At 40.3% G+C, this 576,716-nt stretch overlaps 3 protein-coding genes, 1 long non-coding RNA gene and 1 pseudogene across 5 annotated transcripts; 4 read left to right on the forward strand and 1 right to left on the reverse strand.

Moving 5' to 3' along the window:
* Positions 1-8,828: 8,828 nt before the first annotated feature.
* Positions 8,829-9,913, forward strand: Or6y1 (olfactory receptor family 6 subfamily Y member 1). The gene has a single exon (XM_006993721.2). The coding sequence runs from the start codon at positions 8,829-8,831 to the stop codon at positions 9,810-9,812; it is 984 nt and encodes a 327-aa protein (XP_006993783.1). The 3' UTR covers positions 9,813-9,913.
* A 3,761-nt stretch (positions 9,914-13,674) lies between these two features.
* LOC102907089 (cytochrome c oxidase subunit 7B, mitochondrial pseudogene) lies at positions 13,675-14,140 on the forward strand (annotated as a pseudogene).
* A 40,620-nt stretch (positions 14,141-54,760) lies between these two features.
* Fmn2 (formin 2) lies at positions 54,761-370,456 on the forward strand. Its single transcript, XM_006993715.4, has 18 exons — positions 54,761-56,453; positions 91,553-91,719; positions 126,644-126,791; positions 140,929-140,984; positions 156,689-158,253; positions 160,395-160,539; positions 195,589-195,676; positions 218,836-218,897; positions 248,195-248,286; positions 248,441-248,570; positions 249,602-249,748; positions 253,613-253,672; positions 254,182-254,302; positions 270,406-270,498; positions 293,749-293,800; positions 339,625-339,774; positions 367,432-367,513; positions 369,014-370,456. Exons 1-18 carry the CDS (start codon positions 54,890-54,892, stop codon positions 369,038-369,040), a joined length of 4,749 nt encoding a protein of 1,582 aa, XP_006993777.3. The 5' UTR covers positions 54,761-54,889; the 3' UTR covers positions 369,041-370,456.
* A 12,012-nt stretch (positions 370,457-382,468) lies between these two features.
* Positions 382,469-481,616, reverse strand: Grem2 (gremlin 2, DAN family BMP antagonist). Of its 2 annotated transcripts, XM_076548011.1 has the most exons (3): positions 480,921-481,479; positions 464,977-465,105; positions 382,469-386,399 (listed from the first exon to the last, which is right to left on the reverse strand). In XM_076548011.1, the coding sequence occupies exons 2-3, from the start codon at positions 465,084-465,086 to the stop codon at positions 385,892-385,894; spliced, it is 618 nt and encodes a 205-aa protein (XP_076404126.1). In that variant the 5' UTR covers positions 465,087-465,105; positions 480,921-481,479; the 3' UTR covers positions 382,469-385,891. The 2 variants fall into 2 exon arrangements, with proteins under 2 accessions (XP_076404126.1, XP_006993778.1); XM_006993716.4 differs by lacking the exon at positions 464,977-465,105 and having other exon boundaries at positions 480,921-481,616.
* Positions 468,201-477,862, forward strand: LOC143267835 (uncharacterized). Its single transcript, XR_013043413.1, has 3 exons — positions 468,201-468,392; positions 469,596-469,648; positions 477,587-477,862. It is a non-coding gene; the product is annotated as an uncharacterized LOC143267835 (long non-coding RNA).
* Positions 481,617-576,716: the final 95,100 nt, after the last annotated feature.

The raw sequence follows: 576,716 nt of genomic DNA on the forward strand, positions 1-576,716 counted from the left end.
ACCATTCAGTTCTACATATCAGCCACGGGTTTCCCTGTTCTCCCCCCTCCCTCCCCCTCCCCTTATCCCCAGCCCACCACCCATTCCCTAAAAACAATTTTTAAAAATGTAAGTATCTATCATCAGAAATTAAATTAGCTTTTTTGGACATCGTATATTTACCAGACATGATATAAATACAGATAAGAACACGCATTTGTCTTGCAAGGACTGTTCTAAGCATCTTATATACACAATGACCCTGAGGTAAACGCTATTATAAATAAGCCATTTTAACAGTAAAACAAGATGACACAGAATACCTTGCCCAAAGCTTCCAAGTAGTGTTTAAATCAGGCTCCTATCTCTATAGCACATTCTAGGAGAAACAGCTCAATGCTAACTTGAGGCTTGATGTGAGTATTGCATTTCATGGACAAGCATGTAACATCTGGAGAAGCTTAGGAATCTGTTTACATCCCTGAGCTGCACATGGAACAATGAAACCTGTTAGGCTTTTGCTTGTTTGTTTTCACATGAAAGCCGTGTCCTCTTTTGCATTTCACCATTTTCTGTTATCTCTATCACTTTTTTGTCATACTGGAAAGTTGAATCAAATCTATAAAATATCAACATTCTTTTCCACTTATGGGTGTTTTAATGGTAGAGAAGAGTCTGGCTCGGAATTGTTTGGCAAATGATTAAAAGCAGTAAAACCATTTCAGTGGAAACCTGAACAAAAGGGCTAGGCATAAAACAGAGTCAATTTTTCACATGTAGAAGACATTCAACAAGTATTTGTTGATTAATTGATCCAGGCTCCTATAGATCAGTAAGACAGAGGACCACCAAAGAACCAATAAAGGTGTTGAAGACCACTAAGAGATGCAGGACATAGTATCCTCATTTTGGGTGGGCAAGGTTTCCTTTTGAAAACTGTTATGCCATTAGTAAATAAAGGTAAGTAACTACTAGATACTACTAGAAATATAAGCGGGCACTTTGTAATCTGGGACTTACACTAATCTTTTAAATGAATTTTTATTCTTTTAAAATAGAGTTTAACTTTATATTTGAGGAAGTTACCCCTCTTGACTACACCTCATCTTTCTCAGCTCCAGAGAAGTGCACAGGTGGAGACCATTGTGAGTGCCAAGATCCTCCTTACATTCTGATGTAGTCCTGTGTCTATGACTCTCCAGCTAGCCTCTCTTGAAAGTATAAGTGTGAGCCCATAAAACACTATATGCATCTGAACATACTTCCAAACCCATACCATCTGGCTCCTGTAACCATCTTAAAATGAAAAGGCAGGAAATACAAACGCATTCTCAAAAACTCTTTTTGTAAATACAGATTTCATCTGAGTGTTATACATGTATTATTTATATACAAATACTGATGCATAAAAGACACAGCCATGTATGGAGCTACCAGTTGTAAGCACAGCGTCTGAGTGTTGGATGTTTGGAACTCCTGCACCTAAATCTCCAAATGAGGGTGACTACATGCCACACTTTCCTAAATGGCTTCAGTTAAAGTCATCCATCCTTGGAAGACCTCATTATTTATAAAACTGTTTCCAGAAAGAGAAACACACACACACACACACACACACACACACACACACACACACACACACACACACACACACACACTTATACTTTTATTCCCACAATCTTTTCCCTCAGAGTCTGATTGGAAAGACAAGGCCATGTATTTCCACTCTAAGGTCCCTCTTGTAGCCTGAGGTCTCACTTAGCTTTTTCTCTACTATCCCCTCAGGATGTCCTTGAGCTCTGAAAGGGCCAAATTCATTTCTTAAGGCTGTGTCTCTTGAGAGGTCCCCTGTGGGTGAGAGGGAGTTGGTTTCTGCTCCTCCAGTAGCCTGGAGACAGAAATGTGCACAAATAGCCCCATTCAGTGCCCTCTTCTAGCTCATAAGAAACAAACCTTGCTCAGCAATTATCTAGGCTGAGAGACAGTGTCTTCCTTCCTGTCTACATGATTTTGTCTGTTTTCTAGGCACAGTCTGGAGATCTCTAACAAGGACAGGAAAATAGTTACATCCTAAGAAAATGGTGAGTTGAAAAAAAGCAATGCTCATTTGTTTTCAAAAGGAGAATTCGGTCAGATTTTAGTTATTTTCTTGAAGAGAAGCAGGGAATAATTGGAGATTTCTCTTCTTAAATTGAAAATTGATCAGAATTTTTTTCCATATATTTTAAAGGGTGGTTTGTCTTTGTTGGGCCTTTGATGAGCAGTGACACAACATGGTAAGGAGGAAACTTCACACACAAACAGGGTCAGAGTAATTAAACTGAGATTCCTTCAGCAGTGGTGTCAAGCCTTATGAAAAATGTGAGGGACTAAGAGCTGTTAGATGACATTGAGTGCTCTGTTATTTCAAGGTTCTCCTGTAAGAAACCACTCTAGCTGAAACAGGCACAAGGCTTTGCAAACTACCCTGTCACCTGCTCTACTAAAGATCCATTTGTTGTATCTTGTAAACCCACTGACTTGCAAAGTAAAACTCCAAGTCTGTAGGTGTGCAAAATGCCCTCCTTCAGAGGGAGAGAGAGAACAAAGGGGGGAGGTGAACATGTGACAACATGTGACAGCACCAGAATGAACACATGTATGAGGAGTACCAGGGATGTGAGTATATATGCGTGCTTTTATGTTGAATAAGGGCATCAGCTAGCAAACAAGATGCCAGATACAGAACTTCTCGTGGTTCACAACTTCTTAGAAGATTATTGTTACTGTTTATAGTACTGAGGAGATAGAAGGAAAGCCTGTCTTTCCACTGTGTTGATTATTCAAAAATGCATCATGTGGTCACATTTATATTCAACTAGAAATCCTAGGATATGCTACAGATTAATGGAGCTCAAAATGAGATCAATAGAATCTAACCACTTTCCCCTAGAGGGAAAAATAATTATTTCAAATATAGGCTGTGGTGTTGAAAAGTTACAAAGGGTGTAGAGATCAGGGATGTTGAATATGCATATTTCCCCATATAGTTTTGAAGTCTAACTCAGTAGACCCCAAGCTATGCAGAGATGACTTTATGACTGCTAATTATTCAGCCCTGAAACACACGCTGGAACTGTTCTATTATAACACTGAATCACAGTGGTTGCTAAGTATCCCATGAAAAGGGAGATGGACTGGAATTGTATCCCCTAAAACTGATTTGGGGGAACAGGGATTTTTTTTTCCTGTTTAAAAATGTCTGGCCCTTTAATATCTACGATGGATAGGTCTACCTCTGACTAACTTACACGTTATTCTTACTTTTCTACAGGAAGCAGAGAAATACTAGATTGAACACAGGAGATTATTGTGTCACATCTCTCACTAGTAGTCTTCACTTTGGAGATCCTCTGATTCACAGTTTCATGAGTCCATCCTCACAGAGCTCATGCAGCGATTTTTAATATAAATGTTAGCTCAAGGATTTTGCCCAAGCAAGAGTCCTTCTCTGCCCTTGTTTCCTCACAAACAACAAAACAGATCTCTTTCCAAGCCCATCATGGCCCTGGCTGCCTCATTAATTACCTGTGTGGAAGGGCCATTTGCCACCCTACCGGGAAATCAGAGACAGAGCCTCTCCTCTTCACTAGTGGGAGGCTTGAAGGCAGGTGTTATTCCCTTCCCTGTTTTCAGGATAAAATCAAGCCTTAAATCCCACAAGTGCTTTTAGGAACATTCTAGTCTTGCTCCCATGAAATGTCCTGGGGGTCATGCAATGACCACAAGCATTAAGGATCTAAAAATCTGACTATATATGGAGACGAGGGGTGTTCATAGTGTTCATATGCTGACAGGGGTCATGGGGCATTTAAGTGTTGAAAAGACCTGATTCGGATTTCAGAAATAAAATTAAAAGAAAAAAGAAAAAGAACTGATGCTTTGATGAAGAAAAAAAGCAGTATCCCCGAGAAACCCCAGGAACTGAATATGGACCCAGAAACGTAGTATCTCTCTTTTCCAAAGAGAAAGGCTATAACCTCCACCAGAGACTAGCTCTATTTTAAGTGGTGCTACCATTTTAGGTATCAAATCTTCTGTCCATGATAGGATGGGTGGTAACACTGATTTTGCATTGAGATTCATAAATTTAGAAGAGAGTTAAATCTTCTGACCTATGTGGTTCCCTGCAGTCCCCAAACCCTGTATTGCTAAAATTTATCCTTCCCTTTTTACTTCTTTACACACACACAGACACATTTGTAATTATGCAATAGACTTACAACTGTAAAAGTTTGCGAAACACATTTTTAAGAAAAAAAATCATGCTTAATAGATTCACATTAATTTTTATAATTCTGTTAAAATAAAGCTAAAAATTAAGGTGATTTGTCCATCAAGCTCTCAATGTGTGATACAATTAATTTCATTAAATTAAGTATGTAAGATAACCAGGATTAAAGATTACTAGGGACTGGCATATAACCATTAATAAGTAGCCATTCTGCCAACATATAGCCATTTAACTTTAAGAACAACACAGCAATATCCAAAAACATCTCATCTGGTAAAAAGAAAGAATTTTAAACTAAAATACCATTAATTTAATAATATTATTATTCTGGAATCTTCCCTATATCTGGACTCTCATTTCAGCACTTTATTTGCTTCTTAAATTTTTATCTCATATGCAGCTATACTAAAACTAGAAGTATAACTGTAGATTCAGTACCAAAAAATAGAAAGACAAAAAGATGGTCATGAACGCCAAAGATAAGAGCACTCAGGAGGCTGAGGCAGGAAGTTTGAGGCTATCCCGAGTCTCTCTCTGTCTCTCTGTCTCTCTCTCCCCCTTATCTCTATCTCCATCTGTTTCTCTCTCCCTCCCTTCCTCCCTTCCTCCTCTCTCTTTCTCTGTGTCTCTCCCTCTCTCCATATATGTTGGGTGTGCCCCACTCATACAGTATCATGTATATATGAAAAGCAATTACAATAAAAAATGGAATTTGATTATTTAACTTCAGTTCTGTCTCTGAAACAAGCAAGCAACTAGCAGTATGGCCATGAGATAAATATTTAATATTCCCTAGATCAAGTGGTCAGCATGGTATTTATTCCTCCCAAGTCCCTGATTATGGGGTTCACTGGGAATGACACCAGAGTGTTTTCAGATATGCAGAGTGAAGCAGCCCCCAGCAATAGTGAAGCTGCCATGCACGGGACTCAGATGCTGGAGAAGGGCAGTTGTCGAGAAGGAAAGCCACACACTCTCTGTCTCTGATGTCTGCCAGAAGGGCTGTCTAACGAGTCTTAGAAACTGCTAGGATGTGACTCAAACAGCCCGGCCCCAGAGATTAGGAGCCTAGGCTCCTTAGTATACCCACACCTTGGTGTGTTCGGTAAAACACTTTCTGGGTTTATATATTCGTTTTCTTGCTTATGAAAGTACAACATTTAGATATATATCATCTAATATTATAGAGGTTCTTTTGTGTGTGTGGGGGGGGGAGTTTGAGACAGGGTTTCTCTGTGTAGTTTTGGAGCCTGTCCTGGATCTCACTCTGTAGACCAGGCTGGCCTTGAACTCACAGAGATCTGCCTGGCACTGATTCCCAAGTTCTGGGATTGAAGGTGTGCACCACCACCGCCTAGCCCCTAATATTATAGCTTAATGTCCATAGCTTATATCTATATTTACTATGATAGGTTAGAGTTCCCGATGTGACCATATTGTACTTCTAATTATTTGTTTTCCTCAATTACTAAAAATCTCAAAGCTAAGTTTCATGATTAGAGTATGAAATGGCTCGGACAGATGCTCTGGATATACAGTCTGATACTGTTTTCTGTTTCATTTTCCCACTTGCTTTATGTTAATTTATCTCTGATTCTGAACACTTGTTTGGACTTTTGTATTTCTGTTGGGTGTTGAGGAGGAAGGGATGATTAAGATATTTTCATGGTTCCAATGAAAATATTCCATTTGTATTTACTAACTGACTCTTCAATCAAATGAAATGCTTTTGTTTCCATCGTCTTCTATTTTCTTACAACTTTTAAGTAACATATCTACAGAATGACTGTGTTCATTGTGAAGCTACTGAGAAATGTTGGAGGCTTTCCTAGAGCCATTCTTACAACTGTGTTCTCTGCTAAGGCCTTTAGAGTCCATAATAGATGTCAGAAGAATGTAAAGACATCAGGGTATAATTCCTTGCCTGTAGTTTTCTGAAATTTAAAAATGTTTGCAGGAGCTGACCCAAGCTCATAGATCTGGAACAATAAGCATACTAGCACAGCCCAAGAAAACAGCAACAAAACCCTTGCTGGTAGAGAAGGGATGATTTGGATGGAAATGTGGGAGGAAAAAGACTGATAGAAATTAACCTGGTTGGGCAGTGGTGGCACACCCCTTTAATCCCAGCAGGCAGAGGCAAGCAGATCTCTTGAGGCCAGCCTGGTCTACAAAGAGAGTTCTAGGACAGCCAGGGCTACACAGAGAAACCCTGTCAAGAAAGAAAGAAAGAAAGAAAGAAAGAAAGAAAGAAAGAAAGAAAGAAAGAAAGGAAGGAAGGAAGGAAGGAAGGAAGGAAGGAAGGAAGGAAGGAAGGAAGGAAGAAAGGAAGAAAGGAAGAAAGAAAGAAAGAACAGAGGGAGGGAGGGAGGGAGGGAGGGAGGAAGGAAGGAAGGAAGGAAGGAAGGAAGGGAGACAGAGAGAGAAAGAAAGAGAGAGAGAGAAAGGAAGGAAGGAAGGGAGGAAGGGAGGGAGAGGAAGGAAGGAAGGAAGGAGGGAAGGAAGAAAAGAAAGAAAGAAAGAAAGAAAGAAAGAAAGAAAGAAAGAAAGAAAGAAAGAAAGAAAGAAAGAAAGAAAGAAAGAAAGAAAGAAAGAAAGAAAGAAAGAAAGAGGCAGAGCAAGAAAGAACAGGAAAACACTAATGTAAATGATTTACAAATGACTTTGAGTTGGTTTGACTTGAATTCAGAGGTTAAAAGGAAGGAAGATGAAGCAAAATCTAAGGCATATAATTAAACCTCACTTGTTTACAATCCCCACAGTTCTAGGAGTGAATAGTAGGCTGTGGTCATCAAGGTCCAGTTCCATGTTTGTGTAAGTGCATGGGGATGCATTGCATAAGAAATCTTCTGGGCCAATGAGATAGCTCAGTGAATATAGACACTTGCCCTAAAATCTGATGACCTGAGATAAAACATGGAACTAACTTGTGCAAGTTTTCCTGACTTCAACATGCGCGCACGCGCGCACGCGCACACACACACACACACACACACACACACACACACACACAAATAAATAGATAGATATATAAATAAATATATAAATAATGAATAAATAAATAAATGTAAAAAAAAAGAAAAATTGTATTCCAGCAGAAAACAATGGTTAAATTTGCTCTGCTCTGTGACAGTTTTTTCCTTTTGTTATGAAAATTTGTGTTTTCCTCACTAAACATGTATCATTTAAATATAAACTTCTGTTTTTGTCATCCTAAATCTGCAACATAATGAAGAAAGGGGAATAGTGAGGATAGGATAGACAGCTCTCCCTCTCCCTCTCTGTCCCTCATCTCTCTCTGCCCATTTCCTTAAGAAATAGCTTTCTCTGAGTCTTCTATATCTCAAAAACAAAGCTGTTGAGAAATAAGGAACAGGAACAGCTACGGACAACAAAAGGAACAAAATGATAGATCATAAGAGGGCTGGAAACAAGGAATTGCTTTCAATCCCAGAGATCCCGGAGCAAATCTCAGCCCATCCTAGAGAGAGCCCATGCTTAACTTGATTACCAGATAAGAAGTGTCACTTACAGGAATGCTTTTTTATAATATTATTCCCAAAGGATGGTGAGTTCTTTACTCTAACAGTCGGGAAAATGTCCAATTTCTGCCTCTTTTTCCATTAACAATAACTGACATTTTCACCTATTTGTTTTTCAGAGTTTTGTTATTGGTAGGCTGATTTATCCTTTGGAAGGAAATTATAAAGTAGAGAATGTGTGTTGATTTGGAGCTAAAAATAGTAGCTTGGAAAGATAACAGCAAATGCCTATGGGAACTTAAACTCTAAATCCCATTTGATGGTTACAAAACATGAAGGTCTTCCTATAATTCTTAACTGAGAAATAAAATAACTCATATTTTGAAAGTTTATATAGTATGTTCAGTTACCTAGACAAACACAAGGATGGGATTTAACTATACTTTTGCCAAATTGCCCATCAAGATGGCTGCAAAGTGAATTGGATTGAAGGAAATGTCCTTCAAATTATTCATTCATCTTTATCCTTTGAGAAGATGGTGAATGTTCATATTACACTTCTATTTGCAATTAAACTGTGAGTATACTCAATTATTGCTTTATTAAGGTTTTGTGATATTTTTTGATTAAACAAATACAATTGTCTCTACAGATAAGTGGGGACATGAAACTAGTCTGTCATCATACAAATTATACCTAAAGAATAAGTAATTGAGTCTTCTGCCTTCTTTTTCATGCTATAGACAGGAAAGCTTTGCCCATAGTAAAAGGGTGGCCTAAAGGGATTTCCTTATGCCCAACAGTGATGTATTGAAAAAGCACAGTGCTTGGACATGGTAGATCTGATTTCACTGCTGTGTGATCTTGGACAAGTTATACCATTTGAACTAATTTTTTAAAACTTAGAATACAAATTCCTTAAAGTTAATTGCTGTTCAATAGTTTTAGTTCATAATTCAAGAGGAAATAGAGACATGAAGGCAGGAAAGCTCTCGTTTTGATGAATCACTAGAAGCAGGTTATCAGTACAAGTGATCTCAGGGTGGTGCTTGGGACACAGAAGGAACTGACTTTAACTATGCCCACAGCCAGCCATGCCCACAGCCATCAAGGTTCTGGAAGTAGACAATCGTACTGCGACAACACATTTTATTCTGCTTGGCTTTCTAACACGACCTGCCTTCCAGTTTCTGCTCTTCTCTGTCTTCCTGGTGACCTATTTGCTGACGCTGGTGGAGAACCTTCTCATCATCCTGGCCATCCGCAGTGATGGGCAACTGCACAAGCCCATGTACTTCTTTCTAAGTCACCTCTCTTTCCTGGAGATGTGGTATGTCACTGTCATCAGTCCCAAGATGCTGGTAAACTTCCTCAGCAAGGATAAGAGCATCTCCTTCAATGGCTGCATGACACAACTGTACTTCTTTGTAACCTTTGTCTGCACTGAGTACATACTCCTTGCTGTCATGGCCTTTGATCGCTATGTAGCCATTTGCAATCCACTACGCTACCCTGTCATTATGACCAACCAGCTTTGTGGAATACTGGCTGGGGGGTGCTGGTTCTGTGGGCTCATGACAGCCATGATTAAGATGGTTTTCATAGCTCGGTTGCGCTACTGTGGCACACCACACATCAATCACTACTTCTGCGATATCTCTCCACTCCTCAATGTCTCCTGTGAGGACTCCTCCCAGGCTGAACTGGTAGACTTCTTCTTGGCCCTCATGGTCATTGCTGTGCCCCTTTGTGTGGTAGTGACATCTTATGTCACCATCCTCATCGCCATTCTCAAGATCCCATCAGCTCAGGGGCGCCAAAAGGCTTTCTCCACCTGTGCCTCTCACCTGACAGTTGTAACGCTTTTTTACTCCACGACCCTTTTTACGTATGCCCGTCCTAAGCTCATGTATGCCTACAATTCCAACAAAGTGGTGTCTGTCCTCTACACTGTCATCGTTCCCCTTCTCAATCCCATCATCTACTGTTTGAGGAACCGTGATGTAAAAATGGCCCTAAAAAAGACGATACTTTGCAATAGCAGTGGACCTGGGGGAGATGGGGATCTCAGTAGTTAAAAACAAAAAACAAAAACAGAATTACACTAGAGAGATGGCTCAGCAGTTAAGATCACTGGATGCTCTTCCAGAGAACCTGAGTTCAATTCCCAGCACCCATATGGCAGCCCATAATCATCTGTTACTGCACTTCCAGGGGGTGTAATGCCCTCTTCTGACCTCTACTGGTAACAGGCATGCACATGGTGCACAGACATACACAAACCAGCCATACACATAAAATAAAAATAAAATTTAAAACAAATTAAGGCTTACAGAATTCTTTCTGGAATAAATAGGTAGATGACCACCATATAGTTCCTCAGTGTATTCATCAACTACATGCTACTGTTAAGACTTTCTGAAATTATAGATAAAATTCAATGTAACAAAGCAGAATATATTTGCTATGTATGTGTGTGAGGGTGGTATGACCATGCGTGTTTGTGTGTGGGTGGTGTATGCACAAGGGCATTCATTTGTGGAGACCAGAAGTCAACATCAAATAGCTTCCACTACCATTTATCCAACTGATTTTTTGTTTTTGAGACACTGTCTGTCACTGAACTTGGAGGTCCAGGATTGGCCAGACTTACTGGTCAGAATCTCTGGATCCTCCTATCTCCACCCCCCAACCCAGAGCTGGGATTATAGACACCTGCCACCACACCTGGCTTTTTACAGAGGTGCTGGGGATCTGAACCCCAGTCCTTGTGCTTGTACGGCGAGCACTTTACCCACTGAGCCATCTCCCCAGGCCTCTCAAGTAAATTTTAAAGATGGAGTCTTTAGTGGAAAAACAAACGAAGAATGTAAATATATTAAATAAAAATCATAAAGAGAGATAGCAGTTATGGATTGAATTGTGCCCTACAAAAGAAGATATGCTGAAGTTCTAATCTTTGATACCTCAGAATGTGACTTTCCTTGGAAATTGGATTTGTTTAATGAGCAAATGCAAATTCAAATTTACATTATGATACCTAAGAGTCAGCAAATAATAAATGCATATACATAACTTGAAAAGATGAAACTTCCTAAGAATTTTAGTAGGTTTTTTTCCTGAAAATATTTTATAAATAGTCATTTGTCCAACATGCATGTTTTTACTAGTAAAAACTACATCTATTAATAAGTGATCATGCTAGACTTCTATGTAGATTAATAGACTCATTGCAGTTCTGAAAACAACAGGATAAAAACATACGCAAGTTGTAGGATTCTTCCTGGGCCCTCTTACTCTACAAAGTGCTTTCCCACCAAACTATTTCTGTATTGAAAAGAGGTAAACCCCCAAAGAGGCTGGATCTCAAAACACTGATGATGAGTGAGTATGAAATTCATAGAAATCCTTTTAGAAAATGTTGAGATTTTCTGTTAAAGTAACTTTTGTTTCTCCTTCATAAATATTTGAAACAAATAAATTGAAAGAAAGAGAAATACCCAGAAGTATTTTACCAGGAACAAAGTACTTATCAATAAAATATCACTAAATACATACTATAGAATACCATTGTTCTCAACAAGCTCTCTATACTGAAATGGGAGATTGTTCAAAGCAAACTGTTACTCTTCTCAAACAAGAGACAATGTCCTTGGCACAATGTCTGCAGGCTCTACCTGTCTTTACCTTGTACAACTATGAACCTGTAAGCAGCACTACTAAGTGGCATATATATAATATGTGTGTGTGTGTGTGTGTGTGTGTATATGTGTGTGTGTGTGACATGTGGTGTGTGTGTATGTGTGTGGTGTGCTGTGTGTGTGAGATGTGTGTGTGGTATGTGTGTGTGTGTGTGTATATAGTGTGTGTGGTATGTATGTGTGTAGTGTATTGTGGTATGTGTGTAAATGGTGTGTGTGATGTGGTGTGTGTATGTGTGTGTGTGGTGAGTATGTGGTGTGTGTGGTGAGTGTGTATATGGTGTGTGGTGTGGTGTGTGTGTGTGTGTGTGTGGTGTGTGTATATGGTATGTGTGTTTTGTGTGGGGTTTGTGTGCATATGGTGTGTGTGTGTCATGATGTGTGTGTGTACATGGTGTGGTGTGTGTGGGTATGTGTGATATATATATATATATATATATATATATATATATATATATATATATATATATGGTATGTGTGGTGTGGTGTGTGTGTGTGTGTGTGTGGTGTGTGTATGTGGGTGTGGGTGTGGTGTGTATGTGTGTGGGATGTGTGTGTGTATGAGGTGTGCATGGGGGATGCATGTGGATGCCTGAGGTTGACAACAGCAAGTGTCTCCATCAGTTACTTTCCACCTTATGTTCTGAGTCAGGATTTCTCACAGTCCAGCACCCTTCCACATGCTGAGACACCAAGTAGGCTGCTACACCCTCCTGGCTTTCTGTGAGTTTTGGGGTCTGAAACACAGTTCTCTCTCTTGCACAGCAAACACATTATTTCTTGAACCATCTTCCCAGCATTGGAAGCCTTATTTTAATACATCTATTATAAATGTCACTATTTTCTGCAGAAAAATCCATGTACTTGTATTAAGAACATTACCTTACAGGGCAAGAGAGAGAGAGAGAGAGATGGCTCAGTAGTTAAGAGCACTGGTTGTACTTCCAGAAGACCCACGTTTGGTTCCCAGCATCCACAGGGTGGCTCACAACTGTCTATAACTCCACACCCAGGGGATTTGATGCCCTTTTCTGGCCTCTGTGGACACAAGGCACACACATGGTGGGCAAACATATATGCAGGCTAAATACCCCCACACATAACAAAATTTGAATTGATTCTTAGAAAGGACATTACTTTAAGACAAAAATGCCACCTACACTCCCAAAATAATATGCATGCATATATAGTTTAGAAATCCCAATACTTAATTAGTTTCTAAAGTATGTATGCATACAAATGTGTTTCACACATTTAAAAATCTGCTGTGAATATCTCAGAACTCATTTTCCTTTGTGCCTGTTCTACTCCCTTTTGTGCGCAAAGGTGATTTTCTAGGACCCCGTCTTGTAATATTCTGGCATCTAATTCTCAACGGAGTTGGTTTTCAGTGTTATTTCATTCCTATGGAACCTAGAGATACATTTCATTAAGTTTTTGGACCAATACCATTGGGGACAAAAGTCTAAAAGCTTAATTAAGAACAGAGCCTTCAAAGGGGCTCTTAGAAAAAAGAAGTCTATTAATACGCAAGGTCTTTTCTCCTTCATGAATTTCTCAATTTGTAATTGAATGAATGGCAGCTAAATTTATCAAAGAACAAAACAGTTCTTCCACACATAGTACTGTGAAACAAAATAATTCTTTTTTTCTTTTAGTTCAGACATCATCTCCCCCACAAAATGGGCTCCTTCTCAGAGCTGAGGCTACCTTAAAATATTGTATAAATATTTAATTATGTTCATTAATAGTTTCATAGCTAATCAACCTAGCTTTGAAGTAACATTTTGTTTTCAACCTAAAAAGTCATCATGGAACATGGCGTTTTGGTCAGCACTGGACCACATAATCAGCAGTGGCTCACTGTGATTATATTGCTATGTGATGTAGATATTGTTAGGTATGTGTGAGAGCACTCTTATGGCTGGATATGATGGTGCACGCTTTTAAAACCAGTACTCAGAAGGCAGACGCAGGCAGATCTCTGTGAGTTCCAGGCCAGTCAGGGCTACAGAGTGAGTCTCTGATTTTTAAAGTAATTATGATAGAGAAAAAATGGTGTGGAGTTGGGTGGTGGAGGAGGTGTGCAGAATGTGGGAGGAGTTGGGGGCAAGGAAACCATGATCAGAATATATTGTTTAGAAAAATTATTTTCAATAAAAAGTAATAATTATAACCCAAATTATTACATTTTTGTTTCCTATTGTTTTGAGTCGGTTTAAAACATTCATCATTGGTTTTCAGGGCTCTTTGCAAGGGTAGCTGGGGCGAATTTGCACTCAGGCAGTGCTGTGGTCACCGCATTTCCATCTTCTTCTCTGCGATGTTGCCCTTTGTGAAAAACGCTGTAAGCCGTCTCCAAGTTCGAAGCATTCAGCAAGTGGTGGCAAGGCAGAGAGCCACCAGAAACGGACACCTGATTTCCATGACAAATATGGAAATGCTATATTAGCAGGTGGATTCCTCTTCTGTGTTTCTACATGAACATATACAGCAACACAAATTGGCATAGAATGGAACCTGTCTCCTGTTGGCAGAGTCACCCCAAAGGAATGGAGAGATCAGTAGTCATGCCAGCTGCTACAATAATCAAGTGATTGTGTCGAAATCAACTTAGAAGTGATTCCAAGTCAAAGAATCGTGTATTCACTAAAACATAGCATATTGAAGAAAAAATAAAGTACTTCTGAAACCTTCAAAAAAAACCATTCATCATATCAGACAACATTTCAATTAGAAAAATAATACTAAATCTTTTTGTCCTGCAGTGCTAGTTTTCAAACCCAGAGCCTGGTAATGGGTAGGCAGTGAGTCTATCACTGACCTGTGTATACCTCTAACTCCTGTGAACAAAGTTTCACTGGATTATAGCCATGCCAATTAATTGATTATCAATTAAAGACTTCAGACTACAGCAGAGACCTTATGGTATGCACAAAATATTTACCACCTCTCTCTTTTCAAGAAAAGTTTTCTGAAATGTTGATGGAATGTGAATGTCCATAGTTAATCCATTAGTAAGATCCAAATAGATTTGAGGACCCAATATTTTAGCTCTCATGCACTGGGAATAAAAAGCATAATATAATAGTTAGTCTTTTTTGGTGGTAAGCAAATGGAGTGCCACTGTGCCGGGAAGCTTTGCAGCCCAGTCATGCTGCAGGCCTTAGCAGAGAGTTCATCTAAGGAAAAACGAAGCACTGTAGCTATCCTGTAATTGGGAGGTAGTCAGTACACTGCAACTTCACCCCTTTGGAAAGTAATTTCATACTATATTTTACGTATGCACACATTTACTTCCTGAGTATTAAACTATCTTGACTTACTATAATAATGATAGAATAAATATGTTTTGTACTTTTTATTTTTGAAATTACAATATAATTACATTTCTCACTTCCCTTCCCTCAATATACCTGTACCTACTCTCCTTCAAATTCATGGCCTCTTTTTCCACTAATTGTTGATACACATATCTCTATATGTGTGTATACATGTATGTTCCTGAATATAACCTGCTAAGTCCTTACAATGTTACTTGTATGTATGTTTTCAGAGCTGACCATTTGGAACTGGATAACCAATCGGTGTTTTCTTCCCTTTCACACTTGTAGCTTTCCTCAGTCACCTATAGTTCTTTGTGCAGGACTGAGGCCTCATGGACTTTTCTCCATCCACTTTACATGCCCATTGGTGCCATCCTTGTTCAGTTGGGTTTGGGCAATCACATGGTTGAGAATAAATACCTATAAAGTTGTGTGTGTGTGTGTGTGTGTGTGTGTGTGTGTGTGTGTGTGTGCAATGTTTAATATCCATTTACAACTCGGATGGATTTATGATCACCTAGGAAACACACTCTGGGCATGGCTGTGTGGATATTCTCTGTGATGTCTAACCGATAGGGGGAGGCCAACTGTAAATGGTGGTGGCATTATCCCATGCACTTGGATCCTTCACTAAATGTAAAGGAGAAAGAAGTGGAACACCAGCATTCATCTCTCTATGCTTCTTGACTACAGACACAGTATGACCAGTCCCCTAATCTTTCTATGACCACGCCTTCCCCACCAAGATGAACTATACAGAGTGTGCCAGAATCAACTCTTCCTTCCTTAACTCTATTTATTCAGATATTTTGTTACAGCAATAAGGAAACCAATAGGATATGCAACATATTTCTATAAATGCCCTTAACATAGATATTACATATATTTAATATACATATATACAATCTCTTGTTTTATAGTATATATAAGATACAGTAAAATGTTCTTAACATATGGTTTATATGTTGTGTTTTAGGTTGTTTTCCTGTCCCAGAAGAAGCATAGATGTTAGATTAAAAAATAATTATATATTTGCAATTTTGTTACATGCTACCACTCAGTGCTAGTGAAGTCATGGTCATTGGAGGAGAACCTACAACCACTAATTTACTAAACCAGCATAATTCCTAACAGCAATCTATAAACCTTTGCCCTTATATCCAGAGGACAGTGTAATCTTCATCCTTATCAAGGAAACTTCTCTTTGCAACAGACAGAGACCACTGCAGAAAACCACAACCAATCAAAATGCAGAGTAGTGGAATCCAGTCTCAATTGTCATAGCTACAAAACACTCCCATACCTAAGGCTCAGGTAACACTGGGGAAGAGAGGAAGAAAGATTGTAATGGCTCTTCTTTCTTGCTCTACACTGTCCTCTCTTTATTCCTCTAACCTATATGCTTTCCCCTTGTTCCCACTCTGTTCCGTTTTTCTTCTTCATCCACAATTTCCTCTTCCTGTCTCTTAGTTTTTAACAGCCCTAGTTCCAAAATATAAATACTGTAAACCACAAAGGTATGGAAAACATACTTTGAGAAACAAGGCAGTATCTTTAGGAACTGATACTAAGAAAAAGTAGATGTCTGTGTGTTGAAGAATGAATCTAGATCCATCTATCTCACCTTTCAGAAAAATGTCAATGTAAAATGAACCACAAACCTTAATATAAGTCGGAAACCAATAAGAGGACAAAAACACTTCAAGATAGAAGTTTATGTGAGGATTTTTGCAAACAGTCTCCGATAACACATAAAATAACTCTTAAATAGGGTTGTATCAATTTATAAAGCATCTACACCATAAAGGAAATAATTAAGTGAAGAACAGACTACAGAGACCAGGGAAATCCTTATCAACAATACATTGGGCAGGAGATTAATATCTAGAATCTATAGAAAAGTCCAAATATTAAATATCTAAAGAACTGTAAGGACATGGACATCAGCATAGAGTACTTGCCCATCCCCATGTATTGCTGCATTATGGACAAATGCCTAGATTTGAAACCAGCCTAGAAGGGTCCATTAGCAGATAAATGGATAAAGAAAATGAAGTAAATATTACGTGATGGGTGTTCTTCATGCTCAACCTGACTAGGTTGGGAATCACCTCTAGGCATGCCCTCTGTGAAAGGACTTCCCAAGAGGCTTAACCAAATAAGGAGACAAACCTTGGAAGTGTCCAGTACCATCTTGTGAACAAAAAGGGATAAATGGAGGAGAGAACTGAACACCAGCATCCATCTCTCTCTGCTTCCTGACTATGAATACAGTGTGACTAAGACAACTCCATGCTGCCACTGCCAAGCCTTATCTGCTATAATGTACTGTGCCTGCAGACCATGAGCAAAATACATTCTTCCTTCTTTAAGCTGCTTTTGTAACTGAGTAACTCGTTTATATACTGTAGATGTAACCGTCTTGTTAAATAAGAAACACAGAGCCAAATACAGAGTTAAAAGCCAAGAGGTCAGAGCAATAACTAAAAGCTAAGAACCTTACCCATCACTGCCGCTGCTGTCCTACCTCTCTGCAAGAGACCTACTTCCTGTGTGTTTGTCTTCTTATAGACTTTCTGTTCTGCCTTCTCATTGGTTGTAAACCCAACCACATGACCTCCTTGTCACTGCCCATCTATACAGACCTCCAGATCTTCTATGGTTGGTATTAGATTAAAGGCATGTGTCTCCATGCTGGTGGTATCCTTGAACACACAGAGAGCTGCCTGTCATGTGATCAAGATTAAGGGTGTGTGCTACCACTACCAGACTTCTGCTATGGCTTGCTATTAGTTCTGACCCCCAGGCAACTTTATTTATTAACATACAAATAAAATCACATTTCAGTACAAATAAAATATCACCATAATATACCATAGAATTTTACTGTTACAAAGACTGAAATAGTGATATTTTCAGGAAAATGAATGGAACTGAAAAATAAATGTTTACCAGAATACACCAGACCCCAGAGGATTAAAAATATTTTCTCTCACATTCAGAATCTAAATTTAAATGTATATAGATGCATATGATCATAAATATGTGTATGTGTATTATGTGTGCACATATATAGGACACGGAAGCAGAAAGGGGACTATGATAGCAGGAGAGCTCTTAAGGGAGAGGACAAAAAAGAGTGATGGAATATATGTGACATGTGTGCAGAAAAGGAGACTCTGGGAAGGAAGCAGCTGATCAGCAAGAAGGAGTGTTATGGGGCCAGCAGACAGAAGTGGGCAGGGCAAGCAAAAACAAATTATAGGGCATATGGAGATGGCTCTGTGATTAACAGCACTTGTTGCTCTTGCAGAGGACCTGTGTTTGGTTCCCAGCACCCACATGGCTTAGAACTGTCTCTCACTCCAGGCCCAGGGATCTGACACCCTTTTCTGGCCTCTATGGGCTTCAGGCACACACATGGTACACATAAAATAAAAAATAAATGTTTAGAATAAAAGAATGCTGAAAAAAGAACAAATTATAATAATATGTACATAAGAAAATGACAATGAAATCTAATTCTTAGTATGATAACTAAAATAAAGCAACAAATAATAAAGAAAAAAATCCTGTGGAAATCTAGTTCTTCTACAAAAAAAAAAAAAAAAAAAAAAAGTACCTCTGTTGGTGATGTGGAAACCTAGTACAATGATAACTTTCTGGAATTATGAAAGTGACTTTAGAGAACATTCCTAATAAGGAGGGTATGGAGCCTGAACTGACCATCTTCTATAACCAGGCAAGGCTTCCAGGAGTGGGATAGGACATCAAACCAGCCACAAAACCTTCGACCTACAATCTGTGCCGCTTGTAAGACATGCTGGGGTAATGGTGGTACAAAACTTGTGGGAGTGGCCAACCAATGACTGACTGGTCTAACACTAGGCCCTTTTTGTGATGAGTCTCTGTCTCACCAGACAGCTCCCAAGTAATGACACAGAGAGACTTCTTACTAATTATGAAATCTCAGCCTTAGCTTAGGCTTGTCCCACTTAGGTCTTATAACTTAGATTAACCCATTTAGTTTAATCTACTTTCTGTCTCATGGCTTGTTACCTCATCTCTCCATGCTGCTCATGGTGCTTCCTCCACATCTGGCTGGCAACTCCACCTTCTTCTTCCCCGAGTTCTCTCTCTGCCCTAAAATACTGCTTATGCCCCTTGCCTAGCTACTGGCCATTCAGTTTTTTTTTGTTTGTTTGTTTTTTTGGTTTTTTTTTTTTCTTTTTTTTTTTTTTGGTTTTTGAGACAGGGTTTCTCTGTGTAGCTTTGCGCCTTTCCTGGAGCTCACTTGGTAGCCCAGGCTGGCCTCGAACTCACAGAGATCCGCCTGGCTCTGCCTCCCGAGTGCTGGGATTAAAGGCGTGCGCCACCAACGCCCGGCTATTCAGTTTTTTATTACACCTACAACAACAATACATTTTCACACAGCGTACAAATATCCCACAACATTTCCCCCTTTTGTCTAAATAAAAACAAAAACTTTTAACTCTAACACCATAAAATTATATACAATAAGGACAATCAAATAAGAATTACATTCACAGTGTCCAGTCCATTTGTATTTGGTAAATTTGGAGAAATTACTCTCTATCTTATCTTGATGAGTCCAAAGTTTTGTACCTAATTTACATTCTATCCTAACTTGTATTACCAACACAAAACTATCTTTTTAGAATTCAAAACATTTTCTTAGATAAACAATTTAACCTTTTATGTCTCTAAACATTATACACTTTTAAATTTCTTTTGTGAGTTTCTTTTATGAATTTGGTAACAAGGAAAACTGTAACTATAGCTATCTCATTTTCAACTCCACTAGAGACCCAAGAAGGATATATCTGAGTAAACAGGAAGTGTAGAGCAAACAAGTTCCAAAGCTATAGATATGACAAAGACATCTGGCTGCCTGGATAGTCGCCCAAGATTCCTCAACAACATTGGGGCATCCATCTTCAGCCTACAGGTCTAGAATATCTTAATACTTTTCTATGAAGCAAGAATTTTGAAAGACTGCCCTATCTTGTATTGGCAAAATTCAGTAGTCACTTTCTTTTGTGTCCTGCTTGTCCAGTTTGGATAGCATACTGTCAGCAGTTGAGGCAAGGGCAGTTTCCTTGGCTCAAAACCATTTGGATAGTTTTGTTACATAGAAATCAAACTCCATATGGAGTTTCTTTGATAACTCTCATCCTTTTTTGAAGTAAATTGTTGCTGCCAGCAGCAGATGTGTCTCACTGTCATGAAAAGCCTTATGTTATTGAAGCATTTTAAATGTCACATTCTGTAAGTCTTTGAAGATTTTAGAGACCATCTACCTATTTAAAATATATCTGACCTTGAAAACATATTTAACATGAATAAAAGTGTGATTATTATAGATGACTAACTACTAACCTGTATTTCTTAATTATCCTAAATAGATTTCAAGGGCAAGAGCTTTACATTTTTAAATGAGTTGCATAGGTACAATATCATAAACAAGAATAAAAACATATATAGTATAACAAAAATAACCTTAAATTTGTATCAATATACAAAAATCCATACCAATGTAAAATATTTTAAACTAGTGGTTGTTCAAAAGTAGACTCAACAATCCACCATCCCATCATTTCTATTTTATATCCCCCCTTTCCCTTCAGAAAGAGATTCCTGAACCTAATCTCCTCTATTCAGCTTTTTTCCTGACCATGACCAATAACAGCTTATAACCAAAGCCCCTAAATGATGACAAAAATCCATAACCCACCAATAAACAAAAACTACCACTTCACCTCTTGGGAATGTGGGCATCGTGTTCTCTAGATTGTTTTCTGTTGTCTGGAGGCAATGACATCTTTAGGGAACCCTGAGGCAATTGGGATAATAATTAAGTCCTGGGAGAGCTAGCTGTTGTCCAGTCTTGGTGTGATGGTAAAGTACAAGGCTTATCTGAAATTCTGGCTGGATAGTCTATGAGGCTGGACCATCTCAAGTAGCAGCCTTGAAGTTGTTCTGGATGCACAACTTTGAGAAAATTATAACAGAGGCATCTAAGAGGCTGGATCATCTGGGCTACTTGTCTTCATTGGTGTTTAGTCCCATTTTTTCTTTCTGAAAACACACAAACTTTTAAAGGTAACATATGTATCTGCATTAACACTAATACAGAATGTATAGTGTGCACAAGTCAGTTAAAGATGAGTTTTTGTTCTATGTTTGAGCAGGTAGAAGTCATCTGTTAACTCTATAAGTCCATTTAGACTGTATAAACAAACCCCTATCCATGCCATATGAAAGGATGGTATATAATAACAAGTCATGAGGACTCTGTAGCCAACAAGATTTATCATGTCTCATGCAGTCTCACAGCTGTTCCCATGCAAAGGTATCAGCATATACATCACCAGTTCTGTAGTTTTCCTTGGCTTTTTTCCTCATGTCTGCAGCCAAGATCCTCAGAAGGGCTATCCAGTTAAACCTGATCTTTATGAATTTTGAAGAGAACCATAGCTTTTTGTTCCCTGTGGAAATAAAGGCATAACTTCTCCCTCACTTGCAACATATTTTCTGACTTCCAACTTGAAGTTAAGACATTCTTAGAATATATAAGTTGGTTTAATTTAGCACTTTCTATAATACAATAATCTGTCAGCAGCTATTGTTTTTTGAACATTAGCATTTAAAAAATTCAAAGTCAACAAAGCACCATGAAGGATCCAGACACCCTGTGTATTTCCCATCTTTATGTGGATTTTTTTTATATTACTTTACTCTCTCTTTAAAGAGATAATAATAATAATACTTATTATTTTTAAACTGCCTATTCTTTTCTATGACTATCTATACCCATTTTCTTTTCTTTCTTTAGCATCTAAGCACACTTTAAACCAAACTGTACCTTTTTATAGGTTTTCTGTGTCTGGGCCTGGCTTTGCTAAGCATCTGCAGTGTTCTCTGACCACATTCTCTGACAAATTTTAAACTGCTATGTCAGCCACCCCACCAGCACAGCTCAGTTAAGCACACGGTGCCGGCAAATGGCACTGGCAGCTGGCTCCGTTCTTCAGGCAGTCTCTGCATTCTGAACCTAACTGAGAGACCTCAGTCATTAGGAAGTCGCATTTGACTCCATGTTCCAATTTTTTTTTTTCTTTTTTTTTTAGCTTTCTTAGGCCTTATGTGGATATGCATGGTCAGATGTTGGGATGTTGGGTGCCATGTATAATGAGTCTTTTTCTGTCCCACAAGCCAGATCCCAAATAATGACACAGGGAGACTTCTTATTAATTATGAAATCCCAGCTTAGGCTTCTCCCACTAGCTCTTATAACTTAAATTAACCCATTAGTTTTAATCTATATTCTGTCTCATGGCTCATTACCTCATCTCTCCATACTGCTCATGCCTCCTCTGCCTTCTTCTTCCTAGAGTTCTCTCTCTGCCCTGAAGTCCCACCTATACCTTCTGCCTAGCTCTTGGCTGCTCAGCTTTTTATTACACCAGTAACAGCAATACATTTTTACACTGTATTCAAATATCCCACACCTGCCATGAAAGGGAGCTCACTCCTGACACTGCCTGGATGGCCAAGAACCAGAGGCTGGACAGCCCAGAGACCCAGGATAGAAACAAACAAGACTGGCAAAAAAAAAAAAAAAACAATGATTCCTAATGTCCTAATGATGTTCTGCTATACTCATAGAGCAATGTCATCATAGCACAATTGTCATCAGAGAGTTGTCATCCAGCAACTGGTGGGAGAAGATTCAGAGACCCACAGTCAAACAATAGGCAGAGCTCAGGAGCCCCACAGAAGAGGAGGAGAAAGGATTGCAGGAGCTGGAGGGGTCAACGATATCACGAGAACATGGCCCACAGAATCAACTAAGCAGGGCTCATAGGAGTTCACAGAGACTGAAGAGGTAATCACGGAGCCTATATGGGTCTGCACTAGGTCCTCTGTGTATGTTATGGTTGTGTAGCTTGGTGCTCTTGTAGGACTCCTATCAGTGGGAGCAGCGGGTGTCTCTGACTCTTTTGTTTGCTCTTGGGACCCTTTTCCTCCTACCAGATTGCCTCGTCCACCCTCACTATAAGGGTTTGTGCCTAGTTTTGTTGCATAGTGTTATGCCATGCTCAGTTGATATGCCTGGGAGGCCTGCTCTTTCCTAAAAGGAAACAGAGAGAAGCGGATGTGGTGAGAAGGGAAGGTTGGGAGGAGTGAAAGGAGGGGAAACTGAGGCCAGGATCTAATATATGAGAGAAGAAAACAATGCCCCCCTCTTTCCCACTTCCCTGTAAACTGCTGTGACCAAAATCACCTCTAGTGAGTTTGAAGAACTTTAATGTCAGAAAACAAGAGAGTGCCTGCTGTGACACTGTGTGTGTGTGTGTGTGTGTGTGTGTGTGTGTGTGTGTGTGTGTGTGAAGTGCCACAGTACCCATATGTGTTGGAAGACCAAGGACAACCTTGGGTGTCGATCCTCACCTCCCATGTTGTTTGAGGCAATGTTTCTTGTTCTTCACCTGTGCTTATGATATGACCACCCATAAATGAGGGACGTCCGGGGAGCCTGCCATCTCTACCTCACAACTAGGTGTAGGAGTTCTGGAATTACATACATGTGTTACCATGCCAGGCTTCATGTGTGTTCCGGGGAATCTGAATCTGGGGAGTCCTCGTGTGAGCAAGGCAAGCACTTTATCACTGAGTTGGAACCTTTTCCTTCCTGAATCTCTTGTCTATAACTCTTCCATTTGGCAATCGTGGGTACTCATTTTTCATGATGTTTTCTTGTCCTCCCCTTTTCTCAATTGTTCCAAATCAAACTGCTGATGATGATCCTTTGGAGTTCTTACTGGACATTCATGGCAACCCTTACATGTGCATAATTTCTGAAAACTCACAGGATTAACGATCTTTCTGACCCGGTTTTCAAAAAATAAATAAATAAACACACACATGCTCGCCGCACACTAAGTATGATAAGGTAAGTGAGTGCCACCTAGTGTTCAGTTTCTGCAACTACTAAGCTTATGAATTTTAAATAGCCGTTAACAGAGTTTCTTCAAAAATCCATTACTGGTGGCGAAAGCACATCAAAGCAATGTGTGCGAGTTAGGATTTAGCATAAGACAGCCATTCACTGGACCAAGCATATCAGCATCACTGACTGCAGAACACTCGGAAAGCTCACCATGTGCCCCTAGGCTTCTCAGGAAAAAAACCAGTGTAATATTTGGACTATTTATGCGAATCCCTTGCTTCCCTAATTTTTCCCATAACACTCCAAGAAACTATAAACATGTCTCCCATTGTGGTCCTTCTCCCAACACTGTCAGTTCTTCTCTCTCCCCAATCCTCTTTCTCTCTCTGCAGACTGATTTCCATTCTGACCCCTGCATTTGATCAGAACCCTAATTTTCTTGAGTATGACAATGACTCCTCATGGGAGAGATCAAAGGCAGGTGATGAAGGTGTGTAGTGCATGGGGTTCGGCCCAGCTGACCAGGTAAGATGGACCTTGGAGATGGGTAGGGGATCTGCGTCCAGATGGATCGTGCCAAAAATCTGTCTCATTTTACCTTAGAAATTACATGCAATTTGTGATGATTGGTTGTAATATCAACTTGCCACAAATTAGAATCAGCTAAGTGGCACCTACCTGAAGAACTGCCGTGACTACCTTAAGTGATGTGGGAAGACCAACCCCTAATATGGATGACACCTTCTTGTGGCAGCCCAGATTGAAAGGGGTATGGCTGAAAGAAGATCACTGGCCTTTGCTTGCTTGGCCTTCCCTCTGAACTCATTTACACTGTTGCTCATGTTGATTATTCCTTAGCTGATATCAGAGCCAGCATTATCAGGCTTCCATTTCCTACCAATGACCAGCACCTCACCAGGAACCTTCCTGGTTTGGGGCACTGGGTTGGGACTGCCAAAGCACCTGCTGTGAGGACTGAGCAACTATGGGTTTGTCACCCTCTCCAGTGTGAGAAAGCCACCATGAGAATACTCCAAATGCTGGGGCTCCCAGTCTTAACATGAAACCACTATGGGGTCCTCAGCCTCCCGGTGGTGAAACAACTGTAGTTGCTATTTTACGGTGCTCCAGCGAGCAGTGTTTCTCCATCCTCTCTGCTTCAGTGTCTGCCTTTGCTTCCCCTCCATGATGAACTATAACCTGTGAGCCAAATGAAGCCCAAGTTGCTTTGGGTCATAGTGTTCATCACACCAAAAGAAAGCAGACTAGAGCACAACTCGGTCAACATCCGGTCGACTCTAGGACATCTATGAAACTTGCCCCTAGAACTCGTTGTTATGAATGGAAAAGGACCTTATGACCCATGAATGAACAAACAGCTCCCCAGTTCTCCCTCCACAGCTGTCCCTGGGCCTGGCCATTCTGCTTTCCACTTCTGCTGAGGGAAAGTCAACTACCTATGTTCTTCTGTGGCCTGACCCGCACTTTCACACAGCCTCATACCCAGAACATGTGTCTAGGAGGTTTGTAGTACCTCAGACTGTCCACCCCAGTGGCAGGGACAGGGACATAGTAGGACACACCTGCAGTGCCAGAAGCATTGGCAGTTTGGGGGAGGGGGAAGCTAGACATTGAACAACAACCAAAAACACCCCAGAGAAAGCCCTGGATTCTATTTCTAGCAGGCTGGCAACGGCCACCACCGTCTATACTTCGCAAAAACAAACACAAAAACAAAAACAAACAAGAAGGAGGTGAAAGGAGGAAGAGGAGGACAGAAGCCACTAAAGCATCCCTGGGCGTGGTGGACCGGCAATGGGGTTACATCTCAGGGGTAGAGGGGTTTTCTCTCTTCCTCCCGTTCGGCTCTCTTCAGCTTTCTTTTAGGGAAGGGAACCGTACACATTTGCTGAGACTTTCTCTGCCTTTAGCCTTAGCTGCTGCGCTCTGCATGTGCACTCGCCCAAGACATGTTGCTGAACCCACCCCACAAGGAACCAGGCTCTCTGCACCCCCACCCCACCCCCCACGCATCCCGCCTCTCTTTGCAGCCTTCTAAGTGACTCTTTCTTTGCTCCTGAAACTCCAGTGCCTGTCTGCCACCACCCGCCCCAGAGGCAGGCTGCTTTCCAACCATTCCCAGGTTATTCCCCAGGGGTTCTAGCAGTCCGTTGATGGGTGTCACCTGCTGTCTCCTGAAACCTACAACACCCTTCGCTTGTTGATGCAAAAGGTCTCTGGGTTTTGGGGAGCTCTGCGGTGTTTTCATACCCCACTTTGCTCAAGTTGCCTGTCCTTTCTGTAACTTGGTTTTTGAGACAGGGTACCACTTGGAACTGGGAGGGAGAAAAGGCTTGAGATGTTTGGCTGGCTCCAGAGGTCTGTGCTTGAGGACTTCAGTCTCCTTTGTTCTGGGAGTTACTAAAAGCTCAGTGTGCAGGCTGTGGCGGAAAGTGAGCCAGCCATTCCAATGAGGTTTTAGTCCTGAGCATGGATAGGGATACAAATTCTTTATACAGTAACATGAACAGCAATGGCTAGTCATCTATAAGAGGGCAGAGACAGACGGGCTCTATCACTGATCCCATCTCAGTAACAGTAAAAAAACAGCTTATCCAATAAAAGGGTGGATTAAGAAGCCTTTGGAGAAGCTTTGCTCTGTAGTGTCACAGAAGTGAACCACAAAAGTGCTATACCCATTTACAGCAATGCAGTGTGATGCCTTGTTACGGATGCCATGAATTCTGTGCTGGAACTAGTGTCCTTCCAAGCCAGGAAGCCTCTCTCAGTAATTAAACCAACAGCCACACAAGACAGAGTGCTGAAAAGGACACTACCCATTGTGTCCCGGTACCCCGATGGCACAGTAGGGGCACTATATAGGGACAAGCAGCTGTTCCTATATGCCTGCAGAGAGGAAAAGGAGATCTCTACCAGTCGGCCAAGTTGAGAACAATAACTCGTGTCACCTGGTCTGTGAGCACTGGCCGTTATATTGAGAAGCCTGACGTTATAGATATCCCAGTGAGAACGTAGAACTGTTGGGTGCTGGGTCAGCTACTGTGGGGACAACAGAGGTGAAAGGAAATACATAACATGATTCAACAAGGATCAGAGCCCCCAGCGCTTGTGGAGGCCCATTGAGTCCCGGAAATCAGAAAGTTGTCTCCTTAGGAATTTCTTTTTCTGTCTGGCTGCTGCCTCTGGGAGTCCTGCTCTTTTCTGAAGAGGAAACGGAGGGGGGGATGGGTCTAGGAAGAGAGGAGGGGGACAGCTGGGAGGAATGGAGGGAGGGGAAACGGGTTGGGATGTGTTGTATGAGAGAAGAATCTATTTTCAGTTTTTAAAAAAGTTCACAAAAATAGAGGGAGAGAGAGGAGAGAGAAAGAGAGAAGAAAAGGAGAGAAAAGAAAAAAGAAAAAAAGAAAGCAGATAAAGACATTTGCATGCAACTACCACTAGAGGGTGCTCACTGTGTTCATATAAAGCCTGGCTAGGTGGCAGAGACCACAGGCTGAAAAATAGCTAAAGCCACTGATACTCCGATGAAACAGTTTGACTTTCTAACTGCTGTCCAAACATGTGATGATAATTTCCAATCAAATTATTGAGGAGTCAGTGCCACATTGTGGGGAGAACCCAAATTGGCCTGTCCTATATGAGTCTGGCAAGGAGACTACATAAGGCCTCTATCTGTCAGTAAAAGGTACAAGTGTTCCTTCATCTCTGTGGGCACTTCTAAAGGACCCTTGAAAGCATTTTCATGTAATTCAGCAATGGGTGAAGCCAACATCAAGGGTCTTACCTAACTCGATGTTATATATGGGTCCTATCCCCCATCCAACCCCCAAATTGACAGTGACAAGGACATTCATTTCACATACATGCTCAGAACTGGGATGAGACAAGCTACATACAATGGGCTAGGTTGACTGATAAAAATCTGGGCTGCTAAAGAGTTTAAATGGAGAAGTTGCCCTGAATGGCTAGAAAAAGACACTCCCAGACACCACAGGTTACTGAATAAAAGAATCCAGAAGGAAGGGTGAGTTTTGTCGCTATAAGTCCTTGGCCTCCTTGGCCAACAACTTATATGGCCAAAGCTTATGGCCAAAGCCCGATATACCATGCAGTCTGTCTACCTGCTGTTGGTTACATTCCAGAATAAATGGTAGATCCCTAATGCTCAAGACATCACGTGTGCTCTGATCTCAGAATATGAGAAATAAAGCAGAGACTGAGCTTGGCTCTTCCTCCCTGCCAAGAGGCCCCGTGGGAAGCTACTGGGGACTAACTGTCATCAGTACTTCCCTCTTTACCTACGGCCTTCATGTGTTACGCTAATCATGACAAGCAAATATACCTACTTGGGAAATATGGGCCCGCCTGTTATGGATGCAACCAAACACTTAAGGCTACAGGAGAAAACTCAAGTTTGATACTATAACCTATGACTGATCATATTCTCCACTTGGAAACTACTGCTATTGTCTGTTAGAGAGACATGATGTGTCTGTGAAACCTCTCTCTAAACTTAGGCCTGCAGATCGCTGACTATCATCTGCAGCTGAAGGGTGGATTACATGTGGGTAGTAGTTACTGAAGAGACTATTAACCAGTTAAACTCCTGTGTGTGTGTGTGTGTGTGTGTGTGTGTGTGTGTGTGTGTGTGTGTGTGTTTGAATGAACTGTCCCTCTCAGGTTAAGTATGCATGATCTGACTATATTATACTTTTCCCTAGGCCCAAGATTAAAGTGATTTCTGGGGGTCACCTGATGTGTAATAGGGTCCCCCACTAGTTAATATGTGCATTAGTTTATCTACTTTTGGGCTCAGACCAAAAAGGAGGCCCTGGCTGTTTTAAGGGAACCTAAAAATAAATCTAGCCTATGCACATCGTGTTCTGTTGTATATTAACCAGCATACATATTACCCTATGTCTTGAGAAACCAAACCACAACCTCATTTCATAGGCATAGCTGGCACTCCAGAGCTGCTTCAGTACTAGATAGATGTGAGACATTAAATGGACAATGAAACAGAATGCATTGCTTAGCATGGATATGTCTCACCTGCAGGTACTGGGTGTCTGTGTTGGGCCCACTGATGGTCATATTTACCACATAAGGGGATAGACAGATATACAGTAAGACATTTCTTTCTACAAGATTATATTTATAATCTTCCAATAACTTGCCTTCTGTCCCAGTTTGGTAGGATAATCCCTAAGTATCTCTTCATTTCAGGGTACCACTTAAGATGCTTTTCTGCAAGTGAGGATTTGGATGAGTTTTAATCATAAGAACATTAGACAACATCCGCAGTAGTATATTCCTATATTATTTGTTTGCTTGCTTGCTTGAGATTCTGTACCCTAGACTGTTCTTGAACTTATTATAGAGACTAGGATAGCCTTGAACTTATGGCAGTCCACCTGCTTCAGCCTCTCTACACACTAGTATATTCTTGATTAAATGGGAAACTTTTCAAATGAGAAATGTAGGACTACAAAACAGAACAGTCTAGGAAATAGAGGCACTCATGCTGGGACATATGCATTCCCTAGGAAAGCATGCTATCTTTGCAGACTCAATAATGGTGCACATGTTACTAGTACACTCAGATGGGCAAAGCAACACATGAGACAGAACATTTGGATGCCAAGGATGCCTTTGCCTTGGGTCACTCCCTCACTATTGGGGTTGCCCTTTTAATCAGAGTTCCTATTGTTCTAACGTAAGTATCTGTTGCTGTGGCAAAGTGGTCCAGTTCCCAGAAGAGTGGAAGTAAATATAGAAGACATCCCCTACAAGGTTCAGGGAACTCTGTAAAGTAGGAGGCAGACTGTAAAAGCAGGAGGGAGGGAGGCAGAGGGGTGCACTGTATTGTAGCTAGTTATTCTGGGCTTCATATAGCCCACAGTCGTGGCAGCAAAGTCATCAGGACATTATAGTAGGTAGTTATGTCTAAGGTGATGATAATAATGAGGTTGTTGACATTCCCTCTTAGAGAGAAGCAGGGAAAATATGAGACTCATAAGACTCCACTTCTGAGATTTGAATCCCCACTCCATCCTGCCAACTGCAAATAGTGCTGAACTCTATGAGGTTTTTAAAAAGCCTGGGTGTGGGACTTTACAGTCATACAGCTACCTGTGAGTTCCCATGATCCTATGAGTAAACCAATATTAGCATTCGTTTGCCATGTGTAATTTGATGGAATCTTTCATTGGCCTGCTGACTTCATCTCTATTTGGCATGAGTAGACAGACGTCTCTTTCGTTTTCCTAGAGATGTCATTCAGCATCAAGAATGATTATTCTGCTTGGTTTTCCTTCGGTTGAGATTTCTGTAACTTATGTTGCTATTATTATTCCTGGAGAGGTTTCAAAAAAATATTTCTTTGTCTCAGTGTGTTGAACACATGCTTCTTTCTGTCTTGTGCTATAAATCATTTAATTTAGTCAGTTGTCCCATTCCTTCTGGTGTTTGAATTGTTGAGTTTATAATGCAGAACACTATCATTCTTGTTTTGTCCCCAAATGTCAAGGTTTCATAAACATTTTACACATTGAAAAATATGCTGTCCTGTACATTAAGGAAGATTCCAAATTTACTAGTAAATGTCAATGGCATATTTGAACCATCTGATCATTCACCCACTCAGACCTGTTTCTTATAAACATCCATCCTTATTTATTTCCATGTGAGTATATATCACATTTTCCTGAGAACTACTGACATTGACCATTTTTCCTGTGCCATCTTATGAAAAAATAGTTTTCAGTCATTTTATCATATGTATTCATGCATGTATTTCTTACTGTTTTAATTTTTATGAAACATTTTTCACATATTAACTCATTTTCATTTATAAAATGGGAAGTGTTTTCTCCCAGGGTGGGTTTTACTTTTTAACATTTCTATTATTCTTTTCAATTATGAAGACTGCTCTAAATTATTTCATTTATCATTGATACTTTCTTTTTTTAATGTTGATGTGACATAAATTCCAAGTCTGAGAACCTTGAACTAAAACCTAGGTTTTTACCATTTACCAGATGTTTGACAAAATATTGTTATAAAAGAGTGAAAATTATTTTTGAAATGTGGTACCTATACTCACGAAAAGGATTTGTCTTGCGTTTGCAACAATGTTTGAAACTATAGGTCATTGTGTTAAGTGAAATAAGCTGGCACTGAGTAACAAATAAAGCATGACCTTACATAGATGGAATCTAAAACCCTTTCATCTCACTGAAGTTGAGGGTGGAATAGCGGTTACTACAGGCTAGGACCCTTAAAAGGAACAGGTATGAGGAAACGTTGAATGGTGGACACCATGACGCAGAGAGAGCCTACTGTTCTAGCGGTTTCCATACTCCCAGCAGAATGGCCCATTAAATTCTGTTTGCGACATTCGAGGGCTCCTGTAGGCCACAAGTCCACACATTTTCCAGACGACTCCCACAAATAAGTTCTGAAGACCTGTGGATCAGGTGGTCAGGTTTATGGCAGCCCAAAACCCACTTCTTGGTAACAAATTTCTGAGTTAATTCTGTTTCTTAATGCTGTGACCAAATACTTGACAAGAAGCAATATAAGGGAAGTTTGGGGGGGGGGGTTGTTTTTGTTTGTTTGGTTTTGGTTTTGGTTTTGGTTTTTTAGCTCAAATCTGATGGTAGAGTCCATCATGGCAGGAAAGGCATTGTGAACCATGAGGATGCCTGCTCAACATCTGGATGAATAAGAGGGCAGAGAATTCTGGCACTCGGCTCAGTTTTTGTTTCCCTCTTTATACAACCCAGTACTCCAGTCATAAGATGGTGTCCTGGTTAGTTTTGTTGTCAGCTTGATACAACCTAGAGTCACCTGGGAGAAGGAAACCTCACCTGAAACATTGCCTCCTTCCAGCTGACCCCGTAGCAATGTCGGCAGGAGATTGTCTTGACTGATGTTTGATATGTAAGGGCCACACTCTCTGTGAGTGGGACCACATCTGGGCAGGTGGACCTGGGCTACATGTGAAAGATAGTTGACCAAGCCAGAAAACTAGCCAGTAAGCAGCATTCTTCCATGGTTTCTGCTTCAGTCCGCACATGCGTAAGCTCTAACCTTGCCTTCCTCAGTGGTAGATTATGATCTGGAAGTATAAGCTGTAACAAACCCTGTCCTCCCCTAAGATGCTTTTGGTCATGGTGTTTAACCCAGCAATAATAAAGCAAACTAGAGTAGGTGCCAGCACCCATGTTCAAGACTTGCCCTCTCAATTAATTTTCTCTAGAAACATTCTCCTGAACATATCCAAACTTGTGTCTCACTAGTACCATAAGTATTTCTTAATCCAATCAAGTCCATAAACAAAATTAAACATGTCACGAAGTTCCTGGGGAAGGAGCAAAAACAGAGGTCCAGAGGCAAAGTGAAACTACTCCAGTGATGGATGGATGAGTGCTTTTCTTACAATTCCCACTGCCCCATCACCATAACATTTCTATAGAGGTTAGGACCCAAAGGCCATTTTATTCAGAAACTGTTTCCTACTGATGGGAGTTGCTGTAGAAATCTTGAAATGGAAGGCCTTAACAGGATCAGAAAATATAATTTCTTATGCTTTTTCCAGAGACTGAAAGAGGCACTTACATACTGGTATGAATACAGTAAATTAAGTGTACCCAAACAGGAGAAGTAAAAGGAAAATAACAGTACTAAACATACGAACTTAAATTCAATAGAGACTGGCCTTAGCCAGTTACTGAAAGGATCCATTCCTCGGGCATATCAACAGCAGCTGTGTGCTTAAGTAGGTCCTCCACTGCTTCAGTTAGATCTTTTGAATGATTGGTAATAGAAACTCAACACTTCTTAACATGAGCACAAGCTGTCCTGTGGACAGCAGTCAAAACATGGGAGGCCATCTGGTTTGGGAGAACCACTTCACAAGTTTGTGTTGTCTGATCACAGAAGAGGGTGAAGTTCTGTCAGGTTTTATTCAAAGGGGCTGCTGTGTGTTTCCTAGAGCATCTACCTATAATCTCAACCCAGAGATAACAGCTCCTGAAGTCATGACAGCTGTGGAGTAGAACTACCAACAAGCTCTCTTCAAGCCATGTCTGACTTTTTACAGAGTCCTGGTCATGGAGACCACTGACAAATGAGAAGTAATTCATCCTGGAAGGAATGGGGACCCTAGGTACATTTACTGAGTCAATTCAATGGCAAACTGGGCCACTCACAGCTACCATAAGCCCACAGCAATCCCCCTTGGTACTCAATATGCCTCTACCAACTGGGCTTATTTCACAAGCTAAGCCTCATGGATACACTTAGAACACTATTCATACAACACATTTCTTGGAGGTGGGGTCCAATCCATCATTCAGAAAGTTCCATGAGTATCATTTAGTTTTTGTTTTTTTTTTCAATGCAGAAGGCTGCATTTTTCTAGTTGAACTTTTTTGAAAATTAGCTATCCAAATCTATCACAAACCCCGCAGTCCACACTGGGGTTTTCAAACCAAGATTGAAAAGAAGCTGTTTTGCTTCAGCTACTGTTAGAAACATTCCAGGGTCCTCTTTGTAAGAGGAAAGGATCAGGCATTCTCTAACATGTTAAGGGGAAAGTTATTTTTCCAGATTTCAGGACTATTTAAATAACTCTTACTTATAACATCTTGTATAGATGGGTTGTCTAATTGGATATTCCTGAAATGGTCATGGGTATCAGAGGAAGAACTTTTCATATACCCAAAAGCCAGGTAATGAGCCTCAAAACTTTTAAGAGCTCAATCTGAAAACAGCTTAGACTAATTAATTTTGAGACAAGGAAAACATATAGAAAGCAGAGCCAGACCACAATAAAATTCTTGATTATCTAAAAGGTATTGCCTATGTTTCTGTTTTTCTTTTTTCTTTTTTTCTTTTCTTGGATGACAGAGTCTCACATAGGACAATTTAGACTTGAACTCCCCATGTAGCACAGGATTATCTTAAGCTCCTGGTCCTCCTGCCTCTCCCTCCAAAGTATTAGAATTGCAGACATGAGCCACCACGACCAGCTCAGGTTTCCTTTTTCCTTTTTATCAAGAGGTTAGTTGAGTCTTTCGTGGAGGTTTCCATCTAAGGTAGATGGTTCAAGAGGGTAACTTCTTGATAATGCCTAGCGAGTCCACAGCTGGCAGTTACAACTTTCAAGGAGATGTGAATGGTTAGAGTACATCATACGGTCTTATCTGCCTTTCTATTGATTTGGCTCCCAGATGCTGATTTCTCCATGTCTGTCTGTCTGTGTGTCGTCTGTCTGTTTGAGACAGTGTCTCACTATGTAGCCATGGGTAGCCTGGAACTCCCTACATAGGCCAAGATGGCCTCTAACTCTCAGAGCTCTGCCTGCATCTGCCTCCCAAGTACTAGGTAGAATTAAACACCAGAGCCACTGCTCCTGGCTTTTCCGTGTCTTATAATTCATTCTCCTTGTTGACAGATATGTAGAGTACCCTCAGGGTATGGTCTTATCACAGAGGAAGCAAACTTAAGCATTGAGTTTAGAACTTTATTGAATTATTATATATGACTAATTTTGTTTTTATATTCAAAGTATGGGAGCAGTCTCCCCTTTATAGATATCTGAAATCCTTTCTGATAATTTCATAAGGACTTAATTGTAGCCTACATCTTTGAGTTTCCCACATATGTGAAAGAGAATGCTCATTACTTTTCTCATATTAGACTAGTCTGCTAACATATTCTGGCAAAGTGTCATGGTTCATCATTTGTATCTTCCTGTTGGTTAAAATCCAGGCAGCATGGAATTTCCAGTGGATGTATAGGGTCTCATTCATCTGCTGCATTACATTGAGGACAGAGGCTGGGCAATTGTCACTTTGAATGGCATCAGGTATATCAGTTAGCAAAGCTAAATGTCCTTTAGCAAAGCTGAAAATTCTCTTATTCCAGGGGATATGCTTCAACCCAATTTAAAACAATGTCAATAAAACCAGTAGATATTAGATCCTCCCACTTGCCAGTCAGCCAGCTACTCGCTTTGATGTCACAGGCAGTGCATGGTAACCACCTCTTTTTGCGTGAGTATACCCTCTGGGAACTTTCATATCTCCTGATAAATGCTTGCATCTTTATGATTAAGGGCTGGGAATCTTCTCTGTGTGTCCCCTTGGCATGGCAATTAAATGGCATACCTTGCATCAGCTTAAATGTTAGTATTTTTGTCTTGTAAAAGTTAAATGTCAATCATTCAAACTTCTAAGCAAACATACCTACCAGAAAGAGGTTTTAATTAATGATATATTTTTATAGTCACTGTTTCATAGTCAATGTGGAATTTACCATGATTCATTAAGCTGGATTTTAACATTTTTATTACATTTATTATTGTGTGTGTGTGTGTGTGTGTGTGTGTGTGTGTGTGTGTGTGTGTGTGAGAGAGAGAGAGAGAGAGAGAGAGAGAGAGAGAGAGAGAGAGAGAGAGAGAGAGAGAGAGAAGAAAATTGTGGAAGTCAGTTCTCTCCTTCTACTATGTAGGTCCCCAGAAGGCTCCATAGCGGGAACCCCAACTTTGTCCCATGAGCCATCTTGCCAGCCTGAAGTCATTTTCATCTGGGAAGAGCTCTCAGTCTTCATGGTCAAATAGCTGGCCCATCAGCCCCAGCTATTGCTAAAAGATGGCATCCAGGATGTCACACATTCATTGTACACAATAAAAGCCCAGTTCCCGTGGGCATCTGAAAGTATCTAGGTTTAAAGCTGGAGTTCTTTGAAAGGTCAAATTAAGTGCTTGAACAAGATGGACTGATTTGCCTGGCTCCCTGGTATTAAGTCAGTACCTTCAATTTGGTTCGAAGAGATTTCAAGCTTGATGTGTCATGTACACAGCAATAGGCTGTTCAAGTGGTAGTTTTTATTTTTAGCTTGCTTTAGCACATCACAAAACAGCTGGTACTGACTGGACACAAGGAGGCCATCCCTTGACTACTTGATATAATTGATTTCAGAAACAAGTTACAAGGTGAGAAACTTCACTCAGCAACTGAATAAGAACTCCTAGCATAGATCTTTGTCACTCATGTATATACAGTTTAAATGTTTTCAATGTAAGGCAACCCCAAAGCAAATGTCAATCAGGGGTACATGCTTGTAATTCCAGGTGAGACAAAAAGATGACCATAAGATCAAGGCCATGTATACAGCCATCATGAGCTACATACTGAGTTCCAGTCAAGCCCAAGCTGCAAAGTAGTGAGACCTTATCTCAAGTATATAATAATAATAATAATAATAATAGTAATAATAATAAATAATACAATAAAATAAATTAAAACAGTTCAATGTTCTGTTGGGCAAATTGAATCCTCAAAATCTCTGTAAAAGTGGAAAGTAATCACCATGAGTGAGATGGAGAAGAAAGAGTAATGAGGGGTGAATGTCATCAAAATATATTACCTAAGAAAATGTCATGATGGAACCCACTATTATGTGTAACCAATATACACTAATAGGTTTTTTTGTTTATTTGTTTTAGAAAGAAAGCTGTCTTGTGTAAAGTCTCATGAAGAGGTACTCTTATTTTCCTCGTTAACTAGCTATACCCTGCAGTAGTCTGCCATTCCCAGAAAGATCATAACAGTTTGAAGAGCCCAGAGACCACAGTGTTGGCAATAACCGTTTTTCTAGTCACTCGTTGAGTTTTATTGACTTTGCTGTAATCTCAAACAACTTATTCTTCGCAAATTTGTGTTTGCAGAAGAAGACACATCCAGTAGAGTGACTAAGAGTCTGAATGGTGTTTTCTAGTAAAAACTCATAAATTGGGCTACTGATCAGCCATTTACATATTGTAGAAGGGTCCCCTGACTTAATTGCAGCCTTCTCAAATCTTTACCCAATATGTCTCCTAAGATCATATGTAAGCATATGAATCTGTATAATACTTCCAAACTGTGTTAAGATGGATTTGGAGTCTGTTCATTTGAAGGCAAAAAATAACCATGACTCACTTTCTAGGGAAATGCAAAAGAAAGCATTTTCAGAATGAGGACAGTGAACCATTTACACTCTGCTGTTGATGTGTTCAGAACATTATAAGGATAAGGCACTCCAAAGACTGGGTAAAATTAGCTTCAAAAGTATTAGAATCATGGGCTAGGTTTAATTGAGTACTTCACACTCAATTTTTATGTTAAGTAGGGGTTTATGTTAAGTAGGGGTTGATTTATCTTCTAAAAGAACTTTAATACCAAGACAGTTGTTTAGCCTGAACTGTTTAGGGACCCCTGGCAGTGGGATCAGGACCCATCCCTGGTACATGAGCAGGCTTTTTGGAGCCCACTACCAATGTGGGACACCTTGTGCAGCCTTGGTGCAGGGGGAAGGGCTTGGACCTGCCTCAACTGATTATACCATGCTCTGCTGACTCCTGATGGGAGGTCTTGTCTTGTAGGAGGTAGGAATGGGGGGGTAGGTTGGGGGAGAATGCTGGGGGACAGGAGGAGGAAAGAGAGGGGGATCTGTGATTGGTATGTAAAATGAATAGAAAATTTCTTAATAATAAAAAAAGAAAAGAAAAAAAGAACTTTAATAGTTGCAGACTCTCAGCTCCTCTCAGAGTTCCATCAGGCTAAATTGCTGGTTCGACAATTTGGTGTATTTCAGAAGCAAGCTTACTGTGTTGTGATAGTTGGTCTTGGATGTCAGCTTGACTGGATTCAGAGATATCTCGTACTGGGCTGAAAAGATGGCTCACAATTAAAGTGCTCGCCACCCACGCAAGAGGACCATCTTTCAGAATCATAAAACCCATATGAATTTCCAGTCTCAGAAGAAGGTGACCTGGGAATGAATCCCCAGGGCAAGCTGACTAGTGAGACTGGACATATTGGTGAGCTCAGAGATTGATTGAGAGACCTGGCCTCACAGAATCAAGTGGAAGAGCATCCAAGGAAAACTCCTGGCAACCTTGTCCACGTACAGGAGCCCTCACACCCATGCTAACATGCTTCCACACATGCACATCTTATATACACACACATAAAAGAGGGAGAGAGACAACCATGGTTGATGAAACACAGCTGTAGGTTCATAACATTTCCAAAGAGGACTGTTCTGTGGGCCTGGGAGGGAAAGATCTGCCTTCAGTGTGGGCAGTTCCCTTTCAATGGGTGACCCAGATAAATGAGGAATCCAGGGGGAAAGCAGCCTGAATGTATCTACCTTTTCTTCTAAGTGAAGGCATCTGCTCATGCTCCTCTGATCTTCTACTGATATGAGAGTTCAATTTCTTTACATTTCCAACAAGGAGTCAATAACTGCATTCTCCAGGGGACGTCCAGGTTTTCAGCACTGGACTGCACAAGTGTCCAGCTTCTTAGTATTGATAGACTAACCAGCTGGATGAAAATCCCTTTAAGAAAAAAAACATACATATTCTATCAGTTCTGTTGTGCTACAGAATCCCACCTAATCCATATTGTTACAGAGATAAGGAGCCCTGAAATTATGTCACTTTTACTTGCATTTGCTACCTCTCTGGAAGGGATATGTGAGCATTAAGTTTGTATAATAAATCTACACCTAAAAGTGAAACTGAACATTTTGGTGTGCATTCTTTGGAAAGAAGTGCTTGAACAAGAAAGTGCTTAGGCTGCACTCCAAGACTGGAAAAAAACATGTTCAAGGATTTCCTAATGCTCTTAGAGATAAGCACAATTCATTTAGCCTTTTTGGGCTTGTGTTGACCAAGAGCTTATTGGCTTGTATCCTATTATCAGTTGTTCCCGGGTCATCTATGAAGAAATAATGGTTGGAGCACCTTTAGTCCCTAGTAAAGTCATCCTTTACTCCTGCCATGTGATGTCCTGGCTACTTATCAAGCCTGTGCTTTTTTGTGCATGTGGGGCAATTACTTTTCTAATGACCATTCTATTATAATATGCATAATGATTTTTCCCTGAGGGCCTCATCAATTTCCCAGTAGTTCCGGGTCTAGGTGTTGACCATGAATAAAGATGATAGCTTGCTCAGCTCAACCTCCCCATCATCCAGGTCACTAGAAATTTTACAGACTGTGGTGATCGGCTGAGAAAGATTCCTGCCCATAGGTCCCTTGAGTGAAAAAAAAAAAAAAGAATTACAATAAATCCAGTCATTCATGTAGAACAAGAACACAAATATGAGATGTGCTGTTTTTTCTCCAGCACTACTTCTGCCCCCTACTAGTTCATTGAATGGTCTCTTCAAAAGTGAGAGGAGGCAAGTATTTTAAGCTTCAGCAGCAGTTTGAGGAGTGGCTCGAATTGCCCCTGGACTGTGCAATGGCCATGACACCAACAAGAAGTACAGCTGCAAATCTGGCTCAGGTTCTCTCTCCAATCTCTCAAAATCTCTTAATAGAAGGATGGGAAGGCACTGGTCACATTGTGGTGCATCTTTGCCAGAAACTCAAGGGCTCTCATCTTGCTGGTTTGGATATGTGCCCATGGACCCCACAAGTATTAATAATGTGAAGGATCAATATCCTATCACTTAGGCTCTCCTGTCATATTCCATCTCAGTGGCAAGTGCCCTGTTCATCTAGGGTGAGTATCCTATGTTGAATCCCTTGATGGACCTTAAATGGAGAGACTGCTTCAGTGTCACCAACACATCAAAGAAATACTCTCTCTTGATGATCTAACATCTCCTTTGATATCAAAATGGGATGGAGGACCTACTGGGAAAAGAGGAAATGTAGGGTTCAAAGTCGTTGGCAATAGTCTTTACTCAGTTTCAATATCCCTGTTGTCACTCAGCAGGAATTTTAGCATTGATGTCTGGGACCTTTGTCATGTCAATTTAGCCCCTTCCTTAGAACAACCTTTATTATGTACAACTCATAAAACACTGAGCATATGATACCCCACATACATTTCTGAATTTTGACAAAATAATTCTGGGTGTAAAACAATATAGAATTGAATAACCTACCCAGAGGCTACCTCTCCTTTTCATCTAGTGCATATTTAGACTCCACAGTAATAATGTACCACCTTTTCCTTAGTTGTAGGCTCATAGCCATAATTAGGCTAGTCACCTAGAATTCCCCCTAAGGACTTCCTGATAGCACAGTTAATTTACACGGCTATACAACTTGCAATAGTGACCTCCTGAACACCCCAGCTTCTTGATGTAGACCTCAGCTCTTTTTGCATTTGGCCCATAGAATTTGATGATTCTCTGCCTGAAAACAGATTACCTAATCCCAACATTTCCTGAAATAACTGAAGCACAAAAGAATTAAGAAGGGCTGGAGATTTAGATAGCTCAGTGATTAAGAGGACTTACTACTCTTGCAGAGGACCCAGTTTTGGTGCCCAACATCCACACGGCAGCTCATCTATAACTCCAGCTATAGGGGATCTGATGCCTTCTTCTGACTTCCACAGGCTCCTGCATGCACATGGTGTGCGTTCATGCACACACCCATACACATAAAATTAAATAAATAAAAAATTAAAGAAGAAATTGACCTTAGTTCTAATAAGAATTCAAGTTTCCTCATCAAAACCGTATCACCTAAGTTCACACTGACCCCAAAGAGCCAAAGAGCCAAAGAACCAAAGAACCAGAAACAAACAACAACAACAACGAACAACAGCAACAAAAAACCCAGCATTAAGTGGGAGCATCCCAGAGTTCATAGACAAGGGACAAAAGCAAGGTTTGACATGACTGGTGGAGAAGGTACTTACCAGGTGGCCACACTCTAAATCAGTGGTCCTCAACCTTCCTAATGCTGTGAACCTTTAATACAGTTCCTCATGTTGTGTTGACCTCAACCATAAACTTATTTCATTGCTACTTCATAACTGTAATTTTGCTACTGTTATGAATCATAATATAAATATCTAATATGCAAGCTATTTGATATGCAACCCCAAGACCCATGGGATGAGAACCACTGCTCTAAAGACTGGTAATTAAAATACTGGCTTCTCCCTCTCACTAAATAGAGCAGAAATCAGCTAGTATTGGCCAACATGCAAAGGTAAGAAAATGTCCCTGGAACAAAGGTGATAAACATGGGACCATTCACTAATTTCTCTCATTTGGGGGACATATTATTGTGAGTGGCTCAACTTCCCCTAGCTTAGCTTATCAAAGTTGCTTCCCCACGCCAAGAGTTTTAGGGCAAAAGTCAGTACTGGGAGGCCTAAAAGACTAGAGTCATCCACTTAATAAGTACATAGATTAAAGAGACAAGTATTGTGGAAGGCACAGAATGGAGATTGAGTTAACATGCCCAATGGGAAGATGTACAGTTAAAGGGGCATGGTGATCTCATATCCATTTGTAGTGTCCTCACATAAGCTTCAGAGCACTGACAGAAGTGTATTGTATTTATTTATTTGATGCTCATGTATATCACTGCTGGAATCCATGGCACAAGTATGGAGGTCAGAGAACAAATTGTAGGATTTGGTTCTTTCCTTCTACCATGTGGAAGATTGGACTTGTCAAGCTGGGTGGCAAGTGCCCTTCCCCATGGAGCCACCTCACCAGCCCTTGACAGAAATTTCAATGGAGAAAGAATTGAGGCAAGAGATATGGATAATTAAACATTCCTGGTCAAGGTATGGACTGGTTGATGATTATTTCAGCTCTTGTTCTGTGGGGTGGTCCAAGCAAGTTATTACTGCTATCACCATTCTAATGAAGTAGTGCGGTTTCCAAAAAAATTGCTTCTATATAGTACTCAACCTCAACATCACAAACATCATTGGGCAAAGATCTGTCCAAGAAGACCCACCGTTGCTTACCTCTTTCAGTCCCTCATCATTAAAGTCCCTATTGATCAGTTTTTCACTCCCAGAATCCAAACTCACTACGACAAAAAAAATTACAAGATAAATGTTTAAGATGGAAACACAGAACTAGAGAAGGATAAGGCAGAGTTCAGATGGTGGCCATTGCTGTCCTTCAACAGGAAGATACCAACTGACTATAATGTGAACTTTTTCTTTTGGGGCTGTAGCATGCATACTACTTCTGTTGTGCCCAGATCGTGACCTCCAGAGAGACCACCAAAGACAGCATGCTGGAATGCAAAAGCAAGGTTTAATTCTGGATATCCAAAAGCAATACAAGCCTAGGCAGGCACTTCGTCCAATATATCCAACGCAGTGGAGGCTCACACTTCCATTAGAGAGACACCCTGAGAGTCTAGATAAGAGTCTGAGAGTCTGTGCGTCTTTAGGGTCCTTGTTTTGTGTCTGTATGTTGCACCATTAGCTGTTCCCATTCATGTGTAGCAGTTGTTTCTTCCCAAACAATTGTTAGCTGAAATCTCGCTTTTTTCTTCTGGGTATTGTCTTGTGTTAGTTTTCTGCCTGCGTTGTGTTCTTACCCCTTGCAAGGAAACGTCACGAAACACGACAGAATCCACTTATAGAGTTTATTAGAAAACAAAGGACAGAAAGTGCAGGCCTGTGGGAGAGACACGTGCGTGGAGAAGAGAGTGGGGAATATCGCAACGGACTTTTAAAACCGGCTGGGGGCGTGGCCAGGTCACGTCACTACTCTACGCGTGTGCGTAGATCACATGGTCATGTTGCGCGCTTACATCACCATGCAATGCCACGGGACTCTGATCACGCGAGACCCCTTGGCCCGGAACTTGCTGGGCGGAGATATCCGGGCCCATCAGGTATCCTAGCTACGAAAGACGCTTTTTGATGCGGAAATGGCTAGGCGGAAGTGTCCGCCCAGTAAATGTAACCGCAACCGCGTTGTGAACCCTTCATCTTGCACATCTAATTAATTATCTGGAGCAATGATGTGATTTAAACACTATACCATTCATCTCATATGAACAAATGTATTAGTGAGAGTGATATTGTTTGCCTGATGGTCATCTATAACAATGATGGAATCAAGTGTGTGTCTTGTGTGCTAAGCACAGACCCTGCCACTGAGCTACAGCACCAGGCTCACACTGTAGTTATGACATCTGAATGTGTGTTCATGGGCAAAAAGATTATAGCTCTAACTGCTTCATTCCAAGTGCACAGTTCATATTCTGACATATTTCTCAGCTCATCCACCAGCTCACTTCTCCCTCCTGCTCTTACCACAGATTATCTGCTCCAGCAAATTCTCCCTTGTTTTAATACATTCCTATTTTCATCTTTTTTCTATGGATCTCCCATATAAGTTGGATTCAGTTGGCATCTGCATACATTTCTGACCCTGCATCCTCCTACGTGTGGCTCACTCTCTACTCTATCCAAGCCTTTATTCTGACTACAGCCTTTGTCTCCCTCACCCACTCCCAAACTACAGCCCTTGTTTATTGTTGACCTTTATGCTCAGGACTGCTTCCCACTAACATTCATAAACTTCCTTACTTTGCTGCCTCACAGTCCTATTCCCAGAAGGGGTTTCTAGTCCATAAGGGGGTTGGCTTTGTGTCTACATGTTACACCAGCAGCTAGTCAGCTCTTGTATAGATATTTACTTTTCTTCCTTGAAAGATTTTATTTAGAGCCTCAATTTTTTTCAATAATTTCTTTCTATTTATTATCAAATTATTTGCAGCAACAAATGTTGAATTAACATGTACATTTACATTTTTATTACATTTCTCTCTCTCTCTCTCTCTCTCTCTCTCTGTGTGTGTGTGTGTGTGTGTGTGTGTGTGTGTGTTTGTGTATCAGTAAACAAAATGCATGAATTAATTTTCTCCTCACAATGTGGGATCTGAGTTTCAACTCAGGTCTTCAGCCTTGGTAGCAGGCACCTTTATCTGCTGAACCCTGTGGCAGCCTCCTACAGGTCACAAGAGTATGAAATAGAGATTCAGCTGTATATGGTAAAGCTATACCTAAAAAGATCAAGGAATCCTTCTGTATTGGCTTTTAATGTGTCAGCTGCTTCTTACTATCAATTTCTTGTGCGCTCATATACTCCTAGGCCATAATGGCAAACAGAATAAGCTTCTCAGACCCTCTGCTGATCTGAACTACATAACACCCCTACAGAGACAACATCTGTCTCCTAGGCTAGGAGACAGGTGAATGTGTAGATGCATAGCTTTGTTTCTTGTGCAAATGAAGCTCAGACTTTCCTTCCTCTCTCAGGTCTAATGGCATTGCAGAGCAATTGACTAAGAACAAAAGGGATTTTTACATATCAGGTGATGGAGAATTGAGACAGAATTCCCAGCTCCAGGCAGAGTCATGTGGCCAGAGAAGAAAGAACAAGGCAGAGTTTCGGTAGATGGTAGGGGCTGCATCAGGTGAGAAGAGTAGGAAAGGAAGGAACGAGAGCAGATGGAGGAAGTGAGGACAAAGATGAGATCTAAAGCAAAAGAGCTTAGTTAGGGCTATGAGAGGACTGGAGGAGAAGGGACAGAGAGGAGTTGAGTGTGAGAACAGAATTGAAGCCATGTAGAGAGAGGACTCAGGAAGAGAAGGGACAGAGAGGAGCTAAATATAAGAACAGAAGTAAAGCTGTGTAGATAGAATTTAATCTCAGAGGATGAAAGAGCACGGTGCGTATAGATTCTTTTCCCTCCGATTCCCCCAAGCCGGCTGTGGCATCTTCCCCAGGACTTTGGGAGAAATCTTCTCAGGGCAGGCCCCCGGGAAATTTTTGATACCAGCCCTGATATATATTTATTTTTATGTAAATGAATCAAATGTGTGAGCAGCTGTGACACTAAGTGGATGGTGATCTGCCCCCAATGAAGCAGAATAAACTACATGTTTGCTGGAGCATACATATACCCACAGCCTTAAACAATCATTTTTCCGCATAGGAGTGTCAGGTTGACATCCTTAACAACTGTCATTATTCCAGACCTGAGAGCAGCTGATTCCTAGAAGTCACTTTATAGGGACCTAAAACATGAATGTAATGTTGTGTATGCTTAAATAACTTTGAAATCAAACACCGCTCTGTATTGTTCAAGTGGGGGAAATTCCCAAACTAGCTTTCTGAGGAAGTTTTTGTCATCTACTTCCAAATATTGAAATTAAAATTTTTCTATATTAATTGTGGTTAGATAGGAACTAAATGAAAAATAATGGTAATCAATAGAAACACAAGGCTGATCAATAGAAAACACAAGCTTTGGGCTTGAGAGAAATGAAGGTCGTGGGGCAATCTGCCAAGCTTCATTTTGAAGTGATCACTCCCAATTCTGAAAGAGAGCACTGCTAAATAAACCATTCTCGGCCTTGCCCCGGGGGTGGAAATGCCCTTGTCTGAAGCTATAAATATGTTGAAGAGGAAATATGGTGCTGCAAAGCTTCATTTGGTCGCTTGCCTTCATTTCCTGAAGTACTTTTGAACCCTCTCTCTAAACTGGCCATTTAGTTTTCAAAGTGAACTGCATTTTCTTTCTCTTCACATTTTCTCATTGACACATTTTTATGTGGAATTGTTAGAGGCATCAGAAAGTTATCTTTCTTGTGACTTTAACATACTACAAGGAAAATGAATGTTTGACAGGTATTTGCTGCCTACATAAATGATGTTTCAATAACTGAGTAAGAATCCTAGAGATAGAGTAGTAAACACATACTATAATATTTTTAGGGAGCTGAGATACAGTAGGACAGAAATAAAGGGCTGGCAATGTATGGAGTTCAGATGTAGGATACATGTTTAGCATGCATGAGGTCCTGTGTTCAATTGCTAAGGCCTTTGTGTGTGCACACACACACACCTCTACACAGGTACATGATATATACCCACGTTACATACATACACACACCACATATATACACACACACATACCATATACATACACACACCTATCATATATGCATACACTATACACACACACACACCACCACCACCATATGCATACATATATCACACACACGCATGTGTAAAACAGGCAAGCAAAGAGGCATGCATCATAAAGTAAGCATGATATTGAAATCGCTGAAGTTAAGGCAGTTATGATAGCATATGCCTTTCATTCTTCTACTTGGTATATAGAATTGGGAGGATCTACTTGGTATCAAGTAGAAGAATGAAAGGCATCTTTGTTCAATGTTATCCTCAGCTACATAGTGAAGTTGAGGTCAGCCTGAGCTATATGAGACTCTATGTCAAAAATAAGCACACACACACACACACACACACACACACACACACACACACACACACATTGTATATATAATATTTAAAGCCAAGGTTAAGGGTTCTAAAAGCACATTTGGAGAAGCCAGGGCTGGTGTAAAGAACCTAGGATAAGCTCTTGAATGAAATGACTCCTAGCTTCAGCCAGAAAAGGTATAAGACTTAGCATTGTAGCTAGGGTGGTGACAGGCAGAAGAGGTGTCCCAACAGCCTTAAGACACCTTCAGAGACAAGGAAAAGCAAGAAGTACATTAGAAGCACAGAGCCTTCCGTACATTTGGGTTTATGATGGTAGACAGGGAGAAGACACTGTGCTGTCCTGAAATGCGGCTCTAAGGATGAGCAGAGACTGGCAGACACAGAAGTTGAGTTTTGTCCATGGTAGTGATGTGGAGGTTAGAGACACAGCTGCCACTAGCAGCCTGAGTTGTCCCGCACAGACCTCTGCTCAGGTGAAGGCAGGGTTCTTGACTTGGCCACCAAAAGTATTTCAGGCCGAGTTGTACAGAGCAAGTGCTGGAAGCTCGTTAGGAAGAGGTGTCAGCGTAGATTAAAGCATGAAAGTTAACAGAAAGGGAGAGATTCTGGAGCTGTGAGGGGGTATGAGACACGAGAGTGTGGTCTTGAGTGTCTCAGCCGCAGCCTTAGAGACAATATTGTTGGCTCTCAAATTACCTCTCATAGGAATTCCCAAAACCACTTTTATTTGTTTTTCACTTTTTCCTCTTTATTTTTGATAAATGTGATTTTAGAGTGATTTCTAAGGTGCCTGGGTCAGGATTATAATTTGAAAAGGTGAAACTATGAGTTACAAAGGAAGTCAGAGCATGTCTTTTAATGCAAATGTTTTTTTCATTTGTTTTTGTGGAAGTCCTAAAAAAATGCTAAAGGTCATATACACTTCGACCTTAAGCATGATTCCTTGTTGAACTAGCACTCTAGTATCTCTGTGTAAAAGGAGTATTCTCTCTGTGCAGGCCACCTTCACAGCACATGTCACCTGTGCTGGAGTTCTTGACTCAGTGACTGGGAGGCTTAACCAGAGAGTGAGGTGCCCATTGTCTTTCCCACACCCCTTAAACTGTCCTTCTGTTCTTCCTCGGTGTGCTTGTTCTGACTTTTTGTTTCTTGGCTTGTTTTCCTGGGGATCAAACCCGTTGCCTTGCCCATGCTGAACGCAGGTTCTAAGTGAGCGATGTGTACAACCCCTGGACTTGCAACTGAGTGATGGAGGGCTCTGTACACCAGCGGCATGGCCGCAGCTGGAGTTTATTTTAGATGATCTACAGGAGAGGAGGAAGCCATGTTAGAGAAATATTAGAGAGGCGAGCGAAGTAGCTGTGCTGGTTGGGATTTGTCAGGCAGACTGAGTGGGCAGGATTTGGCAGAGGATTCTGGATGAAGGATGTGAGAAGGAGGGGGGTCATGGAGACACACATTTCCAGCATAGTCCACTGAATGTAGGCTTGTCCCATGGTAGTGGTTCTTAACTTCTAGACCATCACCAGCACCAGCACAGGGGGTCTGGTGAAAACTGGGATCCTTCAAGCTCCACTCCCAAGCGTGATCTGCTCACAACCTGCTGAAACTCCGGCCTTGGTGGGAGAGGAGATATTCCAAAGGGAGACATGAGTACTTCTTTCGGCACCAGACTCTTGAAGTAATGAACGCCAGAGAATTCAAATTTCTCCAGCAAGTTCATGCTGCAGGTGGGTAGAGCTAATGGCCTGTCACCAGCCAGAGGAGGAACTCATGTTACAGGACAGAGTTCACACAGTTCTGAAAGCTTTTCTCACAGTTAAATTAACACGCACACACACCCTGCCTTTTACTTCACCTTTCCCCTAAAATGGTAACACTGCCACAGGAAAAAGAGAGAAATGACAAGTCTTGGCTAATTTTGCCCAATGTAAATATGTTTGATGTTAACAGTTTGTATTTCCTAATTAATTGTAAAATCCAGGCGAACTATGTGTCTGGCATGGATCTGAGGGCCCTGTCACAGTTCCAGATCAGTAAGGAACTTTGAGGATGAAAACCAGTGTGGTGATATATTATGTACCCTAATAAACTTGCCTGAGGATCAGAGGACAGAGCCAGCCACTAGATTAGACATAGAGGTCTGGCAGTAGTGGCATACACCCTGAATCCTATCACTTGGGGGATGGGGGGACAGAGATGGATCTCTGTGAGTTCGAGGCCACACTGGTAACAGAGCCAGGCAGCGGTGGCACACACCTTTAATCCCAGTACTGGGAAGCACACATGCCTTTAATCCCAGGAAGTGATATGGCTGGGCAGAGAAAGGTCTATAAGGCATGAGGAAACAAGAACTAAAGCACTTCAGCTGAGACTCTTTCAGGTGAGGATTCAGAGGCTTTCAGTCTGAGGATTCGTGGGCACAGGATCGGCTAAGGAGTTGGCAAGGTGAGGTTGGCTGTGGCTTTCTCTGCTTCTCTGATCTTTCAGCTTTCACCCCAATATCTGGCTCCAGGTTTTTTTATTAAAAGACCATCTAAGATTCGAACAACAAACCAGTAATGTGATTTCATTCCTTTGTATTGTTTGTTTTGTAAAATTTTATTTAGTCTTTGAGAATTTCATACATTTATATAACATGTTTTGATCATACATATCCCCCACTTCCCCTCCTCTGACCCTTCCCACAACTCTCCAAGTATGTTCCCTCCGGACTCCATCAGTAGCTCCTCCTCCTCCTGTTCTTTTAAAACATCCCATCCAGTCTAACTAGTGCTGCCCACATGTGCTCCGGTGTAGAGCACTGGGTCACAGATCAACTCCTAAGGTCTGTGGGCCTGGAGAGAACTGACTTTCACTCTCCTCAACCATGAACTGTCAATGGCTCCATAGTTAGGAGTGAGGTCTTGTGAGCCCCTCCCTCAAGTGATTCCTTGTTTATTATGCTCTCTATGTGATTTTTTATGTACACAAGCTTGAAAAGTCAATGTTCTAGCACATGAGTCTTCAAATAACTTCGGTTAATACCATAAATTATATTTGAAACATATATATTGAAGGAGACAAGAGACAACAATGAGGAAAATATGATAAAAAATATGAAAAAAATATATGAAATACATTTATGTATAAATATATAGTTCATACGTAAATATGAATATATTTAATATTAAATATTTAAATATATTTATATGTAAACATATTTCATATATGTTCTGGGGGTCAAATAGAGGATCTTACCCCTGAGAGACAAGTGCTCAGCCACTGAGCCCAGAGTTCTTAAACGGTTCAAATGCTAACAAGGACTCCAAGAACAGGAGGGAACCCAGCAGAATGCAAGGGGAGTCTGAAGAAAGGGAAGAACTTGGGCTCCCCCAAAAGATAGCAAACAGCAAACAAACAAAAGACACCCAAACTCAAGAGCTCTGCTAATGCATAGGATGTACCCGATGCAAATAGCGCTGCTGGTGTTTTATTTTCACAGGATACAGCAAACTCTGAAGAGCCGCTTGTGCCTCGTCCTTCAACGGAGGCTGCTGTGTTCCTTTCAGACAACGTCGTGCTCACAATCATGTGTTTTCCACCCCTGCTCCTGAATCATGGCCATCACAGGAGCTTCATCTCTATTCTAAGCAGACCCCCAAAGAAAGGGTACAAACCCTTCGGCCCTGTGCCCACCAAAAGAATGGAGGTAGGGCCCCAAAATTCTGCCAGGCATAGGAAGGTGTTCATACTGATAGCCCCTCAACCACACCATAGAAACCCCAGAAAGGCTTCTTTAAAAACAAAACAAAAACCAAGAGGTCTTCCAGGTGGGACGTTTAACCCATTTTAGTCAAGCACAGCCTTAAATCTAAATTCCACAGATCTCTGCCTCCTTGTATTTGGAGGTAGCTGATCTGTGGATTCCACCAACTAAAGAAATTACAGAGTTAATCCCCTTTCTCACACATGGTGGAAAATGAAGTTCTGTGTTTTAAACTTGTAGATGAAAGCCTGCTTTATCTTTGAACTGCAGTCCCAGCCCCCAAATGTTCTTTCCTACCCAGAGGAGGTCTCTCTATGTTACCCAGGCATGGTTGGCACTCCTAGTGGAACCGAGTGACATTGCCTTAGCCAGCTCAGTATGACAGGTGTGCACCACCTCAAGCCACTTACTCTTTGTTCTCTAGAGTTTTAGTCCTGGGACTATAGCTCCAAGGCAGAATACTTGGCTAAACTTGCATGCAGTCCTAGGTTCAATCCTCAATAGTACACACACACACACACACACACACACACACACACACACACACACACCATTGGTGTGGAGGGCAGAGAAAACTTTTGTAGCTGGGTTCTTGCTTCTCACCTTGTCAAGGCAGAGTTTTGTTTCTGGTGTTATGCTCAGTACTCCAGAATGAGAGATGTAAGGACTTTAAGACCTGGTCGCCATACCTGCCCAGTGCTTTCGCATTCTCTCCCCTGCCTTCCTGGAGAGCTACCTGGGAAATGCTTTGCTCTGTTCAGATTTAACCTCAATTTATTAATTCCACTTGATTGGCTTATTACATCAGCAGTGGAGGATACTCAATAACCAGGGATCCAAAACTTATCAAGGAGTAGGAGAAAGTGACCAGAAATGAAGGGGGATAGACAGCCTTTAAAAGCTAGAAAAGATAAGAAAAGGGTTCCTAGCAGGTGTCTCCAAGGGTAAAGGTGCTGCTTATGTAAACCTGATGGCCTGAGTTTAATTCTAAGAACTCACAGAAAGAGCCAGATGTGATGATCTACACCTGTAACCCTGACACTTTTACAGAAGGTAGGAGGCAGAGACATGAGAAACACCTGGAAGCTCACTGGACAGCTAGCTTGGTGTCAGTCGATTCTTATTGTCCAAGTTATCCCCAACTACTCTTCACCGGTAATCATAAGCGTAGTAGATTCAGCAAAACTGGCCAAATGTTAGCACCAAAAGAGCTTTCAGTTCAGTGAGACTGTCTCAAGAAAATAAAAAATAAAATAAAGGGCAGAGGGATCCAGAAAAGACTAATGACAGAAACAGTGGACCTCCACATTCACTACCATGGGTACATGCACCCTAATGCTTACATGCACACACTAACACTACACACACACACACACACACACACACACACACACTATCACCACATGCCAGAAGGCAAAGGAACAATATGTAGGAAGGGAAAGAACCAGCAAGATAGGGAGATGAGGGACTGAGGAAAGTAATAGAGAGCAAATATGAACAAGGGACATTGATACATATGTAGGAAAATGTCATAATTCAATCCATTATTTTATGATAACTAAAATTTAAAGATCATAAAATGTTAAGCTGGAGACATGTGAAGTACAGATATCTTGGCTTCCCATCTCTGTTACTCTCAGCACTAGTATGTTCTCATCGTCCACCTATAACCATCTGCAGTAACAACCTTCAAAACAGATTGGGGGGGTTGCTTTGTTTGTTTGTTTTTCACTTGATGCCATTTAACAAGTTGAGATGGCCTTATCAGTCCCCCAAAGGCTAAACAGTGAGGTGTTTTTATAAGAAATCTGGGACCAAAATCTGTAGCTTCAAGTACAGTCTCAGCTGCTGTTGTAAGTGAACAAATTCCTTAGCCTCTGGGAACTAAGCTAATTGCACCTACTACTTTTCGGTAGTGCGATCTTGCCTACATTGATACCCACACTTGTGCGTTTCCAATGTGCCTTTTCATGTCATAGTGGTTTTTTTTTTTTCCTCATTAGTATGTGCTAATTATATTAAGTAAGAGCGTTCAATATGATATTTCTACATATGTATATAAAGTGCTTTTGGAGCAGGATAGAAAGACAAGGCAAGTCAAGGAGATGGGAGACAGGGAAGAAACTCTTCACCCTAGGGATTCATTTGTGTTTCCCAATCAGAGAGAATCAAAACACCTGATACAATTAAGACTGGAGCCGGGTGTGGTGTGACACACCTATAATCTCAGCACTTGGGAGGTAAAGTTAGTAGGGTCAGGAATTCAAGGCCAGCCTTAGCAATGGAGTGAGCCCAAGGCCAGCCTGGGCTACATGACCCCCTGTTCCAAAAAACCAAAGAAAAAAAAAAAAAGGAAAAAATATTGTTTATAGACACACACATACACACACACACACACACACACATTGCTTATGGAGATAACATTCTCTTTTCAAAGAGATATTTCCAACAAGGGACACACACATACACACACACACACACACACATTGCTTATGGAGATAACATTCTCTTTTCAAAGAGATATTTCCAACAAGGATGTTGAAAATGTAAAAACAAAACAATGCTTGCTTGGGGGCCATATTGTTGTGATGTTTGTGTTCAATACTATCATGACTGCTCCCTTACCCTTAAACCTAAACAATAAACCTCAGGAAACTATCTTATAACTTCATTTAAAAAAACAGAATTCTTAGCCAGGCAGTGGTGGCACATACCTTTAAGCCTTTAATTCCAGCACTCAGAAGGCAGAGGCAGGCAGATCTCTGAGTTGGAGGCCAGCCTGGTCTATAAAGTGAGTTCCAGGACAGCCAGAAACGCTGTCTTGAAAAACAAAAACCAAAACCAGAATTCTTTAAAAAAAAAAAAAAAAAAACCTCTACATTTATTTATTGTGTGATTGTGCTACATTTTAATATGAGAGAAATATGTAATTTTTCATATTTAAGGGGTATATAATATTTATTGCTAAGACACTTATAGAATATTCTCTTTCTAAAGCTCAACCCCCCACACCCTGTCTCCCCGCCCATCCCCCTCTGTATCGAAGCTTAACTCTAAAGCATCGACTATCTCATAATAATAAATTTAATACTTAACCAATTAGCTAGCTGCTTTACTCTGACTTGTCCCGAAATTTTTTTTTCTGTGTCTGCCTTGAAGGGCTAGCTTTACCTCACTGGAAGTCCCTGAGTGGGGAAACTCCTGGGGCTGCAGGAGGCATCGCTGGCGATCTCCCAGCTGCTATTGCTGCTGACAATGTGACCGCATTCATCCCCATTACTCTTCATTGTCCTCTCTACCTCCCCCTCTCATTCCCCTTCGACTGTCCCCAATGTTTCTCCTTCTGCTTTTGTGACCCTATAATAGAACTCTGCCAACTCTGACCTGCACCACAACTGCTCCCTATTCTCCCACATTCAAAGAATGTGAAAAAAAAAAAATCAGTATTCTCACTGCCTCTTTTCTTTCGGCTCTGTCCACCCCCCGCTTTGTCTTCCAAACTTCTTGGATACATCACAGAAGAAAGTAACAAGGGGACGAATAGGTCTGCATCAAAGACGCCCCGATAAAGAGCAAAAATCAAGATTCAAAGTACTGCCGCATTCAAAGAAGCAGAGAGTTCTAGTGGCCACAGGCAAATTGTGGTCTGTGTTGAGGGGTGGGGGTGTCTAGAAAAGAGGAGAGAGTAGCCTTGTGAAAGAGGTGAAAGAAAGGCTTTTCAGGCTCTCGGGATCCCTTGGAGACAGGGATATTACCCTGGCACAGTTATTAAAGCGGAGTTTTTCAAAGTGTTTACTCAAAAAGGCCACTGAAGTTCAACAATCCACCTGCCCCAGTGAGTGGCTGTTTCAAAGATCATGGTTTGAGAAAGGCTACGAATCGCTGTCTGGATTTCCAACAAAGAATAACATTTGTCATGAATGCTGCTTTTTCCTTTTAAAAAGTTTATGTGCTTTTATAGCTTGCAGCTATTTAAAATACTGATAATGCTTTAAAACATTTAACACAAATTATAGTTCAATGTCATTAAAATCAAGACAACAATTCACAAATAAGAAAAAGTGTTTGTGTTAGTCTAGGTCTGAAACTTAGGAAGCCCTGGCCCTGAACAAAGTGTGCCTGGATGGATTTGCTTGAGAAAGTGGATGTCCTTTATAACATAATGTCTAATTTCCTGTGTTTGTACCAAGGGTATTTCTTTTCTTTTTCCTTTTTAATATGAGACTGCATTGTGACATGTTTAATATTGATGAGTTTGACCTCCTGGGAGTTATAATATATGCACCCCTTTTAAATACAAATGTTGTCTAATTTATATGGCAAACACATAGAATTTTGGAGATTAGCATTTTAATCAGCTTTAATCTCAGTATTTTCACTTTCCCCTTCTTCTCTTTTCTCTGTCCAGAAAGGTCCCACAAACCCACTTTGGAAATGACAGCTAATGTCCTGTTCTTGGAGATGTGCGTGCAACAGGCACAGAGCCTGGGGAAGGAATCTTTCCTAAGTAGCACACTCACAAACAGAGTGTGCAAAGCGATGATCAACTATTTAAGAAATAGAACAGTCCATCCATTCAACAAGTATTTGAACTGGAGCCATGCAGAAATAGGCAGACGTGTGTGTGTGTGTGTGTGTGTGTGTTCCTCATACTATGGCACTTCTGACCTGGAATTGGGCTTCAGATTTTCTGTTGCGTTATTTTTTTCTCATTGCTGGTCTGAGAGCTTTGAAGTTTTGTGTAAATGTTCCAACATACCAGTTCTTGAAAAGAGGGCAACATGTTTTATTTTCAAAGTGGGGGTGAAGATTCCAGAGATAACCTAACAGGAATATCCTAAGTTTGATGCTAGTCTGAGCCACATAGAGACAGCTCCCCCAACTCCCACCCCTTAATTATCAGGTCCTAGAGATAGAAACGTTTTCCCTGCTTGGTTGCGGGAGGAGCCAAAGGGGGCACTGAGGGGGCGGGGGCGGTGGGCGGGGAGCCAGGCCAAGGCTGAGTCCTGTGCAGCCATTGGTGGGGAGTGCGAGCCGAACTGAGCATGTTCGCGCCCGCCAGCCAGGGCCGCAACCACAGCCGCAGGGACGGCAGCCGGGAGAGCCACCGCGCATTATGCAAAGCGGCAGCAGATGTGAGCGGGGCCAGCTGGGCGCTCCTCGGCCTCCCCTCCCAACGGCCGGCCCAGCTGCCTGAATTGTCCCGGACACTCCCCTGGCCCTCGCCAGGGCCGAGATGGCCTGAGGACCCCCAGGCGCGGCGGCGCAGCAGAGGGGTTGAAACATGGGGAACCAGGATGGGAAGCTGAAGAGGAGCGCAGGTGATGCCTCCCACGAAGGCGGCGGCGGCGGAGCGGAGGATGCCGCGGGGCCCAGGGATGCGGAAACCACAAAGAAGGCGAGCGGGAGCAAAAAGGCGCTCGGTAAGCACGGCAAGGGGGGAGGGGGCAGCGGAGAGACCAGCAAGAAGAAGAGCAAGTCAGATTCTAGAGCCTCGGTGTTTTCCAACCTGCGGATCAGAAAGAACCTGACCAAGGCGAAAGGTGCCGGCGACTCGCGGGAGGATGTCCTGGACTCTCAGGCCCTGCCGATCGGGGAGCTGGACAGCGCTCACTCCATAGTCACCAAGACCCCAGACCTCAGTCTCTCTGCTGAGGAGACGGGCCTATCGGATACCGAGTGTGCCGACCCTTTCGAGGTGATCCATCCAGGTGGTCCTAGGCCTGCCGAGGCTGGGCTAGGGATCAAGGCGACTGCGGAGGATTTGGAAACTGCGGCAGGAGCTCAGGATGGACAAAGGACCAGTTCTGGTTCGGACACGGACATCTATAGCTTCCACTCCGCTACGGAGCAGGAGGATTTGCTCTCAGACATACAGCAGGCAATTCGTCTGCAGCAACAGCAGCAGCAGCAGCAGCAGCAAAAGCTGCTGCTCCAGGACTCCGAGGAGCCTGCAGCGCCCCCCACTGCCATCTCCCCTCAGCCTGGGGCCTTTCTGGGCCTGGACCAGTTCTTACTGGGATCGAGAAGCGAGGCTGGAAAGGACACCGAACAGGCACTACCGGCGAGACCCGACTTGCCTGAGACCACCAAATCCCCAGTGCCTGAGCAACCTCCGTCCTCCGGAGGCCACTTGGCCTCTGAGACACCCGGCTACGTGAGCGCCCACTCTGCAGTCACAGACTCGCTCTCATCTCCAGCCTTCACATTTCCTGAGGCTGGACCAGGGGAGGGCGCAGCGGGAGCCCCAGTGCCTGAAGCTGAGGACACAGATGAGGAGTGCGAGGAGGATGCTTTTGAGGATGCCCCCCGAGGCTCTCCAGAGGAGGAATGGGTCCCAGAGGTGGGAGAAACTCCACAGCGGCTGGAGGAAGAGCCGGAGGAGGGGATGCGAGGGCCCAGTGTCTCTGCAGTCGCTTCTTTGCCTGGCAGCCCTGCGCCCAGCCCACGATGCTTCAAACCTTACCCACTCATCACCCCCTGCTACATCAAGACCACCACTCGGCAGCTCAGCTCGCCCAATCACTCCCCGTCTCAGTCCCCCAACCAGAGTCCTAGGATCAAGAAGCGACCGGAGCCTTCCGTCAGCCGGAGCCCCAGAACTGCCTTGGCCTCTACTGCGGCCCCGGCCAAGAAGCACCGCTTGGAAGGCGGCCTCTCGGGCGGCCTCAGCCGCTCAGCCGACTGGACCGAGGAGCTAGGCGTCCGTACGCCTGGGGCAGGAGGCTCTGTGCACCTGCTGGGGCGCGGGGCTACTGCGGATGACAGTGGTGGCGGGTCGCCTGTGCTGGCCGCTAAGGCTCCTGGGGCTCCAGCGACCGCTGATGGCTTTCAGAACGTGTTCACAGGTGAGCACGCCTGCCACGTATCTCCGGGTGGCAGGTCGCCTGCCAATCAGGGCCTTCCTCTGCCACCCCGCCCCCTCCACGTTCTGAAAGGCCCGACCTGCTATTTGGAGATAACCTTTTGCCACCAGGCATGTCTCCTCGGTGGGGGGAAAAAAAGCCTTGGGTGTACTTAGTTCTCTATTCTGTTTCAGAGTAGTGAAAAGAAAAAATGTAGTTGTCTGGCCTACGTCTTCTGAAGAGAGGACTCATAAGCTCACATACTCTCCCGCCCCCAGATTTCCTCTAGGCATATTAACCCCTTTTGTGCCTTGCTACCTCTGCTGTCCTTCACGCCATTCTTTCCCCTTGCACATTTTCACAGTTGTGAAGAATAGACCCGGGCATAGACCTTCTCAAGGATTTGTATTGCAGGCACACGGCATTTATCTAGTACATTCTAAAGGCTATGTCTGACCACCTCTAATATATAGTTTCTACCATGTTGTGACCTGAGTGCCATATAGGTACTTGGTGAAGTTCAGCGATTAGCATGTTTGCTAATGCAAGCAAGTTTGCTATATGCTCTTAGAAAAATGAATAAATAATAGACCATTAGTAATCTGTTATTTATTTATGATTCTAAGGATTGGCACTAGGGCCTTTTGCTTGCTAGGCAAGTGCTGTACTACTGAGCTATGTCCTCAGACTTCCGTGATACTTTTTGTTTTGATAAAGGGTTTCACTAAGTTACCCAGGCAGGTCTTGAACCTATCTTGCTCAGCCTGCTGAGTAGCTAGGATATGTTGCTGTCAGTCTGTTTTGTGAGTCAGTGAGAGCAGGCTGGAATGTGGCAATGTTGAAGATGGGAAGCCGAAAGCACAGGAATCCCATGGATCCTGTCTTCCCTAGCCTTGTGATTGGTGGACTCTCTGTGGTAGATCACAGCCAGAATCAGCTCCCTGGGCTACAGTTCAAGGAGTAGAATCTGTTTCTGCTTATAGGTGCAAAGCTTCACTTGACAAGTTCCCTGCTAATGTCTGTTGACTTCCTGTTTACTCAACGTATTGATTATTGAAAGAAATAATGTTCAGATATTAAGAAAAAATACTGGCATTTTGTGCCAGTGCTGGTGGGTTTCAGATAAATACATGGAGAGTTAAAAATTTTAAATGCAATTTAAAGGTTTTTTTTTCCCCCTGTTATTGTAATGCATAGGCTATCAGTTGGAAATAACTGTAACTCGGTATTTGAGAGGCAGGGATAGGAGGATGCACAGTTAGTTGAGTTCTTGGTTGGCCAGCTGCTACAGTAGCTACTTTTCCTAAGTACATTCATTTATTTTATTACTTTTATGTGCGTGTTTACTTTGCCTCATGCATGTCTATGCACCATGTCTGTGCAGGGCCTGCAGAGGCAAGATAGGGCCTCAGATACCCTGGGACCGGGTTACAGATGGCTGTGAGCCACCATGTTGTTGCGGGGAATCTAGCCCAGACCTCTGGAAGAGCAGCCTGTGTTCTTAACCTTTGAGCCAATCCTCCCAACCCTCAAGTTCATTTTTCGTTCACCATTATGATAGCCTTTATTTTGATTTTGTAGAATCTTAAAAGTAGCTTTAGTTCACTTTATAGACTCTATATCCATTTTCTTTCCTCCATTTTCCTTACTGTGAAGATTTGCTGATGGGGGAAGTTTGTAGTCATGGATCTATTCCACACAATGTAAAATACAATTAAAACATTCAAAAACTAAAGGTCATATGTTTATGGATGATGACTGAAAGACTCTTGGAAAATGGTTTTGTTGTTTGGATTTGGGTTTTTGAGAGAGGGTCTCATGTAGCTCAGGCTGGTTTCAAAGTTCCTGTGTACTTGAGGGTGACCTTGAATGCCTGATCCTCTTCTGTTCCTCACTGCTGGAAGTACAGGATTATACTATCAAGTCTGACTGTTACTTATTTGTGTGTGTGTGTGTGTGTGTGTGTGTGTGTGTGTGTGAACTTATTTTAGTTCATGCTGAGACTGGAACCTACATGTTGATTGAATGTTGAAATGTCTTTTAATAAAAATCCGGTACCGGATATTGGGGTAAATGCTGAAAGTCCAGAGTGACAAGGAACAAGCCACTTCCACGTCTCACCTCACCAATTCCATGAATCCTCTGACTGAAATACTCTCAGTCCTCACCCAAAAGGCTCCAGCCGAAAAAGCCTCTAGCTGAAAGGGATGCTTCTGCTGAAAAGCCTTTAGTTTCTGTCTCCTCATGCCTTATATACCTTTCTCTGCCCAGCCATCACTCCCTGGGATTAAAGGTGTGTGTGCTTCCCAGTACTGGGATTAAAGGTGTGTGCCACCACTGCCTGGCTCTGTTTACTCTCCTAGACTGAGTCAATCTCATATAGTCCAGGATGGCTTTGAACTCACAGAGATCCAGACGGATCTCTGCCTCCTGAGTGCTAGGATTAAAGGTGTGTGCCAACACTGCCTGGCCACTATGTTTAATCTAGTGGCTTGTTCTGTTCTCTGATCTTCAGGCAAATTTTATTAGGGTATACAATATATCACTACACCTAGAGCCTTCCACTTATTAGACAAACCCTTTAACAGTGAGCTGCAGCCTTATGCACTTACTACTGAATCATGGCACTGGCTTCCCAAATTTTACTAAGTGGAAGGGAGATACTAAGAGGAGAACGTGGGGTTCAGCACTGAGGAAAAGCAGTTGCCTAGCATGTGCAGTGGCCCAGGCTTTAGTAACAGCATTTAAAAAATTACAGTGTGCAAGAACCTACCGTCTATCCACCTATCATCCACCCATCCACCCATCCATCTACCCATCCATCCATCCATCCATCTATCCATCCATCCATCCATCCATCCATCCATCCATCCATCCATCCATCCATCCATCCATTTATCCATCCACCCACCCACCCCCTCATCCATCCATCCATCCACCCACTTATCCATCTATCTTTATCTATCTATCTATCTATCTATCTATCTATCTATCTATCTATCTACTTATCTTATATCTATCATATATCCAGAAATCGCACTAGTGAAATTCCCCAGGGTTTATCAAGTATAAAGCAGAAATTGAGGTAATAAAACTTATTAAAGGAGAATTGAACAGATTCCTGACAGATCATAAGACTTTAAATATATTGAAGTTTCATTTCCCATTTACAAAAAGTGTTCTTAAGTCTTGGACATCACTTAATTTTGCTAGTGATTTCAAATTTAAAATGTGGAACACTTGAAGGTGCTGTTTGGTGCTGTCTGAGTTTTGTTGGCCTCTTCGGCAGATGTTTATTATTGAGCATAATAAAAGTAGAGCCAGTCACTCTTGTGTGGCAGTCATCTATCTGCCTTGTATTATCTGGTTGGAAATGGCTGTCACTGGCCAGCAGGTAGATTTTTGTGTAGCAGCTTCTTCAATATATTTCTTTCATTCACTCTGTGTTGCTCAGAAAAAGAAAACACTGAGCAGATTTAACTTAACCTGTGATGGGTGGGGAAATGGAGATTAAATAACTCTCTCAAGGTCATACATACTGTGTGTGTGATTCCTTCCAAGGCAAATCTGGAAGAGGACACTGTCCACCGAGATAACTTGTCTTATTACCACAGTTTGTGTGTTTGGCACTAGATGATAACTTACAGAGCAGGAATCTTTGAATAGTCATTACTAGACCTAATGCCTTCACTGACGAGGTTTTTCTAGCTTCTGTTAGTAACGGTTGAATATCTGACCTTCCTTGGGATAAATGAGGGGGGAGTTGTAAGTGAGAGAAAACCTGGTTTTTCTTGAGCCCTCTGTCATGGAGACGGCTGTGGTGTCAGGGTTTCCAGATTGAACCTTTCCTTGTCATCTGCTACTTTCTACAGCTTTACAAGCCTCTGCAGATTTATGGCACCTTGGAAATTACCCAGGGCTGAGGGAGCACTCAGGGAACACTCCTTAAGGAGGGCTGTCCGTAAGGAACTAGATTTTTGGTCTTAGTGTGGAGTTATTTAGAGCAACTAATGTCTAGCTGCCTTTTGAGTCAGGAGAGCCTTGTATCTCTTTGCTTACTTCAATTTTCCTTATCATAGCTCTGGGGAGAGGAGCTGGCATTTTTTTTATTGCATTGCAAACATAGGGAAAAATCAAGTGAAAAAAGATTCCCATGCCCAGGTTTGTGTCTCTGGTAGACATGAAAATGCTTAGCAATGAGATGGTCTCATTTTAGTTATGAAGAAACTGATGGTATCGTAGGGCATTCCATTTCCAAATTTCATAATTAATTCATTTGAAACATGTCTTTTTTCGGTATTTAATTGGAAGAATTTGAGAGGTTCCTTTTTGAAAAGTGGTCTTGGTGTCAAACTCAGGGCCTCTTGTATGCTGAGCAATTGCTTTATAACTGAATTAGTTTCCTAGCCTAGTAATAGGGTGCAGTTAATTAAAGTTTGGACATCTAATATATTGAATTTGTGATGCTAAATCACTTTTGATAGAAATCTTTCCAGTCAATTATGTGCTTAATCTGTCTCCTTTTTAAACACATGGAATGGAAGTTCCATCTGTTTTAGAAAGGCTTGCTGTCATTTTCAGGGACATCATTGTCCTGTGAAAGCACTGGCGTTGCCCTCAGAAGGAGTTTACAATTGTGGGCCAGAGACCATGGTCATCTGTAACTTGAGTTTTGTTTTTGTTTTTACAAGACAGGGTTTCTCTGTAGCTTTGGAGCCTGTCCTGGAATTTGCTTTGTACACCAGGCTGGCCTCGAACTCACAGAGATCCGCTGTCTTTGCCTCCTGAGTGCTGGGATTGAAGGCGTGCACCACCGCCACCCAGCAGTGGCTTGAGATTTTCTATCTATGTAGTTTCTTAACTTCTTTTTGGATATCACTTCTTTTTTCTTAGTGTTATCTTTATTTGCTTCCCCAGTCACCCAAATTCCTTATAATTTGATTCTTTTCTAATTAATTTGGTTGTAGCTTGTAAGAGCCTACAATGATGATGTTATCAATATTTACTGTGCTTCCTCTGGATGTCAGTCAGGCTCTGGGATAGTGCATTGCATTAGTACTCGTAATCTTTACCATAGTTTGAAGTACAGCTATGCCTAGTCACTTTTTCTATGAGCAACCAAGGCTCAGACAAGTCAAATATCCTGACTAAGAGCATTGAGCTAGTAATCCCCATCTAGGGTATGCCTTTAAAAAACCAGGCGTTTGTGTATAGAGAACAAAGCCAAGCAGCCCCCCTTGAGCTTCTGATGGGCTAATTAACAAAGGGATTGAAATCTGTGGCTCCCATTTTGGCTTTTCTAAGGGTTAATTATTTGTTTTAGAAGATACAAGGGGCCACTCTATTAGTGTGTATTTTCTCACAGGGCTCGTAAAATATTTCTTTTTTGAGACAGTATCTCATGTACTTAGCCTTGAACCCACTAGTAAGGGAGGCTAGCCTTATACTCCTGGTCCTCCTGTTTCCCAAGTGTTACAAATACAGACATGTGCCGCCACACCTGACTCTACCCTTGGCTTCAATATACAGTTTTTTAAATCATCATATTGAAAAATTTACAGCCCAAACCGTTTAATAGCAGTAGCTGCTGACAGAGTACAGATGTCCAGTTAATATCTGAAATAAATGAAGAAGATGGTTTTGAAAATTACATTATTGGGCTGGGCATGGTAGCGCACTCCTTTAATCTCAGCACTTGGGAAGCAAGGAGGGCAGATCTCTGAGTCCAATGCCAGCCTGCCAATGCAGAAACAAAAATCAAAACACCTCCCACCCCAAGTGAAGAAAGACAATGATGCCATTCATCTAAGCAAGGAAACAGGAGGGCTGGATGTTGTTATGGAGTTCCAAACATTAGAAAGAATTTGACAAGAGAACCTGTGACTGAGAACATTGTTCTTAAGTCATTTTTAGTTTTGTCTGAAAGATTCTTTTAGAACTGTGGCTTGGATCAAAGTTAAGTGTCCCAGTGGCTTCAGTGATGTGTTGACTGACTGCCTTATGACCAGAAGATTGGCTTGGCTTTCAGTGCATTTATGCACTTGGCTCTTAGCTGTGCACAATGGTAATAGAATAGGTGCCTTGAGTGTGCTTCCTTCGGATTCTAGTCAAAAGTTGCTGAAACTGTGCTAGATGATGGTTTTAATAAACACTGTTACTGTGTTTATTTGCTTCCTAGCTTTGCTACTTAGCTAAATGACTCTCATGTGATTGTTCCTCATATATATGAATGTGGGGAGGACCAGTTTCCCACTAAGAATGCTAAGATTCAATGACATAATGCAATACAGCTCCAACCACTGTGCCCGGCAAAGAGCAGCAGGTGTTTAATTGGTGTTGATTGATTTCCTCAACTGACTTGTTTTTTGAACAAGTTTTATTGTTCAAAGTGGACAGAGCCAAATGTGTGAAAAGAGAACCAAACAGCTCTGAAATTACTATAAAAAACTTGGCAGGATGTAATTGAGATACTTAATGAAAATATTTCTTAAAAATAGTTTATTTGTGTTTTCTATTTCTTCCTTTTTTTTCCCCTATGATTATAAGCATTTTTTGTCACTTTAGGTTTCTGGGAGCCTAGTTAAGGATGATGAGGGTTTGGTTATGAGAATGGGGGGCAGTGCTGTTTACTAAAGGAGGTGTGGGAGCCCAGCATGGTTACTTCGACCTGTAATCAGGAAGCTGAAGCAGGCAGATTGTCACAAGTTCAAAGTCAGTCTGGGCCATATGTTCAGTTCCAGGATAACGTGGGCGACGTTTGGGATAGTCTATGAAAAACACCCAAGCAACAAGAGCAAGGGGAAAGGAGGGGCAGACAGCTGATACCCTGTTCAGTGTTTCTCTTGGGTACAATATCTGCCATCAACTCCTGAATTTTCAGCCATGATTCCTTCGTAAGATAGTGACTGAGACACAATGATCTATTTGCCGTTCCATGAACATGAGTTTCCCTTTCCAGACCCCGGGCCTCTGTCCCGCAGCCTCACCCTCCTAGAAGCACAGTTTGCCTCCCCTGGGAAGCACCTGAAAAGGGCCGAGTGAAAGCCATGTCCTCTGTGTCCTGTCAGCTAGCCCAGGCTGGCTCCATATCACTGTCAGCACATGCTCTCTCCATCACATGCTTTTGGTATTTGGGATTTCTTTTGGTCTTCTTTCTTGCCTTGCCTGCCAGATCCCATCCATCCATCACCTACTTTTCCATTCTGTCTGCCCATTCATGTCTATTGTGCATCTTGCAGGGTGCCAATCTCATAAACACTGAGTATGTGAGTTCTTGGTAAATACTTGTCCATAGTGTTTTTCTAGGGAATGATACAAGGATGTTGGGGATTCAGGTTTCCTGCTGTCAACTATAACCTGTTGGAATCTAAGCCTGAGAAGTATCAGCCTTTTTGGTCAATTGAAATTAGTTAAATTCACTGAAGTGAAGAGAGCACAGTGATTGGCAGAACTGTTGAGAGTACACACACACCGTCTGTGCTTGATCACACAGGTTTAGTTTGAAAGGGAACCACAGTCCAGAAAAGTAGGTGTCCATATATGTGCATGCTCATGTATGTGCACACACACACTGATATTTTAATGGACAAATATTTACTCTATGTCACAGAATCAGAAGTGAGAACAACTTCCTGAGTCAGTTCTCCCTCTTCCCCATGTGCCTCTCTTGGATCAAACTCAGGGCTTCGGCCTTGGCAGCAAGCATTTTCACCTACTGAGGTGTCTGCTAGGTCTCTACATATGCTTTTAACAGACATAGAGTTTTGGATGGGGTCCTGAGAGTCAAAGCTAGGGCCTCACGTATGCTGAGCAGGCACTGAACCTTCTCTACCTGAGTTTTACCACTGAGCTACAGCTTCCTCCTTAAATATATCCTCAATGAACAGTGGCTCTCAACCTTCCTAATGCTGTGACCTTTTAATACAGTTCCTCATGTTGTGATGACCCCCAGCCATAAAATTATTCTGTTGCTACTTCATATGTCTAGTTTTGCTACTGTTATGAATCATAATGTGAATATATGATGTACAGAATATCTGATATGCATCCTTTGTGAGAGGGTGGTTCGACCCCCAAAAGGGTCATGACCCACAGGTTGAGAATCACTGCTTAATGAAGCATGACTGAAAAAGTTCTGGGGCTAGAAGAATAGTTCAGGTGGTAAGGTAGCTGATATGGAAGCACCAGAGGCTGAATTTTATAGAGAGAACCCACATAAAACAGCCAGGTATGACGACATATTTGAAATTCTAGTCCTGAAAAGGCATGGTCATGAAAATCCTTAGGTCAGGCAATCCAGTCTAATTGGGGGGAGGGGGCGGGCATTACATCAGGAAAGTCCCTAGTTCAAAAACATAAGGTAGTGAGTGCTTGTGAAATGACACCAGTTCTGACCTCTGGCCTCCACATATGTGCACACACACATACATTCACACTCACATCCATATGTACACCATCCCATAAGGGAAAAGGTAAAATTTTATTTCCCTCCATTCTTACTTTTGCATGAGAAGTATTGATGGAATTCAGCATAAGGATCATTAAAGAGAAATAAAGTTTTGTCTGTGACTTAATAGTTGATGGAATTTTGCCAAATGTAAGAACTTTACACACTTTTATTTAATTTTTATTTATGTGTGTGTATGTGAATGTGTAGGCAGATACCCTTGGAGGTCAGAAGGGTGTCTCCTTGGAGGATGTTGGAGCACCTGAGCTGGAGTTATAGGCAGTTGTGAGCTGACCCCTGTAGGTTCTGGGAAATGAACTTTGGTCCTCTACAAGAGCAGCAAGCATTCTTCACTTCAGTCCTTACAAGGCTTTAAAAAAATATTAAAATATAAACAATGGAAAATATAATTTCTAATCAATTAGAATAATTCAAAGCAGTTATACCATTAAAAATTGTAAGATCAAATAACATTTATTGGATGCCACAAGAGGATACCAACCGTGATAGACATTTATTAATTACCTCTTTGACACCTGTTCTACTGTGGAGAGAGAGAAAATTGATGACTTCATCCTCAGCAAAGATGAGCTTAAAAGTGTCGCCTGAGCAGGAGACTGTCTGTTATTCCTCAGTGGTCCCATCAGGTTCCATCATACTATGAAATCTGTGGAAACCTTGTTATTAGTCATGTTAGAGCAGAGATATAGACCTTGTATGTATACATACTTACACATGGGTATGTATATATGTATGTGTATATGTATATATATTATATATGTGTATATGTAGAGAGAGTAGTGATGTAGACCTCGTATATTCAGGAAGAACGAGATTCACAGCTTGAGAAAATGTAGCCTTTATTGCATTGTAATGTTATGCTGAAAATGTTCATGCTATCCAGTTCGGTTTGTCTTTAAACATCAGGGAGAAGGGTTCCTTGTGTCATTTAAGTCATTTCTTCAGGTACCTAGGAAGGAGATGAATATCCACTACAGGACGATGGCAAAAGTCTTTTCATCTCTTTCCCTTTGCCTTTTTACTTCTTCCCTGTTTCTCTTCCCTCCCTCCCTCCCTCCTTCCCTCCCTCCCTTCTTCCTGCTGAGTATCTCATCTTTTCCTAATATTCTGGTTTCTCAGTTAACAAAAAGCAAAGACAGTGCTAAGGATGTAGCTGAATGCAGAGTGCTTGTCTAGCATGTATGAGGTCTTGGGTTTGACTGCTGGCCCACCCTAGTCCCCCAGGACACAGGGAAAGAAAAAAGTAGTGGAGCCCGTCTTGATGGGAGGCAGCTTACTTCATTCTGTTAACTCTGATTCTATAGAATGGGCCCAGCAGATGTCTTTGAAGTCAGGCATTGTGTAGACACAATTTTATTTTTTCAATGGTAGAGCTGAAGAGTATCCTTTTGCCAGAGGACCCATTTATATGGGATAATAATACTTTGGGAGCATCTGTAGGGGTGGTGAGAGTGTTGATGTTTTGATTTAGAGAATGTTGACTGATTTTTGTTTTTATGTTTATATGTATGTGTGTGTCTGTATATGGGTGCTCAAAGAGACCAGAAAGAGGCATCAGATGCCCTGGAGCTGGAGTTACAGTCAGTATGAGCTGCCCTAAATGGGTGCTAGGAACTAAAGAACAGCAAGCATTTTTAACTCCTGAGCTATCTCTCCAGAACCTTAAGATTTATGCTGAGGGAGATTTGAAATGGCCAAGTTGCCATTATTCAGCATGAATGTAGGACTCTGTGTTTTTTCATATTGAGTTTAATAATTGTATGTGGTAGGTGATCTTACTTTGTGAAACCATGAAAGAGAAAGCCATGTTGTGTAACTTAAACCCATGTGTCTTTCTAATGTGGGCTCATGCTCACAGAGCAAACCCACTTAGATCCATTGCCAATACTGTCACTCATATCCTACTGAGTGGATTACAGTCTTTGCCTTTTCCTTGTTCTCTGAACTGCCCAATAAGAGGAGTGCCATTAAGTCTTTACTTTAGTATACTTGGCATATTGGTTTCTGTTATTTCATTTTCTCTTACTGTGAAAAGTGCTTATTCAACAATTTCATGGGTCTGTGGTATTCTATTTATAAGTCAGTATTGACATTAAAGTCCTTCCTCCCAGACAGGATCTCACTATGTAGTCTTGGCTGGCCTGGAACTCATTAAGTATACTAAGCTGGTATCCACCTGCCTCTGTCTGAGCACTGGTATCAAGGCATGCATCATCATGCCTGGAATCTGACATTAATGTTCTGTAGAGGTAAAAACACATAGAAGACAAACACTCCTAAGTTTAAAAAAAAAAAAAAACTTTATTAGTTTTACAATAATGTGATGTAGTTTAAGCCCATTATAAAACAATGGGATGCCATGTAAGTACAGCTGAAGAGTGGAGGGTTTTGTAAGTAGTAAGTCACTTCATTGCTAAGATACAAGTTTTCTCTCTAAAAGAATAACAAATGGAACTACAATAAAGATACTGTTTTGTAACTGATCCATGCACTGAGGAAGTCTTCTTTTACCCATAGACTAATACATGCTCGGTTGGAGATGATAGTGATGTGAGCTCTCTGTGGGAGGTATTGTATTTTACAGCTACCAAGATGTTCTGAAAGCCAATTACACCTTCCTGTCTGTACAGTGCTGCTTTGGATAAATGGCTGTGAGGGCGGTAGATGGTTGTGAAAGCATCCTGGCTGTTTATTTTTAGATATTGAAATGGATATATTGCTAACCTATTTTTAGAAAAAAAATCCAGACGTTTGCTGATTGTGGTAGGACCCAGTATCTCGTGGGGAGGCATAGATGATACAGTAAGAACTGTTATAATCTAGGGAGAGACATATATGGCTGGACTGACAATGTGGCAGACGTGAAGAAGTCTTCCTAGGAGCTTTTAGTTTCTGGCTTGGATTATTTCTCTAATATGCTTCATTTGAGTGTGATCATTTCCACCATCCTTTGCCTCATGATAACAAAGGGTAGATGTGTGGCTTTATGTTAAGCTTCAAGAAACACTACTATGATTTGCCCCAATTTCCTTTTGTAAATATCCTCTGTGGTGCCTTACCAACCTCAGCGGGGAGTAGACTCCCAGATCTGAGTCATCAGTGGCTGTGTCTCCCCTGGGTACCAGACACCTCTGACTTACCTATTACAGGTCTCAGGGAGTTACAAAGCTAAAACCACATTTGTTTCTCTCCATCTCCAAGCACTGTCTTCTGGGTCTCCTCACCAAGGTACTGCTGTCTGGTCTGACCTCATTCCTTCATTCCTTGATCCTTTCATACTCTACAACCAGTTAATCCTTCCATTAAAAATATATCTTTAAAACTTCTCCTACTCTTCCTCACTTTGTCTCCACATTTCTAAATCCTAATCACCACCACCAACTTCTGCATTCTCCTATTCAAGGTCTGGCTCTTTCCACAAGTCATGAAGAGCAGGAGTACTGAAAATACACATTTGGGTCCTGGAAGTATAGCTCAATATTAGAACATGTGTTTAGTACCCACAAATCTCTGGTTAAACAGTAAAATAGAACACATTTCTACATTTGCTAGTCTCGAGCTAAAAGCATTTCACTGATGTCATTTTATCCTAGGAATAAAGTCTAGAATCACAAATGTATGTGTGTGTATATGCATATATATTTTATCCCTGTAATATGTTCTGTAATATTATTAAAAAGAAAAATCTTAGACAGATTAAATTTAACAGGCCTTGGGCAGGAAAAGAGAAGGATTCACAGAGTAGCACTCCAGATAAAAAGCAATTTACAACATGTTGGTAGGGGATACAGAAATGACATACGGAAATAGCCTGATGGGTTATTTTTCTGCAGATGCCTTATTTGGTCATTCTGGACAATATGCAGCCTATAATCGTCTGGATGCTCAGCTGCTCGGTTTCAGTTTGTTTGCCTTTTAGGTTAGGTTATATTTCTCACATATGGAAGCTGCTTTAGGATTACTTTAATTTAAAGATATGCAAATTATCGTGTATTGTGCATGTGATATGTAATAAGCTTCTTATACAGTTTAATATATGTTAATGCTCTTTAGGTTGGTCCCCTTGTTGCTTGGTGTTATCCATCTCCCTGTCCCAAATACTCCAGACATTTAAAGATGGCTCATGTTCTTTTTGTTCATTCTAGGTGGAATTGACACCATTTCAGGGGAAGATTCTTGTTGATCATATTTGTTATGTTATGATACACTGCCATTATTTTGTCAGACAAAAGCTTCATTTAAAAAATGGGCTTAGTTCACTTAATTTTTCTAACATAAAAACCATGTGGTAGCCACAGCTGGAGCCCAAGTCCTCTGCATGGAGACTGTGGTGTGAATTTACAAGATAGTAAATTCCCCAGTGAACATGGTCTGTTTCCAGAGGTTGGGGGATCAGAAGGATGTAGGTCTTAAAGAAGGCATCAAATCCAAAGTGGCCTTGGTGGCATTGCCCAGGATGGCAGTGTAGTCCCTGGTAGTCATCAATACCGGCCATCATCATCAGATTCTTGGGCTTAGGACCAGAGATGTCTCGAGGGGCAGGGATGAAGTTTATCAGGACAGGGCCACAGCATCTTGTCCCCTTGCCTGAGACCGTGTGGCGCTTGCCAATCTTGTTCCCCTAGTAGCTTCTACCCACAAGGATAATGGAAAACTTGTCTAAGATGATGGCCCTTTGGATGTAGTGGCTGCTCCTTTGGAGCACTTTACACCCAGGGAAACTTGACAATCACAGTTCCAATACAAAGCCTTCAATCTGGTCCACTGGCCAGCGTGAGTTGGCTTCTACACGGGTATGATGTTTCAACCCTCATTTTAAAGGGGTACTACAGGAAAAAGGTCAGTCATCTCAGATTCCTTGGTGGGCAGACAGAACAAGTAGGTCTCCTCCAGGGACTTGAACTTCATGTCTTTGGCCAGAAAGCTCAACTTGGTTATGGGTCCTTCATGCTCTCCTGATATACCGATGTCATCTACTCGTTGGTATTTTCCCGAGGAAGAAGCCAAACTCTTCATTTTAGGTATTTTTTTTTTTATTCTTTACATTTACCCTCCATTCTGACACCCTATGGCCATAAAGAACTTTTTTTAAAAAATCTGTTTAAGGTCCTTGAAATATATGCATTTCTTTGTGGACTATATAGTGTTTTCACGTGTTTGGTTTATACCTCATTGTAGACCTCATTCTTCTGAAGGTCAGCTGCATTTGGAGAAAACTCTGCAGAATTTTCCTAGTAAATTTTTATCTCTTTTCTTGCTCCTTATTGCTGCTTCACAGTGTCCCAAAGGGTGAGAGCTCTGCTGGGTTGGACAGCACCAGGGGGCACTATTCTCCTTTTTCCTGTGGCCTTAATGTTCCTCTGGAGTTGTGTGAGGTGACAGTTCTGGTGTGTTCCTTGGATGTTCTCAAGCATTTGTACAGTGAGGATCTTGACTCCTCAATTCCTTGGGAGCTACAGAAACACTGGTGAATATGCAAATTGGAACTGGGGGTGATGTAAGAATTACCTGTCATGTAAAACAAGGAGGGAGACCTCTTGTCCATGTAGTAAAGGCATATGTAATTTACCCAGGTATCATCTGATTAGTTTTTGGAATGAGTCCACTAGACTATATTACTTATTTCTTGTTCACCTAGTAGATTTTCCCACCAGGATAGTGGAAAACAAAGCATAGCACATTGTTATTATCTGAGCTTCTGCTTTAGATGAGTAATTATGCAGTATTTTTAGTTAAGATGTTTAATTTTAAACTTTAATGTAAAAACTTTGCAAATAAATAACACTACATGTCAAAATTACTCAAACTTAATATATGTAATATCTGTACTTTATTATACTTTCTCACCAACAGTGTGTAAGTGTTCCCTCATAGTGTTAGATGCTTTTCTGTTGCTGTGATAAAACACGTGACCAAAGCCAACCCGAGGAGGAAAGGGTTTATCTTGGTTTATGGTTCCAGAGTGATCGACTCCATCATGGCAGCAGTCAGGTGGTGGCAGAAGCTGGAAGCTGGCTGATCACATTTCCATTTACTCAAGAGCTGAGGGAGAGAGAAAACAGGAAGTTGGGTGACTGGAAACCCTCACAGCTTACTATCAGAGACACTTCACTCACTTGGGAAAGGTTCTAAACCCCTCCAAGCAGTGCCAGCAGCTTGAGGTGACATGTTCAAATACATGAGCCTACAGGGACATTTCTCACTCTCTACCACAATCCCCAACATGTATCCTCACCACTGTTCACTGGCTTTTGTTTTCTTTATGGTAGCCATGCTGTCTGTGGGGAGACTGAATCTTAATGTAGTTTTGATTTGTGTTTCTCTGAATGTTTTTGAAAAATGTGTTGGTTAGCTATTTGTATTTACTATCTTTAAGATTTATGTATGTATGCATGCATGTATGTATGTATGTATGTACATGTATATGTAGGTAGGTATGTATTTATTTATATGTATAAGTGTTTTGCTTGTATGCCTGGTTCTTTGTTAGCTATTTGCATTTACTGTCTTTCTTAAAGATAGATTTATTTATTTGTTCATTTGTTTGTTTATTTATTTATATGTATGAGCATTTTGCTTGCATGCCTGGTTCCCATATAGATAGACTTTATCTATCTATCTATCTATCTATCTATCTATCTATCTATCTATCTATCTATCTATCATCTATTTGTTTATCTATCTATCTATTTATATGTATGAGCATTTTACTTACATGCATGGTTCCCAAAAATTTCAGGATAGGGTGTTCAGTTCCCTAGAACTGGAGTTGGGAACATGGGTGCTGGAAACTGAACCTGGGTTCTCTGCAAGAGCAAGTGCTCTAAGCTGCCAAGCCTTCTCTCAAGCCCCTGTATTTTCTTTCTCAAAACATGTCTACTCAGTTCATTTGCTGATTTTAGGTTGGGGAATTAGTTCTTTTAATGTTTGTTTTTGAGTTCTTCATTTCTTTTGGGTATCAATCTCTTATCAGATGAATAGCTGACAATTTTTCTCATCATCATGCCCCAGTATTCTTCTGACTCTGCCTCTCCAGTGCTGGGATTAGAAGTGTGTGCCTGCCGGGCGGTGGTGGCGCTCGCCTTTAATTCCAGCACTCGGGAGGCAGAGCCAGGCAGATCTCTGTGAGTTCAAGGCCAGCCTGGGCTACCAAGTGAGTTCCAGGAAAGGCGCAAAGCTACACAGAGAAACCCTGTCTCGAAAAACAAAACAACAACAACAACAACAAAAACAAAAAACAAAAAACAAAAACAAAAAGAAAAAAAGCTGGGGTGGTGGTGGTGGCACAAACCTTTAATCCCAGTACTTGGGAGGCAGAGGCAGGCGGATCTCTGTGAGTTCGAGGCCAGCCTGGTCTCCAAAGCAGTTCCAGGAAAGGCACAAAGCTACACAGAGAAACCCTGTCTCGAAAAACCAAAAAAAAAAAAAAAAGAAGTGTGTGCCATTGAGCTCTGCTTTTTACCTGGGTTATGAGGTTGCCATCTTAGGTCTTCATGCTCGCATGGCAGGTACTTTTTGGACTGAACCATTTTCTGTCCCCACCTTAAGGTCTGACAACTTGAATCTATTTGCATTGGTGGTTTTACAGGACAAAATGGGGATCTGGCTCCATTCACTTACATGGGATATCCAGCTTTGCCATTACCATTTGTTAAAGAGGCTGTCTTTTTTCCAGCCAAACTTTTAAACACTTTGTTGAGAATCAGGTGGCTGTGGCTATGTGTGAGCTCCAGACTTAGATGGCAAGGGAGTCTGCGGCTTGTTTGGTGACCTGGTCAAACTACTGTGGCCTTGTGAATATTTTCTAACAAGATCATAGAACCTTTTTATTCAGTCCCCCAAGTGCTTCTAAACCAAGTCACATCCAATTGACAAATCCTATTTAGAAAATTCAGTGTACATTTTTATCCTTCTTTTAAATTTCTGTTTGACATATGCTTTGTGCTATTTTTTTTTCTCATAAGAAAATCTCTCTTCCTCCAGGCTTGCAAAACTTCTCGTCTACTAATTTTATCAACCTGCCCTTTAACACCTTTGCTCTAGAGTCCCCCTGAGCATGTCAGGTGGGATCTGTAGACTCACTGTTTCTTTTCTCCATGTGGAAAGCCAGGTTTTCCAGAATCACTTGCTAAATAGTCTGTTACCTGATCTTTGACACTGCCTTTATATCATTGTATATCTTTGTAATCCGTATATCTGTGTCTGGGGTTTCTCTTCTTTGCTTTTATGGTGTTTTCTGTTTTTAGCCAGTACCATATGGCTTGTATAAATGTGACTTTGCAAAATGTCTAATTACTAATCCCAGAGAAGTATCCGCTTTTTCAGTGTTGACCATCTGTCCATATGAAGCTTCTATGTATTCTCCCATGTAAATTTGAACAGGTGATTTAAGTTCTAATTTTTAAAATTATGTTTACTGTGTGTGTGTGTGTGTGTGTGTGTGTATCTATAAGTGTGTGATCCAGGGTCAGCTTAGTAAACATAGTCATTTTTACTATATTAATTCTGCTAGTCCACAAGCACAGGAAGTCTTCCCATCTTCTATTATGTTCTTCAAGATTCTGTAGTTTTTGTTTTGTTTTTCGAGACAGGGTTTCTCTGTGTAGTTTTGGTGCCTGTTCTGGATCTCTCTCTGTAGACCAGGCTGGCCTCGAACTCACAGAGATCCACCTGGCTCTGCTTCCCGAGTGCTGGGATTAAAGGCGTGCGCCACCACCATCTGGCTAACATTCTGCAGTTCTTATTGTCATGTTTATTCTTAGATTTTTTTTTTCCCGAAGCTAATATGAATTTTTTTCTTCCTGATTCCTCCTTATTTGGAAAGTTTGTTATATAGAAAATTCTGCATTGAATTTGTAGTTTGTTTCATTGCTGAAGTATTTAGCAGACCCGAATATTTTTGTTATAGTCTTTACAGTATAGATTCATACCTTTTGTATTTGTATCACGATATTTCTTTTTCTTTCCTTATTGCTCTGGCTAGCACATCAAGTACTACATTAGCAAAGTGGTGAAAGCCTGGGCACACTTACTGGTTCCTTATCTTAGAGAACTAGCTTTCCTCCCCCCCCCCCCCCCCCATTTAGTTCAATACTGGCTGTAGGTGCAGAGTATATTCCTTCCAATTTTCATTTCTTCAGAGCTTTCTTTTCAGGATGGATGACTTATCAGAAGTCCTTTCTGTACTTATTGAGATGATCACATAATTTCTGTCCCTCAGGTCATTTAAGTGTTTTATTACTTTTACTTATTACACTGAATTGTCCTTGTATTCCTGGAATGAAGTCAAGCTGGTGGTAGTATAAGATATTTGAAATGTATTGTTGAATTTGGTTTGTAATAGTTTATTAAGTTTTAGCCATGTTCATATGTTCATTAAGAAAATTGTTTTAGCCGGGCGGTGGTGGCACGCACTCCTTTAATCCCAGCACTCAGGAGGCAGAGGCAGGTGGATCTTTGTAAGTTCAAGGCCAGCCTAGTCTACGGAGCGAAATCCAGGAAAGGCGCAATGCTGCACAGAGAAACCTTGTCTCGAAAAAAACAAAAAAAAAAAAAAGAAGTTCTAGAGGGTTGGGAATTTAGCTCAGTGGTAGAGTGCTTGCCTACCAAGCGCAAGGCCCTGGGTTCGGTCCTCAGCTCTGAAAAAAAAAAAAAAGAAAATTTATAGTTTTCTTTTTTTTTTTTTTTTTTTTATTGACTGATTGATGGTTACACATAGTAGCAAAGTTTATTGAGGCAATCCTGGTTTCCTGAGATGATATTGATAGAATCCTTCCTCTTCTACTTCATGGACTATATTTGAGTCAAGTGATTTTAATTTTTATTTAAATTCTGGTAGAATCTACCCCACCTAAGGCTTTGCCTTTGTCTGTGAGATTATTTGCTAATTTTGTTTTTTTCTCTTCGTTAATTTGGTTAAAGGTCTGTGGATCATGTCTTTTTAAAGACCCAACTCTTGGATTCATTGATTCTTCATATTATTTTAGTTACATCAATTTATGTGATAATCTTTATTTTTCTTTTTGTCAACTAGTATCTGGTTTCTCTTTTTCTTGTTTTTCTAAGGTCTTGAGGTACATGTATTTCCTTTGAATAACCATGATTTTGTGTAATGTAGCGCTTGTAGTGGTAGACTTCCTCCTTAGAGTTGCTGTGTTGTATTCCCAAGGTTCTTGTGCTTTTGTGGTCATTTGATTCTAAGAATTTTGTAGTTTCCACCCTAAGTTTTTTTAATGGCCCACCAGTCACTGAAGAGTCTATTATCCAGGGCCTGTGAGCTAGCTCAGTGGGTAAAGGCACTTACTGCCAAGCCTGATGACCTGAGTTGGGTCCCTGAGATCGACATGATAGAAGCAGAGAATGGCCTCCCACCAGCTGTCTTCTGACCTCCAGACATACTCCTTGGCATGTGTGCCTCCAAATACATACACAAAGTAAATACAAATAAAATACTAAAAAGAGGAGTGGATTAAAAAAAGGTCAGATGTGGTGGATCAGTCATACTTGTAATTATATTATTTGGGAAGCTGAGGCAGAAGGATTGCCCTGAGTTTAAGGCTATTTGGGGCTGACTAGTGAGTTCCTGGTCATAAAGTAAGACCCTGTCTGAAATGAAGTACACTGTTCTATCTCCATGTATTTGTAAAACTTCTTTTCATAAAAAAAGCTATTTTATATTTTTGTTCATGCATATGTGTATGTTGATGTGAATATATACAGGCATGCAAGTGCCCAGAGATTCCAGACAAAGTGTAGGCAGAAGTTTCTGACCACCAGCCAGCGCCTAAATAACTACATAGAGACTTATTATTAATTATAAATGTTCGGCTGATAGGTTAGGCTTGTTACTAACTTAAACTCACCCACATTTATTAATTACTTGCTTCCACGTGGCTTGGCTTGTTAATCTCATTTTCTACACATCTTGCTTCCTTTGCATCTGGCTGGCGACCTCTCATTTCCATCTTCTTCCCAGCATTCTCTCTGCCCTGAAAATCCTACCTAGCTATTTGCTGTTTAGCTTTTTATTAAACCAATCAGAGCAATACATCAGTACAAAAATACTGTTGCATAATACAAAGATGTCAGATACCCCAGAGCTGGAGTTACAGGCAGTTGTGAGTCATCCAGTGTGGTATTTGAATCAAGTCACCTAGAAGATCAGGAAATGCTCTTAACCACTGAGCTGTCCTCTGGGCCCTATTTATGGATCAGATAGTGGTCTGATGAGCTCTTCTTTCCTTTCAATTTAATTTTAGAATAGACTCTAGTAGTTGTTAATCCATTGCTTCTCCCATCTGCCATCTTACCCTGGAGGCTTCTCATTCACCTGATACCCCATCCCTTTTTGAGCATAGGCTATCTCCTCTGACTGTCTGAAGAGGGGATTCTTCTATTGCAGTGGTTCTTAAACTTCCGATAGCTGTGACCCTTTAACACAGTCCTTCATGTTGCAGTGACCCCTAACCATAAAATTATTTTCATTGCTACTTTATCACTATAACTTTGCTACGATTATGAGTTATAATGTAAATGTCAGATATGCAGGATATCTGATATGAGACACTCCTCCCCAAAGGAGTCGAGACCCCAGAGGTTGAGAACTGATGTCATGTGTTCTGTCAAAACAACAACAACCAAAATAAAACAGATAAGTTAAGGCTAACCTGGCATGATGATGTCCGCCAACAGTCCCAACACTCAGAAGGCTGAGGAAAGAGGGCCATGAGTTCAAGTGTTGCTTAGGGTGTAAACTAGTTTAACAAGGGAAGAAAGGGTAAGAGGCCATAGTTAACTGCATCACCTAGGCCAGTGGAAGGCCAATAAAGAAAAAAATCCTTCCCAGCACTTGGGAGGCAGAGCCAGGCAGATCTCTGTGAGTTCAAGGCCAGCCTGGTCTACAAAGTGAGTTCCAGGAAAGGCACAAAGCTACACTGAGAAACCCTGTCTCAAAAAACCAAAAAAGAAGAAAAGAAGAAGAAGAAGAAGGAGGAGGAGGAGGAGGAGGAGGAGGAGGAGGAGGAAATCCTATTGTCACTGTGGGGGAGGCCACAAATGAGCAAAGATCCAGAGCCTTTCTGCTCAGTGTGCTCCAGAGCCCATGCCCTGCATCTTGTCTACAAGTTTGTGGCTCTTGTGTGAGCTCAGTGTTTTCTTACTGGTTAACACACAGGCAACATGATTTCCTCTTGACTGTCCTCTGAAGGTTTCATCGTCTTTAACATACCGTAGTTCCTAAGGATTTGACTGTATCTGGTTTTCAACTTTTTCTCCTCCTCACTTCTTCTAAAGGTGTTCAATAATGTAACCAATTTTAAGCAGACTGCGTTAAAATCTGGGCTTGGGTCATTTGAACTAGGTTGTGAGCCCCTGCGGGATGCAGACCACATGGTCCGCTTCTTTTCTATCTTACTGCAGAACTTCTGCCAAAAGCTTTCCTCCGCGCTGGTGGCTGACTCGGAAGCAGAAGGTCCCTGGAATAAGAATGAGTTGATATCCAGCTTTGGCACTGCCACTGTCCAGTCTTATGATGCTGGCAGATTCCAGAACCTTCTCATTGCTTAGCTTGTTCTTTGAAATTGTGATGATAATCCCTGCTCTGCCAGGATTTGGCATGTGGCTCAGTGGCTAAGTACCGTGTTTAGTGTGCCCTGTGTTTAGCTTGCCTAAAGCCCAGGGTTTACCCCTCAATGCCAAAAATTAAACAACAACAACAAAAACAAAATCCTTGGTCTGCCTCTTTCACAAGATACTGACAGTTGTTGAATGACTTACCCCACAGAGTTCTGTCTACAAGAAGGATTTTCTGAGGTTGTGGTACCTGGTTATACTAACAGGTACTCGGGAGGTTGAGATCTGGAGATTACTTGAACACATGCATTCAAGGCCAGTCTGAGAAATATAGTGATATCTTTTCTCAAGTGTGTGTGTGTGTGTGTGTGTGTGTGTGTGTGTGTGTGTGTGTGTGTGTGTGTGTTTCTATACATTTTATATTGCCATTGGTCACAGGTCCAGTAGAGCTCCAGTGCTGAGATGATTCTGATTCTTCCTTACACAGGAGGATTTCTCCCTTCAGTGAGATGATAAACAGTTCTTTCTACTTTTACCCTAGCAGCTGTTCCCATGTTTATCTAGCTCTTTGAGTTTTGTTTATTGAGGCAAGAAGAACATTTGCAGCTAGTGCTTGAATGCGAAGCTAATTCTATATGCATAAAGCTGTGTTGGTTGCAGTGTGAAGCTGTATGTGGAGACGGAGGGAGGGAAGATGTGTGTGTGGGGGTGTCAGATTCACTGGGGAGCATTAATGCATAGTGAGTCCCCAGGCTGTCATCCAATGAATTGTTTTGAACTTGAGTTTAATAAATAAATATAGTAAAATAATTAACCTAGGTTTTTTTAATAATAATAAAATATAACCCGAAATTATGGATTCTAACTAGCAGGTCTCGTGGGCTTTTGATTGTTTGTTTGTTTTATTTAGTTTTGATTTCTTTTTTAAGGCAGTGTCTTTCTATGTAGTGCAGTGCAGGCTTGCTTGGAACCTACTATGATTCCAGGCCAACTTTGAAATCACAATCCTCCTGCTTCAGCCTCCTTGCTACTGGGAAGACAAACACATGTCACCATGTTTCCCATAAGCAAGGTCTTAAATATTGCCTTTTAAATTATAGTTTCCTGGATGTAAAAGTAAGATAAAAATAGGTGATCTGTGCTTCCTTTTATACAATTTTACAATAAATTTATAATTTCCTTCCTTTAAATTGAGCCAAATACTTATTGACCAGATTTGCAAGTACTGAGTATATAATTTGTATCTTTACAAAAAAAATTTCTTTTTTTTTGTGTGTGAGTGTTTTGCCTGCATGTATGTATGTGTACCATATGTATGTCAATGCTCTGTGAGGCCATAGTAGTATGTTAGGTAACCTGGAATTGGTGTCACAGCTGGTTGTGAGCTGCCATGGGATGCTGGGAACTGAACCTAGGTCTTTGCAAGAGCAGCGCATGCTGTTAATCACTGAGCCATTTCTCCATCCCTAGCCTTTAAAAAAAAAGTGTGTGTGTGTGTGTGTGTGTGTGTGTGTGTGTGCGCGCGCGCGCGCGCACACGCGCGCGCGCATGTGTACATGTCTGTGAGTGTGCTGTGTGTACATGGGTACCTGGGAAGCTGGGAAGAGGACCTTGGGGTCTTTGGGGCTGGGATTAGAGATGTTTGTGCACTATCCACTGTAACTGGTGAACTCTCTTAACTCTCTTAACCACTGGGTCCCACCATATATTTTAAGAACAATAATAATGAGAAGAATACAAAATAACATTTACTTGGAATTGTTTCAAAATCATTACCAAGCCGGGAGGTGGTGGTGCACGCCTTTAATCCCAGCACTCGGGAGGCAGAGCCAGGTGGATCTCTGTGAGTTCGAGGCCAGCCTGGGCTACCAAGTGAGTCCCAGGAAAGGCGCAAAGCTACGCAGAGAAACCCTGTCTCGAAAAACCAAACAAAACAAAACAAAACAAAACAAAAAACCAGTAGGGTTGAATTTAGATGGTGTCAGGTCAGTCTGTTCTCCACTTGTATTATGTACCCAAGGTTGGCCGTAGACTTACAATCTTCCTGCTTCAGCCTCCCAAGTACTGGGATTATAGATATGCGCCATCATGCCCTGCTCTCCAAGGCATTCCATCCAGTGGGTGAGTGTGTTGTGATGGAATCCTCAGTCCTCAGCTCTTGGAAGAGACACAGACGCTCATGCCTCTGCCCACTTCCCTTGGCTGGTCAGATTGTTTTCTCTAGACAGAAAAGAAAGCTCAGTCTATTCCAGTGAAGACTAGCTGGGAAAGACAAAGGCTCTCCCTTTTCCATCACAAAGACTTGACTCTTTAGTAAGCTGGATTCTCTTTTTCAAAATTAGGTGTCCACATTGTTTAATTTTATCATTTTAAAGATATTTGAGATGCATATTTTATATCATCAAACAATATTTTTTTTGTTTTTTGTTTTGTTTTTTCAAGACAGAGTTTCCCTGTGTAGCTTTGTGCCTTTCCTGGAACTCACTTGGTAGCCCAGGCTGGCCTCAAACTCACAAAGATCTGCCTGGTTCTGCCTCTTGAGTGCTGGGATTAAAGGCGTGTGCCACCACAGCCTGGCTCAAACAATATTTTTATGTGGTGCTTGGAATTCAACCTGAATCTTGACAAATATTAAACAGAACTTTGCCATTGAGTGACTTTCCTTGCCCTTCTGTGAAATCTCTTCTGAGACACTCTCACCATGTAACCCAGGCTGACTTGGACCTTGCTGTGTAGATCAGGCTGGCTTCAAACTTTAGATCATCCTGCTTTAACTTCTTGAGTGTTGGCATGAAATCTTTTAAATAGCAGATTTAAGACATTTCACTATGCAAATTTGCCTCCCCCGTGATATAGAAGTTTAATGAAATCCTAGGAATCTATTTCTCAGATTCATTCATCATCTCTATTACCAGTGTTATAGTAATTTCATCCTCCCTTCCCTAACTCTATTACTGCCTTTTAATAACTACTATAAAATAAACCCCAGGATTATTGTTTTAGCATCAGATACTTCTTAATACATCTCAAAAAAGAATTTCATTCTACACTTTATCCTTCTGTGTTCAATAATCTTGAAATCAAACAACCGTGGACTGAAGATATTAAAAACAAACACTGTGAGTGTAATGAGCACATGTAGTGCTGTGGGACATAGAAATATGAAGTAGAAATTCAGCTGAATATGGCAAAAGCAATACCTGGAAGAAGCCAAGGGCCTTTCCAGAGAATAAAGCCAAGATTTAAGGAGTATTGGTGATATTTGGCTTTTAAATATTAGTCATTTCCTGTTATGAATTTCTCGTGTGCTATTGTAGCTTTTCCATTCCTAGAATGGTGTGTTTGATCATTCATTGGGTACAATTTCCCCTATACAATTAGAGTATTTGGATAACATTCCCCAACTGCTAACAGCAGTCACACAGCCAGACCCCTAACTTCAGACCTTTCTGTAATCATCATCATTAGCAATATCTGCCCCGGCCATCAGGGCTTGAACCGGTTCTTGACCACCCTAAGGACGGAATGATAGGGACAGGAGACACAAAAGGAAATACACCAAGACAAGATTCTGATCAAGGTGCAACTTTATTTTTCTCCAGGAGGGTTTATATAGTTCCTGCAGGGTCGGGGGGGGGGGGGGGGAGCAAGAAGCTGTTATCTGCATAGGGTGTGGCAAGCTAACTGGATGTTTGTATAGGATGTTTACAGGGTGAAAAGGTCAAGGGCTCTGACTCAATGTCCTGTTGCTAGGCAACCTGACTGTAAGATGATCTAGTTCCCAGTCTTATGGGGCGGGCCAGGGGGTGTAGGGGGGTGGGGGGTGTCTGTATTTTTCCACTAACTAGAGATTCTGTCCTTGTCCCTGACAAATATCCAGCCAGGACCTTCTCTAGACAAAAGTATCTTATCTGAGATACTTCCCCGACTTTCTAAGAACAGACCACAGATAGATAGCATCCAGACTATGTGTTAGAGAAGGCCAGGGGGATGTGCTAATTAAGCTTAACCGTTTTTCTTCCAAGTGCTATCTCTAACAATTAACTCAGAACTAAAGTGCTTTTACACACCAGGTACGTCAAGCTGTGAGTCAGGTTGCCAAGCTACCTAGTGCACTCCTTTGCCCTTCCAGAAAATGGCAGAGCCAAGACAGATATGGCTCCAGAGGAAAGAAAGGCAGTTTTATTTCCACTCGTGACTTAGTGACTTATAGACTTCTAACATTTGACCTAACCGCTTCTAAGACCATAGTTTGAGCACATATATTCCCTTTCTTAGATCTCTTCACTGAATTTAGCCCTCAGTCGATTCATTCCCCATTAGCCACTTCCCTTTCAGGTGGCTATGATAGCTGACAATTACTGCTCTTTGTGTAGATCTTATCATCCCTCCTTTTGACCCTGTAAGAATTCAAGCCTGGTGACCTTGTCTTGGCCAGAGCATTGCTATTGCATGGGTATATAACTGTAAACCTCAGCGACTGAGGAAAGACTAGATTGGGGAATGAGAAGAATGAGATGGAAGATGAGGAAGAGCTAGATGGGGAAGAACAAGATGAGAAAGAAGTAGATTAAGATAGAACTAGATGGGAGAATTAAGATAGAATTGAGAGGGCAGCAGATAAATGTAGAGAGAAATCAGGCAAGAAAGGACTAAGTATGAGAGGAGAAAAGAAGCTGTGTGAAGAGAGAACTGACTCAGAAGAACAAAGTGTGTGGACTAAAGAGTTCCTGTACGTAAATCCATTTGATATCTTTACAATTAGATTCTTCAGCTGGTTGTTCAATTCTTCCATGGACTCTGGGAAAAGGCTCTCGAGGGGCTGGCCCCCATAGTCTTTGTTAATCTAGCCTCTCCTCATTCCCTAGATAATATGTTATCACACCTCCTTACACAATATTCATATTGTATTGGATATTATAATTTAATATAGAGATAACGTTGAGTATTTAAGGGATGTGTATATGTAAACACAGTACATTGAGCATCCTTGGACTTTGATGTGTATGGTCCATGGCAGGGCCCTGACATTAGTCCTCCATGGATATTGAAGGACAGCTACAGGCTATAATGGAATTGTTTGGATGTAAATAAACTTGACTGTGTAGAGTAACTAATCCCTTTTCAGAGCTTGTTACCTAAAATGGACAGTAAGGTGTATTCTAACATATGATTTGATGCATGATCAGTTATTTTCTGTTTCTCTGGGGTTAGGGTCAGGATATATTCATGACTGGTTGAATTAGTGATTCAAAATATCCAACATTAGTAGGTTGCCATGTTTATCTTTCTCATTTCTATTTCAGCTATGAAATTTCTGGGTGTGGAAGTGGAAGCTTTTCCTATATTTTCAAATTTCTCAATTGACTTTTTTTTTTCTCCAGTGGGTTTTCTGTGTCTTTGATATCCACAAAGTGAGCACTATCAGGGACAAGAGAATGATGTTTTTCTAATTCTGTCACTTCTTTTAAATCTCTAGGTTGATGTTTTTTCTCCTGAATTATTTTTTATATTCATTAGGTACATTTTAACATCCCAGAGTACAATTTAATACAGAGAAAGAATGAATAAATGCTTCATTTTTTTTTATTAATTCTCTGATATCTGTGGATTGGGATCCTAGCATTGTCTACCAAAGAGAGTTTTATTTTTTCAATCATTTTAATATATTCAGTTTGATTTAAATATACTGAATTCAATTATTTTTATTTCTTCAATAGAATGATACTTAATGATTATATACTGCCTCTCATGTAAATAAGGACATCTTTAAAAGACTAAAAATTGCCACGCATGGTGGAATCTGCCTGTAACTCCAGTACTTAAAAGAGGTTGAAGCAAGATGATAGCCACAAGTTTGATAGCAGAATTTAATCTACATACTGAGTTCCAGGCTAGTGAAGCCTTCACAGTGAGAAACTATCTCAGGAAAATGAAGTTGGTCCAGTGAGATGGCCCAGTAGGTAAAGATGTCTGCCACTAAGCCAGACTGTTTGATCTCTAGCCCCCAGGTGGTGGGAGGTAAGAACTCACTGTCCACACACACTGTAGTAATGTGTACACACACACACACACACACACACACACACACTTGAATAGAATAAAATGAAACCCATTAAAAAACAAAACCCAAACCCAGTATGTTTTGTTGTTGAACACTTTAGATTTCCCTGTTTCTAAGGTGTCTCTAATCCGTTCACTATTGTGTTGGGGTTATGCTAAATGTTTCCCATACATTTTCTCATCTTATCTTACTATTCCTTAGATTAGACTCTTGAGGTTGCTGAATTGACCCCTAACATGTTCCCTGTCCATAGTGTGGATGACACTTAGGTTTCAGAAATAGTAGAGGAAGGAACTCAGTAAGGCATTGGTGACATGGTAGTTTTGAGTTCTCTCTTCTTCCCAAATCTTCCCTCCTACAATATACCCTTTGTAGCTATCTTCACTTTCTGTCTCGTTATATTGTCACTTATACATATGTGGTTAGTGTGGCTCTCACCAAGGCTGCACAATTTCATAAAAAGGAGTCCATGTACATTCATGGGCTTATAAGAGAGACCATGAAAGATTCAAGTCCTGAGCACTTGTCAGGACATGTAAGTATGTTGGTAGGGAATCCAAAAAAGGGAATTTGAGGGAAAGTGGCCAGCAAACTAGAGAAAATAGAAGGGACTCTCATGAAGATGAGAGGCAAGTGTCTTAAGGGGCAAGTGGAAGAAACAAGGTCACTGGCTGTGTTGTAGTTTGAATGTGAAATGTAGGCTACATGTTCATGTGCTGAAGCTAGCTAATCATGCAGTTTTAATGATGGAAGCCTTGGTGGGGTCTAGCTGGAGATGGCTTCTTGAAGGTGTCTTGTCCCTGGATCTTTCCTCTCTGCTTCCTGCCCACTATCACGTGAGTTGCCTCACTGTATGGTACCTCTTCTATGATCTTCTGATGCATCCTAGCTCTGGAATCACCCATGAACTGTAATAGGGAACTAAAACTAATAGTCTTTCATTTAAGTTGTTTTCCAGAGGTGTTTGACATAGTAACAGAAAGTCTGACTCATATAGGTACTACATTGCTCACCAGTTTCTAGGTTTGTTTATTATTTTTAATTTTTAAGCATAGATGGAAGTCATTAGAACATGCTGAGCCAGGAGTAAAGGGATAAAGGCAATGACTGTCTACAATTCCAGCTAGTAGTCTTTTTTTATGTAAAGGAAGTTCTCCACCTCCAAAGAATGCAACAGTAACTGGGAATAAAGAGTGTTGTAGGTTCAAGGGATATTTATTATTTATTGGTTTGATCAAACCCAAATTCTTCTGCATACTAGGTTAGCTGTCTCCCAGTGAACTGCATCCCCAGGATGGACTTTCTGGAAAGTGAGCATTGAAAGATATAGCATTTGTTGAATGGTGGGGCTGAAGAGGGAAGGTCAAGAGGTTAACGGGCAGCCACAGCAGTCAGAGCAGGAAGTGGCCCAGTGGTATGAGCTTTCAAAATAGCTTATGCTTTTAAATTATTCGAAAATGTTTGTGGGAACAAAGGATAACATTTCCCACCCACTTTCTTGTCCCTTAAATGTGGCAGAATTGAAATAAGATGGCTTCTTGTGAGAGGACTTCAGGACAGGGAAGTCCTCTAGGGACAGCCAAACTACCACTGTTAGCACAGGTGGAGAAACTCTCTGGGCATGGCTCTCCACCTACGACCTGATGATATGTGGTTAGAGACATTTCTCTGAGTGTTATAACTGGGAATGGGGTGCTCGTGCTGCTGGCATCTAGTGATGGTGACCTGGGCTGCTGCTCCAGGATGGGCAGCTCCCTCATCCACACCACTGAGTTATTGCAGACTGGGTTTAAATAGCGCTCAAACTGAGGTTCCCAGCAAAAAGGTACACCATGTTAAAGATTAGACGAGGTTGACTGACTGTATTGCCCTTAATAAGCATTTATTGCTGCTTCAGTGCTTAATCTAATATCCCTGTGATAATCACTGGCCCAAGGGCTAAGGAGGTCATCTGAGGCCAAGAACAGATTTCCCTGCTTGGCTGTCACCTGCCTACCTGATTGTCTCACTAATGTAGATCTTTGTTGTTGTTGTTAGTTTGCTTTAGTTTTGTTTTTCCTTTTCTGGAGATAGGGTCTGACTGTGTGGTGTGGCCCAGAACTTGCTATGTAGACCAGGCTGGGCTGGAACTCATGGTGATTCACCTGCTTCTTTCTAATGAATACTAGGATTAAAGGTGTGTGCCACAACCTCTAGTAATACCAATATGTTTTTTAAGTGCCTTGATTTATGACTTTCTTTGATTTGTTACTGCAGAAACTTCATGAAACTATTACCATGATGGAGCATGGTATTTGAGGCAGCCAGAATCTGTGTTCCTGGAACAGTCGTTCATAACAGGTTGCAGAGTAAGCTATGTCTTGGTCCCTGTGAGATAAGAGCTGTGAATACGTATCATAGCTTAGAAACTGTGGATAAAGAATTTAGGGCTACTTTCCCATCACAGAACTGGGGTTCAAAGGGCTTTAGTGCCTTCTCTTGCACCCTCTTTGATAATTTGTGACCTTTGGGCACATACTCATTTACTCTGCTGTGTGCACTCACACACCCAGTCCTGTGCCCTGGCTTTCTGTTGTCATTGTTGTTACATGGCGTCTGAGTTGTACAGAAGTACCATAGTCGTGCGAGAACTGCTTTCAACCAGTTTGTCTGTGTAACCATTATGCGCACAATGGCTAGGCCTTGATAATTAACCACTTGAGATTTGAGATGCAGTTTCCTGGGTATTAATTCTAGTTAGGTGCAGATAAACTTCATTTCTGTAGTGGAGAAACCTTTCATTTCACTTAAAAATATATTGGGAGATCAAAGAATGTCCTAATGACCTAGGGGAATGGAGAAAATAGGTGCTTTTTTTTTTTTTTTTTGCTCGCTTTGTTGTATTGCATTTTGAAGACACATTTTGAGATGAGTTATATTTTATAGACAGAAATGGAAAGAGGCATAAGACTTTCATGTCATATTTTTGATAGAATTGTATGTTTATGTTTGAAATTCAGGATGAGGCTCTATGTAGTTCAGTGGTAAGGGGACTTCTCTAGCTTATGGAAGGCCTTGGGTTGACTTACAGAACACACAGCAACCAACAAAAATTTACTTCTCATAGCCAATGTATAGATTGGAGCTTGGTTTTGTAAAACTCTGAGCTAACAGTGGATGCTGTATTTTCAAAGGTGTTTTAAAAGCATCCCACCAGGTAGGAATATATGGCCTATGTGGCCCCCAAAGCCACAGATGTTGACTGTTTGGTCCTTCATAGAAAGAATCCGATGGTGCAGTCATGTTAGGTTTCAGCTCTCCCTCAGGATTCCTCTTGGCTCCCTGGTTTTCTGATGGTTATTGAGAGAAGTCAGATGAGACACATGAGGCACAGTAGAAGACTTTATAACAGAAGGAGGTACAGCACTCTCAGCAGATGGCCAAAGAGACCACTGTGCTAATCTGCATTTTATTTAAGGTCGTCTACATATTATTGCCTCCTTCTTTCCCCCATCTCTCTTCTTTCTCTTAAGGCAGGGTCTCGTGTGGATAAGGTCGGCCTTGAGCTTGCTTTGAGTCAAGGATAGTCCTGAATGTCTGATTCCTCTACCTCTCAACTGTTGGGATTATAGACATGTGCCACCATGCCTCATTTTGGTGTGTGCTAGTTCTAAAGCCCCTAACACAGGCTGCTTTTACTAAGGGGTGTTTTCCTGTCCAGGTGATCGATAGGACAATTTGGATTGATTCCTAAGGAGAGGACAGTACCAGAAAGCCCCGGGTTAGAAAGTGATGTTATAAGGTAGTTATCAACTGATGATATACCGTTTATAATGTGTCGCACCCAAAGCCAGAGATATAAATGAGACTCCACTCTGACCAGTAATCAGGATCCTGGATTTTTATTTTTTGGTTTTATAAGCTGGCAATTGGCAGAGAAAAGTCTGTCTTAGGTGATCTCAAACCTCTTAATATCTAACTAGCTACTCTAATGGGATTGACATCATTTATGGAACTAAGATCTGGCTGTTGACTCACAATGAGCCAGTGAAGTTGAGAGGCAAAGTGTTGAGAGGCAACAGTGGTGACTTCATTCAAAAAGCAGGTTTGAAAAGGAGAAAGGGATTTTTCCATGTGCCGAAATTCATAGGGGAGGGGGCAGTATCCAGTAGCCAGATGGACTGGGGGCAGGGGGAAGTCTTTCTCAGTGGGACCCTGTGCATCTTGGGAGAGAGGCAATGCTCTGGAGCCAAAGGGATTCAGAGTATTTCTTGGTGGGCCCCTGTGCATCTTGGGAAGGAGTGGTATCCAGGAGCTGGAGGGATTGGGAGATCTTTCTTAGTGGGACCCTATGAATCTTGGGAGGGGGTGGTGTTCAGGAGCTAGAAGGTTTGAGGGGAGCCTCTTTCTAGGTAGGCTTCTGTGTGTCTTTGTCAGAAGGCTACAAAGGGCCTCTACCTCTGCTCAGCTCTCACTTTGCACTTCCTTTTCAGAAATATTAATCTCCTTCAAATCAATGTGTATGCTTTGTGCTAGTCGATGACGTAATATATGCTGTTTAACCACAGAACTTTAGAAAGGAATGGGTATGAGTACTGCAGAGGTCACCAGGTGATATGGGGTCTAAAGAAAGACCATGTAGCAGTTAACATCTGTATTATTAATTTGAGACCTCTCTTTCAAATTTAGAATGCCAAGCAATAGAGAGGTGGTATCTTAAAGGATTATGGTAGGGCAGATAGGCAAAAGAAGGTATGTGTATGTGTGTGTGTGTGTGTGTGTGTGTGTGTGTGTGTGTGTGTGTGTGTGTGTTCCTTTTTATATTCTTTCTATAATAGGAATAAATATACATTAATGAATAACATAATAATCTTCTAGACCTTCTCCAAGTATGTATCTTCCCCCTCTTCAAGTTAGCAGGTTTACAGGCTGTGTGCTGCTCTCATGTATGACATCAGTGAAGGAATAGGCATGAAAAAGAAGAGATTTCACAATCATTTAAGTGAAATGGTCAGTTACATGAAAGAGTTTATAGAAGGATCTACAGTGGTGAGGAAGGGACTCACTGAAGGTTTCTCTAGGATGTTTGATTTTGATTTAAAGTTGGTTGAAAGATGAATTCTTGAGAGGGACAGACAATAGGGTTCAAGAACTGAGGACAGTTGTGGCTTGGAAGGGATCTGGAAGATTTTTCTCTTTCTTCTGCTATAGTTTTCAGATGTAGACAAATGTTACATGAGTTTCTGACTTTCTAAGGGTTGGTGTATGAGTAGTTCTTATTAGATTTTGACCTGACACTGGATCCTTCCTATTCCCCAGAATTGTGGCACCTATAACAAGATTAAGTACCCATTGCACAGCTAGGGAGACTTGTACTTTCGGCCACAATTAGAAATGAGAGATAAAGTTGCAAATTAGATTTTCAACCCTTGGATGGAAGAGATTTTATTTAAGTCATGAAAGAAGTGAGGGGGAGGCATAGGTGAATAGAGAGAGAGGTATTCATGTCTTTTATGGGTCTTGTTAGAGGTTTCCCAGGAATTTGAGCGACAATTCTTTTCTCTCCTTCTATAATATTTCCAGTTGATGGCATGGCAGTTGTCAACTGTCTTGGCACTAGAGAGTACGTCATTTAGCACACACATGGGAGTCTGATGAAGTGTGAGGTGCTCTGGCACTTAAGCTACTGTCTTCAGGCCAACAAGTTTCTAGTCCACCTGAAGAGGAATTTCTGGTTGACCTGCAACCTGTTCTGAATAATACATAAGAGTAGATTGAGACAGAAATTCAGCCAGCTCCCCAGAACAGTACTCTAGGTTTAGTTAAAAAAGAGTAAGGACTGGACCCTTGACTCTCATGCCTGTCTATCTTTAGAATCAAATAGGGACCAGTGGAATAGTGGTGCCCACCGTGCCCATCACTTTGTTTTTTCCAAAATGATTGTAAGGCACAGGGAAGGTTGAGGCATGGACCAGGAGGACCTAGTCTTCTAGGGTCTGTTGCTAGTATCTTACTGTGTTATAGGCATTGGTCAGTGTTCAGAGGGCACACATGGAGATTTTCAGGAATTTGTGTTCTGGAAGAAAGAGCAGAGCCAGGGAAACGTGGAAAGCAATAGAAATAGATGTGGTTTATTAAGGAATTGAAGGGGAAGGCCCTGAGGAAAACAAGAGTGAGCAAGAAAGCTAGAGAGATTATGGCTTCCAAGACCCTGAACCAAGAAAGTATCCATCCTTTATAGATCATTTACCCAGAACTCACCCTCTTTAGCATTTAGAAATGGTAGAACTTTTTTTTTGTTTCTGCTGTTTGGTTCTAGGTAACCTATGGTCATTGGGGGTTCCAGTCTTTCTCTGCCTCAGCTGTCAGTCTTGTAATAATTACAGTGTTTTAGTGTTCTTTGAGAATTCCATGCATGCACACATATATTTTGATTACCTCATGTGAGTGTGGAGCATGGTAAATCTACCAGGGACTATATCCCTAAAGAACACTGAGCCTGTCCCCCTTAGGAGGCACCAGTGGACAGCAGCTCCTAAGCTATGGGTCGGGGCTTGTGTGCCTCTCCCCTGACTGCTGGAGCATCGACTGGCTTGATGTTGACAGGTAACCATAGCTGCTATGAGTTCTTAAGTACAGCCGTTTCTCACTGTCATGGCTGGATGATACTGATTCACTCCAGTCCTGTAGACCTCAGACTCTTAGAGTCTTTCTGCTGCTCTTCTTTATGTTCCCTGAGCCTTGAAGGGAGGGGCTGTAATACAAATGTCTAGTTTATTTCTGAGTGGCCCACAGACTTTATTCTGTATGTCTTGCCATTTGCCTGTCTTGATCCCTCTAGAACCTTCCTTTCTGCTGCACTGGCTCTCCTTCATGGTACTTCTCTTCTCTGGAGAAATAACAAAATATTTAAATTGAAACTTTCTGTAGTTTCTTGCTTTAAAAATTCTTTCGAGTTTTGGGGTTGGAGATTTAGCTCAGTGGTAGAGCAATTTGCCTAGCAAGTTCAAGGCCCTGGGTTCGGTCCTCAGCTCTGAAAAATTAAAAAAAAAAAATTCTTTAGACTTTTAATTTAATTTTTTTTTTTTTTTTTTTTTGAGGCAGGGTTTCTAACAGTCTTGGCTATCCTGGAATTTGCTATATAGACCAAGCTGGTCTTGAACTCACAGAGATCCACCTGTCTCTGCCTTCTGAGTGCTGGGATTAAAGGTGTGTGCCACGACCGCCCGGCCTTTAAATTTAATTTTATTATTTTATTGGTGTGTATGGGTGTTTTGCCTGCATGTGTGTTTGTGTATCACGTGTATGCAGTGCCTGTGGAGGCCAGAAAAGGATTCCCTGGAACTGGAGCCATGGATGATTGTGAGCCACCATGTGGATTCTGGGAACAGAACCAGGGTCCTCTGTAAAAGCAGCAAGTCCTCTTAACCGCTGAGCCATCTTGCCAGACCCCACACGTAGCTGTTTCTATGGAACAACGGAAAACATTTCTGTCGTTTTCCTCTTCAGGATGACTTTTATTTTCTGGCCAACTTTCTTGCCTTTTTTTTTCCTGGGCTGATACCGTTGCTTACGCCTCACTCTCTGTGTCTCCCTGTAGTACTGGGTGAGAGACCGTGAATGTCAGTCTCTTAACATCTCTAGGCCCAAATGGTGGCAGTTTGACTTACTGTTTCTTCAAAGAATCCTCTGGAGGGTAAACAAAAAGAAAGGGGAATTGCTTAATTAAATCCCAAAGGGCTGGAGGTTCTTTTCAGGTGGAGAAGGTATAGTCTCAGTAACAGAGAGGGGATCCTCTTTTGAGGCAGGAGGCATTGGGGAACCTGGGAGAGCACACCCCTGCTGCCCTTTCCTGTGTGGGGTCTGGCCTCATCCTGCAGTTTTGTTCATTGGGATCCTTTCTTGTCACACCAGTAGCCTTGGAGACTGTTGCTCACGGGTGATGTTTGCCATTCTCTCTCTGGAGAGTTCTGAGCCAGGTGACCTGCCAGCCCCCCTCTAATGACTGTGTCTCCTGCGCAGGGCGCACTCTGTTGGAAAAACTCTTCAGCCAGCAGGAGAACGGGCCTCCAGAAGAAGCAGAAAAATTTTGCTCGCGGATCATTGCCATGGGCCTTCTGCTTCCTTTCAGTGACTGCTTCAGGGAGCCATGTCATCAGAACGCTGGGTCAAGTTCAGCACCATTCGATGTAAGTAGGAGAATCCACTTTGGTCTGTGGGGTGGACTACGGTTGGCGTAGCAGCTGTGATGTGTGTCTGCCCCAGTTGCCCTATGATTTAAAAACAACATGTGATGCAAGGCTTCCTCCCCTGGGCCACTCAAGGGCCCCGCTTGTCTATTTCCTATACTTTTCTTTAGACTACGACATTAGATAGAGTTTACAAACCTCCTTTTTAGAAACAACAACAACAACAATAACAAAAATCCAAATAGTCTCTTAATAGTTTTCTAGCCTGATCTAATCAGGGCTGATTTTAAGATCACTGAGAAATTTTCTTTTTGGTGGAGATTGAACATGCATGGGCAAGTGTTTCTTACTCAGCTACACCTCACACATCAGTATTTCTGTGCTGGTCACAGACATTCCATCAGAAGCTGCACCAAAGGGTAAAATACGAGTCCCAGTGGATCACAGGTTTCCATGGGCACTAGAATGCTACGCGAGTGTTTTCCCGACTCATTTGTGCACTAAACATTGACAAGAAGAAGCGGCAGCCTCTGCCCTTACCCAGGCCCCCACTCAGCAGAACTTAATAGTGTGGAATGCAAAAGGCATGTTCATAACCCATCATGAATACCAGCACTTCTGGACTAGCATTTTCAAGCCAGAGTATTAACTTAATCAGGTATGTGGTCCATGTGCGGTGTGATTCTGAAAGCATGCACTTAAAGCTGAGACAGGCAGGAATTCTCATACATGTGTGAGAAAGCTGGGGCATCTGGTTGGATCTGAGTGTTTGCAGACACTGGATTCTGATCACATGGGTAACTGCATTCCTTTCAGTATTGCCAAATATGCCTCAAAAGACAGCGAACGCGAACAGAGGCTGAGGGCAAGAGCTGCTTATAGAACCAGGTATGGTGGCTCAGGGCTGTAATCCCAGCACCTGGGCGGCTGATGCAGGAGGATCAAGAGTTTGAGGCTAGCCTGAGCTACACAGTGAGGCTTTGTCCTCAGAACCACCGAGTATGAAAAGGTGATTTTAAATAATGAAGTGTCCATGCTTGTTCCTTTCCTCTTTTTCCTGTTTACCAATCCTAACCTGTGGTCTTTCCCCAGGCCCCTTTTAGTATGAGCAGAAGAAATCTCATAAAATAATCTGAGATTTCATTTCTGGTTTGTGACAAAAATTTCTAGATGATGCCGTGATGTGTAGACCTTCTTTAAGATTTATTTATTTTATTTTTTTTAAATGACACGGCAGCTAATCACTGCTAGATAGATCTTTTTCTCCTGTGGAAAGAATTAGATAATTTACAAAGTTTCCTCTCTTCTCTGTGGGCGCTGAGTGATTCTGGAGACAGAACCTGAGGACTGGAGTGTGGTGTGTTGTAGAGCTACATTCTGGTGGATACCAGTATGGTAATTTGGAGAAATGGTAAACACAATAAAGTAGAGGGAGACACTAGCTATGGTCCTATTGCATGCTATCATCTTTTTATAACAGCCATTGCCGTCTCCGTCGGAACAGCCATGACTGCTTGCACCCTCAAGATCTAGCCCCTTAATGCTCCCTCGTGGAAGAAGTGGGTAGGGGTGGGGTCATGTACTCCTACCTGAGATTCCAGCCACTCCTCTCAGCTGTGTGTAACTCCACCCAGGCTTCACATGGTCTTGTGGTCTGGGGGGGTTGGTGCTAGAATATATGATGTATGCTAAGTTAACTTAAAGAATGGTGGAAAGGGGACTCCATCTCTGCAGTTATAGGGAGATTGTCATTCACACTGGAGTAAGACTTTTCAGTGATGTAGCTGTGTGGGGAGTCATCCATTCTGCTGTAACACCCCTCCCCCTTGATCTGTACGTATGCATGATAAGGCCGCTGGTTTGCCATGTTGGACATCCATGGAATTTCTATTTTGGTATGTCATTGTTGCCCTAGAGGGGATTAATAGACATATGAGTGTGGATTTTGTTCATATTGTCCCAGGAGAAGTTCACATATAACAGTCTAGCACTTGCTTTTTTTTTTTTTTAATGAAAACTATTATTAAATTAACTTTATTTTCCTAATTAAAGCTCAGAACTTAAAAGTCTTTCCACCCAGTAAGTGTGAAATTGGAATAAACTGAAAAGAACAGGATAACGCTATTCCCCCATTTAAAAGTTTTTATTGTCTATTTATATTGTGATGCTGGGGGATAAACTCAGGTCCCCAAGCATGCTAGCAAAGGGTTCGACCAATGAGCCACATCCTTTGCCCTTTTCTTTCTCTGCTGAAGTTAAGCTGGTTGCTTCTCACGCATCACCTTACTCCAGTCACCCTGGTGTTGGAGAGATTAGAAATGCTTCTTTAGCCAAGCTGTCTTGGAAGGCAGCTAAGTGTCACATGAAAGTCAAAACCAGGCACACAAAATAGGGATTTTATTCCTCAGCTTGAAGGGATGTTTTCCTCTTGGCAGTATTCCTTGGCTGTGTACTACCTCTCTAGTCCCGGCACCAAATGAACACAAAACAAAGAGGAAATTAAAGGTACTCTCCTGGGAAATGTTGTTCCATATTCTAAAATAGCAGATCAGAAACAGCACCAGGGCTGAACGAACACAGAGTCAAGGATTTTTTTTTCCCCCTCAAACTGCAAAGGAGGCAATCATCCTGGACATTATGAAGACTGAGGTATCAGTGGGGGATGGGAAAGAACATGCTCATCTCTGGGGAGAGACGTTTCTGATAATTAGTCTCTCTGCTGATTTCCAGAAGAGGGTTGTTGTGAGCATTTCCAACAAACAGTTCTCACAGCGACAGTTCTTTACAAGATGGAACCCAGTAGGATTGGGCTTGTACCGGGCTCTCTTCCTGTCCCCTGGTCTTATAACAACATCCTACCCATCTCTGTTTAGACATGTCATTTTAAAAAATTCTATAATTTTTGATATGGGGACTCTTACTGATACAGTTTAGGAATTGACCTACTTCAGCTAAAGATTTCTCATGCTAGTTGCTTGTCGTCCTGTATCTTTTTAGGACTTACCCTTTTGATTCCTCGGGCTGTAGAACATATGCAAGGACATCACATTTTCCCTCACATTACTTGATAAAGGTTTTGTGAACTTTGTAAGACACATGTAGCTTTGAATGTCCGTGTTTACTCATTTACAAATGCTAAGGAAATTTATCCTATGTGCCAGGTGTCAATAAAATTCACTAGAAAATAATTCAAGTAAAAAGGAGAGCTTTATGGAAATAACAACCAAAGAGGAAACGTGTGCGTGCGTGCATGCATGCGTGTGTGTGTGTGTGTGTGTGTGTGTGTGTGTGTGTGTGTGTGTGGTGTCTACTGGTATAGGTCAATGGTCTATGTGGTGTTTTGAATGAGAGTTGTCCCCATAGGTTCATATACTGAATACTTGGTCTCCAGATGATGAAGCTGCTTGGGAAAGATCAGGAGGTATGGGTCACTGGGGGTGGGCTTTGGAGGTTTAAAAGCCAATGCCGTTAGTTCTCTCTCTCTCTCTCTGTCTCATAGTTGTTTTCTCAACTTGTAAGCTTGTAGCTGCTGCTCTGGAACCATGCTTGCTGGCCTGCTGCCACACTCCCTGCCATGATAATCATGGACTCACTCTCTAAAACTATAAGCAAGCCCTTAAGGAAATGCTTTCTTTTATAAATTGCCTTGGACATGGTGTCTTCATGGCTATAGAAAAGCAACTAAGACATTCTGTAATTCCAGCATTTCAGAGGCTGAGCTAGAGGGTTCATGAGTTCAAGGCCAGTGTGGGCTATATAGTTATATAGTAAGATCATGTCTTCAGAATAAATAAATAAAATTATGAAGGAAAGAAAGCAGAGTGTGCAAGTCAGGAAGAGGTGGCCTTAGGTACAAAAGGACCATGCACTCAGAAAGGACAAAGACAAGGGTGGCAAAGACAAAGATACCACCCAGGCCTACTTATGTAAGTGATGTGTACAAGTGATCTTGGTCCTGACTGGTTAGTTTTATGTACATGAAAGACTTCAGCTATGTCCATACTTGGTTGGGTCACATTTACAAATGTCTACAGGTCATAGTTCATTGATAAGATCCTGGAGACAAAATGATGTTTTACATCATTTCTTTGAATGGATTTTCTCTGTTTATTTCTATTTTGTTGTACTGGGGATAGACCTTAGGGATATATGATATACATGTGAAGGAAGTCTTTGGTCACTGAGCCACATCCTCAACTCGTTTCTTGTGTTTCTGAGGGGTGATTTATGTATTGGTTGATTTGGCTATCACTCTTCACTTTTATCTGGAGGATCTTCTTAGTGAGCAGCCTACAGTTGAGAGCAGAATCCTCAGCAACATTGTGAGGAGCAAGAAAACCACTCCATGGACAACACAAGACTAAACAAAATGGAGAAGTACAACTACATTGATAGCCAGTAAACTACCAATGGCCATGGGGCAGAAAATGGCAAACAAGTGTACAGGAGAAGCCTCCGCTGGCCATACTTAGCTTGCAGCCTGTGGGTGAACCATGTTCTATCACCCTTCCATCTCCAGAGATTACCAACACAGCACTGAGATCTGCATAGGAGGACCAGTTTCCATGATTTCAAATCCCACTCAACATTAAAGTTTCTGCTGTGGAAGTCAGAAATCCTGCTGGAGCTTCCGAGTTCTGCCCACTAGCCCTGAAGATCATGGAAGGCTGTTGGCTTCAGTATCCAACACTACCTCATTCTGAGTTCAGTGAGGCCCCACAGTGATGAGTTCGGCTCCTAGCTACCAACAGCATGACTAATGAGCTCCTACCTTTCACTGTTGGCGTGCTCACCTTCTACTCCCTGAACATTTTGGCATCCCTCTCGTAGGGAATCCTCTTCATCTGTCCCTCACTCTGGAGTTGTGACAGACTGACCCCACTTCTCTGAATTGGGTTCTCTCCTTGTTGGGAGGTTCCTAGTGTAGCTCAGACCTAAGCCACAAGTTCTCAAAGTGTTGCCCGGCCACAGCCCCGTGAGACATGGAGGATGACAACATGAACTTTTCACACAAGAGAGGCCACAGATCCAAGAAACCCTCAAACCGGATTTAAGGCTTTCTAGAATTTTGGTCTCAGCCTTTGGGGAGGACTGCCAGCCCTTTCAATGGGCCACCTAAACTTTCTTTGGCTTCTGTCTCCTCCCCTGACAGGGAGCCATAGCTGGGGTTACTTGCTGGAGTAGCTGGAGCCATGTCTTGCCCGTTCCTTTGGCTGCACCCATCTTCTGTTTCTCTACATTATTTAGTTGTCCCATCAGCTCCTGTGTGATGACACTCTACTAATCTTTTTGTCTTTGGATTGGAGTCTAATCTTCCTTAAGACCCTGCTGATTCACTATGTCACTTAGTGGCCGCTTCGTATCTTCAGTCTCCACATACAAGTAAAGGTTTACTCATCTGAAAGGATTTTATTTTATTTTTAATTGTGTGTGTATATGTGTCTTTGTGTGGGTATGTGTACTTGAGTGCAGGTGCTTATGACTCCCAGAAGAGGATGGCAGATCTCCTGGAGCTGGCGTTATAGGTGGTTGTGAGCTGCCCAGCGTGGGTTCTGGGAACTGAACTTTGGTCCTCTGCACCCCTCTTAACTACGAAGCTGTATCTTGAGGCCCAGTTCTGCCCTTTCTCTCAGGACACTATTCAGAATTCCCTGCCACGCCTGTAGTCACCATGTTTGAAAATTATACACATTATCGTCAATTGTTCACCCAGAAGTGTCTAAATGCAAATCAAAATTTGTGTAGAGCTATTCCCCTGAGCTGTTGACTATGTTTACTTTACAGGCCTCTCTGGAGTGCTTAAGAGCAGACTCTAGACTTAGATTTTGATCCCATTTCTTTCATGGAGGAAGAGATTATGTTTATCTAGGATCACATTGAAATTTTTCAGTGATAATATCTTCGTTGAGAATTGTCTTAAAAACTAAATGAGCTTAAATTAGAAAGCATTTAACACAGTAATTGGCTCATGCTATTTTACATTATTGTCTTTTAAATTCTTAGAGAATCTTGCTGAGCCATTCCAAAAGTATGCCTTGCTTTGTGCAGAACAGGGTTGTAAGGAAGATTACTGAGGACATGAAGAACTAGAGAAGCTATCCAGTGAATCATCTTGATTGATCAAGCATTTCTTTTGTCCAGTAATCATGAAAACCCTTGGAGAGATGTAATGCACAATGGAATGTGGACTTGAGCCTTGAATGATGTCAGACTCAGCTTTGTGTTGGGTCTCTGTTTTCCACTGCTACCCTTTCTTATGGAAGTGGAAAGACTAGGACAAGCTACAGGTGTAGATGTAACCAATCGTATTATTAAAATAAGAAACACAGAGCCAAGGTAAAAGAGAAAAGCCGAGAGGTCAGAGCTCAGAGATAAAATCTTACCTCCTGCAGTGCTCCTAGCTTCCCCGAGAGAGGGAGGTACTTCCTGTGTCCCTGTTTAAATAATCTTTCTGTTCTGCCTTCTCATTGGTTGTAAACCCAACCACATGACTGCCTCATCACTGCCTGTAAGTACCGCCCTCCAGGTCTTAAAGGCGTATGTCTCCAATACTGGCTGTATCCCTGAACACACAGAAATCTACCTAGCTCTTCTAACCACCACGCTCTCACTATGGCTCTAATAGCTCTGACCCCAGGGCAACTTTATTTATTAACATAAAATTAAAATAACATTTCAGTACAAATAAAATATCACCACATTTCCCCTTTTCTATTTTAATAAAAAGAAAAAAGGCAAAAGGTTATAACTAACAAAAGAAAAACTATATACAAAAGTACAATAACTATATACAATATATACAAGTAACAAATACCTAAACGATGTCTAGTCCATTTGTATTTGACAAATCAGAGAAAATAATTCCCTTATCTATCCTATTTTAGTAAGTCCAAAATGTATCTAATTCACTTTCTATCCTAATTAATCTTCAACTATAACTAACTAATCTTCAACTCCCTCAGAGACCCAAGAAGGAAATAATATTAGCTAACAAAAATAAAAACAGGAAGTGCACAAAAGCAACTTCCAAAAATTTTGTGAGTTGACAGAAACAGCCAGCTGCCTGGACAGTCACCTGAGGTTTCTCCACAGTGTTGGGGCATCATCTTCAGCCTATAGGCTTAGCGTATCTGACAGACTCATTTGTGAAGTAGGTTGTACACAAGGTCAACAGTTCAACCTCACACTGGGTGAGAGCAGTCCATGTACCAGAAACACCTGAATTCCACTAGTGTCATGTCATGATTCAGGATTTTAAATTCTGGAAATTGTTGATGGTTTTTGAATTCAGCTGTCCATTCTTCTTGGCTGTGTATATGGCTTCATCTAAGCATGCCCTTCTCCACATCCCTCTATTAAATGCCAGTCTACTATTGAGAGGCGTGAGCTTTCAGTTGCTGTTCCATTGCACAACAGAAGCCATCGGCCCACTGCCTGTTCAGCTGCCTTCAAAGAAAAGGGCACTGTACCTTTTCCAGATTGTGAAGGCCACTTCAGGGATGGTGCCATATTGTCCTGGCCTCAGAAGATGCCGTCTGATAAAGCCATAACCACACTTGTTTTGGCAGGAATTGGTAGTCCTTTGTTTCGTGTTCTGTCTGTCCATTTTTTCTGTTGATTTGAGGATACTTTGTTGTCCAGTGGCTAACTTTTGCCACAATGAAAGTTGACTCCATATGCAGTTTCTTCAATGCCCATATTTTCTCTGAAGTAGATTAGTACTGCCAGGAGCCGACATGTCTCAAAAAAAGAAAAATTTCTAAGTTATTAAAACATTTTAAATGCCATATTCTGTAGATCTCTGAAGGGTTTGAAGATGACCTGTCTAAAATACATCTGCTCAATTTTTAAAACATATCTAATATGACTACAATTTCTATTGTAATGTCTAACTACTAACTTTCATTTCTTTATATCCTAATAGTTGGTAATAATGTAAAGTATTTAAAACTAGTAATTGTCTTTTTCTTTTCTTTTCTTTCTTTCTTTCTTTCTTTTTTTTTTTAAACAAGAACCTTAAATCTAATCTCCTTTGCTTAGCCTTTTTCCTAACCCTTGACAACTTGTAACCTACCCCCCTAAATAATGAAAATTATCCCAGACCCAAAACCCATTAAAAAGAACCAAACCCCCCCCCCCACACCACCTCTTTGGGAATGTGGGCGTCATTCTTAAAATTGCTTCCTGCTGGGTATGGGCGAAGTTATCTTTATCCTGAAAGAAAAATTTAAGTTAATTGTCAAATTCTAGGAAAGGTAACTATATCCTTCATTATTATCCAGTCTGTGTATAATGCCAAAGTTCAGGGTTTATCTCAAGTCCTTATTCAAGTAGTCTCTGAGACTGGATCATCTCAGCTAGTCATCTCAAAATTGCTCTGAGCACCTTGTAGTTCAAAGCTGATCTGTAGATGATGTTTGTCAGTTCAGTGATATTATTATTGTCCATGTGGAATTGCTGTTGTTGTTGTGGGGCCCCATTTTCTTCCTGGAGACTTCAGTTGATGTTAGGCCTGGCCATGATTTCCTGTAGAAAACTGATAAGAGACTCGAACACAAAGACATATATATGCAGCTAACTGAAGCCTTTTTTCTAGAATTAGTTAGTACTCTATATGACCATTCATATCTTAACAAAGTTTAAAATGTATATATATATATATTAATCTTGTAAATTTTGATATAAAATTTATACTTTAAGAAAAGTTTAAAGAATCAGAATAGAATCAAAGAGTTGAGATTAGTAATAGAATAGTCCCTTAATTAATTTGGCTTTTGTCCTGTCCCATAGCAGAAAATGGCTCTTTCTGGCATGATACAGGGAGTTTGCATTTTCCTTTTAACAACATGCTTGAGTTTAAAGAAGGAGAGAGCCATTCTCCAACTCCAAAGTCAGCTTTAAATTTTAATTGAACTGGGACTATTAGAAAACCAATAGTGTTAAATCTTTAGAGAAAAGCAGAAACAAACATTTAAGAAGACATAAAATTTTTTTAGATAATATATACCCATATGCCATATACTCCCATATACTCTGTTTCCTGGGATAGATGATTTGTCCCTTTTCTTCAGTTGTCTCATTTGTCTTGTGTCCTTCAGATTCCTTAACCTTCATTCTCCTAAAAGACAAAAACAAAAACCTTCCCCCAAGACTAATTTTGGGGATGTTCCTTTTTGGCAAGTTATTATCTGATTAAATGAAAAGACATGTGTTACAGGTACAAGTTAGTTTAAATTGGATGTTCATGCTGGTTGATGAACTATCACCTCCTCTAATTAAGAGGTTTCTCTTGTTCAAATCGAACCTTTATCAATTTTGATGGTACCCACAGCTTATCTTCTCCTATAGAAACAAAAGCAAAACCTCGTCCCCAACGTAATACATACCCTGGCTTCCATTCTGAGGTCAGCACATCCTTAAAGTATATAGGCTGATTTAATTCTGTAGTTTTTTCTATTACCCAATGTCTCTCTGCAGCTGTTGTTCCTTTCTCATTGGCATTCAGAAAATTCAAAGTTAATAGAGCATTATGCAGTCTATTTCTGGGGGTTTTTGTTACTCCTTTCTGTTTATTTAGCATATCCTTTAGAGTTCTGTTTGATCTTTCTATAACTGCTTGACCTGTAGGATTATGTGGTATACCTGTAATATGCTTTATATTGTAATAAGCAAAAAACTGTTTCATTTTAACAGAGACATATGATGGAGCATTGTCAGTTTTGATTTGTGCAGGTATACCCATGATGGCCATAACTTCTAGCAAATGAGTGATTACAGAATCAGCTTTTTCAGAACTCAAAGCAGTTGCCCATTGAAATCCTGAATAAGTATCAATGGTGTGGTGTACATATTTCAATTTTCCAAATTCTGCAAAGTGAAACACGTCCATCTGCCAGATTTCATTCCTCTGAGTACCCTTTGGGTTACATCCTGCTGGCAATGGCGTTTGATTATAGAAAGAACAAGTAGGACATTTCTTTACTATTTCTTTGGCTTGTTGCCAGGTTATGGAAAAATCCTTTTTTAAACCTTTACTATTGACGTGATGTTTTTTATGAAAGTCTGAGGCCTCCAGCACATTTCCTATCAATAATTTATCAATCTCATCATTGCCTTGTGCTAGAGGGCCTGGCAGACCAGTATGAGATCGGATGTGAGTTATATATAAAGGATGACTCCTTTTCCTGATTGTATCTTGTAATTGAATAAATAGTGAAGTTAATTCTGAAGCATCAGGGATAAATTCTGCAGTCTCAATATGTAATACCACTCTTTCAGCATACTGAGAGTCAGTTACTATGTTGAGAGGTTCTGAAAAATCCATTAATACCAACAGAATAGCATACAATTCTGATTTTTGCACTGAATTATAAGGACTTTGTACCACTTTACTTAAATTTTCTGATTTGTAACCTGCCTTTCCTTGTTTATTGGCATCTGTATAAAATGTACGAACTCCAGATATGGGTTTTTGCCGTACAATTCGAGGCAAGATCCAATCAGCTCTCTTTATAAAATCAATTCTGTTGCTTTTGGGATATTTGCTGTTAATTTCTCCCAAAAAATTACTGCAAGCTCTTTGCCAAGGTTCACTTTCTGTCCATAATTTTTCAATGTCCTCCTTAGTTAAAGGTACGACAATTTCTGCTGGGTCTATTCCTGCTAATTGACGAAGTCTCAATTTTCCTTTCCAAATCAAGTCAGAGATTTTTTCCCCATAAGTTTTTAATTTTTTATTTGGTTTATTTGGTAAAAATATCCATTCCACTATAATATCTTCCCTCTGCATTAATATTCCAGTAGGGGAATGCCTAGAAGGTAAAATAACCAAAATGCAATCCAGCTTTGGATCAATACGATCCACGTGCCCTTCATGTACTTTCTTTTCTACCAAGGCCAATTCTTTCTCAGCTTCAGGTGATAATTCTCTTGGACTATTTAAGTCCTTGTCACCTTCTAAGGTTTTGAACAAATTAGTCAGTTCATCATTTTTTACCCCAACAATAGTTCGTAGATGAGAAATATCTCCAAATAATCTTTGAAAGTCATTAAGAGTCTGTAGTCTATCTCTCCTAATTTGCACCTTTTGGGGTCTAATTTTTTGTAGCTCTATTTTATATCCTAAATAATTAATAGAATCTCCTCTTTGTATTTTTTCAGGAGCAATTTGTAATCCCCAGCAAGGCAAAATTTTCTTTACTTCTTCAAACATTCTTTCTAAAGTATCTGCATTTGAGTCAGCTAGTAAAATATCATCCATATAATGATAAATTATAGATTTAGGAAATTTTTTACGTATCACTTCCAATGGCTGTTGTACAAAATATTGGCACAGAGTTGGGCTATTTAACATTCCCTGTGGGAGGACCCTCCATTGAAATCTTTTAACCGGTTGAGAATTATTATAAGTAGGCACTGTGAAAGCAAATCTTTCTTTGTCCTTTTCTTGTAAGGGTATTGAAAAGAAACAGTCTTTTAAATCAATAACTATGAGAGGCCATCCTTTTGGTAACAGAGTAGGCAAAGGAATTCCAGATTGTAGAGAGCCCATCGGCTGAATTACTTTGTTAATTGCTCTAAGGTCTGTTACCATTCTCCATTTACCAGATTTCTTTTTAATAACAAATACAGGAGAATTCCAAGGGCTGGTTGACTGTTCAATATGCTGAGCATTTAACTGTTCTTCTACCAGCTCTTCTAAAGCCTGGAGTTTCTCTGTTGTTAAAGGCCATTGCTGAACCCATACAGGCTTGTCTGTTAACCATTTTAAAGGTAGAGCTGTTGGTATTTTTGGAAGATTATCAGTTGTTGTGCCCTGTTCCTGTATAATATGGATGGCTGGTGACCACTCAAAATAATGCCTTCTAATATTTCTCTCAGAAACATGTGCTAGTTTATGATTTGTTTCTGAGATTGGAGGGATTTTAATCTGAGTATTCCATTGTTGCAACAAGTCTCGACCCCACAGTTTCATAGCTATGTTAGCGACATATGGTTTTAATTTTCCTCTCTGTCCTTCTGGACCTATACATTCCAGCCATCTTGCACTCTGTTTCACTCCAGATAATGTCCCAATTCCTAACAGTTGAACGTTTACCTCCTGAAGAGGCCAAGCTGGATGCCAAAATTCTGGTGCAATTATGGTAATGTCCGCACCTGTGTCTACCAGACCAGACAACAAAACACCATTTATTTTTATCGTTAATTTTGGTCTCTGTTCATTAATAGAAGTTTGCCAAAAAATTTTCTTTATGTTTTCTCCTGAATTTTCTATTCTCTCTTTTTCATCATCCTGACCAGCCTGATTTATTCCAATAGTCATTTGGTTATTTAATCGCTCAGAGCAGGGATTTCCTCTACAGCTGCAGGAAAGGTTTGAACTGGTTTTGCTATGGGGGCCTGCATGAGGCCCCTCCGGGAGTTTCCCGAAAACTGAGGCAAAGGATTACCCTGTCTGTCCTTTGTTGATCTACATTCGTTGGTCCAGTGTTTTCCCTTACCACACCTTCTGCATACTCCAGAAGGAAGGGGCATTCTGTTGCCATTGTTCCTTGAAGAAACATTGCTTCTAGGAATGACCTGTTTACAGTCCCTTTTAAAATGTCCTTGCTTTCCACACCCAAAACATCTAACACTCCTCAAACCTTTTGAAATTACTTCTCCTACCCACGTATCATGCTCATCAACCTCAACATTAATTGTTTCTCTAATCCAATCTTCCAAAGGTGCAGATCTTGCCCTTAACGGCCTGATTATTCTTTTGCATGCTGCATTCGCATTCTCAAATGCCAAAGCTTCAATTATTGCCTTACTAGCTTCTGATCCTGAGACCATTCTGTTTACTGCTGAAGCCAGTCTTTCTAAAAAATCTGTGAAAGATTCTTTTGGGCCTTGCATAACCTTTGTGAATGACTCAGGTTTTTTTCCTGGTTCATCAACTCTGTCCCATGCATTCAAGGCTGCCATTCGACATAAAATTACGGTTTGAACATCATATAAACATTGTGTTTGTATTGAAGCATATTGGCCTTCTCCAATAAGCTGATCCTGACAAACTTGTATTCCTTTATCCCTCCATTGTGTTTCTACGTTTCTAGCTTCCTCCTTAAACCACGTTAGAAATTGAATTCTCTGGCTGGGTTCCAGAACAGCTTGTGCAAGGTCCCGCCAGTCCTGTGGTATAATCCTATTATATGTTGACCAAGAGTTTAACATTTGCTTTACATATGGGGAATGCATGCCATAAGATACTATTGCCTCCTTAAACCTTTTAAAATCCATCAGTTCAATTGGAGCCCAGATATTTTGTGTAGCCATTTGATCAGGCATCTGCTGTACGGTTACAGGATAAATTAAGGATGACTGTGTGAAAACAGGCTTTCTTTCTGTAACCTTATGATCCAAACTTGAACCAACTTCACTGTTAAAATTAACAGGTTTTTCTAAAGCTGTTATCCTGGCACTTAAATCGACTATCTTTTTAAATAGTAAAATGAGAATAAGCATGGTGATTAACTGCATAATTCCCATAATACTAATCTTTTCATATAGTTGTTCCATTGTCAGACTGCCTAAAATTTCAAACAAAACCCAATTTTCTTCCAATGTACACAGGAAACCCATTTTTTTAAATGTGGAAAAAATTTGTCTTTTAAATAGTTTCCTTTATGACTTACCAAATCTGCGTAGAACAGTAGAAATCCGAGCGAATTTCAAAACAGCCACCTAGAGTCCTAGGTGTAAATCCAGAGAGAGAGAGAGAGAGAGAGAGAGAGAGAGAGAGAGAGAGAGAGAAAGCAAGAGAGAAAGCGAAAGCGAAAGCGAAAGTGAAAGTGAAAGTGAAAGCGAAGGGGTAGCCGGCTAAAGCTTAAAGCCAGCCACTTGTTCCCTCTGAGCCGAGTCAAGGCTTGGCTTTACAGCCAGGGGCCCTGTTTAGCAGGGCAGGCCTGAGCTGTTTGTAGCACTGGCTTTAAGCAAGCAGCTCACAGTCCGGCCTGAGCCCAAGCAGACCTGGGCTGGGGCTAGGGAGCTGGTTGCTCCGGCTAGGGAGCCGGCCCCAAGCAGTTTTTAATGGATTCTTGTCACGTTGGGCGCCAGATGTAGATGTAACCAATCGTATTATTAAAATAAGAAACACAGAGCCAAGGTAAAAGAGAAAAGCCGAGAGGTCAGAGCTCAGAGATAAAATCTTACCTCCTGCAGTGCTCCTAGCTTCCCCGAGAGAGGGAGGTACTTCCTGTGTCCCTGTTTAAATAATCTTTCTGTTCTGCCTTCTCATTGGTTGTAAACCCAACCACATGACTGCCTCATCACTGCCTGTAAGTACCGCCCTCCAGGTCTTAAAGGCGTATGTCTCCAATACTGGCTGTATCCCTGAACACACAGAAATCTACCTAGCTCTTCTAACCACCACGCTCTCACTATGGCTCTAATAGCTCTGACCCCAGGGCAACTTTATTTATTAACATAAAATTAAAATAACATTTCAGTACAAATAAAATATCACCACATACAGGAAGTAATTACAAGTTGTAAAGGAGAAGACACCATCCTCACCTGATGTTTTTGTGTTCATGACCATTCCATAGTCACTCCATTTCCCTGTTCTCTTCTGCAGAAGTATTACACTCGAATATGACTGTTCTTTAGCTCTCTGTGTATGTGTGTCGGAATGTTGGGGATAGAGGATGTAGCATGTAGGGATGAAAGGTTCCTTTTAAAAATAATGCTTCACCAAAGGATAAAGACAGTTATTTTATCTGGTGCTGCTAACACCAGGAAAGGAGTCCCAAATGGCTGAAGATCGATTGGCTACACAACCTTGCTCCTTTCTTTCACTGATCTCTACTTCGTGGGGCGTTAGATATTCTTAGATGCATAACTCTAATGTGGGAAAAGGGGAAGGATTGCCAGTGGGAAGGAGTAGTCAGTAACAATCCACAAGAAGAAATTTGCCTACTGTTTTCCTCAAGAAGCATTTTTCCACCCAACTTCACTTTAAGTTATAACATACATTTATTTCTTAGGGAATATATGTTAGTATATATCAAGATATCTCAACTTGGCTTCATTCTTTGAAGCGCATATAATTTGGCTGGGGAAAAAAATTGCCCTGTATTAGTAACTTTTTAAGACCACAAGATACATTGCAAGATATCAAATTATATCCTTCATGCTTGTATCAGTAATCAGATCAGAATAAAGCAAAAAACCTTTATTATGTGTTTCATTACAAAAATGCAAACACGGAGAGAGACAGAGACAGAAAGAGAGACAGAGACAGACAGATGGGGAGAGAGCAGCCTTTTAGCCTAGACTAGCCAGATAGCCCACTGTCTTAGCTGTGCTTTCGATTGCTGCAACGAAACGCCATGACCAAAAAGCAAGTTGGGGAGGAAAGGGTTTATTTGGCTTACACTTCAGCATTGTTGTTCTTCACTGAAGGAAGTCAGGACAGGAACTCAAACAGGGCAGGATCCCAGAGACAGGAGATGATGATCCCAGGGCAGGATCCCACATGCAGAGGCCATGATGGAGGGATGCTGCTTACTGGTTTGCTTCCCATGGCTTGCTCAGCCCACCTTCTTTTTTTTTTTTTTTTTTTTTGATTTTTCGAGACAGTTTCTCTGTGTAGCTTTGCGCCTTTCCTGGGACTTACTTGGTAGCCCAGGCTGGCCTCAAACTCACAGAGATCCGCTTGCCTCTGCCTCCCGAGTGCTGGGATTAAAGGCGTGAGCCACCACCGCCCGGCTTCAGCCCACCTTCTTATAGAACCCAGGACCAGAAGCTTAGGGGTGGCACCACCCACCATGGGCATGGCCCTCCCCCATTTGACTCACTAATCAAGAAAATGTCAGGGCTGGAGAGATAGCTTAGAGGTTAAGAGCACTGACTACTCTTCTAGAGGTCCTGAGTTCAATTCCCAGCACCTACAAGGTGGCTCACAACCATATGTAATGAGATCTGGAAAATATAAGATAAATAAATAAATCTTAAAAAAATTTTTTTAAAAAAAGAAAATGTCTTACAGCTGGATCTCATGGAGGCATTTCCTCAGCTGAGACTCTTTCCTCTCTGATGACTCTAGCTTAAGTCAAGTTGACACACAAAACCACCCAGTACACCCAGGTTGGCTTTGAGCTTATGACAGATCTTCCTGCTGCCGCCTCCTCTAAATGTTGGAATTATAGGTTTGAGCTGCCACACCTACTTTTTATTGTATGTTGTCATTTTTCTGATTTCTCTGAGTTTGGGAAATAGTGTTTCTTTTCACCCCTATAATTAGTTCTGCTACCACTCAGTAAAATCCTGTAGCCACTAATATGTACATTTTATTTCTGAGGTTATTATGTATAAGAATGTTTTAAGCTAGGTGTGGTGGTTCATGCCTGAAACCTCAGGAAGCTGAGACAGAAGGATTGCTGTGTGTTCCGGGCCAGCCTGAGTTATAGTGTGAGTTCAGTTCAGCTTGGGTTACAGTGGGAGACCCTGCCTTAATGAAAAGAATATTTTGATCTGGCACATGATTTAATACATTTCTAATATATGCAGTTTTATTAATCTTCTGTAGGAGGGAAAAATAGATGAAAAATTTTAACCTCCATTATTATCCATCTAGAAGTATTACTGCAAGATAGAGACTGTAACTTAGCAGTAGAACATAGGTGTGAAGTCTCATGCATCCAAAGAACATGTGGCCTGATGACTTAGGTGACCATATGAAGTAGCATGTGATGATATGAAACAGCATGGCTTCACACTCACTCCTTCTATATAGCCTCGGTCCCCATATCATATCAGAAGGAGGCAGATGCAGACCAGCCTTATAGTATATCCTCTTTCAATTTCAGGTTCCTGGTTGTTGTGGTTTGAATGTCAAAATGTCCCCTACAGGCTCATGTATATGAACACTTAGTGGGATCAACCCCAGAATAGCGACAACAAAAAGTATTGTGAATACAGTCATGGCAATGACACTTATGCCTCTTAGTGACCATGTTCTGTGCTCAGTGAAGATGCTGCCTCCAGCACTGGTATGGATGGAGAAATGTTCCCCAGCTCTGAGTTCACTGCAGTTTACACAGTGAAGTGTTTGTTTGTTTGTTTTTTGAGACAGGGTTTCTCTGTGTAGTTTTGGTGCCTGTCCTGGATCTTGATCTATAGACCAGGCTGGCCTTGAACTCACAGAGATCCACCTGGCTCTGCCTCCAGAGTGCTGGGATTAAAAGGCATGTGCCACCACCGCCTGGCACACAATGAAGTTTTAAAAGCACATTTTTTTTTTCATGAAAACTGGAGGGAAGTATATGCAGAGAGAAAGATGTAGAAAGGAATGGGCAGAGCTGACAAAGAAAGTAACATAGGAAAGAAAGACATCACATTGTCTCTCATGTGACATAATATATATATATATTACATTATATTATATTACATTAATATGTTAGACACAGAAGCAGAAGGGGACTCAGGAGGAAGGGTAACAGGAGTGGCGAGGAAATGTCTACTGAGGAAAAGTGATAAAGGTTGGATTTGTAGTTCAGTGATGCCTGGCTGTGTCATAATGAAGCTCATTATTCTGTATGCTAACTAAACATTTTTTTTAAAGCAGAAATCCTTAGAAAGACACATTTGGGATACACTTCTTAAGGCAGTGACAAGCTTTCTTTGTGTTTGCTCATTTGAGAGGCCCATGCTGCTTCAGATACACATTTTGGCTTCCGGAACTTGTACTTTGAATCACCCATTTGGCACCCAGTGTGTGGTGGTTCCCAATTCATCGTGGTTGTGGGTGATGGATGTTTATTAAAATGAGTGATTCAGCCCAACTCTTTCGTCACGATTTTCTTCTCCTTCCCTTTGGCTGGATATGCCCAAGTATCCATCAATTCCATGTAAAGGAAGTGTCTTTCTCATGCTTTTCTCTCCATTAGCAGTATGTGCCACCACTGGGCTTCCGATAAAGGACAGAATTGGGACACAGTGACCAAGGGAAAGTGCTTTATTCTGAGAACACCTTGTGAGGACCTTATGGGCTCTCCTTCCTAATCTTTACTGGACTTTGGAAACCAAGAAGATTTACTGTATTTTTTCGTTGTCTAGATGAGGGGATTGTTGTGTGATATTTTGTTTGTGTTCTGACAAATGAAGCTTGCCTGGAGATCAGAGGGTGGAGCTAGCTACTAGTTAACCGTAGAGGCCAGGCAGTCGTGGCACACACCTTTAATCCTAGCACTTGCCGGGGAGGAAGCAGGAAGATCAGGAGTTCAAGGCCACCCTGGGCTACATGAGATTGAACCAGTGTAAATGAGATAAACAGAGCCCGGGCGGTGGTGGTGCACGCCTTTGATCCCAGCATGGGGAGGTAGAGACAGAAATATAAGGTGGTGGAGACAGGATCTCGGGCCCATTCAGGCTGAAGATTTGTAGAGACAGGATCTCCCCATTTCGGTCTGAGATTTCATAGAGGTAAGAACTCTCTAGTGGCTGACTGCTCTGCTTCTCTGATCTTTCAGCTTCCACCCTACTATCTGACTCCAGGTTTTTATTGTTAAGACTAATTAGGTTCGTGCTACAGGGGTTGGCGAAGGTTTTATGTAGAGTCAGAAAGACAGTATTTTAGAACTTAGGAACAGGCTTCCAGACTTTGTCACGCCACTCAGTCCTGCTTGGGTGTGGATCACACAGACAATACACAGTCTATACATGTGGCGTATTGCCTATGACAGCTTCCATTCACAGGTGGGGGTGGAGGCGGCCAGCTGCACAGACTTGGCTTGCAAGATGTAGTTGGTTTGCTCCTGGTGCATTAAGAAGGTAAATTTCGTCAATGAATTTGACTTTTCTCTAACGAGGCAGTCACAAAATATTTATTGTAAAGTAACTTAGGGCAGTTTACAAGCAGAGAAACTGCTGCGAGCCTTGCTTTTCTTTTAGAGGGGAGTGTTCACGGTGTACTTAGGAACCGAAGGAGCCCAAGGGGATAAGGGAGGTGAGGGGCAGAGGGGACCCAATAGAAAATGTAAGGTTAAAGACCGAGGAGATTAACACTAAAGATTGATAGCATTTCATTTAGTTCTGAAGAGCCAAAAAGCATGAGATATAAGTGCAGGTGTAATTTTATAAGATGAAGATGAACTTGAATGGGATGGGGAAGCAGAAAGAGAACACAGATGCAGCCATCCTTTTGATATTCATGGCTGGAAGCTGAGGGAGGGCTCCCTTACTCCATTCTTTTTTAGGTGTCTGAGCAGGCTTATAAGAGGGTAGGATTTCTATGGCACACCTTTCCTTTGAACATTATAAACTCTGCAATGAGAACTAAAAGAATGTAGGAAGACGCTTTTGGAGAGCCAGACCGTGGCAGAGATTGTCTCTGGCCTGGCCTTGTTTGTGTCTGGCAAAGAGGAATCATTCAGTTGCTTTCGAGATGACCTGCCATGGGCTGGGCGTTTTAGCCACTTATCGCTGTAAAAAAAACATCGAATGAGAAGCGACTTGGTGGCGCACGCCTTTAATCCCAGCACTCAGGAGGCAGAGCCAGGTGGATCTCTGTGAGTTCGAGGCCAGCCTGGTCTCCAAAGCGAGTTCCAGGAAAGGCGCAAAGCTACACAGAGAAACCCTGTCTCGAAAAAAAAAAAACTAAAAAAAAAAACAACAGCATCGACTTGCAGGAAGAAGGGCTTCTGCCTGGCTCTGCTGCCATCATGTCAATGTCCAGCCTGGTGGCGGTAGGGTGGGGGCGTGGCTCACGGCAGCAGCATTGCCAGGCTGATCACTCACAACCTGGTGGATCAGGAAGCAGAGAGGGTATGTCTACCTCCTCATGTTTTTCCCTTCTTCCTCAGAGTATGTGTTATTATTTGCTAACGCTGACTCATTTGTCAGGCTGCACCGGGCCAAGGCACTGTCCACCATTTCTTGTCTGGCGCTTTCTTGTTCTGAGTCCATGGCTTCACGCATGCTCATCTTGAGCTGTGCTGAACTGCGCCGCTCGCCCTTGGTGCTTACCACGGTCTTCGATCTTTAAAAGCATATTAAGGCCACCACGCCAGGCTTTCCTGTAAATGCCTTGTAAGTATTCACCTAATCTTCATAATGCGCTCGATGAAGGGGCTGTATCCTTTACAGAAGGAACGGAAGTCATGGTCCTGGCCGCTCCTACTTGAAGTCCACTCTCAGCACAAGTCTCCCAAAGGTATTTTCGCAATTCTGGCCATCTCTTGCTTTGATGTGCCACGCATAGATCCCTGCAGTGTTGAAACAAAGCTGGTTCTTCCTCTGGCTCATATCTTGGCGTCTAGAACTTGTACTTTGAATCACCTGTTTGGCACAGTGTGTGGCGGTTCCTAATTCATCGTGATTGTGGGTGACGGACGTTTATTAAAACGAGTGATTCAGCCCCACTCTTCCGTCATGATTTTCTTCTCCTTTCCTTTTGCTGGATGTGCCCGAGTAGCCTTCCAAATGGCTGCTGGTGTCGGCTGTTTTCTTGAGAGTTGTGACTTCTCTGTTTGGTGCAGTTTGTGTTTCTTGTTGGTGCTGGGGCTTGAACTCAGGGACTTCCTCATGCTTAGTATCTCCAACCACTATGCATCTTTCTGATGTTTATGGGGTCCTGTATGCAGAACAGGTGATATGTAACAGCTTCCCAGCTGAATGCTTTGGGGACATTTCTTCTCTGTGTTGCATACTGACTCGAGTGTGCTCCTTCAGAGACATAGATGGATTTATGTTTGCATCTTTCCACAAAGTCAGGATTTGCTGAATTACAATAAATTCCCAAACCATGTGTGTTTCCTTAGTTGCTATTTACCATGTAATTCCTATTTTCCTGATTGAGTGGCTCTTGGCCATCATAGGTGTTTTCTCATTCTAATCTTAATTATTAACGTTAACTCTCAGATCACACACTATGCTTCACACAGTAACAAGTCTTTATAGAATTGCTACAAACAGGCTAATGATGATGAGGCATTTGGAAATGCCTCCGTGGAGGTAGTCAGAGCCTTTAAGATGAGGTGAGAGTCATTGTTGGCATAAGATATTAAGGAACTCACCTTGAGAGCTGCTGGAGCCAGTTGAAAGCTGAGCCAGTTGAAAGAAGATTGGCAGAAGGTTAAGTCCAGTTGAAGTTCATGGATTCTGTCTGCTCCCGAGGGATCGTCATCTGAGTGGGTCCATGGATCAATAGAGACCATGTGGAGCCAAAGTCCAGGAGAAAATCAGGAGTCCTTTGCCTGTGAACCCTTTGACACAATGTGATGGAGTAACTTAAAACAGGGTGCAGCCTGATTTATGCACAAAAGTTTTTAACCTGTGGTATTGCCAAATTCTAGCAGACCTCTCAGGGTACTGTAAGGAGTTTTCAGTTTTAACTATTTAAAGACATTTGTCCACACAGTAAATGGCTAATTTTCAATTGTGTGGTGGGGTCATAAAATACCAAAATTGAACTGAAGGTTAGAATATTTTAACCCAATTCTCTTAAGCTGTCAAATAAGGACACTTAAATTTTGAAATGTGGAGTGACTTCATGTTTTGGAGATGGCTTTCTGAGAGCCAGAATTGTCTGTCCCATAATTCCTTCCATCAGAGGAGGGAAGTCCAGTCCTTTCATTTGAAACCAATTTTAGCATTCCTCTGTTATCCTTGATTCAGAGCCCCTGTGCATTCATCAAAGGATGCTGGGTAATGGGTACTTCTTTCACAAACTAATTATGTGGCATGTGACTCAGATGAGCGAGTGTTAAGGAAGGGGATAGATACTTTCAAGAAAATATTAGCACTCCAAAGATGAGAGACAACCCAAGAAAAGTGGAGGTTGGGATTAGATTAGTACCCTGAGAAATCTTCATGCAGAGCACTTGGCTATGATGAAATGATAATTCAATGACATCACAACGCTTCTGATAGAAATCCTTACAAGTTGTGTTGAAATCCCCAGGCACCTGGGGATTCAGGTGATCAAAGCCAAACGCTAAATAAAGCCATGAGCTTTAAGGTAATTCTGATGTCAGTTTTCATGCTGTCCAAAAGGACAGTTTTGATTCGGGGCTGAAGGGGTGGGTAGACATTGGGTTCAGGTGATGGAGTGGACTTTGCTGATACAGAGAACTTTGGGTGTAGGTCAGAGAGACAGAAACAGCTTGAATTGGAGCCTTGGCTAGGAGTACTATGGTCCACTGTAGCCACTGTTTTCTGATGCTTCTCATGAAGTCTTTGGTTGTCCTTGGCATTCTGCTGACTCATCCAAGGTTGTGAGCAGAGGGAATTCTTTATTTTAAAAGCTGCCAATTCACAACCAGATTTTCACAGAGTTGGGGTTATAATGGACTGCACAGTTCTGAATCCAAAAACTACTTAGTGTTTTATCAAATCTATGTAGTGTTTTGATAATATTTACTGACGATTACCAGACAGAGAAACATGGCCTCAGGATGTTATGGCACAAAGCATTTCTTTTTAGTATTATATTTTAAATACGTATGTTATTGTAATATGTATGAAGTGATTTCAGATTCACAGTAGCAGAAACCATGTTACGTGTTGAAACAGAAGTCCAGAGTTGCAAACTTTATAACTACCACAGGTGCACCTTATCTTGCTATTGAAAGAGGTGCTTCTAGACTGGAGATAGCTCAGTGGTAGAGCACTTGTTGAGTACATTTGTGACCTTGGGTACAATCCTTAGCACTGTCAAAGGGGGACAAAGGGAGCTTCGGAGACCCAGGCACTGTGGGGGTTTGAGGGGGTCAGTCTCCCTCCTAAGGGTGAATTGTGAAGCTGAAATATAGTGGTCTTCATGTATTGCCTTTCAGATTTGCTTCCATTTTGCCTAGTGGTGGGGTCTAACCGAGGGCTCTGCGTATGCTGACAAGCTCTCTATTAGTGACCTATTTCCCTAGGCCAACGTAATTTCTAAAAAAAGCATATCATGGGGAGAAGAATGTTTTATTTGTTATTTGGTAATTAAAACAGTCACTCTTAATTTAAATGTTTTTTGGCAAATTTATGTGTGTACTTCTGAATTGCTGGCTACCCATTTGATTTCTCTACGGTGCTAATTTCATTGACAGCTCCTCGAGGGTGTGCCCTGGAAGGTATTATTTCATAGAGTGCAGTTGAGCTGTGAAGTCCTAGTGATGGGTGGTACTTACTGGGTGGGGTGGAAGGCGAGCAGATGGTTTGAATGGTGAATGCAGATGAGTGTGGGCCTGCTCATCGCAGGGGGCAAAAAACGCGTGAAAAAGTGTGGAAGACACACCTTTTCATTTCTTGTTTCTTTATGTCATGAACCTTAGCTCTTACAGAGGACAAGTATTTTTACTGCACTTTGGTTAGTTGATTGCAATTTAATTTTAACCTCACTTCACCCTTTGGTGTGAAAACTGAAACTCAGGAAGGATGAATGAATGACTTGCCCAGAGTCCCACAGTTTTGGAAGTGGCAGACATCTACAGCCTAAGAAGCTGTCACCCTCCACATTTCATCCTCTACAACCACACTGTTGGCTTCTTCTGTTCCCTTCCTGCTGGTCCTCTTTTGTCTGTTACCTTTGTCTTGGGCCCGGGCCTACACAACAGTCTCTAATTAGTTCCCAGGTTACTATTCTTGTCCTTTCCAATTCCTTCTTCTCTATAAAAGAATATTCCCCCCCTCTGTCCCTCTCTGTCTCTTCTCTTCCTCTTCTCTTCCCCCTCTCTTCCCCCTCTCTCTGTCTCTCCCTGTCTCTCCATCTTTGTCTCTGTCTCTCTCTCTGTCTCTCTGTCTCTCTGTCTCTCTCTGTCTCTCCATCTTTGTCTCTCTCTCTCTGTCTCTCTGTCTCTCTCGGTGGTATTATGAAGCAATCTGTGCTGGTTTGTCACGTGCTGTACCGCTGACTTGCTTCTGTAGCTCCAAACAATGAAGTTTTAAACCAGCACTGTTGGGTCTGGTTTCCTGTGCTGGGGATGCTTTAGCTGTAGGATGAGCAAAGCTTTCTCTGTGGCCCTCAGTGGCTCCCTTAGCTGCCCCTTTGCTGGGCCTGCACTTGCCTCCTCCTCCTCCTCCTCCTCCTCCTCCTCCTCCTCCTCCTCCTCCTCCTCCTCCTCCTCCTCTCTGTGCTTCTCAGCTTTCTCAGATGCTGATTGTTAGGCTCCACTTTAGGAAAACAACAACAGCAGCAGCAACAGCAACAACACATGAAGCAGTTCTGAGAGCATGGGTATTTCATCACTGGGTTTGGGAAAACTGTGCCCCAGAAACGGGGTATTCTTGTAGGTACCAAGTTGTTATTTAGACGTGGAAGCTGCTCTTGGCCTTTTTCCTTTGAACTCAAAGGAGGTCCTCCCTTTGAATTCTCAAGGGTCATGTTCAGATGATGAGAAGCTGTGCTAGGATTTACTCTAATGATGGAACATTTTCCCTGAATTGCTCATTAATTTTGGTTTAACTTCTTGTGTATAATTGAGAAACTTCTCAGCAGAGTGAGTGGGAGTGAAAGAGAGGAAGAAGAAAGAGAGGAGAAAAGGGGGGAGAGAGAGGAGGAGAGGGAGGAGCAGGAGGAGAGAATGAACTCTAGGGGGGTCAAATCTCAGTGGAATTAATACCACCTTTTATTAATTTTAAGAACTTTCTAATTAACTCTTTCACTTTCCTCTTCTCTTTACTCCCTGTTGTTTTTCATTTGAGACAGGGTCTCATGTAGCCCAGGCTGGCCTGTAGCTTGCTATGTATCCAAGGATGACCTTGAAGTCGGGATCCTCCTACCTGTTCCTCCTGAGTCCTGGGAGGACAGGTGTGGGCCACCAGGCCCGCTTTATGCGTTGCTGGGGTTCAGACTCAGGGCTCTGTGCACACTAGGCAAACTCTCTTTCCTGAGCTACACTCCATGACTCCTTCAGTTTTCTAATTTGAAAGACAACAAATAAAAACAACTTGAAGTTTATAAAATGCAGGTGTTCAAACCTGGGAATGTAACTGAATAAAAATGCAACTGTTTCAAAAAAGAAACGACCAAACATATACTGTGCTCCTAGGCTTAACCATGAACTCTTTCTCATTTTTGCTTTCTTTATATCTATCTGTGTTGGCATGTCACTTTGAAAAGTACTTTTGAAATACAAAGTATTGCAAAGAATAAAAGTTGGGGATATTAAAAATGCTAATAAAACAATCATTTGCCTATCAAACATTAAAAAAAACCTAGAATAATGTTAAAGGCCTTTATAATAACCTTGTCTATAGGATATATATTCCAGACTAAGAATTTTATATAATGCACATATATATATATATAAAATTATACATTTTACATATCTTTAAAATCATATACATGCTAAGTGTGAATTGATTTGAATCGATTTAATTGTACCTATGAATATTCATAAAATGAGACAGAGACTATTAATGTTACATTATTGAATTTCCTTATTCTGTTCATGTTATTCTATTTCATTATTTTATTGCAGTGCTCATTCCGATATCTCTGATTTGCACTGAAGAGAGTATTATACTGAAAGATGTGTTCTTGGCTGATCTCTTAAGCCCTCCAATGTGGCAACTGAGGTGCTAAACAGAGTCAAAAATAGAGCTGGGCTTCGTTTTGGAGATTTCCTCTTTCCTGTATAGGGAGTTAGTTATCTTCGCCTCGGCGCTGCCCTCTGCTGGTCATTGCAAGTTCTGCAAGGGGAATTCTCTAATTTACAAAGTTGTTGGAAGACAATTAAAAATTTCTTCACCGTGAAATTCACTAGAAAATTATAGTTTTTACCTTTTTAAATAAAATAGTTAAACCATTTTGTAAAATTGGAGAGAAATGAAAATTTCCAAATTTCCAAGAGAATAACATTTGCTGTTTACCACGTACAGAAAAAAACAAAAAACAAGGATATTGTTAAGGTTACAGCAATGCTAGGAAAAACAATTTGAATGAGTATAGATGCTGCTGTTGAAAAAGTAGTCTTTGCCCTTTCCTGAGGCGTCGCTCCACCAGTGTCTCTTGGTATGTTAAACTACCATGCCCTCCTTTCAAACGAGACACGTTTTTAATGAAGTTGAATTTGCTACAGAATCGACCCAGAGTGCACTACTTTTCCCCTTTCAGGAACTATAGGGCTGTACAGCAGGTGACATCATGACACAAAACAAAGGTCTCTGATGCTCACAGACAGAGGAGGCTACAAGGGGAACGCTGAGGCACATCCATTCAGCATCGTCAGCAATAGTACGCATGGGCACTGGGCTAGTCTCTGATACACCTCGGCCCACCCCATATCCTCAGCTGTCCCTAAGACACAATCTGCATGCGTGAGGGTAGTTTTCCAAAGGAAAGGTCAAGCAGAATGCATAAGGGAGGCACATCTTGTTTACAGCCTTATTGGGTCAGGTTTTTAACTAGGATTACACTGACATTTCATTACCATTTCAAACCGAAGCCAGGCAGTGGTGGCGCACACCTGTAATCCCAGCACTCGGGAGGCAGAGGCAGGTGGATCTCTGAGTTGGAGGCCAGCCTGGTCTACAGAGCTAGTCCAGGCCAGGCTCCAAAGCTACAGAGAAACCCTGTCTCGAACCCCTCCCCCCCCAAAAAAAAATTATTTTTCAAACCGAAGTACGGCAAGAGTGTGAAGTTCCATTATATGATTTCTGTTTGTTTGTTGTTTTCTTGAGACTTGCTAGGCAACTCAGGGTAGCCTAAAACTCAGTCCCTTGGTCCCCTGCCTCAACTTCCCAAATGCTGTAGTGCAGACATTATTCATCACACTAGCTCTAGTATTGGTGCTGTTTTAAAACTCCTTTGCTAATTCTGTTACGTCCCTGGAAAAAGTCCAGCTAACCCACCTTAAATGACTCTTTTAGTGACTGTAATAACCATTTCTGGGACTCTGACACTGTGAGTTTTACGTATGTCATAAGGGCCTTACAGCAGCACCCTTGGAGGTATTGCTGCTGATTTTGTTTTTGAGGGGAGGAGACTGCTCATAACGACTAGCAGAGAAATGATTGGATCTCAGGCTGTTAAACTCTGCAATGCCTGTCTTGAGTACTCTTTTAAAGTCTCTTAGGATAATGGTTACAGGCTGCGCATACCAATGTGTTAGAGTTTTAGAAGTCTGTCCAAAGGCCAAGGGACAAGTTCTAAGAGGAGCCTGTCTTTGTCTGTTTCTTTAGAAAGTAGTATAAGGTTAAAAAATAAAACAAGAAACAAAGAAACAAATGAAAACTATGCTCTAACTATCCACCCCATGGTAGGATACACATGGATGCTACAACTTGGTACCCTGTTTTCAATTGTTGATTTAGAAAAAACTTGTTCCGTGTTTTGATTTTATTCTGTTACATTCTATTTGAGCTCTAAAAATGCTTGCATGAGGTGGGGTGTCTTGTTTGTAACCTATGGTGACAACTGTAGTCATACAGTACCAGGTTTCTCCCAACCTTTGAGTCATCCCTGATCTAAGCATCCTCCCTGGAGTCTGGTCTATAAGTAGCAGAGTTCTCACAGATCTTAATCTTAGTTTCAGCTTGCTTCCTGTGCTATAAATAGTCACTGACAAGCTTTAATGTTAAGTTTTAATTTTAGTTTTGTTTTTTTTTCCCCCTCTGTCAAGAGAACCAGCAGTTAGCTTTAATGTCTGCACTACTTCTCTTTCCTACATACTTCAGCTCACACCTTTGAGAAATGTCAGCTCTGGGGTGTGAAGGGCAGGAGTCTTAAAAAATTGCGGATGTGGTTGCCTATAGTGTTTTCTTTTGCTTAAGAAAATTGTTTGTTACAGGCATTGAGATATCCCTTATTTTTGCAAGAACCTTGAGGATAGAAGAAAGACTGTTTCTGTTAACTGGAGCTTTTTGGGTTTAAGTCCAGACTGTGGTACCACTAGTTAAGTAGATTGAGTCAGTTGCCACATTTCCTGAATAGGAGTTTAACATGACCACATTGGGAAAAGAGAAACTAACTGGGTAGTGACCCCTCACCCCAATCCATCTTTATCCTTGGGGTGCTAACAGGAGGCTTAGGTTTAAATAGAAGGCATTACATAGGCATAAATAACCACCCTAGTCAAAGTGTGGTCCTACCCCGTCATTGGCCCTCATTGGCTTAGCCTGTCTCTCCTGTAAGGTGGTCGGTCTAACAAGCCAGAATTCTGTGAAACCTCTTGCTGGGAGACATCCCCACCCCCATAGCACCTGGATATCATGTTTTCCCTTCTTTCAGCATGGGGCTCTTGGGAAAAGACTAGTTCCTTGGTATTCATTGTTTCTGCAGCCTGGTAACTGGAGGGAGGCTCCATCTCCATGTGCACATTTCCTGGCTTTTATTTTGTCCTTTCTACAAATTGTGACATCCGTGTGAGCAAGATGGAGACAGATTGAGAAGTTCTCTCTCCAGCTTAGGCTGAAACAGTTCATAAGTTCATTTTTCCTGTTTCTCTGTGTGCGCCACACTCCTTTAGTACTGGCAAGAATTTAGAACCTGAGCCAGATCTTACTATCAAGGCTCTGGTAGTATGACACAGTGTCTACAGTAGGAGCTATGGTCCCCTCATGTTGCTCAGGCTGGCTCAGGACTCTGGGTGCCAATGGGATCTGTTAAGGATCTATTATTTTAACCAAAAAGCTTCTTGGCTTGAGATTCATGCACTTTCTATTAATCATGACAAAGCTAACAAGTAAAAGATAAAGAGGCTACAGTGCATATGCATTTCTTCAGGGCTACCCACTTAAGAATGATGCATAGTCCAGGTCTTGGGAGAGCTTCTATTCCAGTGGGCGGTGGTGAGACACAGTTCCCACAGTGGAATAACAGAGCAGATGCTATGACGTCCTCTGTGACATGACTAGGAAGGGGAAGAAATGTGAGCATTTGCACCTGTGCATGCAGGTCACGTGGGAGCCTGTAAGAGGATGGTGCTTTTCCCAGTCCCTGTGACATAAAGTATCAGACAAAGGCAACCCAAGGCAGACTTAGTTTGGGACCAGGGTTTGGGGAAACAGCTCACCATGGCGGGAAAGTCGTGGTGGCAGGAGTGTGAAGCAGCTGGTCACACTGTTGTCAGCTGGGAGGCAGGGAGTGGTGGATACTGGTGCTGGGGTTGCTTTTACCTTTCTCATTCCGCTTCCTCCCCTCTCCCACAGAATGATGCTGTGCACATCCTGGGGTTGTCTCCTCTTCTTCATTAACTTAATCTAGACACTCCTTTCCAGATTTTTCTCAGAGGTGTGTTTCCATGGCATCTCTCTATGTTGACGCTGACTATTTATTCACCATCACAGCAAGGGAGAAAGGCAAGTTGTTTGGGGGAGAAAAGGAAACTTTTGAGGTTAGAAAAAGTTTATGTCTCCATGTATTTGTCAGCGTCTCTCTGTGTGTATGCCATGTATGGTGCCTGTAGAGACAAGGGCATTGGAACATCTGGAGCTGGAGTTACAGGTGGTTTTGAGCCAGTCAGCATGGGTTCTGGGAACCTAACCCATGTCTTCTTGATGAGCAGCAAACACTCTTAAAAGCTGAGCCATCTCTCTAGCCCTGAGGTTGTTTATATAAGGGCGTAGTAGGGCTCTGGAAGATCTTGGTACATTCAGGAAATGATGAACCACTCCCAGTGGCAGGAGCAGAGTGACTATAGAGGATGAGGGGACATGGATGGGTAGCTGGCCACAATAGAGAGGGTCTTCATATGCACACCAGCTATCACAGTTCCAGCATGGAATCTTTGGAGAACTCAAAGACTTCTGGGAGCAGATACAAGCTTTGCTTTTTATGAAAACTACTTCCCATCTGGTATAAAGAATGCTCCAGGATGGGGATGACTGTGGAGAAATTTTTTCATTTAGTCTGAGAGCCCAAAGCTCCTGGGATGAATGGGAAGTGAATTTTAGTGCCATATCTAACATGCAAAGCATTGTTCTTCTTGGTGATTTGCTGAGAGTATGAGGTATTGACCTATCAAAGGTCATGATTTCTAGTTTGGAAGAGTGGATGGGCAATTGTTTATATGTAAGAATTCTTCATAATTCATATTCTTAATATTTTTGACTAATAGTTTGTAATTAATTAGTCGATTTAAAAATCCTCAAAGATGGACCTAGAAAGACAGATGGCTTAGTGGTTAAGAGTGTTTGATGCTCACTGTAACAGACAACCTGAGTTTGGTTAGCAGCACAGAAGTCACAGTCAGCTGTAACTCTGGTCCTAAGGAGTCTGACTCCTTCCTCTGAACTCTGCAGGCACTACACTTACATGCACAGACATAAATACAGATATATATAAACATACAGATAAAAGTGAATAAAATCTTTTTAAAAGGTCAACCACATAATAAATCTCAAAGTTGACTGCCTGGCTACTAGCATATCAACCCCAATTAGATACCTTAACTTTAAACTAATGGCTAAAATTGAGCTTCCAAAAAAATGTGGGTGTCGCTGATAAGAGATGTGTAGAATGAAATATTGAGGCATGTCAAAACCTGTCTTCAAACACTTCTAAACTGGGAAACATTTATTTTAGGATACTTTAGAAAAAAAATGATGACCTGTTCAAAGCTGTGAGCACCTGCAAAGCAGTTTGTCCTGTGTTGCCCATGTTGCATTTCCAGAGGATGAGGGAGGGAGGTGATGCTGCGTCAGGAAGATTTTTCTGTAGTGATGTCGGAGACAGTAATGCTGCTGTTCGTCTCTGAAACAGACAGCAGCTTTGCTTCCTGGGAGGGGTTTTAGTTAACTGGGACAAAGCTGCAAGGCTAGGGAGAGGTTGGCAGGGGATGCAAAGGGGGTAAAGTAGGGTTGTCTCTCAGGATTCGTCTCCGGAAAAGATAGAACAATTTTTTGAGCAGCAATTTGGAATTTATTCCTCTGCTGATTAGTGGGAATCCTAGAGGTGGTGAGATATGTTAGAGTAATATACACATTAACTGCCTAAGTAACACCCAGGAAAAACCATGAGAAAAATAAGGTGCATGCACACAATAAGATTTGTTTTTCCTTTTGCAGTGCTGGGTGTGGAGCCCAGGGCTTGTGCCTGCTAGGAAAGCATTCTGTTAATGAACCACCAATCCAGACCTTTGAAATTCATTTAGTCTTGGGGTAGGAGAGATGGCTCAGTCCTTAAGAGTGCTTATTGTTTTATCATACGGCCTGAATTTGGTTCCTGGTACCCACTTCAGATGGCTCACAGATGCCTGTAATTTCAGTTCCAGGGATCCAATACCTCCTTCTAGCTGCTGTAGGAACCTGAGCACGAAGGTGTGCATACACATGCACAGACAGACACACACACACACACACACACACACACACACACACACTAATAGTAATACAGGAAATATTAAAAATACATTCAGTTTTGATTCTACGTGTAGAAACCTGGAAAATGAGATTTCGGAAGCAATAGACACGTTTATAATCTACAGTACTCTGTCCCAGTTCATATGGCAGAAAAGAGTTGTTTACATTTGGTTTCCTCCTGAGAACTAAAATTGTATGTGGAGTCAGAAATCTGTTGGAAAGACTTCGTGTTCTTAGTAACTGTTATTAGGTTAATGACTTATTTGAAATGTCATTAAGAAACCAGCTTTTGCTTTGGTTATATGCTGTATCATGGTGATTTAGTTTCACTTTTCAAAATACTGTAGTAGAAAACTCTCAAACTTCAAATCAGGATTGTTTGAAGGTAAGATAAGAATAATTAGTAAATGAATATATTTACTACTGTGTTTGCATTATTTATTGACCCCATATATCAAGGGACCTTGATGTGCAGAACTTATTTCTATTTTGCATAGGGCTCAGTCAGTAAGGTGCTTGCTGCACGAACATGAAGGCCTGAATTTGGATAACAAGCAGCTGTGTAAAAAGCTACGTGTGGCTGTGTGTGCTTGTAACCCTAGAGCTACAGCGGTTTCCCAGAGCTATCTAGCCCAATTAGTGAGCTCCAGACTCAGAGAGTCTGCCTCAACAAAGAAGATGGAGAGTGATATATATAGGAAGGCACGTGGCATTGACCTCTGATCTCCACATGCACGTATATACATGTGGGCATGCACTGCACACACACAGATGCACACAAACATTATTGTCATTGTCATCGTCATCATCTTCCTTCTCTGCCCAAGTCTGATCCACCTACCTGAAGCTCTTTACCTCTCAGTCTCAGCTACGTGGGTACATTTCTTACCCAGAGTGCTCAACTTACATCCAGTGCCTGAATGAGCAACCCTTACTGTCTTCTAAATCTCTAATGTTGCTGTGGCATTTGTCACCTACAACCTCAGGTGACTGGTCACCATTTTGTCCATTCTGTTTGGTCCATATACTTCATTTCTCTACAAGCTGTATTTCTATGTGCAGACTCTTCTTATTTCTGGAATATATGTCACGTTCTTTTCAATGATGTCCTCCTAATCTGGTTTTGCTGATCCTGAGCTTGAGCTAGAAAATATTGTCTCTTTTTTGGCTTTTTTTGGGTAGGAATTATGGAGATTGGTTCATTTCAGCAGTGAAATCATGAGGTCCTGGGCTTTCTCTGATGGAAAACATTTATTTTCAGTGTCCATTATTGGTTAGTTAAGGTTATCTACCCCTTCATGGTTCAGTCTTGGCAGGCATTTGCATTTCTTCTAGGCTAGAAAATTTCTTGGCCTATTGTTGTCCATAGCATCCAATGATTCTTTATAATGTCCATACTGCCGGCTATGTTTCCTGTTCCATTTCTCAGTTTGCTTGTTCTCTCTGTCTCTGTCTCTGTCTCTGTCTTTCTCTCTCTCTTAGTTTGGCTTTTTTTTTTTTGTCAACTTTGTTTTTGAAGAACCATTTTCATCTACCTGATCCAGACACACACACGCACAAGTGTGTATTAATTTTTGTATTTATTTTTGTGTGTATGTTTATGTATATATGTGGGCATGCATGTTGTGCCATGACACATGTGTGGCGATCAGAGACAACTTGCTACTGGTCACTCTTCCCTTTTCCAATTTGGGGATCAACTAAGATCTTTATGCTTGGCAGTAGGGGGTTTACCCACTGAGCCAGCTCGCCAGTCTGTATTTATATCACCTACTCATGGTTATCCAACTTTCCTGATGCTATCTATTGAAAACATTGCCCTTGAGGTTCATGTTTAATTATTTTGTATACAGACATATATATATTATATATGTCATATACATTCATATATATAATACTCATATATATTCTTGGCCTTTAGTACTCTTTTCTTGCTAATTCTAGATTTAGTTTGCTTTGCCTTAGTTGTTACAGTTTAATGAGATGCATTGATAGGTTGTTTATTTGAGGTCTTTCTGCATTTTAGATGTAGGCATTCATTGCTATAAACAGCTCTGATTTACAGCTTTTACTCTAATCCATAGGTTTTGCTTTATTGTGTTTTCATTTTTTAAAGTATTTAAAAATTATTCTTTTTTTTTTTTTTTTTTTGTTTTTTGTTTTTCGAGACAGGGTTTCTCTGTGTAGCTTTGCGCCTTTCCTGGAACTCGCTTTGGAGACCAGGCTGGCCTCGAACTCACAGAGATCCGCCTGTCTCTGCCTCCCGAGTGCTGGGATTAAAGGCGTGAGCCACCACCGCCCGGCAAAATTATTCTTATTAATTATGTGTGTGTGTGTGTGTGTGTGTGTGTTGGTCACTATATGAGTGTGGTGGTCAGAGGGCAACTTTTTGGAGTCTGCTTTCTCCTTCCACCATGTAACTCTAGCTGGTTTTGAACTAACTATACAGACTAGGCTGGCCTTGAATTTGATAGTAGAGATCCTCTTGCCTTTGCCTCCCAAGTGCTGGGGTTAAATGTGTGCAGCGCCATGCCTGGCACAGGCATCTTTTGACACTGGACTACTGTATGGATTCTTAACCTATTACATAGATTTTAGAAATGCATCATCTACCTGAGTAAACTCACTCTGGAGATTATGATATATACATTTCCCCTGTATCTACGTTCATTTCTACTGTGCTGTCTTCTTTGCTTTAGTCAATGCCAATCAGAACATGGTGGGGAGGTGATTGCATCCCAGCAAAGAAAAAGCACAAAGACATCTAGTGTATGCACATACAGACCATGTGCGTCCTAAAGGGATTGGCATGGTTCTGAAGTCCTGAGGATCAGTTCTGAGGTATTTATAGGCTTCCAAGGGAGCCACCCGGTTTGTCCCCTGGGATGAGTAAGGTACACACAGGAACTTTCTCTTTATTTTGACCACAGCTGGCAGAGCATTCCTTTGCCATAAGATTCCTGTATAATCTTACTCTTGCCTGGCTCGTTGACTTTTCCTTTCATTTCCAGCGTCCAATCGGAGACCCAAGATAAGCAGTTATTACTGTCCCTGTGGTGTCCAAGTACAGACTATCCTCTGACTTTCCCACCAGAGGTTAAACCATTTTTAATGGAACATCTTCTCAGTGTGATGATGCATGCTGGTAGTTCCAAATGATGGGGAAACTGAGAGGAACAATCACTTGCACCCAGGAGTTCAATACCAGCCTGGTAGATAGTGAGAGAGGCCCTGCCTGAGAAATCAAAACCAAAGTAAGCCAAACTCAAACCAGCAAAGATAAAGAGACATCATATTCAGATGGGTTAATGATCTGTTTTCAGGAAGTTGTGTAACTCTGCATCGGGAGTGTTTTATGACAGGCCCATGTAATATCTCTTCTTCCAAAGAGAGAGATTTAGGTTTTACTATAATAATAATAATTAATAATAATAATAATAATAATAATAATAATAATAATAATAAAATTGGGGCAGTTTGAGAGAATTGGTGTCTTAATGGCTCTATATTGAACAATGTAAGATGCTATTTGAATGTTTTAGATGTGTCTGCATATCTGTGTGGTTTTTTTTTTTACATTTTATATTGCATTAGCCATTTATTTTTTTATGATTGAATTGATAACATTTCCATTTAATTACCTTTTGAAATATAGCAAGATCAGCTTTACACCTGGGCTGCAGTTAGTCAACCCACGCATTCCATGGATTACAACGAGGGGCGGTTTCCCAGGAGAGAACCATCCATGTGGCCACCATCCAGGCTTCCTGATGAAGAGCACAGTCCCAAGGACGTTGACACAGGTAGGACATGGGACAGCCAGCTTCACAAGATTATGTGATGTAATGTGAAGTTGCAACACTTGCTGGGTAGTGAGTCTTTAGTCACTTGCAGGTGGTATTATTATTATTATTATTATTATTTATTATTATTATTATTTTAACGTATCTCCTGCAGGAAACCCATTAAAATCAATGGGAAGCCTGAGACACTGAAAATTCTCATGGCTGTCTCCAAAGCTGCCAGTCTAGCATGTTGAGGAGTAGCAGATATACTGGTATTCTCCAGAAATTTCTGCATTTACTGGAAATTGAGAACCATTGTCTACAGACATCCACCCATTACCAGGCTGAAACTCTACATCCCATTTGGACTAACAGACTCTCAGGGGACACTTTCTCCATTATCTCTCAATTTCCTTGCTTAAAGTTTTCTTTGTACATCTCAATGTACTTTTCTTTACCTATAGAGGTAACTTGGAAAGGAAAATAGAGATGTGAATTTGCTTTAATCTCACTTTAAAATAATTATAGAGTATTCCAATGTAATCTATTTTTTTTTTCTGAAAAAATTATTTTCTTTCTTTTCCTTTTGTTGTCTTAAACTATTTTTGTGTATTGGTCTGGGAAGATACTATGAGACTGGCCTCAGTATTCTTTGGAGGAATTCACCAGAATGGTGATTTCTTAATAGAATGTAGGTTCTCTTGGTAGACTAAGAGAGTACCGTCTTCTGATATAGAAATGAAGATTAAGTAGTACAGCATTGTTTCTATTCACAGATGCCCATCCCCCACACCAGATTTCCATCAGTGATAAAGTGGGTTTCAGGGCTTAGAACTTGACCATGCGCACTGTCTCGGTGAAAGAGAGATGGCCGAAGAAGCTTGATATGAAAGGGCAACATATTAGTATGACTCTTGGGCTCTGCACTGCATCCGCTTTGTGTCGTTAGGCAAATTTCCAAACTGCTGCACGCATTTTCGCATCTCTGAAATGTTAATGAGAATAGCATCCTCCGGGTACCATGAGTTAGAGGAGTGCATGGGTTCATGCAAAGCATCAGTGTGCAGAAGAGAGTGCCTGGGCCAATGGAAGTGTTTGCCTTTATTGTTATATTATCATTAAAGTGATTTCATGTTGTTATCTTCTTCATGACTTCCCGTTAAAATCAGCCGTGACTCTGTTAATGGTTTGCGAGGCTTCTGTCCACATTTTTGCACAGAGTTCCTACCCTCTTGTTTTTAATCTCAGTTTCTTGGCAAATGTATTTCATTATTTATTCTTTCAAGGAATGCACCAAATGGGAGTCTACACTGTACTCCACATTTCCCTTTTTTAAATGCCTTGTGTTTTGGAGAAACTGCTTAATATCCACTAGTTGGCATATAATCCAAAAGAATAAAAAATAAACACACGAGTGAGAGAAAAATTCTTTCATGTAAATAAGATTCTGTTTACTATAATACTCATAGACAGTGGTCGATCAAGGGTCCAGGTAGATTTCCACACATCAAAATCTTCAGAAAAAAGAGAGTTTTGAAACAAAAGTGCCTGAAAATCTAATATGTGAATATAGATATTGTTGGTTTTAAAAAAGAAACGATCAAGTAAAAATTTTTATTCCATTATATGTATGCTTGTCTTTAGGCTAATATACTATTGGCTGAAATTCACTGGTACAAATACAATGGTTTAAACAATTTCATTGAGAGCCCTCAAAACAATGGTTTCTCTCCTGTCCTACATTTGCATCATTGGTTGGTATAATATTTTAATGCCCCTACTATATATTTTTCATCATTTCTGGCCAAATTGATAACATTCTGTAATATTTGGGGATACTTTAAAAGAATTATAAATCTTTTGGTTACTGGAGGAGTACTTGGCTGAGAATGAATTAAAAATGATCACCTGAATTTTAGTTTGATGAAGATGGCAATGGAGTCAGAAGAGGGAGATGATGAGTTGGCTTTTTTCTTTATAGATTAATGTAGCTTGCAAAGTGCCTGAGCAAGTAATTTTTAATACAATAACCTTTCTCTTTTTAAAATGTGCATTCATGAAGAAGATGATCGAGGTAAGTAGAAAGTCATTTAAACCACTACCTTGTTACTCTCTAATTGATCTGTTCTCTACCCCAATGAGCACAGAGCATTCCTTGGTCTAAAGCATATTAATGTTACATTCATTTGGAAAAGCGCAAGGAACATTCTCATTTCCAAGGAATCATACCACCTCCTCTCTTGTCAGTCAAGTGTAAGAATGAGACGCCAGTATCACAGAAAACCCTATAGATGAATGTTTTATATCAACTGTGAGTTTTAATAGTATGATTATCATTAGTTGTAAACTATTTACATACTGAGTTACATACTATTGTGTGGTGACATCATACTTGAAATTGATAAATGCAACATGTGGCCACTTCAAAGCTTGTTTACTTTTTGAAGAAGACAATCATTCAGGTCCAACTATTTTTTTTTAATTTTTTCAAAACATTTTTGATGTTTTTTTCTTCTGTCTGTTAAAAAATGATTGTTGATTCACACATCCAGGTAATTCAGATTTGTGCTTCTGCCTCTTCTGATTTTCTCGTGTTTTAATTTTTCCATAGTTACTTTTATGAACAAGATTCTTCCAACTTTCATTTATTCACTGAAATACTAACACTTCTTTACATGAAGTTTTAGTGCTGGAGTCAAGCCGAAGCCTGATACCTCTCCTCACCAGTGAAAGGCCAGATTCCTTTTATTTTTTTTTTCTTTCTTTCTTCTTGTGCTTTTGGTACTGTCTCTGAGGATAGGACCATGGTGTATAAAGTGACAATGTGAAATGTACAGAAGGCATCATGACTGGAAAATTCTGGAAAAAGAAGTGAGGGCATGGTATGATCAACTACTCTCAGTAGATGGAAGCACTGTAAGAAACAAAACCTTCTCACATCTTGTCTTCCCTTACTCATGTCCCACTTCATTTTCCTTTTGCATTGCTTTTATTTTTCCTCCATAGCTTATTAGAATATTTTTCTTTTTGCTAGTTTCCTATTATATTGTCATTGGTGCTATAGTGGCTAGCTATTATCTTTTAAAATGCATTTAAAGATCCTATTTGGTTTGGTGTTGTAGCTGTTAAAGAAGTTTGCTTTTTCATATCTTAATGGCACTGGGAAAGTAAACCCTGAAGAGGAAGCTGTTGACAAGAAGTTTGATAAATAAAGTTGGAAGAGCTATCTATACCAACACAGAAACGCAAGAAGCATAAAAAATAATCAAGGCAACATAGTTCCAGAAGATTATAACTCCTCAGTTACTGAGTATAAAAATACAAAATGCTTGAAATTTCAAACACATAATTCAAAGGTCTCTTTATAAAATAATCAGCAAACTTAAAAAGGATAAAAATGAACAAACTTAAAAGGGAGAAAAATAAGCATATGAATCCAGTGAGAAATCAATCTAGGGCCTAGATAAGGATGCTTGTAATGTAGAAGAGAAGGTTAAGGATGTGACTTAGACATTCAGTAAGGACATTGAGGTTAAAACGACAACAACAAAAAAAAAAACAAATAAAAAACAAATATAGGAAATGAAAATTTCAATAAATAAAGATCATAGTGGAATGCATCACAAAAGACTAGAATCTAAAAGGCAAGGCAAAGTCAAGGAAATGTAACTTTCCAACATCCACAAAGAATAAAGAGGAATAGGGACCACAGTGACTTTCAGGAACTCTAGGAAATGTTGAAGAAACAAAACTTAAAAAGTCATGAAGGAGCAGCAGAAGATGAGATTAAAAGCAGCACAGACATGAAAAATACACTCAGTGACATTGTAGGGGAAACTCCCCAAATCTAGGGAAAAGAAATGGACATCCAAGCACAAGAAAGAATTTAGAACTCCAAATAGACATGACTGAATAAGAACCTCACTACAACTTATTACTAGGTAAATACCATGATCAGAGAACAAAGAAATACCATTAGAATCTGTGTGACAAAACATCCAAATCATGAAGACGTATCCACTAGAGCAAATAAAAGTCAGGACTGAATTCAATACTATAGTTCAAGCCCTGAAAGTAAATAATTGCCAACCAATATTATTATATCCTGCAAAGTTATGTTTTAAAATCAATGGAAAAATAGAAACCTTGTAAGATGTAAAAATTAATACAATTTATGACCACTGATCCAGCAATGGAGAAAGTACATAAAGGGATCTTGTACAGAGAGGATGAAGAGAGAGGGTCTCAATTGTAAGAGCATAGGAAATAATAAATTGTAAAAGGCAAGCAGATGAACAAGTGAGAAATATGAAAGAGTCATATTTATCCAACTCAGTTAGACATCAAACCTCTAATGTGAGGAAGTAAGAGAGAAAAGAACAAACACATTGAAATAAAACAGTAAAACCGCCAACCTAACTAGGAGAATCAGCAAACCTTCTCAATAATAAATGAAAATGGTCTTCGTTCTCCAATTAAAAGACACAGAAAGCTAATTGGACTGAAAAACAGAATCCAACTATTTTTGTTGTTGTTGTTGTTGACAGAAATAAACTACACTTGCAAAAACACAAGAAACTGGAAGTTAACAGGATGGGAATTCATCTCCAAAATATGTGTAAGCTGAAAAGAAACATGGGTAGCTGTGCTCATGGCAGAGGAAGCAGACTTGAAGCCAGAATAAGTCACAGGAGAAGAAAGGTAACTACGTATTAGTAAAGGGAACAACTATAAACTGTTAGTGTTGGCACACTGGATTTCATAAAAGAATCACCAAAGGGTCAAATAAGGTCAGATACAATAACAGTGTTTTACTTGAACACCCCAGTGACATCAATAGAGTGACTTAGACAAACTACCAACAAAGAGATAAATTACATCATGAACCAGATGGACTGAATAGGCATCTAAAGAATTTGTCTGGCAGCTGAAGAGTACAAATTATTCTCAGAATCTCATGAAATTTTACCTACAGTCTACCATACTTTAGTATATAAATAAATCTTAACAAATAAAAATGATTGAAATAATTTATTGCATGCCATCAGCCTATTATATAAAACTGGAAGTCAGCTGCAAGAGAAATTTTGAACACTGGTCATGAAGATGGAGAAATATACTACTGAACAATTAGAGGATCTTTGAAGAAGTCAAGAAATTTTAAAAGTTCCTAGATTTAAAAAAGAAATAAAATAACAAGAACAAAATAAAAAGAACCCAGCTTACCATAAGAAGTAACAAGGCAGTTCCAAAAGGGAACATTTAAACATCACACGGATAATACAAATAAATAAGTTAATGATAAACCTTGAGATCTTAGAAAATAAAGAACAAATTAAATCCCAAATGAACACTTAGAAATAATGTTCAGATTAAAAGTCGCTGAAATGAAGATTAAAAAACAATACAAGGAATCAATGAAACGAAGTTGATTGTTAAAAAAAAGAGTTCAAACTTTTAGCCAAATGAACCCAATAAAAGAGAGAAAGATACAAATCAATAAAGTTAAAAATAGAAAAGGGGGGCGGTGCTACAGATACCGATAACATTCAGAAGATCCTAGGGCATACTTTGAAAAAGCATACTTAAGAAACTAAGAAAAAACTACAATAAATGAAAAACCCTATTCACATATAGTCTACTAAAATTAAATCAAGGTAATGTAAAAAATTTAAACAGAACTATAATGAACAATGAGATAAAGTTATAATAACTGGGCTCTTAACCAATAAGTAATTAAATAAATAAGGAAAAGAAGTTTCCTGGATAGGATAAGTTCCCTGCTGAATTCTTCTAGACTATTAAAAAAATAACAAGAGCTTCTTAAGTTATCCATAATAATAAAAAATGAATGCTACTAAATTCATTGTGTAAGACCACTATTATAATCCAAGCAAGTTAAGGATGCATAAAACCAGAAAATACTAGACCAATGTGTCTAATAGACACAGGCACCAAAATTTCTCAAAATGTGGCTAATTGAATTCAATAGCACATTAAAAACATACACAAATTAAGTTGGTTTCATTCCCAGAAAACAGGGATGGTTCAACTTATGCAAATCAAATTATGTAAAGAGACTCAAGGATAGAAATTACATGAGCAGCTCAATAGATGGAAAAATCACCTTCCTTTTATGATAACAATACCAAAGTAAGTAGAAGTAGAAGGGTCATATCATGCATTTGACTATATTTGAATCGACCTGTAGCCAATATTTTAAGAAATATTGAAAAATCTAAAAGCATTTCCAGGAACTACATATGCTGTCTCCACTTTTATTAAGTATAGTGTATGAAATATTAGCCATATTAGTAAAGAAAAGGAAATAAAAGATACAAAGGATACAAACAGGAATGGGAGAAGTAAAATTATACCTATTAGCAGAAAATGTAATTGTTTACATAAAATACCCTCAAGAGTCCAACAAGAGAACATGTAGACTGATCAATATTTTCATCAAAATAGGCAGATACAAAATCAACATAGAAAATTAATTTTTAACAGACTAATGGAGGAAATATTCAAGAAAACAATCCCATTTGAAATAGCTTCAAAGAAAAGTCAAGGTAAAGAATTTCTATAATACAAACTTCAGAATATTAAGTTAAACATGAAGATACTACAAGAAAGGCTAATATTGTGAGAATGATTATATAACCAAAATAAGTCTACAGATTGTATGCAAAGCCCAGTAACATTCTTCATAGGAAAAAGTGTCCTGAAATCCAAATGGAAGTACAAAAGCTGCAGAACACCCAAAGCCATCCTAAGCCAAAAGCACAATTCTTAAGAATAATTTCACAGATTATAACCATAGTTACAAAACAATGACATTAAGTTACTTGCACACAAACATTGTAAAGTAAAAATAAGAGCAAGAGGACACTAGAATAGAGTGAAAACCCTAGAAATTAAACCAGTTAGCCAAAGCAACACAAAGTTTTGACAAGTGTTAAAAAAATTACAAAGAGAAAACATAGCTTTGTCAATAACAGTGCTTAGAAAAATTAATGTTTATGTGTAGAGCACTGAAACTAGATCCCAGTCTTAACCCTGCATAAAGCTCCATTCTAAGTAGATCAAGGACCTTAGGATGAGACCTGAAATTATGAAACCATTGTACACTTCATATAGGCACAGGTAAGTAAAGGTTTTGGAGAAAGCTTTCCAGTACCTCAGAGCATATTAGAATGAAGGATTGCTTGACATTACACTTTTACAGCCAAGGAAAGTTTCAGCACAGTGAGATGACAGTCTTACAGTTAAAAAACAACTTTGCTTTTTCTACACCTGATAAAGAATAATGTCTGTAATAGAACCAAAATACCAAACAACAATGAAAAACATTATTTAGTCAATAAATGGACAAATGAATTGAAAAGAATTTAAAACAGAAAATATAAATGGTGATTATATATATGAAAAAAACTTCAGCTATAGGGAGGTATGTAGCTAAAAGTTTTCCTGTGTCCCGCCTGGCCCGTGGTCAGGACAAATCTCTCTCACCCACTGGTCCCACAGCTGCTTGGACCAAAATAAACACACACAGGCTAATATTATTTTTAAACTATGGTCATGGCAGGCTTCTTGTTATCTAGTTCTTATATCTTAAATTAACCCATTTCTATAAATCTATACTTTGCCACATGGCTTGTGGCTTACCAGTACCTTTACATCTTGCTTCTTATGGTGGTGGCTGGCAGCATCTCCTCTGCTCTGTCTGTCTCCTTCCTCTCTCTCTAGTTAGAATATCCCACCTAACCTTATTCTGCCTCACCATTGGCCAAACAGCTTTATTTATCAACCAATCAGAGCAACACATATTCACAGCATACAGAATGACATCCCCCATCAGAGGTATACAGAAAAACTATGTTAATATTCAGTTTCATTTCAATCAGAACCACTAACTATGAAAACAAGAATTAATGAATGGTAGTCAGGCTGTGTGGGGGATCATAGTACACTGTAGTGGGAATAAATTAAAGTAATTATGTCCTTCATAGTTAAAGGAGGGAATTAGAGATCATGGTAAGCATAACAAGACTCAATATAAATATTACATGTTTTCACTCATGTGTAAAAGCTACATTTAATCTATATAATAAATGTACATGCAATAAGGGACATGCAAATAGTTGGGAAGGTTTGTTTAAATGTGATCCTGTTGATCAGAGGCAATACTGGTTAGTGCAGAGGGGAAAGCAAATAAAACACTTTTTTTATACAGAATGTGTGTGTGTGTGTGTGTGTGTGTGTGTGTGTGTGTGTGTGTGTGTATACATGCACACTTGTGCACATACATGTTCAGTGAGTGCAGAAGGAGAACTATGGTGAGGGCATCTCTCAGTGGGAATTGTCAAGTAGGGCAGAAGAGTAAAGCAGTGATGTGTGTGTGTGTGTGTGTGTACATACATATACACATATATGCACAAAGGTATCTTAATGAAACCCATTATTTTGTGTGTTAGCTAAAGAGAAATTAGTAAAAAGAACAAAACACCTAGATGGCCATTTAATCAATTTACACATAATCAAAGAATTAATTAAACTGAAAGTTCATCATCACAGTGGACAGAAGAGAGATGAGTAGTTGTAAGGAAAGGACTGAGCATTCTCATTTCACTCAGGTCCTTCACAGTTCCAAGACAATGACACTGGACAAGTCAACAAATACAGGTCTGCTTAAAAAAGCAGTACAGGTACAGAGTCCTGGAAGAATAAAAAACAAACAAAAACCTGTGTGTGTGTATGTGTGTGTATGTGAGTGTATGTGTCTGTGTGTGTGAGTGTGTGCCTGTGTGTGAATGGTTGTCAGTGTGTGTGTGTGTGTGTGTGTGAGTGTGAGTGTGTCTGTCTGTGTATGTGTGTGTGTATGAATATGAGTGTGTCTGTGTATGAGTATGAGTGTGTGAATGGCTATGTGTGTGTGTGAGTGTATGAATGTCTGTATATGTGTGTGCAAGTGCGTACATGAGTGTGTGTTTGAATGACTGTTCATGTGTTCATGTATCAAGTAAGAAATCTAATAGAAGCTTCCTGGGGAAATCTTCCAACAGTGTTTATTTTTTGGCTGAATGAATTGTATTTGTTCAAGAAAACATTTTAACAGCTTATGAATATCTAAGATGCACAGAAGGATCACAAAGGGAGATGGATCAAATGGAAGGGATTTAGGATGAAATCAAGTGAATTTGGGTTTGGTTAGCTTGCTGCAGTATATCTCAGAAGAATCTGCAATATTTTTCTTTTTGGACTACAGAGAAATAGAAGTTTTATTATAAGCAATATTATAAACATAAAAAAAAATCCAGGTCCAAAGCCATTTACTGCTACAGATGTCTCTGACCCACACATGTCCTTCTATGCCACACCTTCTGTTACACATTACACTACCATACTTATTGCTAGACAAGACCTGCTAAACAGCACCTAATAGCTGACACAACATAGTAAACATCATATATATGGCACACCTTGTAATCCCATAAATTTCTAAGCTCACTGAATCTGCACTATTTTAAGGTAGTTGGAAACGTATTCCTTAATTTCACAGTGGAAAGGGGAGCATGAACAATTGTGTGTCATCTTCAGTTGTCATGAGATTGAAAGCAACAGTTACTTAGGGAAGTACACGCTTTCTAGCCTCCAATATCCAGATGAGATGTTTCTTATGGTCCCCAAGAAGGAGGATTTTGAAGGTCTGGAGAGATGGATAAGTGGTCAAGAGTGCTTGCTGCTTTTTCTGAGTTTAGTATCCAACGGCTCATGACAACAGGTAAACACAAGGTCCAGGGGTCCTAATACCCTTCTCTGTCCCCCATGGACACCTGCACACATGGGGCATTCACACAATCAGATATATGCATGCATGCATGCATGCATAAAAATAAAAATAAAATCTCAAGAGAGATATTATATGGTGTACCAAAATGTGGTATTACCGGCCCATTTCTGTTTTATCCAAATGTTTTGACACTGTTTAGCTAATAAGCTAATGAAGGAGTCCCAAAGATGAGGTGTTGTGCTCTGTCTTCCTGGGCTTGTAACACAATCCAGGGACAGAAGGATGGATTGTGTTTCATTCAGAGTATTAGTGTGTCATGTATTTTCCCTTTAGCCAGCTGGTCCTGAGTATGAATATCTTCTATTGGCAGTGATGGGATGATTCTTGATCAAAGAATCAAGCAAGAGCATATGGATGAGCTTACTAGAACATGTTAAGCTTTCCTTCCATTTTTATCTGTCAGAGACATACTGTATTAGAATTAAAAGACCATCTATGAGTCTCCCATCATAATGCATGCAATTTAAATTCTATTCAATAAACTCTTAAATTAACTAGATTTGAACAAAGTTGACGTATTTCAATAAGGAAGATGTGATCCAGGGAATTTTGTGCATGTTACTTATGGTGTAAACTGAAAAGAATATCTACTTGATGTATTTTATATTTTGGGGCTGGTGATTTAATTTTCTTTCCATTTTTAGTAGAGAGACATACGCTGCTGATCATATTACCTCCTCTTTCCAGTAGTTAGGTATGGTCGTTTCCACCTGTGATCCCACACTTGGGCAGTGGAAGCGGCTGGATCATGACTTTGAGGTTAGCCTGTGTTACATAATGAAGCCCCGTCTCTAAAACATGAACAAACAACAGATCACATCAAATTGCACTTGTAGGAACCCAGAACTTTAGATTCTGATGAGAATTTCATGAAGTTATTTAAGAAATACAGACCATCAAAAGAATTCCTGAGGATATTATTTCTCCCTCTCTACTTTAAGGTATTCTTTAAACCAAAATGGTCTAGTTTCTGTTTGTGTGTTTTTCAAAGGGACAATGGAGGTGGCAGTTTTCAATGTACCCTCAAAGTGTACTCATTGTATTGACTCTTCTGATATCTGATGGAGACACTTCCAGTCTCAGAGCTGGTTGAAAGTGATTCTGAGAAAAAGACTTTGGGTCCTAGATTGAGGGAAAAGGTAGAAAAAGGTGGATCACTTTATGTAAGAGTCAGTCACGTTTATCGAGGAAGCTCAGTACAGGATTGAACTAAGCTGCCTTCTCAAATCCACCTGCTCAGCGAGTGGGTCTTGAACTGTCACTCACAAGCCAACCATTGCTTCCTGTATGGTATCATTTCTTAACCCACTGCACAGCACTTTTGTTATTTGTAATTCTTTTCGCTCTTTTTCCTTCCAGTATCTTTTCCTCTCTTCTATTTTAGTGTTCTCCTTCTTCTCCATATCTCTACTACTTTTGATCTTAGTTCTCATTTATTTTCACTTTAGTTCTTGGTGGTGTTAGTTCATCTTTACTTTTCATCTGAGCCTCTAGATTCCTACACCCTAGCTTGTGACTTTGCAGGGTATTTTGAGATGTGAATTTTTCTTTGCTGTTTTAACATAGGGATTCAACAAAAGATCAATAAAAAGGATGGAGATAAATGGAGAACGAACCCAATCTAGTTACCTGCTGAGTGAGATGGAGGGAAGCTGAGAATCTGAGGGTAGGGGTTCACAATATCTGACTGATAATTACCCTAATAAACAGTTTTATGATTATATTATTCTGGTGAACACACTTGTCAACATTGCCCACCCAGGCCTTAGAAGCTATCTTTTTTTGGACAGTTTACCAATTCAAGAACTGCCGAGGGAAAAAAAGCTCAGAATCTGTGTGTACATGTCTAATGTAAAAAACAAACCCTAGATCATAAGCAGGAGAGCCGTTTGTTCTTACTGTAATATTGAAGTGGGAAGAAGAAGAAAGATACTTCCCTCCATCTCCTCTTCAGGCAGGACTTGTCTGTGGGTCTCTATTTGGGAGGAAGCAGAAGAGATGGAAGCAGATTTGGGGTTTTCTGTATTTACTGTTGATTAGCTTTCAGACAATAGATCCCTGTTCAAATGGAGATGACACTGGTGCCAAGATCCACATAAGCAGAATGTGCTCTTTTTGATTAGCCTGATGAAGTAGCGTTGTCTGGGACAATGGTTGCATTTTAAAGCCTCTTGTTTATATTCTAGCACACTCTGACATCTGATGGCAAGTGACTATTGCATGTTATTCTCTGATCTTTGTTTTTAAAGATAAAATCTTAGCTGAGGTTCAGGAAATAAGTAGATAGAAGGCAGATACGTACTACCTTTTAAGAGTTCGTTTCTCCTCCCTAACAAGGTTGCCCAACTTTTTTATGGTAGCACTAAGTCTCTGCTTGATACAGTGTTTTGTTTGTTTTCATTCTCATATTCACTCTGTAAATGTTTTGAGCACTTAACTGTTAGCAAACACTGCTCTGTTTGTACAACAGGAGGTCATTTGACAAAAGTACCTACTTGCATGGAGTGTATGTTATGGTGGAGTGTGTTACCTAGTTTTTCATTGTTATAAAAAGTGCATGATAAAAATCAAGTTAAAGAATGAAAAAAATTATTGTGGTTCATGACTTCAGAGGTTTCTGTTTGTGGTAAGTTAGTCCCATGATTTTGGATCTGTGGGAAAGCAGACCATTGCGTGTCTGCTTATATGGTGAATCAGAGCAGTTCCCGTTTTAACAACCAGGAACTAGAGAAGGGTGATGTATAGGGTCCCGTTATTTCCTTTAAGGGATGTTCAAAGTGACCAATGATGCCTCATCTTCTAAAGTTTTGACCACACAATAACACCACCAACTTGAAGTCAAAACCTTGAAGACATAGAAACTTCTCAACTCCAAAGATAACATAGAATAATAGATAAGTAGCAAAGAGATGAACTGTGGAATGTAGGGTATGATGACCAATCTTTTGGAGCAGATGAGGGCTGGGGACCAGGGAATCCTAGGGAGGTATGAAGGTGCAGTTACAATAGAGTATACAGAAGTGCAAGATGAAAAAGAGGTAATGCCATGTCACAGAATGTAGGTGATTAGAAATGGGTTGATTTAAGTTGTAAGGGCTAGTTAGTAATAATCCTGAGCTATCGACTGAACATTTATAATTAATATTTCATCTTCGTGTCAGTTATTTGGGAACTGGCAGGTGGAAAACAAAAGTCTGCCTATAGGCCTGAACAAAAATCTCAGAAGGGACCTAGGAACCAAGGAATGGTGAGATTGCAGGTATAGGGAAAGAAGAGTGTTTGTTATGGGAAAGGTGCAGGTTTCATGTTAGAAGATGGCCGTGAGGGGAGGAGCATAGTCAGCTAGTGGGCAAGGGGGAGTGGTTACATAGACCAGGAAGCATAGGCAGGTGATACAAGGCCGGTAAGCCTGTGTGGAGGCTATGGTGTTCCTCTGAGTACAAAGAAAGCCTTCAATGCAGCTTCACGGTACAGTACGCTCTGTAAACACTAACCACACAATGTATGTCTGCAGCACTGTTGTGCGCATCGGTTATGACACTTACAGACAGTGACTCCTCTACCTTATTTGCAGTGCCTTGTCCATACCCCTCTCCCTAACAGACAAAAGACTTAAACTCCTGTATTCATCTTGCCAGTGAATGGGCTGCTCATCTCTGAAATGCAGAGGATGGATGAGATATTTATTTTCATATTCTTAAATATTCACACAGAGGATACTGCCCTCTAGCTTAAACAACAACAACAACAGCAATGTCCATTTATCCTCATGTGTTTCCAGTATGATAAATTTGTCATTTTGCAGAATCTTAAATGACAAGAAGGACTGAAGGTAGAAAATCCCTTCAGAATCCCTTCTTGCTTGTGCCTCTTGGTGGCAGTATTTGTCATCCCTCACTGAAAGCAGAACTAAATTTGTCAGTATTTTAAAGACCTTTAAAATTCCTTACTTTAAGACTGACGTGGTCTCATCCTGTATGAACTTTCACCAAGTGAATAACGCCATTGACATTCTTAAGCAGGGACTTTTGGGGGGAAAATAATTAAGGCTGGCATGCAGAGCAGAGCACAGGGCTACTCCTGTTTGTGAAGGAGCTAATGACACAAGTGTGTGTCATCATGTGTTTGTTATACTGAAAAGCAGTCATATTCTCATGATGAGCTAAGAGAATTGGGAAAAAAAGACTGGGTATTTTTAGTACTTACTGTGAAAATATACATCTAGTGGAAGCTTTAGCTTTTAACTGAGGAAATGGGAAATTTTATTCTTTAAGGTATTGACTGTCTGCTTCCTTTCCAATCCAGAACCTCAATCCTCTATTTTGGAAAGCCCGAAAACATGTTCAAACGGTGTCCAGCAGGTAAGAAAACCTCATTAGGACGGCAAATTCCCATTTCCATTATGTACCTTAAACCAGTGATCGGTCTGTGATTGACATTCCTATCTGCACAGATGGCTGGGTTGCCCAAGTATTAGCTCCCAGGGGAATCCTGTCAGGCAAAATGAAATGCTTCTCTTTATTTATATTTTGTAATTCCATCCATCCTTCAAGTAGGACCAGGTACAAGCTTTAGAGAGCTCTAACATTCTGTATCCAACCAGAGAGCAGGCCCCCGTGTTTGCTGTCTCCAGCAGAAACTCCAGGCCACCTCAGGAAATGTCTGTGCTGAACCATGTTGGCATGGCCTTTCTAGTGTCTAGTAAGATACCTTTCCACCATGCTATGGATAGGAACAAGGTCTTTGTGCATGGCTGGCAATGACTGTGTTATTGAGCCCCCAAAACTCGACTGATTTAGAGGATGAGACATTTGATGGCATCTTTTTAGACACCTTTATCTATTACTACCCATGTCTATAATCCCCATGCTGGGGAGGCAGAGATAGGTAGAGCCTCGAAACTCATGGGCGTAGTCAAATTGGTGAATTCTAACTTCATTGATAGACCCTGCAAAGGTAGAAAATGATTAAGGAAGATATTGGATATTGAATTATTGTGTGTGCCCCCATATGCACACACAAACATGCTCTGACACATATGCAGCCATGCATATACACACAGAAATAAATAATTTAAAATGTCCAGAAAAGAAATATTTCCTAGAACATTTACTGTGGATAGCAGTTGCTCTTCTGGATATACAAGGAGCTGTTGAGCTGATTTATAATTATTCCCAACTATGCTTTTGACAATGGTTTCATACCGCATTAGAAAATAAGCTAGTCTACATTGTTCGCACATAGGAAGGAGATTGCTTCTGGTCTATGGAAAATGAGAGGGCCCTCACTTGAACTCTAAACCTATGTTGGTTTCTGATAATAGTGGCATATGTAGATTATATAGGACATGGCGTTCTCCCCTCTGAACTTGAGAGTTGCTGACATTTGAGAACTCTTCAAAGCGAAGAGCGAGTTCTCTTTTAAAAATAAGTTTATTGTTACATTAAAGTGCTCATCTTGGAAGCGAGGTCAGGTTATGAGGTTTGATGAAATTTGGACAGTCCCAAGGTTCTCTACAACACGCCAGCTAGATGAGCTTTTACTGTTCAAAATCAAGCTGCTGTTAGGGACATTCCCAGCTTTCTGTTGTTTGTGTCAGAGAAGAGATCTGTACTGACATAGGTGCACCAGACATGCCTGGTGGTTATTTAATTAGCTGCAATGGTTAGTTTACCCCAATCAGAGAAAGAAAGCTAAAATTATGAAACTGGAATAATAGTAAAACCAGCAATGGTAAACAAACAAACAACAGCAGAAATCTATTGCATTGGAGCGCGATCGATGGTTCGGTGGGTGGTTAAGAGCATTTGCTGGCCCTTGCAGAGGACTGGGTTCAGTTCTTATGTATGTATTTATTGACCTACGTAGTCCTTACAGTGATACTTTAAGAAGTAGCAACTATGTTTCCCCTTCTACTGAAAAAGCAATATTTGGAGGAGCTGAAAGCAACTCTGCTAAAACTACAAAAGCCATAACAAGAAGCTAAAATTGGAGCGTATACCTTTTGTAAGAGTCAGATCTCCAGATATGTAATAGAGATATATAAGCCTATTATTTCACCTTTGTCTCTTTCTTTTGAAGTTTTACTCTAACTTCAACGTGTTAAATTGTATTAATTTTAGTGTTTAATTGCTTGGGTGGGCGGATTTTACAGTTTCTGCCAAGTAAACCCTTTGCAGTTTGCATCGTGGTCACTAGAGGGCAGCTCTGCACCTCTGTAAATTACCACTGCAGCTGGACAAGGAATGCTCCAGTTTGTTGTGCGTGGATGATGATCAGAAGCAGTTTGCTGGCCCATCCAGCGCTGCCTGTGTTATTCTGTGGTTGGAATAGGAGATGTTAGGGACTGCTTAGCCAGACCTCCAATGCCTTCCTCAGACGTGTGTTCAGGCACCTGTTCTCTCCACTGAAACTTTTCGGGATTTGTTGAACAAAGTTTGAGTGTTATTCGGCCCCATAGTTAGCAATTCTAAGTGTCCAGCATCCCTAGAAACAGCACACATGCGACCCCTGAAGCGCCTTTGCAGGACCAGGATTTGCATGCTGTCTGCTGTGCGTCCAGACTGTCGGGTGCTTAAAGAAAACACAGTGGACTCCCATGAGCAAAGAGATGAACATAGTTCCTTTTTCAGTGCTCCTGTGGAGAGTCTTTCAGAATCCAGAAGGTCGTTCTAAAGACAAAATCACATTCTTCGGATCTGGATGACTTTTCCAAAACATTTCTTTGCCATGGTTAACTTTAAACTTCGATGCTTGGGGCCATTTTCCTGCCTCAACTTCCCAGATGTGCCACTTGACCAGGTACTTCCTCAGAAGACTGTGTTGTCTGAAGGATTGCGCCATAAAATTAAAATGGACCTTTTTTGCCTTTCACACACAGCCTGCGATATTTAAGCTTCCATATTCAGTGTGAATGGAAAATCCTTCTGGCCCAACTCAGTTTACGATCATTTTAGTTGCTCACTCAGCACTTCAGCAGTGGTTAGATAGTGGGTCTCAGGAGGTCCAAGGTGCTCAGGATGGCAGAGAAGCACAGACACTCAGTGGTGGAGATACAGGCACAAACCTGGTAATACTTGATGAGGGTGTTTACCCTGCTGTGCCCCAGGGATGACAGAACTTTTCTGGAAAGAACATTTTTGGTTTTTGGGAATTCAAAGGAGATCAGAGAATGGTGTAGGTATTTTATCCAAAAAAAGGAGGAGAGAGTCTTGTTTCAGGTTTTTGTCATTGCTTTGAGGCAGGGTCTCACTGTGTACCTCTGTCTAGCCCAGAACTCACTCTGTAGATCGGGCTGGCCTCAAACCCATAGTGACCCCCTTGCCACTGCCCCCTTTCCCACAAGTGCTGGGATTAAAGGTGTATGCCACCAGGCCCAGATCTTGTATTGGTTTTAAAAATGAAAAGCAGTTAACCTCTGGGAAGCAGTAAGAGTGTGTGTTTAGCATGGTGGGAAAGAAATGGATGCCACACAGTATTTTTGTTTTATTCCAGAGTGGTGAGGGCTTAGAGATACAATGAAACTAACAGCTTGTTCTATTGAGTTTTAGACGGTGTACAATCAGTTCATGCCACACAACGTTGTCAAGGGGAGAAGGTACACCCTTCAGGAAGTGAATCTGATGGGATTCACTGAGGAGACTCCCTTGCTTATGAAAGGATACTTTCCCATGATCATACATCTTCTGACCTGCTGTGTACTAGGATGCTTACAGGAGACAGGGAAGATGTGAAGACTTAAGACCACAGGGCCCTTTCATGTTAGCACTTCTATTGGTCTTGCTCAGGTCTTGTTTAGGCGGCCATGTTGATGATGAGACCGTGTGGGTGTGTCTTCTCTGATATTTCTAGGAAATGAATTCTCACCTAAACTTCTGGATCCTCTGGCTCTCCTAACCTTTCTGGCCCTTCTTCTGCCATGGTCCTTGAGCCTTTGCTGCAGGAGCTGGGTTATAGGCATTTCAGTTGGTGCCGGGCACCGCTAAGTCACTTGCTCTCTGCATTTGATTGGCTGTGGTTTTTCTGTAATGATTTCCATCTGTTGTGAGGAGATGTTTCTTGAATGAGGGGTGAGACCTGTACTTATCTGTGGGTCTATAAGGACAAATATTTAGAATGTAGTTAGAAATTATGCTGGTTTAATAAAGTGGCGGTTGCATTTCAATTTCAAAAAATAAAAATAATATGTATTTTAAAGGAGCTTAACAAAACTATGAAACAAAAACGAAGAAGCAGTCAGTTTAGTTATAGGGCCGTATCTTCTCCATATATCTATAAATCGACTTACAAGATACAGTGTAACTGCCAACGTATTTAACGTATGTTGTAGAATACTGGAGAAACTAGAGAAATAAAAAGGTTGTGGAGAGACTGTAATGAAGAATAGTTTCTGAGGAAGGTGATTTCTTCATCAACTTAATTTGCATGAGTATGGGAAGAAGAGTATTCCATACGGGAGAAGAAAGCAGAGGAAGTGAACTTGGCATCCGGGTGGCACTGTCCTGTTGGCTTGACTCTCTCCTCCTATGGAAACTTGGTCCACTGCATGGACTGGACAGTGATTGAGCCCAGGGCCCACTGGTATCTGGACGGCAGCCACAGTGTCCTCCCGGATCTCCTTACTTCCAGTTTTGACCCCTTCTAATCTCTTCCTGTACGTGGCCCCAGAGTTATCTTCCTGAAAACACAAATCTGTTTACCCCTGATATCTGCTTCGACTTATTCAAGGACTGCCCGTTGTGTCTCTAAAAGGTCTCAGGCCTGTGAGTTTGACATACAGGGTCCCCCTCCGGCCGTGGCTGCCTTGGTCTTCTCTCACTGTCTTCCCTACAGATCCAGCTTGGTCTAGGGGGAAAGCATCGTTTCGTGACAACGCCACTATCCATCATATCTGCCCTTGCATGTCTCTTGTCTGTTCTCATATGCCCTGTTATAAAATGGACATGATTCCATCTTGACTTCCTCTTAGACACTGTGAAAAGCCTCATTCTCCAGAGGCCTTTTGGAGTCTTTACACTGTAGCCACTGTGTCCATGCCTCTGTCTAGAATCACTTGGATTTAAACACAGGGATTGAGACCCTTAAGGATAATGCTATAATAGTACTTTGCTTTGTCTCTCCAGTATCTAGCACAGAGCCTGGCAGATGGAGAGAACCCAGAGAAATGTTTGATGAATGAATAGATAGATGATGACCATACGGATGAGAAAGAACAAAGGGCATGTCTCAGGCACTTGTAGACAATTCACTTGCAGAGGATCATGGGCTGTGGAGCAGATTTCCTGAGCACAAATCCCAGGTTTCTAGTATAAGGTGGAGAACTGTCAGAATGAAGCAAAGGCAGACACCGACTATGATACTACGGACAGATTTTAATCCATGGTTACTGCTGCAGTGGGGTGAAGTTCTGCTGTGAACTGGTCAGCTTTGCATTGGACAGAGAGGAATGTTTAAAAGGGAATGAGAAAAGGCTTGGGAGAGTCACACAGTGAACACGACAATGGCTCTTTACTGAGCGTAAGTTCCTCATAACAGCTAAGGTCAGTTGTGTCTGTGAGCTGGCAATGACAGAAGCTGAGATTCTGTCCCATCTCAGTTCAAGAGACGGCGGCCTTATCTTTAGCTGCCACTGAAACAGATAAAAGGCGTTGGCAATCTTGTGTTTTCTCACACAGTTGCATTTAAGCGAGAGCATACGGTCATTCTAAGGATGTGGCCTTGGGAAATATTGGCGTTTGCTCAAGTGTTTTAAAAACAAGGTTTGAAGCCACAGAGGAAGCTGGTTACAGTTTGGTCAAGAAAGGATCTTTGTTAGACCTTGTTTTAGTTTGTTTCCCCTTGCTTCAGAAAACTGAAGGTCAGGGGTTGGGTAATGTAGAAATGTTGGAGGTTTATTTAGTTCACAGGGATGGAGGTTAGAATGTCCTAGAGGGTAGCACTGGCATGTCTCAAGGGCCTTCTCCTTATATGATAGCTGGGAACAGTAATGCATGGTGAGAGACCAAAACTCCGAGCCTAGATGGCTCTTCTTTTCACAAAGTCATTACCCTAGTGACATCACCAAGTCCTATCTAATCCCAAAGAAACTCACCTCCAAAGGGCATTTCTTGAGGTTTTTTGTTTTAATTACTTTGGGGGTAACATTTCCTGCTCATGACTTGTGTCATAACCATAACAGACCTTAAGTCAAACTGCTAATGAAATGTTAGCTATTGAAGTGAGTATAGCGTCTGTTACTCTCCTTAGAGAGAAGTATTTTATTCAGTGTCTTAGTTTCCTCACCTGTAAAATGGGCATATGAATCTTTCCTATCTGAGGGGCTTTGAGGGTTTTAAGCATATTAGTTTGTGGAAAATGATTTGAAGAGCTTAAGGCACATAGTCAACACAGATTGTTAGTTGTTATTGTGTCAGAGCAATACTCTCTATTGTGTTTTATTTTCTGTTAATGTTGAGGATGGAACTCAGGATCTTTTGTACATGGTAGCAAATGCTGCACTATTGAGCTACACCACTCCTCATTATTCATGGATTGTATATTTGCAAACTCACCTTTTGGTTAAAACTGATTGTGATGCTTAGGCTTCTTTGGTACATTTCTGGTCATTTGCAACCTTGCACAGTGTGACAAAAAATTCTGCTCTCTGAACTGTGTGTTTTCCCAGGTAAGTTTGAACAAAGGGATGTCTGTAAACAAGCATGCTTTGCATGGTCTATTAAGTGCCCTGCCTTTCACATTTTTGTGGTATTTCCTTGGTAATTCCACTGTTTGAAATGGCTTGACACTTAGTGTTAAAATGTTGTCGATGTTCCCAAGTGTCAGAAGGCCTTGGTGGACCTAGTGGAAAGACTACATGTTGGGCTTTGTTCCAGCAGGAGCTAGAGTTTCATGGGCCATCAGTTCAGTGTTAGTGAATCAACAATAGGTCTTAAATAAGACAGCTTTCAACAGGGACACATGCTTAAAAAGGAAAAAAAAGATTACACATGGATCATGTGACAAAATGTGACCTGAGGCTTGCTGGAATCCAACCCTATATTTTCCTGAAGAGCTGTGCCTCAGCATTGATTAATTGAGGGTTTTCAGGGACTTTGCTTATGACAAGTTTGAAGAACGCAGGTTGATTGTATTGTAGTTAATCCTCAGGGTACCCCTCTGCAGTAGGCCAGTGGAGTGTTTGTCACAGTTTACAGGAGGGCAGGCCTGTGTTGGCCTGTGGTTTCAGGCTGTAGGCCACCGTCTTGGTCTGTTTTGCTTCTAGGCCCAGGCTTGGTGAGACAGAACATCACAGGGGTACACTGTTCAGTGGAGCAAAGTGGCTCCCCTCACAGGGGACAGGAGATCAAGCCTACCAAACAGACTAGCTGAGGGATGGGAGACTGCCTTCAGAATCACACAGTGACCTACTTCCTCCAACCAAACTCAGCTTCCTAAAGCTAGGAGCTCTTTAATCAATTAAGACTTTGACGAAGTTGGCACCCTCATAACCCCCTCTTCAATAGCCCTATGAGTTAGAGACCACACATTCCCCACATGACCCTTTCAGGATGAGGGAGATTCGTATCTGAATTATGACATGGGCTACCTTCATCATACAGGTCATTAAAGACCTTATGAGCCTTGTGAGAAATTAACATGTTCTCAGCAAGCAGAGGCCAAATGTCTCCAAGAAGGAAATAAAGTGTCTGGCAAAGGAACCTGGAATTGATCTGGAGAGGAACAGTAGGACCAATCAGGAGTGCAGTTCCAAGTTGCTGAGAGTCTCTCAGCTAAGACTTTATGTAATGCAACAGAAATGATAACCAATGACCCAGGTGGTGACGGTGGTAACTGTGCTGGGTGCAAATTAGTCTCAGCAGAGGTAGCATCAATGGGGAACTAATTAGAAATGCAACCTGATGGAATTGCTAACCCTAGGGATGGGGACAGGGGGCCATGGTTTAACAAGCCCCTTGTGATTCTTAGGAGCATTCCTTGTAAGAGACGGTGGCTCAGCCATTAACAGGAGTTCAAAGCTCTTAGGACATGCTATTTTGTTGGAGGATAAGATACAGTTTAGATTTAAGGACAAAGGCTGGGTGATCAAATAATAAGAGCTAAGCTGTCACAAGATGGAAGTGAACCAGCGATGAAAAGGAAACACTAGAAGTCATCACTGGAGAGGAGAGACTGGGGGTTTAGAAAAACGATTTGAGTATATGCAGCCAACTAAGTTGCCCAAAGATAAAATCCCTATTCTAACTCCTACCAAAGGGAAAAAAAGTGAACAAACAATAAATAAAATGAAACAAAAAATGAAAAAAATAAAAAACCAAACAAACAGAGAGGGGACTAGAGAAGGTGGAATCTGAAATAGTACTAGCCAAGAGAGGAGAGGATTTTATGAAGAAAGACATGAGTAGGAGTCTTGAGTACTTGCCACAGGCAGGTTTAAGGACACAGTGTTTACAATAAGGACATGAGCAGCACAGGGAGAGCAGTTCCCTTAGCATGGCACGGTCTGAGGAACACTGTACCATGAACTGATAATCTTATCCATTGTATCTGATTTCCCCTAAGCTTTATTTTTATGGCATTTGACAGTAGCTGGGTGTTAGCGCAAGGGAAGCAAGTGCTTAGGAGATGGCACACCGATTATAGGGCTTTTCTTCCAGGGACTGTCTGGGTGGTAAAGGTAGCTGTGTCCTCTCAGAGTATGGTCCAGCAGCCTGCCAGAACATTAACTTAGTAGCAGGATAGAAACTCCAAAGGCAGGATAGTGAAAGTAGCAGATACCTCTCTTTTGTTGACGTCTTGTTCTCTTGGCTCTTTCTCAAATAGATTATTACTTCTACCAGGGTTCCTTACCAATGATTCCTGTATTCTTTACATCAATCTGTTGATGATCCATTATGCTAAATGTAATATGGCCAGCTAGCCAGTTATCATTTCTAACTTATCTCCCCGCAATGCATATCACATGTCCCATTTATGGACGAGAGACTTTACCAGATTCATTTTGTGCCAAGCACATAATAATTTTCAACAATGCATTATTCATTTTATTATAAAAATCGGTGGGGCCAGGGGGATGCCTCAGTGGAGGAACACTCCTACACAGATTAAAGACCCAAGTTTTGAAACTCATCACCCATATAAAAAGCTGTGTGTGGCTGGCTGTATGTACTCATAAACCCAGTACTATGAGGGTGGGGGTGGGCAGAGAGAGGTTGATTGCAGAGGCTTGAAGGCCACCAGTCTAGCTGAAAAAATGGTGAGCTCCAGGTTCATTGAGCGATCTTGTCTCAAGTGAGTAATACAGAAAATAATAGAGGAAGACATCCAACATTCTGCTCTGGCCTCCATAAGCATCTTCCCCTCCCCCCAATAAATGTTGTTAGAACTCTGTGAAGCTCTTGTTTTCTGTAATAAGTTCCACTTTAAATAACCCTAGATAAGTTATTTACAATTTCTCATATGCCCTAGCATTTTCCCCCCTTTTTTGAAATTTCCCCTAAAATTTGAAATTAAAAAAAAATTTTTTTATAAGTAATTACACCTGTTTAAAGTCTGGATTTACTTTCTATGGGATCCTGTCTAGCATACTTATGTTATTTTAGGTCTGGAATGCCATTGGCTTGTTTCAAAACCATAGGGTATTTTAGAATTCAAAATATGAGAAATAGAATTTATATTTTCATTGAATAGTAAGCTCTCTTGTGTAGATGTGTGTAGGGTCCTCATTTGTCAGTAAAGTGACCTAAAATTAACAGAACTTGCAAATCTGAGTGAGGTAGACAATGAATTACGTGTCTCATGTCAACGTTTACAAAATCAATTTAGTATTAACTTACCAGTGAGCAGTTTTTATATTCTAGGCTCTGAAAGCACCCTGCTTTCATAACATAATAAAGTTTTAAAGATGAGCCCATTAGCATTTCAGCAAGAGCTTGCTTGAGTGTATCTTGGCTTCTTCTCTGACAGTTGTAACCTTAATGTTACTGTAATGGGTTCTTTTCTGGGAATCGGATAATCTTGCACTTGGGAACATGTTTTTGATGAACATTTTATTCTTTCAATGGCACTTTGTATTTTGTGATATTCAAGTGGTCAAACAATTTATAAGAACTAGCCATCACCACCCACGTTTAAGATTATACAGGAAAAGAAAAAAATTGGCTATGTGATTGCATAGAATTGTTGCCAAATAGGAGGGCAGCTTCTCCTGCTCTTGATGATCTAGGGATTTGAAACAATATTTCTGAACACAGATAATCTCAAAATTGGTAATATATAAATGCATTGCTTTTTATATGGTTTAAGTCAGGTTTATATCAATATTGTATACCCTAATAAATTTGCCTGAAGATCAGAGAAACAGAACAGCCAGCCGCTAGGTCTTCCCTCTACGAAATCCTCAGCCTAGAGACAGTGAGTTCCTGTTTCTTCACACCTTATATACCTTTCTCTCCCCTACTATATCACTTCCTGGGATTAAAGGCGTGTGTGTGCTTCCCAAGCAAAGGCATGTTTTTGATGAACACGTGATCTCAAGTGCTGGGATTAAAGGTAGGTGCCACCTCTAGGTCTAATCTAGTGGCTGGCTCTGTCCTCTGATCCTCAGGCAGGTTTATTAGGGTACACAATATATCACCACATCTTAATGTGTCTACAAGTGCATATATATGCATATATATACATACACACACATATATACATACACACACATATATATACATATATAATCTGTTACATAGATTTTTTATAAAACTGCCACAACTATACTTTGCCCTTCCTTTTAAAGAGTGATGTAATTTTTTTATAGCTATCACCATGAGCACTGGATAAACTATTGCACAATTCTGGAAATGCTAAGAGCATTTTTGTGAAGAAGTCTAAGATAACGAAGTGCATTTCTTCAATGTCAAGTCCCTTGAGAATCAGATATATCCTCTAGCTGTACCCTGAAGTTCCAGGCACTGGACACAGGGGAACAGGCTCCAAACTTGAGGGCTTTTTGTGGACCACAGAGTGCCTAGCAGTCTCTTGGAGATTAGGTTGTGGCTTTGTCAGTGGGTGGGCCCTGCAGATCTTGACTTCATGTGGGTCTTGGGCATGTAATGTTTGCTTACATGGCCAGAAGATAGCCAGCCCTTTTTCTTGATAATGACCTATATTTACCATATAAAGTCCTTAAAAAAAAAAAAAGATAACCCATAGAGAAATCAACTGTTAAGTTGACAAGCAACACAGCCTTCTTTGAGGACACAACAGGAACTGTTGTCATGGATGCTGGGAGTACTCAGCAGGAGCCAGCCAGCCCTTGACTGATTGTCCTGGATAAGGAAGGCCAGATAAGATTCCTTGATGACTCTTAGCTAAGTTGAGATCTGAAAATCTTATATACATTTGGCTACTCTGTAACAGTGTCTGGGTGGCTGGTCTTTCTTAGGTTACACCGTAGTCAGTTAAGGTTTGAGATGAACATATCTACTCTGCTTTCTAGATGAAAAAGGGGGATTGTACTTTCCAATATTTCACGGAGTGAGTTAAAGATCATCAGAAAGGAAATGCAAATTCTGGGAATTTTTTTTTTATCTTTTTATTCTTCTGAAGTAGAAATAATGCAAAAAGTAGGAATGTCTCTCATCCCAACTTTTCTTCCTTTTTCTTTGTCTATAAACTTATCTGTATGAAGAAAAAAAAGTTCCCTGTAAAAACATTCCATCTCTTGTCTTTGTAGTGTGATTATTAATACCTCCAAGAATTCCTTAACTCTGCACTTCCTGGCCCCACACAGCTAACTACCATGTTAGTTAGAGATTTAGTTTTGGAATTTTATTCCCCTATTACTCTTTTCTCTGCCATATCTTCGTTCTACTTCTTACTATGTTACATACTTGAAAGTCTTTGAAGCTTAGAGAATGTGTGTATTTCTATATTATCAGTTCCTTATTTTCTTAGCTTTTTAAAAATTATTTAAGTGTCTTAGTTATCTCTTTATTTAAAAAATAAATGAAAGACATGAAAAATACATATTAGTAAATTGAATGTGTATATAGGTAGGACTGGTGTTACAGGCCTGGAATCTCAGCTACTCAAAGGCTGAAGCAGGGGGATTACAAATTTAAAGACTGCCTGGATGGCAGGAGAGATTCATAGTCAGTCTGGGAAACATAGTGAGACCCTGCCTCACAATGAAAGACAAATCAATCTAGCAAGGGCTGATTGTAGATCTCAGCGGGATAGCATGCAAGAGGCCCTAGGTTCAGCTCCTCGTACCATCAAATAAATAAAATAAATGAGTAAATTTAATACAGTATTTGGCTCAGCCTCAAGTCCTCCCCTTTTCTCACCAAGCATCTCTCACGACTTTCTGTGCTCAAAACTGTAATTTTAATATAATTAGAATAGGCTCTCTGCCAGGATTAGTTTATCAATGATCTCATAAAGTTTTAAGCCACACAATACAAATGCCACATGAGGAGAAATCACCCATCTTTCAGAAGCTGTAGTATCTCTTAGCATCAGAAAAAGTGAAGATGGAACATTGGAATCATGTATCGTAGGATCATATATTTACCTAAAAGTTTTTACTAAAAAATATTTTTAAATATAAAATTTATATAGCTCCCTGTTATGATGAAACTGTTTTTATCTTCTGTCCTTCCCTTCATTATATGGTTTAAGGCTAAGGCTTTATGCATGCTCAGCAAGTAGTCTACCACTGAGGCCTAACCCCAATCTAGTAAATGATATGGTCACTTAGCTTTTAAATTTTGGTCTTTTGGAAGAGAACACTACCCATCCCCCATGTAACTAAATGTGAAATATTGGTATATTTTCTACCAATTAGGCTTTGTTGTTAAATGACTTGAACACAAGAGACATTGCCACTTAATAAGATATTTTAATAAGAAGTTTTAATGGAGCAATGGGAAATTTTGAAGGATGTTCTCTATGGTGCACATTTCAGCTTTTGATTCTTAATCTACCTGGAAATCTGAAAACTTTGGGGGTGACAGTCACAAATTAGAGTGCAAATTGTAATCTCGTTCTTGAGGAACTCAGGTTTTCAAATCCTCACACTTCTAAACCTCTCCATAACTTCATCTAATAGGTTAAGCCTAGCTACAAGGGAATCTGTAAATATCATAGCCTTTCCATTTCTATAAACAGAAGAAGGAAGCTTTTAGTTGGGTGAGCCAATAGTTAAAACATTGTCAAGAGTGGATTTCACTCAAGAGATTGTTCTGAGCAGTCCAGCCCCAGTCTGAGAATTGGCCCCAGGATGCTGTGGTGTTGAAGAAGGAAGACAGCTTGAGGATCACAATTTATTAGATACTTACTCAGAAGTGTGGGCCTGGGCAGCAACGAGAGCCACAAATCCCCTCGATTACAGTCAGAAGGAGAGTTGTATATGTTGGTGCAGTCAGAAGTGGCTTCATCCAAGTCAGAGCACACCTGGTTTATTTCACACTAATATCAATGTCAGGGGCATTCCTGGCACAAGGGCCCAGCCATAAAGCTCCACATACCACTCCAATGTTCTGGGAAACTATTGAGGGAAGGCCGATGGGGGTTATTTAGGAGTAGTCATTGATGTTATGACACAAGGTGGCTGTGGTCATATCGAGGGGAACCCTTACAACTGTCTTTGTCTGGTACCCGTTATCATGTGCAATATGATTGGTTTGTTTGCTGTTTACCTTTTGCTGACTGGCTTTGTAATTAGAATTTTAAAATCTCCAAATCTTCCCTGTTGCTGCTACTCGAACTCCTACCGTCACTTGGCTTTGGTGTGTGTTTTGAGGAGATGGTCTGTGAATGTGGGGATGTAAATCTTTGTTGGAAGGACCGTAATAGCTGTTACAGTGTGAGGCCTCTATGGCACAATCATTTTCCCCTTTCACTTTATTTTTCTAGTTGTCCTATAATTTCATACTGGTTTTATTGTATTTAAATTGTTGATGGCAATGAATTAGCTTCATTGATATGACTTAAGAATTGGATTTAGGAACTCTCTTCTGTAATTTATTTCCTGCATTTCATTCATCATTGAACTCACATTTTTACTTTTTCATTTATTTGTTTATTTTGTGTGTGGGGGGGCACATGAAAGTCACAGTGTGCTTGTGGAGGGCAGAGGACAACTGTCAGGAGCAGGTTCCCCTCTTCCAGCATGCAGGTTCTGGGGACCAAACTCAGGTTGTCAGACTTGGTGATGAGTGCCTTTCCTTGCTGAACCATCCCACTGGCCCTAAAGAAACCTTTTTTTATAACCCTTGGTGGAAAAATCAGAACTCTAGTTATATACTAAGATAACTTGAGAAATACTGATCAATATATCAAAACTTTTACTAGTGTGCCAGGAAAATGGGGATAATCTACACATTTAAGTAATTCAGTGTCATAAGAAAAAACTGAATGATCAAAGACTCGTTAAGATGAGCTTGAGTGGTAAAGTTTTGTGTCTTGGTTACTTATGTTTATTAGCATCATAGTTATAGTATAGGAATTGTTATATTGGTCAAATGGGAAACAAAACTGTCTATAATAGAGATTTCTTTTACCATGGACTACTTAAACAATATATGACACCATTTTCGTATATTAACACTTTGGTCTTTTGTGTGAATGTTGTTGAAAACTAATGATGTAAGGGTTTGTTTGTGTGTGCCTAAGTTTACATAAAACATACGCAACCCTCAAAATTTTGCCCATTTAAAGTGTCTATTCTTATAAGTTCTGCAGAACTATCAGTGAATACTTACTGAAATGCTTTGAGTAAAATATTAAAATTAGAGTGAACGTGATATCAGGATTATGACATACATTTACAATGTCTATACCCATGGTTTTATTGTGTCAATAGCACTTCACATAATCTTACTTTTGACCACTTTTAAAAGTTAGCGATTGCCTTTAAAATTCAGAATTACTTCCAAAGTCTCTAGAAAACACCCAGTAGCATCAATTCACAGTCAGGAAGGCAAACATTTGTCTTGTAGAATATTCTTCCCTGTTCTTGGGTATTATGATTTATTATTACCCCCCCCCCCCCCCACACACACACACAACACACACCAGGGTATTCCTTTCATGCAGGGAAACATGCTGGGCAGATTCTGTGGAGGGCTGGCAGATGACCCACTCCATATGGGCATGGCAGGGATGGCCAGTCATACACAACCCAGACACTGCATCCACGTGGAGAGTTTATTATAATAGAGAGATAAAGAGGCAGAGAGGCAGAGAGGCAGAGAGAGAGAGAGAGAGAGAGAGAGAGAGAGAGAGAGAGAGAGAGAGAAAGAGAGAGATGCATACCTCCTGGGAGGAGATGCAGAAGGAGAGAGAGGAAGGGGCAGAGTTTTTCCTTAAGCAGAGGCTTTTATGTCAAGATGCAGGGTAACCCCAAGGGGCAGGATCAGATTAACATCGGGTACTAGTCTAGTTTTATTTATATTATAGTGATAAAACCCCCTCACCAAAAGCAAGTCATCAGAGGAAAGGATATGCGTCTTATAATTCTGAGTTCCAGTCCATCACCGAGAAGTCAAGAGAGTAACTCAAAGCAGCTAGTCAGGACACATCCCCACTCAAGAAAGAATTAAGTGGATGCTTCCATGTGCTGCCTCCGGCTTTCTTCTGCTCAGCTAGCTTTCTTCATTTATCTACAATTCAGGGCCCCATCAGGGGCCATATTTGCATCCCACTTCAATGAAGGTACTCAGGGCAGCCACACACACATGCCTTGATATAGATACTTTCTCTGTACCAGTTTCTCCCCAGGTGACTCTCTCTTGTAACAAGTTGACATATAAAACTAACCATCACAGTTGTCCATCCTCAATGACATTCTATGAAGATGAGACGAAGAAGGACCTTAGGATTCGATTGGAGTATGTGTGAGCCATGTTCAAATCCAATGGTGGACAAGAAGGGTCAACATGGAAATTTCAGTAGACTCTTTCTGTGACAGGATCTTTTAGGAGAGACAGTCAGCTTTGTTTAATTTCCCATTCTTCTTTAAATAGTTGCATTTTTTTTCACTTTCTTACTCACTGTGCCTGTCCTTGTCTCTCAGGAAGTTTTCGATGTGAAGTCTGAAGGACAGGCGACTGTAATTCAGCAACTGGAGCAGACCATTGAGGATCTGAGGACAAAGATCGCTGAGCTAGAAAAGCAATATCCAGCCCTAGACTTGAGCCTTCCAGGCCTTGAGAATGGATTCCCAGCCTCTGAAGAAGTTGGTCTGGATGCTCTCAGATTGCACGGGAAGGTCGCACAACCTCCGAGAACTCTTGAGGCAAAATCAATACAGACTTCCCCTACAGAAGAGGGTGGGATCCTGACACTGCCGCCTCCGAAGACACCTCTAGAAGGTCCCCCGTGCCCACCTGCCTCTGAACGCGGAGAGTCGGTGGTTCTACCCCCACCCACCGGACCTCAGACAAAATTCTGTTCAGAGATTTCTTTGATCGTATCTCCAAGGAGAATATCAGTCCAGCTTGATGCCCAACCAGCCCTGCAGAGTGCATCACAACCCTCACCTCCTCCTCCTCCTCCTCCTCTGGCTGGGTCTGAAGGTCAAGGACACCCCTCCCCCCCTTCTCTGCAGACCGCCTTGGAAACCGGCCAAGAGCCTTCTGTTAGCTCCTCCTTTGGAAACATCTGTAATATCCCACCTGCACCACCTCTGCCTTGTACAGAGTCCTCCAGCTTCATGCCTGGCCTGGGCATGGCAATTCCCCCACCTCCTTGTCTCTCTGACATAACAGTGCCTGCTCTGCCCAGTACAACAGCCCCACAACCCACCAGTCTACAGGGAATAGAAATGCTGCCAGCCCCTCCCCCACCGCCTCCTCTTCCTGGACTGGGAATACCCCCTCCTCCCCCTCCTCCTCCTGGAGTGGGAATCCCCCCTCCCCCTCCTCCTCCTGGAGTGGGAATCCCTCCTCCCCCTCCTCTCCCTGGAGTGGGAATCCCCCCTCCCCCTCCTCTCCCTGGAGTGGGCATCCCCCCTCCCCCTCCTCTCCCTGGAGTGGGCATACCCCCTCCCCCTCCACTCCCTGGAGTGGGCATACCCCCTCCCCCTCCTCTCCCTGGAGTGGGAATCCCCCCTCCCCCTCCTCTCCCTGGAGTGGGAATCCCCCCTCCCCCTCCTCTCCCTGGAGTGGGCATACCCCCTCCCCCTCCACTCCCTGGAGTGGGCATACCCCCTCCCCCTCCACTCCCTGGAGTGGGCATACCCCCTCCCCCTCCACTCCCTGGAGTGGGCATACCCCCTCCCCCTCCACTCCCTGGAGTGGGCATACCCCCTCCCCCTCCCCCTCCCCCTCCACTTCCTGGAGTTGCTATTCCTCCCCCTCCTCCTCTACCAGGTATGGGGGTCCCTCCAGCCCCACCTCCTCCTGGGGCAGGCATCCCTCCACCTCCTCTGTTGCCTGGCTCAGGTCCTTCACCCTCCTCACAAGTTGGGAGTAGCACTTTACCAGCACCACAAGTGTGTGGATTTCTTTTTCCTCCATTGCCAACTGGCTTATTTGGATTGGGAATGAATCAGGACAGAGGGGCTAGGAAGCCCCCAATTGAGCCTTGCCGACCAATGAAGCCTCTCTATTGGACAAGAATTCAACTCCATAGTAAAAGGTAACCCCAAAGCGAGCTTATCCCTGCAGTTTGTTCCCACCAGGGGACACCTTGCTGTAGAATTTTGTCTGGGAAGTATAATTTAATGTATTTTAAGTACACCTATAAAACTTTTGTAAGATTTTGACTTCATTGTTTTCTGAAGCAATTTATGGAACATTGCAGACTTTTGTCCCGTAGTATCAAAGATTGAAAAAATTACGTGTGCATCTCTGAGATGTATATTATATCCATTTATAGTGTTAACTTTTTTTTTTAAGGATAAAGGGGTTTATTTTTTCTTAACATAAGTGATTTTACCTGTAGTTAGAGGATTTCACTGCCTTCTACACGCTAACCATCTAAAGCAAGGATTGTCTGTAAAAGAAGCAGGGTAGAGAAGCAGGTGCATTTGTTGCACCATTAGTTTACACTCTGCTTTGACTGTTGAAATTTCTATTTCTGATCACGGCTTAAAAAATGTAAATCAAGTCCATAGGCAAACCAGCTTTCCAGGAAGAGTTCTCCACCTTTAAAGGGTCCAGATTTGCATTATGATGCAGTGTTATTCATACAAAGTCTTTCTGGAGAAGCATCACACATCAAAACACATCCAAATGTGGGAATGCCCTGACACTTCTAAAGACACAAGGCCATTTCACGTGGTCATAGTTGGCAATGACCATCATGAACTAAGACTTTTTCACCAAGTGTTCAGGTCGCATACTGTTTGTCCACACATAATCTGATCCCCAGTCTCAGGAAGACCATGCTCGGAGGCTTGGTCATTAAATACAGGGGAGAAGGTGGAAAACACAACTTTAAATGCCATTGGCCCTTTTTATTCTAATTGATCACAATTCCTTGACACATTTGAACTAAGTGGCATGCATTTAGGAATAAATAGCATTACTTTGCACATCTTGTATTGATTTTTTTTTCTTCACTAAATCCATCTAGGAGAGGATATGCTAAGTTCCCTGACTCCTTTTTCCAGTCTATTCTCTGCATGAGTGTCTTATCACTTAGATACATTGATGAATCATTTTAAACTGTAGTCAAACTCATTTTCTTCAGGTCCAGGACTTGATGTTCTGTCTCATTATTTTGCTTTTTATAAATGACATTTACTCTTTCTTAGTGGCACTACACAAGCATGGAGGTATTGAGAAGGAAAAGACAGTGGGCGGGTGGATGGCAGTGTGTATATAGAGAGCATTTTCTTAGGAATATATATACTTTATAAAGATTGATTTCTTTCTATTCTTTATTGACATGTACGTGTGTCTAGTACACCAGTGTAAGTACACTAGGATGCTACAAGACAGTGTCAGATCTGGAGCTAGAGCTTCAGATGGTTGTTAGTTGCCCCATGTGGGTGCTGGGAACACATTCATGTGGGTTCTGGGAACTGAGCTCATATTATCTGGGAGAGCAGTAAGAGTGCTCAATTTCTGAGCCATCTCTCCAGCTCCAGAAATATACATACATAGTACATCCATCCATCTATATGTACATATGTACGTACATACATCCATACATGGATGCATATATATGCACATTATGTGTGCATTAATTAATCAATTAATTGATTTTTGAGATGGGATCTCATAATGCAGTCCTGCCTGGGCCTAGAATTTGCTGTGCAGCCTAAGATGGCCTTGAATTCACAGAGAGATTCTCCTGCCTCTTGTGTTGGGATTAAAGGTGTATGTTACCTTACCTGGCCTTGGAGATACGATTTTTGTTGTTGTTTGTTTGTTTGATTTTTGGTTTTATTTTGTTTTGTTTTAACCATCAAATAATCATCTAGGCTGAATCAAATTGGGATGTAGGAAATCAAGCATTCCTTGCTCCTCTAGCCCATTCTGAGAGAGGCTTTGCTTTGTTAGTTTCATGGAGTGACTTGATGAGGAAGGATGTCAGAAAATAATTTCTGGACAAATGTCTTATTCATTCACTCTTCTATTGTATTATTTTATTTTATGTGTTATTCATATAGATGACATTTTAACCACCTCGTCAAGTTGATAAAACATTTTCTTCCGGATCTTTTTTCTTGTGTTTCCCTGCCCTCCTCCTTTTATTTATCCTCTTTGTTTTTGCTCATCTTGACATGGGACTTTGGATGGCCATTTTATTGTTCTTTTGCTTAATTTTAGAGATTCCAGCCCTTCACTTATTTGGGAAAAGATCGAAGAGCCATCCATAGATTGTCATGAATTTGAAGAATTATTCTCTAAAACTGCTGTAAAGGAAAAAAAGAAACCCATTTCTGATACAATCTCAAAGACAAAGGCTAAACAAGTGAGTATCCCTGTACTTTCCGATTGGAGGGGCCCTCTGCTAAAGTGTAAACTTTCATTAGAAGACAAGCTTTGAAATGGTTTATGGACTCGGTGTGTCTCCTTGGATCTTCTACAGATAGCAAGGAAGGGGTGGAATGTTAGAATGTATTGTTAAGTAAGATTCATTGAGGAAGAACAGCTGAAACTGTCCAGAGAGAGAGAGTGCCCTGGTCATTTTGTTCACTAGCACCTGTTTCCAGACCCTCCACCACTGCTTCTTCTTGGTTGGTGTTGTTTCTCTCGATTGAAGTTCATCTGAGTGTTCACATGCACCCAAAGAGGCAAGCATGGATTAAGTCTAGCTCTTAGACTTGTAGCTTCAGTGAATGCTGTTAAAACCCAGCTGTACTGTCCTTGAAATATGGAAGAAAATTCTGCCTCCTCCTAACATTTCTATTTCATGGTAGCTCCTTTGATCTAGCCTGTGACACGAACAAGAAGAAGAAAGAACAGGTATCTGAAGAAACACATTTCTGAACATTTTGAATGGGTAGACCCACTGGACTTGGTCATGAAATAATCTAAATTTAGTCTCCAGGATGCCATGCAGCAGGAATTGGCAAGACTCCATGGTAGTGAGCTGTAGATATTTGCTATTGGTGACAATCCATCACCATGGAATAGGGGAATGTCTACATTTTGTAACTTTGCAGTGGTGTGTGAGAAGAAACTGGGGAGGGATCAGTCTCAGTGAGAAGAAATGAGGCTAGTGTCCCAGTGTTCTTCTGGCCCAGTTTCAATATCAATGACAGCCAAGGGTTGAGTCAAGGTCAAGTCCTTGACTTGCTGTATCTGACATAGAAATTGCAACCAAGTATATGGCATTGTATTACTTCTATTGATACTTTAAAGCAGATAACACTTCCAAATTGGACACTGCCTAATCTATCTAGGGATGATGGATGGATTAGAATGGGACAGCCAGACTCCTGGAATCAATAGCTGACTGTGTGGCCAGGCTAACCCTAGGCATTTTATAAAGATACAAACCTAGACAATATGTTGAATATTTACTGAGATTTTCAGTACTATTTATTGTATTATTGTATTTATGGTAACCATAGGTCAGTCACTAGTAAATAAGACATTGCATAAATATTTAGCAAATATCAAAAAGTATCCATTAAATTAACAGATCAGCTGGTTGAGGGAGAAGGGCTTATAAATATCACTAGATATTCTTAAACAGAGATTAAAATCCAGAAAAGCATTTGTCACAAGAATCAGTCCAATGTGACACTACTAGAGTAATGGAAGGATCCACATTTTCTCAGATATGTTTTTTTTTTTAATTTTTTTTATTTTTATTTTCTGAGACAGGGTTTCTCTGTGTAGCTTTGCGCCTTTCCTGGAATTCCCTTTGTAGACCAGGCTGGCCTCGAACTCACAGAGATCTGCCTGCCTCTGCCTCCCAAGTGCTGGCATTAAAGGTGTGTGGCACCACCGCCCGGCATTCAGATATGTATTTTTAAAGACTCTTCCCAGAATACATTTGTATAGAGTATTATGGGGCTGGGTCATCTTATCTATTCTCATGGACCATGCCAGAGATGGAAAGTGGTCCATGCAAAATTGGAGCAGAGTGCAGAATATGGAGGAAAGCTGGGTAACCCAAAAGGTGCTTGACTGTTACATGGGAATTCTCTTCTCCAGAGACTGGATACTCAGCTAAACAAACCATTCCCTCTGCATCTCCCAATACCAGAAGCTTCATTAAAGGGATTCAGATAAGAAAGATAGCTCATATGTTGCCTGACATTGTAGAACTTCTGTATTTGATATAGTATTCCATTGCTGGCTTCCTGAAATATGACCTATGTCTCACCAAAACTTTAAATTAAAATTGTTGGCATGAGATGACCTCTTTGCATGTAAATGCTGCATCTGTGTTGAACACCAATCCAGCAGAATTACCTTACCCTATCACCAAGACATTTTGTAAACTTTAGGTAAGGAGCTTTGCTAGTATCCTAATTCACATTCACTGTTAGTGACCCTACAAGCTTTCTGAATGTCTCCCTATCTTGACTCCTCATAAGCTTTGCAGTTTGGCCTGATATTAGAATTGAGTTCAAATCAATTTTTAAGGAGATAAAAATTCTTTCTGGTGTGTGTGTGTGTGTGTGTGTGTGTGTGTGTGTGTGTGTGTGTGTGTGTGTGGTCTGCCACAAATATAGAAAAAAAAACTATACTAATTTTATTTAGCTTGAATACATCTGGAAGAAAAATATCTCCATCCTATTTCCTTGAGAAATTTTGGATTTTGTTTAAGGAAACTTTATTCTCAGGATGTGTACAGGGACATTGTCTTTTACAGGAAATGTGTTCTACTGGTATGTGAAGACATTTGCTATCTCATGGTTCATTCCCAATAAAATTAATAGCTTTTAATGCCAAGGCCTACATTTATGGAGGTATTTCAAGAAATAATTCTTATACACAATGGAAACTAGAAGTTCTGCTTTTCTTTAAATATTTAAAAATCACAAAATGATTTTCCAGTGATCTGTCTTCTTGCAAGGGAGGTCCTGGTGAAAAGAGCTAGTGTCTAATAGATGTTTAGATGTCTCCACTGTCATCGTGGGGACATTTCGACATTTCATATGTGACAGTAGAAGGTTCTTTGCTGGGTGCACTGCCCTTTGGCATACTGCAAAAGAGAGTGATTCTCCTGATAGCACGTCAAATAGTAATTCTTATGTTCTGTTTCTAAATCCTCTCTGAAATTTAAAAAAAAAAAAAACCCTGAAAATACAGCATTTTGTATTTCACTCATGAAACATGTTTTCATCTTTATTCTGGCTATGTTCTTTACTTATCTCTGTTTTGAAGTAATGTGCATCAGGAAGTTAACTGAGAAGGTGAAAGGAGTTGATCATGTGACAGTCTGACGGAATTGCTGATAAACAAGTGATATAAATGAGTGCAATGTGACATCAAAATTGTATATTGATCTAACTCCAAATCATAACCTTATCTCTTGCAAAATAGAAGCAAACCTAGAAATAACAACTCGTCTGGTCCCTGTGTTAGAGCATCTTAGACTCTGGCCCCATTTTGAAGAATGTTTTGGAGCCAGTACACATTTGGCCTGCCCTTTTCCCTTCTGTGATGGTGATCAATGATATATGAATATAAACAGTAACTCCCTGTCATTAAATAAAGATTAAATTCAGAGTTGAGGATCAGGGACATAAGAGAATTTAATTCAGAAAACTTTTGGTAATAAAAAAATGCATCAATACAGAAACTTCCAGTCAATTGTGGATCCAGTGACATCAGGAGGAAATATATTTTTTGGGAAATGTGAAATAGCGGCTAGACAGCAGTGGCCACGCAAAGTACAGGTTACACTGGGCCGGCTATTTGTCATGTGACCTTGCTGCTTTCACCACTTCTCTTCCATTATCTCATTCATTCCCCCCACTCTCATGAGATGGATAGACATTAGCTTATGGTACAAAGAAGTGATGCATCAGAAGGAGTCTATGATATTCCCAGCTTACTCAGGGCACAGTACAGTTCCAACACAGGGCATTGTTTTCTCCAGTATCTTTTTTCTTCCTAAGTAAATGATAGATATGGATGCATAATATCTCCTTTGAATATATATGGAGTGTTATCCAAACTTAAAAATGAGTTTGTGTTTTTTCTTCTATTCTAAATATTTAATGAATGGTAATTAGACTTATATAATTATATGTGGAAACACTTTGAACAAACTTTTTCACATCCTAGCAGATCCTGACAAGTTCAAAAACATGACACTTTCTCAGTTAAATGAAAATGTATCTGACTGATGATGTATTGCTTATAGACACATAATCTTCTGTAAGTAGTACAAAGGAAGACAATTTTTGGCATATAAATAGTGAATAGAGGTAGATATCCACTATGGTTAACTTCATCAGTGGTAGGTGATGTGTTTTCATTTATCTATCTATCTATCTATCTATCTATCTATCTATCTATCTATCTATCTATCTATCTATCAATCATCTATCTATATTTATGTATTTACTCTATAGCACATAAAAGCCTCTCCAAAGTATGTCTTCAACAGATAGCATCTAATTGTGCTCAGGAAGAGTTCACGGGAACATGCTGCCCACAATGTAAATGTACACACAGAGGGCAACCAGTGAATTAGAAGAATCTGTGTGATTGTCTACATATTTGGCTGGTATCTGTGTAACCACTTATTTTAATAAATCTTATCATGGATTTCTTCTCTTTATCAGATTAAAATGTTCTTCCAAAACTATTTATGAAGGTTAAATATATCCTGGTGGTTTCAGCCTTTGGAAATGTGGTTAAAATGGAAAAAATCTACTAGTCATGAGAAGAGGAGACATTGAGTGGATATGTTAAAATTCACATTTGATACAGTTGTGATAAGGGGTTGGATAATTGGTCTTCTATTCTGTCTTGCCATTATACATTAGCACTTAAACTCTGAAATTTTTATGTTAGAAACACTCAGTAATGATGGGCAAAGAAGCACCTACATCTCGCTGCCCCTGTGTGGATATAGCTAATATAGAGCCTCTGAGGATGCTGCCCAAAATGACAGTTGCCCTTAAACTCCTGCTTTCAGCTGTGCTGAGGAATTTGGCAGATGTGTGTCCTCCATTTTCAAACTGTCTGACACTAATACTGCTATGGAAAGTATACAAGGGTGTCTAGGAAGCATCCATTTTTAGATTTTCAAATCCCATTTCATTGTAGTTGGTGATGGATAGGCTTACCGTGCCTTGAGGGTTGTAGTTCAATGATAACCTGAGTATTAGCAGGTTGGTGTTTTCGTTACATTTGGCTTATAGACTGAAACCCTAAGATGGTTTTGGAAACACCAAATATCCTTTAGTGTGACTATTTAGATTTGCTTTGGGGGGCCCATAATAAACACTTAGTACTTTGGAACATTTAAGATTTATTTCTATTTATGTGTATTGGTGTGTTTGTGTAGTACACGTCTTATGTGTGTACTGAGGCCAGAAAAGGGTGTCGGATCTCCTGGAGCAATGTTGAGCTGCCCAAAATGGGTGCTGAGAACTGATCTCAGGTCCTTTGCAAAAGCAGCAAGCACTCTTAGCTGTTGAACCCTGTCTCCAGCCTGTGGTACTTTGTAACTTTTAACATGTGTTTTTAATATAATATATTCCAGCTGCAGGCCTTAGAATGTATTTACATAAGAAACCACATCAAAATACAAAGCTATAATTAGACAAACATAGGTTTTTGTGGAATCTGGATTTGTTTTAGATGTTGAAAGATTTATTATTTTTTGAATATGCTGTTCCTATAACTATGTGTACAGCATACCCAATCAATTCAATGAATTAAACAATAATAACATCTAGTTTTTGTTTTCTTTAGGCCAAAAAATGTTTATATACTTCTAAGTAAATGTCTAAAATGAAAAACTAGCAGTGTAATAAAAAGAAAGTGCAATTAGCTAATGATCCTTAACCTTGCTACATTTTACATCCGGTAAATTATATTTGATAAAATGCACCTTACTTGTACAACCTTTAATCATGCTCAAGGGTAATTCTTTTCGATTTATAGCCATAATACTGTGATGGTATTACTACTCTGGCAGGCTAGATATATAACAAAAGGACACTGGATTTTAATGGCTAATATATTGTTTATCCTTATGGAGCAGCCATGAGGGTTAAAAGAGTGTAGAATAGAATAGAACATCAGTGCTAGGCTTTGGGGCAGGTGATGAGAAATTTCTTTTTGCACCATCACTTTAGAGTAACTGTTGCGCAGAGCCCTAGTAAACACAGGGTAGGCTCTGCCCTGAGTCTCACTGCTGAACCTCCATGATAATAATGACAGTTCATCTTTCACAATTGCATCTTTTTTTTTTCCCCTTTGATCCAAAGGCAGCAGAGTCTCTCCAGTTTAGCAGGAAGTATAGCAGAGAAAAGAAGCCAAGTATATCAGAGTGGTTGGATGGGGTGGCTCACCTCTGTGATCCTAGTACTTGGAGATGGATGCAGAGGCAGCTGGAGTTTAAGGTATCTTTAGCTAAATAGCAAGTTTGAGGCTAGCCTGGGCTATAGGAGGCACTATCTAAATCCCTCAAAATGCTAGAGAGAGCAGAGAGGTTTCTAGAGACAGTTACTAAATAATTCAGGTCCCTACACTCGAGTCCTTCCTCAGGCTATATGGTGTATACTGAAGCTGGTAAGCATTGTGGGTGGTCTGGAGTTGAACAGATGCTAACTGGGCTGCGTGGAAGAGATGCAACCTGAAGTGGCCCTTGAAGAATGTATTTAGTTTAGATAGGCAGAGACAATTAAGGTATGGCTTTTGCAAATGAGACAGGGAGTAAAAGATTTCCTTGAAGCTCATTTTAAAACACAGTAAATCAGTCAACACTGAAGCAGGCCTCTCCTGTGTGCTGCTGTCTGAGACTTGTAGGGAGATGAATATAGGCCGTTCTTACCTGCTTCCTCTAGTACCACATTTCCTGCTCATCTCTCTCTCGATCAGAATTGTCTTCTTAGATGTGAGTATGGGAACTGAACTTTGAGAAACTGGACCTGGAGTTGACATTGATGCCATGTTAATAATAATGTTAATAATAGCAGAGTGTACCTTTTTTTTTTTTTTAAACCATGGACAGCAACAGAAATTTTGAATAATTGCAAAGCAAATGAGGATTTTGTTTCTTCTCTGAAAATTACAGTTTTGATGGTTCCTACCTTTTGCCTGTAGGCAGGGATGCTGGTAACAATGGACAGATTTTTGCAAACTCTAAATTATTTTGATGTGAATTAAAAAATGATCGAGTATTTAAAGATACATCCTGAAAGTTCTTATTCATGTATTTAGTTTCTTTAAAATACTCACTGTTTGCGTTTTTCCAATTTACCCACCTTATCTTCAAGCTCTGGCATTCTGTCTTTTACTTGATCTACTAAGCTGGTGAAGTTTACCACCGAGTTTTGGGGGTTTTGTTGTTGTTGTTGTTGTTGTGTGAGTTTTTCATATTTAAAATTTGATTTGATTTTTTTTATAGTACTCCTCTTCATTGGATTAATCTTTCATATTCCATAGTGCCTTCTTTAATATTAAGTGGTTTATTTGTATTTTCTTTGGTTTAATCCAGTTTATTCATGTCCTTTTTGATTTTGTTGAACATTGTTGCAATCCTTGTGAATTCTTTGTCTGTGATTTCATGTATATAATTCTTACTGGAATCTGTTACTGTGAATTTGTTTACTTTTGCAAGAATCATGCTACCCTGACATCATTTTTCTTTTGTTTTACGTGTTGAGACTTGCGCATCAATCATGTTTCTTATGTTTTCTTCCTTGAGACTTGCACATCTGGGACCAGGTCATTGGCTGATAGTTTTCCGACGTTCATACTGTTTCCTTTAAAAATGTATAGTGTCCAAGTGGGAATAGATTTGGTAAAGATGAAGTATAGTTTCTCTCCAGTAGATTAAGAATGGCACTCAGTAGCTTGACATATCCGGAAACACTCAGCCCAGGAGCTTAGGTATGGTGTCCAGCACCACTCTCAGGGTAGCAGACTAACCACAGTTTGTGTATTATGAAAGAAGCAACCATAGGTGATGGATAAAGCCAGTACAAAGACAGAGTACTTCAAAAACGACCACCTCCTTGACTCCAGTAACTTCAGAGGACGGCGAGAAGAAGGACAGTGCAGTGCACTGTAAGCTATGACTTACCCAAGGGTAGATAAAGACAGTAGTAAGTAGAGTGAAATTAACAAATAGCAACAGAGAACAAAGGAAAAAAAAGGAGACCTCGTTTAACTTTGCAGAGAAAACAAAAGGGAAGGAAATGCAAACAACAATAGTGAAAAATTTTTAGATGGCATAAGATAATAGCAGAGAAGACAGAGGTGGGTGGGGACAATGTCAATTTGAAGACCATAATAGAATGAAATGGTGGAAAGGGGAGAGAAGAATGGGAAGGAAGAAGATGGGAATGTTAAAAAACAAACAAAACCACTAAATGGCAACTAAGTAGTTTATATCTACAGTCTTTACATTTGAGAGGCTTTGATCTGGAGATCAGGAGCCTCAGCCAGCCTTTGCCTTATGCCAGGGTTGGGAGGGAAAGAGGGAGAGAGGGAGGCAGGGAGGGAGGAAGGGGGAAAGAGAGCACCAAGGGTCATGGAGAGGACTAAAAGGCTAGATGTAAAATAAGGGGAGAAGAAAAGCTAAAATGGTTCAAATAGCATAAACAAGACGTGGAAAAACAAAACATGGAAGAAATTGGTTTCCATCACCCCGGGGTGTCATTCCCTGGGCGAGTGTAGATATCTGGGTTTTTGAGGAGGCTGCTGATGGTGAAATGGAACCTTTGTGTTATTTGGCTTCCTGTGCTGGTTTTTGTTTTGTCTGCCAGCAGCAAGGCTGTGTGGTTTGGGGCGAGTAGTTGTCATTACTCTAGGTCAAACTTCTTGGACTTCTTAACTAACTCCTGACCAAACTCTAGTTGCCTGGGACATGTTCTTTTTAATGTGGCTCTAGATACATAGGTATATAAAGTACATATAAAAATCTAGCATTTATTGATAATAACGTATAAAGAAATTTATTGAAGCAATTTTTGGTATACATTGATTTTTTACCATTAAACAATAAAGTAAACTGCAATAAAGTAAATTGGTATACTAATGAGATGGTTATCTGTGTTTGTTTGTACATAAAGAATTAAATTCTGGTTAAATATTTGATGCTGCAAGACACAGAGCATCTTCAGTCTTTTTTAGAATTGATGAATATTTTGCTTTTATGATGTTGAGTGTGCTGCTTTATATATAGTGTAAAATGAAAGAAGATTACTTAGGGCCAATTCAAAAATTGTTAGACATTCTATCTTAGCCCCAAGCCAAAATTTCTGGGATGAGTTTTTATGAAACTTATCAGCAATTTAGACAGCAATTTAAAAGTTAAATGTTTTAACATAATATAGTCCAAAGATGCATTAATTTGATACTTACATGCTGAAGAATGGTGGTAGGAAAAAAAGGGAGTTTTGAGTTCCATGGTGAAATGTCATATTTGTATACAAGGAAAGAACTTCACATGCTTGGTAAAAAGAGAATAGTCTCAGATCTGAGCTGAGGCAGGGTCATCGGCACTGTATGTTACAGAGTGCCTGGGTGCTCAGAACTGAGGCTGCAGCAACATCATCCGACTCAACATGGGCACCTACTGCCTCTGCGAACACCACAGATTCATTGTGCCCTTGGTTTTTCATTCATTTTTGACCAGTGCACATTCAGATGCCTTCTGCACTTGTCTGTTCTTTTTTTTCTTTTTAAAAAGTTCCTGACAGTTTTAGACATGTGTATAAATTTCATTGTAACTCCCCACTTCAGTTTCTCTGCTCTATTTCCTCTCATCTCCATCCCTGCCTCTCTCCTTCCTTTCCTCCCTTTCTCATCCCCTGTTGCCCATCCCCACTCCTTCTCACACTGAAACCCTTCTCCCCAGCCTTTCCTTCTTTCATGCCTCTGACCCATTGAATTGAAATAGCATTACCCAAAGGTGCATGGATGGGTTATTATTGTCTTTTACAATTCCTATATGAGGTTGTGACTGACAGTTTGAGAAGCAGGGATTGACTGTAGTCTTTTTTTCTCTAGAGACTGGGCAAAGCTACTGGTAATCTTTCTTGCTGTGGACACTGGTGCCTAGCTCCTTTGAGCTCTGGACCTATGGTGGGCTGCATTGCTCCCATACATCTGTCCTAAGTGGATTCACTCCTTCACTTATCCCTGCTCATGCCTCCTCTTTTGAGTTGGTTGCCATGCTTGGCTTCAGGGGGAGGCAGGAAGTCTCATCCTAGCATAAAGCTTGGGCCAGAGTCCGGCTACTTGGAGCTCTCCACGGTTCTGACTCAGTTTTTCTGCTCTAACTGGAGAGATCCTACAGGCTTGCTCTTATTAACACTTTGGGTTCTCAGAGCACACCTTGTTATGGTGGACTCCTGGGTTCTAGAGCCACCCGGTTGGCTCCTGACTCAGTGGAATCTTTCAAAAATGGCTTCAGGCCACTGCTCTGGTTTAGTCCAGGAGGAGGGATTTACACAGAAAGCTTGTGGTCTACAGATACCAGGACCCTTGCATCATTTGGCTGCCCACCTGCTCATTGATGGGCCCAGTGTTGTTTGCCTGGGCTGTCTTGTTTATTTCTGTGGTGGCTCTTCTTCCCGTCATTGGCATGCAGCTGTTGTTCCTCATCAGCTGTACCATGCCATGCTCTCTGCCTCTTTTTCTCTCACTCTGTCTGATCTCCATTTTTCTAACACTGATAGAGCAGTGTGCATTTTCTGTTGCTCTTTGCCTTTGGTTCCTGATCTCTGAAGTTATTCCCATTCTTCTGATTGGGATGGGCATTTCCCAAGCCCCTGGAAACAGACTCCCAGTCTACTCTGCCTTTTTCTTTTGAGATTTATCTCTACATTGCCATCCTTCTCCCTCTCAAGACTTCTTACTGATGTTTTGTGTAGTTAAACCCAGCAATGTGTAGGTAACGCTTCTTACCCTTCTCATAATTGGAACAAAAAAACAAAGTAGGGGGAGAGGTTTCTTCAGCATTTCAGTCCACGAATAACAGTATCCTAACAGGCAAAGTGTTCTCTCACTGTCAACATAGAATGAACTGCTGCTGGAGGTCAACTTGGGCTTTAATTTGCATTAGCACTTACATGCATAGTAGTCCAAGTTGTTGACCTCATGACTTTAAAAAGTAACTCTAAAAAAGTAAAATGGCCCTTCTTGGAAGACTAAAGAAAGACATCCAGCCACAGTTGTAAAAAGTCTCATCAAAACAATATACCCTTTTATAAATTACGCCTCAATTAAAAAAAAAAGTAGCCCCAAATAAGCAGCAGCTCTGAAAAAGGAAATATAACTTAAGATATTTGAAAAAAACAAGGTGAATACAGGTTCAAAAATAATTAAGATACATTTTCCTAAGGCTACCTAGAATTAGGCTTTAAAGAATTCTACCATTTCAAGTTTACCACTAGTTACTAGATAACTATTTACAAACAAGATGTTCACTTGTTTTGTTCCTTTATCAAGAGAAAAATCTATCTTCAGACTATGAGGGTGGTGATGGGGAGGGACTAGAAAACAAGATTCAAACAATTCCATGCAAATATCACATTTTTCAAATGGAAGAACTCCAAACTGCACTAGAAGTTCCAATCACTAAGACACTTTCCATTGAAATGATTTAAGTACAACTACATGGTACCAAGGTTTAGGCCTAATATAGGCCTGACAACCAGGTCCTTGTTTTCTGGAAGAAAGGCCTCAAAAGTACCACTCAATTCCACATAACAATACTTCAAAGATCATTTAGGTTTTCCTTTCCTTAATATTTTTGTTTTTGACTTCTAATCTTAAAGACTAGATTAAAACTTAGCTCATTTCCCAGAAAGCATTGCTTCCCTTTGCTCTATGAAAGAGTCCATCAAGACCTCTTCCTCAAAACAATCTAGCCCCCAGCCTCCAGCCTGTGCTTGTGATGCATCTTTCTCAACATCCTGAAAGGCTAATGTAGGTAAAATATGCTCATTAACATTAAAACTAGTTGTTAGAAAGACGTAACTAGCTTTATAATTAAGGTTTTAAAACATAAATACTTGCAGCTTGATCTGCACTGACATTGTCGGAGCCTAGAATTCAACATTTACAAATTCTCATTCACACACACAAAACACACTATTATCACACAACTTGTGTCTTGAGAGAATCTTCTGCTTTTTAAATCTTTGGCCTCCCAGTCAATCCCAAATTCAACCAACTTTAACTAAAACTTCACTCAGAATTTCACCAAGCTTTTCACCCACACATTAATGCTTGTCATATCTTTCATCAACTGTCAAAATCTGAAGCCTGCTCAGAGATCGCCAGGTAAAAGAAAATAAATGAAATACACAGAGGTTATTTCAAAACAGAACATGACCATCATCAAGAAAAAAAAAATGTCACAATTCCCGATTGGGATCATCCTTTGTTTACTACTAGTAAGAAAAATCCCACGTTGGACTATTTCACACTCCGGCATTGGCCAAAGGACATGAGAGCTGGTTCTGGGGCATGTAGTTTCTCACACACGTGTCCCCAGAGGAACACCAGGGACAAAGTCACGTGAGGCCTCTCCCGTACAGAGGCTGTCTCACAGGGGCAGCGAGGACACCCACTAGTTTGTGGAGATCCCTGAGAAAGTATGATTCTTAAAATCTGGACTATACATAATTCACATCAGCCCTGTTCAGGTACTCACTGGAAGAAAGATGCAGCTGTTTGCCAGAACTCAGCACTCCACTCTAGATCAGCCATGTGGCCATGATGGTTTTCTCACAAGTGATATTCTCTAGTTTAAAAGATAATTATGTTGGGCTACAGATTTGCTGTTTCCAAGGATGACTTGGAGTTCATCACTCATCACTTGATTTGAGTTACCATCCCAACATCAACCACCTATTGAAAAAAGAAACTCTTCAAAGAATGATTTCTCACTCTGTTAAGAAATAAGCTAGAAACAGCAAAGTAAAAAAACTCTAATGGCTGATACTGAGATTAAATTGTGTTCAATATGGGAAAAACCAGACCCGGAGAGCTGTTGTCCTTCTGTTGGTGTGGGATTATCTATTGATTGATTTTTCATGGATGTGTTTAGCTGCTTTGGGTTGAATTTTCCCTTATAGTGCTTTCTGTAGGGCTGGGTTTGTGGACAGGTATTGATTAAATCTGGTTTTATCCTGGAATATTTTGTTTACTCCGCCTATGGTGATTGAGAGTTTTGCTGGGTATAATAGTCTGGGTTGGCATCCGTGGTCTCTTAGTGTCTGCATGAGATTTGTCCATGATCTTCTAGCTTTCATAGTCTCTATTGAGTAGTCTGGTGCTATTCTTATGGGTTTGCCTTTATATGTTACTTGGTCTTTTTCCTTTGCGGCTCTTAATATTTTTTCTTTGTTCTGTGTGTTTAGTGTTTTGATTATTATGTGGCGAGGGGACTTTTTTTTTGGATCCAGCCTATTCGGTGTTCTGTAAGCTTCTTGTATCTTCATAGGTATTTCTTTCTTTAGGTTAGGAAAGTTTTCTTCTATGATTTTGTTGAATATATTTTCTGTGCCTTTGAGTTGGTATTCTTCTCCTTCTTCTATCCCTATTATTCTTAGGTTTGGTCTTTTCATGGTGTCCCAAATTTCCTGGACGTTTTGTGTCTTGTTGGTCGTTCTCGAGGTTGCTAATATGGCCTCACAGATACACTGTTCTATTTTAATCACCACACCACTCCTCCCTTATAAGAGTCCTGCTGTATTTTCCTTCACTAGACCACCAACTGTACTGAACCTGTCATTGTGGTCATTATCTTCCCTATTCACCTTAATCTGTTTTTGGTGTTTTACTCATATAGTTTATTTTCTTCAGTGTTTTACCTACATCAGCATTGTATTTTCAAAATGTAGCTTATTGCACATATGGTTTATGACTTGCTCACACTCTTTATTCACTCATTAATTGTATCAGGTACTTCATGAACTGGCATTATTAGAAACTGTTCCTTGAGGTACCCTTTTACCTCCTTTGTGGAAGCATGTCTCTTCCTAAGATTACTATTATTATTATTGTTCACCACAGAAGTCACTTTAAAGGAGTGACATTACTATGATGATATATGCTAAGGTTCAGAATAAAGGTGACATTTGAAAAAAATCCTGAAAGCAGTTTTACCATAACTAGGATTAAGCCTTATTACCACTAATTAGGGAAGACAACCAGACCAATATTTCCTCCCTTTTTATATTCTCATAAAAAGAAACAGGAGCAAGAGGCAGATCTTGGACACTGCCAATTGACCTTCTTACCTTGGGCTGCCTCAGTGTTCTCTTTGGAAAGGGGTTCTGAACTAGCCATTGGCGATACCTACTAGAGACTACAGCCTGTGTATTTCAGAGCTACCTTACATTCTGGGGCATGCCTTTCATCTGGAGGAAGAGGTGTGGTAGAATTATTACATGCCATGAGTTCTTTCTCTCCTGAATTTTTTGGCTGATAGTCTTTGTAATTCAACTTCATTCCCTTTGCCTATTCTAATCAGGGTTCCCTTCAGCACAGGGCATCAGGTAGTTTGTCTAGGGAAGAAGAAGAACAGAAGAAAAGAAAGTGGCAGAAGAAATTAAACCAACTATTGAATTTTTTGCATTGACAACCTCCTCAGGTGACTCTGATCCCCCTACCCTCGCCATGATTCTTCCCTTCTTCCCGATGACCTCTGAAAGGAGGAGAAAAGGGTGAGAAGGGCCAAGGAAATGGTCCACACTGGGCAGAACTTCAGTTGGAGAAGATATCAAGGGTGTAGAGATCTTCCAGAAAAGGGGAAAGCCATTGTAGAAGAAAGGGAAGCAGGCTCTGGAAGGGTGAGTGCCCCAGCCTTGTCTCTGCAGGCGCTGGCTTGCATCTCTTTAAGCCCAAATCCACTTCCAGTTGCATGTCTTTTTTTTTTTTTCTGTCACAAAGAGAGATAGATTGTCCACTTGTCATAACTGTTCTGCTCAACGACAGTCATGTGGTGCCTACTTTAAAAGATGCATAAGCTGCTTTCTGCAGTTCCTAGAACATAAAATACATGTGTGTCAGTGTCCTCATTGATTAGTTGTAGTTAGAAAAGCACATGCGATCTAATGAGGACAGTTCCTTTGCCCTTTACTGACCCTTTGAGGACAGGGAGGATTATTCTGTCTACAAGGCAAGCTTGTTTTTTATTTCTCCAGTCCTGGTGCTAGCAGGCCAGAGATGCAGACTTAAGTTGTTTTCTTTCCTACTTCTGCTTTAGACTAGATTTTGGATTGTTCAAAAGTGGGAAATGATGAAGGTGGAGGAAAGGTTAGAGGCATGGCTCAGTCTTTAGAGCACTTGCCTCAAAAGCTCCTGGACCTGTACTTCATTCCCAGCACCCAGATAAAAAGCTGAGTAGATGGATTGGTAAGCCAGAGCTGGAAGCATGCAGATAGGCAGATCTAGGGCAGGATGGCCAGCCAGCCTCACACACTTGGCAAGATGAAGGCAAATGAGGAGGCCCTTTTGAAAAATAAAATGATGGACATCTCCTGAGGAACTATACCCAAGGTTTCTCTGGCTTCCACACACAGGTTCACACTAATATTCATACATTACACACACACACACACACACACACACACACACACACACACACACAAACACACACACACACACACACACTAAAAGAGAAAAGAAAAAGAAGGAAGTTTGATATAGTACAATAAATCATAAATAAATATTTGTACCCAGGCTATCCTCACATACAAGCTGAAGATTCATCAGAGCTATGTCTAGGAAAAAATAGTAATCAGGGATAAAGTTGCAGTTGTAACAATAGTCATTCATTTGTTATTTCACAAGACTCCTTCATTTATGCCAGCTTTTCATTTTCCATTTGTGTATTTCTGCATCTATGAGGGATCTAAACCTTAGTGTGGCCTTGGCTCCAGGGTGTTGTGTTCTTTTTGCTGGCTGCTTGGGGCCAAGTGTTCATGGGAATGGGTATCCATGGCTTTAACACGTCCACTATTGTGTCTACTACCAGTACCTGAGGACAAAAAGGAATATGATTTTATTTTACGCACTGAGAAAGTTATCAAAGAATTTTTTTTATCTTGTGTCCTTAGGCTAGTGATGAATCTCTTATCTTAAAAAAATAAAACAAAGGAATTGAAAAATGGCTAACAATTGTATCTTCATAAAAATTTGAATCCTGGATGACTTTGTTGAGTATTCATTAGTAAATAACTAAAAAGTATAATCAGAACAATTTGTCACCAACTAAAAAAGTGGTTATGCATTTAAAAAATAGCAAATAATAAATATATAAGATGATAGATTCTGTTATATTTTCATATGTTTCATAGAAAGACACAGAAAAGGGACAGAAAAGTGAGTCCAGGGAGCTATGAAGGGCAAAGGTGACCCAGTGACTCAGCTAATGATGCTAAGAAAACAGAAGCTTAAAGTGATAAGAAAGGTGAAACAATGTGAGACAGGGCTGATTAATTAAAAAAAGCTAAAGAGACAAGGGAGAAAGGAGTGGGAAGTAAGGATTAAAACTTACGTTTTGAAAGCAGGGTGTGGTGCTCACATAATCACAGCACTTGGAACACCGAGGTGGGATCCAACGCCAGAGCCCTGCCTGGACCTCTTTATGAGTCAAAAAAAAAAAAAAAAAAAAAATCAAAACTGAACTAGAACAGAATGAGCAAAAACAAAGAAATTAGATGTGAAAAAGAGAAGACAGAAGAGGAAGCTGTGAAGGAAGAGGAGGACCACGGATGTAGTTTTGGTGTGGTGCTTGCCAAGTGTCTGCAAGGCCCTGGTTCTAACTTCTGGAACCACAGAAAAGAAGCGGGGTTGGGGTGGATTTGAAATTGAATAAAAACGTATGAACCAATTAACTATGAAAATGAAGTAAGAAGTACAATGCGAGAAGGTAAGGAGGGAAATAATGAGGCAGTTGTCTAGCCCTCTGAAAGGTAATCTGTGAGGCTGTGACCTATGTATGTTTCCTTCAGGGCTTTCTTCAGCTCAGTCCCAGGGGTGAACCTAGTCTATGCTCTTTGGCTTCCTTGGCTTTTGGTTGAGGTGCTTGCCTAGCAGCCAGAGGGTGTGGTTTATGGGCTACGCCAACACTGATTGCTTCTCTGTCTGTCAGGACCCCTTGGGGCAGGTTCCAAGCATTCTACCAGCTGATTCAAATCCCCCGTGTCTTTGTCTGGTTGTGGGTGGAGAAATTATCATGTAGATACACCAGCTTGAACCTAGGGGTGGTAGAGACTGAAGGTTGGTGGGCTTCACCCTGCCGATGTCCAACTTTCCACTACTTAGCTCCTAGGCGTAATCACTTGCAACCGTCGGATTGCTCTGCAATCCTGGAGCTCAGAACTCTCCTTTGTAGTTTCCCTAATGGAGATCTCCACCAGGAAGGGATTTAGGTAGGCACAAGCACACATAACCCATTCTTGTGACTCCTGATTCCTACAGTAGAATATTCTGTAGTCTGGCCTCCAACTCCCTAAGTAGCTGAGGATGACCTTGAACTTCTGATCCTTTTTCCTCTAAGTAGAGAGATTTCAGGTTTACACCAGACAGCATGTTCTGTCTGTCTGTCTGGAAGTTGATTCCAGAGCCCCAAGTATACTAAGCAAGCATTATTAATAGCTGAGCTGCATCCCTAGCCCCAGAAATTCTGACTCAGTGTTTCCCCCTATAGCTAGACCAGATTTCCAAGCCAACACTCCTTGCATCAACGAATTAGCACTTGACATTTGTTCTATGTTCCTGGAGCTAGGACGATGCAAGGACTCTTGATTCCCAATGCCCAGAACAAGGTAGGAGCCTTGTCAAGAGGATTGGGCCTTGCATGTGACTAAGTCCCAGGAAGAGGAGAAAACTGTCTCGGTGGCATTATGCTGTGTACACTCCAGGGCCCACTTCTTCTCAGACCACACTTCTGCTCAGTGCTGTGGACTGTGCTTCCCAGATCTCTGCTTTTGTTTTAGCTCCTGCTCTCTGTCAACCATAGTATTTATGGAGCATACGTCCTGGGGCTTCCTTTTCCTCCCTATGTTCTGCTTTCTAAACACTTTAGGGGGATGTGTATATGATGCAGTTTTATGTGCATGTTTTATTTTTCTTTCTAAACTTTTTTCTTTCTCTTCACAAGTGGAACTATAGAGAGTTATCAGTCTCCCCCTCTTCTTCCCCCTCTGCCCTGTAACCTCGGTGATTCTGCATGCTTATGTATTCTCTTCTTATAGTTCCTTCTCCTAAATTCTGTTTTGTTTTTTTTTTTTTCAGTTAATAAATACATTTACTTATTTATTTGAGACAGGGTCTCACTATTTAGCTCTGGCTGATCTGGCCTTAAATTCACAGCGATCTACTTCGCTAGGTTTCACAATTGTTTTTATTTTGTTGTTTCTCAGTCTGTCAGTCTACTGCTGAAAGGTCATTGTCTTCCTGCTGTTACCCATGTCTTGTGCTCCTCAGATGCTCCAGACTCATCCTCCTGAGATGCTAGTGATGGTGAGGCGCCAGGAGTCAGCCATCTTCTTCTTTGTCTGTGGGGAGTTTTACTAAAGCTACTTGCTGTTGTTCAGGTTAAGGTGGGCACAGCTATACACCTAGCACCCTTTGCCCATAACATGTGATCTTGCACAACTAGGTCTCGCCCATTATCAAGTTCCTGCTCTGAGAAACTGCTTCGATGCATTTGGTTCCTTACTCTTCATTTGCAGTACCTTTCCCTTTTTAGCATTTAAAAAGTGGACTATGTAAGCACCCCAGCTGGACTTTTGTCCTGGGATGGAATCATTTAGAGAAGGAGACACATGTCTTCCACTGAGATTTAGTCACGGTGTAGTGACATAAGAAAATTTCATAGGAACAGGAAGATAACCAAAGATCCCATGTGGCATTAATCTTCTCTGTGCCTGTTGAGTGAGTACTAACCTTGTGCCAAGCACTAAGTTGCATGCTTCAGTTTCTCAGGGCAAAGTAGAGAAACAGAAGAGTAAGCCTAGAGTTTGAGAAGTTAGAATTGAGTTAAACCTATGGCATTCCAGAGTTTGATTTAAGTTTCACTGTTGCCTTAAATGTAAGAGATGACACTGAGCTAGGAGGGAGAAATTTACATAATCCCACACTAGCTTTCTGTTCTCAAAGTGGTTTTCTATGACTTCTGAATGAATTTTGCAAAGGGTTTTTTAATATGGCTTCATTTGTGTGCTCTACATCTCCCACAGAGTCTTGGGATAAGGCAGAAAGAACTAGCTGAGCAATTACAACTCAGAAAGTATCATTACCAGTAGAACTTTCCAAAGATGCTTGTATGCATACTCAGAGACAAACCAAAGTCAATATTCATTGAACACTTTTGTATAACTAAGTATAGTCAGTGTTCTGGAGGTGGAATATATATTGCTCAAATGAAAATGACTTAGAAGAAAAAACTAAGTGGATGGAAGTTTATGGGTTAAAATTTACACGATATATATCCAGTCGTTGCTGAGTAAGTGCATTTACATTTAAAGACATGAAAATATGTTAATGGTATGCATATCCTTATCCCCACTGCTCCTGAGCACTTTAATTAATTAATGAATTCTAACTAAATGTATCTAACCCTCATGTACATATTTCTGTAGATGTAATACTGGAAGCTACTAGGAACATCCCCAAAACATTTGACAAGTTGGTGGGCTTCCTGGGTGATTTTGTTACCCTTGTGTCGTAGAGTTTCTATTGCTGTGAAGAAACACCATGACCATGGCAACTCTTATAAAGGAAAACATTTAACTGAGGCTTACAGTTTCAGAGGTTTAGTCCATTATTGCTGTGCAGGCAGACATGGTGCTGGAGAAGGAGCTTAGAGTTCTACATCTTGATCCACAGGCAGTAGAAACAACTATGTGTCATACTGAGCATAGTTTGGGCATATATGAGACCTCAAAGCCTGCCTTCACAGTGACAAACTTCCTCCAACAAAGCCACATCTAGTCTAACAAAGCCACACCTCCTAATAGTGCCATGATGATATGCAATGATGGGGGCCATTTTTCTTCAAACCACCACACCTTGTATCTTTGTTTTAAAATTTTAAATAACTTCGCCATCACATTATAAACTTTAAATAAAATTATTGAACTGTATGATGCCTTATTTTTTCATTTAGTAGTTATTCTACGAAATATTAAAAAACAGAAGTGCTTTGGACAATCACTTGGTAGTCATAAAGTGGATTTGCTGATATTTGTATGTATCTGAAAGAAATGAGTTCATATGCATATAAAAGTCTGTGTAAGAGAATGCTTGTAGCACTATTTATAATACCTATAGTTGAAATCTTCAAAATATCTATTAGCACTGAGTTGAAGAATAATTTGTGGAGGCTGGAGAGATGACTTGGGAGTTAAAAGTACTTGCTGCTCCTGTTGAGAACCTGTTAGATTCCCAGCACCCATGTGGCAATTCACAACTGTCCATAACTCCAATGCCAGGAGATCTAGTGGTCTCTTCTGGTTTCTGTGAGCACCAGGCATGCAAGTGGTACACGTACATACACATAATCTGCAGGCAAGCATTAATACATAGAAATAAAAATATATAAATATTGTAAAGGGAATAAATTATGATACACTATGGGATAGATTCACAACATGAACTATTTCTTATACAAAACCTAATATGAATAGTATATTCTCTTTTCTATGGAGTCCAAGAATTGAAGAAGGTAATTTGTAGCAATAATTGTCAGATTGAAACTTTGGAGAGGAAATATTAATAGGAAAAAAGGATTGATGAAGCTTTCATTGGTGCTAGTAATGTTCTACATAGTGATCTGAGATAGACAGATAGATAGACAGATAGATGCATACATACATACATACATACATAGGTAGATGTATAGATAGGCAAGTTTTAAATAAACTAGAAAAATTTTGATCATTTTGTTATAGTTAACCTTTAATTCCAATATTTTGAAAACTAAAATTTCTAAACAGTAGACACTTTAACTATTCTCTTCATTGAATAACAAAATATTGAGCAATTTGAGACATTTGAATAGCGGAACTGAAGATGTCTTCAGGAATAGAAATAATGAATGACTTGGTTATTGTTGGACACAGATGTGATGGAATTGTTTGATCCAAAATGGAATTTAAATGGAATTGTTGAAGGCTAAATACAGTTTCTGAAAATGATGCCACTGGAAAGAGAACCTTTGGTTTGTAAAAGACTAGTCACATATTAAAACTTTTATTCCTTAAAATTGGGTACCATAGATTAGCCCACCAACAAGACCCTCTTTGTATCGCCTTTACTTCAAACTCCGGGTGGAGGGAGGTCTTTGAAAAATCAGTCAGTTGCTTAAGCAGTATGTCATTTCCAAAAAATAAAAAAAAAATTGAAAACTTACAAGAAAACTGGGAACATCTTCCTTCACAGGGTGTGATCCGTCTTGACAGGGCTGAAACAATCAGCAGACTGTGAATAAGGCCAGAAAGCAAGCCCTGTCTCTCTCCAAGTGTCCAAAGATTAATACCATGCTGAGGTCTGGAGTGCATGGGGAGAGCAGAGGACTCGAATAACTGCTCACACAATCCTGATACTTACACTGCCATTAATTCAGTAAATGGATGCTAGCTGAGTAATTTTCTGAACATTTTATTTTCCTTATTAAAACAAAAAACTAGTCATCAGATTTATCACTGGCTTTTTTTCCTTGTTTGTTATTCATCTGACCACTACCCAAAGAGGAAACTATTTTCTTTAAAAAAAATCTATTTTTCTGAAATTGAGTAATGTGGAAAGCAGAGTATTCAGTGTCCATTAATTGCCCAGGCTTTTGTTTTTGCTAACAAGTTGAAAAATATTTTTCTCTGTTGTGTTTTCTGTGTCCATATTAATTCTATATAACAGCACGGAACACGAAGGCCCCGGGGAAACTGAGGCACAGTGTGCTAAATCACATGGTAGATGTGTCTTCAGCACTCTACAGTACAGGTAGTCCAGGGGATTGCTTAGGAGGGTGACATTGGGCCCGACCTCCTGGGTTCATTTCTTGCCTGCCCACTTAATGGATGTGTGACCCTGATCCTGCCATGTCCACTGTTAAATGCACTGGTAACAGCACATAGTCCTTAGGGGTTTTGTGGTGATTACAAAAATGAATGAGAGAAAGCCCTTTATGTGCAAAATAATGCTTTCTCAGAGCACATTGCTGTAACTAATAGCAAAAGCCTCACAAAAAGAGCCTTTTATTCCTTTGTACCTGTCATGAACCTTACCATACCCATCTCATATTTTTCATTTATAATATTTAATAACTCCCACTGAGAGGATGCTGAAATCTCTGAGGAGATGCTTAAGACATTTAATATACAACTATTTTCACTTAACAATTATTTATTTTTAAATTTTTTAAAAATTCTTTTCTGTATGAATATTTTTCCTGCCTACATAATTTGTGCACCACATGGATACCGAATGCCAGTGGTGGACAGCAGAGGGCATTGTACCTCTTGGGATATCTGGAGTTACAGATGTTTATGAGCTGCCCCGTGAGTGCTGAGAACTGAACCTTAGTCTTCTGGAAGCAGCCAGTTCTCTTAACTGGCGAGCCATCTCACCAACCTCTAATTATTTTTCCTTTATCTATTTGTTCCTTTTCAGTGTTTTCTTCTTAGGGCTAGGGAGCTAATTCAGCACCCTGCTCATGCGTCATGTCCCTGACCACTGAGCACTCCCCATCAGACCTAATAGCTAAGTCACAAAACACTGAGGTCTTGTACTCACAATAATAGTCTTTTCTGATACTTTAATCTTAGCCTAGATTTTTCTCACTGAATTGCAAAAAGAAAAAAAAAAGTAAAAAAATTTAGGAAGGACACATATGTAAGACCAGAGTTTTAGAAGGAATTCTTAAGGGACAAGTGTAGTTCATCAGGCTTGCATGCAATCAGAGAGATGAAACACCGTTTTCTAATTACTGGGATATTTGAGCTGGTGAGGGGCCAAATTATATCTTGCATAGATTGTACATGATGAAGCAGACTGGTCTGTCAAGAGGATATAAAAGCAAAGATTGTGTATTGTTTTAAATTTGGGGAATTTAAACATTTTTGCATGTTCCCTCCACGCTTTAAAAAGTGGAGATGGATGGGGATTTGTGGTAGTTGGTTTTAATTACAAGAGCATTTTATTTTAGGAGCCTGGTGATATTTATTTAAGCTCACTATTGCGTTACTAGAGTTCTTCAGCTGTAAAGTAAAATTAAAAAACACGATCAATTAGAATAAATATTTTATTAAAATACACACTTAATGCTATTTTCCTTCATTAGCTTCAAATCACTTGAACTCTTTATTTTTTATTTGATTCTTTTTATTTTTTAAAATTTTATCCCTTTTTTGCTGTTTTAGATCATCAAATATTCTAGTTTGGCCTAAGAAAGAGGGTTGCATAAACAAGAGTTGAATTTGTTGTTTTAAATTTACCTGATTAAAGAACAGCATAAAAATCCTAAATCTGTTCCCATGGTTTTTTGATAGTGAATCCTTCTGCTGTATTTGGTATCTGCAGGATGCTGGGAAGGTGTATGAACGGGTAGATGAAGGGATTCAGGATGAGCTGAGGGAGTAACTGAGCTGATAAGTCATACTTGGCTGAGTAGGACAAGTCCTAACCTGCCTCTCACTGTCCTGAGTCTTTACTCACTTTCTAATATTGCAAGCCAACTCCTGTGAAACAATATATGCTAGCTATTATTGTTGCAGATTTATTTTAAGTCTGTTACCTGTGCCCTACTCTGAGAATGTGTAAGTAATTCGACTTGACTTTATTCAAATCAGGTCTGTGACTCAGCTCGTCTTTAATAAGCTCAACTTAATTAGTCAATGTATTAGATTATTGGGCTATGGTCTGAACCCAAGGTATGGCACATGCTGAACAAGTGGTTTGCTGCTGAGCTTCCCATCACCTCTAATGCTGACTTTCTAAGTAAAGAACAAAACTAAGTGTGGCTGATCTCAAAGGCTTATGGGCTGTTTGTCATCTCTACTTGATTGTTTCTTAGGATCCTAAAGGTCACATGCCATAATGTTTTCTGAATTACATTGGTATTTTTTTTCACTTTGGTTTTTTGAGATAGGGTTTCTCTGGATAGCCTCAGCTGTCCTGGAACTGACTCTTGACACCAGGCTAGCCTGGAACTCACAGAGATCCGCCTGCTTCTGCCTCCCCGATTAAAGCCGTGCACCACCACTTTCTGGCACATTTTTTTGATTGTCTTTTATTTCTCTCTATACCTGAATGGTAGGTGGTAGAACAAGTCTTTGTTATGAAGAAGCAGAAGAGAACAGGATAGATGGATTTTTATTGGGTCAAGAGTCATCCTTTAGCTCAGTGGTTCTCAACCTTCTTAATACTGTGATCCTTTAATACAGTTCCTCATGCTACAGTGACCCCCAACCATAAAATTATTCCATAGCTACTTTATAATTGTAATTTTGCTACTGTTATGAATTGTAATGTAGATGCCTGATCTGTGACCCCGAAAGAGGCGTGGCACACAGGTTGAGAACCACTACTAAAGCTGCTTGCACACATGTCAAGTTCTTGTTTCCCTGAGTTTAGCATAGCCAAGGATATGAAACCCCAACACAAGGATTAGAATCAGGGACCGAATGAGAGTCAAAGCCGAAATCACAAAAGTTGATGCTAACAGAAGTCAGAAAAATGAAACTGCTCCAGTAGGGAATAGGATTTCGAGTCTACTGAAACCAAGAGACACAGGTCTCTATACTGAAGGCCTGACAGCCAGGATAGATTGGCAGGCTGAGAAGTTCCTTTTGGAGACTCACCAAACTCCACTTCTTGCAGTCTTCCAGTTCTGAGGCTTGCTCATGCTCCAAGGCAAGTCAGGTAAAGCTGGATGCCATAGCTTCACCCCTATGCTGAAAGGCACCTTGGAGACTGAGCTAAATACCAACTAAACTGTGCTCCTGTAGGTCACATTCTTTTTTTTTTTTCTTTATTAAGAAAAAAGTTTTCATTCATTTTACACACCAAAGATCCCCCTCTTTCCTCCTCCTGTCCCCCAGCATCCCCACTCAACCTGTCCCCCACTCCCCTCCACAAGAAGGCAAGGCCTCCCATGCCGAGGCACAGAGGTCACATTCTTAAAAGGATGGCTTCTAGATTCTCATCAAGGAGAGGTGTCAAAGTTCATGTCACCAAGTGCCATGCTATGCCCAATGTGTTTGGAAAACCATACCTCTTTTCCATCCCCATCATCTGATAGTGTGCACCTATCACTCCAGCATGCTTAGTGTGGCCTTGGAATGCCATTGTTGCCAGTTAGCTGGCATGCTGCCCTGAGGCTTAATGCTAATCTTAGGAGAAGGGGACTGTAAATAAGATTATACTCCTCTTTGGTTGTAGGGATGGATTAAAGAAACTCCAATAACTTCTCAGTCTGCAAAAATCCAACTCAAGCATTTTTCCTTTTTTGAGGGTAGACTAGTTAAGATTAAAGATATGTGTTGTTTTATGAAGTAGTATGAGATAACCCACAAAAGGCAGTTTATTGGTTATTAAGTCCCTCTGGGCCAGAAATTGAGAGACTAGTTTGTGTTTTCAGAGTAAGAAAACTGAATCCAAATAAGTATTGTAGGATATTCATATTCTGGCTAAATATTCCATAGAGAAACATTTTAAAGTCTCTAGGAGGCAGGGACTAGCCAATGTATGGGCTGGTCTCTCTTAATTCTTAATTCTTAATTCTTAATGCTTAGTGCCCATAACTTATTTGGGCATTTCTTTTGTCGAAATAAACTCATATGTTTCTACAGTGTTATGAAGAATAGCTGATAGTTGTTAGATTACTAAATTCAGTGCCAAGACACTTAGCATTTGCATGACATTTTATACTTTAAGGATATTTCATGTGCTATATTGTTTTTCTTTAATTATGGGAATATTGTGTATGGATTACTGGCTGTCTTCTACAAGTAAATAAACTGGAATTTGTGGGTCAAAGACCTATGTCCAGAGTTACATAGTTGATTATTTAGATAAAGACATGGCTCAAAATCCTGATTTCTGCCTCTAAATAGATGAACTCACTGAAGATCCTGAGACTGAGAAATGATTGCTGCATTTCCTCACACCTGAAGATTCCTTGCTCAGTTGGGTGTTACCATTTCCTGTTACCATTTCCAATTTGCTCACGTTCTCCTCTGAGCCTTGTGATTAGAGTGTCCTTCGATTGCTTTGTGCAGATGCATAAATGCTCACATGTGTTGTGTATGACTGGGAAACTATGCTGTGCTCAAACATCTATGTGAGAAACAGTGGTCTTTATGTTCTGTAATCCCGCTCTGGAATGCACCTTTACCTGTTGGCTGTTTTTATCTTACCCCACTCCCTGAAGTATTTACCTTATTGGATCTGTCTACTTATTCCCTAATCTAATATCCATTTTCTAGAGAGTCTATGGTGTGTTGTTTCAGAAGAAAGCAGCATTCTCCCTTAGCTAGTTTTGGAGAACAAAACTCTTATTTGGGCTTTGTGTTTATATTATGAGCAAATTATTTAGTTTCTTTTTAAAGTTTCTGATTTCACTAGTTATAAGAAAGAACATAAAACTTCAAATTATCTGCATACTTAATGTTGAGCCTTTTAATGTTAAGCTCATTATAATTATCTGTATTTCAAGTAGTACATGCAAAATATACTATTTTTAAGAATATTCTGAGTGAGCAGCACACATAATTGTAAGTGTAATCAAGTAATTATTTACATATGGTTTTAGTTAGTTAATCAGTATAGTTCATATCATATTTCCATCACATATTAGGGAGACTATGAAATAACAGATGTTACATTGTAGTTCTTGATGTGAGTTCCGTGGTAGAATAGCTGCCCACCCATTCATTGACTATGGACTTTTCAGTACTTAAAAATTCTACATTAGCACCAGATATGGAGTTTTTAGAAAACTGTATATTCTATGGAAAAGTGAGTCTCTTGAGTGGGGAACAAGAACTTTTTTTTTTTTTTTAACTTAAAAGATCAGGGTTATATAGCCCAGTCCTAGAATGTTTGTTTAACATCAATTCAATCCCTGGAGCATGAAATAAAAAGTAAAAACAACAAAAATGATACATGGGTAGTTTGATTTCTAACAAAAACCAGAAACCACTTTTCTAAGGTGTGAGAAAGACTTCTGGCATGGGTATACTGTTGAGGCAAGGGCACCAGATTCACTATACCTTATTGCCTGTAATTTATCAGTCATTGTGCTGAGTATTGAAGTAATTTATATGACATAGTCTTCATATCTACCAGTATATTGCCTTTATAGAGAATGTCCCCAAAATTACTGTGGCATGTACATGTTCTAGTAAGAGAATATAAGATCCCGTGAGAGAAAAGAAGCTCTCAAGTCAGTCCTTAGGAGTTGTGTGAGAGGCTGGGAATGTTTTTAAAAAACATCTCAGATGAATAAGGCTTTAACTTTCCTACCCAGTGAGTATTTCATTTGTGCATTATCCTGATGTAAAATAAAGCAGAGATACAAGGGAGCACCCGCCCCCGACACAGTGAAGGTTGTGCAGGGTCTTCATCTGGGCTTAGGACTGGGATCCTTGAGGCTGCAAATCTGGAAGGAAATTTCACCTGCTGGCACTGGGGGGTGTGAGGCGGAGGCTCTAGTGACAGACTAGAAGATTGAGAAGGAGTCATCCATGGAGTCTGATGTGTGACTGGATATGATCAGTGAGGAAGAATGAGTCAAATGTTCCCACTGGGATGACTGGGGATGGAGGATGGCTGACTGAGATGGATGGATGGCGACACAAAGCTGATATTTGTTTCTACTTCCTGTTGACATCTGTTAATTCACCCCAATGTAGGCATTGCCTTTTGCACAATGTCTGGCCTGGTGTTTAGTAGATGTATCAGTTAGAATATTGTTTTGGGTCCTTTGTGACGAGGGGGAGTCTGGGCTGCAAATGTCTCAGCCTTTTTATTACTTCGGCCTCAGGATGGAGTGTGATGGAGAAGATGGCTAATTCTCGATTTTTTTTTTGAGCCTGGGAGAATAACTCCCAAACTGAGAGCAACACAGCTTCTAGTGCTTTCTTACTAGACTCCAGTTTGGATGTTGTATGTTTCCTAAGGTACCTGTGTAGGTTTGGTCCACAAGGTGGTACTGTTGAGAGGTTAGGAAATCTTTAATAGATGGGAGGACTCAGTAAGAAATCTTCAAGTCAAGTGGGGCATGTCTTCAACTGGAATGCCTCTCTCCATTTCTTTTGCCTCCATATTGTGAAATAAGTGGTTTTCCAGATCTAAAAATGATAGAACTAATCAGCCGTGGTTGGACATCTACAAAGCTGTGTAACATAATGAATCCTTTCTCTTTATAAATTTATCACCTTGAATAATTGTCCTAGTGAATCAAAGCTAACTCATACTCCTTGCAATCTATTACCAAAATTTATTCTCAGGGCTATACTTGGTTGTCAAGTAGGTTATGGGAAATGTAATGTTAGCTGGGCAGCCACGACACCCAGTTTAAATGCCAAAGTTGTATGGCTTATAAAAGTTTTATAAGTAGAGTCTTAAATGTGACAACTGCCATAATAGTCCTTTAATTTGTAAAATGGACCTGCTCAAAATTTGGTCATGTTGAATTGAAGGGAAAGGAAGATGTCTAAATAGAAGGTTTTAGTAGACATTGACCAAGAATAGTTTGCTAGATAGAAGATTACACATGGTTGGTGTCATTAAAAAGACTTTGAGCTGTAGAGAAAAGCAACAACAACAAAACGAGCAGGAAACAATTGGATATCAAGATCACAACTTATATGGGAGCAACTATGGAAGAGAGAATCTGTACAGTTCAGCAATTAGCAAAAGAATCTCAGAAGTAGGCACTGGGTTTGCAGCTCAGTGGTAGAGCCTTGGATGTGCAAGGTCCTGGGTTTGATTCCCTAGTACAGCACAACGGAAACAAAACCCCCAGGAACTATTTATGAAGGCAGGAAGAGAAGGGGGAGCATGATATTTGAGGAAAGGGTAAAATTTTAAGGACAAAAATAAAAGGTGGGTGGAAACGGGGAAAGCAAGGACAGAGGAAAGCCTGTGGAACACAACAAAAAGTTTTAGCCAACATCAATATCATGCCCTTATTAGGCTTCTCTCAGAGTATCCGCTGAGGAATGTGTTCTGTTACAGGAGAAAAATGTAGGGGAGGTTTTATTGAAAATGAGGAAATACACTCTGGGTCATAGTTATGTCTGAGGGTGACTTTATGTGCTCCACTATTTCTGTGCTAAAATTAGCATTAAAATGCTATGGTGTGATTGCTACAAACGGTGAAAGAAATTATGTTAATTACTATAAATAGCTTTGCTTGTTTTGTTTTTACAGTTAACGAGTAATATGAAACTCATTAAATTAATGCAAGTACGCAAACTGAATAAAAGGCCAAAGGACTTGAATACGGGGTGTTTATATTGTCTGGGGCATTGTGGTGTAACTGAAAGTTGGAATTCCTGACACTCAACGAAGATCTGGGATTCTGACTTCTTGTTGCATTGTCTCTCTTAGTATGTTTCTGACTTGTAAACAGGACATAGGTGTAGCATGTAGTTCCTTTACTGAACCAGCAGTGAAACCTGCTCAATGACCAAAGAACCTTAGGCCTTACACAGGATACGTTTGTTTGCTGAACATCTGATCCTTGCGCCTCCACCCTCCAAGTCCTGCTTATCTTCTATTTTTTAAATTCAACTTGAGACTGAGACAGAAAAAGAGGAAGAAGGAAGAGGAGGGACAGTGGGAGGGAGGGAGGGAGGGAGGGAGGGAGGGAGGGAGGGAGGGAGGGAGGGAGGGAGGGAGGGAGGAACAGACAGACAGATGAAGGGGAGGAGATGGAGATACAGATGAGATATCTCTGTTCTGGTTAATGTGTTTAGTCATTTTTTATGAACTTGTTAGGTCTTCTTAACCAGTACCACCCAATATAAAGTACCAGTCATATATGTAACTTTAAATTTTTTAGCAGTCATACTTTAAAATTTATTTGGAAGTACATGAAAGTAAGTTGAAGGTATTACATAGGATTCAGGGTTAAAGTATTGTCTTCTGGGCATGCTGCTCACAAAAAAATTACTGAGATCATTGCTATTTCCCTTAAAAGAGAAATGAAGCCCAGAATCTTTTAGGTTTGTGCATATTTCACGTGCCTGGCCAGCCACATGTGGCTTGTTGTTCTGTATTAGTTACTGTGGTTTTAGAGACTTGGAACCTTTTCTTCTCTTTCTGCTAATGCTGGTTACAGTTTGTTGCCTGCAGGTCTCCCATTAGGGCATTTCAGTAAGGATCTCTTTTATTTTGGTGGTGAGAGACCTTGGGCACTGGCCCTAACAGGCCCCCATAGTATTTTAGTATCATGCTGTTTTACTGTCTTGAGCACTGTTTGAAGGGAAAGCAAGTGAATAGGAAGGAAGAGTCTCTTTTCCCTTGTGTTTTTAACATAGTCCTAGGCTTTCAAAGCTACCTTCCTAGTTATATTTAAAATGATTTGGTTTGGCATGCACTAGGCTCCAGGTTTGATCCCCAGCACTAATAAGAAGATATAAATAAAAGCATAACTGGTGGGCAGAGACACAAAGAGTAATGTTCAGTGGTAGCCCTGTTCTGGACTTATGTCACTGAGGAAAGTACTTGGCACAGGTCTTTTTCATATTGTGCTAATCAAACAGCAGATTCTAAGCCCCCAGTTCAACTTCTTGTGATGCTTCTGTACACTTATATATGCAATGCATACATTTACATATAAATTACTAAAACGTAAAACTAGAAGGCCTCTCCAAAACAAATACATACAAATCTTGATTCAGTACACCAAACATGACTCCATATGACTATGATAAAAGTAGCCTAATGCTTGTTCCCAGGTGCCCTCGTGGCCAAGTGGCACACAGCTTGCAGAATGGCAGCAGCTTGCAGTTGCCATGTTGAGAAGCTTTCTGCATTGTGACTGTGGTTATCCTCACAAGGGCCACTCTCTGGTGGTGTGTGTGCCCCATTTTATAGATCAGGGCACAAGGTCGAAGGGATTCAGGGATCTGAGAGTTTGTAACATGCTCGGATTCTGATCCAGGCTTGCAGCTCACCTATAGAGAGAGGACTCTCCAGAGCTAAGGAGAGCTTAGTTTACACGTTCAGTTTATTCTATTTATTTATTGTTTTTGTCTTTCAAGACAGGGTTTCTCTGTGTAACAGCCCAGGCTGTCCTGGAACTCGATTTGCAGACCAGGCTGGCCTGGAACTCTCAGAGATCTGCCTGTCTCTGCCTCCTGAGTGCTGGGATAAAAGGTGTGCAACACCACCCCAAATGGTTTATATACACATGCTAGACAGTGCCTGAGCTGTGCTGTGAACTGGCTGTGCTCCCGCTGATCATTTTCCCTTTCCTCCCTTTACACAGAAAGACTACCCTGCTTGCTTTTACAGATTGGTGGGTGAAGTGGAGTAAAACAGACGCCTGCGGAAAAGTCTGGTTTTTATTTTTGTCTTGTGCAAATTTGTGCCTAACTTTAATGGGCTGCCTATTGATTTAATTAGTATAAAATTCTCTCAAGTTCTTCTTATTAAAAATGTCTGTGTCTAACAACTCACCTAGGTGATGAGGATTTGACATAGAGTAAAATCAATGTTTAATGATCTTCATGAAAGTTTGTGAATGTATTTCCAGTAGCTTAGCTACTCTATTATGATATAAAAGAAAACTTTGTGTAGGCAGTGGACACAGACCACTGTTATCTCCTTGATCTTATAGCCATTCAGACCAACAGTACTTGGTGCTTATTCTAAACCCATTTCTAGCTATGGAGCCTGTTCGGCTATTGTAGGGTCCTGTAAGTGTTGGCTGGGGCCATATTGTGAGAAGCATTGGTTATGTTCTCTTCCATGGCCAGATAGTGCACCTAGTCAAAGCATGCCCATCACTGCTGACATAAAATGCCAGAGAAATAATTTAAGTCGAAAAAAAGAAAACATTTACAACTACCAGAAGACTTCTCTCCCAGTTCATATGTGTCTGATTTTTTTTTTAAATTACAGGAACAGAGGGGAAGAATAATAAATAACTCTTTTGCAAAATTAACTGCAGTGATGCTTTTGTATCTGTTTTCTCCCTTATTATAGTATTGAAATTAATACCTCAATGGATTGTGTGAACCCATGTAAGATAAAAGATGCCAAAGTTTATTTGTGTTGCATGTTCAGCTTCTCACACGTTTCCCTTCCTGTGATACACACACTCCTTGCAAGGTACATTGCTGAGTGGCAGCATGTGGCCAGCTCCTCCACAGCTTTCTGAAGCTCCTGTTGCTGCTCCTGTTATTTTTCTCGGTGAAAAGTTGGCCCCATGGTACTGCAGTTTTTTTCTAGAATGTAGTAGGGTGCAAATAGGAGAACTTTGGACCGGCATCTTCCAGGCCTCTGGAATCATCTGTTTGCAAAAGCACTGACATCATTTAGGAGCTTGGGTAGACTCTGGAATCAGCATCTGTTTGCAAAAAATCCCAGATAATTCAGTGCAGTTAAAGAGGAAGGCACATTGCTTTGTTGTACAGAATCTGTGTTCATAATCTCTGCAGCCTTCTACCTACTAGGGAAGTCTTAAGAAAACCAATGTTGTAAGTGAATTAACTTGATCTCATATGGCTAGGAAACTAAACCGATCTTTTTAACATTCTAATTGTATGGCCTAATACTGTGGATTTCAAATGTGTTACTTCTGTGTTTTCTGCTTTTCGGCTAAGAGTCCTTGGGTCATCTGACTATATTGTCACTTTGTTGTAACTTTGGCCACTGGATTCTAAGACTATTCTAGCTTGAGAGCTTTGGATGTTTTTGAAATAAAATAGAAAGGGCAAGTTTTGGGAAGGAACTATGGAGCTTCCAATATGACCTTTATAGAGACCATTGCCTAAACCTGAGCCACTCAGGTTTAAAAAGTAAAGGTGAAAGGTCAATAAACAACAAGCAGATTCCAACAGTTTTAGAAGGATACTTGGACATAGGTAAGGAGGGTGGATAGGATGGACGACATTCTATCAGAATCAAGAATCCCTAGGAGAATGTTCAAAATGGCGATGGTATTCCAACTCTCAGATCTCCTGGTAAGTGGGTGTTACTTACAGCTCAGGAGCTTACATTTGTAAACTTCGTGGTGGTGATCATGAACCACTGTGTAAGGAAGACAATTGAGAAAAACTGAGCCAGACTTGGGGAATCAATTACAGACTTTCTGCTTTGATCTATGCAAAATTTAATATAGAAGTAAACACTGGCATTAAGATGGAGGGCACAGCTTAAGAAGACACAGGAGAATTGCCCTTGACCGACTTGCTTCCTGCCCATTATGTTGCACAAGCAGAGAGGGAAAGGTCTAGATTGATATTTACCTAGTTTTCAGCTTTGGTGGGTAGATGGAGGATGGTGGTACGCATATTCCAAGATACAAAGGAAAGGAGGAGACATTGGCTGGACATTTGGGATGTGACTCTTAGGAGTTGGTTTAGACAGAGACTATGTGGGTAACTTTGCATGAGATAACATTTAGGAAAGTAGGAAACCGCTAAATGGGTGAAGTATATATGCCATGTGAGAGAAATCACAGATTATAAAGAATAAAGCACAGAGAATGGGACTGAGGCTCATGTTGATGTTTAAGGTAAAATCATAATTATTTGACTCCAAAAGGAAGAATTATCAGAACAACACTGAGGAGAGTTGCTGAGGGTGTGAGCAACATGTTAACACCCCTGGGAAGTAAAATGATGCACCAATTCAAATGTGCCATTGCACTGAAAACCAGAAAACCAGAAAATGGTAGGAAATTTAATAGAAGTAGCACAAATAGGGTCCAGATTGCCTGTCCCTGAACTTAGAAATTGTTGTTTGGCAGAATATAACCTACTTCCAGACACTGCATTTTTAATTTCTTAGCTCTGAAGGAGACAATGTTATTGACAGTCTATTGAAGTAGTTAATAAATAATTATTTGAGCCGGGCGTTGGTGGCGCACGCCTTTAATCCCAGCACTCGGGAGGCAGAGCCAGGCGGATCTCGGTGAGTTCGAGGCCAGCCTGGGCTACCAAGTGAGCTCCAGGAAAGGCGCAAAGCTGCACAGAGAAACCCTGTCTCGAAAAAACCAAAAAAAAAAAAAAAAAAAAAAAAAAATTATTTGAAACCAGCTTTTGTATGTCCAATCTAATAAACTATTAAAAGAAAGAAATTAACAATAAACTCATATGCCATTGTTCTTCCTCTGAGACCACAGCATCTCTTGTCAGGGGTGGGGGAGGTTGGTGTATAGTTACCCATATTGGAAGATTTTTCAGAAGGCTGGGCCTTCTGGAATCATGCTATTTTAATGCTCACTCACAATCCTACCAGGAGACCAAGAGTACTAATATTGCTTTGAGGAATATTATTTACTCAGTGGACTTATGGGACAGCTGGATCTGATTATTTTATTAGTTTCTTGACTGACCCAACTCAAACCGCAAGGAAGACAAGGTCACTGAAGGTGAGAGCTTGTGAGGCAGCACCTGATTCTGGTCATTGACTGTAATCACCTTTCTTTCCTTTTCCATCAGTTTTTCTCAAAGCAGATTTAAAAGAGAACAGGAGAGTAAATAGACTTTGCTGGAGTAAAAATTTCCTGAGCAGGAAATATCAGTAGTATGTATTGTAGTTCAAGCATGGCTATATACTCTAGCAGCTTATTCATCTCTGTTTGAGGCGACTTGATTGGGGTATGTACACATATTCTTTCAGACTTTCTAGACAGCCAGGCTTAGGGTCAGGCCAATGTGTTCCTTCCAATATGACACTCACATTCTTCTATTATATTAATTAGTTGGAAAATTGTCCAACAAATATGGATCAAATGTAGAATGAAAGGAACTCCCAGCATAATGAGGAGCACCCATAAGACCCGACTACCTAATGGAGCACATTTTATATTTTATAAAACTGATCTGAACTGGCAGATTTTCCGTGTATAGTTTTATTTTTCCCTTGTTGACCAGTCTTTCAAAGTTTCATCTTGAAAAATATTCAGGTAGTGTATATAATCAGATGTGTAATTTTAATCTTCCAGAAACTAAGCTGATTTCCTAGACTCTGAGCAGTTTGACTTTGAGACTGATGGTGAATACTGGGGAAAAAATGGTGGATTTTATTGGTTCGGTATAGAAAATCCTAAAGTAGTAATGATGCAAGCTGTGCTCTTTAGTGGTTCTTCATGTAGGATTTTAAAATGTTACCAAGCGTATTAGAGTTTAAGTTAATGTTTCTCCTTTTCCTCTTTCTTGAACAGGTTGTCAAGTTGCTTAGCAACAAAAGATCACAAGCAGTAGGAATACTAATGTCTAGTCTTCATCTAGATATGAAAGACATACAGCATGGTAAGTGTAAAACATTAAAATGCAGTCACTTAATACTAACATTTGGGTTAAATTTTGTGATATTTGCTAGAAAGTTCTATTCATGCAGTTAGTATATTTCCTGTAACACGATATATATTTTCCTGTTTTTTTTTTTTTTTTTTTTTTTTTTTTTCTGATAGGTTATTAGTATCATTTTCCTGCCTGTTTTATACCATGTTAAAGGTCCAATTCTCACATAATGTTTCTATTCTGTGCTTTTGTGGTAATACAATTGCATAGACTGGGTAGCTTTTAAACTAAAGAATGTGTTCCTTATGGTTCTAGACGCGGCAAGGTGAAGATCAGGACCCCAGCACAGTTAGGCTCTGGCGAGGGCCCTGTGTGGGGATTCACAGACTCATTTTCTGCTTGTGGTAGAAAGAAGCCAAGTGAGCTCTCATGAGTTTTGTTCATAAAGAAACCAATCTTATTCCTGAGGGCTCCGCTCTCATCAGGATCTAATGGACCTGAAAGACCCTCATTCCTAATACCAAGACATGACCACAGGGAGGGGGTAGGGTGGGTTAGGATTGCACCACACCAAGAGTGGGGTCACAAACAGTCGTCTGTTATAAATATACTTGGTCTGTTGTTATAAAAATTTAAGTTTTGTATCATACAAAGCACGACTCCTGCTAGCTCTGTAACTAGTTAGATCATATCTGAATGCCACCATGCAAAAGTTACTAATAATACTAATATGAACCAGACAGTGAATTTCCTAGCCATTAAAAATATATAGAGAAGAAAGACCTAAGAAGAGTTCGTTGAGCCTTGAGTCTCAGGTGCTTGATGGGTAAGTTCAATGCAGATACAAGCCGAAAATTCTATGCCAGAATCGTGCCACCCAGTATGAGAGTTACAGAAGTGCTTGTTGTACTTGTGCTTTTAGAGATGTTCTTAGGATTAGTGATGGCAATTAGTGAATAAATTGCCGTGCTTAGTGATGAACTGAAAACAGGTGTTTTGAAGAGGCTGAATGACCATTTGTCTACTGAGATGTATTTAAAGCATTGGATGGAATACAGGGCATGTTCTCTTAGGTCCTCATGGTCCAAGATTCTGTAAGATGCTGAAAAAATAAAGCAACTTAATTTTGCACATGAGTTTCTGGCAGAAAACTGGTCATTCTTTTCCTAGACATTTGGAGCAACTATATAGCGTAAAGCCCAGGTTCTTCTTCCATAAAGAAATACAATTGCTTTATTTATTATGTACATGGTTTATTTTATTAATTTTGTGTGTGTGTGTGTGTGTGTGTGTGTGTGTGTGTGTGTGTGTGTGTGTGTGTGTGTTTGTACATATATGTTCAGCTGCCTGTTGCGGCCAGAAGGGAACATCATATACTTTGATGATAGAGTTAAAGGCACTTAGGAGCCACCTGACCTGGGTTCAGGGATTCAAACTGAGGTTCTAATGGTAGAGTAGTGAGCACTAGGATCCAAACTCAGATTCTAATGGTAGAGCAGTAAGCATGCTAAACCACTGATCCATCTGCACCCCCCAGCCTCTGAATTGCCTTTTCTAATGTTCAACAAAGGTGATTGCAAGTTATCCTTGCTGATTGGCATTATTGATGGTGATGTCCAGACACGTGGAAGCAGTTACTTCTTTTATGTTGTTCTAACATACATTTTAGTGGGCTTATGAAATATTTCATATTTGGAATTGGGGTAATTTGTAACATTTTTCTAAGTGCTTTTGGTGTCAGTGTTGTAATATTGTAATACATTTGCTTTATACTTGACACGTTTTCCTCTGCTGTAGCTTCTTCTTCTTCTTTTTTTTTTTTCCAAGACAGGGTTTCTCTGTGTAGTTTTGGTGCCTGTCCTGGATCTCTCTCTGTAGACCAGGCTGGCCTCGAACTCACAGAGATCCACCTGGCTCTGCCTCCTGAGTGTTGGGATTAAAGGCGTGCGCCACCACCGTCCGGCTATGCTGTAGCTTTTATCATATATATCCCGAGAGATGGTCCAGGGATGAATAGAAGAATTAAATATAAGGATTTTGACTCTCCCTTGTGCTGCCCAGAGCCTTAGAATAGATTTAAAGCAGATTGAGTTATCCAAAGGAATGCCAGTTTACCTATTAAAAAAAGATGGTTTCAAGTATAACACAGAGCTTATAAATCATGAACATGGTTACTGGCTTTCTAGTTTGCCCATTTGTGAATGCAGATTCTATTTTTTTAGTCCTAAAATATCATGGGGTATAATTCATAAATAGCACTAGCGTGGCATGTCCTGTCAATTGATGAGTAACTCTTAATCAGAATTTTAGTTTTTATTAAATTGTTTTGATGGTGAGGAGGCTTCCTTGGGCTGAGACATTTGGGGTAATAGTCACAGAGCAGAACGCCAAGGCTGGCGCCAAGCAGCACTTGGTGTTTCTGAAGCTGGCAGATGTAGCCCAGTTAAGTCATAGAATGAAATCTGAAAATAATGATATGGTCTTTTCCTTCAGTCAAATATTCAGCTCGGGTTGAGCTAATAATGAGAACCTTATGAACAAAGGAGTCCGCCTGACATCTGTGTCTGTGGTCCAGCCAGCGAGAGTTCATTGAAAATTTGCTTGCTTAACATGCAATTCGAACAATAACATGGCGTGAACGTCAGTAGTTGAAGGCTCACACAGAATTGTGCATAAGCTTTATCCTATTAGGATGTGAAGGGCGTGCTTGAGTTCCTTCGAAGCCCTACATACCCATTCTCTAAAATCTTGGCTGCCTTCACATCTGAACAAGGAAGCAGCTGTACCTGTTTGCCTGCCTCAGGGTACTGTCAGGTGGGATCTCTCAAAGCTCCTACAGTAGACTTCACTTCCAGGATGAACCTCCACCGAGAAATCTACAGAAATGTAGCCGTCATTGATTTTGGATATGAAAGTGACTACAGAATTTATCCACAGCAGATCTCTAGTGTCATATTATAGAAGGAAAAAACTAAGATATCTTAGTGGGCTAGTTTTTGTTGTTTTTTTTAAAATGTCATGTGGCTCCTTAGAGGAGCAGATTGGCCACGAACTCAAGCCTCTTCATCAGGCAGGGCTGCACTTTCCCATCAGATATGTCTCTCCCTCAGATTGCCCTTTTCCTACTGGCAGTGCTGGCGTCTCTAAAATGAAGTATATAGTATGGTCTTAAAGGTTACCCTAAATTATCAGAGTGGACATTTTGAGGGATGGCATGCTGTGGAGCCACCTTGCCCATTCAAATACTTGCTTTCACCTCCAGACCAAGTTAGAAGTTGTGAGATAGACTCACTGCTACAAAAGGCATCTCATAGCTTTTACATACAGAGGGTTCTTTGTGCCTGCCTCAACTCACTTTTATTTACTGGAACTGGTTGTTTTTCCCCCCTGTCAAAACACTAGAAAATCTGGAATTGACTTTGCTTTGTCATGATTCTAATTTGAATGCCTTGTTAAAGTGACAAGGGTCAGATTAGCATTCTAGAGGTCAAGGTCTAATCATAACCTTAAAAAAAAAAGATTTATATGTTCTTAATAGCTATGTGTTTTGTGTTTTGCTTGCATGTATGTCTGTGTACTGTGTGCAAGCCTGGCACCCCCAGAGGTCAGAAGAGGGAAGAAGATCCCTTGGAACTGGCTTTATGGGGAGTTGGGGACCACCTATGTGTGCTTGGAATTGAACCCAGGTTCTCTGCAAGAACAATTGCTTTTAGCTGCTGACCCATCTCTCCAGGCTCTAATCCGAGTCTCGCTACGATCACTCACTAACCAGAGCCTTGCTACCATCAACCATTGTGTCATGTTCTGTAAGAGTCCTATGTAACACTTAAGGCCAAAGGCAGAAAAAAAGCAAGAGGGGGATCCAAGCCTTTCTGTAGTCCAGGCCCCTGCCAGTGTCCTCTGATCTCCCCATACATACCATGGCACACACGGAACAGCCCCCCCCACCCCCCAACACACACATAAAGACAAATACATGTAAAAAATAATATTCTTAGATCCAAGTATGCAATATAAATAAAATGGAAATGTTTTTCTGCTACCAGATCAAACTGAAGCAGGCCTCGGAGCTAATTTTCTTCCTATATTAAACAAGTGTTTATTTAACAAGAATAAAACCATTTAAAATGTACTTTGTAAATGTGGGGTTGCCTAACTTGGCCTTCTGACCTTTGATGAAAGATTTATTCCCCACAGATACAAGCACATCATGGAGGGAGAGTCTGTGACCCTTTAATCTGCACCAGACATTTAGAAATCAAACCCAGACTGTGTGTCTGGATCCTAAACCTCAGGCAACATCCTCAAATATCCAAGTTATAGCTCTTAGGCGATTCTTGACTCTGGAAGAAAGGGGTTTAGGTAGAACATTCCCAGGAGATTTTAGCTAATCCACATATTTTGAAAACCAATTAAAGCCAATTGTAGACACTAGCATGCAAATTTTTGTAAAACATTTGGGTGGGCTCTGTGCTTTGACATTTTAAAACATTAATCTAGATGGAACTAGCTGAGCTTCTTGTGTTAGCTGGCTCTGTGGGTGCACTTTTCTTACATGATGCTGGGTTGATTCCCCAAGACATGGACCTTTAATGTAGGACTAATGACTGCCCCTAGAATTGAAGCTTGAACTGACTCTTGGATACTTGCACATTTGTTCGGCAAAGTTTGAATAGATTATAGATATTAGAGCAGGGAATACCAAATATATACTTACTGACTCTAGCCATAGAAATGGCTTCAGAATCCTTCAGGGATGATGAGCCCAAGATGTTAATGGTCTTGGTTCCCTCTGGTGTTTAATGTGTGCCCTGTCTTAAGTGAACTAAGTGGATCTGTGGGCAATGGATGCTGCATTATGTTCTTTCTGAGTGAAATTTTTATCTTGTTTAAACCTGATTGATAAAAGCAATTAAATAATAATGATGTAAACTAACAAGCCTTCCATAAAAATATGACATGCAATTAGACTGTGGTGATAAAAAGGGGTGTATTGTTTTGCTTCTCAAACAATATTATTCCTGTTATTAAAAAGTTTCATTTTTTATACATATTTTAAGTGTATATCTGTGCTTGTCTGTATGTGGGTATGTGCATATGAGTTCAGGTATCTTTGGAAGACAAAAGAATGTTTTATATTCACTGGAACTGGAATTACAAGTAGTTGTGAGCCAAAGTGAGTGCTAAGTTCACTGTAAGAACAATACATACTCTTGAATGTTGAGCCATCTTTCTAACCCAGATTGTGGTTATTTTTAGTTTTTTATCTTGGGGCCTAAGATTTCTTGAATACTTCGATACAGTGTATGTAAGATATATTGTGTATATATGTATAGTTATATATGTGTGTGTGTGTGCACACACATACACATGTTTATATGTAGAGAGAAATATTATTTTTAAGTAGGATAGATGTATACTTTATTTGTGTAAAATAGATGTTACTATGTAGCCCAGACTGGCCTTGAGTTTCTCACCCTTCTTCCTCAACCTAAAGTGTTAGGATTACACAGGTATGCCACTATACCTGAAAATTTTGTGTGTGTGTGTGTGTGTGTGTGTGTGTGTGTATGTGCATGTGTGTACATACACAAATATATGGGAGTACAGGCATTCATATACCATGGAATACATGTAGAGGTCAGAGGACAACTTTCCAAATTTATCAATTGTGAGCATCTAACGTAGGCCATCAAGGTTGTGTGGCAAGCACTATTACCTGTTGAGGCATGTTGCTGGCCTCAATAGTGTTTATGTTCTAAGAGTGTTGGTGGTCACACAATTTCCCTAGTTTTTGATTTTAGCGAAATGAAATTATGAATTATTTTCACATATGTGAATTACCTGAGGGGGAAAAATATTTGAAGTGTAATCCTAAATGAAGTTTCTTGTCCTGAGAGGATCCAAGTTTAGATAACTCAGATACTTGCAGAGAGAGCCGTCATGAGTGGGGTGGCCTGAAGGTGAAATATCCTCCGGTGGCTCCCATTTTTGAACCCTTGGCTGTCCCCAGCTGTGGTAGCTGTTTGGGATGGTTGTAGGCTCTTTAAGAGGATGGGCCTCAGTGCAGCGAGTCACGGGGGGTAGGGGTGGGGAGGCTTGGTGGTTAGCCATCACTTTCTGTTCCCTGTCTGCTTCTTGAGTGCAGACACAATATATAACCAACCAGCCCCCCCTCCCTTGTGCGCGCGCTTCTGCCACCATGCCTCCTTCCGTACTTGCTTCCTGTGTTTTCTGCAGTGATGGACTAGATCCTTCTGAAACTGCAAATCCTTTTTCCTTTACTTGCTCTTGTCAAATATTTTATCATCAGAGCAACGAGGAAGTAGCTAAGCCAGTGAGTGAGCGAACTTACGTACACTGAGTATAGAATGTACCACATCTTCCCCGAGTTTCCCATTGCTCATAGATCATAGAGGAATGAAATGACCCCAGTCTTTTCCTTGGTAGGCTTGCTTTCAGTTTTTTTTTTTTTTTCATTTTAATGTTCATAACATATTTTTTGCTCCGTAGGACCACGGCTTCCATGGACTTTTAAAAATCCCCTTTCAAGTGTCAGGTAACAGTCACTATAGAAGAGAACGTGGTGCCAAGAGCTTAGGTTTTGTTATAGACTCCGTGTTTGTGCCAGATTCATACGTTGAAGCCCTTTCTCATTAGGAGGGTGTTTGGAGGTAATGACCTTTATTTATTAGTTCATGAAGATGAGGCCCCTGTTACAAAATCACTGCCCTTCTACAGAGTAGAGAAACCAGAGGGTTCCATGGACATTTCATCTCCCTGTCTCTCTCTCCTCATTCCCCACCCTTTGCTGTGTGACACAGCAAGTGGATACAGATGTGCAGCTGTCTGTTGTCCACAAGCTGTAAGTGAGCCTTTCACACTATTGGTGTGTGATGTTCTCACTTGTTTTTGAGATCGGGTCTCACATATTACACTTAGCCACAAACTCAGTGTAGCAGTAAGGGTGCCCTGTCTTGACCTCCCTTCTGAGTGCAGGGATTACAGGTGTGCTGTACCATGCTGGTGCATGTGGTCCTGCAGATTGAACCCAGGGCTTCCCCAATGCTGGGAAAGTATTTTGTCAGTTGAGTTACATCTTCAGCCTCTTCCAGCACCTAGGTGTCAGACTTCCCACCCTGTAGAATTGTGACAAAATAGATTTGTTTAAGTCAGTCAGTCAGTGACATTTTGTCATGACAGCCCAAACTGATTGAGATGGATTTGAATTCCAGTTCTCCCACTAACTGGCGAGTTGAGTAAACCTGGGGAAAACATATCATATTCTTATGCTCAGTTTACTCTTTATTATAAACTGTCCAAGATTTCTTATCTATCAACACATAGCACTGCCCATATTGGACACTGAATCCCATTCCATTCCTCTGTCCTTCTTAAGAAATGATATATGTCTATAGACCTTGAGTGTGTTTGAAACAGAGACAACACTCCCCCCTCCCCCTCCCCCCACCAATAGGAGAGGAAATGTAGATTATTCTTTGTTGATTTGGCCCAATAAGTTTTCCTGTAAGCTTTTGCTGCAGACCTCAGGTGGGAGTAGCATATATAAGCAGTTCCTTCTCACAGAGTTTGTGAGCAAGAGGAGAGAGAAGGAGGAACTTGGAATTACAGTTCCAGGGGATCATGTCTGAGACCTGTTATTTCCATTCTCAGCCAGTGTTAGAGAAATGCTGAATTTGGTATGGGGCCATCTCCATTTGTGTTTTCTGAATGAAGATAAATATGAGAAATATTTACATCTGTGCCTCTTAGGAGTTGAGCCCAGCTGTATCTTTGGACGGTGTTTTATCTCTAAGGAGAGCAGTTTGTTTTGGAAACTTGAAAGGCCGAGGGCTGCCATAATTGTGTGGTTTCTTAAACCTTGTCTCCATGCTCTCTGAGTCAGCGGCCCTTCACATGCATAGCTCTTGGCTCCGGGTGGCATGTGAGGGGAGCAGTCAAATGGATTCTGGCTTTCTTGGGCAATGACTCCTAGGGTGGGATGGGAGAGGAGACTCTCTAAGTAGCGACACAGACAGAAGCTTCCATTTCATTCTGCGACATTTGATTTTTCCTGGTAGGCACTGTGGCTTCAAGTTATGAGTAAAACACACCAGAACGTTTTCTTCACAAACACAAAAATTCTGGAAGAGGTTTTTCTGAACCCCTGGAGCTCGGAAGGGTTGTTATTATGGTGACATATCACGTGTGGTTAGGTAACCCGCACATGGAGTAGTTCCTGTACCCTACTGGGCTGCCACTGAATCATGTTTTTCATGCAGCATTTTCTATAAACAAGTTGTAGATTACAAACTCCAGGTCTTTTTATATATATATATATATATATATATATATATATATATATATATATATATATATATTCTAGTTTCCTTCTCAGAGACAAGTGGTTTTTTTTTTTTTAATTTGCCTATTAATTACCAAAAGAAAGTTTATCCACAATCATTTGTTTAGCTTTGTATGTAATGCTCTCAAAAAAATTAGGTTCAGTGTGGATAATGTTGTGTTTTCCCACTACGTTTTTCAGTGTCTGGTTGCTTTATGAAACTGAAGTTTACAAAGCTTTGCTTAGACATTGCTTCATGTCCCCTCTCCCCCCCCTTTTTTCTAACCTTGGAGTGTTTTGCTCACATGGGATATAGAATTTTAAGACCTGTTTATTATATTTATCAAGACATTAAAATCATAGTAAATGCTGGTGGATAGTGGAGTGAATGGTTTTCATTGAAATGCAAAGTCAGTTAGAAATAGAAATTTGAGCAGAGGTAGGCTGTAGGGAGCCCAGGGTAACTTTTTTTTTTTTTTTTTTTTAATCAATTGTAGCCTTGTAGTGGATGGAGAAAAAGACATGTGAAATAGTATGCTTTCATTAAAGGAGACTTTCAGAAATTCGATATGAGAATATGCTTTAATTTAAAATAAAGTTCATTACCTAGAGTTATTTCTTACAAAAAGACCTCATATATCATTTTAAGTTACACATAGCCTATTAAGTCAAGAGAAAATAGCCATTGTTAAGTCTTTTCTTAAAGGCTCAGCAAAAAACCCTGAGATGATTTTTTTTTTTTATGTTTTTATGATACTCGGAGAGTTGGACTTCTTGATTACACTTTTATGGGCAGAAGGAACATAAAACTTGGGGCTTGCTAAGCTGCAAATCTGTGTTCTTTCTCTTCCTTGCACTTCCCATATGACTTATATAGATCATGTATTTGTGTGCTTATTTTTGCTGTACTGTGGAATCTATCTGTGAACCTAAGCTCAGAGCCTTACAGCAGTGTAGACCATTGACTTCCCTGTTTACTCTATTGTTTGCTCAAATCATTGGGTGGAAGCAGAATGAGCTGGACCTGGAAGGGCGTGTGTGGAGGCGAAGCACAGAGCTGAGTGCACAGATCTGAGAGCACATAGTGAGGACATATTGGTCACATGAGCTTGACTCTTGAGCCACTGTTTATGAAGGAGTGGCTGTCACAGAAACAATCCTTTTGTGTCATCCTCGAGGAAAGGTGGCGTTCGGATAGCTATTTTGCGTAACTCAATTTGTGAGAGCATTACAAAAATAAACAAAACAAATGGCTGGGGATTCATGTCGTGCTTGTATATGGAAACTGGCTTCTTTGATGTTCTCTGCCCGAGTGCTTCTTCAACATGACCACGTTTGAGAGGCTTGCAGGGCTTCCTGACTCCCGCACCCCATCATCTGATAGTGCTAGAGGTGAGGGACGACAGAGTGACACTGTGTTCTACCAAATGTGTCCTATTCCCACATGGTGAATGCTAGAAATACAACCACAGTGATGCCTTGAAGCTCAGTGTGTGGACATGAGAGGAAATGGGTAAGGCACCACAGTGATGTAAGGGCATGTTACCTTGTGGCAGGCCCGTGGTGATAGTTTGGATTATGCTGCTAATGGCCTTATTTCTTCCTCTCAATAATATAGCATCTTTACTTTGCTAGTAGTGTTTTCAGACCAAACCCAGTGTATACATTTTAATACTATTTTTTGTTTGTTTGTTTGTTTTTCGAGACAGGGTTTCTCTGTGTAGCTTTGCACCTTTCCAGGCTGGCCTTGAACTCACAGAGATCCGCCTGGCTCTTCCTCCTGAGTGCTGGGATTAAAGGCGTGCACCACCAGCTCCCAGCTTAATACTAATTAATTAAGGTTTTGTTGTTTAAGTTCTGAGGTGGACTGCATGCCAGCTTCTACTGAGTTTAATTTAAATTCCGTTTTAATCAGACTATTGTGGGCACACAGGCAAGAAAATAAAATGCATAGAAAGACCTGCCATAACCATGATTCCCTTTATGACGTTTGTCACTTCTGTGACAGACTGCAGAGGAACTGTGTGCCGCCCATGCTTGAACTGCTGGAGCACCATAATAGGCTCTTTACAGGACGTGGGAGAATCTAAGAGGGTTGTTTGATAGTTTTGTTAATGACAATACAGACTTTTTTATGAATTAAGTTGTAAAGAGAATTTATGAATTGAGAGAAATGCTGAAGGAGGTCATCTGCAAGGCCCTGCACATGATTTATTATTGTTTTATGGTTTCAAATGTAAAGATATTCAGTTTCTAATAATAATAGTCAATACCCACCATTACTGTGTAGGCTAGTGACTGCTCTGTGATGTAGGTAATTTACTTCTAAGATCCCAAATCAGCAAGCAGTGACGCTGTGGACTGGGGAGATCTAGCTCCTGTACTATGCTCTGAACTTAGGCTGTCTACCTGAGAATTCTCAACTTAGTGATTGGATCAGAGGCTTAAGCTGGAAAAAAAAAATGGTGCGTGATCGTTTCCCTCCGTAAGCTTTAAAGCCAGTGTATTCTGCTAAAGGCAACTGCAGTAGCTGTATGTAGAATCCTAGTGTTGGGCTTGAGGGAGCGTCCACAGTGTAGGTGTGAGAGGAGCAGGGAGGAGGAGGAGACAGGGCAGAGAGTAAGACACAGACGAAAAACGCTGATGTGTGTGCACATTATACATAGTGGTCACTGGGTAGACCACCTGGAGAACTGGATCTAAAATGTCTTCTATTGTCACAGCCTACCGGCTCCAGTTATGCTCTGGTGTGATTTTTTTTTTTTTCCCCATGCTGAAGACACAGAGGAGAAGGTGTTTAAGTATGGCAGAGTTGTGTATCAATTCCTAGGATGAGGCAGAACTATTACAAAAGGCAGAGGTTAGGAAGGACTCCCGAGAAACTGTCTTCTGGCTGCATCAGGCAGGCTGTTGTACTCATGAACACGCAGTAGCTATGCTGGGCTAGACAAGACCCACAGAAGATCTAGCCACGCAGGAACCCACCCTGCATGGGGAGGGGCTCACAAAATACCACTTGTGGCTAAGGAACCTTGGCAGATAAAGGCTGCCGAGGTAGGGAGAGCCAGTTGTCTTCAAGGAGGTGGGCCCTATTAGGTTGCCTATGCTCTGGTGGATGGCCCTACACTCATGCACTTAAGGATAGCACTAATTAGACTCAGTGGACCATGAAGACAGAATGTGAATTTGGTACAGGGTTTTGGGGAAGGGGAATCTGGAAAGAGGTAGAGAGGAAATGCAGACACTGCTGGTATCAAGATGCATTGCGTATAGGTATGAATTATCAAGTAGGGATGTTTTTAAAGAATGTGTTACAGCCGGGCGGTGGTGGCACACGCCTTTAATCCCAGCACTCGGGAGGCAGAGCCAGGCGGATCTCTGTGAGTTCGAGGCCAGCCTGGGCTACCAAGTGAGCTCCAGGAAAGGCGCAAAGCTACACAGAGAAACCCTGTCTCAAAAAACCAAAAAAAAAAAAAAAAAAAAAAAAAAGAATGTGTTACAGACTGTGATTGCCTTAGTGACTATTAAGGTGCTTCGTTATTTTATTAGACTGACTAGGCCTTCCCTTCTAACAAAAGTAGATGTTGGCATTGTGGGCCAATGGTTCATTCAGTCCTACTGCCTTTCTTCCTTTACTCCAACATTCCATCACATCCATGCTCCTCCTTACTACATGCCACATAACCAAGACTCTCACCTAAGGCATGGTGCTACCATTTTCATGTTCTTTGAAAGTGCAGGGGGTTAGCAAGGATGGATTGACTCTCTGAGGCCATGTGATAAAGAGATCCTTCCTCTGCTGTTCCTTTAAGTATTTTGTTAATATCTATGCAAAGCAGCTTATAACTATTAGGCAGCTGTTAAGATTATTGTAGTTTTATGTGTTTGGAAAAGTAGACACAAAGCACAAGTTAGGTGAATTCACCTTTGTAGACAGTGAAAGGATTACCATATATGTCTCCTTTTAGCTCTACACTTCTTAGTTGCATATTAACAATTCTCAGCTAAGTTTCCTTTGTTTTTTTACATTTTCTTATGTTCCTTATAACTTGTACTGACTATATTCCTTAGCTCCTTTCTCTCCTCAATATGTCTGCCAAAATAAAATATAAATGCTGAAACTTACTGGCAACTATTTAGGTGAATTTATGTTTAAGTTTTTGTCTCTAAAAACTTTAATTATTGTGTTTATAAATGCAAGCTTTTCTGCTTGTGATTTCCTTCAAAGTAAGATGAATTTATATAGAATTAGACTGAAATATATGGATATTAACAGTGTATAAGTTATTTTGGTGTAAGACATAACATATATTTCTTAGGCAATATAGATGTTTACTTTTGAGAGAAAATTTAATACTCTTACTTTTTAAAAGCATATGTCAGAAAACGGGAGCAAAAACGTGATCCCAGAGGTAGGGTCCTATTTTCAGGGGAACTTACTGAGCCTACTTTTTACAAGAGTGTAAATGTTTACCTAAGCACGAAGGTGAAGTCTGTTATGCCCAATAAAGGACATTGTGCAGTGCTCTTTTCCAGAAAACATTCAGCAGACAGTGGGTGTTTTACACAAAGTCCAGTGAGTTGTCTGAAGCAATTTACCCATCTATACACTATGCTTAAAATAAACACTACCTGGGAACTTGCCAGCCTGTTTTTTTCTACCTCTTATTCCACACCCTAGATTTTGTCACCTGCCAAAGTCAAATATGTCTTATCTAAACAGTTGAGATAAGCATGGAGTCAAACCCACTATGGTCAAATCAACAAACCTCTCCAAAAACAGAAATGAAATACAATATCACCAGATTAAACAGTCTACAATGGCAATCATGTTTGCGTTTAAAGATTTTATTCGGAAAGGATTACAGTCTTAGTATCCATTTTTTCCCCATGCCTAGACAAGAAGGCGACATACTGACTCAAACAAAATGCATTTGTTCTCCAGTAGTTTAACTTGTACAGTTCTTATAAACAGAGCCTATAGGTACATGCCGCCTACCGACTTAATCAGAAACGTACGTCCTTACCCTCATGTAAGCAAGTTTGCTTGGCACATACCAATCTTGAGTTGTGTATCACATTGACTTCTTTCTTCCCAGCCAGAAAGTCTGTAGCCTATGTGTAAAACATTTAGAATTCTGGCCCCACCACAATAAAATTCCCTAAAAAGAGAAGATGGGTTAAATGAAGGTCAATTTCAAAATTTCAAAATTATTAAATTTACAAAAATGTACTTTTCTTCTTTTAAGTAACATTCCATTTTAATTGTTAAGAAGCTCCAAGGTCTGCAAGAGTAGGAGCTACATGAAGTCTGCAAGGGGTGGGGCTACATGAAGTCTACAAGAGAAAGAACTGTACCTGTCACCTTCATCACTCCATCTTCAGCGTTAGGAAGAATCTCCAGTTCAGATTTTGAACTCTTGAATAATTGTTCCATGAATGAATGGTGGGTGTTTTCAGAAAGCTATGCTGTCTCTGTTGTAGGCAAATGCAACTACTTTGTACTAGTTGTATCCTTTGCTGATCTTGAAGGGGATGCTTCTGGAATGACTGTCCTCCTTTAGGGAAATGATCCCTTTTCACATCCTACTATGTCAGCTGCAGTTCTGTTTTGTGGAGTAATGAAAGGGCACTGGTCATCGCAGCATTATCATAGGGTGGAGGAACTTTTCAGGTGTTACCAATGATGATGTATTTCTGACCATGGATATTTTCATAGACTGGCTGCTAACTTCAAATCTGTCCATTTCCCCATAGTTCTCCTTGCAAAACAGATGATTAGTTTGGTTGGATGTGTGTGTGTGTGTGTGTGTGTGTGTGTGTGTGTGTGTGTGTGTGTGTGTGTGTGTGTTTCTAGCATGCTGTCATTCTAAATGGAAATATGAAATACACACTCCTATTTCTTAACCTATTTTTTGTTTGACAGGAACAAATATATCCACAATGGCACATAGCGTCATTGTATGCTATGAAGTATAAACGTTTTTAAACTGACCGTACAAAGTAGTGAGTTTGATATTGGCATTGTCATGAATTCTTCCTCTTGTCAATCCTTGCCCTCCACTTAGTCCCCTTCCTCCCCTTTCTGGCCCAGTCCTCCCTCCAGCAGGCCCCTTCAACCTTTTGAGTTTTGAGCACTGACTGTGCCAGACTGCTCCACGCAATAGATCTGTTATCTCTACTCTTAATAACAATGTGGCCACCTACAGACCCATTTCCCTTATGAAAAAGCTGAGACCCAAAGAGCCTACAAATGCCTGCAGGAAACAGAGCTGATTAGGTGCAGACCCATGTTTTCCATCCAGGTCTGTGTGGATTTCAGAGCATAGATGTAAGTCTCAAATAATTTGGGGGACACTATAACATTTCATTGATTTTAGTACATTAAAGCATCTTATTGAACAAACTGTAGACTTGAATGAGAAGAACACTGTTAAGATATAGGACCTTACAGATATGAGGGACAGAGTGCTGTTCTTTTATGTGAAATCCAAAAACAGGGGCATTGATTTATCCTCCATTTAACATACATAGATTTTACATAATTCAAAATGACTTCAGATAGTCAAGAGCCTATATATGTGAGTATTTAAAGAATGCCCAGCCAAACATCTCATAAGATTCCCATAGGGTGGCTGAGGAATAATGTCTCCCAGGGAAAGACTGAGAAATTAGCTCACAGTTAAATCTATATGTACATATTTCCTGTATTTTGCTTCATCCTTTATTTTTCTCTGCATGCTTATCTGTGTGTGTGTGTGTGTGTGTGTGTGTGTGTGTGTGTGTGTGTGTGTGTGTGTATGTGTGTGTGTGAGCATTCATGTGTGTGGAGGTCAGAGGTCTGCATCAGGCATCTTCCTCAATCACTTTTCTACCTTGTTTTTTTTTGAAACAGAGTCTGGTACTATACCTGGAGCTCACTGCTTTGACCAGATTAGCTGTCTAGTAAGTTCCAGGAATCCTCCTGTCTCCAGTTTCCCACACTGAGGTTACAGCTGCATGCTGTGATACCCATATTTTTATGCAAATATTGGAGGTCTAAATGGATGTCCTCAGGCTTGCTTAGCAAACACTTATGGACTGTGGTCAATTGAATGTAATTGCCCTCATAAGCTCATAGAGAGTGACACTGTTAGGAGCCACAACTTTGTTAGGATTGTTATGATCTTATTGGAGGAAGTGTGTCACTGTGGGATGGGCTTTGAGGTCTTACCTACTCAAGCCATGCCCAGGGTTTCAGATCACTTCCTGTTGCCTGTAAGTCAGAATGTAAAACCTCTTAGCTCTTTCTCTAGCACCCTTTTTGCCTGCATGCTGCCTTGCTTCCTGCCATGATGATAATGGACTAAACCTCTGAACTGTGAGCGGGCCACTACAATGAAGTGTTTTACTTTAAAAGAGTTACCATGGCCATGGTGTCTCTTCAAAGCAATAGAAACCCTAACTAAGACACTGACTGAGCCATCTACCTAGGCCTCTTTTCATATTTTCTATGAATTACAGTACTATAGTAGGAGAGGTGGACAGAATCTTGATTCATTTTTCTCTTCTGAGCTATGGCTAAACTGTAAATAGTACTAACCCTGTGTCACGGTTACCACAAAACAAACAGATTGTCTGAGTGTGGATATCCCCACATTCTTGTTGGTGCTTGATGGCCCAACATGTCCAGATGCTGGAGCATGTGTGGTGATGGGCAACTTGAAGGGGGCTGTGTACTTTCTGTCTCTCAAGGCTGAAATGTTTAGATGATGAATGCAGTAGCAAACTGCCCTTGGGTAAACCGTATCTTCCTTAAGACATTAGGATTTTTTGGCCTGGCTGAGCAAAACAAAGCCACATTTTTAAAAGTGCTTGACTGCATCTTTAGGTGATTTTTCTTATCAAACACATTTTGACAGTTCTTTTCTTTTTTTCTTTATGAGCCCTCCAGGTGCGAATATTTTCAGTGGGGGATTAGCACACAGGTATTTCCTCATAAAGGAATGTCACATATAATTCTTGATTCTTTTGTGATTGAGCTGCTTGGAAACATGCCGTCTTTTGAGGCATCTGTGCTTCACTGAGTTTTTGTCTTAGTCAGGCGTAGTGTTGCTGGGATGAAGTACCATGACCTAAAAACAGGTTGGGGAGGAAAGGGTTATTTGCCTTACACTTCCATATCACTGTTCCTCATGGAAGGAAGTCATGATGGGAATTTAAACAGGGCTGGAACTGGGAGGCAGGAGCTGATGCAGAGGCCATGGAGGAGTGCTGCTTCCTAGCTTGCTCACCATGGCCTGCTCAGCCTGCTTCCTTATAGAACCCAGGACCACCATTCCAGGGGCAGGCCCACTCACCATGGCCTGGGCCTTTCCCCATCAATCACTACAGAAGAAAATGTCTTACAGTTGGCTCTTCTGGAGACATTTTCCTAATTGAGGTTCCCTCCTTTCAGATAACTCTAGCTTGTGTCAATTTGATAGAACACTATCCAGCACAGTTTCATATAACAATTCTAGACATTTCCAAACAACGGTTTTCCCTTTCTTCATTGAGACAGAGGATCTTCCCACAATAATGTCTGTCTGCTGGCCTTGGCTTTATGATATCTCTCTTTTCCCTGGAGCTTTCTGTGCGCTTGGCAGCAGGTATTCTTGCCTATGCCAGTAGTGAGTTTTTGTTTCTAGAGATGTCTTTGCCTTTGTGAGCCTATGGGAGTCGTAAGGTAAATGTATTATAAAATGGGGCACCTGTATCCTAAGACTAGCTATGATGGCTTCTCTCTGAAGGATGGGTCATAGTGTTTCCATTTTACCTCTGACATTTTTCTAAGCTACGGAAATGTCAAAATGCAGGTCTCTGAAGCCTAGTTCCAATGGATACCGCTACAAAGGCTTTTAGAGAATAATGCTCCAGAAATATCATGGAAGAAGCAGCAGAAAAATTGTAAGAGCCAGAGGATCAGGTAGTTTGCTGTGAGACAGTGTCTCCTAGTATTTTAAGAAGTTCCACCCATAAACTCTAACCAACATGACTGCCTAAACATGAGCTGAATAAGGACAACAGCAATAGATATCCCAAAGTGAATGGGGAGAGGCCATGAAGACAATACTATGTAAAGAACTACAGGCAACTAAATAGAAGTGCTGATGGAGAAATAGCCTTCCCCAAAGAAGAGCACATATAGTAATTTGGTTATACAATACCCATTGATCAGCCCTCAAAACATACATACAAATGACATTATACAGACCCAACACATTGTATTTATATATGTGTGTGCATATTATATTATAATCTCAAAATATAAAAGAAATAATTTAAAAATGGCTATGGTATTTAGGACACCCTAACAGCCCACTGATAGCCAAAGCAAGATCTGTGCTACTTTTACCGTCTCCATGGAGGGACACGGTGTATTTGTAAGCATGCGTGCTCATAAACATGGAGGCCAGATACCAGCATTTGGTGTCTTCCTCTGTTCCTCTCCATCATATTCTCTGATGCAAAGATATCTCACTGACCCTGGGGCTCACTGGCTAAGTATCATCTTCCCTTCTTCAGCACTAGGGTAACTAGGTTCCATGGCCAGCTTTTATGTGGGTGCTGGGGATCCAAACTCACACATGGCAGGCAATTCACTGACTAAGCCATCTTCCCATGATTTATTTCTGTAAAATGGGTGTGTGTGTGGGGTGTGTGTGTGTGTGTGTGAGATGTACTGATGACTTTTGCTTATGGAAAAGAACTCAGAGGTTCTGGAGATCCATATGAGCGTAGTAGTTAGGGAATATTCCAGAGGTTATGTTGGCTAGAGTCTGAAGTTGCTATTTGTTAGACATCCCGTGTGTCCATGAAAATGATTGCATCTTTTGCTACAGTGATTCCAGCTACCACCGGAAATTGTTGGGAACAGTGAAACCAGTGTGGATGTTGACTAAACGTTCTCGACCACCCACAACACTGTTCTCAGGTAGCTGTAACTGTTGCCTGGATGACTCTAGAATCATCCTTAGTACACAAAGGGGTACTTCAAACATAAAAGCATGATATTATAAGTGGAATGTTTCACTCAAAGTTTTAGAAGATACATATGAAGAAAATAGTTTAAAAAGAAAAAGGATTAAGAAAATTAGACCCGCTTCAGAAAAGATAACATACCACTACTGTCTCTGTTTTTGCTGCCTAATATGGTGGTATTGTGTTCCCAAAAATATTGTGCACACTAATAAATTTATCTGGGGTCAGAGAACAGACAGCCACTAGATACAGAGGCTAGAAAATGGTGGCCTTTAATCCTAGCATTCCAGAGACAGAAATCCCTCAATCTCTGTGAGTTCAAGGCCACATTGGAAACAGCCAGGCATGGCTACACTCGCCTTTAATCCCAAGAAGTGAGCCTTTAATCCCAGGGAGTGATGGCAAAAACAGAAAGATATATAAGGTGTGAAGATCAGAAACTAGAAGTATTTGGCTGGTTAAGCATTTGGCTGGTTAAGCTTTTAGGTTTTGAGCAGCACAGTTCAGCTGAGAGCCATTCAGATATGAGGACACAGAGGCTTCCAGTCTGAGGAAACAAGATCAGCTGAGAAGTTGGCCAGGTGAGGTTAGCTGTGGCTTGCTCTGTCTCTCTGATCTTCCAGTGTTCACCCCAATACTTGGCTCCGGGTTTGTTTTATTAATAAAGACTCTAAGATTCCTGCTATAGCCTAATTATAAAGTTCTTCCTCTTCGATACCCTTTGGTATAACACCTTCTCTTCTAAAACTTAGTTTTGGAGTTTGCTGGGCTTAATCTTGAAGGAGTCCTCAGCAGGTAGCTGAGTGATCCTGAGAACAGGAGAAATTGTCTTTCCCCGGGACTATTAAGACTTCTTGCCGGGTGGTGATGGTGCACGCCTTTAATCCCAGCACTTGGGAGGCAGAGCCAGGCAGATCTCTGTGAGTTTGAGGCCAGCCTGGGCTACCAAGTGAGCTCCAGGAAAGGCGCAAAGCTACACAGAGAAACCCTGTCTCGAAAAACAAAAAAACAAAAAAACAAAACAAAAAAAAACAACAACAAAAAAAAGACTTCCTAATACTAAAAGGTTTGTCCTGAAAACACACATACAAGGAACCTTATACATAGTGAACACGTTTTACCTATATATTAAGAAATGTATGTGTGTGTGTGTGTGTGTGTGTGTGTGTGTGTGTGTGTGTGTGTGTAGGTACACATGTATAATTTAAAAAAGAGCACAGAGAAGTACATGGGAGAGTTTGGATGGAGTAAAGGAAAAGGGGAAGTGATATAATTATATTAATCTCAAAAAACAATAAAAAGAATTTGAAAATTAATAAACTCCATTGAGGGCTGAAGAAGTAGCTCAGAGAGGAATCTGCTAACATAAGGTTCAATGCCCAGAACACGCATTAGAAAAAAATCGTAGTGACATGTGCTTATAACCCCAGCAATGGGGAGAAGCTAGGCGTCTCTAAGGCTTGCTGGCCATCTAGCTCAGCCTACTTTATGAGCTCCAAGTAATAGTAGTAGTGCAAGATGCAGTCTCAAAAAATTAAGATAGATGGTACCTGAGAAACAACACCTAAAGATATACCCTTACCCTCCCACATAGCTGCATACTCATGCATATGCACCTGTACCACCCTCCCCCCTCAATGTGCCTTCCTTCGCCAGTAAAACTGCACTGAGGTTCCATCTTACTCACAACTATGCAGGTAATCATTTAAAAAAATAATAAATATCAAATGCTAGTGAGGGTGTGGACAACAGGGAACCTTTATATGCTGTGGGGAATGTACACTAGGCTAGCCACTATGTAAACCAGGAGACTTTTCAAAAACCTAAAAGTGGATCTGTCATGTGACCCAGCTACCGTGTCTCAGAGATTTACTTGTATACCAATGTCTCTTGCAGTACTTTTCACAATAGCCAAGTAATGGAACTCATGCAGGCGTCAAAAACCAAGGAATAGATTATAAGTTTGTGGCCACAATAAAAAGAATGAAGTTGTGTAATTTCAGGAAAAATGGGTATTACTGGAAGCAGTCATATTGAGTAAATTGTGTGACAAACATTGTATGTTTTCCTCTCATTTGTAGTTATTCAATTGTACGTCACTATATAAAGCCATGTATGTGTGTGTGTGTGTGTGTGTCTGTGTGTGTGTGTGTGTATATACATATATATGGAAATTCTAGAGAAACAAATGGGAGAACAAAGATGGGAGGGGCAAGAAAAGGGGCAAAAGAGAATGAGGGAAAATATGTTCAACATACAATATATACCTGGATGAAAAATTTTAATGAAATTAAAAATTACATTGAGATATATCCTCTGTGTCCCTAATCTCTCCAGGACTTTTATCATAAAGGAATATTGGATTTTTCTTCAAAGGCCTTTTCTGCATCTCATGAGACAGATGATCATGTGGTTTCTGACTTTTATTCTGTTCGTGTGATGGATTATGTTTGTTGGTTTATGTATGTCAAACCATTTCTTATCTCTGGGATAGAGCTGACCATCATGATGGAAAGCCTCCTGATGACTGAATTCATTTGCAAGTATTTCACTGACAATATTTGTATCTATGTGATGATTGAATTCTTTTGCACGTATTTCACTGACAATTTTTGATATCAGAGATATTGGCCTATAACTTTCTTTGAGTTGTTGTGTGGTTTTGGAATTGGGGTACTATTACTGTTGTAAAAAGAATTTAGAAAATTACTGTTTCTGTATCACTGGATGGAATATGTCTTTTTAAATTCCTTGTCTCATTGGTTTAACTTTGGTAGGACATATAGAGTTAGACATTCATTCATTCATTCATTCCTTTTAAGTTTTCCAGGCTGGTATAACACAGAATTTTAGAATGTGATCTGATTCTCTGAGTTTCCTGTGTCCCTGGTACTGTATCCCCTTCCATCTCTAATTTTGTTAGTTTGGATCACTTCTTCTTCTTGATCATTTGGCAATAGATTCACCAATCTTCAAAATTTTAAAATTAATAATTACAGAAAATGATGGATATAGTAAAAAGACAAATGTGTCCTGTGAGTTTTACTTGAATATGAATGACTTTATTATGTTTTGAGGGTGAAATCCTATACTTAAGTTAATATTAATATTTCCTTTGTAGTTTTCCCACAGATCTCTCACTATGTCATCAAAGAAATATAAAAATTTCTAGGGTGATTACTCACTAGTGAATACAAAATTACTTAGGCTAGATTCATTTAGATTTTCCTTAGACAAAACTGTAAAACTAAAGGAGAAAATTTTATACATGAATTAGCCATTTTTATTGATTCATGTATTTTGTTATATATCATCTCAACAAATAATATGAATTAATCTCTTAATTTTACTAATTTGTGCTGTTTGGTATAATTTAATAATAAGGAAATTTGGCTAAAAATCTTCCTCTTGGATTTATATAGGAACACTAATTTTTAAATTGAGGGGATTATTATTAGAGTGGAAATATCATATTCTACTTGGTGCAACATTTGTTGGTGAATTTGGGCTCTGGTCCCAGAACTGTTACATTACTTACCTTGATTAGATTTCTCATCTATCCTGTACTTCAATTTCTACTTTTCTTTCTTAATTCTTTCTTGGGACTTTTGCCAGTATCAACTAGTAAATGTGTACTTTAAGCTTTGAAGGGGAAAGACATAGTAAATTGCCTCAGTTATCAAAATAAATATATCAAAATCGTGATTATCCACACTGTGATTTTTCTCCTGGAAATCTTTAATCTCATGAGTGCTTCTGCAGTGGCTCCTTGGCAAAAGTCCCTTGTGACAATTTTGCCTCATTTTCAGTCTTAAAAGTCCATGGGAAAGAGATTAGTTTTAATGAACTTCTAATGAATCCACCTAATTCAAAATAGAACATTCAGAATCCCCCACCCACCCACCAGATCATTCAAGGAACAAATTTTTGAGTAATGATGACCTATTCTGTCTGTGATCGTCTTAATATAAACACCAAACAATACCTTCACCAGATGTTTTGGGTAAGCTGGCATGCATGAACAGTTATTAGCATTAAGCTAGGACATGGTGATTCATGGAATGAGCTGCCTACCTTTCTAGTAGTACACAGAAAAAAAAAATCAAATGTATTTAGTTGAACAATGAAAGAACCGTTTATACTTCTCTAAAATTTGAGCAATCCTCATGGGATGTAGTATTTGTAATGTCTTAGTTAGGGTTACTATTGCTGTGATAAAACACCATACCAAAAGTAAGTTAGAGAGGAAAAGATGTTACTTGACTTACAGTCCTATACCATAGTCTGTCACTGTAAGAAGTCAGGACAGGAGCTCAAGCAGGACTGGAACCTGGAGGCAGGAGCTGTTGCAAAGGCCATGGAGGGATGATGCTTACTGGCTTACTTCCCATGGCTTATTCTACCTGCTTTCTTATAGAATGCAGTTCCATCAGCCCAGGGGTGGCCCCACCAACAATGGGCTGATGTTCTCCTGCATCAATCACTAATTAAGAAATTGCCCTATAGACTTTCTTACAGCCCGATCGTATGGATACATAGTCTCAGCTGAGAATCCCTTCACCTCAAAAACTGTAGATCATGTCAAATTGACCTAAAACTAGCCAGCACATAGAACAAGTGAAATATTTTAAAATGTGACACCTGAGCCATTGAAATCCCTAGGACATGGTCTTTGGAGTGGGGTATGCATCCACATTGAAGTTCAAGTTCATGTGCACTCCAACTACTGCTGGTCATGAACATATTGCCTGACATGGCTAAAAATTTCACAGCTGTCTTATGGTAATTTACATTCTTCTCTTTGCCTCCCCCCCCCCCCCAGCTGTTGTGAACTTGGACAATTCCGTGGTTGACCTGGAGACCCTTCAAGCTCTCTATGAGAATGTGAGTAGTAGTTCTTTTTTGTCATCTGCTCAGTACAAGTGTATGTTCACATGTGAACTGGCTGTTTTAATGTCATCTGAGGAAACTCAGTCTACATGCAGTAGAGTTTTATGTGTTCATAATACTTTCTAGGAACATATTGGGCAAATGTGTGATCTCGAGGTTTTCAGGGCTAACTCGATAGATGCTGCTTTTAAAGTTATTCATGTGTGGTTGATAATGTTGTGCACCCCAATAAACTTATCTGGGGGTCAGAGAACAAAACAGCCACTATATTAAACATAGGTTTAGGCAGTGGTAGCACATACCTTTAATGCTAGCATTCAGGAGGCAGAGGTCTGTCTGGATCTCTGTGAGTTCAAAGCCACACTGCAAACAGCCAGGCATGGTGGCACATGCCTTTAATCCCAGGAAGTGATGGCAGAAACAGAAAGGTATATAAGGCGTGAGGACCAGGAACTAGAGGCCTTGTTAAGCTTAGGCTTTTAGCAGCAGTTCAGCTGAGATCCATTCGGATGAGGACTCAGAGGCTTCCAGTTTGAGGAAACAAGATTAGCTGAGGAATTGGCCAGGTGAGCTTAGCTGTGGATTGTTCTGTTTCTCTCATCATTCAGCGTTCACCCCAATACCTGGCTCTGGATACTTTTTATTAAGAAGACCTTCTAATAATTTGTGCTACATTCATGTTTCCTCTTCTGAAATAATAGCAGTGTTTGTGTGGGCACTAACTTCAGCCAAGCCTTTCTCTCTGCACTTCACAGATTTAGAATACTTATCTCAGTTTTTAGCCTTTCAAATTAAACTAATTTTACAGTATCTTAGTATTTGATGCAGGACACATCTGTGCCTAGTGTCTTTTTAAAATTGTTCTGTACAACTCTATAATTTTTGTCTTCTATTAGAAACAGATAATTTATACATATCCATGATATACAAAGTAATGTCATGGTTTATCAATGTGGGATATGTCTAATTAGTATTAGACTTATAAAGTCAATTACTTAGCTGTTATGGTAAGAACATGGGAAATTTAATCTATTAGCAACTTTGTAAATACTTCGTACAAGAGTATTTACCTGTGATGGTTTGAAAGAAAGTGGCCCCCACAGGTAGTGACACTGTTAAGATGTGTGGCCTTGTTTCAGGAAGTCTGTCACTGTGGGGTGTGGGCTTTGAGGTCTCCTCTGCTCAAGCAATGTTCATTGTCACTTTTCACATCCTGTTGCCTATGGGTTGAGATGCAGAACTCTCAGTTCCTTCCCCAGCACCATGTCTGCCTGCATGCTGCCATGTCCTGATATAATAATGGACTAAACCTCTGAAACTATAAGCCACCCAATTACATGTTTTCCTTCCTTTATAAGAGTTGCTGCGGTCATGGTGTCTCTTTACAACAATAGAAATCCCAACTAAGACAGTACCACACTTTGAAATGCATCTCCAAAAGCTGTCATTCCTCCATATTAATTGAGGGATTGTATCCTTCCCTTATTCTCTCCTCATTGGGCTCAGCTCCACTTGCACTGTGGTGCCCACTACTTTTACTCTGTTTCTCTAAGCTTAAATAATTTAGCTTCTACATGTAAGTATGAACATTTGGGTGAGATATATATATATATATATATATATATATATATATATATATATATATTATTTTATTTAGCATAATGCTTTCAAACTCCATCTACATTGCATCAAATTTGTTTCTTTTCAAGGCTGAAAAATATTGATTGTATGTGTGTGTGTCTGTGTATGAGTATGTGTTATAGTTTTATTCATTCATCTGTTAGACACAGCATGATGCTGTTAATTTGAGCATTTTGAATATAGATTCAGTGACCATGGGAGCGCAGATAGATGCCTCCTAACCATACTAGTGTTAAAACTTTTGAGCCAATGTCTAGAAGCAAGATTGCTAGATAATATGCTGACTTCACACAATAGATTTTGGGGAATATCTATGCAGTTTACTGTTATGGCAGTCCTAATTCATGCCACCACACACAGTATTCAGCATCCACAGACTTTCTTCTTTTTACATATTGCTATTCTGGGAGATGTGAAATGCCATCACATTATGAATCCACTTTATATTTCTCTGATGATTAGTAAGGCTGAACATATGCCTGTTGGATAATTTTATGTCATGAGAACAATTTATTAAGATCCTTGGTCCCTTTTTCAGTTGGCTATTTTGTTGTCTTCTATTTAGATGTTGAGTTTCTTATATATTTTGTAGGTTATGTCTTCATTAGTTGTATACATTTCTTGGTAATGTGTATCCCTTGTTGGTTATTGTTAACAATAATCATTAGTAGGTTTGTCTGGGAACTTTCATACTTTCCTTTCTACACCATCATTGCAGACTTCCTGTGTCCTGCTTAAGACTGTTAGTTACACCATTGAGTTTTATGCTTGTGTGTACTTTATGCTATTGCTTAGTATCTTTTCCTTTATCTTAAAGAATTATTGTTGATGATTCCCATAGGTCCCAGGTTGAATGTTGATCCCTTCGTTGAGCGTGGGTTTGTCAGAATTTTAGTTGGGTTTTTGTTTGCTTATTTGTTTTAGTTTGTTGGTGGTGCTGTTTTGGTGTCTGAGATGAGGTATCACTGTGTAGTCCTGGCTGGTCTTGATGCCCTAGAGATCCACTCACCTCTGCCTTTCAAGTGAGTGCTAGGATTAAAGGAAAATATCCCCATACCATAGTTTTATTTCTCCTTCATTTCTGAAAGATGGCTTTTGTGAGTGAAATACTATTGGTTGGCCTTTTGTTTTTTTCACTTTGAATTTTTTTTGTTGTTTGTTTTACATCCTCTCTCTCTCTCTCTCTCTCTCTCTCTCTCTCTCTCTCTCTCTCTCTCTCTCTTTCTCTCTCTCTCTCTCTCTCTGTATTTGTATACCACTGCTTATGTGTGGAGGCCAGAGCACAACTTAACAGGATTAAGTCCTCTCCTTCTATCATTTGAGTTCTGGGGATTAAACTCAGGTTGTCAGGCATGGCAGCAAGTGCATTTATCTATTGAACCATCTCACTGCCCTGCTGTATGTTTCTAATCTTTGGATTTTCTTTGACGGTGTGGGCTTCTCTTTGATTTGAATTTTGTTGAAGGTCTCTGATCTTCCTCTACCTGGAGATTGATTTCTTTGCCCAGAGCAGCCATTGTTTCAATAAGTATGCTTTATTGCCCTTTGTAGTTTTTCTGTTCTTGGTGGCATCCTTTAAGTCAAGTGGGCTTTCTTCATTCTTTATCTCTTTCCCTTTTGTTCCTAATTGAAACCATTGCTTCCTAACTGATTGTTAAGTGAGGACCCTGTGTTTGGAGTGGCCTATAGCAGTCTTCATCTCTTGGATTTTCTCAAAAAATATTATTTTTATTTCTTTGTTAGAGATTTTTTTTTGTTGGTATATTGTCTATTTCTATATTCTTGTAGCTCATTGGACTTCACGGAAACTATGCTAAATATTTTTTGTCATTTCATTGATATCTTTTTCTTTGGGGTCCATTGCTAAAACTTTGTTCATTGCTTTTAAAGGTGTCTTGTTTTCATGCTTTCTGATTTTTATACATTTTCTGGCTTCACTGTGTAGCTCGTGATCATAGACAGTCTACCTGGAAATGATCATGGGCAGGCTCAGCTTGACTGATTACTATGGCCCTCCTCTTTGATCTGAGCTCTGGCTGCACAGCTGCTTAGTCTCCATAATGCTGTGGCCATCTCTGGTTGGGCCAGGACATAGGGGATATACCCTGGCCAGATGGCACCATTGTTTTAGTTTTTACTTAATAGGCCTGGGTTTAAGAAGAATCTCTGTGTGTCATTAAGTGGTAGTGTTATATCCTCGTTGGCAGATATGAACATCTACATACACATACAATTCACATCACTTTCATTGTGATATAGGCACAGTAAAATCCCCAAGCATTTGCCATACATGACGCTTACATTTGCCATCATTTCCCCATTTGAAAGCTCTTTCTTCACTGTTAGATTAACCCAGGATCTTTACCCTTCACCTAAGGAAATATTCTTCGTTTTGGACATAGATCCTTTCAGTGGTGAATCTCCTGATGTTCTTTTATTTTAGCATGTTTTTATTTTGTTTTCATGTTTAAATGACATGTTTTTTTCTGGATAGAGAATTATGAACTAACAGTTTATTTCAGCATGTAGGAGTTTACATTATTCTCTGACCTCCATTCTTTCTGATGTGTCTACATTGTGCCCGCTATCATCGCTGTTCTGTGAGCAAAGTGGTCTCCTCCTCCTCCTTATTGATTTACAGTTTCTACTCCATCTTGCTCTAAACAGATTCATTAGGATATAGCTGGCATTCTTTTTTAGATATATTCTCATTGGACATGATGGACTTCCTGATTCTGTAATTCTGTGTATTTCATGTTTAATCATTAATCTTTAAACTCCAAATGTTATTTTCTGCACTATCTTCTTACTCTTCTCCTTTGGGTTTCTAAGATTCACATGCTACAGCTGGGATTTTGTACAAGTTCCTGAGATTCAGTTCATCATTTGGTTTTCAGTATGTTTTCCTTCTGTTCACTGTATTGGATAATTCACTGACTCTTACATTCCTCATCTATCTTCATCTGTTCAACCCATGCAAGAAATGGGGTGATTTCTAATTCATACTTAGTTAAATTTTTTTCCATTTTTTTTTATATACCAATCACAGTTTCTCCTCCTTCCTCTCCTCCTGTTCCCTCCCCCACACTACCATCTACCTGCTTCCCCATCCACTCCTCTTCCCTCTCCATTCAGAAAAGAGCAGGCCTCTCATGGGATCAAACAGAGCATGGCATACCAAGTTGAGGTAGACCAAGCTCCTTCTCTTGGGAGAATGGGAAAAATTAAAGTTTTAAAAATCATATATTTTTCAAGTTTGATAACTTTTACTTCAAATTTAGTAAGTTATGGTTAAGCCAAAAAAAAAAATTGACACATAGACACTTTTAAAATTTAGCCCAATGGTGAATCCAGAAATTTCTAATGCTTTATAGCAAGATTCTTGTCTTCATAATAGGGACAGAAAAAAATGTTAGGAGCTGGAACATATAAAAATGTTTACATTTTTGAGACATCGCCAAAGAGAAATTCATAGACAATATAGAGACAGTTCAAAGAGAAATAAACGTGTCTGTCTAATAAACATTTGAAAAAGCTTATATTCTGAATAGTCAACAGGCAAAATAAAATGAGACATCAATGAGATAAGTTTTCTTAAATCTCCAATCAAAAAGTATGATGGTTTTTCAAAACTAAGTAAAGAAACTGTGAAGTCAAAAGAAAGTACGTGTTATATATATTATGGTCTAACCCCCGTGAAAACAACTTGGCACAATCTGATCGCACTGAGGATGCACTGAACATGCAATCCAGGAATTCTAGCCTTCATGCTACAGTCTCAGCAAACTGCCAAGCACCAAACACAGTTATAGGTTCAGCACATGGATCCACTCATATGTGTCTGCTATCTGAATGCAACTCCAAGACAAATTGACCTAGACCAGAAGAATTAGGGGAATTTTAAAATAAAGTTTCAAGCTATTAAACTTTAGGACAATTTGTTTCACATGAGAAAAGCCACCCCTTCCCTTCATGCTTCCCTTTGCTGTATGTGAATCTGAATATAAATACAGTGAACAGAAAACCAAGATCACATTATCATTATGCAACTAATGTGGAATAATATTTTCCATATGAAGCAATGTGTTTGCTCTTGTTATTTTTTCTATGACTTGAGAAAACCAGAAAAACAAGTGGAAAGAGGAAAATATTTTCCTTGCCATTCCTGGAAAGTAGCTGAGGCTTTTGTGTAGTTTAGCTGTGCTTCCCCCCCTCACATGATCTCTGGGGACCTGATATTTCATGGTCACAAAGAGAATTTGCTTTGCCATATTCACTTGAGAAGGGCTGGTTATGGGAGCTGACATGGCTGAGGTGCTCGTGTTTGTAATGTCTTTATTTCTTCATGATTTTGATGTCTGCTCCTCTCCTGTCTCCTTCTGTAGCATTCCCCTTGGATTGAACAACTTTAAAGGGGAGTTTCACGCTAGTGAGTTCCTACAGCTTTTATCTGACAATATCTTAACTTCTTTTTCACTTTGGGGGGACAGTTTTGCTGTGTGTAAGATTCTTGACTGATTATTTAGTGTTCCTTATCTTTTTTTTTTTTTTTTTTTTTTTTTTTTTTTTTTTTTTGGTTTTTCGAGACAGGGTTTCTCTGTGTAGCTTTGCGCCTTTCCTGGGACTCACTTGGTAGCCCAGGCTGGCCTCGAACTCACAGAGATCCGCCTGCCTCTGCCTCCCGAGTGCTGGGATTAAAGGCGTGCGCCACCACCGCCCGGCAGGTGTTCCTTATCTTTTAAGTGGATCAGCTCACTACTTCCTAACTTCTCAGTTGTACCATGTGAAATGTGCTGGTAGCCTTACCCTGTGTTTCCTCTTTCCCAGTGGAGAGATTCTCTGTGCCAGAGTTTGGTTACAGTGTATCTTGATGTGGGTCTCTTTTGTTTCAACTTATCATGATACCCAATCACATGAAAGGTTGGGGAATCTTGATAATCAACTTGCTTGGACTTAGGATCACCATGGCAACAGCTTCTGGGTGTGTATTTAGAGGAGTTTTTCTATGGGGTTGACTGAGGTGGGATGGCCCACCCTAAATACGAGAAGTACCGTTCCATGGCCTAGGATTCTGAACTTTATAAAAAGGTGAAGTAAGCTGAGCACCAACATTCTTCATTCTCTGCTCATTGCCTGTGGATCCAATGTGATCAGCCACCTGAAGCTTCTACTGCCATGACTTCCCCACCATGATGAACTCTGCATTAAGCTAAAGTAAGCATCTCCTTCCTCTTGTCACAGCCACAAGTTAATAACCAATATATGTGGTAACTTGAGATGGAGTACAAACTCTCAGGTTTTTTTTTTTTTTTTTTTTTTGTGTGTGTGTGTGTGTGTGTGTGTGTGTGTGTGTGTGTGTGTGAGTGTGTGTGAAAGAAGGGGGTGAGGAAAAGTAGGTGTATATTGATTTTTCAGAAAACTGAACCTGCCCATTAGCAGAGAAAAGAATAGGCATGGGATTGAGTTTTTAATGAAATTTGTTAGGCATAAGGATATCACTTTAAAAAAGGAAAAAAAAAATCTCCTCATTGCTTAAATTGATTTTCCCATGTGATCTGGAGATCTGGATCAATGTCCAGTGTGTCCCTGAATATATCCCAGCATCATTCTGTCCCTAGTAGCTTTCTCTCCTGTTATAGAATAAGGGGATGTCAGACAGGCATGGTGCATAGATTGTTTATAGGGGAAGAGAGAGTAGGTGGACAGCCCGTAGTTAGGTATGAGGCCATGTCCTCTCTTGTCCCCCAAAATGTCACTGTTACTATTCTAACCTTACATGGAGTTGAACTTCTTGGATGTTTACATTCTAAGTGTTCATCATCTTTGGCAAAGCTTCTGCCATTAGTTTTTCAGTTCCTCTCTCTGCTCCTTTCTTCCTGGGTTGATTCTTCTGGCTCCTTGTGTCTAACAGTTTCCCTATATTCCTTTTGATTTTCTTAAATCTTTTACTGTTCCTCAAACCTGTTACCCTCTATAGTCCTTAGCAGAAGTTTGTGGGTTTTTCTTCTGCCTATTCAAATCTATTTGTCTTTGAATAACTCTAGTAGAAGATTCCTCTCCGGTATTATAGCTTTCAGCGCCAGAATTTCATTTTTCATTCCTTTTTTAGATTTCCTGTCTCTTTATTGATGCTGTCATTTTTTTTGGCTGCACATTGTTTTTCTTGCTATTTTCCAACTCTTTCTTTGAGATATTTAAAAATTCTTTTCATGCACATTATTTAGTGACTTCTCCCTTTGAACAGTGCCCAGTTTCTTGAAAATGTGTTTGATTATTTTTATTTAGAATCTGATAATGCAGATCACTCCCTGGGATTCATTGCTTTGTTGTTGTTGTTGTTGTTGACTTTGACTAGCATGAGTTGTCTTGAGGTAATAATCAGATTGTGGTATGAATTTAAGCTCATTTCTAAGCTCGCAGCCTTATTCTGGGAATGTGTGATCGCTTCCTAACTCTAACCCCATTTTGCACTTGCTTTTATAAGCTAGCTCCCAAAAGCTAAGCAAAAGAAAAAGGGGGTTATGACCCTGTAAAACACTTGGAATTTATTTCAGCCAGTCAGGGAGGAGATTCTACAAGTGAGGTACAATGATGGCTTCCCCTTTCTATGCACCTGTATGATCAGTAATAAGATGCTGTGATCAAACCACAGAGCACTGATGTTTGGAGCACAGTCTCTTCCTTCCTTCCTTCCTTCCTTCCTTCCTTCCTTCCTTCCTTCCTTCCTTCCTTCCTTCCTTCCTTCCTTCTCTCCCTCCCTCCTCTCTCTCTCTCTCTCTCTCTCTCTCTCTCTCTCTCTCTCTCTCTCTCTCACACACACACACACACACACACACACACACACACACACACACACACAAGCACCAGTTGCTTGCTATAAGCTATGTCAGTTTGTTCTAGGAACATGTATGCAGCTAGGTGCTATAGGGGTGGGATGGGAGATGGGTAGCTGCTAATAGTATAAGGGCTACGTTGGGTGACTCCGATTTATCCAACTTAAAGCCCAATTTCTCTCCTGTAAGTGGCAAACATGAAACAGACCCCAGAGTCCCTAAAAGGGTGCATCCAGAAGATTCTGCTATTGCTGGTTTTGTCTAGGTGAGAAATCTGTTTTCTGATGCTTCATACTATATAATATTTCCAGAACCCTTTCTTGAAATGTTGAGATTTCAAATTAAATATTTAATTCAAATATATTTTGACACATCTCCCTTTATATCATGCAGCATACTTCTAATCAGTGTCTCAAATTCCTTGTATGTTACTTGAGCACCTGTATGCCATCTTGTGGTTGACATCTGCTGGTTATATTTTCTCCTAAGAGTATATTCATTTTCCTGTGTTGTTGGTATATTGGATAATTGTATCTTAATCAGCATTCTTTCTGGTATGTATAATGTGCTTTTATATCAGAAAAAAGAAATTTGATTTGTTTTTAAATACCTGTTATCTACGATTAATTTCCAACCGCAGACTCAGTGAAACACCATTGTTTTTGTAGCCCATACTGAAAACACATTGCACCATTGAGAAACAAATGTAAAAATAAAACATGGAGGCTCAGGAGATGGCTGAGTGGAAAAATATATTTGCTGGGTAAATGTGAGGACCAGAGTTCCCCAGAACCTGTGTAAATGCAGGATGGGCATGGCAACCACCTGAAATTTCAGTGCCCAGAAAGCAGAGAAGTAGATTGCCAGAGCAAAGAGAAAGCTGGCCAGCGAGATTCGTTGTATCAGAGAACTCTGGGTTCAGTTGATAGAATCTGCCTCAAAGAATAGGACTGATCAAAGAAGACTCCTGCCATTGACTTTGGGTCTCCTCATGCATGACCACGCATCTGTTTATGAATTCACATGCACACATGCATATATGCACTTGCATGGACACATGTGCCCAAACATATATGCTGTGGATATTGCTCTATATATAAATAAAACACTGATGGCCAGTTGCCAGGCAGGAAGTAGGTGGGACAAGGAGAGAGGAGAATTCTGGGAAGCGGAATGCTGAGGGGAGAGACACTGCAGCCACCGCCAGGACAAGCAGCATGTAGAGACTCTGGTAAGCCACCAGCCACATGGCAAGGTATAGATTTGTAAAAATGGGTTAATTTAAGATAAAAGAACAGTTAGCAAGAAGCCTGCCACGGCCATACAGTTTATAAGTGATATAAGCGTCTGAGTGATTATTTTATATGTAGATTGTGGGACTGCGGGGCTTGGGGAACCTGGAGAGAAGCCCTCCAGCAACACATATATGAATAGTCATACAGCCATACCATACATGCACAGTAAACACATTTCTCTCTCTCTCTCTCTCTCTCTCTCTCTCTCTCTCTCTCTCTCTCTCTCTCTCTCTTTCTTTTCTTTTTGAGTTTTTGAGACAGGGTTTCTCTGTGTAGCTTTGCGCCTTTCCTGGAACTCACTCGGTAGCCCAGGGTGGCCTCGAACTCACAGCGATCCACCTGGCTCTGCCTCCCAAGTGCTGGGATTAAAGGCGTGCACCACCACCGCCCGGCTCTCTCTTTCTTTCTTTCGAAACTACTCAGTCATTAGACATGTCTAACTAAATGATAGACTTCAAGTTGAGGACATCTTTAGCTGAATCTTTCCTTCAATTAGTTAATTAATCTATTTAGGACAGTTATATAGCATTTGAATAATGCTGCAATAGGACAATTGCAATAAATCTGGACTTGCAGAAATATGTATTATAAAGCATCATGGATATGCTTATTATGAAGTTTTAGCATCACAGTATACTCTCTCTCTCTCTCTCTCTCTCTCTCTCTCTCTCTCTCTCTCTCTCTCTCTGTGTGTGTGTGTGTGTGTGTGTGTGTGTGTGTGTGTGCATGTTCCTGTGTTCATTAGTGTGTGAAAGCCAAAGGTTAGTGTTGGGATATCTTCTTCAATTGATTTACAACCTACCAGTAGAAGTTCAAACAAGAAACAGAAGGCAGGGAACAATACAAATAGGAAAGTTTATGATAATGAATAATTTTCATGTGATAAGAGAATACAGAATTAAAGTGACAGATCTCACCATAACTTGGGGCTAAGCAAGCATATCCAGGGAAGGAAAATTTGAAGGGAGTCCTTCTCCCTAGTGAGCAGATCTCACCGGGGAAGGAAAGGTATGGTTGTAGCCTATTATGTCTGGACCACTACTAATAGGAAATCACAAAACAAGCCTTTGTGTGGTATGTAGATAGATTCATGGCATTCTTACAACAGTAAGAATCTTAACAACTGTAGTTGTTAAGATGCCTGGAGTTTAGAGTGTGTTTACAAAGTCCAGGAAACAACCTCAGGGGCCAGGTGGGCCATGGCCGGTTTGGTACGAGTGCTGGTGGTCAGAGAGTCTAGGCCATGGTTGCAAGGCTCCCAGTAGGCCCTGTACAATGTGTGCTGCTGGCGGAGCGCCAGACTGCAGCCAGTAGTCCTCTGATCCGTCTGCTGTTGGTCAGAACTGCAACAGGAGAGAGAAAAGGCATGCAAGACTGCCTGGGAGTGGGAGGATGAACACTTTTTCTGATGTAGCTCCTCTAGGGCCTCCTACAGGCTAAACCAAATTCTTTGTCAAGGAAATGCGAAGTGCCCCGGCCCTCCTTTATCTTCCATTAGGTTCCAGAAAGTAAACGGAGAGGCAAGCAGCAGTAAGGGGGCATAGATAACAGAAAAACCCCAGGTTTGTAGAAATATAGTCTTATCTGGCATGTAAATTATATGTTACTTGTGACTTCATGTAACATATCTTATTTCTATGAAGGGTGTCTGGAGGGGTTCACCATGTATATGCTTAGACTTAGTATAGATTTTCTTTGGAAATCTTTTAAATTTTATTGTGTTGACTTGTTTATAACAATTAGTTTAAATGAAGTGACCTGAGTAGTTTTTTTTTCTGTATGATCTCTGAATAGGCTTAATTTTGCCTTACAAATAATGACATTTAAGGGGCATGCAAACTTCATCTAAAAGATTAATGTTTTAATTCCATTTTTAACAAATATATGAGAGGTAATCTTTCATGGCATTCCACTACTTACCCTTGGGGACAAAATCTACAGTTAATGTGAATGCCTTCTCATAAATACACTTTCTTTTTGCCAGATGCTTAAATGCCAATGGACTGTTTTAAAGTAGTTTGTATTTGATCTCTCTGAAACAGATGGAAGTATTTGTTATACAAACCTTATTTAGAATGTAATCTTTTTTTCCCTCTCTCTCTCTCTCTCTGATTGCATATGTTTGGCAGTGAGCTTTCCCTTCTAGATGTGAATGAATTTTGGGCAGTCTCCAAATCTAAACACACCCTAATTTCACAAACCACAATCCTGAGGGCCCAATTCCTGTTTATCAAGGAATTAAGACTTCGTGAAAACCACATAGTTACTTAATGCAGTCCACTGTAGTGAGGTTTGAAAAACAAAAATCCTTAGAGTTTATTTAGGGTTATTGACTATCATTAAGTTCATAGTCAAGTCTTTGCAGCATATATTAAATGTTATATATAGTTAAATGCATATATTGCTTCTGAGTCTTAAAATATACTCCTGTTATGACATGGTGAGTTTCTGGAGGTGAATAGAGAGGGATTCTGGGTGGGGAGGGGTAGAGTTATTGAGCTGCATTCCATACTTTTCTTTAGTGCATTGGATGATTAACATTACATCTAAATGCATCTGAACTATCCATGGACAACTGTGAGTTGAATTTTTTTTTTAACTTTTCATTTTATTTCATGTTGAGAAAAATGAACAAAAGAATCCCGAGTTGTTTGTAAAAAGAGTGTTAAAACGAAGCTAACCCTTGGAAGTCAATCCTGTTAGAAGTTCAAAGGAAGGAAAACGTGGGTAAAGATAGAAGGAAAACACTCCTGCACCCCTGTGTAATTAACCAGCTCTAATCCAGGGCAGAGGAGGGGGAAGGCAGGTAGGGCAGAGAGAATGAGAAGTCTAAATTTACGCTTCTCAGGATTGAATTGCACAGGCATACTTTATAGTCTTAGTAATCTTCACTTAGGGCGGTACTTGACATACCAGCAAACTTTAATCTGGAAGAAGGCTGTAGTGTGTCACATGATACAGCACCCTGAAAAGCATATACTGTGTGGCGTCAGTGAAAATGAATTGGATTAACCATCTGTGTTCCTCTAGCTTCCTAGAGGAATTTAATTGATTCACGTTTTCAGCAACATTTAGCCATCAGGTTCTTCAAACAAAAATGTATTGACTTTCACGGTGTAACGATTTTAAAGCTCCCTGACTCTCTCGTATTTCACTGTTCCGTTGAGTTGATTCATGGAATCCCTGTAAAGCTTGTTCACTTTCACCTGCAAATAGATTGAAGGTGAGTTTCAGAATTAAAAACAAATACCTGTAGAAGTTGAATCACTCACAGATTGGTTCCGTGGTCTTCGTAAAAACTTTCAGATTATAAAATTACTGTGCTTGTTTCTGAACAACCAGCCGTGTTGCATGAGTTCCTGGAAAATGAATTAAACTGATGAACACGGCTGCAGTCGTCACTGGAGAATGGTGTGGGTTGCTCGTCCCTGCTTTCCCTCTTCTTTGACTGTTACGTTGGAGTTGCACAGTTAGTTTTCCAGAGGCCCCTTTACTGAGAGCACTGAGCATCCCGTGAAGTCACTGTTCACATGGACAGCCCATTGCTAATTGCTGTTTGCAGATATGTGTGCCGCGCAGGTCACTTTCAAGGTTTTCGGCAGAGAAGCTGGCTTGAGTTTTGGCTGTGTTTGTATGTTTGTTTTTTATATAGTTCTGGCTACTTTACCATCTTTCAGCTCTCCGCCCTCCAACCACCTGGCTGCGCTCAGTGCCTCCAGGAGGCTTAGACTCTTATACCACAGCAGCAGTGAGCCCAGCTCTTTCTGACATCGTCCTCCTGGTGAAAGGCCATCAGACCCTTTGTTCCCCTTCCATCCTGCTTTACCAGCAACTGTTTCCTTATGTCCGATGTCTTATGGGCTTACATTGTGGTGTTCCTCCTCCTTACGATTCACCATTTGCTGTTACTCACTTCTCTGGCCTGTGTACTGTGACATATTGCCTCGATCATCCTCCTCCTCTACTTCTCCAATCTCATGACATTTATCCTCCTTAGTATTGTCTGTCCTTGACATGCCGTACGTACAACAAAACCATTTACCAAGTGGAGACCCACGAGCACTTATGGTGTGCGTTTAACATGCCAGCCTGAGCAAATTCCTTTGGATATTATTTGCTTTTGAATAGCAGGCTTTGGAGCTGAAGAGACGGCTCAGTCAGTACGTGCTTCCCACATAAGCATGAGGACTTGAGTTCGCATCTGCAGCACCCTTATCAAAAGCTCATCTTAGCAGTGTGTGACCATCACCCCAGTCCTGGGGAGGGAGAATCAAGAGGACCCTTGGAACTCACTGGCCGGCCAGTCTAGCAGCATTAGCAAACTGTAGGCTCAGTGAGAAACTCTGCCTCAAAAAATAAGGTGGAGAGTAATCAAGGAAGACATTCAGTGTTGAACTCTCACCTCCACATATATGTATACACACACACACACACACACACACACACACGAACATGTATATGTACACAGATATACTGTCTGTGTACAAATAAGTACAATAAGTTTTCTATAATCATAATTTGAATACTAGTGTGATGCCAAGCACCTGGTCCACAAAATGAATTTGAGAGCTTTTTAATTAAAAATTTTAATTTTATTATTTGAACCATCAGATATATACATAACATATATTAATCATATCCACTCTGGATCTACCCTCTCATTCCCCAAATACATACCCCGATACTTTCATGCAAACTTCTGCTCTCCTTGCTTTCCTTTCTCTCTCTCTCTCTCTCTCTCTCTCTCTCTCTCTCTCTCTCTCTCTCTCTCTCTCTCTCTCTCATTCTCTGAGTACAGTGGGCGGGTACCTTCATAACAGTGGGTGTGGTTCATTCATCAGAGTACAGGCCACCTACTCACAGCCACACCCCTAAAGAAATAGGATCCCAACAGCCCTTGGCAGCCATGAATTGCCAATCGCTCCTTGGCTAGATGTGGGGCCTCATGAGCTGCACCCACCGATGCTGGACTGTTGAGTGCCTTGATCTCCTGGAGGGAGGTTTTCTGCAGGTGACCTAGGCTTCTGTGAGCTCATGAGTGCAATGATGCCATGTCATGTCCCAGAAGATCGCATTTCATAGCACACTTCACCACTCTCAGGCCCTTTCCACTCCTTCTTCCAAGACATTTCCAGAGCTTTGGGCAGGGAGGGATTGGAATAAATGTTCCATTTAGGACTGAACATATAAATAATCACTTACTCCCAGTACTTGGGCCAGATACGAGTCTCTCCATTGACTACTTGCCCACTGCTAAAGAATGTTAATGGCAACACTAACTTATGGAGAGAATTCCTGACACATCTGCTCTGAGTTGAAAGGCATTTTCTCAGATCCCTTTGGCTCTAGCCGGACCCAAGTGGGAAAGGGGCTGGTGGAAATCATTGGTTTCTGCAGTCTCTATGTTCGCATGATTCCTGTTCATGAGGAAGGGGAATTCCTTTCTTAGGAGCCCTGCATTCCACCTTGGCCTGTCCTTAAGAGTCTTGGTGCTGTCCAGTGTATGTGAGGAGCAGCACTTACCTTCAGTTTCCTGTGCTGATTCCTTGGAGCTTGCATGGGCTCAGATTCTCAGTTCTGTTGCCCGCTTTCCTGCTGAGGCCCCCATCTATCTTAATGACTTCATTTCCAGGCATAGTCTATTGTAGAAATATCTCTGTTTTCTTTCACAGAGTTTCAGGTCAGATTTCCAAGGCACCATCTTACCTAGAAGTTGAGGGTTGCTTGTCACTTTAGAAAACAGTCTCTGGCTTCATTGTCAGTGTCCCAGAAAGCAGAATCTAAGGACATGGTACAGAGTTGTTAGCCTAAGAGAGGTGCACTTGAGCTCCTAAGATTTCTGCCTCATACTTTTCTTTCTTTTGTTTTCTGAGACACGGCCCCTTTTATATCCCTAGCTCTCCTAGAGATTGTAATGTAAACCAGGATGGTCTCAAACTCACAGAGATCTGCCTGTTTCTGCCTAGCCTGTGCTACCAGACTTAGCTTCTCATACTTTCCACCAATGCTTACCATATTGTATTTGAAGATCAGCATTCTCCTTGTACGGCAAGAAGACCAATTAAAAAAGTACCTCTTCGCCGGGCGGTGGTGGCGCACGCCTTTAATCCCAGCACTTGGGAGGCAGAGCCAGGCGGATCTCTGTGAGTTCGAGGCCAGCTTGGGCTACCAAGTGAGTTCCAGGAAGGGCGCAAAGCTACACAGAGAAACCCTGTCTCGAAAAACCAAAAAAAAAAAAAAAAAAAGTACCTCTTCTTGCCCCTGCCTCTTCCCTCCTCCATATCTACCCACCCAGTCCCTGACTTTGAGGCCAGCTTGGTCTACAGAGCGAGTTCCAGGACAGGCAAGGCTATGCACAAAGAGACCATGTCTTGAAAAACAAAAACAAAAGAAATTACAAAGACCCTAGAAAAAGAAAAATTAATCACTTAAAGTTGGTTACCTCATTGTACACCTTGACGTTAGCTTTTGAGGTGAGTGTTATTACTTCCTTTTCTTTGGTGGAGGCACCACTGCATGAGCTGTCTGCAGTCACCCTGGGTATATACCATTTATATCCAAGTGTCAGTTTTCAGTTCCACAAATCCAGTATAGAGCTTGCTTTTGCAACAAATACTTAGAATGCCTCTCACCCATTCAAAGAAATGTACCAACAGTACATTCTATTCATACACAAATGGAAATCTTCTGATATCTACAGGTAGGGCAAACTAGAAATTAAGGAATTTCTAATGTTATATGATTCATTTAATAATGTAAATGCTTAGATATGGTTGAACAGACTTTAAGTCCAACTCCCCGCCCCCCTTCCAAAAAAAAGAGGGTTTAGATCATAAAGGCTATGGTGGTTGGAAGAAGGGAAACAAGACATCTAACTACAGCTGTGAGCCCAGGCATCAGTTGACTAGAAAGAGGAAGGGGAGGGTGACTGTGCTCTGCCTAGGCCAAAGTCACATTCTCCTAAAAAATACTAGTCTAGCTACTGACCTCTTTTTGGTCCATCCTGACCAAAATGAAGAGATAGTCAATGTTTCCACTACTTAAGGAGAGAGAAAGGATGGGAGAAGAAAAAAAAAAAAAAAGAGACGTCCCTGTGATCATCTCCATTCCTTAGAGAAGTAGACAGAGATGTAGTCCTCAATAAATATGTCTGCAGCCCTTCAGTGCTTCCTTAATCCTAGCTTTGATCCCTGCTTCTACTTCTTGTCGTGTTTGAATTCTAAATGTAAACCTTGTTCAATAGTAGGAATACTTGTTTGTGTCTCTTTTTATTACACAGTCCTTTGGTCCTCTCATGACATTCCCCTCCTTACCCTGAACATGAATTTTACGTCTTTGTGTGCGGTGGTGAATTGTTTATATGTTCTCGTCTCTCTACCAGCCATTGTTTTTACATTCGTTCTGTTTCCCCGTGATCATCTTCTTGCTTCTTACTTTGACAGCATTAACAAACCTTTTTTGCTCAGTAGGATGGAGAAAGTGTCTCTTGTACAGATACGCTCAGCTCTTCAGCAATCTGAGGAAGACAGACTCTCTGACACACACACTAAACATTTCCCAGTAATTTTCCATGACGACAGGCCAGCATTAGTGAAATGATACAGTTGGCTAGCAGATAGAATAAATTTTTTTCAACCTGGTGCCATAAATGTCTGCTAGACCACCCTTACATTCTTTTATTCTGCTGAAGTACTTAAGACTAGGAACATTGTGGTTTATGTAGAAAACTTCCAGGTTTGGCTTGAGTATGGTTGGGGAAATTTTTTTTTTTCATTCCATTTCTTTTCTTTTCTTTCATTTTCTCTTCTCTTCTCTTCTCTTCTCTTCTCTTCTCTTCTCTTCTCTTCTCTTCTCTTCTCTTCTCTTCTCTTCTCTTCTCTTCTCTCCTCTCCTCTCCTCTCCTCTCCTCTCCTCTCCTCTCCTCTCCTCTCCTCTCCTCTCCTCTCCTCTCCTCTTCTCTCCTCTTCTTTTCTTTTCTGTTCTTTGTAATGGTAGCAGAGTGTGTGAGGAGGAGTGTTGGCATTGAATCCAGGTCTCTGCTCAGGCTAGGAAAATGTTCTTTCTCTGACTTACAACCTCTGCTATGATGGTTATTTTAAATACCTGCTATGAACCTTGCTTATCACTGAAACTAGATCCTGAGTTGAAATTACATTACGCATGAACAGAAAAAACAGTGGATGGCTTTGACGTATGATGCTCGATACGGTCATCAACTTTCCTTGCTTATTGCTCATGATTACAACAGCTGAAATTTAATTGGGCAATAAATTTATTAAAGGAGTAAATAATTAGCTCTCTTAATCAGATGTAGAGCTCCTAGTATGTTTGCCTTCACTGGACTTACTTAGTGGTTCCAGATGGCACCTCATGTATATTTGTTTCTGAATTATTTTGTGTTCTGTTATGTTTACACAGAGTTAAATGTTCAAAATTTGGAGGTTCCCTACAAATTCTCTATCCATTGGATATGTAACTTTCAGTTTCTGTGGCACATTATAGCCTTTTTTTTTTTTTTTTAAATTCACCTCAGCCCTTGAAATTTCAAAGATATTAAGTGGTTTTGTGTATTTCAAGAACAAGATCTGGAGGCAGTAGTGTGGGGATCTGTAGGATGTTATACTGCTTACTTTTCTATTGCTTTGATAAAGTGCCTGACAGAAGTTCCTTGAGGAGTTTATTTGGGTTTGAAGGTACAGTCCATCATGGCTGGAAAGGTGTGGTAGCCAGACTGTGAGGCAGCCAGTCCCATTGTAACCACACCCAGGAAGTAGAGCTGGGTGCTAGTATTCCACTCACTTTCTCCTTTTAATTCAGTCCTCAACCCCAGCCCATTGAATTCCACCACCCACATTCAGGATGCATTTTCCCATCTCAATGACACACTCCAGAGACTTCTTCCCAACAGACAGCCCTAGAGGTTTGTCTCCAAGGTGATTCTAAGTCCTGTCAATTTGACAACCAGCATTAATCATTACAGCCATGAAAGTACCCTGAAAGATTTTAATATTAGAAAAGGTGTGGGCTGGCAAGATGGCTTAGTAGATAAGGCTACCTGCCACCAAGGCTGACAATCTGAATATCATCCCTGGAACCTATGTGGTGGAAAGAGAGAACTGACTCCTATGAGTTGTTCTTTGAGCTCCATTCCCCCCACACATAAATAAATAAGTGGAAAAAAAGAACAATAAAAAATTGTTTTTTAATCCACCTCAGCCCTTGAAATTTAAAAGATATTAAGTGGTTTTGTGTATTTCAAGAACAAGATCTGTAGGCAGTAGTGTGGGGATCTGTAGGGGAATAGTAATATACTCACCACATTCTCTTGAATATGCAAGAGGATAATTTAAGTGGCCCTGTAATAATGTATGTGTGTATTTTCCTTTCAGAATGCTGAGACCAAAATAGCTATTTAAAGATACAAAGGGTATTTTACCAATTACATAATTTACACACACACACACACACACACACACACACACACACACACACACACACTCGTATATATGTGTATATATAGATATCTTTATTATTCACAAAATGAGAGATACCATCAAATCTTATATATTTCACATGGCCCTCATGGATCTGCACCAGTTCCCTTGCATATAGACAGCAACGTTCAGTTTAGTACTTTTATGGAACTCCGGAATGTGTGAACAAAAGGGTCTATGATTCTTGTGCCTATTCTTGAGACTCTTGATTTTCATTTTGGCTTGTCTTGTCCAATATCAATATGATGGTTTTAGTTTTATTTTATTATTTTATTTTATTTTATTTTATTTTATTTTATTTTATTTTATTTCATTGTGTCTTATTGTTATCTCTTTGATGCCTGTTCTTTGCTAATGAGAGACAGAAAGGGAATGGATTTGCATGGGAGAGGAGGTGGGGAAATACTGGGAGGAATAGAAGGAGCAGAAACTGTATTCAGATTATGTTGTATGAGAAAAGAATTTATATTTAAGAAAATGGATAGAAAGAATACATGCTTGCTGTGGAACAATGCCAATATCAATGGGCATATTAACATGGGAGGGGGAAAATTTGCCAGGTTCTACCCCTAGACAAAGAACTATATGCCACTCATAGCTGCTGGAAGAAGGAGCAATAACCTCTTTCAGGGATGAGAGCCCTTGTTGGTTATGTAGTGTAGAGTCATCAGCCTTGAAAAGCATATTCATACCACCAGCAAAAATGTGTGTGTGTGTTTGTGTGTGTGTGTGTGTGTGTGTGTGTGTGTGTGTGTGTGTGTGTGTGTGTAAGACAATAATAATGAAAAAGAAGCTATTGGGGAGATATGGGAAGAGTTTAAGGCAGGATAGCTGGAAGGCTGGAAGGGGCTAGAGAGACGGAGAAAAGAAAGTGATGCACTTCTATTTCAGTTGAAAACACATTTTAAAAAAGAATAGCTACTTATGTCAGACTACTCTGGCAATTAATCTTATAGTAAAGATTTGCTTTGTTTGCCTTTTTTGTGAATGCTGAATGTGAATTGAAGTGATCTTGGCCCCCTGTGGTCAGTGTAAGAGCATTCCGTGAAGGGAGTAAGACAGTCACTGAAGCAGCAGGAAGTACTCAAGTATGTTGGAGCCCTAAGGGTGCTCATCGTGAGCTGGAGAGAGAGGTGATTTTCAAATATTGGAAAGTACTGTGCTGCAGAGAACAGCTAGGGACATTCCTACATTTAGTTGGGTAGAATTATGTAAGGAAGTTGATTTGAGGATTAGTAAGGACAGATAGGGTCAGGTTTCTCTGGAATAGCAGAGCATCCCACACAGAAAGGCCAAAGTCTGTTTCTGAGTTATTGTTGAGACTGAACTTAACCAGAAAAGTTGCCTCAGTGATGTGGGATGAAAAAGACCTAGATGGATAAAAATGCACTTCTGTATTTCGTGGTTCTCTCGAGCAGTAGAACCAATAGAATGAGTGTATAGTAAAGGGAAATTGATTAAATTGACATACTATATGGTGTGGGTTGTCCAACGATGGCAGCCTCACACTGAAGAGGCTGAGAATCAGATAGTCTGCATAGTCACAAGGCTGTGTGTCCTAAGCTGTCCAAATCTGGAACCGAAGGGTTGAAAGGTTCCAGGAGAGTTGCTGGTCTTCAGTATACATCAGAAGCCTGAATTCACTGGTTTTGGTATCAGTGGAGGAAGCAGCCAAGGCAGCAATAGGGAAGATGAACTTGCAGCAAGAGTGAAGGCAGTCAGGCAAAGAGCAGAGTTCCCTTTACCATCTCTCTCTTATTTGGGATCCCACCAGAAGGGTCATCCACACTTCGGGTGGGTCTGGTCACATCAGATAATCTCATCAAGAAAACCTTCACAGAAATGTCTGGCAAGTTGTGTTCAGTTCATTGGAGATCTAGTCAAGTTGGCAATGAAGGTCAGCCATCACAAGAGTGTCGAGCTTTCCAAACAGAGCACAGACTTTGGAAACCAGATGAAATGGACACTCAGGCCTTTTTGATCTTTAAGTTTTGCTTCATTTTTTTTAATAAGTATAGATTCATCATAGATTGCAAAATAGTACACTGATGTCCTAAATACCTTATCAGATTTCCCCAAGATCATATCTCAACAAGAGAAACTGGCAATGGAAATTACATTGGTGTATTCTATGGACTGTTTCCGATTCTACCAGGTTCACATGCACTCCTTTTCTAGGGTGGAGGAGGTTGCATATGTACTTGTTTGGCTAGAAGGTTTTTATCCTTTTCATTACATGTATTACTTTATCACTACAATCGAGATACATAAGCCTTCCACCCCTAAACATATTCCTTATGATGCCCTTTTTTTTATTTAAGAAATTTTATTCATTTTACATACCAACCACAGATCCCCCTCCTACTCCTCCCAATCCCCCCCAGCCTTTTCTACTCAGGCCCACTCCCCATCCCCCCCTCCAAAAGGGTAGGGAGTCCCACGGAGAGTCAGCAAAGCCTGGTACATTCAGTTGAGGCAGGACCAAGCCCCTCCCCACTGCATCAAGGCTGAGCAAGGCATCCCACCATAGGTAATGGGCTCCAGAAAACCAGCATAGATCCTGATCCCACTGCTAGGGTCCCCTCAAACAGACTAAGCCATACAACTGTCTCCCATATACAGAGGGCCTAGTCCGATCTCATGCAGGTTCCACGGCTGTTGGTCTAGAGGTCGTGAGTTTCTATGAGCTTGGTTCAGTTGTCTCTGTAGATTTCTCCATCATGATCTTGATCCCCCTTGCTCATATAATCCCTCTATCCTCTCTTCCACTGGAGCTCAGCCTAATGATAGGCTGTGGGTCTCTGCATATGCTTCCATGAGTTACTGGATGAAGGCTCTATGATGACAATTATGGTAATCACCAATTTGATTACCAGGGTAGGCCAGTACAGGCACCCTCTCCACAATTGCTAGTAGTCTAAGCTGGGGTAATCTTTGTGAATTCCTGGGAATTTCCTTAGCACCAGGTTTCTCCCTAACCCCATATTATCTCCCTCTATTAAGATATCTCTTTCATTGTTCTCCCACTCCATCTCTTCTCCAGTTCCCTCATGTTCTCATTCCCTATCCTCTCCTCTCCATTGCCCCCTCCCCCAGTTTACTCATGGAGACCTCATCTGTTTCCCCTTCCCGAGGTGATCCATGTGTCCCTCTTAGGGTCCTTCTTGTTTCCTAGCTTCTCTGGAGCTGTGGGTTGTAGTCTGATTATTATGATGCCCTTTTAATTGTACCTTCTACCTTCTCTTTCTCTTTTCTTCACCTTTGGCAGACAGCCTGTATGAGCATGCACTCATGCTCTCCCTCTCCCTCTCCCTCCCTCCCACTCTTGCTCTCTCTCTCTCTCTCTCTCTCTCTCTCTCTCTCTCTCTCTCTCTCTCTCTCTCTCTCTCTCTCTCACACACACACCCACCTGATATATTTCCTAGAATTTTCTGAATTCTTGTGTTCTAATTCTTGCCTGGGTCTGTTAATGCTTGTATCTAAAGGAAGTTAATAATACTCATTGAGAGGTGCATCCTGTGTAAGGTGGGTAAAGAACCCTGTAATGGATCTACACCCATCTTCACGTCTCCAGGCCATCTTAGAATAGTTGTCTTTTTCCCCATCCTATGTAGTGTGACTCTTTCAAGATCCACCTAGGTTTTAAGTCAGAGATAGACAAGAGATTCCACCTCCTCCTGGGGAAGTACTAGGCTATATTAAATCATAATGAAAAGCAGATAATTAATAGTCAGTAGTTATCCTTAGGTCCTGAGATGATGATGACAAAAATGGTGATAAGGAGGCAGAAGGGAAAAGCTAGTTCCCCAGACCCATCACAGGTGACTCTGCAGGGGAATTCTAGGTGTTACAGAATTCTGACCAATTCCATATTGATACAAAGAAAAGAATGAGGCAAAGCGGACGGTACTCTCCACAGATGATCTTCAAACAAGCAAATCCTGATTCCACAGAGAATGTTTGCAGCCATATGATTAATTTACAGGAGGCCCATGCATGCTATATTGCTGATAGTTCCTGGAATGACATGAAGATCATGGGTAGTGGGGTCATAAGCCCACCCAGGATGCTGGCAGTCTCATGTTTCACTGAAGAAATCTGCTTAAAAAAATCTGCCTTGTTGATATTTATAGTTGACTCTCTTAAGTGATATAGTTTTGGAAATCAAAGTGGAATCCTTCTACAAAGTTCTTCATCAGTTGTATAAGGAAGTACTCCTTGGAGCCTTACTTGGAAATGACAGCTATAATATGATTACATCTTGCACCTCAACCAACTCTTTCATATCCAATTCGTTTTACTTCCTATTCCTTTGAACAGTCAAATGCTGATGGCATATGAAGGCAGAGGGAATGACCCCTTTGCCAAGGTGACTGCCTTTCTTGAAGCAACCATGTGGACAAAGAGACGCACATAAGTGAGCATTGCTCAAGAGAGGAAGCTCCTTCAATTAACCGCAACCAAAGTGATGATAAGCAGTGCAGTGTCTCTTGAAGCAGAGACACAAGCAAAGGAGAAATACAGAGATGCGACTGAATACTTTTACAGCCAGCTGAAGTTTATTCTAAACCAAGCTGCATGTTTCAAACTCCAGATAATGTTCGTCTCACATGGCTGCAAAGGGGCTGGCATTGCTTCTCTAGTTCCTGTTGCAAGAAAAGATAACATCAAATAAGTCTTGAATTGATTCTTGCCAAATGAAAAAAAAAGGATCTTTCCATGTACTCTGATGAAATAATACATTGCCTCCAGACTCTTGGTTGTGATTTAAAAAAAAAAAAAAGTTTTTTAAAGGTGTATGTTCACAGAATTTTGAAAAGAACTGGGACCCATCCAAAACAACAAGTACTTGATGTATTTCCTGGAATTTTATGAATGTCTCATTGCTTCTCAAATTTATCTGAAATCTTGTGTTGTAGATACTCTTGTCTGGGCCCATTCATGCTAGTGTCTAAAGGGAGCTGATTATATCCATTTAGAAGAGCCTTCTTTGTAAAGTGGTGAAGAAATCTATGGCTGATTTGCACCTGTCTTGATGTTGCCAGACTATCATGGAGACAGGGACACACTGGCTTTCTAGTTAACATAGTGTTTGCATGTTGTATGTCTGGAGTTGTTGAAAACATTGTTCAAAAAAATCCTTCCTGTGTTGGAACAGATCATCACCCTGGATATCTACCTAAGTACTGGTCTAGATCTCGTGATCATTGTTAGAGCAGCAGGTTTAATTGCAGTGGAATCCTTACAAATCAAACCTCAGAAAATACCTGGATTAGCAGCAACTGGGGTTCACTTTTAGGCAAGCAGTAAATCTCGGGGAAGGGTCTAATCTAATTCTTCTGCAAATAAACAGAGTGGAAGTGGGGAAGATGTGCACATAGTTAAAAAATGAAAGTCTTCAGAGATGTAGTCCTTGTTGTCCTATAGATGAAAAATGATTTCATTTGCCAAAGGAATTTCTTGAGTGAATGTAAGCAAACAGGGCTTGGGCACAGAAGGTTTCTTAAGTGACTGTTTGAAACTAGAAATTTTCTGTTATTAATTGGTGTGTGAGTATGTGATATGTAGCAAATGACTCTCATCACCATAAGCAAGCTCTAAGTGACACACGATCATCCCCTTCACAATGAGAGTTACATATAATTTTCAAAAGCAATATAAGAAAATAGCTGTAGAAGACCCACATGAGCAAGAGTGGTTTATTTGCAGCTTGATAGATTGTATTATGGGATTTTGCTTGAATTTGAAGCTGTGTGTGTGTGTGTGTGTGTGTGTGTGTGTGTGTGTGTGAATTTCCACTGTCTAGTGCAATGCCTGGTAAATAATATACCTTTGGATAAATGAATCCTCCAAATTCTTTTTTTTTTCCTCCAAAACCCAGCATCTGTGGTTACCACAAACTGGTGGGCCAGTAAAAGAAGAGCCTTTGAGTTCCCAAACCCCCAAACCATCCAGTTTGAGTTGTGGTAGAAATTTCAGTCATAGTTTGAGATAATTTGTATGGTTGAAGATAAGGGTAAGAATTTGAGACTCTAGTAGGTATAAAAACACCAGACATTTACTTGATCCTTCATGTTCTGCAAGAAGAAATCCAGGATGATGGGCCAGGAACAATTATACATAGTTAAAAAGAGCACAACCCAGCTGATTAGAGCAACACTGTCCAACAAATACAGTATATTTTAGACCTCATTCTTGTACTTTCACACTCATTTCTATGTGTTATGTGAAAAGCTCTCAATGGAGTTATACTAAGCGAGGGTATAGATGACTTAATTCACACATACTTTGGTGGGTATAGTCCTTTTTTTTTTTATCTATTTATTTGTGTGCTAGCACTCAACAGAACTGATTCCATTTCAGGCATGCACAAGAATCCATTTTAGACATTGTTTTACCTCTTAAGGGCCTTCACAATACTACTAGGATGATAAATAATTGCCTTTTTTTTTTTTTTTTTTTTTTTTTTGCCTATCATGCCTTTAGTGTTTGTTGCTCATCCTTGTGTTTTCTGCCTTCTCTCTGCCTGTGTTTACTATATTTATGTCATCTTAACACAAACTATAGTCATCTGAGAGGTGGAAACCATAAGGTCAGGCTGTGGGGTCAGCTTATAGAGCATTTTCTTAATCAGTGACTGCTGGCGGGGGGCCCAGCCCATTGTGGGTGGTGCCACCCTTTGAGCAGGTGATCCCAGGCTCTATAAGAATGAAATGTGGAGCAAGCCAGGAAACAGCATCCCTCCATGATCTCTGCATTAGCTCCTGCCTTCAGGTTCCTGCTCTGTTTGAGTAGTTGTTCTGACTTCCTTTGATGATGAACAGTGATATGGAAGTGTAAGCCAAATAAACCCTTTCCCCTAACTTGCTTTTTAAGGTCATGGTATTTTTTCATAGCAATAGAAACTCTTAAGTTACTCCCCAAATCAGGAAGCTACCTTCTGTTGTTTATTAGTTGTTTATTTGTTTCCCTATTCATTTCTTGCCTAATTTCCTATCTTTTTTTTAAATAAATATATACCACAAACCGTATTAGTTATAAATATATATTTATAAATTTATAAATATATTTATAAATATATACCACAAACCATATTAGTTAGTGGGATGTAAAGACACATAAGACAGGATCTTGTTCTCTGAAAGTTTAAATTTCAATCTGGAAAGTGTTTGAATTTAGAGGAAACATTTTGTTTAATAAAAACTATTTTTTCATTTTGTTTTTGAAGTGTTCTTTAAAGGCATAATACTAGTTTAAAAAACTGTTTACTTTTATTGCTAGAAGTGCTCCCTTAAGTGTGGAGGTAGTTAAAAGGGAAATTAGTCACCAAACATGTAGGAGAAATCTACCCCATGGACATTCATGGATTCCTGCAGTCTGTCCAAGAGGCTTTTCAAAGTAGATCTATTTTCATGATAACAGTAAGATGGTCTTTGACATTTTGACAGCAGCAGACGTGTCCAATCTTCTGATAATGTGACAATACATTGTCATCTACAAATTTCACATTCAAGAACCAAACAATTGGGTTGCAAAAAGATTGCTGATACTTTAGGTTAGTGATTCTTTCAGCTAAAACCTTTCTCAAGAATAGTGCAGGAGAACTCTCTAGTTCTGAAGGACAGGAGAGCTCCAAGGCACTTTTGAGCGGTATATCTGTGTCAGGCAAACTTTGCCCCGGTGTGAGTAAGTGATGATATTGATGCTGTTCTCCTTGAAGTTCAACACTAGGACCTCAACAATATGTATTTCAAAAAACTTTTTTTTTCTAACTTAATGGTTCTACAGTTTGGATAGAGTTTGAATGTCCCTTACAAAGGGCCAAATGTTGGACACTTAGGGCAGTGTGGGAGGTGATGGAACTTTCAAAAGGTGGGGCCTCATGGTAGGTCCTTATGTCATGGAGTGAGCTGCCTTCAAACAGTGCTAATATAGCTCTTATGCAGCTTCTGAGATTTTCAGAGGGAGTTTTAAGACCTAGCCCAAATTCTTTTTTGGCTTTGATTTGACAACGTGATATTTCTCTTCCAACCATACTCCCGCCACTTATCACAGGGCTCTCTGTGATCTGTACTATTCCGGAATGTTTGGACTGTCATTCCATAAAACTAAGAACTAAATAAACAATAATTCTTCATAAATTTAGCCTGTGTCAAGTATTTTATCAGTATCAGTGAAAATAAGGACTAGTATGAGAATTTAGCACCATGACCATATGCTGACTGTGTATATATATATATATATATATATGCTGGGTGCAGATGTTTGTAAGAGGTGGCACTAAGTGAGCTCTATAGAGAAAAATCAAAACCAGAATGGATACCATCATACACATGCATCCTTGAAGAGGAAAAGCGTGTAGGTGGCATGGGCAAAGTGAAAGTTCCTCTCTGCTGTCCCTGAGCTGTGCCTTCAGACCAGGGCAGCTGTGTTTCTTCTAAAATGAGCAGAATTGGCTTGACCCCAAACAGGATCACAGAATACTTAGCAGTCATTAAATGTGTCTGAACACACAACAACCAAACTTCATTTGCAATTAAAATGTAATGATGCTGCAGTGGTTCTAGCAGCCTTTGCGCTTCATCCTGTGCATGCCATGCATACATTTGCAAGAAGCATTGCCTGAGCATGTTGGCTCAGGTTTGAAATGATTTTATGTTATAGACTATAGTGTTTTACTGTGTAAACAGTGTGTGTGTGTGTGTGTGTGTGTGTGTGTGTGTGTGTGTGTGTGTGCGTGCATGCTTTTGCAGGAACATAATGGTTTAATTACAGAAAACAATGACTGTTCAGTTTTCCTACTCTCCTTCCTCGGTATATATGAAGCTCTTCATACGCTAGAGAAGTGTGGAAGACACATAACAACCAGAAATTCTGCAGAGTTTAACTTTTATATAAGCCTATGATAGTTGATGGAATTTACCTCTTTTCATGTCCTTCTAATACATCACATCCCAAAGAAAAATGTATCCGATTGTCTGTGTCAGCTTCCCACTTTTGTTGACCTGTCATCAATTAAAGATACTTCTTTTTGAGGTTAGATAGTTATGTCTTCATTTCTGAATAACCAGTTAATTAACATAGAGCAGTTCGCTAGCATGGATGCTGCCTACACATTCCCTAAGGACCTCTTTACTCAGTCTTATACATCCATTTTAACCTAATATAGTTTTAAGTTCTGACAGGTTTTAAGTTCTGAGGACTGCCTTTCTAACTCAACACATAGCCATATATATGACTCTGGGGTGCATATGGACGATGCAGTCTAGGCTCATTGGACACATCTTTGTGAGGCATAAAATTATGTCTGAGTAGAAATAAAACTGATACCAATGTCCTATAAGAAGAAATGAGTGTGTGCTTCTGTAAACCCTTTGCTTGTGTTAAAAATGAAGATGATTCTCTCCCATAAAGAAACAAAATTTGTAGCTTACAATTATAAACAGTAGAAGGAGACAAAAGCAAAATATGGCTGGAGCTATTTTTGTATCAAAAAATCATGTTCAACAAAAGCATGGAAATCTTTTATTTTTGTTCCATGTTTTAATAGCTTAATTGCACTTTTCTTTTCTCCAAGTATAACAAAAGCAATACACAATCATTGCAATAGTTAGATATTTTTAAAGACATTTAACATCAAATTACTTCCAAATTTAACTTGTTTGAGATCTGAATGAGAACTATTATGTTAAAACAAAATTATGGCTTTCTAGAAAGTAATATAAATAGACAAATTAATGAAAAATTGAAAAACATTATTTTATGCTTTAATGAATAAATATCTTTCAGATCACTAATAGTCAACAGCATTATGTGGGGGATTTAGGCATGATCTGGATTTTATTATGCATATTTACACTTTAAAATGCCTCACATATTAAGTCAAGTTTTAACACAACAGATGCTAAGAAATTAAAATATAGAGAATTCTGCTGTATTGCAATCAGTGTTATCTAAAGGACACCCTTGAAGAGATTAAAAAAAAAAAAAAAAAAGCCAAGTGTCTTTTTCTTTTTTCCCCCTTCCAGAGAGCACAGTCAGATGAATTGGAAAAAATTGAAAAGCACAGTCGATCTTCCAAAGACAAGGAAAATGCCAAGTCTCTTGACAAACCTGAACAGTAAGTGTGTCTAGGGACCTGGGTGGGCAGTCAAGGCTGCGGGTGGGCTTCTCACAATGGGAAGTGATGGGCCTTGGGTGCATGTTTGATATAAAGGAAGAACTACTGTTTGGGTGGCTAACAGTTTCCTCCCTCCTTGCCTTTGTCTGCCCAGGTTCCTGTATGAGCTGTCACTAATCCCCAACTTCTCAGAGCGAGTCTTCTGCATTCTGTTTCAGTCAACATTTTCGGAGAGCATTTGTTCAATTCGACGCAAACTGGAATTGCTACAGAAATTGTGTGAGGTAGGTTCCGGACCAGAGAAGTGAACGCAAATTCTGGTATTTAATTGTGTTCAGTTGTGTTCTTATTTATTTTTATGATTTTTATTTACTTGAGGAACTTGAAAATTCAAAGGATAGCGGTCCCACATGAGGGAATATTTGAGGACTAGGCCTCAGGAATAAAGTATGTGTTCAGTCATATTCCCAAGGTGGTGGGACCGCATTGAGATCCTTGCCATTTTGTATCAGTCTCCTGGGATCTCAGATCCCAATGCTTTCACCAAAAACAAAGCCCCATTTTCCATATTCTGTCAGATATCAGACTTCCAAATGGAAGTGATTTGAAGGCACACCCTTTTTACCTTTGTTTGGGTTGTTTGTTTGACATGTCCCCTCAGTAAAGTGTTAATATTTATTGTACCCAAATCATTTTTGGAATACTCTTTTAACTCCATGGAAGATAAATACTCTTCTGAATGCAACAAATAAGTTTTGGGCTGGAAAGACCAATATTAGCATTTAAAGCAATTTATCAAAAATCAACAGAAATGTTTGTTCTGATTGGGGTAAATCATCTCTAAGAACAGAAAGATATTACCAGAAACACTTTCAGTGAAAGTGACACAAAAACCTGCAGGCAGACAGGGTTCTGGGAGTGGAGAGCATGATCTTGTGGGTAGCAAACCTAAATCTGGAAGTCAATCTTTATAAGTGCTTTTTGGGATTCTACAGTTTATGCCAGAAATCTGTATTGTACCTAACGTTCAGACAATTAAGGATAATAGACGTGATATTATTTTCTAGAAATTCTCGTTGTATGTGGACCAGAATGAGTATCTCTTGGCTTCTACAATCATGCTTGTTGGTATCATGCCATTCATTGTAAAGCAAACTTTGAGATGCTGTTTTTAAAGTATATAAAATAATGTAAAAGGACATAGTTTGGCTGTTACTCAAAACTATCAGTATAATATGATTAACTTGATACTGATTTTATATGATTTAAATAAAACAGTGTGTAAGAGAAACATCTTTGCCATTCTGTCTTATAGACATTAAAAAATGGACCAGGGGTCATGCAAGTCCTGGGTTTGGTTCTAGCCTTTGGGAACTACATGAATGCTGGAAACAAGACTCGGGGACAGGCAGATGGCTTTGGACTGGACATTCTGCCAAAGCTAAAGGATGTCAAAAGCAGTGTAAGTATTTTGTGTTAATGGTTGCACCAAATTGAGGACGTTTTGTTTTTAAATAGTTTTGGCTTTAAACAAGATATAATAAGTATCCCTTTCTGTTCTGAGTTCAAAAAGTTTCTCTCTCTCTCTCTCTCTCTCTCTCTCTCTCTCTCTCTCTCTCTCTCTCTCTCTCACACACACACACACACACACACACACACACACACACACACACACACACACCACATGAACATATGTTTATGTGTGTTTTGAAGTAGTGTCTTATATAGCCCAAAATAGCCTCAGGCTTGCTATATATGTGAGGATGACCTTGAAATCTCGACTCTTAGGTTTTTTTTTCTCCAGACTGGTTGGTTCTACAGGTGTGAGCCTCTATTTCTACCAAAAGTTCAGCATATTCTGAGCTAGGTAAAAGTAGATCATCTGCCTCTCTGTATTTTAAAGGAGTGATAATTTTCCTAATGGAAATGTGTAATGAATAATTATGTAATATAATGTTTTTTAAATAAAACTAAGTATTTCTTCTTGTATCAAGTCTGCTAGGTTTTTTTTTGGTGGGGTGCAGGGCAGGTGTTTTGTTTGAAACTGAGGACTAATCATTTTCAGTGAATTAGAGACTTTGCCCGTTGTCTTTCTTTTTCTAGGCAGTGTGTAAAACAAACCAAACATTGAAAGTCGCTCATTAATGAAGTATAAATAACAATCCCACTTTCCTCTACACTGTATACTGTTCTTCCTGCTGCCATGCATGGCCATATCTAAGTCTGATTGCAAACCTAGGCTTTTTGTTTCTTGTGGGGTTTTTGTTGCTTTTTTTTTTTTTGAGATAGGGTTTCTCTGTATGGAACTAGCCATGTAGCACAGGCTGGCCTATGAATTCAAGTGATCCATCTGCTTCTGCTTTCCAAGTGCTGGGATTCAACGTGTGCATCATCACCACCTGGCTGACTTAGTTATTTTTAACCCTAGTTCTCTGAGGTGGTTTTGCTCTTGTTTAGAATTAATACTGAGGCGATTGTAGAGTAGAAATGAAAAGATAAAGTTAGGGATGACAATCAGACTCACCAGTGAAAGTCTGAGATGGTAGGCTTAGAAAGTAAAGTCATGCTTCCCTGAAAGAGAATTGCTGTACAGAAAGGACATCATGGTGGGAGAAAAAATATAAGAACATTTTTAAGTATTGTGTTTGAATAAATGATTGTAGAAGTAAAATTGTCCTCCTGAGATAATGCAGTCCTCATCTTCATGAGAAAGATGTAGCATCCAGTGATTTTCCTTATGAGAGAGCTACAGCATACAATCCTCTTCTTCATGAGAGAGAGAGAGATGCAACATGCATTCATCATCCTCATGAGCGAGATGCATGCAGCATGCAGTCATTATCCTTATGAGAGAGCTGCTTCTAGTCTAAATAGTCAGTCAGGACTCGACTATTTACTGGTTCTCCATGTTTGCACTCAGCATTTAACATTCTATAAGTGTCTACAATGCCAGATACTGCATTTCTGAAATTGGATAACAGTCTTTTTGTTATTCAGTTTGGGGTTGGGGTTGTTTGTTGTTTGCTTATTTTTGAGACATGGTCTCAGTAGCATAGGCTGACCTCCAACTCCAGGCAGTCCTGCCTCAGCTTCCCTAGTGCTAGGATTACAGTCTCAGCTCGTTTTCTCTTGTACACTAACACCAGGTAATTTTTGTGGCTTTCATATGTACTCAAACAGGCATATTCAAGTGCTGTTGTATTTATATTATAAACATGTCATAGGAACAAACTTCTAATTTATAGATGTAATAAATCTTATGTGCTAAAAAATCAGATCTATTTTCCAAATGGATGCTTGTAGAAACAACTTTTATAAATAACATTTGAGCATAAAGAGGCCAATATAATGTTCAGCTTATAAAATTGATCTAAAATATATTCTGATTAACCAAAATTGCATAGAATTACTTATGAAGATGGATCATGTTTTTGATTTTGCTTTCTATCTCTTCCTCCTTCTTCTTTTAAATTTTGTTTTATTAGTTTAAATAATCACAAAATAACCTATAATAAAAAATACTGAGACAAGAAGCAAAATATTTAATAATTAGAACACCATTGTCCTCTCATAATATCTGTGCAAGATCTTTTAAATTTGAACTTTCTCTAGTTTGCAAATGTAAGTGTATTTACTCCTCAGTAATATTTATAGAATAGAAACTGCAGTTTCAGATCAACCAGAATATTCTCTCAATATGCCTATAGACAAGCATTTAAAAGATGTCTTACTAACTGACTCATGTACTACTGTTTCATTAATTGACAATTTAGGACAGAGAATAGACCTCAAGTTGTTTGAGCCACAAGCAAATCCTATCTGATGGGGAAATCTTTAATGGCCATATTACTGTATCCCATGAAACTTGATTACTAAATAGCATTATACTTTTCATAAATACAGGAAAACTTATGCCTAGATTCACTGACAGAAGCTCTGAGTACAGTTAAACTTAACAAGATCTATTGGCACAAGAGAAAGTTCTATGGTCAGGGAACATTACAGATCAAAGATTGTTCCAAATGCCCTGCCCGTATCCTAATGAGTGCAGGTTGTATTTACAGCCAGATGTGAAATACAGAAAGCTGGAATCAAAGCAGTTGACATTTGTCATACATGGCCATGATTTGAAAACTTTCACCTCCAAATGGTTGGAAGTCTCTCTGCTGTGATTAGCTGAGTCTCGGTTGCTTGGTTATGAGTGTATCCTTTTAGAGTGGCATCAAGCTGGGTTGCAGTTCACTATGTAAGGAGGCCATTCTGGGCCAACTTTATCACCAAAGTATAGAGACCAAATTAGGTCATTAGGTCATATCTGTTGTCATTTAACAGAGGAAATATTTCAGAGAATTTAGATTGTGCACTAGATTTTTTTCAAACTTAAGTTATCTGTTGATTAATTGGCATAAGGCAAAAAACTTAACTAAAAATTAATTCTTCTAGATGTGCCTGGAAGGAAATAAAATATTGTTCTTTGAAAACTTTAAAGAATATAGGATACAAAATAATTTTACATTTACAAATGGTATATACATTTTCTTAATAATAGTAGCATAAGTATCAATTCCTCAATCTCAGTTCTTAATATAACAAATTGTAAATTACATTGGCATTTTAGAAGTCTTCACTTACCTGAAATATTCGTGCATTTCTCTGGTCTACATGCTAATGAATTTCTGCCAAATCCAAGAATTCTTTATTATGGTAGTACCTGCTAGATCATTTATATGGAATTACAAGCAATATTTATTTATCTCATTATGGTGATATTTGAAAACCTAACTGCTGGCCTGGAGAGATTACTCAACATCAAAGATCACTTGCTCCTCCTTAGAGGAGCCAAGTTCTGTTCCCAGCCATCCCAGGCTCACAACCCCCTGTAGCTCCTGTTCCTGGGAATCCAATGCCCTCTTCTGGTGTCTGGGCACTGGGCACACATGTAGTGCACACACATACATGCAGGCAAAACACATACATAAATTTTAAAAGAACAAAAGCATTAAGCAATTTCAAAATAAATACTTTAAATAAAAGATAAAAATATTGCATTAAATTTCTGATGGCGAGGAATAAAAACAGCAACCTATTTACCTTTGAGCTTCTCCTTTAAACAGTGATGGTTTTTCTTGTCACTTACACTGAAAGAAAAAAAAAAATCTGTCATCCAGCCCTTTAGATACAATGACCGAGGCAGTATAGAAGCTAAGACTACTCAGAATATTCTCAAGTTTATATACACATTCCCTGCAATTTAATTTACACTGTAAACTTAATAATACAGAGTCATTTTTAAACATGTGTTACTTACTGTGATCTTTCTGCCTAGGACAACAGCAGAAGCCTCTTGTCATATATTGTTTCCTATTATCTTCGAAATTTTGATGAGGTAAGACCACTTTTATGTACCGCTCCATTTTGATTTTCTTTTTCTTGACTGTACAGTGCATACATGTGAGTGTATGGGCGTGTTTGTGCAAGCTTGCAGATGCAGAGGCCAGAGCAAGACCTGTGGCCCCTTCTTCTGGGCTCTCCATCTTATTTCTTTGACACAGAGTCTCTCAGGGTACAGAAAGCTTGCCATTTCAGCTGGGCTCATTAGCTGGCCAGGCAGGTCTCAGATCATCTTATTTCTACCCCGCCCCCACAATGCTGAGGTTACAGACTCATGCAGCCATGATTGACTTCTTTCATGGGTGCCATAGGTTTGAACTCAGGTCCTAGCTGAGGGCAGAGCAAGCACCCTTGCTCACTGAGCTGTCCCGACGGTCCATTCTTCTCTGTGGGGTGATTTCCTTGTTATTTTTCCAGCTGTTTTGTTGGAGTTTCCGCCACTTCTACGTCCTGTGATTTTTATCTCTTCCACTGATTAGTTCTAAAATCCTGTTTGCTAATTAGGACGCTGGCAAGGAGCAATGTGTCTTCCCTCTGGCAGAACCTCAGGAGCTCTTCCAGGCCTCACAGATGAAGTTTGAAGACTTCCAGAAAGATCTCAGAAAACTAAAGAAAGACCTGAAAGGTAATGTGTGACCTTGAACTTACATTTTTTTAAATGTATAATGTGAATGAGAGATGATAAACTTTTAAGGATTTTTTTTTTTTTTTAAAGTCAGTTAGGCAGAAGCTGCATGGAGCCAATCTTTCTATGTACAGCAAAAGAAAAATCTGCCAATGTTTTTATTTTTCGTTGCTTCAAAAAGTTGGGCATTGGAAATTCAGTTATCCAATCATATCTTAGCCATCTGAGTAACAGTCCATTCCATCGGGAACAAGTTCACGTCTTGTTTTTATTTTGTAGCCAAGACTCTTTGGATAGTCTCCATATCATGGTTGGACAAAAACCCTGTCATTGTTGAAAGTTCTTGCCTGCTCTCCTTTGATATACTTGCCCAAAATTCTGCGATTTGTGAACATTTGTGAAAACAAAGCATGTTCCTGTGCATAGTAGGTTGAGTGACACTTGTGTGTTTACTGTTGTGATGTGAATAACAAAGCCTTACATCACGCAGTTTTGATTGGTGATTGTCTGAAATTCCTCAAATGTCTTTTACTTATAACATTTACACACAAGATAATAGTCTTCCAAAATTTACTTTTCTAAACAACATCTTTCCCCTTTTTGCGCCATTTATTGTTATAGTTTTGAGAATCTATTTTAACCTTTTTGAGTTATATTAAGTTTAGGCAGGGGAACAAATAAGATGACATGGAATTTTCTGTAGACGAATTTCTAAACAGTCTTATTAAATAAGAAACACAGAGCCAAATACAGAAGTATAAGCCGTAGAGATCAAAGCAATAGCCGCCAGCTAACCTTAGCTTACCACCTTGCCATAGCTTCCCAAGAGAGCATCTTCCTGTTTAACCTGCACTTTTATTGCCTTCCTGTTCTGCCTTCTCATTGGCTCTAAGCCCAGCCATATCACTTCCTTGTCACTGCCTGTCTATATAGACCTCCAGGTCTCTATGGTGGGTACTTGGCTGTGTTCGGAACACACAGAGACTCTGCCTGCTGTGTGATTGAATTAAGGGAGTGTGGCACCACCACCTGACTTCTGTTTATGGTTCAATATGACCTCTGATCTCCAGGCAAACTTTATTTATTAACATACAAATAAAATATCACATTTCAGCACAAATAAAATATCACCAAAGTTTTCATTTGATATTGTGTTACCAAATGAAAAAAGAGCTAGTCACTTCTGCACAGAAATTTAAAGAAAAAAAAGATTTAGTTTTGAAGAGACCCAGTCCTGAAATAGCAGATGCATTTACCCAAGGGGTTCCTGATCTGTCGCCAGATTTATGGCAGTTATGTCTGGTCACAGATATATTGAGATGGATTTCAGTAAGTATAACATTTTTCTTGAAGTTCTTATATATTTCATGGTACACATTAGGTGTTAGTGAGATGTGGTCAGTACCCAAAACCACAATAACTCCTCTTAGAAGGGCAAAAATACAGAAGCTCCTGTTCGAGGGGCAAAAATACGGTAACTCCTGTTAGAAGGGCTACAACTCTGTCCCTTGGTTGTGTTCCACTCCAGCTTTATGTATAGGTACCTACTGATTAAGGCCAAGAAGGATAGCTTTGCCTTATCTGAGTATACCAATTATGTTAAGAACAAGTTCGTTCTTGTGGAGAATTATGGCACCACACGTTTAAGTTGTTGGGAGGGAGATGTGATGAGGGGTCCTGGGAAGAGTGACGGGGAGGGGAGTAAGGACTGGATATGTTCAAGATATGTTGTATACAGATACAAACGTTCCAAAGAATACACTTCTAAAATAGGGTTAGAAAAAAAAAAGTATTCCTATTGTAGAGTTCATGACAATTCAAAAATTACGGCTTTACATACACAGTGATGTGGTGCCATGGCTGTTTCTGGAGAGGCTGGGAAATACTTCATATTTCCATCAGCACTTCATTTTTGAAAATTAGGATTTCATCATTTACAGATGATTATTAAGAGGAATGATATTAGTAAATATGCAGTTACACATATAAGCACAGGCACATGCATAGGAGCACTCAGATACACACATATACAAACATATGCATGTTGCTTGAGGGCTTCTCTCCAGGTTCCCCAAGCCCTGCAGTCCCACAATCCACTTATAAAATAATCACTCAGATGCTTATATCACTTATAAACTGTATGGCCGTGGCAGGCTTCTTGCTAACTGTTCTTTTATCTTAAATTAACCCATTTTTATAAATCTATTCCTTGCCACATGGCTGGTGGCTTCCCAGCATCTTCACATGCTGCTTGTCCTGGCGGTGGCTGCAGTGTCTCTCCCTCCAGCCTTCCGCTTCCCAGAATTCTCCTCTCTCCTTGTCCCACCTACTTCCTGCCTGGCCACCTACGTCCTGCCTGGTCACTGGCCATCAGTGTTTTATTTATATAGAACGATATCCATATCATTTCCCCTTTTCTTCTTTTTTTTAAAAAGTAAGGTTTTAACTTTAACATGGTAAAATTACATATAACAAAACAATTACCGAGCAAGAATTATAGTTACAATATTAAAGAAGATGTCTTATCTATCTTATATTTGTGAGTTTAAGGCTTTATATCTAACTTATCTTTTATCATAACTGAGGAAATTACAACTATCTAGTTTTCAACCACATCAAAGACCTGAGAAGGAACATAATGGTACCTGAGAAATGGTAGATGGATGCAAGCAACTTTCGGGAATCTTGCAAAAGTAAACCAAGACAGCTGGCAGCCTGGACAGTCACCTAATGTTTCTCAGCATTGTTGGTGCATTCAAATTGGCTACAGGCCTAGAGTATCTGACAGACCATTTTCAGAAGCAGGATTTCTGAAAGACCATCTTACCCTGTCTTGGCAGAGTACAGTGGTCGCTTTCCTTGTGTCCCGCTTGTCCAGAAAGGAGAGCATTGCATTTGTACTGTCAGCCGTCAAGGCAAGGGCAGTTCTTTGCCCAGTAGGCCATTTTGTGCCAAAAAGACAAACTTCCAAATGGAAATGTCTTAGAAGCCCAACATTCTCTCGGGATCAAGTGGTGCAGCCAGGAGCAATTGTGTCTCACGTCAACAGAATTCTAAGTTATTTAAATGCCATATTCTCTAGGTCTATGAAGTGTTTGAAGATTACCTATCTATCTGAAATATATCTATGTATACCTAGAAGACTTAACTAACATGGCTACAAATATGATTATCATAGATGACTAATTATTAATCTATTTTTAATTATCCATTACAATTTTAAATGAGTTACATAAACATAATACCTCAAACAAGAATAGAAATATATATATATATATATATATATATATATATATATATATATATACAGTATAACAAAATTAACTTCAAGTTTGCATCAATAAACTAAAATTTATACCAATGTAAAACATTTTAAACATAAACTAAAATCTATACCAATGTAAAACATTTTAAACAAGTTTTTCTTTAAAAGTAGGTTCATTAGTCTACCCTTTTATCTTATCATCTCCATATCCTCCTATATATCTAATCATATCCCCTTTTTCTTTTTAGAAAGAGATCACATCTACAATCAACCTGTTTTAAATAAAAATATTAGCTTTTCTCTGTCCCATACCAGAGGGCTCTTTTGATTTGGGACATAAGAATCTCTTAACCATTTTTTTTAAAACAATATGTCTGGGTTTAGAGGGGGAGTGAGCCAATTCCACCTCTAAAACCACCTTGGTATATTTGGGAATTTGGGCGTAGCATCTCTTACTACTTCCTGCTGGAGGGGGGCGCTGTATCTTATGGGGACGCAAAGAAAATTTTAGGCCTATGGGGTAGTCCATGAGGCTGTATTGTGTGAATCAGTTGCCTTGAAACCGCTCTGGATGTTGGATCATGTGGGCCATGGTGTCATCGGAGACCTTTCAGGGGGTCTTGGCTGGTGAAACCTGATGTATCTTAATCTGGAACAAATCCACAGCCTCTGGCTTTCTGTGGAAACAAAAGCAGAACCTCTTTTCCAAAGTAACATATCCTTATATCCAAATTTTGAAGTCAAGGTACCTTTAAAATATACATTTTGGCATAACTCAACAGCTTTTGTAATCAAATGTTTTTCTTCAGTTACGAATATCAAAGAGAACATAATCCAGATTTTATATGTGATAGCCATCTTTACGTGGCTTATTACCTTCACTTTTTTTTAAACACTTTATTTTTAGATACTATTTGTTTATATAACGGTATATATTTTTTTCTTTAAGCCTGAAACAGCGCTGTGGCTGCTGGCTCCGCCCACTTCAGCTTCCCAACATGGCAGTGGTACGTTTTCTGCCAGCTCTGGGAGCCATCAATTCTCAGAAATAGTAGGTCTAAGCTTTTATCAAAGCAGTGTGTAGCCCAGAAACCTTTTTTTTTTTTTTTAAATAATAGTAAAGACTAAATCTACCACACAGCTTAATGTGCCGCTGGCAGACGCCTCATTGGCGCCATACTGCCGGTCAAACGCACACGCCAGGAACCCGCCAGTGTTCAAACCTGCGTTTTGCGGTGTCTAGCTGCCCGTATGAGACAAGAAGCAGGAACCTGGTTTTGGCTCTGTTTAGAATTGGTTATTAAATATTCTCAGGTTTAAGGTGGAAACTCGAGCCGTTGGGCGCCATTTGTTGCTTGAGGGCTTCTCTCCAGGTTCCCCAAGCCCCGCAGTCCCACAATCCACTTATAAAATAATCACTCAGACGCTTATATCACTTATAAACTGTATGGCCGTGGCAGGCTTCTTGCTAACTGTTCTTTTATCTTAAATTAACCCATTTTTATAAATCTATACCTTGCCACGTGGCTGGTGGCTTTCCAGCGTCTTCACATGCTGCTTGTCCTGGCGGTGGCTGCAGTGTCTCTCCCTCCAGCCTTCCGCTTCCCAGAATTCTCCTCTCTCCTTGTCCCACCTACTTCCTGCCTGGCCACCTACGTCCTGCCTGGTCACTGGCCATTAGTGTTTTATTTATATAGAACGATATCCACATCATATGCATGTGCACACATAAACATGTACATGCATGCACAGAGATGTACAATTACCACATATATACATCTCCACATACACAGAGATGTTCACACACATACTTAGATACATAATTACAAACATGTGACACATGAACACATCGTTTTCCTTTAGAACTTATAGGTATTAAATGTAAATGGAACAATGAAAATAGCAGATTCTCATTAAGTATCAGAGCCCAGCAGCACAAATGTTAGGTAATGGACATGAATGATGAGTACTCAGTACCTCTTTCCACTATATCTCTTTGGCGTTTATTTCCTAGGGCAATGTATTAGCTATAGAAAACTCCATATTGGAGGATCATCTTAACAATATGTAGAAAAACACAAGAGGTTAAGCAAATGAACCATGAAGGGGGCATGGTTCACACAGAGGGAAGATGAATGTACTGAAAAACCGGTACCATTGACCACCAATGGTAACACTTTCCTAGCAGCTCCCGCCTTTGTCTGTGGGCTGTATCAATTTAATGTCATGGAAATGGGAAGTACGTGAGTGAGCCTGCCAAGAACCCCTTAGTTCATGGCAGCCAGAAGGATAGAAGACAGAACATGATTCTGGGGACAAGATAGACACTCCCAAATATGCACCCAGGAAACCACTTCCTACAATGACTTTCAACCTGTTGGTAGCCCGTTCACCTATGAGCTCATCCGTACATGAGAACATGGCTGAGAGCAATACCCTTGTGACACAGCTGGCTAGAAACCAAGCCACCAATGCATGCATCTCTGGGGGGCCATGCCATGTCCGAACCATAACAGGGGGTTCATGACCAAATAAATACAGAAACTGCAACGTTAAGTTTAATTGGGAAAGGAATTCACATTATTTTACAGCAGAGGGATTAGCAGCAGTTCTTTGGTTTATGTTACCACAGAGCACCCCCCTTCCCCCCCATAAAATGTGTGGTGGCTTTTGTGGTCAGTGGAATAATACATCTGAGCACATTTTGAGAAGTACAGGCTTGGTCCTGTGTTAAGAACACAAGCATGACTTGCCTCTGAGCTTACAAGGGAACACGTTCATGAAACAATATCACTGTTTGCTGCTGTTGGTACTGTTGCTGCTGCTGCTGCTGTTTGTAAAATCACCTTAGCTCGAAGTGGTGTCAAATTTTGAGAGTTAAAAAGTATCCCTTACTTTTCAAATTTTGATTATTTTCACAGAGAAGATGATTTGAGCACAAGGAAGGAAATCTTACCAAAATTTAAGTCCAATTTTTGAGGAATAAAGAACCATCAGAAATACAGTTTTTCCTATCAGTGATGCCTGAAGTGACTTCTCTCTTTTAAGAGTAGTTTGAGTATAAGTAGACATACATTCATATAACTAAATTGAGGTCAAACTGGAGGTTATTTTAGATGAAATTATACTGCTTAAAAACAGTATCTACTTTGATCTGTGTAGCCTTAGAAAAAACTATTGTTTTAATTTATTTTAGTTTACTTTTAGATTATGTATTTTTATTTTATGTGTGTGGATGTCTTGCCTGATGCATGTTTGTGTACCACATAAATGCCCAATGTGCTTGGAGGGCAGAAAAGGGTATCAGATCTTCTGGAGCTGGATTTACATGGGGTTGTTAGCAACCATGTGGGTGCTGGGAATCAAACCTGGGTCCTCTGGAAAAGCAACCTGTACACTTACCTGCTGAATCATCTCTCCAGCCCCCAAAGTGATTAATTTATACAATCAAATTTGAGGATTGCTTTAAGAAGTTTCAAATAGCCTGTCTACACTTTTTTTTTTTAGAGTAATTGTTTTAATCAGATATAGAAAAAGAGTTAAGCCATTATAGTACTCTGTGGTAAATAGTCACTAGATTTTGCTATTCATAAGGTAAAATTGAGTTAATAATATGGTTATTTGTTAATGACAGATGTGCTCTCTCCACAAAGTCACTTGTCTGCCATCTAGCCCTCTTGCTTCTGCATATGGTCTCGATTTTTATTTCTGAGGAAACTGAGGAACAATGTGTTAGGGCTTGGACATTTTAGGAAAAGATCTGAACCTCATCTTAGCGTTTCTGTAATGACACCCATTGATTTGGGTCTTTCTTCTAACCTGAAGATCCCCATGCCGGCCTCTCAGGATGAAAATCAGACTTCCTAGCTCAGTGTAATGCCTTTTGTTCAGCCGTTTTCATTTCTTCTGGCTGTCGGTAACTTTTTCTTAATACAGTTCCTCCAGATGATGCCTTATGGCCCAGTGTCTTTGGCAGGTGATGCATTCTCCGGTGAAACTATGTCAAATCTCAATAATCTTGGGGTGGCAGAAGTCTCTGTGCTGGCAACCTGGCTCATAGATAGATTCCACTAGTCACAAACAAACTTTATTCATATCACCACAGAGAAGCAAAGCCCCCCACGACCCCACCATGAGTGCCTTTCAAAAAGATAGCCACCAAGCAAAATCCGGCATCTTCTTTCAAAGAACGTTCTACTGAAGAAGAAAACTTATTGAACTGTGTTTGCTGTATTACTAAAACATAAATAAATAATTTATCAATCTTGTTTTGAGCGGGGGTGGGGATTAAAGATGTGCACCACTACCACCCAGCTCATTTATCAATCTTAAGAAAAACCAAGGCATATGAAAAATCCAAGCCCTCTGATTTCAGCTTGTCAAGTTCAAATATATAAGCAACCAGTTAATTCCTTAGGGCAAAGAGGCAGGGAGGGGGATAAGCAACAGAATTTACTGGGCCTAAGGTAATGGGTCACTAGGGAATACATTGGCCTCTTTCAAAATATTGGTTATGTTCTATTTCTTAAGTTGTAAATTGAAAATTCATTTAATTATTCTTTATACTTTATGTGCATGTTATATGTGTTCCTTTATGTGTAAGACAGGGTTAATAATCTTATTTGAGAAGAAAGAAAACTGGGCAACCCTCCAGGAATATGTTTGATTTAGAGTTGAAGCTGAGTAATCTGGGCTCCACTAATTTAAAATGTGTGATTGTTCAGTCTTTTCTGTTCTTTATGAAGAAATTATATAACTTGCCAAATTCAAAAGTAAACATAGCTAAGGAACATAAGAAATTTAATTAAAAGAATAAACTATGTAAAAGAAGAAGATATAATACTCTTCTTAGAGGTAAAAAGATTAATATGAAAGAGAAGTAATTTTTGGTTAAACAATTCAAACATATATTATTTAGAAGGAAATAGTAAAAATAAAATTAACTACCAGTGTCAGAAAGCTCTTGAGGTCTCACAAGAAACGTAATCCATTTTTTTTTTTATTGCTTTTACTGTTTCAGAGTAAACTAAGGAAAACCAAAACCATACTACTTTAATAGAAGTGATTTAATATAGAGAAGTTAACACATATTAAAAGGTCAAAACAGTACAAAAATGACTAAATAATGTGGGAAGCAACCCTCATCTATAGAACTCAAGAAATCAAGAGAAGTTGAAGTTAGTGTAGAGCAGACACCTTTAGAGGGAGTGCCCCACGAGGCTGGACCTAAGTCTCAGAGAGAGGATACTTGTGCTGCAGATGCTGCCCTAGGGACTTGGGGGAGCAGACGCTGGGGAAATGGGATGGGAGGCATCAGGACAATGTCATCTCCTAGATGCAACTGAGCACCTGAGAGCTGAGTTTGGGATTCTGGCTAACAGGTCTCTGGTGGCTACACACACTTTTGAGGGATGGATGTGTCAATGCTGGTTTTAGTATCTGGAAACACACTAGACACTGGAATCACCAGTGTCTGATTGTAAAGATGAGCAACCTGGTAGAGGCTAGCCATCAGCCCTCTCCATGCTCCTCCATCCAGCCTACTCCCCCCTTTCACTGTGGAAACTTATCACTTAGATATTTGTTAAAGAGGAAAGGTATTTGCAGAATCTTAACACCATTGTCTAAGAGCCAGATTTAGAAAAGTGGTTTGGAAGCAGACAAACAAACAAACAAAAAACCAATAATTTTAATAGTTGACATTCATTTAGTTGCTTGTTTTCATTATTCTAAGATGATCCTACCTGCCGTCATGGCTTTCAGCTTCAAAGTGGAGGGATCTATAACATTTGGAGACAGGTCAGCCACACTATATCCTTTTTTGAATATGTTTCCGTGTGTGTGTGTGTGTGTGTGTGTGTGTGTGTGTGTGTGTGTGTGTGTGTCTGTCTGTCTGTCTGTCTGGGCATGGGCCTACATGTTGTGTATGTGGGGACCGGAGACATCTATCAGATGTTGATTTCTTCCTTCCATCATATCTGTTTGGAGCATTGAACTTAGGTCATTGGACTTGGTGGCAAGCACCTTTACCCATCTTGAATCATTTATGTTGTCTTCCCATCTTGAAAGCCATCTAGACAGCCTCACCAATGAGGCTGCCTATTTTTAAAATACAGAGAAGGAAATAATCAAGGCAGGATTTATGGGAGATGCTTAACAGTATTCAAGATGTCTGCAGTTAGTTGTCACATCTGGTTTGGTTCTGATGACAGATGACAATTTGTCATCTTGAAGATCCTCGTACTTCTTTAGCCCTCCTCAGCTCTTTGCCTCTATACTATACTAAGTGTGTTCTCAGTGTCACGTAGTGTACAACTTGCAACATTCAAAGATGGGGACCTGAGTTTGATTCCCAGAACCCACAGAGAAAGCCAGAAATTCTGGCATGTGCATAGAATCACAACATTGGATAACAGAGAGGGGATTCTTGAGGCTCCTTGGCCACCCAGCCTAGCCAAACAGATGAGTTCCATGTCAGGTTGAGAAACTTTGTCTCTAAAAACAAGATGGGTGCCTCCTGATGAACACGTAAGGATGTCCCGTGGCTTCCACACATGCATACTTATGTGCACATGCACCTGTGTGCACATGAATACACATATTCATGAATGCACTTACACCAAGCGATCTTGTATATGTCTGTTATAGCTTATGGCTTCTGTTCATCCCACAATTTACCAAGAGCACCTAAAATACTTCTGCATTTTTCCAAAAGCTGGAAGTTCACACCGGTTAGTGTCACACATAATCCATGCAAGTAAAATAGGATTTCAGCATGCATTAAGACAGTGCCGAAAGCACAGTGCATCTTACACGTTACCTCGTACCATGAAACTCTTGGGCAAAACAGCTGCTCTTTCCATGTTGCAGGTGAGGGAAATAGGGCTAGCAAGACTCAGGAATGTGTCCAAGTCTCCTAGTGGTAAGTAAGAAAGGGTAGTTAAAACTCAGTCCGTCTTCCTGAATATTGTGGCATCCGGTTTCTCCATTGGCTATTATAAAAAATGCCTTCCATTTATTCATCTGAGTTAATAAAACAGTAAAAGTAGCCTAGAGATGCTAGCTACAAATCCATAAATGGCATTCAATCATTTCTCCTATAATTATCTTTTTACTAGACATGCATACATTGGAAATCAATACCAGTGCACTAGTAAAACACTTTGAACTCATGAAATAGTTTCCAAGTTTGTTTAAAGTTGCTACTGATTTTTGAGATGTCTAATAGACTGAACTTTCCCCAAGTTAAAAGTCGTAAGTCCCCTACCAAGTCCTTGACTTTGTTCCATCTCTATCTGTATCTTCTGCCTCCTCCAAATGAGCAATTAGATGGTGCCTTGAATTTCAGGTAATTAGACTGCCTTCTCTCCTTTGATTCCATGTACATTTCTCCCCATTCTTTTCTGTATTTTTATGTATGTGTCTTTAACCGTGGAGATCATTTTCAAAATGGCTTAGATGTAGCTCTCACAGGTATATTCCAAAGAGCCTCCCCAGTACATTCTGAAGTTTGTTTCTTCATGAAAGATCACTTACATACTTGCCTTCTAACCCTGGCCTAGTTCTGCTAATTTTAACCCATAGATATTTCTTAAATCTATGCCTTTCTCTCTCTCTCTCTCTCTCTTTCTCTCTCTCTCTCTCTCTCTGTATATATATATATGTATATATATGTATGTGTGTATGTGTATTTAATTTTCACTCTCATATTTGTAAAAAGGAAGTAGTATGCATCTCACTGCCTGTAAGTCTCCAGAAGTAGAATTTAGAATTTGTTCTCTCTCTTTCTCCCATAATGATGTATAGATGAAGCTCTTCTGTGGGAAAGGGGGGCAATTTGGTCTGGAAGGTTAGAATTTCTAGGGTTTTCCTTCTAATCAACGTGTTTGTTCTCCTTTATGTATATTGTAGATATTAATGTAACTTTCTGGAAGCTCAAAGAGAAACAGTAGTTTTAGGCTATAATTAACACTGATTGAACTTGGAGACTTGAGTCAATTATGGCTGGAATCTCCCAACTGCCTAAAACAGTAACCAAATTTCTCATGATCTAGATCTGCTTCAGGGAGAGCCAAGAAATGTTGATGGTTAATCTGACAGTGATAAGGTGGTGTTTCCCCCGCCTCACAGCATGCTGCTCTGTACATGAAATTGTTGTGTTGGAGTCTATTTTATAATGAAATATCTGAGGTTTTTGTTTTCCTTCCCTCTGGCTGTATTTTTCTTTGCTGGGAAGCCTAATGCATACTTCCCAATATCAATCCTTTAACATCACACAAAAGCTCTTTGGCTCAGCAAAATCGTTAAATTAAACAAAAGTTAACACAATTGGAATGACTCAGTTAAGCCAACAGTCTCCCGACAAATGTTTTTTAATATTTGGATTTGACCGTAATTAAGTTTTCCAAGAACTCTATCTTTGTTCTGATTTTAATAATGTTTCTAAATGGCCCTTCACGTTTATATCGCAGTGTTTTGTGTTCTTAAAAATTGCAGTCACATACCAATTTTTAAAATGATAAGTAAGAGCCAGAATGATATGTTGTGAAATATGGTATATTATGGCTAAGAATAGAATGGGAGACAATGTTTTAAAGAAATATCCCAATGCCTTGTGTGTTAACTGCCTTCAAATTATTCTTATCTGCATTGAATATTAGAATATGCATGAGAACAGTACATGCACACCACTTTTTAAACTCTAAGCCATCCCATGATGTGTTTTACCAGCAATTCCTTCCTTTGTGACAAACTATCCACAAATAATAGAATACTTTTTATCTCACAAGGAAGAGCTTCGTGAGCTGGAATTTGGGCTTTGGTATCTTGTGTAGTGCCATCTACCACTGGAGTTAGTTCAGATTAAAGAAATTCATGATCATGAGTGTAGCTGATAACACTTTCTTTTATGTAAAGTTCTGGGTCCTTTATACTTTAAGCAGTGCATACCCAGGTGGCCACTCTTGGCCTTAGGCAATAGGAACCATAATCAGAGACAAAGATACACAACTAAACAAATGTGAGGCTCTATTTAAGCTACCTGCCATCTTTTCCAGGCTGCCTGACAGACATCTCAGAGCTTAGCTCTTCAGGTTCAACTCTTAGTTAGGACTCACATATCTTAGATTGTGGTTCTCAACATGTGAGACATATCCTGAATATCAGATATTTACATCAAGATTCATAACAGTGGCAAAATTACAGTTATGAAGTAGCAACACAACAGTTTTATGGTTGGGGGTCATCACAACATGAGGAACTGTATTAAAGGGTTGCAGCGTTAGGAAGGTTGAGAACCGCTGACTTAAGAGAACAATTTCCATATTTGGTAGTTAAACTAGACTTGAGTATTCATTTATTTCATCCAAATCTTTGCTTTTATCCTGTGTCATGAACATGTTCTATAGAGAAGGGACATGTGAAGTTGAGGAATAGATTGGCTCTCTTGCTTCAGAATGACAACTGACCCCCAAACTGGATATGCTTAGGTAGGTACAAGTACCGATAACTGATCATAAGGGCTGAGAATATGTCAGGCGAATATGTAATACGGAGAAATTGAATGACTATGGCATTTTACAGATTAACAAGAAGTTCACTATGACCAGAAGATAGATATTAATCATCTCAACATGTGGATTAATTATAATTAATATTCCACATATGTGCATACTAGGGATAGAGTGCAGTAAATAAACCGAGGAAGGTGGGTGAGAGCAGAGAATGAACCTACCTTTGGAGACTAGCATTCCATTACCATTAAAGACCTGTACTTGTTTTTTGCTTTGAATTGCACAAGTTTTTTTCTGAACACTTGTAATATTTAAACCAACCTCCAGGCATATTCCATTGAGGTTTGACTATAGAGAGAAACCTGCTTCATATTTAGATGTCAATTCTGATGGCTAGAGCAGTTTGATGAGAAAAGAGCTCCTGATGAAGGTGTGAGTGGACTCCACTAGAAACTACAAGACACTGGACAAACACGTTTCGTGTGTTTTCTAGATCTCCAGTTGTGCTCAATTCCCATTGTGTACAGGGAATTCTACTATGACTCAAGGTAAAAGATTAAACAGAGTAAAACATAATTTTGTTCACCTTATACTAAGAATATAGTTCATAAGAGTATGGTGACATGATTTACAAAATTAAATGAAAAAATTTTAAATATAAAGTAATCTAAAGACAATGTATTACAATATTTTCTTTTCTTGTGTGTGTATATGCACAGTGTGTGTGTGTGTGTGTATGTGTGTGTGTGTGTGTGTGTGATATGTATCTGTGCACTTGCATATTTGCATATGTGAATGCTAGTACACACATGTCTTGGCATACTTGTGGAGGTCCGAGAATTCCCTGGGTTTGGGCTCCCTACCTTCCTGGAAGCAGGTCTACATTGTTGGTAGCTGCTGTGGAAGTCAGCCAAGCTGGCACATGAGCTTTGTGGATTCACTGGTATCTGTTTCCCACCTCACCACAGAAATACCAGGTTCACAAGTAATTGCTCTTGTACTATGCTTTATGTGGGTTTTGACTCTGGTCATCAGGCTTGTGTGGCAAGGTCTTTACACACCAAGCCATCTCCCTAGCCCACAGTTTTCATTTTCTTATTTGTTAAATGTTCTATTCTGTCACACTTGCTGAGTGAAAACATTCGAAGACTTTGCCACAGTCAGCCCATGATCTGGCTCTGCTTTGCTGATAGTGACCTCTTGCCCTTCCCCAGAGACAGGGCACTGTTTTGACATTGTACACCTCTGGACACAATAGAACTCCATGAATGAAACTAAGGTTGTCCTATTTTCTAATGTTATTTTGCTTTGATTTTTAGACAGCGTCTTATGCATCTAGCTCAGGCTCTCTCTTAAGGTTGTTTACATAGCTGATAATGACTTTGAACTGCTGATCATCCTGTCTCTACCTCCCAAGTGGAATTTCGGGCCATCAAGCCTGTCCTAGTTTCTATTTAGTCAATTGTTTCTCCTCCTTGCCTCTCAGACAAGGGAAGAGGCTGGATTATTTTTTTTCCATGCTGCCCTAAACCACTAGACACTAGTATGATAGACTTTAACTCTTGTCATTGACATGGAAGAAATATTAAAGACTGGCTGGTTTAGAATAAACAGCTCCCTGTGAATAGAGGCATTTTCATCTTGTTCCTGGGTGTTACAGTATGTGGAGCTGAACCCTGGCCTCAGGAAGGCAGTCAAGTGAGGTTTGAGATTATAGAAGAGATTCCTTAACAGTTCAAAGCTGCTTAAAGACTTTTTAGCATCTTTTCATTTGACCCTGCTAGGAATAATTGGTTGAAATATTAAGGGGTGGCACTAATAAATTGGGCCTCATTTTTTCTAAGCAATGGCTATGTTGCCTTCACATTCACGGTCTGACTTATATTAGAAATCAAGTATGATATGATTGAGTATGTGCTTAGAATCATCTGCAGACATTTCAAAGAAGACATGAAGCTGGCTGACTTAAACATATTGTCTCAGCTACTCTAGAGATTATTGGATCTTAAGTTTAAGTCTGGCGTGGGCTGCAGAGTGAGTTCAAGGCAGACATGAGCAAGGTAGTGACACCTCCTCTCAAAATAATGACTCCAAAGAGGGCTGTGGGTATAGCTCAGTACATGGCTAGCCTAGCTTGTACAAGACCCTGGGTTCAAACCTCAGTACAGTAGAACAAACAAAGAGTGTTCGTGTCTTCATGGGGCTGCCATCAATAATACAATCCGAGGCAGACAGCTGCAGTCTCTCTCCTTATCTGACCCATTCCCTTCACCAAGCAGGTTCTGAGTAGTCCTGACACTGATGCACCCACACACCACACACACACACACACACACACACACACACACACACACACACACACACACACACACGCTGGCAAGTGACTTCATTGAAAGGAAACATGGTTTTATAGGAAGAACCTAAGTTTAAGAGACTGTTGGCCCGTTTTCCAGGCCAGCATGGATCTGGCTGGTATTTATATTCAAGGGTGTAGTTTTCAGCTTCAGATCCCTTACTGAGTTAGAGCACTTCTTTCCATTGTGACAGGCATATCTTCAGAAACTTTCGTAGAAATATCTCTCAACTCCAGCTGGGTCTGCCCTGAGGTATTTATGAGGCTGTAGAATGGAAAGGGAGAACAAACTTCAGTGTGAGCTCAGAACTTTCCTTAGGAGTCTGCTCTTTGTTCCTGTGGCCATATTTAAACCTTGACCTCCTCAGTTGTCCTAGCAGTGTCCTCCCTCTTGCCTTACTTGAAACATTTGACTAAATTATGGGTAAAAAGTACCTGGTGACGGCAAGTAAGTACCTTGTCATACTGACTGCCCTGCTAAGGTCACCACCTCTTTGTTTAATGTGTCAGAAATTTTGACTGTAAGTAGAGATAAACTTGCATTAGAAGTCAGTTGATATTTATGATAGTACGAGCGCTTAGCTATTGCTTTCCTGTCTACTGGGCACTAATGCACAGCTCACAGCTCTTAACAGGTCCTGGCCCCAAAACTGCACTATGATATAGGCTCTGCTGTCCTTACCATTTTGCACATGAAGGAACTGAAGACCTAAGGTCTAAGTCACTTGTTCAGCAGATCAGTTTAGAAGTGGTAGTTCTGGGTGTATACTTTCTTAAGAATGTCTCTTTGTGGTTCAGTGATGGGATATATAATATATATCTATGAAGATGATTCCAATGTGAAGACACAACACATGTCCATGAAGGCTCTTGAAGGGTTTCCCAACACTGGCTCTTAGGCTTTCTAAAAACCAGTGCGATGTTCCCTCGACAATGTGGTGCTCTAAAAATGGTCTTGCTCTCTTCATTTCAGCCTGTGAGGTGGAAGCGGGTAAAGTGTACCAGGTCTCCTCCGAAGAGCACATGCAGCCTTTCAAGGAAAACATGGAGCAGTTCATCAGTCAAGGTAAACTGCAGAGATGTTTCTTCCCTCCTCAGGCAGATGTGTAGCAGGCATCTGGTTCAATGCAAGTTTAAACGAGATTATTTTGGCATTATTGAAAAAACAACGCCCCATCCCCCAGTATCCAAACTAACAAGACTTGGGTTAATCACATGGCAGGCACGAGAGGCTAACAACTTGCCAGCTGTGCTTTTCTGGGCTAGTCTTCATTGTTTTTTGAGGGTTTTGTGAACTATTATTTAAATAGTATGTATTATAAAGATATTATATCTTTGTGCTTTTGTTTTTAAGATTATTTTGTGAAGTGTGTTTTTCTTTCTTTTTTAGTTGCTTTTTGCTGATGTTGTTGTTGTTTTCAATGATGCAGATTGAACTGAGGTCCTTGCATACATATTAGACAAATGCTCTACCACTGAGCTACATCACCAACCCATTCTCTTACATTTTAACTCTGCTTGTGACCGCAGTACAATCTGGTATTTATTTGCTTTGTCAAAACATTGTACCCAAAGAACAAAGTCCATCGGTGTCTTTTAAATCTTCGGGACACCATCTGCTATTTTTATGGGGCGAATTAATACCACTACATAATTAATAATTTTTTTTCAGAGAGCTTACAAACTATAAATATTATCTCACTGATGCTCCTTCCATTCTGAAGACAATAAGCGGGATGGAAAAATTCAAAAGATACTAAATAAACTTTCTGTTTTTCTCACTGTTTGAAGTCATTGAAACTTACAATTATATCAAAGCACTTGCTACTCACAGCATTTCAACCCTGGAATGCACCGTCTCTTCTGAAGATCAGATTCATATCATGCCATGCTCTGGGAAAGATTTTGCTCCTGGAGGAATTCTCCTAGAGGCAAGCATGGCATGAGAGAGAGGCCAAATAACACTGTGAAGACTGGGGCTGTTCTCTCTGTAGTCAACTATGGCTTTCAAAGTTTGGTCAAGTGTCACTGGTGAGGATTTATAAGGAATGACTCATGGTGCAATTTAATCAACATAAGCACCACTTCCTTTAGATGGAAAAATACTACTTGTAAGGTAATCCTGGAGATTGAAAGAGAACACTGTTGAGATCCATGAATCAAAGTGATTATCATTCTCAGATTCAACTTTATATGAACGAAGGCAGAAATCTCATTCATTCCTAAAGCATTCTTCCACCAAAATCATAGCCTTGTGTTTAGATATCAGAGAACCATTAGCGGTTTTTCCACCTAGTAGAATTTTAAGATTAACAATGTGTCACTTAAAAAAGATGATACATGACTGTACAAGATTATATAGGCAAAAGTGTCCAGTCATCCTTTGTGGCTAATTCTGGCTATCCTGGACCTCATTCTGCAGAGCAGGTTGGCCTTGAACTCAGAGATCCACCAGCCTCTGCTCTCTCACATGCTAAGATTAAAAGCATGCACCACCCCCACCCAAGAAGTAGGAAGTTCTTAATTCTAGGGTTTATCTAAGACAAAGGCAGGCTTTTTGACAGATTTCATATGTAAAATGTGAGCAAGAGCACACATTTTATTTACATTTATCACATACATTTATTACACAGTGTATATCTGCTATAATTATGCCCAATTTTTTTGTATCTAATGTTATCACATTTTATGTGATTTATTATCTAATATTGTTAATTTGTATTTTATAGACCAAAATTGAGATTGTGTTTTTATAACTGAACCTTCCTTAGTCATTAAAAAACATGAATAAAAACCAAGTACAAGTCACTGAAAATTTAGGAATTAGTTTTTCAAAACACAGAGGATTTGGTAAACATCTATGATTCAAGGCATAGATAGAGGTCTGCCGGATTTGTTTAGTAGTTTACACATGGGGCAGACAGAATTTCCCAGTCATGCTAAGTAGATAAATATCTCTTTACACTTTATTGACAATTCAAGAAGATCTTTTAACTTGTTTCTTATGAAGTGAAGTTATTAGAAGTTGTACACTTCTGGGTTAAATAAAAGCAGTTTTATAATGATAATAAAATATTTAGACTATGGCAGGCCCCACCTTTTAAAATTAGGTTAAACAGGATAAGCCTTTATTTTTTCTTCTTGTGGTGTTTTATATTGTCTTTTTATTATCTCTGGTACTATTCAAATGTTATATGACTATTTGTTCATTATAAAAAAAATTATGGGATCAGAGGATATTGTTCAGTGGGTGAGTACATGCTAAATATGTTTGAGCCTCTGAGTTCAATCCCCAGCGACAAAAATTCAATGTGTCTGGCATTCTTTCAGCTATTTATTGTAGTAGTGAATGTGAAAGGTATGTGGCTAAGTGGTTCCTACATTCCACATTGTCATAAAGACAAATGGTAACATAGACAACAATGAAAATCCTTTGGGAAAACTCACATTGATCAAATGTGTCAAAAATATAAAAAATGGATGATCATCTTTATTCATTCAGGCCTTGAGCCTATGTTTAGTGACACATAGTAAGAATGATGGATATCAAAATATTTCTCTTAAGATAATTTTTTATAAGGCAAAATTTTGGGTCTCTTTATTTCTTCTAGGTATCAAGGCCAAATTCTAAAATTAAACTTATAACTATAGAAAATGCTACCTTACTCGCATATGCCATATCTTTGCTTATGTTTAGGCTTTTATCAATAATAACATAGCTTTGTCATTCCAGCCCTTGCCCAGGTTAACCACAGGAGAATATTCATATTTTATGTATCCAGAGTCTGTTTAAATGTGGCTAATTCTCTAATGTAAAAATCTCTTGAACAGTTCAAAAGACAGACCGTGTCTAATGCTGGCCAAGCATTCTATTGCATTAGCTCTACAGTCTAACAGAAACAGCTCTTATCCTTATAATCCAGCTATTGTGTGGTCTGTGGATCACATTCTAACAATCTTTGTGGATTTCATCTCATCCCAAAACCCACTTATCCATCCAATTTTTCCCTCCCTGCCTTCCTACTTCTACCCAAGCCAAGATTTCATGGTCTCCATTTCAACATCTCTTTCTTGGAAATGTCTCTCATGTGTACTCTTAAATAGGCAGCTGGAGAGGGCTGGTGTCTGCTGCTTCGAGGCATTCATAGTTTGTGAAGGTGCTAGTTCTTCTGTGATCAGGAACATTGAGTGTAGATTCACTCTAATCCTCTTCTGACTTCTGCCCAGCTTTGGATTCGTTACAACACTTACTCTCAACCACTGCATTTCTTGTTCGTTACTCAAAAATAGAAGTGCCCCTGAGACAGCTTTGCTTGGCGTCTCCTGTGCTCCTAGAGAATGGCCCCAGCCTAGCTACATGTCTTGCTCACCAGCCCTGTGACCAACAATCTTTCTCTAGACCAGTTTTTTGTTTGTTTTTATGTTTCTTCTGTAGTAGTGAATGGGAATGTGAGATAGTCCTTACAAGGTATCTAGTGTCTCCCTCCTTACATTCATGCCCTCAGACTCTTGAGATTGGTTTCTATAGATCAATGTTGTAAGGTTTCCTTGGCAAACTTAGGTTTCTAGACTTCTGAAACTGTTCATCTCATCTCCTCTTAAGCCTGCATGGACTTCCTTTCTAGGACTGTACTCTAGCATCCTAGCCACCTCGATTTGGAATTCCCACACATAATTAGGGCCACAGTGACAGCCCATCTGAACTCATGTTCTGCTTTCCTCCCACTGCAGTCAAAGGGAAACCCTGTACCTATTCAAGGCAGATCCTTCCACACGAGATGTAGATCAAATACCCATCTGTAAGTCAAGGAATCTATTGTCTTACAGAGCAGAATACTCTAAGAAGGGCCCCAAAGATATACCTATGTAGGCTATAGATCTTTTTAGTCACTGTGATACTTTATTATTAGAGGAATCATAAGTGGATGGGAGAATTGAAGACAAAGAAGGGGAATGCAAAATAGAAGGGGTGGGACTCAGGAGCAAATCATACGTCACATCATGTGGAAGGGATCAGTGAATGATAAGGCTGAGAAAGCTTCAAGGATCCAACTTTGTGAAGGCAGATTGTCCTTGGAAAAAGGATGCTCCTGATACAACTGTCATGGTACATGATCAGAGAAATGAGGAACTGTGTACTGATGAAGTGATGGTGTTGGAGACAGAATAGAATTGTCTGATTATCACAAGAGGGAAGCACATGGACAGAGATGATAGATATGTACCAAGAGTTCAGATTTAAGAGACAAAGTATCATTGATCAATGACACAGAGAAGATAAATACACTTTGAGTGCCATTCATCCAAGGTTTATAGGACAAGAAGTGTTCCAGGTTTTCCATTTATTAGAATTTGAAATATTAGTATTGATTTTTTTTCCAGTTTCAGATTTCAAAATCTGTACTCCAAAATGATCCAAAAATCTGACTTTTTGAGCAATGGTATCAGATATTATAATGTTTGGACTTGCACATCTTTGGGGATTGGTCCTCAATGGGGGTAGGGAAGAATTTGAGTAGAATGTGGACACCTATATGTAAGTAAACAAGTGTTCATACCCAGTGGGCATGTGGGTATGTGTTGGATTCAGCATAGAGTTCTGCAATTGAAATTTAGGCATCATGAGCAAGGAGATTATTGAGTAGTTGTGATCACCCAGGACAAGAACAAAACAGATCCATGAATAGTATTCTAAGATAATGGGCAGAGAATGAAAAACACCCGTAGGTGTTAGTCTTCAGATAGGAAAGAAAAATAACAAGATCTCTTGCAACTGAAACCTGTGTTGGGAAGAATTTCAAGATGTGAATGATCCTTTGTCCACATGCCATTGTATTGACTGACATCTAGGATGGTAAATAGGAAGTTCTACCAAGGTCACTGGATGGACCATAGTTTTTGGATTCACATGAGCTGAAACCAAATTTATAAGCTTTAACATTTAAAACAAGTGGGGAAGCAGAATGGGATTGCTATGCGACAGTTTCGGATAGTACTGTGGGACAGCTCTAACGATACATGTTAATTGTTTGACTCAACTACTTAATCAAAGTTAAGATAATTTATATTATCTGAATTTTATATCATCTATGATGGCTTTGTTTTGGGCACATATGATTAGGAAAATTAATTCTTAATACCTATATATCTGATTGGGGTTTATTTGTTAGTTTTTAAACATTCCTTTTGTGAATTTATTTTTTGGTTATAACATAAAAATGTAAGGTAATTGAGTGTGCTGAGAAATCTTACAATTTCTTATTTCCTCAGAACTCATCACACTCTTCCTTCTTCCCACCACCCAACCCTCTTGATTTCTGAATCTAAGCTGTACTTTGGACAAACTGTCCACAAAAAAAAACAACAACCCTGCAATATTGCCTAGCTATGGTGGACCTTAGATGTATTAGGTTGCCTGGATGTACATATATTATCTTCTTGTATATATATTATCTGGGAATCAAATCAGAGATTGGTTTCCTTTTGTTGGCCTTCACTGGTCATTACACATATTTTGATTCATGTGTACTTTAAAATGTAATAAAATGGGGTGTAGGGTTCTCCTCATGCTAACAAATGAAGTCTCTTACTGTCCTTTCATACATAAAAAATAGCAAATGGGATTTTTCACAAACTGCCCGTATCTCCTGTGTTTCACGAATACTTCTCCCCTTAACCTAAGCATAGCGAATTGAAGCTGAACAATTCCTGTGAGTTGAATCAAGATGAAAACGCATAAATCTGTAATCACATGCTTATAATTAGAAGGGTGTTGAAACCACAAGTCTTAAATATACAATCCCTGGTATTGGTAATACTATACATGAGAATGAAGAGATGCTGAAAGCAAGGTTATTAACTGTGCCAGATCCTGGGCAGTCCACCAGCACTGAGGCTTTTCTATCAGAAATGTTCCTTACTGTCTGTCATATAAGCAGGGCTCCACAGTCACAAAAGAGTGTAATGGTGTTGCTTTTATTTCTCTTTTTTTTCCTTCTTTTTGGCTTTTAAGCATCAGATGGGAATTCTTTTCAGTAATGAAAAATAAATGGATGTTTAAAATAATCTATTATTGACCATTTGAAAAGGAAGCATAATGCCTTTTAATCTTTAGTTTTTAATTAGTAAGACAATAGCTAACCATCAGGCCTTAATAATTTTTTATGCTAAATACTTTTTTAAGTTTTCCTAGAGTAGTCTGAGCAGGCATGATGGTCTCCATTTTATAATACTGAAATGAAAGTTTAGAGAGCTTCATTATTACTTTGGGTTTTGTTGTTTGTTTGGTTCAGACAGTGTCACACTCTAGTCTAGGCTGGCCTGAAGCTCACGATACAGTCCAAGATGACCCTGAACTTCCAATAATCCTCCTGCTTCAACCTCCTGACTACTAGGATTACAGAACTCAGCCACATGCCTGATTCAGAAAACTTGCTGACTTCTGAAATCACACAACAATTAGGTGGTGGACTATCGCTATAATTAACGAGCAGTTCCATGTAATTTATCTAGTAATCAAAAGAAGTTTATTTCTGGGGTAACTTACAGCCAGTAAGGGGTTGGTTACAGGATCTGGAAGAGATAAGATGCAATCCAGTGCAGAAATCTGGTTTGGTCTACAATCCAGCCTCCAGGACCAGGAGGGATCAAGAAGAGAGAGAGACAACCTTGCATGCACCTGGGTCTTAAGGAGCCTCCTCTTGGCCATGCCCCAGGGGCAGGTCATAGGCAGGTGTGGCAGTTACTTGCTGTCACACCTAGGGGCAGTGTTTTAAGGTCAAGGCTGGAACAGCTACCCAATACAGTGGACATGCTGGAGCCAAGCCCTGGTAAAGGAGATTGGAGCTATTTTAACTTAAAAATTGTAATAATATTAGGGAACCCAGAGAGATGGTAGACAAAGCTGCTGTAGAGTGTTGGGGTAGGATAGTTACACTCAGAAGCTCACCATTAGCAGAGCTAAAAGGAGGTAATTTCTAATAGTGAAATGTGTGCAGATAGACAAAGCCATTCCCCACAATATATTATTATATATGATTATTCCATTTTAGATTCCCATGTGCCTGTCTGAAAATTCTCAGCATACAGGAGGGCAAATTGGAGGCAACTCTTGTGGAAAGCATAGCTCATGTCTCCACTTCTCTCTGAGGGTTATATTTCCAACAGCCTCAATCACTCCTCCTGCCACTGTGGATGAGAATTAATCAGAGTCAAGGAGGACCGAGAAGGAATTCATTCCATTTGAGCGCCTATCACAAGTGCCTCCTGCCTCTCTCTGTTTGGGTGTTCCTACCAGCAAGTCGTAATACACGTCTCTCACATCTCTGCAGTGTGTTCCAAGCTGTAACTTTAGCATCTGACACATAACAAAGAGCCAATAGGACCTCTTTCCCATATGGAGGAATGGCTGCATGCCCAATGCTAGCTCCTGAGTTCTTCTGCCCTACCCATGTTCCTTAGAGTTGTGTGAATGGTGTGTCCACCTAAGTGATTTTCCAAGAGGGGAAGCTTGTCCTGTCCTTTTTTTCACAGTAAATGAGCGTTGCCATTTTTAAATAAACATGCATCCAGTGTAAAACTCAGGTATATCACGAGATGCAAAACTATTACCATCCTCTATTTACAGTTATACATACATTGTACTTATTGTTTCAAATATTTTCCAACACTTGGTTCTTAGCTTCATTTTTTAAATCCTAATCTGTTTTATAAAATGATGTTCTAAAAAAACAAAACAAAACAAAAACAACACCGGGCGGTGGTGGCACAGCCTTTAATCTCAGCACTTGGGAGTTAGAGGCAGGAGGATCTTTGTGAGCTTGAGGCCAGCCTGATCTACAGAGTGAGATCCAGGAAAGGCGCAAAGCTACACAGAGAAACCCTGTCTCGAAAAAACAACAAAACAAACAAACAAAGAAATGATGTTCTAGTCATGTTCGAGTTGTCCTGGTTGTGTGTTTAATATGTTTACAGTTTCTGTCTCCTTGATGTTACGGCTTTCTAAACCTCTTAGCTACTTTTCTATTGACATGCCTTTCATTTTACTACCATGCTATTGGAAAATCTTTGTGTAATTAGGGTATAAACTGGCCAGTGACATTGTTGCAAATACTTCTGCATTGAAGTTTGTTCTGCCATATTTCTAATGATTATTGGTAAATGACATTGTTGGATTCTTTGTTGGGACATGTACTAACCTGTTCCTTGATAATATGTAATTTTGCCTTAAAAAAATGTTCTTTCTGGGGGCTGGGGAGATAGTTGAGTAGGTAAAGTACTTGCTTGGCCAGCATGAAAAGTTGAATTTGAAACTCAAGGATTGACACAAAAATTAGGGTGTGAATATGTAACCCCAATACTGGAAGCTAGTAGAGACTGGAAGATCCCTAGAGCTCATTGGCCTTCTAGCCTAGCCAGTCTGCAAACTCTAGGTTCAGTGACAGACCCTGTCTCAAAATATAATGTGGTGATGATATTGAAGTAATCACCAGACATCAACCTATAGCTTCACGCATGCCTATACAGGCAAATGTACCTACAAATAGATGCATGCAAAACACACACCACACACACACACACACACACACACATACACACACACACACAGAGAGAGAGAGAGAGAGAGAGAGAGAGAGAGAGAGAGAGAGAGAGAGAGAGAGAGAGAGACTTATTACTATACATTTGGGCAGATATAGGCTTTTATTTTTATAGTTTTGCTTTCATGCTTAATCTGTCAATTTATCTAAATTTATTTTCATCTGTTGTCTGTGATACAAATCTGACTTTTTGTCCTATGATGTTAGTTGTTTGGTACCACATGACGTACATGCCATTTTTTCTCTCTTAATAAGCAGTTTCCTCTCTTTCATGCATGCTGTTCCCATGGCTTTCTCTACACTATCTGGTTTTTTGCCATCTTTTTTTCTCAAGTCACAGCTTGTTGCTGCCTTATTTGCTGTAGTCTCCAAGAAATCATGAAATGAGGACAGGTTTAATGTGAATGGTCTATCTTAATAATTTAGCTCTCTGCAAAATTTTAGAATCACAATGTCAAGTTCCCTACTAGGATTTGAACATAGTTATATAAATATCTATATAGATCATTCTGGGGAGAACCAACATCCTTATAGTATCCATGCTTTCATCCTGTGAACACAGAGCAGAGCACATGTGTTGAAGACTCGAAACACATGAACATGTGTTCATGTCTGTCTAAAATGTCTTAGCATCTTGTTAAGGTCTTGACTTTTTGGTAGATGGATTCCTAGGGACCTTATTTGGGACTGTATTTTATGAATTATATTTATGATATTTGAATGTACATAGTTCAAAAAACTGTGTTGTTGCTATTTATTATAGACTACAAACTTACTCAACTTTCTTAGTAATGTACCAGTTGGTGATTTTTTAAAGGGTTTCCTTCATCAGTGCTGCTGAAAATAATGACACTTTATTTTCTGCCATTTTCTTTCCTTTTCTTCTATTTATTTTTTCCCAGCAATATTGTATTGGCTGCTATGTTCAATCTAATACAGAAATAAATAGAGGAAATATCCTTTGCAAAGATTCATAATTAGAGGGGTAGAATTATTTTGGCCTTATTTGCAAACTTTTTGTCCTAAACTAATTGAAGATTTTATTTTTATTTAATTTTCCCATTCTTCTGCTTCAAAGATTATATTCTGTTTTTTGGCTTGTGTGTTTGTTTGTGTGTGTGTGTGTGTGTGTGTGTGTGTGTGTGTGTGTGTGTATGTGTGTTTGTTCAAGTACATGATTCTGTGCAAATGTAGGTGTATTTGAGAGCAGAGGTCGTTGCTATGTGTCTTCCTCAATAGATTCCCACCTTTTTCTATGACAGGGTCTGTGGTGTATAAAGCTTGCCTGGAGATCAGAGTACAGAGCTAGCCATAGAGGCCAGGCAGTGGTGGCAAATGCCTTTATTCCCAGCACATGGGGGGAAGGAAACAGGAAGTTATATGGCTGGGTGGAGACAGGAAGTGATAAGGTGGAGTGGAGACAGGATTTTGCCTTCTTTAAGTCTGAGGATTCCTCCTAGAGGAGGCTAGATGCTCTGCTTCTCTGGTCTTTCAGCTTCCACCCTGATATCTGACTCTGGGTTTTTATTAAGACTGGTTAGAAATTATGCTACAAGGGTCTCTCACAAAACTAGCATTGATTCAAGTAGGTTGACTATTCCTGTCTCCACGCTTCCTGTACACCAGGATTATAGGCACACTCCACTCCACACATCCTCTCTGAGAGCTGTCCAGTCCACCCTCAGCATTCCCCCGCCTGCCCCATTATGTATGTCCTCACCTTTTCATGTATAGCTTTGGTATTTTGACACAATTCTTTTGTTGTGTTTTGTTATATTATGATGTTTGAATATATTTGCAGTGGAACAATTACTATAGTCAGGGCAGTTAACGAATCTATTACTTCACCGTTATCTTTCTATGCACGTATGGCACACAAATCTAAAATTCAATCTCTCCTAGCAGGTTTCCAGTGTACCACGTGATATTGCGTATCCTCCTTAGAGCATTTGTTAATTATCTGGGATGAATCATCCTTTGTAACTCCGGCTTTGGACCATTCGACTCCCATCTCCCTACACTGTTCGCCCTTTCTGGTCCCCTGTCTCAGTGTATTTGAGGGCTTGGGGGAGGCTGGCTTTGCTTTTTTTAGATTCCACATGTTCGTGACATCATACAATATTTTTCTTTCTGTTAACACAATTCTCTAACAAAGTCTGATGTTGCTATTTTTGCTTCCCGTTAAGCAACACAAATCTGCAGACTCTTACTGTTAATCTGACCTCTTTACATGTCACTCTTTTGCAGGGTTTTAGCCTTATTCTATGCTTCCCAAAATAGAGAATTATCATTGTTTCAAGAATTCAGTTTGGGGTTTCGGTTAACAGTCGTATTTTCCTCACTGACTATTTCTTCACCTTTCACCTACCTTCTGAGGTCATTTTTCTCCTGTCACATGTCTGTCCTTTAAAAGCCACTTTGCAGTGGACTCAGGAGTGTAAAATGATCTTATCTGTGTGAAAATTTCTTTATTATATCACATTTGCCTTTTGAGACATAGATGTGCTAATCATGAAGCATTGAATCCAAGGGCAATAATTCCTTTTAGTGGTCTGGATGCCCCGACTCATCTGTTCCCTGCCCCATTGACAACTTGGGTTCAGTTTCAGTTTTTGTCGCTTTGTTTTTAGTCTGAGTTTGCTCTAGGGCCTTATTCATTTTTCCTATTTTTCTTTATATTTGTTTTGGATAATCTTCAGGAGGCTCTACCACACAAGAATTATTTTAAAATATATTCTTTCCTTGCATGTTAATACAGCACTTTGTATGCTAGAGCCCAGTGAACTGTGAGGGTTCAACTCTATGCTACATGAGAGAATTCTTCTTCCATTCTGAGCTTCTGTGGGGTAAACATATTTCCTCATGGACTAATCCATGGGATGGTCCTTTGCAGTTTCTGCCTTGGAGCCACCTCTGGATACATTTGAAGATTCTCGGCATGTTCAGAACTTTTTCCTTTTGGTCCATGCAAGGAAAAGTTCTGAGTGTCAGTGATAGCCCTGGGAAATGCTGCTCTACACCTCTTTGGATTCCTGCTCTTCTTTGTTTTAATGGCCTCAGAGAATTTTCCATATTTTCTATCAGATTCAATCATGCATTAGCTTTTATTTTATTGTAGTTTGTGTGTGAAACCATGGATATCTTGTATCTAGCAAGTCCATAATATCATCAAAAATAAGATCTACCTTGTTGTGTCTTTAATATTGGAATATATTTATAATAATTTATATCAGTGTGTCCTTCCAGATGACTTTATTTTATTGTCAAAGTGTTCCTAAACTTGTTTGCTAATTACTGTACTTATCAGCCTTTTGTCCTACTATATAACTATGTATATTTCTCAGCATGTATATTTATTTGTATGTAGTGCATGTTTAAATGTTGAACTACTGGATCAATGTAGCCTTATTAATGATGCCAACTTTTCATACATTCCTCACCCTGCTCGTTTCCCTATTTTTTACTAACCCCTGAATCCACTCCACTCTAGCCCTAAGGCCTCAGTTCTCCCAGCCCCAAATAATCTCTTGCCTTTAAGACACCAGCCACATAACATGGGTCCTTTTCCTTGTTACCAGATACTGTCATTACGTTATTGCACAATTATGAGCAATCTTCCTCTAATCTGGAGTCTTCTGCAAAAGATTAGGGTGTCACACAGTCATTACTGAAGTGTGTGGATGTTCATTGTAATACATCTAAATTGTATGTTTGGAATGTTGCTCATGTGTCCTCCATGTGATATAATTAATACATAAATAATTTAATGTTTTTATGATTAAGTTTACTCAAGGCTGAGTCTGCCATGAATTTCTGAACAAATTGCCTTACTCTTATAGCAGAAAGCTAAATACTTTAAACCTTTTGGTTTTTTTAGATTTATTTGTTTTATTTTATGTCTATGTATGTGCACTACATACATGCAGGCTCCTGAATGGATGAAGGTTAGAAAAGGGCAGTGGATCCCCTAAAACTGGAGCTATAGGCAATTGTGAGCCACATTATGGATGCTGGAAACTGAACTCAGGTCTTCTGTAAGAACAGGAAGTGCTCTTAACTGCTGCGCTCTCTCTCCCACCCTAATTATCTCACATTGTTTCCCTTCTTTTCCCACCTGACTCTTCTCCATCATGGTGAAAGCTTCTCAACTGATGAAATGCCCTTAACCCTCTAGTCCTAGCAATTCAGTTCATTCCCCACCAAAAAACAAACAAACAAACAAACAAACAAACAAAAACTAACCTTGCAAGGCTGTGTGAAGAGTCTCCATTCACTGGCAGCCTTGTTCTGACCTTTCATGTTCTTCCCGTTATAACCTTTCACATTGTGTCTTCAGTCTGTCAGTTACTGACAGAAGAGTGTTGGAGTCACTACTTGCTGTCACTCACACCCATTGTTCCCTCCAGTTTTGTCTCATTTTCTTTTTCTTTTGGACCTAACAGTTTTTGCTTTTGTGTATTTTGAGGCCCTGATTCTGGATACATCATAATTAGAATTGGTTTGTCTTCCTGTTGAATTCCCTCTTCAGTGTAGTACTTGACTTTTTTTCCCTAGCAAAGTTTCTCCTTCTAAAGTCGAAGTCATCTAATTTTAATTCAGCCCTGTCAGCTTTCTTGTGATTAGTGTTTGCACAATGCCATTTTTATTCTTTGACTTTCAATCTAATCTAAGTACATGTCTGTATTTTTAAGTATGTTTCCACCAGATAGCATGGACCTGAAAGTTTTCAGTCTAACAATCCCTCCCTGCCTTTCAGTTGCAGTGTTTAGACCATTAGTTTAATTAAAAATATGATTGGGTTTAATTTATCATCTTTACATCTGTCTACATTTATCCTGTATGATGTTTTATTCTTCTTTTTTATAGATTGGGTATTTTTTAGTATTCCATATTTCCACTGTCAGCTAATACACTACACATATTTATTTTGTATTTTTGAGATTGCTCTCATGTTCTGTCCCACCTAAATCATCACTATCTCCAAATACAGGCATTCCCATCTTCATTGGTGCAAAAACCTTACATTGGCAGTCTTCTGTTTCTCCTGTAATTCTTGCAATTGTCATGTGTTTTAGTTCTAGATGTGTTACAACAAAATAATACCTTATTCCTAATTTTTAGTCGGTTCTTTAGAGAAAGCATACTTCATACTCATAAATAGCACTTTCCCATTCTTTTCATTTGTTTATATAGAACTAAGGTTTCATTTCCTTTAACACTTCCCTGTGTGTACATTTCCAGGTGCAAAATTGTTCTAGCCTCTGAATGCTTGTAAAATTTTATTTCGATTCTATTTTTGAGCAGTTGTGCTAGGCAGCTTTCTATCAATGTGACAGAAGGCCTGAAGTGACCCATTTAAACCGAGGGATGCTTTATTTTGATTAATGGCTTCTGTGGTTTCTTTTCAAGGTCACGTTGGCCCTGTTCTTTGGGATTGTTTGGCAGAAGAAGCTGGTGTGCCTCCTGTATTTGATAGGCAAAAGGAAAAGAGGAGAAGGAGAAAGAGGAGAAAAGATTTTTGTCCCAATATCTGATAACTCCTTCCTAGACAAAGCCCAGTGACCCCCATCTCCCTCCCTCCAGTAGGCAGGTCCACCTCCTAAAAATACTACTGTCTACAAGGAGCATGACAGTTTGGGAACCAAGCCTTTAAGAAATACTTAAAGTCATAGCTACATATTTGTGTGTGTGTGTGTGTGTGTGTGTGTGTGTGTGTTTCTATACACAATTTAATAATTGATTCTTTTATCCTTTCAGTTTCTGATGAGAAATCTTTATTAGTTTTTTGTTGCTGCTGTGACATATGACCACAAATCTGATGACTTAACAGAATATTCAGACTCGCAAAATAGGGTGGAGGTTGGAGGTGGTATTTGCAGGGCTGTATTTTCGCTATAGACTATAAAATACAATCCATTTGTTTGCCTCATGCAAATTCAAAGAATATTTGGCTTTGTTTGGGCATATCATTTAAATATGATGCATGATTCAGCCTGATGCCTTTTCAGGCCTCTTATCAAAACTTGCTTAGGCAAATCAAGAGTAAACTTCACAGTGAGTGTACTACCTTGATATTTTACCTGCTGGAGACTCTCATGACTACTCTATACCTGTTCTCTCCTGTTCTCTTCAGTCTTCAGACTCCCACTGTGACCTTGAAGGACCTTTGGGGTGAGTCTTCCTCAGAGGGTCTGTGCTTGGATTTGTGGTATTCCCCTGCAGACATGTGCCACTTAATACTTAGCAAAACTCAGAGAGTGATTTCTTTTTTTTTTTTTTTTTGGTTTTTCGAGACAGGGTTTCTCTGTGTAGCTTTGCGCCTTTCCTGGAACTCACTTTGGAGACCAGGCTGGCCTCGAACTCACAGAGATCCGCCTGTCTCTGCCTCCCGAGTGCTGGGATTAAAGGCGTGAGCCACCACCGCCCGGCCTTTCTCCACTTTTTATGAAAGGTTTATTTCCTCTCTGGACCTCTACGCCTTGAATTTCTGCTACTTCCACCTTCCTAGAGTCCCATCTGTGTTTTCTCATCTCCCCCAAGATAATTAGTTTCTGTAAGCTGCTCCTTCAAGGGTCCATAGTCTGGAAACTGACCTTTAGATAGCAATGTAGAGAGATGGAGGACTAGGGAGTTCCTAGCCCTGTGCTCCTACACTCTAGTGGATGAAAACTGCTGTCTCATGCATTTTATCCTCTTTCCCAGTTGATTAGAGCCAGACAGAGCTGGCCCCAGTGAAGTCTGGAAGTGCACAACTTCTTCAAAAGTGCATCTTCCTACTTTAGACACAGATCTGTGTCTTTCACCCTGTTTGTGCTATCACACCGCAGCCCATACACCCAAACAAGGCCTTTTTTCCCAACTATTCTTATCACACTTCCCACCTTCTCTATTAGGCTTTCCTTCTTAACACCGTGAGTGTTTGCTTCAGAGCCTTCTCTTTCTTTCCGTTTTCTGCATACACTCTCCAGTCTCTGCATCTTCTTATGCCTAGGACCTCCTCATCATTGCAGTCCAAATTCAGTTGCCTTCGTTTCCTGCTCATTGGTGTGTATCTCAGTAGGCAAATGAGAGTCTCATTGGGTTGTGCTAATGAGAAGTTGGACAGTGTTACAACGTTGGAGCCCATTGGCTCGAATTTGAAACCTGTCTCTTTCATGTAATATTTATTTCTAATACCTTGGGTGACATTTTTCACCTTTAATCCCAAGACTGTAAGCTGTAGTGAAGTTCCTTTCTCATTGGGGTTTATCATTGTATGTTATTACATATAAAATTAGCCTAGTAATATGCACATGGGCTGTAAAAATCTAATAGAGCTATTGTTGTACATTATGTGACCATAATTTCTCTCTCCATTGATCATTTTCTTGATGCAAAAGACTATGCAAATATGCCACATGAGCCCCAACAAATGATCCCCAAAATACAATAGATGCTCAAATATTTGTTGAAATATTGGAATGTTCATTTATGTGGCTTTGATTTCTAGAATTGAAATGTCCTCATCTTCAAACATTGTTTTGGCAAGTAATATTAGGAAGAAAAGAAAACACATTGAAAGAGCTTTTATGGTTTTCAGATTTTTATTTCCAGCTGTTTTATATTTTGATTTTTCAGATTCATCAGTCAGACTTAGTGGATATTGCTTTTAATATTGAAAGCTCAGCCTTAAGATACATATGTTTGCAGTTTTAGCACATGACTTGTAATGACTTGGGTTCTACCTGAAGGGGACCAATTTAAAATCAGCTTGGTATCAGTGCATATTCCTGACTGCTTCAGTAGAATAGTTATTTCTCAGCAAAGGAAGATAAAAGAGTAGCCCTGGGTGTGTCTTCATTTTTGTACCCCATTAGTGGAAGCTGACCAAAGACGTCCAAAGCCTATAGATGGAGTAACATATCCATTGACAGAGTGCAGCATGTGTGTGCATTGAATATTTTCCCAAGTCTTTTCCACTTTGGGATTTTTAGTTAAATTTGAAAAGCAATTTCACAAAGGAGCATTCAGATGAGTATATATCAGGGTGGGTTTTGCTAAGGTCACAAATATCAAATTTTTGAAGTATATGTGGTTTTTAATTATGTTTCTTGTGTTTTAACAACAAACAATAATATATTATGTTTTTAGAGGTATATATATGTACATACATGAACCAAATTGTACATATTTTTACATGCAAAGTTGAATTGCCCTCAGTACTAACAGGTAGCTATGAATTGCTGTAAAGGCCAAGTTTAATGCAGTACTTACCAGATATAGGCTTTCCTCCTCCCAAGCTATTCTACAGCAACTGGCTTATTGTCCCAAACAGTTTAGCAGCATCAAAGCAGTGAGTTCAGTGAGGTGAGACTTGGCTCCTTCTTCTGCAGGCAAAGGAAAGATACTCACAGAATCTTCCTGTCGGACATGTCTATCCTTCCCAAATTTGCTTGACTTTTAGTACGTTGTCAAAAGGAGGAGTGTCTTAAAAGTCACAAAACTAAAAGCAATATATTTGCGGTTAAATGACAACTTCAGATGACTCAGAGGAAAGGCAGTACATCTGTCTAAAGGAATAAGCCATACTGGCTGCACTTAAAAGCGACCCAAATGCACATTCATAGCTAATTATAAACAAAAACTAGTTAACACTTTAAATAAAAGGAAAAATAGCACAAAGATTTAAAGCCTAGACAAGTAGATGAAAGGGCCCTGAGCTGCCTTCCATCTGATATTACTCAGAGGCAACTCTGTCTCCAATTACCTGGGAATATGTGGTATTCCCTCACGAAAGCTGGAGAGCAGAAAGGGCGTCCGTTCAGTGCCTCTGCTTACTCACAGTCGTTTGGAACAAGGTCAGCAGAAATATCTCCCATTGCCAAAGAGTCTGGAGCCAGACAGAGGCTGGAGACACAAATCACTGGGTCAGAAGACGTAGTAGGGCAGCAACAACCAGGAATAATTTGTGGGGCCAGGGGTTCAGGGTAAGAAGCATCAGTGGTGCCTGAGCAGACGTCATCAGGAGTGCTGGCTTTAACTATTCTCGTGCTCAGTGGCTCTGATCCATCCAAGCCTGTGACCCCTTTGGTAGACTCAACCTAAAAAGATACTTACACCCTAAAACTAAAATAAATGAGCACAAATAAAAGTAAGTAAAGGATGAAAGCTGCCTCCTAAGAAATTTAGTGCTATTTTTTTTTCTTTTGTTTGTTTGTTGTGGTTCCAACCATGGGCCTTCTCTGCCCCAAATGGCAGATCTCTACCATTTAAATTTAGAGGCTAAAGCGTAACAGCTACAATGTTAAGTTTAATAATATCCAAGGCTCAGCTCCCGTCTGAGGATCAGCAGTTGACTGACCAACTCTCCTAGCATGATTTCTCCGTATCGTTTTAGGTCTATTAAAATAATAGTTGCTGATACTCTCTGGAGATTATCTATCCAAACCATGTTCTTCTTTGCCATTTTTCTTACACTCAATCAACATGTTTCTTGCTCCCAGGTCAGTGTTGAATTATCTTGTCACTCCACTACCAAGCCTGTTTTAGATGTGAATCTTCTCCAGACATTTTCTTGCTTATGTTTCTCATGCATCAGAACGTGAATGGTTGCCCATAGTATACTCAGAATAACATATCTCGTTTGGAGGAACATTGAAATTTATTTATTTATTTTTATCCATTTATCTATCTATCTATCTATCTATCTATCTATCTATCTATCTATCTATCTATCTATCTATCTATCTAAAGACAATTTCTCACTATAGAGTTCTGACGGCCCTGGAACTCACTATGTAGACCAGGCTAGCCTTGACCTCCCAGAGATCCATCTTCCTCTGCGTCCGCAGTGCTGGGATTAAAAGTGTCTGCCACCATACCCAGCAAAATTTAAAGAAATCATTTTATATTTGAGATTTTGGCATGTTCCCCCTAAATTTACCAAAAGCACTGTTTCTTGGAGCAACTTTATTTATGTTATGCCTTTTCAAAAATAATAAAAACAAATCTAGAAAGCTATTAAGCCCAGCTTATATTACAGGAATTGAGAATTCTCTTAGGTCTGATGAAATAACAATAGAGTTGGGTACAAAGAGAGCTGGTAGTTAGTCCCAGCTTCTAAGGAAGCCACACAGGGGGATCCCCTGAGCCTTGGAGAAAGGGACAAGAAAAGAAGAAAGAAGAAAATTCTGACTATACATGCAAGGTAAGTGGGTAGTAGAAGAAATGTTCCTGAAAATATTTTAGGGTCATTCCAAGATTTTGTAAAGGTCTTGGGACACCATTTTTCCACATTGCTAGAGAAGTAGTCTTATTTTAGCTAAGTGTTCATTTAATTCTTCATATTATTTTATATAGAAAAATTAAAATTTAAATCTTGTGTATTTTTGACAATCTGAAGATAATACACCCCATCCTTTTTGAATTAATAATGATATGAACATAAGAAGAAGGACACCAAGGTATTACCCCAAGCCCTAGGTGATCAATACAGTATCTTACTGAAATGTGAACCAACTCAATGAAAAAGAAAATGTCACTCCAGTCTCATGAAGAAAGATTTTGGAGTAAAAGTGAGGGTCACAGTTATTAAAATCTATCACAGTCTAGTGGATAAACTAGAATTCAAACCATGTTTGTCTGAACTAAATGATACTTAAGACCCAAACACTGGTATTAAAGGAGTCTGGAGACTGAAGGGTAAGGACACTGGACAGGGTGTGTGCAACTTTCTGGCAGCAAATGTGCAAGTAGCTTCTCTTGGAGATGTGACTCAGAGGGAGAGGGAATTCTCATCATGATTGTGTCCATTAAGAGTTCCTCACTTCTGTCCAACATGGCCGAGGACACTGCTGGGAAGGCTGTGGCACAGGAAACCCAGCAATTTGTTGACATCTTAAAGCTCATTGCAAATCCACCCAACCCAACCTTGCAACAGCTTGTCCATTTTTAGTGTTCCGTTGACTTCCCTATACAAACTTGACTTAGAACCATGCTGAGATTTGTTTGTTTGTGGTGCTAATTACCAAGATCACGGATTTGTGTATCATAGGCAAGTGCTAGACCATAGAAATATAGTCCCTAATCAGTAATCATGTCTAGAGGTGACCAGAATGCTGTCACATCATTATGTGCCAAAAAAAAGAAGTGAGCTATTTCCTCTGAAGAATGGGGTGATGAAATCTTACATGAATCCTGAAATGTAAATATTGTCTCTTCCTTCTTTTATGTGATTACTTGAGCATACTTTAATCATAATCTTTTGTTGATATCTGATTGTACATACATAGGAAATTACTGTGTAAAAGAACCTGAGCTTTCAAAACTCTACATAATCATGTGCACCATTAGAAATTGCCTACAAATAATTTGTTTGCTTTTTCTTACTTAACTTACTGAGTGTGTGTGTGTGTGTGTGTGTGTGTGCATATATGTGTGTGTGTCTCAGGGTCAAGGAACAATTTAGCTTAGTCTCTTATTTCGTTCCATTCTTCCATGGCTCCTGGGATCAAACTCAAGTCACCAGGCTTGTACAGTAAAGCGTCTCCAGCCACTGAGCAATCTCGCCAATCTGCCAGAGCTATATCTCAGAAAAACAAATAATTCAGGAAATTTAAATATCCATAGAACATGTGTGTGGTACATGTAGAAAGTTATCTTAATTTCTTTGTCACCTTTAGCAAAGTCATGATGAGTGTCTCTGCAGATGCAGCTGAGATTTTGGTGATGGGGCACAAATAGCTTGCTCCCCGCCCTTGGTGAAGGCAGATTTTCACTGGTTACAGTGTGACCTGTGACTTCAGGTTTTTGGGTTCATCTTTACCCACAGCCTGCCATGTCATCGAGTTGGCATCAAAATCTATGCCCGTGTCACAGTGAAACCTGTAATTTTGTACAATTAAAATGCTCTTTTTTTTTAAGTGACCCCCAAAAGGGAACTCTGACAGTAGAGCATTGATCGTGTTTTTGTGCAAAGCAACATGCTAGATGATGTATGCACCCCAACTTTTAAGGCATTTTTTGGCATTGAACAAAGACCTGACAGATACTGGGCAAGTGCCCTACCGTTCAGCTCCATCTCCAGCCCTTGGGTTTGAGACAAGGTTTCTCTGTGTAGGTCAGACCGCCAGGAAGTTTGACCCCCCAACCCCCACTCTACCTCCTATATTCTGGGATAACAGATCTATTCCACCATGCCTCTCTCTCAGAACGTATTTTTTTCTTCAGATTACAATACAAAAGGAAATCTGCCCTGCTCCTTGAATTGTTGACTCTGCATTGAGAGTTGAAATTTGGCCTTTAATATGCTTTCTTTGATCTCTAATTTGACTGTTTATCAAAGCTGATTAGAGTTTCAATATACAAATACCTGTAGCTTGAAAATCAGGCAAAATTAATGGATAGTAGAGAAGTCCCAAGCATCGCCTGTTATTCTAATTTGACTTTATTATTGTAGCATGGTTATTAGGTTTGGTAAGGAGATCTGTTTTTATGTTTTATTTCTTTGGTATGGATCAATCTCCTGCCACATTGGATTAAAGTGGTTTGGGTTTTATTTTTTTTAAGCCAACTTTCTCAGGCACTGAAACAAGAGCTGTGTTGGTACACATCAAAAGGAATTATTACTGTGAACTAGCAAGACTCACTTTATTCTTTTTTACCATGATACGTTTTTGAAAAGCTGCAAGAATATATTTTCTGTATTCTGTATGATGTCAACATCATAAAACAGTGGTTGGTTCACTTCAGGGTTTTTCAGGTTTTCAATACTAGAACTTAAGAAAGACATTTACTTCACATACACTGGTCATTATAGACATTGTGCTAAACAATTTGCATTTGTTGACAAATGAATCTGATTGCCAAAAGTCACGTGGCTCACATTAATCTTATGGGAAGTGAAGCTAGCTCTTGGGAGTATCAGTTTCATGTACTTTTAGTTTCATAAATCATTTACTTGGATCTTCTAAAATAGTCCAGAAATTATTTCCATCAATTCTTTTAATCTGTGTATTTTTCAAGAAAACAAACAAGCAAAAAAAAAAAAAAAAAAAAAAAGTCCTTTGTCAAAGAAGCGTTCATTCAGGCTACTTTTGTTATTTCTCCTTGAAGGCACTTTATGTGACTCTAGAATTGTTTTTGGAAGCTAACCCTGTTTTCTTTTAGGTACCCTCAAACTGGTTTTTATGACTGTATGTTCATACTAGAGCCTTTTTAAAGTAGAGTGTCTAATGTGTACCCCAGGCTTGAATGTGGCTAATGACAGACCTGTAAACTCATGTAAACAATCTGAAGTGCAAAAAAAGGGAAAGGAAAGCCGGGAAAAAAAAATCTTGTTGCTGGCTCAAATGATCCCTCTTTAATTTGGACATCCACTAGAGAGAGTGTCAGCCTGACACTGTGTCAGGACACTAGAGATGATGTACAGACCTTCAGTCAGAACAGTCATGAAAATTGTAAAACTTTAATGAACCCAAGCTGCGCTATTGTGTTTTAAGTTGTGAGAGAGACACTTTAACAATTCCCAAAGGATCATGGGTTTTATTTGGTCAGCATTACCAATTTTTTTTTATGATTGTAGAGTGATTAACTTACTCTGCTCCATTTTGCCTTCTGATTTCTCCAAGTGGCCCCAAATATTACCCAGTGGGAAGGATTATAAATAGACAACTTCTTCACTTACTGTTTAGTGTATTTTTTTTTTTATTTATCTTGTGCATGTCTGTTTTTGCGGGAGAGGCATTATAAAGACTGTGTAGGTGTGGTAATGATGGTTTTCTGTATTGCCCTGGTGGGTAATCACCATGAAATTGTTAATTTGTGAAATCATAACTAATCTTGTACATTCTTTAGAATAGATTGAAAATAATGAGAGCCCTGCTTATTAGTGTCTCTGAAACATTTATACCAAATATATATGCACAAAGAAGCAGAGTGAAGAGTTGTAGAGTATTTCCTTAACTTCCTGGAATGCTTGCTTCTTAAAGAAGGTGAAAGTTGCTGTCATATGTTTTGGTTAATGGAGTTACTATCTGATTTTTAAATAGTTTGAAATCGTCATCCCTATCCTAAATCTGATCTGTGAGTTCATGTCAGGCATCTTTATTTTTAGCGGTAGGGTGGGTGGGTAGATAGAGCAAATAAATCTGAGTTTGAAGCTCAGTGATAGAGTGTTTGTCTAGCACAAGATCGGTTCTGGATTGGATCCCCAGCTCTGACAAAAAAAAAAAATTAAAGCAGATAGATGGTTGCATATCAATGTGCCCCTTTTAGAGCACATCATAATCAGTCACTTGAGATCTATTCCAAAGAGCATGGCTACAAAGCGTTTAGAATGTGTATTGCCTTCATTTGTTTACATTTCCATCGTGATGTTTGTGCCTGTGCCTGAGAGAATTATTTTCAATAAACTTGTTGCTATTTAGATCCTGGCATATTCAATGTAACTATGAAAGTAGTGTTTCCATTCCTTAGGTTACTATGTCCGGGGCAAATAAATTATTTATAACCTAAAAAGTTTGGGTGCTTATGTAAAAATCTTATGTGCCCATTTATTAGTGTCAATTTAATCCAGTTTAATAATATTTCTAGCATATCAGTGACATTAATAGGGTTAAGATAATATCTAGCTGGAGAGCATTAGAATTAATAACTAAATCTACTCCATGTTGCTTATATTGTATACTCTCTGAAATGGTAGAGCCCTGTACCTATCTCATGTTTTTTTCTTGCATTTTCAGCTAAAATTGACCAAGAGTCACAAGAGACTGCCCTGACAGAGACTCATAAATGGTAAGGTATCACTTTCCTTTTATAATATTTATTCTCGAAATTGCCTTATGGAAATTCTTTGTTTTAACCCTAGAAACCAGTTATTGGTTGTGGGTTTTGTTTTGTTTTGTTACTTTTAAGCATAAAATTGGAATCTAATGCAAGAGTGTACTTTAGGTCCACAGTGAATTTCTGAAGTCATTCTGACACATAAGTCTGTTGTGTACCCAGTTGTAAGGAACAGCTTTGCCTCTTTCCAATGGGATTCAGAAGTAAGGAAATACAAGATTCTACAAGAAATGATGAAACTGGATTTTGTTTTGTTTGTACTTATTTTTTGTTAGCATAAATATAATGGGTCTTATTGTGACATCTTCATAAATATGTATCATTGTACTTTGCTCGTATTTGCTCCTTACTATCCTCTTCATCCCTCTTATTTTACTTTACTGTGTGTAGCAATTTTGGCTGGTAATACTTTTACTTTGTAAGCTTGAAATACACCATTCCATGATTTCCTGGTTTTTAGGATTTGTGTCGAGCAGGATGAGGTCATTCTCATGTGTTTGTCTTTCTGAATTGACACTTTTCTGGTACAGCTTTTCTTTCCTTTCTTTTGTTCTTCGGGCATCTTGATTGTAATGTGTCATAGAGAAGTTCTGTCATCCTGTCCATTTGGGATTCTAAAACCTTCTTGTGATTGAATTCCCAAATCTTTCCCTAAATTTGGGGCATTTTCTGCTCTAATATCACTGGATAGATTCTCAATGACTTTAGTGTTTATCTCAGCTCTTACTTGTATCCCATTGTAAATTTTGAATCTTGATCAGATGCCAGGGTTCCTAAAGTTGTGATCGTGGCCATTGACTTTTTTTCATGATGTTTGATGTCATATTTCTTCAATCTTGTTTTCCTTCCTTTTTGTTCTTTCTTCTGATAGGTTGATCTATTCTTTAATCTTACAGTGTTTTCTTTCCAGCATTGCTTTCTATTATTATTATTATTACTATTAATCTTAGTTTTCTTGATGATATTCTTTTTGGCATTGTAAACTCTTCACCCATACTACTGGCTTTCCATTTTTTACTTTTCTCTCCAGGTCTTGGATTGATTACATTTGCCTTATCCATCCATTTTATTTGTGATTTCTTTGAGGTCATAGGTCAGTTTTACATACACCATTTTTAAATCATTTTTATCCACTTCAGATTTTTAATTCGCTAGCTGAGGTGTTAGAATATTTTAGTCATGCTTACTTGGTTTTTCATGTTTGGGTTGCATTTTGTGCCTTTCTGGTTCACATATCTCTTCCAGTGTCACTTGAGGAATCTTTACTGACTAGCCTTGTCTCTGGAGCTCAGTTGCCAGCAGAGGTAAAGAGAAAGCACACTGTCTTTAGGTGGGGCTTCTCTTTTCCTCCCCCTGCTGAAAAGCATGGGTCTGGAAACGTTGCTCACTTCTCCTCCTGTTGCTCTTGTTCTTCTATTCCTGAGCATTTTCCTGCTCTCCTGTGTCTCCCTTTTGGAATTTCCAAAGGTCTCCCTCTCTTTCTGTCTTTTGAATATAGTCTTTTTTCCCCTTATCCTGGCATTTCCTCTTTGCTCTGAACCATGGTGGTTGCTTCTAATCCACCATTTTACTCACAAGTCCTCAGGAACTTGTCTCACAAGTATGAGTTGGAAGGTTTAGTTATAGAAAACTTCCATTTCAGTATACAAAATAATTCCACAGAAGAATCCATGAGCTTCCTTAGGTGAGCTGCGATTCTAGAATGAGGATTTGTAATCAGGGACATGGTTTTAAAAATACCTCAGGAATCTCCATCTCTCACTAGTTCTTCCTCTCTGCTATTAGTCATTCTCTACAGAAAAATCTTTTTTTTTTCTTAAAAACACTGACTAATAACAAAGAGAAAGACAAAGAAAATGTATCTAGAGAAAGTGAAGGCAGGAAGGAGAGAGGGAAGAAGAGATCGGGGTTGGGGGGGGGTTATGAGACTAAGGGAGAGCAGAGGAGAAAGTAGCTTAGAAAACCAGTTCACATGCTTATGCTTATAAAAGCTAGCAAGCCAAAAATTAACCAAGCAAATCCGGAGGAGCTGATGTTGCAATCTTGATTCTGAAAGCAGTCTGGAGACAGCATTCCTTCCTACTTGAGCTCCTCAGCATAAGGACTTCCACTGACAGGCTGGGACCCAACTATGTTGTAAGGAAGTCTGCTGTCCTGAAAGTCTATCAGTTGGAGTGTTAACCACATCTCAAAGCTGCCTTCACAACAACCAGACTGGTGTCTCCACCACAACTAGACATCAAGGATGGGTTATGATGTCTAACAGCTAACAATCACACTCAAAATGGACTCTGATTACTCCTGAGAAAGACGCTTATTGAATAAATTCTGTGGTTACTCCTGAGAAAAGACACTTATTGAATAAATTCTGTTATTAGGCAAATTCCTGATAGTCTCTGATACCACACATTTAGTAGCTCTTGACTTGCTGTCAAATACTGTGCTAGGCAAACTGATAAAAGAATTGGAAAGTTCTAAGAAAGCAAAATCTGAAGTCAAGACGTAAATCATAACAAACACAAATTCAGTGAGTTGAAAACACTAATGATAAAATGTTTAGTACAACAGCCATTTTAATGTTTAAAAATGAAAATAGGTAAGGGGTTATCTGAAGCATTTGACATTTCCAAAAAAAAAAAAATGTATCTTATACCATTTCTCCAGCAATTCTCTGTAGCCTGGGCAATGATCAATAGTAACTCTGTGAAGAAAGACAGCATAACCCTTCTAAGGACCTCTGCTTTTTAGCCAGGCCTCTCACATGTCATAGCTCTATACCTTAAGCTAGTATTAAAACCATCAGCTAACCAGTATTTACTTTGCTGAAGAGGATTAAATAATATGATCTCTGGTGGATGTTTTAGTACTTGGTAAATCATTCATAGATGTTAGCTACTGTGTTATTGTTGTATAATTATCATTATCAGAAATTAAAAAAAAATATATGGCCATAGGGCTGGGGAGATGAGTCAGTTAGTAAGGTGCCTACTTCACAAACGTGTCTGAGTCTAGCCTGGTGGCTCTCATGTAGGAAGGTGATCATGACAGGGCACAACTGTAATTCCTGTGCTGGGAATGCATAGACAGCAAGAGCCCTGGGCCTTGGAGGCCAGCTGGTCCTGTAAATGTGTGATTACAGATTCTGCAGGAGACCCTGTTTCAAAAACTGAGGTGGAAAATCCTAGAGAAAGATAGCCCAATGTTAACCAGACAGATACATACACACATACATTTGTATGCATGCGCGCGCGCGTGCGCGCGCACGCGCGCACACACACACACACACACACACACACACACACACACACACACACACCCCTGATGGTAGAAAGAGACCATGAAGCAGAAACCATGAGGCTGTGCACCTTGGGTTCTTCTTGCACGTGTCATTCTGGGAGAAGTGAGCTGCTGTCTTCTTCCTGCTGCTCTGCCTAAGAGAACTGGCTGTATTTGGAATAGAACTGGGAGAATTCCAAATCTAAAGACTTTGTCAATAAAGAAAAAAATATGGAGGTTTTGGCAGGGAAAAACCAAAGAAGAGCATTTTTGTATCCCATGATGCCGCATAACAGATGGCCAAGCTTGGCCAAACTATCAGAAGTTCAATGGAAAGAATGAGAGATGGAGACATCTAAGAAGTATCCGTCTTGAATCCCAGTTGATACTAGAAGTTTAGAAGCCTGTACGTGCTCTCCTGTTCACCTCGGCCCAGGACAGAACAGACAGAAACCTTCTCCAGTCTGTCCTGGGATCCCTCCCTGCATGTTGCAAAGCCATTTAACCTCTGACCAACCTCTGGCTGAACAATTCTGACTCTGAGAACTCCCAGGATGCCAGAGTTAAAAATAAAGTCTCACAACATTTATTCTCCATGACTCGTGCTTGCCAGCATCAAGTAAGCTCCTGCTTCTGTAAGCATTGCATGTAAGTTGGGAGAAATGTTCCTGCCTGGTGTGCTGAGAACGCCACTTACTCATGTTGGTGCGCTCTTCTCAGGCTTGTGGTTGGGGAGAATGGTTAGTTTTCACCCAGTTCTAAAGTTCCAGGTCCTGCTTATAGTTGTGAAGCCTTAGCTTTGTTCTGGACCCTGCTACCTGCTACCCCCATTAGTGATCACATTAAAATCAAAGCCTTGGTGTTTCGTGACACTCCTTTGGGTTCTTGACTTGGCTCCCTACTGTCAGCTAAAACTGAGATAAAACATCCATCATACTCATTACCTGTGGGTTCTAGACATGTCAGTTCACTCAACAAAGCTGTTGTAAAGGCCAAGAACTTGTATTCATTTAAACCTACAGTGTCCCATCATCTTTCTGTTTTTTGGTTTTTTTTTTATCTTTATTCTTGTTATTTTCTATGTACCATGTTATCATAAGCCAAATGAAATACATCCTGGGGATGAGATCTGGAACAAACAAACTTGGTCTTCCCTAAGCCCTTTCTGACCTTAAGACAGAAAATACACTGAGGCATTTTGTTTCCGTGAATGTATTGAAAGCCTCTTAATCAAAGGAATTTTCTGCTTAATTTCTGATTTGTCTGCTTGTTTTTATTTAAATCTGGGTGATATGATGAATGCTTAAGAAGACTTAGTTTATGTTCTCTGAGAGATCCAGTGACAGCCTGGTGACAGGTTTGATTTTAGAAATGGCTGTCATTTGTAGTATTGAGAATTGCTGAGTCAGGCTTCAGATGTCTGAAGGATAAAGTATAACCATGTATATTCACTGAATACCCTTTCTCTGTCAAAAGAGAAGTGTCTCAAAGGTCTTGAAGCATCACACCACACTGTGTGCTCACAGAGGCTCCTGGGAGAGAAGTTAGGAGAGAAGCCTTGCTGGTTCCTTGGATCCAAGCTCTGTCCTTTCAGAAATGTAGCAGATGAACCACATGTAGTATCTGGGATTCTTCTTCCTCTGCCCTCTGAGGCCTCAGCAGTGGAGTGTCTTGTTTTTGGCAATAAGTAAAGCTTTTTTGGTTATGGCTGGTGAGAGAATTTCATAGAGAAACTTAGCTGTGTGAAGTGCTTGCTAAACTAAAAGCATATGTGCACATTCACATGCATGCACACACCATCCACAGGCATGCAAGCATATACCCACAGACATACATTCACACACTATCCACAAACATGCAAGCATACAAAACTTCACACACTCAGAAAGGGGGAGGGGGGGCAGGTGGGGAGACACACATATAGAAATGAAGTAAAAATACACTATTCACTAATGTACATGTATATACATGTACATGTGCACATACACACATACAGGTGTACATACACACAGGCAGATATGCATACATATATCATACAGAAATATACACTGTCACATATACATATACATAGAGGTATACACATGCACACAGGAGCATAGTGTGAGCTTGCCTTGAAAGAAATTACACCCACAGGCCTTTGTGTTATATATGTATTTTTTTTATAAAATATCATCTAAAATGAATAAACTATTATCAAGAAATTTTTAATTTTTGTCTAAGTGAGATACACTGATCTTCATTTTATTATTTCATAACTAAATATGCAAGAGAAAGTTCATTGTATGTTTTAAATATTTTTCTTATATATTTACTAACATGATAGCATCATGTGCTAATTTTATTTACACATTTTTCTATTCTACAAGTGGGACCTTGAGTTCTTATTTACTGACTAGAGTACACCCCTTCTGAATAGGTGGAATGACTTTATTCAACATATCTCCTGGATATCTGCAGATAAAACTGGAGCAATCTCCCAAACTCAGATATAAGATGATGTTGATTCTGCATATGGTCTTATTTCAGTGAGCAGGGTGTTGTAAAGATTGTCTGTACCTGACTGTGAGTTTATTTCAGCCTCCTCTTTATTTTTAATTAACATTTCCACTTTCTTTAATCATGGAAAAATATTAGTAAACAAAATATGTTTTTCTTTTCCCACAGAATGGCTTAGTATTGGTGTCAGCTCCAAGGTAGTGAATACAGACATCCCGAGATTCCTAATAAATGTCCTTTTAAATTTAAATTTAAAGAGTGAGGAACCAGAGGCTGTTAAATCAATGGATCCACACTCTGGAGTCTTTACTACTTTAAAAATGATGGCTAATTTCAACTTGTTTTCTTTGGATTTATTCTGTTCTTTAAATACATAATCATGAACTATATCTGTGATGGGATTAACTCTGAAAGAAAAAAGAATGGGTTAAAGAAATGTTCTTTATGCCAACAGCGGAAGCTTTAGTGAATTTATTTCTAGCTTCATTAAAACTGATAGAAGTAATTAAAAAGTAAACTTTAAATTATATTTAAACTATTCTGTTCAGTAAGTTACTTTGTTGTATGCTACAGTCTGAATAACATTCTGGGAAAAAGACATCAAAGGGAGAAAGGTATAATGCCTGATAGACATGCATACAGCGAACAGGAGCTGCTCATACCAAGGACACATTCCTCTGGCTTTTGTGTACATTTTACACATTTCAGTAGAAGATGCTTATATTTTTTGTTCATAAAAATTGTATGTGTGATGCCGGGCGTTGGTGGCGCACGCCTTTAATCCCAGTACTCGGGAGGCAGAGCCAGGCGGATCTCTGTGAGTTCGAGGCCAGCCTGGGCTACCAAGTGAGCTCCAGGAAAGGCGCAAAGCTACACAGAGAAACCCTGTCTCGAAAAACAAAAACAAAAAAAAAATTGTATGTGTGTACATATCTACACGTGTGTATATATGTATACATGTATTACTGAAATTTTTACATATACTGTTTTGAACAAATTTTCCTCTTTATATTTATTTGTATGTGAGAGAGGAGAGAGAGAGAGAGAGAGAGAGAGAGAGAGAGAGAGAGAGAGAGAGAGAGAGAGAGAGAGAGATGGAAGGAGAGGGAGAGAACGAGAAAGAAAACATGTCTAGAGTATGTTTGTGGGTGTACCAGTGTCACATATACATGTAGAAATCAGAAGACAACTTGTGGAAGTTGGTTCTCTCCTTCTGTGTAGGTACTGAGGGTCGAACTTGGGTCACCGGGCTCTGCAGTAAAGGCATTACCCCTGAGCCATCTTGCCAAGCCCCTCAAACTGTTTTTTAAAATGTTTCAGAAGAGAAGTTCCTTTCTTGGGATGCTATGAATAAAGATTGACTGTAACCAATCAGCGTTCCTCCCCCTCTTCCTTGTGTTCAAGTTTGACTCCAGTCTTTAAGCACATTAGCCTTGTACTCTGCGCTAGCTCCATCCCCTGCTGGAGCTAATGTCATCATTAGACAATAAGGAATTTGTTAAAGAAAGAATTAAGGTTTGGAGTATGGATCGGTGTGCTATGACATGCTGTTTTCTGGATCTGACATGGCCTGGACATTGCAGTCATGATCTCAGAAGCTGTGTCTACTGTATGAGGTCTGCACACATAAAATAGCATGGAGGGAGGAGGGGGGATGATGAGCAGGAGTGAAAGGAGATAAGAGAGAGTAAGGCGTTTAGTATGAATTGGATATATTATATACATGTATGAAACTGTACGAATTGGATATATTATATACATGTATGAAATTGTCAAGGATTTTAAAGGGGGAAAATAGTCAATTATCACCATGCTATTGAAGTAATAAACCAACATCTTTTAGCATTATTATGTGATGAAGCTTTGACTACATAGCTTATAATTTATGTAAACTACCTCTTAGGCTCTTTTAAAATTAATATTAAGAATGAGGGGACAAGATTTTACTGTTTAGCCCAGACTAGTCTTAAACTCCTGAGCCTCCTGCTTTACAGTTCTAAGAGCTGAGATTGCAGGTGAGTGCCACCATGACCCAACCCTAACCCCACCTCCTTAAAGAGAATATGGTAGAGTCCCCCTCCCTTAATATTTTATTTAAATATAAACAAAGACATCGGAAAGAACCAGTGATCAAAAGCAAGCGATAGTAAGAAAAGAAAGCAAAATTTTAAAAGAATTTTAATTCACAAATTTTAAAACTAAAAAATATTTCTGCGTGTAATATTGCTGGAGTGATATTTTACCAAAGCCAAGATTGCATAACCAATAGTTGACATGGAAAAATAATCTTTCATGCAAAATAAAGACAAAACAAAAAAGGCAGGGGGAAGGGAGCAGTTGTTAGCTCCAAAGGTTTCATATAGTATATAACTGTTCATTCATCATGGGAGAGAAAATATTTAATGAGTCCTGACTGATGCACACATACTTTATCATGTTCAGTGACTTTTAGAGTGTCAGTTTGTAAAGTGTTTATCCAAGGAATGGACTTCTGGCAGAAGGATGAAATGAAAAGTGAGATGTTTAGTTCCTAATAGGCATATTTTCCAGAATCTTTCTGAGTAACTATCCAGAGATGAATAGAAAGACTACAGGTCTTGTTTATCTGCCGATGCTGGCAGGCCATGCAGGCTCCAGCCTGGTATTAAAACTGAAGTGACATGGAATGTCTTTGCAGAACCCCCAAACAATGACATCATTGCCTTAGCAATATTGATAAAGTCAAGCAAAGTTGGAGTTTCTTACTTCCCAATTTGGATTTTTTTTTTTTTACTTAACTATTTCAGATCTGCCAGGAGATTTACTATCATGGAGGCCTGAGGAACAATCTTAAGGCCTCCTAGAGAGATGGTAGAAATATGTATGTCCCCCCTTTTACCTTCAGGCCATGTGGTACCTTTTAGGCTCAGCACTTTGTAAAAATGGATTTACTTCTGTGACAGCATCATTTAATCTTTTATAGAAGTCTATTGACCTTTTATCATTATGAGAACCATGGCTCCCTCTTTAGGTTCCATGACTTTTGAGGGAGGGAGATGACTCGGAAATATTCTTACTTTCAACTTTATGCATTCTAAATAGGAAGACTTTGGGACTGTCTGCTTCTGAGAAAGTTAGTGTGCCCTCCTCCCCCAAGTTGTAGATAAATATTGTAAGGAAAAGCCAATTATAGGTTTTCTTCCTTTTATGGGTTTATAGTAAGAAATGGCCAGTTACATGTAGTCAAGTTCTTTGATACTCCAATACTTAAAAGTAGTTGGATGTCTAGACTAGACAAAACTATCTCTTGAAGCCCCCACATTGATAAAACTTAGAACTCCTGAACCTTTTCATCCTAGAAACAAACAAAAAAAAATAGTCATCAAACGACTATGTTTTTAGTGGAGATTCTAAGCACTGTGCTTTTGACATATGTATGGTTAGTGGTAGAAGAGGAGGAAATAAGGCAAAAAAGAAGGGGCATAGAATCTTCCCAGTTTCATTCCTTAGGAAATAGACAGTAGAAATAGAAGGATAAAGGTTAGGAAGTGAAGTTGTCAGGTGTGTTTAAGCATAAGAGAATAATTCATTAAGGTCCATAATTTGAGAAGTGATGCTCCCAGCATGGTAGCTATTACAGAAGAGAGAAAGCTAATGAATAAGAGCAGTCCAAGAAAATAGGCCAACCTTACTCCAGATTTTTTTTTTATTTCAGCAAGAACAGCATGAAAAAGTGCAACAGTTATAGATGATTTAATCTAGACAGACATTTCACCAGGGAGGTTAAAATATTGTTTAAAAGATTGTAATTCAGCAGGGTGTGGTGATGCACATCTTTAACCTCAGCACTTGGGAGGCAGAGGCAAGCAGATCTCTCTGAGTTCTAAGACAACCTGGTCTACAAAACAAGTTCCAGGACAGCCATGGCTACACAGAGAAACCCTATCTTGAAAAACAAACAAAACAAAAGATTATAATTCAAATATTCTACCTTTGGTTATAAGATATAAAATCAAAAGACAAACAAAGAATTACTGTCACAAGACAGTACTGGAGGCTTACAACATCCAAGGCAAACATAGGCAACCTCACAAGAGGCTGAATGGAAGACCAGTGACACCCCACCATGGCAAGGTGTGTATTGTTGTAAACTTCAAACTCTGGGGTGCATTTCTGGAATTCAGATCCCAGTTTTACCTTTAAAATGTCATTCTTGAGGGAAAGTTATTGAAATCCTGTGCTTCTATCGTTTCATTTCTTAACCAGGGAGAGTAAGTAGCTGCTTTGCATATAGTGGTAGTGAATCACTACTAATAAATGAAGTCTGTATCTTTTCTGTGGCTATTATTGTAATGTCCTGGATGGGTGACATGAGCTCCTGTAGTATTGTGGCTACCCCAGCCTGGGCAATGTGAGGCACTGTCACAATAAAGAAGAAAGAACAAGATGACATTCTAACTCTTATGAAGAGGGACGGGGCTGAAAGAAGAATCGCTAAAACAAGAAGACTTATGGTATACCAGCTTGAAAAGAGATCATTTGCTGACATAATGAGTGACCTTTTACAACCCAAATTCTGTTTTCACTGTGAGAACTTTTACATCATAAAACTCTTACATCATCACATTTCTGCCTCTCATTGCATGAATGTTTATTCAACGTATAGCTTGAAGATATTGACTGATTTGATCACTGTTTGAAAGAGCATAGTTGTAGTCTTTGCCCAGTAGAAGCTATGGCTACATTCACCTTGCAGACTTGAAGGAAGAGTGAGCAGAGAGAAATTACCATATATTCCACCAACTCTCAGAATAGAACACCCAACAAGAAGATGGCCATGACTCCTTGGTGTATGGCAGGCTCATCCATCTTTCATTGCTCAGTTTCCCTCATTTATTGTGAGAACTCAATAGGATCGTGTAGATACTGTATTTAACACAATAATAAAACATACAGTAAGTGTCCTATCAACACAGGCTTTATCCCCTTGAACACCATGCATTTTTCTACATTTCAAACAGCAATTTCCTGTGTGAGAGTGAGGTCAGGTTCCCATTCTTGGTCACACGGTCTCCTAAGGAGAAATGTCAGTATATTTGCAGTGAAAATGTGTTTTGAGCCCTCTAGAAATACTGTGGCAAAGAAATTTTCACCCGTACTGCGTTTTGGAAGTAAAGGGTTATTACTGACACATGAAACCCTAGATTAGTGTGAATGGATGCAAATTTTGGATGCTACATCCAGAAGATTGCCAAACCCTGTTGTATATTATTTAAGTCACCAAAACAGTTCCCAAAGTGAGTGGGAGTTCTTTTAGTGTGTTATGAAAATATAACCTTACAAAATAATCTATAAAGTTCTTTTTGTTTGTCTTCTGGCTCTAGTCACCACATTGCTAGCAGAATTGGGGGAAAGAGAACATGAGTTCATCAGAATCATTTGTTGTGATGGTACTGTAAGTTAAAGACCTGTGGAATATTTGACATCATGATTAGGGTTGGTCTAAGAAACACAAGAGAAGGTTGACCTGGAGACCATGGCTTACTCTTACTCCAAGTCAAGACCCTACAGGAAAAGCATGGGATAAGCAAGGCAGTGCAAATAACTGAAATAAGAAAATAATTTCAATAAATCTTGGAAGAAAGGAAGAAGATACGATGAATAATTTACAAGTACTACTTCCCCATTGTTTAGCAGGAACTGCAGATGAACATGGAGCCCAATGTTGCCCCCATGCTCTGTTTTATTTCCTGGAATTAATTTTCCCTATTTTGAGATTGATTTTCCTTTTGAGTATTCAGTGACAACTAAGTGTGAATGAATTAATGTTGGAAATATAGGTTCTTCAATAGTGATGATGTCGAGAACTTCAAATATAGATGCAGAGAAAATAAGAACGGAGTGACTGTGAGATATCTCCTCCAATAAAGGATCTTGCTGCCAAGCCTGATGACCTGTTTATAAGCTCATACAACTTACTTGTAATGGTTCTTTGGATTATGCCATATGTTGCTAGCTGGATAAATCAATAGTCTAACTAAAATTTCTTCATTTTGTTTCAAGTATGTGCTTTGTGAAGCCAGGCTTGGTGGTACGCTTGTATGTAATCCCAGAACTTGAGAGACACAGGAAGATTGGGAGTTCAAGGTCATCCTTGGTTATGTAACACAGTTGAGGATAATTTGAGCTACATGAGACTCAGTCTTTGCAAAAAGGAGCAGGAGGAGGAGGAGGAGGGAGAAAACAGATATGAGTTATTGTAAGCTCTTCTATTTAAGTAGCTAACTCAAATCTAAGCTCACAGAATTTCAACCTCATTTAAAAACCGTCTATAAAATACATATTTGTATGTCACATTATATATACACTTTCATGCTCTTTTAAAAGTGTATTGTGGGGCATGTGGCGGAACACCCGTTATCCCAGCAATTGAGAAAGCCGTAAAGAGAAGTAAGTTCAGAACCAGCCTAGGCTACAAAGCAAAATGCTGTCTCAATGTGCATCGAAGTGTTTTCCTTTCACACTATTAAGAAATGTGAAATTCTTGGATTGTTTCCCTAGGTCTGTCAAGCCCAAGTCTTTGCACATGCTAGGCAAGCTTTTCTCTATTGAGCTGCATCCCCAGCTCTAGTATTCTGTCTTAGTGTCTTACAGGCTTAAACTGCTAATGGGAATCGCTTGCTTGTCCATCCAGGAGCATGCACAGGTATGCACAGTCATTCAGCGTTGTAACATTTATGTAAGCCCATGATGTATTTTACATTGTATGTCATCAATATAGATGTACTGGGTAATAAAGGAAACAAGTGATGAGGTATTCAGTAGTGAACAGTGTCTACTTGTTTTCCCAGTCTGCAGCAGCTAAATATCACATTGCTTCAATGGCAGCGTGTTTTCATAACTTACTGTAGAGTAAGCATCACAATATATTCAGAGCATGAGGGACCATATATCTACACAATTTTACATTAAAATATCTAAAAAGTAAATATCCATAAATGATTATCCACTTCAATGCCGTTCTTACACCCTACCAAAGCCAGTAATTTTTGCAGGAAAATGTAATATTATTGTCCATATTTGATAGCTAAAATACGGTATAATGCTTAGTGTAGAGTGCAGAATTAATTTAGTTATTAATGATTGGATATTGGGCCTGAAAAATGGTTCAGTAAGTACTTGACACATCCATATGGGGACTGATGTTCAGATTCCTAGAACTATACACACATGCATGGTCATGCAGCATATACAAACACACAAATGTGTGGACATTCATACATATTGTACACACCTACACATGCAAAAAAAGCAAGTAAAAATGATAGAAATCTTGTCTCCCAAGTAATAGTACGTAAATCAGGGCATGAGGATTCATTGTTAGCTTTAAAGAAAAATAGATGTAAAAAGATAATGGCGGGTTTTTTTTTTTCCTTTGATGTTTCTCAATTCCATCCTAAAACAATCCATGTTCATCCTCAGAAATGAAAGTACTCCTGGTACTCCTGGTAACATTTTTTATTCCTCCTTAAATAAGTCTAAAAGCCTGGAAAACATTAACAAACCATGACAGCAGGAAAACCAAGATATTTTGAAATAATTGGAGAAGGGTTTTCAAATCCTAAAGGCAAAGTTGATGTCAGTACAGCCGGGTCATGCTAAATGTTCACATGAGTTTCTGGATTTTTACCTCAGTTCCCCAGCCTCATCCACCCCCAAAGGATGAAGGAAAGAAACGTTGAAATTAAAAGTAACTGAGCGGATATATTGGGAAATACTGGTCGTATTTAGAGTAGGGACAGACCTTGCCAGCATCATAGCCACAGACTGTTGATGTTCATTGCTATTTTGGTAGTTTATTTTTAAATGATTCATTGTCTTTTCGTCTTCTGAGTAACGCTGTAGAGGAAACAATCATCAAATCAGTTGAAGCTTTCCCAGCCTCACCATGATCCACTTATTTCCTCACAGGGACTCTTCCTTTCTAATTCATTTCACTTTCTGTTATCTTTTATTAAGTAACTCCCCACCTTTACTTGAGCAAGGAGCTTGACTTAAACTCAGTGGGCCACATACAAAAGGGAGACGTGAAAGTAGACTGGCCGAGAAAATGAGAGGAAGGAGGATGACAGAGAGGCGTGGTGGGTGGAAATGGCTACAATTCACGATATATATATATATATAAAATGAATGAAGTTGTCAAACAAGAAGTGTGTGTGTGCGTGCGTACAAAAGTGGATAACTCAGTAGAACAGGAATGCAGCAGGACGGCAGCAGACTCCCGCCTGGCTTTCCCTGCCCTCTCTGCTGTTTGTGTAATGCCAGTTCTTTGTTACCCAGCCTCGTCTGTCTGCTCCTTAGGGTGAAGGAAGATGTGATCTTAGCTTTCCCTTTCTTAGCTCCCATGCAGCCCCACTGTCCCTTGGTTGTGATTCTAACATCTTTGTGTTATGATGTTTAGTTAGGAGGGCTTTCTAGAGCTGTATAAAAGAAAAAGTACAGTATTTTCAGGGTGGAAGTTCACAATTTTCTGACAATTGATAGACTCCTCCATGAACTGATTATCCCTCGGAACATGGAGAGCATGGGGCTGTTTCTAAGAAGCCTATTAGCATTCTTCTTATTTATTTATTTATTTATTTATTTATTTATTTATTTATTTATTTATTTTGGGTTTTCGAGACAGGCTTTCTCTGTGTAGCTTTGGTGCCTGTCCTGGATCTCACACTGTAGCCCAGGCTGGCCTCGAACTCACAGAGATCTGCCTGGCTCTGCCTCCCGAGTGCCACCACTGCCTGGCGCATTCTTATTCTTGACAGTCCCCGTGTCACATGAATGTTGTTGTTTTCTTTTATTTTCTCTCTTAGAAGCACTTAGGTTCCTCTTTCAATCTGCTATGAGAGTACATCCTGGGGCCCGAGTGCTTTACTGCTCTGTGAGCTTCATTTTGTTTTATTTTGTTTCCCTTTTTGGAGCCTCTTCCCCTCCTCTTCTAGAACTGGTTTAGAATTATCCTTTGAGCTCTGATACTAGTGGCTAGGGTCACCGTTGTGAAACAAATATGGAGGGAGGTAAAATAAGATGCTTGAGATGTGTATGAGCCAAGCAAGTAGGAACGCTGAGTGCTGGGTTCAGTGGGGGTGGGCCAAGCTCGTGTGTAGTAGGAGGTAGCATCATTACAAATGAGCAGTAATGAATCCAAGGGGACGCTGGAGGGCACGCAAGGAGATGCCGTCTTCAGATAATCAGTGGCCTAAAACCTAAATGTGAAAAATACCTCCCTTGAAGATGGGTGTTATACAACAGACAGGGGAGTCAGTTCAAAATGAAAATACGATATGCTGATAAATGGTACATTCCAGGACTAGCTAATGAGAGCTGATCAGCCCCTGAATTGGTCTTAGTGCAAGAAGACAATGTGGTCTCATATCAAAATGTATTTTGTGTGTGTTTTTGGCCTATTTTGAGTCATTGAGTCAGAAGCTGCATTGTAGTAGACTGGAGAAAAGAATTCGAAATCCTGAGGTGGAGCTACCTTTTTAAGGAAGACCTGAGAAAGACAAAGGTGACAGGTGTTTTGAAATCACATTTGGGTGGATTACCTAAGGGACAAGCCCCCAGGCACACCTGGGAGGGATTACATTAGGGTAGTCTCTGGCCGTGCTTGGGAAGGCTTATTTTATGTTAGCTGAGGTGGGCAGACCTACCCTAAAAGAAAACAGCACTGCTCCCTGCTTGGGTCCTGAACTGTGGGAAAAGAACACTAGCTGAGCATGAGAACCCCACATTGTCTGATCCCTAAACCTGAGTATGGCCTGACCAGCTGTCTCACACCCCTGCCACCAGGACTTCTGTACCATGAGGGACTGGACCCTTGAACTAGGATCCAGAATAACTTTCTTCTTTAAGCTTTTTTTTTTTTAAATCAGGGCACGTTATCAACACAGCAGGAAATGTAATTGAAACGTATCTCCTGTATTTTCATCACATTCCCTTCCCGTTACCCTCTCTTGTACCCCTCCATACCTGCTGACTCTTTCCCCCTTAGTTCCTACATTTCTAGTGGGAGAAGGAAACGTTTTCCTAGGTGAAAAAGAATAGGAAATCAGATGGTCAGAGAAGACAAAGCTTAAGGGTAGAAAGCAGGTTGCAGGTGAACTCTTGGAGTTCCAGGTTGGTGGCTTCTGTTATCTTACAGTGACATCTCCTTGGTGACTGGACTTTCTCTGTTTGGTACTTGTAGGAAACAGTCTTATAGACATGAAGTAGAAGTAGAGTAATTTCTCCTGATGTTACAAACTGCTTTCATCTCTTCAAAAAATGTTAGACTGTTGAAGAATCCAGTCAGCCAGTGAAGAGTTCTGTTTAGTGCTTGCTTTTCACCTTAACAGCTGTCAGGAGATGCTTTGCCCGCTCTTAGGAAGAAGGTATTTCTCTCAGTACGACAGGGCTGTGCGGCTTTCAGCATGCCAGGAATATCTTACAAATACTGTTGGGCTAGGGAAGCGAAGATTTATCCAAGCACTGAAAGTACGTTTATAAATGCCAAGTCTCATTGGAGTGTTGTTATTTCCCTTTCCTGGCCTCGAAGCTCTGAACTGGCACCAGAGAGGAATTTGAGTTCTGATGGGCATAGTCCTGACGAGTCCTGTTATCTGTGAAAGGAGTTTTGTCACATGTTTCCAGGTGTCAGTGCACTTTTTATACTAACTGTACTGATCCCAAATGAGGCCTGGGAGGGTTTTAAAGACCTGATTCAACTAGGTCTCCCCACCTCTAATGAGTGGGTTGGGTCATTTTTTTAGTGCCCATGTTGCAGGTGAGGAAATGGAGAAAGCGAATTGTACTCCTGACAAATGACTTCTCCAGTATCGGGCAATGACGTGGTGCCCTGCCAAGAAATGAATCCTGGCCTTCTTGAAAGTTGAATGTGGAGTGAGTAATAGGCTATTGCCCAATTCTAGGATTTGATTATGAAATTTTAAACCCTAATGAGTAAAATGTGGATATTTGTAGAGATGTTTTACTGTTATTTCTGGCAAGTAACATGTTCCTTCTTATGACTCTGTTTGTCCCATCCCCCCATAACCATGTGACAATAAAACTAGCAATATATGTTCAGCACCTTTGTGAATTATGTGATAGCATATAGATAGATAATATTTATGTTGATCCTATTTGCAAGTATCATCATTACCTCTGTACCCATGAAAATTTTAGAAACAAAAGTAACAGAACAGTATTTATAAGCTCACAGAAGTCTACTGTTTGGGTCTATATGACTTGGGATCTAAAATTGAAGATTATCTATTGTAATAAAAATTGTTCTGGGCTGGTTATTACCAGGATCTTGTGCATTTTGAGCACACACACACTAACATATTCATGTAAAAGCTTCCCTATCTCAAGCCCAGTGGCAGTGAAGACTTTTAAGACTAATGGTAAATCTGTTGTGTATTAGAACTTGGCCATATCTCTATATTCTACGGATGTTATACCCTAAAATGGAAGTGTGGCATTAGAAATGTTGTGATCTCCTTAAGAAACAGGAGGCACTAATGCAGCATAGCATACAGAGCACTGTCCAGAAAGTACCCTATTTTGAAAAAGTGGTGACTAGATAGTAGTTTTTTTTTTAATGCTGAAGTTTCTTCCTGATGTGAGACAACTACCTTATTTGTATTATGATGGAAGCACTATCACGTTAATGTAACTTCAGCTGTGTGCATATGAAGTAGATGCTGTGAATACTTTAAGCACGTTCGGGCCTAAAGGAAGCACTGAGAATGATGTGCCTGACCAACAAGATGCATTTGTTGATCAGTAGTCTGGACACCTGCAAAGCAAGGAACTAGGTGGGTAGTCAGTGAGGAATTAGCATGGACTGGATGGCTGCTGTGAGAGTACATCCAGCTTCAGCTTGCCATGGCCTTGTAGATACACCTCTCCCCAAGCTACTCTTACTTGACAGCTTCTCCAGCCTCCTCAACCTCTGCTCTCCTCTGCTTTAGACCCTGTTTTCTTCTCAGCCTCAAATTCAAACATTAAGTCTGTGAGAGGAAAGCCCTGCTAACCTCTGTCTCATCACACATGCATGTACCTTTTCCTGTGCTCCCTTTAGTCTGGATATCCTGCCTGCCTTAGTTCCAGTTCCTATTAAGATTAAAAAAAGACCCTGACAAAGGCAGCTTAAAGGAGACTGGGTTTATTTTAGCATGCAATTCTAGTCAGCAGTCCATCTTGGAAACAAAGTAACAGTGACAGGACCTTGAAAGAGCTGCCATATTACATCTATAGTCAAGATCAGAGAGCAATGAATTAAGGCACACATTCATGATCACACCCAGCTAACCTTCTCCACTCGCATATAGCTCGGGAGCCTCTGCCTAGGGAATAGCATGACCCTCCGTGGGCAAGTCTTCCCTCCTCAACTAAGTAATAAAGAGAGTCTTCCACAGATATGCCCATATACCAACCTGATCTAGACAATCCGTCATAGACACTGCCTTCCCCAGGTGATTCTGTTGGGTCAAGTTGACAATTATAACTGTCATTGATATAAGCTACCTCCCCTGGGTCCCTTTGCCTCCTGATTTTGACTTCTCCTTGTAGTCCCTGCTATGTTTTTTATATTATACCACACAGTAGGTACTTAACAAGCAAAGGATAAGAAGCAGTCTCTTGTCTATTACATTTTCATGCTACCCTTTAAAACTATCCTTTTGCACACTCTCTTTGATATTAATGTATATCTGTGTCTACTCTGAAGTCATGGCCATTTTTTCAGCAAATTTATCTACATTATTCATCATTTCAAAGAATCAGATATTTTTGAGTCATAGGCCATCTCCTTATTCTTTTATAATTGAATTGGTTTATTTGCTTTTCAATTCACATATTTCTACATCGTAATATTCTTCCTATTCTATGACCTGTCCAGGTATTTTGTGATTTTTTTTTTACCAGTTGCATAAAAAAAGTTTACTTTTCAACTTTTGTTAATATTTTTACAGCTGTTCCTTTAAGTTCTACTTTCTAAGACTGATGGGCTTTCTCAGAAGGAAAAGACACCTGCTACCAAGCCTGACAACCCGAGTCCAGTCTCTGAGACCCACACGATAAAGGAGAGAATCAACTCCCCATAGTTATTCTCTGGTATCTACATACTCAGCCTGGCATACATCCACCTACATTCATACACATACAGTGTTGTACAGCACTGCCCTCTGAGACCAAACAACTGACATGAGATTAGCTGTGCTTGCTTGTGGTGGTCCATTGTGACTGATTCTGTAAACTGCTGGCATTTTCCTCTTCTTGGTGGGAAGGTCACTGGACCATGACCTAAGGATCAGCCATCAGGACTCTCAGTCATTTCTACGCAATTTTGTTCTAATTAGCTATGTCCTCAAGGTCTCAGGGAGAGAATAGAATATGGAGATAGTGTTAGGAGAGGGCACATCTCTCTACAGCCATGGTACATCTACTTTAGGGCCACTCATTTTCCTTCCTGTAACCCCTCAACCATGGTCTATAAGTAAGCCTAAGGAATATTTGATTTCCCTGGGTGAGGCTCCTCACTAGAGCTTTGTATCCTCATTAGAGGTTTGTCATGAGGACCTTATGTAAAAGGTTAAGACATTGTCCACATCTCTCCCCAGGAAGAAAATTCTAAATTCTTGCAACACACACACACAAATTTTTAAATTGAATTCTACTTTCTATCGTACAAGTTTTGAAATGTAAAGTATATTTTTTATCACTGTTCAGTTTTAAGTTATTTGTGCGTAATATTCATTGTGATTGTTTCAACTGTATCAATTTCCTGTATGTTGTTTGCAATCTGATCTGTCCATTTTCAGATAACTGCTTTGCAGGCAAATATTAGGATGAATGAATCCAACTTCCTAAGAGACATTCTGACTTCCCTTATCATCTATTAAACAGTCTAAGGATACATTTCCTATTTTGCTGAGAAGACACAATTTGCTGTGCATATGAGTCTATGGTTTTTCAATCCTTAGTTACACATTTTGTTACACTTAACATTTCTGAAAATGAAACATGTTTTAATAACGGAATGTATCTAAGCATCCATTAGTTCCTGAGCTAAAATAGTTTCCTCCAGAGAGTATTTGCATTTTCTTGTCTGTGCCATTCAAGTGAAGGCACTGTAACCACTTTAACTTAAGCCCTCTGGTTTTGCTAGACTTCGTTTGTTTTCTTGGGCTGTGTGTGGGGCTAGTGTTTGTTTTGTTTTGTTGTTATGTTTTACTTGCAAGGCTGGGATCTGTTTTTTTGTTTTGTTTTGCTTTTGTTTTGTTTTTGTTTTTTTGTTTTTGTTTTTAATGAAATCTGGTAATTAAGTTCAGATGGAAGAAGCCCTGCAGGATTTTCTGTCTGGTTTATGAGTCAGATTTTAAGGGGAATTTCTTAAGTTTTCATCTGTGTACTCAGGGCCAGCGTTGAGATAAGTAAATTTCCTTACTTTCTCTTTCATCCAGGGCTTGTTTTCTCATTTATTTTTACATGAATCCTTGCAATCCTGGTTTATGACATGTATGTGTTTGGGATTGGGAGGGGGACCTCTTTTATAAACATTTTTTCATCTTAAACTCTTTCTTACTGGTACATAAAATAATGTCATTTTTAAAAACTCCATAGTATGTTAGATTAGTGAAAGAGGACGTGTTTTAAAAGTAAAATCTAACCAACAGAAGGAAAAGAGCCCAAGAGAAGGCACAAGACTCAGAGACCCACTCGTTTACACACAAGAATGCCATAAAAACACTAAATACACACACACAGAGAGAGAGAGAGAGAGAGAGAGAGAGAGAGAGAGAGAGAGAGAGAGAGAGAGAGAGAGAGAGAGAACCCATTCAGACCCACTGCTTGCTGCTTCAGTCTTTGTGAGTTCATATGAGCTTTGCTCATGTTGATTTAGAGGGCTTTGTTTTCTTGGTGTTCTCCATATGTTTTAACTCTTCCGCATGGGGTTCCCTGAGCCCTGAGCTTTAGGGGGGGCGGGGGAGATTTGATAGTGACATCTCATTGAGGACTGAGTGTTGCAAGTCTCTCACTCTCTGCATATTGTCTGGCATTTGTTCCCCATCTGCTACAGGAGGAAGTTTCTCTGATGATGGACAAGCAAGACACTGATTTATAAGTGTAGGAGAATGTCATTAGGAGTCTATTGCTATGTTTTGTTTTAAACAGTAGTATTTGGTTTTACCCTAGTTTCTGGTTCTTGTTCACCCAAGCAGTGTTGGGTCTGGGTTTCATCTCATGGGCTTGGCCTTAAGTCAAATCAGATAACAAATGTAAAATCTCAAGCTTCCAATCTTTGTCATTGCTGGTTTGTAAAAGATTTTATTATAAGTCCCAAGGATAACTGCAGAATTTTCCATTTTGTCCTTTAATTCTGTAACTATTTTAGGCTATAACTTCAGAACTGTCTTTTAAATTTTTATCATCATCATCATCTTTTTTATTACTAGTGTATATGATGGGGCACATATATGCCATGGTACACCTGTAGAGGTCAGAAGACAGCTTTGAGGAATCAGTTCTTCCCTTCTTCCATGACAGCCAGAGATTAAACTCAGTTCACCGAGCATTTGTGGCAATGACTTTATCCCCTAAGCTGCCTCAGTATCCCCCAACGATCTCTTTTTTATTGTTTTGATTTAAGAGTCTTTCTGTAAGAGTTAAAATATCCCTTTCTGTTGACACTGATAATTTCTTTTCCCTACTACATGTTTTTCCACATCATTCATTCATTCATTCATTCATTCATTCATTCATTCATTTATTTATTTATGTATTTATTCATTCATTCATTCATTCATCCATTCATTTATTCATTTATTTATTTAGGTTTCACTCTGCTTTTTGTAAAATCCTTTATCTCAATTTTAAGTTTTAATATCTACTCTGCTAGATATTCCTTAATATATCATTTTTCCTTTATACTTATTGGATTGTTGGTATACTTTATTTCTGACAAATTAGTATATGCTCAAGTGTTTATTTTTCAGTATTTATAATTTTGTTTTCCTGTTGCTCACTTGATAGAAACTTTTTTCTCAATTTTTGTTGAGTTGTACTTTACAAATTTTAATTTGTCAAAGTTTAGTTTTTACCCTTAATTCAAAGGTTTCCTAACACAGAATGCGGTTATATTGTTTTTCTTTCTCCTTCTAGATACTGTGTCAGGATATGGTTTTTAGATCATCTTAAACATAAAATCAATAATAATCTAAAATTAAAGTTTTATTAAACTATTAATGATGCTAAATGAATTTCTCTTTTTACGGTTGTTTTAAACTTTTCTTCCAGATTAACTTATGTTTTTGCTTGCAAACATTGGTTAGTGGCTCTTCACCAAAATCTACCAGGAATTTGACAAATGAGTTCTGTTTTTGTTTTGTTCTGTTGTTGTCTAGGTTTGTTACTGTGTTTTGTTCTGAGACAGACTCCTGTAGCCTAGGCTAGTCTGAAACTCACTATGCTCTAGAGGCTGGCTGTAACCTGCAAGCCTCCTGCCTTGATCTCCCACGTGCACGGACTGCAGGGACACCCCCCCACCCTGAGTGATTTCCCACGTGCACAGACTGCAGGTACACACCCCCACACTGAGCTACATTGGATTTCTGTAGACATGGACTTTTAAATTTCCAAATGAAAAGATTTTCAAAAGTGCTCTTTTTCGTTATTAGTTGAATAAAAACTACATAAAGAAGTTGATTAAAAGGAATAATTATGTGCAATTTTATGACTTGTATTGTGTTCCTGAGAATTGTCATCACTCTGTGTATGTCAGTTATATCTGTTTGATCAAACACTGTTTTCCTGTGTTAGGTGTGATGTTCTGTATTCCTTTACTTTGTTTGCTTTTACTTTTTCCCCCCTTTTCTTTCCTTTTTTTTTTTTTTTTTGAGACATAGTCTCACTATCAGCCTAGGCTAGCTATACACTTATAGTGATCCTCCTGCATCAGCGTGGAATTGCAGGTACATGCCACAACAACCAGCTTGACTATTTTTAATGTCTTGATAAACTTGTTTAAATATTTTCTATCTTTCATGATTTATTCTGTCTTTGTGCCCTGCCAGACAGATAAAGGAGCATAAAAACATCAGAACGCTAGCAGGATAAACATGTCACTGTCTTCTAAAAGTCATGACATTTTTGCTCTGTTTATTTTTCCAGTGTTTTTTGTTTTATATGCCCAAATTTAAAGTTATTCCAACTTCTTGAACTAGTACTTGTTTTCAGTGTGATTTTGGGTACTTGTCTAAACTTTCACTTTGCCTGATGCCACTGAAAGTATGTATCAGCTCTTTAAGGACAGGGTTTGTTACAACAACTTTGACAATTTTGCTGTCAGCTCTTCTCTGTGCCTATGAAAGCTATTCCTACTGCCTACCTGCACCAGGTCAGGATTCTGTCAGCACCTGAGCCTGTGAGTTTCTATGAGAATGAAATAGTCAGGATGAAGCTTCATGTCTCTGGGTATCCTCATCCACTGAGATGCTGTGTTCCAGGATCCTCGGTATGTCTCACTATTTCCTGTTGCCCAATGTGTAGGAGCAACTGAGTAATAGCTGCAGGCTGCCTTTTGGGAAAGACTAGGAGAACAATTATAGCGAATTCTTTTAAAAGAGTGTGTGTGTGTGTGTGTGTGTGTGTGTGTGTGTGTGTGTGTGTGTGTGTGTGTGTGTAGGCCAGAGCAGAGGTCAACTTCAGTTGCTTTATCCAGTCACTTTCTGCCTTATTTTCTGTAAAAGAATTGTGCCGAACCTGACTGGCTGGCCAATGAACTCCAGAATCCTGGCTGAACCATGTCAGATCTGAGATGGGCCACTGTGCCTGGCTTTTACCTGGGTGCTGAGGACTGAACTCAGGTCATCATGCTTGTGCAGCAAGGATTTTACCTACTGAAACATCTCCCCAGATCCATTACATTGGATTCTTCCTGGAGTGTTTCATGCCTTTCCTCACAGGGACTCAGTCACTTTGGTCAGTGGAGTCTGGATCCAAAATTAGCATACTTCTGAGAACTGATTGATGAATCATGGATTTTCTAGCAGAATCACCCTTCTTCGCCTCCTGACCCTCTATTCTTGCCTTTTTCCTAAGTTGCAGGCATTGAGCAATATATTTGTTTGCCCCTAAGGATGTCATGCTCTATTAACCGTATCCACAGCTCCCCTGGCCTTCTCAGTGATTATGGTAATTGTGGTTCCCAGGCTCTGGCCATTGAGCATCAACTCTTGGCTCCTATTCTTTTACAGTCTTAGGTCTCAGTGGGTTTCACTGAGCCCAACTCTCACCCACACTCTTGGCCTACAGAGAAGAGTCCAGCTGCTCTGCTCAGCTGTACAGATGCCCTCTGACCCCCCTGCATTCTTGGTGGCCTTACTTAGTGTTAGGGCCTCTGAGCTGCCCTGTGGGCTAATCCTCTGCTCAGCTTTCTGGGTCACATGACATTCACAAGCCTGCCTGATTCTAGGACATTTCTTTATCCCTTCTTCTTTCATATGCTACTGTCTGCACTGGCTATCACTTCTTCCAGGCTTATAATAAAAGAGCCATATAATCTCTTCCATTCCTTGTAAAACCTGGAACTTTCCTACTTGGCGTTTGCTTTGATACCACTTTATTGTATGGACAGCTGGGCAAAAAGCTAGGACAATGTCTGGGGGAGGGGTGCTTACTACAGTGTCTTCTAGAACAGGAGATGCACTGGCTCTGCTTGGAGAACAGTGAGTGGCCTCTGTAAACTCAAAAGCGTTTGAACATCTGTACAAGTTACTATGTAGGCATTTCTACCCTCTATTTGGGGATCCTAGAATTTTCAGACATATCTCTAACTTTAGCAGATCTAATCTGGCACTCTGTAATACTAACTATTGGATAGTGTCTCTATTACTCAGCATTTCTGCCTTATCAATAGGGAAGATAATAGTTTCTTTCCAAGCCATAGCCTTGACCTGCTTCTTAAATGTTCACTGTCCTTCTCTAGGGCATCTGTGCAACCTCGCCATAATGAGCCAACTCCACATTCTATATTGCTTTGTTCAATCATTTTTAGTAGTCTGCAAGGACATTCCTAAACCAGGATGTTTTCTTAGGTTAGCTCTGCTGTTAACTTTATCAATTACGTGGCCACTGTATATACTTCTAAAGGACACTCCTACTGCCCAATGACAGATGAGTACTGAATGAACTGTTCCTGGACCTACTTTCCTGGCTGCTCCTTCATGTTACCTAAGGCCTTACTGCTTAGTGTGGGTTTTCCAAGAAGCCAGTGTCAAGAATAGTAGATGCACATTTTCACAACTCACACATTGTAGCTTTGAGAAAAACAAAGTTGACCATAGGCCTCAGACTCTGTGCTCTGAAATTTATCACTTTCCAGGGCTGATGAGTGAACACAGGAGGGACACAGATGCACCTGTGTGAGTCCTCAAAGTGAGGACTGTGAGGACTCAAAGTCTTCCCCAAGGTGGCTGGCTCAGGACTTTTCATTGCCATTGCCAAAAATTATTATAACTCACCCTTCCCTTCCCTTCTTTTCCTCTCCCTTCCCTTCCCTACTCCTCCCTTCTCTTCCCTTCCTTCTCCTTCCTTTCCCTTCTTCTCCCCCCTCCTCACTCCTCCCTTCCCTTCTCTTCCCTTCCCTTCTCTCCCCTCCCCTCCCCTTCCCTCCCCTTCCCTCCTCTTCCCTCCCCTCCCCTCCCCTCCCCTTCCCTTCTCTTCCATTTTCCTCCCCTCCCTACTCCTCCCTTCTCCTCCCCTCCCCTCCCCACTCCTCTCTTCCCTTCTCTTCCCTTCCCTTCCCTTCTCTCCCCTCCCCTCCCCTTCCCTTCTCCTCCCCTCCCCACTCCTCTCTTCCCTTCCCTTCCCTTCCCTTCCCTTCCCTTCCCTTCCCTTCCCTTCCCTTCCCTTCCCTAACCCTCCCCTATCCCTTCCTTCCCTTTCCTAACCCTTCCCTCCCTCCCCTGCATTTTCTAGATATCAGACCTGTAACTATTCCGGTTTCCTCTAGCTTCCTTCCTGTTTTGCAGTGTTTTGTTTTATTGATTCTTTGAAGATGTCACAGCATGCACCCCAATCCCACTCATTTTCTAGTCCCTCCGTATCCACCTACCACTGTTGTAACCTCTCCCCAAAAGAAATAAAAAAAAAAATAGAATTTTAATGAACAAAACAAACAAAGTTCACCTGTACTTGTACCACTTTGCTTCTCCATCTTTCCTGCCTCTCCATCACATGCTCGTTCATAGTAGTGACCTTGGAAGCTCCAGTCTGTCACACCGTACACCCTTTTGCTTAAACGGCTTTGCTTGCAAATGTTTGCTGCAGTGAGTCATTGGTCTGGTTCAAGGCCTCTAGATTCTGTTATGATATCAATATCTAACCCTCACCAAGACTCCTCTCAGATATCCTATTGTTGCTCCAAGTCGTGGAGGTCCTGCAGCTATGGTTCCGCAGGACCAGTCTCTCCACGTGCTTCAGCACAGATGGGGTAGATGCTGGGGTGGGCCAACACAAAGCCCTGGATCTGGGCCTGGGTGGTAGCTGAGTTGATTAGCCAGTGTATCCCCCAAGCCTCCCCCGCCCCAGCAAGGGGCGTGGCCAGATCTCCCTTGCCTGGTGGCAGCACCACTACCACCAACACCCAATGTTGACTTGGCTTCAAGTGGCAGTCCAGACCATGGATATCCAAATGGTCCTCGGTGGCAACATGGGCCATGGACATCGACACAGACTCAGACTGTGGTAGGGTCACAGACCCAGCCAGACATGGCAGTAGCCCAAGCCTGGATAGCACCATGTCTTCAAGTAGCAACACAGGCTTCTCATATTGGCCTTTTCCTTACCTCAGTCACATCTCCAGTTCCATGTCTCTGTACAATGCTTGAACAACTCTGCTTCTCTTTTTCTTCCATCTCTCCACCACATACTTTATCTTTCCCATCATCATATATTTGTTTGTCACAGTGGTGCACACTATCGGGCCACCCCAGGCTATGGGACCTGAGCAAGTGCTTGGGTGTCTTCCAACTGCCCCCTAAATGATTCTATTGTGGTTGGAGAACATACTTTGTTTCATTTCCTTCCCTCTTCTCCATGTTCCCTCACAATTATGAGACAGCACAGGGCATTTCTATAAATCATCTTAAATTTTATGTAGATATGTCAGCCTATTAAGAGATAGCCTTCTGGTGCCAGAGAGGGTAAGCACCCTTACCAATTTCTCTATGCTCATCACTTGACTCAGAGGTTTGAAATGCTTCCGGAAGGTTTTTTTTTTTCCCCTATTGACAAATATAATAGCTATGTGGGATGCTAATATTAGGGGAAACTGGGTGAAGATTGTGTAAGAACCATCTTTACTGACTTCCTAGATTTTCTATTAGCATTAAATTAATTGAAAGTGATAGGCAAAAAGGTTAACCCAGATCTCTCAGTAACTGAGAACATGGAAATAATGGATCTAATTCTATTACGGTAGGTTCAATCTTAAAGGATAAATGAGATAAATTGAACTAGTGATAATTTATTTTCAAATTCAAATGTGGACAGTGATAATTCTAAAACTTGAAGATGAGGTAAGAGCTGGGGAAGGCACAGGATGTCACTGGAGACCCCTGAAAGAATAGAAGGGAAGCAAGTTTGTGAAGCCAGATTAAAGCCTGAGTATGTGATAGCATTAAATCACAAAAACAAAAACAAAAACAAAAACAAAAACAAAAACAACAAAAAAAAAACCAACCCTATCCCTAAATCGTGGTGTCATCCAGAGGGCTCATGTGTTTGGGAGAAATCTATTTTAATTTGGGAAATCTCTATGTTTAACATCCGAGCAAGAAAGCAACACAGAAAGAATGTGTTAGACTGGAAACAGGAGACAATGGGATGGGTGCCACCCGTAGAGACACAGTGACTATGGAGTGTAAGGCCACAGAGTGTAAGAATTTGGCTTTGATTGAGACTTGATATCAGTGACCCCTTCAGAGATGAAGGTATAGTGTGGATGGCGAGAAAAATCAGAGCAGTGAAAGTGATGCACAAATAAAATGAGATCTTTAGGAGAGGTTTCCGTCTTACTCTGTTCTTAAGATTCAGAACACACGAAGACAGAAGGTCAGTCTCCAAAAATCTCCACCTTTGAGAAGAGGTAAGAAGCAGGCAACACAGCTTACCCTGGCACTGTCAGCCACAGTGGCTGTCTTGTTCCTGGCTTTAGGAACTTCCAGCGCTCTATTCTTAGGACCTGAGAATCAGCACAGAACCACCTTCCTCGTCAGCCATCAGTACGTGAAAACTCACTTGGATTTTTCTCTTCACCCCTCTGTATGAGCGGATTCTTGTTGCTCACTGGAACCCCTCTTTTTTTCTAGCAGCAGTTTGCTGTTTTTTTGTTTTTTTTTTAATCACAGTGACCCTGAAGCTACAAATACTACAATTTTTCATTTTAAGAGAAAAAGAAATACCAGTTTCTCCTCTTATCATTGTAAATTCCTTCAATTTTCCGTTGCCTGAGGCAAAGTAGTTGGCATAGAAGACATGGACCATCCCTTGAAGTTTTTTAGCGATGAAAGTGGATTTCTTTTTCCTCTTTAGGAGTAATGAAATACAACACTTCATGTAATTTCTTGTGGGGGCTGAGTGGAGGAGGTGGAGATGGAGGTGGTACCTTTAGGATTCCAAAAATTGAAATTGACTGTGGAAGGTTTTAACTGAAAATAGCCCTTCCTCTTGAGATTTTAGATTGTTCTGAAGAATAATATTACAAAATCCAGTATTGCACAATAAGAAAAAAAAAAGTTCAAGCACTGGAAGATTTATGCAGCCAATCCTCAGCAGTCCTTTAAACAATACATTCCTTTGTTAATACCTAGATGCCTTGTGTCCTTGGTTCTGCCGGGATGGACTGAATCGAATTGTACAAGCAATTCCCATTATGGGTATAAACTCTGTTCATAGAACCTGGCCTTTTTGATATACTCCAAAAGGAGAAGGATAGTGAAAGGAAAGGCCCCAAAGGCCCCAAAATAGAAGGCTGACCCCAAGGTCTGCTGAGTCTCAACTAGAACACAGTTGCTGACTCATTATCAGGGCATTATGACCATAGATGTGAGCATGAGAAACAGCCTCACCATACACATCATTACACTCCTAGTACAAACATAACAGCCCCCCAAATATCCTGAAATGTGTCATTGGTGTTCTGGTCAGGGATGGAGGACATTGGTCTCAAGTCTTATTGACATTGACTTTAGAAGCAGAGGAAATTAATAAATTGACTCTTCCTGTCTGTGTAATGCTTGGAGACCCAAGAGAGCATGAGGAACTCATATCTGAATTGAGATGTTAGTTTTGTTGTTAACTACAGCTTTCTTCATGTTGTGATGAAGGCAGGGTTGAGTTATAAACAGATGTGCACCTTTCAGCAGACTTCATTGCTCGGCTGTTGACTGAGGTGACGGTTAGCCTGAAATCAGTTGCCCCCCCCCAACTCCCATATGCATGTATATGTGAGTAAGACCCATGGCACTAAGAAATATGAAAACAGGGAAGGATGCCTTCCAACTCTGGTACTAGAAAGCCATCCCCTTGTTGACTGATGTATTGATGTCATTTTTAATATATGCAAATGATATGTGGCCTCATAATTATGGAGGGTATAATAAAGGAAAATATTCCTTTTGTTAAAGATCTCAATGTGAAAGATAGATCAAACTCTTAATAGCCCTCTGAATTCACCAAGTTAGAAGAGCCTTCTCAGGCTGAGTGTGGTGGTGCATGCCTTTAATCCCATCACTCAGGGGACAGAGACAGGTAGGTCTCTATGACTTCAAGTCCAGTCTGTCTTTAATTTAAAAAAAGCCTTCTGTGCTTGCTGTTACAGCCAAAAATGTTGGTAGAGTTTACCATGCATGTAGCAACATTATGAAGCCCATCACACACTTGAACTCACATGATCCTCACAGGATGTGAATTGGTAATATGAAATACTGCCATTCTCTTTCTATAAATGAGGTGAAAAAGCTTGGGAGAAGGACCTTTCTAGACCAACAAAATCATAGTCATTCTAATCCATAGGCCATGGTTTTAAACCTTGGGAAATAAAAGATATACCTCGCAAATTTCTTCCGCTACAAATTTTCTACAAAAATCAGTATTTTTTTTTTCTCACAAAAGCATGTAGGTCACTTGTTCAGCAGACAGTGGTTGATTAAGCAATTATTGAATCAGTTAATTCTCTAGATGCCCTTATTGTGTCTATGCCAGTTGAGTGCTGTGGAAAGATCCTATGCCGGGACTATTTTAGAGGAGTCCGAGGTTACCCGTTGACCTCTCATGAGGATCTCACTGCTGAGTAATCCTTAAACGAAGATCTGAAAGCTGAAGAAGACAGTCTCATGAACACCTACCAGGGAAATGGTAAACAGCAGGGCCGTCAGAATGTGAGGCTAGGTGACTGGGTGCAAGGAACCAGCAGGCAGGAAGATTTGACCTTGTTCCAGCTAGAGTAGGAAGGTTATAAAGTCAAGACAAACACACTCACAACTCTGAGGCCAGTTTGAGGTCACCGACGATTGGTTGTTTCAGGTCACTTTTTATTTTATACCAGATTCATTTCATGAACAGCCTAGCACACACCATGAGTTCTGCCCTTTGTTGTTTTCGATTACCAAAGAATACATAGTGGGAGCTGCTTACCATTTTCTGTAAATGGTCAAACAGTGTTTTCCCCTTCTTGAGAATTTGTTCATTCTATAGTAGAGCAGCTACAGAGAGAGTTGTCCAGGTCTAGGCAAACAATGTGGATCTGACAGCCTGAAAAACATTCCCTGCTAACCAAGTGCATGTGTTTTTCAAGAAAGTCTTGGAATAGAGATCTTTTTCTTAATCTTTGTCCTGCCATGCAGAAAGCCCAAGATACAGTTATGACTTGCATTAACCTGAGTTAAATGAAAGCAGTGGTATCCTCTCTGAGGACTGTGACAGACTAGAGACCACCAAAGCTGCTAGTCTTCCATTCAAGTTTTTTTTTTTTTTTTTTTTCGAGACAGGGTTTCTCTGTATAGCTTTGCGCCTTTCCTGGAACTCACTCTGTAGCCCAGGCTGGCCTTCAAGGTTTTATATGTAATACTCTCCTGGGAGTGAATCATGACCATAGATGGGAAATAACTGATATTCATAACTGACAATATCATACTGAAAGTGTTTCATTTGCAAAGGACATTGTTCTCTGTAGAGATCATAAGTGTGGTTGAAAACGCTATTTTAAGGTAATTATTAGCACCTCTGGGTTGTAATGAAAATAAACTTTGGAGGCTTTCTTCATCTACATCGTTCATAGGCAGAGAATACACATGAGGAAACTGTAAAATAGTTCTCAGTTTGTGATGTGAGAGCCTTTCAAGTAAAGAAGCCAAAGCTGCTTATTCTAATTATCTTTGGAGCATAGTTCATATTCAAAAACATTTAAAACTTTTCAATTAGTACATATCAATGTATACATTGAAAAGATTTCAGTGAAATTTTTTTACCAAGTATATCATGTGCATTAACTATATTTACTATCCATGGCCCTCTCTGTTCCTCCTTCCCCTTCCAGGAATGTTCTTCCTCTTCCAAGAAGTCCCCCTTGATATTCATGCCTGATTCGTGTGTGTGTGTGTGTGTGTGTGTGTGTGTGTGTGTGTGTGTGTGTGTGTGTGTACATGTCCCTCTGTTTCTAACTATAGGAGAAAGAATAATATGTCTTCCTTTCTAATTCTGAATATTTCACCTAATATGATGATTCTAAGTTTGACTAATGTTCTTGCAAATGACAATAATTTCATTCTTTATATAATAATAAAACTCTTCTCTGCTTAGGTATCCCATTTTCTTTATTCATCTCTTGATGAATGTGTAAGCTGATTCCATATCTTGGATATTGTGAACAGTGTCACAATAAATGTGAATTAACAGGTGTCTCTGTAATATGCTAACTTGTATTTGGGGGAATATCCCTAGGCATGGCATAGCTGAATCACATAGCAGTTTCATGTTTATGTTTTAGAAGAACTTTCTTGCTACTTTCCCTAGTGACCTCATTAGCATACATTCCCACCAGCAGTGTATGCTGGTCCTCATGCCTGACTCCCTCACCAGCATTTCTTCTTCTTTTTGTTGTTTTCTGTATTTCTTTGTTTTAGCAGTAGCCATTTTGATGGAGATGAGATGGAATATCAGCGTTGTTTTAATCTACATTCCCCTGATGGTTAATGATGTTGAACTGTAATATTTGAAAATATTTCTATAGTCTAGGTATATACTAATTAACTACAAGGAGCCACACCCTTAAAGGGCAAGGATGCTATATGGAAGCCATCAGTAGCCAATAGCTCCTCAGCTAGGGATCGGGCCTCAGGAGCCCCTTTCCCTCCCAAGCTGGAATGTTAATTGGCTTAATCGTGTACAGGCAAATACAGCTGCTGTGTGTTCCCTAGTACAGCAGTCCTACCATGGCCATGACCACTGCTTCACTCCAGTCCTCCATGGCCACTGGTGCTTATCATCTTTCTAATAGCTCTTCCCAGATTGTCTCTGAAACTTAGGAAAGGGGGATATGATACAGACATCCTATTTGTGGCTGAGTACTCCACAGACACTCTAGTTCTTTTGCTCGGTTGTTATTTTCTGCATTTACCACTGTCCACTACGCACAAAAAGTTCTCTAATAAGGTCTGAGAGCTACAGTCGTCTATGTCTATAGAGATAGAATTTGGAGGGTGGTTGATACTATGTTTCCTTGGCAAACTGATAAGAGACTTTCACCCCTGGGGCCTGTGAGCTACCAATCATTGTTTCCTGACCAGACTTATGGTATCAATCATACTCCTCCTGTGGAAGGTATATTAAACACAATCAAATAAGTTAAGGTTGGTAGTCTTCTACAGTACCTTCCAGTACTATAGAAGCTACCTGATCATTACCAACTTGATTTCTTCATGGCCTGTGAACTATGCCTATATCTTGAAGTGTTTTCCTTATATATTCCTCAAATAGTTTCAGATCTTACATAAAGACTTTTCTTTCAAATTGATGTTTATTCAGAGTGACAGATATGGATCTAGTTTCATTCTTTTTCATATAAATATCCAGTTTCCCTAGCATGATGTTGAAGAGACTGTCTCTTTGCCAGTGTATGGTTTTCACATTTTCTCAAAAATTAGATGACTATAGCTATGTGACTTTGCTTCTGAGTCCTCTTTTCTCTTCCATTGGTCTACATGTGTTCTTGTGTTGATAGCATGCTGTTTATGTTACTAAAAGCAACACATTGTGAAGTGAGCAGTGGGCCATTGAAGAAATGAGGGCGGAAATTTAAAGAATATTAAAATCAAATGAAATGAAAATTCAACTTCTGAGGTGTAGCAAAGGCAACTCTGTGAGGGAACATTTTAGCTATGAGTGCCTGTACAACAGAATCTCAGATTAATCTAAGAAATTGTCAACAACCCAATAACACACTCAAGAAACAAAATCCCAAAAAGCATTGGGCAGAAAGAATTACTAAAGGCCAAGACAATTCACTCATGAAATGATGATGGAAGAAAACAATACAAAGCTTTTACAAAATGAAGTATTGATCCTTCAAAAAGACAAGTAAGATTGACAAATGCTTACTCAAGAAAACCAAGAGCAGGAGAGAAAAAAAATTAATAATGTTAGACATGAAAAGGGGAGACACTAAACAGACACTAATAAAAGCCAGGGGATTATCAGGGAATGCTTTTAAAACATATATTCTAGTAAGTTGAGACCTAGATAATAGATATATTTCCAGACACATAAAACTTACCCAGACTAACCTATGATGATATAAACAATTTCTACTATAACAAGCTATCAGAGAAAAGCAATGATAGCGTATACTGTCTTAAAAAAGACCAGAACCAGAAAAAACTTGCTGCTGAATCCCTCTAGGTGTTTAAAGTTGAATTGCCACCAAATAATTCTAAGTATCTTGAACATACTATGGATTGTCTCCTTTTTGAAGCAGAGTTGGAGTTTCTTCTTTTTTATTTATTTAAAAAAAATTTTCATTTTACATACCAACCCCAGTTCCCCTCCCTCCCCTTCTCCTGCCCCCCATACTTCCTCTCCCCATCTGAAGCCCCATCCATTTCTCAAAGTGGGTAAGGCCTCCCTTGGGGAGTCAACAGAGTCTAGCATACCAAGTTGAGCCAGGACCAAGCCCCTCCCCTCTGCATCAAGGCTGAGCAAGGTATCCCACCATAGAGAATGGGCTCCAAAAAGCCAGCTCATGCACACAGGATAAGTCCTGGTCATGCTGCCAGGGGCCCTATAAACAGGCCCCACACAACTGACACCCTCATTCAAAGGGCCTAGTTCCGTCCTATGCAGGTTCCCCAGCTGTCAGTCCAGAGTCCCTGAGCTCCCACTAGCTTGGGTCAGCTGTCTCTGTGGTTCTCCCCATCATGATCTTGACCCACCCCCCCTTGCTCATATGATCCCTCCTCCCTCTCTTCAACTGAACTCCAGGAGCTCAGCCCAGTGCTTGGCTGTGGATCACTGTATCTGCTTCCATCAGTTACTGGATGTAGGTTCTATGATGACAATTAGGGTAGTCACTAATCTGATTACAGGGGAAGGCCAGTTCAGGCACCCTCTCCACTATTAATAGGAATGTTAGCTTGGGTTATCCTTGTGGATTTGTTGGAATTTCCCTAGGACCAGGTTTCTCCATAACACCATAATGGCTCCTTTTATCAAGGTATCTCTTTCATTGCTCTCCCTCTCTGTCCCTCCCCCAACTTGGGCATCTGGATCCCTCATGTTCCCATCCCCCATGGCCTCCCTTCTAACCCCTCCTCCCAGTTTACCCAGGAGATCTTAACTATTTCCCTTTCTTGGGGCCCTCTATGCATGTCCCTCTTAAGGTCTTCCTTTTTTCCTGGCTTCTCTGGGGTTGTGGATTGTAGCCTGGTTATCCTTTGCTTTGCATCTAACATCTACTTATGAGTGAGTACATACTGTGCATGTCTTTCTGGGTCTGAGTTACCTCACTCAGGATGATTTTTTTCTAGCTCCATACATTTGGCTGAAAATTTCATTGTGTAATTTTTTTTCCCACAGCTGAGTAATACTTCATTGTGTGAATGTACCACATTTTCATTATCTGTTCAGTTGAGGGGCATCTAGGTTGTTTCCAGATTCTGGCTATTATGAATAGTCCTGCTATGAACATAGTTGAGAAAGTGCCTTTGTGTTATAATTGAGCATTCTTTGAGTATATGCCCAAGAGTGGTATTGCTGGTTCTTGAGGTAGATTGATTCCCATTTTCTGAGAAACCACCATACTGATTTTCAAAGTGGTTGTACAAGTTTGCACTCCCACCAGCAGTGGAGGAGTGTTCCCCTTACTCCACATCCTTGAGTTGGAGTTTCTTTTTTTTTTTTTGGTTTTTCGAGACAGGGTTTCTCTGTGTAGCTTTGCGCCTTTCCTGGGACTCACTTGGTAGTCCAGGCTGGCCTTGAACTCACAGAGATCCACCTGGCTCTGCCTCCCGAGTGCTGGGATTAAAGGCGTGCGCCACCACCGCCCGGCGAGTTGGAGTTTCTTAAGAGATGTCAGTATACATTTAAATCCAGGAGTTATTAGAAAAAGGCACTTAGGGGAAAGAGAGTACACAACCAAGAATATGGGTAAAGTCTTCTCAGCAATGCTTACTTATGAGAGATAATATGTTCACCACACAATATATACCTGCATAAGGACCTAAAATTTCATTTTTTTATTTAAAAGAGATTCTTCTACAATTTTAAAACTTGCTTGATAGTCATTGTTGTTTTGTGTTTTGTGTGTATATGTGAAGTTATGAATTTAAAAAATCTTTCATTATGGAAAGGTAAAAAGATATGCAAAGGTAAATCTAGCAATGTAATCATCCTTTACATATCTTCCAGCTAACTTGAACAGTTACCAATTCATTGCTAGTTTGGTTTCATCTATGCTATATCCTGATCCACTCACTCAACCTCCCACTTTTTTTTTTAAAGAAAATGACCTAAAGGCATAAGTTCATTGATACATTTTAATACATATCTGAAAACTTGTGACTTCACAGAGGTGAGTTGTGATAAATCGCTGCTATTTAGTTATGCATTATGTCATCACTATATTCCCTGGTGCCCTCAAATCCTGCAGTGTGATGACACAATAATACTGTTATTACAGTAGTCCGTTTTGACATTCCAATTCTCATTCATGACATCACAATGCTCCATTGGGATGTAAAAATTCTCCAATGTGACATCACAGTGCTCTATTGTGACATCACAGTGTCATGTTATAACATTACAGTACCCCATTGTGTAATGTACCACTTTGTAATCATAGTGCCCCATTGTGACGTTACAGTACTCCTTTATAACTCTATAATGTCCCTTTGTGACATCACAGTATTCAATTATAGCATCTCTATATTATAAGTAACTCAGTATGACATCACATTAATCCTCAGTGACATGACAGTGTTCATTTGTGACATCAAAATTTACCATTGTGACATCAAAATGTTCCATGGTCACATCATAAAATCAAATTATAATAATTCATGTGTACCACTACAATGTGAATTGTACCATCCAAGTGCTATATTCTAACATGACAATGACAACCCTTGATATGAAAATATCCACAATGAACTCAAATGCTCCACTGTGACATCACAATACATTGTTACATTGTTTCATTACAATACTCAAATTTTCCATAATAGTGCTGCATCTTGATTTTGAATTCAGAATCATTGTGACATTGGTCCTATTTTGTCATCAAAATTCTCCATTTTGAAAACACAATGCTACAATGTATCATTACAATGTCCCACTATAACAATATGATGATCTATTGTGACATCATATGTTCCATTTTGACGTCAAGATGCCTTACTTTTTCAACACAAAGATTAATTGTGATACCTCAAAGTTCCTAAAACAGATTTCCTAGACTTTCTCTTCAGAACTTAATCATTTGGAACCAGATCATTTATTCTTCAGTTTCTGGTTGGTGTGTGTTTTCCCTATTCCATATCAATGATGTAGTTTACTTTGTCCTGCATTCCCAATAGATTGGCAGGTTATTCTAAGTGCTTGAGCATGTTTGGACATACTTGGGCATTTTATTGAGATCATTCATGAGTGATGTGGTGACTTCAAGGAAGAAGAATGCCATTTGTTTTTTGTGACATTTCTAGTGTTTGAGAAATCAGTGTTTAGATGTGTTAATTCTTTACAATATATAAAACACAGGACTTTGGGCTTTCCCCCCCTCAGTCATTAAGTGAAAAACTTTTTCTTTAAAGAAAAACTTACCTGTCAATGGACATAATGTTGCTCGGTGGTGTGGTTCATAAAGAAAGACAAAATTTATTAGTTCACCAATATCCAAAATAAGAGGATGGGTCCTAGCATCCACTCACAGCTTATGATGAGCTCACATATGTAGCTGAAGTTTTCTCCAGTCCTGCCTGGCCCACGTTCAGGACAAATCTCTCTCACCCGCCAGTCCCGCAGCAGCTCAGACCCAACCAAGTAAACACACAGAGACTTATATTACTGATAAACTATATAACCACGGCAGGCTTCTTACTAACTGTTCTTATATCTTAAATTAACCCATTTCTATCCATCTATAAGTTGCCATGTGGCTTGTGGCTTACCTGTATTTTAACATCTTCTCATGGCGGTGGCTGGCAGTGTCTCTCTGCCTCAGCCTTCTACTTCCCAGAATTCTCTTCTCTGCTTGTCCTGCCTATACTTCCTGCCTGGCTACTGGCCAATTAGCATTTTATTTATACAGAGCGATATCTACAGCACACATATTAAACCTGATTGGTATGGGCTAGTCCTTTGTAGGTCCTATTTTTACTCATGTACACAATGTCACTGGATTGCCTCATCACAGAAAACATCAAGGTAGGTCATCCCAAAAGAAAAAGTGAGCTTACCTATCAGACCTTCCTTGGCTATTCTGTGATAAAGGACTCCAGGATATCTTGTGTATTTCCCTCAGAACTCAGCTAAAGCATTCAAGCAGTCCCAGCTCTGAGTTCTACAATGGTCTTTGAAAATTAACTAATCTCTCCTACTGATTTGCAGTCAATTTCCATTGTAACTACAATATTATGTGGGCAACCTGGAATTAATGCATATGGATGCCTCCTACCAGCACTTGCAGTCCAAGCCATAGTTCTTACGCTTCTTGCCAGAAAGTAGTATCTTGTCTGCAAATTTTGTTGCTGTGGAGGCAATTTCCTGCAAATTTCTCAGTAATTGGTCATGAACTAATGTCCCTTGAAAACTTTGATACTTAAAATAGTTTTCCTTTGCTCCTTAGAGTTGTGTGGGTATTAAATGTTTACATCATACTTTCTGTGTTTGATGCCTTAAATATGTGTTGCATTGAACATGCCCTTCTTATCTCACTGAGTTTTGAGTCATGTTTTTATGTTTATTTGTTGTGTATGTGTGTGTGGGAGGGAGGGAGGGAGAGAAAGAGAGAGAGAGGAGAGAGAGAGAGAGAGAGAGAGAGAGAGAGAGAGAGAGAGAGAGAGAGAGAGAGAGAGAGAAGAGAGAGAGAGACGGGGGCAGGTCAAAGCATAACCTTATAGAGTCAGATCTCTCCTTCCACCTTTACATGGATTTCAAGTGTTGAACTCAGGCCATCAGGTGTGTGTGGGAAAGTTCTTCTATTCACTGAGCCACTTTGCTGATCCTTGGGTCATATTTTTAATACTTGTTCTCTTCATTGCTTTGGTTTTTGTCTCTTCAAGTTTTCACCTTTTTAAGTTTTGTTTTAATTGATACATAACTTCATATTGACCAGGTATAACCAGATGATTATCTATGTTTATCGCCATTGTATAATGATTAGATAGAAAATGATTGGCATATACATCTTCTCTGACACTTATTCTTTGGTGAGCATGTACAGATTCTTGTTGTTTAGCTGTTTTAAAATATACAGATTCACAAGCCGGGCGTTGGTGGCGCACGCCTTTAATCCCAGCACTCGGGAGGCAGAGGCAGGTGGATCTCTGTGAGTTCGAGGCCAGCCTGGGCTACCAAGTGAGCTCCAGGAAAGGCGCAAAGCTACACAGAGAAACCCTGTCTCGAAAAAAAAAAAAAAAAGAAAAAAAAAATATACAGATTCACTACAATCACCTTAAAGTGTGTGTAGCACACAAGAACTTATTTCTCATATCTAGCTTTAAATTAGTCCTCACCGCCCCCCCCCCCCCGCCTCCACTCTGTGTTCCTCCCTCTCCCCTTCTTGTGATCATTATTTACTCTCTACTTGTTATGGGATCAATTTTTAAGGGTTGAGGGGTATTATTCTCATGTAAGGATTTTTTTTCTTCTACTTGTAACTTTTTCTCATTTTTCCTTCATTTCTCTGATTTTTAAAATATTCTTTGTATTTCTTTTCCCATTGACATTAGCATGTCAAGTCATGTTTATGAACTACTGCATTACTTCTAGCCTAGTCTTTGTGTGTTAGTTTTGATTTCATGTTCTTTACTAACTTCTGTTGCTTCCTCTTCACTGAGTCTTTCCTATTTTGAATTCATTTTTATGGCTCTGTTGTTTTATAACTATGCTCCGGCATGTCCCAGGCAACTGTTTTCATTTGTTTCATGGGCGTATGTTCTTGGCAGGTCTTATTGGTCTATGGACCCATGGTTTTCTTCCAGGCTTCTTGTTTCTTTTAATAGATTGGTTTATGAATAAGCCTCAGTCTTTCTTTTTTTCTTCCATGGTCTTGCTCTTTCTTTCCAACAGTTTCTTTTCTTTTTATTGTTATGTCTTCCCTATTATCTCCATATTTAGTTGACCACCAGGAGGAATCTACTGCAGAATAAAAGTATTTAAATTATTTTTCTATTTTCCATTATTAAGATAGAAAAATGTACTTTTTCAGCATTTGTTGTTGAGACAAGGTCTCACTTTTTAACACAGACTGGTCTAGAATTCATTAGATAGCCCAGACTAGCCTAACACTCATAGCAATTCTCTCTCCTCAGCTCTCCTAAATGGTGGGATAACAGGCATGAGCCATCAGACCCAGCTCAATGTTTTCTTCTATTTCATTCTTTTTGTATACTTTCTTTGTTAAATCAGATGTAATTTATATATCATATGGAATAGAACTTACACGTTATCATGAGGTAGGTTTTCTTATTTACTCTATTAATGTAGAAAACTGCATTGGTTGCTTTTTGAGTGTTAACAGCATTTTGTTTCATTGGGATAAGCTCTAATTAGCTGTGACATATTATTCAATTTAGAAATTACTATATCTTATTGGGTAGTATCTTGTCAAGGATGATTTCCCTCATATTTATTCATAAAGGATAGCTGTATAAATATATCTTCCTTTTCATGATGACTATTTTGGTTTTTAATATCTTCCCTTTGTTTTTTGAAAGTAGTAATGTAAAATTGATTTTATTTTATCAAATGTTTGGCAACCCTTCTGTGAAGCAATTTTTTGCCAGAAGTATTTGAAAGATGGTAATGATTTTGAATATAAGTTTATAAAATGTTACCTCTTTGTTAAAAAAATAATTCACTGAAAACAATTTCAATTTCTTAGATATAGGACTATATATAATTTCTATCTCATTTGTCAGTTTTAGTTTTTAGATTTTATCTGTATTCTTTTTCTATAAAGTTTACTTTTTCTTTGTTTTGTAGTCTTTCTAAGCAGTGTATTTTTTAAATATACCACTGAGTTTAATTTGTTCTCCTATAGCTTCTTGCGTTGGAAGCCTCCATTTCTACCTTTCTTCTGTAATCTAGGCATTTTAAAGCAGGGAATTTTTCTCTAATGTGTTACTGCATCTTACACATTTCAATATCATTTTTGTTTACCTTTAAATAATCCCCAGTTGCCTTTAATTTCCTGTTTTGACACATGCTATTCACAATAGCTTTGTTAACTATCAAATAATAGTTTTCTTATATTCCATTGTTAGTTTTTCTTAATTCATGAACATTGTAGTTGGTGACTGTTTTGTGTGCTCTTGTAAATGTCACCGTAGACTGCAGTGTTCCGTTGCCGGTTAGGTCTACTTCTTGATGATTATACTCATACATGCTAGTCCTTGAGCAATATTTCTGTGTAATTCTGTCAATTCTTAACCAAAAAAAAATGTTTAAGTATCTAGCACATTTTTTGGTTGTTTTTTCTTTTAGTTCTGCTGGGTTTTAATTTGTGATTATGCATCTTTCTGTTCATTGCTGCTGTTTCACATATTTTGAAGCTTCTTTACTGGGAACATACACATTTAGGTTGGTTACATCTCCCTGATGACTTGAGGTTTTTATCATAATGACAGACATGCTATGTACTGTTTGTCTTGAAGTTCACCCTCTCTTGGAGGGTAAGTGAAATAAGACGGGTTCCACTATGTTTAATGTTTGAGTAGTATCCCTTTTTCATTAAGCCATCTTCTCTGGTTCACTTTTATATGAAAACAATTGTACTGAGTTTTCAGTGGAAAGTCAGGCCAAAATAGCTTCCCACTTTCACCGATCTGTATCAGGGCTTCTTGAACTATTTACACTCAACTTCTTTCGCCCAAGAATTTTTTGTATGACCTCAGATGTATTGACTTGTAAAATGGGCATTTAAAAAGTTACTGATAATAAATCATAAAGAAATTATGTACAGTCCTTTAGTATATGTCTTAGTTAGGATTACTATTGTGATGATACACCATGACCAAAAGCAATTTGAGGAGGAAAGAATTTATTTTGCTTACCCATTCTTACATGATCAAAGGTAGCCAAGACAGGAACCTGAAGCCAGGAGCTGATGGAGAGGCCATGGAGGGTTCTGCTTACTGGCTTATTCCTTCCTCATGGTTGCTTAGCCTGCTTCTTATTGTACTCAGTACCAGAAGCCCAGGATAACACCACTCACATTGGGCTGGGCCTTCTCACATCAATCATGAATATGACCAGTTTCTCACTCAACCAGCATCAGAGAAGTTTTCTCTTACAGGAGATGAGAACTAATACAGAGACTCACAACTGGACAGTATGCAAAGAGTGAGAGACCTTGGAACACACGGTCCTAAAATGGGATGTCTGCCTCAAGTCCCTCCTCTTGGTACTCAGGGAACTATGCAGAAGTGGAGGCAGAAAGGTTGTTAAAGTCAGAGGGTTGGAGAACACCAAGGAAACAGTGCCTTCCACACACAGCAAGATTGACACACACATGAACCCACAGAGACCATAGCAGCATGCACAGTGCCTGCACAGGTCCAAGCCAGATGGTGTTCCAGCACTGAGAGGGGGAATAAACATGAGCCTACATCCCTAACCCAGAAGCTGGTAAATGCTTGCAAATGAAAAATCAGTTTTCCCCAATGGAGTCTTACTAGGTACTAGGTATACAGACAATACTGTATTGGGAGCCCACATGCTCAGGAGTAGTGCCCAGCACAAAATGAACTCAATGGTATTTTTGGAGATCTTTTGTCTCGTAATGTTTTGTTTAGGCATTTTTTACATTGTTTTTCACTTGTATATTATGATTTCTGATTTTGTTTGTCTATGGTGTGTGTGTGTGTGTATTTGCATAAATTATGTCATTTAATGTCTCTTTTATTATACCCAGGTCAGAAACCCAAATCACAATTTTAAAAATCAAACATTATCACACATTACAATTCAGAGGTACACTTATTTGGAACTTCCATGCTGAGGAGTAACAAATGATAAAACATTAAATGTCTCCGTTCTCCATAATTAAGCAATTATGTTCCATATGTAATAGCAGAAAATATCAGCATTTCAGATCCCCAGCATCCATTTAAAAAAGATATGGCAGCATCCATCTGGTACCCTGGAGATTGTTAGGATTTGGGGGTATGAAGATAGACAGACTTCCATGGCTTGCTAGATGTAAGTCAAGTTCGTTGAGACTGTCTCATAATATAAAAGGTAGAGTTATAGCATAAAATACTTAAAAAAATAAATAAATGATTGAACTCTTGTCTTCATCTATGGGCATAACCTATACAGGCAAATATAGCCTCACATACCAACATATAAGCATGAACACATACATACAACACACCAATATATACACACTCAAATAAAAATTTTAAGATAAAATAAATAAATCTTAATATTATTAGTTTTAGTTTAGAGAAAATTTTATAAACTATATGTATTTATATTTAATATGTAATATAAGATACACCATATATAATATAAAAGGAATTTGTGTGAAAATATTCAACAGACAAGTTGAAGATTCATTTTCCCTCATGACATGACAAAATTGTCAAAAATCTCTCTGTTGCTGGTGAAAAAGTTGAGAATAATGTCATTAAATGGTGTTCCCATGTAGTGAGTTAGACTTGGAATCCATCTTTCCACATCTTCTCACTCTAAATCATGTGTCCTTACCTTTATACCATGTTGTTTTATGATAAAACTTTCAAAATATCTCAAGATCACTGGGTGGGTGGATGAGTTATTATAGCTTCAGAGACTGGGCTCCTCTATAACAAAAGAAGAAATGAGCAGTCAGAAATTTGAGGCAGAGGCCTAATATATCACACATACTCTCCAGGAACAAAGACAAGTGAGCAGCTCTCCCTGGAAGCTTGTCTGTATATACTTCATTAGCTTTCAGAAGAACTAGTTCTGTCTTACATCATTTATGCTCTCTGACATCTACTTACTGCAACTCGGCCAGTAGCATCCCATTCTGTAGACACATCCCCATGCCATCACTGTGGCAGAGAGCATGGGAACTCTCACATACGTATGCACTTCACATCATCACCTCATAGAATTTGCAGACTACACTGTGCCATCTCCCAACTAGGCAACGAAAGGAGGAGTTTAGTTCCCCAGAGCCAAACATGCAATCAAAACAGTGTTGCCTTCTCTTCCTGGAAGACAAACACTGGCATTCCTAAGCATCTTGTTGCTCAGGGACTGCCATGTTGTAAGTTTAAAGGCAGAACAGCTTCACCACACATTGGTTAACCTATAGTCACAGGTGGCTATGAACTTTTGTTTGTGTTGTGTTGTTTGTGGTGCTGGTGATGAACCCTAGGGCTTTGAGCATGCTAAGAAGGTTCTCTATCATGGAGTTATTTTCTTACTGAGCCATCAAGCCACCAACTGCTGGTGTGTGTGTGTGTGTGTGTGTGTGTCTGTCTGTCTGTCTGTCTGTCTGTATATGTGTGCCTATGTTTCTGTGTGTCATGTCTGTGTATGTGTGTCTGTGTGGGTCTGTTTTACTGTGTGTGTGTAAGCATACAGCACATTGGGGCCAGAGATCAATGTGGAATGCTTTTTTTTTTTTTTTCTTCAGTTGGTCTCTACCCTATTTTTTGAGCCAGAGTCTCTTACAGGCCTGGGACTCATCAAAACAGCTAAGATTTCTGGCAAGAGATCCTCAAAGATTCTTCTATCTCCTTTTTTGCTGGCATTGCAAGTGTGAGCCACAACCACAGTGTTTTCACACGGAGGCCGGGTTCTCAGGCTAACACAGCGAGCACTTTACCGACGGAGCCGTGTTCTTAGTCTGTCAACTACCAACTGTTAAACCAACAATGGTCAGTCTCTGGGGAGACTGCCAAAACCTGGCAGTACTGACTCTGTTTCGGGTTGTGATGGCTGGGTATTAGGAAAAGTTTTCAAGTAATAATAACATAGACTCAGGTAAAGCTTTATTGACTACCATACCATACCGCCTCTCTTAAGATCTGAATTTTATTTTTGTGTTTGCTCTTCAGTCATACTTGGAGAACCTTCTGAGCAAACTCATCCCAAAGAACTCATCTTTCAAATGGTCACATTATTTTATAGAAAATTTAAAACCCGCTACATATTTGAATATATATTCATGTATATTCATATATATATGCCTATATTTATTCGTTCACTTTTTTTAATTATTTGGGAAAATCACGTTGCCTTACAGGTTTTATTTCGGTGTAAATCAAGCTCGATGTCTATAAGCAGAAGTAGTGCTGGCCATTGGCCAACGTGACAACAAAGATAAGGTTTATTTGCCCACCACTCCTTATGTTTCACCTATGACCCTCTGTGACACTCTGTGACCTGCGGCTCAGCTTTCCTCAGCGTGAATGACATGATAAACTATTGGCCAGGCTCCTGTTTAAGGAACTGTTTTCATGGCCTGGAGAGGCTTTTGTCAAGTCTTAAACCCATTATTTACTAGCTGTGTGTTCTTTGTTGAATGACCCATCTGACAGTTGAGCCTTTATGTAGCCACGATACAATAAGCCTCCTGGGTCCCATCAGATGAAAGCTAGGCCTGATCCACCCACTGTCGCTGTGTCCACTGTGTGCTAGCTGCCACCTTGTCGTCTAGATGGCATACTTTGGATCACCTAGGTCTTTTCCTCCCACCCCTGCAACTCCCAACACAAGAATGTGAATAACATACATGTGGAATTATATAGACATAGAATAGATATTAATTTAGGGAGAAACAAATGGTATGTTATTTGTTTAGAGCTTAAGAAGTAAGCTTAGGGTCACTACTTCTCAATACATCCCCCATGTTGACCACAGTTCATCCCTGAAATATGTCAGATGCGTTGTGACTCATTGGGAATGGAATCTGCCCAGTGGTAGTTTTCAGTATTGAGACAATTTTTGTTCACTACCCTTATCTTCAACTAAAACTCTATTATGAAACCACAAAGAACTAATGTTGGTGCCTGAAGAGTTAGATATACTGTATTGGAAATATCCCATATTAGAAATATCCCATATTAGAAGTTACTACTGGTGCATGGGGAGTTAGAATCATTCTGGTAATAACAGTTGTGCATGAATGAAATCAGCATTTGGACGGAGAAGGAGTATCCCATATTGGAAAGTAATCATAGCTTTTATGTTCATGTGTGCGTATGCTTTGACAGCTTTTTGGAGACCACAGCCTACTACTTCATGAAACCAAAAATTGGAGAGAAGGAGGTGTCCCCAAATGTTTTCTTCAGTGTCTGGCATGAATTCAGCTCTGACTTTAAAGACTCTTGGAAGAAGGAGAACAAACTGATTCTGCAAGAGAGGTAGGTGTCTTTGTGTTCACAATGGCATTTAAAATTGGTATTTTATTAAGTGTGACTCCACTGGGGGTTGCCAATTTTTATAGCATGAATGAAAACTTTGATGGCCCTCACCCTGGGATAGCAAGTTGAAGAGGTGCTGATACTTGGCAGAACTTGGAGTTTGACTAAGAGGAGTGTGGACCAGAATGTGATGCTACAGAGAATAGCCGAGGGTAGGGGCAGTGCCATTGTCCGTTAAAATAAGTTCTATTGTGAAGAAACCAAAGAAAGAAAAGCCATATGAGATTGAAAAACCCTATAGGGATAAACCTTCTCCCCTCAAAAGACTGCTAGCAAATGATACAAAGGTCAGAGGAATAGTTTTTTGCTCAATTCATGGTATATTGTCAGTTTCATCAATTCATCTCACAATTTTACCCAGATGTCTCCCCAAACCATAGATGATCATGCTTTTTGAAAAAGATCCCTCAAGATTCTTGTGGAATGATAGCACATTTCCTACAATAAATCTGTTCGAGAATGAAGAGAGATTTTTCCCTCTTGAGTATGTGAAATAACATCTCAGGGATTATGAAATTCCACAAAGGCATATTGAATATTAACTCATGAAGAAAGCTAGCCCTCCCAGGGAAGCCTCCCCAAATAGCTGGGTCTAGTGGGAAAATGAAAGAGAAACATAATCCACCCAGAAAGCAAATCCTAACACAGAACCAATTAGCACACTTCCTCACATCCCTGTCCTAACAATGGCTTTGCTTTAGTTCCTTCGAGAGCTTACATCCTGAGGGACTTGGTTCATCTCTGCTATAATAGTTCATATTTTCCTACTTATTATCTTCAGGCTGGTGTGCTTGCACATACACCATGATGTGCACCTAGTTTTCATTTATGAGTAGGCTTCCCCATCTCCTTAAGTAAACAGAGTTAATTGCTAGCATTTTTGTGCATATATATGATGCAGACATGGCCTCACTTCCACAACAAAAGCTGTGCATCTCCTCTTGTGGCTCACTGGCCCCTCAAATCTAGCCTAGCCAGTAAGTGCTGGGTTCAATGAGAAACTCTATCTCAAAAATAAAATGGAGAAACAATTGTAGAAGTCACCCGAAGTCAACCTCTGGCCCCCACATGGGTACATGTGTACCTGCACACACATATCTATGCACAAACACACACTCATATATCACATACAAAAGATAGTTATTCTCCAATCACTGCTCTGTCATACATTCACTTACATATCCCTTCATTCATATATTAAATGATATTTTATTCTCCACCCACCAAAATGCTTGCTCCGTTTAGAGGGTTATAAAGGAGAAACGTTTTTCAACTCTACCACTTTAGCATACTTCCCTTCTTAAATCTCTAAATTTAATTTTTTTTAACCTAGAAAAGCATCTGAAACCCACTCACTCTGTTATTGAAAGTGAAAAGCATAGAATTTCTTATAGAACAGTTATTGGTAGCATCTCTTGGATTAAGGACCTAAGTGAAGATAGACCTGGTCCAATTTGGACATCAACAAGATAGGAATAAGTACAAGAATAGCCACCCTGCCACATATCAGGTGAGTAAACATGTCCCAGATACTGGGGGGCAAGGTGGACTCAATCGTCATTATTTGCTGCATCACCAGACAGAACATCAACTCTGGCTAAGAAGATGCCTTCGGGTAGAAAATGTCGAAGCTCACTGATTCAGACACACTGTACCCTAGAATCACTTCTAGTCTCTGTTCAACATTCCCAAAAAGTTCTGTTTCTAGGTGACATTAACACCGCCAGTCTTAACCATATTGAATTATTGAGTTTGACATGCTCAGACAAGGTTGTCTTCACTTTTTAACTCCTTTGTCCAGCCAGACTTTGTTCTGATGTCTTGGACTTGTCACATCCTTAGAAATATGCTAAGGGCATTTGGATACACAGTTGATGACTGTATTTCATTGTGGCTGTATTGTGATTGGCTGAATCCAAATGATCCTAGCCATCCATTGTAATTTTACTACATTTGCTTGTGATAAAGGGCTAAGGCAGAATGTGTGGCAGGCCAGGAAGGACTGGCATCTGTTATGCCTCTCAGCAAATGATGGCCAGGCTGCTTTGAAGAGTGGAGCCATTGATCAGAAGTGTTTGCACAGTGCCATCCCTTTACTCAAAGCTGAATACACAGCATAAGGAAAACAAAAATGTGAGATTCCTGTTTGAAAATGAACAATTTCGAAGCAACAAATAACAGCCTATATTCAGTGTTTTAGTTCATGCTATAAATTCTCTTGCTTGCGTTGCAGTGTTTATTTCACAGTGAGAAGGGTATTGTTGTATTTCTGAGGGAACGTTCACCTGTGACTTACCCACAGTGTTTTCCCTTTGGTGCATCTGTATATATTTAATAACTTGTTACATCACTGTCAGTGACATGGACATGGGAGTACAAACCTAGCTCACTCGAGTAATGAACACATTTTTTTCCACATAATTTTAAGTTGATCATTGTGGGTCATAAAAGCCCTTCTCCAAATACCTTGAGCAAAGTCAAAGTAAGAGCTCTTGTTTAGACAGTCAGGCTAAAGAAGGGTGGGAGAGGAACTTGTCTGTGAAATGCCCAGATGCAGAACTCTGCTGGTAATAGTGCGTTGGGCATGCATCTCTGGACCACTTTTTCTGTTTTTTTTTTTTTTTTCTCTTTTGCTCTCTCAAGAAAAAACAAAAACAAAAAATCTTTTTAAATTTTCTGTGTGTGACTGGGTATTTACCTGAGTGTCTGTGGACCATGTGGCTGCATTGCCCACAGAAACCAGAAGAGGGCATTGGATTGTCGATAACCAGACTTACAGGTGGTTGTTAGCTGCCATGTTGGTGCTGGGACTCAAACCCAGTTCCTCAGGAAGAGCATTCCCCTTTGTTTCTTTTTAAATGTCTTCTCTCTATCCTTCTGTTTTCTTCCTCCTTCCCTCACTGCTTGTCTTCCCCGCCCACATCTTTCCCCTTTTCACTACCTTTCCCTGGCCACACTCTAATCCCACTTTCTTCTGTGGGTCCATGTAATTGTCAAGCTTTTTCTTTTACAGTAGACTCATGACCTCTGGCCTTTGTGAGTAGCCATGGCTAACATTTTTACAACCTAGGCATAAAAAGCACTCTCCAGCATCTTCTAGAAGAATTCCAGGGTAAACTCCAAATGAACTCTGGCCACCTTTGGCTTTCCTACTATGGCCAGCCAGGGGCTATCACAAATAGCTCAACTGCACTTCAACCCATTCCTCTAGCCAGGGCTTGCCAGGGCTGGCAGTTCGCATCATACCAGGTTTTTTTGTTTTTGTTGTTGTTGTTTTTTTTAGGGGGTGGGGGAATAAGGGGAAAACAGTTTCAAAAGAAAGAGTTAACTACTACCTCAGTTTATCAGACCTATAAAAGTTGTCCATGTAATTGCCCAAGTGATTTAGCATGTGTTATGTAGCTTTTACTGGGAGATACAAACAAAGGTCTCTTTACTCCAGCTAGGGCACCAATGACAAACCAAAGAAACGATTTCATTCATATCTAGCTCAGTAAACCAGTGGGTTACTTGTAGTAGGAAGTGATACTGGAGCATAGCCAACATGAAGACAGCTGCTTTCCAAAAAGCCCATCCCACATGGGCAATGAGTCACCACATCCCTGGTGCTTTCTGCCCAGCTCACAGACAGCTCAGCTGACCAGAGAGTCATATGTCCCCAGCGAGTGGTGCTGCTTTTTCACTATAGGGAGTTGCCTTGTGTATCCTCTAACTTCCTGAGCCTAGTAGGTTTCAGTTACTTCCTGAGTTTCAAGAAGGAAATGTTTTGGTTGAGTGTGCAGAAATAACCTGAACAGTGATATTAGTTATACCATTGAACTCTTACTTCCTGATAAAATTTCCCATCTTCTCATTTGGTATTCATAAATAAATGATTCTTTAAGATTTTAAGTCCTGTATGAATATTCCTCCCCCATTTGATTTCTAACTGATATCTCATCATAGAGTAGGAGAACTCTGCTTTTCTGGCCTTTTCTGAATAACTTGTGAGATTCCATTGATGTGTTTTCTGATGTAGTGAGTTCCTCCTCATTCTTGTTGAGTAGATCTGCCCTCTTTCTAGGAGATGTGGTTTGAAAAGCATGGGGGGTTTGGTTATCTGCCAGTTATTAACTCTGGGGTTGTCTGGAAGGTCATTTATCCATCAAGAATCATCCTTTCCTTACCTGTAAAATGGAGGTGATCACACCTCTCTTGCAGCATCAATATGTAGATAGAATGAAAGATGTGCATAATATATATATATATATAATTTTAGAGGTTCTTTGGCTGTTTCTCTACCATTGAATATAAATGGTATCATACTGTGTCTCTAATAAGATGTTTTAGTGTATTAATAAGGGGATGACATCATTCTAAAAAGAGAATTTATAAATGCAAGGTATTGCTATGACACAGTTACCTTTTTGGTTAGGTAAAATGTGTCTGTTCTGTGTGTGAGCATCTACTTTTGTTTAAAATGTTACTATACACTATGCTTCTCGATGAATGTTGTCTGATATGATAGAATATTGCTTTTATATAGACTACTAGCCCACTGGCTTTGTTAAAAGTCAATAAAAGTGATCTTTTCTATTTACTTTATATATATACACATTTATTAATAAGAAACCTTCCTTTTTAAAAATTTCAGGCATGCCATCATTGAACAACATAAAACATGAAAAATAAGAAGTCAGGACATGTTAACAAATTCTACCAAGTCCCCTCTTCCCCAATATCTCACCAGAGCATGCTTGGAATATGTAAGACCATAGGAAAACTTTTACATTAGTCACTCAGCCACATTAATAAGACCTTGAAAAGATAGGACAAAAGCCCAAAAAATTAAGCACATATATACCTCTTGGTCCCTGGTTAATAGGCTGTGGGTTAGATCCTAGAAGAAGAGGGTAGCCCACCCCAGAGAAGCTTTACTCCTCACCTCTCTTTACTGTGATTTGAAATCAGTATTCATCCAGGATTTCCTGCTGTATAACTCTGTGGAGTTATGTTTTTGTTATTCATTCAATACTCCTTGAACTTCACTCAGCACTAAAGTTTTCAAGCCCTCTGTAGGCAGTCTATTCTTCCTTGATTGTACAGCTTAGCACTGAGCAGTGTAACATACAGCAGAGAATGAGGAGGGGCTGAGGTCTAGCCAGAAGACTTTAAACACAGAGCTTAGAGCCCATGCAAGATTTTTTTTTAAAGATGGTTTAAAGCACTAAAATCATTTTAGACAACAAAAATCTTTCTCCAGAAAACTGGCGCCCAAGCTCCATGAAGTGTGGTATACCATAATTTCATTTTTAATCAGTTAGACATTTTAATTCAATAAATCAATTGAGACATTAGTATGAGTTATGTTTAAAATATTGTCTAATTTAATTTACCAGTTTATTTACCTTGCGAGGCAGGTAGTCTTTGATAAACCAAGAGAAGGGCTAGCTACCCCTGTAATTGCACGAGCCTGTGGCAATCAGTATGCAGTAATCAGTATGTGTTCAGCCCAGCTGAAGTCTCTGATTAGAAATGATTTGGATATTTGTTCTTACAAAATCATAGATTATATTGGAGATTTCTCTTCTCTTGCCATGCTAAAATTCTTTCCAAAATTTGTATTTAAGTGCTCTGTATGTTCAGATTCAGATTTAGGTATGATGTTAGTAGAGATAAGTCTGGGAAGGAACAGACTGCTTTCATGGCAGTTGAAAATAAATATCAATGGAGATAAATAAGTGAAATTCCCATTGCCCACCTTTTTGTGAGACAGGATCTCATGTAGCACAGTCTGGCCTCAAACTCACAAAGTAGCCTACAGCGACCTTAAAACCCTGACCCTTCTGCCTCCACCTTGCTAGAATTATAGGTATGTGCCACCATAGTTGCTGAGGTAGAGACTGAACTGAGGGCTTTGTCTATGCTAGTCTCCTTTACCAGCCCATCAACATCCCAGCTGCTGGAATCCCCTCTCTGCTCCAGGTCTGTGCTGTTGTGTGGTACTGGTAATGACACTGGCTGATCATTTGTCCTTTCCATCCAGGCACAAACTTTAGAGAAATGACCAATAAAGCTCTTTTCTTCCTATTGCCAACTCTCTAGTACTGGAGGTTTGACAAGACAGTTGACAAACCAGATTGCCAAAATGGTAACAAGAAGCTAAGTATGTGTGGGGAGTCTGCATTCTTGGCTGGTCCTAATTTACATACCTTTAGTATAATGGGGAGGGCAGTTTGTTTTGTGATTATTTATGTTCTTCCGTACGTCAGGAAGCATCCCTGGCTATACAGATCTTGACCCCTAATTAGAAAAGTAGACAGTAAATGAAAGCATGTATCTAAGCTATGGGTTTAGGAAATAAAGAGGAATCAGATGTTGAAGATCATTAGAAAGAACAGCCAGGATACCTTTCGGGGGGAAGAGGGGACAAGGTCTGGAGTGCTTACAGAGTTTAAGATTCTGGCCATGTGTGGAGACACAACAGAGCATGGGGTGGAAATGGTTTTGTTTTTTCCAAGAAAGACAAGTAATAAAAGGAAACTGGTGAAGTGTGCCAGGGCTTCACAGTCCAGATCATGGCAGATTCATCATGAGTGATAAACTGTTATTATCCATCAGATAGAAAATCAGCAATTTGGCAGGAGGGGAATCGGATAGGATGTGTGTGATGAGATCTTTGACTAATATGGGCAGTGCATTGGAGAGTGGCTGTAAGGAGTAAGTTATGAAATCACTATGGCTTAAGTGAAAGATGTGGTACTCTAGATTATGTGAGGTCATGGAAGCTGCAGGAATTGAGTGTGCAGATGTTGTTTGGAAGAAGGTCTACACAGGCTTGGTGCTCCCAGTTTGGGGGAGTATGATTCTAAGTGTCATCTCAGGCATTACCAAGCTAATGTCAGTTAAGTTATGAAAGATTCAGGAAAAGAGTCAGCCTGCCCTTTCTTCTCCTAAACCACCTTTTTACACTCTGGATGTTAGCACATTCTCTTTGTAAAGCTTAGTCCTCCTAGGAGGTACACGTTCCAGGAGGATACCTACATACGACAGAACTTTGTATTGGCTTCTTTGTCTTGTCATCCTTTGGGGAAACTTCTCAAATGCTTCTCGAGTTCTATCCTCAGACCATAAAAATAAAAAAGAATAAAGAAAAACAAAACAGAACATGTGAGCTGAAGATAGAAGTTCGTGGTAGTGTGTTTGCCCAGCATGCCCAAGGCCCTAGAGGGAGAGAGAGGGAGTGGGGGGTGGGGGAAGTGAAGGGACAGAAGTAGGGAGGGTTGAAGGGAAAGGGTCCCATTCAAAGGCTGAAGCAGCTCTCAAGAGTTGTGATTAAAGACATAAATAGAAAATTAGCACCCAAAACCAAGAAAACAGCCTGTCCAGAGGTATGTCTGCTTTAGTATTTAAATAATGCTATCTAACCTTTGAGTGAGATTGTGGGAGCTTATGAGGTATCTGAGCCATTCATAGTTTCCCATCAGCATTTCTTAAAAGTATTTTTGTTGATTTAGCCAAGTTTATAGTAGAAATATCTTAGATCAAAATATACTTCCTGGAAAATATGAGTCAAAAATTATCCCCCAAAAATAGTATCTTTCAACTTATATGGGCTGAAAACTGCTCCTATAAAAGCAAGATTTTTTTTAAGGGGGTAATTCTCACTTCCTTTAAGATAAATAACTTCAAGTAACATCACAGTTTTATTTTGTTACAGGAAGATGAGCAGATCTATCAGGTTTGTGTAATGGAAAATTAGCAAATAGTTTGGTTTGTGAGTACTTTTGCTGGAGCCTGAATTTTTAAGATAACTAAAATCTTTGGAATCAAAGTGCTCTCCACAGGCCTTCCTGCCATGGCCTTGCTTGCTGCTGACTCCGACTCTTTGGGGTGGAAGGATTCCAAGGCAGGAGCCACTCCTCCATCCGCCTCAGGGATTTCCTCTCAAACTCCACCGCTTTCCCACTCTTGAAAGAAATATGTTTGCTAAGTCGAAGATGATTCTTCTGCACTTAAAAAACGGGGCTTTAGAATCAATAGTGTCTAATCAGAAGCTAGGCTTGAGAGATACAGAAGCATGAGGTTGCCTTGGCCATGTCATTGATATTAGTCTCTGTGTGAAGCCAATGACGGGCAGGGCCAAGGCATTTTTTTGTTGTTGCTGTTCTTTGTTTGTTTGGGGTCTTTTGGGGGAAGGGGCGGAGGCAGACAGGAATAGAGAAAGACCTTTTATATTGTACTTATGAGCAAGCAGACACTCCATGTAAGTTAGCCTTGCTGATGTTGAAGAACTAGCTATAAAGTTACAGTACAGTCTTGGTTGTTGACATGTGCAGTCAAGTCAAATGTCCATCAACTGAACCAGAGCCCTCAGGACAAATTAGTGTCACATAGATAGCTTGTGCTTTTTTGCTTTATGGAAAAGCTGTTGGTTACAGTTTGTTCCTACTTGAAAGTGAAGTTCAAAGTTTAAATCATCATTGTTTAAGTTTTTTATATACAGAATATTTTTTTTTACTCTATTCAGATATAGTTGACACTTACAATGTCTAGTTATCTGTATACCTCCAGAAATTTTTATCACAATCCAGCCAATTGGCAAATCCATTCCCTCACAGGGTTACATTGATTTTTTCCTTTTGTAACAATAATCCTTGAGTTGTGTAGCTTTAATTTTACATTTTAAGAGTAACAATGCAAAGCCAAATAAGTGAATATAGAGTTGTGCCTAATAGAATCCCTAAATTGATACAAAAGCATTTTTGCATTGTAGCCTCTCCAGTTTATGTTGAGATTAACATGTAGACTCACCAGAGGCCCATTTATATTTCGTTGCTTCTATTTTGACTTATTTGTGCCTCTACTTCCTGGATGAGGTCTGTAATAACACACCCAGAATCACTGATCCCTCAAAACCTTTCAAAGTTTGGAAAGTTTATCTAATCACCCTTATCTGTCATTGTATCTTGGTGATGTTTAGCATCCTCTAAATAATCTATCAGTTCTGTCTCCATCCTCTCCACTTTGCCCTGGCCATGTTCCACCTCCAGTTGATTACCCCAGCCACCCCTTTCCTTTAGGACTCACAGTTCAGCCGGCACCGAGTATCACACACCCTGTCTCCATAAAAGCCAACATGTCTCCACAGTTCATTGATCTCCCTCTAAAGAAAGACGGCTCTGTCTCCTTGCTGAGACCTTCCCTGAATGATTTAACTTTCAATGGGAAGCCATCTGAAGTACTGTTAGGAAATCATGCCTACAGAGTGAGGCACATCTCGAGAGGGGTCACCTCTGCATTTGCCCAAGGGCACAGACCTCTCCTGGTATGGGTCATCACTTGGGTAGAGATGGCTCCTGGCTCTACCTGGCAAAGGGAAGCTAAGAAGTCAAGGTGTGCTGGTGCCTGAGTAAGGTCGGGTAGTAGATCCATTCCATCTCTAGAGTATTTATTTCTTGGTTTTTATAATCAAATACTATGTTTTGCTAACAGGTATTTTCTTTCATTTTTCTGTATATGGGCATTTTCTTCCATGTTCTGTCTATGCAACCCTCGGGAGCCTTGTAATCTAGGACAGAAGAGGATGTCGGATCCCCTGGAATTGGAACTACAGATGGTTATGAGCCACTATTTGGGTGCTGGAAATTGAGCCTCTGTCCTATGGAAAAGCACCCAGTACTCTTAAAGGCTGAGCTGCTGCTCCAGCTTCTGGTAGCAGGTAGTCTTAATGAACATAGAACTCTAGCTGTGTTGGTTGTGAGCCTCCAGCTGTTTGTCCATAGATAGAAAGGACGCAGTACCCCGAGGTCATGCCCATCTTTTCTTGGGCTTTACAATGTCCTTCTTCCCCTGGAATGGATCCAGGAGAGAGCATGATTAGAGCGTGCCCTGGAGGAAAAGCCAGCAGCCCACGTTAAATTTACCTGCTGGCTCCTGAGAGCATATGGATCCCTTGAGTTTCATTAACCCCCAAATGACCTTTGTCTCCAACAAATTATGAATTGGGAGGGAGCAAAACTACTGAGCTGCAGAAAGTGTACCTATTTAAAATCATCTAAATAACACTGTGGTAGCAACATTCAGTAAGGAGACATGGATATATATAGTTGCTTTTAAGAAGGAAGAGAATATGCACAGTTATATTAATGATTTAGCATTTTACTCTGCAATTTACTTCTAATATTATTTTAATCTATTTTATAGTATTGGTATCTGAGATGGGCTGCATTGACTACCATGTTGAAAATTAAAATTCAAAATTCAGTAACATAAACACTCACTTTTCTATTGATAAATAATGAATATTCATAGGGAATAGGATTCATTCTCTTCATTTAAAATCTTCAGAACTTAGAGGTTATATATGGAAATGCCCATTCCTCAGAATTTTAAGTTGTCAAAAAAAAATGTGTTGGGAATGAGTCTCTAAACATCATTAGGTGAGGTAAAAGGAAAGAACCCTTGATTCAATAGGTAAACGCTCCACTGTGAGCTACATCCCTGGCTCTCAGGTTTATGAAATAGTTAGTGTCTCACAGGGTGACCCAGGCTGACTTTGGCACTTGCAATCCTCTGGCTTCTGCACCTCAAGTACTGTGATTAGAGACATGCACGCCATGTCTGTCTGGCAGTCTTTAATCCTCAAATTGTTGTAATTATCATCATGTATCTAGACATTCTGTATCTTGCAGAAGTAAAACACATCAGAGTGTATTCATAATAGGTCTTAATTTTATTAGATAGGATCATTTTTAAAATTAACTTCTAGGGTTCAAATTCTAGGGCCTAGGGTGAACATTTTTGGAAAGTTTGTTTAAATTACATTTGGCCACTTTAAAGTTTTCCAAGTGTGGGGGAGGTAAATAAGATGAGACATGAGGGGGGTATATTTCCTCAGTTAAGGGATTTTTGATGCTCACAGATAACACAGAGGATTTCATTGTAAAAGTCAGACTTCGTGTGGCTATTAATGTATCCTTAAGTTTTAACACTGATGTGCCCATAGTTCTGTTCTGAGTTCACCCATGTGTTGGTTTCCTACAGCCCCTCATTCTTCCAGAACTTTCATTCTTACAAAAGCTAAATGTAATATGTCCTAGAAACATGGGGTTACATTGTAGAAGACTTGGATTTAACATATGCCTCCAGTAGTATATTTACAACCCTTGACATATTGGCTTACCATTCTGAGCCTCAGTTTTCCCATTTATAAAATAGAGGTACTGATATTATCTCGTTTCTGGAGGGAGTTAAATGAATTACTGAATATAAAACACTTAACATAATCTCTTTCATACCAAAACTTCTTACATAACATTATCATCAGCAAATTCATGTTCTTAAGGCAAGACATTATATTAGAAAGACTTAACATTGGAATTCAAAGAAGAGCTCTATTCTACCTTCTATTATTTCTTTTTTTAATATATATTTTTATTTTATAATTAACTTAATTTCACATATCAGCCACAGATTCCCCTGTCCTCCCTCCTCCCACTCCCCAGTCCTCCCCTCCAATCCACCCCCATTCCCACCTCCTTCAAGGCAAGGTCTCCCCTGAGGAGTCAGTCCAGCCTGGTAGACTCAGCCAAGGCAGGTCCAGTCCCCTCCTCCCTACACCAAGGCTGAGCAAAGTGTCCAAGCATAGGCCCCAGGCTCCAAAAAGCCAACCCATGCACCAAGGACAGGTCCTGGCTCCATTGCCTGGGGGCCTCCCAAACAGTTCAAGCTAATCAACTGTCTCACTTATCCAGAGGGCCTGATCCAGTTCCATGGGGGCTCCTCAGCTATTGGTTCATAGTTAATGTGTTTCCACTAGTTTGGCTATTTGTCCCTGTGCTTTTTCCAATCATGGTCTCAATATCTCTCGCTCATATAATCCCTCCTCTCTCTCGCCAATTGGGCTCAGCCATGGATCTCTGCATCTGCTTCCATCAGACACTGGATGAGAGTTCTCTCATGACAGCCAGGGTGTTCTTCTACTATTTCTAAAGTATATATTTCCAAGTTATAAATTTGCATGCTTCCAATTATAAAATGGTGAAATTGGGAAAATTAAGCTTAATTGGCATTACTTCCTAACTTGTAGAACTGAAATAGTGATCTCAAATTTATATGCTATTGAAGCAATTCATGATATTAGCTGCACAATTCCCAACACAGTGACTGGCTCATTGCAGGTGCTAAGTGTTTTGAATAGTACTGTAGGTCTTCAGAAATTATGACTATTGGTACAGGCTTGATGTGTTAGCCTTTAATCCCAGTACCAGGAAAGTAGAGGCAGATTTCTGTGTTTGAGGCCAGCCTGGTATATACAGTAAGCCTCAGGCCAGTCATGTGGTGGCACCTTGTCTCAAAAAAAAAAATCTGGCTATTGTTGTATATGAACATAGTGTATTCCTCCCCCATGAATAAGACAGTAAAAAAGAACTGGACAAAGTGAAGTAGAATTTGGAAAAGCAGAAGAGTGAGGGTGAAACAGAAATATTAGAAGGAGATTAATGAAATCCAATAAATTAAGATAGACAGTAGTGCTTAAAATAGAAGGTCAAGAACACAGGGAAGCTACACATCACTTTTCTGCCAGGAAACCCATATTGTCTTTTTATAAGCAGCAATATCCACATATAACTGGCACAGGAAGGCAGAGGTATGTTTCCATGGTACCCAGTTATACAGAATGAATTGGGTGAGCCTTCTTTAGTGTGAATCCACAGTAATTATGCATGTTTGTTCTCTTCATTTTTTCTTTATCAGCCCGTTTTACTCTAGCTAATTATGATTGTTAATATGGGTTTCAGTCTAGCATATTACAGGTCCCCATTTAGGGCAGAGCCATATTGTAGGCCTTTAAAGAAGAAAGATTGAGCCCCTAGCTCTCTGCACATTGCAGTCCTCTCATTTCAAAATTAAGTCAGAGCGTGAAGAAAACTAGAAACATGGAATTTGGAGTTGACATAGAAGTGAAGCTGGGTCTGTTTAGAGCAGAAAGTAAGACAGGAGCTAGAGGCTGGATAACATGGATGACGAGATAGATATAACGGTGAAGAGGGAATTGTTGGTTTTGCAAAGATGGACGGATGCATGGATGGATGGGTACTGGAAATCACACAGCGCTTTAAGAAGAACGCAAACGTGTCTGAGAAGGCAGCGTCACTGTGCATAAAGCTTTGCCTGCTGCCCACTTGGTAGTTTTCCGCCTGATCTCTCAGCAGTACTTTCCCCAGTCCACTCTGCCACTGAGTGCAGTCCGGTAGACTACTCCACATTCAGATGAGAAAGAAGAGAGCCAAGTACTATACACAGTGTCCCAACTGAGAAGCAGGAATATAACCACCAGAAAGCTGGTGGGTCATCGCAGGATGGAAATAAGCTGGCTTCCATAAAGTATGTAGCCTCTCTTCATGAACAGATGTTAGAAGCAACTTGTTTTGCATTCTGATTTTACAAAGCTGAGAATTAAGTTCTCGTATCCAAATACTTGATTCCTAGAGAGCATTTCCATTCTCTACTTGGTTATTTAATGACTTACCTAATAAGGGAGTTCATAAACTTTGGGGGGCGGGCTTGAATTAGTCTTTTGTTTTGTTTTGTTTTAGCTTTCATTCTTCTCTCATACATTACATTCCAACCACAGTTTCCCCTCCCTCCACTCCTCCTAGTCCCTCCCCCTACCTTCCTTCTCCCCAGATCCACTTCTCCTCCTCTTCCTCTGTCCCCCTCCCCAGGGATTTTCCACTGAACTTGGCCTAACAAGATACGATAATACTGCACACAAGTCTTACAAACTTTTAAGGATAATGACAGATACAGTTTCATTCACCGCCTTGTAGTCTGGAGCCATGATCTCTTATCTGCAATTTGAAGACACACAAAATCTATGAAACAACAACAACAAAAAAATATTCATTCATAGAGTTGCAGCAAACTTATCTGTAACAAAACTCAACTTTTCTGAGGGTGTTTTTAACCTCTGCACATCCAGGTTACCATAAATGTTCGTAAACTTACCATAGAAATATTGTGATTTACTATTTCATGCTCTGGGACTCTTTTGGTAGTGTGGTAGTGTGCCGTACACCTGTCTGAAATGGAGAAATGTCTCCATTCTGTAACATATCTGGCCACAAAGTTTCGGGGTAAAGGATTGTAGGATGAATGTGTATTGGGCTGAGTGAACTAAGCAGGTACTGGTCCCCCATTCTATCTAGTAGCACGAGGATATATCAGTCTCTTAATGAAGCTACTGGTATGTAAGGTTAACTATGGAGACTCATTCAGATTTTCTAGTGCTCTGAGTGACCTCCCCACTTCTGTAATGATTGTAGAGTTTCCTTGCTGCATCCATCCACTCAGCCTCCGGTCCAGTCTGAGCTTCATCCCCTCATATCATCAGCTCTGCCTTTGCTGTCTGTGTCTATCTTTCTTCATCCATTACACATCTCCTCTGCTCTCCACTCCTTGGCATCAGCAAGCCAAATCCTTCACCCTTCTTGCTCTGGAAGAAATTCTCTATGATGTGGTGATATATTGTGTCCCCCCCCCCAATATATTGTGTACCCTAATAAAACTTATATGGGGTCAGAGAACATAATAGCCACGAGATTAGACATAGAGGACAGACAGTGGTGGCACACACCCTTAATCATAGCAAACCAGAGGCAGAGATCCATTCCAATCTCTGTGAGTTCAAGGCCACATTGGAAACAGAGCCAGGCATGGTGGCACATACCTTTAATCCCAGGACTTGAGATCTCTTGTCTTGCTTGGGAAAGACACATGCCTTTAATCCTAGGAAGTGATGGCAGGAAGAAGAAAGGTATATAAGGCGTGAGGACCAGGAACTAGAGGCTTTTTAGGCTTTTGAGCTTTTAGGCCTTTAGCAGTAGTTCAGCTGAGGTCCATTTGGGTGAGGACTCAGAAGCTTTCAGTCTGAGGATTTGTAGAAACAGGATCAGATGAGGAGTTGTGAAGGTGAGGTTTGCTGTGGCTTGTTCTGCTTCTCTGATCTTTCAGAATTCACCCCAATATCTGGCTCCTGGTTTGTTTTTTTTTTTATTAATAAGACCATTTAAAATTTGTCTATACTAAGAGGCACAGTTTTCAAGTCAGCGAGGCAACCATAGGTTCATTTCCTAAGGAGCACACACGTAGCTTGGAAGGCATGGGAGAAATGAGGTGTGGTGAATGCTTTTATTCAGATTTTCATTTCCATGTATAATCATTACGCACAGGGTAATGCTGCTAATGTCTCTCCTGAACACAGTATCGCCATCCTCTCCTCTCAATTTAGAATTTGCCAATACGCTTTGCCTAGGTCATTCATCATATGATTAGAGTTGCAGATGAAAACAGCACATCTCTACCCTGATGGAGTTTCCAATATACTCACAGAGAAGTCATTATTGGGTCAAGGAAAGGCAGAGCTGGAGGATTTTTTTTTTTTTTTTTTTTTTTTTTTGGTAAGATAGCAAGATGGTGTCTGAGAAGTAATGTGTAAACAGGGACTTGACGGCAATTAGAGAATAAACTCGTTGAAATCTGGAGGAGGAAAGTCCCAGGCAGTGGGAATAGCAGCAAGTGGAGATGCTGAGGGAAAGCATATTAAGTGAGAAGTCCAGAGTGGCTGGAACAGGGCAATCAAGGAAGAGAGGTCAGGGCGAAGGAATGCGGGGATCAGAAATAGAGTCTCCTGGAACAAGTTCGGGCAAGGTTTGACAAGAATGGACATTCAGTAAGAGCCCTCGGTGACTGTGCTATGCTAACTAGAGGGAGAAGAAGGCTAACAAGTGGTCTTTGCACTCAGCATCTACAGAGGCAGACTCTGAGAGTGCTGAGGGATAAAGATGATGGAAGCAGAGGAAGTGGAGACAGTAACCGGAGGCCACCATTTCGAGGAACTTCTTCATTCAAAGGGCCGTAGTGAAAAGAGGAGCTGGGTGGAGGGAAGTAGATTAAGGTTTTGTTTTCTGAGGTTTTGTGATTTTTCAGATGGTGGGATAAAAGGCGTATTTGTAGCCAGATAGGAATATTCCAGTAAAGGAGAAATTGAGACACTAATTCTCCTGTAGTGAGTGTGCTTCCTTCATGTGCCCCTGCCTTGTGTCTCCCACATCTTAGTCTTAATTAAGCCGTTCTTCCTCTTGTGCAATTCCAAGCCATTATGATATAAATAGCTTTGTTGTGCTCTTTTATGAGTTTTACTGGGAGGAAATTGGATAAACTCACTATAATCTAATTCCTATGTCTAATAGCCCTTGCATTCCTTCACATTCCCCACCAAGTCCTTCAGCAAGTAAGATACAAATGATTTGTGCACATAATGCTTGCTAGACAAAGTGTCAAAATGAGCATCACAGCATAAATCCCAAGGGAGTTTAACTTTCTATCTCACTAGCTATGGTCAAAGCTTTTCTGAACCTCCTTTAAAAAAAAAAAAAAGTGAGATTAACAAAACTATCTTTGAGTGGCATACATGAAGGCTTGAGTTCAGTTCTTGTCCTGCACTCTCATACACACACACACACACACACACACACACACACACACACACACACACGCACACAGAGAGAGACAGACAGACAGACAGACGCACGCGTGCGTTCACACTCACATCATCACAAATAGAAATACTGAAAGGAAGTTTTCATGAAGAATATCAAATGTATTGGATGACCAACTGGTGTGCTCTTCCCTGGAGAAGACTTTTTTTTCATTCTCTTGGTCTCCTGTAGTTCTTGGCCTAGGGTTAAGTACATGTACATACAAGTGACACTGCATGAACTTAACAAGTTTTCACTTATTTATGTATTCATGTTACTTAAGTGTGTGTGTATTAACAACAATGAAAAAAGAGTCAATGAATTTGAAAGAGAAAATGTGTGAGTATATGGGGGATTTGGAGGAACAAAAAGAAGGGGAAACATAATAATATTATAATCTTTTAAAATGAAAAAAGTATCAGATGTAGAAAACAGCATTATTTTCCTGTAATAAAAGATCAAGTTTGGTGTCAAATATAATTTTTTACTCTTTTGGTGCTATCATGTGTAACAGGATCTGTTTTATTTACTATCCTATGCTTCTGATACCAGTAACTATTGTTTTTAGATTTTTAAAGAAACCTAAAATCTTTTCAGTATGCATAGAACGACATATGACCTTTCTTACATACCTAAGGAAAAGACATATGGACCAGGTGGTAATGGAGATGCAAGTGCCATGTGAGCTAAAGGATACGTGAGAGCACTAATTTTTATATCTCCTCTATCAGAGATTAAAATATGAAGATGGGAAATGTGATGAGAACTTTAAATATCTTGGTATGCATGTGGACACAAATTTTGTAATTTTTAGACTCAGTTAAACTTATCACAAAGCGGGATGAAGCGAGGTGTGGTAACCCCTAAATCCTGATACTTAGGAGGCCAATATCACAAGTTCGAGTCCAAACAGCTTAGTAAGAACATGTCTCAAAATTCAATTTGAAAACAAGAAAAAAAAAAAAAAACACTGAGGACACTAGAGAGATTGCTCGATAGTTAAGAGCACTGGATGTTCTTCTAAATGACCTGGGTTCAATTTCCAGCATCCACATAGGAGCTCACAACCATCTGTAACTCTCATCCCAAAGGATCCAGCACCCTTTTCTGGCCTGGTCCACAGACATATATATATTCAGGCAATCACTCATACACATAACATAGAATGGTGTTAGAAGTAATTTTTTTAATGACTGAGGATACAGCTCAGAGGATGCCCATGCCTAGCATGCATGAGACAGGTTTCAATTCTTTGTGCTGCCATTAAAAAAGAAGTTAGATATACATTATGGCTGAGTAGCTTGGTGTTTTTGTGAGATTCCTAACAGTGGAAGTAGGGAGGAGGCTGACTCTATCGCCTGCTCATGAAACTCTTTTCCTCCTGTGGGGTTGCCTCGTCCAGCCTTCATGTGATAATAAGTGCTTGGTCTTATTGTTCCTTGTTATGTAGTGCTTGGTTGATGTCCTGGAAGTCTGCTCTTTTTTGAGGAGAGTTGGAGAGGGTGTGGATCTGGAAAAAAAAGGGGAGGTGGTGGGGAGACACTAGAGGGGAGGGAAGGGAAACTGTGGTCACTGTGTAATGTATAAGAGAAGAATGAAAAAAAAAAAAGAAGCTATGGAAACATTTTGAAATAGTACCCTTCAGATTTCTTGGTAGGCTTTTTCCCATATCCAATGATATGAAATGGTGCTGTAGCTTGATATTATAGAATCAGGGGTCTTTGTTTACACACACAGCTGCCCATGAGCTTGGCATTAATTCATGTATTCCCTAGACCAATGGTGTTTCTCTTCTTCATAGCATGGGCGGTTAACATTTCCAAGGCTTGTCTGAGACCTCCGCCCTCTCTGGCGTGGTTTTTTTTTTTTTCTTTTATCCTGAATGTTTCCATTATCTGCTTCCTAGATTTGTCAGTGTTCTAACCTGTGTCCAATTTGACTCCCTCCAAAACTATATAACATAGTTAAAGTTTTTTTTAATGTTTTAATTAAAATAGAATTACATCACTTTGCCCCTTCTTTTCTTCACTCCATCCCCTCCCAGACACTGTCCCTCTAGTACCTCCCCCATGTCCATGCCTCTCAAGTCAATAAACTCTTTGATTATTATTGTTACATGTGTATTGTATGTATGTATGTTGGGGGGTATATATGTATGTATGTGTCTACTTAGGATTTTTATTGGCCTTTGTCTACTCAAATACCTTCCCTGAGTTCAACTTTAAAATTTTATGTCAGTTGAGATTGAATAATGGTTTTTTAAAAACGTATTCATTAATTTTTTTCTGTAAATTGTAGTTTTACATTTTTCCCAACTACAATTTACATCCTTTACTTAGAAAAGAACCATGTCAAAAAAAAAAAAAAAAAAAAAAAAAAAAAAAAAACCTAGAAAGAACAGTCAGGACTATGTAGCGGTCGTTTTATCTTCTCCAGTCAAATCTTATATGTTTCTCATTTTCAGAGATGACTGCCCTTAGATTGTGCATTTCTCTTGCTATGATTGCTTTCCAGGTTCAAATGTGTCCAATTACAGAACCTTTCTTCGATCTCAAAGACACCCACTTTTCTACGTATTTTTCTCTTAAAACTTTGAGACTTTGATGATCTCTTTTGTTTGTTAAGAGTTGTAAGATACAGTTATATTTAAAAGGGCCATAATCACGTGTGAAGTTACCCTGTTGTCCTCACTGTAAATTCATCCAAGTATCTTCTCAGGGAACCGTCTTTTCTGTAATTAGCCCACCAACATCCCATGAGAGATTTGCCAAATATCTTGTAGAAATGAATCCACATTATAGCCTAAGAGTTACTGAGGTCATTTGGCACAAATCCCTCTGGTCCTGTCATCATATACAGAACACAAAGTCAATCCCTCTGAAAGGGGAAAATACCTTTGACTGTCTTACGACTTTGAATTTTGTATACACCCATTAACAATTAATTGTTACTTAAAGATAGAGTAATAGCAGTAAATCAGTAAACTCAAAGGTCAAGTCAAATCCAGAAGAGATACAAAACCAGAGGCATAAGTCAAAGCCCTAATTAGAACTTTTGTCTTTTATCATGGGTAACTCATCAAATTAGCTGTTTTTGAGTGTCTTGGGAAAAATGACCTGTGTGAGGGCTCAAATTGTGCTCTGGGAACTTAAAAATGACCATCTGTGATGATTAAACTCAAAGAACTTACTATTCAGCAAGTAGAAAAGAGAAATAGCCATAGTCCTTGCTTTGAAGTACAGTCTGCACAAAAAAGTCATGAAATGTCATCCTACTTCTGTAAACACACCCAGAGACAAGCTTGAGGACCAGAGTTCAGGTCTCCAGCACCTACAGCACAAGCTGAACTTGATAATATGTGTCTATAACCCTAACACACAGAGTATCAGAGATGGGCAAATCGGGGCTTGGGGGCGCCGCAAGCAGATTGGGGCCAATCTAATTGAAGTGGTGAGTTGCAAGTCCAATGAGAGACCCATCCCCCCAAATAAGGGTAAGACAATAGAGGAAGACACATGAAATCAGTATTTGGATTCTACTTGCTCACACACACACACACACACACACACACACACACACACACACACACACATGCATGCACATTTATGCATATATGCACACAATTAGAAGTAAAGTAAATAAATGTTCCTTTTATCTCTCTTCACCTGTATCTCTTCACCTTGTACTCCCCCAAGAAATACTCTGAGGAAATGCTGGCAACCATCATCTCTGTTAATTTTCTTTATGTTTATGAAAGTCCATGTGTTGTTTTATGAAGAGTAGCATAGAGCCCACGTATCCAACTGTCACAAGTTAGGACTGGAGTTAGGAGGTTTCCTCAGAAGGCATCCTTCCTTCATGGTTGATAGAAATGGAGACTTGTTTTGGGCACGGGGAGACAGAGTATGAGGTGCAGTTTCAATGTGAACCCAGGTTCTTGTCCTTGGGTCAGGCCCCTGGGGACCGGAAGCACAGTACCCTTCTGCACTCCCGGTCACTTAGGTACCACATCCCTGTCGGAATCTGCTTGAGCTCATTCTTACTGCTTTCTGTAAGCGCTGGAGGGGGGCCAGTGCAGTGTTCTCTCTGCAAAGCTGAGAAATGATCAGCACCCAACTCAGACATGGAAGCTGCTGGAAGCTGACCCTCTTTCTCCTGGTGGTCATGATCAATGACTTTGGGATGGTTATTTTTGTTATTTATCAGATCTGTGTGGTTTTGTGTGCATGAGTGAGTTTGAGATCATTTGGGTTACAAAGGAGATGCGGCAGAATGAACTTCCTTAAATCACCTTTAATTCCACACAACACCTGATACCTTTTCTGTCTCTACCTGGAAGGAGCCCCAGACGTCTTAAGCTATTACCACCAACCAACCATGGCCTTAAGATCTCTGCTTCTCACTTTTCCCACTTTGTAGGCTGCAAACCAAAATTAATTTGTAGACGGACTTGATGTTATTTTTTCGATGACGTGCAATCTGAAGTGGCAGGAATGACACATTCATGTGCTGTTAGCTTCATGCTGGGCCTGTTTCTCCATGATGGGCATGCCCTAGACTCAGCCTAACCCTCTCCCACTGCTAAAGAACCCGACTCCCAGAGTGAAGGCCGCGACTCACAGAAAGCTGAGCTGGAGCCAGTGGGACGTGACTGTCTGCCACAGATACTGTGTAGACCAAATTATTGATGTTTAGCAGTGGGAAAGCAGCTGCCTTTCCCATCCTATTGAATGATGACAGTGTATCTTTTCTTGATAAGCCCGTGGCCAGAGTGGCGTTTGGTCCAGAAGGTGGATAGAGGTTGTTCTGTCTACAGGCTACAGGAATGTCTGGTTTCTCTTTTCTGTCTGTATCTGAGTCTATCTCCCCGGTCATCTCACACACTGTTTTTAAACTTAACTGCACTGAACGTTTTGTATATATTTGCCTGACAATAAATGGGTCTGGGGCTAGAGAAGGTTCAGGGGTGGGAAATGCATCTTTATTAGAACAGAAATGAAGACCCTTTCCCTTTGTTGAGAAAACACTTAATGCAAATGAATCTAGTTTTAGTACAGACATAGTCTGAGTTTTCATTTGTATAAAAAAAAGATGAAAATTTAAAAGTGATGTTAACAAATCCTATAAGAACTAATTCCATAGTCTCTTACTTAAATCTGTCTTTATGATATTGTAAACCTTAAAATTATTCCTGTCTCCTGGCTTCAGATCTTATTTATGTAGTAACTTTTAAGTTTACTACACTGAATCCGAATGAAGGAGCAGACACCCACATGCTCTGTGAGAAAAGAAGCAAATTGCATCTACATGTGTAGAAAGTTTGTGACTCCATTTCAGATAATAGTCACAATTTTATTTTTGAGACAATAAACTTTGTGTGGGAGTTTTTAGGTAAATTCCAGCTACAGCTTTGTAATTAACGATCTTTGTATACTGTTCCTCAGGACTTTTTTTTTTCTTGATGGCCTGGGGCAGGCTTGTTTGTAGGTGTTGGTTACAGCAGTGGTAGTAGGTTTTTGTGAGACCGAGAAAACCATTAGATCTGTAGTGAGGATGATCGATTCCTCACCACCGTCACTGTTGCCTCCCTGTCTCTTGGTCTCCGTGGCACCACAATCTGTCTATAATTAATAGTGGAGGGTGGGAAGGGGTAGAGGCAGGTCGATATCTGAAGCCCATTGGCTGGCTCTGGCTGAATCAGTAACTTCATGTTCAATGAAGGACTGTCCCAAAAAGTAAGACGGCCATCTGAGGTCAACCTCTGGCCTTCAGACGCATGTGTTCATGAATGAGCATCAGCACTCATGCATGCACACAGCCACACAAGCAAATGCATATATTGCACATACACATGTGTAAACACAAAGTGTAACAGTATCTCCTCCTATCTTTACCTTAATGAACTTGTGTTGAGTGTTTACCATGAACAAGCCTTTTGCATGACACAACACAGTCTGGGTTTGCAATTCTTTAGAAGTTTTTCCTCTTCAGAATGTAGAGTTCTGATGCCATTTACAAGTCAGCCCCCTGGCCCCCTCACACTCTCAGATGTAGCTGTATGCCTTGTTTGTGGGAGCAGGGCATGAGGACGAGCTAGGAAGGCTTCTTGTAGATTCAGAAATACAATTCTTTTACCTAGTGCTAAACTCAGAATCATGATGTTATAATTGGGGTTGCCATTTAAGCCAGCTTAGTTATCTGGTTGTCTCTGCTAAAGAAGATAGAAATAGTAAAGCCTGAGGCAGGCTTTCTGGCTCTAGTGAGGAGAGTTTAGAGTTGCCATTCTAGAAAGAAACAAAATATCCAATATATACACAGTTAGGCACAGTACAGAAAGCCTGAATACCTTGTATACCTTAGGAGGCCTCCAGAGGGTAGCTCTGTGTCATGGTATGCTACAGCAGTGATGTGGCTAATGATGACTAGAGGATGCCACCAGATAGAGCTCTCTCTGTCTCTGTCTGTCTATCTGTCTCTGCCTCTCTCTCCCCCTCCCTCTCTCTCTCTCTCTCTCTCTCTCTCTCTCTCTCTCTCTCTCTCTCTCTCTCTCTCTCTCTCTCTCTCTTCTCTCCCTTCCCCTCCCTATCTTTTCTGCTTTAGGCAAAAATATTTTCTTAGCAAAAATTGTTTTACTCATATTGATCACCTTCTCTATGCCAAATGTGATTCCATATGCCTTTTGATCACTAGCTGCAATCAACTATTCTCTTAAAGGACAGAAAACACCACCCTTTCTGTGACAACTCCTAGTCCTCTCAGTAAGGAATGAGTATTTACTTTGGACATTTATGCAGAGATGCATAGTTTCCTTTGTTTCTGAAAGTTCATAGGCAACGATTACAGAAAAATATTAACATTAAATTTTACAGCCATTATCTACCATCTAATATCCCCTCTTCCTCTTAAAAGATAATGCCCCGTTTCCTGTTTTCTAGTCTCTGCTTCTTCTGTGTTTTTTTTTCTTAAATCACTAAAAATGATGAATGAGGGCTTTCTTTTTATTATCCTGTGATTAGATCTGCATACATTTTCTTTCTACTGTCTACATTGATGATGGGGTGTCATGATGGTTAAAATTAGCCTGTCAGTCATGGATGCCATCCTAACATCTTTACCTTTCTTTTTATTTAATTAAGAAAGTTAAATCTCAGTTAACAAATGTCCTGGCAGTTCACGTTCCCATTTCTGTGAATGTAGCCATGTTTAAAAGAGGAGATCATCAGTAATCATGCATAGAGCTGTCTGTGCCTCTCCACAATATTCATAGACTCTTCCAAACTGTTATCCCATTTCAATAAATAAAACGGAATCGAGAAAGAGCTACCAATCTGTCAATCCTGTCCCCAATTGATCCTTCCCTGGATTTTTCTTTTTCCCTTTTTGGATTCTTCCTTCTTTTCTTCCTTTCTCTCTCTCTCTCTCTCTCTCTCTCTCTCTCTCTCTCTCTCTCTCTCTCTCTCTCTCTTTCTCTCTCTCTCTCTCTCTCTCTCTCTCTGTCTCTCCCCCCTCTCTCTCTTTCTCTCTCTCTCTCTCTCTCTCTCTCTCTCTCTCTCTCTCTCTCCCTCCCTCCCTCCCTCCCCCCCCCCCTCCCTCCCTCCCTCCCTCCCTCCCTCCCTCCCTTCCTTCCTTCCTTCCTTCCTTCCTCATTGTTTCTTTCTTTCTTTGCTGCCAGTTCGGGCAGTCAATCTGAACTCCAGGGACGCATTCTTTTTTCCAGTCTCAAGTGTGAAGGGAAAGTCTTGCTATGGGAGTTATATTGAAATACAACTGGCATTTAGAAGGAGCAGCAGTTACTCAGCTCAGCAGTAGCAGGAGTCACTGAGAATGGAGATGACCGTGTTTAGTGGTGTTCTGATGAAGGAGGGAGCTGAGGAGGCCTTGGTGTCCTGTGAGGAAAGTCTAGGCAGAGTTTTCAGGCCCTAGTTAGAGAGCACTGTTTCTCAAAGGGGTGCTACTGTGGGACAGTCTTTCTGTATGCTGTGAATATATGTTTCTTCTATTGGTTAATAAATAAAGCTGCTTTGGCCTATGGTAAGGCAGAATACAAGCCAGATGGGAAATCCAAGCGGAGATACAGGGAAAAGAAAGTCAGAGTCAGCGCAGATACGATCCAGCTGCCCAAGGAATAAGATGCCAGCAGACCAGTAGTGCCACAGCCATGTGGCAAAATACAGATTAATAGAAATGGGTTAATTTAAGATGTAGTAGCCGTCTAGCAATAAGCCTGAGCCACAGACCGAACAGTTTGTAATTAATATTAAGCCTCTGAGTGTTTATTTGGGACCTAGTGGCAGCTGGACACAGGAAAACTTTTGGCTACATTGTGCTTACAGGCTGCCTGTGTCATATTTTCCCAGATGCTGTCTTTGGACCAGAGGGACTAGGTCCAAAAATTTAAGTGGACCTGGGGACTTGTGTTAAAGCAAAATTCTCCATGGAACAAGTGCAAAGTAGAGCAGCAGTCTATTTATCCTGGTGCTCAGTTCTCCAGCGTCCTAATTCATTCATGCATACATCTCTCAAAGTGCCTAAGATGAGATGATTGACACACAGGCACTAAGGCATAGGACAAAAAGCATTTGTAACATTTACCTTGTAGAGACCCTGTGGCAGGAGAAGAACAAACAACTCATGTTTTTGAAGTATGGTATGGTTTTCCTTGACTCTTCCTCCACCATTGTGTGTGTGTGACTTTATCTGTCGTATTTCTTTTCTTCCACCCTCAGTAACAACTTCTCTTTCCAAAATTATGAACTTTCTTGGTTGTTTGAAAATAAGACTCAACCCTCAAGATACTCATGAATGGTTTCTATAAACCCTGAATACCAATTGCAGAAGCCTCCTCTGGGACCTTATACAAATTCAGGGGCCGCCCATAGCACACCCTGTCATTATTTGCTTCTGCTCCTGTATGCCTCTGGCCTGGAGAGGTTGAACTGAATTGCCTGTGTACACCCCAGTGCCACCAGGACCTGACCTGGCGTTGCTGCTCCATCAATGATTGTCAAATGAACAAATGAGCCGGAAGGTCCCGTGACGCTGCCTTGACGCACGCTCTCTCCAGTCTTCATGGGCTCTACCTTAAGGAATGACTGGACTTCCTTTCATGTAAAATTAAATATGTTTGTATTAAAATCAGCTTCCTGTGATCCTAACCAAGATATGTTCCCGAGACCTGCTGTAAATAGAGCAGAGCGAACACCAGGAGGCTTTGGGGATCGAAATACTTGTGAAGTACATTTTTGTTTCATGTTATGAAATGTTTTAAAGAACTCCAGGCAAATTTAAAAGGGGGATCTACTGGATTTTGACTAAGTGCTTAAAAAAAAAAGAAGAAGAAGAACAAGAAGAACAAGAAGAAAAAAAAAAGTTCCCTTAATTCCCTATCCAAATACTTCAAGCTTAAATTTACTAGCAGCCATTTCAGAGGGAGATGGTGACTCTCAAGTCCTTGGTTTGTTATAGAGAAAATGTTTTTTGTCTTCAAATGTTTAGGGAGGGATTAAAGGGAATTTATGGCTTGGTGGGGAAGTAATAAACGTGGTAACAATGCAGTGTCTAAACTGTCACCAGTTTCTGGAATTACTGTCCACCCAACCAGCAGCAGTTTGGATCTAAAAGGAATTACTTTCACATAAGACTTGAGACGCCTGCCTGGATCAGTGGGTCATTCTATCGTTTCAGGAAGGTTGAATCAATTACACAGGAGATAAATTCTGTCGCTGGATCATTTGCCACAGGGCCCAAGAAACATATTCAAGATTTGTTTCTTTCAAGAAATTTAATCAACGTGAGGTATATTTTCTTAAGGTCAAGCCATGGCCTGTTCAGTTTCTCCTGACACACTTCATGTTTTAATTAATTTTATTTTTAAGGAAAAATCACAAGAAGTAAGAAGTAAATGAATCTGATAGGTCATGTTCTTTCTTGTTGTGCCTCTTTTTGTATTAATGGAGTCAGTCCTGCCTTCCAGGTTTATTGCAATTTCTTTAATTAAAAGCAGTTGTGACTTTGTATAATATATTGCAATTTGTAAAGAAATGATTGAGCAAAATGGCCTTTAGCCTTGGAAAGACTTTTCTGTAATCATAATGTAATGCTTTGGTGATTATGTCCTTTTATTATTTAAGGGCATCCCCAAGATTAGAGGTGATAGGATATTGGCAGTGTTCTACAGCAAGGTCAATGAATGCAAAACTCATCTCTAAACAGGGCCTTCTTCTAGGTAGTGTTTCTGATAGACACAGTGCATTTTTGCTTGGAGTGTATACACAAAAAGAAATCTTAAACATGTTAAAAATGTTACTTGAAATGGTGGTGCATCCTTGTAATCCCGGCACTTAAGAGGCTGCAACAAGATTGCAGAATCCAGAGCACAGAGCAACCTAAGTTCCTTGTGAGGTCGTATCTCGTAAAACAATGAGAAAGGTGATCACTGTGCAGTTGTTTGGGGTTTTTTTTGGGGGGGGGGCATCAATTAAATGATAATTGCTTCCATGTTTGATGAAGTTTAATTGTTAGAATGGCCCAGAAGTTTCATTCCAAATCTTTTTTATATGTAGGTGAGTTTGGTAGAGAGAAAATGAACCTGAAGTCATTTTAAGTCTTCATGTGAATTCTTTTTTTTTGGGGGGGGGGGTTTGAGACAGGGTTTCTCTGTGTAGCTTTGCGCCTTTCCTGGAACTCACTCTGTAGTCCAGGCTGGCCTCGAACTCACAGAGATCTGCCTGCCTCTGCCTCCCGAGTGCTGGGATTAAAGGCATGTGCCACCACCGCCTAGCCCATGTGAATTCTTGCATGGTCATTATTAATTATGAATATGTTTCTGAGTTATGTAGTAATTGATCCATTTTGTATGTATGTAATATAGCCCATCTTAGGATCCTCAGGCTTACATGAGTGAACTGCTCTATCTCCAACAGTTTCTATTTTAAAATCAAATATGAGAAGGCATTTCTGTGTGAATTTCCCAATAATTGAATTTAATGAGTTGAAGCTTGCCCTCTTGTTATAAAATAGGTTTCTGTGGTCATTGTGGGCTCCTATTTAAATCATTGTCTTCTTCCCCATTCAGAGTCAAAGAAGCTGAGGAAGTGTGTAGGCAGAAGAAAGGAAAATCACTCTACAAAGTAAAACCAAGACACGACTCTGGGATTGTAAGTATTGACTATTCTTGGTTTTTTATCATCAGTATGTGATGTCTTTTCTGTTGAACCCTGTCTTTACAATATGCACAAATTTATATTATAATATCTCAGTCATTTTATCTTATGTTTGGATAAATAATGAACTTCTAATTTGAACAGTCTTTTCTTTATATCTTTAATCGGAACTTTGTAGTTGACTTAGTTTCAAAGTTGGGCATTTAACATTTGATAATCAAGATAAATGTAAGCATGGACATATGTGAGGGCCTATGTCCACTGCTAGGGACGTGAAATAGCCTATACTACTTAATAATACATGAGTTACAGGCTATTTATGCACTTTAACCCAGAGTGACTAATAGGAGGTTTGCTGCATAAAACTCAATAGGAAATGACATGCTCTCTCAAGTAGGCTGTTTGGAGTCTCTGGCCCAGAGACTGATCTAAAACGCTAATAAGATTCCTCCTTGGCCAAGTCCTCCATTACAATAAAACACCGAGCTGTGTACCCTCTGAGAGAAATGTTGGTTACAATGGTGAATTCTCCCTTCTGGTACTGTGGAAGTTTTGTTGAAGGCTTTGAAGGTGTCATACATCCCCTATTGCCAGGGTAAGTAAATAATGCTGGTTTAAGTGAAAGTTTAGGACATCAAATAAAATCATCTTGAGATTTATGTTTAATTATGTATGGTATTTAATTATTAGGATATTTAATTATTTATGGTATTTATGGGTATGTGCATGTGGATACAGGTACCTGAGGCGGTGAGAAAGAGGCTTTGGATCCTCTGGAACTGTAGTTTCAAAGGGTTGTGAGCCCCTCGGTATAGGTTCTGAGAACTGAACTCTGGGCCTCTACAAAAGCAGTGAAGGTCTTAACTGTTGAGCCATCTCTCCAGCTCACGTTGAAACATTTTGAATTAGATTAGTATAACATCGTTTAAATGAAATGGATAGTTAAGATAACTCAAACTGCCTTGGATTAAGTAACCCTGTTTAGAAAGTAGTTCTATCTTCAGGTGAAATTTATTTTTCTGTCAGTTTTTCTGTATTAAAATTAGTCTTATCTAATGATAAATTTGCCTGTGTTATTTTATGATCAAAGCTTAATAAATCTGTATTGAATAAGAGGAATGATGATTAGCTAACCCTGATGAGGCTGTTAGGTGGAAGAGAATTGAAACCTGCCAACCATGAAAGCAAACCACTGGTTCTGCTTCCGTATTCATGCCTGTGCATGTAGGATCTGGAATGCCAGGGTTGGGCCAGCCCCACTTCACATACGTTACGAGTTAAACTTTAAAGACTGACTTTCTCAAAAGCATTTGATAATTTGTTTCGATGAAAACTATTTTAAGATGAAACAGATATAATGTGTGTAAAGCTTCTTGAATGAATTATTCTTTCGCCTTTATCCAGAGAATTTAATCGAAATAAAAATCTTATTCGGGCTGCTCTAAGCTCCTTCCTTTTTTATTTTTTAATCCTACCTGGTATATTTGTTTACAGAAAGCAAAGATAAGCATGAAAACCTGAGCTGTGAACAGTGGAACAAAACAAGTCATCGAAACAACTTCCACAGCATCCACCTGACCTGAGAGGGCAGTAAACTACACCAGTTTGATCATTTTTCCTCCGAATCTCCTGCATAATCTTCCATGTTTTCTAGAAAGTTTATTGATTGTTGGATTTTCCTGTATGTTGTTTTAAAATTGCAAAAGCAGTACACCCGTGGAGCATTAGAACCCTTTTCTTTTTGTAAACGTTCTGGTGTTATCCCTAGAGACCGAAGCGGCACGTCTAAGAAGCACTATCACATTAACTCTGAACATGCTGAACCTTAACCTACGATTTCCTTTCCTGAGATTCTCTCCCTTGTCACAACAAAACATCTTCCTTTCTACTTACAACCAGAACTCCACATCAATGTGACTAGAGTTGTGGATAAATGTTATTCCTGGTGAATTCTTTGTATCCACTTTACTTCTACTTACACATTTTCTATTTTGAGAAGTAAGTAGTATCTATATGTCATGACTGATGCTTTCCCAACTCTTAAGTTGCTCTCTATAATATGTCCCTTGAGACCCTATGAAGAACTGGTCTGCAGCAGAGGTAAATGAAATCAGAAGACTTTCCTTTGTATCTTACACGATGATACTTAACACACACACACACACACACACACACACACACACACACACATACTCACACACACAAGAGTCACTTAATATTTTCAAGAATTTGAATAAGTGAAGCTCATGAAATTGTGAGATTTATTTTTTGATGACTATCCTAAAAAATAAATGAGTTAGATCTATCTGGACCTTGTTAAGTAAAAGACTTGCCTGAGTATTTTGGCATGATTGGGTTGTGTGCATGTGTTGCAGCAGGTGATTTACAGCTATGATGTGAGGATGCATTCATCCTGCATCTAAAGGGATCTAGGGAAGGATTTTAGTCACTCTACTGTCAGGGAACATGGATACGTTTCCCATTCTTTCTGAGGATATTTTGAAGTCAGCTCATAATGCATTAAGGCAGTTTTGTATACGGTAATAGTTGTTCTTTTAAATTGCTGCTAATAATATTGGTTGAAAGTTATGGTTGTAGAAAAAAGGGAAAATTCATTGCTCTTGCAAACCAGTTATGGACAGCAACTTAAAAAGATGAATAATGTTCTAAATCCTAGCTATACTTGTATTTATGGAAAGTATGACCTCTTTCCTTTGACTTTGTGTTTGAAGTGCAAAGGAGCAGTAGTGTTTAATTTTCTTCTGTTGTTGTTTTGTAGTTCTCCTGCCCTCAGTCCTCCAATGTGTATATTACCACTCTTCAATGAAGTCATAGGGCATTTAACAAAGATCGCTATGTGCAATACTGTATTTTAGTGTTTCTATTTCAATTTTTTAGGATGTTAATTTATATGAAAATAAAATGAATAATAAAATATTTCTGTGTCACTTTGTGTGCATATCCTGTATGTATATTTAGAAAATATAGACATTGTGTTCAACTTTTACAGGGTATAGGGGTGGGAACTAAGTTGTCTAAACATTCACATGTACAAAAGAGCATGAGCATCACTCATTTCGAAAATCTGAAGGTTAAGTCTATCATGATAGAGTAAGAAATACTGATAAAATATTGACTCTTTTTATACAGTTGTTTTCTTTTCTGAGCTCCAGCAAACAACCTAGTTTTCTAGTATCCATTTCCAAGTGGATACTGTACTGTAAAATGTATCCTATGCAAGACCAGACTCAGCTTGTTATCTTGTCCCTCCAAACTCCTCATTCTTCTGTGTTGTCCATCTCAGATACTCCAACCTCAGAAACAGGAAGCATCCTTTATATCTCACTTTTCCTTGAGTCCCTCATTGACTCAACTGCCAACATTATTAGTTGTGCTTGGTTGAAGATGTACCCATTTTCCTCCCTCTTTGCTGGGGTACTTAGTTCAAAAACTGGTGTGCACTACCTTGATAGCCATGTTAGTTAATTCTTTTCCTCTTGGCATTGATAGAAATACCCAAGAAAAGCAACTTACAGAAGTTATTTGATTTGGCTCACAGTTTAAGGGGATACAGTTGTCAATTGCAGAAGCATAATAAGGCAACTGGTCACAGTGCTTCTCCATTCATGAATAAGAAAAGAAAAAAGATGACAGCTTGTTCTCAGCTCATTTTCTCCTTTTTATTCAGTGTAGCACCTCGGCCAATGGAATGATAGTGCTATCACATTGAGGGTGGCTATTCCCATTCCATTTAACCCAGTCTAAATGCTCCCTTGCAGGCATGCTCAGATGTTTGTCTCCTAAATGATCTTAGAACCTGCCAAGTTTGCAATCAATATTAACATCACAATATCTATCAACTGCTGTCATAAACATTTGCTTTACACCAGTTCTTACCTACACATCAGACCCATTCTTGCTCAAAAATAGTCATATACATCAAAATATGTCATCTCACATTATCCAAAATCTTGACTGTAGCTGACAGAGCCATCAGATGCCTTGGGTTATAACTCTCTGCTCAGAGCATTTGAATTCCAGCCACTGCATGGATTATAGAATAAATGTAATGGTCATTTATTACAATGGCTTATAGGCTGTGGTCCAGCTAGTCCAACAATGGCTGTCTACCAATGGGAGATCCAAGAATCCAGTAGTTTTTCAGTTCGTGAGGCTGTATGGTCTTCAGTATACATCAGGGATAGGCTCTAATGCCAGTGAAGGAATGGACTTGCAAGTGAGAGGGAGTGCAAGCAGGCAAAGAGTTAAAGCTTCCTTCTTCCACATCCTTTACACAGGCTGCCAGCAGAAGGTGTGGCCCAGATTAAAAGTGGATCTTCCCACCTCAAAAGATCTGGATTAAAGGTTTATCTTCCCACCTCAAAAGATCCCATTAAAAGTGGTCTTTCTACTTCAAATGATTTAATTAAGAAAAAGAATCGCTCACAGGTGTACCTAGACACTTGGATTTTACTTAATTTCAAGATGTATTCCAGCTGAAAACAAAGAATAGCCATGACAAGTTCACACCTTGTCAACTTTGACACACAATCATATCTCCTTATGCTATGCTTCATTTCCGTACAAGAACAATAGTGGGGTCATAATTATACCTACCATGATGTAGTAACTATCCCTTGTACAACCACAAATGCATTATAAATTTTAGAACAGGTGACAATGTGCAAAGGAGAGACCCAAAGCCGATTCCTTATAAGTAACATAGGCACAAAAAAAAAAATGTGGAAGAATTTCCTGTACTTTAAAAAACACAATGCTGTGAGCTTAAAGTTTTGAATTTCTAAATATTTCTAAAAAGATTAAATGTATTTTTAAAAAGGATAGGCATACATGGTAGAGAGGAAGGGACAGGACAGCCAGGGATGGTGCATGAAAAGATGAGTCTCTCTGCAAGGTAACAGAAAATAGTCATGTCCCATAGGGGCAGTAGGACCAAGCCAAAGCCTAGGACCACTGATGCAGGCTTCTCTGCAATAGCTATCCTGGATGCCCTTGGATATTACTGATATCTCATGTTTGCTGGCAGGAGAAATCAGACCAAACTGGGCAACATCTACAGCACAGTATCTTCAGTGTCGCCACCACATAGAAACTCAGTGACACCAAAAAAGGCTATATGCAGATCAGAATGACTGAACATCATATCAATAACTACACATCAAAAAAGGGAGAGGAAACAATTACCTTCAGATCCTTTTAGACAAGCTACACTTCCTAAGCACACAAGCAAAGTATCGACGAGGAAGACTAGGCCTGCTGAAGAAACAGAGCAAGTTGTATTTTAGTGCCCATGAAGAAATCTGAAGTAGCTAATCACTGGGATATAAAAGACAAAATTCCATGAGCTGAATGAATTCTAGAAGGACATGAGTGAATTGACAACTGGTGAGCAGGGCAGTAGTGCTGAGGAATTCACTGGGATTATGACTCACAAAGACAAAACACTGGTAATGTCCAGGAGACATCAGAAGTCACATGAGAGAGAGAGACTCAGGAAGGACCCCAGAAGAATAAAATGGAGAAAGGTTCAGCCAGAACCTTTGGTTCAAGAAACAATGGCTGAGAGTTTTCTAGAATCAAAGAATGGTCTTTGCTTGAGAACACAAATGCCAGACCAAATAAATACCAATAATTTTGGCCTTGAAAACACATCACCTACAGCAGTTTTCCTAAAAGCAAGGAAGAAAATGGTTAGGAGGTATCTCAAAAACAGCAAGTCAAGACATCAAAGGAGATACATGTTTTCAGAATTTGAAAACCAAGAGTGTACTATCCAAAACCTCACAGGGAAGTTGTTCAAGGGCACGTGCCAGCAAGGAAAGCAGAAGACTTGGACGTCAGAGATCACAGAGGGCACAGGAATTCGTGCAGTAAATCAACTCCAGACTGTAAACAATAACAAGTCATTTTTGTGTTTATAAAAGATTAAGAATAAGATGGCTGGGAAATTTTAAGAAACAAATTCAAACATGCTAAAAATTTTGCCTTATTCTCTTTGTGTAATTCAATAAATTCTGGGTTGCTAATATGCACCAGAAACTGCTGTCTGCCTTGGGAATAACAGACACATAGGAAGTGTCTTATCCACATAAAACCTACATTCTAGGATAGAGGAGTATAAGCAGAAATCTGGTATAAATAATACCAGGTTCTGTGGTACCTCACAGGGATGAACACCCTTCAGAGTAGAAATGGATATTCCTATGGCTAGAAAACTTCCTTGAACCAGCACTATCCCCAGACAAACACATGTATGTTACATGAGCTTTGAAACAAAATACAAAGAGCAGACAAGCATGTTGAATGTGTTTTAGGACTTGTTGCAAACATGTTTAAGTATATATACCATTTGGGGGATATTCATCACAAAAATAGAAATACTGAAAAGAGGAGGGAAAAGCTTATTAAAGTGAAGGTCAGAATGTTTATTTAAAAAATACCAAAATATGGTTTTAAAAAAGTATAGTTAATAGATAGGGGGATTGGGGCTAGGAAAAGACTGTTAAAGGCTTGGAAAGTCCAATGCATACATTGCCCAAGTTATTCCCTTGTCTTTACTGCTTCCACCTTCCCAGTCAGCCAGCGAACTCAGACACTTGGGCAGGGGGAGTGTCTGTCTGTCTTTCTTTCTTTTTTTTTTTTTCTTTTTCTTTTTCATGAAATGCATCTTCACTTAACACTGTGGAAGCAAAGGAAGAAAGAACTGTAATGATTTAAAATGCTGGGGAGGTGGGTCCTGTACCCTGTCTTCTCTCAGAAATCATCCCAAAGCAACACAGAGCAAAAATGTGTTTATCTTTGACTCAAATTAGAGGTATCAAAAACCCAAAGTAGAAAATGTATGGGAAGTCTTCTGTTGTGTGGCTGGGAGGTGACGAAGAGAGGATGCCCCTGGAGACCTTCTTTTTCAGAGGGAAGCTACATTCCTCAATGTCATCTAAGCTCCTCTGTGTGAAACCATCAATGGTGCTGGGTACACAGATCAGGGTGGGTATTAAGAATCCTTGAACTAACTAACTCTCTCTCTCTCTCTCTCTCTCTCTCTCTCTCTCTCTCTCTCTCTCTCTCTCTTCCTTTCTCTGCACAATGTCTGGCTGTGGGTCTCTGTATTTGTTCCCATCTGCTGAAGCTGTGTGTACAGCAGAATGTCATTAGGAGTCAATTCGTCACTATGGTTTTTGTTGTTGTTTTAAGACGCATAGTATTTGCTTTTACCCCAGGTCCCTGGGCTATCTAATCTCTGGTTCTTAGTCACCCAAGCAGTGTTAGGTATGGGTTCCATGTCGTAGAGTGGGCCGTAAGTCAAATCACAAAGAGGTGATGGAAGAAGCCCAGGAATGAGAGAAGGAATGCTATGTAGCACCTGAGCTCTGGCTTCATGTGCAGCATGGGAAGGAGAGAGCTTGGTTACCTTAGGAAAGTGCTTGTTTAACGTACTTGAAGTTCTGGGCTCTATCCTCAACAGTGCAGGAACTGGGTCATATCCCAGTACTTGGGAAACAGAAACAGGAGAATAAGAACTTCAAGATCGTCCTTTGCTACACAGAGAATTCAAGGTTAGCCTGGTATGTGTGAAACCTGTCTTTAAAAGAGAAGGAAAATACACACACACACACACACACACACACACACACACACACACACACACACACACACATACGTACTCACACACAAGCACAGCTCTCTCCCCAATCTACACCACCAACAAATAGCTAGTGTGGGTAAACATACTGCTCTAAACAAACCAATCACTATTTTTCAAAGAGAATACTGTGGACCAACTCATTTACGAATAATAATAAATATACTTCAATGTGAGCAAATATTTGGAAGAGCTTGAAGATGCAAGGATTATTCTTGGAGGTTTAGATGATCTTATGAAGGTTTGCATATTATAATACATGTGTATGAATAATGTACATCCATGAGAAAATTATTAGAACTAAAATTCAAGTAAATCAGCATCAATCACTTTTGAAGAAAATGTTTGACTACTATGACCATGTCCTTAATGATGGAATGCCTGTGAAGGTAAAGTCAGCCTGGGCATAACACAAAAGCATTAACAATGCTATCCCTAGGACTGCAGTATCGTTAGTGGCAGAGCATTCACCTAGTATGAATACGGCCCTAGGCCTGCCATTATGAAAAGGTAATGGAAGGATCTCAGCAAGGATGAAGAACAAGACCAGTATGTCTACGTTTTTGATACTGCATCACTATTCTGGTAATGGAGGAAAAATTAACAGGTATATAATTGTAAGGGATGGGGTACTTTGTATTTGTTATCAAGCAGTATACATAACCAGGAAGCAGGAAGTAACCATTAAGCTACTAAAGACAATAACTGCATGTCATAACCTCACTAAGCCCAAATCTGACCACAGAGATCAGGAGCATATATCTATACACAGGGCATTTAGTAAGAAGATACAATGAGAAAAGTTCTCCACTCACAAAGGCAACCAGAAGCTGGGGAGTGAGGGCAGCTCAGTGGCAGAGCATATGCCTGCCCCACAGTGAGGCCCTGGGTTCTAGTCCCATGCCACTGTGGTGATATATTATGTCTCCAATAAATTGTGTATCATAATAAAACTTATCTGGGGTCAGAGAACAGAACAGCCACTAGATTAGACACAGAGGCCAGACAGTGGTGGCACACATCTTATAATCCTAGCATTCTGGAGGCAAAGATCCATCCAGATCTCTGTGAGTTCAAGGCCACACTGGAAACAGAGCCAGGCATGATAGCACACACCTTTAATCCCAGGATTTGAGATCTCATGTCTTGCTTGGGAAAGACACATACCTTTAACGCCAGGAAGTGATGGCAGGAAGCAGAAAGGTATATAAGGCACTGAGGACCAGGAACTAGATGCTTTTAAGCTTTTAGACGTTTAGCAGCAGTTCAGCTGAGATCCATTTGGATGAGGACTCAGAAGCTTCCAGTTTGAGGAAACAGGATTGGCTGAGATGTTGGAGACTGAGGTTGGCTGTAGCTTGTTCTGTCTCTCTGATCTTTCAGAATTTACTCCAATATCTGGCACTGAGTTGTTTTTTTTTATTAATAAGACCATTTTAAGATTCGTGTTACACACCACCAAAAGAAGCAACAACAACAACAACAAAAATAAAACTATAAGGGCTGTATAGAAACAATTGAGAGAGCCATCCAACTCCCTCCCCCCACCAAAAAAAGTAGAAATGATCAGACAATGTCAGTGCTCTTTAAAGAAATCTGTAGATTCCAAGCAATCCAAATAAAACATTAACAGAGCATTTGAATTCAGCTATGGAGAGTTTCTGGGGCAATGCTGACTGCTCCTCTAAAGTCAAAGCTGATGTTTAAGAAGAAAACAAAAAGGGGTTTGTCTTGCTTGTTTTCAGCTTTGACACAATTTGAAGAACAAATGAATATTGATGTGTTTTATGATTAATGTTTTGGAATTTATTTCCAAATATCTTATTTCCAATATCAAGCATGTTCATCTGGTCCATTATGTTTAACCAAGGGGAAATACACTGGAGGCCATTTATGGTGGCCCATGTATTATAGCAACCCTGTCAGATGTCATGCCCAAGGGAGATGAACAAAATTCTTTCGGGCCTGGGAAATGACTCAGTAGATAAGGGTGTATGCTACCAAGCATGATAACCTGATTCCCATCTCTAGATCCCCAGAAGTGGAAGGAGAGAACCAATTCTCACAAAGTTTTCCTCTGCCCTGTGCAGGTGAGCCAGGGTAGACACATTCCTGTACAAGCTGGGGCACACACATACACTCATGCACATGTGTGTGCACATGCATGCAAAGGGAGCTTAGGGAGAAGAAAAGACAGTCACTGCTAGGAAAATGAAGAGCTGGAATTTTCTATGGCAGCAGCTATACACAGGAGCCAGAAGCACTGGGTGGGAAAGAAGGGGGGTGCTGCTGAGGTGAAGGGTCACTGTTTATTTCAGGCCCCATGTAGGTAGCCCTTCCTGAGGAATGTTACTCATTTCCTCTGATTTCTTCTTCCTCATCATTGAAAGAAGCATTTTCCATGGTTACTTTGCCCCCTAGTCCTCCCAGCTCTGTTAGGAGTCTTATCTATGTTTGTAGACTTGGTCATGACCTTTTCACTTCCATATCTTTCCCCCATCTGGCTTTTAGTTCAAATCCCAGTTGTATTTCTTCAAACGGGGAGGAAATTCCTTTATGTTTTCACTGTAGATCCAACAGTCTCAGAAGCCCACATCATCATCTGTCAATACCAGGGCCTTGGGATTCCCATGTCCTGCTCTCCCATAGTATCTTACCACTAGATCTACCAAGTATCCTCCACAGTTGCCTCTTTCTTTCAGATTCAATTATTTAATCAAGTCTGGCCCCAAATTACCAGGCTATGTTCTTACAAGAACCTCTGAGTTGGCCAGTCTGGATATGAGTTCTATACCCTCATATTGTCCTGCATATTTTGATTAAAACCTAGGTCAAATACGTCAGGAATCTATTTCCTGTAAGAGCAAGTAGAGTTTTCCCTGCTGGTCTCTCTCAGTGGCTTCTATGATCCCTTTACCTCTTGGCCCACCCCCATGCCTTGCCCTAACACTTTCTAGGATGACCATTGCAGTACTCTCTGCCCAGATACTTCAGGGATAAAAGACCATCTCATCTCACCCAAACTCAAGCTCAGAGAAAGTATCACTGTCCAATAGTTCACAGCCAGATCCCTCCTTTTCCATGGTTTCCCAGAGTGTAATGTCTACCTCCTCCTAGAGATGCCATATAGGCAGTGATTGGCTGATATAGATCACAAAGGCCTCACTTCAATTTAGGACAACACTAAAATACCATCCCAGTCCCATAATTCTCCATAGAATCAGACAAGGCCTCAGTTGGAGTTGGAATCAGATAAGCTTTTTCAGTGCACAATCTGATTTTCCTCACTGCCATACAGGATCATGTGCATTGAGAATTCCTAAAAAAGCTATTCAGAACTCCTTGTCCCAAAGTTGGGAAATCAATCTAAGATGGGCAGTTGCAGAATTGGGTGGCCCGAGGAAGGCCAAAGTAACAGGGGATTTGGAAGTGGGTCAATTGTCAGTCAGTTGGCAAGACAGTGGCGGGCATGCAGTAATGTGCATTGCTGAGAGTTCCCCTGGGTAAGCTAACACTGATAGCTAGCTGGTGGAAGGACTCACTAGCTGGTCTTAAAAGTTATGAGGGACAGAGTGGACACAGGGACTCTGGGAATGGATACCTATTTCAAATGACATTTATTTGTTGAAGAGATAATAAAAGACTCAGGATGATTAATTACTAATTTATGCAAAATGTGATGACTATAAATAGGGTCTCTTTGGAAACATCTCATAATTCCCTTTGTTACTACGCTCAAAAGGAGGTCTTGGTTGATGAGAAATACACATTCAGAGAAGTTCGCTTCCTCGGCCCTTGGAAGGAGCCTGTGCCTGGGTGAAGGTCCTCATAGGTCTCATAAATTGGGGCAGGAGTATGTGGGTCCATGCAGTGGAGAATCTCAAACTCTCAAACTCCACTAAATCAGGCAGACCTGTGTGTGGGTTTGGTTCCATCCCTGCTGTAAAATGTCTGACCAGCTAAGAAGTCGTGTGGCCATTTCCTCTGAACCAGAACATCACCTCCTGGAGGGAAGAAGAAAGTTTATGATTGTCAGTGGAGACCATCACCTACCTGTCTCCCAACTGGGTACTTGTCTGGCCCTCCCTCCCTCCAAGAATGACGTGGGCAAACAGGGAGGAATGTTCAAACGGGAGCTGCTGTATTGCTCATTCAGATTAACTACCTTAAATGGATTAGATAACTTTGAACAGATGGCCGCTCTCGGATTGGACAATTTCAGAACAGAACTTCAGGTTGGAACTCTTAGTAGCAGCAGGATGCTAGCCAAGAGCTGTTGGAGCACTGAGAAAATGTCACCTGTGGGCAGTGTCTCGCAGAGCAAGTCTGCAGAAAGCAGCAAATGGGGGGATGGGTCTTCTGTCCTGGGCAGGTCTCAAAGGCTGGAAGCAGCTGCAGAAGCATGGGGTTGTTCGGACTGAGGCGGGGATGAATGCATTACTTGCAGCTATTGATCAAGACCTGAAGGCTGGCTTGATCAAACTCCCCGCTGGGAGACTCAGTTGGGGGAGCCTTGTCCATCTGTGGCAAGTCTTGAAAGCCATCTTCTTTCTCGTCCTCCTCTGTCCAGCTCTCGGTGTTTCCTTCACACTGAAGTCTCAAGGCATCCAAATTTATTTTGAACTAGGTGGGTGCTTACTGGTTGAGTTTGGGTATGCAAATAAGGTGAAAAATGGGACCAACTAAGGAAGAGCTGTTAAAAAGTTTGCCTATACCAGGTACTACTGTGATCCTTGCAGGCCTTTGCCTGATGCTTCCTACATTCAAGGATCTGTTTGTCCATTTTGTTCAGTGGAGGCTTTCACTCAACTAGGAGTATTTGTTCTTTTGATTTGTTTGTGTCTGATGCTCTCTGGCCTTGAGTTTTGAGCTGGAGTTCCCTTCCTGTCAGAGCCCTGACTCAGGTGGGCAGCAGCATTCAGGAAGGCAAGGGCTCCTACCCCTATCAGTAAAACTTGGAGACTACAAAATAGGAGACTCAGGAAGCTCAGATAGATACAAGACCCATGAGGCCCCTCTCCAAGATTATGTGGACAGCAACTAATTGCTGGGGGTTAGGAGACTCCTCAGTGGAGCTGTGTGAGCATTGGACAGGCACCTGCAAAAATATCACCGTTTGGACCCATCACCCTTATTGGAGTGTGCTGTTCAGTAATACAAAAGAGTCACCCATTCTCTTATAAGTAAGCCCTCATCCATTCTCCTTTAAGTAACCCCCAAAACTCATCAGTTTACCAAGTTAGGCAAGAATAGAAGAGTTTCTTTGATCTGATATTAACACTCAATCTGAGGTGAGCAGACAGTTCATGTCTCTCTGGAAAAAGTCACACAATGCTGGGAAATGAGGAGAACACAGAGAAGATGCTGTGATACTCGGAGAAAGCAGCCCAGCAATGATGGGGTCCTGGGCTGCTGGGTTGAAAAGGGGAAGCTGACCATTAAGATAAGGGGTATTTCTCATCAGAAAAGCAGTGTCTTGATCTGGTTTTAGAGCAAATGCCCCAGGGATAGTGATAAACTACTATGATAATTCTAGAAGAGCATGGAAGCTACAATCCAGACTAATGAAATAGAAACACAGAAACTTCCATTCTGTGTAGTGGAGAAAGGGATTTGAAATCCTAGTGAATTCAGCACACTAACATGGATCCAAAGCAAGGAAATAAATTTAAAAATTTATTTTTAAAGAAGCAAAATGATCAACAACAACAGCAAAAGCCAGCCGACTACTTACTTAGGAAGGCCTCAGCAATAAGCCTGTGCTGTTATCACTAGACCCCAACAGACATAAGATTAGAAAAATTCCAAAAGAACACAACCCAAGCCTTAATGCTTAGCTTTTAGACGAAATGTAGAGCATCGGTTTTGCAAAAACATGATGGAATCATAGTGGCTCTCAGGGTAGTCCAATCCTAATTTGGGAGTGAGTAACAGAATCTGATGTTTCTGGAGGCAAATTTCTGGTGTTTCTAGATGGGCTACTAAGATGGGTATTGCTTAGCATGCTCAATAAAAATATCAGTGGTGGTGGTAAGAGGTGGAAGGAGGAAGCTGCAAGCCCTTCCCAGGTTCCAGAACAGACTTGGAGGGAATGCATTGGCTGAAGGAGTCATGATTCCCTCTAAATTACGATCCTATATTACCAGGGCAACTCTGTCCATTTATTATCAGCCAATTCCTTAACCTAAGAACATTGGATCACCTAGTTAAGTACATTGCTTTAGAGAAAATGGAGACCACTTGATGCTTTTGAGGATTTTTTTCACCACTGGATTGTAACTGACAGTAACTCCTAAAGACTGAATGAACCATCATGGCTGTCTATTAATGTGGAAGCAGGAGAGGCTTCACTAATCATAGCTGAAGACTAGTTCTTGGTGGGCCACTGCTTGGAGAGCCATTTCCTGAAGAAACCTCCTGATCCATTATCTAATCTCCAAATACAAAATGAGAAAGGATGCTCTTGGAGGTTTGAAGACACCTAACATTGATTCCTTGACCTCAGGTAAGAACTCTTACAGTGGTGAGTGGCAAGCAGAAACTCTGGAACTGCCCCATACCAACAAAAAGAGGAGAGGCAGGAGGAGGTGTGTGTGTGTGTGTGTGTGTGTGTGTGTGTGTGTGTGTGTGTGTGTGTGTGTGTGTGTGTGTTTGTGTGTGTGTTTGTGTGTGTGTGTGTAAAGTTGAGATGTTTCAGTATTGCCCTGGTCCCTATGTATCCCTATTTATTTCATATGTTGGCTCCTACAAAGATAACAGATGGCAAGAAATTGCAGTGCAACACTAGAAGTAGTCTTCACCAGGGTAGCAAGTGGGATTTTTGCCCTACCTACCAGCAAGAGAACAAGATGAACTCTACTTTCCTATGGGATGGACACCCATTTTGTTTATTCTGTTGCCTCGAGGCTATTTAAGTTACTATCCCTCTTGTCAGGATAGAGCTTGAGGAAACTTGGATTTGGGGGTTATTCTGTACCACACAATAATGTCATGTGACAGGGCTATATAAGAAATACGGGTCAAATATACATATGTGGGAAATCTTGATAAGTAATTACTTACACAAGGTACCTTAGAGACTGATGCTGATTAACCTTACAGGGATTCCAACACCTTTGATACTACACCGAACAGAATAGATATACTTTCCCTCTTCCAGTAAATTCTCTTAATACCACACATAAATATCAAATATAAAACAGCCTTAAAGAATGGATGATGAAAGAAGATGGACTGATGGGGGGAAATCTCAGGATCTAAAGAATGATAAAGAAATGGAGTCTCTGGTTTGTTTTTGTGTTTGTTTTACCACACATTCTAGACTGTGAGATTTCACATAGTTCATCTTTGGTCACATGACTGGATTGCCTGCTCTGTTTGAGAAGCTGTAGCCATGGAGCTGGTAAGAGGGGGTGGGGTGGGGGGTGGGATGGAGGTGGCTTTAAGGAAGATTCAGAGGATAGTCTGAGGACCAACAAGCTTTAGTTACATCATTTATGATCTGATCTGATCATTACCTCCCATGCAAAAAATAATCAATGGCAATAGATCAATCAATCACTAAGTAAAGTTTCTAGTCTGACTTACACTTTGAGTTGTTCACTCAGTAGCAGTAGTTCATTTTCATCGACTTAACATCCTAAAAATCAGCCAGCCAATTCTAGATACAAGTCACTTACAATGCCACAGATCAAAGTGGAATATTCTTGTTTAATAAACTGAGATGAATTATTGTCACATCAAATTTAAATCATTAAAATCTATAAAGTGAATCACACATATGCAATTTATGAAGATTTTTATGTTTTATTGATCATTGCATTTCTTAAATGGCAGATATTTCAACTTGCAGGAAAATGACAACACTGTGAAACTGAGACGTGTTTAAATTAAGACACGTTGAAATCCGTGGAAAGTCAACGTAAAATTAAGCAAAACTCAACACAGTTTCAGGCTTATGTAAGACATGAGTGTGGTGCACTGGCTACAAGAGAGACAAGACTTACAGTGGACTTCTGTGCAGCAGTTTCTCAGAGTGTTCTCATTCAGCATTTCTTATTCTGGAACACTGTGAGTACATTCTGTGTTCAGCTGGTGGGTGATTTGGAAAAGGCTAGAAGCTCCTATAGACTGATATCAAGAGCCATCCCCACCAATTCTGCTTGTTCAATGCTTGTTTCTGATCCTCCGAGAAGGTCCTAAGCCCCCAAGGATAGTTTGTGACATGGGCCAGGGGTGAACTCCCAGAGGCTGGATAAATGTACTCTGAGTGCACCAAGAAAGATCCTTCACTACCCAAGGATACAAGTGCAGAATTCAGCTTTTATGGCACATGACACCAGGATCACATACAATCCTAGAGTATCTTTATTTGTTCTATAACTTAATAGTATACCTATAAAATAATTACATTATACTTATAGCTTTTCTTCATTTATAAACAAGACAAAATTTAAATACAATTTGAGCCACTCAAAGGTAAACATTATACAAACAATAACTCAAGAAGTAGCCTCATACCACAGCGTGTCATATTGTTTTCATGGGTACACCCACGACTGGGATCAAAAAGAGTGCTAACGTGTATACTTTGTGGGTTGCTAGCTTAGCTCTTCCTCTGCTTGTGTGGATCCTGTTAATAAAATGATGTGTGTTGGCCTTGCAGCTGGGTGCGAGACTCTCCTCCTCTACCCTCTTGCTATACTTCATCATCCTCCCTTAAGGAAACTAGACGTCCTTCACAGCTTCTCTGCTGCATATTCTGCTCTGGCTCTAGCTTGAGGTTTTCTACTAAAAGTGAAAATTGCAGCTCTGACCTTGGCCACCCTCTTCACTTTCTGCCTTCATCCCAGGGGTTTCAGCGCTCTGCATTTTCTCCAGTCTCCTTGTTTCTCTCTCCTGATCCCAGGCTGTGCACTACCATTTCTGAAGCTAATCTTCCCTTCAGAACCACACGATCTGTGCTCAGGGTTTACTGTGTCACAGAAGTAAATGAACTAGAAAACTTGCATTGCAACACAGGCAAGAGAGTCATGGACACCCCTTCCCAGCCCCAGCTCACCCCAATCCTCTTTTCTAGGTGGCAAGCTGGAGAGCCAGCATCACTGTTAGGTGTCCAGAAGCCTGAGTCTCAGAGCAACTTATGGACAGTCTCTATCACACCAGGAAACCCACTCTTGGGCAAGAGCATGCAGTTAGAAATTACCAACTAAAGACTATTCATACTCTGATTCCCACCAATGGCTTCTTCTCACTCACATTTGTCAGATTCCATACATGTCATTCACAGGGACCTTTGCACAAAGAGATTGAACTTGAGCATAATTTTGGCAGAAAACAAATTAATGTCCTCCCATCAAAAGGCCACACTACAGAGACTTCAACAATTCACCACAAAGGTGAAAGGTGACTTAGGTTTCTTGGTATTTTTAGAAGTCTATTCTTTGGAAAGGAAGCTATTTTCTGAGTTTAACTATGTTACTACCATCTATATTTACCTTTCATTTCTGCCTGTGCCACAACGTGTCTCAATTCCATATATTCTTAAATGACTTTTAATAGGAAATATTTTTGCTTAGTGTTAGGGCAGTGAAGACAATACCAGGCCTCATTTCATATGTGTGCATCAAACATTACCACTTGCCAATGACTCCTCTGTATACACCATCTGTCCCAATCCAATTTCTATACTACGCTGCAATGCTTTAGTGTCTTTGGTGATGTCATATTCAAAGTAAAATCACAACATGTCCCTCCTCCCTGTTTAAGCTGATAAAAAGTGTGTGGCAGTGAATGGCTGACTGGCAGTATTTCTCAGTAAAATACCTTTTCTATAGATCACTCCCTGCTCTACTCTCTATTCAGAATGGTGCTGCAAAGCCAGAGTCCAAACACGTGAGTTGATACATGAATAGGTCGATAATACTTTTAACAGCTTTTTACACAATGGATCAATTATAAAACTGACATTAATACAGAGACCTTTCCTGTGGTGACAGGCTAATGGCGTGTGCACCAGAGTTCATCTTGAGTCCACAGATGGGGGCTATGAGGAGCAAGAAAAGAGGTGGTGTCTAGGGGTGTGGAGCATCTGGCCTGCGGAGCACAGTTCCTAGGGAAGTCATTTCCTGATCCGATACTTAGCTCGCCTTGTCCTTGTAGGTATCAGGTTTGTCTGGAGACCCCCTTAAGGGTGAGCATCACCTTTATGGATGCTGCCTATATCAACATCACAACAGCCATAGAGCCCGGCAGCTCCCAGATCAGAAGAATGAATGCCCACACCACAGAGGTCTGGTGGCCAACAGAAGTTTGCAACAGAAGAATGGTGCATTCTTCACCAGGGAAGGGTAGAGCTGGAGTGTAAGATGTGGCCAGGGAAAGGCTGGCTTTTCCACATGGTGGAAACGTCAATCCCGGATTGACAGTGCATCACCTGAAAAGTCCTGTCTAGTTTCTGAGAGTGTTTTCCAACATCTTCTGCGCCCGATACACAGCCTGGATTTGGAAACATGAGTGTGGCCCGGGGTGGATCTGGGACATGTCGACTTGCGGTCCACATTTGTGACAAGGACACTGTTAGCCCTAAGAGATGCATTTGCTGCTGACAGGGACACCAGGCAGAGTGTGAGTGAGCTCGACAGAAGTGGCGGTGGTGTGACCCAGGGACAAGGATGCTCAGGGTTGAGCTGCATCTTGCCCTGGTGAGTTCACTGCTTGTCAGAGTCACTCAGGTTCACGGACATGCACCGACAATGCTTCACTTTCTGGATTTTCTTGATTCGAAAAGGAGGGTCGAGCCCGGGGCAGTCAAGCTCCACGATGACCGAGGTGACACGCTGGGGCTTGCAGAAGGCGCAGGATTGGAAGGAGTCCTCCTCCTTCTTCACGTGCCGCGGGATGTAGAAGGAGTTGCATTGGCCATAGCAGAAGCGGTTGAGGATGGTGCGGCTGCGGCATCCCTCCTCGCTCACCGTCTGCCGCAGCGGCTGCGTCTTGCACCAGTCACTCTTGAGGTACTTGCGCTCGGTGACCACGAGGGCCTCCTGGCTGGAGGCCAGCACCTCCTTGATCTGGTGATGCCATCTCTCCGAGTTGTTGCTGCTGCCATCCTTGTACGGTGAGGGGATGGCGCCCGCAGGCCGGTTCTTTCGGGCTTCAGCTACCTTTACCAGCATAGCCACTAGGAGCAAGGTCAGTGAGAGCTTCCAGAACATCCTGCCAAGAGAAAACAGTTGGTTGAGAAGGGTTATCTAGTGACCATCCATCTTTCCTCTTAGTGTTTATGGCTGGACTCCCAGAGATGTTGAAGTCTGACATGACTGTTAAGTACCACGGCAGGCAACTGTGACTATGATACACAGTACCCAACAGCGAGTACATTATAGCACTATTGGAAGAAGGCTGTGATGTGGTTTGAATAGGAAGCATCCCTTGTAGCTTATGTTGTTTGAACACTTGGGTCCCAACTGGTAAGGCTTCAGTGACGGAAATGAGTCACTGGGGGATAGCCGGTGTGCTACTTCCTGTCTGCTCTTTCCTCCCTCACTACTGAAGAGCACTACTTGTGTTCCCACTACCATCCCTTCCCTGTAGAGGCAGGCCACATCCCTTCGTACACTGTAAGCCAAAATAAACCCTTCCTGCCTTAAGAGATGGCTAAGTCAGGCATTTTGTCACAACAACAAGAAAAAGATCATTGATACAGCAGTAAGTTGAATGATGGCAGAAAAATTAAAACCAGTAGTGTTGACATAGCCCAAAGCCAAGGTACATTAGTAGCAATAATAGCACCCAGCATTTACTCTATGGGTGAGCGCAGTGTGGGTTAATGCTGCCTTTGAGCCTCTTCACAGCTCATTTGAGTCTTGAAATAGTCTTAGACTTTACCTACTGTTGATTCCCTACTTTATAATGAAGTAAACTGAGGCCCACAGATTTCTGAGCCCTTGGTCCCAGATTGCGTTCTTTAAATTCTAAGCTCATACAGTCATTTAGCATTAGAATAACTACAATTTATTGGTTCTCAAGATATATCAGAATATTTTCTGTTTGCTTTCATGTGTAAATGTAATTAACAACCAGAGTTGCATTAAGTAGGTATGACTGCTTTCCCAATTTCATGGATGAGGAAACAGGCTTGGAAAGGCTATGCAACTTGCCAAAATCACAAAGCCTGTATGGGAAGCATTTGAATCCAGGCATCCCAGCTCTGTCATCGAGGCTTCCCTGAATGTAGCTATCTCTCTCTTATACAGTTATGTTAAAAATGCCTATGCTAAATCACAGTGTGTATCACTGTTACTAGTCCAGGTCTAAGTGACTAGTGACTTTGTAAAACATTCCAGAGATGATTCCTTCTGTCATCAAGTGTTCCTGGAGAACTGATCCTAGCGTAAACACTATCAGGAGCTCTGTCAATACCAGTATTTTCCTGTTACAGTTGTGTGGTCAGACATCCCTCAGATTCCATGTGAGTGCCCCAAAGTTTGCATGTGGTGGATCCTTCAAGAGATAAAACCTGGTAGGAAGCATTTTAAGTCATTGTGGATATGCCCTTGAAAGAGAGTGTGGGACCAGTGTCTGTCTTCTCCTCCTCTTCTTCCCCACTTTCTCTCTCCTTAATTAATTTATTTATTTTACATCCTGATGCAGTTTCTCCTCCCTCCCCTCTGCCTAGTCCCTCCCCTCTCCTCCCCTCTGCCTAGTCCCTCCCCTCTCCTCCCCACTGCCTCCCACCTCTCCATCCACTCTTCCTCCATTTCTATTCAGAAAAGGGCAGTCCTCCCATGGATAGCGACAAAACATGGCATATCAAGTTGTAGTAACACTAAGCACCTTGCCTTGTATTAAGGCTGGGCAAGGCAACCCAGTATAAGGAATAGGGCCCCCAAAACCAGCAAAAGAGTCAGGGACAGCTGTTAGGAGTCCCACAAGAAGATTAAGCTACATGACTGTCAGATATATGCAGAGGGCCTAGGTTAGTCCAATGTAAACTAGAGACCAACATCTGAACCCATAGGACCCTCAGCTACTTCAGAGACCACACACAGACATAGCCAGAACTTCAGCCCCAAACTTGTGCATCAACCCCCTGCTGGACCAGAGGTCATCCAAGACATCAGAAGTCCAGCCCCCAATGGGGACAGACTCTCTACTTCACCTCAGGTCATGGGATCCAGAAGACCAAAGAGGAAAGAGAAACTAAGGAAGAAAGCACCCACCCAATAAAGACAAATCCAGAAATTGGCACCTAGACCTATAATCACTCCAAATCCAGATGCCCCAACGTAAGTATAAGAACACAAATGACAATAGCTGGGACAATATGTCACCACCAGAGACCAGCCACCCCACTACAACAAGTTGCCTTCTCTTTCTCATTCATTTCTGGGCTGTAAATAAAGCAAGCAGCTTTCTCTGCTGCACACCCCTCCCTTGATCTGGCACTTCTCCATAGATTCATCTATGGAACTAAACCTTCCAAACTGTGAGCCAAAGAAGACTTTTCTTTGCTGTGGGATGTTCTGTATGTCAAATATGTTGCTCTGATTGGTTAATAAATAAAACACTGATTGACCAGTAGCCAGGCAGGAAGTATAGGCAGGACAAGCAGAGAAGAGAATTCTGGGAAGTGGAAGGCTGAGGCAGAGAGATGCTGCCAGACGCTGCCGCCATGACAAGAAAGATGTAAGGTACCGGTAAGCCATGAGCCACGTGGCAAAGTATAGATTAATAGAAATGGGTTAATTTAAGATATAAAAACTAGATAACAAGAAGCCTGAGCCATTAGGCCAAACAGTTTACAATAATACAAGCATCTGAGTGATTATTTTATAAGTGGGCTGTCGGACTGCTGGGCTTGGTGGGACCTGGAGAGAAAACTCTAGCTACATTTCTTCCTTTTACATTATCTCAAGTACTTTGTTTTAGTAAAAGAAAACGAACTAATGATGAGACCCATAGTCACAGAGGATGTGAAAGTATGAGGGAAATGCACCTATTGTACTTGAAGATGAAGCAGGAAGAGTCCGGGTCATTTAAAGTCTAGGGCAGAGGAGCCTCTCAAAATCTGAAAAGGACGGGCTGAGGAGATGGCTTTGCGGGAAGGTGCTTCCTGTAAAAGCATGAAGACCTGGGGTTAGATCCACAGAAACTGTGTAAAGAAAAGCCTGGCATTGAGGCACACACCTGTGACTTCCAGGCTAGAGGGCAGAGAAAGGAGGAACCAGGGCTTACTGGGTAGCCGATCTAGCTAATCACTGAGCCCCAGGTTCAGTGAGATCCATTCTCAAAAGATAAGGTAGGGAAGAAAAACCCAAAAAGAATGTGTCCTGGTGGTGGTGCTACCAGAAACACTGGGTAATATGTTAGAGAGTATGGATGACATTGACCAACAGGAAGGAACATTGAAGAACCAAGAGAGGGGAAAAAAGGTTTGCTTTTTCCTGTTATAAAAACATTTGTACACCACAATTATTAAATTTTTAAGTCCAAGCTTCTTTTAAGGGCTCTTCTCACGCCTCCTTGGTTCCACACATGCAGTGTTATGTGAATCTGGCCACACTTCCAGCAGCCCCATGGCAAGAGTTGAGACTTGGATTTGCTCAGCTTTTTGTATCTGTGGAGTGATTTGTGATCTCAATAGCCTCTTAAAAGGAGAGTCTTTGGGTTCTATTTTAATAATTTCCAAAATTATTAACATTCTGAGTAAACAAAACCAAAAGTTTTCAAGTCTCAGCCAGGAAAGATTTATGGTCAGCCTCGTCCTCTGCTCCTAGCTCCAGCGACAGCTTATGGTGGACTCTTGGTAGGCTCAAAGTGCATGCTTTCTCCTTCAGCAGCTTCTCACTGTTGTCAGGGAGAAGAGAGCTAAAACATGCTCAGATCGATTTGGGGCAGAAACTCTTCGTGTGAACAATATTCGATGTGGTGATTAGTAACAGGCATTCTTTGAACACTTTAAAAGAGCATGCAAACATCTGGCACCCACCCCTGGAAGCTGTGTCTCCCAAGAACTGAGGAAGTAAAGCAAACTTCCAATTTTTAGGAAAGGGAAAGATACTGATGAAATCTGTACAATTGGAGCCAAGTCTGGCTCTCCTCTCCATCCCCTCCCTCCCTCTCTCTCTCTCTCTCTTTCTCTCTCTGTCTCTCTCTCTCTTTCTCTGTCTCTCTCACTCTCTCTGTGTATCACATAATCTCATTTCTCCTTCACATGTAGCAATAAGAAGCTGGCCAAGGACTTGGCATCCCAGTGCCAGGACAGGTAAGCCAGTTGCTTACCTCTTTGGCTACAATGACTCCTGGGAGGTGTCCTTATTACTTTAGGGGCAGCTGAGCCAACTGCTGCCACTGACACCTACTCTGCTGGCCCTTGCTCCTGTAAGGGTCATAGGAGGAGAGAAGGTGCACATCTCTGTCTTCAGTCTATCATCCATCCCACACACATGTCAGGGGGCCAACAGGGACCTACATTTAGTGTTTCCGTGCTGTCTGAACCCCCTTTCTATGCAGAGAACTGACTGGCATATAACCACCTCTCAGGAATGCTGCTGAGATTGCCAGTAATGACAGCACAAGGATTCTTCGTTTGACTCACACATCTTGTGTTTGGCTTGTATCAGAAGAAACTCATAAATAACTCCTGTTGGTTTTATTAACCATCCTTCTGGCCTGACAATGTTGTCAATTTGCAAAGTGTGCCAGGACTATAAATGCTGATGGCCTAAGCAGACTAGGTTGGCCAAAGTAGACTGTATAAAAAAGAGAGCTGGTAGTGGAAGTATTTCTCCTAAGTGAACGCCCTTGGGCCTGACCTTTGAAGCCAGAGCAGCCCACCACCGAGGCAGCCAAAGAAGAACAAGTCCTTTCTATCAGCTCTTCATAGAAGGGTCAAGACTGAAGAGAGGCTCCACGACAGGAAACTTGTGATTTCTAGAAAAAGGTAGAGCCGCGCTGAGTCACCGGGTATATGCAGATGAGCCACAGCCAGAGGTGCAGTGAAGCTGGGCACTTCACTCTTGCACTGACCTTGCTGGATTTTAGACATCAGGGCAAGACTGAATTGGACTGTGTAGGAGTCGAGAACAGAATGAGGCCAGAACATTTTCTGTATCCAAAGAATTCCAGAACACCCAGGAAGGATGAAGGAAAGCATCCGAGATAGACTTCTCCACTACCCCCATGAGGCAGCCTCAAACCAAGCAAAACAATGCAAACCCAAACCCCCAACCATGTTAATCACCAGGAATTGTTGTTTATAGGTTTTCTATAGCCACAGCTTCAACAACCAAAGGTACCTCATCTGTAATTTTGAGTCTTATACTGGGAAGGTAATGTTTAGCTCCTTGTCTAGCTCTCTAGAGACCCATTCAGATTTCCTTGGTCTCCAAGATCACCCTTTGCTTGGGATTGCTTGTTGCTGAAACAGCTTATCTCCCCCTGGCAACTCTAAACTGAGGCAAACTATGGCCCATGGGGCCAAACCAAACCCAAGGCTCTGTTTTGTAAAGAAGCTTGTGTTGGAACATGGCACACCCTCTCATTTATCTTTCAACTATGGCTGCATTTGTATTGTAAGGGCAGAATGAGTCCTGGAGGCAGTGACCATGGTGCCCACAATGTCAAAGAATAGTCATTATGTGGCCTCTTACAGAAAAGCTTAGCAGAGGTCTGTCTCAAACCCCACCTATCCAATTTAGCTGTTATCTTCTTTGTGTTACGTTCTTTGGCCACACAAAGTGGCCTTCTTTCAAAATTTCCAACTGTTTAATATTTCATAGAGAGAGATGGAAAAGATAATAAACCCTATGTGACAATCACCAAGATGAAAACAGTATTGCCATTTCTCATCTTTATTTTACAGTCTCAATTTTGAAAACAAAATAATATGAGTATATAGAGAGACAACCTTACAGATCCCTCCGGTAACTCCTTCTGAATGTCGTCACTGAGATGACCAGCATTCCGCCCTCGGTATGCATCTTACCATTCACTGCTTGTGTTTTAGCCTATGTTGTATGCATGAGTAGTTTTTGAGAGTGTGTAATACTTCTTTACTTAAATAACATCACCCTCTACTTCCCATTTCAGAATTACATGCTTGAGATTTTACACCCGTGGGTACTTGCAGACATCTGTTCATCCCTCTGCTGACTATTAAAATGAATCATATCCTTTCATCTAACTGAGAGAATGCAGGGGGCACTTCTGCTTGTCTTCTGTAGCCAATAGCGCTACACAGAACACTTTTAATGTTTGTTTATTTATGCCTGCCAGTGGCAGATTTTTACAGGAGACATGGGGCAAATGCCGGGTCACAGGTTGGGCTCAGCTTGAACTGGACTAGCTTCCATAGGTTGCTTTCCAAGAGCTGATGCCAGCATTCTTTCCCCGGGGTAAAATGTGGGTCCCTGTTGCTACATGTACTTGTAAACACTTGGTGTGACCACACATGACTTTTGCCCGTCTGAAAAAACAAATGGGAAAGGATATCTTCCTGTTAATTTGCATGTCTCTGATTATAAGGCACATCAAGTTCAAACGCAGTGGTCCTCTGCCTACAAAGGAGTGACTGCAATTCGCTTGAAGCCGGAGAAGTTGAAATATTGTGAGAGGCAAATTCAGAAGTCCTAACTATAAATCTCCAAAGTGTCATGAAAAGACTCAGCAGTGGCTAGCAATTTCAAAGCAGAAATATCAAGGCATCCCACATGATACAGGACTTTGAAATCCAAATAGATTAATTTACTTTTCCAAGTGACATTGTCTGGGCTGAACTGACCATCATCTCATCCCAGGAAAAATTATATCATGCTTTGAAACAAGATTTTTCAACCAAAGAAAATATGATGTATGGTTATGTATTTTTTTGACTTATGGATATCAAAGGTATCAAAGTAATCAAAGATCTTAATCTCGGAGGAAAGTGCTAGGATATATTCAGGATAGGCAATGCAACCCCAAGGCAATATGGCAGCAAACTGTTATATTCCATAAGGGAATGGATGAGAGAGCTCTGTGGCAGCTGTGGCACATATAGACAGGAGTGGCTTCTGTTTAGGACCCATGCATCGGAATGGGAAGGATCATAGATTTCTGGACCTTGAGCTGCCAATACATGACCCAACATGGCTCACTGCTGGTTTCCTCCAGCTTTCCTTAGATAAAATGGTGTTAATTATCACCACTAGACCATGTTATTGAGGAGGAGAGTGGAGCAGACATCAAGTTACTCTCCAAGAGGTTCTCATGAGTTTCATTTGAAAGGAAGAGGAGGGCCAACCACAAAGGGTTTTGTAGGCCCAACTCTGTTAACTTCTTTTTCGATAAGGCATTTAGGCTGATGCCCAAGAGGCAGGCCACAGCACACTGACTGTGCTCAGCAGTGTCTTCCCCACCTGCCAGGATGGTACTCTCTCCCCAGATTGCTTTTCCCTGGGCACATAGGATAGACTTTCCTGTGTACATATCCATAAAAGCCAGAAAGACCTGTCTATGATGCTTTAAACAGAGCAATGCTTGCCTGTTCACTCTTACTTCCAGCTGCTTGGTTTTGCTACATTGTGGTTTTCAGGAAGGACAATAGTTCATGGTCATGTTTGATAAAGGCGAACCCCCCATTACTTCTTTCAGAGTTCATGAGGGTATGCATCTACTTTCTCTTGGCATTTCTCTATTGTTTCCCTTTCTTTCTTTGCTTTCCTCAATGGGTTGAAGTTCCTCCATAAGAACTTAATTTTCATAATCTCATCTTATTCCTCATCCATGCTTTTGACTTTAGCCAGCAGCCCTCTGCTCATGATTCTCAGATACTATGCCTAACTGCCCACAAAACACTCTCCATGTGGCCTAGAATCCTAGGTTCCATATGTCCTGTGGCTCTTCAGTCATTTCCCAGCATCTGCTGCTGTCCTGTCTGATCCAATCTCAGTGAACGACTCAGCATTTTCCTTTAAGCCAGCAAACTGGGACTACTAATTTACTGCTTTGGAATTTATAGTTTCCCTCACTAGAAGAACCACACTTAGGTTCAGGCATTGGATTCTACGTTCACCAAAAACCTTCCACCTACCATGTTGTAGAAAGTTGGTCCAAGCCAATGAATTCACCCATCTCCTTTCAGTTAATTGGTTTTGACATGGATAGTGGTACACCTCTGGGAATTTTTTCCTAGATGAAAAGAGGCCTGCCAGGAGAAATTGCTAGTGCCTTTTTTTTTAATGCCAGGATTTGATGCTGGCCTCATAGCATTAACTGGCAACTTGACCCAGTATAGACTCACTTGAAAAGACGGTCTTCATTGACTAATATCAGGTTGGCCTATGGGCGTGTCCATGAGTCATTGTCTTGATTATTGGTATAAGAGGCCCCAACTCTCTATGGGGTACCATTCCCTAAGCATAGACTATGGCCTGGGACTAAATGAGAAATGAACTATTTCTTCCCCTTCATTGCTTTGGTAAAATTTGTCACAGCAACAGAATGAAATTGGAACAAAGCCCCAGGCTGTGGAATCCCCCTCAAGGGTATACGTGTAAGGCAGTAGCAGATTTCTATATTATAGAACACAACAGCAGTATTTCTGATTGTATTGATAGGCTCATGAATCCAGGCAGGTTTGGTTACTACTCTCCGGCCCCTGTGCTTGATATTTGCAAGATCAGTCTTTAATTTTTAAATCACATTGGTTTTCTGGAAATTTGAACCTATTTTCTCATATATGAAATCCATTGGCAAGACTCTCCCATGTCTCACCTCTAGCCATCCCTTTGATCCAGGTCCTTGTCTCCTGACCTTGACAGTAGTCTCCTCACTGGCCTCCTGTTTCCCATCCTCAGATTGAGCTCCCAGATGCCTACCAGAACAAAAATTCTAACTCTGAAAATTTCCCATCGCAAATTCAACTTCTTCAGCAGTTGGCATAGGCCTTTGGGGATCTTTGTCCCTTTCTTGTCTCATCGAATGGCATCTCTTGACCTTCTACTTTATATGTGAAATTCACAAAACTACATATTCAACCCTATGCAAGGGTGTTTTCAATTTCTAAACATCTGTAAAGTTATTTCTCTTTACTATTTTTATTATTTTTATGCCAATGTCTTTCCTAGGATTACTGTGAGTCATTGGGTGTTATTTGAATATTATTTTCATTGTGAAATCATTCATGTTTCCTAAATCATCTTTGTTTCCTGTGTTCTTCATTGTTTTTATAATTGCTTAGTTACAGTCAGCAGACACTACATAGCCACTATATGCACATTTTCTGCCCTATATGAATGTAGATAATTGGAAAATAAGAATATTTAATCTTTGTTTCCACAACAATTTATGACGGCTATAGAGAATGGTTTGGAACATTCATTTATGTGTGATGAAAGACTGACTGAGTGATTGGATTTTACCTCTATTTAAAAAATGTAGTTTATTGGTTTTTGGAGATAGGGTCTCTTGTACCTCAGGCTGGCCTCAGATATTGCTGTGCTGTTCAGTTTGGCCCTACACTTCTGATCCTTTTGCCTCCCAAGTGCAAGATTGACAGGCATATGGACCATGCCCTGGTAAATGTAGCTTTTTAACATTATTTTAAAACCATGCATAGGAGATTGAGGCTGGGTTGAGTTTTCAGTAGAAATGATACCTGTTACACAGTCTTCAGCTGGTAAGTTAGTACGTATCTAGCCATCAAACCTAAAAACAAACACTTTCAAAAATTTCTTCAAGCCATTGCCTGTGATTCAGCACTCAGTGTTTTGCAGCTTCTTTTTCCCTTCCATTTTAGACTGCTGTCTATTCTTCCTTATTCCTTAGACCTCTGACCCATATTCTTTGCAATCTCTCCTCTAGGGACTACAGCAACTCTGCTTGCCTCCTCTTCTTAAATAGGCATCTGGTCAGTCCCTACAGGTGTTCAGGATGGTGTGTATTCATGGGGAGTCAAATAGCGATTAGTATGCAAACCCTCAAGCTCCATTTGTTGCTTCTCTCCTAGGAGATTGGATAGGAAATGTCCTTATTTTGAAACAAGCAGGTACTTCCTCCTGCCCATTTGAGTATTCCCTTCTGTCCCTTTAACAACAGAAAGGGATTGCTCCCATTGACAACAGAAAGGAATTGCTCCCATTGATAACAGAAAGGGATTGCTTCCATCCTGCTTAGTCTCCTTTTATTTTCTAGATAAGCAGCATTCATTCACAAAGCACACAGAACAAAAACATTTCCTCTGTAAAGAGGTAAGTCACCAAAGTGCAAAATTCTAGGTTTAATAACTAGTTACTAAGTTCATAGCATATTTATGATATTTGATCAACTCCTGTTATTCACTGAAATAACTAATCCATAGGAATTTTTTTAATATTTTAAGCTTTATGGCCACTGAATAAAGGTAAAGCTTACATATCTACTTCCTTTCACCAAAAAGAATAACAATAAAAAGTAAAAGACTTACAAGTATAAAACATACTAGGGAAGCTAGAGTGAAATACAAATTTAAGGAGAAAAAGATTATATAACATTTTCTTTAAAAGAATATTTTATATGTACTTTAAAAACATGTAACAATACACATGAAATACCTACGGTATTTAGAGACCTTTAAAGGTGTTAAGAAGAATGATTTTTGGTTTGCAACACTCAATTTGTGATATTCTTTAAATAACATTCACTGCAAATTTTGCATGTCAACTAAAAAGCCACAGGTTATATTTAGAAATAACGATGTTGGAGAGTCATACATACAATAATGCACACAGAAGTCTATTATTACATTGCATAAATATGAGTAGTGCATTAATAATGCTGGGCAAGAACAATAAGTCACCCGCCATCTCTTTGGTTCATAAAAATTTTATATCTATATATAAATCTTAGGAAAAGCTGAAGTTCCATTCCTCTCAGATTCATTCTCTCACATCTCTCAAATTCTGCAACTTCTCTTCCCTGACAGTCTTTCAAAATACTTAGTTGGCTAATGGGTCTGAAGAGAACTGGAAAACCCTGTATTAAGTAATCTAATTGAAACAAGAAGTCTGGTTTGGTTGGTGTTACTTCTCGGGCATTCTGCCTCCTTCCAGTTAGCTGCTATTGACAACTGATGCTGAATTCAGACAAATTGGAGGGCAAATCCAAGGCTCTGGACCAAAGAAAACAAACATAATCAGAGACAACCAGGAGACTTGAAACATGCCAGTGTGGATGGAGCTATGGAAAAACTGAAGAAAAAAGTGTTGAAAATACATTAACAATTAATACTAAGAGTAAAATAACTCTCCATTTACATGTCCTCAGTAGGTGGCACTTTTGTTAAAGCTGTATGCATTAACTGACCTATTTATTCATTGTCCATGCTCTGTGAACCTCAATAAGGGTTGATATACAAAGGGAATTAATAGCATCCTAAATCAAGAACATGGTTACAGTAACCTTGGAAATAGGAAACGATGTGATTGGGTTTTTGAAAGAGCCATGAAATCAGAACTGCTGGCCTGAATCAAGGGCCTATGGGGAGAGAAAGGAAGGGAAAATTTTAGAAAGTTGTGTTTTAATAGACCCAAGAATAAGCAAGAAAGAAAATCTAGTTATTTACATAACCAGTTGGATGTTATGGGGTGGAGCTGAGTGTTTACTCTAAGAGATCAGAAAAGAGCTGTTCCATGAGGAACATGTAGTGCATATAGGAAGTCTATATGCACTAAGAAAGAAAATTCAGGCTGAGATAGGCAGCAGGAAGTGGAGCTATAGTTCTGTCTGGCTACATAAGGGCAGGAAGAATGGCTTGCCTGTAAAGCAGAAGAGAACTGAGTGAGGATGTAGGTAGAACTATGGGACAAACAGCTGTTGTGGGGTATTTGTACACTGTGTGAAGGTGTATTGTTGTGACTGGTACAATAAAAAGCTGAATGGCCAATAGCTAGGCGGGAGATATAGGTGGGATTTCCAGGGAGAGAAAGGAAGAGGAAGAGGAATCAAGGTAAGTGGGAGATGCCAGGCGACACGGAGAGGAAACAGGATGGAAGAGAGGTAATGCCATGTGATAGAATATAGATTAATATAAATGGTTTTAGATATAGGCTAGTTAGGAACAAGCCCAAGCTAGGGACCAAGCTTTCATCATTAATAAGTCTTCCCCCTTTCATTATTTTTGAGCTGGCAACCCAAAGAAAAATCTGACTACGAACAACCTTTTTGTTGCAGTGAGGAAAGGAAACCCCCCAGGATGACCTTGCGTAAGCAAGAAGAACAAAGGCTATCACAAGTTCAGTGAGGCAACATCTGAAGAGTTTCTGTCACTGCTGAGCCCAGGAAGCTCCAATGGATAGTTCCAAACTCATGATTACACAGAGGGCCCTGGTTAAACCCAGTGGGTCCCAAAACAAATCATAGACATGAACGTGGAAAAGAGGTGTCTAGGGAAGTATTGGGTATGATAGGGGTGGGAGGGAGATTAGAGATGGGAGTAAAAGCAATTTAGAATGCATTATATGCATGCATAAAATTGTCAAAGAACAACTTTAATTAATGGAAAATAAAACTTTCCTGGATAGGTAGGTTTGGGTACAGTTTGATGGATGGGTTCCAGAGAAAGCAGATGTGGGCAGGAGCAACATTTCAACAGGGAGCCTGGTGGTGGCAGCCCACACCTTTAATCCCAGAACTTGGAAGGCAGAGGCAGGCAGATCTCTGAGTTCAAGGCCAAATTGTTCTACATAGCAAGTTCCAGGATAACCAGGACTACATAGAGAAACCCTGTCTCTAAAAAAACAAAACAAAATGAAGCAAAACAAAACAAACAAACAAACAAATAAAAAGATTGCAGCAGGGAAGGAGTGAAGGCAAGGAAGAATTAATCTGCTTTCCAATATATCCTCTCAAACATTTAAGAAACTAAGTAAGTGTGCTATTGAGAAAACTAAAAGGTGGTTTTCTTCCTTTTGACGCTAAGGATTAAATACAGGGCCATGTGCATGCCACATTCTATCACTTAGATATGCTCCCAACCCTCTATCACCCCAATAATGTTATTAGGTTATAGTTCATATGTCATACTCTTTACTCATTTAAAGCGTACCACCTCCAGCCCCAGGCAATCAGTTGCCCAGTTTCTGTCTCTATATACTTAGCAATTCTGGACATATAAAGCTATTATTTTAAGTTCTAGGGAGATATTGTCATGAGTGAAGTGTTGGCTGCACAAGCAAGAAGACAAAAGTCTAGTCGCTTGCACGCATGTCAAAAGCTGGGCATGATGGCACATGCTTTTATAAAAATCCCTGCACTGGGAAGGCCGAGGCAGGCTGATCCCTGAGGCTTTCTGGTCAGCCAGTCAAACCTAATTGGTGAGCTTCAATAAGAGACTCCTGTCTCAAAAATCAAAGTGGAGGGCTCCTGAGAAATGATGCCCACGTTGACTTCTGCCTTCCATTTGCACATGCACACACATGTACCCACACCTACACAAAAGTCTAAGTTCACACACAAGAACACACACATATTCCTACACACAAACACATACACATTCTTCTTTTTTTTTTCTCGCATTTTATAGGCTCTGAACCATAATGAAAAAATTCAGGCTGAGTCACCTTGACGCAATAGACAAAATGAAACAAATATCAGGCTGGTTCGTGGACTTGATTGATATGTTTTCTGAGATTTCTTTTGTCTCCCCAGTGATCAACCTTTTCTTAGCATAACTGACTTACTGGTTCTCTCTGGTAGAAAACTCCATGAGAATAGAGTCTACCATATCCCTATAATTTAGCATATGTCTGACCACATAAAAGATGGACAATGAATGCATATTGAACAAATGAATGAAGATCAATATTTTTGAGAAATTACAGATGTTGCATTTGCTAGTATTCAAACATCCAGACTATAAGTGATATTTGAGAAGGAAAAATCTGGGAGGTTAAAGGCATCATTCCTTTGCTTTTTATTTGGGAAATAAAGCAAATTTAAGTGTACCATTCATGCAGCAAATATTTACTGAATGCACATGTGCTCATGATGTTTGGTGTCCATTCTGCATTTTATAACTCTCTGTTTAGATCTTTGCTTAGATCAGCCTAATTATAAATAATGTAAACAAAATGGACTTCCACTGAACTTTTGAAGTATTTGCAGAGAATGTTTCTTGTTAACATCAAACAGAACTACTTCTACCTTAAGCCAAGCTTATCAAATATTTTCTAACATATTGTTTCCAAACAAATATTGGCACGTCTTTCTCAAGAGCAAATTTCATAATATTTGTTATTGGTATGCAATACAAATCTAATAAAGACTTGTGCGCCTTAAATGTTGCTATGAACCAGACATACCTGAGAACTTACTAGAAATGCAGACTGGGTGCATACACTGAGAGGAATGCTCACACTCAGGATCTGAGTTAGAACCTCAGAATTAGTGTTTTTAATGTTCGTCCCTACTCTGAATCACAGTCAAGATTATTTATCTAAACTGTAATTGTCTGGGCTCTGGTCCACTGGCAAGGGTAAACTTCATTAATTACGTCTTCATTAATAAGGACCAGAAATAAAAGAGCCGGCATGCAAAGCATGCAAGGATAACATTAATGGAAGCCCAGGTCTAACAGCTCTTTGAGTAGTTTGCCCGTGTTTAAAGAACTTCTTTAGTGTTTGGTGGTGGGGAGATGGGATAAAGACCAACATTTTCACATAGTATCCCCTTTCTTATGAAGCCTGCGTGCCATGCTGTCTAGAGGACTACCAGCAACGCTAGTTAGAAGCCAAGAAACTGGCTCACTGGACCTCATTCACCCATGTGCCGAGCCTTGCCCAGGAACCAGGTCATTTGATGCTGCAATGCCTCCCATCATCTCTCCTTTTCTCCACTTTTTCATGATGTTCAGGTCATTTTCAAGACAAGATCCATTATGTGGAAGGATTAAAGAACCGAACAAGAGAGAGGGAGATGGCTCAGTGGCTGCAGTGCTTGTCACACAAGCATGAAGACCGAAGTTTGGATCTCCAGCATCCACAGAAAAGTCAACACATACAATGGCCTGCCAGTAACACCAGCACTTGAGAGGCAGATATGGGAACCCTGAGGCAAGTCAACTTGCTGGAATAGCCCAATTCACAAGATATAGGATGAAGAAACCCTACCTCTGTAAATATAGTAGAATGATCAAAGAAGATATAGTAGAATGATCAAAGAAGAGACCCAATATCAACCTCTGGTCTCCACACAATCAAACTTACATGCATGCACATCTGACTGTTCATGAATCTGCACATATATTACTATGCATTTAAGCACACATCACACACACACACATACACACACACACACACACAGAGAGAGAGAGAGAGAGAGAGAGAGAGAGAGAGAGAGAGAGAGAGAGAGAGAAAGAGAGAGAATGAAAGAAAATTGAAACACAGGTTATTCTAACAGAAGAGAGCATAAAGAGAAATGTATTTGGCAGTTGTGTTGGTACCAGTGATGGTAATGGTGGCATATCGAGAGATCATGAGTTCTATTGGATGGGGCTGCTGAACTTGACCTTCAGCCTCCTCCCCACCCACCCCCCCTGCCATGATGAACATGCTGAGTATGAAGCTCTACCACCATGATCTCTGAAGTCACAGTTAAAGTACTCTGAGCTACTCCAGAGCAAAGTAACAGCCAGTAAGCAGATAAGCCAGAGGGAAGTGTTCCTTCCCGGATACGTACTCAAACAAAAAATAACAGAAAAGAAAACAACAACACTATATCTGTTTAAAATGCTAATGGAATGCAGATTATGTACATCAGGGAGACAAAAGGCAGTGACAGTTGTCAGGTCTAGAGGTGACAGAGTGAAGAACAACTATTCAGTGCAGGATTTCCTCTGTGGTAATGAAAATGATTTTTAATTAGGTAGGGCTGATGATTATAAAACACTAACCTCCACTGATTTGAGCACTTGAAGATCAGTTCCTCCAGAGTATGTATATTTTTTTGAGTCTGGCTATGTTGCTCAAGCTGCCTCGAATTCTTGGGCTCTGGGCCTCTACCTCCCAAACAACTGCAGATGAATATGCAATAGCACACGACTGGGTAAAGTGGTTAATGTTATGTTATCTGAATTTCATTTCAATTAAAAGGGATAATTAGTATAGGAATGAACCAAATAGAAATTTCAAACAAGTACCCTAAAATGATGTAAGAGATAAAATTCTGTTTGTGGTTAAAACTTAAAAATCAATAATAATCAAATATTATTCTATGAAACAAGAAAGTACATGGATTACTTCAGAACCGTAAGCTTTTCATCCCTAAAAAGATACGGATGTGAGAGTTTGGGGGTGGAAAGTGTTACTGTATGTGATCTAAGTTCAGTTGCTTCACTTTTTAAAAACAAAATATCATTTGTTTTTACATCATTACATTTTGGTTACAAGACCTCAAATTCTAACACAAGTAAACATGAGGAATTTTTAAGTATTATATAAAATGTTTTATAGGCATATTCAAAGTATTTAGTTATTATTCTAATTTGGCTGTTGCTAATTTTTAGATGTACTAGTAATGCTGCTATGAACATGTGTAATTAATTTTAGATAATCACATTGCTTTGGCTTAATTATAAATATTCCCCAAGGGAAGTCCTCAGTTTAGCTATACTGGCATTGACCATGAAGTTCTCCTTCTGTATAAATAATTAAAAAAAAAAGCCAGGCAGTGGTGATGCATGCCTTTAATCCCAGCACTTGGGAAGCAGAGGCAGGTGGATCTCTGTGAGTTTGAGGCCAGGCTAGTCTACAGAGTTAGTTCCAGGACAGCCAGGGCTGTGCAGAGAAACCCTGTCTCAAAAAAATCAAAAACAAAGCCAAACAAACAAACCAAAAAAAACAAAACAAAACAAAAAACAAAAAACAAAAACAAAAACACAGTAATTTGAGTAGATGACGTAGTCACAGGCTTGTATAATAACTATAAATTGTAACTAAAATTTTCACCTATTTTCTTGATACTGAGGTCCTTTCCCACATTTCACATTTACTTTTTAATCTTGATCAGAGCTTCTTAAATTATGGTTTTCTGACCAGTAATTAGAAATGCAAACTTGGTACCCAGCTTCCCTCTCATCCTCAACATCCCTCAACCCTGCAGGATCAGAAACTGTAGAGATGGGAGGTTTGAAGCCTAGCACTCCAGATTTGAGCAAGCCTTCCAAATTATAGCACCTGTAACAAAGCTTATGGAAAGGACTTGACTTATAAAAATACTAATAACTGAATGAAATATCTCCAGCTTATTGCTAATTGCCATTCATTCAGAAGCCCCAAACTTGTGAAGCTTTAAAAAAGTAATCCAGATTCTGAAGTTCTGTTTATTTAATCACTGTATATAAAGAGATGTCTTAAGAATAATTCTGTATGAAATTTCATGAAAAACTCACATTCATAGCTCAGCTATGTTCAACCAGTGATGAACAGGGTAAATATGGAAAAACTATGCCACGTAGACCAAGAAGAGGTGTCTCAGGGAAGGCCTTTTAACCATTCACAGTTCCACTGAAATCAAGCAGGCAGAGAAGCAGAAACGCCCCATTGATCTAGCAGGAAGGAGGTCACAGTCAGTTTTCAGAAGAGCCATTTCAGTACAGATGATCATAAAGGAAGCTGTACTCAGTAGGTCTGCTCAGGGGCTATAAAACAATCCCCCAAGAAATCACTTTAGAAATGCTGTGTGCATGTGCAGGGGGCCAAAGGGAGGTGGGGCACATACTGTGAGGATATGGAAGAGCTGGTAATTTCATCTCTGGCTAGACAGATATGCCTCCTCTCAAGGACACTATTAATGGCCCCAGTGAGTCCCGTACGCCACAATGCTCCTCACAGTCCTTAAATGTCTAATCAGCTAGGTAACATCCTCCACTCCTACTTTAGGCTATTTATGAAATGCTTTTGAGGAAATGAACAATGTTAGCCCAGTTCCTTTTCACAATACTTTATCATTCAAAACAGTCCTGGCTGGTCATCTAGCATTCCCATCAGTTGGTGAACAGCTCAGAAGCACTTTGGTTGTCTTGGAGGTTCTATCAGTGAACCTCTTAGGAGTTTTCCTCTTTTCCTCATTTCCTTTCTCTCTCTGGGAGGGCACTTGTGAGATTACATGAGGTTGGGATGTATGAGTTAAACAGCACAAACACTTAACACAAGTACCAGCATTTAAAGTAAAAGGGATTGGGGTCACTGCAAAATATTGTAAATGTTGGGACTAACAATTTGGTTTTGTGGGTTTTCTTCCTGAGGCTGTGTTCCAGAGAGGGCAATAAAGGGTAAAACTCATTAGAGCATCATTATCTTTTGTCTAAAGGAAACAATGTGTGGTTTCTGGGCAGCCCACTTGGTGTTTGCGTTGGCCCTGGAAGCCTTTCAAACCAACTATATTGTTTGAACAATTCCCCCCCTTGAACATGAAAAGAACCACCAGTGAACCACACAGGGTTGATGCTAAATTACTAGGTGATGACTCCTTTGGCTCCTAAAGGTTTCTAGATCGCAGTCATCGAAATCATGGATCTTCCTTCTAAAGAGAAAGATCGGTCCCTCTGGGGAGACCTCCCATGCAGTCTCCCCTCCTGTGTGCTTCCGTGATTTCTGAGAAGTTTGGTTTAAAATCATGAGCATTGAGTTCTCTCCAACTCTGAGCCCCCCCCCTCTGTGTGTGTGTGTGTGTGTGTGTGTGTGTATACGAAGGCACATATTCAAGTGTGGAGATCACAGGTCATCATCTGGAGTCTTTCTCAATCTCTTTCCATTTTACTTTTGAGACAAGGTCTCATACTAAGCCTGCAGCTAACTGTTTTGGCTAGGCTGACTGGCCAGTGAGCTCCGGGAACCACCTGCATTATCTAGGATTACAGACATCAACACACCTGACTTGTTATGTGGACAATGTGGAAACAAGCTTGAATCCTCATGCTTGAGTGGTAAGCAGCGTTTGCCAGCTGAGCTATCTCTCAGTCCCCTAGACCCTGACTGATAAATTCCAGTTCTTGGCAAACTGCATAGTATTCCCAGATCAAATTTGCAAACTTGAATTTGAGCAGCAATGTAACTTATTAACGTTTTTAATGAGGGAAACACACTTGGTTCCTGTTGCTTAAATCAGGATATTAAATGGATGTTGAGGGCATCATTACTGCTTCCTATGCTTGCTTACCTTTCATGGGGGGTTTTATTATACTTTTTAATAGTGATGTTACCACAGGAGCCTTTGTGAGGAAATCATAGACTATATCTGGAGCTGCCTGGGAAGAAAACTCCATCCATAGGGACCTCTATTAATATAACACCCCATACATCTCTCTAGAATAATTCCATCTAACCTGCTGACTTTTGCATTGCAATCTCTCGTTGAGATTTGAACAACAAAATTAGGAACTATCTTCTGTTTAATATTGTCCCTTAATCAAGATAATGTTCTAAGATTTTAATATTAGAAAAATACAGATAACGAAAAGGCATTATGTATGAACTGAGCTTCAATTTTGAGGCCTAAGCATGATCTGTTACTTTTGTTGCTAATATTATCAGTGGTACAATGTGCTCCATCCACATAACATAAATCCAAAGATGGTGGCTGTGCAGGGTCCAAGGCTTTGACTTCCTAGGTTCCAACTCTATTTCTACCAACACAGAAAGAACTGGATGATTTCTCACCCCTCTGTTGCTACTACAGTGGTCACACTGGGACAAGCAAGGCATGGATTCTTAATACTTAACAGGCTTAAGAGAAGACATAGAAAACAAACATTATTAGGTGTCTCCCCTAATCCCTTACCCCACATTCTTCAGTGAAACAGCAACTTTCAGTGAACCCAGTCCTCACTAATATGGTAGAGCTATTTCGACAGTGAACTCCAGGCATCCTCCTGCCTCCTCTTCTCCAAGGCTAGAATTAGAGGTATAAAATTTTGCCCCTGACATTTTGCATGTGTGCAGGGGATCCACACTCAGTTCTTCATTCTTGCACAGCAAGCACATTACAGTAGAGCCATCTCCTAGGCCCCCGTTGGCTTTCTAAATCCTCAAGTGTAGAAGTTGTGTTTTAGAGTTGGGATACTCCCCATCAGCATCCATCCCATTCTCTTTTCAACACAGGAATCTAAGCTGCAGATACAGTGAGACTCATAACCACCATAATCTTGAACAGTTTTCACAGAATGGTTACAGCAGAATGAGATGGAAGAACACTGGGCAGGAGCTCTGAGGAGCAGGCATAACAGACAGGTGTCGTTGTGTGTTCTTTCTCCCATCAAGGTCCTAAATTTGAGCGCAGGCATGTTTGTCCCATGTCTAACTTTTTAACATATATATGGTTTAATATTTGTTCTCTTTTTTTGTTTTTGTTACTCATTTTAAATTAATATTTTGTTTTGCCAAGAAAAAGACGTCCTTTGGTTGGGAAGAGAGTAAGTTCAACCAAGCATCCATAGTCTGGTTCCATATGCTGTCCTTTGACTCTCTGGAATGATGGAATAAGTTACTCTACCAAAATAAGCTCTTAAGTCTGCTGTGCCTGAGGGAGTTTTGCTTTTGACCCCCGTCTGGTCCACTCTGATGCTCTTGTCACATCTCCCTCTTGCTGCTGCAAATAATAGAGGCTTCATCCTGTCCTGTCACAGGGACGTTGTCTTGTGAGTGAAAGTGGTGACTTCTAATTGTCCATAAAAAAAAGACATCAGGCTGCTCCCCCTGCCCTCTGGTTTCTCACTTTTATACAGTTTTTTTTTTTAAATATGAAACAGGAAAAAGGTGATGAGTAGCCCAAAGGATGATGAAATATCAGGTGTTGGTGACATCTGTTGCGAGGCATCTTCTGTTGTGTTGAAAGTGGTCATATCTTTCTACGCTTAGGGTGACTGATCCTTAAGACTCATTGCTGCTCACACGTGTTTTTGTATGTTTACATATGATGTGTTTAGACAATGTGTGTGCAGCTTGTACAGTGGCTTTCCTTGGGAAGTCTGCCTAGCACAAAGCCTGCCCTGCCATCTCTAGACTCCCAGTCATAGCTCTGTCATGAAGCTCTGGTACCAGCCCAGCTTGAGGAAGGCTGGACTCTCACATCAAACATGCAACAAAGGAGAGACGTTCACAGGCCCAGATCACAGCACAAAAACAAACAATATGAGAAGCTAAGACAGTGGGCCACCCCCAAACTCACTAGTCCACTGAGAATCACCTAAATGAACCCAAAGACACAGAATTTAAAAATGCAAACTTATACTTCATCAAGGAATTTTTATCTCAAAAAAAATAATTAAAAATTGAATAGGAATGCTGAACTAAAGAGGAAAAGGTTGAGAAAATGAAAGTCAATCTGGAGCAGTGATTCTTGCCATGACGTTGCTGTGTACAATTCTCTGGGCTATGTGCTATCTTGACCCAAACAAACTTAGTTCTGGCAAATGAAAGGCCCTATTGGTGGCTTTATCTTGGGAAAATAGATTAGGCCCTTTGGCAATTGCATGAGAGAGAGAGAGAGAAAGAGAGAGAAAAACATAGGTTTTATGATAAATAAAATTTTACTGCCTTCTGGCTGCTATCTTGTGGGACACTAAGCACGAGCCAGTCATGATACTTTACAGCATATTTACGAAATAATTCTAGAGAGATCTTTAGAGGTCTTTGGAGAAAGTCGCTATTGTCACTTCCAATCCAAAGGCACCTTCATGCTATCAGTGCCTTTTATGTGATATTTGTCTTCACTCAGGAGAAAACATTGACTTAGACATTTTCAACTTCTAGCGATTTGGTTCTAATTTTTCTGGTATTATTTCCACCAAAGGCCATTTGATCTGTTGTAAGACATTACAATTGTTTGACCCACTGTATTCTCTCATTTGGCAACCATTTCCAGGAGAGATCACCTCATTTATGGTAGAATAGTAGGTAGAGATATCCTTGAGATTTTCAAGGGATCAAGAGCCAGGAGCAAAGAAGCTAAAAAGTCAAATCAAAGACTTCACAACCTTTGAAAGGTTTTTCAAAGTTCAACAATGGCTTAGAGAAGGAGGAGGAGAAGGAGTGGAGGAAGGGGGGAGAGGAGGAAAAAGAAGAGGATGGAAGGAAGGAAAGGGAAGAAGAGAAGAGGAAATAATGATGTAGTTTTGAGGAGGCAATGTATACATCCATGATATGGAATTAAACAACTACAATGAGGAAAGCATTACAAGGTTCCCACCTGCTCCTGGCTCTTAAGCCTGACAGTATAGACATCATATAATCAGTTTCTACTGCCATTCTAAAATAGCATTTCTCACCTAGAGGCACTAGTGATATTTTAGGATTAGATAATTCTATGCTGGAGATGAAATGTCTCCATTTATTCTAGACTGTTCAGTAGTGTCTTTGGCTTCTCCTTACCATAATACTGTGTTGTGTCCAAGATGTGACACCAAAAGTCCTCATTTAATGGAGATGTTGAACTATATATTAAAAGAAAACTTCATAATAACACCCAAGGAGGATTTTCCTGGCTCTGGGAGCTGTATAGTCATCTTTCCTTAAGTCTAGTGTGAGGACTTATTTACCCAGTAACTGACTAATAGTCTTTCACATTTTTATTTTAATTCGAAGTTGCTTGAAAGGTTGTAATGAAAAATTGTACACATAGGTCATTTAATTCATACAGTTTCAACTTTAATAAAAACTTCTACAAGAGAAATGGATAGGTCAAAGACTATATGTGCTTGTCATTTTGATAAGCAGTAACACTTGGATTGCTGCCAATCTCAGGGGTAAATGATGGTGTTTCAATGTTCTTTTGATTTCCATTGCCATGTTAACTATTGTGGAATGTAGTTCTGTATGCTGTGAATAGGTGTTGCTCTGATTTGGTTGATAAATAAAACGCTGATTGGCCACTGGCTAGGCAGGAAGTATAGGCAGGGCAAGCAGAGAGGAGAATTCTGGCAAGAGAAAGGCTGAGTCAGGAGTTGCCAGCCAGACATAGAGGAAGCAAGATGTCAAGGCAGAACTGAGAAATTATACCAAGCCATGTGGCTAAACATAAATAAGAGTTCTGGGTTAATTTAAATGTAAGAGCTAGTCAGTAATAAGCCTGAGCTAATGGCTGAACAGTTATAATTAATATAAGCTTCTGAGTGATTATTTTGTAAATGGCTGTGGGACCTCGGTGCCAGGTGGGACAGGAGAAATCTTCCAACTATAATTGGTGTCCAACGTGGGGCTTGGACCCCAACTCTAGAATTAAGAGCCTCATGCTCTACTGATTGATGAGTTTCTAAATGGTTTTATTAAATATAAAAAAAAAAAACAATGGAGCCAAATATAGGGGCGAAAGCCTTAGAGAGATCAGGGAAATAGGGAAAGCCACCAGCCGACCTTACCTCATGAACTCTGCAGCTTTCAAATGTGAGTTACTTCCTATCTACCCATGCACACATGCCTTGCTATTCTGCCATCTGATTTGCTCTCTGTCCAGCTATCCAACTTCCTCTTCCTACATAGCTCTCTCACTTTCTATCTGTCTATACAGACCTCCAGACCTCCGTGGTTAATTAGTGTTGGAATTAAGGCATGTGTCACCACACCTGGCTCTGTTTCCAGTGTGGTCTTGAACACAGAGATCCTGCCTGCTAAGTGATAGGATTAAGGGTATGTGCTACCATTCCCTGGCTTCTTTGTTGACTTATAATGGCTGGCCTTTTCCCTCTGATCTCCAGGCAAGCTTTATTTTTTGAAGCACAAATAAAATATCACCACATTTCAGCACAAATAAAATATCACTACAGTGGACAGACTAAGGAGTTTTTCCTTTAAGAACTAGTTATGTGTGTCTTTATAAAACACCCATTTATAATTATATTTTCAGAAGTTCTTTATATATTAGTCTCGTTAAATATGGTGTGGTTTACATTTTTCTTTTGTTTTTGCGTGTATATGTGGTATTCATGCTCATGTGCGTGTGTGTTCTCACATGTGTAGGTGAGTGTGTGTTTGCAGGAAATATTCATGTGCCTGTGCATTCATTCTAAGGCCACAGACTGATGCCATCTATCTTCATTGATTGCTTTCCACCTTATAAATTGAAGCAAGGCCTCTCAGTTGAACCCAGAGCTTGCTAGTTTGGCTAGCTTAAGTAGCCAGCTTGCCCTGGGGATCCCCTGTTACTTTCTCCTGAGCACTAGGATGACAAGTAGGCCATCTTACATGCCTGACATTGACATGGGTGCTGGGAATTTGAGCTCTGGTTCTCATGCTCACACAGCAAATGTTTAACCCACTGAGACACCTTTTTAGCCTACAAATCATTTTTTTGCAACCAAGTTCACTGTTTGTCTTTACTTATAGAGCACAAAGAATTATATATATATATATATATATATATATATATATATATATATATATATATATATATTACACATGAGACTGTAAAAAGTTGTGTCTGGCATTATATATGGTATGACCAGTAGTGCTGGAACACATCAGAAGTCGATTGTAAAATACAGAGTGGCTCATATAATATGAATATACTTCCCCATACATCCAAGTTTTAGCTAAAAATGAACAGTGTCAAAAGAAACTATAGAAGCAATATTACTTTAATCACCTGCTTATGGGGAATGACTTTACCAGAATGACATGCACACACACACACACACAAAAAGAAAAGCCATATAGAATTGGAATGTGTTTATTTCTAGGTGGTCCGTCTGTTTTACCATTGGCCCTCTCCCACCACTCTTTTCTGAACTAATTTCAAGCCCCAAATAGACATGCCAGCAGAGCTCAGACAATTCAGCATGAGTCCCCTGAAACCTCAAGTGCATGCCATTGAAGCTATGGGATTCGTCAACTAGATTGACTCAGAGGTGAGGGGAGTCTGTAAGCTCTGGTCAGATCATCCTGGCCTCCCTTCCCATCTCAGCTCCAAGAGACACTATGATCTTGGTTCTTTCACACAATTGCTCTGCATTTTATTTGTCTCTGTTTCCTCAGGAACTTCATCCACATTGCAGGCATTGTCTCTGAATGACTAGGACTCAATTCCCTATCCTCCCTTCTCCTGTTAACATACTATTCTGGTCAAAAGTCTGAATCCTTCCCAAGTAAATACCTTGCAGGAAGTACTGACATGATTGTTTTTCTTCATCAAGATTGTGTTAAAGTTATCCACATTGTGGTCGGTGGGCCCCCTATGTCCTAGAATACCCAGGCATAACATGAAATCATAAAATTCCTTAAATCTTTATAGGATATTTTTGTTGTTGTTGTTCAGTTGAGCAAATCCAAAGTGTGAACCTCATGGAGGACAAACAGTGTTGTGTTACAGTTTCAGAAGTTTAGATATACCTGGAACTTAACTGTACTAAAGCTACATCTCCATTTAGGAGTGTGTTATGGTTTTTATCTTTAATATTCATCAAAGACCATGAGTTAAAGGCTTGCTCTTCAGCATGTGGCCTTGTTGGGACATGATAGAACATTTAGAAGATGGGGACATAGACTGAGGATGTTAGATCACTAGGAACATGTCCTTAAAGGAAATATTGGGACCCTATCCCTTCTCTCTCCCTTCCCAGTCATCATGAAGTACACAACTTTGCTCTACCATGCTCTCCATGCTATGATGATCTGCCTCATCACAGGCCCATAGTGATAGGACCAAGTGACCATGGACTGGGTATTTTGGAACTGTGAGCCAAAACTATGCTGTTTCTTCTTTCAACTTGCTCATATCATGTATTTGCTACAGTGATGGTGAGCTAACACAAGATTATGTTGTGTGAGGCCTGTAATTCTTTTCTTCTCTCTGAGGTCTCCCTCTCGAGAGAGAGCTTCATACCGCCACATGATTCCTAAGACTCACTTGGTGTCTTAGGGTTTTCTATTGCTGCAAGGAGAGGCTGTGACCATGACAACTCTTACAAAGAAAACATTTAATTGAGGGGGCTCTCTTACAGTCCATAGATTCAGCCCATCATGGTGGGGAGCATGGTGGCATGCAGGCAGACATTTTCTTAGGCAGGCAACAAGAAGTCAACTGACTGTCACACTGAGTGAAGCTTGAATAAAAGACTTCAAAGCCTGTCCTTCAAAGTGTGTCCATAGTGGCACACTTCCAATAGAAGGTGCGGCCCTGATTAAAGATGTACCCTCCAGGCTCAAGGTATGGATTAAAGTTGTGTGTCACCCAGCCTCTCCCAACAAGACCACACTTCCTCCAACAAGGCTACACCTCCTAATAGTGCCACTCTCTATGAGTTTATGGGAGCCAAATACATTCAAACTACCACATTCCATCACTGGCCCACATAAACCTTTAACAATATCATAATGTAAAATGCATTTGGTCCAATTTCAAAAGTCTCCATAGTCTATCACAGGCTCAACAATGTTTAAAAGTCCAAAGTTCAAAGTCTCTTCTGAGATTCATATAATCTCTTAACTGTAATCCCCTGTAAAGTCAAATAAAAAAGCAGACCAGATACTTCCAACATATAGTGGCACAGTATTTATATTACCATTTCAAAACGTAGGTAAGGGAGCACAGTAAGGAAATACTGTACTGAAGCAAGACCAAAACCAGATGGGCAAACTCCAAACTCTGCATCTTCATGTCTGATGTCAAAGTGTTCTCCATATCTCCACTCCCATTCAGTTTTGTTGACTGGAACACACTTCTTTCTTTTGGGCTGGTTCCATTCCCTGTTAGCAGCTCTTCTTGGCAAGTATCCCTTGACTCTGATATCTTTAATATCTTGGGTAATTACAAAATTCCAACTGTCCAATGTCTGGGATCTACTCAATATCTCCTGAACTCCTCCAAAGGGAGGTTGCTTCTTCAGCTCTATACTCCAAAGCACACACTTGTCTTCTAAGCTCTGGCTGGCTCCACTCCATTGCTACTGCTGTCCCTTCTGGTTATCCCATGGTACTGGCATCTCCAAAACACTGGAGTCCTCTGCTACAATTGAGCTTCACTTTTACCAATAGCCTTTCATAGGCTCTCCTCATGGTGCTAAACCTCAACTCCTTTGTATGACCCCTTCAGTCCTGGGCCTTCAACTGCCATTGAGGCTGCACCTTCACCAATGGCCTTTCTTTCATGCCTTCAAAACCCATACCACCTGGGTGATGCTTACACATTACCAAGTCCAGCTACCAGCATGATGTACAACCTTGGCTGCCTCTGGGACACAGCTTCTCTGTTATCTCAGGAAACACTTCCCAGAAGATTTCACCTCAGTGATGTTGGTCTCTTGTTAATCATGGCTAATTTCTTAGTTCCAGCCAATCAGAATCAAGTATTCAAGGAAAGCAAAATTTTGCTTTAGTAGTTCTGGTATCACAGCTAATTCTTCAGCCCCAGCTAACCAAAACCATAGGATCTTAACTCTTTCTTCTGTCCATAACTCTAAGGACAGAACCATGTGGCCAAAACTGCCAAGCTCTGCTGCTTGATGGGGCTGAACCATGGCTCCCTTGTTCAATAACATCTTCATCAGCTTTCTGTCTTTCACTGCCTAAGCTTGGCTGTCCTGAAACTTGCTCTGTAGACCAGGTTGGCCTTGAACTCACAGAGATCTGCCTGTCTCTGCCACCAGAGTACTAGGATTTAAATTCTGTTTCCATCATCACCTGAGGCCAGCATTCCCTTTATTCCATTTCTGAATTTATTTATCTCCTTGAACAGAGGATTTAGCACCATTCCACTTTCTGGTGTCCCTTTTCTCCTCAAACATTTTTTCCTTGCTCAGCTTGCTCCTTTCATTATGTATCTTCATTAGAGTTACCACTAATATCCACACATCAGAGTCTATACTAGGCTGTTTTGAGATTTTTTTTTCTGCCAACAGAATTAATCAAAAACTCTTTCTTCACTTTAGTATCAGGCAGACTCTTTAGACAAAGGCAAAAGGCAGCCACTTCCTTCACCAAAATATCACAAGAATGATTTCTAGGCAACTTGCCCAAATTCTTCTTTGAAACCTCTTGAGCCAGGCCCCGACAACTCATCAAATCACACTCAGCACCATTGTCTTCTATGCTCCTAATAGGATGGCCCATTAAACAGTACTTAATGCATTCAACTACTTTCCTAATTTGCAGTCCCATCCACTGTCCCAAGGTCCATGTTATTCCAAACAAAAACATGGTCAGGCCTATCACAGCAATACCCCACTCCTGGTACCAACTTTTGTCTTAATTTGAGTTTCTATTGCTGTGAAGGGACACCAATGACCACGGCAATTCTTGTAAAGAAAACATTTAATTAAGGTCATTTATTTACAGTTTCAGAGGTTCAGTCCATTGTCATCAAGGCAGAGAACATGATGGTATGATGTGGTGCTGAAGCTGCGAGTCCTTACATTTTGACTCAGAGGCAACAGGAAATCAACTGACTCACTAGGCAATATCCTGAGCAAAAGAAACCTCAAAACCCGCCCCCACAGTGACACACTTCCTCCAACAAGGCTATACTCACTCCAGCAAAGCCACACCTCCAGTCCCTATGAGATTATGGGATTATGGGATCGTGGGGTCCAATTATATTCAAACTACCACACCTGTCTTTAAGCCTGGGACCAGGAAGGAGTTTTCTAGAATGAACGATGATAGCAAGGGCTTTGCTTCTAATTCCTACTGCTTTCATGTCCTATTCCTACCACAGCTAATGACTACAAGTTTGCTCACTGAACACAACACAGGTAGATAATGTTAAGCTTCTTTGCATTAGAAGTCTGGCATGGGTCTCACTGAGCTAAATCCAAGGTGTTCACCAGAGCTGTGACCTTTCAAAGGAACCTATTTCCTTGTCTTTTCCAGCCTTTAATGACTACTCACACTGTTTGTTCTTGATTTTCTAGCTCCATTTTCTAAGCCAAAAAACCAGTGAGAAAACCCTCTGCCTACTCTTTTATTTTTCTTCTTTTTTTTTTTTTTGGTTTTTCGAGACAGGGTTTCTCTGTGTAGCTTTGCGCCTTTCCTGGAGCTCACTTGGTAGCCCAGGCTGGCCTCGAACTCACAGAGATCCACCTGGCTCTGCCTCCCGAGTGCTGGGATTAAAGGTGTGCACCACCACCGCCCGGCCCTACTCTTTTATTTTAATTAACTTTGTTTTTAAATTAAAATTCTTTTCTCTCCCTTTTCTTGGATTTGTTCTCTCTCTCTCTCTCTCTCTCTCTCTCTCTCTCTCTCTCTCTCTCTCTCTCTCTCTCTCTCACACACACACACACACACACGCCTTGGATGTATTTTCATTCTATAGCCTAGGCTTGCTTCAAATTATTAATCCCTCTGCATCTGTCTTCAAGTGCAGACATTCCAGGAATGCACCACTATACCCTGATCAAGTGGATTTTTTAAAAGGTGATACAGAATGACTATTATTTTATTGCCACACTTCTGACCACAGCTCAGAAAATTCACTTTCCTTAAAGGACCCATGGGTACATGTGAGACTCACCTGTAGTATTTAGGATAATCTCCCAACTCAAAGCCTTTAACGTAACCACAACTGTAATGTCAAATTTGCCACTAAATATAAGATATACAGAGTTTTCAGGTATCAGGGTGTAGGCATCTTTGGAGGGGCCCATTTGTCTTACCACACTTCTCTAACATCATTCTGGGGCTGAAAAGATGAGGCATTAAAGATGAGAAGTGGAAGTTGTATTTTATAATCATGTCACAACAATAGATACACGAGAGAGTTGTGGTTTGATTATTTTGTCAACATTAGGGCCTTTCCGGCAAATAGCACCTGACTTTAATATGCTAGTTTCTGCAGAAATCAAAGCAGCCCAGTCTCCACTCTGCCTTTATCACTAATCCAACAGGCATTTAAAGCCGTGCTCTCCCTGGCTGGTTGGGTTGTGCAGTCAAGCGGTCCAAAGAGCCCTCAGCGCAGCTGCTGCTTTCAATGCCATGGCCAGGATCTGGTTACTCTACTTCTTCTCTGACTTGGACCCCTCCCAAGAAGAACTTTGATTCAAATATTCTATTACTGATCTACCAGACACTCTCTGGCTCCTCTCTGGCTTTGAGGAGATTCCAAATCTCTGTGCTTATGTGGACATGCCTTCAATAGCATCTAATAGAAGGATGCACTTTGTTCTTTCAGTAGTCAAGAAGAAAAGTGTTCTCTTGTGAAGGCTCTTCCGTATTTGAAGACGGTTAGGGGAGGGATGAAGATGCTGCCAGTTAAAAGTGCATTTCTAAACTGCTTCTCCAGACATATGAAGAGATGGCTTAGCATTCGCTGGCTGGAGAGAAACCTGAGCCTCTGCCATGGGGTCAGCTATCTTGTTACCTTTTAACCCTATTAGCTGATATTCCACTAACTAAGCAACACTTACGAAATGCACTCCTCAAGATCTACACCAGAGCAACGGTGGAGAAATAAAGGAAGATAAGCAGAAAGGGAGCTGTTGAGCAGGAAAAGGAAAGGAAGCCCACTTTAGGGAGAGGGTACATCCTCCATGTCACACATCTGTACCCATAACTTGTTTAGTTCTGTTCTGAACCTTTGACTTACCTCAGAACTACAATGTGAAATGCCATTTTTAAGACTCTCTCTCTCTCTCTCTCTCTCTCTCTCTCTCTCTCTCTCTCTCTCTCTCTCTCTCATGTGTGCACGTGCGTGTGTGTGTGTGTGTGTGTGTGTGTGTGTGTGTGTGTGTGTGTGTGTGTCACATATGTAGAGGGCAGAGGATAACTCTGGTCGTCAATCCTCACCTTCCACCTTGTTTGAGACAAAGTTTCTTGTTCGTCATCTCATTAGCCAGACCCGCTGACTGGGAGCTTCTGTAGGGATTCTCCTATCTCTGTCTTCCCTCTCACTATTGGGCCATTGGCAATACAGATATGATCAACCAGGTTCAGTTTTATGTGAGTATTGGAGATCTGGCCTCACCCATCCTTGCACAAGCAAGCACTTACCCAGAGAGCCACCTCCTCAGCCTAAAATGCCACTCTATTGTATTAGGGAAAATGAATTATAACTGCAATAGTTTTAATAAGATGCATAGCTATTTTCCTACATCACTACTTTGAATTTCAGAGAATTTATAGTACGCACTGGAGGTCTTGAAAACAAGGCTGCATGTATACAACTCGAACAATTGTGTATCATTATAGTTAATTAGTATTAATTTTAGTGTCTCTGGTTTTGAAATCTTTTAATGTATACTTCAGTTAAACACACACACACACACACACACACACACACACACACACACACACACACTTCGGATTAGGACTACCAAAGGAGTAAATAATAGTTTTGATTCTGTCTCTCTATTGAAGGTGTTCAGGGTGTTATGTGCTGATGTGTTTCTAACAGACCCGAGGAGGAGGAGGAGGAGGAAGAGGAGGAGGAGGAGGAGGAGGAGGAGGAGGCATAGAAAGGCAACTGTAGCAGCAGGAGTGCAGTGTGGAAGGAATCCGTTGGAACAAAGTTGCTTATCCAATGTCTGTTTCAGAGCCAGTGTGCAATGTCCATGATCTCTACTCCCTGTACTCTGTAGATGAACACACCAAGGCAGTAATTGCATGGCTAGGACATGTGGACACTAGGCTGTAGAGACAAAATGCAAACTCCTCACTGTCCAAATTTGACCCCTTTCAATTCAATATACACTATATAAAATGGTAGAAGTCACTGTGGCCTCACTGCTGTGCTTTCTCACCATCAAGGGAATATGGAGTTACACAAAGTTAAGAACAAGGCAGATAATCTTGTGAGTGATTTTCAGAGACATGACCACAAGTTGGGGTTAAAAAAATGTACTTATAAGAGCCATTTCTCAATGCCAAGTACCTGAAATTTCATTTAACTCTTATTAGGAAGATTAGGAAGTTTTTTCTTTATTCCTTTGTTATATTCAAGGAGACAAAGACTTGTGGAAGATTGACTTTTATTGAAATGTGCTCTGGAATATAAGATTTGACTAAGGAATGGGGTTGCCTCTCAAATAATGAGATTTCTCATGAGAATTTGAAATTTCTGGGATTGGATTTTACTGTGTGAATGGCATAAGTTCGAGGGTCAACTGTTTTCATTAAATGAGTATATTCTAATCCTTGAATGACCATGGTTCTCACCAACCAGTCATTCTGTACTTACCTGCTTCCAATCTTAATACTTTAGAAACATTATTGACTACGAGAAGAAAGATGAATTGAAACTGAAATATTCTTGGGAATGGATATATGTTTCATTTTTCTGTATAAACCTGAGAGCCACACCACACCTATATTCAACTAATTAATTAAAACAACTAAGTAATGGGTACCAAGCATATATCTTGGTCTCAGAGAGTGGCTGAAGTAAACTTTCACTTGAAAATGTGTCTCTCTGACCCCTAAGCACATGTCCCAGTATTCTGGCAAGTCACTTCCCTCTCTATCAAGGCCTTGCCAGAGAAATGATCAACAGGCTGCCTGCTGAGGTTTTACGACTCTAGCCTTCGAACAGCTCTTTCAATCCAAGTAGAGATTCAGACTCAGCACCAAGCTTTGCCAAAGCCACATCAAGGAGAATCATTTAACCTGAATTATTTTCCATCTCTTTCTCCTGCTTCTTCGTGAAGGGGCTCTTGGGGTTTTCTTGAAGGGAAGAGTTGATGAATCCCTATGTTCAGCAGCCAGTGTTGCCCTAAGGTGAAACATCACTAGAACTGCTGGACTGGCTTTTCTTTTTGATCTAGCCATTTCTAAGGACCACATCACACTTACTGCCTTCATTCAGTTTGTATATAAGGGCATTGAAAAGGAAGATTTCCATAAGACTCTCAAGTGAGGCTGAGAGGATAAGGAGGGGGATTCATGAAGCTGGGAATAGTGATGACAAGGTCATTCATCCAGAGCCTTATGCTAGATTTATTTGAGTTCAAACAGACAAGCAAGTAAACAAAACATTCCCTGTGATGAAGATGATGATGATGACATTTTTTGTTTTTTCTTCCTTTCTTTCTTTGTTTCCCTTCCTTCTTTCCTTCCTTCCTTCCTTCCTTCCTTCCTTCCTTCCTTCCTTCCTTCCTTCCTTCCTTCCTCCCTCCCTCCCTCCCTCCCTCCCTCCCTCCCTCCCTCCCTCTCTCTCTCTCTCTCTTTCTTTCTTTCTTTCTTTCTTTCTTTCTTTCTTTTGTAGTTGGGATCCAACTCAGGACTTGAGCAAGCTAAGCAGATGGTGGAACCATTGAGTTCTAACCCCAGATCCACTTTTTTCTTATAAAGCTTGCTAATTTGGTGACTGAGAGCATATTTTCATCAACACTTTTATGAAATTATAACAAAACATAGAATTTGGAACCACAACAAACACAGAAAAAAAATGGCTCATTTACTAAAATGACAAATTTGTCACATTTTTCTTCCCATGGGCGCTGTGGGATGTTCTGTATGTCCTGTGGGAGCCCGTTCTCGGGTTCCTCGTGGCTTTACTCAGCAGGTCCGCATAGAGGATGATTAGGACCTGAGTGCAGGTGTCTGACATGGTCTACACTTGGCTGTGCTGTGGGATGGTCTGTATGTCAAATTGCTCTGATTCGTCAATAAATAAAACACTGACTGGCCAGTGGCTAGGCAGGAAGTATAGGCGGGACTAACAGAGAGGAGAAAAGAAAGAACAGGAAGGCAGAAGGAGTCACAGCCAGCCACGCCAGGATAAACAGAATGTAAAGATGCCGGTAAGCCACAAGCTACGTGGCAAGGTATAGATTTGTAGAAATGGGTTAATTTAAAATATAAGAACAGTTAGCAAGAAGCCTACCACGGCCATACAGTTTGTAAGCAATATAAGTCTCTGTGTTTACTTGGTTGGATCCGAGCGGCTGTGCTGTGGCACTGGCGGGTGACAAAGATTTGTCCTGACTGTGGGCAAGGCAGGAAAACTCTAGCTACACATGGGCCTTGCTACAGAACCTCTATCGAGAAGCTGCTTCCAGAAGACTGGCCCTATTGATCCATTATTGTCTCATATTATCTCAGATAAATAGAAAAACAAATTGATAAAAATGACTTTATATACTGCATGTTTCTAGAACAGAAACAACTTAATTTGGTCAAAACAATGATACTTACAAAATTGCAGGACTACCAGAAAATTCTGCAAATAAATCTTTGAGAAAACAGGGAGTGGTGTGCATTAGTTACATGAATTGGTTTCTACTCTTGGAGAGCCCAGGATTCTATAGCTCTTTTCCTTATTCTGTGCAGTGGACCCTTGAGTCCTCTTAGGGTGTCTTTCCTAGCTTTGTTTGCATTACTGTAGGGACACTTACACTGTCATTGCTTCTGGTGTAAGAACTATCACTTCATAAGCAGATTCAGAGGCAGCCCTAATTTTCACTACTTGACCACCTGGCATATTTTGGGACACAAGTAATCCTTAAATGCTAATCACATTTCTAGGTATGGGACAATGAACCTGAAATTGTTCCTAAAATAAAGCAAGTTTCTAGTTTCAGAAGTCATTTGACAAGCTCATCAAGCCCAAAGATGTTTTTAAGGAAAAAGAATAGCTCAGTGCTTCTTAGGATATGAATTTCTGAAGGCTGGCTCTGTAAAAGCTGTCTGCGATCAAATAAATTAAGTCAACCCATGTTAAATAGAGCTATAGAGACTCCCTTTCTGGAAGACGTAAGTGTGACTAATGTGATATGTGAGTCTCTAAAACAGAGTTATAGTGTGCAGGATTTCCTGAATTCTCAGACAATGGGAAAGACCCATATTGTCATCAAGGGATTGGCTAGACAGGATGATTTCGAAGACTCTTTCCTGCTCTAAATTCTCTGATAATCTTCCATTCACACAAAGAGCAAGTTATCCTGCAGATATTTCCTATACCCTTAGATTTCAGTGTTCCTCTTAAAAATATATGGCTCTTTTAAAAAAATGGCATAAAAGATCAAAAGGATCACATGAGGCATTTATGAGAAGAAAGGGATTTGAACACTGTTGTGGAGGAAGGGTAAATTTAAGGCACACATTGTTCAATTTCTAATGATAGTTTTCACCAGTAACCACACTGACAGAGCATAATCTCCCATGATGTGACTCCTAGAAAATAAGAAGATTGATGATGTATAAGTGATGTAATGTCAATTACCAAAAAGCCTAGAGATTCTTCCTAGAAACTATGTGTAAAAAACTTCATGCTAGGCTTTTTTGTTTTGTGTGTGTGTGTGTGTGTGTGTGTGTGTGTGTGTGTGTGTGTGCATGCCAGTGCCTGCAAAGGGCAAAGAAAGGGTCAGATCCCCTAGGTCTGGAGTTACAGGCAATTGTGAGCCACTTGACTTGGGTGCTGGGACCTGAACTTTGGTCCTCTACAAGAGCATCAAGTGCTCTCAACCGCTGAGCCAATTCTCCAGCTCCTAAAATGCCAGTCCTGCTGTTGCATTCTTTTTCCTGGCACATAAAGAACAATAATGAGCCCTTCCTCCAGTCTGGAGAATCATTCACCATCTAATGGTCAAATGCTTGAGAACAATAGAAAACTGTGAATGCATTGACTCTTGCAGTTTTAAAGAAATTTCAGAGCAAAAAATAGACAGTCCTATAAACTCCGAGATTATGACAGACATCTAGGAGCCCGAGTTATTAAGGGCTTTGTTGTGTTTTGTTAAGACTTCAATCAGATTTAGTGACAAATAACTGGGATAATTGAACTTCTGACCAAGAAACTCATGGAATTAAAAAAAAAAAAACTCCCTCAAACCAAGCAAGATTCATTTAGAAACTCTTGTTTGGATTCCCATAAGAGGAAGAAATATCCTCATCCTTATGGTGTTTTTTCTTTCCCTTTTTGGCACAAACTGATAGTTTGAGTTCCTGTTCTCATAACTGTCTCTACCTCCGTTTATGGAGATTTCCTTTCTTCATTCTAACCTGCCGGTGGAACTTGAACAAATGGGTGGTATAACTAAAAATCGATTTTCTTAGAATGTCACTTCTTAGGTGGAAGACAACACAGTTAAAGCTAGACATAAGCGGTGAGGTTAAACATGATCAGAGCTCCAGGCCAGCCCTAGGGAGTGTGTCCGCCTCAACTCAGGGTTTACAGTCACTGCAGTTTTAATCAGATTTGAATGTAATAGTATTTCATAATTTTCCACTGAGCCTTTTTCTCCTTTCTTTGGAAAAGAAAAACCTCCAGAACAAGAGAAATTAAGAAAGAGAATAGTATAGTTGGTGTGGTTATGTGGCAAGGCTTAGTCTGCGCACACATGGTCCCTGCCTGTTTCCCGACATAGACGGAAAACTATGGCTATGCTTGTCCTTAAAATCTAGTTGCCACACTCTTTCTTCAACTCAAGTGTCTGGAAATAGAAGCCATTGGGGGAAACTTTAGTTCTGGACTTAAATTCTTACCAACTAACTTCCAATAACTATGTGACTGTATCTTGAACAATATAGATGATACTTCCCCATGAAAATGTGAGGGGCTTGAGTTAAATGATTTTGTCACATCACCTCTACAGATCTGTAAACCTCAGTGATGATTTCATGAAATTAACCAAAGTTATATAATTTATTTTTTATTTTTATAATAATGAAAGCAATCTGACAGATCAGGGGATAAAATAATAATAATGTATCTTTACTGAAGATTAATCTATGTCAAATGCTATGCATAATTTATATTAATTGGTCTATGCAGGAATCATGCCTGCAAATCATCCTCATCACCACCATCCCCATCACCATCATTATTATCATCTTTATCACCATCATATACACTATGGAGTAGAATTAAGGAAAGACTGCTAAGGGAAGTTCTACTACAGGCTAGCTAGTGAATGGCTAAGGTCAAAGTCAAACCCAGGCTCTCTGTGGTCTTCAGTCATGCTTAGAACCTGTGTAGTTGCTACCCATAACATTTCTCTCTGAAGAGTCCATTGGCTTCCTTTATACACTTCAAGTCATTTAACTTTGAGTTCATTTGTGTTCGTGCATTTAATTAGTAGCAATTCATTACTATGGCAGAGTCTGGCATATATCATGGTTACAGGGAACATTACAATATTTATTATATACAGAAAGCACTTTGAGTGTTATAGAGGAGTTATAACACAAACAATAATGATAACACAACATAGCACTGTGAAATATTAAGACAAGTGTGCCTTGGGTGTGGAGAAGGACATATGTGAACAGACATTAAGGAAATAAAAATCAATCTCAATCGGAACAGCTTGCTGTGGAAGGCTTGGAAAGGGAAAACCATTTAGCGCAATGAGAAGAGGCAATTAATTCCAACATGAATCCACAGTGTTATTTTGTTTATAACATTAGAGATTAGAATATTGAATGGTCTAAAATTGAGAAGAGGTATTAATAGCTGAAGGACAGGGTGTATGATAGATACATGGAGACGAAACTGTAATTGGGAAGCCCTTGGTGTCTCACACTAAAGATACAACACTATCCTGATGAACTTAAGGGGCCCTTTAAAGCTTTTAAACATAAAATTTTGTAGCACTAAGGAGGTACCACTAAGGCAGGGAGTAGATGGATCTGTCTACAAACAGGAAGAAAGAATGGAATCCACTCCAGTAAAATCAGGTTCCTCCCAAAAGATCATTGAAAGAGGCAATTGCTGCACTACAGAGAAGTGGTGGTTTTGAGAGCTTTGAAGGTACATGGGGAGTTAGGAGTCAGGAGAGGAGTCAGTTGGAAGAACAGATTCTGGGAGTAGGAAGGAAAGAGAGTGATGGGCTCTGCTTCCAGGCTCTCTCACAAGACTGGCACCGTGGATGGTGACTATCTCCATTCTTGGAAAGCCGGCCTAGAGAGAGACCAGCCCCTTTGTAGGAAGGCTCACTATAATTGGGAACACGCCATTCTTAGGTTGCCTGTGAAGTACTTTCAGATAGAGAAATAGTCTTACACATGCCAGGTAAGAGCTGGTGCTAATCTTGGATAATATGTATGTATAGGAAACGTTGATGTATCTATAGCAGGAGATTTTTATTAAATGTGGACAACTCATCAAAACAACGATGCCTTGGGTGTATGGCAAGGACAATAAGCCAAGCCTTATGATGGGTGAGTTCACAGGCAAAGCTGAGGGGGATCTTTCAAGCTGATAGGCAAATCAGGACATGAAGTGTGAAGCAGTTTGCGGAAAGGACAGCAAGAACAGAGAGATGGGGTATAAAAACACTCATGTGTGTAAATGAAAGTCATTTTCATTTGACATATGAAAGGGAAGGCAGAAAGCACATTACGGAAAATTAGCATATGTCGTTCTCAGCAGCAAGGATCTCATGCCTATCATGAAGGGATGTGGAAGGGTCTTTCTCTGAGAAGTGAGTTAAGAGTGTGCAATTCAAGTGGAAATGGGGAAAAATGGGAGTAGTGAGGAGTCCCATGTGATCATCCAAGTGAGAGAAAATGAAAGGTTAACTGGCACTGGCATATGGATAGGGGCGGTGATGCACAGAGACACGTTTAGACTAGTAGATCCTTTGTGTCTGTGAAACGTAGAGAAGCCACATGCTTAGGAACAGGGAAACTGAATGTGGCAATGAGTGGGTCTTGAGGTGAAGAAAGGGAAGATATATTTATTTCTTTATATCTGAATCTCTGGAGACCTCTTGCATCAATCTGAATGCTGGAGAAGGAACCCTGCTGAAGATGATAGACTTTGGTATCAGGAAAAATAACAATGAAAATTATTATTGTATGTGTTTATTAAAATTATTATTAAATTAAATTAAAATTAATTAAATTAAATTAAAATTATTATTGTATGTATTGTAGCATGCAAGCATCAACTGGTAAACATTCTGTATTAGTGTACACAGTAGCTCCATTAACTCCCGTGACTACAATCTGAGTGGAAATAAAATTTGCCTTTATAGAACTTGTAAATAATAACAAGATGACCATGCAATTTATCCATAATTGTATAGCTAGTAAAAGTGAGTGTAAGAGCTGGGATTACAACTCAGGTTTGTTGTCAAGACATAGACAACATTTGAAACTAGGTTTGATTTTGTTGTTTATTTTTGATATTTAAATATAACTTTTTTTGAGTTTGTAAAGCATGAAAACTGTTAAAAAAAGAGTGATTATAAAATGAAGATAAGAATGAAAATATAAATGCGATAAGAATGTCACCTTGCAGGGTGGTGATGGCACACTCCTTTAATCCCAGCACTTGGGAGACAGAGGCAGGTGAGTCTTTGTGAGTTCAAGGCCAGCCTGGTCTACAGAGCGAGTTCCAGGAAAGGCACAAAGCTACACAGAGAAACCCTGTCTCCAAAAAAAAAAAAAAAAAAAAAAAAAAGTCACCTTAGAGAAATCAAAGCATAATAAACAGCTAAAAAAATAAATGCAGGAGGAAAAGAATTTGCCCAGGGGCTTTTCCATAAAAAGAATAGAGGCTTCAGTGGAAATAAACAGTAAGAAAATATTGAAGAAAGTGGTGCCCCATGTGCTGGTTGGTGAATCCAGATGAAGGTTGACCTGGACCCTCGGACTTCGGCAGCAATCAAGAGGTAAAGGGGCTTTGTCAGAGCAATTTCACTGTATCAAATGCCACAAGAATGAAATGATGATTCATAAGGATACAAGGAACTGGAGCCCCTCTGTAGGAGATTTTGAGAATGTTGATTAACAGAGGAAGAAAAAAAAAGATCAGGTCTAAACAATAAAGGTTGCAAGGATGATGGTTCATGAGACGTAATTTATTATTTATTCACTTACTTATTTGAAAAGTGGTTTGAGTATAGTTTTAGAGCTAAGGGTGAAATCTTACCAAGAATCATGAGGCTTAACTCATAGAAGTAAAAGCATATAAGCAAACGTGAAGCAAGGTCTACAGGGAAGCAGGAAAGAAAAAATATCCATCTGCTACACAGGTAGTTAATTTGTCTTTGACTGCAGGGAGAATGTGCTGGGATGGGAGGGTGCATTTCATTTGTAAACTGCTATGGTTGGGGTGAGCAGCTGATACTCTGAGCAATTTGATTTCCCCACCCAGGCAAGTTGGTTTATCATTTCCTAGGGTGCAAAATATGGCATGTTGGTAATACGGGAGACTGAGAAAATGTTGACTAGGGCCGCAGGTCTGGAAGGCCCCGATAGCTATGTGCCTGGGGATAAGATTTCTCCAGCGTCAGAAGAGACTTAACAGGAGCAAACATTGACCTCGGAGGAAATGGCTGTCTGGAGTAAGCAGAGGATAACAAATTTTCAACGGAGGTAAAGACGTTCAGAAGGAATACCAAAGGGGAGATGGCCCCCTGGGTAAAGTGCTTGTTGTGCAGGTGCGAGGATCTGAGTTCAAATCCCCAATACCCAAAAGCTGGAGTTACAGGTGACTATAATCCCAGCCAAGATGGAGACAGGAAGATGCCAAGGGCGCACTGGCGGGGCACTCTGGCCAACTGGGGAGCTCTAGGCTTAGTGGGACTCTTTCTCTCTCAAAGAAAAATAAAAGAAAGAAATAACATGGAGGTTGATAGAAGACACCTGACATTAATCCACCACCTTCACATGTATATGCATGGCCTAATGTATACCTACACACTCATACACACACATGCTTAACACATGTGTGCAACACACATAGAGACATACACACACATGCACGCACACACATATGCACACACACACACACACACACACACACACACACACACCACCATCACCAATGAAAGATAAAAAAGAACTGAGAACTCAACAGAATGAGAAGCTGTGTCCTAGTATTCAGAGAGCACATCACAGCAATTTTAGTTACACCACTGGAGAGAGGTGGGAGAGAAGGAGACAAAGGTACTTTCCCCTAGAAGCTAGGACAGGCCTCAGAGGTTGTAGTTCTTCTTCTTTCGTCTCCCTCTTTCATTCCTTCCATCCTTCCACTGTTTATATTTTAGAGTGTAAAATGGAAACTGCCTGAATATATGTAAATTATTGAGGGGGGAGGGTGAAAGAATAAAAAAGGAAGAAACAAAGAAGGAAAATTAGGGGGAAACACGAAATGGAAGAAATAAAGAGCATATTGGACAAGATTAGCTACTTTGTCCTCTGAAATGGAGAATAAAGAGAAAAGCAGTGGTAGGAGACACTAGGGATGAGGGGATTTGTGTCTGGGCAGACCCTCTGCCCTCTAAAGGCATCTCCTCAGAAAACACAGAAGAAAATGACCTTCGAAAATGCAAGGGATAAGAGTGTAAGGTGTGCGGCAGACTTGGGAGATAACCCTGGTGGAAAAGAGAAGGAATAGGGCTTAACCAAATGAATTGATTTCTCAGCATCCCATCTTGTATAAAGGAAGTACCCAGGATGCTTCACTCCTTCCTGGGGAGCTGTTCCTTGGTCATGGTTGCTGCAGGGCCTGGCGACATTTTGAACATTGTAGCTCCTGGGGAACTAGTTGGGAAGAAGGGGTCCAGAAGGAAAGGAAGGGGGATAACAGAAGATAAAGGGGTGAGCATAATCACAACTCATGCTATGTATGCACGAGACTACCAAAACACAAAACAAACACCAGCCAGCAGAGGGAGTTCAGTAAGTTCTGCAGGCAGTTAGGGTTTCTTTCTTCATTATGAAATCAGGAAACAACAATCACACAAATCCTGCAGGATTACCACCCTTGCTCATGCAATGGCTCTCACGGTGGTTTAGAGAATTTACCTCAGACATTGAACGCTGATATAATTCCCTATAAAAGATAGCACTCTGTTCTATTAAACCCAAATAATCAGTAAGCCTCAAAATGTTCTATATGTTTTAAAGAATGGATTTCAAAGCAAGGAAAGTCAACCATTAGAAAGAGAAGCAAGGACCAGGATTGTCTGTTAAGTCATTCTTTGTGGCTGTGTGGACCTTCGGTGTATTCTAATCATTTGAAAATCCCCTAAAAGGTTTAGGGGACTCGGTTGGATGCACCTCTTAAACGGCTGCAAGCTCTGTCTTGCCTCTCATCTCTTGAGAATGTATCTCTTTTAAAGTCTTATGCACTGGCAGTGTCGACCACAGAAGATAAAGTGAATGCAGGCTCTCTTCCTTATCTTTAGCACACTGGGAATAGATTTAAAGCACTGTGGATTAACCTAGTGGATTTTTTGTTTGTTATTTGCTTTTGAGACAAGGTCTCATGTAGCCAATGCTGGCTGGCATAGAACTTGCTTTGTAGCCAAAGATGACCTTGAAAGTCTGATCCTCTATCTTGTACCTCCCCAGTGCTGAGGAAGCCCAGGGCTTTTGTGCATACTAGACCCAGTGGTTTTTTTTTTTTTTTAAATGTATAGGAATGTTCTAATGACTTTATGACAGAAGAGGGTATCAGATCCTACTAGAGATGGTTGTGATCCACCACGTGGTTGCTGGGAATTGAACTCAGAACTTCTGTAAAAACAGCCAGTTCTTTTAACTGCTGAGCCATCTCTCCATCCCCTAGACCAAGTGTTTGTCAAGTAAGCCATGTTCCCAGATCCCCTTATCATTTTTTTCTCTACCTGAATTTGTATTAAAGATAAATATTTAAGAAGAGCATTTGTCAGACACAGCATTAACCATTGACAAAATATCAAATGGGTCAAGGTACTATATATGCAAAATTCTTTTTAAAATGCACTCGAAATGACACACTGAACTAAAAGTACTTTGAAAAAAATCTCTCAAAGGAACAATTTTAGATACCATATTATAGAAATTAAACAGCATGCCGGGAGGTGGTGGTGCATCCCTTTAATCCCAGCACTCGGAGGCAGAGGCAGGTGGATCTTTGTGAGTTCGAGGCCAGCCTGGGCCACAGAGTAAGTTCCAGGAAAGGCACAAAACTACACAGAGATAACCTGTCTCAGAAAAAAAAACAAAAAAACAAAAAAAAAGGAAAGAAAGAAAGTAAACAACACTATCAAACCACTGGCAGTCCAAGCCATCCCCCCAAATACTGATGCTGGGTGCAGGGCAAAAGTCTATTAAGGGCTGGTGTAGGTTTAAAAGGGAGCGGGGAGACACCAGCTTGTACTTAGAGAATTTCAGAATTGGAGACATTTGAAGGAGGAAATTTTGCTTCACCTCACTGGCCACATTACAACCAAGCCATGTTCACTGAGCCCTCTCCCTCACTATCAGGCTCCGACCATTCTGTCTTTATTTACCGTCCTCTTGGGTTTTCTTGTGATAGTCTGATGCACCCTACATTGGTCAAAATCAAACACGTTGGGCTGGGGAGATGGCTCAGTTGGTAAAGTGTTTACTACATTGTTATAATTGCCTGTGTTTGATTCTCCAGAACCCACAAAATACAAATAATAAACGAAATACTAAAAACCATGGGCACATCAGCACACGCCTATAATCCCAGCACTGGGTGAGCAGAGACAGGAGGATTCCATAAGGCTACCTGACCAACCAGGCTAATGAAAATAGTGAGCTTGAGGTGCAATGAGAAAGCCGATCTCAAAAGCAAAAATAATAATGTGGACAGTGACTAAAGAATAATACATCCAATATCTGCCTCTGGCCTCCACATGCACCCCACACATGCACTTGCATACACATGAATGGTTCACACACATAGGAGCAACCTGAATATCTCAGCTGTTCACACTGGTTTGCTCGAGGTCTTCCAGTCTCTTTCCTGTGTGTCCAAACACCTGGCATTTTGTTATCCTTCTCCTGTTCTGTTTTCTGAGCTTTCAGGAATGAACCATCTCTCTCCCGACAAATCCTGCAGTACATTGTTCACATCTGTTAGTCGGATTTTTAAGATAGCTCCTGATCATCCACACTGGACTCCTTAATGATGAACGTGTGGGTTGAAAAAATCTACCTGATTGTTTGCCAGGACTCTGAAAGACTTGAAAGCCTGTTCTCAGGTTCTGTCTTTAGAATCCACAGGCCTGTGTGGTCAGCACGGAAGGAGGAAGGGAGTGCTTGGCTTCTGATGTTAACTCGGTGCAAGGCAACTAGCGATGGAGGGGCATCTTAAACTGCAGTATTGCTGTAAATTTTCCAGTAATCTAGCTCTCTGAATTGCAAATACTGGAAACCCCTCTTGCCTTCCTGCTTCACACTGACAGTGACACTTTGCCTGCCCACATCTGAGACCTTGTGGCTTTTGGTTCATTCTGCTGTGGATGCCTCCCCTCTTGTTTTCTCAAAATGTAAATATTTGTGCTGTCTGCATCCTAATTGCTAGTCTTGGTGTCTTATTGACTATGAGGGCTGTGGGAATGTGGACGCCTCAGGATCCCTTGTTATGTGCTAGGATTTCATGTCCTATGACATTAGCTTGCCGTAGCTGACAGCCACCCTGTTCTTGTGGCCCTGAGTAACTTGCAGCTATGTCTATAATTGAAACCCACTATTATTTGATTCCCCTCTGCAGAGAGGAAAGGCAGAACTATCGTCCTGTACACACTGCAAACCACAGGAGCCTGGGTGAGGGTCTGTAATGATAGTCCCCACCCCCACACAAGGCATTTTCAAGCTTTCTACTAATGACTTTAATTCTCTTTGTCTAGACTAACTTATTGCATTTAAAGTGCTGCTTTTCTAGGGGGCAGGGGAAATCATTAGTCCTTCAATGCCAGCCAAATGAGGAGGGGCGAGGAATACAAATAACCAAGAAAGTCAGTAAAAATGAACCCGAGGATTGGCCTCTGAATGGGCTGCTTCCTGAAGAACATGCTAGCTTCGCGTTGCCCAGTTGAGAAGCTGTGTTCTAGAAAGACTAGCATCTGGAGCATAAATAGCAAATAATCCATTAGATAATGTGTAGATAGAGAAAAGATGGGAGCTTCTTCAAAGTAGACAGGTAGTCAGGAGGGCAGTGCCACTGTCTGGCTTCTGGGTTATGGATGTTCTTGGGTGCCTGAGGAAGAATGTCTCTGTTTAACCACTATTGTAGTGAGGCCTATTGAGTGAAAACAACAACAAAATGAGGCCTGTGTGGTATTGCTGGCACACATTTGTTTGTGAGAACACCGGGAGAAATGTAACATGTTGGCCACAGACCCTTTTAAAACATTCCTTGGATGAAAGGACATTGAACAAGAGCAGGGTGGTCACTGACACTTTCTAAAAGCCTGAGTGGGAAAGGAACAGAGATACTTTATAATGGCCTGGACTTCAGACTAGGGAGATGAGCTTGAGGGGCCCCTGGTTGGACACAGAACACTGGAAGGCCTCTGGGCAAGGATAGTCCTCCTCAATTGGCGCCATCTCTTCAGTTCCACACTTGACAAAAGAAAACAGCCCCGGGAGAAGCCTTGGGAACATGGGAAGTGTCTGGGACCCTGAAAAGGCTTCTCCCGGGGCTGTTTTCTTTTGCCAAGTCCTCCACTGTCTGTGCTTGCTCCCTCCACTACTCTTGCACACTCAAAATATGTTGGTTTCCTAGGCTGGGCTGGCTCCCATCATCTTACTCCTGGATGCTGCAATTAATTTTCTCTTGAAAGATCTACTTTGTAGTTTGGCTGAACTGTTGGCAAGCCAAAATTTCGAAGGCTTTTTATTGGTAGTATGGATTTATTGATTATTTATTCTTTACAAATTGTCCAGAGTGAAGATTATTCTTTTTGAAGTAATCCTCAAGCTGGGTCTGAGATAAAGAGCCAATACGGTATATTTCTGTTTGTTTGTTCTGGTGGCTTACAAACGTTTCATTTTCTATCTATCTATCTATCTATCTATCTATCTATCTATCTATCTATCTATCTATCATCTATCTATCTACCTACCTACCTATCTATCCATCTATCTATCATCTACTTATTATTTTGTTTTGATGGGGCACCCCTGTGCCATGGAGTGTGTGTGGAGGTCAGAGGGCAACCTACAGGAGTTGGTGCTCTCCTTCTGTCATGTGGGTTCCAGTTTGTAAGGTTCGGCAGCAGGCACCGGCACCTACTGAGCCATCTCATAGGCTCTGTTCTGGTGGTGGTGGTGGTGGTGGTGGTGGTGGTGGTGGTGGTGGTGGTGGTGGTGGTGTGTGCGGACATTTGCATCTAATTTCTGTTTTTCTTATGAGGCAGATTTTCACTATTACCCGGGAGACTCCTAGGCTAAAACAATCCTCCTGCTCCAGCCCGCTTTAGTAGATAAGACCACTGGTTCGTGCCACCGTTCCTGGTTTTGATGCCCTGTGTTTCTCAAGAAGGATAAGCAGATGACTTCAGTTTTGCTAAATCTTCCTAAATCTGAAGGAACTGTTAAGGTAAAGATTATAGTGGGCCCGGGGTCTGTTCTGTACCCTCAATCCTAGGTTGGGCAGTCACAGAGTTGACAGTGGCCTTTGACTGCCTTTGCTCTTTTCCTGTTACCCACAGTTCTACTTCCTCTGGGAGAGACAATTTTATATTGATACCCCTGTGGTTATCTTCCCAGTGAGACTGTGCCCTCAACTTGGAGATATTTTCTGTTGTCACTGTGGGAGGGCTCTTACTTTTGTCTAAGATAGAGAATAGGGATGGGGGAAAATGAGCCACAGTGTACCTGTCTCCACATTCATAATCATTCATGAAAGTATCCTATCCTTTGTCAACAGCATCCAGGCTGGGGAATCGTGGACTAGACCCATTTGCCACCTAGTCACATCCCTGTAGACATACAGAAGACAGAGGTACTGCTTGTTACTCCATAGCAACTTTTAAAAAGGGATGCATTTTTTTCTCTTACGATGTTAGATAATTCTTTGGAATTTTTCCCCCCTCAGGTCTGACAGAATTTGAATCCTCTGATTGTTGGCATAAGACTCCAAACCAGGCTAATCTCCAATAAAGCTTTGCTTATGTTTCTTACTTAGAACAAAGACATTTTGGGGGAAATCGTAATAGCTTTATTTTTAAATCTTTTGATGTCAGTTAAAGTAAACTATCCAATTGAAGTTTATTACAAAATTATTTATCTTTTCTGGGAGAGAAAATGATTTTTTACTTTTGCAAATTCTGTGAGAGCCCACGAAAACGACTGCCTTCTTTGGGTAACTTCCTACTGCCCTTTCTATACAATTCCAGGGCCTAAATAAGAAGTCATTCTTTCCAAGAAGACTCCTAAAATGTTAGTCTGGCTTCCTTTTCATTTTCAAAAGCATTTTATTTTTAAAATATCTATTATTCTGTATATATGATGTGTGTGTATGGGGGAGATACATAGGAACCACAGCTCACGTGGGGAGAACAATGTGGGCAAAGCTGGCTCTTTCTTTCCATCATATAGAGTCCAGGTATGGAACTCAGATCATCCAACTCAGTTGCAAGAGCCTTTACCCCTGAACCATCTTGAATTACTTTAGGCTGGACCCAGTCATCTTACTTTACAGTTAGTTACTCTACAGCCTAGGAGAATACACAGCTTTAGTGCATCGTCAAATATGCTAGCTAATAAACCTAGCAGCCATCACAGAAAATTCATGTTATCTTTAAGAACAGAATACATTTTGTAAAACATGCATGACCCAAGCAACTATGCCGTCAAGGGAAACTTACTATGATGAACCCACCTTACCACTTGTCCTTCACAGGGATCGCTATGTAATCACATTTCAAGACTGGTTGACAGGCTTAACATGATTTCTGAAATTTAATACTTAAGGGAAAGTCTATACATAATGTGAAAATACTAGACTCGGTAAGCTGTATTATTGGCTTTTTATTTTTATGGAAGCAAGACCAGAGTAATTCATGTATTCAACATTTTCCAACTGTGACCAAAAATGCTCCTGAGCTCGAAGGCAGTGTGGTTTGTGTTATCAGAAGGAAGGTGACTGCATTCCTGTACTTGCACCGTTTTCAAGGCCAATGATATCCCTCCACTTGGTTTGCTTTGTGATCCTCAGAGCTCTATTCTCACTTCCTAATGCAGTCTATATCATGTGGTTTACATACATGCACAGAACTAAAGTGTCAGAACCCTGGGTCTTTCATTTTTCTCTCAAGCCTCTGAGAAATTGTGCAATTCTCAAAATTCAAAACTGACGTCACCCACATCAACTAATGTTATAAAAAGAAAATCTGATTACAAATTATGTATCCACTATACCGTAATGGCTTTGCATAAAGCTCTACAGAAAAACAGTTGGTTAATTGGCCAAGTGATCCTTATTAGTCAGTTATTGCTTTAAGCCACAATAAAGATCACAGAATACAGAACCAGTCAGTTAACAAATATTAAGTTTCTCTGAAATTCTTGCACAGATGCCTCCAATTCCTCTAAATAGAATTTGCCACCTATTCATTTGTATTACGCAGTTAACTCCATTTGTGCCTAGCTGTGCATGATGCCAACAAACATGCGGCATGCCAACATCATCATTTCTTTTCTTTTCTTTTTTTAAGACAGGGTTTCTCTGTGTAGTTTTGGTGCCTATCCTGCATCTTACTCTATAGTCCAGGCTGACCTTGAGCTCAAAGAGATCCGCTTGGCTCTGCCTCCCTAGTGCTGGGATTACAGGCATGTGACACCACCACCCGATCTAACATCATTGTTTCTTAAGGAGATTCTGCTATTGTACGTTAGCATTGCCTCTTTCATAATATCTACCCTGGGGTGTTGTATACATAACCAGCTACCTATGAGTAATTGTTGGATTTATCTAAATTCAGTAGAGACATGAGCAATGCAGAAACTTGTAATATATACTGCTTTTGTCTATTTCCAAGTATACATTCTATTTTATATATTGTAGTATATTATTAACACTATCCATGGTATTTTTGAAAGTAAAATATTCATTTGATTGTAAGAAAGGCTTATTAATAGGTAAATAGCTGCCTGTCGTGTTGCTTATTGCTTTAACACAGCATCTCACATATTATACACACAACTAACTTGTCCTTTGTGGATTTGCAGTATGGTGACCTGGAATAGTGTGTGAAAATTGCCAATAGAAGAAAAGTACTAATAGAAGGCAATAGACATAGATAGAAAAATGAGGAATTTGAAGGCTTAAAATAGTTTTTTTTTTATATCATCAATTTGATATTTTTATTTTTACTTATAAAGGATTGGGGCAGATTTTACACACACACACACACACACACACACACACACACACACACACACACACTTGCATAATTCAAGAGAAGATGGAGTTTTGTGAGACAGGAAAGCCTTGTCCTTGAATACGAGGAGGCACAGCTTCCTGATGCAGTGGAAAAGAGATGCATGCAGTTGCTGGGGCAGGCCTGGAGATGAAGAGATGCCGAGATGAAAAGAGAAAGGAAGGTCCAGATTTCCATTTGCAGAAAAGAGTGTGACCATCTGATGGGTACAACCACACAGAACTTACTTTGGAAAAAAAAAAGATAAATAGAGATTCAGGGACAAATAGAAGCATGATGAACTCAGATGAACTCACAAATTAATCATTTACAAAGAAAGCCATAGCACAACTTCCTACACCTCCACAGCACCACTCAAGACTGAGTGACTGAGGATGCATTCATCTCAGGACAAGGAGCAGTGTGACAAGAGTTCTCCAGGGTGGTCTTAGAGATCACTAGGAAGGGTGCGAGAACAAAACGTACCATCTACTAGAAATGGAGTAACGTTTGTTCTGGATCTCGAAGTAGAGTTGCAAACACACTTTCTGAAACATCTTAGCTGTTGGCTCCTGACACTTCTGCTCCATATCAGCATCGCCTTGTCCACATTTCCGTCAAAGAGTGATCTTTTGGGTCAATATAAAAGATCTTAATGATACTTTTGTTACAAGTTGACAGATGCACAGTGGTTTTCATCACATATTGGCAGGGATATGACTTCAAAGCAGATACTGTGTCCAAGCATGCAATAAGTGGACAGTTTCAAACAGCTACAGTCTATAGTGTTTAAATCATATCCTTGATGTATTTGAACACATTGTGATTGCTGCAGCAGAGCCATGATGATCAATTGGAATTGAAACAGAATTTAAAAGCAACAATAATTTTGGAGGAAAAAAAAAACATTCTCCTGAGGACAAAGGAACCCACTAAAAGTGTTTTGTGATGGGCTTAGCATTTCTGGATGCTCTTTAATTTGATTTATTCTGTTGTCTGCTGAAATCGGGCTAGTTTCTTGTCTTCTGTGTGCCTTCTGTGGAGCTAATCCAAGCACAGAGTCTTCTTCAGTTTTGGAAGAAACTTTTCATTTGGATGGTTTCCATGAGGGTTCAAAGTAAGATGAAACACTGGTTCTTGAGAGATGAAATGATTGTAAGAATTAACTTCCTGCCATGAGATTAAATGATCTAATGTTGGCTGACCATCACCTTTACTGAAAAATATATTTTTTGAATATTGTTTTTAAATGAATACTTAAAACTGTAAGCATAAATAAAAGTTAAAACATTCATAAGGTTTCAAACAACTGTTTCTTTTCTTATTGCTTCTTTGAGGATGAGTCTAGCATTAGGTGAAGCCATTGAAGGCAAGTATCCATTGAATTAATGGAGAAAGAGGGAAAGCTTCAGAAAATAGTTTCTTGCAACAAGAGTGTAGGTTATGTTACTGTCTTTTCAGATCTTGTGGATCAGAGAAACTGTGACTTCACGCAAGTCAAGGAAGTAGGCATGTTAGTGAATAATCTAAGCTGACAAATCAGCTCCCTCCCTTGTACTATGGTACCTCTCATAAATGTCTCTTTATCTTCATATTTTAACCAGATAAAGTTCAGTACTGACTATAGATTTTTTTTCTTGTAGGCCTACCATTAGGATCTTAGGGCAGACTGACTGTGAAATCATATAGATAATCATATATGTGAAATCATATATTAAGCAGCTCATGTAAGAAGCTAAGCTTCTAGGGGCTTCTTTCTGCCGTTTTTCAGCTTTTATGAGCTTTCATTTAAAAACATACTCATGTTTTTTATATGTAAAAGCTGGTTTGGGTGTACAATGTCAGGGCAGAGCATCTTGTTAGAAAGCTCTACTGGCAAGAGGTAATATAATGCAAGCCCCCCCCCCAGCCATTTTCTGATCTTAGATTCAGCTTATAAATACAGAATAACGACACAGCCCCCAGCCTAACTGAGTGGGGAGTACATCTCATGATGGTCTTGAAAAAGTGCATGTGTATGGTGGCAGGGCATGAAAAATCCTTTTCAGTTGTTCATCTCCTCTCCTCTGTGGCTTGCCAAAGCTATTAATAGTAGTTGGTGACCACAATCTATCTATGTAAGTATTCTTAAGCTTATTTAAGCATTCCTTCCCCGTCTTTTGCATTTCCTGCCCTAAGTACCAGGAAAATATCTTCTCAGGAAGAAATGCAGTGGTATTTCTGGCAGAGACTGTATGGGAAATCATATATTGCAACCTGACCTCAGAATGCTTTGATGCCAAGGGGCATCAGAAGTCTATCTGAAATCACAAAGGCTTTGAAGTGTTGGATTTCTTGGCCCTGAGCCAATGTGACCCTTGACTCAAAAGGAAACAACTGGTCTTTTCAGGCATCTATTAAAGCTACAGAGACCCAATAGGTTTGGCCCAAGCTTAGCAGAAGCACAAGCCAAGGTAGGTTCTAGCCTTCTGTTGTCTGGGAAGCTAGCCTCTTACACGTGGGATGTGTTCAGCTTTCAAGGATGAGAAAGAAATGATACATGCAATTGACTCTCTGGGAATCAAGTTGTATAAATTTGTTTTCCAGCCTCAATATCACCTGGCCCCCTCAAACCACCAACCTATCAAATGCATAGTCTTCTCAGCTCAGTGTGAAGCACGGATGTTGAAGCAAGGTGACAAACTTCCACACTCAATCAGACAACTTCCCACTTAGCAATCATAAACATGTTCGCACAGTTTACACTGTTAACACTTCATATGTATAAGTCAGTGTGGAATCTCAAGATTGTCACCATTTATTGGCAGAGGAAACACTTTTAAGACCAACTGTCCTTCATTATATACAGGAAAATAAAAAATTCTAAAAGCAGAACACAAGCACACACACAGACACAGACACATAGACACACACACGTACACACAGATGTATACACACAGACACATACACACAAAAATACACAGATGCATACACACACATACACATAGACATAAACACACACAAACACACACATGCACACACACAGGCACACACACACACACACACACACACACACACACACACACACTGTCTGAAAGACCATGCCTCCAAAAGTTAACACATTCCTCAGTAGATAGCAGTTCAACTCATCTTTATGGAGCTTGGTTTTCTTAATCCTCATCAGAAAGGTCCATGGAAAATACTGCATAGGTTTATAGAGGATGGCAGTCTGACTTAACATAGTCCAACTAAGAAGAAAGTGAACTTGAAAGGCAAATCCTAGTTATGAATGGATAAGCCAGCCCTGACTGACTAACAGGCTCACCTGTGTGCCATCATCCCAGCAAAGTCCATAGATTCTGCAGTGGATGGGACCACCATTCCTGGCTTGGGTGCTATATGCATTGAAGACTTGAATCACTCAATTTTTCTTATGCTGGGAAGGAACAATGAGACCTAAAGTCTATCATTTTCAGATCCTTCTTGGAGTAAGAGATAGGAGGATTCCAGATGCTTTCTGAACAGCCAATTGAACCAAACTGCTAAAGGTTTTGTAAGAGATCCCCTCTCAAAAAACAAGGTGGAAGCCGGGCGTCGGTGGCGCATGCCTGTAAACCCAGCACTCGGAGGCAGAGCCAGGCAGATCTCTGTGAGTTCGAGCCCAGCCTGTTCTACAGAGCGAGATCCAGGACAGGCACCAAAACTACACAGAGAAACCCTGTCTCGAAAAACCAAAAAAAAAAAAACAACAACAACAACAAAAAAAAACAAAAAAACAAACAAAAAAAAAAAACCAAGATGGAGTACAATCGAGAAGGGAAGATGTGCTAGCATTGACTTCTGGCCTCCAATATGCCCACTGGTACAATTGCATCTACATAAATATATACATACCACGCACACAATGCCAGTAATATTTTATACGCAAAATGGTGCCAATCCTGAAACCATAAAAAAATAATACATGTATGCTTCATGCTTTTGCGGAGCACAAAGTCTATGCACAGACACCCCCCTCCAAAGAAATGAAAGAAAAAGAACAGAGAAAAAAGAAAGAAAGAAATGGCAAACAAATGACTTCTATGTCCTGGTTAACCCAGAGAAACAAGAGGCAACGATGAAGCTCAGTCATCAAAGCAAATACATTGCAGTGTACATCTCACAGGACTTGAACACTATGTGCCTTTTATTTTAACTCCTGAGAAACATACAATAGCCCATCTCCACTTGATTTTTCTCGAATTTCATTTAAGTTCATTTCAGAGCAGTAAGTAGTACTGTTTGGTCTATGTTTCTTATGATGATCTCCAAAGGGCATTACAAGTAGCTAAATGAGATATAGGGAGTAAAAATCTGAATTTGGATTTTTTCCCCCCAAACTCAGAAAAGTGATCAAAACTAAGTAAGACAACTGCATGGACTTGAGGACGAAAGGTATTTTATTTTTAATGCTTTCAGAAGCTAAAATTAAGGTTCAGATTTTAAGGACTTAGCATGCAGCTCAGTGGTATATAGCACTTAATTCACATGCTTAAGGCCATGGGTTCCTTCCCAGCATTGAGAGGGGGATGGGGAAGAGTTGGGGGAGGAGGGAGAAGAAAGAGGAGCCGTGGAAAGGGGAAAGAGAGAGGAGGGCAGGGGAGAAGAAGACAAATTCAGATTTAAAAAACTTCCCAGTTTTAAAAGTAGGATCATAAGTGATTATCAAATAAACTAAATAAACACTGAAAGAATGTTTTAACGGCCTTTAACTTTCAGATACAGAGTTATGGCTTCTATGTCCTGGTTAACCCAGAGAAAAAAGAGGCAATGCTGAAGCTCAGTCATCAAAGCAAATACATTGCAGTGTACATCTCTGTATTCGATGTATTCAATTATTAGCAACAAGTTGATACATTCCTTAGCTTTATTCACACTTCCATCCAGGACTCCTAGAGAGTGGACAGCCGAAAAGATGAATGAGAGGTGAATGTTGGATTAATGGTGTCCTAAAATTTAATCTCTAGCAGCTTCTTCAAGGACATAGGTATAGTGCTATCTGATGTAGTGTGTGTGTGTGTGTATCTTTCTCGTGTGTGTGTGTGTGTGTGTGTGTGTGTGTGTGTGTGTGTGTGTGTGGTGTGTGTATGTAGATGAGATTACTTGATTTGTTTAAAGTACTTGAGACTGGCTCTTAAACAAAGTTGAATTTGTCTAAGTAAGCAATGGTTTATTCTTTCAACTTTGAGACAAGATCTCACTCTGTAGCTCAGGCTGTCTTTGCATCCACAGTAATCCTCCTAGCTTGGCCTTTCAAGTGCTGAGGTTATAGGTGTGAGTCACCACACAGACTTGAGCAGTGGTTTTGACGAGGGGATGCCAACACAGACAAACACACACAGACAGAATATCGCAATTATTAAATTATCAAAGAACAAAAAAACATTTTCAGATTGTTGCAAAATAAACAGAACAGGGCTTTAAATCCCACAATTTGTGCGTTTGTCATGTGTTCCTAATAGTTTTTATCTTGTTCCAATGGTTATAATGTTGTCCTTCTCTGGGAATTTGGGTTGGTGTATTCTACCCACTTTCCTCTCCTTCTCCCCATTAGTTATGCTAATATTAAGAACAGATTGTCACTTAACACACATTACCATATCCTAGGAGGCCTTATTTTGTACTTTTTTTTTTAACCTGTAGAATTTGAGAGCAGACAAAACTCAGTTCAAATCCTGGTTTTCTCATTCACTTGTGACCTTGAGCAGGTTTTTGCTTGTGACCTTGAGCAGGTTTTTGCTTGTTTACCCCTTGGTGCCTTGGCTTCTGTATCTGTGGTTCTAGATTGTGTAGGAGCACAGAATGTGCAAGACATCTGAAACCTTATGCACAGAGCATGACACAAATGTGAGGCTGGAAAGCATTTGCTATGTTTATGGCAATGGAAAGGAGTATGTGTGATATTTAAAATTGATGTACATAGTCAATAATTTATGAGATGTAAACAATTTTAGGACCAAGTCAACGCTGAGATAATTCAAAGAAAAAGGGAATCTCTTTGTAGTTGAGTGCAGTGTGTCCTGTTATTGTCTCTGGGGTCAAAAGGAGAGCTGGGCATTGACCAGTATTGAGTGCACACGTCAGGGAATGTTGGCATAGCATATATTTTGAATTTATCTGATTAAGAGGTGAGTGTAGGGCAGAAGAGATAGCTCTAGAGTTAAGAAAACTGACTGTTCTTCTAGAGGACCCAAATTCAATTTCCAGCATCCACACGGTGGTTCACAACACCAGTTCCAGGAGATATCCAACACCAGTTGCAGGTAATCAAACACCCGCTTCATTCTCCATGGGCATCAGACAGGCACATGGTACACAGACTTATGTGCAAGCAGAACACCCATACACATAAAATGAAACTATAATTTAAAAAATTTTTAAAGAGATAAGTGTGAAATGTGTCTTTGGTGACTAGGAAGTTTAAAATGTTTGTAGTAGAAAGACACTAAAAATATGCTAGGCATTAGTCACCCACCCGAACTCCCCCTGGAGAAGAACAGGATTAAAAACAGATGCAGGAACTGCAGTCAATTCAAAATTCCCACAGAGGAGACAGATTTTAATTGCCACGATATTTCAGTCACCTTTGATCCAATAGCATATGGCTCTTACTTTTCTGTGCTGAATTTTTCAAACACATAATGAAAATTAGCTTTGCAACACCTTACAAGCTATGAGCTTCTAGTAGAAGATATCCTAATGATGTATATAACTCAACAGATACTGAAAAAGATAAGAGATGGATAGTGAGCAATATTTATTATCAAACCCTCCACTTAGTTTTCTGTCCTAAGATCCCTATACCCCTAATTGGCTCTACATAATACATTATTTTACTTTGTTTGATCTTTGAAAACTGAATGAAATTAGTCAGTAATAAATAAGATCAAATTGTAACAAAATTCTTTTAAATGTTCTTATTCCTTGAAAATTCTAGACTATGAGATCCCTGTCAATTTCTGGAAGTTTTACTGAAAAATAAATCAAAGTGAGTCTTTAAAAAACATGATGAATAGGGCCAGTGAGGTGGCTCACCAGAAAAGATGCTTGCCACCAAGCTTGATGACCTAAATTTGATCCCTGGGTCCCACATGTTGAAGGAGAGAGGGTGTTAACCTCGGATCGCCACATTTATGCCATAGCATGTACACACACACACACACACACAAAAAAAAAACTCAAAGTACTATATATATATATATATATATATATATATATATATATATATAATCACTGCATTTCCAAAAGACTCTTAAATGACAATAAGTCATTTAGGAAAGAGGGATTTTTCTTTTTTTAGAAAGAGAGACAAAAGAAAAAAAAACAGGGGACACAGCTCGGTTAATAAAGTGTTTGCTAACCAAGCATTAGAACCCATGTGACATCCAACATATGCATGCCTATTACTACAGCATTGTGGGTGGTGGGTGCAGGGACAGAGGATGCCTGCCTCACACTGGCTAAGCTAGCTAACTGAACTGACGACCTTCAGGTTCTCTGAGAGACCCTGTTTTAAGAACTGAGAGGGGAAAGAAATCAAGGAAAAACATCAGACATGAACCTCTGGCCTCCTCAAGCATCCATCTCTACATTTTGATGTAAGGAGGCATAAGGAATGTGCATGTGTTTGGTAGGTGACAGTGATGGGTTAGGTAGTTTGAAACCAAAAAGCTTGAGTCTCATCTTTGTTGGTGGAACATGAGCAAATAATACAAACAACTGAAGAATGACCATGCTCTAGTGTAAGAATCTATGTGAGGTAATCGGGACACTCCAGCCATCAGCTGGGAATATGGGGAGTAACTGCCTTTTAGAAACGGACCTAAAAAGAGGGTGGCAGCTGAAGAAGATCTGGCTTGAAAAGCTTTGTAGGGAGAAAAAAAATGCCTATACATGGTGCAAAACACCAAAACTTGAGATGAAACAGTTTGCTATTTGACTTGAAATGAGCAACTTTGAACTATATCTGTGAACTTCTGCCCTTTGCTACATTAAAACACATTGACCTACTCTTGGGACCAGAAGGCCGTAAGGACCCTGTTAATGTTTAGACAGCATGGTGCTGATGTGGATGTCCCATATGAGTCAGCTGAAACATGGCTGACACAAGACACCCAGGGGCCTGAGTCAGCACAAAATGTGCTGGACACCAGATATCCAGGGAACCCCTAAAGTAAACAGTGATGTACTCTGTTGTATAACTATTCCTGAAAGAGTGCCATTTTTGTGTGTTCTGTATAAATATGGCCTTGAGGTCGGGGGTCATAGCCTTTGCCTTTGCCAGCCTGCCTGCATGTGTTTCTAGGTTTCTGTGCTATGTGCCTACCTACGTGGCCTGTGTGTCATCTGTTTGTGTATACAGGCATATGCCTGGGTGTCTGCCCTCAGTGACCCATCTAGCAGTCTTTTCCTGGAGTAAAACGTATGTCTTATTTGTTTGTGAGTTCTCACAATCTTGTCAGCTTCTTGGCCTCCTGTTACCCTCCCTCTTCCTTTCCTAGCATCAGAGTTTGGGCATCGCAATCTTGTTCACACTGGCCTTGAACTCCTGATTCTCCCACCTTACCCTTCTACTTTTGGGATTAAGGGAGTGCACCACCACTCCCAATTTAGAGAGTACTAATGAGTGAAACTGGTGATCTAGCTCATCAGTGATTGGCTGTGATTGGCCTCAGACGCCACCGGTTTTGCTTCTGTTTGCTTTTGTGCTGAGTTAATGGTGATATGGTGAGAGACACACAATGTTTGGGTCTTATTGTGACTCTCAGAAAGTGTCTCTGGACTTCTGGATTAACTTGTAAACTCCTTGAAAGGGAGGATTAATTCATTTTCTCTGTCTTTCTGGGTCTCTCTCTCTCTCTCTCTCTCTCTCTCTCTCTCTCTCTCTCTCTCTCTCTCTCTCCCTCTCTCTCTCTCTCTCTCTCTGTGTGTGTGTGTGTGTGTGTGTGTGGTTTGTATGTATGTATTATCTTCGATTAACTATTTAGGATCATTTAGGTTACATGCCTTCTGCTAATTTTCCTCCTATCGTTAATTGCTTCTTAATTAATCCATATGTGACAAATTATCTCCATGGATTTCAACTTTCTGAAGTGTGGAAATTATCTTTTTCAGGGTAAGACTCAGCCAGGCTTTCTGGGTAAACTTATAACCCTGGTTATTAAGAAGGCTGAAGTATGAGGACTTCAAATTCAATGAATATCTGGGCTACAAGGCGAGTTCAAGAACAACCTGTGCAGTAGTGAGAAAAAAAATGAAAGAAAAAAAAAAGGAAGAAAAGCCACATAAAATGGGCCTAGCAGCCAACAAATCCAGATGGAGTGGGGCTACAAGGAACCCTGTCACTAACTGCTGAACTATTTGCTACTCATAGATGATGCAGGGAAAGGGGAATGACCCTAACATGCTACAATAGACTGTCCCAATCCAGTGGTAACACAGATGGCCTTGTTAAACTAAATGAGTTACAAAATGAGTCTGAAAAGGGACTGGTTGGAATGGGAAGAGGTGAAAACTTGAGAAGGATGGAGGGAAGTGAGAGATGGTAAGCAAAGAGTGATTAGAAAACACTATATGTCTATGAAATCTTCACATAACAATAATTCATCCATTAAAATAACAAAATTAATTATTGAAAAAAGAACAGAAGGGGGCTGGGATAATAGCCATATTGTGGAGTTCTCACCTAACATGTAAGTTTCTGGGGATTAGTCAGCAGTACAATAAAGAAAAAGAAGAGAAAAAAGGAAGAGTAGGTAGAAGGGGAGGAGACATGTTATTTGTGAGATTGTCAAGGAATAATCCCCATATAGCCTGCTGTCATTTGTTGTCCTTACAGACTGCATAGTGTTGAACATGGCACAAGGTCCCTGCAGGTGGGTTTAGATACAGAAAGCAAAAGTTTTATCTGAAAGAATGATTAGCTGCAAAGGAATAAAAAGACAGGAAGGGCTGTATGTGGGAGGTCTGAAAACAGAAAAGCCAAATCAGGCCTTCTAAAGTTCAGCATTCCAAGCAAGTCCCATTACATTTTATTGGCTCATCCTAATGGTCCCAGGCAAAAGGTACACATGCAGAAGAAGAAGAGTTAAGATCTTGAAATACCATAGCTCAGAATTTTTCATCAGCCCATGACATCTAATATTCCCAGAATTGGTCATTTCAGTGTTCCTGTAAGAGGATTTCATAGAAAGAATTCTTTGAGATGCTTAAAAAATATTTACAAACTTTTGCCATTACACAAAATAATCATGCACAAAACATATATATACATATATATGTATGAATATATATATATATATATATATATAACCAAATAATAACTAAAAATTGAATGTAATTACTGGATATGGATTGTATCACCCAGTAAATACACGTTTCAAATCTTCCCCATAAATATTAGCATCTTTGTTTACAGAAATAGAACAGATACTTCAAAAGAAAAAGCAGCTTGTCTCCAACCAGAGCCTCTAAGCTATAAGTTCTGGATTGGCCTCTATTGAGATCTGAATCTCAGGTACACCCTTGATTCCATCTACCCTATACGGCCACTTATTGAGTGACTAAAATATAAAATAAGTTGCCTAATGGAAAAGTGACTATTTACACATACAGAGAGCTTCTGTGTGAACCCTCAATCCAGTATTGTGTGTCTTCTGGCTAATTCACAGCTTCTTCACCCAAGGCCAGGGCACTAGTGTTCTTTGGAGGAAGCACATTTGGCCAAGTGCGTACAGGGAGGACAGGCAGATGATGCAACCACTGCTTTGTTGCTGACTCAGAAAAGTCGAGAATGGTAATGATAAACACATGGTAACGATAAACACATGGCTCAATGTTTTATTCCTCGGTGAACTCTACCCATCTATGAGTGTAGCTCTGGAAGCTTGTCTACCTGCCCACCCTAATGAAGTGACTGAAATAAAAAATGACAGGCCACTTGAAAACTCATAAGCTGTCCTTCCTCCGAGATGCAGTCATTTTGTGCTTCTGGGGATTATGGCTGCCGTAGTAACAGGTGGTGTCAGGACTCTAAACCTGATCCCTCAGGAGCTGCCTGGTGTTCCGTTTCCCCTTTCACTGTAGGTGTAATCTACGCCATGAGGTTACTATTTCTCTGTGGGAAAGACACCAAAAGAGAAGGTCCTGGACAAGGTCCCAGGATTTCCGATGTCTCTAGAGGAAATTACTTGTATCTGACAGGGCTCTCCTTTGAGCACGTCCCATACAGACATGAAGAGATTGTTCTACTGTAGGATGTCTATGTATGTGCATGCCTAAAAACATACTGTTTGCAATTGAATGTCTCTATACATCAACTTCAGTGTGCCTTCAACGTGTGAAGGCTCCTCACTAGCGGACACTCTGCTCCCCAGGCTACGTTCATGGTGAATGGCCTTCTGTCAGTTGGCTATTGCATATTATAGGGTAGGAATTGAGCTAGCCGAAATTGCTGTATGAATACATTCTGTAACATAACAGTGTAACAAATGGATTTAGGCTTTAGGCAAGGGCAGAATAGCTGAGGATGAAAAAATATTGTTCTGTGCCCAGCTATTAATCCAAGCATGGGATAGGGTTGCTACCTTTTGTCTGAGTTTTGCAGGATGTTAGTCAGGTGAACCTTAGGCATCAGCTTTGGTGCTTGATGATTGGCTGTGGATGGGACTAGCATAGGCAAGTGGACCTGGGAACCTCAGGTTCTTTAGTAAATCTCTGTGTTAGAAGGATCACCTATGAAACAAAGGCTTTTGACTCATCTTTCCATCTCCCACCAATGTGCTTCCTTTAACATTCCTCACTAATAAAACTCATTGGTGGACTTATCCCAAGTAATTTTTGGATGTTTGGTGTGTAGGGCAACATTAGAGGCATGCATATCTAGTATTGAAATTTCAAAAGTGATTTGTTAGAAGAAAAGAGAAAGTGTGACAATTTTAGTGACATCTCATACTTTTACAATGTCCCTTGCTTCCCTGCTCTAAAAAGCAAACCCTTAGAGACATGCAGGGGACAAACAACATAAACACACAAGCATGTTTTTCTATGACATCGGCAGAAATATAAAAATAAGCACTGTTGGTTGTAATTTTGCAATACTGCATCTCATTCCACTAAGGTCTTTTACCACGTATCAGAGTGTACCATGTAAGCACAGGCAATGGGACTCAGGGAAAGAATGAGATGAGCTGGAGAGATATTTCCATGAGTCCAGTGTTGAGTGCTTCTTGTGCATGCACAAGAATCTGATTTGGATCCTGAGAAAGCTACATTAAAGAAACAACCAAATAAATCTGGGTATGACTGTGCAAGCCTGTGATTCCAGCACTGGGCACCAGAGACAATAGGCTCCCTGGAGCTTGCCTGTTGGCCAGACTAGCCAAAATGAGCTCTAGCTAGATCCAGTGAGAGATCCTGTCTCAACAGATATGGTTGACAGTGATTGAGGAAGACCCTCACATTGACCTCTGACTGCTACCAGCACCCATAAACATTGAAGCCATATACATGTGCACATACATATGCATGCAAGATAGACAAGTATGAAATGTGAATGCACAGCAGCACAAGGGAATCTCAAAACAACAACCCTAAATGAAAGAAACCAGACATACTAGATGATTCCATTTGTACAAAACTCTAGCACGGAGTTGTGACAGGAGGGGCCAAAGCTGCCAGAAGAAACTTCTGGAATGATGGCAATGTTCAATATTGTAATTGTGGTAATGTTTGTCAAAATTATACCTTTTAAACTTCTGTCTGTTCCCAATTGGTTGTTGATTGGCTCCTGATAGATTCCTGGAAGGTACATGGATGCCCAACCACCATGTTCTTACAGTTCATTGATAATCCCTTACATGTTTTGGTCACCTCTTAATAAGAAGGCCAGTTCATTTGTGCACACATAGCAGACAATGACCCACTGCTGCTCACTGCAGGGGCTCCCTACAGTACCTTCCTCAGGAGGAGACTCAGTTGGCATGACAGTTCTGCTTTACAGTTTCACTCTCCCCAAAAAGTGATCATGTCAGGTGAATATGATTTAATCAGGACATCATGTCACAAATCCTTTTTGAATGAAGACAATAGCTACTTTGATAAAAGGTACATGGACATAACCTCCTGGACAGAATATACTAATCTCCTTGCTGCATTTTAATACAAAATCACCACTCCACCTGGTTTAGTGCATTACTACAAACGGAATCTGACTGGGGTGCGAGCAGGAAATGGTTCCTACATTAAAGGACTCCCATAGCTATGCTGAGTATCTACCTGTTACCAATGTCAATTGTATAGTATTTCATGATTGGGGTAGCAAGATGGCTGAGTGGGTCAAGGTGCTTGCTGCCAAGCCTGATAACATGAGTTCAATCCCCAGGACTCCCATGATGAAAGGAGAGAACTGACTTCTGCATATTATCCTCTGACCTCCACATTCAAGCTGTGACATGTACATACACATTAAGTTAATTAATTAATTAACATTTAGAATAGTTAAGTTATTATCTTTGGTAAGGATGAATTTGACATAGAACTGGTATATCTTTAAAAGAAACATCTAGAATAATTTTTTTTCTAAAATTTATGGGAAAATTATTTTTGTACTCTGAGTGAAAAAAATTTAAGGTCTTTTCTGTGACATTCTAGTTACACTCAACTTAATGAACAGCATTCTCCTACAAGCAGGTAGGATTGGGCAGAAGAAAGAACTCTGGAATAGAAAGTTGGTAAACTTGGGTGTGTCCTAGAGGCTTAGAGATCTGTGCAAACCCATCATCTGTGAAACAAGAGCCCTTCAAATGGGCCAATTTCTGAGACTCTGCTGGAGTGAAATTGTCCAATTTGAATTAGCCTATAGAGACAGATTCATGTGAATTTCTGGTTTGGCACATATGATATTTCTTGCCCTTGGATAAACTTTTCCAGAGGTGCTAACTGGGATCTCACATGGCATGACCAATCACCCCCCAGTTTTCAAGCCGGGGAACTTGAAATTACAGATTTTATTTGAGCACCAAAGGACTAGGGGAGCCAAGTGGCAGTGCGGCCCGCTCCCATCAATCCTCTCATTGTGGAGACATGCTGACTGCCAAGACCAGCTACCTACGTCAGCATGGCCACTTGGAACTGGCTGGATCAAGTGGGGAGTCCGATTACACCCACAGGGCCCCATGAGGATTTTGGCACCTTTTGATCCAAGATGAATATGACACTGGACTAGTGACAAATCAGCATCTTCTCTCTTTTCTCTTGTCCTTGTTAATTTTAATTGTAGCTAGAATAGTTCAATATATTTACAAAGATCGAAGGAATCTTGGGAAAAATTTTAAATTTAAAAATGGTGTTGCCTGGATATTGAGGTAAACCTATGATTTAGAGTCCTGTGCAAACCATGTTGCACATAGCTGGTAGAAGAATGTGGAATGGCAGCTCCCCGGAGAATTGAGTTTAGTCCATTAGTGTGCTCCTCTCATTGTACTACAACCCACTCTTTGAGTCTGAATTCCAAAGACAACAGTAAAGGAGCTCATATCACCAGACAGGACAGGTTAGACTTTCGGGATTCTAGAAAATTAAACAAGCCTTCACTAGCTTGACAACATCTGCCCATCGGCTTACAGCTGCAGCAATGGAAGCATGACCAACATCCATTCTGTCTGCTAGTTTCAAGCTGGTGACTATAGGGAATTGAAGCCAGATTTTCAGATGTGAGGCATGCATGTCCCATAATTTTCATTCCTTTAGATGCTGACCCTTTCCTTGTTGAATTGGTTTACTGAGAAAACACTCACATTTAGATGTTTTATGGAGTAGCTTAAACATTTCAGGCAATCAGTTGTTTAATTTTGCCTCTGAGTAAGGTATATGCAAGGGAATGCTCTGAGAAGGCTTATCAGTTATAGCAAAGATCAACTGGCTCTCTACCAGCTTTATAACTCAAATAGAATTACAAGCCCCTTACCCGAACAGTACCTTTGTGGCCCAGAAAGCAAGCTTATCAATGCAGTGATGAGCAGAATAATCACGTTTGCAGTTAGGTCTATTAAAGACAAAAGAACTTATGTCAGCAAGTGCACCACTCAGTAATGAAGAACTCTAGAGGAAGTTCTTCTAGGGAAGGGTTGGGTGAAGATGAGTATATGCTTTTGGGGTGGATTCTCTGTACCACTATATGCTCTTGGATAGACAACCCTTACTCCAAGAACCCAGTGTTGAAACATGGTCCTCAACCCAAGGGGCTATCTGGAGGATAAGGTTCACAGTAGAAACTTCAAGAGGTAAGGCTTGGTCGGATGTCTTTTGTATGGTAGGTGTGATCTCAGAGGGAATATTGGGACCCTGTCCCCTCAGATCTCTCTCATTTATGTATTTATTTTATGTGCATTGGTGTGAAGGTGTCAGATCTCCTGGAACAGGAGTTACAGACATTTGTGAGCTGCAATGTGGGTGCTAGGAATTGAACCTGAGTCCTCTGGAAGAGCAGCCTGTGCTCTTAACCACTGAGCCATATCTAAAGCCCCCTTAGATCTCTCTTTTTACTTCCCATTCACCATGAGATGACAAGCATCTTCCATTACATGTTCTTCTCTTAATGTGCTCTGTCGCCAAAGGTAAGGGGAGCAGGGTCAATCATGGACTAGCATCTCCAAAACTGTGAGACAAGATAAATATTTCCTCTTCTTCTTCTTCTTCTTCTTCTTCTTCTTCTTCTTCTTCTTCTTCTTCTTCTTCTTCTTCTTCTTCTTCTTCTTCTTCTTCTCCTCCTCCTCCTCCTCCTCCTCCTCCTCCTCCTCCTCCTCCTCCTCCTCCTCCTCCTCCTCTGTGTAGTTTTGGTGCCTGTCCTAGACCCTGGATCTCACTCTGTAGACCAGGCTGGCCTCGAACTCACAGAGATCCACTGGCTCTGCCTCCCAAGTGCTGGGATTGAAGGTGTGTGCCACCACCCAGCATATTTCATCTTCTTAAGTTGCTTTATTTCAAGTATCTCCCATAGTCAACAAGTTCAGACAAATCCAGTCCCTTAAAAAACTCTATTGAGAAACAAGTCCAAAATTAAAATCATATTTTGGTCATTATGCTACTTTCCAACTCCTTGAGCTGTCTTCTCTTTGTGTCCTGCCCCTTCTCTTCCTCTCTCTCTCTCTCTCTCTCTCTCTCTCTCTCTCTCTCTCTCTCTCTCCTTTGCTTTTTTCGAGACAGGGCTTCTCTGTGTAGCCCTGGCTGTTCTAGATCTCACTCTGTAGATCACGCTGGTCTTAAACTCAAAGATCTGCTTGCCTCTGCCTCTCAAGGGCTGGGAATAAAGGTGTGTGCCACCACCACCCAACTTTCTTCTTCTTTATTGAATTGTAACATCCATCCTTCCATCTTAACTAAGGATTTTAGGGTCAATGTTGATTCTACCCACAAACCTTTATCTAAAAGATATCAATCTGTCATTTTAAAACCCCCAAATCTTACCCTTTCTGTTTCTAAAATAGGAGTTGCAAAGTCAAATATTACCAAGAATCAGAGAGTCACAGTCAAGCAGACTGGGGTCACTATATTAAAATGGAAATTTCTTGCCCTAATTAAAGCTGTCTGTCACCACTGACTTCCAGACTTCCAGAAAATGGAAGGAAATGGTCTTCACATTGTCAGATCTGCTGCTGAGTAGGATATCTTGGTGTCAAGCACATACTATTTAGAATACTCCATATTTGTTTTACCTTTTTGATTTTTCATACATATACCACAAAAATAAACAAACAACAAAAACAAGTGGATGAGAATATGCTTCCAGTGGTAACAGATCTGAGACTGCATAGTGGAAGTGAACACAAATCGAAGAATTACTTAATAAAATTTGTTTCAGCAACTTACTAGAAATGGCCTAAAGGACAACTGTTGCACATAATGTGTTACTACACCTAATTAAATTATTATTCACTCAACATCATAGCAACACTAATTTTATATTTTTAAAAAGTACACAGGAATAAAATCAAGAGGTGCCATGTTGAAAAGTTAAAATTAAACAAAAAAAAAGAGGAAAGAACAAAATCATAAGTCATGGAACATTGTTAATGAGAAAGCTCGAGAAAGGATATTTGCTTTACATAAAGTTTAGCCATACTTCTACCTGACCTATGAAAATAACTTTTAAAACATTCCTTCCAACTTCTTCTAGCATCAAACAAGCACACACTTTCTAGTGAATTCTTTGTCAGAGTCAACAACAACAACAACAACAAAATGCATGGCTTCAGTGGTGGGTACCAGTTCATTGATCTAGGTGGTATGAAATCTATCTTGTGGAATATTCCTTTACACTGTGTAAAGATGTGTCACTGTGATTGGTTTAATTAAGAGCTGAATGGCCAACAGCTAAGAAAGGAGAGTTTAGGTCAGACTTTTGGGGACAAAAAGGTCTCAGGGAAGAAGAAAGGCAGAGTCACCAGCCAGGCCCAGAAGAAGCAGGATGGTCAGTACAGAGTAAAGGTAACTGAGCCACGTAAAAGAACATAGGTTAAAAAATATGGGTTAATTTAAGTTATAAGAACAAGTTAGGAACAAGCATAAGCTAAGGCTGAGCATTCATGATTATTAAGAAGTCTCTGTGTGGTTATTTGATTATCTACAGTGAGACGTGAGATTGTATGTACTTTCTTTTCACATTGGTTCACTGTTCCACCTTCTTCAGCCGAAGAATACCTTTTGCTAATCTTGTCAATGAACCTTCCTTGTGCCTCTTGACTGAACTTCTTGGTTACCTCTGGGGACAGTGAGGAAGATTTCTGACAGGATGCATTATTTGCATCCCCATACATTTTCCCATTCAGATTTCAGGCAAACTACAAACCCTTGAGAATCATAGCTCTGGTTTGTTGACAAAACATTGTTATTATTATTTTTAACTATCCAACCACATGACAAGGCCATAGCCACAAAGACTGCCAAGCAACCCTGGCTGACCTAGTTAATACTGCAGTATAAAATGGAAGGGGGTGGGGTGGGGGCAGTCTATGAACACAAATCTGATTAAAATGAGAAGACTAGTATTTTTAATTGAATTCTTTGAAATAAAAACAACTGATTACATTTGATAGGGAATATATAGGAAATTAAAATTATTTCTTCGTAGAGTTTCATGTTCCTAATTATGATGAAACTACAAGTTTAAGTTCTAAATTGAAGTTTGCCAAATTCTGCCAGTTCCTTTTGCAATACCTGCTTTCAAATGAAAATGTGCCCCATAGAGAGCAGTGTGCAAGATTATTTTTAAATTTGTTTCCTATATGTTATGTATTATTACACACCTTGTTCAATTCTATGTATCCTATATGACGTGCCTTGCTCATTTCTATTCCCCCTCCCCCTTTTTTCTGTTATTGTTTTTGATACAATGCTTAAACTGGCTTCAAACTCTCTTTGTTGCCCAGATTGGCCATGACCTTATGGTCCTTGCCCCCTGGGTCTCTGAGTGTTGTAATTATGGACATATACCACCACATCCAGATTCTATTACTCTTTAGTGAGCAGGTCAATGAGATGCATATTTGAAACCTTTAGCCAAATTTTTCCAGATTATTCTGTGTCTCTACTTATAGGTAGTGTCAAAGCAAGTCCTTCCTTTAGACTGGGTCTTCTTATGTTCTTTTCCTAAGTCTGCAAAGCAAAGATCTCCTTTTCAATTTAGCTTTAAAATGGTCCCAGCACTGTCAATAACCAAATAAATAGTGGCTCCACTCCTGAAAATGAACACGGAATTGAGTCAACTATAAAATGATGTCTCCTCACTTATTTCAACAAAGAGAAGTTCTAAAATTAAAAGCATGTTTCTTTTGTCATGTGTCATACAGGAAAAGAAAGAAATCATAATGTGTTCCTAATTTAGATCCCTCTTCTTTACCACAGACATAACTTTCTCTAAAAGTAACACACACAACTATGATCTGCCACTCATGAGTCTGGAAGAGATTTCTTGTTTTCTGTTTTGGTTCCCACCATTTGGGCATTGCAAAGAGGTTGGAAGCTGAGTGTGGTGATGCATACCTGTAATTCCAACACTTGGGAGTCAGAAAGATCAGTTTGTGAGGCTAGCCTGGTCTACACAGCAAATTCTAGGCCAGCTAGGGCTCCAAATAAGAGCCTATCTCCAATTTAATAAAATTAATTTAATTGTATTGTCTATGTATCTATGCACCTACATAAGTAATGAAGGAAGGTGGGACAACAATTAAAGTGTATTTAGTTTGAACACATGTTGCAAACCAAAGCATTATAAAACATATATCCTTGAGAAATTGAAGTGTATAGCATCAGTCTTAATGGCAAGTTGAAGACGTTTGGCAATTCACAAATGGATGAGCTATCTAGTTAGTAATAGTAGCAAGTTTTAAATCATAAATAAATTATATATATGTTAATTATATATTCTATATATACTATTTTATATTATTATTCAGTAAGTTTATAGAAATTCACAATGAAAATGAATAGAACGCAGGCTAAATGCACATGAAAAAAGCTACAATTGTAGTCAATGAACTAAATAAATATCTTGCTTACTAAAGACAAAAATATCCAGGAACTTAGTCATCATTTCTTGAGAGTGCATCCTGAGTCTTTGTAGACATGTGAACTAACCAGCAAGCTGAAAGCTGGAGTGGGTGTTGCCGTGGACAGCTGAGGGGTGACATTTATTCCATTTCCATGACGTTAGAAAGATAAGTGTCTTTTGCTTTGATTGCTCATCTTAGGAAATTGGTATAGAAGCACTTGATAGGACACTGGTTAGCCTTGCAGGGGCTTTCTGAACAATGCTTCTCATTAGCCTGTCATATTTCCCAGTCAATTATTTTGTTTTGATTTGTTTCCAATTTGCCTCCACTCAGGCTCCAAGACCTCAATTTTACTGCTGGTAAATGAAATGAAATTGGAATTATTAACAGATGCTATGCCATAAATCTATATGTGCCTCTGCCAAGAGCACACAGCTTTAAGGTTGCTTAAGGAAGTTAATAAGATAATCACCTATAAAAAGAGATCTTGGGGTTAAACAGCGGGGCTAACATGGCCATACAGACAGCACCTCACCTGCTCAAGAGGCACATGGCAGCACCCCATTGTCTTTCAGATCATGATCTCTTAAATACCTTTGTCCAGTCCTACATGGAGTTTAACTAAAAATCTAGGATAGAGATTCAGCATGCCTTAATGAAGGAGAAGCCTCAGGTCAGAGGTTGGGATCTTCCTTTTAAAAAATGTTTTAAAATTTATTTTCAGTATTTTTAATTATCTCCTCTCTCTCTCTCTCTCTCTCTCTCTCTCTCTCTCTCTCTCTCTCTCTCTCTCTCTCTCTCTCTGTGTATGTGTGCGTGAATACACAAGTGACATGGCCACAGAGGCCTGATTACCCTGGAGCTGATCGTAAGCCACCGGCTGTGGGTGCTCAGAGCCTAGCTTAGGATCTCTAGAAGAATAGTACACTTTCCTAACCACTGCACTATCCCATAGGCCCAGGAATCTATATTTTAAAACTAGGGGAGTAGGGAAGTTGACTTGAGGATGTTCCATATCTCCCCTCCAAAGTAGAAGCTGAGCTCTTGTTCACTCTTGCACGGCTTCTGTGATCATAGGGAGAAGGATAGTTTAGTCCATTGAGTTGATGCTGTCAATCACATGTCCTTTATCCAGTGGGAAAAAAACTCCTTCACACTCGGGCTCTCATCTGCCTTCTGATACTCTCTGGTTGAGAAGATTCTCCCTCTTTCTCTGCAGACACCTCTGTGAAAGCAGGGGCGCTCCCAAGGCTCCACCTGCCCAGTTCTCCACTGCAGTGACATGCTACACAGGATCCTTCCTCCCACTGTCTATGAGATACTGGGAGATTGGTGAAGTCTATAAGGTTGTAAAGTTCACTTTTGAGTAGATGCTCTGATTATTCCTACAACTGATTTCTTTTTTAATTTGTCATTTCACTCAATGTATATCCAAGGAAAATATATGTCAGAAGGAACACACATTGGGGGTCAGAAGACACAGAGTAACATTGAACAAGACATTTTCCCAATACTATTTTCAAGGTCTTCATGTGTAACAATGTGAAAATAATTTCTGCTCCTACTTGACGGTAGGGAAATATGAGCTACATAGTGATGTCACTTGTGAACTATATAAGTGTGTAAAGCACTACAAGACATCAAGCCCATAAAGGGCTTGGATTGTCTTCTTCAGTTTGGCTCTTACTGACTACTCTGTAAACTCTAGCTTCTGAGGCACTTCCTCCACTCTTTCTCCCACGCTCCCCTTCATCTAACTCACCTGCACTTCCTTGGTGTCATAGCTATCTGTGAAGATGCTGTCTGCTCCCAGAATCATGCTATTCCCTTTCCCACACAGGGCTGAGTGAAGAACCAGCAAAGACAATGGCAGTGTATGTCATTTCCGTCACCAGAGATTTTCCATCCCCTCCTATTTGTGTGTGTGTGTGTGTGTGTGTGTGTGTGTGTGTGTGTGTGTGTGTGTGTTGCCAGAGGGTGAAAGAGTGTGTGCCCACATACACGTGAAGATCAGATGTCAATGCTGAGGCTTTCTTCAATTACTCTCCCCCGTCATTTTGAGACAATGTTCTCAAGGATCAGGAGCTTGCTGATTGGCTAGACTAGCTGACCAGCAAATTCCGTGGACCCTCCTTTCTCTGCCTCCACAGCTCTAGGATTACAGGTGCCTACTGCTGTGCCCAGGATTTGACATGAGTGCTGGGTATGGGCGCTTATGTCTTTATCCTTGCACACTAGGTCCTTTACCAACCGAACCATCTTCCCAGCCTCTGCTTTCTGTTCTTGTGGTTTCAGTTTTTTTCTTGGCCACAGGAAAGGGCTGGGGAGGGCACAAAAATGAAGCCTCCAGGCTAGGTACATGGCTCAGTGGTAGAACTTGTACCTGCGTTCCACCTCCAATCCTCCATCCTTATAAAGAAGAAGCTTCTGGTCCCAGTCTACTTGTTAAGCGCCAGATCTTCATTTAAGAATTCCCTATTGCTTGCTTACTTTAAGAGGGGCGTTTTGTTTGTTTGGCATCCAAAGTGTGTAGTGAGAGTCAAATCGGACAAGGAAATTACATAAAAGTGTGTTGTAAGCATGAGCTGGTATGCCAGGACTAGGAAGAGGATGAAACAAGACAGGCAGATGAGGTGATGTGTTTAAGAAGGTCCAGGACACTGTGATGACTGTCTTCTGGTGGTGATAAAAGAACGGAAGCCTACAAACTATTAGTATTGAATGGATGAAAGAGGGACATACAGAGAGCACAATCTGAGGACTAAAACTGAAGTTCTTAGATAGTGAAAGCCCCTGCACAGATACTGAGTGGATGCTACACCAGTCCTCTGTGTGAAGAACACATGGCTGAGTGATCAGGAGAAGGGAGCTTCTCATCAAATAAGCTGCTTCTCAAAATCATTTCTTCACTGGAGCTCTCAAAGGAAGGTTTAAAAAAATTTAAATACTTTTAAATCATAGGCCATGTTTAAAAATGGAGAAATAAAGCAAATCAAACCTATGTAGAATCAGAGCAGAAACCCCTTTCTGAGATTAACTCTAAAGATGTGGATGCATCTGAAACAGCTTAAAGACAAGCTTTCTCTGCCTCAACATAACACGGGGATGAGAAGGACTATGCAACAAGAAGGAATCATCTTCTGAGCATAGAGTTACTCACTCTCTGAGGACCATCCTCTGCCAAGAACAAGGATGCTATTAATACTTGCAAAGCTGCCGGGACTAGAAAACCATCACCAGCAGAAGTGCAAGTCCTTTCTGATCTAAGGTAATTAATACAGTTTGACTTTCTCCCGTTCTCTGCTTAGCAGAAATGGATGCTGACTCCCTTTCCTATGAGGGACAAAACAATCTCTAGAGAGACTTCTAAGGGAGTGACCTTAAGTCAATAGTGCTCTTTCTTCTGTGTGCCTCTTCAGTGATTAATGAGTTCTCCAAGTACAGAAACATACCCTGGGTGAAGCTCCGGTACCTGGTGTGGGAGTGTAAGGAAGGAGGTGGGTCCTGGGAGAAGAACAATGAAACAGGTTCCTAGCGACACCCCCATCAACCAAACAGCAAATACACAAAGATTGCATGTTGCAGAATATGACTTTAACTAGGCAAAGATGTGTTATATTTGTTTATGTTGCATTTTTTAACTATGTAAAGATGTGTTGCATTTGTTTTACCTTGCCTACCTAAGGCATCTGATTGGCCTAATAAAAAGCTGAACAACCAATAGCAATGCAGTAGAGGGATAGATGGGGCTAGAAGGAAGAGAGAATAAGTAGTAGGAGGAGTCTAGGCTGGAGGAGGAGAGAAAAAGAGAGAAAGAGAGAGTAACATCAGGGCCCCGCCAGCCAGCCTCAGAAGAAGTAGGAAAGTAGGACATACAGAATGAAAGAAAGGTAAAAATCCCCGAGGCAAAATGTAGATGAAGAGAAATAGGTTAAATTAAGTTATAAGAGCTAGTTGGAGCATAAGATAAGGCCAAGCATTTATAACTAATATTAAGACTTTGTGTCATGATCTGGGGGCCTGTGGTCCAAGAAAACTTGCTACAATTGTAGAAAATAGATCAATCAAGTTTCACTTTTGTACCTCTGTTACTTCCTTCAAAGAGAGTTGAAAGGCCTTTTCTGGCATGATTACAGATAAGATTTTTTTTTTTTTTTTTTTTTTTTTTTTTTTTTTTTTTTTTTTTTTACAGAGTCAAGTTAAAAAATGCTGGCTTTATTTCCTTACCCATCTCTGCTTAAAGACAGTTTTGGTGGAGAAATCACAATGACTCAAGATTCCTAGCTAGACCTAGTCATGGCTGCCTATGACTTCAGCTAACCAACAGTTTGTGGCTCACAAGTTCAAGGTCAGCTTGGGTTGCAGAATGAGTTTAGTTCCAGCAATTTGATGTAACCCTGTCTCAAAATAAAAAGTAAAAAGAAGGCTAGGGTTACAGTCCAGTAGTGGATCACTTGCCGAGCATATGTGAGGCTTTGGGTCCAATGTCCAGAAATATCTATTCCCCTCCCCTCCCAACACCAAAAAAAGCAGTAGTTCTTCCAAGGCTCTAGCCCACCTTCCTTTTTGACTGAAGTACATTAAAATGGATAAATGAAAGACCACAGTAAAATAGAGGGAGGCTCGGGCACATTTGAAAATCTATATGGCATATATTACAGATATTTCCGGGTCAAATGAACTGTTCTCTCTACAAGGATAATTTGACTGACTCTACCCTCCAGTACTGATTATGCTTTTCCTGCAGTGAATCTATGTCTTTCTTAGTCACACAGAGCAATACACAAGGGAGAGAACACAGATCGGCAGAAAACTAAGTCACTGAGAAACTTAACACTCAAAGATAATCATTTTTACAATTCACACTATATTTATAAAGATTTATTCCCAGGCTACTTGTTCAGCAAGTGCTTTAACCATTCAGCAATTTCCCTAGCCCCAAATGTAGTATAGACAATAGTGTATTTCAGACTGAAAATGTCCATTTGTCCACTTCATTTTGTTGTGCTTGCTTTTACATCCATTTGGGCAGTTCAATTTCTATTATTTGGTCTGACAAGTAGATTTGTTCAAATGGGAGTTGCCAGCACTCAGCCTTATCCTCTCTACCATTTCTGAGTATTCTAGTTTGATATCCTTGGCCTAGCATCTTCCTCTTCAATGGAAGACTAGTGTCCAGCTGCTCTCTGGAACTTACCATATCCTCATGCACAGGAACCTGGAAGAGCCCAGGTTCTCCCGAAGGCATTCTTCACTCAGTGATTAATAGATGAGGATCAATATCTGAACTTGCTCACCTCTAGGCTGCAATGAGTATAAGATATGTATTTTGCACTATTGTTCAGTGCTGTCCCACTGGATTAAGAGAGATTTCCCTGCTGGAATTGCTAACATATTAGATTGATGTCTGCTTTGGGGGATGCTCAAATTCTGGTCACTATTAACAGTCACTTTGGCAGCAGAGATTCTGAAAGAGTGGCTTGTAATTGTTGTTGCACAAATACTGTGGAAAATTCACCTAATCAGTGAATGGGTGTACAAAAGAACAGCCATGAACCACATACAATGCTACCCAAAATGACAGACTACAGAGGTGGTATACTACAGTAGTTCCAGAGATGATGGTGAAGCTGAAAAGCTCCATTGCCTAGTGACTGCATCCTGTCAACTGGGAACTGGTTATGTTCCTCCTGATTGTGATGAGATGAAACAAACATGCCTAACATTTTTCCAGATGGAAATCAACCTCCAGCCCACCAAGACTAAGGGAACAGCAGGAAGAGGAGATGGGAATAATGTAAGAGTTAGAGGGTAGGGAGGAGTCCTTTGAAATGCTATTTTTCAGACATGACATGGCTATTGTGTGCATGAACTTACAGTAACTATAGTTACCTGCACTAGACCTACAAAAGCCCAGGACAACCAAGATTCTAGCATAGATGAAAAGGTGCTCTTTGGGCCCCACCCCTCACTGAGAAAATATTGGCAGGTGATATCAACTGGGGGAGAGAAAATTGTTGTTTGGGGGGCAGTGTGACTACTTAGAGGAGTCTCATGATAGTGCATGGACCCACATCCGTGCATATATAGGCAGCACTAACTGGATTTACTGGGTTATTAAAAAAAGACATGAAGTCTGGAGGGATCAACTTGTATATGGGGAGAATAGAAGGTAGATTCGTTCCTATTTCATTTTATACTTTTATGATGTTCTCAAGAATAAAGAGAACATTTTAAAAGCTGTAACATTTACATTATGGACAGTGAAAAGTACTTGACCATATTGCTGGTCTATGTAGCTACTACACTGTACCTTTAATCATTATTTTAGAGGGTACTTCTAGTTATTTAAAAAAAAACAGTTACTGTAATATACCATGTGGATGTTATATGGACATTTTATTTCTGGTTCCCATCAACACACCACATCCAGTGACTGTGTAGGAACATTATAATGCTGGCACAATAACAAAACTGCCTAACAAAGCAATTTGCCAAAATGTTCCTATCCATATATAATGCAACACTTTGTTTTTACTTCCTATCCGTTCCGCATTTTATGTATTCACTGGAAGTCAGAGCAGTCACAGACCCATTTGCTTATTTACTTACTTATTTATTTAAGAGAAAAGTTATAGGCATTCTGAGTTTAAGCTTCTCTTTTGGGTAAGGAGGGTGCAGGCTCATGTTAGGTATTAAAAGTCAAGCCAGTATCTAAATCTATGTTCTTGACTAGACAATTATTCTTCTACAAAATGATGCTAGTATGTCAGAAATAAATGTGAGTTTGGATGAATGACGGGCTGAATTAAATAAAGCAACCTAAATGTCTCTCTTCAGCAGCAGGAGGGGCATATATTCCCTGCCTGAAGCTCACACATTATAGAATTCTACTGTGCTCTTCTCAATGCTCACATCCCTTTATTAAAATCTAGCTTGCTGGGCGGTGGTGGCACACACCTTTAATCCCAGCACTTGGGAGGCAGAGGCAGGAGGATCTCTGTGAATTTGAGGCCAGCCTGATCTACAGAGCGAGTTCCAGGATAGGCTCCAAAGGTACACAGAGAAACCCTGTCTTGAAAAAAAATTAGCATAAAGAACCCAGTAAACGATTAACTAATAAACTTAAGCCATTATGAAAATCTACTGCAAAAAAAAAAAATGCATGGGAATGTGATTCCTTCTCTTGAAAGAGTCAAAACCAACCAGAACGGTCTTGTATTGTAGTTAGTGACTTAATATCCACGTTTTCCTTCTGATCCTACTCTCCACCTTCCCAATTCTTTGCAGTCATCCTTCAGCATCTTTGAATTTGCTTGGAGATGAGTCTCTCTACAGGGCATTGCTTGGGATCTGAGAGTTGTAATTGCCTACCAGCTGACCTTTAGCAGGCTGGACTGGTGGGGCACAGTGATGTGCATAAATGGGTATGGTTCAAGGCAGAGTGTAGTAGGCATTCTGAAAGAGGTGCAAAGTCCTTAGGAAGGATGGAGGAAGGAAAGAGAAATTCTGGCAGAGGGAGAAGCTTGCTGGAACAGGTGGCCTTTAAGCTGGGCCTGGAAAGATGGGTAGGATTTCAACAGGCGGATGTTGGGTGGGGGAGGGAGAGACCAGAGCAGAGAGCAAGAGGGACACAGGAGAATGCAAGGCTGGCTCCAGTGAGGGGAGGGGATTGGCAGTGTAGTCAGAGGTTGAGGAGATGTGCATGCGGTGGGATGGAGAAAGATTTTTCCCCTCAAGGCCCAAGAGTTTCTATTTGGTGAACAGTGTTCTGTGAGCAGGGGAGTATCATAGATCTGCCTTTTAAGAACACTTATCTGAAATATAGTTGATCACATTTTTATTTATTTTGAGAGCAAGCATGTAGATACGCACATGCTATAGCACTTGTGTGGAGGTCAGAGGACAAATTGGGGGGCTCAGATCTTCCTTTCCACTGTGTGTTTCCCAGGAACCGAACTCAAGTCATCAGGTTTCCCCACTGAGCCATCTTGCTGGCCTATAGATTGCTGTTATTGAATGCTTTTCATTTTGCTGTACTCAGCCATTTTATTTTTAACATTTTGAGATGAAGTCTCACTATGCAACTCGGGAATTTCCTAAGTAGCTAGGGTTGGCCTTGAACTTGTGGTCCTGCCACCTCTATCTCCCAAATGCTTGAGATTAACAGTATGTACTGCCAGGGTACTGGTTTCTTAACTGACATCTGCTCAAGGAGAGTTCTCTGGCCGTTTATGCTGTCTTCTACAGAGTAACTAATAATGTTTTTAGCATGTACATGTTTAATTTTGATCTGTCACTTTTTATCACATGTCATTTTATCTCTGTCAATGTATCATTGCCTGTATAAGAGCATGGATCATACATTTCCTGTCCATTAGCATCTTCCCAGAGCTTTGCAGAGTAACCAGTATAGAATATTCCATTCACTGGATATTCATTGGATGAAGGAACTGAATGAAATATAGCTAACTTACCAAGAAAGATGTTGTATTACTTAGAGATATGCTTAGATAAATTATTGAGTGTCTAGCAATAGAGACTGAATGCAGGGCTCAACCTTACTGCATGTAACAACAACAAAAAATCTTATCGTTTTTAGATAGAATTTCCTCTTGCTTCCTTGACTCTTTCTTTCCTACATCTTCCACTTCCAACATTTTCTGCTCCTTATTTCAACTGTCAAGTCTGATAACTTTCCTCATGATCTGGAAAAGACTGGTCATAAGCCATGATCATGTGTATACATATGTGCACACACAAAAGGAGCCATGTAGGTCATTCAACAGCTTTTGAATCATTTTCAGTATCCAAACTAGTAGATTCATGTCCTTCCCTGAAACCTGGTGGTTTTTTTGTTTTGTTTTGTTTTTTGTTTTTGTTTTTTGTTTTTTTTGTTTTTTTTTTTTTTTTTTTTTTGCAAGCAATGGTGCTATTATTGATGCTTGGGATGGAAAGTAAATGGCTCTAAACACTACCAGAGGATGAAGTTCATTTTTAAAGTGTTTGAACTACCTAAAAAAAAAAAAAAACAAAAAAAAAAAACAGGCTGAGTCTACAAATGGCTATGAAATCATCCAGTCTTGTTCAACAGATATAAAGGTAGACAATAGAAGACTGGATTCTAGGATACAAAAGTAAGAACTGAACAGATGGAGGCTGATACTGAGAGATGTGCCATCTTGACACTGGAACCAAAGATATCTTTGAATAATCTGTAGGTGTCTCCAGGATAGAGAGAATGATTAGGATGACTGTTTGTTTGTTTGTTTTGAGACGACATCTTTCTTTGTAGTTCAGGCTGGCTTCAAACTTATAATTCTACCTCTCAAATAATAAGATCACAGATGTATGCCACAACTTGAGATGACTTTTTAAATTAAATTTCACCTAAAATGGAATATTACTAATTAACGCATCCATGATTTCTTAAGGAGATAAAACTAAAATTCTGAGTTTCAATTCATGTGTAAACTCTATTCACATGATGAGAGAGTATCTTCTAATTGGTTTGTTTTGGACCCATAGGTAGCATAAGATAGAATCCTAATGTCAGCTTTTCGGACATTTTGAAGATGAACACTACTTTCCAAAAAGATTGGCATAATATTTAAGCTTTAAAACTTAGTAATGAAAATGATGCTTTTCAGCTGTCTTCAAAAATAAACATAATTAGGGGCTGAGGATGTAGCTCCGTGGGCTGAGTGCATGCAAGAAGCCCTGAATTCAATTCTCAACACAGTATAAACCAGGCTTGGTAGGAGGAGCCTAGAACTGCAGCACTTGGGAGGTGGAGGATGAAGAATCATAAGGTTATCCCTGGCTACTTAGCAAGTCTGAGAGTATGTGATCCTGGGATAGATGAGACCCTGTCTCAAATAAACAAATTGGCATAGGTGGGGCTCCTCTGTTTCATATTGCCTGATGAATAAAATTTGCTGATCTTTTTCTTGACATGTTCCTCAGTGAGGTGGGGAGAGTTCAATGATTCTGAAAGGTAACAGAAACTTTCCCCAGGAACAGCTCTGTGAATGAGTATCCATGTGTCTCAAAGATGCTGTGGACTTTGGGTCCCCCGTGTTCTCCGTTGTGAAGCCAGGCAGTAAAGTCTCTTCAGTCTCCTCTTACCAGTGCTGTTGGGGAGAAATTTGCTCTCCTGACCCAAATACTAAGCCATGAGGCTTGACACTGAAGCTCATGTCTCCACTCACCCCTCTGAGTGTCCATCAAGGCTCACCTCAACTGTCCCTTCATTTGATAAGCTTTCTTCCCTTCTCTGTTCACCAGCAGTGACAAGATGGAGAAAGGGACTTGTCTTTGGTCATGGACACTCAGATCTTCTCCCATGACAGGTATCTTGTGTTCTCTGTGGAGCATGATAGTATGCTCAGTTTTCAAAACCACACATATCGAAAACTAACTCTGTTTCCACTGGTTATATGTTGGGATACCCTGGGTAAATTCACGTTACTGAGTCTCTGTGCCTCCCTCATGGAATTAGGTGAGGATTAAATAAATGATGAAGAAAATCAATTCGTAGAGCATGTGTCATGAACAGGTCTCAAGAGAATTGGTCAGTACTGGTGCTGCACTAATGTCCGCAAGTCACATTTTGATTTTCTCTGAACTGTGAGTTTTCTTGGGGAATCCTTAGTAGATCTCCCCCAGGTAGGAGCATCGAGAACATATCGGGTGCCCAATGCTCGGACATGAGTGGACGTGATTGCCCTGAGTCTGTTACGTAACATATATGATCTGACCAAGACTATGTGACATAATTGACCAGTCTGCACTTGTTTCATGTCCTTATTTGCCCTGCAATAGTTCCAGCTCTGCCTGTTATTCCAGGCAGTTTATTAATAGCAGCCCCCTCCATGTTCTGAAAGCTATCTAGTTTGGATGATAAATGTTACGATCACCCTAGTTTTGAGAAGATTCCCATCAAGTTGATTCCCAGAATCAGAGCTCCTCACCAAGCAGTGCACACACCGTACTCAGTGGTCATCGTGGGCAGAGGGCAGCCAGCTGCTGCATGTGACTGGAGTCATTTATGCAGAGGGAATGCTCAGCAAACACAGCTGGCAAGAGAATGGAAGGGCAAGAATCAGTTTGTTCTTTAGTCTCTCTTTCCCTGGAAATAAACTTGGGAAGGATATTGGGTGGGAATCTAAGAGGATGAGAAAAGCTTGCTGGAAAACCTTCTCTATAGTTTAAAATGATTGGCAGGACAATCCTGCATGGATAGAACATTCCAGAAAGCAGCAATATATCTAATAAATCCAAAACTGGATATCAGAAAAACAAAACAAAACAAAAAAACTAAACAAAGTGGGCATTTGCTAATTAGCACATAGCTGATAACCAGGACTTTAGGGAAGACCAACCTGGAATTCTAAATCTAGTTCATACGCACATGTCAGCATGTGCATGGCAGCTAAGCCCACGTTGGAAGTATGGACAAAGTGGGTGTCCACTTCACCAACACTCAGGCTCCTTCTCTTGACATTTTGCCTTCTCACAGTTGTGACCTGTCCCTTCCATGTCACCATTTCCCTTGTGTCCTCTCTTGTGGGCAAATTTGGGCAATTCAGGTTCACTTTTGGATTAATCTTTAAATATCCCTATAATAGTTTATTTTCCAAATCATATTCTGACTTATGAAACAAAAGTGTTATTCCCTATTAAAGGATTTTAGACTCCAGAAAACCCAGTGGGAAGGCAACCTGGGCCCGACCAATGCATCCTGGAGCTGTCTGGAGCAGGCCTATCAAATGGACAGAGAGCACAGGGAACTTGGTCTGAATGCCAGCTGCTCACTATTGGCAGTGTGGCTTTGGACTTTCAGTTGTAATAATGAGACCTGGCTCTTGGAGTTGCTTTGAAAAGTAAGTAAGATCGAATTTAGCATTTACTAGTGAGCCTGGTTCAGAGAGTAGCATGAAAGGCAAGAGCAAGTGCTTTGGTGGTTTATAGACACAGGGCTTTCTTTTGATGAAGGACAGACAACTTGACACTCTGCTTCTGAGGAACAAGGGTAACTAACAAGGCTTGCTGGTAGTCTGCAATGCAGTTGAAAGATTTACCTTGGTTCCTGGCATGATAAGTACCAAATTAGTTGTGGCTATCATGGTGGCAGTTAGTAGTCTTGACGGGCCTTACTGAACAATAGACACTGGCTTTATTGTACTTGTTACTATGGCATTGGGGGCATTCCTAAATCCAGTTGAGAGATAATCTTTCTTCCCTCCAGTATAATGCTGAACCCTGATTCGAATGCATCATTTCATGCATCATTTTCCATGAAGGAAAACTTGCTTGTGTTCAGGAGGGCTACTGTGTTTCTTCAGGGGCCCATCCTAACCTTAATTGTCCCACTTGTTACTTCCCAAAGGTCACTTCTGTGCACCAACCAGGTTTTACAAGGTGAATGGTCTGTTTTTAACATGCTGTCGAGTACTTCACTCAGTGAAGGCCTTGTTATGAAATAGGGTTTCAACTCAGCTGCCACTAGTCACGTAGATGTACCCAAACTTGTACTCTGATAGAAAAATAAACATTTGATTAGCTCCTTGTACATATGTGGAGGAGAAGCGGGGGCGGGCGGGGGGGGGGACCAAAAAGAAAGGAAACTGACCTCTGGGCAGTCACTTTCTCAATCTTCCATTCTGGCTGGTGTTCAAGTACATAGAGGCTGGACACAGCACACCTGCCTGCCCTGCTTTCTCCTACACTAAAATCCAGCCAGCACCAGATATGGAACAAGAAACAGAGGGCACGGTGATGTTACTGTGGCACATTTCCTCGGACCACACAGTTTCCAAAGAACTGTACCTGAAGGTGACTTGCTTGGATTCCAATAATCTTTGGATTTTTATGATTGTAGTTACAGGACTTCAAGAAAGAAAAGAAAAGGGCTGGACCAAGCCTTTAGCTCAAGAGTACAGCAAAAGACATCAGTCAGAGCTTAGAGTGAAGAGCGCGGGCCGCAAAGGTGACGACTTTCGAGACCCAAGCCTGCAAATCGTCGGGAAGGCACAGCTGCCAGCAACCCTAAGTTCCGATGTGTCACAGAACCCTAGTGGGGGTGGCACTGCATGCCAAAGTGACATGTGACAACCAATCAGGGAAACTGCTGAGGACAACGAGCTGGCTTTGTTCTCCAGCGTGGTGCTTGCTTGTGTGACAATCCTTGCTAAGTGAAACTAGTGACTCAGAATCTCCTCACCCTGTTCCCATTTGGTTTGCTCACAGGTTGTCTAGACTGTTTGGATGGTGGTCATGGTGTGGTGGTGGTGGTGGTATGGGGGTGAGGATGGCCTCATACATTCTGAGTGTGTGTGTGTGTGTGTGTGTGTGTGTGTGTGTGTGTGTGTGTGTACCACACCCATGCAGGTGCCTGCAGAAGCCAGATGAGGGCACCATATTCCCTAGAGCTGCTACAGGTGGCTATGAGATGCCAGACATGGGTGCTGGGCACAGAACTCAGGTTGTCTGGAAGAGCAGCAAGCATTCTTAGCCATTGAGCCATCTCTCTAAAAGCCCTTGGTTTTTTATTTTATTTTATTTTTGAGACAGAGCCTTGATAGTAGCCCTGATTGGCCTGGAACTTTCAGCAATCCTTCTGCTTCACATTCCCATAGGCTGAGATTACAGGTATGTACTCAGGTTATTGTGCACATTACACCTCATTATTTGGCAGTTCCTGGGGATTGAGTGCAGGGCCTGGCACATGCTAAGCAAGCATTGGACCACTGAGTTATACCCGCAGCTCTTGCCTGCACTGTTTGCTTGCTATTATTTTATTCACATGTTTGTTTTCACAAGTGAGCCCTGCAAGATAGGGCTACGTCCTGTTCGTTTTATGCTTCTAGTGCCTGGCACACTCAGAAATCCAAGTAAAAACCGGTGAAACATGCCAAAATCAGAACTTTGACAAAAGGGCTTACATTCTAAACCAGTGACCAACACGTTGGCGCTATCTGTGACTTTGTCACGTTTCAGCGGGGATCCTTACTTCCAATCTACATGCTGTCAGTTTTCAAGCATCCACAGAGCGTGGTCTAAATGTCTACCCCATGCCAGCTACTGAGGGGCCTATGCAGATGGAAAGCATTTTCTCCTTTCCTTTTGCAAGATTAGTCTCTGTCATGAACCACACTCTATATTCAGAAGCCATCCTAATAAATATCGCTGGGTTGATTTGATAGCTTTGGCTGTCATTTGAAACAGAAAATCAGTCCAACCCTAGTGCAGTTAATATCGGTTCGAGAGCTCCAAGCCTCAGTTGGCCAATGTTTTCATCATATGGAGACAATCTGAACTTTACTGCCATCAGAAAACAAAGGCAATATCGAATGCAAGAATTAGGAACGCATATCAGCTTTCACAGCACTTTTTTGGTGATTATAAAAGTAAACTTTTGTGTTGCCATGAAAAGAATTTCTAGTAGCCAAACTATTGTGCTGGTGGGTGGTGAGTATAGAGGCCTCAGTGGCCTCTCTGCCTTTGATCTTTTGAATTTCTGAAGTTGTGAGATTTTGCATGCTACAGTGATAATCTGGGAAAACGTACAACCACTATAAAAGGTCATTTTTCTATTAGTCCAGGAATAATCTCTTATAGCAAAACCACCTGACAGAACCATGTGGGCACATATCACCCGTATGAAGACCAAAGATATTTTTTACAACTGGGGATTATTTTCTTCCCTTTGTACAAATCCATATGGTGCCTATTCCCACATCAGTCATCTGTAGTGCCGTCTCAGTCAGCTCCAAAAATAGAATTGAAAATGTTTGCTCCCGATTTCTATAAAAAAAATACAACTTCATATTAGTTGTTCTATTTTTTCCACAGGCACACTTCTCTATGTAATGGCATGTCACCTTAACTGGAGTTAGATGATAAAAGTGAGTAAAGCCACCATGAAATATGGGTGCTCTGCTCTGGACACACTCTGCTCAATCTTTCCTCCACCCCCTGCTGCTTCCTCTTCTAGAATTAATTGTCTACTTGTCCTTTCAAAGGATGATACTTGCTCCACTATAAAGCCTGCTGAGTGTCATAGTCAATCTGGGGACACTGGGCTGCAGTATCTCCTCCAGCCAATCTGCCTGTCCATCCATCTTCCTACCCACCCACCCATCCACTTATCATCCAATGGAGAGTGATTGAAGAGTGCATCCACTATTTACTGGGGATCTTTCCCTATGGGGATGTCTGGCTGTGGTATATGTGCTTCCAGAAATAAAATGGAGAGAGAAACATTCTACCAATATGCCCGTCTAAGAAGAGCAGAGTGCTTCTCTCCAGAGAGTGACCTTCCACAAACAAGTAGGGGGAGACTCTGACAGACTCATTTCTTTCCTGAGTCCTGTCCAGAGGTTTCATCTGCTAGTTAAAGGAATTCTAAGTATGATCAAATAAGCCGGTCCAAATAAGGCATTTGGACGATAGGAGACAGTGGTTTGGGAGTGGGAGACAACTTGAGCACATGTATCACAGAGATAATCCATTCTAATGCCATACAAATCCTTTAGTCCAAACAGAGGGGAGGAGGAGAGTCACTGCTCTCACTTAGGGAATCCCAAACTCACTACAGTGCCTGGAAAGTCATGAGGGAGTGGCAGCGGCTGCCACCGCTGAGTTAGCCCCAGCCTAGCTGAAGACACTGCTGGGTTTCTAGAAGAGATTGGGGCCGTTTCACTGGAGCTCAGCCTTGGGGAGCCTAAACTCTGAGATGAGTTAGTGCTGAAATGAACAGTGGAAAGCAAAGATCCTATTTAAACAACAATAAAATTTTCTATGAAATCTACTGTCATCAAGTGCAGTGCTTTTCCCCAGCTTGGGCAAACCTCTGACAGTCTGTACCTTAGACCTCTGTGTAAATTGCTTTGTAGCATTTTATGCTCTGTTGATTTAGGCTCCTTAACAGTAGAGTCCAGTAAGGGAGCTTTGTGTAGGAGAAAGGATGGTGGGGAGGGAGCCTGTATTCTAGCACTAGTTCTACAATGAACAACCAGCTTGTAGCTTGGAAAAACAGGAGACTTCTGTGCTAATGCTATCGTGGCTATAAACCCAGTAGACTAAATAAGTTATATCCCTATCTAAAGCTCTAGGATTTATAACACATCAATCACATGAAACATGCCATGAAGAGGAAGAAAATCGTGACAGCAGCACACAGCAGGATCCGCCCACTTCTCAAGGACTGTTCCTGAAGACTTCCTTGGAAATGACATTTTGCTTCCCCCAAACTCAGGAGACTTTATTTGCATAATTCTCTTGCTAGTGCCCTCCACTCTTCACCTTGTGTCCTCATTGTTGACACACATGTCTGGCCTTCCTTATGAACTCTAAGCTCCTTCAAAACATGGTCCATCTTTTGATCTCTTGCCATGTCTAGCCGTAGTTTCATAAATACTTGTTGAATGAATCAATGGTTCTGCGAAGAGTGCCTGATTAGCTCTTCTTTCAAATAATTATTCTTTCTACTTCAAAGATAAAATTGAGATCCAAACACTCCGACTTATTTATCTCAGTTTACAAAATTGAAGTCTCAGTTCTAAAGTCCTTGGAGTGATGAACTGTTCTTTTAGGAAACCTTCATGGACATCCATTCTGATGCCTATTTCATTAATATCCAAAGCCTGAGCAATAGTAATAACAATAACAACAATAATGATAATATTAACTATACCAAGAACAATAATAACTGAGCTTTTGACTAGGTCACCTTTCCAGCTCAGAACATGGTCTTTGGGAGAATATTTCAGATATAAACTGAGTAAAACCAGAAACATTCTTTTTTATATTATTTCCCCACAATTTTATTATTTTAAAAAATGCAGTCACTCTTTCTGTAACAATAGTGACCTCTATGTGTAATATCTTGTTATTCATTCACTTGCCAAACATTCAACATCATAATTCAGGTATAATGTAACATATTAAAGATATAAAGATGAGAATAATATAGCTCCTTCAAAAGCTGACAGTGCAGGAGAGAAAATAAAATTATGAAAACAGCACTTGGATATAGCATGGGTCTCTGAACATAGACAGACTCTCACTTTTCAGGGCACAAGCTGTACCTGACTGTTAACTATGACCCCGAGTCATCTAATTTATCTTACTGGAAACTATTGATGTTTAAGACCAAATGTTAAAAATATAAAGACATGTGCCATGAGGTATTCCGACAAGGACTTTTCTTTTGTGACATGGCCATCTGGCTCAAGCCAGAGAAATTCAAACAGAGGAGAGACAGTCTGTCTACATTCCTGTTTTTTTTTTTTTTGAGCATGTTGAGCTTCCATGGTGGCTAGTGCCACCAAGACCTATCTCTGTATGAGATGCATGCCCCATTCAACCAGATCCCATTCATCCCATCCTCCAGCACAAATATTTTTGGCTCACATTTCCAATGATGGCAATTGCAAGTGTTCGGAAAGCTGCCATCTAATAAGCCCAACTTACTACCTGTTGAAGGAGGTTTTTATGTTTTGTTCCCTAAGACCCCCTTTTTTGGTGGTTAAAGTCCAAAGAATACTTCTCAGAATAATTCTAAACTAATAAAATATAGGATATTTAAAGATATACCCATATATGTACACAATTAATAATAATCATAAATAAAAGCACCTGAATAAGGCTAGCACTAAAGAATACGATGGTTTGAGGTGAAGGAGAACGTCAGTCATGTTTTAGGAGATATGTATAAGCATAACATCAAAATAGCTTTTGATTCTCCACAACTGTGTCCACACTACTATTATCTGATGTGTGTGTTGCTAGGGTAGGATATTTCAACTACCGACCATAGAATACAAGATGCAATTCTTACCCCATTTGAGCCCATTCTGTTCACAGTATCCCCTGTATTTTCATAAGACTTTGAAAGCAAAATATATAAATAAATAAATAAAAATAAAAAAAAGAAAGTCTGAATCTTTTAAAATATGCCCTCTAAGTTAAACACAGTGCTTCACATCTGAGACTAGACAGCCAGAGCCAAATCTGTGAATTCTGGTCTAGCCTGAGCTGTGTAGCAAGACCTTGTATTACAACAACAACAACATGCTGTCTGAAAATAATACAGAGCAAATTAGTCTCATTAAACTCTACAGTTTCTCTTAAGTTTTCCATTCGAAAACAATGATGGTATTCCAAAGTTTCATTGGCATTATCTCTTTCTTTTTCACCAGGAGGAATTTCTTAACTTTCAACCTTAACAATGAAAAGTCAGAAAATGAGCATGAGTTCCAAAATGTTACAACCAATCTGCACAGTCTCCTGGGAATGGAGGATAAACTCACAGTAGTGCCTCAGTAACAGCTATGATATTTTCCTTCACTTGGGAAAAAAAATCTGTCAGAATAGTTGACTTCGTATTTTTAATGTTTACATTATGGTGAGATATGTTTGTAAAGAGAACTGATTTTTAATGTTCACTTGACTTTCTTACTAAAACAATCATTTTAAAGCATTAAGAGGTATATTAAGGCAAAAAAGGTATTAGGTATATTAAGGCAAAAAAGCAAGAAAGGAAAAAACGGAGGGAGGGAGGGAAGGAAGGAGGGACAGAGGGAGAAAGGGAGGGACAGAAGGAGGGAGGGGCATAGAGGAAGGATGGAGGGGGAAAGAAAGCAAAAGAAAGAGGGAAGAAAGGAGAGAGAGGGAGGGAGGGAGGGAGGAAGAAAGGAAGGAAGAAGGAAAGAAAGAGAGAGAGAAAGAAAGAAAGAAAGAAAGAAAGAAAGAAAGAAAGAAAGAAAGAAAGAAAGAAAGAAAGAAAGAAAGAAAGAAAGAAAGAAAAGAAAAGAGAGGACTTATCCCAGGGCAGATGACAAGTTTTTCATTTGTTTAGCTTCTGGTAGATATGTGTGTTTGAAGCATGAGACCATATCTCCTAGGAGATAAAGGACAGCTCTAAATTAGGTGTAGCTGGATAGTAGTGGATTCAGACCAGATACAGTTTGTTATGTACCAGTTCTGGTCTGGGAAATAAAACTTTGAATAAGAAACAGTCTCTGTCCTCCAGGACCATTTGAAAGTGAGTGAGTGGAGGTTGTAAGCAAAATATCACACAGGAAGTTACAACCCATGCTCAGTTGGATGGAGGAGTATGTAGAATGAATGTAGACTGGAATAAAGAAAAGATTTAAACTACTATAATGAGTAGACTTCTATTGTCAGGCAGCCTTGATAATAAGGTAAAATTCCCACTACATTTTCAGAGTGTTCTGGATTATGACTCCCACCAAATATGTTTGTTTTTTCCTATGATACTGAGCTCTTAAAGGAACCTTATCTTCTTTACTGTGATAATCTATACCCTTGCAGAGTGTTCTGTAGACAGCACCTTCTCAGTGCTTACTTAGGAATACCTGAATGAAAGTCAAGGAAGGTGGGTTTGAAACTGAAGGTCTACAACAGCTTGATTCATAAGATTCTTTGTGTGGGTGAGTGTCATATGTGTGTGTGTGTGTGTGTGTGTGTGTGTGTGTGTGTGTGTGTGTGTGTGATTGTGTGTGTTTATGTGTGTGTGTAAGCCAGGAGACTACTTCAAGTGTTGTTTTTCAGATGCCATCTACCTTGATTTTTGAGACAGCATCTCTCATTGGCCTCATGCTCACCAAATGGGTGAGGTTGGATGACTGGCAAGCCCAGGGATCTACTTTTCTGTCTCCTCAGCTATGGAGGTACAAGCACACTCTGCCCTATGGGTTCTAGGGGTTGAACTCAAGGTAAATTCTTTACCAACTGAGCTATCTAACATGTGACATTCTGAAAGCCTGAAGTCTTGGTAAGTCTGTCTGTAAAATGGGGATGATGGTGATGATGACAATAATAATAGCTAGAACTTTTGAAAAAAACTGCACGATATCTACAAAATATTTAGCAAAGTCACATTTGATGCTACTGCTTTGACAGAGGGAAGAGTATAGACCTGAAGTCAGAGGTGGGATGAGGCACAATGATGCATTCTCATTGTCTCAGTGTAAGGAACTCAGGAGAAATGGTAGGCTTTCTGGGGAAATGTGTGAGCATAGAAACCAAATCACGTTACTTTGCCAGGTTAAGTTTTTTTTTTTTTTTTTTTTTTTTTTTTTTTTTTTTTACAATATCTGGATAACGCTCTTCTAGATCAAGAAAGTATTAATATGACAATGCTCTTCTAGATCAAGAATGTATTAATCTTATTTCATTCTCTGAAACAAAACGACATTTCTAGTCTGCCTGCTCCAAAGTTTTGGAGGAAATGAGACTCATATTCTTCGCTGCGATGAAGTCTTAAATAAGCATTCCTAAAATCCATACCTCTGTGTTACTCAAAGGTTTAAGAAGGAACAGTTTTGAGTAATCTCTTTCAGTACAGAATCTGGTCCCAAGACATGAAGCATGCTCTTGCTCAAGAGACTGCCATAACTACAGCTCTCAAATAAACTGAAGGCTCAGTATGTTCTCATGTATTTACTTTATGAAATACAGCATGGGCATGTAACTAATACACTCATTTGGATATACACCTAAATCACTATTAAAAGCACACATATAATTTTAATGTTGTTGCACAAAGAGGTCCAATAGGTATCTGTGAAATATATGCTTATACGATTGAATGAATGGTTAAATTTGTAGTTATTTAATGTTGTGGTTACACAAACACTCTTATTAATACCTGAAGATTTTATGTGTTTTTTATCATCTGGCATGTGGCATACACTCATCAAGTGTTACAGGTTTTCACAAATTGTAGGTTTTCAAATGAGGAATATGGGGAAATTAAAGATCTCTTGAAAGCTAATGAAATTTAGATTCCTAGCAGAGGTGATTGGTGAAAAAAAAAATCTCGTTTTTACAACTACTCACTTCTCATTAAATATAAATCTATCTATCAGCTTTCCCCCAATGCAACTAATGTAATTAGTAAATATAATGACATTCATGTTACAATGTTATATAACTGCAGTAAAGCAATTAGAGGCAAATGCTTTTTCTTGGATGTACAGTCTACCTTTCTTTCAGCCTTGAGTCACAGCTAAGGAGCCAAGTTTTAAGGCAGACAATATTTGAACTGAATGATGTCAACTTTGAATTTCATATGAGCTAGTCAGGTGGTCCCCTGCCCAATGTCTTCCCTCCCACTTGCTCTGAAACTAAATGAAGTACAGTGGAGGAGAGTGTTAGGCTGGGACATGTGTGAACCCAAAACATGAGAGTCATTTTTGGGAGTAATTTTAGTCTTGGCCTCATGTTCTTCAAATTCTCCCCCTCTAGAGAACTTCCCTAAAGCTATGCATTCCCTCCATTTCCAATTTCTTGCATGAAAAATTCAGAAAAGGCTTTTTAGTGAACTGTTTCCACAAATATGTCCTCTTACTAGGGTTATTGTACCAGCTGGAATGCTCTTACTATAAGTTTTGGGGTTTTTAAAATTTCAATGTAATCTTAAAAAAAGAGAGACACAGACTGTGGTTTATTTGGCTATCTGAGGGGGATTGGGGGTGGGGTGCTAAGCCACAGTAAACTGAAAAGCAGCAGTTGAGGTTCTGGGTCTTAGATGAGAGGTGATAAATCTCAGACAATTTCCCATCTCTGGAATTAGTGATTTCTCTCTCCCTTGCTATGCTCTGTTCTTCCAGAGGTGTGCCTGGCTCCGACATGAGGGCCCCGAATAAATCTCTCCCCTCCCACAGAACTTCTCCAGCATCGAGACACCACACACAGTTCTAGAGAGCAAGAGGGAGTGTGACAGACATGAACCCAGCTTTAAATGAAGGAGGAGACAGACACACAGTGACCCCACTCTTCTCCCAGACACTAAGGAATCTTGATTTTGTCCTTGAAAACCTCTTTTCTTTGATTCAAGGGCACCACACCTCCAGCAGAGTACAGTGGCCCTAGAACGAAAGTAGATATGAATACTTTCAAGGTCTCATTCATGCACACATGGGCAGCTCCCTGAGCCTCCTGTAATCCACCCTATGAGCTTGGAGCCATGCTATCTTGACAAAACTACCTTGGCTTCCTTTTCTCTGAGGCCTCCATCTGTCCCTAACCCAGTGGACCCCAGGCCTTCTCACTCACAGGGAACCATAGATTTCCCAGAATGAGACTGCTCTGTGATCTCCAGTGTGGGTTCCAAAGCCCCATTCTGAGCTTCTCCCTGAGCCCTCACATACAGCAGTGATTTGTATGGTGGATGAACCAAAGAGACAGTATCTGCCAAAGCTACCAGTCTACACTGCTAAATAACACCTAATGAGGACACCTGTCCACTTAGAAGTCACCACTGCCAGTTATACCCCATAAGAGCGATGTATTCTTTCTTCTATGAACATGTAGAGCGTGGGTTCTCAGAGCCATCTGATAAAGACAGCAATAAATCCCAATAGCCAGGAAGGAATTCGACTATAGTTGGGAAGGGCTAGGTTTAAGCATCTCTGAGCTCTTAGAGATAGATGCCTGACTCTTGTTTTTGTTAGCACATCTTGGGTTCTGGCTATCACTGAGACAGCTTATTTCACATCTCTACTTTTAAAAGCTCAGATTCCAAAAGTATTACTGATTATGCAGAGGCCTTGGACGTATACTTGAGACATGCTTACAATAATGTTTGGTTCTACTGATGAAGCAGCAGCAGGAACAAACAAAAACCAGCTATTATTCTTGGTGAAGCCTCGAGGAAGCCCATTCTTTCTCTTTCTCTTGTCCCTATATTTGGTTTCCCGTTCTTTCATCTCCTAAAAGTTAAAGAGGGCTTGAGTAGAATCAACAGGTGAAGCCAGCTAAAAGAAACAGAAGCTGGGCTCACTAATAATAGTTTGTTGCTCTCCTTATTTCAGGCAACTCGAATTCTGAAGCAAAACCAGAAACAATCCCCCTGGGTGACGTACCTCTTCATAAGACTCCTGACTGTGTTTTCCAGAGGGAGAAGGGTACAGAAACTTGAACAGGCATTCTGTAGTCATTGGGAAATTGGTGTAAGCGCAAGAAGAGGTGTCACTTTATTTCTGAGTTTGCGTGCTGCCCCCTTCTGGCTTATATGCCCAGACTTGTCAGCACATCAAACCTGTTTATTTCAACCCCACACCTGTGTGTGTGGTGTACCTGGGAACACAGAAAAGAGTGTTGAAAATATTCAGGGCATCTCATCAAGTGTATATCCTTGAGGCTCATCAGAGGAAATAGGCTCATTTTCCCTGCAGCTCCTGGGTCTCATTTGAGGCGGCCCACCATCACAGAATCTCACTTCACATTCTTGGTGTGTGAAACATCTCATTCTCCACCCCTTCAACGCCCACACGGCTCTGGGACTCATCTCAACAAATTAATGCTCCACCAAGGGTTGGTCCTGTTGATGTGCTGGGCAGTCAAGGGGATGGGGGGATTCCTACTAGAAGTGTTGGCAATGGCAAGTATGCCCCAGTGGTAGGTTAATGTTGTTGTCATGAATGGTCTCAGGACTACATTTTTTAAAGCCTGATATGTGATCAGGTTTGCTTTTTATACATTATTAAGTCCACGTGTACAATTCTTAGAGACAAGAGTTATGTGATAGGAGGAGAAGCAGGTAATTGAAGAAGCAGATGCCACCATAGATCAAATTTATAATTACATGTCTTCCTCTTCTAAGCAATTCATCTTACATGCTGGTCCTTTGTGGGACTTGTCAGAATCCCAATACCGGGCACATTTTCTTGGGTTGAAATAATTCATTACTGTTCTCCTAACTGCTTAAAGGAGTCTAACCCTGGGCTCTTGCCTGCCACCTGGCATAGATGCTGTCACAGCACTGGAGCACAGACGTGGCTGGCCCAGTCTGCAGTGTGCCTGGGAGACTGCCGTCTCTCACAGTTTGCCCTTGACCCAGGCAGGCCAGTTATCTCATATCAAGAGAACCCAGGACTCAACTCAGGATTCAGCACCATTCTCTTGAACCAGAAGAGAGCTAAGGTAGAGGTATTTTAAACTAGTTAAGGGCCTATGATTTGGTTAAACTATACCATACATAGTTTGAAGAAATCTAGAGCTTTGGCTAGCTATTGTGAGACTTGCAGGGAATGAGCATTGGAGTAGCTCTCTCCATAAAAATGATAGCATAAAACAGTGAATAATCAAAACACTGTGTGCACATACATATGCCTATAGTCCCTGCCTTTATCCAGATAAATACATATATTTGAAAAGCCGCAAATGTATCAGCCTAAACAAAGTGAATGTATTTGGATTCTTACTTAGTCAATACCAACATACCCAGCATGGCTTTAGATTTGAACGGCAAGAAGAAATGAGTTATAGAAGATGGGCAAATGCTCACAATAAAACTTCCAGGCCTTCAGGATGACTCAATTGTACCAGTCTGAGGACCTGAGTTTGATTGAGCTCAAGATCCCACTGTGAAAGGACAGATGTGACTCCCTGAAGATCTCCTCTAATCTCCACATATGCACTCCACACAAACACACAACAACAACAACAACAATAATAACTATTTTAACTACAAAAAGACTTAGGTTGGTTCAGTTACATACATTGATTGGTGAACATTTTACAATCATTCCTCTGGTGATACAAAATGCAAGACATGTTTACCTATACCATTAACATGTTCTTTCTTAAACATAGTATCTAGTTAGCACATCTACTGCTTGTCACGACTTTTTAAAAAAATGCCCCATGTGATTATTCATTTTAGTCAAAGGGCAAAAATGTGTTATTTTCCTATCTCCATGGTAGAGCTACGCATGCATTCTCTTAGTGACGAAAGAACACATTCATCTGATTAAATGAAAATGGGTCAACTTAAATTCTCCATGGTGATATGCAAAGTGAATAGCTTTCTTATAACTTCCTTATCTTGCCTGGCCAGGCACAAGATTTGGGATAAGGACAGTGCTGAAGCTTAGGTGCCACAGAGGGCATGAGCCAACTATCAATGAATGGGTCACCACTCCCAGGAAGTATTAGGAGCCGGCTGGAGGAATGCTGTTCGGATACGGCTTCTGGTTACCCAAACCTGCATGTCATCCTGAAGAGATCCCTACTCTGTATGTTCCCCACACCAGGAAGGGCACTTCTTACAGAGGACGGCGGCCACGAATATCAGCTCTTGAGGACTGCCCCAAACAGGGACAATCCTTTATCAGAGTTACTCAGTCCCTTTGGCTTTTCCGGGAAGATGGAACTGATTAAGTAATGTTAATTTAATCATAAGTAATCAACATGGGAAAAAATTACATAACCAACTTCAAAATTGTGAATCAAAGATGGCGAAAACCCAGGAAAAGAGCTGTTTTGTCACTCCCCCACACGCCCACACAAAACTTTCCCCTCAAAAATAAACAGGGAGAAATCCATAAGTTTGACGGTTAAATAAAACAGAACTATGAATTGGCATTGCCTGAAAATGGTTATATTTAGTGCAAAGTTCTCCAATTCATTTTTAAATTATGCACTCCAGGCTGGCCTGGAACTCACAATCCTCCTGCCTCAGCCTCTTGAGTGCTGGAATCAATTCGTATGTTTTTAACCTAATTTGAGAGAGTTAGGAACTCAGCCTGTGGAGGAGGGTTCTGAAAGAGAAATGTGTTTTTAATTCATCAATGAAGGTAAGAATAAGACAACTACGTTTTAAAATTGCTGCCTCGATTCTTTCCTTTTCTCCTTCAGACAGTCTAAAGACATAGTGATATTTCAACCATGAGACTCGATCCACTTGGCCACATGCTTAAGAAATCAAGACCATGCCCAAGTCTTTGGCTTCCTGATTCTGCAGGGAGCACGTTAATGTGGTAGATAGGCAGACAATATTGAAAGCCTGTTCTCTAAACAATCACATGATGCTTGACTTGCGGTGGGTCATCATTGTAATGGAAATCATCAAGGGGTCCCACACGACAATATGTAGGTACTTGTGTTATTTTAAAAAGAAAGATCTCGGTGGAGTTTAAAGGTCTCCGCTCTCCACCTATGCAGAATCCAATAGGTTGACCCACCTGGTGGCCACAGCCACACAGAAGCAACGTAACCAACTACCCTGGAGAACTCAGGAGGGCATTCACCCCGTGCTTCTCTACGCACCAGCCCCACAGAAAGACGTGAATCCACCTTAGTTGCCTTGGGAAGGCAAAAGGTAGAAACCTGTGCGCGTCAGATCAGTCGTGACAAGCCGCATACCTGCAATGACGGGATGAAAGCCTCCTCCTGGGGTCCCTTGTGTGTCGCCTTGTCGGTCTCCTCTGTGTGAATGACACGATCCACAGCGGGTGTGCACAGGATCGCCCGGGGCAGTCGCAGCCTGGTTCGGCAGGAGGCCGGGGAAGCAGCTCCGGTGTGCGGAGCCAGCAGAGACGAGCGAGCGGAGCGCGCAGAGGGCGGAGCGCGTCCCGGCCGCGCCTGCAAATGTGGAAGGAGCTGGAGACAGCACTGTGTCCTCTCGGCGCTGCGCTGCGTGGGGATATTATCACAGGCTGGGATTTCTATTGGCTCGGAACACCAAACAAATCACACCAGCCACCCCCTCCTTCTCGGCTTCACTCAGCTCTGGCTTCTCATCATCTAACCCACAAACATTGCAGCCACACACACACTTCAGTCGCTCGTCCTGTTTCCCCATTCTTGCCTGCAGACTGGGGATTTACAACCTTGTGGGCAGTTCTTCACATTTTGTTTAGCAGACTTCCAATGCAAAGCTTGTCATGTAGAGAAATCCAACATCCTCTTAGCCCGCAAAACCCACTCATGCCTTCAGATCTCCCTCTTTAGGATGGACTCAAAATGTGAAGCATGTAGAATATCTCTCTCTCTCTCTCTCTCTCTCTCTCTCTCTCTCTCTCTCTCTCTCTCTCTCTCTCTCTCTCTCTCTCTCTCTCTCTCTCACACACACACACACACACACACACACCCCAGACTCTTTTTGTTTTGAATAACAGACGCTGGTGAAGTTAAAGGCAAGCTGAGCCCCGTGGCCAAAAGTGAGTTTAACTAGTAATAAAATATTTAAATGAATTCGGTGCAAAATATCCAACGTTTGGATTTTCTCTTCCACATACTGCATTAGTCATTATTCTCCTTATTTTTTTTTTTGTTTTTTGAATGCAGAGATCTCTAATATGAATCAGACACGTCAGCATCCAGAGAACATAGACCAATTCTTGTATACTTGAACTAGGCATGCGAGACCAGTTCACCTTGATGCTCGCTGGATGCCGGCTTCCTTTCTGAAGGGTCCCTTGGTCTCCATTGACCTTTTCAGCACTGAACCTCTGTGTGACTCTGCTGACAAAGGCACCTGGGTGGAAAATTGTCATCTGCATATGTGCACAGAGGTAAACCTTTGACCCCCTAAATGGGAAAAAGGCCCAAGAAAAATCTGAGACCTTAGGTACTGAGCTGGGGGAATTAAAATAAAATAAGGTTTCACCATATTTTGTAAAACAGGCTCCTATGGTCTTCCTTCCAAATAAGGTTCAGTGATGCTCATGGAAATTTTAATAACAGATTTCTCGGCAGAAGCTGTCACTTCTGAAACCACAGAGCTCCATTTTGATTCTTGACTTGACAGCTTCTCTCCCAGAATTGTCTACTTTTGTATACCTTATTAAAATCTGACAGTCTGGCTTCAGCCAGCTCAGAGAGCACACATCACTCTAAAATCATAGAAAATAGTAAGTTTGTGAAATTTGTTACCAACAAACATCTTACCTGCTTTCTTTTCCCATTTGGATATGTTCCAAGAATCCTGAACTGCAAAGCTGTTTTTCTAGGGCCAACTTAGAGCCAGCCAAGAATCTCCAGACTTTACAGGGGAAGAATCAGAAGAATATAGCATCTTACTGAAGGCAACAGTAAGCACAGCTGGAATATGTGATGGCCTCCTTTCTATTATCTTGGAGTTTTCTTCCCACACTAACTAGGCAAACCAAAGGAAGCTGAAGAAATAATGTAGCAGATTCTAATCACTGCCAACCTTTGCCCAGAAGAGCTAACAACATGGTCTCAGTCATCTAACCTGATAATCGTTCTACACATTATTTCAAGACTAGTCATATATGCAAGTAACTTATCAATCCCTTGTTTTAGAACTGCCTTTCAGGGTGAATACAAATAGGGGTCACCTACAAATAATGACAAAACAACAACGACAATAATAACCAATAAAGCAAGTCTTTTTATTTTGATGATACTCAGGGCTCATTATAGCTTTTCATATCACTAGAGAGACTGCCATGGAGTCATGAATAATGAAAAGGCACAGATAACATGCCTATATGCTTAGAATTTGGAAGGCCAAGGCTGGAGGACCTTGAGTCCCAGGCCTGCCTGGGCTACATATCAAAACCTTGCTACTCTCTGTCCCAACAAAAGAAAAGAAAGGAGGAAGAGAGGGAGGGAGGGGGGAAGGAGGGAAGGAGGACAAAAGGAAGGAAGCAAGGAAGGAAAAGGAAAACAGATAAATCTTAAATTTCATTTCAGGTAATAATTCAAATCTCCTTTTCTTTCAGTTAATGAAGAGCAAAAGTAGATGATTTAAGAGGCACTTCTTGTGCCTAATCAGTTATACAATTAGTGAAAAATAAATCAGCATATATTCTTTACTCTTCTTTCTTGTTTCTAAGATAATCCCCATATGCTACAGTTCATTAAGCTGTCCTTGTTGTAAATGACATGGACAGTAGTAAAAACAAAACTCTTGCATCTTGTTAGGAACAGTAATGAGTAGACCGCAGTGCAGATTAATGGCCAAGCATGTCTACTTTAGTTTCCACTCTACTTTGTTGTCACTCTCCTTGCTTCCATATGCTATTATTTTTTTAAACAGGAGGCATTCAAAACTTGGCATGTGTCCAAGAGAGCTGCTGATAAGAAAATGATCATGCATACTACCATTTATAAGGGATACTGCAGAGCACTGGGGGTCCCGTCTTGACAGAACTTGTGGCAAAGCAATGACATACTTTCAATTATTAAAAATGGAGGGAAATACACTTAACAATCCATTTAATGTTTTAAATGTATTGTCATATTCAGCAATATTTTCTTTGAGTGTATGTGCATGCATATGTATGTTCAAGTGTCTCTGGGTATAGAGGTATGTGTATGAGTATGTGTGTGTATGAGTAAGTGTGTGTGTGTGTGTGTGTGTGTGTGTGTGTGTGTGTGTGTGCACATTGGGGTCTGAGCATCACCCAATAGGCTAGGCCAGTGAGACCCAGGGCTCCCCTATCTCTGACTCTTCAGCACTGGGTCCTGAGATGATTACAAGCATGCACCACTACATCTAGTTTTTTTTTTTCCTTAGGGGTGCTGGAGATCAAATTTAGGTCCTCATGCCTGCACAGCAGGCAGTCTTCCCTCTGAACTGCATCCCTAGTCCATCCATTCATCAGTGTTTTCTTACTTGGATCTTTAAGGGCCTTATGTGGGCTACAGGTAAACATTATTTGGACCTGACCTGGTCACGTTAATGCTATGAAAAAAGGATGGGGAAAACCTTGAGTTCTTCTAGGGAGAAAAACAAACTAACAAAAACAGTGGTAGGCTTCTCACAATTAACATTTTCATCAGCTGAAAGGATTCCTTCTGTGGGAATTGGAGATTTTGATATAAGTCACTGACTGGTCAAGAGAAGACTCACAGTCATTAAATAGATTATGAAAGTGTTGCCAGAGAGTCAGACAAGATGGCCTAAGGTTTATTTCAACCTGAAAACATCTGTGACTTTATTATTGGACTTAAATGTTATTAAGGAGTATACCATTTCATTGAGTGATTTTCATGGCATATAATTAAACCTACAATTTACAAGTTGTGATCTAAGTAGATATAGACATGATGTATAGATGATTATTGATGGCCTTTTGCCCTTCTTTGGACAGATTTATATGTTTTTTGAGGAATATATAGATAAAATATTATACATACATATACATATATATAGTTTGTAAAATGACATAAAAGGTTTAAAGGTTATGATTCATGCTCTGCTATACAAAGATAGAAAAGTCCCGTGTGATCAGGAAGCTGAAGATGGACCTTTGCAATGTTAAAGCTTTATGTTTAGAGCTTGTCTGTTCTTGCTCAGTTATATACTAGATGTTTTCTTTATGCTAATATTCACCTCTTTCTATCTCTTTAATAATCTAAATGGCTTTCTTTTTATCTATACATTTGTTGATGAATCCATAAATGGTGGGCTACTCCTTTTATAGCTATAGATACTTTCCTTAGATCATAGATGGTTAAGTCTAAAGTTGTTAAAATGGTTTTGATATGGATAGCTTTAAAATCTTTAATTTACAGGTTAATAAATGTTTATTCCTCCATCAGATAAAAATTTTTATCTTATAGAATGCCATCAACATCTTTGTTGATGATGTGTTTAGACCATCTCTAAATGAAATACTTATGATTCATTGATATATATGATAAGAGTATACACACACAGATATATTCACCTGATATTTCCATAGAATTTATCATTCTTGTGGCACAATATTCCTGCCAAAATGTGTACAAGTGATTTATAAGACTTTTAAAGGAAAAATTATAGCCCTGACTGTGTTTCTGAATAAGCTCTTTGGCCATGAGAGTGCCATCTGTCATGTGTGTGTCAGCCCAGCAGAGCAGAGAGCACAGCCCACAGATGAGCTAGGAAAATTAATAGGAAAGGAAATGACCACATATTCAGCTGAAGCTCCATAATTTTCCCTTAAGACCCAGGAAGCAGATGGCCATGAGTTCTTCTGACTCATTAGCCCATGTTTATTAGATGTCATCAAAGTCTTTGCATTGTACTCTTGGTTCTGAGATATGGATAAGAAGAGATGAAGTGGTTTGAAATCAGAACAGAATGCCACCTTTGGCCTAAATGTGCTGATGTTGTGTAAACAGTAAGTTCATGTAATATAAGTAAAATAAAATTACGAAACTATGTCCATTTAGCAGACTCAAACTGTCTTCCAAATCCATATACCTCCACCTATAGATCAGTGCAGCTCTCAGACCCCATCAGAGAAGCTTCTCTGGTCAGCAAATGCTGGTTAGTGCAGACGCAACTGGTCAAAGCACAGAGAATAAATGTTAATAGCGCTCAGCCAGAATAGGACATCTGTATCAGATCCCCTCTTCAAGGTTTAGGAACGCTTGTAAAAGAAGAGGCAGAAAGATTGTAAGATCTGGAGGTTGGGGCAAGAGGGCCTGAGCAAAACAGTGTCTTCTGGAAATGACAGAAACTGTTTCGACTATTAGCTCACAAGAGTTATGGTTGCGAAGACCTACACAGATCCAAGCCATCAACAGTCTAGCATGGAGTGGAAAGATGATCATGAGCCTCCACACCTAACTGAGGAGCTATGGACAGTTGATGGCTTCTGGAGGAGTAAGTGTGCTTTTTGGTAGATTGACAACTCTCTAGTGAATAACCCCATACCCAGGAGTATATGAGCAGCACAAATTAGAGTCAACGAGTTACGAAAAAGACATGAAAGTTGGGGGAGTGTAGGAAGGTGGGGGTGAATCTGGGAAGAATTAATGGAAACTTTGGAGGGTAAATATGACCAAAAAATTTTATGAACTTCTCAAAGAGTTAATTAAGAAATGAAACAAAATTTGAAGGGGCACATTGGTATTGGTGTGCCCTCAATTTCTGATGTAAACAAGAATATAAATATAAGAGAGAAAAGACTTACCTTAGCTCACAGTTTCACAGGGTTTCAGTCCATCATGGCAAGGAAGCCATGACAACATAGCTAAGATCACAGTGGCTACAGCTTATAGGTCAGGCTCTTCAGACTGTGATGGATCAGGAGGCAGAGAGAAAAGAGAAAATCAGGGACCTGCAATGGCTGGCCTGATTTCCCCTAGATAGACTTCACCTTCCAAAGTTTCTAGAACATTCAAAAAATGTGCCACCAACTGGGGACCAAGCATTCAAAACATGAACCTGTGGTGGACACTTCAAATTCAAACTATAGTGTAAATGTGCCAGAAGGAATGATAAGATGGTCCTCTTGTGGTGCCTGTCACTCCCACGGCTCCTTCCCAGACCTGTCAACCCAACTAAGGACACAGACATGCACAGTTGCACAGATAGATACAGATGTGTCCCATGAATTTGTATATACCATGTTATTGATACCAAGCTAGGAAATCCAATCTTCACCTTGCAGAGGTCATGGTGTTTATATGTTACCCAGATTTCTTCTTCCTCTTCTCCTCCTCCTCCTCCTCCTCCTCCTCCTCCTCCTCCTTCTTCTTCTTCTTTTTTCCGAGACAGGGTTTCTCTGTGTAGCTTTGTGCCTTTCCTGGAACTCACTTGGTAGCCCAGGCTGGCCTCGAACTCACAGAGATCCACCTGGCTCTGCCTCCCGAGTGCTGGGATTAAAGGCGTGCACCACCACCGCCCGGCAAATTTCTTCTTTTGAAGAGATTAAATGAGGCCTATCTATCATCTAACTATCTATCTATCTATCTATCTATCTATCTATCTATCTATCTATCTATCTATCTATCTATCTATCCTATCTATCTCTATAATTGGAAATTGATAGCAATATGATAAGCTTAAATATTAAAGAAAATCAATGGAAAGAGAGTACCCTGGTTATGGATATGGTAGAATAAGCATATAAGCAAGACAAGATGAATCCATTTGTTTCAACTTTCTAATTTCTGTGTGCGTTCATGTACTAAATCTTTCTTTCAATGGACTGAGAGGAGCTTCATGGATTTCTCTTACTTGGAAAGAACACTAAGCAAGGAAAAGAGCCCATATCTAACAAGATATAAGAGGAGCCTGGGGCTAAGGTTTAGACGATGGACAATACACAGTAGCTTATTGTGTGGATCTTGAGGACACTGAATTAAGTCCTGAATCACTTATTGTTTGGGTATCTACTTTTATTCATGGGTATCAGTTATCATATGTACAAAATGGGATCAAAAACATCTGCAAGTTAGAGTATTATAAGAGGATTAACTTAAGTTTTACTTTCAATGGTTTACCCAGACCTCATGTGGAGGAAATAATAAAGGACACATTACAAGCTTGATAGGGCAGGTCCTTCACGTGCTGTACATCAGAGACTTGACTAGTCATCATTTGGGTGTGGAAGAGGCATGTTCCCTGGATGGCTTCTAGCACTCTTAGGATTATATACCGACTGTATTTTTAGACATAATCCCAAATCATTCAAAAATCTTTCTTACTAGAAGAGCATAACATAACTATTTAATTTTAAAGCATACAGTTGCCTTGTAGTAAAGGCAACACATTAAAATGGCAAGTGTCTACCTTGTTATGGGGCGAACCTGTGTCTCATCCATGCCTGTCACTATGTTTGGTCCCTAGCAGGCTGTCAGTACAGATTAGTTGAGTACCTTCATTAACTAATTGGTTAGTAGTTTATTAGTAGAATGACAACTCCCTTACGTAGATTGCAGACTGGCAAGGAATGTAATTCTAAGAAATGGGTTCCAATAAATTTTATCCAGTAAAAATTTTGTTTGGCAGAAATGTTTATTGATGGTTGATCCTGAGACCTGACTGTCTCTGTCTACTCCTTGCCTAACACAGGCAATTGGGCTTACTCTGGTCGTGAGAATAAGTCCAAATTTTACATGTGTACTTCCAAAACAATGCCTTAAGAGCCCTCCTATGGCTCAGTGCATTTCTTCTTTTTTTCTTTTTTCTTATAAGACACTGGCCAGGTCTTTGGGTCTCTGAATGACAATAGCATGAGGCAGAGCCATAGTGCTCCAGAGTCACACATGTGGCGAAGGTGAGTGGTACAAAGTGCCACAAGCCACAGAGACTATCGGTCATTTCTTGACTACCGCACAACATAAACTTCAGAACATTTCTGTAAGTAGATATCCAATTGTTTGATTCCTCCAGTTAGGTTTTGCTTTCACCCTTTTGCTTCTTCCGTTGGCATCTTTAAAATGATTATCCATGCTTGGAAACACTGTATCAGAAGGAGGCTCCCGGTAACTACATACTACACATGGCCGTTCCATACTGGTCTTGCATAACAACTAGCCATAACATAAGAACAGAATGCTGAGCAATGGCACAGTTAGTCATGTGTGTTTTGACACTTCCACATTTCCAGACATAGCCTAGACCTGCATTCCCCTCCCCCTTCCTGTGTTTACAGTGGTAAGACACGCCTTCCTCTCTACAATACTCCTTGCAGAAAATGTTCTCTGTCCTTTATTCACACTTGGCATTATTTGTGTGCTCCACTTTTTTGTTAGCTCCCCAGGAAACATGGTTGCTATAACAATGAGACACACTCTAGCTGTATGATTAAAACAGAGCTTCCGAGTCAGATGGCCCAAGTCCAAACCTGCAATACATTATTATCTCTTCACCTGTCTCAGCCTCAGCATCCTTCTCTAAAGTAGAGCTACCAGTCAACCTCTATGATGTTTTAAATGGGGCCACAATATTGTTTTGCATTGCTCTTGGTGGTAGATATGAAAACAGGTCTTTGTTAGATAAATGAAAAACAGCGCTGTTGTAGTAAGTAAGCTATTCCTCTCCATCATGTAATACTTTTTAATTGAAGAGACGTGGCCCAGTGCTTCAGAAAACCCATTGATTGTCTCTCAAAGCAGTTCCTGAAGAAGTTGGAGAGTTGGCATTGTTTGTGTGTTTTAATGATTTGTGTTTTTTTAAGCAATAGGAACTGCTAATTTTCAGTTAAAGACTGCTCACAATGGGAATGTACAGTGTTAGAAAGGAAAGGCTGAGAGCCTTCTCCACAGCTGATGCCTTTGTGGGGGGATTCTTCCATTTGTGTGTGTGTGTGTGTGTGTGTGTGTGTGTGTGTGTGTGTGTGTGTTTTAATAATTTGTCTTTTTAAAATGACACAAAGTATTAATTTTCAGTTAATATCTGCTAACAATGGCAATATACGATATTATGGTTTTTGTTATATTTAATTTTTGGTGTGTGTATGTGTGTGTTGTCTGTGCATGTGTGAACACATGTATGTGGGAGGGGGATCAGAGAAAAATTTGTGGGAATTTGTTCTCTCTTACCATGGGAGTATCAGGAGTAGAACTCTGCTCATCAGCCTGAGTACAAAGTGCCTTAACCCACTGAGCCATCTTCCTGGCCAAGTGTTATTGTTTTTTAAAACTCTGATCCAGCTTATTTACCAAGTAGGTCAAGTCATCCACCTCCAGCTCAGGGCCAGAACTGAAATCAAACAATCCATGCTGTTAGTTCTGATCTCCACAGTACAACGGCTGCCTTCTGGAAGGGCTTCAAGCAAACCTTCCTGATATCCGTGGAAGGGAACAAAAGTTATTTTGGAACATTGACAGAGGTTTTCTATTAATGTGCATCCTAGGCTGCCCTGCACAGACTTCCGAAAGCAGCAGGATCTGTGATGGGGGACAGCTGGCCAGCCTCAGAGCAAGCTTGGCCCCAGAAGGATTGCAGGACTGTCCCATTAGAGAAGCATGGCTGAGAGCATCCTTCACAGCTGGTGCCTTCGCAGGAAGATTCTCATGAGGAGTAATTCCACAGACAGGGTCACAGAGTCATAGGTCTGTAGGGATTGGGTAACAATAGGATTACATCCCTCAGTCTCATGGTTTCAGAAACTCATGAATATTAATGAAGTGCATGTGTCTCATCAAGAGAAATTATTGATTAAACTTCTGTACCCAAGTGTCAACATATTAGGGTTTAATAAAGTGAACTAAATTGATAGGGAACGCCGATCTCTAACTCAGGCAGCAGAATGAGACCTTGTCTGCATAAACAAAGCACACAAGGAGAGACACCTTGTGTCCTTGTGATCGGTTCTAAAGTCAGCCTATTACTTGATCTCATAATATCACTAAGAATCTTTAAATGATATTCATTGGTATGTGTATGTATGTGTTTACTATTGGTCACTTTTAGAGGATACTAGGTAGAGTTAGCTTTTTCTGAAGGACTTAAGGACTCAAGGACTTAAGCCTCACAAACCCTCTTGGTCCTCTCTGACCCTGAATGATCAGACTGCTCAGCTTCATTTTTGACAAGAAGAAAGCTTTCTACACACGGAAAGGTCCTGCTGAATCCCATGTATATTTTCTTATGTATATTCCAGGCTTTAATGATTTCTCATCTGAGCTCATTGTGGATGTGCATGCAGTTGTCATTATTTCATTTTAGAATAGCTTCTATTCTAAAAACCTGACAATAGTATTCATGGTCTTCAGAAGGTTCTAAATCCATACCAAAGATTTCTCTTCCAACTTTCTTTCTCCAGTGTGGGAGTCGGCTAGCATCTCCATAACAGAATACCACAAACCATGTGGCTTTGAACAACAAACTTGTATTTTCTCTGAGTTCTATTGGCTTAGCCTGAAACCAAAGCATTGGCACAGACACGCTTCCTCGGAAATCTTAGGGGAACATTTCCTTGGCTCTTTCTTGCTTCAGGTGGTGGCTGTCAGTCCTCAGTGTTCCTTGGTTGCTGCTTCAGCTTTTCAGTCTATGTCTCAGTGGTTTTGATGATAAGGTTCATTGCAATAACCTCATCTCAATTTGGCTTTATCTTCCCCAAAGGTTCACATCCACAGTAACCAGAGGTGAGAGCTTTGGCATATGACTTAGTTAGGGTTTCTATTGCTGGGAAGAGACACAGTGACCATGGCAACTCTTCTAAAGGAAAAACATTTAATTGAGACTGGTTTACAGTTTCAGAGGTTTAGTCCATTATCATCATGGCAGCACACAGGCAGACATTGTGCTGGAGAGGAGCAGAGGGTTCTACATCTGCATCAATAGGCAGAGAGAGAGAGAGAGAGAGAGAGAGAGAGAGAGAGAGAGAGAGAGAGAGAGAGAGACTGAACCTGGCTTGAGCATTTGAAACCTCAAAGCCTACCCACAGTGACATACTTCCTCCTATAAGGACACAGTTACTCCAACAAAGCCACACCTCCTAATAGTGCCACTCCCTATAAGCCTAGGAGGGCCATTCCTCTTTAAACCACCACAACGTATGTTTTGGGAAAATACAGGCCAATCCAAAACGTCTGGTAACTTCTATCACCACTGTAGCTCTCTTGCTCATCCCAAGGCCTATTCGTACCCAGTCCCAATGCCACACCTTTATCTTTGAGCAGCAAACAATTCAAAATCCGCTTGCTGTGTCTCTACCTTGTTTGCCATTGATAGACTAGTTCTTGGACAACGTTGAAGAGATAAGAAACAAAGAACAGTTCTGGCAGTGTGTGTCTGGTAAAGGGTGAGGTGCAACAGCCATAGCAAAGGGCTCTCAGCAATAGGTCTTTTTCATGAGATTTTCTTTCCTCCAAACATCTTATCCCTTGAGACTGTTTTGTTTCAGGGAACAGTAGAAGACTGCTCTCTTTAGGTATAGCAACCCTGAGTCATTTGTGGTAAGTTTCTTTCACAGGCTGAGAGCTGTGCTCGGTTTGCAGGGTACAGATGCAGTTTCAAAAGCATTCTATGGGACAGCTGGAGATGCTCCATAAACAGGCATGACTTCCCAATTCCATGGGCATCCTCATTGTCACAATCCTGATGTCAAATGCCCAGCACGGCATTTTTGTTTTCATTCTTAGTTACCAGGAAAACAACAACAACAACAACAACAACAACAACAACAACAACACATAATCAATTTTTAATTTTTTGCCCCTTTCTGACTCATGTCTATTCAAACTTCATTCCTTTAAATAATTGTGAACAATACTTCCCTATCAGCTCTTGATGAAGAAAGACCCAACATCCTGGTGGTCTGGTAGGCCGTATGACTTTCAGTGAGTGAGTTCATGAAAGCCTCTCTTATTTTCCTGTGTGCGCTGGGAAGCTCCACTCTGGCACAGGGACAAGAGCATTACAAACACGGTGGAAGGGAAAGGTAGAAGTGATCTGACTGGTTACATCCAAGGCTTTGCCTTACTTGGGCATGGTTTGGCCAGTTGGCTGGCTGACATGGACTAATGCATGGCCGCTTGGGGTCGGCTGACCTTTGGCTGCCTTTGTACTGCAATGACACATTACTGCTTTGCTTAAGTATTGCTTGGTTGAAGCTCTTACTCAACTTATGGAGCCAAATTTAATTTAAAACTCATAATCCCTTAACTTTTTAAAACCATTCTCTATTTTGTTCCTTTTGTACTTGAGTTTGCTCTGTGTATTAAACTTACATATTGCCTTCTATTTCATGGTATGTTTAAACATTTTAATCAAGTTCAAATGAGGTAATTTATAAATCATTTAGTGGCCGCATAATATCCCCAATTATGGACACATTTAGCCACCTCCTTTTGTTAGATGCTTAAGTTATTGCCTGGGATTTGCAATTATTAAATAGCAAAAATAAATTACCATAACAATAGCATATTCTGGATGTTTGTAGAGATGAGTTAAGACTGGTGGCTCTAGATTTTTGAATACTCAGTTTTTAAATAATACCTGTTTTGCCATGTTGATGTTAGTAGTGTAAGTCACTTAATCAATATGGGATTTCATACAACAGTGAATCTTTAAGTTATTTGCCAATTAGTAATATTTTCTTTTATTTAACATTTTTTATTTGTTCACTTATTTACTTGTAATCAATAGTCCTTTGAACAGGCCTAGAGACAGAACCTAGTGTAGTGTGAAATCTCAAGGTATATCACATGGGGTGCCTTGGTACCCTCTTCTGCAATCTTGAATGATAGTCACAATTTTCTGGGTCTAGAAAAATAATTTCAGATACCTTCTAGACCCTTACTCATCTCTGCAGAAGGTTTTCAATTTTTTGCCTTTTCTGATTCATGTCCATTCAAACTTCATTCCTTTAAAAAATTACAAATAATACCTCCCTATCAACTCTTTTTTAAAAAAAAATTTTAGTAAGAGATTTTTTTTTATTAATTTTACATATTAACCACAGATTCCCCTGTCCTCCCTCCTCTCACCCCCCAGTCTTCCCCCCCCAACCCACCCCCCATTCCCATCTCCTTCAAGGCAAGATCTCCCATGGAGAGTCAGCAGAGTCTGGTACATTCAGATGAGGCAGGTCCAAGCCCCTCCTCCCTGCACCAAGGCTATGCAACATGTCTCACCAGATCCACTTCCCTATCAACTTTTGATGGAGAAAGGACCAACATCCTGGTGATCTGTTAGGCCGTGTGACTTTCAGTGAGTGAGTTCATGAAAGCCTCTTTTATTTCCTGAGTGTGTGTGTGTGTGTGTGTGTGTGTGTGTGTGTGTGTGTGTGTGTGTACACACACGCTCACACACATGCACACGTATTTGCCAATGACCTGTGGCCTCAAGGGAACCTGGGGGTTGTCAGCAATGTAAACTCCTCCACCTCAGCAGTACAAGGGTTGCGAACAGAAATGACACAGAAGCAAATTCCTCGCGAAACCTTAGTTACATGAAGATTTGAGAAGAAATAATGGCCCTGAGCCCTTATTTTTCTACTGGTCAGCCTCCCACATGCTTGACACTTGAGTGGGTTTTCAAAACCATGATAATACTGAGGCAGGTCTGTTGAACCAAATGCCCTCAGGCTCTCCAAGTACATTTTCAAGCACCTGAACACTTATTTCCACACATTGCTACTGCATGCCAAGATTGACCATTTCTTTTTAACACTGGCATCCAATGAAGGATGGTTTCATGTTCCACATTGGATTTGATGTGTACTTATTTGTTTTTCCTATTTCTCCTGTATTTAATGAGAATGACTTGACAATAAGAATGTGTGTGTGTGTGTGTGTGTGTGTGTGTGTGTGTGTGTGTGTGTATTTTAAAGAGCCACTGATACATTTTATCAATGAATTTATTCATAGTTACCTCCTACTGCCCACTCTTGCCACTTAGGAAGGATTGAAACATAGACATTGAAGGTCAGATGTGTGCTCTCACTCCAAGGGCAGCCAGCCCTGGATGAGATAACCCAAGTGAAATGTTTTCATTGGCACCGTTAGTGTATCTTATCCAAGGAAATAGTTGTAACTACTTGGGCTTGCTATGCCAAGACATGTTAGTGTATACTTTACTCCTTTAACTTTCAAGACCTTAGTGAAGTAGTGTAGAAAGAGATGAGAAATTAAAGGGAATGGGAAGGAAAAGAGCCCTTCACCCCAGACTCTGGTCCAAGCCTTTCACTGCCTGCAAACTGCCCAGAATTCCAGACAATTAACAACATTTGCTATAAAGGTTGTCAGCAGGAAGATAATGTTTGTTTTATATCAAAATGTTTTCAAATAAGGGGCTAGAGAATGGCTAAGTAGGTAAAGTGCTCATCAAGCAAGTATGAGCGCCAGTTTGGATCCCAGAGTCCACATAAAAGGTTTCATGGTCATGGAAGGCCCACCTGTAATCCCAGGCGCCAAAGGCAGACTCTGGAGCAAGCTGGCTAGGCAGACAAGCTAAAATGGGCTTAGCAAGAGATCAGGACTCAATGTATAAGGTAGAAAGTGATTGAGGAAGATGATTTCAACTTCTAGCCTCCACACACATATGCACACACATGTACATACACACACACACACACACACACACCAATGTGCACCTAGACACAATCAAATATGCATGTGCATATACAACATACACACATGCATAGACAAAATATTTTCAAAAAAGAATATTAAAAGAGCAATAAAGCACTAATAATGCCTGAGTGTATATCATTCTGAGTACGGCCTAACTCTCCCAAGATTTTTTTGAAAATCTCAACCTTCATTTACATGGAAAACATCCCAAGCATTTTTAACTCTTGTGATCTAGAATTCTACCCTATCACTTGTAATTAATCCTATTCTGTGCCCCTCCGGGTCCAGCCTGTGAGCTCATTCAGACAGCCACTTCAGAACTCACCAAAAGTCACACATATATGACTATGATAATGACAATGAGATACAGCCCTGCTCTGAGATGCTCACACTCAGTCTCCTGAGAATGTCTTATTCTTTCCTCGAGTGCCTTTCTTCCCATTGGCGCCACTGCTTAAGATCTATGTTAAAAAAGCATTTTCATAAACTGCAGTTCTGTGTCAGAGTGGTTTGTCCTGAAATTCTTTTCTGTGGGTGAGTCAAGGATTTGACTTCCCCTGAGTGGAGGTCTCTGAGAAGAGCCCCTCACAGTATCTCTCTCTCTCATGTGTTTGTCCTGAATCCTCCATGGCTTTGTACATTGTAACATTAACTCTTTGCCAGTTTTATTATGAAAGCCTTCCAGCATATCACTTCCCTATAAATTTACATGTGCTCTCCTGAAAATGCAGCATTTAGATTTTTAAAGTGCAAGTGTATAGCTAAAGTTTTCCTGCCTGGCCCACAGTCAGGACAAATCTTTGTCACCTGCCAGTCCCACAGCCACTCAGACCCAACCAAGTAAACACAGAGACTTATATTGCTTACAAACTGTATGGCCGTGGCAGGCTTCTTGCTAACTGTTCTTATAGCTTAAATTAATCCATTTCCATAAATCTATACCTTGTCACGTGGCTCATGGCTTACCAGCATCTTCACATGCTGCTTGTCATGGCGGCGGCTGGCAGTGACTCCTTCCACCTTCCTGTTCCTTCTTTTCTCCTCTCTTAGTCCCGCCTATACTTCCTGCCTAGCCACTGGCCAATCAGTGTTTTATTTATTGACCAATCAGAGCAATTTGACATACAGACCAACCCACAGCACAAGTGGTCCCTAGGTGAATATTTTTTTCTGTATTGTTTTCATCATCTTGCCATTTAAAACTTATTTTCCATTTAAGGGTGAAGTCTAATTTTTTGCTTCTTTTCTTCTACTATTATTTAACTTGTGAAATTTAATGATTTGCCAATAACAGTAATTTACTATTGCAAAGTAAATTGGGAGTAGTATTGAGTAAATCTGGTGTAATTTAAGTAAAATTTACAAATTAAGTATAATTTGTAATATTGCATAAAGGGATAGTGAATATTTCACTACTGATTAGTATGAGATTTTGCAGACATATAGGATTACATGTAGATTATTATATATAAATCATATATATGTTAAGTCACAGATGTTCCCTCTATAGATGGGATCAGCCACACCCTACATCTCCCTGAGACTGACAGTTGCTTATGTGTAATATTCCCAAGGTAGGGAGAGAAAATAAGATTATCTTCCTAAATTAGGATTATTTTTGTTTGTTCGTTTTCCAAGACAGAGTTTCTTTGTGTAGCTTTAGAGCCTGTCCTGCAACTCACTCTGTAGACCAGGCTGGCCTTGAACTCACATAGATCTACCTGCCTCTGCCTCCCAAGTGCTGTGTTTAAAGGCATGTGCCACCACCACCCGGCCCTAAATTATGATTTTATATCTTATCTAATCTGCTACACTCAGAGAAACTCCACCTCAAAGTCTATAAATATGGGGGATTTTCTTTATTCTGCTGGTTTCTATTAGCTCTCCAGCCTCTCTCTTTGTGAGTGACCATTATTAATAAAGAATATTTCACCTGGAATCCATCTCAGTACACCTCCCTACCAAACCTTGAGCAATCTCTACTATGTAAAACACATCAGAGCTCCTGTTCTATGTGCATATATATGTATTTGTATAAACATATATGTATGTGTAGGATCCATATCATGAATCTACTTATTTTCCCACTTTAATGAATCTTTAACTGGCAAAATCTTGGTTCTGATCCTACTGCCTATGGGGACTTTCACACTAATATTGGTATTAGTAAATACCTTTGAGTGTTTCACCACTCAGCTATTAGGATGGGGTGTTGAATAGTACATGTGCACAGTTGATAATTTTAATAAGAAGGTTCTCCAAGGATGAGAGACAATTTTGGAGACTTAGATTTGTGAATCTCTCACTCCTTCCCCCAATCATGCTCCCTTTCTCTTGTGATAGGGTTAACCTCAGAGCATCACACATGGCAGACAAGGGTTCCACCACTGAGTTACATATCCCAGCCCCAAGGGGATCACATTCTCACATTCATTTTACATGAGCTTTAGGGTTGATCTGTGACGGTGGCATGAGGAGGGCTCCACGTTGTTGAAAAGGTTCACTGTTCAGCCTTTGAGTTCTGAAGATGTTTATCTCCAGAATCAAAATGCTTTTGGTTTTTGAAAAGAACCACACTTAATTATCTTTTAGGGACAACAGGCAGAAGGCTGTAAATCTGGGTCTGTCCCCAGATTTACTGAGTGACTTACAGTGGCACTGGCCCAAACAATATGGTTTGAAAGATGTACGGGGAAAATAAAAATGTAAGAACATTTGTTTTCCCGTTGAAGGAGAAAAGAAATTCTCAGAGTTGGGGAGAAACAAGCTGACCCAAGGGGAACAATGACTCAAGGAATTGTTCCAGGTCCCAAAAAGCAGGTCCTGAGCAGATCGCCACTAGAGCTAAATCCCCTAGGATGTATGCAGGAAAGCAAGCCATGTGTAAGACATATTCATGTGTGCATAAGGTGAAGTCTGTGGTGTGGGCAAGGTGGCAAAGGCAGGCTCGTTAGGGTCGCTCTGGTAAGACGGGAACAGGAAGAAGAGTAGGTGACCCAAGTCTCTCAGCTGGAAAATGGGAAATTCACGAGCAGGTGTTACTGGAAACTAACACCTGCAATTATCGGTGGTGATGGCAAAGTAGAAGACAGCTCCATGACGTCATCCACAGCAGCCCCAAAAGTTGTTTTGGGAGACTTCCACTCAACCAAACTCCAAATTCTTGGCTTCAGTAAAGAATTTTAGGACAAGCAACTAGGAAGCAGAGTTGGAGTTCATTAAGAGAGCTTCCAATAGATTTTCAGGATGAGGAGGCTGGAGATATATCTCAGTGGTAAAGAGCACTGGTTGCTTTTGCAAAGGACCTAGATCCAGTTCCTAGCACCTACATGATGGCTTACAACTTTCTGTAACTCCAGTTCCAGGGGACCAAATGGCCTCCAAAGGCATCAGGCATGCATGTGGTGCACAGATGTGGGAAAAAACCACCCACACACATACACTTTATTTAATTAAAAAAATGATGATTAAGAGCATGAATATTGTCAAGAAAAAAGGAGAAAAGACAAAGGAATTCATACATGACACATTGGTGAGTTTGGTGGCTATTCTCTTCAAGGGTTGCTAAGAAATCAAAATGAGAACATATGCTTCCTGGGGTACCTGGGAGTGTTACATTCATATAATGACATTCTGGGTCACAGGGATGTGGGAAGGTGGGTCACCTTCAATATAAGCAAACAGTGTTGAGATTCTCAGGAAAAAGTCAGAGTAATGAAGGAGTCCTACACATGATTTCATACACTCAGGTCTTAAGCCTGGTTCACTGCTATTTTAACATCAAATATCTATATGTAAAAGAGATATCAACCCTATATTGGTTAACTTTGACAGAAATGCTATTAATTGTTCTGGAATTCTCATTTAATTATTTTATTGTTTTATGTGTACTAGTGTTTTACTGACATGCATGTCTATACACCATGTGTGTACCTGGTGTCTGCAGAAGTCAGAAGAGGGCGTTGGATCCCCTAAAACTAGAGTTACAGCCAGCTATGAGCTGTCATGTGCATGATGGGAAAAAAAAACAGTTCTCTGGAAGAACAGCAAATACTCTAAACCTCTGAGTCATCTCTCTAACCTCTGTCCTGGAATTCCTAGTTCTCAGATGGTGAAAGTTCCCAAGCAGGCTCTGCTGTGAGAAGCTCCTTTTCAATCCCAAGTTCCCATAATTCTCATCTTCTATCCTTTAGTGCACACTCTGAGACTTCATCTTAAGGGCTAAACATACATTTAATTTCTTCAGGCTTGGTGGGGACATAGATTCTACCTACCCAGGGAGCACAACTCTCAACCTGTCTGATGTAAGGGGGACATGAGAGTTCTGAACTTGTAGATCAGAGGGCCATTGCTTAAAGAGAATCTGGAAGACAGGGTGGAGCTGTTGTTCATGAGGGAGCTGGCTCTTTTTTCTTCCCTTAACTTCCCCTGTCTTTCTATCCAGCCTCAGAGGGAGAGGAGTTGACAGGTGATATCAGGCAGAGAGCGCAACAGTGAGGACTTTGGATCAAGGGTGTGAGCAACAGCATCACACTCAGTGTTTGGAAGACAGTTTGGACAGCGTTGTTGATGAGTGTGGGTTGGGGGAGAAAGGGGCAGCTTCAACAGCTCACTTACCCAGACCAGAAATCCTCACCTCGTCTTAGCCCCATCTCCAATTTGTCTTCAGCTACAGCTGTTGACCAATTCCTATTTAGATGCTCTTGAGTCATTCTGGCCTTTAAGTGGGGTGGTTGCTATGGATTAAATCAAGTCTTTTGATCTTTTCCCAAAAGAGCTCAACAAACTATCATGCCATTCAGATTTCTTTCTGCACTTTTAAAATGATTTCTTTCAGCTACTTCATTAACTCAGTTGTTAATTTTCTTTCGTTTTGTTCTGTTCTTGACACAGGGTCTTGTTCTGTAGCACAGGGTGACCTGGAATTTGCAACATAGCCCAAGTTAGCTTTGAACTTGTGATTCTCCTGCCTCAAACTTTCCAAAGTGCAGGGATAACAGGCACATGCCACCACACTTGACTAGTAGTTTTTAATCTTTTGGCAGACCAAGTAGTCAGTGCTATGGGATGTCTTTCTGTGAATATGTGTTGCTCCAGTTGACTAGTAAATAAAGCGGCACCGGCCTATGGCAGGGCAGGATGGAGCCAGGTGGGAAAATCCAAGAGAGACAGTGAGAGAAGAAAGGAGAGTGAGAGGAGACGCCAACTTGCCATCAAAGGAGCAACATGTAATGAGATGCAGGTAAAACCAAGGAACACATGGTGATACACAGATTAATAGTTATGGTTGAGTTAAGTTATAAGAGCTAGCTAGTAAGAAACCTGAGCCATAGGTCATATAATTTACAATTAATATTAAGCCTCTTGGTGATTATTTTATGGGCAGCTGTGGGACTGCAGGGCCAGGCATGACCAAAGAAACACAGGACCAAGAGCCAAGTGTGACTGGGGAAAACTTCTGACTACAGTAGTCCCAGAGCCCAAATTGAGAAACACTATTAGTATAAAATGCTCAACTGATTTAAAAAAAAGTACAAAATAAGTCATTGTTGATTTAAAAGTTTTTATTTTATACTTTGTGTGTGTGTGTGTGTGTGTGTGTACTCACACAGAGGTCAGAGGATAGCCTGTAGAAGTCAGTTCTCTCCTTCCACTGTATGGATCCCAGGACTCAAGCTCAGATTGTCAAATGAGGCAGCAGCAAGTGTCCTTACCCATTGAGCCATATTGCTGGCCCTCATTAATTTTTACATGATGTTAAAGTAATAATGCCTTGAAAATACTGGATCGAACAAATCATTGACAAGCTGTTAATATTTTCATCTGTTATTCTCTCTCTGTCTCTCTCTCTCTGTCTCTCTCTCTCTTCTCTCTCTGTCTCTCTGTCTCTGTCTCTCTGTCTCTGTCTCTGTCTCTGTCTCTCTCTCTCTCTCTCTCTCTCTCTCTCTCTCTCTGTGTGTGTGTGTGTGTGTGTGTGTGTGTGTGTGTGTGTGTGTGTGTGTGTGTGTGTGTTATAAGCCAGAGGAGGATGTCAAGTATCCAGCTATATATTCTCACTTTTACCCCCTTGAAACAAGGTCTCTCATCAACCTGTAGCTAGATTTGTCTCCAGCAAGTACTAGCAATCCTGCCCCCATCCCCCAGCACTGAGGTTGCAGGCACACTCATGATGAGGTCTGGCCTTCTATGAGCGGTCTGGAGAACCGGGCTGAACTCACACCCTCATCTTGCCCAGCAAGCACACTTACACACTGAACCTTCTCCCCTGTCTTCCTTTCACTTTTTAAGTGATGACAAGGAAACTAAAGAGTACATGTGTGGCTCACATTTTATTTTTATTGAACAGTGCCAGGCTTTGATTCCTTAATTGGAAAACAACACTCACAGTTACATACACAGTTTAAATTTATACTTAACTGTTGGAGTCCATGACACTGTTCAGAATTCACGGAATTTAGGAATAAAACTATAGCTTCGGCCTCTTCAGGGAACTGTTGTCTGACACGCCTTTTCAAAAAGAAATGTTATCGGGGCTATGGCTTACCATACTGAAGGACTATGTCATTGCCTACAGAGTAAGTATTCATTTCTGTAATATTATAGTCAAGACTCTTCTCAGTATGACCTAATGTACTTTTCTATCTTTTTCTGACATCCTGATCACGCACACGCATCTGTCCCCCCCCCCACTCCTCCAGACTGCTTAATCTCCTTTCATTCAGGCCTCCGCCCATTCTTTGTCCTCTTCCCCCAGCATAGGTGCGTCTTCTTCCAGTTTTTCCTCTGTCAAAAACTCTTCATTCAACAAGGCCATTCGTAGCACTTCCTCTGTTAATCCTTCTCTGTCATCCAGTGTCGAGTTGGCTGCTCCTGTGTAGTGTGTCTATGGCTGCTCGCTCACATCTTCGTCTCTCAGTTGACTTCATGCTGCAGCTATTCATACTCTTAAGTGTGGATGCTTCATGAAGATGCATCATCTGCTTGCATGCTGCAGTTTGAACTATTTTAAGCCATGACCTTATACGTTCCATTTTTGGTTTTCTACTGTTTCATTTATGGTGTGTATGCCATTAACACTTGTTCAATGAACAAAAAAAGAAATTCTAAAAGAAGGGCAACACGTTAGATCAGGAAAAGTGAATAAAAGCCTAAGTTGTACCATTAGTATGGAATGGGGGGAGAAATAAAAGACACTTGTTTTATGCTTTGGGTAAAAGAAATAAAATTAGACGGCTGGCCACCCTAAGCACCTTGAATGCACATAGTGGGCATGGATAATCATCCATGGGCTGTAAGGACTTGTGAGAAGGTTAAGTTGGAGTGGAGAAAGGCACATCCTGTGCTTAGATCTCCAGGTTAGAGAGAAGGTACCAAAATTACAAAACACCTAGGCTTTGAGATTGACTAACAGTTGGAAAGTATTTAAGATTTTAGATGAAGCCAAGGGAGAAGATAAGAACAAAGGAGGCAATGTATGGGGGAGGGATCATTGTAACAGCCCAGTTTCATTTCTACAATAAAATATCCAAGGCCAGGTGACTTAGCAAGACAAGAAGTTTAGTTAGCTCCAGGTTTGAGAGGGCGAGAGTTCAAGCAGCTTGGCTCACATAGAGAAAAACAAAACAAAACAAAACCTTGGCCACTGTTGCTCTTTTACAACTCTCTTTCTAGAGAACAAACCCAGGGAGCCAAAGAAGGTCCTTCGGTCCCACTCTAGGGCTGCATTCCCAACAGCATCTTCCTAACTTTCTTACTCCTAGACCCCTTTAAAGACTCCTTTCAGCGTCACCACACTGGAGTTCAAGTCTCTAACACATGGAACTCCAGGACACACGTGCACATCCAAACAACAACAACATTAGCCAAGTCAAGACAGTTAAACAATAACATTCAAGGGTGGGAAGGAAGACATGACTGCCACAAATTATAATAAAGACAGAGAAATTAGAGATAGAGAATTCTCTAGAATTCTAATTTCATTGGAGCTGGCGAATTAGATCTTTTGCCACTTTATTCCTGGCAGTACTGGGAGTTGCTGTGGGCCTGTGTGGTATTAATGAATTGTTTCTGGTTTTGGAAATTTACCTAGGACCTTGTGCTTGCTGGGCAAACCCTTTAATTACCTCTTTAAAAATCAAGACTCTCAAGGCAGTCATATTATGAGGTTTGGCTGGTTAGTCTATCAGACTGATACAAACTGGAGTCACCTGGCAAAAGGGAACCCCAAGAGAAAAATTTCCTCCATCAGATTGACACCCAAGCATGTTTTGTGGGGGCATCTTGTTGATTAATTATTGATGTGGAAGAGCCTAGTGCAATGTGGGCAGTGCCACTCCTGGGAAAGTGCTTCTGTGTTATATAAGAAAGCAAGCTGAGCAAGCCATGAGGAATATACAGGTGACCAGCTCTCCTCCAGGGACTCTGTCTCAATTTCTGCCTTCAAGCTCCTGCCTTGAGTTCCTGACTTCCTTCAGTGATGGACTGTGACATGGAAGTGTAGCCCAGTGAACCCCTTCCTTTGGCCATGGTGTTTTGTCACAGCAATAGAAAGCAAACTAGGACAGAAATCCTTCAGGAGAATTTGAGGTGACGATAAGCACAATTCATTCCATAATGAGCATTTACATCCAAAAACAGTTTATTTTCTGGAGACAAACTTTGAAGCACATTTGACAGCTAAGAGCAAAGTTCTGTCATAGGATTAACAAATGGCACTGCAGTGACCTCATCTGCTCAATGACCCCCACTCCTCCACACCTCTTCTTTATATCAGTCTGAGCCTTAATACCTCTTTCTATACATCTTTCAAATGTTTATTAGAGATTCTGGCATTTGGATGCTGAATGAAATAGCTGAAGGCCAAGACATAGGTCATTTTACAGCAGGGATTGAAAAGACTATAACACCAAAGGGCGGGTCTGCCCACAAAGACAGCAGGCTACTGTTCACTTGCTGCAGTTCTCCAACAACTGCTTGTAAAACCTTGGACTGGAATTGCACGGCCCTGTGGCTACTCGGCTGCAGTCTGCACACACGTGCCTGACATGTGAGGATGATTAGTGTCTTTGCCTTGCAGATTCCTGACAGATTCCCCCCCCCCCCCAAGGGATCTGTATGCTCGAGTCTCCATCCTCGAGCCTCCAGGAGCTAGCCATTACACAGCCCTCTCTGCCCTACTCCTTAATGATAGGGTGAACTGGCTGTGGAATGAACTCCTCTTAACAGCTCATCTGCCACAGCACGAGAGGAGGCAAGCAGAGAGTCACGTCTTCCCTTAGGACTCTGAGACCGCAGACCCTGGAAGGAAATCTAGAAGACTTGAATTGGATTCCTGGGTGTGTTTGCCTTTCCTAGGTGTATAACTTTGCACAGTTCAGCTGAACAGTCTGGGTAGTAGTAGTCCTGCTTTAAACAACTGTTTAAGAAAGTTGTGAGGGGAAATAGTAAAATTCAGGTGACTCTAGTTTTATGGTTTGTGTAGTATTTGATGCATCCTTGGCACGATTTAGCTGTTAACAATATTACCCATTTTGGAGGAAGCTGAATAGACGATGGGAATTACAGCTGAGAACTGAGCATTTAGCTTCCACTAAAAACAAAGCAAAACTAGAGACTGCATCTTAAATTTTCAACCTGGAATTGTTGCAAATAAGATGGTATAGAATTCATAGATCTCCCACATTTTCAAGTTGAACCAGAAATCTTAAGTTTTAAAAGCTAAAATCAGAATTTAATATTAGCATTCACTTTTTAGGGCCAAAGGAAACAGCTTTGGCAAGGGTCACCAATTTGCCACTTCTGTGATGGTCCTTATGCTGCAACAAAGGTAAAAGACATTTTCTGGGGGTTCAGTGAACCTCACTCGTTATGCTCCTGGGCCTTGATCACCCCTTGGTCAGATTGAGCATGTTAGCACATCTGTAGAATAGCACAATTAGAATGTTCACTTTCAAAGTGAAAAATCAAAACAGAGCCAGGCAGAGGTAGCACACACCTTTAATCCCAGCACTAGGAAGATTGAGACAGGAAGTGATATGGCTGGGCAGAGAAAGGAATATAAGGCAGGAGAAGAGAGGAACTCTTTCAGGCTGAGGAGTTGGTGAGGCCCAGCGGCGGCCCACAGGGACATACAGGCCGGCAGTGGCCAACATAAACATACAGGCCCGGACCATGGCCCACAGAGGTAGACAGGCCCGGCAGCGAAGACAAGCAGACGCAGGTAGGCCCGAAGCGGCGTCTGGTAGAGGTAGACTGGCCCAGCAGAGACAGGCAGGCCCAGAGTGGAGACAGGCAGGCACAGCAGGCAGCGGCCAAAACACAGTCACAATAAAGACCAGAAACAGAGCTATTACCCGCTGAAGAGCTAGTGAAAACAAACTCTTAATCAAAAGCTTGGAACAGGGACGCCTCTAACCCCAACACCCGGGGAAGAAGCTATCTCCGTGGGACGGAACCAGAACTGATCTGAACACTCCCTCTGAGGACAACCCAGGGCCCAGCTGCTGATCCTTGAAACCCAACAACTTGGAGGTGTTGGTGAGACTACCCCGCTCAGCTGAAATCCATCCAGGAGAGGATTCAGATCCCTATAGTTTGAAGTCTGAAGAAACAAGATCAGCTGAGGAGTTGACGAATGAACAAAACGTGACCTGGGAACACAGAAGAAGGCGCTGCCCAGCCACCAAACCAGATCACCAGAATCATAAGTATATACTTCACCGACTGAGATCAGCTGCCCCTGAAGAAACAGCCCAATAGCACAAATTTAACCAAGAACTCCTACTGAACCAAGGCTAAAAATTAGAACAAGAGAGGCACTCTCAGACACAGACACCACCTGCACCGAGCAGAGGAAGAGATGAGTAGACGCCAGTGCAAAAAATACAGGCAACAAGATAAAGACCTATATGGCAACATCAGAACGTAGTGATTCTACACCTGCACAACCTGAACATACCAAGACAGAAGAAACAGAAGAAATCAACCCTAAAAATGACTTTAAGAAGATGATAGAGGCCCTTAAAGAAGAAATAAAACATTTCCTTAAAGAGGAAATGAAAAACTCCATTAAAGAGGAAATAAAAAACTCCCTTAAAGAAATGGAAGAAAAAATGAACAAAAAATGGGAAGAAATCAAAGAAAGCCAAGAAAAAGCAATTAAACAGATGAAAGAAACATTCCAAGATCTGAAAAATGAATTTGAGACAATAAAGAAAACACATGCTGAGGGAATGCTGAAAATAGAAATCCTGACTAAACGAACAGGAACTACAGAAACAAGCATAACCAACCGATTGCAAGAGATGGAACAGAGAATCTCTGACACTGAAGACACAATAGAGAAAATAGATTCGTCAGTCAAAGAAAACACTAAAGACAAAAAAGTCATAACACAAAATGTCCAAGAAATTTGAGACACCATGAAAAGACCAAACCTAAGAATAATAGGGATAGAAGAAGGAGAAGAATAACAACTCAAAGACACAGAAAATATATTCAACAAAATCATAGAAGAAAACTTTCCTAACCTAAAGAAAGAAATACCTATGAAGATACAAGAAGCTTACAGAACACTGAATAGGCTGGATCCAAAAAAAAAAAAAAAAGTCCCCTCACCACATAATAATCAAAACACTAAACACACAGAACAAAGAAAAAATATTAAGAGCCACAAAGAAAAAAGACCAAGTAACATATAAAGGCAAACCCATCAGAATAACACCAGACTTCTCAATAGAGACTATGAAAGCTAGAAGGTCATGGACAAATCTTATGCAGACACTAAGAGACCACGGATGCCAACCCAGACTATTATACCCAACAAAACTCTCAATCACCATAGGTTGAATAAACAAAATGTTCCAGGATAAAACCAGATTTAATCAATACCTGTCCACAAACCCAGCCCTACAGAAAGCACTAGAAGGGAAAATCCAACCCAAAGAAGCTAAACACATCCATGAAAAATCAAGCAATAGATAATCCCACACCAACATACACCAAAGGAGGACAACACAACACAACCACAAAAAATAACAGGAATTAACAATCACTGGTCATTAATATCCATCAATATCAATGGTCTCAACTCACCTATAAAAAGACACAGGCTAACAGAATGGATAAGAAAACAGGACCCATCCATCTGCTGCATACAAGAAACACACCTTAACTTCAAAGACAGACACTACCTCTGAGTAAAGGGCTGGAAAAAAGCTTTCCAAGCAAATGGACCTAAGAAACAAGCTGGTGTAGCTATCCTAATATCTAATAAAATAGACTTCAAACTAAAATCAATCAAAAGAGATCAGGATGGACATTACATATTTATCACGGGAAAAATCCACCAAGATGAAGTCTCGATTCTAAACATTTAAGCTCCAAATACAAAAGCACCCACATTCATAAAGGAAACACTACTAAAGTTTAAAATGCACATCAAACCCCACACATTAGTAGTGGGAGATTTTTTTTTTTTTTTTTTTTTTTTTTTTTTTTTTTTTTTTTTTTTTTTGTTTTTCGAGACAGGGTTTCTTTGTGTAGCTTTGCGCCTTTCCTGGAACTCACTTGGTAGCCCAGGCTGGCCTCGAACTCACAGAGATCCGCCTGCCTCTGCCTCCCGAGTGCTGGGATTAAAGGCGTGCGCCACCACCGCCCGGCTTAGTAGTGGGAGATTTTAACACACCACTCTCACCAAAAGATAGATCTACCAGACTGAAACTTAACAAAGAAATAAAGGACCCAGCATGTTATGACTCATACAAACTTAATAAATATCTACAGAACATTCCACCCTAACACAAAAGAATATACCTTCTTCTCAGCACCCCATGGAACCTTCTCAGAAATTGACCACATGCTTGGCCACAAAACAAATCTCAACAGATACAAAAAAATTGGAATAACCTCCTGTATCTTATCAGACCACCATGCCTTAAAGTTAGACCTCAACAACAACAAAAATTACAGAAAACCCACAAACTCATGGAAACTGAATAATGCCCACCTGAAACATCAATGGGTCAAGGAAGAAATAAAGACAGAAATTAAAGATTTCCTAGAATTCAATGAAAATGAAAGTACAACATACCCAAACTTATGGGACACTGTGAAAGCAGTGCTAAGAGGAAAATTCATAGCTCTAAATGCACACATAAAGAAGATGGAGCAATCCCATACCAATGAATTAACAGCACAACTGAAAGCTCTAGAACAAAAAGAAACAAACTCACCCAGGAGAAATAGATGCCAGGAAATAATCAAATTGAGGGCTGAAATCAACGAAATAGAAAACAAGAGAACAATACAAAAAAATCAATGAAACAAAGAGTTAGTTCTTTGAAAAAATCAACAAGATAGACCAACCCCTAGCCAAATTAACCAAAAGGCAAAGAGAGAGCACCCAAATTAACAAAATCAGAAATGAAAAGGGAGACATAACAACAGACAACGAGGAAATCCAGAGAATCATCAGATCATACTTCAAAAACCTGTACTCCACAAAAGTGGAAAACCAGGAAGAAATGGACAATTTTCTGGATAAATACCACATACCAAAATTAAATCAAGACCAGATAAACCATTTAAATAGACCAATAACCCCTAAAGAAATAGAAACAGTCATCAAAAGTCTCCCAACCAAAAAAAGTCCAGGACCAGATGGTTTCAGTGCAGAATTCTACCAGACTTTCAAAGAAGAACTAATACCAATACTCTTCAAAGTGTTCCACACAATAGAAACAGAAGGAACACTACCAAACTCTTTTTATGAGGCTACAATTACCCTGATACCCAAACCACACAAAGATGCAACAAAGAAAGAGAACTACAGACCAATCTCCCTCATGAACATTGATGCAAAAATACTCAACAAAATATTGGCAAACCGAATCCAAGAACACATCAAAACAATTATCCATCACGACCAAGTAGGATTCATCCCAGGGATGCAAGGATTGTTCAATATATGAAAATCAGTCAATGTAGTACGCCATATAAACAAACTGAAAGAAAAAATCCACATGATCATCTCATTAGATGCTGAAAAAGTCTTTGACAAAATCCAACACCCCTTCATGATAAAGGTCTTAGAAAGATCAGGAATACAAGGAACATTTTTAAACATAATAAAAATTTATAGCAAGCCAACAGCAAACATCAAATTAAACACAGAGAAACTCAAAGCGATACCACTAAATTCAGGAACAAGACAAGGCTGTCCACTCTCCCCATATTTATTCAATATAGTACCAGAAGTTCTAGCTAGAGCAATAAGACAACTAAAGGAGATCATAGGGATACAAATTGGCAAGGAAGAAGTCAAACTTTCACTATTTGCAGATGATATGATAGTATACATAAGTGACCCCAAAAACTCTACCAGGGAACTCCTACAGCTGATAAACTCCTTCAGTAAAGTGGCAGGATACAAGATCAACTCAATAAAAATCAGTAGCCCTCCTATACACAAATGATAAAAGGGCTGAGAAAGAAGTCAGAGAAACATCATCCTTTACAATAGTCACAAACAATATAAAATACCTTGGGATAACACTAACTAAACAAGTGAAGGACCTTTTTGATAAGAACTTTAAATCTCTAAAGAAAGAAATTGAAGAAGATATCAGAAAATGGAAGGATCTCCCATGCTCATGGATAGGTAGGATTAACATAGTAAAAATGGCAATCTTACCAAAAGCAATCTACAGATTCAATGCAATCCCCATCAAAATCCCAACACAATTCTTCACAGACTTGGAAAGAAAAATACTCAACTTCATATGGAAAAACAAAAGACCCAGGATAGCTAAAAGAATCCTATATGATAAAGCAACCTTTGGAGGCATCACCATCCCTGACCTCAAACTCTACTATAGAGCTATAGTAATCAAAACAGCTTGGTACTGGTATAAAAACTGACATACAGACTAATGGAATCGAATTGAAGACCCTGACATTAATCCATGCACTTATGAACACCTGGTTTTTGACAAAGGAGCCAAAACTATACAATGGAAAAAAGAAAGTATCTTCAACAAATGGTGCTGACATAACTGGATGTCAATATGTAAAAGATTACAAATAGATCCATATCTGTCACCATGCACAAAACTCAAGTCCAAGTGGATCAAAGACCTGAACATAAAGCCAGTTACACTAAACTTAATAGAAAAGAAAGTAGGAAGCACTCTTGAACGCATTGGCACCGGAGACCATTTCCTAAATAAAACACCAACAGCACAGACCCTGAGCACAACAATTAATAAATGGGACCTCTCGAAACTGAGAAGCTTTTGCAGGGCAAAAGACACAGTCAATAAGACAAAAAGACAGCCAATAGAATGGGAAAAGATCTTCACCAACCCCATATCTGACAGAGGATTGATCTCCACAGTATATAAAGAACTCAAGAAACTAGACATCAAAATACTGAACAGTCCAATTAAAAAATGGGCTAAAGAGCTAAACAGAGAATTCACAAAACAAGAATCACAAATGGCTGAAAGACATTTAAAGAAATGCACAACATCCTTAATCATCAGAGAAATGCAAATCAAAACGACTCTGAGATACCACCTTACACCTGTCAGAATGGCTACGATCAAAAACACCAATGACAACCAATGTTGGAGAGGATGCAGAGCAAAGGGAACACTCCTCCACTGTTGGTGGGAATGTAAACTTGTACAACCACTGTGGAAATCAGTATGGTGGTTTCTCAGAAAATTAGGAATCAAACTACCTCAAGACCCAGCCATCCCACTCTTGGGCATATACCCAAGGAATGCTGATTCATACCATAAAGATACATGCTCAGCTATGTTCATAGCAGCACTATTTGTAATAGCTATTTGTAATTTGGAAACAACCTAGATGCCCGTCAACGGAAGAATGGATGAAAAAAATGTGGTACATATACACAATGGAGTACTACTCAGCAGAGAAAAACAATGAAAGCATGAAATTTGCAGGCAAATGGATGGAACTAGAAAAAAATCATTCTGAGTGAGGTAACCCAAACCCAGAAAGACAGTCATGGTATGTACTCATTCATAAGTGGATTCTAGATATAAAATAAAGAACAATCAGACCACAACCCATAGAACCATGGAGGCTATATATATAGCATGGATGTCCCTAGGACGACTGTGGCTTATAATAAATTTCGGTTTTACTCAATTACTGAAAAAAATAGCCAAATGAATGGGAACACATGAACTATGAACCAAAGGCTGAGGAGCCCCCAGCTGGATCAGGCCCTCTGAATAGGTGAGACAGTTGATTGGCTTGATCTGTTTGGGAGGCAACTAGGCAGTGGGACCAAGTCCTGTGCTCATTGCATGAGTTGGCTGTTTGAAACCTGGAGCTTATGCAGGGACTCTTGGCTCAGGCTGGGAGGAGGGGACTGGACCTGCCTGGACTGAGTCTACCAGGTTGATCGCAGTCCTTGGGGGAGGCTTTGCCCTGGAGGGGGTAGAAATGGGAGGTGGGCTGGGGGTAAGGGGAGGGCATGGGAGGGGGGAGAACAGGGGAACCCATGGCTGATATGTAGAACTGAATGGTATTGTAAAATAAAATAAAAGAAAAAAAAACAAAAAAAGTGAAAAATCAGGGGCTGGAGAGATGGCTCAGCTGTTAAGAGCAATGAGTGCTCTTGCAGAGGACACGGGTTCAATTCGTCTCCTTGAATCTCTTATTTTTGTTATAGAATACTTTATATATTTCCTTTCCATCTTACCATGTTTTATTATGAAATACTCTAGCATATGAAAGGAATAAAAAGTTCTACATGATGTAGTACTGGTGCACAGGAGGGTGGGGCCAAAGGATGACAGGAAGATTAAGGCAGCCTGGGCTACATAGTGGAAACCTTTCTCAAACCCCTCTTTAAAAAAAACAGGGAATAACACAATGAATACAATGAATGAGCACGTGCCTACATGACAAAGCACATTTAATGTGTTTTGGATGTTTCCATTCATCATTCCTTAGATCTGTCAACCACATATCTAGGCTTCTATTCTAAAAATCCTACATACCTCAAAAGGAAAAATCCAGTTGGCATTCAGCATTCGGGCAACACTTACTGTAACTATCTGGGGAGTTAAATTTGATAAGATTGGGAAAGGTGACAGAGAAATATATACATATATAAAATTTTCTCATGATTGTGATAAAAATAACTGAGAAAAACAACTTTAGAGAGGATGGTTTATTTGACTCGTCCCGTAGGAGGCCCATGGTCCATCCTGGCTGGTCACATTGCATCATCTGCAATCAGAAAGAGAAGAGTGATGGTTGCTGGTGCTCAGGGGATATCTTCCTTTTTCCTGAATAAACTAGAGTGTCTCTCTCCCCCCCCCTTAACTAAACCTCCTTGGAAATACCCTTACACATGTGCCCAGAGAGGCCTCGTCTAAGACACTCTAGATCTACACAAGTTGACAATGGTGATCAACCATCACTGAGGGTTGAAACTGTAATTTACAGCCAAGCCTCAAACTCTGAAAACTATATATTTCAAATTAGAATTGCCCACTTCTTCTTTGACTTAGAGAGAAAACCATGGACATCCTTTAACTCTCATTCTCTAGACCCAGAATAATAGTTCCTAACTCTGTATCCTAACCCATTAGTGAGTCATGGTATCAATTTAGCAGTTCATTGCAAACATGATCTAAGCTAATGAAACAGAGCAAAACAGGACAAAAGAAAAGAAAGGCAGGGACAGATACCAAGTGCACATAACAAGGGAAAATGGTTGAGAAGTCTGTTCTGTACTTGTAGATGACTGGGTGTTTATGTATAAGTACTTAATTGCTATGTAGAATCATACTTTACCTGGTGGGATCGGGTGACAAATGTCTGAGGTCTGCTAAGTGAAAGAGTTGGCAGTGTACCAGCAGGCCTTGTGTCTAGCTTTTGTGTTCTGGGGAGAAGCAAGCAATGAGGAGAGAAGATAGCTTTGAGACAGTCTTGCAGGACCAGAACTCTGGCTAGAAACTGGAGGCATGAGCCATGCATCTTCTGCCTTCTAACCGCACTTAAGCCATTCATCTCCTGGGTCTAACATGAGCGTATGTACCTCCATCCAGAATGCCAGGCCTTAGGAGACAGGTCTGATTCTTACATATCTCCCCTGCTTTCCAACATTTCTACAGACCAATGTTTTTGTTGTTGCTGTTGTTTTGTTTGTTTGTTTAAGGCTTACTGTGTATAAGGGGTCCAGTTCATTTTAAGTTGGTTTCTGGGAATGGTTTTCATAAGCTATGATAAAACATAAAGATGTGTAAAGTATATTCATAAAGAAACTCATTAGAAACAGAGGATGTAGTAGACCATGGTGCAGAGACATACAGAAGCACAGAAAGAATGAGAGAAAAAAATATATGTAAGAACTTAAAAAAAAAAAATTTAAATTTGTGTGTGTGTTGTATATGTGTGCATGTGTGTGGTTGTGTAAGCCCATGCATACAGAACTCATCCCATCTCACCACTCAACCTCACTGTTTTGAGATAGAATCTCTTATGAGACCTGAAGCTTGCTGGCAGGCTGGCTAACCAGCAAGCTCCAGGGATCCTTCTCTCTACAACCCTCCCCCAAAACTGAGGTTGCAGACCAGTGTTTCAGGACTCTGTAGAGGGTGGTTGTTTGTGCCATGCCCTGAAGTACCACCTCTAGTGAGGCAGTAGGTAGCTGCTAGGTACCTGCCCCTTGGGCATGGCTGCCAGGGACCTTTAAGACCTGTACCCCATTGATGACTTTGAAGGTGGAGAAAGTCAGTAGGGAAGAAGTGTGGGCTACTTAGAGGAACAAAGGACAGCAAGGAGCCAGCTGACGGCCAACAAGGATGCAAAAAATATCAGACAACAATCATAAGGACCCGAATTCTGCCAAAACCACAGTAATTTCAGAAACAGATTGTTCTGGGGGTTTCCAGATAAGGAACGGGTCTAGCCAACATTCTGATTTTGGCATTTCCTATTTTATCCATAGGACGCAGCCGAGCCTGGGTAGACTGAAGACCCATGGGACTGTGAGTGATCAGTATGCTGTTTTCAGCTACTATGAACATGAACACACCTAAAATTTATGAGTAATTTTCTTCAAGGCACTACACATTTATTTTTCAATGCTTTTTCAAGCATAAGCAGGGCAAGATGGGTCTTATTCCAAATGTTTGAATTATATTCATTGATATTCAGAAAATCAATGGCTTTGCTAAAGTCCCCTAGCTGTGGAACCACAAAAAGAAACAGAAATTTAGTAAAATTTTTGAAACCAACAGATGTTGAAAGGAAATACCTTAACCTAATGGAGGCGTGGATCTTTATGAAAACCTGCAGTTTTTATTTTTCTCCTGGATTTCCTTCTTTCTTTTTTCTTTTCCTTTACTTTCTAGGTATGGAGGCCTTCTTTTTGGAGATTTCCCCTTACTAGATATTCCAAGGAGTTTCCATAGTTGAAACACTGGCTTAGCAGTTAAGAGCACTTGTTGCTCTTTCAGAGAACCTGAGTTCAATTCCCAGTACTCACATGATAGTTCACAATTGTTCATAAATCCAGTTCCAGGGGACCCAATTCTCTTTTCTGACCATCATGGATGGGCACCAGGCATACACATGGTGTAACTAAAGACAAGTAGGCAAAACACTGATACACATAAAATAAATATGTTTTGGAAATTATTCTATCAGTTTCTTTATAAAGGTAATCCAAGGCTGTATATATGTCCTATGAACTCTTATCTAACTGAATTTCAGTAGCCTGGTCCATTTTTTCATCTTACACTGTACTTGGATATTAAAATGTCCCCAGCATGGCAATATTGAGAATTGCTTTACTTTTCCAAGAAAGAAGCTAGTGGGAGATCCTTAGGTCATTGGTTCTGTGCAAATGGAGTTTGTGTGACCTTACTTCTTTCATTTCCTGGTCCTGAGAAGAATGCTTTCGCTCTACCACACACTCTCACCATGATGCATTACCTCATAGGAGCCCAAAGCAAAGTAGCCAAGCTGTCGTCTGAAACCTCCAAATCCATGAGCCAAAATAAAACCATTCTCTTTGTACATTGAACTGTCTTAGATATGTGCTACAGTGATGGGAAGCTAACTGAGTCTACATCAATGCATGGTTCAGAATTGGATAAGGCGGTGAACTGTAGCTAGCATCTGTCCTTTGAGGCTTTGAGAATATAATAGCAATGGACATCTAAAGCCTGATTATGCTGGTCTAAGTACTAACACTGCTCTGGCACTATGTGGTTGTACACAAATGACACCCCAGTAACTCCCAGGAAAGATCTTCACATCATCTGCTCAAGCTCAGCCTCCTTGGATTTCATAAGAAAACTTCCTCTTCTTTCCAATATCTAGTTTATGGCTAACCAGGTCACCCAATCATTCCTTTGTATTGTGCTTCCTTTGACCCATACTTAAAATCATAACCTCTAATGCAGACAAATTCCACAATGTACTCATATTCTAGGACTAGAATTAACTATTTGATTTTTAGCAAGTTAATTAACTCTCCCAAGACTCAGTTCCCACTCTGGTAAATTTGGAATGAAAATGAATCCATAGGGTGATAGGTAAGAATAATGTGTCAGTAGGCTAACGCTATGTCTGGCATCACTATGTTTCTCTCTAATATATTTTGAGTTTGTTATAATTTTGTTATATTGAAGTTCCTTTCCTATCTGGCTGGGAGCAACTTTTGAGAGCAAGTGCCATATTTCATTTTTATTAATTTCCCTGCCCATTCATCATGACGTCTGGCATGTCATGAGCACTTGGTGATTGCTAAAAGAATGGATCCATGAGTCAGATGAACCAGAAATTGCTTTGATGTGTCACTACTACAAAATGTGTGTGGATTTTTTTTAATTTAAAGGGGAAACTTGCAGTGGGTTGAGGTAAGGCCAGACGTTTTTCTTTTGTACAGATCTGAGACAACACACTGTCAACATCTCCATGAACTTGGATTAAGAAAAAATGTGATGGCACACCTTCCAGATAAATCCCATTAAGGAAGAGAAATCCAACTACATTCCATTCTTATCCACATGTAGATTTTTCAAAAAATTATTTATTGATTAGCTGTCATTGCCTTGCCATCTATCTGCCCCAAGTCTGTGTCTCTAATTTTAACTTCACCACCAAAGCAAGGCAATTGCTTCCAAACTCATGGCCTTGTGTAGATGCCAGCATGGTGTTAGCTCATATTTTGCCTGAGGTATTAGAGCCATGTGGATACACTTGAACCACAAACATGAAAGACAGTGTGATTCTCAAAGGATTCTGAAAATTACTTTTGGAAATACATTTTAAAATTCTCAAACAGATGTGCATAGACTTAAGAAACTCCTTCCTGGATGTATCCCTACTTCAGAGGTGAAATTTCACCTATCTTAATTGCATGCTTATGGGTTTGTTGTTTCCAAATGTCTGTTAGATGTCTTAAATTATATGTATACCATCAACATTTCTACATATTTAATAGTAATTCTTAACATTCCACATTTGCATTTGGAAAGATAGTAGTTTCCTTCAAATTACATTTGTTCTTTATGTTCAGAAAGAGAATTATATTTATGTGCATGCATGTGCATATTCCTGAAGTATGATGGTAGTGCACGTTCTTGTGTCATCAAAATATTTCACTAATATTTTCTGATTCCTAAAAACAAAAAACAAAAAACAAACAAAAAAAAACATTTGAGGCAAGATTTTACAATGTATCCCTGGCTTACTTAGATCTTTGTATGTTGATCAAGATGGCCTCAAATTTACAGATATCTGTTTGCCTCTGTCTCCTGAGTATGGTGAAAGGTATGTGGCACCACACCCAGAAGTGGGGGGAAACATATTAGTGCATCTTTCATCTTCATATAGTAAAGACTCATTTATCGCTTGAGAAACCAAGCATGTATGCTCGTATTTTTTCAGTAAGTATTTATTGAATATTACCATGCATAGAACTATGAGGAAAATACTACAAAAATATGAAAAGCTATGGAAGAATTTATGAATGTTCAGTCAGGCACATTTATTCAAAATACCAGCAAAGGCACAAGAAGTCATGTGGGTGACATAGTTTAATAAGGAGAGATTATTTCTGGATTGAGGAGCTAGAAAACCTTTCAGGGAGAAATAAAATATAAAGTCAGTGTAGGCACCAACAGCTTCCAAATAAACACACTGAGGTTTATATTAATTATAAATGCTTGGCCATTAAATCAGGCTTGTTACTAGCTAATTTTTACATTTTAAATTAACCCATATTTCTTTTTTTAAACATTTTTTTTAAAGATTTATTTATTTATTATGTATATGAAAGAGGGCACCAGATCTCATTACAGATGGTTGTGAGCCACCGTGTGGGTGCTGGGAATTGAACTCAGGACCTCTGGAAGAGCAGTCGGTGCTCTTAACCTCTGAGCCATCTCTCCAGCCCCCATATTTCTTATCTATGCTTTGCCATGCAGTTTGGGATCTTTTCTCAGTACAGCATGCCCATCTTGTTTCTCTCTGCATCTGCTGGTGACTCCAGACTCCTCTCTTCTTCCTCCCATCATTCTTGGTTTGGGTTTTTCACCCAACTTTATCCTGTTTAACTATTGACCAGTCAGCGTCTTTATTAAACCAATCACAGTGACATATATTTATATAGTGTATAGGAATATTCCACAACTCAGTCTTAATGTATAGACAGGATCTTGATAGATAGAATAAGAGAGGTATGGGGGAAGAACATTCTCAGAAGGTAGGAGAGCAAAGAACAAAGAGACAAAATCCACTGATTTGAAGGATCACCCAGAGATAGTTGTAAATGTGTATTTGACTGGAGTAGAGCTTTATTCTGTGAAAAATATAGAAGGGACAAAGAAGAAACACAAGGACCTGTACCAACAGAATACTGTCAGGCAAGCCCTCTACTACTGAGCTATGTCCCCACTTACCCGTATTCTCCTTAGAAATGTGAACTAAGAAACCCCCCCACTGTACAATAAACTTGTCTTCTAACATAAACATCTTATGCATTTGCATTAATGTTTGTGTATTCATGAAATGATCCTGTATCTTTTTGATCAGTGTATCAGTGGGTCCAGGCCATCGCCCAGGCTTAGTGGGCCTTTACCTAACTCTAGAATTTGAATTTTGTTAAGTTGTCTTAGGGTCAAAATTACAGCAAAGTAAGGAAGGTTTTTTTTTTTAAATACAAGTCATTCTCTTAAATAGCCACATATGTCCAATATCATGATCCACATGCATCCAATTCCAGGACATGAATGATGCTCTTGAAGCTGGCATACTCAGCTTGTTTCCCCTGCCGGGGACAGGCAGAGTCCCTGCTGATATTTGTCCAGAATAAGCATAAGTTGAAACTTTCCACCCACATACTGACCACAATGATGAGATCTGGGTTTTATATGAGACGAGGTCAATATGGGGTCTAATTAGACTGTTCCTCCTACATACACATGTTTCTTTTATAAATGAAAAAAGCTCACTAAGCAGTGTCTTTGAGGTTGTTTCATTCAGTTTTTGCTGAAGTATCTGAAGAATTAAATGGTGGGGGAAATGAAGGCTTTCTATGTGCCTTCTGTAAAAGGGTAGAAGCATTTTTTACAATTAGGAAATACAAATTAAGGTCCCACTGAATATGTACAACTTGGCTAGTCAATTCCCTGCCATAGGCCACAAGTCCTCCTTTATGAAAAAATAAGCAGTGGATGTTTCTGAGGGGTTTGCCACTAGGATTTGTTTCCTATTATGAAATCAAGTGCCTTTGATAATCATATCAAGATTGAAGATATAGTCTGGGACTATGTGGGCAGGCTGGGGCCTGCAGTCAACAGTTTTTGGCATCTGTAGTCACAGACATCAGAGTTTTTCAAAGCTGTTCCTTTCAGTCTGTACCCAGAGTTGATCTTTAAGATGGTCTTTATGTTGCAAATTTCCCTGTGGGCAGACTATGTCCATTCTGTTTGGAGAACAGTTCGATTTAATGGAAGTCTTCATACCTCTTATTTGTGGAAGTAGGGTCAGGCTACGTAGACTTGGGTTGTGCCCAGGAGCAGACAGCTTGCTATGTTTGTATCAGCACATGCTCCAACGTGGGACTCACTTTTCCCACAAGTGCTAATATTCAAATGCCAAGGAAGAATGAATGGTCCTTCCTTACGACCTGGGATCTGGTGACCATGAGTCCCTTCTAACACTTTGTCATTGCAAGAAAGTGATCAAGCAATTGTGAATTGTGAACACCACTGTCTCTTGTTGTTGCAACAACGGGTGTGACTCCTGCTCTTGCCTGGATTTTCTTTCAGATTAAAGGCAAGACTTGTAATTTTCCATCTACAAGTAACCTATTTTATTTATTTTTATATCCATCCATTCAACAAACGTAGTGACTAGACACTATACTAAACATGGCGTATTAGTGACTTTTCTCACCACTATGAAAAAAAATATCTGAAAAACACAGTTTACAGCAGGCAGCAGCCATGGTCTGATACAGTGGAAAGTAATGGAGGCAGGAAAGTGGGGCATCTAGTCACATTGTACACACGGTCAGGAAGCAGAGAGAGATAAATGCTGATGCTTAGCTCATTTTCTCCCTTTTATTCCATGTGGGACAGGTGCCACAACATTTAGGGTACATTTTCTCATCTCAACTAATCCATTCTTGAGCTCACACACAGAGACATGATCAGAAGTCTGTTTCCTAGACCTTGTCAGTTTGACAGTAAACATTAACCATAATGCATGGCACTGGGACTCTAGTCTGCCTGGGAGATATACAGGTAAAATAAATGGTTGATCAAGAATATATTATAAACATAAATACAAAAGAATGTGTGTGTGTGTGTGTGTGTGTGTGTGTTATAATTAAGTAGAACTCTGAACAAGGAAGCCAAAATATACACATTTTGTGAGAGGTTTATTTTTATCTTCAATACGCTTTTCCCTGTCTATGTCACTTAAATTTGCTATTCATTAAAGTGTCAGGATTTATTTAACCCTCTTGTCAGCCGGTCTCACTATATTTTACAACCAGGCATATTTTCTTGGACTAAGAGTAACTTTCTCATTGGTGGCATTGGATTGTCGTGCAAGGCAGTCACTCCAGAGTGACATCATCTTTATACAAATCCCTCTTGCTGGAAAGAATCTCAGACTTATTTATATTTCCCCCTCCCTTGTCATTTCATTTATTGTCCTTCTCTGTTAGTTCACACCACACTTAGTCACACGCATGGTGCTGTTCTGTGACACATATTAATATATTAATCCCCTCATTCTCTCATATGCTCACCATCATGGGCAGGCACACACACGTGGGCACACACACACACACACACACACACACACACACACACACACACATGCACCACTCATGCTGTTGGAGTCTCTTGCATGCTGAGTTTCTCGCTCTCAGATACACACATGACCTCAAGTTTGTAATTTCCTACAGATGTGCGGTGTCCCCAGAGACTCATTCTCCCCGTGGTGAGCACGAGGCCTTTCTCCAGTACCGTCTCTCTCTGAGCTCACACACCCACATCTGCAGGCACTCAAGGCTCATGTCACCACCAGCCCCTCCCACACCTCCAGAGTCTGTCTCACCAGTGATCAGTGTAGGGACAGAGGACAGGAAGGGCGGGGGAGGTGCCAGTAAGTCATGTCTCCTCCACCCACTTTTGTAAAAATCTGCTTTCCTGAATTTCTCTCTGCCTTTGTGGTTAGCAGAGAAAGAGCTTGCTGGGCACCATGGAGGGACTCTTTCCAAGAGTATCTGTGATGCTAGCAATGGAAGGAGATGAGAGAGCATCCTGGAGACCCTAAGAGCCATGGCACTGCAGGGGTAGAGAAGCACCAAGCATCCCTGTCTCACCAGACACATACTCTTCTAAGCACTCTTAACTACCAAAGATAGAAGGAAATGTAATATGATCTACAGAGAGCAGGAGTTCAGTTACTTCACTCATTCATTTTATAAATAAATGTTTATTTTCTTGACACACAGCCCCCTCCCCGTGTTCACTCATTCACTTCCAATAGATGACTAAATGCAGCAGGCACCATATAGATGTCAAAGCTGAAATACTGGCCTTCTGACTCTTCAGACAACAGGTTTGCCTGCTTCTCATATACTTATCAGCAATCATTTCTAGTCATTAGGATTGCTGCATTTCGTAAAGATCTTAACGAAAAATTTATACAGTTTGAGAAAGAAGAAGCTGGGTGGTGATGGCACACGCCTTTTATCCCAGCACTTGGGAGGCAGAAGCAGACAGATCTCTGTGAGTTTGAGTCCAGCCTGGTCTACAGAGTGAGTTCCAGAACAGGCTCCAAAATTACAGAGAAACCCTGTCTCGAAAAACCGAGAGAGAGAGAGAGAGAGAGAGAGAGAGAGAGAGAGAGAGAGAAAGAGAGAGAGAGAGAGAGAGAGAGAAGAAATTTCTTCTGTAACCCTACAGCCATGCTAGTGAAATCATGTTTTAACTAGTGGCTATATCCCACCGTGGAGGCATAGTTTATTCATCTGTGACCTGTATTTAGGCATTCATTAGGCTCAGACTGCTTCCAATGTAACAACCTTCTGTTAGCCATGAATACCATTCAAGAGACTGACATACCCTAAGAATGAACCCCAGGACAAGGAACTGGCATGCTGGGTTTAGGGGGAGTCTTGCTAGCAAATAGAGAGAACTATGAAACGGGGCCTGGACATGGTTAGTGTGAAGTACACAGATTGCCAGGTGTGAGTGTGGAGATGGGGACACCAAAAGACAGACTGAAGAACACATAGAGACAAGCTCCAACTCCAGCCATCGAAGGTCAACTTAAGTGTCTGATTGATTAATTGTATCACTGCCTGATCGCTCTGGCTGTCATGTTTTCCTACCATGATGTACATTTATCCATATCTTCTAGAAAGAAAGAAAGAAAGAAAGAAAGAAAGAAAGAAAGAAAGAAAGAAAGAAAGAAAGAAAGAAAGAAAGAAAGAAAGAAAGAAAGAAAGAAAAAGAAAGCCATGTGAAAGGGTCTAGTTTTGAGTCAATCAGCTGCTGAGTTCAGGAGTGAACACCAGAGAGCAAATTACCGGAGATATCCATCTGCATATCTGCAGATGCTGTGTTTACACTCTTTATTAACTTTCTTTTGCTTTTGAAATGTTATTTGTTTGGCAACTGTTTCTAAATAATAGACCACATTGAAGCTGTTACAGAGGAGATTTATGCATAATGACATATTTACACAATATGTTGGGAACAGAAAGGAAAGCAGATTTGCACAGAGAGTTTGTAAGAAAAAATCTCACGTTTGTGTATATACACAAAGCACACATGCATTTGCATAGACTAAAGCTCATACAAATATGTACAGACTTTCAACAGTGATTATTTCTTGACTCTGGACTTCCAATTTACTCGAGTTTCTCTTTATTCCCTGCCTTCACCTCCCTTTGCTTTTCTGCCTCGATGAGCAAGCATATGACCGCAATGAACACTTCATAGATGCCATTTAAGGTAGATCTTAAAGTCATGATTTCATTTCTAAAAGAAGTAATGATATGTAGGGACAGAAAGGCCCTTCTCTTATTGAAACCATTATGAGCCTTTTCTTATCAGCTGTTTGTGAAAATTGAGATGCAAGTCTGTATTTTAAAGTTGGGGATGTGAGTGCAGAGCATGCGTGAAGCTCAAAGTTCCATCTCCAGCCCAATAAACAGGGTGTGGTGGTGCATGTCTATAACCCCAACACTGGAGGGATAGAGGTAGGAGGATCAAAAGTTCAAGGTCATCTCCAGCGACATAGTAAGCTCCAGGCCAGCCCAGGCTGCATGACACTTTGTCTCCAGAAAAAAGAAAAAAAAAAAAAAAAAGAAAGAAATGTGGTTTTTTTTTTTTTTTTTTTTTTTTTTTTTTTTTTTTTTCAGAATTGAGCAAATCATGGCCAGTGTTGCAATCCAGGCTGAAACATACAGGAAAAGGAGTCAGAGTATTGTGAATTCAGTGCCAGCCTTGGCTACCTAGGCAGAGCCTTTGAAAGTAAGACTAATAAAGTGTTTTATCAAACAGAGGGATGCCCTTCTCTATGAGATCAACTTCGTGAGTGGGTAAACAACTGAATTGCCCAATCAAGGACAAAAACCAGATTTTGGCAACAAAGTCCTGTGTAATTTACAGTAAATTATTTAATCTCTGTGAAAACCTGCTTCTTCATTTTCTATGACCAGATAACTCAATCATACTTTACACATGCATAAAGATGAAATGACTCTATGTGGAAAATACCTGGCAGGGCATGGCGTATAGTAAGAGCTTTGGGAACAATTGTCTTCTTTCTCTCTCTTTGATTCTCCTCCAGCAGCAGTTTTCTTAACGGAGGGAAGATGGGATGAGTACATTGTCTCCTAATGTGTTCTTCTCCAAGTCCCAAGCCATTCTCCCTCTCCTACTATGACGAGGTGAATACCCAGATATTCTGATGCCAGGAGAAAGCAGGACAGGAAACATGGCAATCCTGGATGTGCTGGGAATGACTCGGATAAAGACATTGGAAAGTGAAACTGTAGAAACAGCGCTTGGATAATTCTGTAACTCTTATAAAGAAACCTTGACTAAGAAGGTTTTCTTTTCTTTATTTTTTTTAAAAGACTCATTTATTTGAATTTTGTCTGTGTCGGTGTGGAGGTATGTGCCAATGAATGCAGTTGTGGAACTCATAGGTCAGAGTTGTGAAGCCCTCTAGAACTAGAGTTAGAGGAAGTTGTGAGCAACCTGGCCTGGATCCTGGGAAAGGAAGTCAGATCCTCAGCAAGAACAGTACACACTCTTAGTTTCGGAAAAATCTCTATGCTATCTTCTTTTTATATTTTTATTGCATTTATTTGTTTGTGTGTGTGCATGTGTATTTGTGTATGATTATGTGTGCATGCACTCAGGCAGCTCTGTGGGCACATGCATGTCACAGAACATGTAGAGGTCAGAGGACAGCCTATGATGGGAGTTCTCTTCTTTCCTATGGGTACCTGGGCTTGAACTCTGGTCATCAGGCTTGGTAGAAAGTGCCTTCACTTGCTGAGCCAATTCCCTGGCCTGAGAAGGTTTCATTTTAAAGTAGTAATTTAACTTCTCAAGTTATCAGTCCCCTGTTCTACCTTCATAGAGTCAAAGGATGATCCACATTTTCTGACATGTGAGAATTTCTTGACCTCATACCCTATCTGGGGCTTTGTGATTTGAATGGTATATGAGTGTCAATGCCAACAGTGTGAGTGTTTCCATAGCCAGGGGAGACAACTGGAAGTTTGACAGACTCAGGCTGAACTCCTAAATGTCCCCTGCTGTCCTCCCCATCTTCGACTTTTCTCTCAGCACATAGTCACATTCCATCCTGCCTCCCAGGTTCAAAACTGTGCGTCATCTTTCGTTCCTTCTCTACTTTTCGCCCTACCCCAATAATCACATCATCTTATCCATCTTTGCAAGCGATGCCTAATTTACTCCCTGTCCTCTCTTACCCGAAACTGCTAGAACCGTTTCTCAATTTGTGCCCATGTGCTATCTATTCTATTTCCAAGTACAGATTTTAGGGGGACACTTTCATTACTAAATCCTCATTGGTGTCCCAAGACCTACAGGTAAGCTTCATTTTTTTTTTTCCTAACATGACATTCAAGGTCATTTGTAACTGTCATAATGAAGAATTCATTATCTTCCAAGATGAGGTTCCCAGGGAAACCTTTCCATTGGAAGAAATCTAGGATAGTTTCAAAACTCCCTGGAGATGGGAGCCTGGGTGTGTATTTCCATTCTAAGTATTTCACCACAGAGTAGTTAAGCAGTATTCCTAGAGAGGACACTGTTTCAAAGACAGAAGAACTTGGAGGGTTTGTGCTGCGTGAGCTGAAGACAAGCAGCAAGAGCCGAAGAAAGGAAGCCTGTGATGCAGTTGCGGGTGGCATGTGCGATGTGGCTGGCGGAGCCAAAGAGCGGGCGGACGGTGCTGCGGGTCTGACCTGAGAGGCACTACCCCGAGGGTGTGTGCTTAGCCCTGCTGCAGTAGCTCATGTACCCCCTGGACAGGAGGTGGCCAGGGGTCTGCAGCTGCGGTTAATGTGGGACAGTGATGGCTGCTGTAGCACCAGCTGGGTCTGCATCCTGTCAAGTCTTACGTTTATGATTCTGCTACTATCTGGAGGGCTTAGAGAAGCAGCTGATGGAAGACATTTGAAGGGAAAAACAGCTGGTTCACCAGAGTGTTTCAGCATGTGCACTGTGTTGGTGTCTACGAGTTCCTATCCAGTAGCTTTTATAGAGTTTAACATGTCTAGATATTAACTCTTTTTTTTTATGTTTCTATGTTTAAGAAGACTTTTCAAGAAAGTAGTGAAGCAAATAAATGTGTGTCTATAAATGTGCTTTGCATGTAGTGAGTGAGTGTGTGTGTGTGTGTGTGTGTGTGTGTGTGTGTGTGTGTGTGTGTTGTAAGCATTTCTGAGTGACTAGGAGGCCCTATTCAAGTTGTTCCGAGTTAAATTCAGGCAAGTTACAAGGAAGACCCGGGATAAGCAGGTCTGGCCTTTGACCTTCTTTAATCCTCTCTGACTTTCCAAACGATCGCTCTCTGTCGCCTTTACAGGGATTACTACTTTCTGGTTGCCTTATCCTGGCTCAGAGCACATAGTTCATGGGCCTTGGATTGTTGGAAATGTACACTGAAGGATATTCCACAAATTACAGTTCTCCACAGAATGTGAAAGTTCCTGTGGTGTTATCATAGTTCAACAGAAATGCCCACCTCCTCCAGGGCCTCACCCAGGATCTGCTCCTCCTTTGGGGCTCACCTGCAGCCCGGCATTTGACAGGTTTGGAAAGGATTTAAAGGCGAGGTTTTTTTTTTAAAGGATTTTGTTGTTTAATATCGATAAGACTTAAAGCCCGCTGTCCCGCTGAATTGTGTTTAAGTGTTCAGTGGGTATCTGGTAAAAACATACAAGAATCTGTACTTTTTTGTATTGAGGAATAGGAGAGCCATGACTTTTCAGAGGTGCCGGGGGAAGCTAGAGCCAAGCCTTGACACTGAGCTGTTTCCAGTGTTTTCATTATGTGTGCCCTTCATCTCCTGTCAACATTTTATAAGGTACTTATATGAATGCACATGGCGGTTACTAAAAGTGATTTCAACTGGAAGGCTGAGTTCCTTCCAGACGAACAAACCAGTGTGAACGGGAACAGAGTGGGAACACAATGCAAGGTGCTCACTGGCTGAGGCTGGAGAAATCTTAGTCTTAGTTCCAGGGTCCTCCTGTGTCCCCAGCCTCAGGGCCACACTTGCCAGAACCCATCTGCTGACTGCTCTTGGAGCTTCAGCCTGGAGGTCCACAGAGAGGTGGCACTTTTGGGTTTTGTACAGAGGGCATTGGCTTCTTGTTTGCTTACAGGTTTGATTTTGGCAAAGACAATGGACTTCATGGGGACACTGTGACAGGCTCCAGCAGTGACTCCTGACTAGGTGTCCTCCCTGACACCTATGGCAGAAATGCAATGGTTGCCACTGTCTGACACATTGGTACTAATGGCATCACTGATTCAATAAGTGTCATTCGTGTCCCGGTTTTATCCAACAAACAAAAAGAGAAAATGATACATTTTGGAGATTGTCTAGATTATTAAAGTCCTGGGCACTTGGTCATTCACAATATTTCTCTATTGTCCCTTTCTGTCAATACAGTAGCTCTTATATTTCTGGTGCTAGTAATATGTGCATTTTACCTTTATTAAATAATGATTGTTCCAACAAGAAGTTTACATTTTCTCTTTAGCTTTTCAGAGAGCCAGCATTTCCTTTCATTGATTTTTCTGTATTATTTTCCAGTTTCTTTTTCTTTGATTATCAGTGTGTGAGTATATGTGTGTGTGTGTGTGTATGTGTGTGTGTGTATATTTGTGTATGTATGTGTATATGTGTGTATGTGTATATATGTGTGTGTCTGTATATGTGTGTGTCTGTGTGTATGTGTGTACATGTATGTGTGTGTATATATGTGTGTGTGTCTGTGTCTGTGTGTATGTGTGTGTGTGTGTGTGTCTGTGTGTATGTCTGTGTGTATGCCATGGCCTGTGTGTGGTGGTCAAACAACAAATTTTGTATAATGTCTTCGCTTTTTCCTCCTCCATGTTGGTTCCAGGGTTCAAACTGAACTTGTCAGGTTGTATGATGGTATTCTGAAGCTGAACTACCTCACCAATCATCTCCTTGTACTTCTAACAGTTTTTATTTCATGTATTTGCATGTCCTGCTGTTAGGCACATACACACTAAGAATTGCTGTATCTTTTAGTATGGTAATGCCTTTATCATTATGTATGACTTTTTTATTCAAAATAATTATATTTTCAAGGAGATTGGTTTTGTATTAAATGAATGTACCTACTTTAGCTGTTTTGATTAATGTTAATATGATTCATCTTTCTCGGTATCTATCATTTTTTAATCTGTCTATATTTTTATACTTAGATGGGCTTTTTGTAAACAAAGTATAGTTGGATCTTTTTTAAAATGCATACTAACAATGTTTTTTTACACTTGGCATATTTAGTTTTTTTCATATCTGAAGTAATTTTCAACAGAGTTATATTGTTTCTGGGGCTTTAGGGCAAAAGCCATGTCTCTGGGAGTTCATCTTGGCTTGATCACCCAATCAATATACACCAATCAATATACCAATACACCAAACACCATACCAATCAAAGAAAAGGATGATAGCAAAACCAGATAAGATTTAATCAAAATGATCACATTAAGAAGAACAGATGATTATGTTCAGTAAACTTCAAGTACAAATCCACGTTTGAGAGACTGATATGAACTCTAAGGCAAAATAAAGAAAGAGCTGGAGTACGGCAAGAGACACACATATCTAAGCAGTTTTGATCAGTGTGGGTCTCATTTACTACCCCTCAGTTAATGGTTTTGAAGTTGACTCTAAGCTGTCCTGATTGGCTGAAGAGACAGGCTAGTTGCATAGGTGATTGTTCCTGCTTGAGGGTGATCTCATGATGGAGTGGTGTGCCTACCCAGTTCTCCTGCTCCTGGACTCCAAGGTGACTGCAGCATTAGGATGATGGCTGGGACCCTTCAGGCACTTTTGGAGGCCTAGAACAGAACTCTGTAAAAAAACTGATAGTAATGTTTCCTCAATTCCTTTTTATCTTTGTGCCTTGAGCATCCAGGGAGGGGGTTAGATAGTCTGGGGTTGTAGACAGATACTCCTTGAGTGATTGACATGCCTACGTGTAGACTGAGGACTGCCTGACTCAAAATAGAGTATTTTCACACAGACCCAAAACAAAGGCAGAGACATCTGGTTTTTTTCCTGCTCTTAGTGCTTTTAGTCACTTTGTGGGAGCCAGCATAGGGTGAATGCTTTTTAGTACAATCAGTCCCTAAGTACCTGTGGCAAGATTTATGTCCATTGTACTTACAGCTCTTTCTTGCCTGTCATTTTTCCCACTCATCCTCCTTTCATTTTTATTTTCTACTCTTTCTCCACCATCTCAAGTTTTAATTGGACATTTGATGTGATCACGTTTTTTCTTTTCTCCTAGCATTACCAATTGTCATTTTGTTTTTTAAAAATATGTATGTGATTGCATCAGAGATTTTCTGCACACATTCACAGTTAATTCAAGTCCATTCGGAATAACACTCCTTCATGAGCAATGCAAGTGCCTACCAGCACCACCTTTTCCTAACAACTCAATTGTTATTCGCCTCTCTGATTCATGTGCTATAATAATTAATATTTAGTTGCTATTATAATTTTGAGCACATAATTTTCTGTAAGAATAAAAGGTTTGATTTAACCTTCATTTCTTCCTTCTGCAATGTTGGCTTTTATTATGTGACATGTTTCTGAGTCATGCCATCCCCACAGAAGAATTCAGCATCACATTCGAGAAAGTATACACAAACTATTCCCCCTTTTGTTTTGGTTTTTGAAATTTTAGAGACAGACCCTATCTATATAGTTTTTGCTGGCCTGGAATTTACTATGTAGACCAGGCTAACCTCAAAATCATAGAGCTCCACCTGTCTCTGCCCCCTGACTACTGGATTAAAGCAGTAACAGTTTTCTTTGTCTAAGAAATTACTTTACTTCACTTTGAAGAATAGTTGTACTAGATACAGAATTGCAGGTTGTTGTTTTCTTTGCCACTTTATTTTGCTCCCTTCTCTTCTTATTTGAGTGGAAATGAAAAGAAACTGAATGTACTTTTTATCCATTTCCCCTGTAAGCAAGGCTTTTATTCTGTACTTCTTTCCATATTTTCTTTTTCTTTGATTTTCTGTGGTTTGGATATGACGTGCCCATAAGCACTTAATATGTGTGTTCTCCTCTGAATTAGTTGGAGCTGTGGACTGATGCCTGTTATTCATTTTGGAAATTTTTCAACCATTATTTTTTGACATTCTTGTTTCCTTTCTCTCGGATATTCCCACCACAAAGGTCTACATATACTTGAATTGTCAGATGGTTCTTCTATGTTCTGTTCCATCTTGTCTACCATCAATTTGTCCTTAGTGCTCTGAAGAATCTTAGAAGAATTACTGATACTTAATTTGTTTGGCTCCTTATTATGCAGAAGATGGGAATGGTGGCTTCTGTTATGCTTTGGGTCTTCAATGTTCCCATAGGCCCTTGCAGGAAAGCCTTATTCTCCAGTCTGTAGTACTCTTGGGAGGTCGTAAACCCTTTAAGAGGTAAATTACAGTATATTAGACTACAGGTGTATGCCCTTCAAAGCAATAGTAGCAATGGAATCTCTCAATCAACCATACACATTCCCTCTCCTCTCTCTGTCCCTCCATCCTCCTTCACCCTTCTTGGAAAGATGAACAGTTATTCTACCAACTCTTTGCCTTCATGAAGATTCTGCTGAAGAAGTGGAATCAATGGTCATAAGCTGAAACCTTTGAAACTGTGAGCGAAATAAATTCTTCCTCCTTAAGTTGACTGTCTCAAGTATTTTGTCGCAGTAACAGAAAACTGACTAATGCAACTTTCAACTGTATCATATTTTGCAATGGAAACTGAAACTTCAAATTGCTTAACTATGGGTACTCAATTTCTTCATCTATAAAATACAGATAACCTAGAATGATATGAGATTTAAATGAGTTAGGTATAATGAGAAAGCCACAGAGCCTATTCAATGTGCAAAAGAATTTCCTAAGGGGAAAAACTCACTGTACAGAACAGAGTCGACACAGGTTCTACAACACTGGCTGGCTGCCTTTATCAGTCCCGAATCCAAGTCACATGAGGGAATGAAGAGAGGATGCCTATGTGCATCTTGGGTCTTAAGGGTCACCAAGAGGCCACGCCCCAGGGGCATGTACTTCAAGGTCATAGGCAGGTGGAGCAGTTACCTGCTGCCTCTCTAGGGCCGGTGCTTCAAGGTTCATCCTATCCACTATAATTAGGTGAAATGCAATGATTGGAACAGAGCATGACAAGTAATAAACGCACAATAAATATTCTTACTAAGAGATCTGAGGGTAGGAGTTGAGCATATTTCACTCTTTTCTTCCAAATATTGAGGACACAGTAGGTCACAAGTCTTTTTGCCCAAATGGCTTTGAAGTGTGCCCAAAGCATTAGTAATCCCCATCACATCACATTTCATTTGGCCTCTAGAGTTACAGAGATGTGCTCACATGTGTGGTCGTTTGACTGTGAATCACAAGCTGGTAGAGCTGCTACATGAAAGGGGAGACAAAGACCTGTGGCTGGTTTCCACATCATTCATCAGGGACAGGAGCTGACAAATGACTGAAAACGCACTGTAATGGCATTTTATTTATCACAGACTCAATAGAATATATAATACATGTTTGGCCTGATGGCCAGCTCCATTGCATACAATAGTAGCTTCTTTCATTGCTTCTGTTGTAAGTCTATGTGGGGTCATGGGTTGGTTTCTCTTATCTTACTGAGCACTTTCTGTCTCATAACATAGAGAACATTCTGTCCTCCTTACACACATGCCCTGTCAGTCCAGGAAATTGTGAAAGGGCAGGAATCACATCCAGAATTCTTTATCTTAATGGATTCTACCATGTCAGAAGGAGCGGTCTGTTGAAGTGGGTGTTCCTTACCCATACTTGCCATATATTTTCAGATTTGAAGCAGAAATGCTTAAATTGAGTATCCCTTCCTTTCTCTCATATGCCGTTACTTTGGTTTTAGTTTCCATTGAAATTTATTTATTTTAATTCATCTAGTCTCTCCTGTTACTTCCACCATGGAAACAGTTGTCTGTATTTGGAGAGTTTTGATGCTTCAACTTTTGACCATTTGCTGGGCTATTTAAAAAATGATAGCCATAGAATGAATAAATAAGCATGATTTCTAGGGTTAGTGAGATGGCACAGAAGAAAAAGGTGCTTTGTGCAAAATCCAGGAATCCTAGAACCAATGTTAAGGTGGGAAGAGAGATCTGACTCCACGAAGTTGTCCTTTTGACCTACACATTCACACTGTGGCACACACATCTCACTCGTGTACACACACACAAAAAATTAGATTATATATAAATATAGATAGATAGATAGATAGATAGATAGATAGATAGATAGATAGATAGAAAAGTCCCCCTAATCTCCACTTTCTTTCAAAACAGACTTTGTTCTATCTATCTTACAGTTCCTTTCCATGATGGGTAGCAGGATAGGTAAATAAGAAGGAAAAGACTTAGCACTTGATCAATATTCATTCCATTGCCTTAATACTATTGCTAATGCTAGAAAATGCTCAGGGTCATCTATCTAGCATCACAGACTGTGGGAAGACAATGCAGTAAAGTCGAGGAACAGCAGAGAAAAATAAAAGAAAGGAAAAATAAAGAAGGACATAGCATGGAGGTTACCACACTAAGTAATCAAGACGTAAAGATGGAGTCCCTTACTATAAGGACTACAAATGACTTCTAAGGTTTCCAGCTCTAAGGAGTTCCTGAAAGGAAGTCCTTGGTGGTCACACATTTCAAAATTATCTATCAGAATAATGCAAGTCACATACTCTGAAGAAGCCCAAACATCACAGAGTCCTAATGGGCTGGAATGAGAGGCTTGATTAGGATGATCTCAAAGTTTATCCAACGACTGCCTTAACAATACTCAGGATCAACTCCATGACTCACCTACAGGCTTGTCTTTTGTGACACATATTACTGTCATCAACAGCATTACATGGAAATGGATTTTGCTTCATGTGGTTTGTTTGAAGGTCAAAATTCTGTATTCAGAATCACATCATCCAGCTGGTCTGTCTCCTTCAGGAGGTGAACTTTGGAACAACCCAAGAAGCAATTGACCATACGGTCTTGAAGCTGCTTCTCTCCAGAATTGTTCACAGATGTTTCATAGCAATGAGCTCTCAATGGCTAATGACAGTATCATGGTCTCCACATTCTTTACCTTGTGTGCATTTCCCCTCACTCCTTTATGGACTCCTTTCTGCCTCAGCTTTCTCACAGATACCTTCACCTCCAGAATGTCTCACAAATTGTTTCTGACCAATCCTGTATTTTCCCTTGGTCATGTTGCCCTCTATTTATAGTACTTGTAAGTGTTTTGCCCTGTTCTTGATAATAGAACTCATTCTTCTGTTCGTAATTAAGGTGTCACATAGACTCAGCAATACAAACACACTATCCCTACATGAACATTTGAACCATCTGTGACTATATATGATTGTTGAAGGTTGTTTTATCTTCTGGCATCCCAGTCCTTTTCATCCCCTTTACATTATAATGGTCAAGGGAATGTGCATCCTCAAATCTCACAGGAGATACCAGTGCCTCCTGGATCGATTCCAGCTCCCCTTTCTACCTTGCTGTCACGTGTTTTGTGCCCCTCAAATGCATTCTGTCTCTTTAATTGACCTTCTATTTCATTTCAGGCAGCTTCCCACAGTCAGCCTGCAGCACCACTGCCCTCCTCCCAGGTACCACCATGCTGCTTTCTACCTGAGGATCTGGCCTATTCCTTCCCATCTTTTCACAACTGGAGAGGTCCTCCCTGTAACAAAGCTCCTGTAGGCAAGTGTTCTTCATCACCTTCCTTTCCCCTAAGTGATCTGTTCTTCAGTGTTTAATGTGCATAAGGAGATGCCCTCCTCGGTTTCTGTTTCCTTTCTTTGTTCCTTTTCTAGATTTTGAATATTGAAAGGAGGGGTTTTAAGTGAATGAATAAGAGATGGCCTACATGTTGCCTATTGAAAGGTTCTGTTTTATTCCACATCACAAGCATAGTGTGCCTAATTCTATCTGGCAGGGAAGACAACTGAAAAATAATATTGATTGTCAGGTTTAGTTGACTGCTTGCCTCCTCCTTCTCCTCTTCCTTTTCCTTTTTCATGGTTTATAGGAATCGGAAGGTCTTGGGCTGCATCTCAGTTGACAGGCTGTTTGCCTGGTGTGCTTGAGGCTCGGGCTCTATCCCAGCATCACATGAAATAGCATGGTAGGTTATGCTAGAATCCCAGCATGTAGATGAGGTGGAGGAAGGAGGTGGAGTTTAAGGTCATCTTTGTCTGTATAATCAGTTCAAGGCCAGCCTGAGATATATGAAACTCTGAGTCGAAAATAAACAAACAAATAAATGAACTCAGAGGAAAGAGGGCAGATAGAGTACATTTCATGTCCCATATTGCATTACTTTCATAAAAGGTTGCACATTCTAGTGTGTACTACTTTCATTAAGTCAATACATTTTGGGGAAAGCTTTGTTTTTATTCCAGAGAATTAAGTATAAAAGTTACAATTATGACATATTAGGAGAGATTATCACAGTAAGCCATGAATAATGAAAGCAGCAAAATATAATAAGTGAACAAATAACAGACATGATTATATCACACTGTACGGTTTGGGGTAGTGATTTTTAAATCTTTATTTAATGTATCATGTTTTATGTGTGTGGGAGGGTGTATGCCATGATGCATGCGGAGGTCAGAGACCAACTTTTGTGAGTCAATTTTATCCTTTGAATATAGAACCTGGAGATTAAACTTGGGTCACCAGGCTTGTGTGGCAAGGACTTTTACTCATTGTGCTAAGAAATTTTATGTCAACTTACATATGCTAGAGGAAATGCCTCCATAAGATCAGGCTGTAGGCAAGCCTGTAGGGCATTTTCTTACTTAGTGATCCATGGGAGAGGTCCAAGCCCATTGTGGTTTGGGGCTATCCCTAGGCAGGTGGTCCTGGTTCTGTAAGGAAGAAGACTAAGCAAGCCATAAGGAACAAGCCAGGAATACCCCTCCACAGTCTCTGCATCACTCCTGGATCCTGGTTCCTGCCCTATTTAAGTCCCTGTCCTGACTTCCTTCAATGATGAATGATGATATGGAAGTGTAAGCTGAATAAACCCTTTTCTCCCCAGCTTGCCTTTGGTCATGGTGTTTCCTCGTAGCAATAGTAACCCTCACTAAGACACCCACTGAACCATCTTTGAGGCCAGGCAGTAAATTTTGTGCCATTGTTAAACTGTATGTCTTTATTTTGTTCTTAAAGTAGTATATTGTTAGTTCTTCTCTCTTGCTTTTGGGATTCAATGAGGTCAACTCAGTTACAATTACAGGCTACTCATATCAAACCCACAAAATTTCTACATAAAAAGGCATCATTATATTGCTTGGCCATCAAAAGTTTCAAGTTTGAACATAATATAGTTAATAAATCAATAAAGCAGAGAGTTTGGGCTTGAGCAATAAACAATGTGGTATTAAACTGTGGCCTTAAAATAGACACATTTGACTTCAAAGAAAATAGTATGTCCCTTTTCACACAGATTTTTCTCCCTCCCTTCAAGCTATAAGCACACTATAAACCTGAAAGGTTTTTATAGATATTGCCTGACATACAGTCAATATTCACTAAGCAATATTTTTCTAATAAATTATTAGAAAAACTTCAAAATAGAAAAACAGTAACTATTTCCTGATAATTTCTCCAACAATCAGAAGTTAACTAACTTAAAATGTTCAAGAAGTAACTCTGCTCAGTGTTGATTTCTTTCCTGAAGACAGACAGGCTTGGTCCTTTGCTTCAAACTTCATCTCTCATTAGCATATCAACCCTATTTCAAAGCAAGTAACCTAGCGTATTAAAATGCTATCACTTCTTATATTCTCCTCTCAAGATGCCTTGATGCGGGTCTGTCAATTGCCTGTAGTACTATAATTTGATCTGAACGCCAAAAAACTCCCCTGGATTTCAAAAATAGCTCCTCAGGATGTGATTAATCAATTATTTAGAATGCCTTGAAGATGTCAGATGTGGGTCCAAACTCCAGTCACATGAAGAGAGTAGTTTTCAGTCACTTGTCCAGTGGCTGAGCCAAGAAGATAGTAAATATTTATAGGCTTATCCTAGGGCGCTGACTAATGGGGACTGGATGGCCTCTGAGAAAAAATAAACAAGGGTCTCCCACAGCGTGAGCCTGGCCAGCTTCATTGCTGGCTTCTCTTTCTGCTCTTCACAGGGATTACCCCCGCTCATCTCCAGCCACATTTTGATGGACCCACTGTTAAGTTATAACAAGTATTTTAGAAGGGACAAGAATTGTTTTCTTTCCTCTTGACCACATGTTTAGATTGGAGGAGCCTTGCATTCATGCTCTCTTTTTGCCTCTTAGTCTGCTGATCCCATCTCAATAGGCAGCTACAATGTTTGTTTTTGATCATTAAGCATTTGAGCATCATGCAAAGCCCTACAACAGAAAAGTATTTAAACAGTAGAGGATGTAAACCTGTCCAAGAATTTCATCTGAAACCAAACATCTAACTTTCAGGAGACAAGACATTGACAAATGAAGACACTTAGGTCGCTCAGAACTCAGTTTGATTTCCAGTTTAAATACTTCATTGGTTATATTGATGTCATATCTTAGGGCTGAAGAGATGGTTTCGTGTATAAAACGCCCCCCTGTGTGTACGTACATGGAGATTTGACTTTGGTTCCCTCACAACCATGTAAAAACCATGCGTAGAAACACATGACTGTGTTTGTGCTGGAAGGTGGAGACCGTAGGATCAAAGACACTTCCTGAGCGTCTCAGTCTATCCGGATCAGAGAGCTCCAGTTCAGTGAGAACCTGTTGTAAAGCAAAGTGACAACTGATAGAAGGAAGCATCTAACATTGACTTCTGCCCTCCACAGGAGCATAGATGGAGATGTATATGCATCCCTCCACACATGGACACACACGCGCACATATCACATGTGCAAATATGAAGTAAAATTTTTAAAAATCTGCTTTAAGAATTATCTGGCCAACACTCTGTGAGTTTATTTTACTGTTTAAAAGTTTATATGAGTCCTGCATAGCACTACGAAGTTAGAGCTGGCCATGATCTTAAAATTCATTCCTCTAGTCCAAAACCCTCCATCTTCAAATTAGGAAACAGAGGGTCAGGAAAGTTAATGAGAGATGCAACCTTCACCATAGATAGTTGGTGACAACGTGGCATGTTTTTCCAAGAGGAGCTTTCAGCTTCTAAAGAATAGTTTTTCATCTTGTGTAAACTTAATTTCTACATTTTAAACATTTGTGGGGGCAGTCTTATGTAGCCCATGGTGGAACTGAACTTGCTGTGTATCCAAGGATGACCTTCATCTTCTGGTTCTCCTGCTTCCACCTCCCAAGTGCTGTGATTATGCTTGTTGGCCATGGTGCCTGGTTTAGGCAGTGCCATTAATCAAACCCAGGGCTTTGTGTATACCAGACAAGCTGTCTACTAACTGAGCTACATCACTAGGTCCATTTTTAACTTTCTTTTGATCCCTTTGGGAATCTGTTGAAAATCCTAGATACTCTTGAGAGTAAAACTCTCACACACTTTGAAATTTACAATTAATTTAAGAGAACCTGTAACTTCTGAAACTCTAACTCCAGATTCATTTATGTGTCGACTCATAAATGTTTATCAGAACAGTGGATATTTTTCCTGTTGCATTTTTTATAATTGTTCTTTATTCTTTGGGATTTCATACATATATATAATAAAAGATGTACATATACACCATACATTTCCCTCTTCCAACTCCTCCCATATCCTCCCAACCTATCCCCCCCAAAACCTCATATCTGCTTTGGTTATGTTTCTCTTTGATAGCCCAATAAGTCCAATCAGTGCTGCCTACCTATGCACACATGTGAGACCACCCCCTGGAGCATGGGGAATCTACCAGTGGGACATCCTCAAAGAAGAAGGATTCTCTCTTCCCAAGAAGCTATAACCTGCCCGTAGCTCTTCGCCAAAGGATAGGGGTGGAAGAGAACCTCCCCTTTTCTATATCAAAATTTTGACTGGCTTGATAGTCGTGTCATAAATTTTCCAGAAGATGCCATTTCCCATTTAGGGCTGAGAACTCAGTCACTTATCCCCAGATCTTTAAACAAATTATTTGTCTCTGTACTGACTGTGACAGATCTCAAAAAGAAGCTTATCTGGCCAAGACTGAGAGCAGCCCAGGCCTATGGGTATAAATATAAATGTTTAGAAAGCAATTTGACCAAGTGACCATTTAGAAAAATAACAGTAGTAGGTTCTACCCTAAGGCCTATAACCTCTATAGTCATAGATTTTTGACCAGGATCATAGTACCAGGCATGAAGTTCCCCCCTACGGAGCATGCCTCAAATCTAATCAGAAATAACAGTCATGCCACTATCGCACTGTGAGCACCTATTGCCTAGCAAGTGAGGACTGTGGCATTCAGGGTCCAGCCCTGGGTAAGAACATTACTTACATCTTGTCTCCTCCAGCAGCCATTTGGGTGCCTTTTGGCACTTTGAAAGCTAGCCATCAAGGAGAGAGTTGACTGGTTGATTGAGATTGGCTTCTCCATGTGCTGTAGCCAAAGTATGTGATGACTTCAGTAATAGGATCTTACCATGTAGTTAGAGTGTGTAACCAAGAGCAATGGTGTGTGTTGTTTTGGAGAGCTCTGGGGCCTCCTTGACTAATAACCCATAGGGAGCATCCTATCGCTTGAACTGTAATTCTAGTAATAGATAGGAATTGACTGAGGGAAAGAAACTGACCTCAGCCACAACTGCTGATAGCAGGTGCCAGCAGCTATTGGCAGCTGAGACAGGGGGATAGCTTGAGTCTTCCCGTCCAGGGCCAGCATGGGAAACATAGGCAGACCTTGACTCTTAAAAAAAGGGAAGAGAAAGAAAGAAAGAGGGAGGGTAAGAGAGGGACAGAGGGAAGAGAGGAGAAAGAAGGGATGGAGGGAGGAGTGGAAGGACTTCCTGCCTGTGTCAGCTGAAGAGAGTTTTCAGCTCTTTCTACCTAAAAGCAGAAGCCATGGGACTTCAGCCTGCATTTGACATTTCACTTTCACTGGCCTTTGGGATGAGAATATTAGCCATTTGTTTCTTGTGTCTCCTTCATAACAAGTGGTTAAAAGATCCACTTTAAAATGCTCTTTGCTACTTTAAAATAAAAAAAATAATAACAAGTTTATCATTTGTTAAGTGTGCTCAGTTGTCTAGCACAGAGCAGCCAACAAGAGCCTCTTAAAGATGTGTAGTCCTGTGTTCTGATGATTGAAGCTTTTTTTTTTTTTTTTTGTACTTAAGTCCAGAGCTTTAAGATTCCTGGAGGCCTCCTTGGCCTCTGAAACCCCGAAACTCCATGCTTTGGGGAAAGTATCAGATTCCTCTGCGGAATATTGAGGTCTATTGTGAACAATAATCTTTCTTGAGGATTCCACAACCAGCATACTTGGACTCTCAATGGGATATTGTAGTGATGTTTTTTTTTTTTTTCCCTCAACTCAAGAAAGCCACGGGAGTTAGGATCCAGTGTTAGTGCCACTCTCTCCCTGTAAAGTCAGTCCTTGCTGTGGTTTATACACAGCTCACTGTTTGTATCATTTAGACAGTGAGATATTTCAAGGTTAGTAAAGCAATTCTCAGGCATGACAAAAAACAAGAAGAATACATCCAGATTCTGTGTTTGGACTCTTCCAAACTCTTGAGCTAAGGATAGGTTTGCTTCACAAAATCTCTAGGCATGTGAAATGATAATTTCCCCCATTCTCTTAGGACATCAACTCTTCTTAATTGAGTTAAAAATTAGCAATACTCAAAATTATCCTCCTCTCGTTTTACCCAACACATTTACTTTCCAGCTGTTGTTTAGAGTAGACTTTTATCTGTTGAGCCCCTTTCTCCCCCTCTATTGAGAAGTAGAATCCACTAAAAACATCTATGTTCATATTTGTCTCTTCACAAGCTATTCTGACCCCAAACAACCAGTTCTTTCTAATATTAAATGAGAGTTGGGGATAGCACACCCTTAGCCAACAGCCCCACTTTCAAGGCAATGGTGTATTCTCTAGAAGTCAGCCTGCTGTGGGCGGAAGGTAAGGCAGCTACAGTCTCAATAGAGAGCAGTCTATGTTCATCAGTCAGGATTTTATCCTTCCAAAATAATGATGTGTAGCACCCCCAGGCTGCTCCTTAAGATCACAATATTTTACTGTCAAGGACACGCTGGTGGGCTGGGGTGCTTGGCTCTTTGTACCTGAGTACATGAATCCATTCATGAATCTGCCAGTGGCCTACGTGTCAGCAGCTCACTGAGAGGAGGCTGAAAAGTTCCACTTTAGGCTGCAGGTCTGTGCATGGGCCTGGAAGCTGCTGTGCAGCATGTCCACTAGGCTGGTTCTTCTGATGCCATCACAAAAGCCTGAGAGGGCACGTTGAGCTACACCAGGACTTCTAAAGTTCCTGCGTACACAGTGTCTACTAATATCCCCAAAGCAAGAGGGGGGGGGAGGCACAAGGTCATGTAAATAGGAAACAATATCTTCCTTTCGACAGTATTTAGGAGACTGCAGGGAAGTTTTTGAAAAATGGAATCTATCACACTTTCTAAGGTTAAGTCCTGGTTGAAGAAATTTCTACCGTTGGCCATAGTGACTGGATGCAATTTCTCCCAAACTAAACTGCGTACTTGGCCCACTGTGAAAGCTTGGTAAAGTGGGCAACTGCTTGATGGCCCTGGGAAACAGCAAAGGGGACCAGGAGTGAGTGGGGTCAAAGTCCCAGAGTAAGGAAAACACCAAGCAGAGTGCCACAGTTCCCGTTGGTTTCTGATTAGATCTGTCCCTTCCTTGCAGTGCATTCGAGCTACTTGGGGCTCCCAGAAACTTCCTGTGGGAAAACAGAGAGCCGAGACCAACTCTCCCCACACACCTTCTTCCTATGAATTAATTCTACCCTGGGTAGAAACAACAGAACGCAGAAATTTGAGCCTGAAATTCTATATACAAGTTTTCTTGACAGTTTTGTTAACATGCACCTGGGTGGGGCAATAGATTCCTAAGGGGGAGGCTGAAGAGCTGAGGGGAGACCAGGGCGTCTGGAAGTGCTGGGGAAGACCAAAGGACAAGTTCACAGTGTGCCAGAGCAGAAGATGCTTAAATGCTTAAAGTCTTCCACCGAATCCCCTGGTAGACAGCTGGAAAATCCACAGAGAGTCGAAAATTAGGCAATGTGTTCCTAAACGGTCCAGGAGTTTAGGATGACATCCAAACAGGAATTAGAATATCAGTAAATAATGAAATGTTTCATGCCTGGGAATGTGGCTCAGTGATGCAACGTTTGCCTAACATGGTCATGACACTTGAAAGAAAATAGAAAGGAAAAAGGAGGGAGACAAAACTGGGAGAGAAGAAAGGGGCAAAGATCCTAAAAAGAAACAATCCACAAATAAGCGAGCAATGGACAGAAAATTAAACAAAGAAAAGAATTTATAAGTGAAATAATAAAATTAACAGTAGACAACAGTGAAAGTGAATGCAACATACAAAAAAAAAAAAACCTGATAAAGCCAAATTTGATTAAACCCATTGCCAGGGGATGCAAATTTGATGTTTAAAATCCCAATACAATGTATAACTGTGTGATTAAATGAAAGTCCTGTGCATACATACACAAATTTTTATCGCATAAGACTGACAGTTGTGATTTCAGCCCCATGTCCGTTGACCTTATTGTACTGGGGCTGAAATACATTACATCATGGTGGGTGGGTATGAGGCAGAGGCCTGTTCACTTCATGGTAGCCAGGATGCAAAAGAAAATCATGTGGGGAAGGACATGGAGCTGAGACTGGATGTCCCATTCAAGAGCCTACTCCTGATAACATAACTCCTGCCTCCTAATAGCAGTATGAATTGGGGACCAAGCTTTAACACATGGATCACTAGGAAACATTTCAGATCCAAACTATGGCAGACACTGTCAACACATTTTTCAAAGAAGGGACCAATTTATATGCCTCCAATGGGTGTGATACTGCCACTTCTCCACAGCAGCTGACAACAGGTGCTGGACTTCAAGTCTAGCTGCCATGGGAGACAGGTCATGAAACTGCATTGAAATAGTCACTAGCTTTATTCTGGTGAGTAATAATGCACAGTGCTTTGCAGACATGGTTCACATGAGCATCTCTTTTTATGAAACGGCCACATAAATCTTTTCTCTGGTTTTCTATCTGATTGTATTTTCTTATGTCTTTATCAGTCTTCCCACATTGTCAATAGAGGCCCGAGCAGGGTGCTCGGTTATCCTCCTCTGTAGATACATTTCTTGATTATAGTCTGCATATGAAGTCTTGGTCTGCTACTTAGGCTGCTGGGATTAGTCTCACTCACACTCACCCATGTAGTCCCCAGATCCAGATGAGCAGAGATGATGGCAGCGAGCATCCTGTAAAAAGGAGATACATGACAAGTGCCAGGAATAATTAGCGCACTGAAGTCTTGCTAAAATGAGTTGAATGTGGAATTAGAAGGATTGCGTTTTACACCAGGCATACTATTATCTTTTGAAATCAAGGAAATCATTGATGCATGAATACCTGTATTGCTCAATCTAAAGAAAAGCAGGTCACACTTTTATGTGGCATTGACAAGCCACTGGGGGGGCAGAGTTCTGTGTACAGACCATGTGTGCACTCTCTAAAGAGAGCAGAATTAAAAGGCCTCTCTGCCACATTAGTGAGTCAGTACAACAGAGATGCTCTCTGCATGTGTTGGAACGAGACAGATCTGGAAGGTCTTTGTGCTGAAGATAATGTACATACTTGGAACTCAGACCAGACACCTTGCTCTTGGGCCATATAATAATATTAAATTTTTCACCACTTCAAATCTAATATTGTCTTCAGCTGGCCCAAAGAGAATAGACTAAGCAATACCTCAGTTGGCAGTCAACACAGGCATGTGACTTGGGTACTCTCCTTTCACTTTCCTGCCAAACCACACAGAGTTTATATGTTCTTTGCAAGCCATATAGGATATCTGTTATCCAGATCTACCATGCTAAAAGCTAATTAGCCTTTGGCTTCTGTTTCCTCTCTAAAATGTCAAGGACTTGGGCATAAGCCTTTGGTCTTGGTATCCACACGGACTCTCTACTCTCAGAACAAAGTTCTCACTTCACTTTCTCTTCTATTAGATATTCTGGATATATGTGTAAATCTACAAATGATAAATACTCAGACAGGCCCCTTTCTCCTGTCACACAACATCATCAGGAGCAGGAGAGAGGATAGCTGCATGGTTTGGAAGCCTTTTACCCTGACCTCATTTATTTGGCAACTTAAGAGAATTCAGACAAAGCTGATTAGCCCTGCTGGTGAATATACAGATATACAGAATATACCTTAATATATGGATCATTTTAGGGGAATTCTCTCTGCTCATGATTAAGGATGCCAATACATCCAGAGGAGTTCTATTAACAAAAGAGAGGCAGGTTCAAGTGATTTCTATTTCTAAGGCTCGGGCAGCTGATACCAGCACCATTTTATTGATGCCCTGGTGGTCGAAGGCCAGACCCCCCCCCCCAGCTGTCTGTTGGTGGGGTTTGATTAATCTCTACATTCTGGCTTTCGGTATGAGTAGCTCCTAGCCGAACATCAGGAAAGTCACACTGGGCAGTACCTGGGTTACAACCAAAATGATTCTGCAGGCTCTTGACGCTTTGCTGTGAAATTCTCATTTATCAAAACCTGGAACGAGGCTCTGGGTGCAGCCTGTGTTTTGTATTTGCCAAAGAAAGTCCTGGTATCTCTGCCTCTTGTTCTGGGATTTCCCATCTGGGATCTCATGCTTTTCTGTGACTAGCTGCAGTAAGTCACTCTGCTCTTTCGATTCAGAGTTCCATCTTAACACTGGGACTCACCGGCTTTGGAAAGGCTCTTAAACATGTTTTCTTCTTCTTGTACCTCTGGAACGTGACCAGACCACTAGGCCATTCCCAGTGCAAAATAGGATTGAGAAATAGTTGTTTCAAAGGTTGGGAGATACTGTTTCATGCCATGCCAGGTAACTGTCTCAAATAAAAACCATAACAGTGACACAGTCATGTAATACTTTTCAGAGATCTTAATGGTTTGAAAAAATGCTACCAGTTAGTAGAAATACAATAAAAATGTCAATGTGCTTAATTGCCAATTCGCAGTGAGAGAAATTTAGAACTTACTGCTACTTGATATAGCACGATCTTCGCTCGGCTGTTTTATTTATTTGTGTTTTCCCTGGAGGCAGCCTGGGAGGAGTCAATCCACCACTAATGTTTCCTGAGGACACAGCTGACCTTCTTCCCTCACTAACAGCCTTGCTTCTCTTTACCTGTCCAGTCATTTGCACAGCTGATTTCAAGACAGAAAAGAAAGCAAAGCAGGGACCCGGGAGCCATTTGATGCAGGAGTCACCAGTGTGTTGTCCATGCAAAGTGAGTATCGGCGTCATCTCACAAACCAAACCAAATGCAGAGCTATGGACAGACGTGTACACACACACACACACACACACACACACACACACACACACACACACCTTTACACGTCTTTTGGGTAAGAGACTCTGCTTTCCATGGATTCTCAGAGCAAGGCTATGCTCCAAGAAGGTAAAGACGCACTCAAATGGCAGCTGCTTCCTCCTCAAACATGCACAGCTTCTGGGGTAAGATACATGCTGCTGTCTTAGGTCTCTGCTGCTTGCCTATTGTCAGTTATTTCTACTCTCTAAATTGCTCCAAGTAAAGAGCTCGTGTTGTTCTACATTCCGTGTCTTTTATTTTATTCTTGTTTGTGTCTGGGTGACTTGGAGAAAAGCAGACCTCTGTGTCTGGCTTCTTGTCCCCTTCCTCTGGGGCTGGCAGGGGAGTGTCTGAGTCCCAAGTGGTATGTGATTTTTCTTTTTATACTCAATTCTTATCTAATTCTGGGAAGCTTTAAAAAATATTCAATTTTTCCTTTACTGTAAAATGTACACAGTATCCCAGCTCAGAGGACTTTGTAAGAACCATGTGTTCTTTGGGGGATTTCAGGCTGGTACACTCTGGAAAGCCTGTCTCACTTTGCTTTGTATCAGCCCACTCTCATATACAATAGTAAATTCAGGCTTCTTTTAAAGGGCATCTGCTTTTGTAGCTCACTTCAACTAGAGAAGTAAAAGACCCTTCAATAATGGGTAAAGAACATTAAATGCATAAAGATTTGCTCTTCAGCTCTGGGAACTTTTAGAATGTCTGTGATTCAGGACTGGCGAGATGAGTCAGTTGGCAGAGTGTTTGCCATGCAGACATGAAGACCTGAGTCCATCCCAGCACCCAAATAAAGTGTCAGGCGTGGTGACATTCATCAGCAACCCTAGTGGTGAGGATGGACCCTGTCACAGTGGTGGCTTGCAAGGAGTACATCCTGTCCTCTTGCTGCCCAGTCATCCAGTCAAGTCAATAAGCTACAAAAAGACAAATAAGAAAGATGTCACACTGAAAGAGTCTAGTTTGGTCCCTGCTCCAAGTTTGACTAGGTTGATATCACAAGACCCTCCAAGGAACCTATAGCCAGACAGTCTTCTCAAAGTGTATACATCATTGAGCCAAAGACAGCAGCCAAAGGCCTCCTATGGCTTTCTATCCATTCTCCTGGGGAGTTATTTCTCAAAAATTGTACCAAAGGACAATAGGCTGAGATAAAATTCAAAGTTTGCAAGTTGGATTTCTTTCCCAAGTTATTTTAAAATATTTTGAAGTACTGCTGAGGAACATCTCTTGGTGATTTGATTTTTTTTCCCTTTTTGCCAGTAGATTCATATTTTCACTATTTCATAATTTTTTAAGTAGGCTAGATAGGAATCACCTAGCTAATCAGTTACTATTTGTTGCTAGGAAACCAAAGATTTAGCCAATTGGTCCATTCCAAAAATGATGCAGGGGAGGAAAACATTCTTATTTTCATCCAACTTCTACTAAAACACGAAGTGATTGTGAATATCCTCATTTTGCTCCACTTTGCAAATGTATTGGGGAGTGTTTTCCTTAGAACTCTATTTTAACATTCTTTGTATGAACCAGATATTTGAAATTCCATCAGCTGCATTTTTGGTACTATGATTGCCCTGTTTATGTGATTAGATCACCTAAGACAGTCAAGGTCATTGTATAGGAAGTTTTGAACTTCAAGTTAGTGAGCCAGGCAGGAAGATGGGGTGGTTTCAAATGCAAAAGTACTGAAGGTATTTTAAATATTTTGAATTCAAAGAGTTGGTGTTAAAATTTGTAATCCTAGTTTCCTATAGGGTCAGTCGTATAGAAATTTTAAGTTTAGATAAGTGTTGGAGTAGTTCATCTGAAATAGAATGACTAGCCTAAACACAACTTGATAGTTATGAAAAATAAAGCAGGCTGTCCAAGTCTGAAAAAAAAAAAAACAACTTACCTTCCAGATCTTAGCACAAAGGAGAAAGGATTCAAGTTATCTAATGACCCCCAAAGATAGGAGAAACCATCTCAAGTTATACCCACTGTTCTTCCTGGTCACTTGAACTACAAAGCTAATAAGATCCCCAAATCCCAACATCACTGACAATGCTCGTGGCTTACCAACTTCAACACAGATAAATGGCCCCATTAACGTCAGGGCAGTTGTGTTTGTCCGAGGAATAGACGTCTGTATTTTAAATTGCATTATCCAGCTTATCCAAGGGATAAGAGATGTTTACTTTCACAAATTCCAGGCTTCTGAGCCGAGTTAAACAGGACAAGTTTAAAGGCAGGGGCTCAGAGAAGTACATGGCGCTTTGACAGCTCTGCTGTGGTCTGCAGAGGCTGGGTTAGAATCCAAGCTTATCTCTGAGCTCCTGGGCTGAGAGCTGGGGGCTCTCAGGCCTTCCTGCTACCTGTGCCCTCCGTGTGGCTGCTGCTGTAAAACTGACAGCCAGAGTGAGTGGAAATACCTCTCCAAGAATTTGGCATTGGGTTAGTGTTCACAGATGTGTGTCCAAGGATTGCTCCACAGCCCCTGAAGGCTGAGAAGTGAAGAGGCCAGCAGGGCAGGCCATGGTGGAGTCAGGCCTTCCTCCATCACTCAGCCTCAGGTAGGGCTCAGCCTTCAAGAACAAACCTGTGTTCTTGCCAAGCCTCTTATTGCTGGTTTAATGTGCTACTTAGAGATGAAATGCCTCTTCCTCTCTAGACAGAAGAGAAACAGAGATAGAAAAACAGACTGAGAACACTGACATCCAACAAATTGACTGCCCTTTCAACCTTCCTTCCATCCAGCTTCCCCTGGCTTGGAGAGGATCAGCTCAGAGCAGGCAACAGCGGTTGCTGCCCTCTGCTGTACTCTCCGTTGCTCGCAAGCGGGGACCCTGGCTCCTCCTAGGAAAGAGGAATGGAAAATGTGCGTGGGAGAGATCTGCAGCTTCCCCGCTTCACCTGGGAAATCTCCCAATATTGCAGTTGTGGATTTCCACCACCCATTCGTTGTGAATGAATGAACCATGGTCACGCTTTCAGGACTTAAAAATGTGTTTTCCTTTACGCTGTGGTTATGTCTGCCATTTTACAGTTGAGGACAGGGCAAAAAAATGCACTGAGAAAAGTAGTTTTCTACAGAATTTAAGCCGTCTGAACACTGGACTGTCTAACACAAAGGCTTTATTTAAATATAATAAGCAATAACGGGTGTTTGAGATTCTGGGACAGCTGAAGAGCCAATGATGACCAAGACGTCATCGCAGTATTCTCTCCTTATTTTAATGACCGGATCCCTTCATTTTCAGTCATGTTCAGACCCTTTCGGTGTTTCTAATCCCGTTAGATGAATTCATTTTTGGAAGCTCATTATAATGTGACTTTTAGCACTAATCCTCAAACAAAACGAGAGAAGTTCACTTTGGAGTCCATTCGGTTCTCGGTTTAAAGTTCTCTTCCTTGGCATATTCAAATCCAGGCTTCAAACCCTTGTCTGGTTCTGGCCTTTGAAAAACATAGATCTGTCCCGATTTTTTTTTTATAGCCTATCGTTTTGTTTGTTGTTGTTGTTTGTTGTTTGTCTTGTTCTCCTGCCTGTTGATTTCTAAAGTCTGAAGGGAAGATTTTCTTTCATTTCCTCAAGTTGTTGGCCATAGAAATGGATCAAACTTGAGCATGAGTTAATCTCATTGGCAGCTCAACTCACCTTTCATCTTCCATTCCCCTCTTCTGATAGTGTTTCTCGCTTCCCCGCACTGTGTTGTGAGAAAAAGAGGTTTTATCCTGCAGTGCCTTCTGGCATTAACTACATAAACTGTACAGCAGAGAGAGCAGAATGGGTCGCAGAGCGTGGCCATGTGTAGTAACCTTTGAAATAGAGGATTTATACGACTTTTGCTATTGGATTCGCATCCTCTGGCCACGGATTCAGTTCACTACAGGCATTTTGTCTCTAGACCTTGATCTACAGTGAGGATGTTGTTCTGCTCCTAAATCTGCACGAGCTGGCATGATATATTTCTGTAACATGAATCTTAAAAATGTCTTATTAATAAAAACAAAACAAACAAACAAACAAAAACAACCTGGAGCCAGGTATTGGAGTGAACGCTGAAAGATCAGAGAAACAGAACAAGCCACAGCTAATCTCACCTTACCAGTTCCTTAGCTGATCTTGTTTCCTCAAACTGGAAGCCTCTGTGTCCTCATTCAAATGGATCTCAGCTGAACTGCTGCTAAAAGCCTAAAAGCTTAACAAGGTCTCTACTTCCTAGTCCTTATGCCTTATATACCTTTCTGCTTCCTGCCATTACTTCCTGGAATTAAAGGAGTGTGTCACCATGCCTGGCTGTTTCCAGTGTGGCTTTGAACTCACAGAGGTCCACACTGACCTCTGCCTCCTGAATGCTAAGATTAAAGGTGTGTGCTACCACTGCCTAACCTCTATGTCTAATATAGTGGCTGTTCTGTTCTCTGACCCCCCAGATAAGTTTATTGGGGTGCACAATATATCAACCACGTACTTCTCCCTTCATATTGCCAATATAAATCCATCTTTAAAAGTTCATTTAGTATCTTACCATCTTACCAACATCAAGAAGAGGAAGGACAAAATACCAGTAACTTTATGGAAATTGATAACTTTATGAAATCTAATAATTTCAAGAAGTGCATGAGAATACTATGACCTATATATACCTCCTGTGCTGTGTACATCTACTAATAAAGAGGCATGTACCATAGGCACTGATCTGAATGTCTGAATGTACTCAATAAGATACTTTAAAACACTCTTTCAAAAGTGTATGTTGGGTCTCTGCTTATTCTGAAAATGCTAAAAAAAAAAAATGCAAGGAGGAATGGTAAAGAGGATAGAATGCTAAAGTAAGACTTAATTTGTGAGCATTTCACTCAATACTGCCATCTGGCAGTGTGAAGAGGTTCTCACTCTTCCATGCTCTCACTGTTTTCTGCATAGATTTTCATTGTGGATCCAAAGTTATTGAATGTTTTGTTTATATATCTCTTTCATATTTAGACTGTGTTGGTGCCTGTGTATGTGGATCTCTGTCTCTGTCTCTGTCTCTGTCTCTGTCTCTCTCTCTCTCTGTCTGTCTGTCTCTCTCTCTCTCTCTCTCTCTCTCTCTCTTTCTCTCTCTCTCTCTCTGTGGATGGGTGGGTGGGTTCATCATTATACATTTCTGGGTCCTTTTGCCTTATACACAGCAATTGTTTGATAAGTATTTGGTGTTTGGGACAAATTAATTAACAGGCTTCTGACCTCAAACAAGATGGACAGAAAAGACTTGAACACGTGAACAGTGAGAGAAGATAGGCAAGAACTGTGCTAAGAACTGGAGTAGGTAGCATGTGTTGACTGGAACCCAAGGTAGTATCTATGTCTCTTTATCCTTTGTCTTAGAATCATTGAATCCTTGGCAGAAAGACAATCTGGTCTAATATCTCTATTTTGCCAAAAAAGGACAGAGGTGGTCAAACAATCCCTTATTTCCCAAAGGTCAAATATTACTGCTTCCTGGTTGTTCTCTTGAAGGCTGAAAGACATATGCAAGATAAACAAAAGCTGTATATTTCCAGTGCTTTTTGTTTAAAGCCCTGCCTTGATTTATCCTTTATGCAATGTGAGAAGTGTGATTATTAATGAAAGTTGGAGAATTTATTTAATTAAAATAACAGAATTTATTACTCTACCATCTGATGTCACCTAAGAAGTTATAAAATCATAATGATAGTGTAATAATAACAACAACAACAACAACAACAACAACTTCCCTTTATTGGTGCTTACATTTTAACACATGCCAGGTAGCTGTCTAAGTATTACACATGTATTTATTTAGTCTTTCTAACAATTACTCTGATCTATAAACATGAGAAAACTGAGGCACAGTGGTTGGCCAGGATCACAACCTAGTAAAACTCAGAGGATGAGTTGGTACAAACAATTTGACCCTGGAACTCAAATAATTGTCCCCTAGAATGGTCTCTCTCAGCAAAGATATAGTTGTCGCCATATAAATTGAAAAGCTGGTGTGACTTGACAACACTGTTCAGGGCATGAGTCCTGAAATTTGTCTGTATGAGAAGTTAGAGGAAGGAATAGGTAGACAACATTCATCAGGCTTCTAACAGGAGCCAGGCACTGGGAGGGAGTTATGTATGCACTGTGGTCAGTAGAACTCAGGATGATGAGACCTGCCCCTTGACTACTCTTAAAGGATGCCCATTCTGTCTTCCTTGATGTCCTCTTTTATTTTCCCCGTGGTGGTGGAGAAGAATATATCAGGAAATCATGCAGAAACTGCCATGGATCTGTGGGACTTGTCTATTGCTCACTGTCTGTCATTCAGACTCAGGATCATGGGTGAGGAGCTCTGATGCCTGGAAAGAAGTAGTAGATTAGAATATTTTCATTGTCTAGTTAATTATGAATTCATCCATTGAGAGTCAGTTTTAGTCATTTTTATTTTCACTGACTAGAAAAAAATTGGAGATTTTTATCACCCATAATTTTTGTCTAAGTAATTAATTACCAGCATCTAGGCAAGGGAGTAAATCAGCACAGAGCTGGACATAGCTGCACAAGTGGTGGCGTGCTGACGAGCTTGGCTAGAATTTGATTTTGTAGGGTCCGTCACGGACACCAAAATTGTTAGATGTTCATGTCCCATATATAAAATAATAGAATGTTTGCATATACTGTACACATATCATCTGTCTTAGTGTGGATTCTATTTCTGTGATAAAAACACCATGACCAAAATCAACCTGGGAAGAAAGGTTGACTTACCAGAAACTACACTCTTGGAGAAAACTGTCTCTGCCTTTCCCAGTATCTATCAGTTGTTAATAGCTCTTAGGCTAGGGGTGGGACTTTGTCTTAGGGTTTATCTTGTTGTGAGTTAGGATTTCTCTTGCTGTGAAGAGATACAAGGACCATGGCAACTTTTACAAAGGAAAACATTTCACAGGCTTCATCTTCACAGTTTTACACAATGGCCTCTCTAGGCCTCCATTCAGGGACACTCCTAATACAAGCCTGGCCTCAGCAGCTTTCCTTAGTCACAATTAGAGGCAAATTCCATAGGCCCTTTCTGCTCTCCTTAATCACAGAATCACGTGGCTGAAGCTGCCAAGTTCTGCTGCTTACTGGGGCTGGAACATGGCCCCCTCATTCAATTACATTTTCACCTGCTTTCTGTTTTCCTTCACTGCCTAAGCTTGGCTGTCCTGAAACTTGCCCTATAGACCAGGCTGGCCTCATACTCAGAGATCCACCAGCCTCTGCCTTCCAAGTGCTGGAATTGTGTGTACCATCACACCCTTCTTTTAGCTTTTTAAATTTCCTTTTACAAGTTGGAAACTTAGCTGGGTGGGATCGTGCCCTGAGGTCATAACTTCCTTTATTCCATTTCTCAATCTGTTTATCTCCTTGAATACAGGATTTAGCTCTATTCCACTTCCTGGTGCTCCTTTTCTCCTCAAATTGTACATTTTTTAAATTTTTTCTCACTCAGCCTGTTCCTTTTCATTATAAATCTGTATGACAGTGACAAGTAATAAGCACACAACAGAGTCAATAGTAGTTTGTTTTGAGATTTTCTCTGCCAATGGAATTAATCCAAATCTCTTCACTTTAGCCTCAGGCAGACTCTTTGGACAAGAGCAAAAAAGCAGCTACAAATCTTCATCAAAACATTACAAGGATGATCTCTAGACCACATATTAATATTCTTCTCCTCTGAAACCTCTTGAGCCAAGCCCCCATAGTTCATCAAATCACCCCAGTACCACTGTCTTCCACCGTTCTACTAGTATGGCCAATTAAGCAGTGCTTAAAGCATTCCACTGTTTTCCTAACCCAAAGTATCAAAGTCCAAATTCCTCCAAACAAACACAAGGTCAGGCATATCACAGAAATACCTCAGTCCCTGGTATCAACTTCTGTCTTAATTAGGTTTTCTATTGTTGTGAAGAGACACCATAACCATGGCAACTCTTATAAAGGAAAACATTTAATTGGGTGGCTTACAGTTTCAGAGGTTTAGTCCATTATTATGGTGTGATATGGTAGCATGCAGGCAGACAGGGTGCTAGAGAAGGAGCTGAGCATTGTACATCTTGACCCGCAGCAACAGGAAGTGATCTGACATGCTAAGTATGGCTTGAGCATATATGAGATATCAAAGCCCACCTCCTCAGTGACACATTTCTTCCAATAAGGCCATACCTACTCCCACAAAGCTACCTGTCCTAATAGTACCATTCCCTATGAGCTTATGGGGGTCATTTATGTTCAAACCACCACTGGCTTTGTGTCCAACTCACTTTTCCATTCTAGGATTTGGTCTGACTTGGGCTTGCACAGGTCTTGTGCATTCAGTCATAATCACTGTGAGTTCAGATGTGCAACTGCCCTGCTCTGTCCAGAAGATTTTATTTCCTTGTGGTCACCCTCCACTTTTTACTCTTACACTCTTTCATACACTCCTTCCACAATAATCCCTGAGCAGAGGGGGAATGAGATATACAAATATGTGTGTGTTTGTATTCTGATTGCCAACTAAACTAAAAATAGTTCTTCAAAATTAAATAAAAAGTAAAATAAACATCCATACAACAAATACTCATACTCTATATTCTTTAGTGAATATTTTAATATATTTTCTTTCTTTCATTTTTTTGTCCATCCATATGTCTATAGATAGAACTTGATAGAACTTTATTGCTAAATTAAATAAATTCTTTTATTCTTGTTAAAATCTCAAAACAAAAGTAATAAGAATTAGAAGTGTGCTTCTATCTAGGAACAGGCTGAAGAGCAATAACTTTTTACCTGACTACTACAGTTTTATAGAAACTATCATTAACAATGAAGACTAGTTACAATCGCAGAAGTAAATTATATTATAAAACCAGAGTTTGGCAGACATAGCACAGTGCACACATGTGTCTTAGCTTTCTAATTTTAAAATAAAGCTAATTAATGACATATTCTATAGTCTATAAATATTATCTTCAAAAAAAGTAATTTTATGTGAGCTGAAAATACCATGTTCCAAATGACATATTTTGACATTTGTGTAATTCAAATATTGGGTGAAAATATCTTTGGGGAAAAGTCTTTCCCTGCCAAGTTCCAAGTCCAAAGGATTTTTCTGTTTGGGAATTCACCCACTATAACTGATTGAAGTGAGAATTGTTAATAAAAATACCATGAACTGTTGTGTTAAAGTGTGGTTGACCATGACATTCCTAGGCATTTCAAATGCTCATGTCAATCTGAGCATCAGAACACTACCTGTAGAGTCAAACATCCAAAAGCCTGTCTCGTCATATTTAAAATTCTCTGTGCACACACTGTATCTGCACTGTGCTTCTATGCAAACTCTGCCCCTTAAGTGAAAGCCTCCAAGACTCAAACTCCTTTTCTAGCTGATCTAGAGTTCATGGAACTTATTCTTTCTCATTACAGTACCAGTGGGACCAACCCTTGCTTCTTGATCTGACTCCTGCAGAAGTCTATGTCACAGCAAAGTGCTATCAATCCCTGTTTCTCCATAAATGCCAATCCAGCTCTCCACCTCCACCTCTTAAGATCACCTTCAGAGGGCACTTACTCAGTTGTAGGAGAAACAGCACAGAGTATTGAGTTATTTATGCAAAAATGTTCATGGTGTTTTTGTAGTGTTAGACACTGTTTCTTTAAAATATGGGATTATAACAGAGTGAGATGTAACTATTTCCCTGTTGATCTTGCTTTTTTCCAAGTAGAAGATTTGTAATAAGAATGTAAACAATACAACTTCTGGTACTGAGAAATGTAATGAAGGTGAGATAGCAATGTGATAGAAGGAACACTTAGGGATATAAAAAGCTTCCTGTGTGAGGCATGTGAACTTTCAGTGGGTGTTGAGAAAAATGCAATTGAGGGAACTTTTATGAAATGCAAAGCATTTTTTTTTGTTTCTGTTGTCTCATTTGTTTTGTTGAGGAGACAGATGTTGGCATATGGGTTGAAGAAGAAATGAAGGCACCAGGTCATAGAACAGAGAGGTTGCCTTAGAACAGAGCATAGTTCCTATTCCACAGTCAGAGGAGAAAAGAAGGCCATGGGTGCTGACCACAGCAGTTCAAAGAATTGCATAATGTTACTAGGCAAGGCATTCTAGGCAAAGCATAAACTTTGGTCAACATCTGACGGTATGGGGAGTCCAGGTAATGTAATGAGATGTACTTATGCATCAGGCTGTGCAACTCTTCACAGGCTGTTTTAAGTTGCTCAGCTGAGGATATGGAGTAACCAAATATTTGGGAAGTGTAGGAAAGTGTAACTGCAGGAAAGGGGACTGACCAGAGTAAAAGGTGTTTGTGAAGGAGTGGCTGTTGAGCTGAGTTAAAGAAACTAATCAGGGTGAGGGAGGAAGGCTGTGTTCAGGGTAGTAAATGTTTAAGTACTGTGCACTAACTGATTGTACCATTGGAGTGTGGGGAATTGTAAAACATGAGGAACAAATGACCAGAGAGCTTGACACGGATGGAGATTTTGTGATGATACATTGTGCACCCCAATCTAGAGATCAGAGGACAGAGTCAGCCATTAGATTAGACAGAGAGGCCAGACAGTGATAGCACACACCCTTAATCCTGTCACTCGGGAGCAGAGATCCATCTGGATCTCTGTAAGTACAAGGCCACATTGGGAACAGAGCCAGGCATGGTGGCACACACTTTTAATCCCAACACTTGAGATCTCATGCCTTTGCTTGGGAATCACACATGCCTTTAATCCCAGGAAGTAAGATGGCAGGACAAAAAAGGTATATAAGGTGTGAGGAAACAGGGACTCACTCTCTTTAGGCTGAGGATTTCATAGAGGTCAGAGCTTGTGGCTGGCTTGTTCTGCTTCTCTGATCTTTCAGCTTTCATTCCAATATCTGGCTCAGGTCTTTTTTTTTTTTTTTTTCATTATAGGACGTTTTAAGATTCATGTTACAAGATTTCATATAGATTAAGAAAGAGAGTAAGTAAAGCCAACAGATAGGAAGTGACATTCAGACATAAGACATTTGGAATGGAGGATTTTTAAGTGACAACTGAATAATTGCCGTAGCAGCGGTAGTGGTTCCTGAGCCTATACTGTCGAGCTCAGGACCATGAACCCCCTCCCCCTGCACAACAGCTCCAAGTCAGGAGCCACCAATGCACTCGCTTGGCAGGAGTAACTGCTGAGCGTGATGGTAACTAAATTGTTCAAGTTACTAAGGGAGAATGTGTCAGGGTTATTTTACAAAATGAAAAGTAACCTAAGGTGTGACAATCTAGGGCAGGACCAAGTGAAAGAAAATATTATATATTGGATGCATGAAAAGAACATGGACACAAATACCAGGATGGAGAAGAAATCGTTCAAGTAGATTTTTAAAATCATAAAGAAATAAGAGAAATCATAGCTGTAAAAGAAAGAGTCTGGGGAAGGTGGGCAGGAGCAGAGTAGGGAAAGGTTGACAGCAGTGCTCTGATGCACAGGACGGGGAGTAGACATGATAGTTATTTCCTGAGTGTTTCAAAAAGTAGGAGAGAGAATTCTGAAAGTTTTCATCATAAAGAAATGATAAAATTTCCAAGTAATAAATATGTTCAACTTGATTTAAACAATATATAATGTGTGTATATCATACTTATTCTACATACACATGCCTTCCCTGCCATGAAGGATTCTTTCTCACTCTGAAACTATGTGCCAAATAAACCTTTCTATTCGTTGCTTTGGTTTATAGTGTTTTATACCAGCAACAGAAAAGTAATTAATACACATGTGCTGTATACACATCCTCTTGTATACTTGAAATCTTCTCTACATTACGCATAATTCCTAAAAGCTTAGTATATATAGTATGCACATATATCTATATGTGTATATGCATACATATCTATATGCACATATACCTATACATATCTATGTGTGCATGTGCCTATCTATATATGTTTTTTACATATCTATATGTACCTATACAAATCTGTATGTGGATATACATACACATAACTGTATGTTAATCTACATATCTATATTCATACATGCAAATTTGTCTATACATGCATGTACCTATATGTCTATATACATGCATATATATGTAGATAAATGTAGATACATGTATATTGATGTAGAAAAAAATGAATGTACTAAGAAAGTATGAAAAATAGAATTAGTATGAAGAAATGGAAAAGCAAATCAAATAACCCAGAAAATTAAGAAGAGAAAAATGGAGAAAAGTCATAATCCTGGAAAAATTCATGGAAAAAACAGAACATTCATAACAACAGAAAAAAAGGAAAGAAATGCACATTGCAGAAAGAGCACAAAGCAGCCTGGAAATCAGAGAAAAAGGTGTGTCTAAGAAACATGAGCAAATGCAGGAAGAACAGATTAAAACTACTGGAACAAACAGAAATCTTTTGAGAGAGAGGGCATGAAGTTGGGAGGGAGCTGTGTTTGAGGGGCATAAGGGTACCTGGATAGGGACAGTGGATAATAAGATACTATATATATATATATATATATATATATATATATATATATATATATATGAAATTTTTTGAGGTTATGTTTTAAAAGTATGATTTTAACAAAAGAATACAAAGCCAGTAATTCAGACACTGATTGGAGGTAAAAGGTGATTTATGTATTCTATTATTAACATAACATAATGCCTTTAAAAGTATAAATCAGAAGGCTATTCATAAAGGAAACAATCCAATTGCTCTGTTGTCATTTATAAAAATAACTTAAAATGCTGTTGATGAGTACATGACTAGAAAGTTAGACAGAGTGCTGTCTTCCACACTCTTGAAGACAGAAGTCCATCAGTTTTTAACCTCTGGTTTGATAAATTGAATTCTGTTGGAGTACAGTTACCTGGTTTAGATGAAGTTTACACACCCTGATAGAACCATGATTTCAAAGTCCTTGACTTGCCATGCAGAGATGCTAGCAAACATTCCTTGGCTTGGCTGTTCCTGAGTTTATACTCTTCATAGACATAAATCTGGAAGGGATCCCAGCGGGTCAGACATCTGCTTCTCTTAGGTCCCTCCATGAGGTATTTATTCAGGGATTCAAACCACTAAATGAAGTTATTGGTGACACTGCAGAGGTGAATGCTGCTAAGAAGGGCAGCACTCTGACACGTGTGATTTTTTTAAAACATGTTTTCATTCACAATTTTATACATATGCATATATAATATACTTTGATTATATTCTCCTCCATTATCATCTCTTACCTCTGTCCTGCTTGCACTGAACCCTTCCTCGTTCCCAAATATTCTTTCTCCTAGTTTTATATCTTTTTGTGTATGTGTGGCCTACTCCATTTACCAAGGATTGCTTGCATGAATACAGACTGGGAGTATATTTTGAACAAGGGCAACTTACTAGTGACAAAACCATAGAGGGATATGACAGCCCCCTCTCCCAGCAACCATTAACTACCTATAGCTCCTCAGGGAGGGGTGGACCTTATAAGCCCTATCAATGATGGACTATTGATGGCCCTAGTCTTCTACAGATCTTGTATAAGTACTTGTTTCTGATATAATTTCATGGGTGCAAGCAGTCACGGCATATTAAGAAGATAACATTTCATAATACTCCTTTCCATCCTCCAGCTAGTTTCTCACTTTCTGAACTTTGTTTGATGTCAGGTCTGGTTTGTTTCCTTCCAACTAACACCGGCCAACACTAAAGAAGAAGTTGGCTGGGAGTAATGGTGTAACCTACGATCCTGCACTAGGGAGGCTGAGGTAGAAGGAATGTGTATTCAAGGCTGAGGCTAGCCTGGGCCACAGAGGAAGTTCAAGAGAAACTGAGGGAGCTGAACTTTGGGAAATCTCCAAGGAATTCCAAGGGCCTTTCAAGTTGGTGCGAAGGACCAAATTATAAGGAACATGGACAAAACCAGAATTTATTCAATGAAGCTTCTTTGAATATAGATGGAGAAGAAAACCGAAAGATTGACAAGAGATAACTTTATCACCCAAGCCAGACACCCAATTACAATACCTACACATTTTGGCAGATGACAGAATTTCAGTTGCCAAGGAAGAACTGTATATCTGGTGAAAACTATCAGCCAGCTCCTTCACAGCCTTTGGTACAAAACTCCTTATGACAGTGTCCAGGGGATCCTTTCCAGTGTCCTTAGAATCCCTCTTCCCTTCGGCATCCTCCACTCCCTCTTGGCATCCCGCAATAAGATCACAGCAGGTTAATACAGCATTCATTTCTCCATTCAGGGTCTCTGAAAACCCCACACTCCCCCACCTACAACCCCCCACCCCAGCCCCTCCCCAAACCCTGCCAGTGAAGTAGAACAGAAACAAGAGTTTTATATGCATTAGCACGTGAAAGGAAGCAGTTGGCAAAGAGGAAGACTGGAACACGTGCCCGCCCCCGCGGATGCCATGTAGTACATGGAGCATAACAGACCAAGCTGGCACTATGCAAATGAGCCAGAACGCCCATACTGTGACAATGACCTATAAAAGTCTCAATCTTTCGTACTTCATCAAGCTTCTAACCTTTCCTCTGGTCCTGGAGCGCCAAGGCTCTCAGAAGTGCATTTTTGCTTACGCTATCTCTGCTTTGTCTGCATCCATATCGACTCCTCGTTCTACAACACAAAACTCTAGACGCCCAGCAGGTGACCACTGAGTCCCAAAACCTTCTGATATCACCTAAAATGTTTGATGTGACCAGGATATACTGTGTACACATCTTGAAATATCACACTGAGCTAATCAATATGGCTAACCAATGTATGCCAGTAAAACATAAAATAATAGTTATAGAAGCCCCACTCCTTACGGCATCCTGTTTCCAGAGAAAATCATTTTCATCTTTAAGATCTCCTCTGGATATTTCAGTACTGAGGAAATTATCATTTACTATGGTTTACAGTGGGGGAATTTTAAATCTGTTACTAGGGATGTGAACTTTACCAGAAAAAACAGGGTCAGAAAGCAAGAATCAGCAAGTACAGTGAAGAAAAGCAAGGCAGGGAGGATCCATTCAATACTCAGCTAAAGAAGAGGTCTAGCTAGGAAGTCAGTTTCTTCAAAAAAGCAGACATTGAAAACAAATATGTAAACAACCAAGTCGTCCATGGACACTGATGGGTTCTGAACCTGGGTCTTTTGTGGCACCATGATTGTTAGTCACATCTTAAGAAACTTAGTGCTGTAGCCAGTCAACTTCTGAAGAAAAACACTTTGCTTCTTTTTTCTGTTCCAAGTTTAGTGTTTCAGAAGGAAGATAGTTTATTGAAATGCTAAATTTCCAAACACATTCAAATGCATGCATTTAAATCTAAACCTCCAAATCTCTGTTGAAATTTATAGCCAGGAGTCTGATAGTAGGTGTGTGATGCCTAAAACTTTCCACTTTTGCCCTCTGGGATGAAACCAAATTCTAATTTTCCCTCTTTTGTGGACACCAGAGTCCCATTCAAGGGCTTTGCCTTGGGCTGGAGTCTTTGGTGCAGGCTGATAAACAACTGAGAACAAGTGACCATATGTAAATCTAGCAATAAATTCAAGTCCTTACCCACCTAGTGACCGAGTCCCGCCCCACTGCTAAGACAATTTGTGTTCATGGGATTCAAACATCCCCAGGGGAAAAGCAATGAAAGCAGTTTTCAGGGGCAAGTATCAACTTCATTGTTAGAAGTTTTTTTCATATCAGAACAGACATATAAGAAAAATCCTGTGACTCTTCATTTGCTGAGATCCTGAATTAAACTGAACAAAAGGCAGGGATGGTTTCCGAAAGACATAATTTCCACGCCTTTCCTTCCCAGACAGGCTTACTGAAAACATTGATCATGGAGGCACCAGCCTTAGCTTGCTGAACTTCAGAATATAAAATAAGCAGCCATCCGTCTCCTCCCTGTCTCCCTTTTTTTACCCTTCCTACAGAGGAAAGCTAAATAGCACATTCTTTCCCACTAAACAGAAGCAGCAGAGCACAGAAATTCTATGCAGTTTTGAAATAAATTACTGGATACAGGACTAACAATAACAGACCCTGCACTCAGCCAACCAATCAAAAAATGTCCTGCACGATGAAAATGCAGGCACAGCCAAATCCCAGATTTAAAAGCAATAATATTTACATGTGATTAGAATTTCCATCCCATGAAATAGATCCCAGTCGGCGAGCTGTTATCTCCAGCAACGGCGGCAGCTTTTCTCAACAGTCTTTCCACATATCTTTGCAGAGACAGGTTCTCATCACCTCCTGCCTAAATTATTACCTTGGCATTCCTCTCTGGGATCTTGTCTCCAGTGCCTCTTCACTTCCATTCTTATCTGATTGATCAGCACTAAACACAGGCTGCCTCCTGTGAAGTATATCCAGTCTGGATGTCAAGATTCCTCATTCTCTACTCGAACACCGTGGAATACCTTCACTGCTCTCTGGACTTTGCATCTTCCTGTCCTGGCACCAATCCCCTCCCCCAGTAAGGAGCAGCTCTACCTACACAGTCTCCCTTCCTAGACTTCCATTTTGCAGGCTTTACAGCCCTGTCTTCATCTAGAAGCCCTCCTTAAGAGATAACACTTCCAAGCACTCCTTACTGTTCTGTGATTATAACGTTTCCTTTTCTCTTACATTTTATTCACTACCAATACTTTGTCTCTCTTACATTCATTTTATTCTTCTAGGTTTTTCACCCAAATTAGTGTTTATAATTTTTCCTAATTATGTAATGTGCATTGCAGTATTAATTGGCTGAGTGGCTCTGATTCAGTGGTGGTCTACAAAACTCCTAAAATCCAGGACTGCCAAGCTTTACTGAGCAGCCGCAAAGAACATTGCAGTCTGATTTTTCTCAACTGCATAGAACATTGCAGTCTAATTTTTCTCATCTTGCTTTCCCTAAGATTCATTAAAGTGAACTTCTGTAAGATTATCACTTGAAAACCAAAGAGGGGATGGACTCTCACACGGACTGCCCTCAGGCAAACTAAAGTGTGGCTGTTGAGACAGAACAACCAGTCCTGCTCTTTGGAACAACCCCTTGGAGTCGTTCCTCTCTAGGAGTTCTGCCTCATTCCTCTGTCCCTGTCATCTTCCTCCTTCTGCCTTGCCACTCTGCCTTCCATTACGGTCCCCTGACACACAGACTTCTTCTCTTTCAGTTTGATTTGTGTTCAGACAGTCTCACTATTTAGCCCTAGCTGGCCTCAAGCTCCAAACCCTCCGGCCTCAACCTCCTCTGTGCTAGGATTGTAGGCGTGTGCCACTGTGCCCAACTTTGATCTATAGGCCTCTGATTTGTGCCCATCTTTGATCTCTAGATCTCTTTTGAACATCTCATATTTTGATATCCACTGACTCCTCCCACACAAAGGGCAGGCATCTGGCCTATAAGGGATTTTTTTTTTTTTTTAAACCACAGTATTGAAAAACAAAGGAAAAAACAAAATAAAACAAAAACTAAGGCATGGTACCAACAGTTGGTAATGAGAATGTTCCTCCACAGATATTCTCGATAAAGGAGAATGCAGTGCATCAGTATTTTTCAGTCTATCTCTGAATGGCTTGGGTGATGCCACCATCAACATGACATGGACTGGAAGGTAGTGTACAGTGTTGCATATTGAAAAACTCGAGTATAGAATCAAATCTTCCTGCCTTTCTCCAGATCATGCTGTGCCCTCTGATCACAGTCTACACTGTTTCACCCTTCTACCAGCACCTTCTTGGAGTTATCCTGATTGCCCATCCTTCCTATTAGCCTGTTCATTCTTCTAGAGAAGCAAAAAGAGCTACAGTCATATTGGCAGGAGTGGTGGTATTCTAAAGATAGACACTTGTACCCCTTTGCCTATCAGACTATTGGTAACAGATTGTAGGGAATTAGATAACCCCAGGAGTCTCACGTTGAGGTCTTCTAAGCACTTGTCCCAGACAGACAGCTAGCTTGCCTCCTAGGAAGAAATTTCACAGGATGCTGACAACTTGCAGGGTAGACAAGGAGCCAGGAGCCAAGAAGTGATGTGTGGTACCATATCTTAAGGAGGACTTTGTGAAAATACACACCTCATGCCTTCTAAACCCTAAGCCTCATGTCAGGACTCTGATGATGGACTAAAGGGCTCTCTGAACCTCTTTTCTTGTGTGGCCATATTGATCACATTGCCTTTCTCTGTTCTTTTTTGCTGGCCTCTTTAATTGGCTTGTAGAGGATGGGTAGCTAAGTCTAGCTTGCTAGAACTGCCCAGGTTGAGGCTCTGACCCTAACAACTGGCAAAAGAAGTATCAATTTTGTAAGCATTCTGTACGTCATCAGCAGGCGACTGCGTCCCAGCCTAAAAGTGGACATGCACTCCCATGCACTCTCTCTCTCTCTGCATTCTCCCTCCTCATGGTCTCTCTGTCTCTCTCCTTCTCTTAATAAAGCTCTAAAAGGTATCACTGGGTCCTGTTGTGACTGTGAACTTTCCACGCAGAAGCCACGGCCAGCCACAAGCACCACTGTATATTCTTACAAATATCTTCTCTAGAAAATTCTCTCATGTGTGGTCTTTCTGTATATATCTCCACATCCCCACAATGGACCTCTGTGCAAGCTGTGCTCTAACAGTGCTTCTCTCCTTCAAAACTTGTTTGATTCAGCTCTTTGCTCTGCCAAACAGCTTCTGAACCCAAAGCTTGCCAGGAAGTCTCAGGTCACATAAAAGATAAATGAATACTTGGTCTTATGCAGTCTCACCTGGTCACCATATCGGCCAGGCTGTCAGCTCTTCATATTCCATAATAATATATTGTTTTGCTGAGATATGACTTAAGTGTAGGCCTTGTTTACCCTGCTTAGGGATATGTTCACAGTACCATAGTGATCGTGTCCATTTCTGTACTGGTTCTGTCTTAGATTATAGACATCTCCATTGCAGGAGATTTTGTAACTTCTTGAGAAACTGCTAAAAGCCACACACTGTTCTAGCTGCTTTTCTAGGTATTATCACCTAAATTCCCACTAACTTGGACCCTATTTCCTTTTAATTATTTGCACTGCATCATGTCTAGCAAATTGTTTTTCATATGGTGAAGGTGATGGTGATAACTTTTATTGAGGTGATGGGTGTAGAGGGTGATATATCTTATGAAAGCAAAACTACCCACATCGGGCACTGAAGCAAAGCTACAGAACATGTTCCCCAGGGTGGAAGAAGAAGCATTCTAGAGAAAAAAAACAATGAAATGTCCTTCTCAGTGGCTAGTACGGTGAAGATCTTTGGAACACTCTGCTTTCCTGTGACACAGGTAGGGCCCACAGAAGACCCTGGCCCTCACAGTGTTTTAGACTTGATGTGTTAAGCAAAGATGGAGAGAAGAATGAGCAGATGCACAGGCCTGAATTCCACAGGGACCAGACACCTTCAGAATCCTAGGCCTCCCTGCATTAAGTTAATGAGAACGGGTCCCTAAACTCTCCCTAAGAAGAGTTATTTATATTGTGTGCACCTCTCCAAGTGCCTGTGTCTCTCATCAGGTTGTGTCCCCCCTTTCCCCCTGTCTTATTCGCCGCCCTCTCTGAAGCTGGCTGTAAAAGACACCTCTTGGCTTTGGGCTGCAGCCCCATCAATTCCAAGCTCAGCAGGCCGGCTCCAGGCCTGTCTCCTTTGTAGGGGAAGCCTTCAGAGATGGGCTGCCTCTGCAGGAGAGCCACGCTCAACTGGAAGCACAGGTTTTCAGACCCAGAGGGGGAAGGGTGTTGGCTCCACAGTGGCTGGAGGACAAGATTCCACAGCCCTCTAAACAGCACAGAGCCAGTCTCAGGGAGGTGAGGCCTGCTGTGTGGGGATGGCGCTCGGTACATTTGAGTAGGATTTTAGCTCTGCCTGTTCTGTCTGTCTGCCGACACTAAAGCCAGTGATTGATGATGGGACCTGGGTACCAGAAAGTTATGCAAGTTGCTATGTGGTCTCTGGGGAAACTGGTGCCAAGACTGTTAAGCCTATCACGTGAGAATGAGCTTCTGGTCCCCACCCAAGCTTGAGGCAAAGAAGAGACGCTGAGTAAGCAAAAAAGCATCATTTCCAGTGAAGAAGATTTGAGACAGTTATATTTGGTGATATGTAACAGACATTTAAGAGAAGGATGTTTTAAGAACGTGAATCACATATACAGAGGGAGTAAATAAATCTTCTAGGTATCGTTCAAAATATTGCCACATGCTCTTCAAAATTTGTAGTTTTTTTTTTTTTTAAAAAGGACAAAGATGTGGGGAATGAATTTTACTTCCAAAGTGTGTGTGTGTGTGTGTGTGTGTGTGTGTGTGTGTGTGTGTGTGTGTGTGTATGTGTGTGTGTGTGTATGTGGGGCAATGATCCTTTTGCTTTTAAAGGTTTATTTATTTATTTTAATTAACTATATATAATTAGCTATATGTGTGTGCATGTGTTCGTGTGTGTGTGTGTGTGTGTGTGTGTGTGTGTGTGTGTGTGTGTGTGTGTGTGCCCACTGAGTCCTGAGTCCTGAACAGGCATTGGATCCCCTAGAGCTGGAATTGTAGTTGGCTGATTTGAAAGAGTAGCAATGGCTCTTAATTATTGAGGCATCTTCTGAGCCTCTATATGTCATTTTTGAAGAAGAGTACTCCTGATAATCCAATAAATAGGAGGAAGGCAAGTTGTAGAGGCATTGTGATAAAACTGCTTGCAGGGAAATGGGAGAGACGGAATCAGAGACTCAAGAAACGGTGCTGGTTTCCAAATATCCAAACAACTTCGAATCTCTGAGGCTCTTCAGTTCCTTTACCTGTGAATGAGGGAATAATAGTGTAGCACAAATGGTTAGAAGATCTTATTAATAAAAACAAACCTGGAGTCAGGCATTTAAGTGAACGCTGAAAGATCAGAGAAACAGAACAAGTCATAGCTAACCTCACCTCACCAACTTTTTAGCAGATCCTATTTCCTCAGACTTGGAAGCCTCTGTGTCATCATTCAAATGGATCTCAGCTGAACTGCTGCTAAAAGCCTAGAAGCTTAAAAAGACTCTAGTTCCTGGTCCTCATACCTTATAAAAGGCTTCCTGCCTTTCTGCTTCCTGCCATCACTTTCTGGGATTAAAGGCATATGTCACCATGCCTGGCTGTTTCCAGTGTGGCTTTGAACTCACAGAGATCCGGATGGATCTCTGCCTCTGGAATGCTAGGATTAAAGGTGTATGTGCCATCATTTTCTGGCCTCTATGTCTATCTAGTGGCTATTCTGTTCTCTGACCCCAGATAAGTTTATTGGGGTGCACAATATATTGGGAGACACAATATCATTACATAATAATGTCTTGTAGTTTAAGAAAAACCCTGGGCATCAGCATTCCTGACAGGCTGGGGTCTGCCACCAAGGGATTCATTCAATGTAGCTCCAGATAAAGGTGTTCAAGGACCCCAAGTTAAGTTCATCTTCAAGGAACTGGTACAAGTTTTAAGTGGAAGAATTGGGGTAAAAGCAAGCAGTATGCATACTTAAACAGTCCTGCTCAGGATATGGTCTAGATGATCACTGTCTCTGTTCTGGCTCTGCAAGGTGGTCCCAAGAAGTCTTTGCCATGCCATTGCTCACTTGAAGGAACCGATCCCCTTCCTACAAGGTAATGACTCCTGCTACTGGGTGCCACCTCACTTGCATAGAGAATTGTCCTTCTCTAGTGGGTGGCATGATCTCCAAAGCTCTCCTTTTCCTGGAATCCAGGGTAACTGTATGTTTAGGACAATGACTTACCTTGGCTTTTTCAGCCCCCAAACTGGGATGAGATAGGTCAGCTGGACAGGTTTGCCTTCATGACTATTAGGCTAGTGTAGGATCAAGCAGAGAGGAGACATCCTGTGGGCAAAGCAGCTTCTAACTGCTCACTACAGTGCTGCAGTGAGAACTAAATGAAGTGAATGATTCAGCATTGCACATGTGTTGCCTTGCTACATGGGGTTCTCTGGCCAAGCACGGACAGGAAGGGAGGAAAAGGTATTTTGTTGATGTATTTACTTGTTGTATATGGGTAGCTGGAAGTTTTCCTGCGTCATGCCAGGCCCCACAGCCGATCAGACCCAAATAAACATACAGAGACTTCTATTAATTACAAACCATATGGCCATGACCTATGGCTCAAGCTTCTCGCTAGCTAGCTTTTATAACTAACTCAGCCCATTTCTGTTCATCTATATGTCACCATGTGTTCCATAACTTTACCTGTGTGCCATGACATGCTGCTCCCTGGATGGTGGGATGGCATCTCCCCCACCTCTCCTTTTTCCTTTCACTGTCTCCCTTGGATTTTCCTGCCTGGCTCCATCCTGCTCTGCCATAGGCCAAATGCCTTTATTTATCAACCAATCAGAACAACACATATTCACAGCATATAGTGCTGTGGATATTGCTCTATATAAATAAAACACTGATGGCCAGTGACCAGACAGGAAGTATAGGCGGGACAAGAAGAGAGGAGAATTGGGGAGACAGGAAGAAGGAGAGGGAGACACTGCAGCCACCGCCAGGACAAGCAGCATGTAAAGACACCAGTAAGCCACCAGCGACGTGCCAAGGTATAGATTTATAGAAACGAGTTAATTTAAGATATAAGAGCAGTTAGCAAGAAGCCTGCCATGGCCATACAGTTTATAAGTATTATAAGTGTCTGAGTGATTATTTTATACGTGGATTGTGGCACTGTGGGTCTTGGTGGAACCTGGAGAGAAGCCCTCCAGCAACAGATGGCGCCCAATGGCTCGAGTTTCCACCTTAAACCTGAAAATATTTAATAACCAATTCTAAACAGAGCCAAAACCAGGTTCCTGCTTCATGTCTCATAAGGGCAGCTAGACACCACAAAATGAGGGTTTCAACTACTGGCGGGTTCCTGGCATTTGCATTTGACTGGCAGTATGGCAATAATGAGGTGTCTGCCAGCAGCACATTATGCTGTGTGGTAGATTTAGTCTTTACTAGTATTAAAAAAAAATGTTTCTGGGCTACACGCTGCTTTGATAAAAGCTTAGACCCACTATTTCTGAGACTTGATGACTAACTAAACTGGCGGAAAACGCCATGTTGGTAAGCTGAAATGGGTGGAGCCAGCAGCCACAGCGCTGTTTCAGTCTTAGAATACTGCAGTTTAAAGCAATAGATTCACAATATGTAGGCTTGAAAGAGACCAAAAAAAAAAAAAAAAAAAAAAGATAAATTAATATAAAAAAGCCACGTAAAGATGAATATTATACAGACAATCTGGATTGTGTTATCTTTGGGATTTTTAACTGCAAAAAAACATTTGATCGAAAAAGATGTTGAATTAAACCAATATGTATATTTTAAAGGTACCTTGACTTCAAAATTTGGATTTAAGGATATGTTGCTTTGGAAAAGAGGTTCTGCTTTTGTTTCCACAGAAAGCCAGAGGCTGTGGATTTGTTCCAGATTAAGATACATCAGGTTTCATCAGCCAAGACCCCCTGAAAGGTCTCTGATGACACCATGGCCCAGATGATCCAACATCCAGAGCGGTTTCAAGGCAACTGGTTCACACAATACAGCCTCATGGACGACCCCATAGGCCTAAAATTTTCTTTGCGTCCCCATAAGATACAGCACCCCCCTCCAGCAGGAAGTAGTAAGAGATGCTATGCCCAAATTCCCAAATATACCAAGCTGGCTTTAGAGGTGGAATTGGCTCACTCCCCCTCTAAACCCAGACATATTGCTTAAAAAAAAAAAATGGTTAAGAGATTCTTGTGTCCCAAATCAGAAGAGCCCTCTGGTGTGGGACAGAGATAAACCAATATTTTTATTTAAAACAGGTTGATTATAAATGCGATCTCTTTCTAAAAAAGAAAAGGGGATATGATATAGATATATAGGATATAGAGATGATAAGAAAAAGGGTAGATTAATGAACCTACTTTTAAAGAACAACAACTTGTTTAAAATGTTTTACATTGGTATAGATTTTAGTTTATGTTTAAAATGTTTTACATTGGTATAAATTTTAGTTTATTGATACAAACTTAAAGTTAATTTTGTTATCCTGTATCTATATTTCTATTCTTGTTTGAGGTATTATGTTTATGTAACTCATTTAAAATTGTAATGGATAATTAAGAAATAGATTAATAATTAGTCATCTATGATAATCATTTATAGCCATGTTAGATAAGTCTTCTAGTTATACATAGATATATTTCAGATAGATAGGTAGTCTTCAAACACTTCAAAGACCTACAGAATATGGCATTTAAAATGTTTTAAAAATTTAGACGTTCTGGACAGTGAGACATGTAGCACTGGATTTACTTTGGAGAGGAGGATGGGCATCGAAGACACTCCATATGGAGTTTATCTTCACCTTGGCAAAGATAGCCATTTGGGCAAGAAACTGTTCTTGCCTGGACTGCTTGATCGACTGGACATGCAAGACCCATGGAAGAATGACCACTAAACTTTGCTTGACAAGATGGTGCTTCAGGTTCCTGCTTCACAGAGAAAACTGCCAGACATTCTACAGGACACTGAAAAAAATGACGGAGAGACTCTAGGCCTGTGAGCTAAAGACAGATGCCCCAACTTTACAAAGGAACATTAGATGACTGTCCAGGCTGTCAGCTGTCTCTGTCTACCCTGTAAGACTCCCGAAAGTTGCTTACATCTTTCTCCCATTTCTCAGGTAATATTATATCCTTCTGAGGTCTTTGATGTGGTTGAAGACTAGATAGTTGTAATTTCCTCAGTTATGATAAAAGATAAGTTAGATATAAAACCTTAAACTCACAAATATAAGATAGATAGGACATCTTCTTTAATATTGTAATTGCAATTCTTGCTTGATAATTGTTTTGTTATATATAATTTTACCATGTTAAAGTTAAAACCTTCCTTTTTAAAAAAAGAAGAAAAGGGGAAGTGCTGTGGATATCGCTCTATATAAATAAAACACTGATGGCCAGTGACCAGACAGGAAGTATAGGCAGGACAAGGAGAGAGGAGAATTGGGGAGACAGGAAGAAGGAGAGGGAGACACTGCAGCCACCGCCAGGACAAGCAACATGTAAAGACACCAGTAAGCCACCAGCGACATGCCAAGGTATAGATTTATAGAAATGGGTTAATTTAAGATATAAGAGCAGTTAGCAAGAAGCCTGCCATGGCCATACAGTTTATAAGTATTATAAGTGTCTGAGTGATTATGTTATACGTGGATTGTGGGACTGGACTGCGGGGCTTGGTGGAACCTGGAGAGAAGCCCTCCAGCAACAGTATAGAAAGACATCCCACAACATATGTGTGTGTGTTTGTGTGTGTGTGTGTGTGTGTGTGTGTGTGTGTGTGTGTGTTTATGTATGTGCCTGTGGAGTTCATCAGTCAATGCTGAGTGCTGAGTGTCTTCCATAAATGTTCTCCACCTTACTTTGTTTGGTTTGGAGGGGTGGAGGGGTGGAGGGATTTCACTGTGTAGCCCTAGCTATCCTGGAACTCACTCTGTAGACCAGGCTGGCCTGGAACTCTCAGAGATTCACCTGCCTCTGCCTCCTGAGTGCTGGGATTAAAGTTTCCTGATTAAAGGTGCTACCACTGCCCAGCTGCTTTTTGAGACAGTTCCTCTCACTGAATCTGGAGCTTCAGGGATCCACCTGTCTCTACCTCCCTAACACCAAACCTGTAGACACATGCCACTATGCATGACTTTTCCTTTGGGTGCTGGGGACCTAACTCAGTTCCTGCTACTTCCACGGTAAGCACTTTCCTAATGGAGACATCTCCCTACTCACAGAAGGCACTTTAAATTACAGTAAATGCAGAGAGGACCTAAATTCAGAGCTTCCTGCTTACCTTCCACTGACAGTGCAGAGGGACTGTACCATCTCTCAGATCATCATCAGTTCCCCATTCTGGAGAATTAAACCACTTCCAAGTGTCCTTTCTATTTCCAGCATTCTCGGACTCTTCTCCTTTAACAAGGGACAAATGAAGGCAGTGTGAAAAATCATCAGAAAACATCAGGAATTCTAGGACTTCCTGAATTTCTTGATGCTCGCCTACACTTGATTTTATTTTCCTGAGGAGAAGAAAAGAAAAAAAAAAAGCTACAGCCTTTTTCCAGAATCTCTGTGTCTGCATTCTGCTGTGTGACCAGGCAATGGTTATTGTTATGTTTTTTTGTCTCTACATGTTATTAAATACATGCCAAATTCAACTTGGCATTTCTGAAAACAGCAAGAAAAAGAAAAGAAAGAAGGGAGGGGGAAAAGTTTCAGAAATGCAGACTTGGAGATGTAAGACTTTTATGCAAACAAACAAACAAAAAAAAACATTAATACACTGAAAAACTAAAAACACTTCAGGCCCTGGGAGAGAAAATAGCTTATTTTTAAAGGCTCAATCCAGGGCATACTGTGTAAGAACACAAAAGCTGCTAGGTAAATTCTCCAACTCTGCTGTCCCTTTCTGGGTAACAACAGGAAGCTAGGTGTCAGCTCTGAAGCTGTCATTTTGAGCAGGCAGAGAATGAGTCATTATTCCAACACTTGTGAGGAGCTAGCTCCCACTACAGGGCCCCAAAGTAAAACTAATTACAGTGTATGAGATGATGAGGCCACGGAGAGCTACAGGCCTACCTGTTACTGTGACAACCATAAACGGTCATCTGCTCCTCCCTGTCAACTTTTTTATTTATGCTGCCAAATTATACCCCTAGAAACACTTGGTCTCCCAAAAAGTAGAGGAATGCAGAATCTGCAAACCTGAATAGAGAACATTTTTTTTCTAAATAAAGAAAATGGAGCAAAACTATAGAAAATGGAAAATTTGATGCATCCTCCAAGGATAGACCTTTAAAAGAAAGCCTTAGCGCTCATCAATGGTTCATTCAGCTGGATCCAGTGTGTGTGTGTGTGTGTGTGTGTGTGTGTGTGTGTGTTTAGAGGGGATAAAGAGACATTTATGTAAGATTTACATATTGTGCTAGGGCTTAAATGAAGTCCAAAATAAAAGCACACCTCAGAGGAACTCTTAATCATAAAATAGTGTCCTAATTAACTCAGACAACTTATTTTTATATATTATTTATTGATATACGTAGGTATTTTGAAAATGTATACTAATTATAGAAAGTTTGTGCAAAACAAATATGAAAAAAAGTAAACAACATTGAATATTTGCAACCCCTCATAATAATATTTCATTGGTGAATGTTTGCTGTGGTATATATTTTAGATTCTAATCAGTTAGTACAGTAGAGTAAGATGGCCAGCTTTTGTTTTCCTATAAATATTTATATATATAAACATTTTTTTCCTAGTAACATTCCTGACTACTTGGGCCACAAGGTCTGTCACAACTCAACTCTACTGTGGTGTGGGAGAACATAACCACCACTGAGAAGTGAATTTGTTAGCTATTTTATTACAAAAAAAAATTTATTTATGAAAACAGGCTGAGAGCTGGATTTGATCTCCTTCCTAGAGCCTTATTTTAAATGACAATATAATACTTTGTTCCCTGGATGTGTTCAAATCAAAAGCCCTTACCATTCTTTGCTGCTGAATACCAAATTCTTTCAGCACAGTATTGTGTGGAATTCTGGAAGTAACTCCTTTCATTGTTCATAAACTTCTAAAGAGGAAAGAGTTTGCGATCTGGGTTCTAGAAAATGATTACTAACCTATGGACAAAACTCACCTTCCAGAAAGGCAATGGCACTTCCTGTTGGGAGAGAGTGTAGTGTGACAAGAAGAGAGGTCTGTTCGGACCAGACTTAGGAATGCAAGGACCTGAAGGCAATGACATTCATGGGCTGCATTTTCTTATACTGCAAATATTTATATGTGTTTCTTTTTCTGCCCCAGGCAGCTTGGAATTCTATTCAACCGAATCCATCCACCCTTTCCTTCCTAATAAGAACATCATTTTTTTCTGTCCCTGACACTACTCTTCCCTGCCCTTAATGCGTGCTTTGTGGTCAGAGTTCATCCCAAACTGCTGCTCTCCTCTTGTGTTCTGCTTTTGTCTTCTTCTTTCTCTGTTCAGTTTTTTTCTCTTTTTGCTTTTCTCCTCTCTCTGTGTCTGTCTCTGTCTCTTTCCTCATTTCTCAATAGCAAGTACAAAACCAATTACCAAATAATTCCTAACATCTAGTACTGGAAAAGGGAATTTTCTCTGGACTGAATAGCTGTATCCCTGTAATGTCCCTGTAAAACTTTCATGTGGAAGCCTGACCCCAATACAGTGGTGTAAGTGGTGGCGGCCTTGGGGAGATGGGTGACTAGACATCATTCTTTTGCCTTGGATGGACTAGTGCCCTCATTCAACAGGCTGAAGGAGCTTTGTGCCCTTTCACTTGTCCAGGAGGAAATACCCCCAAATCTCCTGATGTTTTGATCTTGGAATCCATAGCTGTCAGAATTCTGAACAAGGAATATCTGTGATTTATAATTTGCCCAAGGTGAAATATTTTGGTCTAACAGCCTGAGATGAACAGTATCTGTCATCTAACACAATATCACCTACATGTGGATCTGTTTCTGTATGTCCCATTCCATCACACTAATTTCTGTCTATCTATGCATTCGTATCATATAGAATAGTGTTTTGATAATTATGGCCTATTTATTTCTTTTAACATACAACAATCTTCTGTGTTTTAACTTGCACACATCTTCTTCAGTCATTTAGTATTTAGGAGTTTAAAGGGAAAATGGAGATGGAGTTTAAAAGCCATTTTGACTTCAGGGATAGTTGTATTAATTTGTAGATTGCTTAGAAATGACACACAATGTTTCCAAGACTAATCTATCTCTCCTTGTTTATTAATGTCATCTTTTAGGAAATTCATATAACCAAGATACTTTATTTTAATAAATACATTTTATTTATAAAAGTGACTTTTTTCCTGTTTATTCTCCAGAATCTTCTTTTTTTTTTTTTTGGTACTACTGCTAATCATATTACTCTTTACACACCATACTCAATATAGCAGCAATGAAGAAGACTTGCTAAGATTTTGGCATAGTTCTTATACTTAGCCAGCTTGTTGAGTTATTTTATTTTGTAGAATAATTTCTCAGTTAATTTTTTAGGGGTGTTCTATAATATTTTATTTCCTTTGTCTTTTAGTATTTTCATTTTCTGCATTGTTTTGTAAAACAACTTTCAGAAAAAAAATTGAACCAGTAATATACAGAATTCTAACACTTCAAATAAGGGCTAAGTGGTTTTCTATGCACCTAATTTTTAGCATGGTAAGAAAATATCCTTCTGTTTATAGTTTATGGGGAAATATTTTAAAATTATAAATGGGTGTTGAATTTTATCAAAAGAATTTTTTTGCCATCTTTCAAAAGAAGGCATGTGGTCTGTCTGCTTTGATTTACTGATGTGATGAAAAATAGCAATGTATTAAATAATATTGAACCATCATTGGAGTTCAGATGTTTGCATCTATGCTCATAAATAATGCATAATTCTTGAAGGCTGGAAAAAAGTTAAGATGACTTTTGTTCCCATTACATCAATTGCAAGGAAAGTAAGTTATCAAGTTATAGATTCATATATTGTCTAATTCTGTTTTCTCTTCCACAAAACTTAAACAAATATATACTGGCCTAAATGTAAGGAGGAAAGGATGGAAGAACACCATAAATCAAACCACTGGTGTTGCCGCCCCAGGAGGTTAAGAGAGAATTAGCAAGGAGGAAAGTGGTTTTTATGGAAGTGGTATGTGATCATTTCTGGTACTACTGAGGCCATAGACCCTATTTTTTTTCCAAAAGAGTAAAATTAAATAGTACACTCATAACTTTATTTTTCCCTAGTAGAGTCCCTCAAATAGGTTATATTTTGCTCCCTCTTTTTCCCTTGGCCAAGAAAATATTTTAAATAAAATTTGTCTATAATACAAACCTCTGAAATATGAGGTATTCCCATATTTCCAACACACAGAAGAGGGGAGATGGGAGGGGGCGTAAAGGAGGAGGTTGCTTCTTGCACCTCCAGCAAAGGGGATTGCCAGCATTTAAATTCAAGATATTCACACCTCAAAATCTACTTTCTGCCATCTTGATTGTCCTGTTGGGTGACTGCCATGTTTTGTTTGTGCTATCTTGGATCTTTGTGTTATATTTGCCCTTGACACTGTTGAGTTCATCTTTCAATCCAATAGTATCATTCAGCAAAGTTTGATGGGTGAGGGTTGATAGCTCAGTGTCTGTTGGCTTCATAACTCACACAGAAAAAAAAGTATTTACTCACTTGACAATAACTCAGTTATAACCATTTTTTCATAGTCTTTGCATTTACTTCCTCTGTTCTCTGAGGGAGGAGGGGTAACTCTGAAACATGAGAGATTCCTAATTTTTTTCCTCAGTCTTTACTCACCATTCACTCTCTCCCATACCCCACAACTCCAAAACCTTTCAGAAAGACCCTCATTAATTGCTCTGACCTCACAATATCCCTCATTTGTCCCCCAGAGTATTGCCTTAGATCTGTAGATCACTTTGATTGCTTCCACATCTGGGATTCGTCACACACTTACACTAACTATGACCATGTGCAGAGTTACACAGCAGGATTTAGGAGACAGTCAGGAAAACCATCCCTACTAAGAACACCATCTGGAGAAAATTAAGAGAGGATACTTTCCATTGAGATTCCTTGGGAATGTATCTATGATGTAGACAGACAGACATTAGCACACACCAAAAGTAGATGTCCTTTTTCTTTGGGATACTTAAAAGGAGAGATAATTCTTCAGAAAGTTTCCTAATTAATTATGCACCATAAATGCCTGACAAAATCATGAATAAACAAGGGCTCTTCTGAGAAAGGTCTTGTTTAGTAGCTGGCGTCATCTCCAATCAAAATGTCTCTGTGGACTTCTCTGGGACCATGTGTGTGAACAAATACAAATTCTATAAAAGGGAGAGAGGAAGTGGGCCATGTTTTCCTCAGTTGGATTATTGAACATCTCCAGTAATTTTTCCAAAGCTTGGGTTTGGCAAAAGCCAAAGTTGGCTTTACCAAGCATTTTTCTCTTAATTTTTAAATCCAAGTGTATTAAGGAAAATTTAATCCATATGTTTATGATTCATTTACACTTAACTCATCAAAAATATTGTTTTGTTAGAATCATTTGGCCCTCAACAAGACTTGGGAGCTAGTGACACACAGATAAACACACACGCAGATCACTTGAGCACACATATGCTTTGGTTCTTTACATTGGAGTTACTGCCCCCCCCCCAGGGAATACACATCTAAATGGCTGTTAGAGTAAGTCATGGCTATGTAATTACACCTATCCATGCAATTACATGTGCTGCTTCTATTTGGAATTAACCATTTTTGAGTTCCCCGTGCTACCCTCTTCCTCAGCTACTACCTTGGCTATGGATGAATGGTTCCTTTAATAATCTGGTGCTAGGATGCATGGTTTTCTGCTCCTTCAGTTCAATATACAATACATAAGTGTATCATTATCATCATCATCATCATTATCATCATCATTTTTGTGTTATTAGAGATGAAACCCAGAGTCTTGCCCATATTAGGCAAGTACTCTATCAATGAGTGGCATTCAAAACTTGCATTTAATTTTTTAAAAGTTCAGAGGAAGCCAATAATGCAGCTGTGGGTTTAGGATAAAGTTGACATAAGTAATTCCATGACGGCCAAGACCAAGGAAAGCCAAAGGATGGACACAATCATATGAAGTTCAGGAAGGCTGTGCTAAAGTTTTGCTTTTCTCTTTCTAATACATGAGCATGAAAGGGGGCTTAACTCTAGACCCAGATCATAGAAAGTATCTCAGAGGAGATTTTGAAATTAATAATTAGTTATCACTATGGTGTATTCCTATGAAGGACAACCAAATATGTTGATGAACTAATAGTATGCTCCAAAGTAGTAGTAGTATAATTTAATAATTTCATAGATATCCGTTGATCTAGGGAATTCTGGTTTGTGAGTGTGTATGTGTGTATGTGTGTGTATGCATGCATGTTCACTGAAGCCATACATCAGCTTCAGTTGTCACTCCTCAGATGCCGCGTCCAAGCTTCTTTTGGAGACAGGGTTTCCAATCAGCCTGGTGCTCATCAAAGCAGAGCAGGCTGATTAACCAGGAAACCTTGTGGATTCACCTGTCTCTACCTCACCAGCAGGAGGACTTTATAGACCAAGCTATCCCCATGGTTCCCTCCTCCTGACCAGCAGATGGAAATTTGGGATTGTAGCTAAGGAGGCAGAAAAGCATTCTCTTGGCTTACTGTGTGGGAGAATGACCTCAGTATTTTTAAACCTAATCCGACTCACCCGAGAGTCAGTAACAGCGATTGCATTGGTTTACAAATCTTCACTGGAAAACACGGGTGCTTGCAAAGACATGTGACCTGGCTGGAAGGAACATCTGTTATGAAGGGAAGCATGTGTCTGTTCTGGTGTTAATATGACATTGTCTTGTTATCCCTCATTTCTTCACAGCTGATATTCCC

The sequence above is a fragment of the Peromyscus maniculatus genome, chromosome 11 (assembly GCF_049852395.1).
Source record: "Peromyscus maniculatus bairdii isolate BWxNUB_F1_BW_parent chromosome 11, HU_Pman_BW_mat_3.1, whole genome shotgun sequence".
Classification (NCBI taxonomy): Eukaryota; Metazoa; Chordata; class Mammalia; order Rodentia; family Cricetidae; genus Peromyscus; species Peromyscus maniculatus.

Excerpts from the sequence above, each read along its gene's own strand:
- Or6y1 (XM_006993721.2), top strand. The coding sequence starts at position 8,829 with ATGCCCACAGCCATCAAGGTTCTGGAAGTAGACAATCGTACTGCGACA.
- Fmn2 (XM_006993715.4), top strand. The coding sequence starts at position 54,890 with ATGGGGAACCAGGATGGGAAGCTGAAGAGGAGCGCAGGTGATGCCTCC. Across the intron at positions 270,499-293,748 it reads GGAGCAGTTCATCAGTCAAG|CTAAAATTGACCAAGAGTCA; the intron begins GTAAACTGCAGA and ends TTGCATTTTCAG. Across the intron at positions 367,514-369,013 it reads CAAGACACGACTCTGGGATT|AAAGCAAAGATAAGCATGAA; the intron begins GTAAGTATTGAC and ends ATTTGTTTACAG.
- Grem2 (XM_076548011.1), bottom strand. The coding sequence starts at position 465,086 with ATGGGAGAAGATCTGAGTGTCCATGACCAAAGACAAGTCCCTTTCTCC. Across the intron at positions 386,400-464,976 it reads CAAATGAAGGGACAGTTGAG|GATGTTCTGGAAGCTCTCAC; the intron begins GTGAGCCTTGAT and ends TTCTCTTGGCAG.